At 47.3% G+C, this 576,716-nt stretch overlaps 1 protein-coding gene across 1 annotated transcript; it reads right to left on the reverse strand.

The window, feature by feature from the left end:
• Positions 1-44,923: 44,923 nt before the first annotated feature.
• On the reverse strand, positions 44,924-485,984 carry NLGN2 (neuroligin 2). The gene is made up of 7 exons (XM_086946145.1): positions 485,214-485,984; positions 324,612-325,479; positions 112,670-112,726; positions 94,265-94,414; positions 61,214-61,399; positions 55,072-55,861; positions 44,924-47,133 (listed from the first exon to the last, which is right to left on the reverse strand). The coding sequence occupies exons 2-7, from the start codon at positions 325,105-325,107 to the stop codon at positions 46,314-46,316; spliced, it is 2,499 nt and encodes an 832-aa protein (XP_086802271.1). The 5' UTR covers positions 325,108-325,479; positions 485,214-485,984; the 3' UTR covers positions 44,924-46,313.
• Positions 485,985-576,716: the final 90,732 nt, after the last annotated feature.

Below are 576,716 nucleotides of genomic sequence, written 5' to 3' on the forward strand. Positions count from 1 at the left end.
GAAGACTGTCAACATTGAAGGGACTGTCGCTGAGGAGAAGACGGTCAACAATGTGGATGGGACTGTCAAAGACGAGATGGTGACTGCAGCCAAAAAAGTGAGGACCACCAATGACGAGTTAACGGCTGTCATCGACATCGAGATGTCCATCGACGATGAGGGGACCGGTGACAAGGCTGAAGTGTAGACCATGAGGCTGTTGACAATGACATGAGTATTTATGACGATGTCGATGAGAAGGTCACCATCAACAGAGACATAGTCGATGAAGAAGGTGACTCGTCTTTCTTCCTCAACTGCGAAGCTGCCATTGATACTGTTTTTGATGGAAAAGATGAGAGGATATCCAATCCAGCATGACACCCAGCATTAGTTCTTTTTTTTGTTGGCAAAGGGAAAAAAAGTGTGGTCAGAAGCTGCTTTAAGGGAGGTTGCTGTTTTGAAGCAGAGTCACATTCAGGCGCCATCTTTTCAGAGCCTTTTTCCCATGAGTTTCCAAAGGGGCCCTTTTGCAGAATCATCCACTGAGAAGGGGGCTTCTCCAGAGGCAGGGACTCTTGTACTCTTGAAGATAGAAAGCTTGGGGCCTGTGTCTATCACATGGACTTTTCGATGTGAAAGACTGACAGGTGTCACATCTTGACACATAAAGCTGTAAATACACTAGAGGTACAAATCATCAATAAAGCACTTTATTAAGTCAAAAGCTGAACAGGCTTTGAAAAGAGATGTCTTCTCTTTCTGAGAAGAAGTTGGCATCAAGGCTAGAGTTTGCCCTGACCCAGTAGAGAACACACCCTGGAGCAACTCACTGTTCGCCAGCGGCTGTACCTGGGCCCGGGACGCCATCCAGGGGAGGTGAGGATGTGAAATGCTGATTTCCTGAGGTAAGTTTGAGAGATAAATGAGAGGTTCTTGGCTCTTTGGCCATTTTAACAATGTTTACTGCTTATTTTTTTTACCAAGGATTCCCAACCTGATGACAGGGAATAATTCAATTATGTGAATCTATGACAGATCCAATGTTGGATAGAAAGTATTATCATTCTTTATCGCTTATTATAACGGAATGTGCTAATTTGGTTGGAGCATCTTCGTGTAATCTCCTCCAGGTGAAAGCCAGAATGTCAAAATCCTCCCAAACTTCAGCTGGTTTTCAATGGTTCTTATTCTTTCAGCAATGAGTTCCAGAGTTAGCAGCTTGAATGGAGAAAGACGGCCACTCTAGAGAGCAGTGTTCTTTACGTTTACTCTTTATTTGTAGGAAGTCTTGACCCGTGCTGGTACAGCCCTATCTAAAATAGACAGGACCTTGAAAAGGGGTCTTGTGGTTATTAGATGCTAGTGAAGACAAGGGAGATGTAATCCCTTAGGAGTTGTCTCGCTGCAGTGTTCTCACTTCTTTGTACCCAACGCGCACCCAAAGGTGAGATTCCAAGGTACAGACCAGTGATTCTGAACCTGTGGTCCGAGGAACCCTGGGGTCCATGAGGCGCCTACTCAGAGGGGCCACAACTGTTTTATAAAATTGAATACTATTAAAATGAATACATTAAAATGAATAAAGTATATACAGATTAAGAAGTAACATTAATAATGTGAAACCTTTTTCTATATTTGATTGTGAAATAACAGAATATTTCAATATTTTAGTGTTTGTTTGGTGCATTCTTGTTTTTTGTTTTTTTGTGTATTGTTAGATGTTCAAATAATAGAAATTGCTTTAGCCTATGGTCGCCAGCTTCTGATAATGACTCAGTAGGGGCCCACAGATTCCAGTAAAGATTCAGTGGGAGCACACAAAAGTTGAGGTTAAGAACCGCTCGTAAAGGCCATGTGTATGATCCAGACATAATGTGAGGAGGAGGGATTTGCCTAGATCTTCTATGGAAATTCCATGTGTAAGAAGGTAAGTTGTATCAGCCATATGGTTTGAAAGGAGCTTTTTGTCACTTGAGGAGACATCTGAATGCATGATATCTCTTACATTTCGAACATGTTGGACAGGCCACCTGAAGGGCCGCTCCCCCCTCGGCCCGACCAGGCCCGAGCCCGGTCACACAAGTGCCACACACCACCACTGCTCGTCTTCCGTCCCCTCCGGGACCCCGGCCCCTGAACATATCGACCTCGTGGGCCCGACCCACTACTGGCCCGCGCGCCCAGCCTGGGCGCCATCTTGGACACTCCACCACGAGGCCGCCTGGCCCCCGATCGACCTCAACCCTGGGCCTAGCCAGGCCTCAGACATCCCGGCACCACCATCCACCCAGGAGGTGAGCGGGCTACTTGGCAAGTCAATGGGAGAAAGAGGCGTCGATGGCTCTCCCCCGCCAGGTGCCGCTCGCCCATCGCCTCCCCGGGCGCTGGCTCCACCCCCCTGCTGGGTGTCTGGACTCCCTCATCCCGGACCTCCCGACCTCCAAGTGCGAGGGTCCGGACATCAAAGGGCACCAGCCCTATAACTGGGGCAGCTCCAGAGCAGGAAGGAGTTGTATCCTGGAGTCGAGAGACGCAGAGAAGAACTCATCCTTGACGGACTACTGGCGCTGCCGTAGCTCTGCCTTGCGCATCATCGTCCTGCCTGCTGGCGCTGCCGCAACCTTCGTAACCTTCGTAAACCTTCATCGTCGTCGGGACCTGCTGGCGTGGCCGCGGACCGTTTGTAACTACCATCTTCATCGGGACCTGCTGGCTCCGCCGCGGACCGTCGCTTCCTTCGTCCATCTCGGGACCTGCTGGCTCCACCGCGGCCCGATCATCTAGAACGCCGAGCTCGAGGATTGAGAGCTATTCCCATCTTTTGGTAACAAGACTGTCCCGCTACCCTTTTCCCCAAACCAGAGACCAGAACCGAGGGGACCCCTGAGTCCAGACCTCCTTGTACCATTCATCGTACTTAAAGAATTGCCTATAAAGTATCGTTGAACTTTACCCTTGTGTGGTGTCCGTCTGTGGGGGGGAAGTTACTTGTCTGTACGATCGTCGGAGACGGCTCTCCCCGGAGACCTCTCCCCCTTATCCTCGGCCGACCCTCCCGGTCCGTCTAACAGAACTGTTAATAGACAGTTTGGTTTGGCAATCAAAAGTGTAAAAATGTGCTTTCAATGTGATGTCAGGGATTGCCACTACTCTCTTGTGCAGTCGCTTCTGTGACGGATGGAAAGTATCCTCGTTCCAGAAAGGCAACTTTGGTGCCTTCATTTCTAGTACCTCTTTAGACTTTGTGTACTATGTGTACGAAACACTGGTCGTAAAATACTGGTTGCAAATTGCAACAAGTATTTTTGTGACCAGTTTGGGATTTAGTGAATCGACCAACGCAAACATTTAGATTTCCACTCAAAAAATAGGGTCGCTACGGGACTTCCTTGCCGCGCACGGCATCTTCGTGGAAATGCGTCAGATTGCGGGAGATTTAACTCCAAATTGAAATATTCCAGGAATCTATTATGTTATATATTCCATAATGATGTATACTAGAGAATTTAACAGAATGCAAAAAAGAAATTGGATTTAGCCTTGAGAAACCCCTGGCGCAAATCGCCACAGAGTGCGAAACACGTGTCGGCTGTCAATGTTCAATTCTGCATCAATAAAATTCTATTTTTTCTAAAACTAGACCGACCCTATTTTTTCAGTGGAACTCTGAATCAATGATTACAGGATTCAACCTTAAAACAATATGTATATAAAACTGGAAAACATACTCTCCTTTTTGTAAAAACAATATGTATCATGTAGTTGTGCAGTGTTTGCACAATGATATAGGGTGCATGTGTGACGCAACGACTAAATGCAATTCATCAGCCCTGAGTGGCTTGAGGAATCTGGTTAACACAATGCAGTGCAAATCAATGAATTGCGTTACTCTGCCCCGGGGAGGCGTTACATGGGTGGTGCGTGGGTGTTCCTACACAAAACCTATAGATTTTGGTGAATTCCAGATTGACCTTGAGTGGTAGACCTGGGACTGCGTCAAAACTTCTACGCATTCCCAGAGGAGGAGGCACAATAAGGAGTAATTTCTTTATTCCTATTGTTATGTGTGCTGCATTCCGCAGCACTCATTGAAAGAGGAAAATGCCTCAGGGTATTGTTTTTGTTCGGGAATGTGACCTTTTCGCACAAACACAATCTTGCTTACAACATAGGCACCCTTGCACCATGGTGCAACGGTGCCTGCATTCGCACTAGGCTGCAGAATGTGTGCCAGCGCAAGGAAAAGACAAGAATGCTCCGTCTTATGTTAAAGACAGCGCTCTCCTGCCCTTTCCCTGTCACGCAGTGCAGCAAAGTGGCTCGCTGCGCTGCGTCACATCTTCATGACGTTTTTATTAAAATATTGGAGTGTGCCGGGGTGAAGTATGTGAGCCAGCCTGGAGGCTAGACAGTCGGGCAATGTTATCTCACTTGACATTCATACCTCCTTTTTATTTGTTAACTAACTTTCCATTGGCTGATGGACATCGCAATGGGATTGGCTTTCAGTACTGGGATACTGACTCGGCATCATGACAAAGTTCATCTAAACCTCACAGCAAGCAGGCTGTGAGGGAAATGAGGCTTGGCACCTTGTGGTCATTGAGACCTCACTTCTCAGAGCTTAAGAGGCTCATATCCTTCCTTCACTTAGGTGTTCTGCCCCCCTTGATCTGCTTATTGACCCCTGCCAGACACGTGGGCACTCTCACGCACTCGCAGATTACATGACTCAGTGGAGTCTGAGAAGGCCTACCACCTGAGGACCAGTAGGAGCACTGAAAGTATAAACTGTGCTTCAGAGGAGGGAAAGCCGAAGCAAAGTCTCCAAACCAGGGCGTCCCACCAGCAAGCCTCAGCCCTTCTTGCAGGCTAATAGATGAAGCTGGAGGCTGAGCTGCCGGCTCAAAGTATCAGCCTGTATAGGGCAGAAGGTGTATGGTGCCACTGTCCCAGGCCATGCAGGTTAAATGCAAAAACACTCTCTGAAGAAACAAAAGCTGGACCCGCAGGTGGCTTGAAACCTATTAGATGGTCTGACGGCTGATGGTGTGTTTAGAGATATTCTTGAAGTTGTTTTACGTTTTGTGCTCTTAAAAAGATGTAACTGCAATTAAGCCACTGACTACTCCCCTGGTCAAGCTTTATTGGTTGATATTCCAATCCCCTAGCAATATAACATATTCTATGACATATGAAGTATGTGGGCCTTAGTTAGGGGGTTGTGGACAGGATACCCCATCAAACCATGGCAGATGTCTTATTCTTCTGACTACTGGTGACACAGGCTGTAATACAAATGTAATACGGCAGACGGAACATCCTTCACATTTCCAATGGAGTATCCCACGCGCCAAACTCTAAACAAAGCCCTTTGTCATGATTCAAATGCTGTAATTTAGCTTCTGGGGTCTCAAGCTAATGTAGTTACTCTTTGAAGATAAAAGCAATACAGTGATTGCAGTATTTTTCTTTAGCTTTGTAAAAGTCCGCAATCACGAATTCAAAATTTCGCAAATATAAAGATTGCAATCATTTAATTATCAAATTGCAAATTAATTAGCAAATATCTCAAGGGCAAGGTTTTCATTACATTCAAGAGGCATGTATAATTTGATGCTCAAGATCATGCACTTATTCAAGAGCCAACAAGGGGTGGCTTTTAAAAAGCGTTATAGGCTCATCAACCAATCACAAGCATACGTGTTCCTATTGCTCGAATTGATTGTACTACTCGGTATCACCACCAAAACATCAAAAGGTAAGTGCAGGCGGGAAGCATAGATTTACTATTCCTAACTCCACGTCTACGTACTTTGAAGATATATGTATTGTGCCGGTGCTTATATGATGAGTTAGGTATAGAAAATCTGGACTTTCCTATTAATATTTTATTTTCAGTATTATGACCTTGATATTCCGTCCCATCGATATTGTTGATTCGATATTCAGGGAGCACATCTATCGGCTTATCAAAGTTACTGCAGCTGTTTTTTAAATGTTTGCTGCAGGTTGATCACTTGTGGAGAAAGTGTTGCCAGCATGACTCTTCTCATGAAGTGGTGTGTCCACCTTAACTATAGAGGGCCCACTTGCTCCTCTATGAGATCATTTCTGCATTCTGTGAAATCATTTGACTTTAGCACATTTCAGCAGGTGTTAGGGAGTACTTTAGATTCAGCCAGAAAAAAAGGCATTTGTGCTCTGTGCACAGCATAAATGGAAGGAAAAGCAAAATAGCCTACTAATAGGGTCAACTAAAAAATACATTTTTTGCAGCTGTAGCGTTTTCCACGTACTTATGGGTTTGATGCATTTTTCACACATTTCATCATCCGCAATATATTCAGCAGAGTTCAAAGAAAAAATAGTTTCTAGCTTAAAGAGATCAGAAGTTACCAAAAATCCTGTGAAATACCGTTGTGGCATGGACACAGGTGAGTCACTAGCCTTTGGCCACCCAAGCTCTTATTTGATTGGGGATCAAAGCAAGTTCTGACCCACTCCATCTGTAAACGTAATGTTAATGGGGTTTTTTATGGGGGCCAGTTTGTAGACTGCACCTGCATACTGTTGAGGAAAGATTTTTGGGAGTTTTCAATTCACATCCTTTATATCCTCCAAAGAAGTAGGGGTGGGTGATAAATTCCGCTACGCCAGGGAGTGAGTGGTATTTTTGGTCACTCCTTGTTACGGTTATATCATGGAGTTCGAACCAAATTCCACCTACTGCCACATGACAGAGTTTTTTCTTGCACACAGCTCACCAATGGCAAGTTGGCGAGTGAGAGCAAGAATTGGCGTCCTCTAACTTGAATTTCGGGCTCCAGGAGGGCACCCGGCAAGATTTTCCGAACACGGGTGGATTCAGTTAGTCGTGACCATTCACAGTGAAAAAGCTGCGGCTCAAATAGAAAATCTATTCCAGCAGCAGCCACGCCAAGTCAAGAAGCAGCCCCCTCTGGCGCATAGCATGGTGCCGTTAGCACTGATTTTAGGCATGGGATGATTCCCGGAGCGAAAAATCAGCACGAGCAGCACAATGTACTGATTTCCACCCGTTCGCGGAACTCTGCGGATTCTAGCTCAGTTTTATATGCAACTCCGCAGAATACCGCAGAGTCAAAATCTGCAAGTTCCACTCACCCTTACAAAGAAGAAAACAATATATTTACTCAAATACAATCTTCAAAATGTATCCTTCTTTCCCTCAAATTCTTCATTGGAGAAGCATTTTGCCTCTACAGATTGAAGGTATAATTTATTCAAGAATGAATAATCGTGGTGAATTTACCAAATGCATCATGCTGTACCTGACTGAACCTTCACATCATCTTCCTTGAGTTAGGCCTTGGCTGCTCAACCAGGTGACCAAACAGGGTCAAGGAGACTTCCCATCCCAGACGCAATACCAAGCATCCTGGTCTGGAGGGAACACACACAGTCTCAACCTGGACACCACCAGGTTGTCCCTACAGCTTCAAGGATCTGAAAACAGGCTTGACAATCATAACTACAAGTCAGCTGTCACGAAACTGTGGATGTTTGGCAGCATTGAATGATCAAATACAATTTCATTTTCACCACGTTTGCACCCTCATCCAGTCATTGCTTCATTGGAAAGGGTGTTCTTTGGTTGTCGACATTTGTGCAGACGCTTCCGTAGGTGGAGTTGGGGAGCCTGTAGCAACAGTTAACTCGAACATACAAAATAAGTTTGATCAAGATGAGATTCCTTGTGCTGTTGACAACCTTCTCTCAACTAATCGATTATCCATGTGAACAATCAAAACAATCGAATCTGTTTAAGAAGCAGAATGATTCCTACTCGCCAATTTGTCCATAATATCTTCACAAAGCCTTCGGCTCGGGCCTTTAACGATTCAGCGGGCCTTTATAAAGCCGGTATAGCCCGCTACGGCAGGCTATAAGGCTATAGTAGTTCTAGGATTCTTTAACAATTTCCCACTAGGTGAGTTGTGGCCCTGAGTGGGCACCTTCTCTCAGCTGCTCAGTCACTCACAGACAGCCTGGCTGGATTGATAATGGTGTATTTGTCATGATTGTTGACAGGTCACTCCAGTGTTTTCTTATTTCTGGCCATGATGTTACCTTGGTAGCAATCCATATGTTTTAAGCAGCCGGAGCCACAAAAACACAGAAGAGGGGGTCTGATCCCCTCAGGAGAGTACGGCCACGCAGCAGTTTCTTGATAGTGCACCACTTGTCCCACACGCCCCAGGCAGATATTCAAGCCTGTGGAATGTAATACGAAGGCTGGTGGTGGGTATAATAATGAGATCCAATGGCAAGGACAGAAGGCACAGACTCAAGGTGCAGCAATCTTTAAATTTGGGGCAGCGCCACTTACTGAATGTCTTATTAGCCAGAGGAAGATAAGCACGCCACAGGTCAATATCTCTCACCAAGGCCTGTTCATACAGCCACTGTGTTTACCGGCCTTTGGATCCTTTTGACGAAGATTTATTTGGACCACAAGTTGAAGAGCATCTTCACTCAACTGAAGAAGAACCTTAAGGAACTCCTGGCGAAGACCCTCCTCTTGTATCCCCTCAAAAAGAGACTCTTCTACATGAAGATGAGCCCATCAGACTCCCAGAAAGGAGCCTTCGGGCCTTTTTTGGACCCACTGGAGAAAAGACACTTACCTAACATGAAATACAAGATAAGTGAACTTTTCTTAATCATGAATCCATCTTTGGGTGACTCTGAATCTATGATTTCGGTATATGCCTCTAGATTATCCAATTAGGGGGGGGCGCACCTTGAAGGGATGACTTGTAATGAGTCGCCCAAGTATACTTTAGAACACAAAGATCACAGTTTTCCATCACAGGCACCCTAGAGGTCTTCTCAGACCTCCATAAAGAGAATGCCTTTACAAATGGTCAGTCAGACTAATGCGAGAAGAGTCTCTCACACTTTAAGGAGAGACTCTTTGGTTACATTAACAACCAAACCCTGAGCCTCCTGATAACCATCTCTGTCTTTCTAGGGAGAGCATATTGGTCTTTCTCAAGAAGAAGAATTATTTATCCCACTACAAGTAGATTTGCTTCACCATTCAAGAAGAGACTATTTAACCTTTGGGACTTCCATAGGGTCCACTAAGCAAAGCATCCAGGGTTACTCAAAGACGAGCTTCTTTAATCACTTAAAGAAACTGCCAAAAACAGCAAAGGAATCAGATGTTGCTCCTCCTAAAGAGTACTCCATTAACACTCTAGAAGGAGGGGCTAGTTCTTTAACTGAAGGAGAGTGTCTTGGTTGCACAAAGAGCATGCTGACATCCCCAAATAATAGCACCTTGGATTCAACTTCCTGAAGAAGAACCAATCTCCCCTTCTTAGAAAAAGCCTAAGGAACCCCCAAATGGAGAGCATTTTATACCTCCTGAAGAAGAGAATCCTAGGCTACTTAATGAACTTTCTCTTAAATCACCCTTCCACATCTCGAACAAGAGCCTCTTGAATCGCCAAAATATTAACATTCCCATATAAAACGAAAAGCCATTGGACCCTCGTCAGCTCCTCTCGTCTTCAGTCAGCAATCCAAACGCAGCCTGGATTTATAAATCATTGATACATCAGCAGGTGTCTTTTGCGATCCAGAAACCTTGAACCTTAAGATGAGCCTCAAGACAATGAAGATACAGCAGACTATTAATCGTAGAAAAGAGGGCATTTGGCCAGCTGTATGTGGCCATTTTTGCAGGGAAATGTTGTCACCATGATACTCTCACCACAAAACAATACGCGTGTCCTTGGTTTGTATTTAAAGCTGCACCTCTATACGTTAGCCGTCGTACTGGCTTCTAAATGGTTTTGTTCAGGGGGACATACAAACTTAGCTGATTTAGAAGGCTGGTTGTTCTGTGAAGTTCTTGCAATACCCATTCTGGATTGTCTGCATTGATTGGCCAATCATCTAGATAGGGGTAAATGAATATTTTCTATGTTCCCAGATGCACTGCTATCACTGCCATCTACTTGGATAAGGTTCTTGGTACAGACTTGAAGCCAAAGGTAGAACTGAATATGTGACGTTACAACGAGATCATTTACACCACGGTACGTTACATCGTGGTTATTACAACGCAAGTCATTACAACAACTTGTGCTAGAGGCGCTAGACTTAGGAATAGTATGATTTACTATTCCAACTCCAGTGTGTGTAACAGTAGAGAAGGTGTTGGAATCCTAACTCATACTTTTCCTTAGTGTAGAGCGCCATCCAGCGCAAGTCGTTGTAACGACTTGCATTGTAGTGACCGCGATGTTAACGTATCGCAGTGTAACGACCGCATTGTAAAGGTCGTTCTCCGTAGAACTGTGTGCTGGTATTGTCTTCTCCCTACCTAGAAATGAACTGTAATTCCTTGCTATTGTTACATGGAAATTATCCCGGAGGTCTACAGCACACAGTAAGTCTTCCCAGTTCAGCCAAATATTTGATGAAGAGCTATCATGGAAAACCTCTCCCTCCTGATCTCGTTGTTGGCTAGTTTTAGACCCAGAATAGGACTGAATTCTTCTTTTGACCCTTTTCTTATTGCCAGGAAGTTACTGGAATAAATAATTTTTCTTTTCAATGCCGGCTCGGGAACCAGTTCTATTGCCTCCTTCTTCAGGGGTGTTTCCATGTGCACCTGTTTTAGATTACATTTAGGTTTATCCTTTGCTGGAGTGGATAGTGGATGCATCTTGAAATGAAGTGCATAACCATTCTTTACAATAACTAGCACCCACTGGTCGTTGGTTATGCTTTTCCAAGCTTTCACATAATATGCGATGTTTCCTCCACCAGAGGGGCGAATGTGAAGTGGGAAGCGTGGAAGTGATGGCTTTGAGCTAGACTACGGTTTTCCAGCTTGGGTCGCCTTGAAGATCCTCCTTGGTATAGAGTCCATTTCTGATGTTGCTGGAGATATTATGGTTCCTCTCTTTAAGACTACTGAAGAGTTTGAACCCTCTGTTTATACTGATATCTCTGCATTTGCACTTGAACTAATTTTTGGTCTCTTCTACTCCAGCTGCTTTTAAGGTATCATGTTCTGATCTGACCTGCTGCATTTCATCACCGGAATGTGATCCGACGAGATCTGCACCAGAGAATACCCCAAGCGTAATCCTTCGTTGAGCTCTATTTTTCAGTGATGTGAGTTTCAGCCAGGGTGAGCTTCTTCAGGTTACCCCATGGCAGGACTAAGTTAAAGGAAAGTCAGACAGGTCAATAGATACCAGAAGACCCTCAAGAGCCACCTCTGGAAATCTTATGTCTTGTTCATTTTCAAAGCTCTGAGTGTTTTCCAACAGTGCACGGTTGTTCTGCTATGACGAGCAGAGGTGACTGCTGCTATGATAGCTGTTCAGGGAATACCTCCCACTTTCCTGCCAACTAGATTTAACCTCCTAGGGTCTCTGTCTAACTTAGGTGCTCCGGAGCAGAGGCACAACTTGTTTGAACCAACACTCACAATCTGGCTTAACATCTAAGCGAGCAAAATTTGTATCTTGCCGGGAGATCTATACTTTTTCAGCAACTTGGAAACTACAATTTCGGTTGTGCCATGAGAAATATATTTTACCCAGTTCCTTCCCTTGAGTCCTGGCACCCATGGTAAAAGAGAAGATGGGGAAACTCTAGGTTGCAATGTCTCCATAATCGCAGAGGCTGACGTATGTAGCATCTTCTGGGAAAAGCTGAGCTTGGAGTTTTTTCAAGTCAGAACATCATGGAACGTAGAATAATTGTCTACTGGCAAAATCCTTGGAGAAGATCCTTTTGATGAAGTAAGAGAATAAGAAGTGGATGATAAAACAGAAAATTTGGTATCTCTACTGGGAGAAGATGTTGTAGGAGAAATGGCTCTGCTTTTCTTTGGCGGTGAAGCTGTGGTCAGTCTGATCTTACTTGGTGTTTCCAAAGTTCCAGGTACAGCTGAAAGAGGACAAGTGGACGGAGAAGCTGGAGCCATAAAATAACAAATTCAGGGTGTGAAATATTAAAAAGGAACCAAGGCCTGTGACTGCAGTGGTGGTGAAATCTCTTCGACAAAATCAGATTCTGTCTATGTGACCTCAGCCTGTGAGGATGTTGCAACATGTGTCTTGATGTTGAATGTCTCTTGATGCCGAGTGTCCTGACTCGGGCACCTCTTGGACTGCCCGAGGATGAGGGACTCCTTTGCCCCGATCCATGCATCAACGTCGACTGTTGTTTTGTCTTCTACTTCGATCCAGACTCCATAGCTAGTTTTGATGACAAGCTAGTAGCAGCTGTTGCCGTGTTCAGCCTCCGTATAGTCAACGTTGATGTACAAAATCAGGAATGATGGGCGTGGTAGTGACTCTTGTGTCTTTTTCTCTCTCTAGATCTTCCTCTTGTCTAGAGATTTGGAGGAGGAGGTAAGTGTGGCACAGATCAGATGGGGCACCTTACCTGGCCTACAGGGCTCACTTCCTCTGTTCTTGCCTGCGCTCAGGATCCTCTTGTCAATAGTTCCTGAGCTCCTTCTGAACATTTCTTATACAAAACAATCGGCCAGCGTTATCCTGCGGAGTTCAGAATCATGGATCGCCCTTGGGCTGTCAAGAGTGCTAGAATAATCGAACCATCGGGGACCTGGTTACGAGTTACCTTCCCTGTCGCTGAGTGTTCTTTGGTTACTCTCCGTACTACAATGTGATAACGAAAGCCTGAACACACAGGGACATATTATCAAGAAACGACGTTAAACTTATCGCCGTTTTAGCGGCAAAAAACTGCTGCTAAAGCGGCGATATTGGGCTTGATAATACGCCCTTGAGAATTCCCATAGAAGCCCATGTTCTGGTGTCAACATGGGCTTCTATTGGAATTCTCTACGGCATATTATCAAGCCCATTATTGCCGATTTAGCAGCAGTTTTCTGCCGCTAAAACAATGTTAATTTTAACGCAGTGCTTGATAATATGCCACACAGACTTCAATTTCCTCTCCACCACCGACTGCAAGCAGCAAACCTCCTCCAAACGACACAAAGAGACAAACCTGCTAGTTGCAGATGCCAGCTCTACTATCTTCCAACTACAGTTCACACCCTAAACCTGGCTGACCATGACCAGAAGCTGGCCTTCCCTCCGACCAATTCAGCAAAAGGTTTCCACCTTGAACAAAGCTCCAGGCCCAAACGCCCAGGAGTGAAACCTGTTAAGGAAGAGAGGTGTCTTCATAACAACCCAAAACAAGCATTTGCAATGCAATAGGTCTCGCATTTGCGAGAGTTTAAGCTATTGACATTGCAAATGTCAATGTCTTTTATTTGTTTTTTAAAAGTCAATACGTGAATAAAAGGCATTGTCATTTACAATGTCAACTGCCCAAATTCTCGCAAATGTGAGCCCTATTGCACTGCAAATGCTTGTTTCTATAGGGCTTTACCCCTTCTCGACTCTGCTTTAAAGCGCTGAGTGCGGAAAGAAGACATAAGGCAGAGAAGGACATGAGAGGGCAGTAGGCACCAGACATAGGGCGAGTGTACAGCATATGGGAGGTGGGCACCTGCTAATGTGTAAAGGTGAGTAATTGTGCAGTGCTTAAACGCCCTAACGTTGTGTGAAAGCACTGCAGAGGGGAAGAAAGGAAATGTGGGTTGAAGGTGAGAATGGGAGAGAGAGTCACGTGTCACAAATAAAAGGGGATCGGGTAAGCCCGGGAGTAAGAGATGCTTTGGGAATATGACCAGGAAATGACACAATACGGCAATATTTTAATTGAAGATAAGGTTTTAATTGAAGATAAGGGTGGCTCCTTTAAAAGGGGAGAAGTTGAACTAGCCAGTATAGCTGGGGTCACAGGGTGATAGTGTGCCCCCCTCCACCCACACACAAACACGAGTCATCTTTAAACTCACCCCTAGAGTGTGATTACAAAGGCTGCTCTGGAGCCTAGGCTGGCCTCTGGTGTACACGAACAGGGGTGCACAGACTGATGGGTCCTTATCTGGTCTCATTAGGCATCTTTACACGATTCCCCCCAGATGCAAGACTTCAGCGTGACACTGTTGAGTCAGAATACCTGCTCTGCTGATCAGGCCAACGCCAGCACGCAGGGTACCAAGTCACCATAAAGTGCCCAACACTTGGTATGCCAGAAACACTTTACTCCCTGGGGCTGAAACTCAGGGCTGTGTACTGAGTGTTAAATGTATACTCGTGACCTGTGAACGGTGAGAACATTAATAATTTCGAGTGAGTGAGTACTTTACATATACGAACAGGTGATAATTTGCCTTAATCGTCCCTGATTGGTAGTCGGTGTAATATCACACGGACCTCACAGCTCAGAGAGTTCAATGCCAAATGAAATATTTCCAACCACTGCACAGCGTGAACTTATCGCACTCGGCATTGCGTGTATGTAACATGCGCATTACACGCAAATACAGCAGAGCCGAAATCTTACCCCAAACAATCAGTGAAAGTGGGATGAAGAAGAACGGTCCAGTGTATGCGGGTAGAAACTCCAGGGCGATCTGGATCCGTGGAGCCGAGGGGGGCGGGGGAGGGAAACTGAAAGCCAGCAGTGAATCCCGCCGCGGCCGCACCGGAAGTCAGGCAAGGTCGCCTTGTGACGGGGGCGTGGCCGCGTTCGGACCGGAAGAGAACGCAGGAGGCGTAAATCCTTCTTGCGGCCCGGGGCTCCTGTGAGCGGTGGGGAGCCCCGGGGCCGCCAGCAGGAGGTTGCGGAAGTGTTGCGGGCTCCCTTGACCAAGTGGGAGCCCCGGGAAAGGGGCATGCTGCGAGTGGAGTCCCCCGAGATTGGCCCGGTAAGTTCCAAAGGGCTGGGGGGGCCTCAGTGCTCTCGTGTGTGTATGTGTGCGGGGGGTGTCTCTGCATGTATGTATGTGCGTGCGTGCATGAGCGCTCGTGTGTGTGTGTATGCATTGTGCCTGCGTGGGTGTATGTGTGTGTGCGCGCATGTGTGAGTGTGGCTGTGTGTGATTGAGAGTGAATGGCAGGCAGGGGATGTGCACGGCGACGTGCGCGCCCTCGAGGAGGAATCTGAGACAGCGAGGCGCGTGGGCGATCGCTGTCTCACATTCCCCCAGACACGCCAGCAAAAGATGTCGAGCAGACAAAGCATGCTTCGCATGCTTTTTAGATCTGCTCGACCTAAAAACCAGAATATAATCATCTTCTTTTCAAAGATTTGTACTATAACTACCGAACTGTCAATGAAATATTGTATAATTAGCATTTGAGGTCTGTACAGGTCTCATTTGCCGTGTCTGCATAAGCACGCAAGCTGAGATTGAATCACGTGCTGTCCTCTTCCCTCCCACTGCAGGGACAGTCACGAACAGTGAAGGCATATTTCCTCCTGAGATGGTTAAATAAAATTCACCTGAAGGTTGGTAAAAACAGGTGGAAATGTGGAAATCCTGCACAGGTGTGAAGTGGAAAAATAAAGCAATAATCTGCAAATAAAGGCTCTCTAAACTGGTGTTAAAAGGGTCCTAATAATGTTCAGAGATCCTCCTCACACAGCAGGAGAAAGAACTGGACCATGGAGGCCCCTGCCATCGCAAGGCATGCTGGGATAGGGAAGCTGCTGGCTCCTTAAAAGAACACTGCAATGTTTCCAGTCCATGTGGTGATGCTGCTCACTGGGCTGTACTTGCCTTCTTTTTCTTCAGGTTTCCATTGATTTTAAAGACACATTTTTAGACTTTCTGCTTCAGTGTTGCTTTGTGTATTGTCTTCCTCTGGAATTGGACTTTAAGCACTTCAAGCATTTTGTAAAATTAAGCCTTGGATAGGCTTTGGCGCGGTAAGCCGCATTTTATAATTCTGCATCGACACTTAGCGGTTTTCATATATGAGATATTAAAGTGTTTCTGGAAACCGCAGGCGGAGAGCCAATATTCTAACATTTATGACTATCAGTGAAGATTCCTCTCTGCAGAAAGCACTGCTCCCTTTGAGTAGGCGTTTGGAAACATATTAAGGATGAACTGGCACATTGGGGTGGTCCTGATTCTTTGGGGGGGTTTGGTTCTCCTGATCCTGCAGACTCATCATCATTTGGCAGAGGAAAGAGCACAAAGAAGGTCATTGTTAGTCTGAGTGGACGTCATCGAGGGTCTCCAGCTGACATTACTAAGGGGTCTGCATAGGAGGAAAGAGCTTGGCATCCCCTTCCTGGTGAACAAAAGACAGGACGACTTTACCTGAAGTTGTTTCTTTCTCATTGCACAAAGGGACAGGTGGTTGAATCATGACCTTGAGACCCGTGGAACCCAACTAATGCTCACCATGCCTTTTTACAAATTCTTGAACTCGAAGCGGCCACCTGGCAGCCTCCACAGGGAGACCGCTTGGGCTCCGTACTGACCAGGATGCTCTCACGGAAAGTTGGACCTCAAAGACTCCAGGGTAGCTTGGATGGGCAGCTGTTGTGAAAGCTAGGTCTGGCAGTGTGGTACCATCATTATGTATGCAATATACATTAATCTTTACTCCGAAAAGGAAATACTATAGCCTTATAGCCCGCCGTAGAAGGCTACACCAGCTAATAAAGGCCCTCTCCAGTGTTAAAGGCCCGCGCTGAAGGCGAGAGCCTTTAACAAAGGGAGAGGGACTTTAATAGCTCGTATAGCCCAGCTACGAAGGGCTATAAGGCTATTAGAACATTCTGCCACTAGAGGGCAGAATGTTCTAGCAAAAAAGAACAAAGCCTTATGGAAGCCTTATGGAAGCGTGAGGGAATTGGAATCCCCTCAGGCTCCCTGAAGCCTTTGTTCTCAGCCAGAGCTGTGAACAAAGAAACATTGGAATGTTGGAGTGCCAGGCTTCTACCAGCCATTATAAGCCCGGAGCACTCCATTGTTTTCAATGGAGCTCCCAACATTCCAATGTTCTAATCGTTTTTAAAATACTACAATACACATTAGTAGTAAAAACTTAGTATGAAGGGCAGTGATTCGTGTACCACAAACCACTAAAAGGGAACAGTCAATAAAAAGCTTTGTAGGAGTGTCTGAATTGTGTGGTTCATGAATCATTTCAGATACTGGTAAGCAGTACTGGTTCCTGTTTCATGAACTACTTCTGAGGACTTGCAATAAGAAATAATAGGCCAATGTTATTCTATGGAGTTTCAGTACCATGGAAAGCTCTCTGGATTTATCCTTCTCCTACCTAGCGGCCAAAACCGGGAATTCTCTCCCCACTCACCTCCGCCTTACACAAAACCACCTCTCCTTCAGAAAGCAACTAAAAACCTGGCTATTTGATAAGTAATGCACACTCCCTCCCTCATGCGCCTTGAGACCCTCTGGGTGAGTAGTGCGCTATACAAATTCCTGAACTTGAACTTGGATTTCCAGTGGGCTGAAATAATTTGAAATATCCAGAACCTGATTACAAGCTGGATGCATTTGATGTAGGGGTTCCAGGGAATCGGGGTACTTGCACCAACATTCAGCAAGTTCTGTCCCCAGCATGGGGAATAACCAGCTGGACAAGGGAATGCTGGGTCCTTTTGCACTGATATTTTCTGATTTGAAGGACAAACCAAGTAATATTTACCACCTGAGATCACTTAGCTCCAGGGCCTTTAATGTATATAAAGTTCTGTCTCTCTCTCTGCACCTTGACGCACCTGAAATGGGTGCGCCGGGTGAGACTGGGACAGTGTACCCCACTACCCTGCTGCACTGCCCCTAGCACAGCATAGCTGGGGAGAGGATGTAGCCTTACAGCTAGAGTGGTCGACCTTGAAGCTGGGGAACTGGGTTTGAGTCTCGGCAACAACGCTTAACATCCTGTTATTCTGGGTAAATCACTTAATCTCTCTGTGCCGAACAAAAATGAATTTATCCATCTGTAACGAAACTGGTGCTCATGTAAAGCGCTCTGATACCTAATATCTTCGGGTCTAGTTTGCGCTATATAAAACTCTAAAAAAACCACAGAAAAAACAGCTGTGGAGTCAGGACTGCCCTGTGGGCTTCACATTAACAGGAGGCAGCCATGATATTTAAATAAGATGACACATCTTGCACAATGCAGGGATTGCAAGAGGGAAGGTCGACCCCTGCAGGGGGCTACAGCACAAGGGGTCACGGAAGCATTTGCGGCCACTTCTGTAATACCAAACTGCCCAGGGGTGCAGAAAGCAGGCACACTCACCCATTGCGTCTCTAGGGCACACTCACCCATTGCGTCTCTAGGGCACGCTGCGCGACAGGGCCCCAGTTATCCATGAAGAAACGCGACAGCATCACATAAGTCACCAGCAGTAAGGGTGCCTGAAGCTGTATCCCACGGTGGCTCCGACAAGGGCCATCATCCCTTGATTGCTGAACTACCTGAGTCTGATGAAATCCAGCACGCGGCAGGGGTAAGGGCCCTGATATCCTTTATCTTAAGAAAATGTGACAGGCTCTAGAAATAATTTTATGCAAGAACTGTAGCACAGGAGCTTTGATGCAGTAAGAAGGAGACTGAGGAATATATAACTCTTACACACATGAGGCACTCAGCCAGGCTCCAGATTGATGGCAAAATATTGTACTTTCTACAACCGGAGAAGGTGTGGGACTGGCTGCTTTTTATAATCACTGTATCGCTGTGGTTTTGTTGGCCCACAAGTTAATCTTTAGCTGGTTGTTTGCTCCCCTTTAGATTGAATCTGTTTCTTCCCTGGATTAATTCCGGGTCCTCTGAAATACCCAATTGTCTATTTGAGATCCACGCGTCCTATTAAGAAGGAACACTGTACCACAAATGCCATTGTGCACCCCTTTTTGGCGCACAGCCAGTAAGTGCATCATGGCCCATTAATACACTTTCTCGTTCTACTGTGTGCCGATGTTTTGGCTAATGGTCACCTTTATTATTTAGGTGACGTCTCCTTTCTACTTGCTATTAAACGCTGAAGAGCCCTGGAGCCCCTTTTCTCCCAACACTTGGACTGTGAGAGTTATCCCCTTCCCGCCACTACACTCATGGTAAATACAAGTAGCTCTGCCCAGTTCACTGGGATTTCTTTTTAATATCTCTCCCTAAGTCCGGTTTTTAAACACCCTCCTTTCTCCTCAGGTGCCCCCGTCCGTCTAACACTACGCTAGTCCTGATGAAGACCCCAGCAGTACGGTCAAAGACACCTACAGTCAAGGGGTCGAAACGTCAACTTTAGAATACCTGCCAACAACCGTTCAACAGTGATTTAATAACTGTGATTCTACATGTGTTGTATGGCATTATGTCTTTAATGTTTAGACGTTGGCTATTTAGTATATAAACATCTGTATACCTGAACTGTTTGTGATTTACTGTCACTACCTTTCAACTACCCTACCCATCACGAACTACCTCGCACTTCCCCATCCCTTCTGGGCACCACCTATGTGAGTTATTTATTATATTGTCTCCCTGCAAAGTGATATTTGTACACTTGGACTTCCACCAATGTGATTAAATAACATTGAGTGTTAATCTATCGTGCTTTTGCTTCTTTGAAATTGCTGCAAATGTTTTATGATTTAGTTTTTTTCCCTTGTTTATGTAAATATTTCAATGCACTGGGACCCCTCTCTTGCATACCATTTAGTACCCAGGTCACAGTGACTCCGGGTTTACCCTTTTTTGTAAGTGGACTTCAACAATAGTGAGGGCAGGCCGCGCCAAGGGGACAGAGAGGTACCCTGCAAATGGAGGTCAGAGATTACCCTGCAAAGAGGGTACACTTTGGAGTTGCATACCCCTGGAGAGCCTGAAAAGGCACCCTACAGGGGTGCACAATCCCCCCCTCTCAACTGCATCTGACCTGAGCCCCCTGGGGTTTCTGTCCCAGAACAGGCCACTCCTCTGGACTTGGAGTGGATATGGTCTCGAGTGAGTGAACTTTGCAAGATATTTCCTCCTTTTTTTTTTTTTTTTAAATATATTTTTATTGCAGAGTTACAAACCACAGGATACAATTAAACAGCCAGTGCACTTGTGGGCTCCCCCCGTCCAATAATAGTTCACAGTTGCACACAGCCATTCAGCCCGCATCCCGGAGGCCGGGCGGCATATCACATCGCTCAAAAGGAACACATCACAGTGCACGTCCCATTGGGACCCTGGCGGAAGGTCGTTTTGTGTATCTGCTTTTACCCCCCCACCCACAACAACAGTCCCATCAGCCATCTCCGTGGTAATCAACGATATCGCCCTTACAGGGCCTGCCCTAAACTATATGGGCCTGCGCACCTGGCCGTTCCACCCAATCAGTCTGCCCTCCACTCAGTGCCACCGTCCCAGCAGGTCCAAGGCCCTAACAAGCAACCCTCCAATGGCTTCCGGCCCTCCCCAACCCCCTATAACCAACCCCCCCAACACCCCCCCTCCCCTGGCAACTGCTAAGGTGTGTGCTTCGCCCTATCGAATTGGATGGGTCCACTACAGTGCGTAGTACCATACTTCTGTGTTCGCCCCGCGGCGTCCAGCGGCTTAGTTCTCGCCTTCCTCATCCTCAACCAAAGAATCACGCAAAGCCTGTACCACTAACTCCCATGCTCGCGCCGCATCCAGTACCTTCTCATTCCCCAACTTTACTGCCTGCTTCATCCGGAGCACACTCTCGCAGTCAGACCACCGCAGCAACTCATTCTTCCATCTACGCAGTGAGGGACCTCCCCTGGACTTCCAGTGCCACGATATTTCCCTCTGTGCCAATATCAGACCCAGGTCTATGAATTTACTTGTCACCTTGGTGTGCTTAGTATGCGGGAACCAGAGCAATAGGCACGCTGCCATGTCAAATTCTACCTCCCTGTCAGTCACTTCATTCAGGAGTTCCCCTACCTCCGCCCAATAGGTCCCCAGTTGCGGGCACCCCCAAAACAAATGGTCCATGTCCGCCCCTAGGGACGAACACCGGGGGCAACAGGCATCCGGCACCCGAAAGTACCGCTGTAGTTTCTCAGGAGTTAAATAGGCCCTATGGAGCACATAGAAGTGGACCTGCTGAAAGCGCGCGTTCCTAGTGCCCTTCCACGTGCGTCGCAGGATATGGCCCCATGCCGTGTCCGGTATGGGCCGGCCAACGCTCACCTCCCATTTAGCTTTGAGTCCGTGGAGTGGTTCCAGCCCTTCGTTCAGCATCCTGTTATGTAGGCACGTCACAGCTTTGAATGTACCAGCTGCCATTACCACATATTGGCACGCCATAGTCGTCGCGGGTTCCGAGAGCCCCTCTCTCCAGTGCTTTTGTACGGCAGCCACAACTGCCGCATGTTGGAGAAAGCCCCCCTCAGGCAGCCCGAACTGGTCCCGGAGCACTTCGAACGGCGCCAGAGCCCCATCTATGTACAAGTCGCCCACCACCTGCAACCCCGCCTCCTCCCAATCCAACAACGGGGACCAATCTCCTCCGTGCGGCAATGCCGTCAACATCCCGATCGGTATCTCCGGGGCATAAGGCCGCGATGCCCTCGCTCTCCGAAGGCTCCTCTGCCAGCACAGCCGGAGCGTCCGCTCTTCCATGGTGAGGGCCCGTAGCTCGAGCTGCTGCTGCATTACGATGTACGACAGCACGTGGCGCTGTATCCCCCGATCCCGGTCCTCCTCCGGTCCCCGGAACACCCTGGCTACGTTCTGCGTAAGGACCTGCAACTGCGCCGCCAGATAATACAGCTCCAGGTCGGGCACGGCCATGCCCCCTTCCAGCTTGGGGCGAAGTAGCGTGCTCAGGGCTATTCTGCGGCGGCCATGCCCCCATAGAAAGCCAATTATCATTGACCGCAGTTCCCTAAACACCCCCTGGGGAATCCAGACAGGCAGCGTTCGGAAATAATAGAGGAAGCGGGGGAGCGCCACCATTTTCAACAGTGCTATCCTGCCTAGGACTGTCAGCGGGAGGGTTGACCAGAAAGTCAAGCTGCCCCGCAGCGCCCGGACACAGCGGCCAATGTTACCCTCCAAAAGGTCAGCAGCCGAGTGGTAAATGCGGACACCCAAGTAGGTGATGCAAGAGGGTTCCCATACCACACCCAAATCGCTGCTAGGGGCTGGCGATCCCGCTCTCAGCGGGAACACGCAAGTCTTCGCCCAATTGACCTTAAGGCCCGACAGCCGGCCGAACTCGGACAACAGATCCATCGCTCCAACCAACGCCCCCGAGGTGTCAGCTAGGTACAGGAGCAAGTCATCCGCATAGAGCGATATATAATGCCATTGCCCATCACTCACTATCCCCGCGTATCGGTCGCCTGACCTCGCATGGACCGCCAAGGGTTCCATCGCCAGGGCAAACAACAGAGGGGAGAGAGAGCATCCCTGTCGTGTTCCCCTGCCCACCGGGTACGCCGCGGACACCATGCCGCCCAATCGTACCCTCGCTGTCACCGAGGTATATAAGACCCTCGTCCACCTTCGAAACCCGTCGCCCATGCCAAACCTCTCCAGGACTCCATCCAGGAAAGGCCATTCCAAGCTATCGAAGGCCTTTTCGATGTCCACAGACAGAACCGCCGGCACTCCCTCCCCATCCAAGATGGCATCCATTATTCCCACCAGGCGGCGGATATTCATCGCCGTGCTCCTCGTGGGTATAAACCCGGCCTGGTCCCTGTGCACCAGGCCCGTCATATGCGGGGCCAGTCTGGTGGCTAGGATGCGACTCAGGATCTTATAGTCCACCGTCAGCATGGACAGCGGGCGATAAGACCTCACGTCCGCGGCATCCCGGCCAGGCTTGAGGAGCGGTACTATCAAGGCCTCCCGCATGGAGCCAGGCAATGCCCCCTTCTCGAAGGCTTCCGCATACACCACCAGCAGCCTGGGCGCCAGAATGTCCGCATAGTGGTGATAGAACTCGATTGGCAGTCCGTCCACCCCGGGCGTCTTGTTACGGGCCATATGTTTAATGGCCACCCGAATTTCCGTAAGCGTGATCGGGCTACCCAGTTCCTTCGCGTCCTCCTCGTCCAGGACCGGAAGCGGCCTCTCCCCCAGGTACTCCGCGATGTCCTGAACCCCCACCCCCAGCTGACTCCGGTACAGTTCCTCATAATATCCCCTGAAGCGGTCCAATATAGCTGCCTGGGAGTACACCATCTCTCCCTGCGCATTATTAATGCTGAGGATCGGGCAGCCCCTAAGTTCCGGGTTAGCTAGTCTGGCCAAAAGGGTGCCCACCTTGTCCCTTTCTGCGTGTGCCCTGATAATGTACTGCCTATAGTCGTAACATCTCAAACGTTCCGTCTCCGCGGCTACCACTTCCTTCGCCTCCAACAACTGGGCCTGTAGACCTGGTCTAGTTGGCCTGCGGCGCTCCAAGTCCCTCAAAGCTTCCTCCGCTTTCATTAGGTCATTCAGCACAGTTGGTACGAGCATTCGAGAACCTGCCCAAACACACCCCTCTCACCACCACTTTCATTGCATCCCATTCAGTAGACCTACTCGCAGCCGTGCCTTCATTCACACCGAAATAACTATCAATGCCTTGCCGGACCGCCTCGTCAAACACAGAATCCTCCAGCGTCTCCGGCCGAAGCCGCCATGTTGGTATTACTGAGCGCTCCCTCTGCCACTGAATATGCACCAATAGGGGGTTATGATCGGATATAGTCCTAGCCAGGTACTCCGCATGGGTAATCAACGGGGCTAGGGATCCCCCGCAAAGCACCGAATCGATCCTGACATGTAGATCATGGAGAGCGGAATAAAAGGAATAATCCCTGGTTCCCCTGTGCCTCTCCCGCCAGACATCCAGCAACCCCCATCGTTCTTGCCAGTCCTTCCTGTGCGCGGCCAGCCTGCGCACCGGAGAGTCTACTAGGGGGGGATGGGACCTATCCAGAGCAACATCAGTAATCGAGTTGAAGTCCCCCCCTAGCACTATCGGACCCGCCAGGAAAGAGGCCAAGGACCCCGAGAGGCCATCAAAGTATCGGCCTTGGTCAGTGTTCGGTGCATAAACACAACAGAAAACCACATCCCGTCCATATAACCTCCCCTCCACCGCCACAAACCTGCCATCCGGATCTATTGCCTGATTCAGCACCTGGAAGGGTACCCCCGCCCTCACCCAGATCAAGACCCCCCTGGCATACGCTGAGTAAGTGGTGCCAAAGACCTGGCCCCGCCATCTTTTCTGTAAGGCAGCGCACTCTTTTTTGGTGAGATGAGTCTCCTGGAGCATAGCAATCTGAACCCCCCTGCGTACTAGGTATGCATGTACTTTGTGACGTTTCACCATAGTCCACAGCCCCCGGACATTCCACGTTAGGCATTTCAAGTTAGGTAATGTCCCCATTCCAACTCCGTACAGTCCGAATCAAATAACAACGGTCCATGGCCCCCCCAATGCAGTTGCCCCCGCCCAAGCAGTCCCAAAACTGAAACATTCCCCAAACCCCACTCCCCAGGACAGAGCACACGAACCCAATGGCCGCCCCCATCCAAACCTTGATCCAACTCCTCACACACTTACCCTGTGGTCTCCACCACAGTCGACCTTAAGGGCCTAAGGGGGGTGAGTCGCCGCCGACCCCAGCTAGCGGAGCCCGCGTCCCGCACTTCATCCCCTCCAAAACACACAGCTCCCCCTCCCGGCAACCCGCCCCCAGCAACAGGATAACACCCTACCATGAAGTCCCGATCTAGTCCCAGTTCTCTCTCAGCCGCAAAAAATAACCTCCGAAGTCTGTGGGGTTACTATCGGCCCTTTCTGGCTCTCCGCCTCCGAAAGTTCCTCTCCTGTTCGGCTGCCTTCCCCTCCCGAGTCCGTTTCGGCCCGTTCACTGTTCTGTTGCGACCCTGTAATGGCCGCCGTCGCTGCGAGTGCATCCCTCTTCTCCGCCGCCATTTGAGCCTCCCGTTTCTCCCGCTGGCGCCTGTTGCGGGATCTGATGCGTTGTGACTGCCGCACCCGGGGCTGCTTGGGTTGGTCTCGCCGACTTTGGTGTGATCTGTCCGTCCCCGCTCTGTACGACTCAAGCCATTGCCAAACTTCGTCCGGAGTCTGGAAAAAGTGCGTGGTGCCATCCATGATAATCCGCAGCTTGGCCGGGTAGAGCAAGGAGTACTGGATGCCTTCCTCCCTGAGCTCCTTCTTCACAGCAAGGAACGATGCCCTGTCCTTCTGGACCGCCTGCGTATAGTCCGGGAAGATCGTTACCTTGCTGTTCTCCACCTCATAAGGGCCCGACATCCTGGCCCGCTGGATGAGGAGATCTCGGTCCTTGTAGTGGAGGAGCCGCACCACCATCGGTCGGGGGGGGCGGCCAAGCCCCGGCGGGCGAGCGGGCACCCGGTGAGCTCGCTCCAGAGTGAAAAATGGAGTAAGCCCCTCCGGCGCCACCACAGTGCGAAACCAGTTCTCCATGTAGGCCACCGCATCCTCCCCCTCAATCCGTTCCGGCAGGCCTACGACCCGCACGTTGTTCCGCCTATTGCGGCCTTCGGCATCCTCCGCCCTCCGCTCCAGTGTGCCCAGTAGGGCCAAAATGTCCGTGATCCTGTGCTCCGCTGTCACCACCGATGGCTTCAGGTCCAGCAACAGTTGGTCATGATCCTTGACCCGATCCGCCAGCTTCGCGTGATCCGCGCGTAGCAGCCCCAGGCCCGTGGCCACTTGGGCAATGTCATTGTGCAATGCCTCCTTAGTGGAGGTGATCGCCTCAAGGATGGCATCCAAACGCCGGTTCAGCCGCTGTTCCTGGTCAAGCTCCGTGGAGGGACTCTCACTCAGCCGAGTCGATGTCGCCGAGTCCCCCTCGCGGCTCCCGGGCATCGGCCCTCCGATAGCCGCCATGTCAGAGCGCTGCGTCACAAGTCCGGTCACCCGGTCTGCGAGTTCACAGGAACAATGGCCAGGCGGACGAGCTCCGTTCCGTCACCCCCTTGGCCTGCGGGGGGAATTATGAGTCCTAGGGCGGTGGCCGACGAGGGCCCCCGATCTTCTGGGTGAATCGGGTCAGCGTCCCCTGGTCTCAGGGCATCGCCCCGCCAATCCTAGTGCGTCGGGCAGCCGGGTGCAGGGTCCCTTGCTACTCGGCGACAACCGGGCTCAGGGCTGAAGTTCGGGACCGTCCGACCTCCTCGCCGCCATTTTCTTCACACCCTGGGCTACACCTCGGCCGCCTCCTCTCTCGATCTCCTCGGGGCCAGCAGTCCCCCAGCGACTCTCCGATTACGCCCAGCTGTCCCCTTACACTTCAGAGGGCAGGAACGTCATCTCCGGGTCGCCTAGGGTCCCGAAAAACAGGAGAATTAGCGGGATTCCGCGCGGAGCTGCGAGCTCACGCCGCCATCCCGATCGGCGTCCAAGCCACGCCCCCTCCAAGATATTTCCTCCTTGTTGGGAATATGTGAGCTGTGAAAACATTGGTCCACAGTATGGCATCCGGGAGGGAGAGGCAAACTATTCTCTGAGTCTAGAAGGATAGAAGTGATTGTGATGCTCCCATGGAATGGAATGGAGCATCATGACTTGGAATGTAAATGGTCTTCTCAACAAAATAGAAAGAGGAGAAGGGGCATACTTCCAAGACAGGGACAAACCAGATCTTGTGATGATTTAGGAAAACCACTTGGCAGGAAATAAAGGTGACTTCCTTGCTAAGAGGAAGTACACTCAGCTGCCTCCTGGCACTTCATAAGAGGCTCAAAGGGATTGGATAGCTTTGTACGGAAGGTGACGCCCTCTGTCGTACACAGATGCTTCTGGATCAAGACGGGTGCTATGCGATGGTGATTGGCAGGTGGGGACCCTGGGATATCTCTTTTTCACCTATTTACGTGGCCTCCACAGCTGCAGACCTAGATCCTGAGTGCAAGTGACACACTTTTAAGTGATGCTCAGAATTCTTGCTAGTGGTAGAAGTGGACTTTAATGATGTGATAGATTCTGGGCAAGAGTATATATATATATATATATATATATATATATATATATATATATATATATATATATATATATATATATATATATATATATATATATATATATATTCTTAAGATAGGAAACAATCCACTGAATTGACACTATTTGTGGAAGTGATGGGTTTGATGAATGGGTGGCCAGACAGACATACTGATCTTAGGCAATTTTCCTTCTACTCTGTGGCTCACGGTTCCTTCTACATAACTCATCGGTTCTTCATCACCCCCTGGTACAGATCTCCCACTTCGGAAGGTGGAATTCTTCACACCGGGTTTCTTTGATGACTCCCCGCTGATGGTGACCATGGGAAGGATGCTGGTACTTGGAGGTTGAATGCCGAGGAACTACTGCACTGTATGGTGGTAGGCCAACTACCGCAAGCCGCCAGGCTGTATTTTAGGGAAAGCAAAAGTTCAATTGATTCTCAACTTATCTTGAGGGTGGTTTATAAAACTGTTCTGTGGAAACAGGTGACATCAGATGCCTCTCACAGGAACTAAGATGGAGTGCAAAAGACGAGGGTCTTTAAAACGGCTGTTCTCTCTGCGGAGAGGTGAAATCACCGCGAGCAGGCATCAGCCACCAGTCTTCATTCACTCCCACCCACAGGATAAGGGGACTTTGAAAAAACTATCAGCCAAGTATACAGAAGCGACCACAGATGAAGAAGGCTATATAGGAGACTGTGTGAACAAAGCAAGGAAAATGCTGGACTGGGTTGGTTGCCATGAGAACGTGTTGCAATGGATAAGCTCCATCGCTAACACCAAGGGCACAGTGGTACGGGATCATGTCTGACCAGGGTGTTCATGAATTATTATAAGTCGATGTATAGCTTGTGCTTTCTAGAGGACATTGACGGCTTGATGAAATTACTCTGTCCACACTTTCCAAATTGGACTGTGTGTGACTTCAGGAAGACCTCATTGTTGAATAAGTGCCAGAAGCAATAGGACAACTACAATCAGGCAAGGTACCTGGAGCAATTTACCTTCTGGCTGAATTATTTAAAAAATGTTACAGAATCTAGTAGCACCAGAGTTGTTGCACATTTTCCAAGAACCAAGATACAAAAAAGTTCCAGACTGGCCAGAGGCGCACAGGGGTCACTCACATACACAAATATGGAAGCTCCCCACACCTCTTTCTAATTCTGTAGTCTAATTTGTCAGCTTTAAATCCTCACAGTAAGGTTCTTTCCCAGATACTGGCTTATCTATTATCCTTCTCTTTCTTAACTTTAGTGCATACTGACCGATTGAGATTCAGGCCACAATGACAGCCACACCTGAGCCTGCATCATCCACATAAATGTATGGCCAACCATTTGTTGTGAGGGTCCTGTATTGTGAAGGTCCTTTTACAATCTGGTTCCTGGACGTGAAAAGGGCGTCTGACTTCATGGAGTGGTTCTTACCCTCTGGAATCCTTTGCTGGATGGGCTTGCTCCAAACTTTCTGGGCTGGGATGGCCTGTTTTATGTCTCTTCCGTGACAACACTATAGGTAAAACGGATAGCTGTAGGGCTGTTATTTTCTATTGGAGTAAACTTAATTTCCCTCTCTTGGGCAGGGTGGCAGTCACGGTCGGCATGACTCGGGGGTGGGTGGGGGGGAGTGAGTTTACACAGGGGGGTTAATTTAAAATAAAAAAATGAAAAAGTTAACTTACCTTTGCTGCCCGTTCACGCGTTGATTCTGCTCCTCCCCTGCCTCCGGCAGGAACAGGAAGCAGACAGCTTCCCTCCCCTAAGCCAATCACAACGCTGCAATGGCAGTGTTTTGATTGGTCGGTATGCCGACCAGCCTAGTGCCCATGGGGAGGCCATTTTCTCCATGTAGGCTGCATGTAGCCTGCACGGAGACAAGGTAGAGTGTGCAGGACTGGTTTGGTTGGCCCCAGAGGGCCGACCAAACAGTCACCGCTCTCAGCAGTGGGCAAGCCACTCCTCCCCGACCAGCCCGCCCCGCCAAACACTTCTGCTTTTTCACAGTGAGAGAAGCAGAAACATAAAATGATAGTTTTCCCATTTTATGTTTTTGCTTCTCGCACTGAGAGAAAGCAGTGGGGTGACGCTCCTCCGCCCTAGTGGAGGAGCCGCCCCTGCAGGGTGATCTTGTTTAAGTTGATCGCTTTTGGAGGAGCTCTTAATTTATTGATGGCCAAATATGATCTAGAATAATTACAATGCGCATCGGATATCAATGGTGCTTCACTTCACACGTTTACTGGCAGAAATGCGGCTTCTATTATTAACCATATGCTTATTACATCTTCAGCCGTTATTTGTGCTCTGCTCCATGGATTACTGAGCCGGTATCAAGTGACCACAATAGTATCTCCATGTCAACACTATGCCGGGGTTCAAAAACAACAGTAAAACACGACATGATAGCTAGTATTACCCCCATCCGGCCTAATGGGGTACGTATTAAATGGGCTGGCGTGGACCCCGTAAACGTTTTAGAAGAAATTGTCAGTAAATGCGAGCCTGAGATCTGTTATTGCCTTAATTATTATAATATTATTATTTTTTGCACTTGTACTGCGCAGCGGCTACCTAAAAAGTGTCTCCCGACGCATCTTTGCAGTTTACAGATGGAAAGGCTCTTATTTATCGAATAACCAAATTTTTAGCAACTTTCGGAAACTGGGATAGTTAGGTTCATTCCTCAGTGAAATGGGGAGAGAATTCCAGTGGGAGGGGCCTAAGTAGGCAAAAGATTTTCCTCCTATGCGAGTGCGCTTAAATTTAGGGATACTAAAGCCACCCTGAGTGGCTGATCTGAGGTTCCTGGATGGGGTGTAGATATTTGCTAGTGAACAGAGGTACTTCGGAGCTATGTTGGCTTTTATTTTATACATATAAGTGAGTGCTTTAAATTTCACTCGATTCTCAATGTTAAGCCAATTAAGTTTTCGTCGGAATGCAGAAACTGATTCCCTTTTTGGTACCTTACATAGTAATCTGACTGCCGCATTTTGGGCCATCTGTAGACGATGGAGGTTGGCTTTATTTGATCCTAGGTAAAGGACATTTCTGTAATCTAAGCGGAATGTTACTAAGGCATTCACCACTGTTTTTTCGTTGATTCACGGAGCATCCAGCAGATTTTTCTCAGCCACCGTATGATAGAAAAACATGTGGCTGCCACTCTAACTGATTGCGCATGCATGCTCAAGGTATCATCTAATAGTACCCCTAGATTACGAACTTGTGAAACTGGGTTTGGAAGGTTGCCCATTTTCTCTGGCCAATGTTGATGGCTCCATAGATGTTTCTGTTTCCCTAAGATGACAACCTCTGTTTTTTCTCCATTAAGTTTTTAAAAGTTTTCCTTCATCCAGGTTGCGATGTTGTTCAGTCCAGTTTTGAGTGTGGAGATGTCATTTTCATTTTGAGCCGCCAATGAGAAAATGAATTGAGAATCATGGGCATAGGAGTATTTTGTGAGTCCCGACTCTTCAACTCATTCAGCCAAAGGCTTAACATAAAGGTTGAAGAGAAGAGGACTCAGGATAGATCCCTGTGGTACGCCGTGACTGAAAGAATGCGTTTCGGAACATGCATTTTGAGAGAAGACTTGGAATGTCCTATTAGAAAGAAAATCCTGGATCCATTTCAGAGTATCCCCACTAATTCCTATGTCGCTCAGAGTGTTTAAGAGCACTTTGTGTGAGATGGTATCAAAAGCAGCGCTCAAATCCAAAAGTATGAGCGCTACTGTTTCTTCTCTATCCAATTTCTGGCGGATCGTCTCTGTCACGCCCAGGAGAGTGGTCTCCGTTGAGAAACCTGCTCTAAATCCGGATTGTGACTGATGAAGCAATTGGTGAGTATCCACATATTGTGTCAACTGAAAATGAATATGTTTTTCCAGAATTTTTGATAATATTGGAAGTAAGAAAATGGGACGATAGTTTTTCGTATCCGTTGCATCTGCATTAGGTTTTAATGAGGATGTTAACCCCCCTTTGTTATTAGCTAACTTTATAAAAACATAGCTGTTATAATTGAGGGGATATTGACGGCATCTTTTAGGGGAAATAGTATAAAAAATAGAGGCTGGTTCGATCAGAACTGTACCCAGGCCCTAAACCAACTTGAACAAGCCCTGGGTAGTAGACCTAGAAATGCTGAGTCCATCAAAAACTCACGCCACAATTATAAATTGGTTCTTAAGGCTAGAAGAAATAAGCTCCAAGAGTTAGCGTGGGATAAGTTAACCACGGCAGCAGAAACAGTTAACAGTAAGTTATTCTGGGAAACTGTCAACTCACCATTCCTAAAGAATGACTCATTCCCCGAATTAATCTTGCATGTAAATTGTGACGCGTGGGTGGAATATTTTTCTAGTATTCCTAATCCACCTGATCGCAATGTATTTTATTTGCAAAGTTTAGTAGGAAGCCAGTGGCCGGTGTTGCCATTAAATATCACTATTTAGGAAGTCCAACACGGACTGACTGGTAGTAGGGGAGGTAAAGCACCAGACCCAGGTGGGGTTCCTATTGATGTTTATAAAAGCAAAATAGCTCTATGGAGCCCCATTTTAACCAGAGTTTTTAACTTAGCAGCAACGGAGTCCATACCGCCGTTATGGGGTCAATCTGTGATAATTCCTATTTTTAAAAAAGGTATTAAAACTGAAGCAAAAAATTATCGTCCCATTTCACTTTTGGATTCTTCAGTCAAGGTGATGAGCAGAATACTTCTGGCAAGACTTGAAGAATGGGTTACGGTAAAAGAGATTCTCTCCCCAGTCCATTATTGTTTCAGAAAAGGGCTGGGAACCCAGGAGCAATGTATTCACCTAGAACTCCTGATAGGTAAATATGCAGAGGCTAAAGAGGGAAGAATATATCTGTGCTTTGCAGATCTTAGCAGTGCGTTCGACCTTGTTGATCACTCTATTTTATGGCCAACCTTGCTCAATCTAGGTGCCCCCAAATAAATAATTTTTTTCTTAGCACGGTTGTATAAGAAACTCTCAAGCAAGGTGCGATATGGACAGTGGGGAGAGTCTACAACATACTTTGAGGTCAAAAGAGGCATCCGCCAAGGCTGTGTTTTGGCACTGTTACTTTTCTCTCTATTTATAAATGAAGATGACATAGCCCTTAGGTTGATACAGGCAGATGCACCACAAATAGCTGGAAATCCCGTACCCGTCTTACTTTATGCAGACGATGCAGTGGTGCTCTCCAGGACCCCACTTGGCCAACAGAGACTAATGGATAATTTTAGCCTTTTTATTAAGAATAGGAAATTGTTCATAAATAAGACTAAAACTTTTGTAATGGCTTGCGGTCAGAAATCCAAGAAATGTAAATCTTTGATATAGAGAATTCCATTGGGGAATCAGTCAATACTTTTTGCTACTTGGGTGTAACTTATTCAGGAAATGGGAATTGGGCAAACAAACTTATGATTGTAAGCTCCAAGATGGTCAAGAGTGCCCATGGGAACTTCAGATTTACAGCCAAGCGAGGCACCCGTCGAATCAAGGATATGGTTGACATATGCAAGGCCAGAAGTGTCGCCATAGCCCTTTACGGCGCAGGAGTTTGGGACCATAATCATGTACAGTCACTCCAGCTCGAAGAAAACTCTTTTTTAAAACGTCTTTTGTGCTTACCATCATCAGTATCCACCGAAATTATACACTGTGAAGTAGGCATTCATTATTTATCAGATCTTATTGGCTTGTGGCCATTACTTTTATGGAGATCCATTTGGGCTAAAGAGGAGACCAAATGTACCCAATCCATTATTAGAGACTGTCTATCCCTGGATAAAAGTCACAGGATCCCCCGGTTGAAGAATATTCGGGATTGGTTTAATAACGTATTCAATCTTTCTATCCACAGTGACCCTGGTTGTGTTACATTTATATCTAAACAGGAGATTAAAAATCTCTTTTTAGCCCATCAAAATGAAGTTCGCAGGAGAGTGATTGGGAAGCAACCCACTCTAGTATTTTATCAACAGCTGGGGGTTAGAAGAGGCTTCCAAGATTACCTCTCAGTAGTAACTAGGCCATCTCATCGCTTTGTTTTGACTCGTTTGAGATTAGGCATAGTACACCATCTAGTTGCCTTTCCCACCACAAAAATGTGCCGCGGACTTTATGTTCTTGTGATGGGATATCGAAACAAAGCACCATCCATTTTTACTATTATCTAAGTTCTATTCCTTTCTAAGACAATTTTATCTGAAACCTACATTCTTAAAAGTTAATGTGAGAACAACCCACGCTGCTATGAATTTATTGGTTACGCTTAATGACCCGGGGTTATGTTCAATCAATCAATCAATCAATCAGGGATTTGTAAAGCGCTCTACTTACCCGCTAGGGTCTCAAGGCGCTGGGGGGGGAGCTGCAGTTAGTGGTCGAAGAGCCATGCCTTGAGCAGTCTTCTGAAGGCCGGGAGGTCTGTGGTCTGTCGTAGGAAGAGAGGGAGGGAGTTCCATGTCTTGGTGGCGCAGTGGGAGAAGGACCTGCCCCCGGAGGTGGTTCTGTGAATGCACGGGATGGAGGCCAGGGACAGGTCGGCGGAGCGGAGTTTCCTGTTGGGTATGTAAAAGGAGAGTCTATCGTTGAGGTAGGCTGGGCCGGTGTTGTGGAGTGCCTTGTGTGCGTGGATCATGAGTTTGAATGTGATTCTTTTGTCGACGGGGAGCCAGTGCAGTTCTCCCAGGTGCAGGGTGATGTGACGTTCAGGATCAGGCGTGCGGAGGCGTTCTGGATTCTTTGGAGTCTGTTGATGAGTTTGGACGGGGCTCCGGTGTAGAGGGCGTTTCCGTAGTCGGGTTCGGCTGCTGACGAGGGCGTGGGTGACGGTTTTCCGTGTGTCCGTCAGGATCCACCTGTAGATCTTGTGGAGCATGCGAAGGGTGTGGAAGCAGGAGGAGGAGACTGCGTTGACTTAGTTGGACATGCTGAGCTTGGAATCGAGGATTATCCCTAGGTTGCGTGCGTGGTTTGTAGGTGCCGGGGGGGTTCCCAGTGATGTTGGCCACCAGGAGTCGTCCCATGCTGAGGGGTTGGTCCCAAGGATGAGGATCTCCGTCTTGTCCGCGTTCAGTTTCAGCCTGCTTGCCTCCATCCAATTGACGGCGGCTTTCATACCCTGGTGCAAGTTGGATTTGGCGATGAGGGGGTCCTTGGTGAGGGAGAGGATCAGCTGGGTGTCGTCGGCGTAGGAGATTATGTTGAGGTTATGTAGTCTGGCGATGCGGGCGCGGAGAGCCATGTAGACGTTCAACAGCATTGGGCTGAGTGAGGATCCCTGCGGGACGCCGCAGATGGTTTTGGTGGTTACGGAATGGAACGGGGGAGGCGGACTCTCTGGGTTCTGTCAGTGAGGAAGGAGGTGGTCCAGTCCAGGGCCCTGTCTCGGATCCCTGCGTAATGTGTGGTGGCAGACGGTGTCGAAGGCGGCGGAGAGGTCCAGGAGGATGAGGGCTGCTGTCTCGCCATTGTCGAGTAGGATTCTGATGTCGTCTGTGGCGGCGATGAGGGCGGACTTGGTGCTGTGGTTGCTGCGGAAGCCTGAATGGGAGGGGTCCAGGATGCTGTTGTCTTCTAGGTAGCGGATGAGCTGGGTGTTGACGATCTTTTTGATTACTTTCGCTGGGAATGGAAGCAGGGAGATTTGCCGGAAGTTCTTGAGGTAGCTCGGGTCCGCCTTGGGTTTCTTTAGTAGGGCGTTGATCTCAGCTTGTTTCCAGCTCTCGGGGAAGGTGGCGGTTCTGAAGGAGAGGTTGATGATGTTGCGTAGGTGGGGTGCGATGAGGCTGTCAGCTTTGTTGGTGAGGTAGGGGGTCGGACAGGGAGCCTGAGTGGATGGTGTTCATGGTCTTGATTATGTCTTCGGTGCTCACGTTGGTCCATGTGGTCAGAGGATCGTGGTGGGTGGGGTTCGGGGTGTTCGACGCGGTGAGGTCCGTGGAGTGCCGCCGGGGGTTGAAGCTGTTGTGGATGTCGGTGATCTTGCGGTGGAAGAAGGCGGCGAGGGTGTCGCACAGGGCTTGCAACGGCGAGATGTCGTTGGTGCAGGAGCTGGGGTTGGAGAGTTCTTTCACGATGTTGAAGAGCTCTTTGCTGTTGTGGGCATTGTTGTCGAGGCGGTCTTTGAACGAGGCTCTTTTGGTGGTCCTGATGAGGTGGTGATGGTTGCGGATGGCGTCTTTGTGGGCTGCGCGGTTGGCGGGCGTTCTCTCACTGAGCCAGGTGTTTTCGAGTTTTCGGCAGGTGCGTTTGGATGCCAGGAGGTCCGGGGTGAACCAGCTGGCTCTCTGGCTGGTGTCTCTGTCGGTGGGTTGTCTCAGTGGTGCTACGGTGTTGGTGTAGTTTTCTATCCAGAGTCTGATGGTGCGGGCTCCTTCATCCGGGTCGGTGGGGCAGCTCGGTGGGTTTCGCGCGAGGTGTGTTTCTAGTAGTTCTTTGGTGACTTTGCCCCAGCGTCGGCGGGGGATCTGTGGGGTGCGGTGGTGGGTGATGGGTTTCTGGAAGGTGAAGTGGACGCAGTGGTGTTTCTATGTTGCTTCTTATATCCTAAAATCAATTGCTGCTAGGAAATCTATTTTACTTGTTAATTAATTGGACTGATTTATGCACTGGATACTGTTATTAACAAATTGCTGCTAGGAAATGTAATATGCACTACTATTAATTGGACGGTCATATGTATTGAATATTTTTACATGTGTGCTTTAAAATCATGTTTTTAGCTTTTATGGTTGCTGCACAAACCGAATAAAGCCTTTGAATTGAATTGAAGTTGATCTGACTGTTGTGATTAATTCACATCCTAAAGAACAGCTGATATTGGATCCTGAAGCATTACTTTTGAAAAGTGTGGAAATTGTATAAAATGTGAATTTGAATACTCTTATAAGGTTCTAAAACACCAAGGATAGCTATAATTAAATTATACCTATCAACATACAGAGGGGGCATCTCCCTGCCTTATTTGCAGGGCTACAACTGTGTTGTGTATTGGGTTCCCCTTATCGACTGGGCCTATTAGACTCTGGCAAACTTACTGATGCGGCTGGATAGGGTGACGATAACAAACAAAATTTAGCACATTTTCTCTACCGATACAGTCTTCCTCCCACACGGTTGCCGACGTAGAGACCACTGACCATGCTGAGGGTCTCCTTCATCCTAGAGAGATGTTCGTCACTGCCATTGGTTCAAACTAAAATACTGCACCTGGCAGATGTATTAGGATAGGTCAGTGCCCTATGTCATGGGATAAATATCAGGCCTGTGGTACATCCGATACCACAGTGGGGAGGGTACGTTCTTTCGTGTGGTACACGACTGTTCAACTATCCAACTCTTTTGAGAATCTGTTAATTTGGAGCCCTTCTCTGTCAATACTTTTTGCAACAAGTGTTTACTTGCACATTCGTTTCTTTTTACTCCTGACTTAAGCTTTGTTCGCCTCAATATGCAATCCATCCGTTTATTTTTATATTTACTGATGAAAAAATTGATACCAGTACTTTGCACAAATGGGCTGAAATGTTCCTTGTTGTCACTGAAGAGGATGGAGGGGGAAATTTCCCAGGTGGTCGAAGCAATTCACCTTCACGGAGTCCAATGGGTTTTTTCATCACAGGTCAATGAAAAACTATTATTTATTGAGATCCAAAACTCTATTCAGAGCGTAATATTCTTTAACTCCGCCCCTCAAAACCCTTACCTGGTTGACAAAACACAGAGCTTTTCTGGAGACAACTAAAATTCAAACTTTAGATTTGCAAACAAGAGATCCATTCACAGGGAAATACAGAGAGAAACCAGGTCATCCCTCGCAATGTCAAAGGCCCTGACAGAGTCTTCGTTCCCGGTACACATCTGTCTGTCTTTCCTACTGAACAAAAATTCAATTATTTACTCTTAACCTTAAGGCCTCCAGAAAGATCATTCAGTGCATGGAATGGAGAAAGTGGTGTGAAACTGAGTTTTAACCCCTTGCCCGCGGACGGAATTCCGCTCCTGTGTGGCACATTCCAATCACGGGCGTGGTTGTGACGGCTCCCAGCCGTCATCAGCACACGAGCACTGTGTGCCATGACGGACGGGAGCCGTCACCAGCACGCAAGGGGTTAAAGAAGCTTAAACAATGTATTAGGAACTTCAGCCTTCCTTGCTTGCAATGTTTGTCCACACTGCACAGAAAGTGAACCATCCAGGGAAATACTGATGCAGCTATAAAACATGTTTGGGTGTTCAGAAAGAAATTAGTGGTGGGCAGTAAACTCCATTCCACTGGCGCAGTTCATGGAGTTTTGCCCACTCTGCGGTCTGCTTGGAGTGTGGAGTTCGGCAAAAACTCTGCCCAAAGCTGTGTAGCGGAGTATACCGATGCCCACTGCAATTCACATTTTATCCTATCCGCTTCCTTTTACTATCTTGACTGTCTTAGGACTTGTTTCCATGGGTGGTCAGGCTTCTTTTCATCCAGGAGTGCCCAGCCTTCCTCCTGGTGCCTGCCACCTCCCTCTCCTCCTGGGCCTAGGTCGCTGACACAGCGCCACCTGTGCTTCCCTTTCCCCTCCTCCCGCTGCAGCAGGCACTGGCTAGACAGCTCCCCTGTGTCACTTTCTCACTAAAAGTTAAGGCTTTCCCTAATAGTTTATTGCACCCTCCCTTTTTGCACGTGCTCCCCACTGATGAGGCGCATAAAAACAATGCAGCAGTAAATGGTGCCCTGCGTGTGTGAGGAGCGAAAGCCCACGGTGTAACAGGCATTCACTGCCACCCGAGCTGGATTCCAACATGGTGCGCTGCCCACCTATAACAAACGCCCCCTCTTGCCTTGCAAGATTGTCCCATTGGAGTGGTGTGGCTCACTGGTTAGAGGCAGCAGACCCGTAAGCAGAGAACGGCTCAGGACCAGGGTTCAACTCCCGACGTGGCATGGTTGTGGACCAGGGTCAAAACGGACTCGATAATTCTCGCCTCGGTGCCTAATCTAACCAGGGATCACACTCGGCAACTCTGGGCATTAAGCTTGCCTCATCTCTACAACGGCCCCCCACAGATGCTGGGGATGCCTGGTTTCACCTTGGAGATACCCAGAAGGGACCATCTCACAGGGAAAGCCAGGACGAGTTCCCCAGCGGTCTTCAGCGCCAGGATACTCCATGGAGTCGCAGTGCGCTTTACAAGTACACCCACATTGTTTGCAAACCTTCGGAAATCCACAGTGCCAACCCAATAACAGCATTGGTCCTCTGGATGGAAATAAAGAAACAGGTGGATAGAGAATGAAGTGTCTTCTCGGATAACACGGGAAAAAGAATTGTCTACTGTTTTTGACCTGTCTCTATTCCATAAAACAACAGTTCTTGGTCTGTTTCCAAGTCTGGCAGTAATCCTGTAACTTCACTGCAGATGGACCAGAAAGCACAAAAATAAATACAAACAAACACTGCACATTGATTTGAAAATTGCATCTTGCAGAGCCTGCTCGAGGCAGCTTGGCGTTTATTCCAAAGTACACAGTGCCACGAGCATGCATGGACAGAGAGCCTCTGGGTGCAGTCAACGTTGACTTTTAATCTGTAGCTGTCAATTTGCCTCTGTTTGTGCTCTAAATAACTATGAAACAGATACCTGCCGCAATGGGAGTCACCAGTACGGCGGAATCCCACTGAGTTGTTATGCAACTCAGTGGGATTCCGCATAGTACCACTCCACAAGCTCCGCCCACCCCTATTCAGAGTACACGCAGTTTTGTAGGACTGAAGGTTCCACACTAAGGGGCAGATTTACTAATGACTCACGCAACGCAGCGCAGCAGGTCAAGTTGCTGTGCTGCGTGAATGGGAGAGAGCTGGAAAGCACTATCAGCCTGATTCATCAAGCCGAAATCGGCTCGCAAAGGGCCAGATTCTGAGAATCTGGCCCTTTGCGAGATCTATTTTTGCATTTGGGATTCATCATCCCAAATGCAAAAAACGGTAATAGCGATGTCGTAATTTTGCGAGGAATTACATTTAAGGAATCTCTATTTGAGATTCCTTAAATGCAATTCATCATCCATTAAAAAATTGCGAATTCGCAATTTCGGCCCGCTATTTACCGCGAGGTCAAACCTCGTGGTAAATAGCGAAAACTCAGAAAAATGCTTTTAAAAGCATTTTTCTAAGTTGCATGTTGCACACACACATGTCCTCTGGACATGTGTGTGCGCAACACCTGTTTCGATTTGCATTTAAGGGGTGCTACAGGGTGTCCTTTGGACGCCCCTGGCACCCTTTCAATCGCTACCTTATTTGCGATTAGCTAATTGCTAATCGCAAATAAGGAATACTCCCCATTCATTCCTATGGGCCTTTTGGCCCATAGGAATGAATGGGGAGTTATTCCTTATTTGCGATTAGCAATTTGCTAATCGCAAATAAGGATTGTGTAGGAATCGCAAATCTTTTTGCGATTCCTACATGAATCTCGTTTTGCGAGTCTGTAATAGCGATTCCTTATGAATCGCTCTTATAGACTCGCAAAACGGGTCTATGATGAATCAGGCTGTATATCTACTCAGCTCTCTCCCTGCACGGGTGCACTTGAGGCTGCCTAGAGGAAATAACAAGAAAAAAGAAAGATATTCTCCTTGTTACTTGTCACTCGGGAAGGCGTAGCATTTTGACGGATGCCAAGGTTTAATAGCTTTAGTAGATCTAGGATGCGTCAAAATTCATGGGTGGATGCATACTCCACCCATGGAACACCTTTCCAATGCAAGGTTTGCAAGGCAATGGTATGCGCTTCGTTGCGTTACTTTGTATTTAGTACACAACGCAAAGAGGCTTTGCCCGGCTTAGTAAATACTAACAATTATTTTGCATCTGGGCTTCGCCACAAAAGCAATACAAGCTATTTTATCCTATTAGACAAAGAACTAACCTTTGCATCAGGGACCTTTTGTTACCTCCCCAAACACACTCCTGTTGTGAACTACCACCCCTAAGCTCGCAGATTGTTGGCTAAGAGCAGAACGTTCCATCAGTTGCTGCTCCTGGTCTCCAAAGCTTGAGTTGGTCCTTCCCTCTCCTCTCCTCTAGTCTGTGCACATAGGTCCCAACTCGTACCTTGTCCTCAGGCAGCCTCAGTCTCCTGGTCACCCGAGGCTTCAAGATGTAGGTTCTTCTATTTAATGTCTCTTCTGCACTTTTAATTCTCTCAGAGCAGAAAGATGCTCTATCTCTTTGATAATCTCCAGCAAAACTGGTCCCAAAGTTCGCCCCCGGCAGAGGGTTCTAGATGTCGACACCATATTACCTCCTTCTCGCTGAGCTGAGCCCTGTAAATCTGAAAGTTTACGTATGAGAAATCTGGTTGTGTTGTTGTGTTGATGTTAAACACCCATCACCAGTAATGCTTCTCTGAACGTGCCTGTCATGACAAGGGTTTATGTACTGTGTAACTGTTGCTATGTACAACTTTTCTTGCTAAAATGGTGAATGCATTCACACAACCTAGTGCATGACAAGGAATTGGAAATGAGACATCTACGTTGACGAGAGTACCACTAGACCTATGCACTCACTCGGAATCAAATAGTAAGTGCTTGATGTCGTAGCTTGGGGATTCGGAAACTATTTCTAAGGATGGACAAAACATTATGCTGAACCGAGGTGGTATGCAGATGTGTGGCCATCTGAGTAGTCAACCTTAGCTACTCCTCTGGGAAAGACACACTCCTGCTCCGTGTGTTGCAATGACTGGTCAAACGATAGTAACATAAGTGAAGGCAATATAGTGGCCGAAACACAACAAAATGTCTATCTTACCTCCTCAGCCAATGGAAGAGCCACCCAGTCACCGACAAAAGAAGGTTCTAGAGCCAGATTCAAAGCCATCCAGTCATCTTTATTATGTATCTTTATATTATTACTAAGTCTGTAGTCATCATCATCATCATCATCATCACAGGCGGCCATCTTGGATTACAAAACAGGAAGTGTCGTCACAGCACTTCCTCTAGTCCGGCGGTATCATGGATGAGGGTTGAATGGTGTTGGGGATAACACTGTTATGTGGGCAAGTGGGCATGGAAATGATTTGTAGGGCTCCGGTCTCCTAAAAGAGAAGGCTAGCAATGTCCTCCACTATCCCTCATGCCACCACCTCATTTCCCCACAAAAAGCCACCTCCAAAGACACAACTGCCCCCCCAAACACCCCCACAAACGGCAAGTGCTGTAAACATCTTCCTACTTTCCAAAGTGTTGGCACATACAGTTCAAAAACGTATAGAAATCTTTGTTAATTTATTCAGAAATGCTTTAGCAATGCATCGAAAAATAATAAATCAAGATAAGGAAGGTGCGGGGGGGTTTCAAAAAATAGAATCTGGAAGTTTGGCACCGGATTCCTGATGCAAGGAGAGAGTGGGGTAAAGAGAGGCCAAGCATCCTTTTTACGAGGCACCGAGAGGGTGGCGGGGCAGCCTTGCCCGCCGGTGATGGCCACCCTGTTTGGCAAGGTGAGTGGTGCTCTACAGCCGTTCCCCTCGGTTCCTCTTGAGCTGTAGGCGAGAGTTGGGGTACAGAGAGAAGAATAGCCTTTCCCAATTCTTGACCAATACGATCTGCATCGCTCGCCCCTTGTTTGCAACCCTGCAGGCCGTACCCCCCGTCGGACCAAAAAATCCCAGGAGAATCAAATGCGCTATTAAATGTGTGCTTATATTCTTTACGTCTATCCTATGATGCCCAAACTCACCATCTCTACTCTTGAAGATGTGAACTAGGAGTGGACGAGAGGTAGGCATTAGACAGGCTTCTCTTCAGGTTACAAGAGGGGATAGCTAAACAGATAAATTAAAATAAAATTGAAAAAAATATTTATATATAGATATATATGTATATTTATATATAGCGAAAGATATATACATGTATCGACCAGGAAACTAGATAAGTCCTGGAAGCAAGTGCTTTTTCCTCTTAGTTTCACAGTTAAGGCTGGGGCAGGGGTATTGGCAGCAAGATCCATATTTTTATTTTTCATGCCCTCACATTGGGCAGAATTCTCTTGCGTCTCGCGTGCAGACATAAATCAAATATTAAAAAAGTCCCAAGTCACCCTCCCTATACAAAATAAACTCATGCTAATGTGCGAGGAGGAATGGGGAGAAGGTGGAGCCAAAGCAAAGCAAAGAAGCCATGGCGGCGTAGAAACGTGGCATGGCCAGTTTCCAAGCGTGCTTGCGGCCAGCGGTCGCGTGCGTGACGTAGCCTTGAAACAGCTAAGGAGACGCTTCTGGACTCGCCATTCACAAGTGAGCGGACAAGGACAGAGGATAGTCCAGAGTGTGAACGTGTCCCCTTACAGTGAGTAACCGAAGGCCAGCACAGAGCAATAGAACACCATGCCTATGGGTACACTCTGGGAGGAGATTGTACCTGGAGAGAGAAATCCCAAATTGAGAATAATACCTTCTTGGGCTGTTGATGCTGGCATAACACTGAATTCCAAGAAGTGGGAAGTCTGTCAGTATGCATGAATGTCAGTGGGTCTCTGCTAATGGAATGGGATGCCACTAAGGAAGGCTTTGTTGACCAGTGCGGCACGTGATGAAAGTCTGCAGTGAGTCGATGTTCCAAAAAGTGGGACTTCGCTGATCAGTATTGGGTACACAGACACCAGTTGAACTATTCCTGCTGGCAAGAACCTCTGTAGAGGTTCAACTAAACTCTGTTGGGCTAGTTGCAGTCAGTTTGCCTACTGACACAAGCATGAGCCGGCCTTCCAATCTGCATCACTCTACTGTGCTCTGTCGCCCTGTGAGGCGACTAACGCTAGCGCGACCCTACCTTCCAATTTTTGATAATCCATTGAGCTCTGTCAGGCTACGAGGATGTCAGTTCAGTCCCAGACAAGTGTGAGCCAGTTTTCTATTGCACGTCTCCACAGATCTCTGTTGCGCTTTGTGGCATTTGGGTTTGCTGATGGTTTGACCTCACCTTCCAATGTGTATCATTCCATTGAACTTTGCTGGCTATTGACTGTAATTGAGCTACAAGTGAGTCTGTCTGGTACTGATGCTGACCTAATCCTGCCTTTCAATGTGCAACAGTTAGCTGAACTTGGTGACCCTAGTGACATCCAAGGAGCTGCTAAGCTATTCTTTCTTTACAAAGCTGTGATGTGGTTGTTTTTGTCTGTGGTGGCAGCCATTTTGTTTTGAGACAAGATTGGAATTAACTAATGTCTATCTGATATGGGGAAGTGGTAGCAGATGCCACCATTGGCCGAGGAGGCTCATGGATGCAAGGTTTAGGATTTGAATGGTATCAATCAATTAATGAGGTTATGAATTGTACAATATAAGGGTTTTCTCTATGCATGATACTGTTGAGCTGGAAAGGAGTAAGGGGGAACTCCGCAGCATAGAACACCAGCAAAGACGGTAGATCTGCATATATTCAGCCTCACTCTGGCGCTATCCAATTCACCTAATATTAGAAACTTCAGATAGAGAAAATTTAGGGCAGAAAAGAAGAACAATACTAAATTCCCAATTTTATAGCAATGGGCAAAGTACTTTAAAAAAAATATATATATGGATGCATCAAACTGGCACAGTCTGAGGATTTATTATTTTTTAATAGCAGAACAGATCCTCCAGGAGAGACCAGCTAGAAGGTAAGTGAGAAGCAGAAGTTAAAGGAGAGACGTCGAGACAGCGTGTCGGGCTGTAGATGTAGACATGGCCATTTCATTACAGACCCAAAGAGGTGGCTTGGAAGGAGCCTGCAAGATCAGTGTTTCAGGCGCTGAGGTCATCCTGCCCTTACAAGGTTTGTTTTTCATTTTTATTAGGGGTGAGGAGGCATGACGGTAAATCGATTCAGGGTGTAGAAACTGCAAGAGGTGATGTTCTTTGGAATGTTGTAGAAAAGGCTGCACGGATTTTCCCATTATCATTTCTTTCACAATGGTTGCTCAAGATAGGTTGGGATGTAGCATTTAGCTGGATTCAAGACTGGCTGCTGTATCAAGATATGTTGGGGTGCACCATTTAGCTAGATTCAACACTGCTGTATCAAGATATGTTGGGGTGCACCATTTAGCTAGATTCAACACTGCTGTATCATGATATGTTGGGGTGCACCATTTAGCTAGATGCAACACTGTCTGCTGTATCAAGATATGTTGTGGTGCACCATTTAGCTAGATTCAACACTGGCTGCTGCATCAAGATATGTTGGGGTGCACCATTTAGCTAGATTCAACACTGCTGTATCATGATATGTTGGGGTGCACCATTTAGCTAGATGCAACACTGTCTGCTGTATCAAGATATGTTGTGGTGCACCATTTAGCTAGATGCAACACTGTCTGCTGTATCAAGATATGTTGGGTGCACCATTTAGCTAGATTCAACACTGGCTGCTGCATCAAGATATGTTGGGGTGCACCATTTAGCTAGATTCAACACTGGTTGCTCAAGATTTGTTGGGGTGTAGCATTTAGCTGGATTCAAGACTGGCTGCTGTATCAAGATATGTTGGGTGCACCATTTAGCTAGATTCAACAATGGTTGCTCAAGATATGTTGGGGTTCACCATTTAGATGGATTCAAGACTGGCTGCTGTATCAAGATATGTTGGGTGCACCATTTAGCTAGATTCAACACTGCTGTATCAAGATATGTTGGGGTTCACTCTTTAGCTATATTCAACACTGTCTGCTGTATCAAGATATGTTGGGGTTCACCATTTAGCTAGATTCAACACTGGCTGCTGTATCAACATATGATGGGGTGCACCGTTTAGCTAGATTCAACACTGGCTGCTGTATCATGATATGTTGGGGTTCACCCTTTAGCTAGATTCAACACTGGCTGCTGTATCAAGATATGTTGGGGTTCACCCTTTGTCTAGATTCAACGCTGTCTGCTGTATCAAGATATGTTGGGGTTCACCCTTTGTCTAGATTCAACGCTGTCTGCTGTATCAAGATATGTTGGGGTTCACCCTTTGTCTAGATTCAACGCTGTCTGCTGTATCAAGATATGTTGGGGTTCACCCTTTAGCTAGATTCAACACTGGCTGCTGTATCATGATATGTTGGGGTTCACCATTTAGCTAGATTCAACGCTGTCTGCTGCCTCAAGATATGTTGGGGTTCACCCTTTGTCTAGATTCAACACTGTCTGCTGCCTCAAGATATGTTGGGGTGCACTATTGGGCTAGAGCAAATCCCATCTACTGCATCAAGATATGCCATGGAGAGATTTCGGTGATCCCCCACTTCTGCTCAGCCCTTGTCTCAAAAGGAACTTTTAAGAAAACACAAACGATAACCTGGCTCGCAGGGGCCGCCATGACACACCGGATGGCCAGGGTCCATGATCATTTGTGGGCGTGGACAACAATGGCTTTTCCTGACTCTATCACTTACCATTTTTAACTCCCACCAGCTTCCTAAACTATTGAAAACAAAGAGTAGTGCTGGGTCTTGATGGAACCCTCAAGATAGGTTCAGTGGAACCGGTGGACCGCGAACGGAGGGCGCATTTTTCCTCCCTCTCTTAAGTGTGGGAAGAAAAGATGGTTGGGGGAGCAACGCTTCGAGCAGGAAACACTGGCATCAGGTTTTTATTTTCTTATATTCTACCAAAAACAGGATTTTAAAAAAATCTGAGGTTTCCCTCAGAAAGGGACAACAAAAGCAGAATTAGCAGAGAGACCTTAGAGCTGGGGGTTTGCAAAAGGGGCAGGCAAGAGAAATTGGTTAGTAACCTTTCGTTTAACCTCCAAGACTCCCCCGCAACCCTCATTTTTTTGGTCAAACATGCAGCGAAATCCCACTCTCTCCTCCTCCCCCGCGCCCTTATTTTTGAAATCCACATCTGTCTTTTGATATTTTGTTTGTTTTGTTTTTTTTTTGTACAAAAGAGGAAAAAGAAAATAAGACCCCCGCTCCACCCCCACACCGAGGGAATATCGAGTGCCGATAGCCCGTTGTACATTCATTGAGTTTGTCTGGTCCAAGCTTTCCCCTTGCGACTAAACTTTGCAGGCTTCCCAATTGGTCACCTGCATTGCCCCTGTGTGCGAAAACCCTTTCCCGGCTTGGCCTCCTCCCAACAAAAAAGGCAGGAAGGAATTGACAGTCTCCAAGGCGGCTTGGGCGGAGCAGTCACAGCAAGGAGTTGCAGCCTGTTCAGACAGGGAGAAAAAGGTCTTTCCGGAGGCGAAGTTATGTTGTCCACTTCTTGTTTTGAGTATTTTCTGTGCCTGTCCCCCACTCTCTCCCTTGCTCTCTTTTGCTTCCTTGTACAAAGGGAAAAGCCTGCCATCCCTCAAGATAGTTTTAAAAAGGCGTCCTTGCGCGGCGAGGGGGTAGCGCACTATACCCGCGTGGTGGAATGCGGGTGAGGTAATGTGTTATTGTGGCTGCCAGTGGGGAAGGTGTTAAAGGGGTGCAAAGACTGTATCCCCGTAATGGTGCTAGGGATCATAGTGATAGTGTTGGGTGTCATGAGTGGCACGTCGTCTGGTGCCCGGCGTAGCGCCAGTGTATAGTCGGGCGGGCAAGCAGGCCTCAAAATCTCATGAGGCCTCAGCGGCTCCAGGTCATGGGCGTCAAGCTCTGAGGAGTGCTTCAGCTGCAGTGACATCACTTCCTCCTCGTGGCCATGCAGCAGGTCATTGGCGGCATTTCGTGGCGGGCTGAGCCGGCGGCGCAGCTCATGGCGCTTGTCGCGCTTGTAGTAGAGGGCGGCAAAGGCCAGGATATTGAGGAAAAGCAGGGACGCTCCCACAGCCACAGTGACGCTCAGCTCCGTTGAGTAGTCGCGGGAGTCATCTGGGAAGGGCATGTGGGGTGTGTGGGTGCGCGGGTCCTCCGTATCCATTGGCAGAGTTGGGAAAGGCCAGCGGGTGGTGCTGGGGCCAGGGCGAGGCCCTGATGGACCTCCGGTTATGGGGTGCAGTGTCTTGGGAGTAGTGGAGGTCCTAATGATCTCATGGAGGTTGTGCAAGTGTGGTACGAGCTCCAGCCAGAAGGCCACCTTGTTGGCGCGATAGTTGTCCTTCACTCGCGGCTTCAGACCGATGTGCAGGTACTGTTTGTCTTTCGTGTTGAACTTGGTCCAGACCACTTCTTCAAACCGGTTGGGTTTTGTGTGGATGAACTTGGTGTCCTGTGGAACAGGCTGGTTCGGGTCTCTGGAAGTGGATACAAAAAAGGAGAGTGAATCATGGATTAAAAGTCAAACCTTCTCTTCTGAACAAGCCCCATAGCAGGATAGCCCCCAACAGCAGACACCTTCTAGGAGCAGAATGTGGCTTACACATGTGTTTAGGACAGTAGGATCTCAATACAGACCCTTCCCAACTGCTGAACCCCTGTTTCATTCTTCACTGTACCCCATCCTGATGGATAAGTGCAAGCCTCCCTTCAGTGCAGAAACCTCTTCTGGTCTGAGGACAATTGTATAAGAATGACAAACCCTGGCTGCATTTTACCCAAAACTAATGTGGAACTAAGTCACAGTGCAAACAAGAAGCCAACGTTGAGTAGTCAACGAGCAAACAGGAAACCAGCGAACAACAAAAAGCCAATGTGCATGCAAGAAATCAATGTGCATGAATGAAGCTAATGAACCAATAAGAACCCAATGTGTATACAATCAGCCAATGAGCTAATACAAATCAATTCACATAGAAGGTAATGCACGAACATGAACTTAACCTACTGACAACAAACCAATGCAGAGAAAAGTCCACAAATAAGAAGCAAATGCATAAAGAAGTGGTGTATGGGCATACTAGAAGCCAATGTGCAGCCAAAAACAACTCAAATACAAGAAGACAATGCACAGTGATGATAAGCCAATGTGCAGACAAGCGACCAACACACAGACAATAGGCGAATGGGGAGGCAAAAATTGTATATACAGGCTAGAAAACAAGGCAAACATAAGAACACAATTCAACGACTATAATCCAGTGCATAGACAAAACATTACTGCACAGACATGACATTAAAGCGCAGACAACAACCAAAGAAAAAACAAAAAACAAAAATGTAAAATAAAGAAGCAAATAGACACTAAAGCAGCCAATGCGCAGGAAATACTAAATCAAGAGTCAGTCAAGCAGTGAAGACAGTGAAGACACTAATGTGCAGAAAAGAAGGCAAAGTGCAGACAAGACACCAAGCTGGCGACAAGAAGCCAATACGTAGACAAAATGCTAATGCACATACTAGAAGACACGGTGCAGAACAGAAATCAATACAGAGACAAGACGTCAACGCGCAGACAAGAAGTCATAGTGCATAACAGAAGCCAATGTACTGGCAAACAGACACTCCAAAGTGGCACAGTCAAGCAACCATGCAAAGACAAAAGGGTAAAGGGCACAAAGGAATCCAATATACAGACAAAAATGGGCGTGCAGTCCAAGAGCCAATGTACAGACAAGAGGCTAATGCAAAGACAAGACGTAAATCACAGACAAGGATTAAGGAAGACCAAAAAAAAAAACAACGGGAAATGCAAAAACAAAAAATAATGCACAGACAAGAAACAAGAGCAGATACAAGAAGCCAACATGCAGACAGTGAATATTTTTAAGAATAAAAAAGCCAAGGCCCACACAAGGAACGAATGTGAAGAAAAACAAACAGCCAAGGGAAAGATAAAAGGCCACGGCAAAGACAAAGACAAAAAAGGAAAATCACAGATAAGAAGCCAATGCACAGACAAGCAGCCACTGTGCGGAAAAGAACTGGCTTGATGCGGATTTCTCCAACGCGCTTGGCACTTTCTCTCTCTTCAAAATGCTAAAATATTCCTGAAAAAAGTTTGAGCGAGGAAACACGCAGCTTTGTGTATTCTCCACCAGCATCATCAGATAATTGAGAAATACTAACAAAATTGCTTTGCTTTAGGAGACATCAATGCACTGTGCAATAAAAAAAAAAAATACAGTAAAAAATAAAAATAAAACTAAAGGCATAAAAGATTCACCTTTTACTCTCATTGGAAAACATTCACATCTAAGTAGACAACAAGTTGCAGAGACCTAAGGTAGACTTGAACCAGGGTCAGATGGAAGCTCCTTCAGTGCTTCCTTCATTCTGATCATGAATAAGGCTCAGGTTAGGTGGGGTGAGAAGGGGCGGCTAACAGAGCCCTTTCCGGTTAGGCGTGGAGTAAGACGGGTGCGTTTTAGCACTCACTCTGTTTTCACTTTTTATAAATGGAGTAGTAGGGTTACTGGATAGGGGTGAGTGCGATGCCCCTAGAGTCGGAGCCGATGATACGTTATTGTTATCTAAGTCTCCGCAAGGGCTCCAGTAGCTATTGAATGAGTTTAACCACTTTTATGATGAGTGAGAATTGCAGTAGATTTTTTTTTCAGTATGTGGTCTTTTCCTAGGATACTCGGAAGATATCCAAGAGATGTATGTTTATCCGGGATTGCCCTATTGAATTGCTTTTCACCTTTGAGAATCTAGGGATACGCTTAACCCCAAACTTGAGCTGGGCCCTACACCTTGAGAAACTTCCCACATAATTAAGATTCACAAAAGAATTGTGTTGGGTAAAGTGGCTCCAGCACTCGAAATTTATAACACTAAAGCCTTAGGCTCAATCAACTACACAGCAGAATTGTGGGGTGGTGGGAGTACCGATTGCCTTTCTGTGACAGAACACCACTTTGTAAGATCTCTCCTCAACCTTCCAGCCAGCTCCCCAATGATTCCAATTTTCCTCTACCTGGCTCAAAGAAAGATTGCCTGCAAAATGGAATGTAATCTTCCAATATTTCGGCTTTGACCGTGGTCCACTGAAGTGCTTGCCCACTATTGATTCAGAAAAGGGGGTGGTGATGAACAGAGTGTCTGAATTAAGCAGACCACTCTTACCCAGTCCAAAGATCAGGGCTTGATCCATCACCGTTTTTTAGCTCACTGCACCATCCCAGCTCAGAACTTGGCTATATGCAAATTAGTCTGACCCTGGCCCAGTGCATCATGGGAACAGGGCAGACCAAACTACCAAGCCAATTCTTATACTGGGAAGGAAACAAGCTACCGGGGACCGGTTTCTGGCATTTCAGCCGTCTTCGACCCGGCTTGCTTGAATCCTGATGGTGCAATGAGCTAGGGACTCACATCTGAGTATACCCTTCCACGCTTATGGTGGACAAAAATGATTCAGAAAAGGGGGTGGTGATGAACAGAGTCTCTGAATTAAGCAGACCACTCTTACCCAGTCCAAAGATCAGGGCTTGATCCATCACCGTTTTTTAGCTCACTGCACCATCCCAGCTCAGAACTTGGCTATATGCAAATTAGTCTGACCCTGGCCCAGTGCATCATGGGAACAGGGCAGACCAAACTACCAAGCCAATTCTTATACTGGGAAGGAAACAAGCTACCGGGGACCGGTTTCTGGCATTTCAGCCGTCTTCGGCCCGGCTTGCTTGAATCCTGATGGTGCAATGAGCTAGGGACTCACATCTGAGTATACCCTTCCAAGCTTATGGTGGACAAAAATGATTTAGAAAAGGGGGTGGTGATGAACAGAGTGTCTGAATTAAGCAGACCACTCTTACCCAGTCCAAAGATCAGGGCTTGATCCATCACCGTTTTTCACCACCCCCTTTTCTGAATCGTTTTTGGCCACAAGTGTGGCAGGGTATACTCAGACATGAGTCCCTTGCTCACTGCACCCCCAGGATTCAAGCAAGCCGGGCCGACGACGGCTGAAATGCCAGAAACCGGTCCCCGGAAGCTTGTCTCCTCTCCGGTGAAGAATTGGCTTGGTAGTTTGGTCTGCCCTGTTCCCATGAGGCACTCGGTCAGACTAATTTGCATATAGCCAGGTTCTGAACTGGGGTGATGCAGTGAGCTAAATAACGGTGATGGATCAAGCCCTGATCTCTTGACTGGGTAAGAGTGGTCTGCTTAATTCAGACACTCTGTTCATCACCACCCCCTTTTCCGAATCGTTTTTGGCCACCACAAGTGTGGCAGGGTATACTCAGACATGAGTCCCTTGCTCACTGCACCCCCAGGATTCAAGCAAGCCGGGCCGACGACGGCTGAAATGCCAGAAACCGGTCCCCGGAAGCTTGTCTCCTTTCCGGTGAAGAATTGGCTTGGTAGTTTGGTCTGCCCTGTTCCCATGAGGCACTGGGTCAGACTAATTTGCATATAGCCAGGTTCTGAACTGGGGTGATGCAATGAGCTAAATAACGGTGATGGATCAAGCCCTGATCTCTTGACTGGGTAAGAGTGGTCTGCTTAATTCAGACACTCTGTTCATCACCACCCCCTTTTCTGAATCGCCCACTATTGAGGTGGCCTGCTGGACCTCATGGTATCCCAAAGGGCTAGCGAGATCTCTAGGTTTTGTTCACTTAGCGCTCTCTTGAGGAAATTGGGTTTTCAATCTTATTGGACTGATCCAGAGATGATTTCCCAGATTATAAGTGGTAGGGTTAAGGAAGTTTACTGGGAATTTACTGAGGTGGAGAGTGTCTCTAATTTTAGGGGATCGCTTACTCAGCAGTTTTTTGCTTTTAAAGCTTGCCCCTGATATGAAAATACAATTGACAAGATAGTCCCACCTTTGGCATGGAAATTGTTTCTACAATTTAGGTATAAGTCACTCCCTACCAAGGTGTTCTGTAGCCGATGGTAAAGCCAAACTCTCCTTGAAGACACGTGCCCAGTATGCAAAGGAGGTCCCAAATTCCTGGTCCATTTATTATTTTTTTGTCCCTACTACAAAAAATTGAGGACCGAGTGGATTATTGCGCTATCTAGTTGCATTGGCCATAGACATTATTTGGAAGTGCTTAGAATACTTAGCACAGATCCAAGGAGAATTATGCTATTTGGTTTAGCGACATTTCTGATGGCCCTATGGATCAGACACTCGAAGTGCATTGAGTGATATCTTTGCATTGCTGTTTTGATGAACATATGTCCTTTAAGTATTGCCTCCTTCTTTCTCTTTTATTGTGTTTTGTTTATTTAATCACTCGTAATGAAATGAATTGTCTGCTTTTTGCATTTTTATGCATATAAGTGATTATGTGCTTTTATTAGATTGCTGTTTTTATATGCAAAGCTGTACCCCCTTGCTAATTGTTTACCAGTCCCCGCGTTAGCTCAAAGGTACCTTTGCCATTTTAAATGATTCTTTATGATATTGTATGTATATGTATGTATTGAGATGTACTTTATAAGATCTTTGTGATCGAAAATAAGGGTTTATGATAATGCTTATGAAGATGGCAGTATCTCGAGAACTACGGGATGGATTGGTTCCACATGCCAGTGGCTGCCCCCTGACTGCAGAGCTTTGCTTTGTGGGGCACCAGTCATAGATCATGGGTAACAGGTGTTTGTCTACATCACCAGTGAACACAAATTCAGATTTAAATGTTAGAGTGACAAGGAGGAAACCCTAAAATGTAACTTTTTGGTGCTTGACAGGTTTATGCAAGATAGGATGAGGGGAAAGTCCACTAAAACTAGGTCGGTCCTGAGGCATTCCTGGACAAGAGTAATCCGAGGACACTCAAATAAACTTTCCAAAACAGTGTGTCTCAGTGTTTCCTTCAAAGATTACTTGACTTCATTCCATGAGGTCAGAGAGTAGACCCTGTGTGCCTGGCTCTGTCCAGGGTGATGAGATATAACCAGCTTTTGTATTCCACAAGGTTGGCCCTGGATGCATCAGACATGGGAATACATCAGTTACAGACGTTTTCAAACAAGAGAAAATTGGTCCCTTGGATATTTCATAAAGATCCCACCTCTGACACCAATACTTGTTATTCTCTTCAAGATATATTTTTCGGTAGAAGACAATGTTAGTGACCTAAAGCTATGGACATGGCTTCCTGGTTAGTTTTACAGAAATACATCAGTTACCGACTTTTTCAAAGAAGAGGAAATTGGTCCCTTGGATACTTCATAACGATCCCACCTCTGACACCAATGCTTGTTTTTCTGTAGTGTTCTCTTCCAGATATATCTTTCGGTAGAAGACAATGTTTGTGACCTAAAGCCTTGGATATGGTTGCCTGGTTAGCTTTACAGTAAGCATTAGGTGATAAACATGTTATGGCTTGAATAGACTTTCTATAGCCCATATGTCATTCAAAGCATATTATATGTCAAGATGTAGGTGGTATTTGATATCGGTGGGATCAGTGGTGGCAACTTGCAGCAACTAAAGAGCCGAGGAGGGCAGACGCTGTTCCACCCACTTAAAACTCAGTGCATCTTGTGAATTCCAAAGGGGGCTGCTGTATGTCTCTTAGACACACTCTGTTCTTCAGTAGAACAAATAGGGATTTAATGATTTCCTAATCGCTGCCAGCTAGCTGACAGAAGAAATACGTCTGATGCTTAGGTTGCTGTCTTCCAAACCAGGTGTCAATCCTGTCTTCGCCACTTTATCATTTGACGTCATCATGCACGTGTTTCACTTATTGGAAAATAGTTGGAGCTTTTAAAATCAGTCTAAGCACCAGTAAGCTGATGGATCAGAATAAAACTGAAAATCAGAGAGAGGGATGGAGACTAAACCTCAAATATAAGTCGATAAATAACTGCTTGCTGCAGTGAAATAAAAAGTCTTCATAGCGGGCATTTCAGCATAAGATAACGATTCTGAGAAAATTTGCCTCTCTGGAGAGTAGGATTGCGAGGGATATCACCTGGCACCCCATAAAATTTAGGCTCATAAAATGGAACGGACACAAAAAGGGTCTATCCAGGAAACAGAGAGAAAGACAAAAAAGGTCCTAACAGGAGGTCAGCATCCATCTTGATTTGTCGCCGTGTCGTATCACCACGTCTGCCCCGTTATTATGTGAGGCCTTCGGGGAAGAAGCGACAGCAAATGAGGTTTTGGCAGAGTGGGAGAATTGGGAAGACACTGGGGTGGAATGGGAGAGGTGCTGTGTGTCCCTGCTGAAGAAGATACATTATGAATGAGCCATGTGCCAGTGGTTGAGGTGGGTAGCCTAGCTCCATGGCACAGAGACTTTATAAAGACTTGGCCTAAAATAGGACATCCAGCTTGGCACAGTTTCTATGGCTCATCTTTTGATAATTCCTGATAATGTCGAGTTATGAGGTTCAAACGGATATCGCAGCCAACCATTTCTTATCCAAATGAGGTATGGTACCTTGGAATTCGGGCTGACTATCAATTCTCTGTATGCTATTGTGATCATTCCTACACCGGAAACATCCATTAGAACGCAGTCATTACCATGACCTACCTTTACAACACAACTGTTTTAACGCAACTGCCTTTACATCGCATGCCATTACAATGCATGTCACTACAACGCATGCCAATACAACGCATACCATTACAACGCATGCCATTACAACTTATTATAAGGCAAGTAATTGAGATTATTTAGTATTAGGGTGGGTATGGGTTTAGGGTACATGGGAATAGTAAATTTACCCCTACACTATCCAACACTTTCCCTACTATTGCCCTTAAAGTATTTTGCATTGTAATGAAATGCGTTGTAATGGCAGTTTTAAAAATGCGTTGTAATGGCAACGCGCTGTAAAATCACACAATGTAATGGTAGCTGCGATGTACAGACTGCGTTGTAAAAGCATGCTTTGTAATGGCATGCGTTGTAACGTCAAATATTCTTTCTACACAGCATGCATATGTTCCACCAGTAATCCCAGCCAGGAAAATCGATTCTACTGTGAGCCTACTAGCCTAGGATGGTTGGGACTGGCCATCTGCTGTCACTGCACTTAAAGTCAGACTTATGCCATTTAGTAGGCTCCTGGAAAGGGCAGTATGCCATCTAGATGGACTAAGGACTCTGTAGAGCCCGAAAAAACAGGAGTACTGACCAACCTGTTTGGATAGCGGAGAAGCGTTGTGTATTTTTTACTTACAGCATTCAAAATTCTCCCTTATAGGGCCCTGCAAGGGTTGATATGCCCGTGAGATGTGGTTTCAATGCCTGTTTCACCCAGGATGTACTGGATAAGGCTCTCCAAAGAACCCACAAACGTCCATGCCACAGCACCCTCTGTACCCACTCCCAACACCCAAGACAAAGCCCGGCAGCGCAGGCAGCACTCACCCAGTTTTGGCAAAGTTGGTCCAGTAGGTCATCACCACAGCGCTCAGCATGACATCACTCTTAGAGAAGTTGCAGGGGAACAGGTCTGTAGCACCAATCATGGGGACCCCAAAAACGTAGGGGATCTCGTCGCCGTGGGCAGCGTCGGCCCACTCTGGTCTAGTGTCTGTCTGGCAGTGATGGTAAAAGGTGTAGAAGTAGACGGGCGACTGGTACTCGGCATGGAGCTTGGCTGTAGCAACAGCTGGGGCTACCCACTGATGGTCAGTGAAGAGGGCCAGGAGGGTCTTGCGGCGCATCTCGCCGTTGTCGCGGTCGGCCCAGTCCGTGTACATGAACTTGATGGTTTCGCGCAGGATGTCCTTTCCCTCTGGGTAGCCGTAGAGGTTGTCCACAAAGTTGGAGATTGTGAAGTCGAAGTAGCTGGCGGAAATGCCATCCTCGCTCTCCATCGAGTCCTCCACGAACTTCAGCCCCTCACCCTGGTTCACCCCGATCAGGATGTCATAGTTGAGGAACTCCCCCTGCTGCATGAGGATTTCGGGGTCATCAGGTACCACATCGCCATCCACCACCGGACCAAATGCAATGTGGTATCGGGCTGGCTGGATGTCTTGGTCCACCAGCTCGCGGTAGGGTTTCCTCCGGAGGCACTCCGCCAAGTCAGATGTGTCCGCGTGGTTGCATCCCACCTTGGCCGCCAGCATGCGGGTGTACTTCAAAGGCTGGTAGTTCACTGACCAGCTGGAGATGGCTGTGCCGCTCTGGGCGATGGCCTTCTGGAACAAGCCTGGGGAAAAGAGATCAGTGTGAGTATCTGAAGCATAGTGACATATTGAATCCTGCACTCTATGTATATCAATGTGGAGAGAGGGGGTGTTAGCATCAGTGTGTGCAGAGGTCTGTGATTGGCCATCGGGTGCATCACTACTTTCTCTACTCATTTCTGAGTCACGTGATAAGATGCCACCGCTCAGAACCTGAGATGTTCTCTTATGAGATGCCTGTTTATGGAGACATCCCTGGGGAGACACATATGTGGGGATCAGTCAGTGTTTAATTTGAGCCGATGGTTTGCGGTGCTCTGCACCAGCACTCACTTGTCAACACCGGCTGTTATGGCGGTCTGTCACATTGTGGCACTGTTTATCTAATTTAGAGATGAGCACAGCAACAGTTTATTTGTGCGATTTATTTAAAAAAAATGATTAATACCTACCCCCCAAGCTATTTTTATAACTTGAGGGGCCTGGAATAGTCTGAATTGTCACACTTGTAGGTGTGTGATGGTTAGTGATTGTGTTGGTGCTGTCATTGGCAGTGCTGGCAGGGGCAACGTGTGGCACAAGCTGCAGTGGCCTCCAGACGAGGGCCCTGGTACTTACTTTTGTACAAATTAAGCTCTGGAACCTAGGCTGCTCTTGTGTTCATTAGTTACTTTCTGCTTCTTTACTACATCACTGCTTTAACCCCTTGCATGCTGCCGTGATTCCGCGCCTGTGCGGCAAAATCGCATCTGGGCGGGTTCATGACGGTCCCCAGCCGTCATCAGCACACGAGCACCGTAGTGCATGACAGATGGGGGCCGTCATCAGCATGCAAGGGGTTAAAGGGCTTCGCTTAGGCTGCCATGATTTCCAAGAGCTCTTCTGTAGCCAGAGTTCTTTCTGTTGGGGCATACTCTCTGAAGTCGTTCTTAGAGGTTGCAGTTCTGCCTCTCCACGCTGCTCTGTAACTGAGAAACTCTACAAGCTGTACCTAATATTCATAGATTTCTATTGGTTGCTGTAAAGCGGGAGTGGCTCCTATTGGTTGCTGTATAGCGGGAGTGGCTCCTATTTGTTGCTGTATATTGGGAGTGGCTCCTATTTGTTGCTGTATAGCAGGAGTGGCTCCTATTTGTTGCACCACTCTTTGGTGGCCGACCCCTCTCGGAGCCCCCCCAGAACCTGTGCACAAGGTCAGGAATTTAGGAATCATATTCGACGACAACCTTAATTTTTCCAACCATGCCAACCAGGTTGCGTCGTCTGCCTTCCACAAGCTTAAGATCATTAGAAAAATCCTGCCCTATCTTCCGGAGAGTACTGGGAAAACAGTGGTGAGTTCCTTGGTACTCTCAACACTTGATTACTGTAATGGAATGTTTGTAAATGCCCAGGCACGGGTGGTGGCCAAACTGCAGCTTATACAAAATGCTGCCGCAAGGCTACTAGCTGGCATTCCTAAGTTTCAGTCCACCAGGCAAGCGATAAGGAACTACCACTGGTTAACAGTGAGAAATCGCATTAGATTCAAAACCTTGTGTCTCACCTATAAAGCCCTCAAGGGTCTTGGACCAGCATTTCTCAAACAGAAACTTTGCTACTATTTACCAAAAAGATCCTTACGCTCCGAACAGAGACATCTACTGGCAGTGCCACGCACTAGGACGGTGACATGGGGCGACAGAAGCTTTACCAACGCTGCTGCCAAACTGTGGAACACGCTTCCAAAGGAAATAAAATTGGCACCATCGCTACTGCAATTTAGGAAATTGATAAAAGCCTGGTTATTTGACCAATAAACTGCTCAGGACAACACTTTTTATGGTAGATATATGTCCAATCTGGGATCTTCAGTAAAGTTATAGCGCCAAGACACCCACGGGTATAAGCTGCGCTTTATAAATTTTTAAAATAAATAAATAAAATATATTGGGAGTGGTCCTATTGGTTGCTGTATATTGGGAGTGGGTCCTATTGGTTGCTGTATAGTGGGAATGGCTCCTATTGGTTGCTGTATAGCGGGAGTGCCTCCTATTGGTTCCTGTTAAGCTGGGCAGGTGCCTAGGACCTTTTCTGTTGCAAGTGAGCACCCAATACACTAAAAAGGACTTGAACCGTACAGAATGACTGTACACGTGCACTAAGCTTCTTTCAAAATTGTGCATCCTTGAATTATTAAAAAATCCAGCGTTCAACTTCTTTAAATATGCATTTCTGAGCTTTTAAACATTGCAGCCAGTTAAAGAGCTCTTTGAGGAAGTGCTAAGTAAGCTGTGTGAAAGCCAGCTCAAAGACCTTCAGAGTTACTCTCGGCTGAGCGGCGCAGTTACGTCTGGCACTACTTTGGTTTGGGATAGTGAGCACTGGAGAGCACTGCAGTAAGGGACTTGATACTGCTAAGGTCTTAACTGGGGTGCGAAGTGAGCTAAAGAACGATGATGGATTCAACCCAGATCTGTGACTGGGGGTGAGTGTCTGAAAAGTTTCAGAGCTCCGTCCATCATCTCCATGTGTTTGCTTCAAGCCAGGACTACAAGTCCCAGAATTCCAAGAAGAAACCGGGACTAGACTTGTCACGAATAGGCTTTGAAACCTTTGCAGCTATGTGTAGTCATGCTCCTGTGGTACTGGAGTGTCTCTCTTGGGTCTCCCATCTCCCACCTCACTGTGTGTAGAGCCCTAAGTTTCCAAACCTCTCTCATCTTCTTTCTTAAACAGTATTAATATGTCCCTCGTCTCTCCCCATGCCCTCCTTCAATAAACTTTTACACATGAGGTGTTTACACTTCTCACTCATGTCTTCTCTCTCCTTCCAATTTGAGTTCCAGGAATATTCCTGCCAGACCTCTCCTCTCCCCCCTGTGTTTTAAGGATGCACCCAGTGTTTTTAAATGTCTCTACTATATCTTCCCCCTTCTCTTCACGAGACTGGCCAGATTCTAGTCCTTCACCCTCTCTTCATCTGGTGACAGCTCTCCTAAAGGCTGTGTCTGGTCCACTTTTTAACCTTCTGGAGAAGTGACCTCTAAGAGTGGTCACAGCACTCCAGTACTGGCCTCCAGAACTGACCCCTGCTCCCGGGCTGTATCTGCGGCCTTCAGAACTGTCTACAATTCGCCTGGTAAATCTTTCCGAACAGAACAAAATGATCTACAGGAGGCCTCCAGAGGTAGACACACTACTCTAGCTGTGCTTCCAGAACTAGATACACACCTCTAGACGTGGCCTCCAGAACTAGATACACACCTCTAGATGTGGCCTCCAGAACTAGATACACACCTCTAGATGTGGCCTCCAGAACTAGATACACACCTCTAGATGTGGCCTCCAGAACTGGATACACATCTCTAGATGTGGCCTCCAGAACTAGATACACACCTCTAGATGTGGCCTCCAGAACTGGACACACTACTCTAGATGTGGCCTCCAGAAGTAGACACACTACTCTAGCTGTGCCTCCAGAACTAGATACACATCTCTAGATGTGGCCTCCAGAACTAGATACACTACTCTAGATGTGGCCTCCAGAACTGGACACACTACTCTAGATGTGGCCTCCAGAACTAGATACACACCACTAGATGTGGCCTCCAGAACTGGATACACATCTCTAGATGTGGCCTCCAGAACTAGATACACACCTCTAGATGTGGCCTCCAGAACTGGACACACTACTCTAGATGTGGCCTCCAGAAGTAGACACACTACTCTAGCTGTGCCTCCAGAACTAGATACACACCTCTAGATGTGGCCTCCAGAAGTAGACACACTACTCTAGTTGTGGCCTCCAGAACTAGACATACTACTCTAGATGTGGCCTACAGAACTAGACACACTACTCTAACTGTGGCCTCCAGAACTAGACACATACTATAGATGTGCCTAGAGAACTAGACACACTGTTCTAGCTGTGGCTGCCAGAACTAGACACGCTACTCTAGATGTGCCTCCAGAACAAGGCACGCTACTCTAGATGTGCCTCCAGAACTAGACACGCTACTCTAGCTGTGCCTCCAGAACTCGACACACTACTCTAGATGTGGTCTCCAGAACAAGATACTACTCTAGATGTGATCTCCAGACCTAGACACACTACTCTAGATGTGGCCTCCAGAACTAGACACACTACTCTAGATGTGGTCTCCAAAACTAGATACTACTCTAGCTGTGCCTCCAGAACTAGATACACACCTCTAGATGTGGCCTCCAGAACTAGACATACTACTCTAGATGTGGCCTACAGAACTAGACACACTACTCTAACTGTGGCCTCCAGAACTAGACACATTACTATAGATGTGGCCTCCAGAACTAGACCCACTACTCTAGCTGTGCCTCCAGAACTAGACACACTGTTCTAGCTGTGCCTCCAGAACTCGACACACTACTCTAGAAGTGGCCTCCGGAACTAAACACACTACTCTAGATGTGGCCTCCAGAAATAGACACACTACTCTAGAAGTGGCCTCCGGAACTAAACACACTACTCTAGAAGTGGCCTCCGGAACTAACCACACTACTCTAGATGTGGCCTCCGGAACTAAACACACTACTCTAGATGTGGCCTCCGGAACTAAACACACTACTCTAGATGTGGCCTCCAGAACTAGACACACTACTCTAGATGTGGTCTCCAGAACTAGATACTACTCTAGATGTGATCTCCAGACCTAGACACACTACTCTAGATGTGGCCTCCAGAACTAGACACACTACTCTAGATGTGGCCTCCAGAACTAGATACTACTCTAGATGTGATCTCCAGACCTAGACACACTGCTCTAGATGTGGCCTCCAGAACTAAACACACTACTCTAGATGTGGCCTCCAGAACTAGACACTCTACTCTAGATGTGGCCTCCAGAACTAGACACACTACTCTAGATGTGGCCTCCGGAACTAGACACACTACTATGGATGTGGCCTCCAGAATTAAGCACACTACTCTGGATGTGGCCCCCCGAACTAGACACACTACTTTAACTGTGGCCTCCAGAACTAGACCCACTACTCTAGATGTGGCCTCCAGAACTAGACACACTACTCTAGATGTGCTCCAGAACTAGACACTACTCTAGATGTGGCCTCCAGAACTAGACACTACACTAGATGTGGCCTCCAGAACTAGACACTACTCTAGATGTGGCCTCCAGAACCAGACACTACTCTAGATGTGGCCTCCAGAACTAGACACTACTCTAGATGTGGCCTCCAGAACCAGACACTACTCTAGATGTGGCCTCCAGAACTAGACACTACTCTAGATGTAATCTTCTGAACTGGACAGAGTTCTCCAGAGGAGGCCTTTAGTGCTGGACACAAAGACCCACGTAGGTGAGGCCTCGCCGCTGGCTAGTAGTAATTGCCAAACCTACCTTCTGAGTGGTGGGAGAGGATGAGCAGGTTGACGCAGGAGGCCCCAGCCCCGGAGCCGAAGATGGTTATGCGCTCAGGGTCACCGCCAAAGTGTGCAATGTTTTCCTCCAGCCACCGCAAGGCCTGGATCTGGTCCATGAGGCCGTAGTTTCCTTTGGCCGACTGGTCGCCCGTGCTCATGAAACCTGCAGAGGAGAACACAAGGTGCAAGAATGGAGTGAGAGCTTTGGAGGGAGCAATGGGCATTTAACCACAAGGCCGGCTGAGGGCCTTCTTAGCACTGAGTAAAGGCATTACGCACCTCTATCCAATCATCACCACCGTTGTCATCATCATTACGCACCTCTATCCAATCCCACCCCGGCCAACCTTTGACCACATTTTTTTTTTATTTTACAGAGTTTTATGTAGCGCGAACTTGGCCCGAATCGGGTATCAGAGCGCTTCACATAGCACCAGTTGCATTACATGAGAACACATTCATTTTTGTTAGGCACGGGGAGATTACGTGATTTGCCCAGAATCACAGGATGTTCAGTGTCATTAGCAAGACTCAAACCCAGTTCCCCAGATTCGAGGTTGACCGCCCTAGCCATTATGCCACATGAGTGACATAAGCTGCAGTTCTCAGTCTTGGCCACCAGAGCACAGGGAGAGGGCGGTGTCTGTGAAATCCCCAAGTGATCGAACCCTGGGTCCAATTCTCAAACGCTTTTACATAAGTGCACAAAACTTGTGAGGATACATGCCCTGGAGTTTTGCCATCCCAAATGTATTTTCACCAATATGACGACCGCCTACAGGTGCAAATATAGTATTCGCTGTCGGATTATGGCGGGGAGGGTGAAATATAACGTTCACACACACAATTCTTGTAAGGTAGTCAGGCTTTACACTGTGAAGCTTGAATAGTTTATTAACTACAACGCGTAGCTGTAGGAAGACGAGGTTGCATTGAGCACTACTTTTCAGATGCTATGCATTACCTGTCAGCGGAGGGCTACGCTGCAGATATCAATGGGGAGGGAGATGGTCCCCAGGCGTTTTTGGTGTGCTCATTCACCCTCCTACTTGGCTTGCTTGTATGTATGTATTGGCATTTATATATTTAAGCTATATATTTCACAAATAACATATCCGTCTCTTTTATTAAAGTGAGTTTACCTCACAGGTACAGATTTTACTCATTGGAAGTGGAACTCCATCTCCCTCTTCAGCACTATGTCTAACTCACAAGAAAGCAGTTGTCATTAGATGTCAGCATGTCTGACTGGTAAACAGTCCGACAAAGGCACTAGGGATAGTGTCACTCATTAGGAGTAAGTCTCACTCATTAGAAAGCAGTGTCACTCGGCAGTCACAATGGGGGACACTGGAAGGCATTGGTAGGGCATTGTTACTCATAAGTAGTACATCTCCCTCCAAAGGCAGCTGCATTAATGGTCCCCTAAGGCTCACAGTAACAGGGGTAATTAATTGGTCAATCAGCCACTCTCCTAGTCATTCCTACCCAGTTGTGCCAACTCCACATGCCACATCTTCCCTTAACAGGGTAACAAAAAAAAGTACCACTCATTGTGGGATTTTTTTTTCCCTTCCATGTAAACTGGCAACCAAATCTCAAGGATTTTGAAACAACTGGATGTTGCAGAGGGTCACTCCCCAGGAAATCTTGAAGCCTGATGGACCAAAATTCATGGCACGGGCACACTCGTCTCAGCAGTGGTAGGTATCTCTGCCCAGCTCTGTTCACTTAGCTCTATCCACTCTCTAAATCTTGAATTTGCTTAACCTCACCTTATGTCAGGCTGCTTCATAAACACCAGAGTCCTTTTAATTTGCACAATGCCTGTAGGGTCACCGAACACAGGGTCTCGAGAATTCCTAAATCATAATCTACACCCCTCCATATATCCAGAGTATGCCGCACACCACACTTCATCCTGATACTTGCTACCTCTCGCCTCGTCACTGCTCACACCCTCTGGATTTTAGTTTACCCGACTTCCTGTTCTTGTTTTCAGTCGTGGAAACATGAAAGGCTGAGCAGTCCCACCAGGTTTTAAACCCACAGCCTGCAGGTTACACAGGGAAGCTCAGCTATGAATATGTTCTCAGCTCCAGTGATTGACACAACGTGGTTTCTCAAAGCCCAGGTGCAGCTCTCCAGGGGTGTTGAAACTGTGACACCTGTAGGCCCCAGGGATGGCGACGTCATGGGATCATCCAATCATCACCAGTACAAGCCCCGGAGCCGCCATTTTGTTTACTCCCCTTCCCCATCTTCAGGCCTCCTGCATCTTTGAAACGGGTTGCCTAGAAACCACGGCGAGGGGTACTCTGTGGCGAGGGTGAAGCCAGCACTGCGCATGCCCAGACGGCGCTTCTATAAATAGCTTGACGCAGCGCACGAGGTTGACAGTATTTTTTATTGGCACTGAGGCTTGTGCCGGTATTCAATATTTATTAGGTTAATGGAGGCCCCGGCTCACCGTGAAGGCACTTGGAAACCATGGCAACAGAGCCTGGCTTAAGAGTTCCCATCAGAGGAGCCCGCGCGCAGGCTGCGGTGTCCACGGAAGAGCCCACCGGGGCGCACGGGTGGGGGCGGCTTTCATTACCCCCGGGGCCCCTTGGAGTGGAGGGCAGAGTGGAGGGCACCGGATCGTGTGGTAGCTCCGCGATCCTGACGGGCTATCGGCGCAGGGGGCCCTCCTGATGGATGCGGCGCTGCGCCTATAGATAGGCCGGAGCATAGGATGCATTACAGGCGGTGTCCAGGCCGCAGCTGGCTCAGTGGGCAGTGGTCTGAGGAAGAGATGGTGAGTGGGCAGGAGCATGCGACCCAGTTATGGAGGGATGGACGGAAGCGAGAAGGTCTATGACAGACAGACAAACAGATGTGGTGCTCCCAATGTGGCAGAGACTCATTTAGCCAAAGCGATGCGTCCAGGATCACACAATTGAGCAAGTGTGGACACAGAGGGCCCGATTCACAGAAGTAATCTGAGACAAAATCCTACATTTACCACTTCGGTATTTACAAAGGGCATTTAGGAGTAGTAAAGTTAGTATTCCTAACTTTACTACTCCTAAATGCTCTTTGTGAATACCGAAAGTCGTAAAGTTAGGATTTTGTCTCGGATTACTTATGTGAAATGGGCCCCGAGATCAGAGTACAGTTCTCCTGGTTCCATAGCTTAGGACTCGGTCACTTTGCTACCTCGCCTCCTGCCGACTCTTACAGATGCCTCATGGTCAGACCACACCTGCTGTCAGATTTTACCAGGCCTCTGGGTCCAGCCCTCTGTAAAGCAATCCAGGTTCCACGTCGACCAAGTTTGAATATGAATGTAGGGATGTTTGGAGCTTTGATTTTACACAGCGCTGTGAACCAAGCCGAATGGCCAAAGTTGGGTTGTAAGAAAGTTGTTGTGGACCGCCTGCTGAATCCTTAGGACAAATGACCATATAATTCTTGTGTCGGAGGGAATTCCGCTGGTAGATTCTCCTCTAGATTTAGCACTCCCTCTATAGTGCAGAGGATCTCAGATTACCACACACTTTAAAAATTGAGCCCAATTTGGAAATGCATGCGTGGCTCAAGAAGAGCCGCGGCTGCAGCTTCCTCTGGCTTTTAAAGGTGAGTAATCGGGAGTGGTGGGTGGTTGTCTTCGGAGTGGTCTCCAAATCTAACCCCTAGATTCTGCGCTCTTTCCGCTCCCGGAAGTGCTCTATGTGGGACCTGTTTGAACCATTGGACCAGGCACTGCTTAATTTGAGCCAGGGGTTTCCAGTGTTCGGCGGCAGCACTTAATTGTCAACACCAGCACTAATGGCAATCTGCCACAAGGTGGTGCTGTCCGGCTAATTTAGCTATATGACAACAAAGACAGTCAAATATTAATTCAATATACATACAAAGTTACTATTATCTGCTGCCCAAGCCATTCGTATACCGTTGTGGCGTGGAATAGTCCAAAAAAGCACACCCGTGGGGAGTGTGAAGGTCAGTAGTTGCGTTGTTACTAACATTGGCAGCAATCGCAGGGGCAATGAGCGTATGCCGTGGCCTCTAGAAGGACCAGGCCAAGAACCACTGGCAGATGTACGCTGACATCACTCACATCTAGGCTGTCTGAAAAACATTACCAAGGGCCACAGCTGCATCAGCAATGAATAGACGGAAGCAGCCATTGGCCAAAAATGGATCTAAAACACAAATCTAAACTTCAGGTGGCCGAGACACCGATTCTGCCGTCCTAGGACCCACTCCCTGCAACACTCAAAAGGTAAAAACCTGACAACAATGTTTGACCCAAACCTCTCGTCATTCCTCAAAGCCATCCCAAAAACCAGGGAAAAAGAAACGAACCGCATCACACAGCCATGCACAACTACAGCACACAAGACTTCGCAAAATCCCGTCCAGTTAAATGATGCAAAGCCCACTCTAAAATCCTCCAAAGCCATGCAATGCAAAGTAGGGAGCAATGACCTAGTCAGCTAATGAGACAAACAAGCATTTGCAATGCAATTGGTCTTGCATTAGTCAAACTTTGAGCTATTGGCGTTGAAAATGCTAATATTTGTTAGATTTTGTTTTTTGTAAAAAAAAAAAAAATCCCAGCAGTTGCATGAGAAATAAAAGAAATTCCATGAAGCAAAGAAAGGGTGCAGTACCATAGGCTGTTGCTAGGTGTCCTTATGGAGTTGTAAAGGTACCGCTATAAGCCACATATGTTACCGCACCCGTAATGCAATTATAAAGAGAAAGATTGCAGCTGAGCATAAGTTTCCATTTGTTTTTATTGGAAGTGAGATTTTTTGTTAGCTTGAGTTTTAAAAGTGCACCATTGTTGTTTAATTCTTTTTGCTTGTGAAATGAAGCTAAATAAACAACAATGGTGCACTTATTTACTTTTGTAGCATGTGTGGCACTCCACACTTTAGCTTTAAACATGTGAATCTAAAGCCCGGTGTGCCGTAAATTCTATAAAAGTAAATAGATAGAAAAGAAAGACAGCAGTCGCAGTGAAATAAATAACAACAAGCAGGAGAGAGGCGTAGAAGGCAGCAGAAGTCTGAAGAGAGGGCGTGTCGGATAAGTGCCCATACCCTGAATACAGCAAGTCTTGAAGAGACCGCGCAAGCGCTGCCTAGGCGAGACCTAAAAAATACATAGCAAAAACATTTTTTTTTCTCCAAAAATAAGACACCACCTGCATCATAAAATCCTACTTAAGCATGAGACGCAGGCCCCAAAGGAAGGAGAGAAGGGAGAGCAGAGGAGAGCAGTGGAGAGGCCTGGGGACTGAGAGAGGGTATGATTGAGGTGTACCGAGGAGATGAGGACGCATCTAGAGGCGGCAGCGGTCCCCAGATTTATACGCTGAATATTGGCAAGCAGCGGAGATTGATAGCGCTGCTGGCCTGCGCGCGCGGCCTGTCTGCCCAGGCCCTGCAGAGTCCGGCAGGTTGATTAAACCCTCAGATTTTGAGGAGGGGGGGCAAGGGTGCAGGCCGCGTCACCCCCTGCACCGGAAGGAGAGAGAGAGAGACCATCACCGCAGGGCACTAGCACCAACCATGTCTGCAAAGGGCTGGACACTGGCCTTCTCAAGCCGTGCACCCAGGACCCGGAAGAACATATCAGTGTCACCGCAGGCGAAACTGACTCTCCTCGGCTCCAGAGGCTTCAAAGTGGCCATTACAGGGTGACCAGGAATCCCGGATTTGCCAGGACGGTTCCTGTTTTTCACCAGCTGTCCGGGCAGATTTTGAGAAATTTAGCTCATGTCCCGGTTTTTTTAGAGGATCGACTAAAAACGTGGGAGGTGTTTTTTTTATGTTTTACGAAGAAGGGATAGTTAGCAGTTGTTCCAAGAAAGCAATTTAATTCACAGGCAAGCTACTGGGTTTAAAAATAGCATCCTATGTATGTTCTAACTGCCTGTTTTGTAATTCGCTGCTGAGGAGCGCTGTCATTCTGTGCGCTCGCTTGACGTAAATTTCGAGTCCTACTTCTATTTTTGTGTAATGTCCCGGTTTTTTGCTTTAACATTCTGGTCACCCTGGGCCATTACTCAGTAACCTCCGGCCTTATCTTCCTCCTGCCTCCTTCTACCTCCTTTTACCTACTGCACAGCGCCTCCTCCCTTCCCAACGTACAGCATGCTGTGGCAATGTAAATACCAGTCTTGGCATCCTGCCCTCCATCAGTAAGACATCTATTCCTGCCCTGGGCTTTCAGTTGAAATCCCTTGTGTGTTCACTGTGTGGCTGGAGCGGTGCCAGTCAAACTGCATCACTAGCTGGTGGCGGACGTTTCTGCCATCGTGTTCTGCACCAGTGAGTGGATCAATAATTCAGGAACCTGGAGTCACAGCTTATAACACAGAATCTGCATTGGACAAAGCCATGTTTGATCCTGGGCAAATCAACTGATCGTCTGTGCCAGACAGAGAACACTTGTAACTGTCCACTTTTGTTCTATTGGCATGTTTCCACCCCAAAACTTCCTGGTTTCTGTAATGGCGTCCAAACCTATCCACACGCCATATTATAGCCTTATAGCCCGCCGTAGAGGGCTATACCGGCTATTAAAGGCCCTCTCCAGAGTTAAATGGGGAGAGGGACTTTAATAGCGGTATAGCCCATCTACGAAGGGTTATAAGGCTATTAGAACATTCTGTCACTAGAGGGCAGAATGTTAAAACAAAGCCTTTTGGGAGAGTGAGGGGATTGGAATCCCCTCAGGCTCCCTGAAGCCTTTGTTCACAGCCAGAGCTATGAACAAAGAAACATTGGAATGTTGGAGCTCCAGGCTTCTACCAGCCATTATAAGCCCGGAGCACTCCATTGTTTTCAATGGAGCTCCCAACATTCCAATGTTCTAATACTCTGTATGCAATGCCTCATGTTCGAGACAATCCTGATACAGTGAAAGTCTGTCCTGTAAAACTTTCCACTCATTTTGACTGGGGTCTGTGCTACACCAAGACAGTGGCACCTCAACTAACCCAGACCTGGTGGGCTGCTTAGCCACCTTGTGATCATGACTGGAAGACCCTTTGTTCGCGGCTGCTAGCTTCACTGCTCAGCAGAGAAGGGAAAGGCTTAGAACTCCAGGGGAGCAGAGGATATTTACACCTTCTACAGCTGGGGTCCGCAGGTCTAACTCCAGCAATGGATGACGCGAAGCAATGTCATGGGGAGTGCCTTCTACATCAGTGATTCACACATTTTTGGGAACCACGACCCACTTTTTTTAGAAAAACAAATGTTCAAGGTATGCCCTCTGAGAAAGTCTGGTCTTTGTCTCTCAAATGCCTTCTGACAGTGATGAGCTTTTGGATACTGAGGTAGCCTCATTACTCCACACTCATTTGGAGCTTTTTAGTCTCTGTTTCGGTTTTCTTATTGATGTGTGACACTTTCTGACACTTGAAGTTGGATCACAAGGTCAGCGCTGTGATGGGCCGCGGGTTTGCAAAAATGTCAGCAAGTTTTATCGCAGAGTCTTGTTTTTGGCTGGTCAAATATCTTCTGGCAGTGATGAGTTTTGGATGCCTGCCAAGGCTGTAGCCTTCTTGCCCTTGCCCCCTTCTTATCCCTCTATGGTTTCTTTGCTCAGATTGGGAGGGGTTTAAATCCCGCTGGCCAATCGCATGCTCCCTTTTTCCCTGCCTCTTTATGCAGGCTTTTGTCCCCATGCTCCAGAAGGTCCCACCCTCAAGAGATGTCCTTCGCAGACCCTCCATGGGTCCGGCTCTACCTTCCTGGCCTGTGCCATAATAGAGATGATGTGGGTAGTTTTTGAATGTAACTTAAACATCATGTGGTAGTGCTTTGTCATTTACAAACGGCACATTTTCCATTTAAATTGTCACTAAATTTGCACAGACAACAGTTTTACTGATAAAACTATATAGCACACAAAAGATAATATGAGGAAATCATGTTTCTTTGAATATTTATCATTTGTGCTTCACCAAGTAAAGTGTCTTGATTTGTTCCTATCCTATTAAAATCTCTGTTTCCAGAGACTTCAGAGTTACAAAAAAAAGTGCTACATTTTTGCTTTCCTAACTGCTGAATGTGTACAGTTCATTTACAAGGATTCAGATCTTGCTGCATGTTGCAGAAAACATCACACATTGTCATTTAAAAGCTCCTCTCATTTTCCAGTCAGAGAAAGAAAAGCAACCACAAATTCCCATGTTAAAAGAATAAAGCTGCCTGACTTTTGACCTCTGTCTTTGAATCAGGCAAATTAAACACATTTAAAGGCAACTTTTTTTTTGCACTGACTTTCATGACCCACCAAAAATCAGCTTGCGACCCACTAGTGGGTCTCCACCCACTGTTTGGGGACCACCGTTCTACATAATGAAAACTCTGAGACATACCTTACCATTCCTTGGATAACAATAAAGGTGCCAGCTATTCCTATTGACGTGATCTCCAAGGTAATCTATGCTAACAGCCAACAGTCAGGGGACATGCGCTTCCTTGTATGGAAACGACAACAAATGCTGAACGCCGTAGCAAGATGTCTCAACCTGCACAACAAGGAACACATGACGCCAGTCTTAGAAGCAGTTCATTGGCTAGTTATGACCAGCTGACCCACGTTAAAGTCTAAACTACTGAAACAGGGCACCCGAAACAAGCAAATACTCTTAGGGAATGCAGGGTTAATAAAGTATGTGAAATGTAAAGTGGGACTGCATCACTAACATAGATTGCCTTTATGTGTTTTACATTCATTGTTGAGAAATTGTTCAGTGTTTTGGCCTGTACTGTTTAGGACAGGAATATAGGAAACGGGCCATTTCGTAATCAGTTTTTAACCCCTCCCCTGCTGGTGACGGAAACACTCCGTCATCAGCCGCGGTCGCGCTGTGCTGATGACGGAGCGGGTCCGTCACGGCACGCTCGGCACGCCTGCGCGGCGCGGATTCCACGCCTGCGCTGAGCGTTCCATTGAGCGGGTGGGGCCGTGACAGAACCGCTCCGTCATGAGCACAGCGCGATCGCGGCTGGTGACGGAGCAGTTTCGTCACCAGTATGGGCGCGGCGCGCGGCTCCCCACCCCCTTAGCTCTGCGGCGGAATAGCCACCGCAGCGAAGGGGTTAATGAACCGGCCCCCAGGTCCGTTTTCGATGCAAGGGTGCATTTTTCACTAAGAAAATGTTGCTAAATGCTAGATTACACTTCCTACGTAATTACGTACAATTACGATTCATTGTGCGACAATTACGAGCTATTATGCTAGGGAGAATAACACCAGTTATGCCAACCCTAATGGATGGCTTGCACAAGTGTGTACGTCCTGTTACAGGTGCCGTAGGTGCTGCACGTAGAGTTGCGGAGGATGCTGTAGCACCCCCAAAATACCCATCCATGTTTGAGGTTAGAAGGTCAATGAGCAATAAAGATGCCTTTACATTTTGTTTTTAGAGGTCAAATCTCAAACTCTTTCTCCTGACAAAATGCAGCTGCTGGAGACTGGTGAATACTTTTCTTTCTCTTCCTCTTCCTGCAAAGTTAGAGGATTTTGTAAGCTGAACTGTCTGACAATCTTGCTGGGGTACAGGGAGTGTAAACAGAGCAGTAACACCTAAACACCTATATAATAACTGTACAAATAATAAAAAATATATCTGTAGTTAAGAAAGCACAAATGAAACACATTTTTTGTAATTCTGAAGTGTGATAGAAACAAAGATTTTTATAGGATCAATAATATATCAAGACGCTTTACTTGGAGATGTGCAAATGGTAAACATTTTCTGAAAACAAATGTTTACACATTATTGTATGTGTGTTACATAGTTTTTTTGTTGAAACTGCCCATCAGGGTGAATTTTGCAGCCATTTCAATGGAAAATTTGCCTTCTGTAAATGACAGAGCACTACCCCACCATACTTTAGTAATATAATTCTGAAAATGTGCTCTAAAATGCACCTCCAGCTACATACCACACTTGCCACTCTCCTGCTGAATGGACGCGGCTCATTTACTTGTGCGACTCGTTTACCTGTTCTTCATGTAACGCTTGGATTTTTTACAATCCCTATGACTTTCAATCAATCAATCAATCAAGGAATTTGTAGAGTGCACTACTCACCCGTGAGGGTCTCAAGGCGCTAGGGGGGGCGGGTGATGCTTCTATTGTTTGAACAGCCAGGTCTTGAGTAGCCTCCTGAAGGTTAGTAGGTCTTGGGTCTGCCGTAGGAGGATGGGGAGGGTGTTCCTGGTCTTGGCGACGAGGTAGTAGAATGATCTGCCACCGGAGGTTGCTCTTCGGATGCAGTGGACGGTGTCGAGGGCGCGGTCAGCAGAGCGGAGCTGGCGGTTCAGGGTGTAGAAGGTATGTCGTCTGTTGAGGTATGTTGATCCGGTGTCGAGGAGGGTCTTGTGTGCGTGGGTGTGGAGCTTGAAGGTGATCCTCTTGTTTATGTTGAACAATGTCGGGCTGAGAGAAGATCCTCTGGGTACGCCGCAGATTGCCTTGGAGACTTCGGAACGGAAAGGGGGAGACGGACGCTCTTGATTCTGCTGGCGAGGAAGGAGGTGGTCCATTCTAGGGCCTTGTCTCGGATTCCTGCGTTGTGGAGGCGTGTGTTTTAGGGTGCGGTGGCAGACCGTGTCGAAGGCAGCTGAAAGGTTCAGGAGGATGAGGGCCACGGTTTCGCAGTTGTCTAGCAGGGCCCTGATGTCATCAGTGGTGGTGATAAGTGCAGTTTCAGTGCTGTGGTTGCTGCGGAACCCGGACTGGAATGCGTCCAGGATGTTGTTCTCCTCGAGGTAGCGGGTCAGTTGTTTGTTGACGGTTTTTTCGATGACCTTTGCCGGGAACGGGAGCAGAGAGATGGGCCGGAAGTTTATGAGGTCCTTCAAATCTGCCTCGGGATTCTTGAGCAGGGCGTTGATCTCGGCATGGTTCCAGCTCTCTGGGAAGGTTGCGGTCTCGAAGAAGATGTTGATGGCCTTTGCGGAGATGGGGTGCGATGGTGGCGTTAGCTTTATTGAAGATGTGGTGTGGGCACAGGTCTGACGGGGATCTGGAGCGGATGCTGTTCATGATTTTGATAGTGTCGTTGTTGATGTTCGTCCAGGTGAGCAGGTGGTCGTTGCAGGTGGTGGTCGTTGGATCTAAGGTGTTGTTGGCTGTCGTGGTGTTCTGGTCGTCGAAGCTGTTGTGGATATATGCGATCTTGCGATGGAAGTAGGTGGCCAGGGAGTTGCACAGTTCTTGCGATGGTAGGATGTCATTGGTGCTGGAGCTGGGGTTGGAGAGTTCCTTCACGATGTTGAAGAGCGCTTTCCTGTTGTGTGAATTGTTGCCGAGGTGGTCCTTGAAGTAGGTCCTTTTGGCGGATCTGATGAGGTTGTGGTGTTGGCGCATGGCTTCCTTGTAAGCTGCGTGGTTCTCCGGTGTCTGTTCGCGGTGCCATTTTTTTTCTAGTCTTCGGCAGGTTTGTTTGGAGGTCTGGAGGTCCACGGAGAACCAGTTGGTGTTTCTTGTCGGTGTGTCTGTTGGAGGGTTTCCTGATTAGGGCGAGGGTGTTGGCGCAGTCGTTGATCCAGCGCTTTAGGTTGCTGGCGGCAGCGTCTGGGTTGTTCGGGTCAGCGGGTGGGCTTCGGGCGAGGGCGGTGTTTAGCTGGTCTTCAGTGACTTTGCTCCAGCAGCAGCGGGTGATCTGTTGGGTGCGGTGGTGCGCAGTGGGTTTCTGGAAGGTGAAGTGGATGCAGTGATGGGCGGTCCAGTGGAGTTTGATGGTGTGGCTGAAGGAGACATTAGAACTTACGGAGAACATGGGGGTCAAGAATGTGGACGGCGGGGTGGGTGGGCGTTGAGACGACCTGTCGTAATCCGAGGTTGACGAGATTGTCGATCAGGGTAGTGGAGTTGGTGTCGTTGTTGTTCTCGAGTTCAGGTTTCCAGAGGATGTAGTCCGTGGAGGTGAGGGTGTGCGTGCTGACGAAGTCGGCGATGGAGTCGCTGAACTGAGCTCGAGGTTGAGATCGGTGTGGATCTGAAAGTGCAGGTGTTCAGCGGTGCTAAGGGTGTCGCCGGTGGGCTGAATGAGGGGCCCTACCGATATCGACACTCACAACACAGCGTGAGAACCCATGTTGCGTGACTGCGGCTCAGAGCTACTGAAGATATTCGTCAATCCTGAAATCTTGCATGTTCTCGAGGGTCCTTGAAAGGAAGGGATTTGGGGATGGTATGTATGGGGGTGGGCTGCGAGTTATCTCTGCATTGATTGTCATCACACATAGTGTTACACCGATCAGATGTCAGGAATCTATGGTTCTCATTGTACTGGAACTGCATGCAATACAATACTATGTGTAATTATCCTATATCTGAAAATAAAGTGTTAAAAAAAAAGGGTGTCGTTGGTGCTGGTCGAGACCTTGAGGGTGGACTTGTGGATGATGGCGATTCCCCCTCCTATTCCGTTGGCACAGTGTCTGCGGGTGATTTTGTAGCCTTCCGGGATGACTATGGTGATGTCCGGTGCCGAGGAGTCGTTCATCCAGGTCTCTTTCAGGAAGGCAGCGTTCAGGGAGGATGTGTCGAGCAGGTTCCAGAGTTCGATGGCGTGTTTGCGTGTGGAGCGGGTGTTCAGGAGTATGCATCTGAGGTGGCTGCGTCTTGTTCTGGCGGGTGGATTGGCGGGTCGGATGCTGGTGAAGCTGCAGTTCCGGCGGCAGAAGGGTCCTTGGGTGCGTTTCGGGGCGGCCAGGAAGCAGGTGTGTGATCGTCCGGCATTGAGTGTGTGGAGGGTGCTGGCATCGTAGCGGAGATGGGCGTTGTGGCGTTCGTGGGGGCCAGGGGTCTGGCGCTGGGCACGATCCAGGGGCGGACGGGTGCAGTCGGGCTTGCCTTTGGCACGCTGCGGAACACCTGCTGTGCAGCCTCCATATAAGAGGAGGTGGAAGGGAGGAGCAGCTGGGTGGCGGGGCGGACGGGCTGCAGGGACCCAGCTGTAGGAAATGTAAATGTAAATGTGGGTGTACTTGTAAAGCACACTGTGACTCCAAGGAGTATCCTGGCACTGAAGACCGCTGGGGAACCCGTCCTGGTTTTCCCTGTGAAATGGCTTCTTTCTGGGTATCTCCAAGGTGAAACCAGGCATCCCCGACATCTGTGGGGGGCCGTTGTAGAGATGAGGCAAGCTTAATGCCCAGAGTTGCCGAGTGTGTTCCCTGGTTAGAGTAGGCACCGAGGCGAGAATTATCGAGTCCGTTTGACCATGGTCCATGACCCTGCCGCGTCGGGGATTGAACCCTGGTCCTGGGCCGTTCTCTGCTTACGGGTCTGCCGCCTCTAACCAGTCAGCCACACCACTCCACTAGAATGGGTGAAGAATGGCGAGGGGAACAGAAGGCAAAACAGGGCACAAAAAATTGCAGGAGGGAGAAAAAAGGAAATTGGGCAATGCAAAAACAAGACAAGTACAACCAAAAGCAATACAGCAGCATGGGGAGCGACCTGCCTGAGAGCAGGGTCAACGGTGGTGTCAGCATGGGGAGCGACCTGCCTGAGAGCAGGGTCAACGGTGGTGTCAGCATGGGGAGCGGCCTGCCTGAGAGCAGGGTCAACGGTGGTGTCAGCATGGGGAGCGACCTGCCTGAGAGCAGGGTCAACGGTGGTGTCAGCATGGGGAGCGACCTGCCTGAGAGCAGGGTCAACGGTGGTGTCAGCATGGGGAGCGGCCTGCCTGAGAGCAGGGTCAACGGTGGTGTCAGCATGGGGAGCGACCTGCCTGAGAGCAGGGTCAACGGTGGTGGTGGTGTAATTTAGATGCCAGCACTTCTGGTCTGAAAATTGTTGCGGCACCTCTGACAGGTGCACACGCCCACGTACTAGGCCTTGCGTGTGCATGTATGGTGTTCCATGATATGGATGAAGCTCGCATGCCTCCTCCTTCCAGCAAATGTGACGTGTTCCCCACGTCACCGGTCCCGTGCACCACACCTCCTACCTCCTCTTCCCCCGCCGAAAGCACGAGATGGCGCTCATTTTCACACATTTTAATTAAAGACAGAGCTGTGTATGGTTGCTATGTTCCCCGCACAGAGGTAGGATTTATCTGGAAGCTTCTCTGAGACTGAGCTGGGCTCACCGAGAGGGGCTGAGGTGGAGGTGGGCCTGTCGTGCCTCACAACCCCTGCCTGGGACCACTGGTGGGTCCTCAATGTGAGGGAGGCAGGACCCTCTCTCCATCTTGGGAGATACCAACATAAGCCTAGAGGGCAGCAAGCTGTGTCTGTTCAGTCCTAGCAAGAAAGAAGCGAGCCAGCAAATTAACAGGGGAAGCCGAGCAGGGCTCCGGCACTTAGAGCCCGCGCACGAGCCTGGATTCAAAGCTGTAGCCACTACGCCAGATAACGCGCATGAAAGCTTGTCTCATTTTGGGCTTGAGGTCCCAAGAGCAGGGAAATCTTAAGTATTTTGGGGGCCCTGGGTCAAACATATTTTGGGGGCCTCTCTTCAGGACAGCTTTGAATGTATGATCCAATTTCAGCTGTTTAATGCCTGGTATGCAGGTCCCTGGCAGTGCACAGACACACTCGTCTAAATTCTAAATGTGTTTACATCTAATATTCAGGGGTAGTGGTGTGTGTTTTCAATATTGTAACACAGCAGCAGCTCACTAATATTAATGCAAATAATATCTATGACCCCCCCCCCCATTTCACATTTGTTAGGTCCAGTTTTGATCCAGTCCAGTTTTGATCTAAAGGAAACTTTTTGTAAGGATTTTGCATGAAACAAAAACACAAACTTTCTCTGCAAAAAGTCTGTAATAGACTTCACACCCTCATCAAAAATAAAGGAAAACTGTATTTAAAACTATCTGTTTAAGAATTGTTTGCGGTAATCATGGCTAGACTCTTCAGAATAGAGGTGGCTCTATCAGAAAGGTGGGGGCCCTGGGCCAGAGCCCACTTTGCCAATGCCTTAAAACGTCTTTGCCCAAGATGACCTCGCGTTGGGCAAGAGGCAGTTCAGTGGCTTGCCCACCTCTAGATACAAGACACAGAAAACCCAAATTTCACAAGAGACAGACTTGAAAGGCAAAATCCACACGTATCTGTGTCCCTCTGAGGAAACTTAATCATAGCTGCCAAGTGGCCCCTTGTCATGAAAAGGGTTCCCAGATGACATCATGTCAATGCGACATCACTCTAGTCCAGGCATTCCTTCCACAAACCATTGTAATCTGGAAATGCAATCCCATTGGTTAAATCGAGGCTTGCCAGGCCCAGAACATTCAAAGAGTCTAGCATTGTCAAAAGAAAGCCCAGGACTGGATCACAGTGTTCCTGATGACATGGAGCCATATGGCAACCTTAATGATGCATGAAAATGTCAGCCAGTCGAAGCGTATTATCCAACAGCATTTGAAGGCGTTCTGACCCACTCGAGTCGCCGACCCCTGGCACACCTAGACAACCCCCAGCCCAGTGCCCTGTCCTGCTGGTGTGAGCTCAGGCAGATCAGAGACCTGTGAACCTGTGATTGGCAGAGCCCATGGTGTCTATGGGCTCATGCTTACGTTTTAATTGGAGGAGAGCAATGCCTGTATCTTGCTAAAGAAAGTCCCTTGAAAGATGGTTACACGAGCCTATGGAACTTACTTTTAACAAGGATGGCTCTATTTTTAGCCATTCTTGTGTTTTTTAATCCATCATGACCTAAATCCGCTGTCCAGCCTCTTTTGAGCAGGGGTGCGTAAAATTAGTGTCATTCGCTTTCTTGTAATTATGTGATTTTGGGGGGATATTAAGCATAACTATGTGAAATGCATATCTGGCATTTGGCGCTATATTTTATTGTAAAATACATTCTTGCGTCCACTTTGGACGTGAGGGTGCATTTTACACTATAGAATTGGCACCAAAAACATGTGTGACAAAAAAAGCCCACTCATGTTCTGGTTGTTTCCATTGTTTCTTTGATATAATTTCACAGTGAACGCAGCGTAATTTTGCAAGACAGCATAATGGTGAAATTTCAGGAATTTCGCATAACAAGCGTAATGTGAATGCGGCCGCAGAAGCTTGCATGTATGTCGGATGGGATATTCCTAGAGAGGGGCCAGGGGCCGACACAATTAATCATACCATCTGCTGAGGCGGAGTTCGTGACTACACCAACTGCTTCCAATAGGATAACCGTTTGCATTAGCGATGTTTCTGTAATAGAGAATGGGCAGCTAGGGGCGTGGGGGGTGTTTGGGACAGTGTCTATATGGCATGTATCATTGCTGTAATTATGTTATACAAATATTACTACAATGTAGTCTTGATGCAATGCATTAACCCTCTGAATCCCAATAAAGACTATTAAAAAAAAGCATGACATGAAATTCCCGAAATCATGCAAATTACACCAGCGTAATTGACATTCTGAGCAGCGAACACTGCTCCTTCAGTCATCATTTTTCCAACCTGGACACGCGGTTTGGCTAACATCACCTCTCCCACTTCGCTGCCTGCTTTTAGGTCAAGATTTAGCCCCTACTTGGCTAACTCCATTGAAGTTTTGGAAGCAGCATGGCGTGGGCAGGTCTTTGGTGGTGGCTCCAGCAGGTATGATAGTCAAGCCTTCATGGGCAACATGTAGGTACTCTAGAAGGTCAATCAGGGCATTTCTTCTCAAGGTAAATAAATGTAAACAAACTCTTGCCCCATCCCAGGTGGACATTGCAATAGCTGAGCTAGTTACATGGATTAGCATGCTGATAACCACAAGGTTCAAAGGGTAGCAATATACTGTTTGATGGCCTACAAATGTGGAATTATTATTAATGTGTATCTGGGATAACAATCCTGAATGCTCGGATCTTTCTAACTAGCTAATGACTTAGCGAACTGGAAAGTTGAAAGATGGGTACTTGTCCCACCCATCTATAGTTTCGATGAAATTTAAGGTGGCACCAAATCCGAAGAACAATTCTTCCCTATCGTCTTCTTGACGACAGCCAATGAGAATCACCTAAATGCCTGTTCCCGGCCAATCCTGTACTAAGGACATCATGTCTGGTCCACATGGTCTATGCTGGGTCCAGAGCTATACATTGGTGCTGCAGCTTTGGAAACACTTCTGCCAGGTATCTATTTTACTTATAGCATTTATAGAGCACACATTGATCCATGAAGGGTTATCCCGGACAACAGTCTTTACCCGAAAACTCTCCACTAAACCAGATACAAAGAGCTACAGGGAGGAAACAGACAAGTTTTCAGTAGTTTATGAAACATCATAAGATCAGGGGTGGGGCACAGATTAAAGGTAAGGGCAGTCCAATTGGTGGCCGCCAAGTAAGTGAAGGAACGTCCTCACATACGTGCCCTCCTAATTCACCTGCGGTGAATAGTGGCACGGCTAGCAGATATAAGTTGTCTCGTTGGCTTGTAAGAAGAAATTCTACTTCTGAAGCTGCAGGCCCCATAGATTAGACAACTCAATGCCCATGGTAGAGCAGCTTGAAAGCAGCCAATGGAGAGAATGTCTAAGGCAATAAGCCCTTTATGTCATGTCTGCTGTGATATAATCCAAAAGAGGCTAAGCGTACAGGCCTGCAGGTGCAGGGTGGACCAACTCGCATCCCTAGAAAGGACAGCCGTCCTGAGCTACAGCTCATCTTTATCTACTGACTTACCATGCTTCAAATGTGTCGTCAAGAAGGGGGATGTGACCCGTGCATGACTACACAACCTGGGGCATTAAATAGGGAAAGCGGGAACCCTTTTGTACAATGTACCCTGTTTGTTACCAAGTTGGTGAAGCGAAGGCAGTGATTTAGCATTGGCACTGCGTTTCTTCAAGGTCGCGTCATGTAGTAACACAGTTTTTAGTGTCGCAAGCTCATGTCCCTTCACGTTGTCAGACTAGAGGAGTCTGTACCGATGGCTGCGGGGTTTGGAAGAGCTAAGGGTGGTTTTTGGTCAGAGATCTGTGTTGGGTGCCATTATTATTTCATAGATTCAACCAAGATCTGTGACTGGGGATGAGTGTCTGAGAAGTTTCAGCGCTTCGTCCATCTTCTCTTTGCGTTTGCTTCGGATGCCGTTATTTACCAGAGTGGGTCATGAGAGTTGTGTTTTTCAGGAGGTTGATGGCTCTTGAGTGTGATGCCTGAAGAGATATCATATATAGGGCATGTCATGCCCCGCGGCACAATGAATAATGTATTTGATGCGCTGTCACTTTGTAAGAAGCAAGCAGGACATCTCAACCAACCAAGCGACGGCATTCGAGGCGGTGACAGAATTCCCTCTGGAGTTGTGAAACCGTGGTGGTCGCACTTTCCAGACCTCATAACACTTTCAATGGCCCAAACAAGGCTCCCAGTGCTGCCGCCAGCCCTCTGGATGCTCCTCAGGGCTCTCAGCCGTCCCTCTTTCGTCAGAGCTCTGAGTCGCCCTACCCGGAGCTGAGGTTGATGTAGTGCCTGAGGTATATAGCACCAAGAAGCAGTCTGACCTCCTGAGATGTCTGTTCTCTGGGAGTCTGGCACAATCCATGGGCCCAGGACGAGGAGGTGGAGCCATGGAGGGCTCATTATGCACTGGAACTCTAGAAAGGTAGAAGTCACCACCAGGTCTGCGGTTTTGTGTGGTTCTCGGAGTAGGACCTGCTGGTGTTTGCTTCTTGTGAAGGATGCTACTGTTATATGACCGCTCGATGGGGGGCGTGAACAGTGGAGTGGTAAGGGGAAAAGCTAAGCAGGAAGCAAGCACAGAGCAGCGGAGCACCACCAATGTCATGAACTTGAATAGTTGGACAGAATCTCTCCTCTGTGGTGCTCAGTGCCAGTCTCTGCCATGTCACACCTACAGTATACCGACTTCTACCTGGCTCGTGATCACCCGTAGCCTACCGACCACATGGCACCCAACCCCCAAGTGGTGTCACTGGTGCTGGGACGTTGTGTGGATGCAGAAGACCATGATGCTGAGCTGCGCAACGTGCATCTCGTGCTTCTTGCTGGGGTGTCTATCATGAACCTTGGGCAGCGCATGGGCCTGGGGTAGGGTGAGCAGCAGTGGCGCCATAGGCATCAAGAGCTCCACCAGAAGCGCATGCATTGCAGCAAACCTCTGCACGGCAGCATGAAACGTCTCAGGGATCAAAAAGCCGTATAGGGCCTGAGACGCGCTAGGAAGTGTACCGCACCACTTCTACGAGAGGTGAGCTTGAATAGCTGCTGCCCATGCATCGTCCTGTCCTGTGAGTAGAAGCCAGCTTACACTGACGCCGGCTGTGCTTCACCTCTTCTGGTGATGGAAGCTTGCAGTGCTGCTGCTCATAATGTACCTCTTCTGTAAGTATTGACAAAGCTCTAGGAAAGATTCTACAATATCAAAGCCAAAACTATTGCCCTTCCCTACAATGCTCCTCTTGTGGTTACTCTGGGGGCTGCACACTGTCTTCACCCTTCCTGGCTCTCTAGTAGGCCTGGGTGGTAAATTCCGTTCCGCTCGCGGAATTTGCAGAATTTCGCGTTCCGCAGAGAACGCGGAAGTGCATAAAATTCCGCGATCCGCTGCTTCGCAGAATTTTTTGCTTGTTCCCGCTTTCAAAATGCATGTTTGCAAGATATTTCTCCCCGAGCACGCAAACAGAGTTTGCGAACAGGAAAAAAGCATCACGAACGGGTGGAACAAACATTTGACTTCAAATGGTTGTCATCCTCAAAGCCATCTCTTGGTGTTTCCATAATTATTTCACCTTCTCTGACCATTAATGGCACTTGTGCATCCGTAGCCGCGTCGCTCTGTGTGTTTTAAGAAAATATGAGCCCAGCCGCACTTTTGTTTTGTGGTCCTGTTCATTACTGAGCTTATGATACTCCCCCTAAGCCCACCGACTGCCTTTCCCAGTCCCAATTACTCTTTGATTTTGCCTCTTTGGCACTTGCGTGCTGCGGCAATCGCTATTCGATGCAATAATTCTTGAATTATCTGTTCTGCGCGGTGCCCTGCCCCCTTAGAGCACAGAGTACTTCGAAGAGACATCAAACGTGAGACAGAAAATTTATGGTGGATCCTTACTGCCAGGGAACACTCCAGGAAGTGTTTCTGCTCACTCGACAGAAGAAACCGCTGCACCTTACACCGGCACTACTGCACTGCACCATTCCTATCCATTCCCTGCTCTGCCCTATGACTGAAGCCCCCTCCACTGCCCTAGTTTTGCAGATCCCTGGAGCTTTGTGGCATTAGGAACTCCAAGTGTATGGGTATCCCGAAATTGATTATTTTCATACACCTGATGTTCCTCAGCATTCATTAGGATGTCACCCTTTTTGAACTATTTTGTCATTCTGTCAATTTCTTACAAAATGTGAATATCTTTTTTTTTAAACAGCTGAAAGCAGCTGCTGACAGCAAGGAATGTTAGGCAGCCATATCCAAAGTCCTTGGGGAGATACTCAAGACAAGAAGATGAAGTAGATATTCTACTTCTGGTTTCCAAGACCTGCTTCAAAAACCCCAAAACATCCTTTAGGAACTGTGATTACTTTATGGGACCTCTGGTGTTAAGCTGGATTCAGATTTTACTGCATCTTTTTAACAGCCAAGGGATGCTGGTACTACTTCCATTCTTCAGGCCTTTGAGAAAAAATGTATCTAGCATGATTGTCCACCGTCCTAGCCTTTAAATTGTTCAGTACATCAGGAAACTAGCCAGATTGGCAGTAATTAACCCAGAGACAGACAGGCAAGGAGATGCTCTGGAAATAAAGGACTGTTTTCAGGGAAGGACGGTGCCTAATTTGAGCCAGTGGTTTCTGGTGCTCGGCACCAGCACTTAATTATCAACACCAGATCATATGAGAGTCTGCCACATGGAGGCGCTGATTGTCTAATTTAGAGATGAGCACACAACGTTAGTTTATTAATCCAGTAGACATTAAAAATGACTGGAATGGTCTGAGTTCTCACACTTGTGGAAGTGCGAGGGTTGTGCTTGTGTTGGCACTGTCATTGGCAGCGCTGGCAGGGGCAATGGGTGGAGCAAGCTGCAATGGCCTCATGGTGAGGGCCCTGGCACTTACTTTCTTTACAAATTAAGCACTGGCACAGGAGCCAAAGGCGATGGGCAGGCCTCTGGCTGCAGCTCACATGGGCACAGGCTCCTCCATCTCTCTCGTCTTGGAAGACAAGCGCCCTCCGACCAGGATGGGCTGGCAGAATGGTGGCTCAGCAGCCGATTCCTCAGCCTCCCCCATTCAGGTAACTTTATGCGAAGACTGATGAAAATGTCAAACAGAAGAGGGTGTGATGGAATGACTTGTAGATTCCTTCACAGGTAATAGTTCTCTAGCTGGGCGAGAATAAACAGTGATTTAAAGTGAGGTAGAAGCAGAAAGAGCCTGTCTTTGGAAAGAGAATAGGGCACTAGAGCATGCACATTAAATTACTAGGAAATCCAGAACAGAAAAACTCTCTGCAACAGGTAAGTCATGGAATATTGGCCTCTGGATTTTCCTGGTACCCTTAGCAGTGACCAAAATTTTCGTAGTTTACTGTTAAATGATTGAGCAGAATTTCAGAAAAATTGTGTGAAATGATGCGAAATGCATGTTTGTCATTTAACACTATATTTTAGCACAAAATGTGTCCTAACCAGGGGTGTGCGTAATTCGCATAATTCAGTGTAGCGTAATGATGCGGAATTGCCTAAGAATTCTTCGAGATCATGCGGAATTACACAAGGAGAGTAATTCCGTGGAACACAAATAGCGAGCGGCTGCTCACACTCACTAAGTGTGCCCTTGTTCTAGCATTTTTTCCTCTCAAATGACCATAAAGAAGATGGTTGTTACGATGGACTCCGAACTCTCACGTGCAAGTCTGGTCAACAATGCGATGGAAGCGTCTGCAGCAGCATGAGCACGCTACGAAGGTTTTCTTCTAATTGGGTTATCACCATAGGGTACAAGCCTCAACCTTCCTAGTGCTCTCAAAATAACATTAGGCCAATTGCCTCAATGTCAGGCTTACAAAACTGATCCACAGACTCCACTGAGCGCACAATGCCACCACCATCTTGGCCGAAACAGAAGTGACCACATGGGTCTCTGCAGTGACCACCAGTCACAAAAATATCCTTCAAAGACCTCGGATCTGCCCTTGAGGCAATCCATAGCACTGGAACACTTATTCTCCAATTTAAATTCTATCTTTACACTCAAAGGAGAAACCTTAGATTGAGTATGCTAACACCTCCTTTTCAAGTGAAACCTTATAGGTCGATGATCCTTATGGATATCACCGGTCAAACTATGTCACACCCGATCTAAGAACATATGGGCGATTAGCCACCACCGAGATTTCAAACAGATAATGCAAACTTGGCTTTTGAAAAACATAAGTCTCAACACCTAGAATTAGAAAAGCCAGGTTTTAAGTTTGTTTTTGAAGTCCTGGGGCCATATTATACATTGTCCCCCACAATGGTACTACAGAAGGGGCCACAGATGCTTGTGCGTCCTCTTCAGTAATATTGACAGCGTTGGCGCACATCCAGCGCTATCATTAGAGGACGTTCCCTCATTTGCATGGAGGTGTGGGCCTATGCACATGCAGGAATCACCATGCCTCTGTGCCGTTTTAGGGACTTGGTTGCAGAGGTAAACATGCCCTGAGGAGGCGCACTGAAAGTGTGCCACAAAATGGCGTTACACTTTCAAAGGCAGCCCTCTGGAGGGGATAAAGGGGTTTCACCAGACATTCCTCTGCAAGCGGATGGAGTCACTCACTGCACCCGCCGGTACGGGATCTCTCCCCCTCCTTCAAAGTAAAGGTGGCAGGTGAAACTTAAAGCAGCTGCTCCATATTTCACTTGAATGTACAATCCCGAGGGCAGTGCAACTTTGCGACTGCTCCGGGGGCAGCGCATTCTTTGGAATATGGCAAACTGTCCCTGTTTGTGCCCAGCGCACTTTATGAAAGGTGCGCCATCACGCAAACAGGTAAATTCCTATAGCCCCAGTAAGGAGTTGGCAGCGCAAAGTCTGAGAGGAAATTTATACCAGTGTTTGATCTGATTAAAAACAAGTAAAGTTATCTAATACAAGAATTTAATAAGTTTGCAAATAAAAAAAACTAGATTGCAATGTAAAACTGCACCTGGTTGACTCCTCACTTGTTCTTATACTTGCTTCTAAAAATGGGTCTTGCAGATATTGTTTTCCATTGCTCTAACAGATATGTTCCAAAGGGTCCTCCTTAAAACCTCATAGGCGGTATCCTCTTGAAAGAGCATGTCAAGAATTCCAAGGTCCCTTTTACTGTCTCAGTGGAATAGAGTGTCATCTGAATATTAGATATTTCATCTTTTCTGCTGCCTTCAGGTCTGAGTCTACATATTCATTTCTTGCCACTAAACAGGAAGCTTTTGTCAATTCTGAGCGTCTGTTTGTCATCAATATCAATAGGTCTTTCTTTCATTTATTTTTCCACAAATTTTTTTTATCACTTGTTTACGCTTCATTCGATTATTTCCAATAAACAAGTCAAGTTGCGGAAGGGTGTATTCTTAAATAGTCTTTTTGATGCTAACTGGCTTTAATTCAAGGTTTTTAATAAATTGAATTTCCTCAAGATTGACAATTTAAAAGTGCCCTCATTGGCTCTATGACTATCATGGATACTGCTGATTGTTGCCGCAATATGTTGGTTTTAAATTCAAGTCTGAGTTTGCAGTGTGGCATTGAGGTACGGACATTTAATAAAGATCATATATTTTGCTTATACATTTATTCAGCTACTCGACTCTTGTATGGTTCAGTGTCAGTGATGCGTATAGAAGCAAAGGAATGAGCTTGGACTTCAAGGCAGGAATGGATGGACTGATAGCTCTTCAATAGATTTTTGCAATTTGTTTCAATGATTTGTTAATGCGGTTTAATTTCTGCTTTCATAGGAAGATGCAATCAATCCAGGAAAGATTGTTGTCCATGGTTATTCCCAGGTAGTAGCATTTTTTTTACTTGATCCATGGTTGCTTTTCCTAATTTCCAGTCTAACTGTTTACTGGTTTTCCCCTGTGTCTGTTGTACAATTATGGAGTCCTAAAATTCTCTCCTTTTCTAGATAATATTTTGTAGTTTAAGGAGGTTATGTATATATGTTAATCTCTGATATATAATTTGTAATCAAGCTGCTTCCCCTGTGGCTGTTGTATATTATGGAGTCCTAATATTCTCTCCTTTTCCAGATAATATTTTGCACAAGTTTTGGCTACTTCTTAACGGCTCTTTGCACAACTGGGGTATGTCTAGCTCTTTGCCTATTTTCTCGTTGCTTATTTTAAAGCTTTATTCTCCATTGAAGTTGGATTTTGGATTGTATTTTGCACGTGAATCTGATGTAATTCAACTGCTTTTGTAGCACATGTTAGGATATGTTTTGTTATCCCTTTTCTCTTGTTGTATTTTCAAGTTAACTTTCTGCTGAAGCCGGATTTTTTAAATGTATTTAGCACATGAATTTGCTGCTACTTAAATGCTTTTTGCACAATTCGGGATATGTTATGTTACTTCAATCATCTTGCTGTTAATCTCAAACTCTATTTGCTGAAGTGACTATGTATTGAAAAATCTGTATAGGTAGCTGTATATGTAGCTGTTGCCACTAATGCGCCTCTCCAAGTTTTATTCTATTTTAGGTAACAATTTATATGTATCTTTTTATGTGGACCTTATTGGAGTTTCAAATCTTAATAAATATTGAATTGAATTGGTTTTGCTAAAGGACATAAATTTGGTTTTCGCTAAATTAAAAGTTAATCCATTATCAGAATTAAAATTGTTCAGCCGGGAAATGTTCTCATTGTAGATCATTTGGAGCTACAGAAATCGGTGGCGTGAGCTAAATGGGTGAATGCTGGGTTCCCTAATTTTGGTGATAAACCTTATGGTCTATCTAAAGAGTATGTTCCGTCAGAGATATATCGTGAAAACAAGACTGCTGCTTAAAAACATCCCTGCTTTAACCCATTGTGCACATACATCTTGGGCAATATATTGATCTTACATGAAAGTTTAATTTTTAGCTAGGTGTCGTTATGTAAAACTATAAAAAATTTTAACGTGATTGATCTATTTCCCAGTTTGATAATTTTTTGTCAAAGGCTGTGCTACATAGTCTATGTAGTGCTGATAATATAAGGGTTATGTTGTCATCAATGTTGGAGCATCCTTCCTGGAATCGGTTTGATTTAACCTCAAAAGACTTCTTTTTTTGACCTTATTGGATCATTTATTCAATAATAATTTTCCAAATATCTTGCATTCTGCATCAAGGAGTTTTACGAGCCGATAATTTTTAGGATTGCTTTTTAACCCCTTTTTGTGAATGAGTGAACGTTCCAAAATGGTGGCATCTTACCGCTCGTTATTACGGGGCATATCAACAAGGGCCTCATCTCTGCTTTTTTGGCTTTAAAAGCCAAAAAAGCGGAGATAAAACTATCGCCCTATTTACAAGTGGGTGCTAACATGCATTAGCGCATGTTAGCACCTGTTTTCCCGATGCCTCGCTTTGCATCTCCAATGAGATGCAAAGTTGGCGTCACTGGGCAGTACTGCTTGTAAATTATCGCTGATGTGCACATCACAATATTTACAAGGAGTCCCACGTATTTTAGCAGACGTTAATTTTTGGCGAAAACCTAACCTAACGTTTGATAAAATGCTGACTTACCTATACTTTACACTGGGGTGGATTATGCTTGTACGACCACACGGTCGTCTCAGCAAGGTCATCCCCGTTTTCCATGGAACATCGCTGATTCCAGGGATGTTCCATGGAAAACACTGCTATCGCTGGAATAATTATCGCCCTTGCGATATGCGTTAGCATGGCGATCATTTTCAGCAATAGCCGGCGTTAAAAAATCTCTCACTATGTATGTTTTCACTGCTAAAATTAATTTGTCCCTTAATACCATACGTTTTCCATGAGCAGATCAAAAGATCATTTTGAATGCTTTCTGCCTCTGACAGATGTTAGGGCTTACAAGGGAAATTGAAATTATTTGTACAATATTGTTCAAAGGTGACTGGAGTAAATAAATGTTGTTCAGTAGACAAATCTTTGATAAGGCTAATTTTCGAATTGTCAAGCTCATTTGCGCTTAAGTGCTCTGGTTCCTTAAAATAAATTATTTTATTCAATGATTATGTAAAAACGGATTAATAATTACCTTGATCTGTTTATGTTAACATATTCGGATATTTACGTTTTGCGACTTGTGAGACTATGATTCCCCATGCGGCCAGATCTTCCTGCCTCACCCAGATTTTTGCTGTAATTAATTCTCTTGCCCAAGCTGTACGAGTTATTTATTTTTTAGGATTATTGCCTTGCATAAACCTCACACTAACAACTCCACTGGAATTCATATATTTTAATTCAGGAAAAAATCTCCATAATTTTAGGATGTTTTGACAATTTTAAATGAAATGTTTTCCTTCGGATTTGTATAGTCTGCATAAATTCAATTTAATGCTTTGAGGTTATTAATTATTGATACACTTTTGTGGTTGATTCCATTCTCAGATCATGAGGGAGATAATTTGCTTGTTACTCAAAGTTCCTTCTGTGGTCCTAATGTCCCATTTGTTGTGAAAGACATTGTATTAGCCTCTCTGGTGTTTTTGTTTGATCCATATCGTCCTCTGCATTTAAAATTAGTTATGGCGTAATCATTTCATTTGTTGGGGTTTGGACAAATTTGTGTCGATGTTGAAAGCGCCTTCACAAGGAGTGAGAGGCCATCAGTTGTATTTTTCACTATGTCGGTTGTGAAGGTTGCTAAATGTTCTGATAACTCATTAATATCTTGCTTCTCGATAACATTTATTGGGACATTTGGTCTTTGGCGACCACTTGACTTGAAGTTGGTATCGGCTTACTTTTCTTATGTGTTGATGCTGAGTTTCTTTCTTGCATCCGGTCATGAGAGAGCTCTTTGTTGCCTGTGCAGGTTAAATTAATATGGTCTGATAGAATCATTCATTTTACTCAGTTTTGTCTGGTCAAATGTTGAGAAAAACTTGTGATGGTTTTATTCGTTAACATTTGTTTTTAATTTCACTTAATTTGTGAATAGATTTGCATTTACATTTCTTCATTTCTTTAATGAGCATTTGCTTATATAGGGCTGAAATCCCTCATGGGTATCTCAGTATCTATATGGACGTTAACCAGTTTTTTAATTTGACCGACAGATGTCAATACTTTTTAGGGTAGACTTTCTTTTTTTTTGTGAATTATGTATTTGTGCTGATAACTCTCTTTTTGCTAGCCAAATCTTTTGATGTTTTCTTGGGCCCGGTTATGGGTAGATAAATACTGCATGGAAAAATAGTTTTATATCCTTAATAGGTTGATTTTGTATTTATTTTTAGAGTTTTATATATCGCAAACTTGGCCTGAATCGGGTATCAGAGCACCTTACATGTATGTATAGGCATTTATTTACATAGCACCAGTTACGTTACATGAGGACACACATTCATTTTTGTTAGGCACGGGGAGATTAAGTGATTTGCCCAGAATCACAGGATGTTTAGCGTCATTACCGAGACTCGAACCCGGTTCCTCCAGGTCCGAGGTCGAGCGCCCTAGCCCTTAGGCCAACTCCTCTCCCGGGAGAATTGGGGTCTTTGGCTCGATAAATACTACCCCAGTTTTGCTTGGGAGTAACTGTAACAAATTGGTAATATCATCCACCCACAAGGTGTTAATAATGCCTGATTCAAAGGACTTTAACATCTGTTCTATTTTTTCTACAGATTTTGAATTTTGCTGTCGAGTTTTTAATTCTATGTTTAATTTTTTTAATGGTGGCACTTGTTCTGTTAATAGTAATGATTGCTTTAAGAGATTATCGGATATTTTAGTTAGCGCTGAGCGTACGGGTCCCATGGGCATTTAGCACTGAATAAGCTGGTGAGTGCTGTCTTCATCTATTAGTTAGATGGCGTTTTGATCCGCGCGAAGATTAAAAAGCTTTAGTTTCTTTTGAAAGAAGTGAATTTTGTAAAGCTTGCCTTGCTGAAAGCCTATCCAGTTCGATTAATAAGTCAGAATTATCAAAGGAGGTAGCCAGCGAGGTAGTGTTTCCTTGATGTCCATCCTATATCTCTTTAGATCTTATCTGCTCATAGCCATATATAGAGTCCCTGTCACTGAATTTAATATATTTGGAACAGTATTTCTTTCGAGAAAAGTAGTAATAATGGTCATCAAGTTATTATTACAGTTTTTTAAGTATTAATGACTGAAATACATTTTTGCAGACATGAGTAATCACATGCCTTTCTCAGTCACCCTGCTAACTCAAAACACTCTAGGGTTGGGTGCTGTTTTGTAAGTCTCAAGCTAAGGTCTTTGTTATTGGTGATAGATTGCTCTTTATTTTGTTGTGTTTGAGCTATATAGGGACACCGCCATTTCGATTTCCAGGCTTGGGTCCTTCGTATCCCGTTGACTTGGAGGGTGTTTCTTTTTAAGTGCGTGCCTTGCAGATTTTGATGGTCTCTGAGGAGGTCTTTGCGATCAAGTTTCCATTCTGTGGTTAAAGTGGATTCTCCTGGGTGAATTTTCCTCTCAGTTGGCCTTGTTTATTTGGGTTTTCTTCCTCAAGAAGGTTCTTCATTGAGTGCTGTAAATCTCCTAGTTTGAATGTGGTTCAGTGTTTGACTCGTTAAGCACTCCACTGGTCCTGCCACCGGCTGCAGGCTGGAACCAAATCAGACCCCAGGCTGCACTTATTCTCCGCCAACGTGCAAAAACAGTGGTTTAGCGGCATGCTGTAGAACATCGCACACCAGGCGAGTTTGAGCACAACCTTCGCTCCCCTCCACACTGCATGCCACTCACCACTGATGCATAGACCCCCAACTCTAGGCTCCACTGAAGTCATAATGACACTGAACCACTGAAGATGGAGTATGGATCACACCAGACAGGATTGCTGGTTGCCACCAGTCGTAATGGCGATGAAAGCATCGGCCATTAAACAGATGCAAGCACTTGCTCATGGCTCATGCATGCTCTGGTACGAGCACAAAGGGAGTGGACCTCAGATGGTGGGCAAGACACAAGGACATGTATCAAACAAAGTATCCACAGTAGGCGAGTGGGGCCTAACTCTCCAATCTTCAGACCAGTGCATCGTGTTTCTGCTGAACAGGACCGCCTGGGTATTGTTGCGGTTTAGTTTTAGTCAATGGTTTCTCATTCAGCTGACAACTCCAAGCGTGCACAAATTAAAGATGGTTTGAGAGGTGATGATGTCATCAGATATAATAATAATGCCACTTGCAAAGTGTATGGCTGCTTCTAAAGAAGTGTCCCAGCGCTAGGAGGCTGGCCACAAATAAAGAAGAATGGCACCTACGTAGGGTTTTAACTGGATCCAAACAACCAGGATTTCAATGTTTTCCTAAAAATCCCTTCAGAGGGGGCAAGTCGGAGTTCCACCGGTAATGGCATGGATATAGAGATGACGAGTTGAGTGTCGTCTCCGTAGAATACAAGCTCAAAGCCAAGAGATCCGATGATGCCTGAGAAAGGGTGTAGGTATATGTTAAAGAGCACAACGCTTAAAGTGGAGCTCTGAGGGGGTCTGCAGGAGGCTTGTGAAGTGTGTAACAGGGAAAGCATGAGACAGGCTTAGAGCAACTGGAATGGAAGGACTGAAGCCAAGTGAGGGCGTACAAGCATAGGCCATGATTGTGGAGACTTGAGCTCGGTGGCATGTGACACCATGTCGAAGGCCGCCGACAGGTCTAATAGGATCAGGGCAGTGAAGGTCCCCTGATTCAGGTTGTGCCGTTTTTCATCAGTCCCTTGCTCACTTTGCCACTGGATTCCCGCAAGCCAGGCTGAAGACGGCTGGAATGCCAGAAACCGGTCCTCGGAGGCTTGTTTCCGGTCCAGGGAAGGCATGGCTTGGCAGTTCGGGCTGGACTGTTCCCATGAGGCACAGGGTCAGACTGATTTGCATATAGCCATGTCTGAACTGGGGTGGCAGAGTGGGCTAAAGAACGGTGATGGATTAAACCCAGATCTTTTGACTAGGTGTGAGTGTTTGATTGGTTCGGATGCTCCGTCCATCACCACCCCCTTTTGTACCGCTTTTCATCAGAAGCTGCAAGAAGAGCAGGGTCAGTGATCTGAGCAGTCCTGAATCCTGACTTTAAATCGTTCTAGTAAGAGGTCAGCTTTAAGGAAGCTGGACACCTGTTTGCTAATTCACTTTTCCAGAACTTTAGCTGTGTAGGGCACTATGGAGATTGGTCTATAGTAAGACAGAGTGCTAGGGTCTTCTGAAAGTTTTTTCAGGAAAGGGTAGAACGTGTGTAAGTTTCCAGACTGAGGTAAAATTGGTGGATGCCAGCAAAAGGTCGAAAAGATAAGCAGGCAGGAGCTAAAGCAGTCTGGCACAGTCTGAAGATGTGGTGGGGGCAGGGGGTGTGAGGCAAGTCTGACTTGATGGAGTGCATAATTTTAATAAGAGGTGTGTGAAAGTTGTGCGGTTTGCTGTAGCGTAATTATGCAAAATCACCATAAAACCATGCAAAATTATGCATAATTAAGCTAAATGCATCTCATACTCCAAAAATCACCCAAACAGTCTGAAATGTGATTTTGAGTTCCTTTCCGGTCACTTGCATTCAAAGCACTACCGCTTGCATTCAGATTTGTAGTTGCGTGCCCAAAAATTACCTGAACTGTACACTTGGATACAATAAAATCTACCTGAAATGCTGCTTGCGTTCAAAAATTACCCGAACGGTATATCTCACATTAAAATGTCTCTCCAAATTTACTGGATGTGGCATAATGGTATAATCTCAGTCGTTCTGCGTAAATTTTGTTACACAAATTTACCAAAATACAACAATTATGCCTGTGTGTCAGGTGTGGTAGCAAGAAGCTCTCACTTTTGTTACAGGGGGCTGATATTACAACATTGCTGCAAAACTGGCTCCCAGCAACCAAACCGGCCACCATGGGCACAAAACCAGCCCCCACCCCTCCGGTCCACCGGAGAAATGCCTGGTGCTCGCTAAGGCCAGTCCGGCCCTGGAGATGTTACATATGGAGTTGTTATCCAGTGATTCAACAGTTTTTTTCAGTTTTTACTGATTTCTACAGATTAATACAGACAGAAAACAAAATGTTTCCTGTCAGTTTTTGTCTTTTTCAATCAAAAAATGCTGAAAATTGTTCTTCTTGTGAGTGACTCTCCATGCTGTCTTTCGTGACTTCGAAGACAACAGCTGAGCAGATGGAAAGTGCTGGGAGTTAAAAAACAGGTTGAGATCCCCCTAAATACAGGCACATGTTTACCTATGAGTGAAGTGTTTGCCTTTTTTTGGCTGATTCATTTGTAAAAAAAAAACAGGACAGACATCAAAGTATAAGTGCATGTTTATCAGTTAAATATATGAGGAAATATACCATTTTACGACTTCATTTACTCTCAAACCACAAAATAAATATGGATAAATACCAATAAGGTGGCCCAAAAAAACATATGGATAAATACAGATGGAAGTGTTCAAAAAGAAAATACCATAATACCAGGAGCCCTACTTATAAATAAACATTCAATTCATTTGTAACACTTGTCCATTCCCTATTGACCTCACAGTACCCAGCAGTGAATTATCTGAAGACCTGAAACGTGTCTTCTTTACGATTTTGCGGTTTTGTGGAGGCTGTCCCACAGGCAGACACAACTTTGTAGATAAGACATGAAGTATTTTACCATCTTTTTTATGCATTTTACTCTATATTAGAACTGTTGGGAGTCACAACTCGAAAACTGTAAGGGCTAGCGGCATCCAGTATTCACAACCGTCCACCATTTTGCTACTCTTTCGTTACCTAAGGGTATATAGTAAGGTTTGTGCGAAAACCAGTGTGTTGTATCTTGTACTGTGTAGTCCTCTGTCTATGCTGACGTTCCTGTGACAACACATTAGTGTATGGTGTACACAGGGTTTTGTGCCAGTGTGTTACACGTTTGACTGCTGATCCACCACTTGTGGCTTGGGTTGAATTAGTCACCACCATAGCTCATCGAGGTGAAGCACTTTCCTGATAACACTTATTTTTACTTGCCGCTTGTGAATAAGCCTACCGGGGCAGATTTACTATAACTGGTGCATCCCCAGGGATACGCCAGTTATTGTGCGCCGCAGCTCCGCCACCCATGGTGCGCCGCATTTACAATGCGGCGCACCATGGCAACGGCAGCTTAAACGTGGTGCAAGTCCAACATAAATCTGCCCCACCATGCGTAACAGCAGGCCTCCAGTCGGCATTCATCTGCAAAATACAGAATTAACATCTCTGGTGGACGTTTATCTTTATTGACTGTGATAACCTGTGTCACACTGTAATTAGTTTGAATCCCTTGACACTACCTTCTTCGAGATGGACTGGAGTGCTCGACCACAGGTACCAGAGAAGATTCAAGAAAATCAGGGTCCTGTATCATCATTGCAGACCTAGTACTCATACCCCCATGTTGTGCAGGCAGAACCTGTACCATCACCTTAGGACCACCTGTATATTCTTTCCAGTAGACATGATCACAAAAAATGGCATGATAGTTGCGAATATTAAAAGAAAGTTGCATGTAGGAGAGGCTGTACTCTCTTCTCAGACACAAAAGCAATAATACAGTGGCCATCTTGGAATGGGAATATTTCATATTCAGCTTAACACTCTAGGACCTAATATGACATGGGACTTTTAGTCAATGTTACCATCAGATTATGATTCTGTTACCCCAGACTAAGCACCATTGTTTTGTCTCATAAACTTCATTACACCTACCTTTTTCCTTCTCAGTGACTTCTTGCTGTTTTTATTGGCAGAGCTCCCATTCCAAGATGGCCGCTTTCACTAGAAAGAAAATAAGTTGCCAGGTTCCCTAAGCTGATGGCCTTCCGCCTTATGCGGCTGCCTTACCTAGAACTCCAAGGCGGTAATTCATGGTGACCACGATTACGTTGCCGTAGGCGGCCAGCACGCTGCCATCGAACATGTTTCCTGTCCCCTCCATGTAGGAACCACCATGGATGAAGAGCATGACCGGCTTCTTCCCGCTGTCGCGGATATCTGTGGCGGGGAGAGAGAGGAACAAGAGGCGTGAACATCCTTCGATTGGATTGATCGGATGAGGCGGCTGTAGGCATAATCAACAAACTGGAAAGTGTGCGGTGGCCACATAGAACAGAGATGTAGAAAGGAAGTCGTGCGCATAGGAGGAGATCGATGGAGAAAGGAGAAGCTGGGAAAAGGGGAGAAGAAATGGGGGATAATCAGTAAGAATAGGGGAGGGAGAAGAAATCCGGAAGAGGAGGGCAGAGTATAGTTTGAGGGTGAAGACTGCGGTGGAGAGTGGAAGTAGGGTGGAGAGGAATGAGAAAAGTTGGGGAGGTGAAAAGTTGTGGAGAAAAGAGTTAGACATGGAGTAGAGGGGCCTGTGAAGGACACTGACGGAAGGAGGATGATAGTCCTGGACCAGCCCCACCCATCCACCTGAGGACATCCCCCTCCCTCCAGGGATTCAGAACAGGAAGGGACTCAAGAACTGACTCTTCGACTGAAGTCCCAAGCAGCCTGAGCCTAGCGCCTGGATACCCTCCTGGATGATTAGCGCGCTCTACAACTCCAGGACTGATTGAATGATAAATAGGGAATGGAAGACAAGAGTGTGGGTGGGTGGCGGGAGGGGGGGGGCAGGTGCGTCATTGAGAAGGTAAATGGGTCATAGGGATAAAAGTGTGAAATCACAGTGGGGGTCATGAGTGGTGGAGACAGAAATGGGGACAACATGGAAAGTACAGCGGGAAAGTTTGAGTGCAAGGAAAGATGATGGAGCGGGAGATGGACGCCACGAGTGAGGTAACTCCACCTCACTCTCCATCCCCCAGCTTCGTACCCCCCCCCCCCAGCCCCCCGCCAGACACGGACCCACAGAGAGTGGCCTCTTCACAAGCTCTGCTCCACACACCAGCACGCCGCGTGCCCGGGTTGCACGAGGTCACCAGCAGGTCTCGCTGTCCCCCCCCCCCCTCATCCATGCACGCGCACACGCGCGCTCCCCAGAAGGAGGAAGATGGAAGTACAAAATGTGGCGCTTCTCCTCCTCATTTCTTGTTGTTTCCTATCAGGTCACTCATTGTCTTAATCCTGGTTCCGTTGCCATGGGAACGGGAAGATTAATTAATCCGGTGCATTCGGAGAGCAGTAATTAGAACCCGCCGCGTGCTAATGAGGAGCGGCTGCTCTGGGGGCTCCGGGGGCTTCTGGGGGGGTCGGCAGCTGGAAGGAGCGCCTCGGACCCCTCGAGGGGGCTGCCAGCAGAGAGGCGCGTCTGGGATTGTGCATGCATCGCCCACCGACCGCGGCCGACGCACAGTGGAGGCCTGTGCTACTGGGGCCTACAAAGAAGCTTCAAGGCACTATCCGCTTCCAGGCGCCCTCCTGTCAGCAATGCTTAATACCTACCCACCAACCCCAGCCACCCCTCTGAGGGGCGGCCCTACTGGGGCCTGCAAAGGAACTGAAGGGGCTGGCGCTATCCGCTTCCAGGCGGCCTCTCTTGTCAGCAGTGCTTACCTACCCACCAACCCCAGCCATTCCTCTGAGGGGCGGCCCTACTGGGGCCTGCAAAGGAGCTGGCGCTATCCGCTTCCAGGCGCCCTCTCTTGTCAGCAGTGCTTAGTACCTACCCACCAACCCCAGCCATCCCTCTGAGGGGCGGCCCTCCTGGGGCCTACAAAGAGCATGACGTATCTGCTTCTATGCTCCTCTTCCAAACCAGTGACCATCTCTGCCTAGGTCTTACATTGTAGTGTTGGACCCTGTAGTAGTACACGCCTAGAGACCCTACTCATTGCACTGTGGAGGCCTGTCCTAGAGCTGACATTATCTGCTTCAATGCGCCCCTTTCAAGCCATCTATCTGCTCTGTATATTGCCTTTTAATACGTTCCTGACATGTACAAGCTCCAGAAAGTGTTCCGGGATTTTCACTCTTTTCGGGGAAAATTACATGGAGTAAATTCCTATGCCTACAAAACCCTACACAACCAAGGACCAGCCTACACCAATCAGCGCCTGAACTTCCACCAACCCTCCAGGCACCTGCGCGCTGTCCTTCCCTCTCGCTCGCTCACACCCCGCATCCGCCGAAGCAGCAGTGGAAGAATCTCCTTCTCCTACCTCGCTGCAAAGTCCTGGAACAACCCCCCCTTCACCTCTGGAACTCATCCTCTCTGTTGGAATCCAAGAAGGGACACAAGCCCTGGCTGTTCAACTCAACCCACCCTAAGCAGCAGGGTTCTCCGCTCCTGTGTACCCTCACAGGGGATTGGCCACGTGCGACAAGTCCCGTTTGATGGATACAGACTTCTGGTTTGTGCACGGAGTAGGGATTTCACTTGGGCCCAGAGGCACAGGGTCCTTTCAGGATTTTCAGGATATACCGGTTGGACAAATGCACATACGATGGATATAAGAGAACTTATTACATAGTTGCTGGCTATCCTAAAAGTCAGGAATTGATCTGGCCACCAGGATCGACTTTGGACACCCAACATAAGGGTCTCAATGGGGTTGGTAGACGTTAGATTTAATTTGGGCCTAAAAAAAAGACTTCACCGCTCATCTAAACTTGAAAAGGAAGGGATCACCCTGAGGGTGTGATCAGTCGGGGATTTCTGAATCTCAGGGTGTAGCCGCGAACGCCGGCTTGCCAAGCTTATCTTTCCTTCAGCAGTGGATTTCATGCCTTGCCAGAGCTTGGCCCAAGTAGGTAGCTCTCTTTGATGCAGTATGAGAGAACTCCCCCAATTCTCTTTTGGTGGACCGGGGCCCCATGCTTTGGAATGGGGAGTTTCTTTGGAGCACATCAAACGTCACTCAATGTTTGAGAGAGTTGGGGTGGACCCTGAAAAGGCAGTAGAGGTCAACTGATGAGGAGGCGGGGCAGGCAGGATAAAGCAAGGACCACAAAGGCTGCTGAGTAGAGATCAGATGCTAAAGCAGGATGTATAAGCTCTAGGAAAGCCCTAAAGCTAGCTCCAGCCAGACCTAAGAAAGACTGCAGAGGTGAGAGAAAGACGATTAACTGCAAAGTCTGCCTAAAACTTAGTGAGTTTTTATGAATGCTTTTCGTTTAATATAAGAGGTGGGATTGTATTCTAGTTATAGGCAGGGACGTACGGGCTTTTGGGGCCCTGGGCAAAACGTATTTTAGGGCCCCTTTTGGGAGCAGCTTTGCATTTATGATCCAATTTCAGCTCTTGCATGTCCTCTTTGGCCAGGTCACTGACAGTGCACAGGCAGACTGGTTCAAATTCGAAATATGTTTTCATCTAATATTCAGGTACAGTGATGTGTGTTTAATAATCTCTGCGATCCACGGCAATTTCACTTATGTGAGCTCCTGTTTTGGTCTAAAATGAACTTTTTTAAATATATGTTGAATGATGTTGAAAAGCAGAAACACAAGATTTCTCTGCAAAATGTCTGCAATAGAGTCCCACACATCACCTGCATTTAAAATAAATTGAAGGAACATGGTATTTAAAACTAACTGTGTTTACAAACCATTCAAGGCCATCAGGGCAGGACCGTGGGGAGAACAGAGGCTGATCTATCGGGGATCCCCCTGAAAGGCGGGGGCCCTGGGCCAGAGCCCACTTTGTCCATGCCTTAAACATCGCTGGTTATGGGTACAGACGCGCTATCGCGACATAGACATGCCAATGGGGTGAATGTGTGATACCCAAGATGGCTGCCGCCAGCTTCCCTCACCCCTACACACTCCTAAACATATGAGCTTCCTTTCTTCCCTGCAGAAGACGAGCTGTTTCCTGACGATGCTGGCACTTTTTATTTTCTTCATATCCCTCCACTGCTTGCCAAATCCCCCGGCTTCAGCAGCGAAACGCTGAGCCACGCAGAATGTTCTATAAGGCGCGGGAAAGCAAGAACTAAGGAGAAAAAGGCGAATGCAACCCTTTTGGGTGAGTCGTGAGGGCCGCGTGACGCCAGCCGAACAGGTGTGCCTGCTGGCTCCCGCGAAGGCTCTTAATTGAATTACTTTTCTGCAGGGGTTGTTTGGGGGGTTCATATGTTTCTTCTGACAGACGATGCTTCTCTTGCAGACAGAAGGTTTTGGCGGCGGCCATGAGGCTCCCTACACCCCAGGGGTCTGGGCAGGAGGAGTGTGGGGGCTGTGGGAGGTGCTTTACCATCTGCTTGTGAGAGGGGGCGCCACTTGGCAGCCCCTCCCCCCACAGCGCTGCCGGCGGGAGCGTGGGTGGTGTGGGCGGGAAGGAAGGGCTTGGGCTGTGAACACTCGTAGGTGAGTTTCCTTTCCGCTCTCCTCCATCCTTGCCTCGTTTCCTGGGAGGAGGCGCATGCGGGGTAGCCTGCCTCCAGGTGGCCTTTACCGTTTAGAGCTGGGGTGAATCGCCTTCTTGTGTGGCTCTGTGGTGCCCTGCAAGGAAAGGCAGGAGTGATTGACTTCCTAGTCTTCTAGGTCATGCTTCCTTTTCCTGGATGAGAAGTCTTGAACACCTGGCCTACATTTTTTGTGTGCAGTTTTATATAGCACAACCTCGACCCGAAGGTATTGGAGCGTTGTACATGAGCATCTTTTATAGATTACGCAAGCACACATTCATTTTTGGTATGCACTGGAAGGTTGGGTGATTTGCCCAGGATCACAAAATGTTGAAGCCGACCCGCAACTCAAACATGGTTCCCCAGCTCCAAAGTCAGTAGCTCTGGTTGTTATGCCACATCTTCTCCCAATGATGCCTAGCACCCTCCCTTTCCACCTCCAGGGATGCAGTCTATGTGGGGTATCCCATCTCTACAAGACAGCCCGCCCAAACTCAAACCTTTTTTTAAATTTAAAACACCCTTCATTGTTCTACCAGAGCAATCCTAGAAAGATAAGAACCAATTTGAGGCAAGTAGGAGGTCCCTAGACCCCCTCTCTGATTTGGCAGCTTTGCGGCCCTTCAGTAACAAAGCCCCTCCCAGCACAGAGATGCTTCACGCTCCATTTGAAGGGCTATGAAGTCCCACTGGTAGTGGAGAGAGTAGTAACTCTATTAGAAATCAGGTGCCAGGAGGTCATGAGCGATCACACCTTCTTAGGTGGTGGGACAGGGGCTAGTAATGCTCTGTTTGCAGAGATCAACAGAGAGTGGGAATGGGACCTTCTTCCTTTGCAGGACTAGGTGCATAGTCACAGTGTGCAGACTCCACAAAGGGAAGTTTTCACAGCTAGGCAGTGGAGACCACCTTGATACCCGAGGGCTTGCTTCAACTGTAGCCTCTTCACCAAGCATGACCAAGAACTGCCGTCCCTGTCAAGACTGGTATTCTGGCATGCAAAACAGATGATATACTGATGAGACTGAAGAACTCACCAGCCAGGGAAGAGGCTGAGGAAAGAGGTGTCATACTTCAAGACAGCCTGAGATGTATTGACAAGCTTTTAAAACTCTCTAAGACTGAGCATAAGCAGTTGGAGGAAAAGATGAAAGATCTAGAAGAATGGTTTAGGCGTAACAACATTAGCTTTTAGGTCTTCACACAGGCTGCTCAGTGGGACGTTCAAAGAATTTCCAGAGCGTGGGTTCATTGTCCAGAAGGCAATATTATCTGTTGATGAAAGAAATTGCCGTGATAAAGTTAATTTCTTTACTGATAATAAGGCAGAATTTTGTGAACACATCCCAGGAAGGGAAATAATTCTGTAGAATGCCATGAAGAGACAAATGAACAATAATTAATATGTTATTGGTGGCGGCAGTGTTTCTACTGTTCAAATGATGCTAACCATTTTAGGACATAACTCTTGTGGCAGCTTGCCACTGATTCCTGTTGCAGTGGTGAGTGTAACTGGATTGAATTAAACCAAGTAGAACCTTTACTCTGGTGTTGATTTTGGGGACATGATAAGTTAAGACGTGTTTCCGTCCTCTTCCATGCACATTCAGAGAAAGAGTTTCTGCACTGACAGTAGTGGTGCTTCAGTGTGGAGAGACGAGCATTGGGGTACCGATGCTGATAAGTATCAAGCACTTTCTGCATTGCTTGGGGGCTAGGCAATCAATAAGAAGGTCCTGCACCTTTTAGCTTGGTGTGGATAGCACGTGCCAATCCTATGTTTAAAGACTTTGCTGGAAAATGGCAAAAGGGCTCTGTCACTTTCCTAGCTCAGCATGGCTGAGATTGGGATAATTCTACGCTCATTATGCTAGAAAAGCAGACTACTGAGGTGACAGATTTTGTTAGCTGTCTGGCCTGTTAAGTGTGAGGACATCAATACACTACACATAGGGCATACGGGGCATTTGCCGCTTTTTGGCAGCTAACCCGCATTCACCAAACTCTATATCCACCCCTTAGTCTGTTCAAGTGACAACTCAAATATTTAGTGCACACCTATATATTACAGATTGCCAATTAGAGAATAAAGTCCAGTGCCTGAGTACTATAAACCTCCAACCAAAGCCAAATCTAATCCAATGTAATTCCATATCTAAGACAAATTTACTTAACAATAATGAAGCTCAGATAATCCCCCAAGAACCTAAGCTGAACCCTCAAGACCCAGTCTCCAACACAAAATACCACCTGCTGGAACTGAAAAACCTTTGTTTCAGCAACAAATAGCCCCACAAATCAAACTCCCAGCTTAGTTTTAAAGACACTGTAAACATAGAAAGAAGAAAGCGATCAACACTAAATAGCCACAAAGCCATCCTACCAAAATCAACAGCAATGAAAGGTTCATTAGAAAATCAAGGAACTGCCCAAAGCCTGTGCAATACTGCAAGAGTGATCTTTACACTGAAAGGATCTGGAGAGCTACTGGGAAACAAATACCCAATATTTAATGCCAGAGATGCTAACTGGACGAAAGACTTTAAGCTCAGCATCAAAGATCGTCACTTCTCAAAGGAACAACTAAAAAGACATCCTAAAATAAAAAAGAAACTTTATGAACGGTATTAAGCTTTACAGTAAAGATGCTCCTAACACAGTATCAAAGATATTTTACTCAATGAAAAAGGTGTCCTACCTGAAATTGCAACTGATCCACAACTCAGCATCTCACTCAACATCAAAGACTTCAAATTCAACCTTAAGAATTCCTCTACTCAACTGAAGAACACACAAAACTGTTAATGTATACTTTTTAGAGTATAACAGTCTGAATTGAACTTTCGTATTCAATTTGAAAGGCCATCAAATTAATGAATGCCCTAAGTATCAAATGCAATCTGCCTGCATTGTAACCTGTAAAAGTACCAAATGAAAATAAAAATACACCTTTTTAATAAAAAATATACAGTATGAGAGCAAGGACATCGCACCCTGTGACACAAGGTCTACTTTTTGCATTTATACATTTTTGCCTCAGTAGCCGGGAGCACTTTTACGCTGTATGTCTATTAATGTTTTGTAGCTCTGATATGGTTTTCCTCAGTAAACATATATCAAACATCACACACCACCAACTCCAAATACTGCATATTCAATAAGAAAGATTTACAGCTCAACAATTAGGACTTTGAACTCAAAACCTTAAAATTGCAATTCAACAAAAACGCAAATAACTCAGCTTAGCACAACTGTGACACAACCCCTCAAAACAATAATTGAATGTTAATATCTTAGATTCAATGTGAAAATCCTTATTTAAAGTTAATGTCCAGACCAAGTAAACATGATACTCAGTGTTACAGAACACCATCTCCAAAAAGCAAGACTCTTAAAGTACCTCCCAGGGATCTAACAAAAGTTCCTGAATAAACATGAGAACCCAAGTCCTAATATTAAAATATGAATCATTGCATCTATTTAACTAAGATCAAAGTCTGAACATGCTGCAAGTTGAACAACAAGACAACTGCTTGATTTTGTTTCAATGGAGGAATAGCTAGAATAAAATATTTTACATTTCAAATCAATGCTGTATTTGATGTCAGAGGTCCTCACATTTGAAATCCAAGCTTCCATTAATTAAGTGAAAGCCCATACTTTTAAAATCAGTGTTTCCTTTACAAATACTATCCCACCCACATCAAAGAATATCACATTCAAACACAAAGACAAAGAAGTAAATGATATGTCCACAAACGCTTCAAAATTCTCCAGAGTACATATCGGAGGTATTGGACAGCTACCTTTACTGTGTGGTCATCACATGTTTTTTGCCTTTTGTTGAACTCTATATTTTGCTGGCTTTAGAACTCTGTGCACTTTGCCACTGCTAACCAATAGTAAAGTGCCTGTGCTCCCACTTCAATCATGATAAAATAGGCATACTCCTAACACGCATATTTAACTTGTCTATAAGTCTCTAGTATAGCGTACAATATGTACCCAGGATTTGTAGGTTAAATGTCACAAGTGGACTGAAGCAACTATGGGGGAATCCACTCCAGTGACAGTGCTTGACTGCAGCTGTGTAAAAAGTATAATTCGACCTCACAAAACAAACCCTTTTGACAGGTAAAACCCCTACTTTTAAATATTCATAAGCCAACCCTTGCTGCTCACAAGGTAGAGTGAATGGAATTTTAAAACAGGAGAAGTAGAAATTAAAAGTAAACATGTCAGTATGGTGACTAGCAGCCCATATCTATTTTCACAAGAAGGCTGGCTGGCCCACACAGAAAAACTGGGCGGTAATATTAGCAATACTGTATCTCCCGAAAGGAGCCAGCTAGAATAATGTTTAAACAACTAATTCAATTATTATTGAAAATCTGATTCAATGGTAAAGTCAGGTTTTTTAAAATAAATATTAAGGAAAATTATTTTTGAGAAAGTTACAGTTTCACTGCCTAAAGTTATTGGGGCTAATTTGCATTTTGCTCTCTAACGTCTCTGTCCAGGGATTAACATTTGAATAGGTGTGGAAAAAGGTGTGAAATTCATATCAGGAGTGACACAATAGGTCATTGTGATTGGCAGATTGGCCTGGATGGGCAGGGATAACTACTTTGAGTTCAGCAGAAGGGTGGGGAATGTAAGCATCCTTTGTGACATTACACTGTCAAACCCTGCTTCAGTGTCAAAGGCTGTTTGACAGGCCTTCTGGGTTTATATATCACACTTTGGGGCACATGTGAAAGGAAGGACACAGGTGGCCAAGATAATTCAAATGTATCTACTGTTTTTGTTGCAGGGAAACCCTACTTTTGTCCTACTAGACGTCTGTCTCTGGATTTTGCATATAACACTTGGGGTGTGCTTGAAAGGAAGGAAACAGGTTGTCAAGACAATTCCTGGGTATCCACTGTCTGGTTGCTAGAAAACTCTGCTTCTGTAAAACCAGACTTCTGTCTTTGGTTTATAATAGGCGCACTGGCTGCTGCAAACTGGATTTTAGTATGAGATGTGGAAGGCCACTAGGATTACCGTGATATGCTTCCCACACACCACCAGCTCTCACAGCCCAAGTTTAATGTGGCAGAGACTTTCACCATCTTGTAAATGCCCAAACTGGGTAGGGTGGGCCACAGGAACATTTACCCCTTCGGTTAGGCTCCTTTCCTCCACCAACTGATTCCAGTCACAAATGTAGCATCTCCAGGCATCCACTCCAGAACACTGTTTGACCCGAGAAAGAACAAAAGAGCACTGGGCCTGCTGTCTGTGACCTGGACAGAGCAGTAAAGGAATGGACCTGCTACCTCTTGTATCCTAGACAAAGAAATGGACTTCAAGGGTCATAAGGTTGACCTCCTGTTCAAGCTAAAGGGACACAACAAGCTGCAAGAGGCTTTCCCTGCAAATGCCCAGCTGACCAGTGGCAAATGGACCTGTACTGGACCCTGCAGTTGGCCTCTGCCTGATGCCCTGTGAGTTTCTAAGTGCCTCCCCTGAGATTTGGGGGGGCTTTAGAAATGTATCCCTGTGTTCAATTGGGAGTTAACATACAAAGAAGGTAAAGTCTTTGACCAGGATGAAACTGGTGGATGTGTCCGACCCATGCTCCACCAGGGTCACCCTCAATTTGTGCCTATGTCCTGGTCTACTGCCATGATTGACTATCATTGTCAGTTTGTGCCTTTTGGTACTATTGCGATTTGAAACTTTAGCATTTCCGGTTTCCCTTAATGCATTTTTGTCATTTTGGTGTGATTTTATTATATTTTACTTGGTTTGGGATTTTTTTATTTTGGATTTTTACTTTATCACAGTTTTGGTAAATACTTTACACACTGCCCTAAGTAAAACCTGTCTGCTTTTTGTCATGGATACCAGGGGGTTTAGCTCAGGTTAATTTAGTGCCTTCAAGGGTTAACCCGGACAAATGTGTTTATTGCTTCAGGAGGGTAGTCACCCTCCTTAACTAATAACCCAATTTCTTCCATTGTTGTTCAGTGGTGAGATCCAGTACTTTTGTTTCGCACCACCACACCCTAATTTAGGTTATAAATACAAATCTGTTTTTAAATTGACAGCATAAACCGAGTTTGTGGATCTTTAAGTGGCTTTGGTTTTAATTGGGCCATTTTTTATTTTTTCTAAATTATTTGCTTATACTCAATTTTTTCACCTTAAGTTTTTGGAAACATCGAGTTGTATAACTGAATACATTGTATAAATAAATAATTGTATAAATGCATAACTGAAACTTACTAATTGGAGAGGTTTTTTTACTTTCCCTAAAATAACACTATTGCTGTGGTAGTCAAGGGCTACACCACCCCCATAGGGACCGGTTTATTGTTTAGATATTGTCCCGCCCAGCTCCCTGGGCTACTGGGTCGTCCCCTTTTTCTTTTCAAATAAAGACCCAAGAGAGGAGCCAGCCAGAGTTGGACCCGAGTTCCAAAAGGGCCTCTGGGTCCAATGACAATAAAGTGCCTTGGAGAGGTAAAAGAGTCCACGTCCCCAGAGACCTGGTGGATAGCTTTGTAGCTGGGAATGACATAGTTACGTGATTTACAACATATGCGGTGACCCTGCATATAGACAGTGTACATACCCACTGCAGGGAGGGATAACCTGTTGACTATTGTAGCTGACCAGATTAAGTAGCCCCCATGAAGGAAGCATTTATTATTAAGTTTGGTCTGGCCCTTGAAAAGTATCGCCTGAAGTTCAGGGATAGCCAGAAGCAGTCACAACAGTCATTATTGGATTTTGTTGATTCTTTTAGGAAGGCGTTGGATGGTTGGGTGAAAGGAAGCAAAGTGAAAGATTATGATAGGTTTAACAGTTTGGTTGTGAAGGAGTACATTTTAAGTAATTGATTTACAGAAGTGTGCCAGCTCACTATGACCAGAGGGCTTAGGAAGGAAGCTGACCCCTGGATCAGCACCAAAGTGTTAAAAAGGAACTTTTAAGTGACTACAGCAACAGAGGTTCAGGTCCCCCCTCCCAGGAGGGGAAAGGTCAGGTTAATACAGAAAAATTCCCAAAAGGGCCCTGAAAGAGTTTGGAGGGAAAAGATCCCCATTCCCCTTTAGGGCATAGGAGGGGAGATTTTCATGAGTGAAAGCCATTTTACCCGCCCTGGTGTTATGACTGTCTCTAGTGAGGGCATAAGAAGGAGGGCTTTGTATGTCCCAGGAAGCCACCTACAGATGGGGCTTCTACAGCGGTGATCAAAGTAGCCATTGGGGAGGTAAGTACCAGGAGAAGAGGATGGGGCATGCTGTGGTTGACCCAGAAGGTAAGATGGTAATCCCTGAGGGAAGTAGGTATCACTTTCAGAAAGTCCGAGGGAATGGGGTCACTGCTCTAGGGGATACTTGTGCCCGCCAGACCATGGTGGTAGCAAATCTGGTTTCGTCACAATAGTATCTGCCAGGACAAGTCTGTAGGGTAATGCAAGCCCTAAACAGGACTTTTTCTGCCTCATCGCTCTGGTATTCCTAGAATGGGAGGGGGTACTTGCCCAGAGGAAGGCCATTATCAGTCCCCTGATACCCATTTACTACATCCTTGGTAATGAGCTCCCATAGGTGAGAAAAGAGCAAGGCGTGGCGGCCAACCAGCGTCTGACAACTAACATGGAATCCTGCAGTTATTGTCTCTAAATGGAGAGTACAGATGCTCAGATGAAAAGTAAGGAGTAGGGGGTGGATGCCATTCACAGAGGGAGGACCAGAGGTTCAGGGGTTACAACCTGTGAGAGGAGAGTGCACAAAGGCTACACTGGTAAGGCTACATATGACCTGGAGGTGCTGCCTGCACGGTCACAGGGATAGAGGACCGGTGACCTCCACCAGTCCAACCTTTCAACAACACTGAGTGTGTCACCTTTGAGGGGGACTATGTGTCCACCTAAGAAGTCCTCGACTGCCAGGCACATGTTCAGTTTCGGGATACAGACCTTGAGCTGGGGAGTCAGGTTCAGGGTGGTACTCCTTAGATGGTGAAAGTCCATAGAGAAACACAGGAATGCAATGTTAAATACTAAAACTGTATCTCGGGAAAGGAAGCAGCTAGAAAATAATTAACTCACTGATTTTAACAGTTATGAAAAATCCAATTGAATGGTGATAAATATTAAGGAAAAGTAACTTTTAGAAACATACATTTTCCATGCCTGAGGCTGCTCGAGTCTAATGGGCATTTGCTCTCCAACTTCTCTGAGTCAGGGATTAGCATTTGAATAGGTGTGAAAAAAGTGTAAACCACCTCCGAGGAGCAACACAATAAGGCACTGTGATTGACAGGTAAACCTAGATGGGCAGGGATGAGTCTTTTGAGCTCAGCAGAAGGGTAGAGGCTGTGAGGACCCTTTTTTACATTACACTGTCAAATCCTTTTTGAGTGTTCAAGCCTGCTTGACAGGCCTGCTAGGTTTACATAAAACACTTTGGGGCACACTTGAATGGAAGCAAACAGAATGCCAGACAATTCTTATGTATCCTCTGATTAGTTGCTGGGAAGTTTGGCTTTTGTCTTACACTACATCAGTCTCTGGGTTTGCATATAACACTTGGGGTGCACGTGAAAGGATGGATAAAGGTTGCCAGGACAAATTTCGGGTGTGTACTATCCAGTTGTTGGAAAACCCCGCTTTTATTCTACTAGACATCTGTCTCTGGGTTTATTATGGGTACAGTGGCTGCTTCAAACTGAGAATTAGTGTTAGATGTGGGAGGAAACTGGGATTACCACATAGTACACTAGTCACACAAGCATGCAGGCCTCAGAACCCAAGTTTAGTGTAGCCGAAAACCTTTGTCATCTTGGAAAAAAACAAAGAGGGTAGAATTGGTCCTGGGAACCTTTACTTTGTTGGTTAGCGTGTGTCCAGGAGTCATTCCCACTCAGTAGGTGGTTTCAAGCAAAAATGTGGCATCTCTGCATACTCCTTCCGCAATCCTGCCGGACCTGAGGAAGACTTGAAGAGGACTGGACCTGCTGTCTGTGTCCTGAAAGGAGCCTTGAAGGACTGGACCCGCTCCTTCTTGTACCCAAGACAAGAAATAGAGTTCACGGGCTGACCTCCTGTTTATGCTGCAACTGCCCATCTGACCAGTGGCAACAGTACCTGGACTGTGCTGTTGGCCTCTGCCTGATATCCAGGGAGTCTCTAAGTGCCTCCCCTGTGTCCTGGGGGCTTTAGAAGTGTACTCCTGGAGTGGATTGGGACTGAAGGACTAAGGGTCTAATTTATATCTTGGCAGTAAGGATAGTCCATCGCAACGGAGCACCCTTGCTACCAAGATGATGATCCACTCGCCCAACTTAAATGTGGACAGAGCATAGTATGGCCACAGGGAGGACTACTCTGTCTCCGCCATGGCCAAACTTCTCTGACAATTCAACGGAGTAAGGGCTGTTGAAGAACGGGCTATATATCCAGCCACCTAATTTAAATGGGTGAACATATAGGCATTTTTTATTGCCCGTCACCGCCAGGCAAACCCTGCTGGTAAGGGGCAGTAGAAAACTGAAAATGCCCCCTAGCCATGTGAGAAAGCTGCCATGGTGATGAAGCATTCCTTGTTTTATTTTCAAAAAGATCATACTTTGGGATTTACTTTTTGATAATAAAAATAAAATACATTTGACGCGTGGCTCCGTCATGTTGACAGAGCAGTCTGTACAACTTTAAAAAGCATTGACAGGAACCGCTGTGATGGCGATTCTTGCTAATGCTTTAGAAATGACTGCTGGCTTGGCGGTCATTCCTACATTTGACTGATGGGGACTCTGTGAAGGTAATGGAGTCATATACTCTGTTGCCCTGACGAAGTTAACCCTGTCTGCTAAATAATAAATAAGACATTCAGTCAGAAGGTAAAATCTTTAATCTGGACAAACCTAGTTGGTGTATGAAACCGGTGCTTCATGACTGTCAGCCTCAAATGACTATCATTGGCTCTTTGTGCTTTTTGGCATTTTTCCTACTCAAAACTTAAAAAATTCATATCTTTGCTTCCGCTTGTTGGAGTTTTGTCATTTTCATGTGATTTTGTTTATTGGATTTTACTCTACTTTTTCTAATTCAGTTTGATATTTGTATTGTTTTTTATTTGTCTTTATTACTGTTTCAGTGCTTAATAAATACTTTACACACTGCCCTACGTTGAGCCTGCCTGCTCTGTGTTATAGCTACCAGGGGGCGAACTCAGGTTAATTTAGTGACTTTGAGGGCAACACCCTGACAAGGTTTTTGTTTATTACTTGGGGGGATAGTCACCCCCTTTAACTACTAATCACATTTCTTTTGGGAGGCCTCCATATTTCCCACAAGAGGCCTCCTCCATCATCAAGCCCTACAAACTTCACAAACAGGCCTCCCAACTCAGCAATCTAGGTTTCTGTCTCCGCAAAAGTGGCCTGCCGAGCATCACAACGAAGGCTTCAACAACTCCAAACAAGCATGCCTAATCCGACTTCAATAAGAAACCCCTCATCTGTATTGGAGATCAGAAACTAGAGACCTGAGACCACTGAACAAAAACATTCAACATGTCAAATTAATGTAACATAAATGATTATCAACACAACAAAAAGCTCCAAACATAACAACAAAACTACTACCTCAACCTCAAACACTTCCAACGCCATAACAAACACTCTTAATTCAAAAATCAAATATTTAAAATTACTCACAACTCCCCTTAAATACTTTCAGTACAAAACCACAGAATTGCAACTCATAAACAAACACTTTGGCCCTAATGTATGTCATTCCTGGTACCAAAAACCTTACTATAATGTCCCAAATCCAATATGAACCCCTAATTTAACAAAAGCCAAAACCCAAAACAAATGGTTCCCAAACTCTACTCTACAGAATATAAACTTAACATCATAGATTCATCTCCAGGAAGCTAGCAAAAGAAGAGAGCTGTGCACAAAGACCCCAATTCTACATTAAAAGACTGTGATCAACATCAGTATATTCCAAATCAACTTCACAAATCCACAAATCACATGGTAATGCTTCAAAAAAGGGATTCCCCAACTAATAGGGTTCCATTTGTAATAAAATGATATAATAAGCTACACCCCTGAATTGGAATTCCAAGTTTGTACATCCATACATTTGGAATCAATGGCCTTCATGTTTTAAGTCAAACCCTGCACATTTGAAATCAGTGTCACTCACATTTGAACTCTACAGCCCACATATTAAAATGAATTAATAACTTAATATACAGAATTGAAGACAACAGTTTAAAAACACTTTAACTAAAACATCAGAATTGTACGCATGTGTGTCACTATGTGTACAATACCATTCGACTTCACAGTATGAGGTTTCAAACCTGTGACCTACCTCAAAAAGAGTGTTAAGGAGCTCTTTGCCAAAAATGTACCCTCAAACATCATTAATACATTTTAGTTCAAAGTAGCCCATCTGTTCTAAAATGAAAACTTTTCAAAGCAGCACTACAAAATTCACCCAATTGAAAACACGCCACCTATTAAACATTATGATCTCCCAACAAGGTCCTCAAGCTAAGCATTGCTTTTATCCATCCTGTAATATTCAAACACCCCCAAATCAAGATTGAACTCAGCAAATCCACTAATAAAAACTACTAAATGAACACATTATAAAATCCTCAAAACAAAGTTTAAAATTGTCACAATGAAGCTGGATAATCACTCATTTCTGAAACTCTTTTACATCAACATAAAGTCCATCGCCACATAACTGAATACTGAAATGTCGCTAAGTTCAGGCATGAACTTCTTCAAATCATCATTAAAGAGAGATAAATGAATGCAAACAACTTCAAAAACAACGCCCAGATCCTACAATCTATCAAAGTTAAAGTCTTATAACACAATGCTGAAGTACAAATAATAAGATTTAAAATCTCTCCAAATTGCACCAGTGACCCATAAAGCAAGGCTAAATACGTCACAAACCATGTATAAAGTCTACAAACAAGAAAAGTTTAGGGACACCGTGCATCTGTGCAGTAGTTTCTGGTTTTTCCATTTACATTGCTCTTGAAACCTTTTCTCGATTTGAGGTGAAATTGTGTAGTATTGCATTTTGGCGTTGTTGTTGTTTAGTACTAGCTCAGAAATACCATTGCTTTGGTACATGATTGTGTAGTGCTGCTACAGTAATCTCCTGAATTAATTACACTAAGATGCAGCAGCCCCTTTACTAATGTTTTGGATTTGAAACAGTGGTTAATACTATTTACTTATATCAATGTTTTGCACACATAGGTACCCCAACAGTAGTGATCTGTGTTTAGTAAACAAAAAGTAAGTACACCCACAACAATACTCAGCCTTTGGAACTCTACACTTTAGTAGATCAATTAGACTGATCTGAAGGTGGTTTACTGTAATAAGAGTAGTGGTAAGAAGGATTTAGTTTTGATAATCCAGATTCTGTTTTACATCCTTTGTAAGGCTCTGTATTTGGCACACCGTGGCATAGTGTTACTAAAGTCATTCTTAGGATTGCAAAATCCTGAGCATTGTTTAGTGACTACTAAACTTTAGTTCATTAATAGTAATGTAAAGAGGCTATGGTAAACTAGGTTGCAGAATACCTACAGTAATGTTTTAGATTTGACACTGACATGATATAGAAATGTAACAGTAGTTCCATGGAGGAGGGACATTAGACTTTAGTACCTCACAGCAACACTTAGGATTTGGAGTACTAAAGGGCTGTATAGTAATGGTGTGGGTTTGGTCCACTATGGTGCAGCACTTTTACAATAATGCTGATGGTTTGACACACTATGTTGTAATCAACCTACAGACATAGTATGGATATGATTCCTTGTGTTGAAGTACAGATAGAATACTACTTTGGAATTAGCATTCTCTGAACTAGTACACATCTGGCAATGTTCTGAATTTGGCAAACAGGTACAGAGCAGTGTTCCAGATGTGGCACTGTATGAATAAGTATCCCTGCAGACATTTCCTGGATTTGACATGTATACTGCTCTTACTGTAATGTTCTGGATTTGGCTAGGTATGATAAGTTCTCACCCGGAAAGGCAATGGTCTTGGGATACTATTGCATAATACTTTTAAAGTAATACCCTAGATTTGACACAGTTTGTGTGAATGCCCCAAAACTGATTCATTCAGTCTGGCACACTGTGGTTTACTACCACAATTGTCATGTTGTGTACTTGTTGTGCTAGGAAGTAGTACTATGAGAGTAATTTTTCAGATTGAGTACACTTTGGTCTACAGTAATACTAAGGATATGACACAGTATTTGTTAATACCAAAAATCAATACTCTGGATGTTGGACAGTATTGTGTTGAACTTCAAGTAATGTTTACAATTTGGTAGATTATGGTGCAGTACTTTTACGGTAATAATCTCGATTTTGCGTGATATGCTATAATACTCAGACTGTAATGCTCTCCTTGTGGCGAACTACAGTGAATTAATAACTTACAGCCTTGACGGTTTGGTAGGGCTATGAACATCATTCGCATTGTAGATTTTCATCACAGGATTTCTGTCTTGGATATACTCAACATCAACCCCAGAATGCAGAAAATTGTGCCCTCCCTGTGGCAGCTCCGCCCACCCGTCCCGTCTTCATATTTGCACAAATTCGCACTACTACTAGGTGAGGCAACACAGACCAGAAACCCCTCCCTCCTCAAAAATAGAACTAGACCTGCCATCCAAGCAAAGCTCCACAACAATCATTTTTAAGAAAAAAGATTTTTTACTTTTTCCCCCTTTTTTCCAAAAATAAGCAAAAGAACAAGTGAACAAGATAAAAAAATCCACACACGAAGCTCACAAGAAATTTCTCTTTTTTTTTCCTTAAAAAAATATCAAGACAAAAAGGAGGAAAAACCATGGTTTTTGTTTGTAAAACATGCAAGAAAAAAATACCTTCGTCTCGCGGAGGAACGTTAGATCCGGGGTCTTCATGTTTTTTGGGGGACGGACCTAAGACCAAGAAAAAAAAAGAAGAAAAAAAAGAAGAAAAATCGGGGAGGGGGAAAAGAGAGAGAGAAAAGTTCAAAAAAGAGGATTATTGCGGAAAAAAGGAAAAAGTAAAAAAAACTATCTAGCGAAACACAGCATATTTTTTTCAAAAAAAGACAAAAACGGCAAGAAAAACTGCAATCTCATCTGTGGAAGTAAATTTAGCAATAAATACAATTGCACAGTCCCCACGATAGCTTGGTTTTTGACATATGTCTTTAAAGCCTTTTTTTTTAATTTAGGGAAGAGAATGGTCAATCCGCAGAGAAAAACACAAGAAAAGGAGAGTCATATTTTTCAGATAAAGGGTGTTTCAATGGCAAGCAAGAAACCAGCGTAAACTTTGCTGAGTACAAAACCAGGGTTTTTTTCTGTTCCTTGAAACACTGACATTTCCAAGCAGTAGTAAAAGTGCAGGGGTGTATTTTGAGTGAAAAGGTCCAAGAAAATAATGTTTCCATCCCCCTCCCCATTTGGCAATGACAAAAATGTCTGTAGGTCTTTAAAAAAAGTCAACTCTGTCTCTCCAGGAATATTTATAATAATGTATTTTATATTTTTCCATGAATACACTTTAAAAGTGTATTTTGTCATAGTGCACACGATGTGGACATCATCTGCGGGCTTCAGATGTCAATTTCACCAGCCAGTCTAGAGCCTTGCAGCTACCTTATGGCTCATGCAGAGGTTTTGACAGCACAGCTGTCAAGCACACCTTAGTACAGGCACTACTAGTTAGTAGACTAGACTATGGTAACTCACTACTAGTAGGTATCAGAGAAGACCTCGCATCTAGGCTGCAAGTAGTGCAAAACACAGCGGCACAATTGGTCCTTAATAAACCAGTGCGTACCCCCTCTCCACCCCTCTTGAAACAGCTGCACTGGTTGCCTATGAGGAAGCGAGCAGTGTAAGCTCCTGACAACGGTGTTTAACCCCTCCTATGCTCATGACGAGGTCAGCTCGTCATGAGTCACGGTTCTCGAGTGCTCATGACGAGCTGAGCTCGTCATGACCGTTGGAACGCTCGCACGCTGGGCTAATTTCCCTGCTGTGCGAGCGTTCTACACAAACGGGTGTGGTCATGACGAGCTCAGCTCGTCATGAGCACCGTGGCTCATGACGAGCTGACCTTGTCATGAGCATGGGGGTGCTGTGCGTGCCCCCCTCCCCCCAGCACAGCGGGGGAAACAGCCCCGCAGCCAAGTGGTTAAAGCACTGCATGAGACTGGCCCGGTCTATTTAAGGAGGAGGTAATACCCTATATACCTGCCCGCTCACTGAGATCCAGGAATCTGAATCTGCTCCACCCCTGCAAAATCAGGAAAGGCAAAATGGGAGGGCGCGCATTCTCTCATCTAGCTCCTCTTCATTGGAACCGTCTGCCGGATGAGCTACGCGCTTGCACTAGTTTGGGGCAGTTCAAGAAGCAGTTAAAAACCTGGCTGTTCTAAACCCACAACTTTGTCCTAGCCACCAGTACTGTGCTGCCAAAAGCACCGAGAGATCCCTGTAGGGATGATTCCTTGCGCAATACAAATTCTAAATAAAAGCACACCAATTGCAAACAATATAGTTAGAGTGCGCTTTAGATCCTCCCCTTTCAATGATTGGCTTTCATCAATCATGCTCTTTCAGCCATTGACCTGAGACATTGTCAATCATATCTTGGCTCAACCCTGTGGAGCATTCATCTCTCAGCTGATGCTATTGGTTGTTTGGAAGTATCCTTCCGACTCCTCTCAAGGGCTTGTACTGGACAACACGAGGGACTAGTTTACAACTTAGCCTCTCTGTCTTCTCTTGTGGTTCACTCCCATGTCTCTTGCTCTAATCTGCTAATGTTGCATGTGCTAGCAAATTAATTCAACCTGATACACTTTGCCAAAGTTTTTTTTGTAAATTAGAGCGAGGTCGTAGTCGACTGCACTCTTCATGCTAGTTGGGGTTGAGGAAGTGGGTTATGGGTTTCTGTGTGGGCTGGGGCTTTTGCCATCAGTGACTTTGATGTAGGCGCCTTCTGCAGTTTGATGGTGTCGTCACAGGGAGCAGAGGATGGGAAGCTCTAGATGATAACAAACGAATAAACTGAGGTACAAGAGTGGTTGTTTGGTCTCTGAACAGGATATGGTCTGGGCCTTCGATGTGGGAGAATTCTAAAGAAGGGAGTTGGTGCCTATCCACGGTGCCTCTGAAGTATCACACGTGAGACCTTGAAGTCTTGAAGTGCCAGAATCTCATTGGATGCTCAGACCCACGATTCAACCGACTCAAGGAAAGATTTCTGGAATGAGTGGGAATCATTTGAGAAGCATTAACTCAAAATGTATCTACTCAAGACTAGGGTGGCAGGGCCATCACCCTCACACTGACTGTCAGTTGGACAATGTGAAAGACGATTATGATGACACAAGTCTAGTGGAGAAGTGTGGCTCACTGGTTAGAGCAGGCAGACCCTGAAGCAGAGGTCAGACCCGGGACCAGGGTTCAATTCCCGACGCGGCAGGGTCTTGAGCTCAAATGTCCATGGACTCGATAATTCTCGCTTCGGTGCCTGACCTAATCATGGGTTCACACTCTGCAACTCTGGGCATTAAGCTTGCTTAATCTCCACAACGCCCCCCCCCCCGCGGTGGGATGCCTGGCTTTCACCTTGGGGATGCCCTGTAGGGGTTATCTCACAGGGAAAAGCCAGGACGGGTTCCCAAGGCAAGCGCGGAGATACCCCTTCGGGGGTCGATTCAGGCGCTATATAAGAAACATAATAATAATAATACTAGTGAGGGATGGGAATGCTCACTACCGGGGAGAAGATCCAACTTTACAGCTCAGTGACGTAACTGGTGTGGTCCATGAGGTGCTGTCCTGGATGAACTGGGCCGTGACTACAAGGACCTGTTGAGGTTCACTTCATTAGCCACATTGTGGATGAAGGTATCATGGGAAAAAATAGACATACCTAGAGATGTCCTGTGGGTTCCCTGTGGGTGAATTAAGGGGTTCAGCGATATGAAGCGATGCTTGAGTCAAAGGGACCTTCATTATGTAGGGTCCGGAGAGTGCTTGTTGAGGCGAGAGGAACATTGGCCCTTGAGGGAGATGCTAAGGTGAATTCTGGGCTCTTGCACAGTGTTGTGCTTGCATTTACAGCTGCTCAGCCAGTATGCTTGTGTGTATGTATGGAGCCTTGGAATGCTTGATGACAGTGTGGAATGTTGGCGTGCCTGGTGGACTGGAAGAGTGACTGTTGGTGTGAGTGGGCTGAGCTATGAAGATGCAGCTCCTGGTTGGTCCATGAACCAGCTTGAATTGATCCTGAACCAACCATCATTCTGCCTGTAACCAACATCTATGATCCTGTAACTTATAAATAAATCTCTACTTGGATTTACCTCGCGACTACAATTATACTTTCTAACACACAGCCTCAAAGTTGCCAGTGGCATGGAGTTGTCAGATTGGCCCATTTAGTTGGCAAAGAATGTGGAGTGGCTCTCGGCCACGCAAAACCAGCCCCACTCTATCCAAACTCTCTCTAACACCAAAAGGCATGTGTGAGTGGAAATAAAGAACACATGTTGTTTGGAATAGAATCAGTTATCTAAAACTGAAATCTCCAAAATGGAGCTCGGGAACTACTGGCAGCTCGCCAGTACCCTGGAAGTAGCTCCCTGAAGTACAACCCAGTACGGCACTTAATTCAGAGGGGATACTCTAGCCATGTTGAAGAAGGTCACTGTGCAAGATAAAGAGGTTGAGACCAAATGCAATGTACACATTTGATAGAAAACCATGTATATTGAGAAAGTGGTATGCTGAGGTTCGAAAACAAAAAGATTGAAAATCCGATATTTATCTAAACTGCCCTTTGAATGACAGCTCATATCGTGTTAAGGATGTTTAAAGATTGTAATATTTACTTGGTGCCAGTCGAGACTTGCTGCTGTGACACTGCCATTAAGATTTTAGGTTGAGAAATCTTTTCCTGACATGGCTGTTAGTATCCTTGTGCTATGCAGCAGGGTGGTTGGGGTGCTATTACAATATTTAATGTAAAATATCATCCAGCAGAAATATTCTCTCCAAAGTATAGACTAGCACAATATCATGAAGGTATGTATAAAAGGGGAGTATAGCTGTATTTACCTTCTTAACTCTCCCTCTCTCTCTCTCTCCCCCTCTCTCTATATGTGATCAAGGCCGAGGGACAGCCGAAACGCGTCATGGCGAACTAGCTTGGAGGGAACTAAATTATAAAAAATATTAAGCACTGATTTGGGTCTACGCTTGTTCTCTTTCTGCAAGGAAACAATAAGCGAGTAAACTATATATATATATATATATATATATATATATATATATATATATATATATATATATATATATATATATATATATATATATATATACATATACTGCTCCAAAGACCCTCTCTAGCAGCCGAGAAGAAAAGTAGCAGCACTCGCGGGATTAAATCGAAATCAGTTTTATTCTCTTGCGCTTCACAAACGCGTTTCGGGGTTTCCCTTCATCAGACACTGATGAAGGGAAACTCTGAAACGCGTTTGTGAAGCGCAAGAGAATAAAACTGATTTGGATTTAATCCCGCGAGTGCTGCTACTTTTCTTCCCGGCTGGGAGAGAGGGTCTTTGCTTTGAAGCAGTATATTGACACGGGGCACCACCGTGTTAGTGGCACTCGCCAGCGAGTGATCCGTTTCCAAAGGTGCAGAGGACACACACACACATATATATATATATATATATATATATATATATATATATATATATACACAAAATTTTGACACACATCTGGGTGGCCACTATTAATATGTCATGCCTACTATTATGTGATCCCTGCTGCAACAAATGTGAAAGTCATCAGTAGCTCTGAATTGCTTTCATTTTTCAGAAGTAGCTCTTGTTATAGAAAAAGCGGCAGAACTCTGATCTAATATTTCCCTGAAAAAGAACAATAAATGCTCAAGCATAAGTGCCATTAATAAAATGACATCTGAATTCTGCTTGAGGGGGAGATCTGTGAACCAGCCCACCTAGTCCCCCTCTGTGCTTTCATTTAGTCTATGTATTGAAGATATGTGTCATCCACAGGAAAGCCCACTGGATAGACAAGGCAAGAGGGACAGAGCACAAGCACTGGTTCCGACTTTGTATAGTGGGTTCAGTGAGATTTTAGTGTGAACTGTGCGACAGTCGGGTCTGGCTTTGGCGTACATGCAAGAGGCTTTTAGCCGCCTTTTTGAGGGTCTGTCGTAGGGTAGATGGGGGTTGTTCTGGGTTTTGTGAAGCCTCCATCTGGGCTGACTGAGGGTCTCTTACTCTCCGTGTCATGGTCAATTGTGAGCTGTTAGAAGGTATCAAGTTGGCTAGCTCAGCAAACCCCATGATTTGTTTTGTAAACATGTAGTGCTTTGTAGGAGTTTCTGAATTGAGAGGGATGCCTAGGCCAATGGACCTTGGGAGCTGCAACACCTGGAAGTTCCACAGCTAAGGTGTCTACATCATCATCTGTGGCATGTTTGGTTCTGCCTAGCAGACCTTTCATGCTCTGGGCACAAGAAGGTCCTCACCATTCTTCTAAAAGGACCTTTAAGCCGGCATCCCTCCTATGTACGCAAGAAAAAGAAGGCAGATGGGCACGGGGCATCATCAAGTCACCAGCATGGCCAAAACAAACCGACTGTGCCCACCACCTTTAGAAGCGTCAAACCACAAGAAGACCAGGCCAGAGTTTTCAGCATGTACCCCCATACTTTTGCATTGAGACAAAAACACAGCAGCCAGTCTCAGCTGGTTGACCCTGCCCCCATGACCACATCACCAGCAGTTGAAGACCTGGGCTAATTTCCAGCTCAGAGCCAGGCGAACTTCAGAAAAGTGCCCACTGAGAGGCCTACAAAACCGTCTGCTGAATATGTTCCACCGCGACTAAGCACTGTCTCCTTGCGTCACCGCGGTTCATGGTTCTAAGGTTTGGTGGCCAAAACGAACAACTTCTAGAACAGAGACTAATTCATAATTGGGCACTTCATGGATAATCCATAACTTTTCCCCAAAGTTTCTGGCAGATTATTTCTCCTACAAAATTCCTTCCACAAAATGTCAAGTTTCAAAGTTTTTTAAGCATAATGAATGAGCACCAAATCATACAGATATTTTACCGATTTTGTTATGAAAAAATTCTGCAAAAAATGTAATGCTAGTGATTTTTCTCCAGCAAAAACAATTTTTCTGTTTTTTTTTTCCTTCCGCAAATGTTTTGTACACCTTGAAAAATTCATAACATGTAAAGTTTTTCACAATTTCATAAAGAAACTGGAGGCAAAGGCCCAAGGCTTTATATGAACCTAATGTGTCAGCAGAACTCTGGCTGCTCAAACTCATCTCTTTTGAAACTCCCCACTACAAATCACAAAGAACCATATAATTTTTCTAAAACAAACAAAAACTACTATTCCAAATAGTTTCCATGAGATAATGAGGTGGGGGTGTGGGGGGGGGGGGGGTTGTTATCACTGGTTTCCAGAGGTGATTTATGGTTCTGAAGCTTTGAAGTGGCTTTGGTGGGACATCAAAAATCACTTTACAAAGAGGTTCCTCTGTATCCTAGATACACGCCAGAGATGTAGGATAGCCACAAAGGATAAGTTTAGATGTGATGGGTTGCCACAATTTGCCTGGGACAAATGGTGGGGGGTGCATAAATTATTGCTAAAGTTGTGATTCCAATCACTGCACAAACACACTCCTACTGCTGAAAAAGAGGGTCAGTGACAGACGCTTCAAAAATGAAGGACAACTCAATTTTTTGATGGCACCAGGGACTCACAGCAGTGAAATTCTGGAGTAACCACAGGAAATATTTAATCTTTGAAACTTGAACACTAGCATCCTGGGATCTGAAAAAATATTTTCCCAATTTAGTTTCATATTGACCTAAAACTTTTAATAAAAGTTTTTCAAACACTAATTTCACATCTTTGACATGCTGGTTGTCAATCAAACACATTTTAGCACCCTAAATGCACCTGGAAGAAGCTGTATTTCTCCTCAAGGGGACAAACTGTCCAGGACAACATGCATCACATATTTGGAATACAATCATTAAAATAGGTCTTTGTAAATAATATGTCACCTAAATACTGCCAGAAAGGGAAGGCTAAACATTAGTATCGTCACATTTGTCTTCTCAATAGTCTTATCAACAAGTTTCGGTCACTCCCGCTGTTAGTGCCTATTAGTCTTCTCCAGGAAGAGTAACATGGGCTTACAGAGAGACAAGAACCAGAGCCTGGAAAACGAGTTGAGAACGATAAAGAGGGATGTATGAATTTACAACGCATACATTTACATCGCTGTACATTACATCGAGGTTTTTACAACGCAAGTCCTTTCAACAACTTGCGTTGGAGGGCGCTGGACTTAGGAGTAGTATAATATACGATTCAAACTCCTGTCTATGTACAGTAGGGAAGGTGTTGGATAGTAAATTATACTATTCCTTGTCCTAGAGCGCCATAAAGTGCAAGTCGTTGTAACGACTTGCGTTGTAAAAACAGCGATGTAATGGCATTGCAATGTAATCCCAAGCGTTGTAAACGATGTTTCCCGGCAGAGAGAAAGGCAGAAAGAAAGGGTGAGAGAGAGAGTGGGAAAACAGAAATAGATTCAAGAGGAGACAGAGAAAAAGGCAGAGTTAAGAGAAATATGTATATAAAGAGAGAGAAAAGGAGAAGAGTCTGAGTCAAGGCCTCACACAGAGGAAGAGAGAGAGAGAGAGAGAGAGAGAGAGAGAGAGAGAGCAAGAAGGAGAGATGGATGTGAGTCAAGGCCTCACACAGAGGAAGAAAGAGAGAGAGAGAGCAAGAAGGAGAGAAGGGTGTGAGTCAAGGCCTCACACAGAGGAAGAAAGAGAGAGAGAGAGAGAGCAAGAAGGAGAGAAGGGTGTGAGTCAAGGCCTCACACAGAGAGGAAGAAAGAGAGAGATTAGCCCAGTTCTGAAAAAAGGACTGAGAGGGAGTGGTTGTGGGAGAGAGGAAGGGGAAGAGAGAGGCCTGACAGGGAATGAGGAATCAGTGCATGACAGAGACACAGGGAGACGAGGGCAGCCCGGCCCGCGATGCCCACCCCTTCACCCGCTGCACCCTCCTTCCCTTGCCAAATGTATGCCTTGGAATTGAAAACATCAGCCATGGGAACTGGGACATAGTTATTGCAAATTGCTTAGTTGATATAATCCTGTATGCCGGAAACGCCACCCTTCAGCCAGCCCTTTCCCTGACAGAGCAGCGCAGCGCGCGGCGCGTACACGCACGTGCTTGTGAGGTGGTAGTTTTCCATGGCTCCAATAAACCCACCACTCCCTGCTCAACGACTGAAAGTTTACTGGCAGAACTCATCAGCAACTTAGTGGCGTAACTGAACACTTGCAACAAATAGTCAGCAAGAACATGGAGAACAAAACCCGTAGCTGCAGAACCTCCAACCAGGGTTCAACCCAAGAGGGGCACGCAGTCACCTCCGGCACCAGACTACAGCGAGGAACTCTTTGTCACTCTCGGCGAGGGCCGGCGACCTGCTGTGACCCTCCATGGGCTCTCTGGAGCTTACAACACCACCAACCATGACACTCTACAGGCCAGACTGAACGGGTCAGGATCCCTGCAAGGAGCGCTTGAAATAGGATTAGTTCATTCCTCAACTCACCTGTGCTTTTCTAGAAGCTTCTGCCTGCAGACTATGCTCTATTGATTACCAGCCGCGGCCCGTGGAGGGAGTTCCGTGGGGCAGAGAGGCGGGGTGGGGGGTGCTAAAAACCGGAATATGGATAAAACGAATAATAAATAAATAAATAAACGAATTTCGTAGCGTACTCTGCATCGCAAAATGCGATGGAGGGCGCGCTACGAAATTCATTTTATTTATTAAATTGTTTACTTATCTCCCACCCCCGATTGGACTATGGAAGTGCAACTCTTTGTGGCTTTCCTAGATCACGCTGGTGCCTCTAAGGGCCTCGCTCAATGCTGCTGTCAGACTCATCACTGGAACTAAAGAAACAAACACATCTCCCCGGATCTAAAACACCTGAAATGGCTCCCTCGTGAGGCAAAAATAAAACAAAAACTTGCTGGCATGAATCACAAAGCCATACACTACAATACACCAAAATACTTTTCACAAAATTTAGAAATAACTTTCAAGGCACATGCTTTAGAAGTAACAGTACCCTGCTGCTAAAACCACCGATGGTCCATAAAAAGAAAACTTGCAAAAGAGCCTTCTCAGGTATTGCCCTGAAAAAATGTGGAGCTCCCTACCACCTGAAATCAGACTGACCCTTTCTACTGCATCATTCAGAAAATAAGTGAAATCACTTCTTATGAACAGATTGCTACCCTAAATGCATTACCCTAGACTCTTGTTCCTGCCATATGTTTATTATTTACCTTTTTGAGTTTATGTGTTTTTATTGGTCTTGTCACCTGAGGTTACTTTCTGGATTTTGCTCTTTTTCACAGTTTGTACCTCTTTATTGAACCTAGCTTTTTCGTTTGTCTTTTTCTTACAAGTTACTTACTTTGTACCACTTTTAAAGCACCCTGAAATCCGCTCGGGTCATGTTCGTGCTATACAAAACTTTATAAATACATCAATAAAATAAAGATATATTGCATAAGTAAACAGGTAATGCTCTTATTTATAGCAGTCAAGAAAATAGCTTGTGATGTCTGTGTAAAACCACGACCTGCCTAGACCACTAAAGTTCCTGTGTCTAGACAATGAAAAAAGACAAATTTAGTGCTGGGAGGGATTTCTACCACTTCTCTTTCTTTGAACTGGCCATATAGCCTACACTTGTTCCCTCCAATATTGTAAACGCCAAAAGCATTTGTTACATATTCAATTAAGACTTTATTTTATCTCCTTAATCAACGCTGTAATGAAGGGCATCGACTTGCGACTCAACCTGCTTTGAAAAACTCTTCCCACTTCAATCCACACATAGGATTGAACAGACTTATCTAGCAGGGCTCCCTGCCTGTCTGTCACAGAAACTGATAACCAGTCTCCAAAGGTTTCAAAACCAAGTGACCTAGATATGCCTGAGCTGGGAAAGGCATGACCATTCCAACCAAGTTCTGAAGTCACTGACTCCCAGGGGATGCTGGGATAATATTAAAGATATTCATAATTATTTATAAGGCATATTAAAAGACATGCCTAGCTTCACAGCCCATCTCCAACAGGAACCAATGTTCTTCTTCGCTACACGTGATCACGAAACATGTACCTGATGGGGCCAAAGACGGCGGCCACCATGGAACACCCTCGGCCCAAACGCAGCGCTGAACAAAATCACTTCAGATTCAGGAGGTGCCTTACTACTGGAGTATAAACAAATCATTTACCACAAGTTGGCAATGTTTCCCTTTATCTTGTTGGACCCTAAAAACCAAACACCCCCTCTACATAGTTTTTCGTTGCTCTTCCATCTTTTCATGAAGGCACCACAAGATGACAACCGGCGTTTCACTAAACAGTTAAATAAATAATATGTACCCGCTTAGTTCTTAAGACTGAATTATTTACATCTGCGTCTAATTTGTTGTATCTGATTGGTCAATGGGAGTCCTACTGTACGGTGAAGGGGGGGTTGCCTCACACAAAGCTCTCACACAACCATAGGTGGGTGGACACCCAGTGTGTTACATTTCAATCAGTTAATTAATTACCCTTTTATGCCAAGCACTCCAAATTATTCGATGCATTCTTGCAGTATGTATGTATGTGTGTCGTATTTATGTTGTGGGAACCTAACTAAAAGGCAGTGGAGTGTAAGCAACAAGGAGATTTTTCCAATTTATCCAGGGAAAAGGGGCGCGCACCAGTGTATCCGCACGGTAGAGAGCACCTTAAAGTGGTGGGTACAGGCAAAAGGGCGGGCGGTAATCTCACTGAACCGCCCAAAGATGGACCAGGAGGATCCACACAAGTAACAATAACACAACAATGCCCCTGCGCTATACATGTATATGAAACATTACAGAAATGATAAATATAGCAAATGAGCATCAGTTAGTATACATCCACACGTTTGGAGTTACTTTTAGAGAATCAAAAGTCCAGGTTCAGGTACAAAAGTTCCAAAAAAGAAAGAGAAATGTTCTGTCCTTGGTGTTAAATCATTGGTTTATTGTTCCTTTGTTAATGCCAACACGTGTTTCATCGCAGGGAACATACTGCGAATCTTCAGGGCTGGACGAAAGACATAAAAAGGTGCATTTGCAAGAGGTTCTTATTGTAAATGTCGAAAGTTGGTGACTAGCCAAAGTGGAAAAGTGGACATGCTTATGGTGACTAAGTGTAATCGTGACATGTTCAATTTCAGAGTGAATTTTGTGAGTAATAAGGTGTGCGTGTGATTAAGTGACTCAATAGTGACATGTCTATAATATCCTTTATTGCTTTTTGGTGCAATTGTCTGACTGAACACTGGATTGCGGATATTGAGTAGGTGAAGTATAGTAAATCTAAACATTTGCCGTAGAGAGAGTGTATTGGTGTAGTGAAAAGAATGTGGCTGTGGTTGAAAGGGCGGTAATCCCATGTGACATCGGTATACATGCGCATAAACTCTAGGTTACATTAAGGCAAAACACATATTCCTCTGTATGAAATCGGACGTGTATCATATGTTGTCCTAATGGGGCATTGCCTCATAGTTGCTTCACTATGTGGAAGCTGCAGGTTAGATAAGGAAGTGGTCTGACTGGCGTGTTCTAAGGACCATTGTGATTTATCGTTAATATTGCTGCGCGCTATATTATGAGAGCTAAGATGAATAAGCGTTATGTGTTTGGTAGGTTAGAAGAAAAGACCTACATGTTGTGTGACGAGGGCAGCAAATGTCTAGCATTAGTGAGGAGGTTGGATATGTCTAAAGGGTTACAAAAGAGGACGAAAGAGGAAATAATATTCATTAGATATTGGTATATTTTTATAGAAACCTCGTTGTTTCTACCAGGCTCCAAAATGCAGTTTTTTCTGAAAAAACTTGGACCAGTAAGTCACGCTTACCTGAGTGAGGAAAGTGTGACAATTAATGTCAGATTGCTCTGGCAAGTCCGTGTACGGACAAAAATTCCTGTGAGTTGATTCTAGTGAATCGGGGTTTGTAGCACGCTGCCTGCGTGATTAAGGGATCTGGGTGGGAACAAACTTTGATTAATCCTTGATTATCACCCACATGACGAGAAAGCGAAGACAAAAGAACTCGTAATATATAAATGTACACTTGTACCTTGTTCAGTTAGGTGTATGTCAAAACCCGGGAGGAGTTGATGAGAGAGTACGAGGTGTCTCGGTTTGAGACTAGAATTCTTTGAAAGGCGGGTGCACCTGAAAGAGAAGGATTGTGTGAAGGCGGGTGCGACCCGAGAAACACTCTATTTCGGTCGGACGCTAGGGTGTGAGATCCTCTCGGAGCGGGGGAGAGCTGGCTTACCTTATCAGTGCTGGACTCCCTCTTGAGGTTCCCGGTGCCGTTTAACGATGACGGTCACGTGACAGGAAGTGCTCGCCGGCTATATGCCGGCAGTCCGTCTTTCATTAAAAATAGACTAGAGCGTGTGCATCTATTCCGGAGGGGAACAAATACCGTCTCAGAAAAGAAGAGTTACTGCAAATTATTTTAGATACGTGTGGAGAGAAGTGGGTAGTATTACAGGCAGCGTTAACACTGGGGAAGCTCAACGCATATAAATGCGAGAAGAGCTAAGTGGTGGCAGTGTTTCTACATCTTGTTTATTCAAATGTCGAGGAGCCATAAGTGACAATTCTTGATATGCGAACACTAACGCCTGAGTAAGGGGGTTATGAACAGGGATTGAGCTGTAGTGAATTGAACAGCTGTATATTGTTAAATTCTTTTTTATGAGGCTGATGTGTCGAAAATGGACACTTTTTAGTGGGGCAAAGTGTGCCTATTGTTATACAATATGAATCGGTGTTGCCAGATGGATTTTGCTATTAATGCAAAATTTGATACAGAGAGAACTGTATTATATTGTGTCTATGGATAAATATCGCTGGATGGGTTTCACTACTCATTCAGATTACAAAGGGAGAAAAACATAGGTCAAGGAAAATTCGATCAGAGTCTGTTAGCCCAGGAAGTATTGCAACTCGGGATCATAGTTAAGCCCGAATTCGATACTCCGGAGACGCATAATCCAGGTTGCTTCTTTCCGTCTTAGAGTCAGTTCACGGTTACCACCTCTGATATGGGCGGGCACTGTTTCGATTCCGTAGAAAGACACACAAAAGTCTTCAGTGTTGTCCTGACATTTGGCTACATGAAGGGCTACTGGATATCTTGGATCTTGTTTCTGAATAGCTCTCATGTGTTCCGACATTCTGTCTTTTAGCATCCTGATGGTGCTTCCTACATATTTCTTACCACATCGACATTCTATTATGTAAATCACATATTTTGTGGTACAATTGATGTTGACTCTGATATCATAGTTTTCCAGTTTGGGTCCTTGGAAATGTTTGGTTTTGTGTTTAGCCCATTTGCACATTGTGCAGAAACCACATTTGAAAAACCCATTGCTGCGTTGTGTGAGCCAGTTGGGGGCCATGTCCGCCTGGGGGACAGTAGGGCTTAGTCTGTTTCTCAACGTTCTCCCTTTGCGAAAAGTGATTTGTGGGGTGACTGGGATCAGTTCTCTCAGTACCACGTCTTCTTTAAGTAGATCCCAATGTTTGGTGATACTTTTTCTGACTAAATTGTGTATACCATTGAACTCAGTGATCATTCTAATAGTAGAGTCTTTAGTCTGTTTGGGGTTAGTCATTTTAAGAATATCTGGTCTCTTTACTTTTGCGAGTCTCTTTTTAGCTGACGATAGTGTGGTTTTTTGATAGCCACGTTTCACAAATCTAGATTCCATATCCTTGACCGTTGTTTCAAGATCTGTGTCATCACTGCAATTGCGTCTGGCACGCAGAAATTCTCCGAAAGGTATTGCCTTGATTTGATGAGGAGGATGGAAACTGTCTGCCCGGAGTATGGCGTTGCAGGAAGTGGGTTTCCTGTAGAGTTTGCTTTCTAATTTGTTGTTCTTAACATAGAGTTCCAGATCTAAGAATTCTATGTTGGTTTTGCTAGATTTCATGGTAAAACTAAGCTCCCAGTTGTTTTGATTGAGGTGATTGGCAAATTGTTGTAGTAGGTCGTCTGTCCCTGTCCACAACAAAATGCAGTCGTCTATATAACGACCCCAAAACAGAATAGAATCTGTGTATATACTTCCATGGGTGCCCCAAATGTGTTCAGCTTCAAATGCACCCATGAAAAGGTTGGCGAAAGAGGGAGAGAATTTAGAACCCATGGCTACTCCACGTTTCTGTTGGAACCATTCTTTGTGGAAAATAAAGTAGTTGTTTTCAAGGATCAATGTCATCATGGAAATCAGCATTTGAGTATGTGCCCATAAGGATGCCGGTCTATTCGATAGCACACGGGTAATTTCTTTAAGGCCTAAGGTTGGGTTAATACTGGTGTAGAGTGCTACGACATCCATGGTTACTAGGGTAGTGTTGGGTTGCCATTCCAGGTCACTCAACAGGCTCAAAATGTGTTTCGAGTCCTGAATATAGGAGGGAAGATTTCTGACTAGTGGACCTAGAAACACGTCCACATACTCCGCCAGTCTTTCAGTAGGCCCCCCTATTCCAGAGACGATAGGTCTGCCTGGTGGGAAAGGGAGATCCTTGTGGATTTTTGGGAGAGTATATAGCCAAGGGTACGTGGGTTTATTAACTTTTAGGTAGAGAAATTCGTCATCATTTAGTAGACCTTCCTCTTTCCATTTGCGTAAGTGGTCGTTGATGGTCACAGTTAGTGGACCAATGGGGTTATATGCAAGTGGTTCATAGCAAGTGGGATCTGCTAATTGGCCTAATATTTCGTTATTATAGTCTTCAGTGTTCATAACCACGATATTTCCTCCTTTGTCTGCCTCACGAATAACAATGGTGGGAGTTTGTGTGAGTGTTTTAAGTGCATAACGTTCTCCTTTGGTTAAATTGTCCTTGAAGGTAAATGTCTCGTTCAGTTTGCTAGTGTTAATTTTGTTAAGATCTTCCAGAACCCGTTTGTGAAAGTTGTCAATGTTGATCCCACTCGGTAAAGTGGGTATCCGAGGGGAATTTGCTCTTGAGACCACTCACAGTCCCAAGTTCTGTGTCTATGTTGAGGTCCTGTAAAAGTTGCTCCATTTCTATGGGGCTATCCTCTCGTTCAGTGATAGACAACAGTAGATGAGTGGCTTGTACATCTTTTATTGTAAGTTCATCATGCAATACACAATCAGGAATATTCAAAACATTTTTGTTAGCGCTAGTCTTACCGGCAAAATGTTTTTTTATTTTAAGATTGCGGACAAATTTGAAGAGATCAATCTTAGTTTGGCAGATGTCTCCTGTTGAGTAAGGATTAAAGTTAAGACCTTTTGAGAGAAGTTTGTTCATGTCAGGGGATAGGGAGAAAGACGACAGGTTTATTACTTGTACATCATTGTTCGCGCTGTCTATTTCCTCATCGTCCCTGATCTTAGTTTTCTGCGATAATCTTCGTTTGCCTCCTCTACTACCTCTATGGGTTTTTGATTTTGTGTGACCCTTTGGGGTTGAGTCCTGCTCCCTTTGCGGATACGTTTCACTTCCACTAAAAAAGGGAGATTAATGGCATCTGGCCCGCTAATACAACCTTATTTCTTTTCAAGATAAACAACTCTCTGACAATCACCTCTCTCTGTACACCCACACGTCCTCTACCACCAACATGGATAGAGACAAGATAGCGACGGACCTCTTTGAGAATCTTGCTAAAGGCGTACCTACCTATACGGCCACGGCCAACGCTGGTCCCCCCAGAACAGAGGGCCTTAAAGACAAATTCAAAAAACTAGAAAAGCTAAAAAAACTAGAAAATTCCCGATGGTGGGATGCTAGAACCTTAAAACAATATATGCGAGTCAAACAGATTCCTAGAGGCTTGCGCACCAACATCTTCCCCACATATGATGATCTTGACATAGACCTCCTAAAGAAATGGGAAGATTCTGTAACCAATAACTCGTTCTGCCTAATGGATATCCTGATAGAAAGCGCAGATCGCAAATCCAACCAACTACTAGGAGAGATTGCTACACTAGAACAAGAGATCAAGGATCTCAACCTACCAGAACCCACATGTAAAAACTACACTATTCTAGATGATGTCCTACTTAAACACCAGGAAGAAATTAAAACTAGAAAAGCGAGGCAAATTAAGAGAGACGACGCAGACTACCGCAACGGTAGAATCTTCACCTATGACCGCAAGTATGATGCGATGATCCATCCTGACAACTCCAAAAAATCTGGAGATAATATATCTGCCCCCAGCTCTGTTTCATCTAGTAACAGATCTTTGAACAGTGCAGGGACAAGTGCACCCGACCAAGAACTGGGTGGCCCTCCAGATGCCATTAATCTCCCTTTTTTAGTGGAAGTGAAACGTATCCGCAAAGGGAGCAGGACTCAACCCCAAAGGGTCACACAAAATCAAAAACCCATAGAGGTAGTAGAGGAGGCAAACGAAGATTATCGCAGAAAACTAAGATCAGGGACGATGAGGAAATAGACAGCGCGAACAATGATGTACAAGTAATAAACCTGTCGTCTTTCTCCCTATCCCCTGACATGAACAAACTTCTCTCAAAAGGTCTTAACTTTAATCCTTACTCAACAGGAGACATCTGCCAAACTAAGATTGATCTCTTCAAATTTGTCCGCAATCTTAAAATAAAAAAACATTTTGCCGGTAAGACTAGCGCTAACAAAAATGTTTTGAATATTCCTGATTGTGTATTGCATGATGAACTTACAATAAAAGATGTACAAGCCACTCATCTACTGTTGTCTATCACTGAACGAGAGGATAGCCCCATAGAAATGGAGCAACTTTTACAGGACCTCAACATAGACACAGAACTTGGGACTGTGAGTGGTCTCAAAAGCAAATCCACCTGGATACCCACCTTACCGGGTGGGAACAACATTGACAACTTTCACAAACGGGTTCTGGAAGATCTTAACAAAATTAACACTAGCAAACTGAACGAGACATTTACCTTCAAGGACAATTTAACCAAAGGAGAACGTTATGCACTTAAAACACTCACACAAACTCCCACCATTGTTATTCGTGAGGCAGACAAAGGAGGAAATATCGTGGTTATGAACACTGAAGACTATAATAACGAAATATTAGGCCAATTAGCAGATCCCACTTGCTATGAACCACTTGCATATAACCCCATTCGTCCACTAACTGTGACCATCAACGACCACTTACGCAAATGGAAAGAGGAAGGTCTACTAAATGATGACGAATTTCTCTACCTAAAAGTTAATAAACCCACGTACCCTTGGCTATATACTCTCCCAAAAATCCACAAGGATCTCCCTTTCCCACCAGGCAGACCTATCGTCTCTGGAATAGGGGGGCCTACTGAAAGACTGGCGGAGTATGTGGACGTGTTTCTAGGTCCACTAGCCAGAAATCTTCCCTCCTATATTCAGGACTCGAAACACATTTTGAGCCTGTTGAGTGACCTGGAATGGCAACCCAACACTACCCTAGTAACCATGGATGTCGTAGCACTCTACACCAGTATTAACCCAACCTTAGGCCTTAAAGAAATTACCCGTGTGCTATCGAATAGACCGGCATCCTTATGGGCACATACTCAAATGCTGATTTCCATGATGACATTGATCCTTGAAAACAACTACTTTATTTTCCACAAACAATGGTTCCAACAGAAACGTGGAGTAGCCATGGGTTCTAAATTCTCTCCCTCTTTCGCCAACCTTTTCATGGGTGCATTTGAAGCTGAACACACTTGGGGCACCCATGGAAGTATATACACAGATTCTATTCTGTTTTGGGGTCGTTATATAGACGACTGCATTTTGTTGTGGACAGGGACAGACGACCTACTACAACAATTTGCCAATCACCTCAATCAAAACAACTGGGAGCTTAGTTTTACCATGAAATCTAGCAAAACCAACATAGAATTCTTAGATCTGGAACTCTATGTTAAGAACAACAAATTAGAAAGCAAACTCTACAGGAAACCCACTTCCTGCAACGCCATACTCCGGGCAGACAGTTTCCATCCTCCTCATCAAATCAAGGCAATACCTTTCGGAGAATTTCTGCGTGCCAGACGCAATTGCAGTGATGACACAGATCTTGAAACAACGGTCAAGGATATGGAATCTAGATTTGTGAAACGTGGCTATCAAAAAACCACACTATCGTCAGCTAAAAAGAGACTCGCAAAAGTAAAGAGACCAGATATTCTCAAAATGACTAACCCCAAACAGACTAAAGACTCTACTATTAGAATGATCACTGAGTTCAATGGTATACACAATTTAGTCAGAAAAAGTATCACCAAACATTGGGATCTACTTAAAGAAGACGTGGTACTGAGAGAACTGATCCCAGTCACCCCACAAATCACTTTTCGCAAAGGGAGAACGTTGAGAAACAGACTAAGCCCTACTGTCCCCCAGGCGGACATGGCCCCCAACTGGCTCACACAACGCAGCAATGGGTTTTTCAAATGTGGTTTCTGGACAATGTGCAAATGGGCTAAACACAAAACCAAACATTTCCAAGGACCCAAACTGGAAAACTATGATATCAGAGTCAACATCAATTGTACCACAAAATATGTGATTTACATAATAGAATGTCGATGTGGTAAGAAATATGTAGGAAGCACCATCAGGATGCTAAAAGACAGAATGTCGGAACACATGAGAGCTATTCAGAAACAAGATCCAAGATATCCAGTAGCCCTTCATGTAGCCAAATGTCAGGACAACACTGAAGACTTTTGTGTGTCTTTCTACGGAATCGAAACAGTGCCCGCCCATATCAGAGGTGGTAACCGTGAACTGACTCTAAGACGGAAAGAAGCAACCTGGATTATGCGTCTCCGGAGTATCGAATTCGGGCTTAACTATGATCCCGAGTTGCAATACTTCCTGGGCTAACAGACTCTGATCGAATTTTCCTTGACCTATGTTTTTCTCCCTTTGTAATCTGAATGAGTAGTGAAACCCATCCAGCGATATTTATCCATAGACACAATATAATACAGTTCTCTCTGTATCAAATTTTGCATTAATAGCAAAATCCATCTGGCAACACCGATTCATATTGTATAACAATAGGCACACTTTGCCCCACTAAAAAGTGTCCATTTTCGACACATCAGCCTCATAAAAAAGAATTTAACAATATACAGCTGTTCAATTCACTACAGCTCAATCCCTGTTCATAACCCCCTTACTCAGGCGTTAGTGTTCGCATATCAAGAATTGTCACTTATGGCTCCTCGACATTTGAATAAACAAGATGTAGAAACACTGCCACCACTTAGCTCTTCTCGCATTTATATGCGTTGAGCTTCCCCAGTGTTAACGCTGCCTGTAATACTACCCACTTCTCTCCACACGTATCTAAAATAATTTGCAGTAACTCTTCTTTTCTGAGACGGTATTTGTTCCCCTCCGGAATAGATGCACACGCTCTAGTCTATTTTTAATGAAAGACGGACTGCCGGCATATAGCCGGCGAGCACTTCCCGTCACGTGACCGTCATCGTTAAACGGCACCGGGAACCTCAAGAGGGAGTCCAGCACTGATAAGGTAAGCCAGCTCTCCCCCGCTCCGAGAGGATCTCACACCCTAGCGTCCGACCGAAATAGAGTGTTTCTCGGGTCGCACCCGCCTTCACACAATCCTTCTCTTTCAGGTGCACCCGCCTTTCAAAGAATTCTAGTCTCAAACCGAGACACCTCGTACTCTCTCATCAACTCCTCCCGGGTTTTGACATACACCTAACTGAACAAGGTACAAGTGTACATTTATATATTACGAGTTCTTTTGTCTTCGCTTTCTCGTCATGTGGGTGATAATCAAGGATTAATCAAAGTTTGTTCCCACCCAGATCCCTTAATCACGCAGGCAGCGTGCTACAAACCCCGATTCACTAGAATCAACTCACAGGAATTTTTGTCCGTACACGGACTTGCCAGAGCAATCTGACATTAATTGTCACACTTTCCTCACTCAGGTAAGCGTGACTTACTGGTCCAAGTTTTTTCAGAAAAAACTGCATTTTGGAGCCTGGTAGAAACAACGAGGTTTCTATAAAAATATACCAATATCTAATGAATATTATTTCCTCTTTCGTCCTCTTTTGTAACCCTTTAGACATATCCAACCTCCTCACTAATGCTAGACATTTGCTGCCCTCGTCACACAACATGTAGGTCTTTTCTTCTAACCTACCAAACACATAACGCTTATTCATCTTAGCTCTCATAATATAGCGCGCAGCAATATTAACGATAAATCACAATGGTCCTTAGAACACGCCAGTCAGACCACTTCCTTATCTAACCTGCAGCTTCCACATAGTGAAGCAACTATGAGGCAATGCCCCATTAGGACAACATATGATACACGTCCGATTAGGATTTCATACAGAGGAATATGTGTTTTGCCTTAATGTAACCTAGAGTTTATGCGCATGTATACCGATGTCACATGGGATTACCGCCCTTTCAACCACAGCCACATTCTTTTCACTACACCAATACACTCTCTCTACGGCAAATGTTTAGATTTACTATACTTCACCTACTCAATATCCACAATCCAGTGTTCAGTTAGACAATTGCACCAAAAAGCAATAAAGGATATTATAGACATGTCACTATTGAGTCACTTAATCACACGCACACCTTATTACTCACAAAATTCACTCTGAAATTGAACATGTCACGATTACACTTAGTCACCATAAGCATGTCCACTTTTCCACTTTGGCTAGTCACCAACTTTCGACATTTACAATAAGAACCTCTTGCAAATGCACCTTTTTATGTTTTTCGTCCAGCCCTGAAGATTCGCAGTAGGTTCCCTGCGATGAAACACGTGTTGGCATTAACAAAGGAACAATAAACCAATGATTTAACACCAAGGACAGAACATTTCTCTTTCTTTTTTGGAACTTTTGTACCTGAACCTGGACTTTTGATTCTCTAAAAGTAACTCCAAACGTGTGGATGTATACTAACTGATGCTCATTTGCTATATTTATCATTTCTGTAATGTTTCATATACATGTATAGCGCAGGGGCATTGTTGTGTTATTGTTAAAAGGCAGTGGAGTGCAGTACAGGGTCAAAAACAAGCATAAAGCCAACGAGTGTTAGGAGGCATGGATTGTTAATGCATTGTGATGTAGTGTTCTTTAACCCCTTAACCGCGGGGGTAATTGCCCCGCAGGGCGGGGGGGAGGGGCCGCGGGCAGCACTGCGGTCCTCATGACGAGCCCAGCTCATCATGAGGCACAGTGCAGCTGTGCGCATGACGAGCTGGGCTCTTCATGACTCCGCCCACTCCCGTAGAACGTCCGCACAGGCTTGGAATTTGCCACACGGGTGAGTGGCGCGACCGTTATGACGAGCCCAGCTCGTCATGAGCACAGCTCCACTGTGCCTCATGATGAGCTGGGCTCGTCATCAGCAGGCAAGGGATTAAAGAAGCCTTGTAGGGCAGTGGACCTCATAAGAGTTGATTTTCCAAAATGTCATGCAGCTGTGCGAAGTGTCACCATCTCCTTTTCCACAAACATATTCAGCCTAAGTTCCCCACATTATTGCAAGGAACGAAGACTGACCAGATGACTCAATTCCCCCCGCTTGCTGTATAGTGGGCCTGGCTTGCTGCAGCCAATCCAGAGCCTTATTTCAGATGATGCAGAGCTGCCTACATCCTCATTGGCCTAAATAATTGATCAGAGGACCAAACCCGCCTCTCCTCCAGGCACTAATAGCTTAGTCCATGCATACATGAAGGGCTGGTCCATCACCACAGAACTTGCATTCACCATGAGGTGCATGTTTATCTCATGAAGTGAAGTGCAGTGGAGCCCAGATGACAATGCAGTTAGTATATTTACTGGTACTGAAAAAGTGGCAAACATAGGCGTCGACCAGTGCATGCAGTTGCGGTGAGGCACTGCCTGTGTGTGCATCAGCACCCACAAGGACCTCTGGGTATTACTCATATCCCCTTGCATGCAATGCTCAAAGTTCTCGGAGTCCAACAACGTACCGCACTGTGATCCTGTGGTCAATTCTCACAAATGGCGTGTACAGCTACAATAGAGTCGTCACCCAAAATCTTCTACTGTGGTATGGAATAACGTTTTTTTCATACCACTGTAGATGACTGTGAGACGTTGTTGGACTCTGAGATGTCTAAGAAACGCCCTAATGGGATGTTCTGATTTAAATATATCTACAATTGACAGTGGCGACTTGCTGTTACCTAGACTGCTTGATCTCTCTCTGTGCCTTACGATTGTGTGAAGAACCGGTTGACTTACAATTTTTGCCCTGATGAAGACTTTGTAAGGCGAAACGCGTTGCCTGCATGTTTACAGTGTGGTTGAAGAAATTTGAATTAAGAAGAATAATCTTCCACATTGACAATGACCTATGAGTTTTGATTCATCTTAATTGCTTTTCCATGCTCAACTGTATTTGTTGCCTCTTTTTTTGTATAATTAAATGTATGGTCAATAAGCAGCTGGATATTATAGGCCAGCAACTTGGTAGCTTTGATAAAGTAACTGCTGCAGCTGCTTTTTTGAGACCCTGGCTACTTATGCTATTGCTTGGGCCATTGCTGTATCGAAAGACACTGAAACCAATTATTATCTGGTATCACAGCTTCTTAAAGTCTATCGGGCTACCGAGGCATATTGATGATCGTGTCCTTGGGCCACTAAGGCTTGTTTAGCATGAAAACCATGTTTGTCATACTGCCTTAGGTGTGTTTTTTGCTTCTTATGACGTGGTATTTTTTTCATAATTAGTGTGCCCATCTTCATATATTATCTGTTTAGTGATAACATTAGTAAGGTTCTTATGTTAGCAAGCTATTTTTGTAATTTTAATAATTTTACATTTGTTTTGGCATCCTTACCACTTTTTCTTATGTTAAATTCTCTGATGCCACTGATTTTGAAAACTATTACTCCTAAGAATTTTAAAAACCTGAGTGCGGGACCCTAAACCATAAAGGAGAAATTTGACTTGAGCCGACGTGGAACAATTTCAGAGATATCCAGCTAATTTAATCTGTGGCGCAAGTTAATTTAATTGTGCATTTTCCTGATTTTTCTGGTACTTTTAGCTTTACGATTCACAACACAAATGTAGAACTTCAGGTGATTCAATAGAAAGGATAAAACAAGGCTGGAGATGTCTGCAAAATACCACCAGGACGCCTCTTTATCTGCTTGAGACCGTGCCACTGAATATGCCACACCGAAGCTTATGTTACGTCATTTTACATCATATTATGTTACGCTATGTTATGTGTATTTGTACAGCTCACTATCACCCCTCAGGGTATCCTGGCGACGGGCAGCTGTGCGTGACTGCACCGTCCTAGACGGTAGCCCTTTTGGCTACTTGACGAGCCAGGCCTTCAGCTTCTTGCAGCATCCAACAGGAGGAGACGGCGGCTCTGATGTGGAGGGGGAGGGCGTTCCACGCGCTCTTAGGACCATGCTTACTTTCTCTTTTTGTTGCTGATGCTGGCAGTGCCAGAGGTGCCAAAGGACAAGTCAAGGGCAGCAGATGGCTGTTCCTGAATGGCATCCATGGCTGGCACTCATTAAAGCTTGGCCAGTGTGAGAGCTGCTCATTCACCTTCAGAAGGTTAGTGGGATCCGTGGGCACCTGAGGCACCTGAGGGCAGCAGGCCTGGTGCACTGCCGCTCACTGTCCAAGAACGGTGATGGATTAAACCCAGATCTTTTGACTGGGTGGGAGTGTTTGATTGATTCAGATGCTCCGTCCATCACCACCCCCTTTTGTACCGCTTTTGGCCGCCATAAGTGTGGCAGGGTATGCTCAGACGTGAGTCCCTTGCTCACTTTGCCACTGGATTTAAGCAAGCCGGGCTGAAGACGGCTGGAATGCCAGAAACCGGTCCTCGGAAGCTTGTTTCCGGTCCAGGGAAGGCATGGCTTGGCAGTTCGGGCTGGACTGTTCCCATGAGGCACAGGGTCAGACTGATTTGCATATAGCCATGTCTGAACTGGGGTGGCAGAGTGGGCTAAAGAACGGTGATGGATTAAACCCAGATCTTTTGACTGGGTGTGAGTGTTTGATTGATTCAGATGCTCCGTCCATCACCACCCCCTTTTGTACCACTGTCCATACCGTGGCATTGCCCAGCCTTGATATGCAGAGACTGATGGGTCTTGTATCTTTGTGAAGGTAATTTCCTCAATGGGGAAATATTGATAAAATGGAGCATTAGTATCTCTCAGGAACGGAAAAATGTGCCCCACCTGCCTTGAAAGGGTAAATGTTGAAAGTCTTGAAAACTGGACTTTTTGTTGAATGTGTACAGTTCATTTTTAATTAAATTATGTTTTTCTATTTGTTTGAAGTGTGGTGGCTTACAGGTTGGTTTGTGTTGTTGGTTCCCTAGACCAAGGGCTGGGACATCCCTTGCACCAACCTGTGGTAACCCCTTTCTCAATGAAGGAATTGCATCCTTACACAAACGGACAACAAAGACCAGAATGCATCACCCGAAGGCGACTAGTGAGTAACTCTTTCTTTTGAGTGTGGCCGAATGGAGATAGATTGTTTTAATAATTGCACCTCTACTACAATTCCACTGGTAAGGTTTAACAAGGATGACACTTCCGAACTCCACAAAGTTGCAGAGGTTGTCTCCTTCCAGGAGGTCATTCCCACCACATCTTCTTTTTATGTAAGCATGATCTTACACAAAGCAGGTTTGTGGGTTTTTCTCTCAGAAAAAAAATCACATTTGCCTCTATTTTTGCCAACTGCTGTATTTCATTATTGAAACTGTTCACAATGTTGCCAAATTCAAAACTTGCCAACTTCACAAAGTTGGTGAAATGGGCAGTGTTTTAAATAGACCTTAACAAAGTTGTGAAGTCCAACTGAAGCAATCTTGTAGAGTTTGAACAGTGAAATGCAGAGCACGTAAGGTCTCACAATGGACCACTGCTGCCTACCATTGGTGCAAAAGGGGGTGGTCCATTACCACCCCCTTTTGAACCATTGGTGCAAGCAGAGCTCACGAGATGTGGTGTTAAGGGGGGGGGGGGGTTGGCTCCCACTCTCCCTGAAAATAGTGAAGCCCAGCACGGGCAGCCTGTAGGTGCTTCAGATCTGTGACTGGTCCACACAGGTTCATGCCTGTAAGGATGCCCACGAGAGCACGCATGAATGGGGCCAATACCTAGTTGCATGGGAGGTGGGACAGACTGGTTGGGTAGACTCTTGCGGTAAAGAGGGTATCTCTGAAATAGAAATAAATTAGGCCTAGACCTATGACAGTGGTTGTCAATCTACCTCAAACGTAAATATAAATTGAGGAAAGCATGAATTTAATAAAAATGTTGACGATTCAACTACACGAGAAATAAGAATCCCAATTTGAGAGGCCTCCTGAACTCGTTCTGATTTTACGTATATTTCCATTGAGGCTACTAGAAGCACAGGTGCCAGAAATGTTGGTGGCCGCCTTAGGCGCTGGGCGGTGTCCCCTCAGGCTGGTTTACCTTCTTTTCCTTCTCAGAGTAAACTCAAAGTGTCACTCTACTCTGCTGTAAATGCAACAACTCACATTCCTGAATAGAGCCTGGTTGTCCTCAGGCAGCATCTAAGCATGTTCCACATCAGGAAATATCTCTTCCATATCTAGAAACTCGACTCACGTTGACCGCTGTCCTGTAGTGATGGGACTTAATCCTAGGGCAGAATTTACAAGCTTCATACAGCAAGGCGTTTTTAAGAGCTATCGGGTAAAATAACAGGGATTTATTAGATAAAAACTTCAGCAACCCAGCTGACCAAACCTGGTGTCTTCCCAGCTACAGAACCGTTAACTAAACAGAATAGGAAGGGGACTGTCCTGTTATGAGAACGTGAAGAAGGTGAAAAGAGAAGGGAAACATCCTTTACAACGCAACTTTTACCACACAGTGCCTTTACGACGCAACTATTACAATGCAAACCATTACAACGCATTGCGCTGGGGGGCGCTCTAGGATAGGGAATAGATTTAATTTACTATCCAACACCTTCCCTAGTGTCCACGGGGACTGGAGTTGGAATAGTAAATTAAACTATTCACTATTCAGCACCCCAAAGCACTATGCGTTGTAAAGGTTTGCGTTTTAATACTTACGTTGTAAAAGCATGCATGGTAAAAGCATGCGTTGTAATGTCATACATCCGGAAAGACTGCGTGTGTTTCTCAGGGATGGGCTCTCCCTATAGATTGCAGCTCACGCATATGCTAATCTGTGTTATTGCAAACCACCATGCACTGTTTAATTTATCTGTACCTTGGATAGCAAAATTATGAAAAATATTTAACTGTAGTTCTGAAAGAATCCGTATTAGACAAAGGAGACCTCCATTTCTTCATCTATTGTGCTTTTAGATTCTCCTTTCAAGCGTTTTTGCAGAGGGCACAATTTTAGCTACAGCAATATATTTTTGAGAAATTATTTTTTATAATGTTATGAGATTAAGCCATTGTGTGCTATTACTTCCACAAGATTATTATCAAATAATGTCTTTCATGACTTTTTGCACGTATTGTTGCAATATGATTTAATGATTCTATTAATTCATTTTTTACTTCGACCTTGTAAATAATCTACAGTGACATGCTGTAAGAGAGGACAGGCACATATTTACATTCTAAATGCACATTCCAAGTAATGAAAAAAAGAAGACATAAATCTTCAAAAATACTTCATGAATCATGTAGTAAGAGTCCACTTCCCCTCTTAGAAATCTGCTCCCACCCCCATCCCAATTACACATTGAATGTGTCCTTCCCTTTGACCTTGTACACCGCTCTGCCGCCTTTCAGCTAGTGTTGCTGTTTATAAATACCACATACATACATACATACATACATACATACATACATACATAAATACATGCCCCTATATGATCAACTGCAGTTAGAAGGCAGCTGTATATGTCGCCTTGGGTACCTCCTCTGCAGCTTCTCATAAAAAATATATATATATGTTATTAAATGGATCAAAAACCAAGCGAATTATGTCAAAGAAACCAAGCAATGCATAGAGATTCAAGGTATAATGTGAGGCCGCCACGAGGTGATTTCTTTTTCCATCTGCAGGGATGTAAAATGTATCAATAATTTAATAAATGGACCGGTGGGATGAAGGTGCCATTAGGCAGCACTCGAGCACTGAAGTGTGAACCAAAAACGAATACTCGATTTCATACGTTTGAATAAGAGTCCCAGTGGTACTTAAAAGTCAAGAGATCAGGGACAGGTTTGCAAAAATGCAAAAATGCAAGGGGAGTGGCCCTAAGAAGCATGATGAGGCCTTCCCAATAGCTGGTATTCTTCAAGATGAGAAGATGTAACAGTTGCTCATATTGATTTTTTTGCAACCTAAGAACCTCACACACACCTTGAGAGACAAGACTATTCTGTAAGATAGGACCCGGCGTTTACAAGAACACACACGCGAGAGAAACCATACACCACCCGTTAGTTTACCACTAAATTGGTGGAGAAGATTCACAACTCATACAGTCCACGCCTAAACCTATGAACTTCACCACAACACCTGCAGATGAGCCATCACCATAAGAGACAATTAACACAAGCTAGAAACTCTGTCCCCAGCACCCAAAGAGTGTTTATCATCATTAGAGAAACAACTCAAACCTAGGAGCCTCCCACACAAGTCCTGTAGAGGCTCTGTTGTTATTACAGACCACTCACAGACCCAGGAACCTTCCACCCAGTTTTAGGGCAGGTTTGAAAATTGGTATAGGCAGCATCTGAAGCTGCAGTGGATCAACCATCAAAAGAGACCACGCACTAACCTAGAAAGCACTCATTTAATTCCCAGCAGAGGGTCTACTCTCAAGCGAGACCTCCCTCAAACATACGAACCTCAACCATGAACCGTTGAGAGGATCTGCTATCGACACAGACAGTTCCAAAATCGATCCTCCTCAACGAACACTTGAGATGGATTCACTGGTGATGGAGTGCATTCCCAATCCTATTACCCCAACTCCCAAACAGGATCGATAATCAGTAGCGACTGCTCCTGAATTTGTTAACCTCATGCGTGAAGCATTCAGAGAACCCACGATCTACACAGGCTGTTCCCAAATCAATAACGTTTTCCACAACACCTGAAATGGAGCCACCATTGGTGAAGAACAGTCGGAAATCTATTACCGCCATCTCTCAAAGAGGATCCAGTATTGAAGGAGCAGCTCCTCAACCCCTTCTGAGGATCCACCAAGGTCAGAGTCGGCTGCCAAACCAAAAAAACTGCTCACCGACCTCTACTGGTATAAATACCAGGTTCACACACAGGAGCCGTTCGCCTAAATGCTGCAGGAGATGCATCATGATTGAAATTGTAAATTGGATTACTATCCCAGATGAGGCATTGAAGTGCTTTGTGGCAAGTAGCACGCTACTCTGGAACCCAAGGTAAATAGGTGGTAGATTAGTAATTTGTGCTCCGTTTTCGTGTCAGATTAGTTGTGTTACGTTTGTGCTCTTGTGATCTCATGCATTTTCTCTAGTGGGTTGAATCGGGATAGATTAATGGAAGTGGTTTAGTGAAGTGAAGGTGTGAGATGTTATTGGGAGTGGTGACATGAGCGCCTGTTAGTTGGATGAATTGGATAAAGAGAAAAGTTTGGGAAGCATGTTTGGGAGTCCATTGTAGTCTAAAATGTTTAGGATGAGTCAGAAAGTGGAGGGAAGGGTAGCACTCGAAGGATTTTTTAAATATGAGAGTGATCCATAACAAAATAACCGCCTTCCCAACCCCAAGTAGATAATACCCCATCAATAACGACGTCTACAAAATACAGGAACCTCCATTCTCACCCCTGAGGCGTGTGAATATCATTCACAAACCAACTCTGAATAGGATCCATCATTGATGGGCTTTTAATTTTAGACCAAGGAGCCGCACCCAGCGATCATTGATGAATATCATTCCCAAACAAGGATCCTCTCTTCCTGAAGACACCATCTTGGATGTAGATGGTTCCCATCCTTCAGAACTTCTCATCATTATCAGAAAGCTTTACCAATGCTGGTTCCTCTCAATCTTCTCCTGAACAGAATTCATCATCCATAGAGAATGTGGTCCAACCCAGAAATCTCCCACCAAAGTCCAGACACAGACCATCAAAAGTGACTACTCCAAACACAAGGAAATCCCACTCAACTCCAGGAGAAGGTTCTCAATTTTTAAAGACCATTATATACATTCTATGCAGTCTGAACATTCCACCCACAATTCAGCAGAAGACCCACATTCAATAAGGACTGTTTCCAAACCTAGAAGCCTCCCACTCAACCACCAAAGTGGATCAACAATCAAAAGAGATCTTTCACCCTGTATCAGCGGTGTGAGGACGTCGCTGGGGGCGTACTTGAAAGGCCGGATCCTCAGCTTCTTGCGAAAGTGAAGAAGTGAGGAGGAGGCTCTGATGTGTTGTGGGAGGTTGTTTGAGGTTTTAGGGTCCAGGTTATGAGAAGGTGCACGTACCTGCTCGGCTTTTGTGTATGCGTGGGGTGTGTGCTAGTGAGAGACAGGCAGAGCGGGGGTGTCCTGAAGGTTGGCGGAAGTGAGTGCAGCTATTGAGGTAAGCAGGGCCAATAAATGCAGAAACCATCCCGACAAATCCTAAGTTACATCAAACATCGGCAGAGACCATTCACCAGACTAGAAAGCTTCCCTTTAGTTATGTATATTCAGTTTTTCAGTTGAATGCTCTATTCTGCCTTTGAGTTGCTTCAAAGCGCTTTAGAGATCAGTGTGTCATAATAAGTCAGAATGGAAGCAGAGTGGGGGTGTGTCCATGACCGAAGTCTGCCATACAGGTTAGAATTCTAGCTGTCTGGTCTTCACCAACCCATTGTGTGCAGATGTTGGTGCTGGTATAGCCTTGTCCAGATGTTAGAATCGCTCTGCTGCATTGTGAGCACACGACTGGCACAAGACATTGCGAGCTCTAGTGATAAGTGGTAGTCTTGGATATCGGACAGGCGTGCGCGAGCTTATGCAGTCAACGACCATTAGCACCGCAGGCAATGAGTCTACGTTGACCAAAGAGGCGGTGAAGAAGTAGTAAGTCGTGCTACCCCCATGGAAAACAAGGCTTTGGCTTTGAGCCAAAGGTGCCGTGAGCCAGAGGGGTCCAGGTTGTTGCTCATTGGGCTTCCACAGAAACAGTTGTATCTGGTTGGATGCACAGAGAGAGTGCAGGGCACTTATCTCTGGCAGATTAGTAGGGTAACTAGACCTTGGCTAGGCAGCCAGGACGACAGCCCTGCATTGACAAGTGCACTAAACACAGAGTCTCAACAGTGATCTTTCTTCAATCTGCAACAAGTGCAGGGTTTGCAGAGTGGACATAGTGTTGTCCTAGCAGTGACAGTGGACTATGAGCCGTGCTGGGTGGCGGTGGACCTTCTGGAGGTTGGCGAGTGTCCGAGCTGGAAGTTTGATATGGATGGAGTCTCTAGGAGGAATGTTATCACTGAGCAGATCAGGGCAACCTTGCAAAATCTTTGTAGAAGTAGATAGTTGCCATATAACCAACAAAGATAGCAACATCCATTTTGATTACTTTATGTTTTTGTGTTGGGAATAAGAGGTCCTCATCAAGCAAAGCACCCATGCGGCAAAGCTTTTGTGCAGGTGTGGGAGGATGCCACTGTGTCGAACCAATGGAAGGGAAGCCCTGTAGGATCATCTCTGCTTACAAGTATGATCTCCATCCTACACCGTTAAGACAGAGCTAGTTTTAGTGCAACCATTGTTAACAATGCTTCAAGCAAATTGCCACTCGGTGCCGGTACCCAGCTCTATCCTGTAGGTCTCTACAAACCGGGACTTTGGCGAGGTACTCCCCGGAGACCTACATCAACCCACAGTGCTGCCTGTATGTAATTTTTTTTTCCAGAGTTTTATCTAGCGCAAACTTGACCCGAATCGGGTATCAGAGCGGTTTACATATTATTATTATTATTATTAATAATGGTTTTGTAAAGCGCGTAGTAACTCAAAGAGCATCCCAGCGCTAACCTGCTTCTCAAGGGTTTCAGCCGTCTGATGAAATTATATCTGCGGGAAAAGGAGGGTCTTTAAGATTTTTCTGAACTGGAGGTAGTTCGGTTCTGTCCTGAGTTTTCGTGGTAAATGGTTCCAACATTTGGCCGTGTGAACCGAGAAGCGACGGCCACCGGTCTTGGCTTTTCTAACTCTAGGGACTACAATAAGATTTTCTACATTAGACCGGAGGTCTCTGTCTGCTTTGTATGGGATTAGGAGTTCTTTAAGAAGGGGGGGGCCGTTGTTGTTGAGGGTTTTATGGGCCAGACAAAGGGCCTTGAAGACAACCCTTTCTCTGACTGGGAGCCAGTGGAGGGATTTGAGGGCCGGCCTGGTGGAGGATCTTCCTGGTGTGCCCGTGAGTAGACGGGCGGCGGCGTTTTGGACTTTCTGCAGCGAGTTCAGGGTGGCTTCAGGGGCTCCCAAGTAGATGGCGTTACAGTAGTCTAATCTTGCCAGGATTAGACCCTGAATGAGGAGCCTCCTTGCGGTATCGGGGAGCAGGGGGAAGATCTTCCTGCAGGCTCTGAGTAGCCCAAAACATGTCCCTGCGGTTCTTTTAGCCTGGGTTTTAAAACTCATGTCCTTCTCGATCCACACACCAAGGCTCTTGACCTCTTCCTTGGGTGCGGGAGGGTCCCCTAGGCAACTGGGCCAAAGGTGAGATGGCAGAGAGGGCCCCGTGTGGCCCATCAAGAGGATCTCAGTCTTGGACCCATTCAATTTCAATGAGGAGAGATTCATCCATCGGTGGACTTCGGAGAGGCAGCTGTGGAGATCGGATGGGGCGTGGTGGGGGTGTGAAAGGGTTACGACCAGCTGAGTGTCGTCGGCGTAGTTAATAACTGACACGCCGAACGAGCTGACCCTCTTCTCCAGTGGGGCCATGTACACGTTGAATAGCGTAGGGCTCAAAGATGAGCCCTGCGGTACTCCACACCGGAGGGTGATGGTGGATGAACAGCTGTCGTTTTCCCGCACCTGGAAGGAGCGTCCTGATAAGAAGGATTCTAGCCATTTCAAGGCCATACCCTTTAGTCCGATCTCTCCCAGTCGGTGGATTAGGGTGGGATGGTCTACAGTGTCGAAGGCCGCACTGAGATCTAGGAGGATCACTGCCACTGATCCTCCTGTGTCCAGAATGCTTCTGGCCTTCTCCACCGCTGCTATCAACAGTTGCGTTACATGAGGGCACATTAATTTATTGTTACGCAAGGGGAGATTAAGTGATTTGCCCAGAATCACAGGATGTTCAGCGTCTTTGCCGAGAATCGAACCCAGTTCCCCAGATTCGAGGACAACTGCTCGAGCCGTTAGGCCAACTCCTCTCCCCATGTTAGAGTTGGATGAAGCCCTTTGGCGCCGTAGATGGGACCAAACTGTAAAAAGGTCTGCCTGGTCCCTGAAGTAAGGTGCCGGAGGATAGAGCCTGGAGTTCACACTCACACTGCACCAACATATTAGTGCTCCCACTGTTTTGGGTACCAACTGTAGAGGTGCAGACACTCTCAGCCAGCCAGGTTTTGGGCAGGATGGAACTGAGCAGTTGCTTTTGAGCCACCAAATGGGGTCTTCTCCTGATGACGTCTGCTAGGCATGGCTTGAAGGTCCAGCCGTCATAAGCGCACATGCCTCGTTGCGTCATCCCAAAGGAAGAAGATGACCCTACTACAATCTTCAAAGCTCTGGAGTCCCATCCACTGCCTAGATTGAGCCCCTAGGCTGCAGGGAAAATGCAGAAATAAAACTATATTCTGACTAGTAAATTTAGAGATGTAAGCCTAAAAAAGTTCCTCTGTAGCCCGAATCCTAACAGTGAGGTAAAAGATACCTATGGCACCTCCTGTTCTCCTGGAATCCCAACGGGGAGAGGTGACATTAAAAATGAAATACTTTTATGCCTCAGAATCCTGACTGTGAGCGTCCAGGGTTCAAAGACACCAAAAAATGTAAATGTGACTGGAATGCAGCACTCACTATTTCTTGTTAGATCTGGGTTTTGACAGCAGAGTTTTCAAATTTACTTATTCTTTCCAATATACATAGAGTGGGTTTTGGACACGCATCTTTGAACTGCTGGTTTTCTTCACCAGCCTCTTTCAGCCATTGGCTTGAGACTTTGTCAATCACATTTGGGCTCAGCCCAGTGGAGTATTCATCGCTCACCCAATGTATCCTTCCGCCTCCAAGCAAATGCGCTCTCGGAATTGCAGGAGGAACTATTGCACAACTACATTGTGACCTCTCTGTCTGCTCCTGCTGGCTCCCCCCATGTGCCCTTCTTTGTAATGTGGCCATGCTGCATGCGTTAGCACATTTCATCCAGAGTGATTTACTTTGCCAATGCTTGTTTCATTTTTCAAGTGCTTCCACCCACAAACCGTAAGACAAGGCAGCCAGACCATTTCTTTCTGGCGCTTTGCACTCTGAAGCTTGACACGTTTCAAAAAGTCTTCTGACTGCAGGTTTCCTGATCCTCACCAGGTCTGAAGCCTGGGGCTGCTGCTCAGACCTTTGGTTTAATCTTGTAGCCTCCTGCTCGCTCTGATGACGGTCAGTGGAAGAACATTTCAGTGATTGGGTACAAGGAGGAGGAAGGGCCGGGAGCTGGACAGGGCACGGGTTGTTCTGGTGCAGTAAGGAGGTGCTGATTGGCTGATCTGAAGGTGTGTGAGGCGGTATGTCTCTGGCGACATTGTAAGATGCTTGTAGCAAATGTTAAGGCTTGGTTCAGAGGACTGAAGTCATGCTGAGGGTAGCCCGCTGGAAACCTCTTACAATAGTCTGTGGATATATTTCCTCAATCCACCGCCCTCTTTGCATCCGTGGAGATATTTTCACGGTCCATTCCTGACATCTGTGGACATATTTACACAGTCTACCCCTTCTCTGAGTCTGTGGATGTATTTACGTGGACCAGCCCTGCTCTGCACCTGTGGACATATTTACACAGTCTACCCCTTCTCTGAGCCTGTGGATATATTTACATGGACCAGCCCTGCTCTGCACCTGTGGACATATTTACACGGTCTACCACTTCTCTGTGCCTGTGGATATATGTACACGGTCGACCCTACTCTGCACCTGTGGATATATGTACACGGTCAACCCTACTCTGCACCTGTGGATATATGTACACGGTCGACCCTACTCTGCACCTGTGGATATATTTACACGGTCTTCCCCTGCTCTGCACCTGTGGACATATTTACTAACCCTGGACGAAGCACTACGCTACGCTCGCGTAGTTTGCGAAGTTTGCGCAACTTCGCACTACGCAAGCTGCACATAGCACAGTGCGAACACGCGTAGCGTAGTGCAGCGGTCATTTTTTGCTTGTTCGCGGTCCTCAACGTCATGTTCGCGACCGCGAGCAAGCAAAATGACATCCCGGCGAGATTCTCAACGCGGGGAGGTCAGGTTTCTCATTGCGAGTGGTCGCGCATGCTCGCGACCGCTCGCGATGTGAAACTACCAGTCCGCGTTGAGAAAGCTGCAGCTCGAGTAAAAATCTACTCGAGCGGCAGAAAACTACAGCTCGTACTGTGCAAGATGCCGTTTTCAATGATTGCACAGTGCCAGATGCTTGTCCGCACTGTGCAATCATTGAAAACGCATCTTGCACAATGCGAACATGCTACTATGCAGCTCGCGTAGTGCTACGTGAAGTTCGCGTAGTGCGAAGTGCACTTTGCGTAGCTTCGCGTAGCGCTACTTCGCGAACTACGGTCTACCACTGCTCTGCACCTGTGGATATATGTACACGGTCGACCCTACTCTGCACCTGTGGACATATTTACACAGTCTTCCCCTGCTCTGCACCTGTGGACATATTTACACGGTCAATCCCTTCTCTGAGCCTGTGGACATATTTACACGGTCTACCCCTTCTTTGAGCCTGTGGACATATTTACACGGTCTACCCCTTCTTTGAGCCTGTGGACATATTTACACGGTCTACCCCTTCTCTGAGCCTATGGACATATTTACACAGTCTACCCCTTCTCTGAGCCTGTGGACATATTTACACGGTCTACCCCTTCTCTGTGCCTGTGGACATATTTACACGGTCCACCCCTTCTCTGAGCCTGTGAACATATTTACACGGTCCACCCCTTCTCTGAGCCTGTGAACATATTTACACGGTCTACCCCTTCTCTGAGCCTGTGGACATATTTACACGGTCTACCCCTTCTTTGAGCCTGTGGACATATTTACACGGTCTACCCCTTCTCTGAGCCTATGGACATATTTACACAGTCTACCCCTTCTCTGAGCCTGTGGACATATTTACACGGTCTACCCCTTCTCTGAGCTTGTGGACATATTTACACGGTCCACCCCTGCTCTGCACCTGTAAACATATTTACACGGTCCACCCCTTCCCTGATCCTGTGGACATATTTACACGGTCCACCCCTTCTCTGAGCCTGTGAACATATTTACACGGTCCACCCCTGCTCTGCACCTGTAAACATATTTATACGGTCTACCCCTTCTTTGAGCCTGTGGACATATTTACACGGTCTTCCCCTGCTCTGCACCTGTGGACATATTTACACGGTCCACCCCTTCTCTGAGCCTGTGAACATATTTACACGGTCTACCCCTTCTCTGAGCCTGTGGACATATTTACACGGTCTACCCCTTCTCTGAGCCTGTGGACATATTTATACGGTCTACCCCTTCTCTGAGCCTATGGACATATTTACACGGTCTACCCCTTCTCTGAGCCTGTGGACATATTTACACAGTCCACCTCTGCTCTGCACTTGTGGACATATTTACACGGTCCACCCCTTCTCTGAGCCTTTGGACATATTTACACGGTCCACCCCTTCTCTGAGCCTGGGAACATATTTACACGGTCCACCCCTTCTCTGAGCCTGTGGACATATTTACACGGTCTACCCCTTCTCTGTGCCTGTGGACATATTTACACGGTCCACCCCTTCTCTGAGCCTGTGGACATATTTACACGGTCTACCCCTTCTCTGAGCCTGTGGACATATTTACACGGTCTACCCCTTCTTTGAGCCTGTGGACATATTTACACGGTCTACCCCTTCTCTGAGCCTATGGACATATTTACACAGTCTACCCCTTCTCTGAGCCTGTGGACATATTTACACGGTCTACCCCTTCTCTGAGCTTGTGGACATATTTACACGGTCCACCCCTGCTCTGCACCTGTAAACATATTTACACGGTCCACCCCTTCCCTGATCCTGTGGACATATTTACACGGTCCACCCCTTCTCTGAGCCTGTGAACATATTTACACGGTCCACCCCTGCTCTGCACCTGTAAACATATTTATACGGTCTACCCCTTCTTTGAGCCTGTGGACATATTTACACGGTCTTCCCCTGCTCTGCACCTGTGGACATATTTACACGGTCCACCCCTTCTCTGAGCCTGTGAACATATTTACACGGTCTACCCCTTCTCTGAGCCTGTGGACATATTTACACGGTCTACCCCTTCTCTGAGCCTGTGGACATATTTATACGGTCTACCCCTTCTCTGAGCCTATGGACATATTTACACGGTCTACCCCTTCTCTGAGCCTGTGGACATATTTACACAGTCCACCTCTGCTCTGCACTTGTGGACATATTTACACGGTCCACCCCTTCTCTGAGCCTTTGGACATATTTACACGGTCCACCCCTTCTCTGAGCCTGGGAACATATTTACACGGTCCACCCCTTCTCTGAGCCTGTGGACATATTTACACGGTCTACCCCTTCTCTGTGCCTGTGGACATATTTACACGGTCCACCCCTTCTCTGAGCCTGTGGACATATTTACACGGTCTACCCCTTCTCTGAGCCTGTGGACATATTTACACGGTCTACCCCTTCTCTGTGTTAGGAATCGGGTCCAGTCCTCTTTCAGTGACCATGAACTGTTATCACATGATCTACCAGTATCAGGATATAAGTCCGTCCTACCTTACTGTCATTACTTGTTATTGCTAATGTGTGGGTTCCTGGATGTTGGTTCCTGTGTTATCTGGATCTGCTTCGTTTGTTCTCACGGGCTCGTGAGAACTGTTTTGTCCCCCTTTCTTTGGAGCTCGAGTCTTGGGCTTCTGATGTCCTTTTCCCTTCCCTCGTTTTCCCTGTCTAGTGAGCTAGTGAGATAGAGTCTCTTTTCCCCGTTTTTTGTCCCTTTCCGGTGCTTTTTATATTTCCCGTTTTAGTTGGGCTGGGGGGTTCCAGGGGCTCCTGTTTCCCTCCTGTCTTACATTACTTGTGAGTAGCGAGGTACGGAGGAGACGCGGTGGTTGTATCAGCGCTTACCTTTGTATTGCGCGGCTCCTCGACGCACCGCTCCACATTGTTACTTGCGGAAGTGACGTTTTTGGGTCATTCCGCGATCAAGATCCGATCCCGAGTGTAGGAATAGCCAACTCGCTATCGTAACACTCAAAGTCCCTTCCCAAGTGCCGGTTTTTCACGCGTAGTTTGTAGCGTGAAAGGGTTTTTTGTTCATGTCAGGCGTGAGACATGTTTTTCCCCTAAAAACGAAACGTTAAGAGAGACACCCTGTTTTAACAGTCAGCTACTTGAATCCAAGAGACGTGATCTTGGATGTGAATTGCTTGTTGACTGAAGTGTCCACGATACCAAACCTGCACTATCAACTGGTAAGCGCAACGTGATTGTTTTAGCAGGACATGGTCACTGATGTTGGGGTATCTGAGAAAGGTACGTGATTGTGAAGTGTATTTTCCTTGTTGTTTATTCAGGGCGGAAGCGTAGAGGAGGGAGCAGTGAACTCTTCAATCTACAGGGGTGGAAGACTCGGTGTCTCCTCATAATCCACCCCCTTTCCTGGGCCATTGGTACACTCATAGTTGATATCTCGTGAGTGGCTGGTGAGCTGGGGAAGTGGATTGGAACATACCTCGTTCCTGCAGTGTGTGGGCTGAGTGGAATCCTGAACTCTGAGCCTGTGGACATATTTACACGGTCCACCCCTGACCTGCACCTGTGGACATATTTACACGGTCAATCCCTTCTCTGAGCCTGTGGATGTATTTACCTGGACCAGCCCTGCCCCTCACCTGTGGACATATTTACAGGGTCCCCCCCTGATCTGCCTCTGTGGAAATATTTACACGGTCCACCCCTTCTCTGAGCCTGTGGGAATATTTACACGGTCGACCCTACTCTGCACCTATGGACATATTTACACGGTCCAGCCCTGCATCTATGGACATATATACACGGTCCACTCCTTCTTTGCACCTGTGGACATACTTACACGGTCCACCCCTGCTCTGCACCTGTGGACATGTTTATGCAAAGCCCGGACAGGCCTCAGGCTGGGGGCTCACTAATGCCAACCTTGGTTAACACTGAATTCTGGGGGTGGCAGTGCAGGTTACCACCGGAGAATCAAAAACAGCCTTGTTTCCTTCTGAATCGTTCCAGTGCTGCGGTAATGACTGGGGATGCAGGGAGGCACAGCTGAGATGCAGTGGAGGGGCACAGATATGTGCAGATGGCGTGCTCGTGCCTACTTAGATGCAAAGACTACCCTGTGCCAGTCGCAGATGACAAGCCCGCCGTGTGGATGACTGTGTCGCCGCCATGGGAGACCTTCTGGGCACGGATGAAACAGAAGGCTTGGGCATGGACGACAAATTCGCCACAGCAGCATGGCAGCGGACTAAAAATACACGTGCTGCCTTTCCTCTTGGTGGGCTAATGCATCTGTCGACAAGGCCAATAGCAACTGGCGAGACGGGACGCCGGGTCCAGGGGGTGGATACAGGACACGCAGAACCTCCCATTGGTTTAGAGTTGTAGTGTTTGTCAGGTTTCGGGGCAGTGCCCCCGGGGTACATGGAGAGTGCCCCTGAGGGACAGGCAATAACGCTACACCGGCTTGTCCTACAAGCTCACAGAGAGGTGGAAACGAGTACATCTGTGCTTCTCTGTTAACTGGTGGATGTATTAAAACAAGTGCTTGGGGTGTTCGAAATTCACAGAATTTGCTTTCATATAATTATGCAACGTTTTCGGAAAATTACACAAAATGATGAGTAATTACGTGAAATGCAAATCTGGCATTTATTTCTGTATTTGAGCTTGAAATACATCCTCACATCCACTTTGGAAGCGAGGACCAATTTTGTGCTAAAAGAAATAGCATAAAAAACAAGTGCCGCGATCAACAGCCGCTTGCGTCTGGTTGTCCGCACATGTTTTTGGCGAAATGTCAGGAATTTGGTCTGCTATGAGAATCAAAATTATGCAGATTATGCTGGTGTAGGATAAATTTCGCCTGAGCCTAAAAACTACCCGCCTGCACCGAATCGGTTTCAAACCCCTGTGTCATGCACAGCATTACCTGAGTTACTGCCCACCTGGCTCATCCTAACCAGAAACTCCAGCTGCCATTCAAACGGCTAATGTTAAAGAACAAGTGGCAACCCAGTAACCCTGGGTCCAGGGTATTAACCCCTTCGCTGCAGCGGCTATTCCGCCGCAGCGCTAAGGGGGAGGCGGGGCTACGGTGCTCTGCGCTTCCGTGCTCGTGACGGAACCACTCCGTCACGAGCCTCGTGTGAGCTGAGCTTGTGACGGAACGGTTCCGTCATGGCCCGCTTGCTCTTTAGAACGCCCAGCGCAGGCCGGAATTCGCGCCGCTCAGGCGCAGCGACCGGGCCGTGACGGAACCGTTCCGTCACCAGCACAGCCCACCCGAGGCTCGTCACGGAACGGTTCCGTCACAAGCATGGGAGGGGTTAAAGTGATAGCTGATGATGAACATCAACACTCAGATCCATCTCAGCAAACGTGGATGGACAATGACGAGATGACACTCCAGTACCACCCCAGAATGTGTTAGGCGATTGTGAAGAAAGAAAAACTCTACTCAAACCATATGGAACATACACAAATTAAAACATGGCAATCGATAAAAGTAAAGGAAGGGATCATCCTTCGGAATCTGATAAAAGTATCCCAATTCTTCCCCGTACAAGCCTTACGCCTTGAGCTCTCTCTAACGAGCAACATTTGCTCGAGTTGTCTCATATATTATAAGGTGGGCCTTTAATCTCTTTCATGCAGTCCCAGGAACTTCAAGATATATATTAAAAATGGAGACTTTTAGAGACGAAGCATCTTGGTACATCTTCAATAGGAACCTTATAAAAGCCCTTGAGGTGTCACAATGTACAGCTGCACTTCTGCAGGCCTGGTCCCCAGCGCATCTGAAGCTCTTTTTAAAACATATGACGCCGAGAATAAGCTATGAAATGGACAAAAAATATTGTATCCAATTAAAGCACTACAAAGCTTTTTCGGAAAACATACTATTAAAAACCCTCGAACATTATCCATAGCTCCAGTTAGAGCACAGCGTACGGCTCTGAATCCTTCTTTTGAGATTGGGTATTCTCCCTTTAAAAACATATTCTGCCAGATGGACCGCCCCAAATAATCCTCTAGGCAAATGTGACGTGTGCAAGGGCGGATCACAAGATCTCTACCATGTATTATTAACCCCTTCGCTGCGGCGGCAAGTCCGCCGCAGCGCTAGGGGGGCCCAGCGGCGCTCACATGCTCGTGACGGAACCGCTCCATCACGAGCCTCGGTTGAGCTGTGCTCATGACGGAGAGGTTCCGTCAAGGCCCGCCCGCTCAATAGAACGCGCCACGCAGGCGCGAAATCAGCGCCACGCATGCGCGCCGATCAGGCCATGACGGAACCGCTCCATCATGAGCACAGCTCAACCGAGGCTCGTGACGGAGCGGTTCCGTCACGAGCATGGAAGCGGTTAATTTTTATTCTAATCCGATACTGGTAGAGGCTTGGCGTCGATTCATAAAGCCAATCCGTATAAGACACAACTCTATTTTAGCTCAAGATGTAATCATGGTGTGTAAGTCTCCCCCAAATCAATTTGTCTGCTACAACTTATTTATGTTTTTGAAGAGTTTCTTAAAGTTATTTTAAAGAAACAGTGCACAAATCTTATAGTTTTAACTATCGTATGCTGTTCGTGCGGACCACGAACAGCATACAATAGTTTTTTTAAATCATTTTTTAAAATATAGTCGAACATCTTCTATTTTATGTAATTGTATTTGTTGACCTCAGTTGAGATCTGAATCAAATAAAATTATTTGTATTGTACTTCTATTGGACTCAAACCATTTCTCAGTAGCAGTATGACTGCATAACAACAGTGTCAAATTCCAGAACACAGAATGCATTGGCAAGAAACTGAACTTCGCGGAGGAGCTGTGACCCCTGCTCGGCTTACACATTTGAGGTCACCCTCCCCAGAAGCTCTGTCGCCGTGCTGGCCAGTGGCCAAGGGGTTGACCAGACTTGAGTCCTTTGCTCGCTGTGCAATAGAATCCTGGCTACACCTCACCGACGAGGCCTAACTAGGCCGACACCGGTCTATGGCCATTTGTCTTCCTTTCTGGAGGGCGCCTTGCATTACAGATCAGAAAGTACTGTTCTCATTAGTAGCAAGGCCAGTACTGATTTGTAACTAGTGGGCCTCAGTCTAGTGTGCTAGAGTTGGTGAAAAACAATGGATTGGAATGCTACTCAGAGCAAGTGCCAGTGGTCTAGACTTTTTGCAAGCATTCCTCCCATCACCTTTTGGGCATATGTACTGTAAGAAGGTGCAGGCGGGGAGCTGCCGCACCCCCAAAATCATCATGGAGTTCAGAAGGTGAATGAGCTATAACATTCCTTTACATTTTGTTTTTGTCTTTTCACATTTGCTGTGCGTTCAAGGAAATGGGTCAATGGTCAGCCTATGTTGTCTGACAAAGTGCTGCATTGTTTGAACATGGAGATGGGTGTTTACTTTCCTTTCTCTGACTGCAAAGTAAGAGGATTTTGTCACGTGGATTATGTGACAGTCTTACTCTGGTACAGGGAGTGAGAAAGGAAAGGCACTAGGAGCTAATTTGTTTCTTACACAAAGCAATATTTAAATACCTGTAAATTAACTGTACAAATATTTTACAATATGTTGGCAGAAAGGAAAGCAGAAATGAAGGGCATATCTAATTCCAAAGTGTGATGCAAACAAAGATTTTAACAGGATCAAAACGAATCAAGAAAATTTACTTGTTGATGCACAAAGAATAAATAGTTGCTGAACCCCGTTTCCACACTTATCATGTGTGCGCTATATATTTTTAGTGGTAAACCTGTATGTCTATGCAAAGTTAGTGGTCATTTCAATAGAAAGCGTGCTGTGATTAAATGCCAGTGCTCCGCCACACCATGCTTTAGTAATTTTTTTGGGACAGTGTGCTTGACTATGCACCACCAGCTACATTCTGCACCCTTCCCACTCTCCTGCCGAAGGGGCGTGGCTCGATTTCTATTATTGTTCTTTGTGTGACACTCACATTTTTCACAATCAATCAATCAAACAAATACTGAATGCTTGTTTCTGAGAAAACCTGTTGGAAAGAGAAGCTTGAAAACAAATTTCAGCATTTACTGAAGATGAGAACCTGCTTTTGGACTACTGAAATGGATGCCATCGTCTATCAGTGCATCTTTGATGGTGACGTTGCATGGTATAAACACAGCAGCTGACTAATGGCGCAGTGGCCGTAATCCTTCTAGATCTTTCCGCAGCTTTCGACACAGTACATCGGCATGTGTGCCAGCAAAGGCTTCCCGGCTTTAGAATTCAAGGAAGTGCCCTGGAATGGATTGCATCATAGCTCGCCGAGGGGGCGACGAGCTTATCAATCTCCTTTCTAACGAAAGCCGTATTTACATCACCACTGGCGACCCAGCCGGATGTGCTGAGGCGATCATTGCTGGTAATTTTGCACAGGGTGGCCACTAATGTAATCTTGTCTGAAATGTTCATGATTACAACACTTACAATATTGGTAGCTCGGGTGATTTTAATTGAACATAAGTAGCTCTTATTACAGAAAAGGTTGGAGAAACCATTTAGCGCCACAAATGGCGTGCCAAGCATTGCTCCGCTCCCCCTCCCAGTCCACCCCCTGACCTCCTGTGGTCCTTTAAACCCATCTGCTATGGCTCTGGGGATCATCTCAGTTTGTCAATGTCCACAATTGCAAAGCTGTAGGGTTTAAGAAGGTTGAAAGGCAAAACACACCTTGTAACGCCCACCTCCAACCACCACAAGTGGGACTGCAGATGTATCTGCACTTGTGGAAATGAAGCACCTGTAGTAAACCATTTACGCCGGTCGGGAATTATTATGCAAGTTCCTGGCAGCCATAGTGGAGGTATTTTTGGGCGGTTGAAAATATCTTTGTGTTTCATGCCAGTGGTCTCGAAAAGAGTACACAGATGTGGTGCCCAGAAGGGAATAGAGTATTCCAGGTAAGTTATCCACAACTGGACTCACTGTACTCATGGACCTCATTTAGGGGACACCAGGGGTCGCAAATGTGACCCCTGGCTTACCCTTTGTAACCCCTGGCACTGCCTTTGTGACCCCTGGCCTCAGAGATGGCAAAATCAGTGGCAAGAACACAGGGGCAGATCATCCTTCTGGACACCACTTGGGGTTGCATTCTGTTTGTTTCTCTCAATTTATTACACTGATAGTTGTTTATGTATATATATATATATATATATCACTAAGAATGGCAACTGTGAACAAACGTAAAGGTACGAGGAGTGCAGAGAAAGAACCTGATGAGCCTCCTTCGGCCTCTGACTTCAGCTCTGCCGCTGAAAGTGGAGTAATTTGAGGCTGACGTTGGGGGAAGAATTGGAGGTTCTCAAAAGCAGCCGCAGGGACACACTAAGATCCAGCGCCAAGGGACGAAACAAAATAGGGCAAAAAGGCGGAGGAGGGGACGCAGGCAAGCAAGGAGGAGGCACCAAGAAACGAGGGAGAGGGAGAGCTCGCGGTCAGCAAATGGCTTAGGAGAGGCACCCAAAGACCTAACCTCACAAAATGCCCCACCGTTAAGCTCCAACAATTCCATTATAAACTTATCTAGCGTTACCCTAACCACGGCTGAGAAACAATTGCTAACACTGGGGCTGTCTTTTTGCCCGGAATCAAACTTTAACTATACACAAACTCGTGCGGATATTTACAAATTCATACGCAAGTTAAAATTAAAGAAGTTCCATGAACAACGTGGCACCCGAAAAAATGAGGAAGATAAGGCCTCACAGCAACAGTTGGAATTACAAGGCCTAGTGCGGGCTGACTACGACTACTTTATAACATGCAAGGATTGGAAAGAGTGGGGAGTATATCTTTTGACCCCTCGCAACCCTCTACAAGTGCAGGTACCACTGATCCTGTCACCGGACTGAAACAAGTAACAGGCACAAATATAAAACCTCAAACATCTTTCAAACCCAAATTCAAATTCGTACCAGTTATGGCACGTGATTCAATTGAGGTGTTTAATGAGCAGTTGGTGGCACAAATAAAAAGACTAAACATTCGTAATTGCAGATTAAAAAAGAGTAACACCAATAGGGAAAGAAAATATTGGCAATTGATCAAGAAACTTAAGGACAATGATCAAATAATAATCCGCAGTTCAGATAAGGGAGGGAACTTGGTGCTATTGATGGAGCAAGGATTCGCACGCATAGCGCCTTGCTCGTATGCAAAACCCTCGTCTATAATTGCATAATAATATTAACACCATTGTTCGTCATTTGTAAAGTGTTTTCCCCTACACGCGGGTGTCCCTAGGATGCTTGCTTGTTTGTCTTTTCACGTACTAACGAAGCTTGCACTGAAAATGGCTGCTTTGCCGCAAATTCAGTCTGCGCATGCGTCGGTCATACCCATGTGATGTGACGCACTCGCATTCTGGAGGGATTCTGTGCTCATGCGCATTGATGCTAAATATGGCCGCTTGTCTCTTACCACGCTCTCTGCTTACTGCAGCAGCTTTTAGCCTATCTATTCTTTCGCATTAATCCTTAATGCTATAGTTATTATAAAAGTAAGGGTTGGTTTTCCTTTATCATGGTATACAGTGCGATCATTTTTATGTATGATTCTAATTTGTCTTCGCTTACTTTTCATGTACCGCGTCTTTGTGGGCTGGGTACTCATGAGCGGAGCCATGCTTGAGGCTCTGCTGGGCACCGTCACCTGACCAGGGAAAGTTCCAACTGCGCAGAAGCTAAACCTAGCCAGCTGGCTCCTGAAGCACAATGCGCCTGGGAACACCGCTGGGAATACGGAGTCTCACCTTGAAAGAAGCAATACTGTTGCTACCTACTGAAAACTGTCCTGTACTGCTGTATTCTATGCATGGGAACGTGAACCTGAGGGGCGGGTATTCAAAATTGCATATTTAATCATGTGAAACTGAATTCTAGGAGGTGGTAAAGATCGCACCACCTCTCCTGACCAATCGCAATGTGGGAAACTGTCACTTGCAACATTAGTGGGTGGTCTAAGGGTCCCCAAACTGTATAACTACCCTAGTTTAGCTTAGGAAAATTGTCCGACTTGTCCGAGTAGCAGACCTGTCACTGACCCTACGATCTCAATAGGTGCTCATTCTGAAAGTGCTGCGGAGCACTTTGTCCATACTTTCCACAAACTCCTAAGGGGTGGAAAATCCTAAGTGCTGGCGAAGCACTTTGCTGGGGAATTCGAAAATCCAATCGGGGTTTCTGGCGGATTACTTGCAGGAGGGGGTAACGCAGGCGTTGCTGTCCGAAGCTGTGGGTGTTGGTCGTACCCTGGGAGGCCCAGTCCTTGACCTGAACCTGAGGGGTATCCTGTCCTTACTGTCCGTGAGCTGTACCTGCTCACAGTCTGGCATTCCTTTTCTGAGGGTCCCTGTCCCCGTCTTCCCAACTGACCCGTGGCCAGGGTTGGTCTTCAATCTGAATTAGGTAAATATAGATTGTGGGTTTGCGTATCTTTTTTCTCTCTCTCTCTCTTTCTCTCTCTTGCCTGATCTGTTAGAGCATTTTTACCTGTGTTATTGCCTTATTGCCATTGAACTTATATGTGCCTGAATTTTAGTTGGTTCCTTCTCTCCCCCTCTCCTTTAGAAATTCATTGATTTTATAAACCATAGCATGTTCCCGTTTTCCCCTTTTCCTTTAGTGGTTTGCAGTGAGCTTAGCAAGAATATTCTGAACACTTAGGTTAAGTACATGTTCTAAGTCCCATCCCATTCCTATGTTCTAGTATAACGTTGCAGTGAATAGTACGTGCTAAAACTTCTCCCTGTAGTTTCCCATATATTCTAAATGGTCATAATTTTTGTGCAAAGTTACCTTTTGGTACTGATTTTGATGTTTGATATATTACTCTGTGTATCGCTTATTATTTTGGCTTCTTCACTTTGAAATCTTATATAAAAACTTGAACTTAATCAGGTGTCTGTGGTCATTTTACAAAACTGTGGAAAGTATTTTAAGGATTTTAAGGTGTATTGGATGTTAGGCCTGTCTACTTTTTCTTAACAGCTCCAGGTCCGTCAAGGAATTGCGCCCGTGGTAAGTCGGGTGCATGGTAAGCAGAGGTAAATCCAAACTTGATTACTCCTAGCAGCGTGCAGGAGGAGAAATCCTCACCCAGTTTTCACCCAAACGAAATTAATGTGTTCTTCACGCCGAGGGCCCAGTGCGTGTTAGAGAATTGGTATCCCGGGTGACCTGGGGAAAACTGCGCGCTCTAGCAGTAATTTCTGGTAGCAGAGGATGGTTTGGACTAGTTGGATTAGGTAGGCAGGATAGCCGTGAATACAAAAACGTGCTGCTGATTGTTACTGTATGCTGATTGTTACTGTATTTTTACAATATTTTTGAAATGTGTTTTTATATGTAAATGTTCATGAATTTGCATTGCTGTTATAAATACTGCATGTTGAATTAACCCAGAATTGTTTGTAAATGTTCAGTGTAGTCTGAATCCCCGGGGAAGTATTTTAGCTAACGGTGAGTAGAATCCGGTTAGCTGTTGAAGTCACTAGGTTTGAGACATTAGTGCAGGGTTAAGGATAACTGGAAGCACTAATTAGGACCTTTTTGTTTCTGGAGTGAATGATAGCTACGAGTCCATTATAAAACTTTCATTGCGATATCACCTAGTAAGGGTCGCATACGGAAGGAGTAGTAGGGTCTCCGAGGCTTGTCTGGTAAGTAAAATAGTTCGCTGGTGAAATCCTGGCTCAGTACATATCCCCGATCAAGGTGGATGAGTCAGAAGAATAACGGGTTCTAGATTTACTAGTGTGAAGGGACAGGCAAAGAAGTCTATCCAGAGTGAATGAAAAGTAGACAGAAGTGGTTTACTAGTAGCGAAAGAAAAGTCTTTTCTCTCTTTAGAACACTCAGACATAGTGGCAAACGTTGTGTGTTATTGACTAAAACTTGCACTCGCACTTTAGAGAGAGTAAAAAGTTTCCGTTACCTTGTGAAGGAGGGAGTCAGTCGGAGAGCTGCTCTGACGTCACTTCGTGCCGCGCTAGTATTGGTCAAGGTAGCGGAGCTGAATTTGTAAAGGAGGGGTGAGTGCCGAAGCGTGAGACTCTGTCTTGCGAAAAGGCCGCGCACCCATTGGTTAACCGTAGTTGTATTCTCTGACCTGATTGGGTGGCGCGAAATAGAAGTCGCGCTAGCATTGGAAGCACGAAAGTAAACAAAATTAATCAAGCCGAGTTAGAAGCGAGTCTGGAGAGTTGTATGTGGTATCCAGACTTCATACCGAATCCAAAGTACCTAGGATTTCATAAGGATCAGCTTATACGAGGTAGACCGCACATGATGTATGGAATAAAGAGAAAATTGTCATTTTCGGATAAAGTGAAGAACTTTTTCAAAATTGACAAACCCATTAGAACGAGGGAAGGCGTACTCATTCCCCCGCCAAATACCCCTGCCTCTTTTATGATGTTTGATAAAGGGTATCACACTTGTCTCTGGCTAGAAAATTGGGCAAAGTATACTGTAGATGACGGAGTCCTGGCATTCCCTGTTGAAGGTACATTTAATGGTCGGATCCTGTTTAACTTAAGGACCCGCATGAACGAGTTACACCCTAGACCTAGGTTGACCCAGTACGAAGCTTTGGAGGAATGGGAGATTGAGGCTGCAGAGCGAGATAAACCCCGAATGGATAAAGGAGTGAGTAGGTGGTATCCCAGACTTCCAACGCCAACCAAAGAGCAGAAAATGAAACAATGGAGGCAGTCTATGTTAACTGAAGGGCTGTTCCCCATGATGGGGGTATTAGAGGAGAAAAGAGGAAAATGTAAAGAAAAGACCCATCACCTCGCACCTATGGGGGATATGGAAGATGAACACCTGGAAGACTTGTTAATGAAGAATCCACCTCCCTACGTAGCAGAATCAGATTCGGCGCATTCCCAAAACTCTGTTACCAATTACCCCCGAAGTAGGAGGGAAAGTGATTCAGACGGGACAGCTACAAGCAGTAAATATAGTGGAAGGGATGAGTTTTGCAGACCTAAGCCCACAGTCCCGAATTATCAGCCATTCGGGGAAAGTCCCCCTCGATTGGTTGCCCCGACTGCCCCGAATATCTATCCGTCCTTAGTACCTCAGGTATTGCATGGCAACTCCGCTGGAAGGGGGTTGCAGGAAAAGGAGAGGGAAGCCCTGACTAAACAGCGAGAGGAATTAGTCAGAACCATTGCCCAGATGCATCCCCATCCTGAGGCCTTGACCATTCCGGTAACTATTGGTCCTGCTATCCCAATGTACAAAAATGACTTGACTAGTCCCCTTCCTCCTGTTATTACCCCAATACTGCCTACTACTAGCTTCCAGACCCCGAGGAAAGAAGTGTTCATAGATGAGGATCAGGAAAGTGAGTGTGAATCTGGAAGTTTAATGGATTTGCCCATAAGGGAGCCAAGGGCCAGTATAGTAGGGGCAAGAAGTCAGCCTAGACAAAAGGAAGTGGTGATTGAAAGTGCATCTGGAATCAGGAACGCCTCTTTAGTTTCCCCTGAAGAATTAGACAGGTGGACAAAGGAGATAGAGAAAGAGACCACTTCTCAACCTAAAACATTGGAAATATATAAATTAAGAATAGAAATAGAAGAAATGATGGCTGGGAACGTGGGAGTTGAGCGCCTGAGCTCGTATAATGAAGAAGAGTTACTATTCATCAGTAAAAATCTTACCCGGAGTGCCAGGGTGCTCCACGAAAAGATAATGGATGCAGCCGCAGAAATGGGCGTTGATGTTAGTCGCTCCAAAATCCTTCAGAAACCCTACAGAGTGGACTTTTCAGACAAGGACTTAGAAAGCCTGAATGTAATGGGGAAACAGATCCAAGTAAAAGAATTGTTGAAACTCCTGCAGAAATGGGGCGAAGTGGGGAAGTGGAGAACAAGGTGGGCAAAGAAGAAGGAAGGCAGCAGGGCTGGGTCAGTAACTTCAGAATTCGTATTAAAAGAAGTAACCCCAACAGAAAAATTGTGCCCCATGAGAGAGGTCCCGGGAGGAAAATATGTCCATGTCCCTTGGTCCAGACAAGACATTGTGTCATTTACAAACGACTTCCCGAAACTACGTGAGAAACCAGTTGACTGGTACAGACAGGTGGAACGTTTCATAAAAGTTCAGAAATGTCTGCTGAAAGACCTGGATGGGTTTTTCGACATTGTGGTCCCTGTAGATCTATGGACCGAATGTAAGATAGAAATTGATTGGCCAAATGATGAATATCCCAGAGATGAGAGAACAGGGGCCCCTTCACCGGATGTAATGAGGAAATATGACCAGGTCATACAGTACCTTAAGAAAAAGGTGCCAGCAAAGGAAACAGATTGGACCAGAATAGATAGAACCACCCAAGAACGGGATGAAACAGTGCATTCATTTTATGAAAGGTTACTGCAGGTATTCAAAACTTACAGTGGTATCGATAATGTAGACATGAAAGACATGACGCATTTCAGTTATAGGTTTGTGCTAGGATTAAGGCCTGAAATCTCACAATGGATTCGAGATAACAAAATCAGTTGGCAGGGGAAACCAATAGATGATGTCCTGAAATATGCAAAATACTGCGAAGATGAAATCGAAAATAAAAAGAAAGCCCTCAAGGAGAAAGTGATGTGGGCTCAGGTAAAATTAGCTGAACAGCAAGAAAAACAGTTAAGTAAAATTACTTCTGATAATAATGTTCCGAATACCAATTCTGGGGGGGGAGGAAAGCCCAGGCCTAAAATGAGTCGTGAGGAGGCCATGAAAAAGTTTCCGTGCCATGGGTGCGGCCAGATGGGGCATTGGAGAGACGAGTGTCCACACCTACAGGCCGGTAATGCTCCTGTAAATGGTTTAAATCCACAGGTACCGAAAGAGGGGACAAGGAAAACCCAGCAACAGGTAAAATTACCTCCAGTACCTCGCGCTCCTAGACAGAATTTTAAGAATCAGGGTCAGCAGAATGAGAGGGCGGAAGTATGGGAGGTTGAGAGTGAAAGAAATGCAGTCATTCCACAGTACCTGCTAAGTGATACCTTCCTTTGTGAAGATCAAGATTGACGGGGCCTGAGAGGGGAGGATGAGGAGTGCGTACTTGGCGCCTCCTTACCGGTAGACCAGACTGGACCATACATTGAAGGAAAGGTTGAAGGAAGAGACGTCACCTTTCTGTTGGACACTGGTGCTACCAGATCCACTGTAAGAACAGTGGATGTTCCTAACCTACCCCTCTCGGGAGAAGCGATCCAAGTAGTGGGCGTATCAAATCAGATAATAAGTACCCCTGTAACTGAACCAATGGAGATTTCTATAGGAAATTTCAAGGAAATGCACAGATTTGTGGTCTGTGATTCCAGTCCTGTAAATCTACTAGGACGTGATTTGTTGTGCAAGATGCGTTGTACCATTTATTGCACACCAAATGGCGTCGAAATTCAGACCCCCGATGAAGATGGCCTGTACAAACTGATGTTAGTCAGGCAAGATGCTGACATTAAGCCTTTGACAATTGAGGACTTACCTGAGGAACTCCAGCTAAGGGTAGTACCCGAAGTGTGGGATTTCACAGGAAAAGATGTAGGCCTGATGGCAAATGTGGACCCGGTTAAAATAGCAATAAAAACAAATGCTGTATACCCCAAAACCAGACAGTACAAAATGAGTGCAGAAGTGAAGGCAGGAGTAGCGACTGAAGTCACGAGGCTGTTGGAAGCAGAAATAATAGAAGAAGTGCTGAGCAGCCCCTGTAATTCGCCTATCATTGGGATCAGAAAGCCTAGTGGGAAGTACCGGGTGGTGCAAGATTTGCGCAAGGTAAACCAAATTGTTGTGCCTTGCTGTCCTATTGTACCCAACCCTGCAGTGATACTCTACCAGATTCCTTGGAACGCAGAATGGTTCACTGTCATCGATCTGTGCCACGCATTCTTTTCCATCCCATTGCACCCAGAAAGCAAGTTCCTTTTCAGTTTTGAATTTGACAGTCATATCTATGTCTGGAATCGTGTCCCTCAAGGGTACACTGAAAGTCCATCGATTTTCAACCAGATACTGAAAAAGTGCCTTGAATCCCTAGTGCTGCCAAGAGAGTCTGTTTTGGTGCAGTACATAGATGACCTGTTAGTGGCATCTAAAACTCAGTCTGACTGTGTCACTGACACAATTGCCTTGCTGAATCACCTAGGAAAAGGAGGACATAAAGTGTCGCCTGACAAATTACAATTCTGTAAAAACTCAGTAAAATATCTGGGGCACCAGATAGAAAAGGGAATCAGGAAGGTCACTACCGAAAGGATCAAAATAATTAAAGCAATGGAACTGCCCACCACCCAGAAAGAAGTGAGAATGTTCTTGGGAGTTGTGGGTTACTGCAGACAATGGATTGTAGGGTTTGCGGCTCTAGCCCGACCCCTGATAAATATGACAAAGAAAGGAGTGGAAGACCCCGTCCACTGGGACAGTGAGAGCATGAATGCTTGGGTAACTCTGAGAAACTGTCTATGTACCGCACCTGCATTGGGTATGCCTGAGTACACTAAACCCTTTGAACTGTTCTGTGACACCAGAGAAAATTGTGCTCTTTCAGTCCTGACCCAGGGGCACGGATCAGTCAGACGACCAGTAGCCTACTTTTCGGCCACTTTAGACCCAGTGGCCGCTGGACTGCCTGGCTGCTTAAAAGCCGTTGCTGCTACTTGTGTCAGTCTAGAACAGAGTGAGAGCATTGTCATGGGACATCCCGTCACTGTCTATGTTCCTCACTCTGTTGTCATCCTACTGACTAGAACTAAGACCCAGTACCTCACACCTAGTCGGCTGACTAAGTATGAGAGAATTTTGATTGGTGCTGAAAATGTAACTATTTCCCGGTGCAATGTCCTAAATCCTGCGACACTGTTACCTGTTCCTCTGGATGCAGAATCTGATGAGGACGGGGAACATAATTGCATCGATCTGACTGAATATAGCACCAAGCCCCGTCCTGACATCCGTGAAATAGCACTACGGGACGGGGATAAAACAATGTTTGTGGATGGCTCGTGTTTGAGACATGAAAGTGGGAGTCTGAGTGCTGCCTATGCTGTGGTTACACTGACAGGAGTCGTCGAGGTATCTTACATGCGCGAGGTGAAATCTGCACAAGTGGCGGAGCTCATCGCGTTAACTCGAGCATGCAAGAGGGGAAAGAACAAAAGAATTACTGTTTACACAGACAGTCAGTACTGTTTCGGGGTGGTTCATGACTTCGGCCAATTGTGGTTACAAAGAGAATTCATGACTTCCTCAGGCACACCTATCCGAAATGGGAAGGTGGTGCATGAATTACTTGAAGCTATCCAATTACCCAAAGAATTGGCTGTGGTCAAGTGTGCGGCTCACAGATCTGGAAATGATGATGTGACTGCCGGTAATAGGTACGCTGACCAAATTGCACAGTTTTGTGCCCGACACCAGATGTCCCTACAAATTGCCCGGTGGGATGGAACCAGCTGCCAACTTATGTTGTTTGATAATGTGTCAACGTGGGAAGAATTAAGAGAGATACAACAAGCCACAGACAGGCAAGAAAAAGGCAGGTGGGCCGCAAAGGAGTGCGAGTTGCGAGAAGATGGTGTGGTGGTAAATCCGGAGGGGGTGCCTGTACTGCCTGATAGCTTGATCGACCCCATGGTCAGAATGATACATGAGCCAACACATATGGGAAGAGATGCGATGTGTCGGGTGTTTGAACAAGTGTTTTGCAATTCAAAGTTCAGGGACCAGGCGGAAAGGCTTTGCCAGAGGTGCCTAGTGTGTCAGCAATTCAATGCAGGAAAGAAGACTGTAGTGAAACAGAGTACTATTGGAAAGGCAGTAGGTCCCTTCGTAAGAATCCAGGCAGACTTCATAACCATGCCCAGATGCAACGGATACAGATATGTTTTAGTCATAGTTTGTCTATTCTCTAGGTGGGTGGAAGCATATCCAGCTAAGAAAAATGATGCTATAACCACAGCCAAACTATTGCTCAGGGAGTTGATACCTAGGTATGGGATCCCAGAGACGATCGAAACGGACCAAGGTGGGCATTTTGCCAACGATGTCCTATTGGAACTCTGTAGAGCATTCAAAATGAAGCAAAGACTGCACTGTGCCTACCACCCAGAGGCTTCTGGGGTAGTGGAACAAATAAATGGCACTCTGAAGTCCAGACTGGGGAAAATGTGTGATTCCACAAAAATGAACTGGATAGAAGCTTTACCCCTGGTGCTGATGAGTCTGAGAAGTATCCCGAATCGAAAGACTGGCCTGAGTCCCCATGAAGTGTTGATGGGAAGAGTGATGCGCCAGGCATGGGTACCCGGAAACAAACTGCTAAGCATTTCTGATGATATGGTGCTAGAATACTGCAAGCAGCTGGGTGACCAAGTGCGTTCTCTCTCTCAGCAGATTGGAGAGACTGAAGACGAGTGGCCAAAGACTCCAGCACACAACCTGCAGCCAGGAGACTGGGTGGTGTTAAAGAAACACACCCGGAGCAGCTGCTTGAAGCCAAGGTGGGGAAAGCGACGACAAGTGATCCTCGTCACTACCACTGCTGTGAAGTGCGCTGGTGTACCGAAGTGGATCCACGCCAGCCACACAAAGCGGGTATCTGGAGAAAACGCGACTGGAGCTGAAGGCAGCACAGCTGAAGAGACCTCCGAGGAAGAGAGTCCGGAGCTAGCTGACATCGAACTGCCGAGCACAAGTCAAGACGTTGAATGGTATCCCGCCGACGAACCGGTTCATGATCCAATACGAACCCGAAAATATTCTTACTTAGACAGTGAGTGGGATAGTCCAGGTGAGTCAGGAGTAGAAGGAGAAGGTCAGGTCAACGAAAGCCACAACACACCTGATCAGGACATAGGCCAAGTAGGGTCAGATCAAGATCTCGAGACTCCTCCTGAAACTCCGGAGCCGAGAAAGGGACAGTTAGAAGTTAGAGTTGACGTTCATGCAGAAGAAAACGAAGAGATCGAAGAGCATGAACAGGAACAGATAGAACTAGATCAAAGTGCTCAGACAACGGAAACAACAGTAACCAGAAACAAAAAGAAAGTGCGATTTGAATCTGAGCAGGGACAGAATAGGGACCAGGCAGAAGAAATAGACGAAAGACCTGGAACTAGTCAGACAGGCAGGGAAACAGAAGTGCCACATCAAAAAGTGAAAAGAGTGCACGAGGAAGGCGAAGTCTCCTCAACCACTGGGAGGCACGGAGGAAGAAGTGAACCCAGATACGTCAAGAGACTAAGGCTCAGACTAAAGACAGTCGGAGAAAACGATAAAGACCGAAAAAGGGCTCAAAGTGAAAGAAGTGCAGCCCAAGGAAAATCGCTGAGAAAAAGCGACAGAATAAAGAAACAGAACCGACTGTATCGGAGCCCTGAATGGACGTACTTTGTGTTGGAGGAGATTGACGAGCCTCACCACAGTGGCAACAGTGACAACGAGTCTATTGCTGATCGGAGTTCGGACGAAGACCCTCCGTAAGAGAACCCCTGAAGTGAGCCTTTGGTGCAAAGAAACGAAGAGGGGTAGCAAAAGCCACCTGTAAGCTAAAAATGTCTGGTCCGAGTGTCTCTGGGAGATCCCGGTGTGGGTGTCTCAAAACATGTTGTAAGATATGCTTGTGTAGTGTAGCTATGCTAATAGTAATGTGGATAGGACTAACAATTTTTCTGCCCTTTATGATAAGTAGAGATCCAAACTTGTCCCCTACTGAACCCGAAGCAGTAGATGTAGGGGTTGTACAGACTGCAGAAACACCACGTAGACTAGAAAGACGCGACAAAAGAGTAGGACTGACACACACACGACCTAATTTAGAAGCACCAGATGAGGATGGACTACATTTTCACAGAATGAAGAACAGGACGCATCTAAATGTTTTTGCTAACCTGTTAGTGCATTATGTAGAAGCTATGGAAATAGAGGACTGTTATGTCTGCATGAAGCTACCAACCTCAGTGGCTGAAGGCGTGACATACCACCATCTACCTTTGACCTATGGAATCTCCTGTAGTATATTAGCTAGCTTGTTCTATAGAAGCACCTTGCAGTACTATTATTCAAACGATGACGTAGTATTTTCTGAACTTCCTGTTAGAGGACATTTGAACCGTGTACATACTACAAGTGATGTGACCCGCTATATGGGAGAATATTTCCTGACTATAGGTAACATAGACTTAGATCAAGCAAGAGAAGACAATCTGACCTGTTCACTGCAAGAGCAGGAAAAGATGTTTATAAAGATGGCAGACAGAAGGAGAGAAAAGTTTCAGAAGAAGGCAAATGACGAGAAGGATAGAATCCCTAGGTGGGCTGAGCACATGGACAACACCTCAGAAGGCGAAGCCAGTCCTGCCTTGTTGCTGGATTTTGAAAGAAAGGGGAAACTTTGTATCCATAGGGAAAAGACAGAGTACTATAACAATGTATTCATCGGTTCCAGCGAGTGTGAACATAATTATAAGGTAATTGGAGGTTGGGGTTTCAAAAACGGGTCAGAACCTGTGTTTCCCGGAATATATTATATATGTGGGAACAAGGCTTATTTCAAATTGCCGGATCACTGGTATGGAAGCTGCTACTTTGGCATTGTTTTCCCGAAAATATACCATGTGAATAACGCAGCTGGAAGCGATGATGAAACTAATGGCTTAGTGCGTAGTAGACGCGAAAGTGTAGGCGAAATTGTAGGTGATATCTTCAGTGCACTGATACCTGGAATGGGGGTAGTTCTGAACACCCATAGAATCTGCAAACTGTCTACAGTAGTGGACCGATTATCAACGGACACTGCTGCTGGTTTCCTGCTGGTCAATACTGAAATGGTTGCGATCAGATCAATGGTTTTACAAAACCGTCTTGCCCTTGACAACCTATTAGCAAAAGAGGGCGGAGTCTGTAGAATGCTGAGAGCGCAACATTGTTGCACCTACATTCCTGATAAAAGTATCGAATTAAAACAATATGTGAAGAACATAACTAATTTGGAAAGAGAACTCAAACCATTGGAGGTTGACAGTGCCTGGACGAGACTGACTGGAGGTCTCTCCTCTATAGGTAGTTGGTTTACTAATCTAGGTAGAAATATTTTGTGGAAAATACTGATGCCAATAGTCATAATAGGTGTGATTGTATTGATCATTTTTATCTGCTGCAAATGTCAAAGGTGTAAAAGGAAATATACAGTCAATCCGAGGGGGGTGAAAAGAAACATTGATGAATTAGAATTAGAAGAGCTGAAGAGTGCAATTTATAAAAAGGCGAAAAATCACCACTCTCATAGGGAAGCTGAAAGAAAACTAAACAATAAGTTTATTGAAATCGAAATGGACGATATGAATGAATGAGAAAAGTTGGCATCTGTTTCCTTCATGTAGTGATGATAGTAAATATCATCAAAGAGGGGATTGATGGAGCAAGGATTCGCACGCATAGCGCCTTGCTCGTATGCAAAACCCTCGTCTATAATTGCATAATAATATTAACACCATTGTTCGTCATTTGTAAAGTGTTTTCCCCTACACGCGGGTGTCCCTAGGATGCTTGCTTGTTTGTCTTTTCACGTACTAACGAAGCTTGCACTGAAAATGGCTGCTTTGCCGCAAATTCAGTCTGCGCATGCGTCGGTCATACCCATGTGATGTGACGCACTCGCATTCTGGAGGGATTCTGTGCTCATGCGCATTGATGCTAAATATGGCCGCTTGTCTCTTACCACGCTCTCTGCTTACTGCAGCAGCTTTTAGCCTATCTATTCTTTCGCATTAATCCTTAATGCTATAGTTATTATAAAAGTAAGGGTTGGTTTTCCTTTATCATGGTATACAGTGCGATCATTTTTATGTATGATTCTAATTTGTCTTCGCTTACTTTTCATGTACCGCGTCTTTGTGGGCTGGGTACTCATGAGCGGAGCCATGCTTGAGGCTCTGCTGGGCACCGTCACCTGACCAGGGAAAGTTCCAACTGCGCAGAAGCTAAACCTAGCCAGCTGGCTCCTGAAGCACAATGCGCCTGGGAACACCGCTGGGAATACGGAGTCTCACCTTGAAAGAAGCAATACTGTTGCTACCTACTGAAAACTGTCCTGTACTGCTGTATTCTATGCATGGGAACGTGAACCTGAGGGGCGGGTATTCAAAATTGCATATTTAATCATGTGAAACTGAATTCTAGGAGGTGGTAAAGATCGCACCACCTCTCCTGACCAATCGCAATGTGGGAAACTGTCACTTGCAACATTAGTGGGTGGTCTAAGGGTCCCCAAACTGTATAACTACCCTAGTTTAGCTTAGGAAAATTGTCCGACTTGTCCGAGTAGCAGACCTGTCACTGACCCTACGATCTCAATAGGTGCTCATTCTGAAAGTGCTGCGGAGCACTTTGTCCATACTTTCCACAAACTCCTAAGGGGTGGAAAATCCTAAGTGCTGGCGAAGCACTTTGCTGGGGAATTCGAAAATCCAATCGGGGTTTCTGGCGGATTACTTGCAGGAGGGGGTAACGCAGGCGTTGCTGTCCGAAGCTGTGGGTGTTGGTCGTACCCTGGGAGGCCCAGTCCTTGACCTGAACCTGAGGGGTATCCTGTCCTTACTGTCCGTGAGCTGTACCTGCTCACAGTCTGGCATTCCTTTTCTGAGGGTCCCTGTCCCCGTCTTCCCAACTGACCCGTGGCCAGGGTTGGTCTTCAATCTGAATTAGGTAAATATAGATTGTGGGTTTGCGTATCTTTTTTCTCTCTCTCTCTCTTTCTCTCTCTTGCCTGATCTGTTAGAGCATTTTTACCTGTGTTATTGCCTTATTGCCATTGAACTTATATGTGCCTGAATTTTAGTTGGTTCCTTCTCTCCCCCTCTCCTTTAGAAATTCATTGATTTTATAAACCATAGCATGTTCCCGTTTTCCCCTTTTCCTTTAGTGGTTTGCAGTGAGCTTAGCAAGAATATTCTGAACACTTAGGTTAAGTACATGTTCTAAGTCCCATCCCATTCCTATGTTCTAGTATAACGTTGCAGTGAATAGTACGTGCTAAAACTTCTCCCTGTAGTTTCCCATATATTCTAAATGGTCATAATTTTTGTGCAAAGTTACCTTTTGGTACTGATTTTGATGTTTGATATATTACTCTGTGTATCGCTTATTATTTTGGCTTCTTCACTTTGAAATCTTATATAAAAACTTGAACTTAATCAGGTGTCTGTGGTCATTTTACAAAACTGTGGAAAGTATTTTAAGGATTTTAAGGTGTATTGGATGTTAGGCCTGTCTACTTTTTCTTAACAGCTCCAGGTCCGTCAAGGAATTGCGCCCGTGGTAAGTCGGGTGCATGGTAAGCAGAGGTAAATCCAAACTTGATTACTCCTAGCAGCGTGCAGGAGGAGAAATCCTCACCCAGTTTTCACCCAAACGAAATTAATGTGTTCTTCACGCCGAGGGCCCAGTGCGTGTTAGAGAATTGGTATCCCGGGTGACCTGGGGAAAACTGCGCGCTCTAGCACTGTGGCCGGTGCAGGACTATCTACAAGAGGCCTACAGCCAACTCAATAACATCGAGTGTTACAGAAAGGTTCCCTACACGAAGCACAAAGACACCCAGGAAGAGCTTTACAAACTACTATTGGCTTGGAAGAGTGTGGGAATGTTAAATTGGGATGAATTTAAATATTTGAAAAAGGAGCATCCCACTATCCCGGTGATTTATTTCATACCAAAAATCCATAAAGATAGAAATAAACCACCGGGCCGCCCGATTATTTAGGCATGTGATGGCATTTTGGAGAATCTCTCAAGGTACATTGATTCCTTCCTACAAGGTATGGTAAGGAACTTGAGATCCTATGTACAGGACACCAGAGACTTCCTTAGGAAAATCAGAAATTTAGAATGGAGGTCATCTTACTTATTGATAGCTCTTGATGTGTCCAGCCTATATATGTGCATTCGAAATTGTGATGGCCTGCGAGCCATAGATTATTTCCTCAAAAGCAGACCAATTATATATTCCCAGCACTCGAATATGTTGTTGAAAATGATAACTTTTTGCTTGGAGAACAATTTGTTCCTCTTTGATGGTAAAATGTATCAACAAATACAGGGTGTAGCTATGGGGGCCAGCTTCTCCCCCAGTTATGCCTGTTTATTTATGGGCTGGTGGGAGGAGCTGGTCCTCAGGCGACAATATGAAACAGTGTGCGCTAACAATATAGTAGTTTGGCTACGCTATATTGACGATTTGTTTATAGTCTGGAATGGTAGCAATGAAAGTGCCAATGAGTTTTTACAACCATTGAATCACAATGATGTTTACCTGCATTTCACGGCAGAGATGAGTAGGGAAACAGTAACCTTTCTGGACGTGAGAGTACAAGTGACAGCAAATAGGATCAGTTCTACTCTGTACAGGAAACCTACATCAGGAAACACACTGCTACATGCCTCCAGTGCACACCCCCCACATTTGCTTAGGAGCATCCCGTATGGGAAGATGCTCCGGATCAGGCGGATTTGCAGCGATGAGACAGATTGTGAGGCAAAATTAGGTGAATGTAAAGACAGGTTCCTGGAGAGGGGGTACAGTTTGGAGGTGATCCAGGAGGCAATGGAGAAAACAAAGGTAACAGCTAGAGAAGATCTCTTGCAATATAAAAACAGAGATAAGGCTATAGGGGTAGAACAGGAACCAATTAGACTTATCCTTGGGTTTTCTAGACAACAGAAACAAATCAGGGAAATAGTCCGTAAGAACTGGCCTATTATCAAAGGTGATCCGGTAATAGGAGGATCCATGCCCAAAATGCCGTCAATAACCTTTAGGAGAAATTGCAATATGGGCTCTTCTCTGGTAAGAAGTAATTTTCAATCAAAGAGAAAAGCACCATGGCTGTCGGCAAGAACAGGCTTTTATAAGTGTGCTGTATGCAAAGCATGTCAGCATGGAATTAACACCACCAGTTACACCCCGGCTTTTGGTTACCCGGCCTGCAGAATAGGACAACATATTACCAGCAAATCTGATTTTGCGGTGTACGTGCTAACCTGTAGTTGCAACCTGCGATATGTAGGTAGCACCAAATTGCCCGTACATAAAAGAGTACTGCAGCACGTCAGGGCAATTTGCAATAAAGATGAAAACTACCCGGTAGCACGACATTTTCGGCAGAGCCACAACAGTGACCCAAAATATCTGAAATATTTTGCAATAGATACTGTTACGCCTCAAGGGAGAGGGGGGATAGGGAGAGCAAACTGAGGAGATTAGAAACATCATATATACTCAGGCTCGACTCGAAGCACCCTAATGGCCTCAATGCCACTGAGGACCTTTACACTTTCTTATGATCACTTGTACAGAAGGACTTGCAGGATAACACATTACTGAGTATATATCTTTACTATAAAGTGTCATGATGATATGAAATGTACGAAAAGGGACAAGGGATAGTGCAATAACATGTTGATATCGTTCATCAAATGCAAATAGGTGTATATATATGAAATGAAGTGTAGGATTTTGTGTAGATGAAGTAGTAATGGTTTAAATATTTATAAGGATTTTGGATTGTATAATTTTTTTAACCATTATATAGAAAGTATGTTTAATTTTGATACTTCTGATATTTATGATAGTTTTAATTCAGGATTGGTCCTGGCAATTATGAATATTTATAGACTGAATTAACTGCCCTATCAACACCATGCACTTTACTTCTAGAATATACAGTGTTTCCATGATTGAATCTCGCCTTGCTGACAAACTCTGATTATTTTTAACTTATACTTATCACTTAATGTTTGAGCACTATTTAATCTTATTTAGGCACTTGATAAATTGATTGGGAATATTATGAAGACTCGTTTTAGGCACTAATGGCATTTATGCTTAAATAAACCTGCTAGCATATAAGGAGCTAGCAGAATTGATCCCATTTATGGAATTGATTGAATTAATTGGAAAATGTAATGTTTTAAATTTCCATCTTGCACATTTTATTTGTCTGTATTTTACAGTCAATGTGATCGTTTATAAGCATTATGTGCCAAAACGAGAATATGTCTTCTATGTTTATTAAGGGGCTGCTTATGCACATGCACTTTAAATAGCCATGGGTTAGGCCTTTAGGCTGTCATGTGATCAAGGGAGGGATCTCCCGAAACCCGTCATGGCGGCAATGGCTGATTAAAGAGTTTGCACGAATTTTGGATCCACGCTCGTTTTTTCCGTTTTTGAGTGGAGTGAAGGCGAGACAATCTAGAATATATATATATATATACATATACATACATATATATATATATATATATATATATGTATACACATATCTATACACACACACACACACACACACATATATATATATAGATATATAAAAAAAAAATTTCACTCTTAGTGTAATAAAAATGAAGTTCAATTAGCTGAAATATACCCCTATATGGCAGCAGAGGTAAGTAAAAATGCTTTCAAATGTATGTTTTGTGCGTGCTTACAGGAGAGAGTGTGTTTATGTGAGAGTGCGTGTGTGTAAGTGTGAAGGTGTGGTATGTATAAGCATGAGTGAAAGTGTAGGTCCAAGGGCATGTGATGTCACTTCTGCTACCCCTGGCGTTTTGGGAATTGATCACTGTGAATATACCAGGTGTCGTCTCAAAAATAGTTCAGACTAATCCATATATTACATATGTGACCTCCAGAACCGGGGCCTATCATCCCACAAGTATTTTCAACTGAACTAATTGTAATTAAAATAATGAAGCACACATTCAAAACAGCTAAACCAGGCTCAGAGAACTCATTATGGCATGCAAGAAAAGAGAACTATTTTACCAAAATACACTTGAACTCTTGGAAATAGCAAAGCTCTAATGTTCCTGAATATGTAAGGGAGGGCTAGTTTAGTTTGGAAAACGTAACTAACTTGGTCCTAGATTATTTGGAAAATGATGCCGCAAGTTGCTTCTCAATAGTTAAGAACAGATTTATAATGTACAATTTACAACTAGGCTCCACTGTATTTAAAAAGTGCTGCAATTAGTTGTGCTTCAATAGTCAAATATACATAATTTACTGTCGCCAAATTAGTTTTTCTATGGTACTGTTGCTCTTACTATAGATATTTAACAATCCCTTAGTCCTGGAAAGTTTATAAGGTGAATTAGGCTGAGTTTTTACAGTATAGATTTTTATTAGCATTTAAATAAGATAAACTCATCATATTAAGGTATTGTTTATAATGAAAACAAAAATAACATGCTCCACCAAAGCACACAGGTGGACTATGTGGTGAATAAGTGAAATGGCCTAGTGCGAAAGCCGTTTTGTAGAAACGTCCGCACGCGATCACACTCAGTATTGGTGTTTACCAATTGCAGACCCCAAGCCATCATCTTGAACCCCCACCCTCTCTTCCATCCCACAGCTCACTGGGGTAGGAAGTCTGGGGGCTCCAGAAGCCTGTGAAGTTTTTATCTCTGCGTGTTTTTGCATATGGCTCTCCTCAGTCAAAAGCAATGAGTAAAAGAACCATGGATTTAACCCAGATCTCTTGACTGGGGGTGAGTGTTTGAAAGGTTTCAACCCTCTGTCCATCATCTTGTTGTGTTTGCTATGTTTGCTCAAAGTGGCCAAGCGTATTTCCAGACGTGGGTCCCTTGCTCGCTGTGCCACTGGAGTCAAGCTATCCTGGCTGATGAGGGGTTATATCCCGAAACCGGACCCAGGATGCTTGTTTCCGGTCCAGGGAAGGCCTGGCCTGGCAGTTCAGGCTGGACTGTTCCCATGGGGAAAAGGGTCAAAATGTATTTGCATATGGCTGGGTCCAAACTGGGATGGCATGGGGAGCAAAAGAACAATGGATTTATCCCAGATCTATTGACTGTGGTGAGTGTTTGAAAAGTTTCCGAACTCCATCCATCATCTTGTTGTGTTTACCTCTAGCAATGTCACACCTTCAACATTAGAGGCAGTGGAAAGAAATGTATTCAGACACTGTCTCCAAGAACAACAAGGTGTGCAAGAACAAATTTGAAGGTTGAATTAGGCTTGGTGGGATTTGTATTCGGTCCTCGTACAGCCATGCTGTGCTCATTGTTGGGCTGATTAAACCCCAGGAAGTTTAGTATTTCTTAGAAGAAAATCAGCATGAACCACATTTGATTTAGCATTTAAAGCAGGTAAACATTGCCAAAGTGGATCTAATTTCATTCTGAGGCTATCTTTGCAATCAGGCGGTAGAGCGAACAGTTTTGCCTCTAATCATACTTTCTGGGTAAACAGATTAGATCTATTGATTATATGCTATCTACATTATATCAGACAGCAGATCTCATATTTTACACTTTGCCAGATGTTATTTACCCAATGAGTGTGGAGCACAGTGTTTATCATCTGTCCCCCCGACACGTGAACTCCATCTCCTAGGGACTGATCAGACCTGAGACCTCTTGGACCAACCATTATGTAATCAAGTTCTTTGTAGCAGGCAGGTTGATATTAGATCTTAGATCTCTCCAGGCCCTGGCTGACTTGTATCATAGAGAAACGTGCAGTGTGGTGCAGACCCAATTCTATTACATTTGAGGGAAGAATGAGTTATTTGCTGTGAGCAGGGCAGCCCTTGTGCTTTGATCGATTGTGCAACTGAATGTTGTCACCAACAATATCATGGTACAAGAATATGAGGATAGAAAATCAAGGGACACATTATTGAAAGCCAAGGGCACACAGGGAAGTATAGCTTTACCATTCCTGGCTCCACATCTGCGCACCTTGAAGATATATGTACTGTGTATGTGCATACATAAGGAGTCAGGTATAATAATCAATTTTTTGTCCTTGATCTCCTGTCCCACCAATACTCTGGATTTGATTTTCAGGGTGCACACCGCTTTGATCAAGTTAGATCTTTCTGCCTCCTGGAAACAGTTGGCCATCAGCTGCTACTCGACAGATTGGTTTAAATCGGTAAACATCAGTAGAACTGATCCTTACTAAAGAATTGTACCGACAAAGTCAACCTGGATCCATTCGTCTCCCAATTATTCAACATCACATGTGGGTTTCTCCGATGGCCATCCTTGCCCCTGATATTGTTCAATGCCTACACGGTCCCCTTTGCTGTAAACCTACATTCCTAGAGTATGCCCAGAACCACATCCATCTCAGGGTCGAAGACGATCCTGGAATGGTCCCAATCATCTTATTGTCTTGCACAAACCTATCACTGAGTGCAGAAAAATGGTCTCTGTCTCAATGTGGAAAAATGGAAACCTACTTCTGGGTCTGGCCAATCCAGATTATTTTGGCCTAAAGAGGGAGATAAAACTCGGGAAACAACACTTACAACGCAACTTTTATAACGCACTACCTTTACAACGAAACTTTTACAACACAACATCCATTACAACACATACCAATACAACGCAACCATTACAACGCATGTCACTACAACGCATACCACTAGAACGCATGTCATTACAACGCAGTCATTACAACGCATACCATTACAACGCATACCTACACTATCCAACACTTACCCTACTGTTGCACCCCCTGGAGTTTGAATAGTAATTTTTACCCCTACACTATCCAACACTTACCCTACTGCTGCACCCCCTGGAGTTAGAATTTTAATTTTTACCCCTACACTATCCAATACTTACGATACATGCAATGTAATGGTATGTGTATAATGGTATGCGTTGTAAATGTAGTATGCGTTGTAGTGGAATGCGTTGTAAAGGTAGTTTCAAAGAATTCGTTGTAATGGCATGCGTTGTAATGGAATGCGTTGTAATGGATTTTGCGGTGTTAAAAATGCGTTGTAAAGGTATGCGTTGTAAAAGTATGCGTTGTAACGACATACATCCGGTATAACTCTAATCCTAGGGGACAAAGTGTACAACCGTGGTCTTTATTCACTATGGCTTCCTCACTATGTACCATTGCTGGCCTCATAGAAGACCTCTGTATACATAAAGAAATAAAAGGAGCCAAGGGAAGGATGAAAGACTGTTCTAGAGAGTTGCCTTTGTTATGGGAGGAGGGATTGCTCCCACCATTGCCTTCTGGGAGGTTGAAGAATCTAAAAAACATGCTGTTTGAGGGACATGGATGTGGCAAGGTCAGGAACGTCAGGAAAGTCCTTGATGAAGGGTTGGCTCTGTTCTAAGGTCAGTAGATGAGATGGAAGGTGACGGTCTGTGGTCATGATGGCAAAGTGAAATATGGGGACATCAAAGAGAATGATGAGGGCTATTTCCTGTCCAGGGAGGCCAGTGGGGTCTATGGATGACCAATCACCCACCATCGCTTTACAAATGCAATTGAAGAAGATTATTCTGAGGGTCGGAAGATATAGCAGTTTCTGGTGGTGATGACTAGTTTCTGTTGAAGAGGACCAAAATCATAGAGGTCCCTAGACGACATCCCTTGGGCGGGAGCGCTGGGTGGACTCAGATGATCCTCCTCCAGGAAGGGCGATCGGACAGACGTTAAGCGGCAGATTTACTAAGAGCTTGCGATCCGCTTGCTTGACACAAGTCGGCGCAAGGCAAGACAAATTCTTTAGTGGGATTCACTAACCCAGGCAAAGCCGCTGAGCATGGCTCTGCATGGTTTTGTAAATACAAAGTAATGCAATGTAGTGCATATCGCTGCCTTGCATTGCCTTGCAGCACGGAGGCGTTCCATGGGTGGAGAATGGGCACTTCCATGGGGCCACCCATGTACTCTGACCGCAGTCCCATATTTACAAACAGTTGTAAACGTGGAAATATGTCAAAATAGTACACCCCCAGGCATAACAAGGAGAAATATCTCTATATCCTCGCCTTACTTCCGTTCTTTATGAGTGATGCATTCCGCATCAGACATAGAAAATGAAACAGACTTTTCTGCAGATAAACAGTCATGCCTGTAACACAGGCACCATTGCACCATGGTGCAAGGAGGCCTGCATTGGTGCCAGGCAGCACACAGTGCACCAGCGCAAGAAGGCAGCAGAAAGGCACCATATCTTTGCAAATACGGAGCATTTCTGATGTCTCCCTTCAACGCAACGGAGTGCAGCAAGTTGCCTCTATGCGCTGCGTTGCGTGAAACGTTAGTAAATCAGGCCCTGGCTTTTTTTGAAGATGAAGGGCCAAGTATAAGGACTTTGCAACTTACATATCTGGCCCAACGTGTCAGGTTGATTGCAGAGAGACATGTTTTTGTTTATGGTCCTGAAGAAAGTCTGTACGCATCCTGAAGAGGGGCAATACAGTGGGCTGAAACATGTCGACCTGACCAATGGTTAAATTATTCCTCTGTTTTTTTAATTAAGCCCATCAGGGGACAGAAATAAAGTTGGTTAGGGCACCAAAGAGGTCTTTTTATTTGTTCTGCATCTCTCTACATACCATGGTAAGGTTATTTTATCTTTTTTTTTTTTTTTTGGTCCTCATCTCACCTTTCAAGCCTCTGCGGGTCTTATGAAGCCGCCTTCTCAGTCTGACGCCCCCACGGCTTACCGCACTCGCTTGGGTCATCCGACCTGCCTCTTCTTTTTGTAAGAGGCCCTGGTGTAATCATAAGACCAAGGATTTTTACAGTAATCTTAGAGCCTTACCCCAGCCCACGAGAGGGTGCCATATATTTGTTGCCTTGTCCTTCACTCCATCATACTCTAACCGTGACATGGTGAATGCAGCTTTGAGCCAGTCTTCCCTTTGGGGGGGTTAGGGGGTCCTTCCACCTCTTGCACACCTCCCTTCTAGCCAGCAATATCAAATACAGTAATAAACCCCTATCTTTCTGAGAGAGGGTCTGGCTAAGGCATCCATCATCTCCGAAAAACACCAAAGACATGATGATTTCTATAATGATTTTGAAAATGTCTCGTATGTTATCTCCCACCTCAGCCCAAAATTTTACAAGTGCTGGACATTCATAGAAAATGTGTATTTCGTCTGCAAGAAGTGTCGCACACCTGGGGCATTTAGGGGCGAGTGTGGGGCGAACTTTGCAATTTTTGCGGGGGTATAGTAAAGTCTATTAATAACGAAGAAATGTTTTTTTTTAAACAAGCAGGCTTGACGTATCTGTACATGATCTTTAGAGATGGTTCATTTAGGGAGTCTGTTTGCGGCCCAAGTGGGGTATCTATCCAAACTGCAGAGAAGGGGGGGTACCGCTTGGTCTTCAACATCCAGCAAGCTGTTATACCATATAGATATTTCTTTATTGAGTGGACGGTTAGCGCTCAACAGGTCTTCAATATCTCTGTTCCCGCCGGTCTCCCCCTTTTCTGCTTCATACCATGATGTTAACTGCATGTATTTAAATCTTGAGAGTCCTGGCCCGATCTTTACCTTTAGGTACTCCCATGGATGAATCCCCCAGGAATCCAGCAGTTCAGATCAGTTTGTAATACCTGCCCTTCTTATCGGCAACGCCAAACTGTCCTTCAGACAGTCCGGTGTACCTGGTGCATCCCATACTGGGGCATTCTCAGAATGGTACCCAATGCCCCAGCTGCGCCTGCGCCTGAGCCTATACCAAAGCTCCAGGGCTGCCCTCAAAACCTTCAACCGCACCCTCTTGAAAAACCTTGGTGACCCAAACTTGTACACAAACGCCGCACCTTCTCCGCCTCCTTCCACCCGCACCATTTCGCCCAATAGACTTTGCAACTTACATATCTGGCCCAACGTGTCAGGTTGATTGCAGAGAGACATGTTTTTGTTTATGGTCCTGAAGAAAGTCTGTACGCATCCTGAAGAGGGGCAATGCAGTGGGCTGAAACATGTCGACCTGACCAATGGTTAAATTATTCCTCTGTTTTTTTTTAATTAAGCCCATCAGGGGACAGAAATAAAGTTGGTTAGGGCACCAAAGAGGTCTTTTTAATTGTTCTGCCTCTCTCTACATACCATGGTAAGGTTATTTTATCAACTTTTTCCAAATATTTTCCCCACGCCACAGGCCTTATTTGACACAGCAATCCATCACACAAGGACACTTCTTGAAACCCCTGCTTGGGAGGGCTGTGGCCCACCCCCAAGAGGCATGAGGAGGATCCTATGATGAATCCTGCCACCAGGCTGGTGGGGGAGGGCTAACATCTTTAAAGGAAAAGCGTTTTTAGCTAAGCCCACTTATCCACTCAGTAATTTACCACCCACCCTGTCCTGAGGGTACCCGCTGTCCCCTGGGCACTGGGAGAGTAACCATGAGTGTACTCCAATAAACCCCTTGCAGTAGTTTATTAATGTGTGACCACAACTGATGGACAAGCCTTTCAGCAGCTAATAGGTCTCACTCACTTCTTTCGGTAACACACCATCACTTAGACATGACGTCATTGACATATGATGTGACACCTGTCTTCAGTTAACATACTTCAAGGTGTCATGCTATGAAAACCTGCACATAGACAGAGGCTTCCAAAGCTCTCCTAAAACATTCTACAAGCTTCCTTCCTTAGAATCAATAAATGAACCTCTTATAATCTGCTGATGATGCCAGACTGCAGAAAGGGTGATTATGAGCTGGATGGCTATGGTGGTGTGCGGGCACTGGGTGCATGAGGGTCGGGGAAAGAAAGGGGCTTGTGAGAGAAGTGTGTTTGTTTCCAGCAGGGAGATGTTCGCTCCACAGTAGGAAATGTTATGAGTAAATGCACAAGAGCGACGGGAGCTGAATTAGCGCGTAGGCTGAACTCCTCTCTAGAAGTGACCTAGCCCGAGAGGCCATTGATTGGAAGGGCAAAGAGAATGCTTCTCGCTTGTCTACTGCCTGGTGCCTCAGAGAGGTTCCTAGGAATCACTCTTACCCCTTGGGGGTGAGTTCTCGACAGAGAGGCCAGTAGTGGAATGGGCACTTGGGCAGTAGCCCAGTGCCTCGAGAGAGCAGTGGCTCCCTGGTTGCGATTGAGTGTAGTGTCAGGCCCCAGGTTGATTGTACCAGAGGCGGGGGTGGAGAGGAGGGGAGGGGTGCATGGGAGAGGGGTTGGGGGGTCAAGAGTGCAGCCACTGCTAGATCACAGCTCGGAAGAACATTAGTTCAGGCTCCAGCTTCTCAGCAAAGACAAACAGAAAGTGACATTTGTGTGCAGCGCCTTAAGGCAGTGCTGTGTGAGTTCAGACCAGGGAGCGGAGAGCACATGCTCAGTGTTAGAAATGGGATCTCTGGCTGGCTAGGGCTTGCACCAAAACCAGTCAGAGACCACCACTCTAAGTCAGGGCAAGGGAGTTACACGCCATGATAACCCCTGCTCACCCCCTTGGTAACGTGACACGAGCAGTAAGGCTAAACTCGGAGGCTATGTAAGTTAAGCGTTTGCGCGCGCACCCAGCAACAACACCCAAGGCCCGCCACAAAGGAAACTCCACACAAGGTTATATATAAAAATAGCCTTTGTATTGTACCAAACACATTAGATAAAACACACACTTTACAATGTGCCAACAGGCACGGGCAGAATTTACAGGGGATATGTACAGGGCAGGGCCACATGGACCACTGTCAGGAATAGGCACTTTTAGCACTAGAATACTTGTTAGAATTAGCACTTAGAACATAGAATATAAAATCACTGTATCAAAAAATAGAACATAGAGCACACAACCAGTAATCACTGGTAACAGGTAAGTACCACCTACGCAACCCTAACCACCTTAGGAGACTATTACGCAGGGAACCAGGACCTCACTAGCAACACCTGTACTAGAAAGAACAACCACCTAAGTATCACTATACGTTTAGGGGTATAGGCATGAGAACATTACACATGATGCATCACAATATTCAGAGGTGTAGGGAAGGAAACAAATGATGCATAAACATACATTCAGCAGTGTAGGGAAAAGCACATGACGCATAAAGACACATTCAGAGGTGCAGCACAGAACAATTGCGCCAAAATTACATAAGCCACAACCTGTGACTGTCCCCAGGCCAACTGACCTCTCTGGGGCTAGGACGCCCTGTGTCCCAAATGTCAGGGCAGGCTGCAGGCAGCCAAAGAAGAAATGCGCCAGACCTAAACGTAACAGCTGCCCACTAAGTGCTGGGCAGCTGAATTCACCATGGGCGAAACACCTGTGGGCACCTCGTGGGCTGGAAAGAATGCCCTGAGCCTCTCGTGGGCTGGAAAGAATGCCCTGAGCCTCCCGTGGGCTGGAAAGAATGCCCTGAGCCTATCGTGGGCTCGAACTGCCTCAATACCCCCTGAAGCCCTCGTGGGCTAAATCAAGAATGCCCCCAGCACGTTGGAGCCTAGGGGCTCGAGAGAAATGCTGCTTCGTGGGAGTCCCTCTCTGGGGAATCGGAAAACGAATGCCCTGGGGGAGCCTCGTGGGCTCTGCAGAAAATACCCCCGCTTCGGTGGAGTCCCCCTCAGGGGACTCAGAATCACAGGGGGCCTTTACAAGGTGGACCCTCTCCGGCTCTAAACAAATGGCCTCTCTGGTTGGAGCGGCCCACAACGGCGGGCCCGCTCAGAACTGGAACCGGGTTGGGACCGGCTACACTGTGGCACTCGCGGAGCCCCCACCAGCCCTCCTTACTCACCGGGAGGCACCGGGGACTCCGCTCTCCTTTGCCAGCTTCGTCTCGGGTTGCCGGGGTGTCTCCGGGCTGCGGCGCCTCGCTCCTTCCTCCGGCCGGACTTCCACAATAGCGGCCTCGCTGGGGAAGGAGCCGCAGGAGTCCTGGTTGCCGGGCAACCCTCCGACTATGCACAGGGGCGCGGGGTAGGCTCCTGCCGCTTCCTGCTTCTTGCCTAAGCACTTCCGGGTCAGGCCCCGCCCATGTCACGGCGAGGGCGGCCTGACTCCCTGGAGCTGCCGGGCGGCGGCAGTGACTTCTTCTGGGCAAAAGAGGGGTGGGCACCCTCGAAATCAATAATAAATTGGGTCGGCACTCGATATCTTCATTATGCCACAAGCAGCACAAATGCGAGGTGGGCACTCGTTTGGGGGCACAACACGCAGGGTGGGCACCTGCTAGTGAAATAAGAGGAGAACAAAGGGGGGGTTCCTCCCTCTCCCCCAAGCAGCGCGACACTGCAGAGCGCCTCCTGGTACAAATCCGATTCAGAAAAGGGGGTGGTGATGAACAGAGTGTCTGAATTAAGCAGACAACTCTTACCCAGTCCAAAGATCAGGGCTTGATCCATCACCGTTTTTTAGCTCACTGCACCATCCCAGCTCAGAACCTGGCTATATGCAAATTAGGCTGTCCCTGGCCCAGTGCATCATGGGAACAGGGCAGACCAAACTACCAAGCCAATTCTTATACTGGGAAGGAAACAAGCTACCGGGGACCGGTTTCTGGCATTTCAGCCGTCTTCGGCCCGGCTTGCTTGAATCCTGATGGCGCAATGAGCAAGGGACTCACATCGGAGTATACCCTTCCACGCTTATGGTGGACAAAAACGATTCAGAAAAGGGGGTGGTGATGAACAGAGTGTCTGAATTAAGCAGACCACTCTTACCCAGTCCAAAGATCAGGGCTTGATCCATCACCGTTTTTTAGCTCACTGCACCATCCCAGCTCAGAACCTGGCTATATGCAAATTAGGCTGTCCCTGGCCCAGTGCATCATGGGAACAGGGCAGACCAAACTACCAAGCCAATTCTTATACTGGGAAGGAAACAAGCTACCGGGGACCGGTTTCTGGCATTTCAGCCGTCTTCGGCCCGGCTTGCTTGAATCCTGATGGCGCAATGAGCAAGGGACTCACATCTGAGTATACCCTTCCACGCTTATGGTGGACAAAAACGATTCAGAAAAGGGGGTGGTGATGAACAGAGTGTCTGAATTAAGCAGACCACTCTTACCCAGTCCAAAGATCAGGGCTTGATCCATCACCGTTTTTTAGCTCACTGCACCATCCCAGCTCAGAACCTGGCTATATGCAAATTAGGCTGTCCCTGGCCCAGTGCATCATGGGAACAGGGCAGACCAAACTACCAAGCCAATTCTTATACTGGGAAGGAAACAAGCTACCGGGGACCGGTTTCTGGCATTTCAGCCGTCTTCGGCCCGGCTTGCTTGAATCCTGATGGCGCAATGAGCAAGGGACTCACATCTGAGTATACCCTTCCACGCTTATGGTGGACAAAAACGATTCAGAAAAGGGGGTGGTGATGAACAGAGTGTCTGAATTAAGCAGACCACTCTTACCCAGTCCAAGAACAACCACCTAAGTATCACTATACGTTTAGGGGTATAGGCATGAGAACATTACACATGATGCATCACAATATTCAGAGGTGTAGGGAAGGAAACACATGATGCATAAACATACATTCAGCGGTGTAGGGAAAAGCACATGACGCATAAAGACACATTCAGAGGTGCAGCACAGAACAATTGCGTCGAAATTACATAAGCCACAACCTGTGACTGTCCCCAGGCCAACTGACCTCTCTGGGGCTAGGACGCCCTGTGTCCCAAATGTCAGGGCAGGCTGCAGGCAGCCAAAGAAGAAATGCGCCAGACCTAAACGTAACAGCTGCCCACTAAGTGCTGGGCAGCTGAATTCACCATGGGCGAAACACCCGTGGGCACCTCGTGGGCTGGAAAGAATGCCCTGAGCCTCTCGTGGGCTGGAAAGAATGCCCTGAGCCTCCCGTGGGCTGGAAAGAATGCCCTGAGCCTATCGTGGGCTCGAACTGCCTCAATACCCCCTGAAGCCCTCGTGGGCTAAATCAAGAATGCCCCCAGCACGTTGGAGCCTAGGGGCTCGAGAGAAATGCTGCTTCGTGGGAGTCCCTCTCTGGGGAATCGGAAAACGAATGCCCTGGGGGAGCCTCGTGGGCTCTGCAGAAAATACCCCCGCTTCGGTGGAGTCCCCCTCAGGGGACTCAGAATCACAGGGGGCCTTTACAAGGTGGACCCTCTCCGGCTCTAAACAAATGGCCTCTCTGGTTGGAGCGGCCCACAACGGCGGGCCCGCTCAGAACTGGAACCGGGTTGGGACCGGCTACACTGTGGCACTCGCGGAGCCCCCACCAGCCCTCCTTACTCACCGGGAGGCACCGGGGACTCCGCTCTCCTTTGCCAGCTTCGTCTCGGGTTGCCGGGGTGTCTCCGGGCTGCGGCGCCTCGCTCCTTCCTCCGGCCGGACTTCCACAATAGCGGCCTCGCTGGGGAAGGAGCCGCAGGAGTCCTGGTTGCCGGGCAACCCTCCGACTATGCACAGGGGCGCGGGGTAGGCTCCTGCCGCTTCCTGCTTCTTGCCTAAGCACTTCCCGGTCAGGCCCCGCCCATGTCACGGCGAGGGCGGCCTGACTCCCTGGAGCTGCCGGGCGGCGGCAGTGACTTCTTCTGGGCAAAAGAGGGGTGGGCACCCTCGAAATCAATAATAAATCGGGTCGGCACTCGATATCTTCATTATGCCACAAGCAGCACAAATGCGAGGTGGGCACTCGTTTGGGGGCACAACACGCAGGGTGGGCACCTGCTAGTGAAATAAGAGGAGAACAAAGGGGGGGGTTCCTCCCTCTCCCCCAAGCAGCGCGACACTGCAGAGCGCCTCCTGGTACAAATCCAGCGCCCCCATGCGCTATGAGGATACAGCAAAGGGGGCAAAGTGTTCCCCAGCGCTAGGGCCCTCTCCAGGCAAGGAAAAGTCCAGGGAAGGAAAGAGCAGGGGGGGGACAAAGGCTGGGCCCAGGGGCCATCTCACTGGGCCCTCCAGGCAGGAAGGCAGTCCTAGTGGCGGTCCTCCTGGCACCCAGCAGCAGCAGGTCCCCCTCCAGTCAGGATCAGGCACAGAGGCCCACTTTCATGGGGACACAGCCCCTTTTTATACAGATAAATCCTTTGTCTAAAGGTGCCGGCAAGGGGCTAACCAGATACAACTGGTTCCTGAGCACTTTGTTTTGGCTCAGCCCCTCTACCTATTCACAGGATGGGTAGGGTCATCAGTCGCCCCACAGGGGGCGGAGCCAGCATTGTGTGGGGAAAGACCAGCCCTATTCAGGTCCCAGGTGCACTCCTCCCCAGCCATCAGCATGCTAATCTCAACACTCACCTCCGGGGCAGACCCATCCTGACTCCTAGAGCCAGGCTCACCAGCCAGCTCCAGCCAATCACACGTCAGACACAAATTACACAAACATGCCAACTTCTAGAAGCGGCACTTCCACACTAGACAAATCATGCCGCATACATCATTGCGCAGCATTTAATCACACGAGTCTGCACATACCAAACTCGCACCTGCACTGCCCACGCATCAGGAACTAACATAGACACATACATTCCCCATGCATTCCTATGGGAGGGCAGGCCAACCTCACTACACGCACTCAGAGTGCGCACGCACTTTCCACTGGGACACAGTGAAAGTGAGCAGAAGCCAAAAATCACTAGCACTGGGTCACCACACAAAGCAAAAAGTTTAGGGGTGAACCTGCCAGAAGGGCCAAGTCCAACACTCAGGGGAGGGGATGTGCAGGAACCTTCCCAGAAGCCACCACTGCAGCTGCAGACTCCTCACACACGAACAGCAGGCTCTCCCACGCCACTCCCCAATAATACTGCTGCCCGCCTCTCCACAGCCAGCCCTCCTGTGTCCTTGCTGCAAGAGACTCAACGACTAATGCTCCTACTCACCACAGCTGCAAGAGACTCAACACAGCCAATGATGCTGCACCACAGCTGCAATGGACTATCTGCTGCAAGAGGCATTTCACTGCCAGTGCTCCTGCATCTCTGCTGCAAGAGACTCTTCACTGCCAGTGCTCCTACATCTCTGCTGCAAGAGACTCTCCACTGCCAGTGTTCCTACCTCTCTGCTGCAAGAGACTCTCCACTGCCAGTGCTCCTACATTGCTGCTGCAAGAGAGTCTCCACTGCCAGTGCTCCTATATCTCTGCAGTAAGACAACCTCCACTGCCAGTGTTCCTACATCGCTGCTGCAAGAGACTCTCTACTCTCAGTGTTCCTACATCTCTGCTGCAAGAGACTCTCCACTCCCAGTGCTCCTACATCGATGCTGCAAGAGAGTCTCCACTGCCAGTGCTCCTACATCGCTGCTGCAAGAGACTCTCCACTGCCAGTGTTCCTACATCTCTGCTGCAAGAGACTCTCCACTGCCAGTGTTCCTACATCTCTGATGCAAGAGACTCTCCACTGCCAATGCTCCTACATCGCTGCTGCAAGAGAGTCTCCACTGCCAGTGCTCCTATACCTCTGCAGTAAGACACCCTCCACTGCCAGTGCTCCTACATCGCTGTTGCAAGAGACTCTCCACTGCCAGTGCTCCAACATCGCTGCTGCAAGAGACTGTTCACTGCCAGTGCTCCTACATCTCTGCTGCAAGAGACTCTCCCATGCCAGTGCTCCTACATCGCTGCTGCAAGAGTCTCTTCACTGCCAGTGCTCCTACATCTCTGCTGCAAGAGTCTCCACTGCCAGTGCTCCTACACCTGCAAGATACTCTTCCCTGCCAGTGCTCCTACATTTCTGCTGCAAGAGTCTCTTCACTGCCAGTGCTCCTACATCTCTGCTGCAGGAGACTCTCCCCTGCCAGTGCTCCTAAATCGCTGCTGCAAGAGTCTCTTCACTGCCAGTGTTCCTACATCTCTGCTGCAAGAAACTCTTCACTGCCAGTGCTCCTACATCCCTGTTGCAAGAGACTCTCCACTGCCAGTGCTCCAACATCGCTGCTGCAAGAGACTGTTCACTGCCAGTGCTCCTACATCTCTGCTGCAAGAGACTCTCCCATGCCAGTGCTCCTACATCGCTGCTGCAAGAGTCTCTTCACTGCCAGTGCTCCTACATCTCTGCTGCAAGAGTCTCCACTGCCAGTGCTCCTACACCTGCAAGATACTCTTCCCTGCCAGTGCTCCTACATTTCTGCTGCAAGAGTCTCTTCACTGCCAGTGCTCCTACATCTCTGCTGCAGGAGACTCTCCCCTGCCAGTGCTCCTAAATCGCTGCTGCAAGAGTCTCTTCACTGCCAGTGTTCCTACATCTCTGCTGCAAGAAACTCTTCACTGCCAGTGTTCCTACATCTCTGCTGCAAGAGACTCTTCACTGCCAGTGCTCCTACATCTCGGCTGCAAGAGACTCTCTCCTGCCAGTGCTCCTACATTTCTGCTGCAAGAGACTCTCCACTGCCAGTGCTCGTATATCGCTGCTGCAAGAGACTCTGCAATGCCAGTGCTCCCACATCTCTGCTGCAAGAGACTCTCTCCTGCCAGTGCTCCTACATCTCTGCTGCAAGAGACTCTTCACTGCCAGTGCTCCTACATCTCTGCTACAAGAGACTCTTTCCTGCCTGTGCTCCTACATCTCTGCTGCAAGTGACTCTCCGCTGCCAGTGCTCCTACATCTCTGCTGAAAGAGGCTCTCCCCTGCCAATACCCCCACACCATTGCTGCAAGAGACTTTCCACTGCCAGTGCTCCTACATCTCTCATGCAAGTGGCTTCCAACTGCCAGTGCTACTACATCTCTGCTGCAAGAGCCTCTCCACTGCCAATACCTCCAAACCACTGCTGCAATGGACTCTCCGATACCAGTGCTCCTACAGCGCTGCTACAAGAGAGTCTCCACTGCAAATACCTCCAAACCACTGCTGCAAGAGACTCTCCAATGCCAGTGCTCCTACATCTCTGATGCAATAGACTGTTCATTGACAGTGCTCGTACATCTCTGCTGCAAGAGACTCTCTACTGCCAGTGCTCCTACATCTCTGCTGCTAGAGACTTTCCACTTCCAGTGCTCCTAAATCTCTACTGCAAGAGACTCTCCACTGTCAGTGCTCCTACATCTCTGCTGAAAGAGACTCTCCCCTGCCGGTGCTCCTACATCGCTACTACAAGACACTCTCCACTGCCAGTGCTCCTACAGCTCTGCTGCAAAAGACTCTCCACTGCCAGTGCTCCTACATCTCTGGTGCAAGAGACTCTTCACTGCAAGTGCTCCTACATCTCTGCTGCAAGAGACTCTCCCCTGCCGGTGCTCCTACATCGCTACTACAAGACACTCTCCACTGCCAGTGCTCCTACAGCTCTGCTGCAAAAGACTCTCCACTGCCAGTGCTCCTACATCTCTGGTGCAAGAGACTCTTCACTGCAAGTGCTCCTACATCTCTGCTGCAAGAGACTCTCCCCTGCCAGTACTCCTACATCTCTGCTGCAAGAGACTCTCCACTGCCAGTTCTCCTACATCTCTGCTGCAAGAGGCATCCCACTGCCAGTGCTCCTCATCTCTGCTGTAAGCAAATCTCTCCTGCCAGTGCTCCTACACCTCTGCTGCAAGAGACTCTCCACTGCCAGTGCTCCTATATCGCTGCTGTAAGAGACTCTCCAATCCCAGTGCTCCTACATCTCTGCTGCAAGACTCTCTCCTGCCAGTGCTCCTACATCTCTGCTGCAAGAGACTCTCCACTGCCAGTGCTCCTACATCTCTGCTGCAAGAGACTCCCTCCTGCCTGTGCTCCTACATCTCTGCTGCAAGTGACTCCCCACTGCCAATGCTCCTATATCTCTGCTGAAAGAGGCTCTCCCCTGCCTGTGCTCCTACATCTCTGCTGCAAGTGACTCTCCACTGCCAATGCTCCTATATCTCTGCTGAAAGAGGCTCTCCACAGCCAATACTCCTATGTCTCTGCTGAAAGAGGCTCTCCCCTGCCAGTGCTCCTCCATCGCTGCTGCAAGAGACTCTCCACTGCCAGTGCTCCTACATCGCTGCTGCAAGACTCTCCACTGCCAGTGCTCCTACATCTCTGCTGCAAGAGACTCTCCACTGCCAGTGCTCCTACATCTCTCATGCAAGTGGCTTGCAACTGCCAGTGCTACTACATCTCTGCTGCAAGAGCCTCTCCACTGCCAATACCTCCAAACCCCTGCTGCAATGAACTCTCCAATACCAGTGCTCCTACAGCGCTGCTACAAGAGAGTCTCCACTGCAAATACCTCAGAACCACTGCTGCAAGAGACTCTCCAATGCCAGAGCTCCTACATCTCTACTGCAAGAGACTTTCCAATGCCAGTGCTCCTACATCTCCGCTGCAATAGACTGTTCATTGCCAGTGCTCCTACATCTCTGCTGCAAGAGACTCTCTACAGCCAGGGCTCCTACATCTCTGCTGCTAGAGACTTTCCACTTCCAGTGCTCCCAAGTCTCTGCTGCAAGAGACTCTCCACTGCCAGTGCTCCTACATCTCTGCTGAAAGAGACTCTCCCCTGCCGGTGCTCCTACATCGCTCCTACAAGACACTCTCCACTGCCATTGCTCCTACAGCTCTGCAGCAAAAGACTCTCCACTGCCAGTGCTCCTACAGCTCTGCTGCAAGAGACTCTTCACTGCCAGTGCTCCTACATCTCTGCTGCAAGATACTCTCCTCTGCCAGTGCTCCTACATCTCTGCTGCAAGAGACTCTTCACTGCCAGTGGTCCTACATCTCTGCTGAAAGAGACTCTCCCCTGCCAGTGCTCCTACATCGCTGCTGCAAGAGACTCTCCAATGCCAGTGCTCCTACATCTCTGCTGCAAGAGACTCTTCACTGCCAGTGCTCCTTTATCTCTGCTGCAAGAGACTCTCCCGTGCAAATGCTCCTACATCTCTGCTGCAAGAGACTCTCCACTGCCAGTGCTCCTACATCTCTCCTGCAAGAGACTCTTCACTGCAAGTGCTCCTACACCTCTGCTGCAAGAGACTCTCCCCTGCCAGTACTCCTACATCTCTGCTGCAAGAGACTCTCCACTGCCAATTCTCCTACATCTCTGCTGCAAGAGGCATTCCAATGCCAGTGCTCCTACATCTCTGCTGCAAGCAACTCTCTCCTGCCAGTGCTCCTACATCTCTGCTGCAAGAGACTCTCCACTGCCAGTGCTCCTATATCGCTGCTGCAAGAGACTCTCCAATGCCAGTGCTCCTACATCTCTGCTGCAAGACTCTCTCCTGCCAGTGCTCCTACATCTCTGCTACAAGAGACTCTCTCCTGCATGTGCTCCTACATTTCTGCTTCAAGAGACTCTCCACTGCCAGTGCTCCTACATCTCTGCTGAAAGAGACTCTCCCCTACCAGTGCTCCTACATCGCTTCTGCAAGAGACTCTCCACTGCCAGTGCTCCTACATCGCTGCTGCAAGGGACTCCCCGCTGCCAGTGTTCCTACATCGCTGCTGCAGGAGACTCACCAATGCCAGTGCTCCTACATCGCTGCTGCAAGAGACTCCCCGCTGCCAGTGCTCCTACATCTCTGCTACAAGAGACTCTCTCCTGCCTCTGCTCCTACATCTCTGCTGCAAGTGACTCTCCACTGCCAGTGCTCCTACATCTCTGCTGAAAGAGGCTCTCCACTGCAAGTGCTCCTACATCGCTGCTGCAAGAGACTCTCCACTGCCAGTTTTCCTACATCGCTGCTGCAAGAGACTCACCACTGCCAGTGCTCCTACATCTCTGCTGCAAGAGACTCTCCAATGCCAGTGCTCCTACATCGCTGCTGCAAGAGACTCTCCACTGCCAGTGCTCCTACATCTCCGCTGCAAGAGACTCTCCACTGCCAGTGCTCCTACATCTCTGCTGCAGGAGACTCTCCACTGCCAGTGCTCCTACATCTCTGCTGCGAGAGACTCTCCACTGCCAGTGCTCCTACATCTCTGCTGCAAGAGACTCCCCACTGCCAGTGCTCCTACATCTCTGCTGCAAGTGACACCCCACAGCCAATACCCCCACACCATTGCTGCAAGTGACTTTCCACTGCCAGTGCTCCTACATCTCTCATGCAAGTGGCTTCCAACTGCCAGTGCTACTACATCTCTGCTGCAAGAGCCTCTTCACTGCCAATACCTACAAATCACTGCTGCAATGGACTCTCCAATACCAGTGCTCCTACAGCACTGCTACAAAAGAGTCTCCACTGCAAATACCTCCAAACCACTGCTGCAAGAGACTCTTCAATGCCAGAGCTCCTACATCTCTGCTGCAAGAGACTCTCCAATGCCAGTGCTCCTACATCTCTGCTGCAAGAGACTTTCTACTGCCAGTGCTCCCACATCTCTGCTGCTAGAGACTTTCCACTTCCAGTGCTCCTAAGTCTCTGCTGCAAGAGACTCTCCACTGCCAGTGCTCCTACATCTCTGTTGAAAGAGACTCTCCCCTGCCGGTGCTCCTACATCGCTCCTACAAGACACTCTCCACTGCCAGTGCACCTACAGCTCTGCTGCAAAAGACTCTCCACTGTCAGTGCTCCTACATCTCTGCTGCAAGAGACTCTTCACTGCCAGTGCTCCTACATCTCTGCTGCAAGATACTCTCCTCTGCCAGTGCTCCTACATCTCTGCTGCAAGAGACTCTCCACTTCCAGTGCTCCTACATCTCTGCTGATAAAGACTCTCCCCTGCCAGTGCTCCTACATCGCTGCTGCAAGAGACTCTCCACTGCCAGTGCTCCTACACCTCTGCTGCAAGAGACTCTTAACTGCCAGTGCTCCTTTATCTCTGCTGCAAAAGACTCTCCACTGCTAGTGCTCCTACATCTCTGCAGCAAAAGACTCACCACTGCCAGTGCTCCTACATCTCTGCTGCAAAAGACTCTCCCGTGCAAATGCTCCTACATCTCTGCTGCAAGAGACTCTCCACTGCCAGTGCTCCTACATCTCTCCTGCAAGAGACTCTTCACTGCAAGTGCTCCTACATCTCTGATCCAAGAGACTCTCCCCAGCCAATACCCCCATACCATTGCTGCAAGAGACTTTCCACTGCCAGTGCTCAGTGCTCCTACATCTCTCCTGCAAGTGGCTTCCAACTGCCAGTGTTCCTACATCACTGCTGCAAGAGCCTCTCCACTGCCAATACCTCCAAACTACTGCTGCAAGGGACTCTCCAATACCAGTGCTCCTACAGCTCTGCTACAAGAGAGACTCCACTGCAAATACCTCCAAACCACTGCTGCAAGAGACTCTCCAATGCCAGTGCTCCTACATCTCTGCTGCAAGAGACTCTCTATTGCCAGTGCTCCTACATCTCTGCTGCAAGAGACTTTCCGCTTCCAGTGCTCCTACGTCTCTGCTGCAAGAGACTCTCCACTGCCAGTGCTCCTACATCTCTGCTGAAAGAGACTCTCTCCTGCCAGTGCTCCTACATCGCTTCTACTAGACACTCTCCACTGTCAGTGGGCCTACAGCTCTGCTGCAAAAGACTCTCCACTGCCAGTGCTCCTACATCTCAGCTGCAAGAGACTCTTCACTGCCAGTGCTCCTACACCTCTGCTGCAAGAGACTCTCCCCTGCCAGTGTTCCTACATCTCTGCGCAAAGAGACTCTCCACTGCCAGTGCTCCTACATCTCTGCAGAAAGAGACTCTCCCCTGCCAGTGCTCCTACATCGCTGCTGCAAGAGACTCTCCACTGCCAGTGCTCCTATATCACTGCTGCAAGAGACTCTTCACTGCAAGTGCTCCTACATCTTTGCTGCAAGAGACTCTCCTCTGCCAGTACTCCTACATCTCTGCTGCAAGAGACTCTCCACTGCCAGTTCTCCTACATCTCTGCTGCAAGAGGCATTCCACTGCCAGTGCTCCTACATCTCTGCTGCAAGCGACTCTCTTCTGCCAGTGCTCCTACATCTCTGCTGCAAGAGACTCTCCACTGCCAGTGCTCCTATATCACTGCTGCAAGAGACTCTCCAATGCCAGTGCTCCTACATCTCTGCTGCAAGACTCTCCTGCCAGTGCTCCTACATCTCTGCTGCAAGAGACTCTCCACTGCCAGTGCTCCTACATCTCTGCTGCAAGAGACTCTCTCCTGCCTGTGCTCCTACATCTCTGCTTCAAGAGACTCTCCACTGCCAGTGCTCCTACATCTCTGCTGAAAGAGACTCCCCCCTGCCAGTGCTCCTACATCGCTGCTGCAAGAGACTCTCCACTGCCAGTGCTCCTACATCACTGCTGCAAGAGACTCACCACTGCCAGTGCTCCTACATCTCTGCTGCAAGAGACTCTCCAATGCCAGTGATTCTACATCTCTGCTGCAAGAGACTCTCCACTGCTAGTGCTCCTACATCGCTGCTGCAAGAGACTCTCCACTGCCAGTGCTCCTACATCTCTGCTGCAAGAGACTCTCCACCGTCAGTGCTCCTACATCTCTGCTGCAAGAGACTCTCCACTGCCAGTGCTCCTACATTGCTGCTGCAAGAGAGTCTCCCCTGCCAGTGCTCCAACATCTCTGCTGCAAGAGAATCTCCACTGCCAGTGCTCCTACATCTCTGCTGCAAGAGACTCTCCACTGCCAGTGCTCCTACATCTCTGCTGCAAGTGACACCCCACAGCCAATACCCCCACACCATTGCTGCAAGAGACTTTCCACTGCCAGTGCTCAGTGCTTCTACATCTCTCCTGCAAGTGGCTTCCAACTGCCAGTGCTCCTACATCTCTGCTGCAAGAGCCTCTCCACTGCCAATACCTCCAAACGACTGCTGCAAGGGACTCTCCAATACCAGTGCTCCTACAGCTCTGCTACAAGAGAGTCTCCACTGCAAATACCTCCAAACCACTGCTGCAAGAGACTCTCCACTGCCAGTGCTCCTACATCTCTGCTGAAAGAGACTCTCCCCTGCCAGTGCTCCTACATCGCTGCTACTAGACACTCTCCACTGTCAGTGGTCCTACAGCTCTGCTGCAAAAGACTCTCCACTGCCAGTGCTCCTACATCTCTGCTGCAAGAGACTCTTCACTGCCAGTGCTCCTACATCTCTGCTGCAAGAGACTCTCCCCTGCCAGTGCTCCTACATCTCTGCGCAAAGAGACTCTCCAGTGCCAGTGCTCCTACATCTCTGCTGAAAGAGACTCTCCCCTGCCAGTGCTCCTACATCGCTGCTGCAAGAGACTCTCCACTGCCAGTTCTCCTAAATCTCTGCTGCAAGAGACTCTTCACTGCCAGTGCTCCTATATCTCTGCTGCAAAAGACTCACCACTGCCAGTGCTCCTACATCTCTGCTGCAAGAGACTCTCCCATGCAAATACTCCTACATCTCTGCTGCAAGAGACACTCCACTGCCAGTGCTCCTACATCTCTCCTGCAAGAGGCTCTTCACTGCCAGTGCTCCTACATCTCTGCTGCAAGAGACTCTCCCCTGCCAGTACTCCTACATCTCTGCTGCAAGAGACTCTCCACTGCCAGTGTTCCTACATCTCTGCTGCGAGAGACTCTCCACTGCCAGTGCTCCTACATCGCTGCTGCAAGAGTCTCTCCACTGCCAATGCTCCTACATCTCTGCTGCAATATTCTCTCCACTGCCAGTGCTCCTACATCACTGCTGCAAGTGACTCTCCACTGCCAGTGCTCCTACATCTCTGCTGCAAGAGACTCTCCAATGCCAGTGCTCCTACATCTCTGCTGCAAGAGACTCTCCACTGCCAGTGCTCCTACATCTCTGCTGCAAGTGACACCCCACAGCCAATACCCCCACACCATTGCTACGAGAGACTTTCCACTGCCAGTACTCCTACAGCTCTCCTGCAAGTGGCTTCCAACTGCCAGTGCTCCTACATCTCTGCTACAAGAGTGTCTCCACTACCAATACCTCCAAACCACTGCTGCAAGGTACTCTCCAATGCCAGTGCTCCTACATCTCTGCTGCAAGAGACTATCCGTTTCCAGTGTTCTTACGTCTCTGCTGCAAGAGACTCTCCACTGCCAGTGCTCCTACATGTCTGCTGCAAGAAACTTTCCGCTTCCAGTGCTCCTACATCTCTGCTGCAAGAGACTCTCCATTGCCAGTGCTCCTACATCTCTGCTGCAAGAGACTCTTCACTGCCAGTGCTCCTACATCTCTGCTGCAAGAGACTCCCCACTGCTAGTGCTCCTACATATCTGCTGCAAGAGACTCTCCACTGCCAGTGCTCCTACATCTCTGCTGCAAGAGTCTCTCCACTGCCAGTATTCCTACATCTCTGCTGCAAGAGACTCTCCACTGCCAGTGCTCCTACATCTCTGCTGCAAGAGAGTCCCCGCTGCCCGTACTCCTACATCGCTGCTGCAAGAGACACTCCAGAGCCAGTGCTCCTACAGCTCTGCTGTAAGAGACTCTCCACAGCCAGTGCTCCTAAATCACTGCTCTAAGAGTCTCTCCAGAGCCAGTGCTCCTACATCGCTGCTGCAAGAGACTCTCCACTGCCAGGGCTCCAACATCTCTACTGCAAGAAACTTTCCACTGCCAGTGTCCCTACATCACTGCTGCAAGACACTCTCCACTGCCAGTGCTCTAACATCTCTGCTGCAAGAGTCTCTCTACTGCCAGTGCTCCTACATCGCTGCTGCAAGAAACTTTCCACTGCCAGTGCTCCTACATCGCTGCTGCAAGAGACGCTCCACTGCCAGTGGTCCTACATCTCTGCTGCAAGAAACTCTCCACTGCCAGTGCTCCTACATCTCGGCTGCAAGAGACTCTCCACTGCCAGTGATTCTACATCTCTGCTGCAAGAGACTCACCACTGCCAGTGCTCCTACATCTCTGCTGCAAGAGACACTCTTCTGTCAGTGCTCCTACATGTCCTGCTGGTGACTCTACTGTCAGTGCTCCTACACCACCGCCGTAGGACAATCTCCTGGAGCTCTTCTCCTCTGCTGCAAGACACTTTCCACAGCCACTACATCTATACCACAAAAGCGCCTCTAACAACCAACCCTCGTCCAGATCCACCTCCGTGGCCATCGAGCATGCATGTCTCTCACTAGGGGGTGGTGCACCGTGCCCATAGGTGGCCTCCGTCTCCTACTGAGCATCTTGTGAACCCCACAGGGAGCAAAGGCAGGGGCCCCTTCTTTCCTGGTGGTGAGAAACCAGTGGCTCACCACACGCTCCATCAGAACCCCAATGATTCCAGCAGCAGGGCCAGTGCTTAATTTGAGCCAGTGGTTTTGGTGCCCAGCACCGGCACTTAATCATCAACACCAGCGCTTGAGCACCAGTTGAAGACACATTCTTTTTTGGTAGGCACGAGAGGATTAAGGGATTTGTCCAGAATCACAGGATGTTTACCTGACGCTGCGACTCAAACCTGATACCTCAGCTCCAAAGTCTGCAGCTCTGGCCGTTACACCACATGTTCTCTCCATTTTCAGGGCTAGTAGTTGGTTGTGTTTTAGGCAGCACTAACAGGAGAAATGGGCTGGTGACAGCTGCCTCCTAACGAGAGCCCCGGCACTTACTTTTTTTTACAAATTGACCACAGTGTCTAAGCCTTGAATTCAGATTTCTCCGTTACCCTCACCAACAGAGAGCATGGGCTACACAGGCTGATCTTGACAACCAGCGCCTGCATTGAGGTTTTGCGGATGGGTGGCCATGGCAACTGAGTTCGTCGTGCTGCTGCTTCATTTGCATCTTATGGCAGGGGACATCTTTTCTCACCACGTGATTTTGAGAAAAGAAAAACATTTTCTTCGCCTTAATCAAATTCTTTCATCAGAGCTCCTCAAAGGAGAGAGGAGGACGCGGTGTGCTGGTTTTGGCAGTCAATTTTCTTGATCCCATGAGCCTTTTTTGCATTTTATCCTTCCTGATTCCCAGGAGAGGCTTTCCAAGTGGCAGAAATACCCAACCTTGTTCTGTAGAGGTTCCTCTTACACCTTGACCTGCTCTGGGCCCTTCAAACTGTCAATGAGATCCTCTGTTAACCCCCCCGGAAGGCTGGGAGTCCGGAGTTGTGTTTGGGCGTCATCACCATGTCCACCCAAGGCCGAGCCATGAAAACCTTCTTCGAGTCTATTGTACTGGTTTAGATCAGAGTTGGATCCAGGCCACGTTTCAGGAAATCCATGCAAGATAAATTTACAAAGAGTGAATTTAAATTGAACTTAATTTCGAAATCATGTGTCATGCTAAAAATCTGACATGGAAGCAGCCTTCCTAGACCTGCATTAGACATGCCAGGTTTAAATAAATACCATCACAGAGTCGTGCTGAATCTCCAGATCGCTGGTGTCCTACTGTATTTTATCTTCAGAATTTTAAAGCAACTTGAAATTTGAGGCGGAACTGACCACCATCTACTGTCTTTTCTCATAACTTTCCAGATCTACCAAGCATGAAGACAGCCCCAGCACCCTGGAGACAGATTTTTAAATTGTTCCTTACCATAACTATAGGAAAGTGGGTTTCTGTTGCAGTACCCCCCCACACACACTTTTTGCCTGGCTTTTGATGCACCTCTGACTGTAGAGCACTGGGTCCCTGACAACAAGATTCCAGTACCAATGTTCCTTCCCAAAAACTTTACCCCAATTGGCACAACTTCAGATACCCCTATAAGTCCAAGGAAACTGGTACCACTGGTACCAAGGGCGTGGGTACAGAATCGGGCCCCTTGGGGCTGCAGCACTGGTTGAACCCCCATAGGGACCTCTCACCAAGGCTATGCACTCTGCCATTGCAGGCTGTGTGTCTTGGTGCAAAGAAATCCTCTAGGGCGGGGCAGATAGGGTGAACCCCTCTCCTGAAATTCCACCATTTTATGATGGTGAGAAAACCTCCAATCAAGGCTGGGGTAGCTCCTCTCCCCTCACAAAGTGTTCAATAAAGGGTGTGGACACTCTAAAGGTAAGTTGCCCATTGGCTACTTACTACCTGGCTCCCCTTGGAACGCCCCAGTATTTAGATGGCACCCGAGACCCAAATATCAGATTAATCGGACCAAAGAAGACTAGGACGAAGATGACCCGCTGCACAAGAACTGAAGCCCTGCTGCAGAAGAAAAAGGCACAAAATCCTGCCAGCTTCTCCAAGGATTCATCAGTCGCTGCCTGCTGTATCGTCCTGAGCCTGCCAGGACTCCAAGATCCCTGGAGCATCTACAACCTTCGTGAAATCACAGAGAAGCTCCCTTAGAGTGAAAGTATAACTCCTCTGCACCCAGCAGGCACTGATCCTGTGCAGTCTGGTTGGTCGACCTTCTGCTCCCCGACGACCTTGACGCAATATAGAAGCAAGAACAGCTCTGGAAGGCCAGATCTGCTTCTCCACCAAGTTTGGAGGCACCACAATCTATTGGAGCTACGGCATACGAATACCTGTCATAACAGACCCTCAATGACAAAAACCATGAAGAAAAGTCCACACCGGACTCCCAAGGCACCAGAAGCCATCACTCATTGAGGGACATCGAGAAACCCGAGAACAAGTCCTGAGTGGCCCAGCTGTCCCGAGATTGCCTCTCCAAGTTTCCTGCTCCTAACTGCAAGGACCTCAAGACGCACAGTGCCCTGCTGACCTGTTTGCTCTGCATACGGTGCCACTGGCCCCAGCATCAACTAACCTGCTACGCTCCTGTTGTCCTCAGGCTCTTGCAACCGCCTCCCTCCAAGGAGAACCACCAGCCTTACCTGTAAGTCCAGCTGTTCAGTGAATCATCACGTGGCCCCCCCCCTTCGTCTTTGTGCAACAGTTTTCAAGACCCTCAGAACTCTACTCCTGGCCGACCCGGGACGCCCCCGAACTCCTTTCGCTCGGACTTTGGACTTGGTCCTGACATCGACCTAAAACCAAAAGGTGACCTTTCTGAAAGTAGTGCCTGATTTTATATGTATTTTCCTTCCTTTCTCCCTTAGTTTCCTATGGTAGGTAATTGAGCACAAAAGTGATACAACAAAAGTAAGCTCTCGCAACTACATGTGTGTTTGTCAAGACAAGGTACAATGACCAAAAGTTGAAAAGAAGCGCAGAAGCAGGTTCTTTGGTGTAAATCTTCTTGTCACAGCAAGATGTTTAATTTTCTCCAGACTTGTGAATAATATCAATCGCCGACACGTGTTTCGTCGTGTACGGTTGAGTCAACACGACTCTTCAGGGCTTCCACTCCAATTCCAATGTGTGGTTGGAGTAAGTCTGGGTCTTTAAAAGCTCAGTTTCAAGCAATGGGTATTCTGTATGTTTATGAAACAGTCGATGCTGTTTGAGAAAGTAATCTGTAGCAGTATATGGATAGGATTATCGTATCCCACTGGTAATTTCGATTTGAAAGTGTAGCGCTGTGTCTCGCTATGTAGTAAGGCGGGGAGCCGGGAGGGGATTCTTTCGAAGCGCCAAAATGAGGAAACGAGTACGTTACCTCTGCGGTGGTGTGCCGCTGCCGGCAATCCCTCCTCTGTTAGTTCCCGGCGGTCGTCTCTCGTGTACGAACTCGTTTGGTTCGTACACGAGAGACGACCGCCGGGAACTAACAGAGGAGGGATTGCCGGCAGCGGCACACCACCGCAGAGGTAACGTACTCGTTTCCTCATTTTGGCGCTTCGAAAGAATCCCCTCCCGGCTCCCCGCCTTACTACATAGCGAGACACAGCGCTACACTTTCAAATCGAAATTACCAGTGGGATACGATAATCCTATCCATATACTGCTACAGATTACTTTCTCAAACAGCATCGACTGTTTCATAAACATACAGAATACCCATTGCTTGAAACTGAGCTTTTAAAGACCCAGACTTACTCCAACCACACATTGGAATTGGAGTGGAAGCCCTGAAGAGTCGTGTTGACTCAACCGTATACGACGAAACACGTGTCGGCGATTGATATTATTCACAAGTCTGGAGAAAATTAAACATCTTGCTGTGACAAGAAGATTTACACCAAAGAACCTGCTTCTGCGCTTCTTTTCAACTTTTGGTCATTGTACCTTGTCTTGACAAACACACATGTAGTTGCGAGAGCTTACTTTTGTTAAATTGCCTTGTCTCTTGACTTGTTTGGACGGTTAAGGGTGTTTTGCCGTCTGCTCTTTACGCACTACATAACAACACTCTTGTTCCTCACACACTTTGTAACGTTTTAACCCAGGCAGCGCGCCCCCTGAGTCCTAATTTTCTAAAAACCCCTTTGCACAGTATCACAAAAGTGATACATTTTGCTAACTTTGAAAAATCATTACTCCGAAAGTGCTTACTTTAGAACTGTGTTCTTGGTCTAAAAAATTACATCAAATTCAACTATATTTTTCTAAATTGGTCTCTGATTTATTCTTGAGTGTGTGTGGCATGTATTGCCTCTGCAAGTAGAACAAATGCTCAGCACTACCCTCTGATAAGCCTAACTGCTCACCCACGCTACCACAAAAAGAACATTCGATTTATCTACTTTTACCTCTGCACACCGATTGGGGACTCCCTGGACTCGGCACAGTGTGCTTCTTTTTAGTACACAATAGAGCGAGCCAGCTTCCTACAGTAACTATACCAGCGGCAGCCATTTTTCTGTTCACGCTAACCATGCCTTCACATTCTGCCATCCATGGTGGGTAAAGCCTTGTTTCCATGCTCGGCTCTTAACCACTTAACCGCGGCGGCAATTCCGCCGCTATGCGGCAGTTTAGCGCAGTGGGCGGGCCGTGACGGCCAATGGGCGTGCGCAGCACTACGGAGGTTGTGCGCGCGTCGGCCGTTGGCCGTCAGAAGCAGCGAAGGGGTTAATGACTGAAGTTTCAGATTAGTTTGATCAAGAGGGAGAGTTTATATCTCTGTACCTGTTTGAAGGCTGCCTGTTTACTTTCACATGACGTCAGAGTTCTGCGCCTGTGTACCTCCTTGGTTTCACTCTCTTCACAGGTTCTCCATCGGAGCCCTGTATCACGAGTAACTTCGGCCGGTGCAGTTGATGCTCATTTGAGGGGCGGGGCATCCTAGTCACCCGCTTCTGTGACTCACACATAGAATTTTCCCCTGTTAATAATAATATTTTCAGATTTCGAATTTGCGTGAGGCAGATTTTCTTTGGCAACAATTATCCATTTCTCTAACATAGCCTCCCTGACAGGCTTACTTGTAGCGCCCACACACACCACTCTCTTGGCGCTATTAACAGATAGGTGACGTGTATTGTTACCAAACCCAGAGGTTCGGATTTTATTAATGATGGAATAATAACGGTTGACTAGACCTACCGGCATCCGAACCAGCGGACACAGGTTTAAACTCAGATCCCAGAAGTGAATGTGTGAGTCCACTGGGCCATTGACCCACAAGAACCATCCTATTCCAGGGGTGCTGAATCAAGGACCCTGATTTGTGCCACATTTTGATGATAGCCACTATCTAAAGGGGCAGATTGAAGATCAGTTCATGTCTGCATGACCTAAAAACCAGTAATGGACCCGGCACCCCTGGATCTGCTTTGGACACCCCTTCTGATCTATCTGTTTGTTTTGTGGCTTCAATCCTTCCAACACTTGAAAAGCCACTATCCGGCCCCTATAATCTGACATCACTGTCAGGGTCAAGGTACTTTTGTCTGTGTTGTAACAACCAGACCTCGACATGAAAGGGCTGTCCCGGGAAACACTCAATAAGTCCCAGGAAACGCGTTGTCCCTAGTGCCAATTTCAGCAACACTCCCCATCCCACATACAGAGATATTATTAGGAAATAAACCACAGGATACCTTGTTTGTGGAGAAATTTGCTGCATGTTTATTTGCAGACCAAATATGCCAACATAGTGGGTTATCTTACAGGCAGCCCCTGCGCCGCCTGATGAGCCAAATTACACTGTGGCTGTCGCCAATTGGTGCTTACCAATTTTGGGGGAGGGGCTAACCTCTCCCACTGGTGGACTGCCAGTCCACCCCTTTATTCTTGCCCCTGAAGGGGCGGAGCGTTCCAGGCAACATCTGGCTTTTCAGGATTACAACCGCCCGTAGGACTAACGGGCACTGTCGCTCTTCCAGGGTCCAGCACGAGGACTTGCTGGGGAATTTGGCCTTAGCACCCTTTGTGCTCCTGAAGAGGATACCCCTGAGTACCTTTCCACCTCTGGATCGCCCTGTAGCTCCGCCACAGCTCTGGGTGTGACCCCGGTCACAACCAGGGCCCCCCACCAAGGTAAGCATCTTTAACTACACCCTGCTGATTCCAGGCCTCACCCAGGTCCAGCAAAACTAGTCCATGCCCACTCTGGACAGGTGCCCCCCATCCTCTTCAAAACTCCCTGTGGACTTTAGCCTCCAGCAGGCCACGCCTGCTAAACTAAATCCCCTCTCTTCAGTGAATCCTCATTGGCCAGACTCAGTCAGAAGGGTTCAGTGCAGAGAGCAATGGGATTTCTGAAGCTAGCTAGGGGCAATCAGGGGTCGTCCTTCCATTTGGGGAGAAAGGCCTTTCGTGCGTCTTGAGAGTGGCATCGGAATGGAGCCACGGGTTTCTTCCACCACTGAGTTAAGTTGGTTGGTGGTCCCAGGCATGCCCTGGAACAGCTTGCTGTGGAAGCTGTGGCACAGGCAGGGGGAGGGAGGTGCCTCCCCTCCCAACACTTTGGTCATCACCTGGGAGGCATTGACTCGACTTTCCTGGGTAGGATGTAGGCGTGCTTATCTTTGCCAGGCAACAAGGGTCCTCGCAAGCGTTTCTGCAGCCATTCATTCAGAATAGAGGCAGCAACGACAGCATTTAGGACGGGCATGTCGTACCCAGTGCCTGCAATGTGGGCACAATCCAACTTTCCAGTTTGGACACCATCCATGTGTGTATGGGCCTACCTAGCAAAGCAGTCGCACACGGGACCCGGGCCATGTTACAGGTTGCTTCGGTTAAAACCTTCCCGGCCCGGATTGCCAGCCGAGCTCGGCCAGTTGAGGAAGCTGCCATCTCCTTGGGTGCTCTGAACCATATTTGGGGAAACCAGGTATTAAAGCACTAAAAGGCTACAATGTATTAGAAAGGTTGGCATGTCCTGCAGAGTCTGAAACTGGAAGGGGGACCCAGTATCTGGGGCGCAAGCCTCGTCCAGCCCTTCAGTGCCACCATGAAGTATCACTTTGTTCGATCTTCCCCTTTGGTATCGCTTTGTTCGATCTTCCCCTTTGGTATCGCTTTGTTTTTCCCTGAAAAGGAGAGACATAGTTGGATCGTCCTGCCCCTCCCCCCCCCATTTAGCAGAATGGCAAATGCCCCCAGGTGCTGTGTCGCCACGCTGGTGCCCCCACCCCAGCGAGTTTAACCCATGGCCAGGTTTGCTGAAGGTATACCAGAGCGCCCAAAGGTTTGCCCATGCATTGAGTTACCTATTGGTTGAAGTGTTCCCAATTAGGGTTTCCACAGGCCTGCTTTCGAGAGGGCATGGCAGACCTCTGCACCCCATTCTAAGCATGCTGGCCCCGTCCAATGAGGTGGGAGCCAGCCAGCATCCTCAGAAGGTACCTCCCGCGACTCCTGAGCTGATCCAACCAGGGGTGTGTCCACAGGCTAGGGAGGAGCCAGCAGTCCTGAGCTGGCCCAACCTGCTGTCCACAGGCTAGGGAGGAGCCAGCACTCCTGAGTTGGCCCAACCCGCTGTCCACAGGCTAGGGAGGAGTCAGCACTCCGGAGCTGGCCCAACCTGCTGTCCACAGGCTAGGGAGGAGTCAGCACTCCTGAGTTGGTCCAACCCGCTGTCCACAGGCTAAGGAGGAGTCAGCACTCCGGAGCTGGCCCAACCTGCTGTCTACAGGCTAGGGAGGAGCCAGCACTCCTGAACTGGCCCAACCCGCTGTCCACAGGCTAGGAAGGAGCCAGCACTCCTGAGCTGGCCCAACCCGCTGTCTACAGGCTAGGGAGGAGCCAGCACTCCTGAGCTGTCCCAACCCGCTGTCTACAGGCTAGGAAGGAGCCAGCACTCCTGAGCTGGCCCAACCCGCTGTCTACAGGCTAGGGAGGAGCCATCACTCCTGAGCTGGCCCAACCCGCTGTCTACAGGCTAGGAAGGAGCCAGCACTCCTGAGCTGGCCCAACCTGCTGTCTACAGGCTAGGGAGGAGCCAGCACTCCTGAGCTGTCCCAACCCGCTGTCTACAGGCTAGGAAGGAGCCAGCACTCCTGAGCTGGCCCAACCCTCTGTCCATAGGCTAGGGAGGAGCCAGCACTCCTGAGCTGGCCCAACCTGCTGTCTACAGGCTAGGGAGGAGCCAGCACTCCTGAGGTAGCCCAACCTGCTTTCTACAGGCTAGGGAGGAGCCAGCACTCCTGAGCTGGCCCAGCCTACTGTCCACAGGCTAGGGAGGAGCCAGCACTCCTGAGCTGTCCCAACCCCTGTCCACAGGCTAGGGAGGAGGCAGCACTCCTGAGCTGGCCCAACCTGCTGTCTACAGGCTAGGGAGGAGCCAGCACTCCTGAGCTGGCCCAACCTGCTGTTCACAGGCTAGGGAGGAGCCAGCACTCCTGAGGTGACCCAACCCGCTGTCCACAGGCTGGGGAGGAGCCAGCACTCCTGAGCTGTCCCAACCCCTGTCCACAGGCTAGGGAGGAGCCAGCACTCCTGAGCTGGCCCAACCTGCTGTTCACAGGCTAGGGAGGAGCCAGCACTCCTGAGCTGTCCCAACCCGCTGTCCACAGGCTAGGGAGGAGCCAGCACTCCTGAGCTGGCCCAACCCCCTGTCGACAGGCTAGGGAGGAGCCAGCACTCCTGAGCTGGCCCAACCCGCTGTCCACAGGCTAGGAAGGAGCCAGCACTCCTGAGCTGGACCAACCCGCTGTCCACAGGCTGGGGAGGAGCCAGCACTCCTGAGCTGACCCAACCCGCTGTTCACAGGCTAGGAAGGAGCCAGCACTCCTGAGCTGGCCCAACCTGCTGTTCACAGGCTAGGGAGGAGCCAGCACTCCTGAGCTGACCCAACCCGCTGTCCACAGGCTAGGGAGGAGCCAGCACTCCTGAGCTGGCCCAACCTGCTGTTCACAGGCTAGGGAGGAGCCAGCACTCCTGAGCTGGCCCAACCTGCTGTCCACAGGCTAGGGAGGAGCCAGCCGGTCCTGAGCTGGCCCAACCTGCTGTCTACAGGCTAGGGAGGAGCCAGCACTCCTGAGCTGACCCAACCCGCTGTCCACAGGCTAGGGAGGAGCCAGCACTCCTGAGCTGGCCCAACCTGCTGTTCACAGGCTAGGGAGGAGCCAGCACTCCTGAGCTGGCCCAACCCGCTGTCCACAGGCTAGGAAGGAGCCAGCACTCCTGAGCTGGCCCAACCCGCTGTCCATAGGCTAGGGAGGAGCCAGCACTCCTGAGCTGGCCCAACCCGCTGTCCACAGGCTAGGGAGGCGCCAGCACTCCTGAGCTGGCCCAACCCGCTGTCCACAGGCTAGGGAGGAGCCAGAACACCTGAGCTGGCCCAACCCGCTGTCCATAGGCTAGGGAGGCGCCAGCTGGTCCTGAGCTGGCCCAACCAGGTGTGTACAGTTTGGGAGGAGCCAGCCAGTCCATAGCTGGTCCAACCCTGTGTCCACAGGTTAGGGAGGAGACCGCCAGCCCTGAGCTGGCCCAACCCGGAGTCCAAAGGCTAGCGAGGAGCCAGCCAGTCCTGAGCTGGTCCAACTAGGGTTCCACAGGTTAGGGAGGTACCAGCCATTCCTGAGGTGGTCCAACCCAGAGTCCACGGGTGAGCTGGTCCAACCAGGTATCCACAGGCTACAGAGGAGCCAGCAGTCCATAGCTGGTCCAACCCTGTGTACACAGGTTAGGGAGGAGTACCTTCACACACCAAAAGACCCTCCCCAGCCAAGACCCTGGTGATGCTGACGTTTTCCCCAGGAAGTCTGTACCTACAGCTTGGACCTGTAGAATTTTTTTATTCAGCTTTTTTTTAGGTCTGGCTTTGCAGCACAACTGTCTACCATTCTTAGGGGTGCCAAGAAGAATATGCTCTCTCACCTCATGCTAGTGGTTGTTTGATATATCTTTCCACCGCCAAAGGAGTGCTTGCAATGCAGTGCACGGGGACAATTTCAGATCTCAAAGGTACACTAATTCATCACGCTATATTGTTTACCTTATGCAGGCATTCCATACAATAAACAATCTTGGATTGTTTTCTGTATGGACAGCAGTATGGACAGCAGGATTTTAAAATGTGATAGTCAGGAATCATGTGAAAGTGATATACATGTACATATATTTGTTTACACACACACTATTCTAACTCCATGCTCACTATGATAATAGTGCAGGTTATAAAGCGGATGCAGTAAATGTAACTGCGCTTTTAGTTTTTTGATACACTCACCCGAAAGTACCTAGACACACTACGGGGACCGGTTGTCACAATGCACCAGTCCTACCAAAGATAGTGCTTGTCTGGTTCTGACAAGGTTAACCCACGCCGCGAGGACCGAGCTGATCCCCACAACATGAGCTATACACGTACTGACACACACACACACACGGGGGCACACACACACAGGGGCACACACACGCGCGGGCACACACACATACACGGGCATACAATCCAGCAGCTTAAAACAAAACAACACTGATAAAGGCAAGAGGTTTGATTTTAAAGTGGTAGTGCCTGGAAACGCCAGCATGAATAAAAGCAATTGGCATACCTTAATTAAAGTCAGATCTATTGGTTTTTGCCGGTGCTTATTTTTTATTGGTGTGCAAACAAAAAGCAAAATATGTACAACATACATCGAAAAGGTCAGTCCCTCGGCGCACGGTTAAGAGGACTGTTGGAATACGCAGGGACTGGCGGGGAGACAAGAGGTAGGTGGTTGGGCAACTGAGGTGAATTCATGTGCGAGATGTATTGGAGCCAAATGAAAAGCTAACATCTCACCAAAGATGAACTGAGAACTTTGTGTGACATGGGTAGGATGAGGTTAATGATGAGGTGCAACAAACACACATCAGAGGATAAAGGTTGTAGAAGAAGTTCCATCACCAGGTGGCTTCTGGGCTTCTTCATTTGCAAAGACCCTGTGGCATGCCACCGTGGGCCAGCAGCAGGATGCTCCAGCAGTGCTTAACTTGTGCCTATGGTTTACCACGCTCAGCACCGGCACTTAATTGTCAACATTAGCGTTTGTGACAGTCTACCACAAGGTGGCGGTGTCTGGTTAATTTATAGATGACCACAACAACAGGTAAATATTCATTCAATATACATAAAAAATTACTATTACCTCCCACTCAAGCCATTCTTATATCATTGACGGCCCGAAATAGTCCAAATGTTCACCCTTGCAGGAGTGTGGTGGTTAGTAGTTATATTGCTACTATCGTTGGCAGAATGGCAGGGGCGATGGGTGGTGAAAACTGCAGTGGCCTCCTGACGAGAGCCCTGGCACTTACGTTTGTTTTACAAATGAAGCACTGTACCAGGAGACAAACTGGTGTCCACAGGAGGATCAGGTTTGGTTATGACACACTGCCCTCTGTCATCTTTTTACTCGTGGAAATCCACCATCGAGCGTGAGATGGTGGCCTACTAGCTTTCCATCTTACTGTAATTTTCTGATTACCATGAGCCTATCTAACAGCTTCATTTTTTGGTAAACGAGAGTGAGGTTGGGTTAACCATGTGAATTAAGAGCTCCATCAAGAAAACACTAGAGCATGGGCAATATCCTGACAATTTCAGATGACCCTTTGTTCCAGCGTTTATTGAGTTTTCGATAAGAACATGATGGTTGGAGCAGTAGCACCCCTCTCCCTGCTGGGCCAGCAGAGGTTGTCATTAACTAGGTCAACTTTATTGAGTTTCCTGTGAGATCACAGGGTCCAGTGGAGGAGGAAATAGATTGATTGTTTCATGAAGACAAAAATGTGCTAGTAACGCCTCCAGGTTGAGAGGGGATACAAGAGGACACGTTGTCGCGGCTGGAGGACTCATTTTTGGTTGCAGCTTTCAGTGTAGACATGGGTGATGGTGGGTGTGTAGTTGTTAAATTACATTGAAGGTTGTCTTTCAAGTTTACAATAAACACGATACAGTACAAGCCTGGCTCAAGGATCTGGAACAACATCACCGTATCCATCAGGACCGACGCAACGCTGGTCCAATTTAGGAAAGAGTTGGAGACTCATCTCTTTAAAGAAGACAACATCACAGTGGATTGACCATCCACACCACAACTGTAGTTTGTTGTTTGAGATTATTGTATGTCTTCGAGCGCATAAACAAAAACTCAGGACATGATGAACTTTTTTTGTTGAAAACTATGGTGGAAAGTGATGTAGGAGCAGAGAACTACAGGAAAGATCATCATCTTGATGGTGTCAAGCCTGGACCACTACAACAAGTTGAGCGGACCCCGCAAAGACATTCTATGTTCGATGTGAAGAATTTTCTTTATTGTGATGTACAAGTTGACGTCTCTGGTGAAGAGGACTCCTAAATGAGTTTTGTGTCAGTGTCTCCACATGTTTTGGCAATCGAAAAATTAGCCTGAGAGTTACAGACTGATGGAAGGTAGGATTTCTGTTTTCTTTGATTAACCGCAGCTCAGGGGTTTGTACAAAGATTTACAGGTAGATGCATCAAGCATTTTTGCGAGGGCAAACGGTGCAAATCGCAAAATTCGGCCGTTTTCGCCACCAAAAATGGCATTTGAGATGCATCAAGGGTTCATGCACTCGCAATTTAAGAATTCACAAATAACTGCGAGTTCTCAAATTGCGATTGCATTTAAGTAATCACAATTTGAGATTCCTTAAATGCAATGCATGAACCATTCCAAGATTGCGAATTCGCAATCTGGGGTCGCTATTTACCGTGAATTCAAACTACGTGGTAAATAGCAAAAACTTAGAAATATGCATTTTAGTGCATTTTTCTAAGTTGTATATTACACACACACATGTCCTTGGGACATGTGTGTGCGCAACACCAGTGAACATTACCATTTATGGGTTGCAACAGGGTGTCCTTTGGACACCCTGGCACCCTTGAAATTGCAGCACATTTGCGATTCGCTAATTGCAAATCGCAAATAAGGAATGACTCCCCATTCATTCCTATGGGCCTTTAGGCCCATAGGAATGAATGGGAAAGCCATTCCTTATTTGCGATTAGCAATTAGCGAATCGCAAATAAGGAATCAGTAGGAATCGCAAATAACATTGCGATTCCTACATGCATCCCGTTTTGCGAGTCTTTAATAGCGAATCCTTAAAATTCGCTATGAAGGACTCGCAAAACATAACTTTGATGCATCTGGCGGAAAATTCCCAGGGTTTCCATGATGTTGCGGAACCTTGAAGAGGTAGAATCTTTCCAGGCTATTGAAGGCCTTCTCTGCACCGAGGGCAATTCTGCACCATGTTTGATCATTCACGGTTTCCAGGCATGATATGATGTTGCCTAGATGTCGTCTTAGATGCAAAGGATGTGCCTTTGAATGATTTAACCAGATCTGGATGTGCTAGCTTTGCAATGATTGGGTCTAGTGGGGCCTGATCATTTTCATTAGGATTTTGCAATCAGAATTGATCAGTGAGACTGGAAAGCAGATTTGGATCATCTGGGAAACGTGTCCCTGTTTCTGAAAAAGAGTGACAATGGTCTTCGTAAATGTTGTAGTGAGTCATGGAAGTGCTTGAAGAGGGAGCGAGTTGGGTGTCTATGTTCCTTGGAGTCAGGCAATAGGCATGGGCGCTGTAGGCAGCTGCCGAGGGCCCTGCTCCTTGTTGTGTTGCCATTGAGCATATATATATAAACATCCTATGGTCCAAGAAAATATTGAATGATGTGCCCCGTTAGAAGATTTAGAATTTCTCTACGGCCATTGAAGAGGCCAATGCCTACTATTCGACGTAGTTAGTTTCAGTAGGTGTGAGGGGACAGGAAGCAAAGGCAATAGTGTGTCCCTTATTGTTCACCCACTGGAATAAAGAGGCACCTAGACCAAGGTGGCTGGCATCAGCCACTAGAAAGCAGGGTTCCCCACCGGTCATGGCAGAAAGAATCGGTGCAGAGGTAATCTAGGATTTGATCTTCAAAAAGGCTCCGTTAGCATCTACTGATCATACAAGTGCTTGCCCTTTTTGAGAAGAAGTCTCAGGGGCTCAACCGCTATGGCATAGCCATGGACGAACAGAGAATAACATTCACACAGGCCGGGAAAGGAACATAGCGTTTCTTTGTTGCTGTGGGGTATAGGTTCCTGTACGGCCTGTACACATGGCATTTTGGGTTTGATACCTTGACCTGAAATGCAATGACCTTAATAATCTCAACACTCTTGCAGTAGTGTCTCGTGAGTTTTATGCCGGAACGCTTTTGGCTCCTAACGGACTCCGTAGAGCTGTGACGTAAGTGTCAGAGCGGGATGCAACGAAAGCTTCTTTTAGAACGTTGAGTTTGCAGTTACACGCAGACGAATAAAGACGCGTACTATTAAGTTCCATGTGTAGCGTAGTCATTGGCGGTACCAAGGCTGGAGAAGAGAGGACACGCGCCAGTGCACCTCCTTCAAATAGACTCCAGTGTAACGATGCCCAGAGGGCAGCGGTGGTGCGGTGCTGCGCGGCCTAGGGGAGAGTCCCCCTCCCCAGGGCCCCGCAGCCATGGGCTGGAAGGGCTTCAGAATGCTAATGGCTGCATCTGCATGCTAACAGCGAGTAGATGGGTGTGTGAAGGGCCCTTAGCTGTGAACTGAGCCCTGCCCCTGCATGAATGAAAAGCAGGGTACCCTGCAAGGCTCACAACAAAAGCATGACTCACATCGCATCGCAATAGGCATTACTCACAGAGGAGGAAGGAAAGGGGAGAAGTGAAGAGAGCATGGAAGGAGAGGAAATACAAAGGGAGTGAGACAAATGAGAGAACTAAGTTAAGAGGTGTGGGAGCAGATGAAGAGCACAGCAGAGAGGAGACATGAGCATAAGAGGGCAACATTGGCATAAAGAGAGCAAGAGGCTGGGGGAAGGGAGATGGAGAAAGAGGGGCAGATCCAGTGAGAGAAGAGTCGAGTCTGGGAGAGAGAAGATGCGAAAGGTATGGCATGTATGGGGGCCGAGACAGTAGGTGTAATCAAAATGCATATATATTTAACAAACGGAAGTGTTCCACCTAAGTACATCAGATGATATCACTACATTTAGAAGTATTTATTGAAAGAGAGTTTTTAAACATGAACTGCAAAACATTCCTTCCCGCGCCCTGATGATAATGGTATTAGTAAACTATGAGGCGCAGCGTCACGGCTCATGTGCACCCTACATGTGGGCTAGAGTCTTTTTTTAACATGACTCAACACTGTAGTCTATTACATCAAACAGAAGAGGAGTCTGTACAACTCTAACTCTAACTGCACATATTTGAAGGTGCTCTGATGTGTGATAGGGAACAAAATGGAAGCTTTCTTAAATACAGTATTTGCCTAGGATCACACAGTTTGGTCAAGCAGGGAAGCTGGCATTGATTCTACATGTTGCAGTTTCTCTCTGTACAATTAAGCCATAAGATGGGTATCTCTTTATGACATTCAAGCCTAATGCTTTATCTTTTTCTACAGGATGAGATTAGAATGTGAGTTTCAGGTGGGGTCTACATGGGAAACAACCTTTACATCGCAGTCATTACACCGCGATGCCATTACAACGCAGTCAATTCAACGACCGCGTTGTTACCACACAATGCCATTACTAAGCAAGTCATTACATCGACTTGCAGTAGATGGCGGGCTAACGTTAGAAATAGTACAGTTTACTATTCCAACACCTTCCCTACTGTTGCGTAGGCTGGAGTTGGAATAGTATATTATACATTTCTAATGTTAGCGAGAGATGACTATAAGACGGGCAGAGTCTACAAGATAAGGTTAGAGGCAGGGAGAGATGAAAAGAAGAGTAGAGAATGGATGGGACAGATGTGCGAAAGGGGGAAGAATTAGTGAGAAAAGATAAGAGGCCTTGAGGGGATAGTAGATGGGAAAGAACCAGGGACAACGTTGAGGCCGGTTACGGGATGAGCGCTGAAGGGTAGTGCATGGATAAGCGGCGTAGATATAAGAGAGGCTGGTTCTGCCAAAAGAAGAGCGGAGAGACAGTGGTGAGCTTGGTGGGGAGAGGGAGAAAGGAGGGGAAAGGTAGATCTTAGATGGGCATAACCAGCAGGAGAAAGTTAAAGGTTTGGAGAGAGATGAAGATTGGATCAGGGAGGTAGAGGTGAAAGTCAGAGTGACAGCATCAGCGAGAGAAGACAATTGGAGAGAGGGAAGGAGAAATAATAGAGGCCTATGTAACGGCGGCAGAACCAGCAAGAGGAGATAAAAGGACAGGGGGCAAAGAAAAGGAATAGGTGGAGTTGGGATGGCAGAACCAACAGAGATGATAAAAGGATGGCTGGAAATTTGAAATGTAGGAATAGAGCATGGAAGGGAGATGTGGATGCAAGAGTGGCAGGGCCTGCAAGCGAAGGTTGGGGGGAAAGATGAGAAGTAAAGAGTAATACATTGAGGGGAATGCTGAATGTAATGGATGTAGGAGTAGAAGAATCAAAAACAGGTAAGATATGTGGGACAGATGAGAGGTGAGGTGGAGTTAATCCAGGAGTGAAGTGGATATCGGAGGGGTTCAACCAGCAAGAGTACGTAACAGGTTCAGCACGAGATGAGGTTAAGAGTCCAACAGGGAAGAAAGAGGTGGATGTAAGTGTAGAGAATCAGAAAACAAATGAAATGGCTGGAGAAGAGGTAAAAATGTCTTTGAACCAGGGTGTGCTGCTGAGTCTGTTGATGCTTCTGCTGAAGTTTGCATTTACCTTTTTTTAATTTTCCATGTAAAAACATGTCTATCATTTGTCTTCGTTTTGAGATGCACGTGTCATCCTTCACCCAGGATTGTGATCCTTGATGTGTCTGCTGAATTTCAGCCTGCTCTCTGTGGACTCAAAGACTCCTCTTGACCTTTCTATTAAACCCTCTCTCCCAGTGGGACCCTTCACTGTCCATGACTTGACCGGATATCTAAAGATCATAGCTTTTGCCCTGAATTCCCTTTGCAATCTTTACTTGCCTCATCATTGGTTGCTACCAATGTAAACAAATAAAAAGGCTGTGGTTGTTTCTCTGCTTAACACCTTAGCTGCTTCGCAAATATCCCTCCCCAGTGCTGCGCTGTCCATTGGAACTAGTGCTGAATGGACGTTCAATGGTCATGCGCAGCACTGGGGAGGTAGCGCTCGTGACGAACGTTGGCCGTCAGCAGCGCTTAAGAGGTTATAAATACCTTCTTCAAGTTCAAAACATCTCAGCATCTTCTAACATCTCTTTGCTGCCTTTTTCTGAAAGCCCTAAAGTATTCATATGTAATAGGAAAAAGTTTGAAGTATATTGTGAGACCTCTACGTTGGGTTGGGGCAATAGTTGATTAATTGGCAGGATCTTTGGCAGATAACATTGTTTACGATCGCTCTTTCAGAACTGATATTACATTTCATTTGGATAAGGTTTATTCCTTTTAGAAACTTGTCTCTCCAAAGGTGGCAACAGAGAGTGGTCAAAACTTACTCCAGGAGGCGCTAAAGGTATTGGAACTCAAAAACAGTATATCATAATAATCATACCCAACAAGCATCATATCCAGCCAGCCTACCTGTGACTTTAAAGGGACTAATTTAGAGACAGTGGTTTAGGAATGAAACACCCAAAAATGTATTCTGTGACTAACAGTCCCTCGAATATCTAACAAACATCTTGGATAACATGGCTCTGGGCAGGCGTTAGCTTTTGGAGATATTTGCGCTTAGCGCGAATATTTCCAAAAGTAGGTAATAGGAGATAGCGATGTTAGTGACTGTTTCCAGTCGCTAACATCTTGGCACGCCCACTTTGCATGTCATTAGCGATAATTATCGCTGACATGCAAAGAGGGCCCCAAGATGATCACTATCTCCTACTAGCTGTCGCTAACCGGTGTTAGTGACAGCTAGGTAATAGGGTGATTAAATTATCGCCGCTTTAGTGGGGGAAAGTCCTGCTAAAGCGGCGATAAGGCCCTTGGTAATATGCCCCTATGTGTTTACACTGTCCAGCAACGTGATAATCAACTGCAATCCATCCTGCAAGACCTAACTGCTGCAAGGCCCAGGGAAGGGGCTCGGTCAGATAGGGAAGGCAGAGAATGCACCGTTGGCCGATGGGCCTACGGCCGGGCCAGCTGGTGGATTGATTTTTTTTATTACTGTGGATAAACTGGACTCCGGGCTTGGGCTGGCTTGGCCGTTGGTGCATGACTCAAAAAGCTGCTGCAGGCTCCGGGTTGGTGAGCATAGTCAGTGTGACTGCACTCATAGAACCAGCCGGCCCATGGTCATGTGCAGAATGACAATGGGCCAGCCTGGGCAAGGCCAGTATGATGCGCACCTCTTCCCACAACAAATGATCACAAACCTCAGGGAGTGTAATGGAGAGGACTGGGGAAAGGCTGCTTTTCAGGATCACAGCTAGAATTGGCTTATTGTGAGAGGTGAGGAGAAGAAGGAAAGGTCTATTCGGGAAGGGGGCTGTGGGCTGAGAGGAGGGGGCAGTCGGCTGAGAAGCGATGGGGCATTCCATAGAGTACATCAATGCACATGGAGGGATCAGCCAATAGTTGAGCCTATGAACGTAGGTAGTCTGCAGATTCAGGGAGGCAGATCTTGCATGATGTCCATGCTGAGATACTCCCTGGGAATTATCACATGTGTTATAAGTCATATATAACAGAACTGGACCAAAAGTGTTTGGTTGGGTTGCCTGGGGCGTGACTGGGTGACTTGTGGATGATGCACATGGTCTTGCAAGGGGTTTTTTGCATTTAATGATCTTTTTAAACAAGATCCAATGGATTTACCTGTGAGCAGTGCTGTTTGTTTATCACTTCTAAGGCTAAATATGAGTTGAGCGGTGTGGTTTCCGTCCCTTTGCAATCTGGCAGGTGTCTTCTCAGATATTAGGGAAAAGAGTCTTAAAATCGGCTAAACTGTAAATCTCTGGGCTTACTTTCGCTTTATTTTGCAGATCAAGCACCACCGCCCCCAGCCTAGCTATTCCATGCTGCTACATTTCCTTTGCATATAAGTGTTAGCTGCACTGACTCTACTGTGGTAAGTTCCTCTTGTTTTGTTGCATTAATATACTTACCTCTTTAGTGACTGGCTCCCAGTGTAACGTTTGGCAGTATTTTTTCCCTGGCCACACACAGTTCTCCCTTTTAACCCATGTTAGAAATGGGATCCCTGGCTGGCCAGGGCTTGCGCCAAAGTCATTCAGAGACCACCACTCCTAAGTCAGGGCAAGGGAGTTACACGCCAAGATAACCCCTGCTCACCCTCTAGGTAACGTGGCGCGAGCAGCAAGGCTAAACTTGGAGGCGATATGAGTTAAGTATTTGCGCACGCACCCCAGCAACAACACCCAAGGCCCACCACAAAGGAAACTCCACACAAGGTTATATATAAAAATAGCCTTTGTATTACACCAAAACACATTAGATAAAACACACACTTTACCATGTGCCAGGGGCACGGGCAGAATTTACAAGGGATATGTACAAGACAGGGCCACCTGGACCACTGTCAGGAATCAGCACTTTTAGAACTTAGAATACAATACTTGTAGGCCTAGAACTTAGAGAACATAGAGCCTATCGGACAGTACCTCCCGATCTGGTTGCAGGGATAATGCGGGTGACCTCCTTAGTAAACTTGAGCGGGCGGCCCAGCGAAGCGGCACGACTCAGGGGAGAGTGGTGCGGCTCGAGGCTTGAGCGGACGGCCGGCAAGGTACAAGCGTTTCTCTGGGGCGACCAATATGTGTGGCACAGAAGAGGAGGGGAAGACAGGATGCGGGCGACCCAGCAAAGCGGCGCGGCTCAGGGTAGAGCGGCGCTGCTCGAGGCTTGGACGGGCTGCCGTGCATGAGCTGCCGAGGGGAATGAGCGAGGCACATTTCAGCGAGGCCCCAGGGGCCCAAGGGAGATCAGACAAGTCCCAGCAATTTGTCAGGGAAGGCACAATAGAGTCCACTGGTCCTGGGACTCTGGTCAGGGAACGAGCTCAGTATTAAGCCCTTGGAATATCACTTAGAACGTAACAGAAAATCACTGTAGCACAAAACAAGTAACTACTGGTAATCAGGTAAGCACCCCCTACGCAATCCTAACCACCCTAGGAACAGGTCACGCAGGGAACCAGGACCTCACTAGCACCACCTGTACTAGCAAGAACAACCAACTAAATATCACCATACATTTAGGGGTATAGCATCTGGGAGCCTCTCGAAGCTCCGGGCAATAGCTGGGGAGCCTCGCAGGGCTCAGCATCTCAGAGCCTTTCGGGGCTCACTAGCAAGGTGGGGGGGGGGTAGGCGGAGTCCCTCTCGGGGGACTCGGCATCGCTGGAGGCCTCACGGGCCTCAGGACACACAGGGTCTCGCTATGGAGGGGAGGGGCGGGCACCGGCAATGTGCCCCGACTCCCCTCCTCTCCCTTTAGCACGCACTCACCGGGTCTCTGGTGCTCGGCGGCGCTCTGCTTCCTCGCTCCGTCTCCTTCGCGGCGGGCGGGGCTCTCTCTCTGCCGGACTTCCCTCCACTGCGGGGGCGCCTCGCAACACAGGGGCTACACTTTGCTGGCTGCCCCGGGGCTCTCTCCACCTCATGGGGGCCCCCAGCAGCCATCACTCGGCTTCTCTCTCCTGAGGTCGGCAGCAGCGGGCGGGACTTCCGGTCAGCCGCGCTGCCATTGGCCGGCCGGCCGGCCAAAGCACTTCCGGGTCGCCGCGGGCAGCGCAGCGGCTCGTTTCAGGCAGGCAGGCAGGCGGGGACTCAATATCCGAGGAGTGGGCTCCCTCGTGGTAATTACAAATATCGCGGCAAGGTCCCTGGCAGGGTAGGCACCTGCCAGAGGGCAAATTAATAAAAAAATAAGCAAGGTGGGCACTCGCTCGGGGTGGACAATACCAGGTGGGCACCGGCTGCGGACATAAAGCGCTCCTCGGCGCTAGGGGAAAACAAAGCGCTCCAAAGCGCTAGAAGGGCAATAATCCAGCGCTCCCAGCGCTCTCTGAGAGAAGGAAGCGCTTCCAGGCGCTAGGCAAATAAAGCGCTCCTTGCGCTAGCAGAATATCAATAAAGCACTTTCAGGCTCTAGGGCAACCGCCAACAATCAAGTCCTGGTAGAGTCCAGGACAGCAGAAGTCCAGGGGCTGGGCAGGGCTCAGGGAGGCAAGCCATCCCTGAGCCCAAGCAGCAGCACGCCCCTGGCAGATTCAAGCAGCAAACAAGAACATTTTCATGGGGTCACAGCCCCTTTTTTATACACCTTTCTCTTTTGTCTGTAGGTGCAGGGTGGGGGCAGAACCAGTCGCAGCTGGTCTGTGAGCACTGTTGATGGCTCAACCACCCCTTTCATTCATCAGGCAGGCAAGGGTCATCAGTCGCACCACAGGGGGCGGAGCCAGCATTGTGTGGGGGAAACCCAGCCTCATTCAGGACACAGGCGCAGCCCCTCCCTCACATCAGCATGCTAATCTCTCCATTCACCACCGGGGCAGACCCACACAGACTTCCTGGAGCCTGGCATCCCAGCCAGCTCCAGCCAATCACACGCCAGGCATATTTTACACTAATATGCCAACTCCTAGAAGTGGCGCTTCCGCACAAGACACAGTCATGCCACATACATCGTTGCGAAGCATTCAATCACGCGAGTGTGCACATACCAAACTTGAACATGCACGCCTCACGCATCAGGAACTACCAGGGACACAGACATTCCCCATGCATTCCTATGGGAGAGCGGGCCAATCTCACACACGCACTCAGGGAGCGCACGCACTTTACACTGCGCCACAGTGTCAAAGTGCGCAAAGACCAGAAGTCACTAGGCAAAAAGTTCAGGGGTGAACCTGCCAGAAGGGCCAAGTCCAACACCCATAAATCCTGTATATCTTTAATTTAGTCCATCTCTTGGCACCTCCTAAAAATTGAGTTTGGGAGTGATTATTGTGTTTAGACCCTCACTGTGCAGGTGTGGCCCAGACTCTGGTGCCTCTGCCTGCCAATATATTAGCCACCCTACCTGTGTCTGACATTTGAATTCTCTTCTTATCTTTTCCAACTGAGTTTTCTGTTGTCTGCAGGCCACTCATCCAGTCTAGCATGCATCTGTTTTGCTGATCCCTTTACCTGCTGAAAACCAAATGCCCTATTTTGAACTTCACTGACGTAAAAGTGAAGGCTGGGGAGTCACTTAAAGTCCCACTGTATACCTCTGGGACAATCTGTCCTGGAATTTTAATCATGCACAAATCTGGAAACAACTAGAGAACATTGGAGTAACCATATCAGTTTTGGAGCAATCTAGGCCTAGCTTTTTTAACCTGTTTGATTTATGCAATGTATTTTCACTTAATCCAGCATTAAAATGTAAGTAGTTATTTTATAAGGGCTATTATTTATATTTTTTCCATCATAGTGATATCCACTCTAGCTGGGTAGCTTCTTGGCAATAGGGGTGGGCAGAACTTGCAGAGTTCCACTCTGTGGAATTCAGCGGAGTTACATAAAATTTCCATGAGATTCAACAGAGCAGGCGGAATTGCTACATGTGCTGATTTTTAGCAACAGAAGCTAGTTCTGTGCTGCACAATCAGCGAGAACAGCACCACGCAGCGTGCCAGAGGGTGCTGCTTCTTTGCTGCCACTCAAGTAGATTTTCTACTGGAGTGTCAGCTTTTTCTCCATAAACAGTTGCGAAGGACCGTGATGGCCCGCATTGAGAAAATCTCGCCGGGTGGCGTTCTAACACCTGAAAAGGCCAATTCCGCTCACCAACTTAATGTTGGCTAGGCGTGTGTGAGAAAAAACTCTGCGGCGGTTGACAGAGTTTTGCCAGAACTCCGCATCACAAGCATTATATGGAGTGGGCAAAACTCCACGAACTCTGCCGGTGGAGTGGAATTTATTGCCCACCCCTACTTGCAAAGCTGAGAAAATTAATAATCAATTGGTGCCACTTCCTGTGATGTCACTCCCGGTGATGTTACACCTAGGAGGGGCCTTGCATGTTCCTAATCTGCCCAGGGCCCCACAAATTCTAGAACAGGTCTTACCTGAAATAAGTGGTATAATTCAGGTGGAACCTGCCAAGACCTGGTGATTTTTTTTCTCTGAGGACTTAATTCTGCTGAAAAATATCGGTCAGCGATGTCGACATCAAGGGATGAAAAGTCCACCATTTTGCATAATACACGGGTAGTTGTGCTCAAGACTGCTTTCAGTGCATAAACTGATGGTGAAATTTCGCATTTACACCCGGTTTTGTGAAAGTTCAAAATACTTGTAGAATGTCAAGATCTTTAGTTTTGGTCTTTCCCAAATTATTTTTAATGTTGATTATTTTAATTATTCTTTTGAGCCTTTAGATAATTGTCTAGCGTTCTACCTCCAATGTTTCTGTCTGCATAATATTTGCTTTGATGTTCAATGGGATGTGATCTACCAGAAATGTACATCTGTTGTTGAAATCAGTTTTCAGTTTTAACACGTTTTGGTAGGCTGTCATTAAGTTGGCTTGGAGGAACAGTGTTTCAGGTTTAAAAACCTTTTAGTAGTGTTTCTGATTTTATCGTCAAGCCCTTCCTGGCAAGAACACAATAGTAATGTTGTTCCCTCAGGGCAGCCTTGAAGGCATCCCACACCATCTCCAGACAGATGCCACTTGTTTCTTTGGTTTGTGAAGGAAAACAAAACTAAGTCTAACGTTATTAAATGTTACACAAATTCAGATTTGCAAAGAAGGGCTGTTTAAAGGTGTCAACTTGAAGTTTTCTCTTGATGCAGTTAGATTTTGAATGTAAGCGAAATCTAAGCGTGATCAGCGAAGGATAGTCTTTGGAGGCAACAAGGTGATCCATTCTCTTTTCTTTTGAGACTTATGTGGATTGAGGTAAAAGTTTCAAAATGTGTTGGGTACGTAATTTGTAGTAGATTCATTGTCCATGATGCCTTTAAACTGTTGTTGCAGGTATCTCCAAGTGTTATTTTTGTTTAGATTATCTGGTTCTTGTTTTGCATTTCTTTCCATAATTGTGGCTCAGCATTTGCTAGAGCCTAAGTTTTGATCATGGTTTATTATGGATGGTAGCTGTGACTTTCATCTATCAACCCTTTTTGTCTAGCTTTGAGGAGTTGATGCTGGCACTCAAGTTTTGGTGGAATGGAACTGTGTCTCCATTCTTCTATTTCTTATCTTGGGAGAAGGATATTTCTCGAATCGTTTACATATGAGCTTTAATGTCTCTGTATCTTCCATGTGGGTCTCTTGAAGGAATACATTAGCTTCGCCCCTGCGTAGATGAAATAGCCCTTTTTGCCTCTCGATCAGGTTGTTAATCCCCTTGATATCCCATGGCACTCATTAAATTAACATTTTAAGGACGTGTTAGAGGATTGTCTATGTCACTCAACGACAGAGCCAGAAGGCATTTCTTTCATTCGGCTACTCCACTCTCTGTTAGTGCTCATTCGACACGCCTCTGTACCGCACCTCACGGTGTGAGTAGTGGAGCATGACCAGAGCTCTGCAGATGGCAGATCCATGAGGCTACAACTTTCTAGAGCCTGGAGACCAAGTCAAGTAAGGTACTTCCTCTGACTAGGTGGAGGGGACTTGACATTTCAGAATAACTTGTGTCCACTTGATCTGTGTGGACTCCTTGACGGAGGCAGCAAACAGGGCTACACAGAACTTGAAGAGAAGCACACGGACCGGTGAAGAGTAGCTAGAGTGCAGATGTAGTCAGCAGCACTGCAGGAGTGAGAATGATGTCTATGCCCACCACCTGGGCATAGACATGCTGTACATGCAAGCATGTCCTAGATTGCCTCCTACATTTTCCACCAACGCTTCCAAATAAAGGTCTACCTGATCCTATTGTACAATCCTGGACTAAGAGTCCCAGTCTGGTGTTAGGGCTTCATCCTTCTTGCTTGGGAGTCCAGTAACCATAAAAGACAGGGGGCAGATTTATAAACACATTGTGCAGGTGTAAAGTCACGCAAAGCAACTCAAAGTCTCGGAAGAGCGTTCGCTTTTTATCGTAAAAGGTATTGTGCGCGGGAAATATGAGCTTTTCTTGGTATATATTGCATTTTGTGCTATTGTACGCCACTTTGCGACAAGGGGGTGTTACTTGGGTGTAATTTAGACGGGTTAGTGCAAATACCTACAGCGTTTGACACAAAGCCCAATCTACTAAGATTAGTACACCACAGTTTGCATCAAAAACGAAATCCTGATGTATTTTCATTTTTCCAAACACTCCAATGATTGCATGCATGTTCCACCGTACACCACAGATCCAATGTGAGGCATGTTTGAGAATGCGTTGACACAGGATTTTGTATTGGAAAAATCCCATGTCAGACATCACAGACACACCTCGGCAGCATGGTGCAAAGGTTGTGCGTGGCACTGGACAGTCTGGGTCTACGCCAGCAGCGGGGTTGAAAGAGGCAGCAGGACATTTTTTAATAAACACGGCTCTATGCTGCATTTTCTCCCTTGTGCAACACAGCTCAGCAAATTTGCTGCATTGCGTTAACAAATAATATTTGTGCCCCAAGGTCCCTATCTTCCTCAAAGCACTCCTCAGACCTCTCAAAGATTCAGTTCAATCTACATCAAAAGCTTAGAAGCAGGGAACTCAAGCCGTAGTCCACAGCCCGCTGGACCCAGTGAGACCACCGTAACTTTGGAGCGGCTTTCCTTGTCTCCCAGTTCCTTTGCCGTGCCATGCCCCAGGCAGGCCAAGCATTTCACCGCTTCTCTATCCAGCAAATTAACACCTGCGGCTGAAGTTCTCTGGTCCCACAGGAAATCAGGAGCCTTTTACCTGCCTATTCTTGATGACAGAAGGACCTCAGATGTTGCAACACCTGCTCACAAAACACCCTCCCTCTATCAGGGCACACCTGCTTCGGAAGTCTGGATGTAGAGAGGTTGCACAGCACTCTATGGGTATGTGGGACTCATTAACTGTTCTTAACAAAGACTGCGCGTGCACTGTATTATGGCAAATCATCCAGCACCCGGAGCACAGGTCCTAAGCGGTCTGTACGACATTCCGAACACAAGGCATGATGCACCTCTACAGCACCAGCACATAGAGTAAACGCTCAGGCTCTGACTCGCAAAAGTAACTCACCTTTTTGACTAATTTACACTTTTGAGTAAGTTTACAACTTTTGGCTGTTCACAAAATCTGAGTGTAAGTTACTACTAAAAATAAAACAGTAGCAAGTCCAGCACCACACATGGCCAACTACTGGTACTGCAACACCATCTCATAGAAAATAATCGAGGTAGAGCAGTGGCGCTTAACCCATTGGACTTCTGTGGACCTCCACTAAATCATTAATGGAATCTGTGGTACCCCACTGAATCTTTATTGGAAACCGGGGACCTTCACTGAGTCATTATTGGAATCATGATTAGAATTGCAAAATAATACACAAAATTACAGACACAAGAATCCATCAAACAAATACATATGATAACATATTATTTTTAATTCACAAACAAATATTTAACAAAATCTAAATTTTAATTGTAATGGGATGGTTGGGGCTTTTCTAAATTCAATTGAAGCCACCCATCATTCAAGAAAGTTTCTGTTTGATGCACTTGCACTGCTGCCACAAATCAATCTGAGGATACCACCTTAATCTCCAATTTCAAATTCTTTCACATTTACAGAACATCTTAACATTTTCAATTTTGAATAATGCCTTTTGTTTATACACACTTTATTAATCTGTTAATATTATTTAAATTTTCTAAGCAGTTGTGGACCTTCTGAGTAGAAGTCGCAGACTCCTAGTTGCCCCTGTACCACTGAGGTAGAGGATTAAAGCAAAACCACATGGAAAATAATGTTAAACTAAATAAAATAATTAAAAATAGGTAAAAATATAAATACATATCATGGTAAAAAATAAAATAGTGCATATTTATTACTAAATTCTCAAATATTTTAAAATCCTAATTTTAATGTAAAACTAATGTACCCTTAATGTTTATTAAAATAGATCTACGTTATTATGTTCATTATATGCATCACAGTTAAAACCATTTAATCCATAATAAGTTTGTTTTAAGAAATCTAATTTCTTCAGAAAAATAATTTTTATTTAATTTATTTCCGTTTGTTTTTTTTCAAAATTAAATTACTTGTGTTCTAGCATTTTTGTTCTAGATTTTAAACAAATATATATCCAATTAATTTATATTAGTATTTAATAAAAGAAAAATTGACTATTTAATTACAAATTAAACAAACTTTATGTGTTTTCCAAAACTTTATGATGCAAAAGTCTCCACCATGACTGCGGAGTCTTCCTTTGGTAAAGTATAGGGAAAATTGTAATTATTTAAATTAAAAAAATTCTAACTATAGAGTTTTTTAAATATCTTTTTTTAAAGGTCTTGATTTTTGCACACTAAATTTCTTATAACTAGGTTGCTTTATCTATATTTAGTGAGAGTAGTATTTATGGTGTGATGCATTAAGGAATGTGTACTTTAATAGTCATTTGAAAGAAATGCTTTCTGTGAATTGCATGTGTGGCTTAAGTAAGAAGCAACTAGAAGTTTTAATTTGAAAAATGTGTTAGTATAGTGCTGGAGATGCCCCATGTGTTCTGGGCTTCATTTAACAACCTAATGTGTTCTGGGAGTCTAGTCTTCTGGCACAGGCACTGAACCCGATCACCTGTTTACATTGGTTTGTAAATGACTGCCCAACGCTAAAGCACTTGGTCCTGAGCGGCAATGCATCACCTGGGCTTGCTGGAAACACGTTCACCTAATCATTGTGAGAGTTGTTGGGCTGTTGCCGAGATGGCACCTTGTTAAGAGGGAACCTGGCAGGTACGCCTTGTGAAACACTGGGCCACCTCTTGCTGTCGGTGGCCATTTTACCTCAACCTATTTCACATAGGGTCTGCCATTTCCCTGCATTGGAATTCTGAACTTTCTTCTCTCCTCTGTTCACAATTTTAGATTGTGCTTGTGTAATTGTGGCTTGTACAGATATTTTTTTTTCACTAACAGCATCTTCAATTAAATTGGGCCTGGCTTAGATGAGGATGGGTGACCCACATTTAGTCACTTCAGGTGAGCACTGGGTCAAAGGTAGGGAAAGCTTCCAAGCATTCAATAATCTGAAAAACCACAGACTGGAAACAAAAATAATTTTTGGTCTCAAACAGCAGGGAACTATTTTGTGTGTGTATGTTTTCCTTGTGAAAGGGAAAACCTTCACTCACAGTGAAGTTCACAATTGGATGCCACATGCTATATGTTGTAGTGGGCAGAAGAAAAATGTGAATGACACAACAATAGATCAGTGGGTGAAGAGGGCTGGCTGAAGGGATATATAAACCAGTGGAATATACATATAATGTTAGTAAAATCACAAGGCCCTCCAGCTCAAATCAGACAAAACCGAATTCCTAGTCTTTGGTATCAACCAATGCCCTTGGACGCCTCTTGGTGGCCCTTCAAACTTGGCCCCCCACCAACCCCGAGTGGACCATGCATAAACCTCTGGATCATCCTGTACACCAACCTCTCCATGAGCAGACAGATCAACGACATCTCCACATTATGCTTCCACATCCTGCGAATGCTACACAAGATTTTCAAATGAATCCCACTGAACACTAGACATGCAGTTACCCCAGGCTCTTATCACAAGTAGACATGATTATGGAAATGCCCTCTGCAACGTAATCCCAGCTCATGTCCTACGTCAAATCCAAACCACCCTGAACGCCACCGCCAGACTCATACTGAACATCCAGCAAAATAAGCACTTTTCACCCCACCTCGACAATCTCCACTGACTCCCAGTCCAGGAAAGATGTAAGTTCAAGCCACTTGCTCGTGCCTACAAAGCTCTGAGCAGTGAGACTGAAGTGAATGTTGTTTCGAAGCTGTCACTCAGAGATGGCCAAACCCTCAGCGAAAACAATAAATCACAATCGTTGCCATCATGGCAGCTGGACCACTGAAAAGCAATGCTAAGTTCCTGCAAGCAGCAAGGCCTTGCATAGTAATAAGAGCATACCCACTGCCAGGTCCTGTGGTGCAGTCGGAACCTTCTCACTAGAAGCCCCTGTGACTCAGTGGGACCATTCCCACTGCAAGGCCATTTTTTTTACCGCAGTGGGGACATATTTAAGGCCCTGGGCCTCAGTGGGAACATTCCCACTGCAAGAACTTGCACAGCGGTGGGAACATTCTCACTAGAAGACCCTGTGTCTCAGCGGGAACAAGGCCTTGCATTGGGAATGTTCCTGTTGAGGCACAAGACCTTGTAGTCGGAATGTCCCCAAATATCTTTATATTCACAAATATTGTCTGATTCATGAGCTTTTTCGACTTTCTGCAGTATGTCAATAACCAGAAGCTACTTGTGGCACTCAGTGCTTTACAAGAAGTATGATTAGGAGCACAATAACACAACAAGAACCTTCAGTAACTACTTATCAACCAGCAAGGACTCCACGGGACAGACTTTCAAAACCTGCAACTGATATTAACCGGGGAACATAAATGGAAAGACATTTCATGGAAACTCCTTACATCGAAAGCAAGTACCTGACAATTGGGCTCAGATACTCACCAGAAGGCATTTCAACTGGAACAAGAAGAAGCATTGGCAAAGCTATTGACTGCCAATTTATTTAAGCTATGTTGTGGAGCATTGCGGCTGCTATGTTGAAAAATTATAATAAGAAAGTGTTCAAAGCATTATGTACAACTGAACGGCCCTATTGAAAAAGAATTAACATAAACATGTCTTCTAGTTTTTTGTCCTTGCAATGCTAACAACATGTTCCTGCCTGTTCTAATGCTTGTTTTGTTATAGCTTAGTTTTGCTGGGGGTCATAAACAATGGGAGGGTGGAGGTTGGGAAATGGTACCTGAATTACAACAGGAGCTGCAGATGGACACTAAGGGAGAATCAATAGATGCCAGATTCTGAGAGCAGACTGAGGTGGTGCTGAGTAATGCTGAGGTGGTGCTGAGGTGATGGTGTGCTGCTGTGAAGTTGATGCTCAGGTGATGCTGAATGGTACTCAGGTGGTGCTGAGTGATACTGAGGTGGTGCTGAGTAATGCTGAGGTGGTGCTGAGGTGATGGTGTGCTGCCGTGAAGTTAATGCTCAGGTGATGCTGAATGGTACTCAGATGGTGCTGAGTGATACTGAGGTGGTCCTGAGGTGGTGCCAAGGTGGTGCTGAGTGATACTAAGGTGGTGCTGAGTGATGCAGAGGTGGTGCTCAGGTGATGCTATGCTAGTGTTAAGGTGGTGCTGAGTGTTGATGAAGTGGGGCTGCGCTGAGGTGGTGCTGAGGTGGTGTTAAGCATGGGCGGATTTTGCGGATCCACGATCCGCGGATTTTGCGGATTTGCGGATCCGCGGATTTGGGGCGGGGCTTCCATGCGAGTGCACATGCCTCTTGTGTGTTTGAAAGGTCTGAGAAAGATCAGTTCAGCAGATGAAGAGAAAGAAGCCCCTGGTCACAAGAACAGCACGGGTATTGTGCTCGTGAAAGTCAAGGATGCAAAGGCCTCTATCCAGCATCACAGCTGATTTTCCACGGTAGAGTTGGGAAGAAGGCACACCTGTCCAGCCTCGACGACGCTCACGATTGTTTTTGGGCTAATGAATGAGTCACTGAATTTGAGCATCAACTAGTTTGAGCGACCATGTGTGTGTTACTATGCAATCGCCCCGAAGGGCGCAGGGGTCCCTTGAGTGAGCTGTCCATCATAGTGGGTGAATGGCGGGAAGACGGTGCAAACCGCGAGTGTGTGGGCGGGGCCAAACGGGCAGGGCTTCCATGCGAGTTCACACATGCTTCTTGTGTCACAGGTATTGTGCTCGTGAAAGTCAAGGATGCAAAGGCCTCTATCCAGCATCACAGCTGATTTTCCACGGTAGAGTTATTTTATTTATTTTTATTTAAACACTTGTTAAGCGCAGCGAAGGCCCGTGGGCATCTTGGCGCTAAGTATTTGCTGAAATCTGCCTTAGAGAGGGATGTAATTATTGATCAAATAGCCACGTTTTAAGATGCTTTCGGAAAGACCACAGAGAGGGGCTGCTCTTTATAGATAGTGGCAAAGCATTCCAGAGCTTGGGTGCTGAAACGAGAAATCTTCTGTCGCCCCATGAAACCAGTTTGGTACGGGGTATTTCCAGTTGAAGGAGGTCAGAAGACCTCAGGGATCTGCTGGGCCGATAGGGAACAAGTTGTTGCGTAAGAAAGGCTGGTCCCTGGTTATGCAATGCCTTATGAAGAAGGCACACCTGTCCAGCCTCGATGACGCTCACGATTGTTTTTGGGCTAATGAATGAGTCACTGAATTTGAGCATCAACTAGTTCGAGCGACCATGTGTGTGTTACTATGCAATCGCCCCGAAGGGCGCAGGGGTCCCTTGAGTGAGCTGTCCATCATAGTGGGTGAATGGCGGGAAGACGGTGCAAACCGCAAGTGTGTGGGCGGGGCCAAACGGGCAGGGCTTCCATGCAAGTTCACACATGCTTCTTGTGTGTATAAAAGGTCAGAGAAAGATCAGTTCAGCAGATGAAGAGAAAGAAGCTCCTGGTCACAGGAACAGCACGGGTATTGCGCTCGTGAAAGTCAAGGATGCAAAAGCCTCTATCCAGCATCACAGCTGATTTTCCACGGTAGATTTGGGAAGAAGGCACACCTGCCTCGACGACGCTAACGATTGTTTTTGGGCTCACAGGAAGGGCATGTTGTAAATATTTTACGATGGCGCCGGCAAGCTGCCAGCGCCATCCTAAAATACTTACTAAATTAGCTTCAACAGGAAGCTCTAATAGATAAAATAAAGCAGGTGCGAGCACCTGCTTTATTTTATCTATTAGAGCTTCCTGTTGAAGCTAACTTAGTAACTATTTTAGGATGGCGCTGGCAGCTTGCCGGCGCCATCGTAAAATAGTTACAAGTTGACAGGCCAGCCAGGTTCAACTTTTGCCCCCGGAATCCGCCGCTCGCGGATTTGCGAATTCGCGGTGAATTCGCGGGAGTTCGCGGATCGCGAATTTACCGAAAATTCGCAAAATCCGCGAGCGGAATGGATTTTGCGCTCAAGGTTAGGTGGGGTTGCACTGTCTACTTGCAGGATTTGTTGCCAAGTAACCTCACATTAAGTGTTAAATTTGGCAAGCACAAGGAGCCATCCCTTGATCATGTTTTTATTTCACCAATGATTGAAACCTAAGAGAAATCAGCAAAAGTTAAAAGCGCATATCCGAATAATCACGTTGTCAAATGCACAATGTAAATATGTTGATCCTACTGTCAGAAGTCTTCTTAAACTACATCACCATTAAGTAAATATATTATTTAAGGTTTGGATATTTGGCCAAATGAAACCGAAAATATTATAGGATTAAAAACAACATAGCCCTCAGCAGAAAAGGCGATGTGAAACCAAAGACAGTGGAAAACAAGACCAGGACATGATTTACAGCACTTCAAAATTAAACATATGGGCAAGAATGAAGTAATTCATTTAACGGGGCCATTCTCCAGGGCAGGACCTAAACAGCAAAAGGAGGGACAAATGTAAACTATCAACCTGCAAAAACAAAGGAATTTCATAAGACGCATGTAGGAACGAATGAAAACAGATGGGCGTGCTGAAATCCCATACAGTAGATACAGCATGTCTGGAGAGACAATGCATGCACTGCCTAGGAGAGACCAAACAAATAGGAAAGGAGGCATACCTAAGGGATGTTACAGCTGCAAAACCAGTGAAGGCACTCCCACAACCGCAGGGACGCAGCCTAGTTGCTGATTACTGAGCATAACAGAAATAGCTCTTAATTATAGCGCCACAAAACATCTTGAGTTGGCACGCACTATAGGAAAAATAAGTAACTCTATATATGGGGTCTCAGTGCAAATCAACCATACATTGTATCCCTCATTCAATGCAAGAATTGACAACAAGAATATTATGTTGGCACTAGAGAAAAGAAAGAACGAGCACAGGTATAATATTTGACTCACAACATAGACGTGGGCCCACAGATCACCCACAAGACATGACCCTTATAGAAATGTTGGTTTCATGATGACGCGAAACAGAGGAACTCTGACCTGACACTGACATGAATAACACATCCACCATCCGTCCCATTGGTGACATTCCAATGCCTTCTACCCCCCAGACATTGGTGAAACCCCACCTTCTGAGAAACTCAGGCACCATGGTAACAAGGAATCAGCAATGCCTGTAATAGGCAGGCATGTGACTGCACTTTATTTGGCAGTAAACACACATATATTGAATGTCCCTAGTCGCCAAGGACCGCTGTCACGAGACAGCAACATTGCCAAGGAACAGCCAAGGTATTTGAGGGGCTTGCGGTGCCAACCCACCTGTAACACTGACAATGAGGGAGCTGATGCCAGTGTGCCTTGCAGAAGCAGTCAGGTCTGTCGTCCCGCCGGCTGCCACAGCAGCGAGAGAGAGCATGCAGGGAACAGGCATAAACAATAGCAGGCGAGGACTGCGGGTGAGGGAAAGCCCTGTAGCGTGGTGAGGTGATGGGGAATGTCACGTGACAAGTGCCAAGGCCTCCTGTTCTCCCTGTTGGGAGTTCTACATAGTGTAGAATTCTACATAGGAGGAATACAGAATCTGCACAGGAGGAATAGAGTCTCTGTTTCCAGGAATAAAATGTCTTCACAGGAGGAATAAAGACTGCACAGGTGGAATAAGGACTCTGCACAGGTGGAATAAAGAATCTGCACAGGAGGAATAAAGGCTGCACAGGTGGGATAAAGACTCTGCACAGGAGGAATAAAGACTCTGCACAGGTGGAATAAGGACTCTGCACAGGTGGAATAAGGACTCTGCACAGGAGGAATAAAGACTCTGCACAGGTGGAATAAGGACTCTGCACAGGAGGAATAAAGACTCTGCACAGGTGGAATAAGGAATCTGCACAGGTGGAATAAAGACTCTGCACAGGTGGAATAAGGACTCTGCACAGGTGGAATAAGGACTCTGCACAGGTGGAATAAAGACTCTGCACAGGTGGAATAAGGACTCTGCACAGGTGGAATAAGGACTCTGCACAGGTGGAATAAGGACTCTGCACAGGTGGAATAAAGACTCTGCACAGGAGGAATAAAGACTCTGCACAGGTGGAATAAGGAATCTGCACAGGAGGAATAAAGACTGCACAGGAGGAATAAAGACTGCACAGGAGGAATAAAGAATCTGCACAGGAGGAATAAGGACTCTGCACAGGTGGAATAAAGACTCTGCACAGGTGGAATAAGGACTCTGCACAGGTGGAATAAAGACTCTGCACAGGTGGAATAAAGACTCTGCACAGGTGGAATAAAGAATCTGCACAGGAGGAATAAAGGCTGCACAGGTGGGATAAAGACACTGCACAGGTGGAATAAGGACTCTGCACAGGTGGAATAAGGACTCTGCACAGGTGGAATAAGGACTCTGCACAGGTGGAATAAAGACTCTGCACAGGAGGAATAAAGACTCTGCACAGGTGGAATAAGGAATCTGCACAGGAGGAATAAAGACTGCACAGGAGGAATAAAGACTGCACAGGAGGAATAAAGAATCTGCACAGGAGGAATAAGGACTCTGCACAGGTGGAATAAGGACTCTGCACAGGAGGAATAAAGAATCTGCACAGGAGGAATAAAGACTGCACAGGTGGAATAAAGACTCTGCACAGGTGGAATAAGGACTCTGCACAGGAGGAATAAAGAATCTGCACAGGAGGAATAAAGACTGCACAGGTGGAATAAAGACTCTGCACAGGTGGAATAAGGACTCTGCACAGGAGGAATAAAGAATCTGCACAGGAGGAATAAAGACTGCACAGGTGGGATAAAGACTCTGCACAGGTGGAATAAGGAATCTGCACAGGAGGAATAAAGACTGCACAGGTGGAATAAAGACTCTGCACAGGTGGAATAAGGACTCTGCACAGGAGGAATAAAGAATCTGCACAGGAGGAATAAAGACTGCACAGGTGGAATAAAGACTCTGCACAGGTGGAATAAGGACTCTGCACAGGAGGAATAAAGAATCTGCACAGGAGGAATAAAGACTGCACAGGAGGAATAAAGAATCTGCACAGGAGGAATAAGGACTCTGCACAGGAGGAATAAGGACTCTGCACAGGAGGAATAAAGAATCTGCACAGGAGGAATAAAGACTGCACAGGTGGAATAAAGACTCTGCACAGGTGGAATAAGGACTCTGCACAGGAGGAATAAAGAATCTGCACAGGAGGAATAAAGACTGCACAGGTGGAATAAAGACTCTGCACAGGTGGAATAAGGACTCTGCACAGGTGGAATAAAGACTCTGCACAGGAGGAATAAGGACTCTGCACAGGAGGAATAAAGAATCTGCACAGGTGGAATAAAGACTCTGCACAGGTGGAATAAAGACTGCACAGCAGGAATAACATTTTTGCACTGGTGGAATAATGTACCTGCACAACAGAAATAAAGCGTGAGGGAACAAAGCTTCTGCACAGGAGGAATAAAGCCTCTTTACAGGAGGATTAAAGACTAAACACAGGAGGAATACAACTCCGAAGAGAGGGAAAAAGACTCTTACCAGGAGGAATAAAGACTCCACACAGGAGGAATATAGACTATGCACAGGTTAAACAAAGGCTCTTTGCGGGAGGAATAAAGACTCTGAACAGGTGAAATAAAGGCTCTGCACAGGAGGAATAAAGCCTCCTTACAGGAGGAATACAGACTCCACACAGGAGGACTAAAGACTCAGCACAGGGGGAATAAAGTAGGGGTGGCTAGAGTTTGCGGAGCTGCACAGAAGGAATAAAGTCTCACCACAGGGTGAGTAATGACTGTTAACAGTAGGACTAAAGAATCTTCTCAGGAAGAATAAAGACTCCACACAGGAGGACTAAAGACTCCACACAGGGGGAATAAAGTAGGGGGCGGTAGAGTTTGTGTAGCTGTACTCCGCAGAATTCCATGGAGTTACTTACGAATTCCACAATTTTACGCTGGGTTCTGCCTACTCCTACACAGAAGGAGCTTCTCCTAAAGGTGTTCTGCCGTGCCCATATCCATTGCCAGGAGCGCAGAGACCAATGCAGGCAGCATGGGATCTCTTAAATGCTGAATAAGATGGCAAAAGACACGTGAAGATGACATATGTCTCAGCATCATGGGAGATGTAGTCCCTAGATCAGCGGCAGGAGACGCACTATAAAGTGCATTCAGGAAAAATGATAACCTGCTGCTCAGAACTTGCGGAGGATTAGAAATTGAGCAGAACAGTTCATGAGGTCTTTTGGGAACATAAAGGAGCTGCTTCATTGCTTTTGGCTGTGCTATACTGGATCAAAAGGACACCACAGTGCTGAAAATTCCTAAGCCACAGCATGAGTTGGGAGCACTTACAACAACGAAAGCTGCCCGCTGACTCTAGTCAGCAAAATACAAAAGATACATGGAAGCAGTTTTCCACTGGAATTATAGGATTATCCCCAATTGGCCTTTTTCTGAAACCGAGGACCACTTGATAAAACATGAGTTTCATTTATTGGATGAAGTGTTTGCAAAATTTGACGTTCGCTGCGTTTCAACATCTTGCATTGGAAAGGTAGGGTTAAATAAATATTTGAAGTGCAGTGGATTTTAGGGTAATGAGCAGTATATGTAGTTCTTACCAGTGCTAGAAGTGATGTTCAAAAAGTGTCCAGATGAGGAGGAGCCTCATCTTCCCACAAGCACAACAGGGGAGACGATGGGAAGCGGCAGGTAATGGAGTTCAGTCCAGTGGCTCCGTGCCAGTGCTCCTGGTCACCGTGTGTTTCACCTACAATCCCGGGACTGTACCCAAATGAGCCAAGGAGGACCAGCAGCTCTCAAAACCTGAAAGCCCCCTCCCTCACTCCCAGCCATGACATGTGACGCCCACAGGGCAGGGACTGGGCTCCCGTAGGGAGAGGGTTGAAAGTAAGGGAAGGGTGTAGCAGTCCTTGCCGTGAAAATTATTCTGTCCGGTTCTTACCGAGGACAGAACTAGAACGTATGTGCACGCTCTGTGCCTTCAAGTCCCAAGCGATGGCCATCCTAAAAGCAGGCAAAATGGCACCCAAACCTGAGCTGTTTTGGGTAGGCACCCGTAAACTCCATTATGCAGCAGATTGTGGGGTTTTTGCCGAACTCCGCGCTCCAAGCGGAGCGTGGAGTGGCAAAAACTCTGCAAACTCTGGTGGCAGAGCAGAGTTAACTGACCACCCCTAGAATAAAGACTCTGCACAAGAGGAATAACAACTCTGCACAGAAGGAGTAAAGATTCTGCACAGTAGGAAGAAGGACTCAGCATGGGGGGAATAAAACTCTACGTGGAAAACATTTTCTCACATGAAGAACACCCTTACCCTATATCTTGAACAAAATGTACTTTTATGGCTGAAAATGAATACCTTTGTATGTAGGCCTGAACATTTAAGCTGCCTATTCCAACCAGGCACTGCATATTTTACGAGGATCATCCGTACGATGGGATGATTCAAGGGGCGCATGCAAGACCACTAACCCTCATTCCTGCTGTGAGTGAGGAGTGCAACATATGACTTTCACTGATAGCACCTTGCACATGCAAGCAACATTGTAAACCACAATCGTTGGGGCACAATAGGAGGAGCTCATCGAGGTCCTCAGGACCTTGGTGGGTGTTTTGGTTTGCCACAGACAGGTGGGCAAACGCTGGGGAATCCATTTTGAGACCTCATTAACATAGGCTGGGCAAAGATCACCAGCTGACTCTACACAGTACTCAAAATGGCAGCAATAGTTATAAACAGGGATAAAGGACTATCCAGACATCGATCTAATCAGAAAGGGACATAGGACGTTACCATATGATTCACTACTTGGAAAACAACGAAAGGACTTATCAACTTAGTGCAGACAAACACAGAAACAGGACTACATCCCAAGAGGGCCACATAATGGAAAGCGAAAGAGGACGACATCGCTGGAACTGATCCAGCTAGGAAATAGGGCTGCCATCTTGGACTGATGCATTCCAAATGGGTCGGTTCCCAAAGATCACAGACAGCATCGTAATCTCCTCACCCATCAATCGCAAAGGTGAGAGTTCCGCCCTTCAGACCTAGCACCACCTCATCCCCATAGTGCAAACCACCGCAGGTACTTCCCCGACCTGGCCCTTGATTGGCCCTTGTCTCCTTTTACAAGCTTCAATATGGAGCACACTGGTAGCCACACGCCCCCCCCAAACCTTACAAAAAAAGCAGCTAAAGGATTTAAACACAATATTTTTAAATCTCACCCAGGAACCCCAATCTCTGATCCTTCTTAACTAACAAAGGTCAGATCATTAATGACGTTTTATACTAAAAGAAGAGCTCAATGGAGAAAAGCCTTTCGACCCCTATTCACGATCGCCTCCATGACGAAACTAGCACACGGACTCATGCTATCCATCATCCCCTCCGCATTCTATAGAGCAGCAGCTACAATCACTATCCATCATAATGGGATCGTCCTCATGCAAGCATCGGACCCCAACCTAAACCTTCTGGATAACATCTTTCCTCTCATCAATGATCAAGTTGTAAGACCCCATCCCGCCCCCCAGCCAATAACAGTCACAGCTCACCTACCACCTCCCGATCTGTTTCCCCTTTAAGTCACTGTCCCAGGTTGTCCCTTTCCACATATACACCCACCCCAGACCTCACCGTCACCCGGCGAGACAATACTCACCTCCCCAAGCCCCACTTGCAACCCAACACCACCATTACCCCCACGGTTCCACTCACACCCCACACCACTAACTCCTCTGATCTCACCTCACCCCCCCTTCTCCCTGCACCAATACTCCCACTGTCCCGCTCACACCCCTTATCCAATCCACCTTACATCCTCATGGTGCAACCCATCTCCCCTACGCTTACTCCTCCCCCAATAACACTGATACCCACACCGTCCAAAACACACCCGAAAACACTACCCCCCTCATCCCACCATCCCGCCCGTCCCTTCTCCCCTCACAACTACTTCCACAGCCCCATACTTAACCAACATCCAGACCCCCGCATTCCAGGCCTTTACACTCCCCCCTCCATAGATAACCACACAGAAAGACTACAACAAAAGGAACCTGATTACGATTCCCCCACAAATTACATACATGGCTCAACTACACCTCCCTCACCCACAGTCCATCCATTAAATATCGCAATTCGCACTACAGACCCCGGACTAGATGAGATATTACTATCACTACAACAAGTCAATGCTGACATCCAAGCTCTACACAATCTGATTCTTCAACAACCGAAACTCACGCACCCTGAACTGGAATCCAGATCATAACCACACATCCAAAATTCAAAGCACGCTCAACAACTACACATAAGTTTTCAGAAGCATGAGCCCCCAAGATTGAGAACAGTGCCCTACCCCAACGCCTTATCCTGTCGAGTCAGGATGAAAAAACCCCTATCATCTAAAGCCCGTTCTTATGAGCTACCACACCTCCCACCTCACTCTGGGCACCCAGATAACTTACTTAAACATTCACTAATCCAAGCTATACCTATCAATACCCACAGAGCTTCAAGACACAATTTGAGAGGCATAGTTGAAAACAACCTCATGCGAATCCCACTCACACTCACACTCTTGCCTAACACAGCACCCAACAAGACGCAGTTAAAATGTATACTCCTAAATTGTAGGTCGGCATCAAGACATGAAACCGATATAGCTTACCTTATACTCGCTAATGAACCTAATATACTAATCTTGACAGAAAAATGGCTAAATGAAACATCTATGCCCATCCTGGACATACTGGTACCACCAAACTATAACATCACAAGACTTTACAGAATTGATAGGCCAGGTGGTGGTATCGCTTGTATACATCGGAGCAATCTAACAGTGACGAGCTCCAACACCCCTGCACTTTCCTCCTGTGAATACCTTAGTTTAAACATCTCTAGCAATAACAATTCAACTTGGGTGTACAATTCTCAGACACCGGCAGAACAACATCTCCGGCCAAATCATTGGAGACAAAATCTGCTAAGGTCCCACATGCACTATGTAAAATCCATCAGAACCTTGTGAGTCACTCAACTGAGGGCATCCGAAGAGTAACACAAGCCAAGCTCTTTTCAACAATCGGCTATGGCCACCGGGCTTTCAAGGGCCTATTGTCCGATAAACTGGAGCATCTACATATTATGGCTTTCAGAAAAATCTTTAGGCTACCATTCTCGACAAGGCGCACACTGACCTGACTTGAGTTTAACTTAACATCTATGGACATAGAATGCAAAAAAGACATAGTGAAGCTCTACCACTGTGCGAACAAGGCTAGCCCGGGTACCCTAAGGGAAGCACTTCAAACACTCTTCATGGATCAAACCAGTCGATAAGCCAGGTACCTTGTTTCAGCTAATAAAACACTATGCCTGACAACTGATCAAATATTAAATCTGCCAACAGTTAGCCTAAAAAACCTGTTAATAAACAGGGAAAGACCATCTCATGGCTCCGGGATATAGATACGATCAGAATGATTTGTGGCGCTGAGGGCCTCGCAAAATCACATGAAGCCACGCAATGCCAACCATACCCGAATGCTGGCCTGGGGAGATATGCTCTTCAAAATGTCTTGAAGACCAGGCTGCTAACCCTACCAATAAAGGACTATGGGGCTCACTGGTCAACCATACCAACTGGAAATAGAGGATGTCGACTGTGTCAATACCACACAGAATCAGCAGAGCATATCATCTGTTGTTGCCCAGCGTTGGTAAGTCCGAGGCGCAAATACTTAAGGGCAAAATTCTATCTTAATAAAGTAAGAACATGCAAGGAGGCCTTAACGCACATTTATACCACAATGGAGTTGGCACGTGCCGGGAAGTTCTGTGTCACTGCTGGACAGATCTGATGTCAAACGCAAAGTCCAGAAAAATAACAGCTTAACTGCAATCGGTACGTCGATGAGCATCTATAGTATCAATAGTGATGCTTCACTAATTACTATGGTCATGAACATTGCCACCTTAATTGAACAGACAAATAAACAAAGTATTTCATGGCCACCGGTGATTCGGTACCAAGCTTGATAAGCTAAGATGATCTGACATTAGGGCACCGACTGTCCAACCCGATGCATATGTACATGTTTTTTAACTTTCACTTTTTCTTTCTCTTTTAAATCTCTTTGCACTTTAAATGTTTTTCTTAAAACTTTTATCTTTTATCAATCTACTGTTTTTACCATGATCGTAATATGCTTTGCTTTTGTAAATGATTTTAGGTAATCATACAATAAAGTATTCATTCATTAATTCATTAATTCATTCATTCATTCGTTAATTCAACAATTCAATTTGTTCACTACACATAATCCAATCCCCCCCCCCCTTCCCCAGGGGATAACCTAACCTTCATAGAACACCTTATGGATATTTTAACTACACATAATGGTCAACAAAATATTCATATATTCCTGGGTGAGTTCAACCTTGATTAGGATGACCAGAACAACCCAACGGGTCAACAGCCTCAAAGCTTTAATCTTAACCAAATCTGAAAAAGCCCCACACACGATAAAGGCTCAACCCTCGATCTTGTAATCTACAAAGCTGACTCCACTCAACTTGAATCGATCCTCCCTTGTGACTGGTCTGACCACCACATCATTACATTCCACGTTAAGGAATCAGTTGAAATACTCTCTGTACAACCCACGAGAATGAAAATCTGGAAGAGGAATCCAAAAAAAGGCGGTTTCGACCCACTCTCAACCTCAAATCCTAACATTGTGCTTCCCTCTGAAGGCCTAGCGGAGATACAAGACCTGACTAACCATTACTTTCACTCCATGAACTTGGTATTAGACAAAATAGAGCCTCTACAATTGAAAAGAGTCTCCACAAAAGACTCTGAACCCTGGTATGATGATAGGCTAAACGAAGACAGACGATCACTAAGATTACTTGAATGCCGATGGAGATCTGCACTATCCTCTGACCACCTCAAGCTACTAAGAACCACGAGAAACTCCTACTTTAGAAAGATCAGACATTCTAAAGCAGACTTCTTCAGTAATCAATTAGACCAAGCCAAGAACCGGCCCAAAAAGCTATTCGAACTAATCAAAGCTCAAACAAAGAGTGTACTCACCCACCCACAGGCTATACCCGACACACTACCCAACTGTAAGGAATTTGCCTCCTTTTTCATTATGAAGACAGAAACCATAAAGACTGGCCTGCGGAATGACCGTATATCCCTTACTGACACTCAGAGGAACACTTCTCTGCCCTAGATGGGTGCCCCATACTTATACCCTGCTAAGTTCGACCTTAAAAACAAAGCATCCTGGTCCTTCTTTAACACTTACAGTGATCTCCATGTATCTGGAGGGACTCCCTCCGGAGTGATCTCCATGTATCTGGAGGGACTTCCTTCGGAGTGATCTCCATGTGTCTGGAGTTACTCCCTCCGGAGTGATCTCTTTGTGTCTGGAGTTACTCCCTTCGGAGTGATCTCCTTGTGTCTGGAGTTACTTCCTTCGGAATGATCTCCATGTGTCTGGAGTTACTTCCTTTGGAGTAATCTCCATTTGTCTGGAGTTACTTCCTTCGGAGTGATCACCATGTGTCTGGATTTACTCCCTTCGAAGTGATCTCCATGTGTCCTGAGTTACTTTCTTTAGAGTGATCTCCATGTGTCTGGAGTTACTTCCTTTGGAGTGATCTCTGTGTGTCAGGGGTTACTATCTTTGGAGTGACCTCTGTGTGCCAGGAGTGACTTTCTTAGGAGTGATCTCTGTGTGTCAGGGGCTACTTCTTTTAGAGTGATCTCCATGTGTCTGAAGTTACTTCGTTCGGAGTGATCTCCATGTGTCTGGAGTTACTTTGTTTAGAGTGATCTCCACATATATAGAGTTACTTCCTTTGGAGTGATCTCTGTGTGTCAGGAGTTACTTCCTTTGGGGTGATCTGTATGTGTCAGGGGTTACTCCCTTTGGAGTGATCTCTATGTGTCTGGAGTTACTTCCTTCGGAGTGATCTTCATGTGTCTGGAGTTACTTCCTTCAGAGTGATCTCCATGTGTCTGGAGTTACTTCGTTCGGAGTGATCTCCATGTGTCTGGAGTTACTTTGTTTAGAGTGATCCCCACATTTCTAGAGTTACTTCCTTTGGAGTGATCTCTGTGTGTCAGGAGTTACTTCCTTTGGGGTGATCTGTATGTGTCAGGGGTTACTCCCTTTGGAGTGATCTCTATGTGTCTGGAGTTACTTCCTTCGGAGTGATCTCCATGTGTCTGGAGTTAATACCTTCAGAGTGATCTCCACATGTCTAGAGTTAATTCCTTCTGATTGATCTCCATGTTTCTGGAGTTACTTCCTTCAGAGTGATCTCCATGTGTCTGGAGTTACTTCCTTTGGCGTGACCTCTGTTTGTCAGGGTTACTATCTATGGAGTGATCTCTGTGTGTCAGGGGTTACTATCTTTGGAGTGATCTCCGTGTGTCTGGAGTTACTGTCTTTTGAGTGATCTCCTTGTGCCTGGAGTTACTTCCTTCGGAGGGATCTCCATGTGACTGGAGTTACTTTGTTTAGAGTGATCTCCACATTTCTGGAGTTAATTCCTTCGGAGTGATCTCCATGTGCCTGGAGTTACTTTGTTTAGACTGATCTCCACATGTCTGGAGTTACTTCCTTCAGACTGATTTCTATGTGTCTGGAGTTACTTTATTTGGAATGATCTCCACATGTCTGGAGTTACTTCCTTCGGAGTGATCTCTACGTGTCTGGAGTTACTTCTTTCGGACTGATCTCTACATGTTTGCAGTTACTTCCATCAGAGTGATCTCCGTGTGTCCAAAGTTACTTCCTTCGGACTGATCTCTACGTGTCTGGAGTTACTTTCTTTGGAGTAATCTCCATGTGTTTGCAGTTACTTCCTTCGGAGTGATCTCCGTGTCTACAGAGTTACTTCCTTCGGACTGATCTCTGCGTGTCTGGAGTTACTTTCTTTGGAGTGATCTCCATGTGTCTGAAGTTACATCCTTCGGAGTGATCTCTGTGTGTCCAGCGTTACTTCCTTCGGACTGATCTCTACGTGTCTGGAGTTACTTTCTTTGGAGTGATCTCCAGGTGTCTGCAGTTACTTCCTTCAGAGTGATCTCCACACGATTTACTTTCTTTGGAGTGATCTCTATGTAACTTGAGTTACTTCATTCAGAGTGATCTCCATGTGTCTGGAGTTACTCGCTTTGGAATAATATTCATGTGTCTGAAGTTACTCCCTTCGGAGTGATCTCCATGTGTCCAGAGTTACTTCCTTCAGAGTGATCTCCATGTGTCTGGAGTTACTTCCTTCGGAGTGATCTCCATGTGTCCAGAGTTACTTCCTTCGGACTGATCTCTAAGTGTCTGGAATTACTTACTTTGGAGTGATCTCCATGTGTCTGGAGTTACTTGCTTTGGAATAATATTCATGTGCCTGTAGTTACTCCCTTCGGAGCAATCTCCACATGAGTTACTTTCTTTGCAGTAATCTCCATGTGTCTGGAGTTACTTGCTTTGGAATAATATTCATGTGCCTGTAGTTACTCCCTTCGGAGCAATCTCCACACGAGTTACTTTCTTTGCAGTAATCTCCATGTGTCTGGAGTTACTTCCTTCAGAGTGATTGCCATGTGTCTGGAGTTACTTCCTTCAGAGTGATCGCCATGTGTCTGGAGTTACTTTCTTTAGAGTGATCTCCACATTTCTGGAGTTACTTCCTTTGGAGTGATCGCTGTGTGTCAGGAGTTACTTCCTCTGGGGTGATCTGTATGTGTCAGGGGTTACTTCCTTTGGAGTGATCTCTGTGTGCTGGTTTCCGTGTTTCTGGAGTTACTTACTTTGGAGTGATCTCCATGTGTCTGGAGTTACTCACTTTGGAACCATATTCATGTGTCTGAAGATACTCCCTTCGGAGTGATCTCCATATGTCCAGAGTTACTTCCTTCGGACTGATCTCTACGTGTCTGGAGTTAATTCCTTCTGAGTGATCTCCACATGAGTTACATTCTTTGGAGAAATCTCCATGTGTCTGAAGTTACTTCCTTCGGAGTGATTCTCCATGTGTCTGGAGTTACTTCCTTCGGAGTTATCTTCATGTGTCTGGAGTTACTTTCTTTAGATTGATCCCCACATTTCTGGAGTTACTTCCTTTGGAGTGATCACTGTGTGTCAGGAGTTACTTCCTTCGGGTGATCTGTATGTGTCAGGGGTTACTTCCTTTGGAGTGATCTCTGTGTGCTGGTCTCCGTGTGTCCCGAGTTACATCCTTTGTAATAAAATTCATGTATCATGTTTGGAATAAAAGTCATATGTCATGTGTCACTTTGGAGTGATCTCCATGTGTCTGGAGTTACTCGCTTTGGAATAATATTCATGTGTTTAAAGTTACTCCCTTAGGAGCAATCTCCGTGTGTCCAGAGTTACTTCCTTCGGAGTGATCTCCATGTGTCTGGAGTTACTTCCTTCGGAGTGATCTTCATGTCTCTGGAGTTAGGCCACCTCTGGTGAGAAGTCTCTACCTCAGATGAGGTTAAGGTAGCTGGGTGAGGGTGGGAAGCAGTGGTCACAGAGGCGCTCCCCTGACAACCTTTGCTGGTTGATGGGTCAATTAAAAGTGCCCATAATCTACAGACTGTGCCCTGCGTATATACTCTGCCTGTGATTGGCCAAACACCCTGAAATTCAACAGTTCTGGTAAATTGCTGGAGTCTGTAAATTCCTCACTCACTCTTAATGTAGTTGTTCTGTTGGGCTCTGTGTCACTGTGACTCTTGTTTGGTAGATCACTCATGTCCACATGCCTTTAACTGGAGTAGGATTAATGAGCCAGCCAAGGCTTCTAGATATTTTGTTTGTGGTTTGAAATATGTCCAAAAGGGAACGAGCCCCAATCCATCATAAGTGCAGATATTTCTGTCGGCTAAAACTTGTTTCGATCGTGGTCTTCTTCAAGGACACAAGTTAACTCAAGGTTGTTGCTTAAGAAAGAGGGTTTCCACAAAACTTTGTATGACCATGCTCTGATTGTGTGTGGACTTGGGCCTGCACGTGTATTTGGACATGTTCTATGTGGGGGTGAGCATGCACACATGTGCTCAAGGATCTACAGTGGCGTGTGTGTATGTTTTTGAATGACTATGCCCTGATGCTCCGCTTGCATGAGTACTTGGGCCTGCTCGTGTGTTTGGACATGTTCTACATGGGCGTGGACATGGGCCTGCAAAGGTGTGGTCAAGAATCTGCAGTGGTGTATGTATGTGTTTACATTACTATGCCCTAATGCTCAGATTGCGTGCGGACTTGGGCCTGCATCAGTGCTTGGCGTGTTCTGCGTGGGCTTGCACAAGTGTACTCAAGAATCTGCAGTGGTAGGTGCATGTGAGTGTGTGTATGACCATGCTCCGATTGCGTGTGGACTTGGGCCTGTGCTTGGATATGTTCTAAATGGGGGTGGGTCTAGATATGCGTGCTCAAGGTTCTGCAGTGGTGTGTGCATGTGAGTGTTTGTATGACCGTGCTCCGATTGTGAGTGGACCTGTGTCTGCGTGTGTGCCTGGACATGTTCTATGTGTGTGTGGACATGGTCCTGCACAGGCGTGCTCAAGGATCTGCACTGGTCTGTGCATGTGAGTGTTTGTATGATCATTCTCTGATTGCATGTACACTTGGGCCTGCGCCTGTGCTTTGACATGTTTTGCGTAGGGGCGAACCTGCACACGTGTGCTCAAGGATCTGCACTGGTGTGTGCACATGAGTATTTGTATGACCATGCTCTGCTGCTCATCTTCCGTGTCAACTTGGGCCTGCTCGTGGGCCTGCACATGTGCTACATGGGCGTGGATGTGTGCCGTGCAGGTCTGGACGTGAGCCTGCGCCTGTGCTCTGACATGTTCTACACGGGGGTGAGTCTGCAAATGCTTGTGCTCAAGGATCTGCAGTGGTGTGTGCATGTGTTTGTAGGACCATGCTCTAATGCTCATCTTCCGTGTGGACTTGGGCCTGCTTGAGTGCCTGGACATGTTCTGCGTGGCGGATCAGCCTACACACGTGTGCTCAAGGATCTGCACTGGTGTGTGCATGTGAGTGTTTACATGACCATGCTCTGATGCACATCACCTGTGTGGACTTGGGCCTGTGCATGTGCTTGGACCTGGACATGTTATGTGTGGGTGTGGACATGGGCCTGCAAAGGTGCACTCAAGGATCTACACTGATGTGTGCATGTGAATGTTTGCATGACCATGCTCGTGTGTGTGGACTTGGGCCTGCACCTGAGCTTGGACATGTTCTACATGGGGGTGAGCCTGCACATGTGTGCTCAAGGATCTGCAGTGGTGTGTGCATGTGTTTGTATGACCGTGATCTGATGCTCACCTTACGTGTGGACTTGGGCTGTGCTTTTGCCTGGACATGCTCTGCGTGGGTGTGGCCCATGCAGGTGTGGACGTGGGTCTGTGCTTGGACATTTTCTATGTGGGTGTGGGTCTGCTCATGTGTGCGCTCAAGAATCTGCAGTGGTGTGTGCATGTTCTTGTTTGACCATGCTGTGATGATAATCTTCCGTGTGGACTTGGGCTGTGCATGTGCCTGGACATGTCCTGCGTGGGCGTGGATTGTGCAGGTGTGAACATGGGCCTGCGCCTGTGCCTGGACATGTTCTGCGTGAGGAGGGTGAGCCTGCACACATGTGCTCAAGGATCTGCAGTAGTGTGTGTATGTGAGTGTTTGTATGACCGTGCTCTGATTACGTGTGGACTTGGGCCTGCGCGTGTACCTTGGACATGTTCTGCGTGGGCGTAGGCTGTGCAGGTGTCGATGTGGAGTTGTGCCTGTGCCTGAACTATTCTACGTGGCATTGATCCTGCACACGTGAGTGCTCAAAGATCTGCAGTGGTATGAGCATGTGTTTGTATGACCATGATCTGATGCTAATCTTCCGTGTGGACTTGGGCCTGCGCCTGTTCCTGGACATGTTTTGCATAGGCTTGGACGTGGGTCATGCAGGTGTGCTCAAGGATCTGCACTGGTGTGTGCATGTGAGTGTTTTGTAAGCCTGGGCGGTGAACTCCGCTCTGCTCGCGGAGTTTGCGGTGTTTCCCGCACTCATTATGTGGAGCTTGCGGAGTTGCGAAAACTTCCGCTTCGCGCAGCGGAACAACGTTTTTTTCCTCACTCGCGTTCACCAACGTCTAGTTGGCAAGCGAGATAAATCAACCTCCCGGCGAGATTTTTCCTCGTTTGCGATCATCAACATCAAGTTGGTGAGTGTGGAAAATAAACATCCCGGTGAGATTTCTCAACGCGCGGTGGTCAGTTTTCTCATTGCGAGTGGTCACGTATGCTCGCGACTGCTCCAAATGAGAAACTACTTGTTCGCGTTAAGAAAGCTGACGCACGAGTAAAAATCTACTCGAGCGCAGAAAAGAGAAAGAAGGGACCGCTTGCACTGTGCAAGGTGCAGGTCGCAATGATTGCACAGTGCGAACAAGCGGCCGCACTGTGCAATCACTGCGTACAGCATTTTTCTATGGAACTCCACCGCTTGCGGAGCTCCGCGTAGTATGTGCATGTGAGTGTTTGTATGACCATGCTGTGATATCGTGTGGACTTGAGCTGTTCGTGCGCCTGGACTTGCTCTGCGTGGTCATGGGGCGTGCACATGTGGACGTGGGCCTGCACAGGTGAACTCAAGGATCGGCACTGGTGTGTGCCTGTGAGGGTTTGTATGATGACTGTGCTCTGATTGCGTGTGGACTTGGGCTGCGGCTGCGCCTGGACATGCTCTGCATTAGCGTGGGCTGGGAAGGTGTGGACGTGGGCTTGTGCCCGGACATGTTCTACGTGGGTGGAAGCCTGTACACGTGTGCGCTCAAGGCTCTGCAGTGGTGTGTGCATGTGCTTGTATGACCATGCTCTGATGCTCTGATTGCATGTAGACTTGGGCTGCGCCTGTGCCTGGAAATGTTCTGCATGGGTGTGGGCCGTGCAGGTGTGGACATGGGCCTGCACAGGTGAGCTCAAAGATCGGCACTGGTGTGTGCATCTGAGTTTTTCTTTGTCCGTGCTCTGATTGCATGTGGACTTGGGTTGCGCCTGGACTGCCATGCTCTGTGTGGGCCATGTAGGTGTGGACATGGGGTTGTGACTGTGCCTGGACATGCTCTGCGTGGGTGAGGGCGTGGGCCGTGCAGGTGTGGAAGTAGGGTTGTGCCTGGACATGCTCCGTGTGGGCGTGGGCCGTGCAGGTGTGGACGAGGGCCTCCGCTTGTGCTTGGACATTTTCTACATGGGGGTGAGCCTCCACACGTGTGTGCTCAAGGATCTGTAGTGGTGTGTGCATGTGTTTGTATGACCATGCTCTGATGCTCTGATTGCGTGTGGACTTGGACTGTGCCTGGACATGCTCTGCGGGGGCGTGGGCTGTGCAGGTGCGGACGTGCTCTGCGTGGGCCATGCAGGTGTGGATGTGGGATTGTGCCTGTGGCTGGCAGGTGTGGACGTGGAGTTGCGCCTGGACAAGCTCTGCATGGGCCGTGCAGGTGAGTAAGTGGGGTTGGGGTTGCGCCTGCGCCTGGACATGCTCTGCGGGGACATGGGGCAAGCAGGTGTGGATGTGAGTTTGATCCTGTGCCTGGAAATGCCTGGACATGCTCTGCCTGGGCGGTGCAGGTGTGGATGTGGGGTTGTGCCTGTGCCTGGACATGCCCGGTGTGGGCGTGGGCTGTGCAGAAGTGGACATGTGACTGTGCCTGCACCTAGACATGCTCTGCGGGTGTGGGTGTGGGCCGTGCAGGTGTGGACGTGGGGCTGTGCCTGTGCATGGACATGCTCTGCGTGGGCCGTGCAGGTGTGGACATGTGGTTGTGCCTGGACATGCACTGCGGAGGCATGGGCCGTGCAGGTGTGGACGTGGGGCTGTGCCTGGACATGCTCTGCGTGGATGTGGGTGTGGGCCATGCAGGTGTGGACGTGGGGTTGCACCTGGACATGTTCTGCGTGGGCGTGGGCCCTGCAGATGTGAACGTGGGGCTGTGTGTGGACATGCTCTGCATGGGCATGGGCCGTACAGGTGTGGACGAGGGGTTGTGCCTGGACATGCTCTGAGTGGGCATGGGCCGTACAGGTGTGGACGTGACGTTGTACCTAGACATGCTCTGTGTGGGCGTGAGCCATGCAGGTGTGCATGTGGGTTGTGCCTGGACATGCTCTGCATGGGCCGTGCTGGTGGGCACGTGGGCTGTGCCTGGACATGCTCTGCGTGGGACGCGCAGGTGTGGATGCGGGGTTGTGCATGGACATGCTCAGCGTGGGTGTGGACATGGGGTTGCTCCTGGACGTGATCTGCAGGGCGTGTGCCATGCAGGTGTGGACGTGGGGCTGTGCCTGGACATGCTCTGCGTGGATGTGGGTGTGGGCCATGCAGGTGTGGACGTGGGGTTGCACCTGGACATGTTCTGCGTGGGCGTGAGCCATGCAGGTGTGGACGTGGGGTTGCGCCTGGACATGCTCTGCGTGGGCCCTGCAGATGTGAACGTGGGGCTGTGTGTGGACATGCTCTGCGTGGGTGTGGGCTGTGCAGGTGTGGACATGGGGTTGTGCCTGGACATGCTCTGAGTGGGCATGGGCCGTACAGGTGTGGACGTGGGGTTGTACCTAGACATGCTCTGTGTGGGCGTGAGCCATGCAGGTGTGCATGTGGGTTGTGCCTGGACATGCTCTGCATGGGCCGTGCTGGTGGGCACGTGGGCTGTGCCTGGACATGCTCTGCGTGGGACGCGCAGGTGTGGATGCGGGGTTGTGCATGGACATGCTCAGCGTGGGTGTGGACATGGGGTTGCTCCTGGACGTGATCTGCAGGGCGTGTGCCGTGCAGGTGTGGACGTGGGTTGTGCCTGGACATGCTCTATGTGGGCCGTGCAGGTGTGGACGTGGGGTTGTGCCTGGACATGTTCTATGGGGGTGCGGGGCGTGGGTGGTGCAGGTGTGGACGTGGGGTTGTGGCTGTGCCTGGACATGCTCCGCAGGGGCTTGGGCAGTGCAGGTGTGGACATGGGGCTGTACCTGGACATGCTCTGCGTGGATGTGGGTGTGGCCGTGCAGGTGTGCATGTGGGTTATGCCTGGAAATGCTCTGAGTGGGCATTGGCCGTACAGGTGTGGACGTGGGGTTGTGCCTGGACATGCTCTGCGTGGGCGTGGGCCGTGCAGGTGTGTATTTCGGTTGTGCCTGGACATGCTCTGCGTGGGACTTGCAGGTGTGGACATGGGGTTGTGCCTGGACATGCTCTGCGTAGGCGTGGGCCGTGCAGGTGTGCATGTGGGTTATGCCTGGAAATGCTCTGAGTGGGCATTGGCCGTACAGGTGTGGACGTGGGGTTGTGCCTGGACATGCTCTGCGTGGGCGTGGGCCGTGCAGGTGTGTATTTCGGTTGTGCCTGGACATGCTCTGCGTGGGACTTGCAGGTGTGGACATGGGGTTGTGCCTGGACATGCTCTGCGTAGGCGTGGGCCGTGCAGGTGTGCATGTGGGTTGTGCCTGGAAATGCTCTGAGTGGGCATTGGCCGTACAGGTGTGGACGTGGGGTTGTGCCTGGACATGCTCTGCGTGGGCGTGGGCCGTGCAGGTGTGTATTTCGGTTGTGCCTGGACATGCTCTGCATGGGACTTGCAGGTGTGGACATGGGGTTGTGCCTGGACATGCTCTGCGTAGGCGTGGGCCGTGCAGGTGTGGGTTGTGCCTGGACATGCTCTGCATGGACCATGCTGGTGGGGACGTGGGGTTGTGCCTGGACATGTTCTATGGGGTGTGGGGCGTGGGTGGTGCAGGTGTGGACGTGGGGTTGTGGCTGTGCCTGGACATGCTCTGCAGGGGCTTGGGCAGTGCAGGTGTGGACATGGGGCTGTACCTGGACATGCTCTGCGTGGATGTGGGTGTGGCCGTGCAGGTGTGGACATGGGGTTGCGCCTGGACATGCTCTGCGTGGGCGTCGGCCGTGCAGGTGTGGACGTGGGGCTGTGTGTGGACATGCTCTTCGTGGGTGTGGGCTGTGCAGGTGTGGACGTGGGGTTATGCCTGGAAATGCTCTGAGTGGGCATTGGCCGTACAGGTGTGGACGTGGGGTTGTGCCTGGACATGCTCTGCGTGGGCGTGGGCCGTGCAGGTGTGTATTTCGGTTGTGCCTGGACATGCTCTGCGTGGGACTTGCAGGTGTGGACATAGGGTTGTGCATGGACATGCTATGCGTGGGTGTGGGCATGGGCCATGCAGGCGTGGACGTGGGGTTGCTCCTGGACGTGCTCTGCGGGGCATGGGCCATGCATGTGTGGACGTGGGTTGTGCCAGGACATGCTCTGTGTGGGCCATGCAGGTGTGGATGTGGGGTTTTGAGTGGTCTCGGGCCGTGCAGGTGTGGACGTGGGGTTGTGCCTGGACATGCTCTGCGGGGCGTGGGGAGTGGGTGGTGCAGGTGTGGACGTGGGGTTGGGCCTGTGCCTGGACATGCTCTGCGGGGTGTGGGCAGTGCACTTGTGGACGTGGGGCTGTGTCTGGACATGCTCTGCATGGATGTGGGCGTGGGCCTTGCAGGTGATGACCCGGGCCTGTGCCTGGCCATGCTCTGTGTGGATGTGGGCGTGAGCCGTGCAGGTGTGGAAGTGGGGCTGTGCCTGGACATGCTCTGTGGGGGCATGGGCCGTGCAGGTTTGGATGTGGGGCTGTGCCTGAACATGTTCTGCGGGGCGTGGGCTGTGCAGGTGTGGACGTGGGTCTGTGTGGGGGCGTGGGCCGTGTAGGTGTGGAGGTGGGGCTGTGTGTGGGTGTGGGCCATGCAGGTGAGGAGGTGGGGCTGTGTGTGGGTGTGGGCCATGCAGGTGTGGAGGTGGGCCGTGCACGTGTGGATGTGGGGCTGTGCCTGTGCCTGTGCCAGGCCATGCTCTGCGGGGCGTGGGCCATGCAGGTGTGGCTATGGAGTTGTGCCTGGCCATGCTCTGCAGGGGCGTTGGCCGTGCAGGTGTGGCCATTGGGCTGTGCATGGGTGTGGGCCGTGCAGGTGCGGATGTGGGGCTGTGCATGGGCCGTGCAGGTGTTGACGTGGGGCTGTGCGTGGGAGTGAGCCGTGCAGGTGTGGACGTGGGGCTGTGCGTAGGCTGTGCAGGTGTGGACGTGGAGCTGTGTGTGTGCCGGCAAGCTGTGGACGTGAGGATGTGCGTAGGTCATGCAGGTGCGGACGTGGGGCTGGGCGTGGGCCGTGCAGGTGTGGACGTAGGGCTGTGCATGGGCCGTGCAGGTGTGGACGTGGGGCTGTGCGTGGGCTCTGCAGGTGTGAACATGGGACTGGACGTGGGCCGTGCAGGTGTGGACATGGGACTGGACGTGGGCCGGGCGTGGGTGTGGGCCGTGCAGATGTGGATGTGGAGCTGTGCCTGTGCCTGGCCATGCTCAGTGTGGGCCCTGCAGGTGTGGAGGTGGGGCTGTGTGGGTGTGGGCCATGCAGGTGTGGATGTGGGGCTCTGCGTGGGCATGGGCCGTGCAGTTGTGGATGTGGGGCTGTGCCTGTGCCTGGCCATGCTCGGCGTGGGTGTGGGCCATGCAGGTGTGGATGTGGGGCACTGCGTGGGTGTGGGCCCGCCAGCTGTGGAGGTGGGGCTGTGCATGGGAGTGGGCCATGCAGGTGTGGCCGCGGGGCTGTGCGTGGGCCGTGCAGGTGTGGACGTGGGGCTGTGCGTGGGCCATGCAGGTGTGGCCGTGAGGATATGCATGGGCATGGGCCCTGCAGGTGTGGATATTGGGCTGTGGGTGGGCATGGGCCGTGCAGGTGTGATGTGTGGCTGTGCCTGAACATGCTCTGCAGGGTGTGGGCCGTGCAAGTATGGAAGTGGGGCTGTGTGTGGGCGTGGGCCATGCAGGTGTGGATATGGGGCTGTGCTCGGGAGTGGGCTGTGCAGGTGTGGACGTACGCTGTGCATGTGTGGATGTGGGGCTGTGCCTGTGCCTGGCCATGCTCTGCGGGGGCGTTGGCCGTGCAGGTGTGGACGTGGGGCTGTGTGTGGGAGTGGGTCGTGCAGGTGTGGACGTGGGGCTGTGCGTGGGCCATACAGGTGTGGACGTGGGGCTGTGCGTAGGCCGTGCAGGTGTGGACGTGGGGCACTGCATGGGCCATGCAGGTGTGGACGTGGGGCTGTGCGTAGGCTGTGCAGGTGTGGATGTGGGGCTGTACGTGGGCCGTGCAGGTGTGGATGTGGGACTGGGCGTGGGCCATGCAGGTGTGGCGTTCTGCGTGGGCGTGGGCCGGGCGTGGACGTGGACCATGCAGGTGTGGCATTCTGCGTGGGCGTGGGGATGTGTGTGGGCGTGCAGGTGTGGACGTGGGGCTGTGCCTGTGCCTGGCCATGCTCTGCGTGGGCGTGGGCCGCACAGGTGTGCGTGGGGCAGTGCGTGCCCAGCACAGGCTCCGGAGGCACAGATTGCAGCACGTCTGCTCCTTGCTGCGGCTCCTGCAGCACCGGCCTGTCTCCATGGGCCGTGCAGGTGTGGACGTGGGGCTGTTGGGACGTGGGGCTCTGCGTGGGCGTGGGTCGTGCAGGTGTGTGTGGGGCTGTGCGTGGGCCGTGCCGGTGTGGATATGGGGCTGTGCCTGGCCATGCTCTGCGTGGGCGTGGACTGCACAGGTGTGGACGTGGGGCTCTGCGTGGGCCGTTCAGGTGTGCATGGGGCCGTGCATGGGCCATGCAGTTGTGGACGTGGGGCTGTGACTGTGCCTGGCCATGCTCTGCATGGGCGTGGGCCATGCAGGTGTGCATGGGGCCATGCGTGGGCTGTGCAGGTGTGGACGTGGGGCTGTGCCTGGCCATGCTCTGCATGGGCGTGGGCCATGCAGGTGTGCGCTGGGCGGTGCTTGGGCCGTGCATGGGACCGTGCGTGGGCTGTGCAGGTGTGGACGTGGGGCTGTGACTTTGCCTGGCCATGCTCTGCATGGGCATGGGCCACGCAGGTGTGGACGTGGGGCTCTGCGTGGGCATGGACCGTGCAGGTGTGGACGTGGGCCTGTGCGTGGGCTGTGGAGGTGTGGATGTGGGCCTGTGTCTGTGCCTGGCCATGCTCTGCGTGGGCGTGAGCCATGCAGGTGTTTGCCGTGGGTTTGTGCCTGTGCCTGGCCATGCTCTGCGTGGGCCGTGCATGCCCACTGCACAGGCTCCGGAGGCACAGATTGCAGCACGTCTGCTGCTCGCTGCAGCTCCTGCAGCACCGGCCTGTATCCATGGGTCATGCAGGTGTGCGTAGGGCTGTGCGTGGGCGTGGGCCGTGCAGGTGTGTGAGTGGGGCTGTGCGTGCCCAGCACAGGCTCCGGAGGCACAGATTGCAGCACGTCTGCTGCTCGCTGTGGCTCCTGCAGCACTGGCCTGTCTCCATGAGTCGTGCAGGTGTGCGTGGGCGTGGGTCGTGCAGGTGTACGTGGGGTGTGCGTGCCCAGCACAGGCTCCGGAGGCACAGATTGCAGCACGTCTGCTGCTCGCTGTGGCTCCTGCAGCACTGGCCTGTCTCCATGGGTCGTGCAGGTGTGCGTGGGCGCGGGCCGTGCAGGTGTGCGTGGGTCTGTGCGTGGGCGTGGGCCGTGCAGGTGTGTGTGGGGCTGTGCATGTGCCTGGCCATGCTCTGCGTGGGTGTGGGCCGTGCAGGTGTGGCCGTGGAGCTCTGCGTGGGCGTGGGCCGTGCAGGTGTGGTCGTGGGGCTGTGCGTGGGGCCGTGCGTGGGCCGTGCAGGTGTACGTGGGGTGTGCGTGCCCAGCACAGGCTCCGGAGGCACAGATTGCAGCACGTCTGCTGCTCGCTGTGGCTCCTGCAGCACTGGCCTGTCTCCATGGGTCGTGCAGGTGTGCGTGGGCGCGGGCCGTGCAGGTGTGCGTGGGTCTGTGCGTGGGCGTGGGCCGTGCAGGTGTGTGTGGGGCTGTGCATGTGCCTGGCCATGCTCTGCGTGGGTGTGGGCCGTGCAGGTGTGGCCGTGGAGCTCTGCGTGGGCGTGGGCCGTGCAGGTGTGGTCGTGGGGCTGTGCGTGGGGCCGTGCGTGGGCCGTGCAGGTGTACGTGGGGTGTGCGTGCCCAGCACAGGCTCCGGAGGCACAGATTGCAGCACGTCTGCTGCTCGCTGCGGCTCCTGCAGCACCGGCCTGTCTCCATGGGTCGTGCAGGTGTGCGTAGGGCTGTGCGTGGGCGTGGGCCGTGCAGGTGTGTGAGTGGGGCTGTGACTGTGCCTGGCCATGCTCTGCGTGGGCGTGGGCCGTGCAGGTGTGCGTTGGGCAGTGCTTGGGCCGTGCAGGTGTGGCCGTGGGGCTCTGCGTGGGAGTGGGCGTGGGCCGTGCAGGTGTGGTCGTGGGGCTGTGCGTGGGGCTGTGCGTGGGCCGTGCAGGTGTACGTGGGGCTGTGCGTGGGGCTGTGCGTGGGCCGTGCAGGTGTACGTGGGGTGTGCGTGCCCAGCACAGGCTCCGGAGGCACAGATTGCAGCACGTCTGCTGCTCGCTGCGGCTCCTGCAGCACCGGCCTGTCTCCATGGCAACCGCAAGGACGGACGAGCATCCACGGAAAATTGCAACACAAATTATTCATTTCTGCAGAACTCAAACACGAGAAATGACAAACCCGCTCCCCTCTCCTGCCTGCATCCTCAGCGCCCCTCGGGTTTACTTCACCCGGAGCCCGGTCAACAAGCATTGGCAACCGGTAACCATGGCACGCAGCCCTGTGAGGACATCAGAGGGGGGCTCGACGGGAGACCACACGTGACACGGCCGTGGGTCGGGACAATCTCTGAAAGAGCCATCCGGCGATGACGTCAGAGTAGTCATTAAAGCCCCGCCTGACGTCATCAAACATGCTAGTACGCCTAGGGTTGGTATGGTCCAGGAAGGAGCAAGAGATGCCCCCTCATGGACGCACGTGCCTCACGCCCTCCTCAGATACAACCCATGGAAGGGGGCAGGCTGGCCACAAGACAATCACGGCACGTGAGTCCGTGCAGCTCGTGGTGCACGTGCTCCCTGCACACGTGCTGACCGACATTTTAGAAGGGGAGAGTGGGAGGAGATTAAAACAAAAGGTAATCGGGATAATGATCGGGACAAGCAAAATAAAGCAATTTTTGTAGTCAGGAATCGGGCGTCTCCCGACGGACTCGGATCTATTGGCATGTATGTCACAGGAACACTCTAGGAGCCCGGGGAGTAGCTTTGGTTGGGGGGAGGGGAGGGGGCTTAGGGTTTTACACCCCACCAAATACATGCATTCTTGGCTTGAGATTTGGGTGTGGCTGCTATGACTGTTGTTTTCTTCCTCATTTAACTAAGAGGTTGCAAGTTGTTAATGTTGTTATCTGGACCCTCTGCCTCCTGGGAACAGCCCTTCCCAAACCTGGGCCGTCTCACCCCCCCCCCCCCCCCCCTCCCATCGGCATATACTGTTTTTAGTCGGGAAATGTCAGATTCACTCCCACCCCCTCCGAATCTCAGTGACTAACCTCCGCCTGCGCCTCTGTCAGAGGCTTGTTGTTAAGGAGGGTAAAGATCACCCGACTTAGTCAGTGGCATGCCCCCTCAACTCCCTTGCCAATCCCAGGGCACTCAAGATGCCAGGCCCTGGCAGAGAGGCATATTTCAGGGCTGGCAAAGCAGTCGATGGCCCCTGCCACTTCTCAGCTAAGCCTATCGGCTGCTCCTCCCGTGCCCTCTGAGCTGCTAAAATGCACTGCCGGCAGGGCCACTGGAAGTATGCACTTGTGCGGCCCTAGTGAGTTTCACATAATTAGTGGTTTGCCGCATTCACCACATAATCCATCATCTGCTGCATAATCTGTAAAAATAAAAAATAATTGTTTCTAGTTCAAACGGTTAAGAAGTTACTAAGAGCACCGTAACATGTTGCATTCTCTTTGCAAAGCCTGTCCAGTCACCTTTCTGTTGCTAATTGCTATATTTGGGTGATAAACTGGTACTAATGAGGTGCAACCAATGCCCAGGCAGTGTTATCAAGTGTAAAAATGACAATGAATTGAAGCATTACAATCCAAGAATGTGCTGCATTAAAGTGCATAATCTGCCTTTTCCTGCTGCATAATTTACTCAACTCTGCCGCATATTTTGGCCCTTCCCTGCCGCATAATTCCAGTGGCCCTGCCTGTAGGGGGTTTATGAGCCACTGGCCCAAACAGGGAGGCTGGCTGGATAGGGGCTTTTTTAAAGAGGAACTGCGGCGCCATCTTGGAGTGGGTTTCCTGATTCTGAAAGCAAGAAGAAAATTGAAATTTTGAAATTGAGTTGGAGTGCAAGCCTGCGTTCAAGGGCGCGCGAGTCAGTCGCGAAGAAGGGAAGTCAACGTCCCAAACACACCACATAGTGAACATGTATATGAGGCGTTCCTATGCTCTTCATGCCAATAGAGAGTGCTGGAACGAGTCAGCTATATGTCATTTGGGGGATCCCACTTGCTAGCTCCCCATAAACTGCTGTTAGCGTACTACCCTGGCACACCCAGCTGCACACAGGTGCTCCTGCTGGCCAGGTAAAACTTTAGGGTCCCAGGGCCCATGCAGTGTCCTACACCCTGATACCCTTGGATAGGGAAAGAGAGACAAAAAATACATGTGATGAGGCCTGGAGACATCCAGCTCCCAAACCCTGACCCGCTCTTCGCAAAACATACGTTGGTACCAGCTCTAACCCTCTGCCTCTGGCATCACACAAGAGTTGGAGCCACTTTTCTCCATGAGATGAACCCTTCCACCTTCTCAAGATAAACTTGCTTCGTTCCAGGAAAGACAATGCCGGCTCTTCGCTCACGTCTGTGCCACTCTGCCCAGAGCACTTTATCCACCCTTCAAATATTTATGAGCAGTTATTCTCAATGCATTCTCTTGCAGGCTTGCCCGCCCAGTGGCCCACTTGGAGGAGGAGGGGAGAGAGAGCTAGGAAGGAATGTGGAAGAGGTGAGCTACAGCACCCTGGACTGTCCACCAGGTTTCTCTCCGTAGGCACCATATTGGGGGCCGGAGTGTGCTCTGTATCCTCCAGAAGACACAGTCTTTCAAACAACTGAATTTTGTATGAGTGGCTCACCGAAGGGTCTGGAGCATGTTCCAGAACCCATGGTCCTGTATAAGTGGATCACTTCCTTCATCTGGGGTGGATTCCAGACTCGTGCTTCTGCAGTGCTTGGCGTCTGTGTGCACGGATCACCTCGTGGATCTGGAACAGATTCCTGAATGCACAATGTTTCATTGCTTGGTCTGTGTTTGGAAGTTCAAGTTCAAGTTCAAGTTCAGGGATTTATATAGCGCACTACTCACCCAGAGGGTCTCAAGGCGCTTGGGGAAGGGGGGGTTCAATTTTTCTCGAATAGCCAGGTTTTAAGTTCTTTTCTGAAGGAGATGTGGTTTTGAGTAAGGCGGAGGTGAGTGGGGAGTGAGTTCCAGGTCCTGGCCGCCAGGAAGGAGAAGGATCTGCCACCCATGGTGGATCTTCGGATGCACGGGACTGCGGCGAGGGCTTGATTGGACGACCTAAGTTGGCGGGTGGGTGTGTAGAAGGACAGTCGAGTGCTGAGGCATTCGGGTCCTAGTTTGTAGAGGGCCTTGTGTGCGTGGGTGAGAAGACGGAATGTAATTCTCTTGTTGACGGGAAGCCAGTGGAGGTCTTTTAGGTGTCCGGTGATGTGATCTTGGCGAGGGATGTCCAATATGAGTCTCGCTGATGCGTTTTGGATGCGTTGGAGTTTTTTCTGTAATTTTGCTGTGATTCCGGCGTATAGTGTGTTACCATCATCCAGTCGACTCGTGACCAGTGCGTGGGTGACAGTCTTTCTTGTTTCAAGGGGGATCCAGCGGAAGATCTTTTTGAGAATACCAAGTATGTTGAAGCAGGAGGATGAGACTGCGTTGACTTGTCTGGACATCGAGAGGGAGGAGTCTAGGATGAAGCCCAGATTGCGTGCGTGGTCTGTGGGTGTGGGTGCTGTGCCCAGAGCGGAAGGCCACCAAGAGTCGTCCCAGGCAGAGGGGGAGGATCCTAGGATGAGCACCTCCGTTTTGTCTGAGTTGAGTTTTAGGCGGCTATGTTTCATCCATTCGGCTACTTCTTTCATGCCTCGTGAAGATTGGTTTTGGCTGTGTTGGGGTCTTTGGTGAGGGAAAGGATTAACTGGGTGTCGTAGGCGTAAGAGATGATGTTAAGGTTGTGTTGACGCGCGATGGAGGCGAGTGGACTCATGTAAACGTTGAAGAGGGTGGGACTGAGTGATGATCCTTGTGGTACACCACAGATGACTTCAGTGGCTTCTGAGTTGAATGGGGAAGTCGGACTCTTTGAGTTCTCCCGGCGAGGACCTGGTCTTCGCCGGGAGTACTCAAAGAGTATGAGAACTCAAAGGTATGTAATCTGCCCCAGGTCCTCATGGACCTGGGGCAGATTACATACCCCATTTTGTTTGCGGTTTTGGCCTCTACATGGCGGGATCAACCCACGGATCTGAAGCAGATTCCAGCCCGTAGTCTTTTAATGTCTGGTTTCTATATGAAGGAGTTATCAATCACATCTATATGAAGGAATCAGCTCAAATCAATGGAGTGAATTCTATACTGAGGATCCTTCTGTTGTGGCCTCTATAAGAAGGGAATATCCCTGAGTCTGAAGTGGGTTCCAGATCCCTTATATTGCAATGATTGGGCTGGTTTTGGACGCCACATCTCTTGTATCTGGCGAGGCCTCCAGACCTCAGGAGTTTTCAGGGTTTGGCCCCCCTTGGAAAAGATCAACCCATGCATCTGGAGTGGATTCCAGGGCACCGAGTGTTTATTGGTCTGAATTCTGTGTGAGTGGATCACCTCTAGGTCTAGAATGGATCTCAGACCCCACAGTATTTCAGTGCTTGGCCTGTATTTGGCTGTATCATCTTCTGGGTTATTTAGGTGGGCGTGGTCATACGGGAACACCCACGGATCTTGGATCCTGGATCCTGAACAGACTCCAGATCACAGGGTTTTTCAAGATCTGGCTCCTGAGTGGAGGGATCCCCTCTGGGCCTGGAGTATATTTCTGACTACATGCCCGTTCAGTGATCAGCAAGACAGAAAGGTCCAAAGATTCCCAAGTTTAAACAACGCTTTGATAAGCTCCTTTTATAGGTAGTTGGAGACACACTCGAAGCTCTGGACCTCTTGAGCTTCATAAAGGAAGACAAGTTTGAAAAAAAGGAGAGTGTGTACTCCAAAAAAATCGACAGGTACTTGTTTGGATTAATATCCGTTCTTTGAAGTCGTCATACAAGGCCAGAACTACTTCAGATTGCAGTGAGACACCTTTATTGTTTGATAATAAAACATGAACAGCCGACACGTGTTTCGCCCCCTATTGGCGAGTTGCGCCGGGGCTTCCTCAAGGCTATTTCCACATATACAGCGTATATTATTTCTTTTCTGGTTCCAATTTTACAAGTTCCAAAAGACAAGAGTTTAAATACTCAGGGAGCAGAGTTCTTTTTTGAGCTGACAGGTGTAGTACGGTCCCTGCTCGTAGCTCTAGGACTGAGGGTTAGTATGTGGGTTAAATCCCGGAATTCAAACATGCCCGTTCAGTCTTTGATCTTGGTGTGGCGGGATCACCTCTATGCTGTGAGTCGATTACAGACCCCATGGTTATTAAATGCTGGGTATCTCTGTGGCGGTATAGAGGTTGGGTTTGGTGTGGACTTAGGTCCCTGCATCCACTCAATGTTGACCTTTCTGGAGGTCACTGCTCCAGGGGCAAGAGTAGAGTTAGGATCACATGCCCAGTGCTTGGTCCCTGCTCAGCAAGAATCCTTCCTGTCTAGAAAGCACCCCACTAGAGGGGTTCAGAAATCAGAAAAGAAGGGCTCAGACCATATTGCCACCATAAGCTCTGTTCTGATTCCTAACTTTTCCACCCATGATGGTGTTGCCAGGTCATCTGCACCCTCCTACCTCTCCAAGTCTCTCACTCTTTCTCCCTCCCTTGTTGCTCTCCTTACCCAACTTGCATCGTCCCTCCTTCCAAAGTGAGCTAAAGAACCATGATGGATTCAACCCTGATCTGTTACTGGGGGTGAGTGTTTGAAAAGTTTCAGCGCTGCGTCCATCATCTCCTTGTGTTTGCTTTGTTTGCCCTGAGTTGGCAGGGTATGCCCAGACGTGGGTCTCTTGCTCACTTTGCCACTAGATTCAACCGAGCTTGGCTGATGAAGGGTGTTACCCCGAAACTGGTCCCAGGATGCTTGTTTCCGGTCCAGGGAAGACATGGCTTGGCAGTTTGGGCTGGACTGTTCCCATGAGGCACAGTCAAGACTGATTTGCATATAGCTGGGTCTGAACTGAGGTGGCGAAGTGAGCTAAAGAATGATGATGGATTCAACCCAGATCTGTGACTGAGGGTGAGTGTCTGAAAAGTTTCAGCGCTCCGTCCATCTTCTCCTTGTGGTTGCTTTGTGCCTCCTTCACCACCAAGAGAAGTGGCTTGCTTTGATGGACGGAATGCTGAACAAATCAAACATTCACCCCCAGTCACAGATCTGGATTAAAGCCATGGCTTCACACAGGCAGCATGCACCTGAGACTCCACCCAGCTCTTTCCCACCATGGATGTCTCTTCCCTCCTCCAGCCCTTGCACTCCCCACCTCGGCCTCTCTGCCCCTCTTCTAGACCTCCCTTCTTCACCCTGCCCCGGGCTCTGTCCTTCTGCTGCACCCATCACAGCTCGGCGAGCGCAGCGCTTCTTCACTCGGAGCTGAGGCCAGCTCTCACACAGCTGTCTACCCACAATGCTCTTCTCTTAAATTATCCGCACGTAGAGTCAACATTGTTACTTAAATTCAATAACCATGGGTTTCGCTCGAGCATGTCTAATGAGCATTGTAGTTATTCAGGCTGTTAGCGCGCTCGCAGCCTCCGGAAGCTGCATCACAAAGTGTTACTTTCGGTTCTGACGGATGAGACACGCCCTGGTGGGGGCCGTCGGAGCCCCCACCTCACTGGTGGTGGAGGGGGTCATCTGCTACCTTACCATGACAGGCAAGGCCACAATTGTGGGGGGGGGGGGGGGGGTCAGTGGTGCTACAGTCCGCAGAACGAACCCTCTCGAAGTCCACAGCATGTCTCCTGCACCTCTCATCTCTCCATCATGCTGTCTCTGTGGAGACAAGGTGCCTCGAGGTGCGCTGAACTTCAAAGAGGGCTAGGCAGCGACAGCAGTCTGTGCAAAGCTTCTGTATGTGACTCCCCCCCACGCACAAAGGGTGCTACTGCCTTTTCTATTATTACAGGACTAGCGAGCTGACAGTGTGACTCTGTACCGTTATAGCGATCTGACAGCGTGACTCTGTACAGGCCTAGCAATCTGACAGCGTGACACTGTACCGGTCTAGCGATCTGACAGCGTGACACTGTACCGGTCTAGCGATCTCACAGTGTGACACTGTACGGGTCTAGTGATCTGACAGCGTGACACTGTACGGGTCTAGCGATCTGACAGCGTGACACTGTACGGGTCTAGCAATCTGATAGCGTGACTCTGTACAGGCCTAGCAATCTGACAGCGTGACACTGTACATGTTTAGCGATCTCACAGCGTGACACTGTACCGGTCTAGCGATCTGACAGCGTGGCACTGTACCGGTCTAGCGGTCTGACAGTGTGACACTGTACGGGTCTAGCGATCTGACAGCGTGACACTGTACCGGTCTAGCGATCTGACAGCGTAACACTGTATCAGTCTAGCGATCTGACAGCGTGACACTGTATGGGTCTAGCGATCTGACAGCGTGACACTTTATCAGTCTAGCGATCTGACAGCGTGACACTGCATCGGTCTAGCGATCTGACAGCGTGACACTGTATCAGTCTAGCGATCTGACAGCGTGACACTGTATCGGTCTAGCGATCTGACAACGTGACACAGTACTGGTCTAGCGATCTGACAGCGTGACACTGTATCGGTATAGCGATATCACAGCGTGACACTGTTTCGGTCTAGCGATCTGACAGCATGACACTGTACCGGTCCAGCAATCTGACAGCATGACACTGTATCAGTCTAGCGATCTGACAGCGTGACACTGTATCGGTCTAGCGATCTGACAGCATGACACTGTATCGCTCTAGCGATCTGACAGCATGACACTGTGTCAGTCTAGCGATTTGCTAGCGTGACACTGTATCGGTCTAGCGATCTGACAGCATGACACTGTACCGGTCTAGCAATCTGACAGCGTGACACTGTACCGGTCTAGCGATCTGACAGAATGACACTGTACCGGTCTAGCCATCTGACAGCATAACACTGTATCAGTCTAGCGATCTGACAGCGTGACACTGTATCGGTCTAGCGATCTGACAGGGTGACACTGTATCAGTCTAGCAATCTGACAGCGTGACACTGTATCAGTCTAGCGATCTGACAACATGACACTGTATCGGTCTAGCGATCTGACAGCGTGACACTCTACAGGTCTAGTGATCTGGCAGCGTGTCACTGTATCGGTATAGCGATCTCAGAGTAACACTGTACTGGTCTAGCGATCTCAGAGTAACACTGTACCAGTCTACTGATCTGACAGCGTGACACTGTTCAGGTCTAGCGATCTGACATCGTGACACTGTACCGGTCTAGCAATCTGACAGCGTGACACTGTATGGGTCTAGCGATCTGACAGCGTGACACTGTGCAGGTCTACCAATTTCACAGCGTGACACTGTACAGGTCTAGCGATCTGACAACGTAGCACTGTACCGGTGTAGCGATCTGACAGTGTGACACTGTACCGGTCTAGCGATCTGAAAGCGTGACACTGTACAGGTCTAGCGAGCTGAGAGAGGTAACTGTACCGATCTAGCGATCTCACAGAGTGACACTGTATTGGTCTAGCGATCTGACAGTGTGACACTGCGCAGCTCTAGCTATCTGACAGTGTGACTCTGTACCGGTCTAGCGATCTGACATCGTGACACTGTACAGGTCTAGCGATCTCACAGAGTAACACTGTATCGGTCCAGCAATCTGACAATGTGACACTGCACAGCTCTAGCTATCTGACAGCGTGACACTGTACCGGTCTAACGATCTGACAGCGTGACACTCTACAGGTATAGTGATCTGACAACGTAGCACTGTACCAGTCTAGCAATCTGACAGTGTGACACTGTACTGGTCTAGCGATCTCAGAGTAACACTGTATTGGTCTAGCGATCTCAGAGTAACACTGTACAAGTCTAGCGATCTGACAGTGTGACACTGTATGGGTCTAGCGATCTCACAGAGTGACACTGTACAGGTCTAGCGATCTGAATGCGTGACACTGTATCGGTGTACCGATCTCAGAGTAACACTGTACCGGTCTAGCGATCTGACAGCGTGACACTGTAGCAGTCTAGCGATCTCAGAGTAACACTGTACTGGTCTAGTGATCTCAGAGTAACACTGTACCAATCTACTGATCTGACAGCGTGACACTGTACAGGTCTAGCGATCTGACAGAGTGACACTGTACCGGTCTAGCAATCTGACAGCGTGACACTGTATGGGTCTAGCGATCTGAGAGCGTGACACTGTGCAGGTCTACCAATTTCACAGCGTGACACTGTATAGGTCTAGCGATCTGACAACGTAGCACTGTACCGGTCTAGCGATCTGACAGTGTGACACTGTACCGGTCTAGCGATCTGACAGCGTGACACTGTACAGGTCTAGCGAGCTGACAGATGATAGTTCAACCAAATTAGATAGCGCTGTAACTTGGCAGGTGTGAGAATGATTGCTGTCATCGAAGGCAGGACCAGCAATGCTCACAGAACGTTGTACCTGGATGATGTTGCTTTTGTCACTCGCTCCACTGTTACCACTTGGCTGTAGCACAGGAGTCTGACAGTGTGACACTGCACAGCTCTAGCTATCTGACAGCGTGACACTGTACCGGTCTAACGATCTGACAGCGTGACACTCTACAGGTCTAGTGATCTGGCAGCGTGACACTGTACCGGTCTAGCGATCTGACAGCGTGACACTCTACAGGTCTAGTGACACTGTATCGGTATAGCGATCTCAGAGTAACACTGTACCGGTCTAGCGATCTGACAGCGTGACACTGTACCAGTCTAGCAATCTCAGAGTAACACTGTACTGGTCTAGCGATCTCAGAGTAACACTGTACCAGTCTACTGATCTGACAGCGTGACACTGTTCAGGTCTAGCGCTCTGACAGAGTGACACTGTACCGGTCTAGCAATCTGAGAGTGTGACACTGTATGGGTCTAGCGATCTGACAGCGTGACACTGTGCAGGTCTACCAATTTCACAGTGTGACACTGTACAGGTCTAGCGATCTGACAACGTAGCACTGTACCGGTCTAGTGATCTGACAGTGTGACACTTTACCGGTCTAGCGATCTGACAGCGTGACACTGTACAGGTCTAGCGAGCTGACAGAGTTAACTGTACCGATCTAGCAATCTCACAGAGTGACACTGTATCAGTCTAGCGATCTGACAGCGTGACACTGCGCAGCTCTAGCTATCTGACAGTGTGACACTGTACCGGTCTAGCGATCTGACATCCTGACACTGTACAGGTCTAGCGATCTCACAGAGTGACACTGTATTGGTCCAGCAATCTGACAATGTGACACTGCACAGCTCTAGCTATCTGGCAGCGTGACACTGTACCGGTCTAACGATCTGACAGCGTGACACTCTACAGGTCTAGTGATCTGGCAGCGTGACACTGTACCGGTCTAGCGATCTGACAGCGTGACACTCTACAGGTCTAGTGACACTGTATCGGTATAGCGATCTCAGAGTAACACTGTACCGGTCTAGCGATCTGACAGCGTGACACTGTACCAGTCTAGAAATCTCAGAGTAACACTGTACTGGCCTAGCGATCTCAGAGTAACACTGTACCAGTCTACTGATCTGACAGCGTGACACTGTTCAGGTCTAGCGCTCTGACAGAGTGACACTGTACCGGTCTAGCAATCTGAGAGCGTGACACTGTATGGGTCTAGCGATCTGACAGCGTGACACTGTGCAGGTCTACCAATTTCACAGTGTGACACTGTACAGGTCTAGCGATCTGACAACGTAGCACTGTACCGGTCTAGTGATCTGACAGTGTGACACTTTACCGGTCTAGCGATCTGACAGCGTGACACTGTACAGGTCTAGCGAGCTGACAGAGTTAACTGTACCGATCTAGCAATCTCACAGAGTGACACTGTATCAGTCTAGCGATCTGACAGCGTGACACTGCGCAGCTCTAGCTATCTGACAGTGTGACACTGTACCGGTCTAGCGATCTGACATCCTGACACTGTACAGGTCTAGCGATCTCACAGAGTGACACTGTATTGGTCCAGCAATCTGATAATGTGACACTGCACAGCTCTAGCTATCTGGCAGCGTGACACTGTACCGGTCTAGCAATCTCACAGAGTTACACTGTACCGGTCCAGCAATCTGACAGTGTGACACTGTACCAGTCTAGTGATCTGACAGCATGACACTGTGTAGGTCTAGCGATCTGACAATGTGACACTTTGCAAGTCAAACAATATGGCAGCATGGCAATGTGCAGATCTATCCATCTGATAGTATGACAAAGTGACCTTTGTTCTAATTGCTCATAAGAAGAGTATAGAGGTTTAGAGTTGCATATACTTATGTTATAAGGGCATAAGGCCCTCATCCAGCTGATATGTGGCACGCTTCATTACCAGGCCCCTCCTGGCACCTGTCAGCGTGATCCACGTGCGAGCTACCACCCAGAGAGTTGGGGAGTTTCAAGGGAATAAAAGAGAGGGAATAGTAATTGTAATTGTAATTGCATTTATATAGCGCTAGTGGTTGAAACTAGCTATCAGTGGGCTGTTAATGTTTATTGGGTCCTCAAGGGTAGATTTAAAATCAACGCAAGAATAGTTACAACTCGCTGGCAGTAGTTCTTATGATCATCTTTATGCTGACATCTCCTTAGATAGATTAGAGGATGCCTGGGAGGGGTCTGATAATGGAACATACCACCCGTAAGGTGGGTGAGGGCCTTACGTCCTTATAACATGATTACCTGTGGCTCTAAGCCAAATTTACAAGATGATGCATTGTGAAGGCAGTACCTTGGGGTGTGTATATTTTTGGGAGGAAGTACTGCACTCACTTTCTGCTGCATAAACCCTTCTTGTGTTAATACATAAGAAGATGAGACAATTTTAGAGTAGAAATGGTTTTACAACGCGTGATGGAAACACTCCACTCGCCCATTTGTTTGTGGGTGATGAATCATGATCCCACCTTCACTTATCTCAAGTTGCATAAGAAAATCCTCCAGAACTGCCAGCAAAACCTGAGTTCAATGTATGTTTTTACGTTCTGGAATAGCCACAAGGACACAAACGCCACTGTGGTGGTTTCTTACTAAATATCCTTTCATTCTGCCCATTCTGTGCATTTGTAGGTCATACACAACATATGTTAAATGCTTGCATTTGTAGGTCATACACAGCATACACAACATGCTCTGCAGAGATCCATAACATGATCTAGCTGGCCATTATTCAATGTCGATCCTTCACTAAACAACACCTTTGTCCAGGCTTACCTGACTGCCCATATCTGATATGATCCATATTGTGTACCCACCAAATACAAAATCCGCAAGATATTTCTAATCTCGTCAACAGGTATACCAGTAACTCTAAACAATGCCAAGATTGAAAGCATTATGGGAATAAGCAAGTGGCAGAAATGTGTTACATAAATACCTTTCTGAAAATGTAGTATAAAACGTGTCTGGCTTCAGAGTGTTGACAAAACTATACTAGCACTTACGCAATCTACATAAATATGAATCTGTCAATGTCGGCAAGGTGAGCTTGGCTATTTCATGCCTTGCAGCTTCCCCTCTATCGGATGAATGTGTCAAAGACTGTACAAGGCAAGGTTTTTTTTTTCACCACCTCAATGTATTTATTATTTGCAGAATTGATTGACGGCATTCATTCCTCGTGACCATCATGTGCTACAACCCTGGACTGTGGTGTTTCCGGGGTCATGGATGAGTGTCCCCAAATGTTCTGTCTTCCTAATAGGTATTTTACTCTTATTATTATTTTTTTTTGCTCGACAAAATAGATGTCTTCGGCTCCATCTCCTAAATTCCAAACCACTGCTATGTTTGCTACCACAAGAGACACTTCTCCAGAAGCTGCTGTGATTGCTCTGTTTCTGACAACACCAAGCACGGTGTACAACTGCTGACTATCCAGAAATACTATTTATTTATTTTATTTATAAAGTTTTATATAGCGTGCACAAGATCCCGAAGGATATCAGATCGCTTTACAATATGATGGGAGGAAGGACATAAATACAATATCAACATCCGAGCAAGTGAGCCTATCCCTCTTAGGGTACAAATTTGTTCATAAGGAATTGTTTTGCTTCCAATTTGAAAGCCTTTGTTGAAGAGATTCTGCGTATTTCCGGTGGAAGAGAGTTCCAAATCTTTGTTGCAGCGCCGGAGAAGGCTCGGTGACAAGTTCTTTTTTTGTTAAGGATGAGTGGCTTCAGGGGGAAGGTAGTGGCGTTTCTTGAGGATCTAAAACCACAGGATAGTTCAAGTTTTTGCGCAAGGTACCTGGGAGTATTGAAGTGAAGGGCTTTGTGAGCCAGAACGGCAATCTTTAACTGAATTTGAGCTTCGTAGGGTAGCCAATTGAGAGATTTTAGGACTGGGGATATATGTTCATATCGTTTGGTGCTTGCGACTATTCCTTTCCTGCCACAGCTGACAACTTGGAAGTCATGTGCCGCTGGAGTGACATACTATGGCTCCCTAAGGATCCTGTCCTCAGTGTTTAAATTCCAAAGTTTGCTTTAGAAGTAGAACTTGCAAGGCTTGATGGATACAGCCCCTGCAGACGGCTGTCAGCTCCTAAGTGCCATCACAACACATCACCGCGTAAGACAAAGAAACACCCACACGCGTGGAGTTGTCACTTGGAGTAAGCCCACGGGGAGAGGAAGGACTCATGCTCACCCATCCAACGGCTTTGATCCGGCTGAGAGCTCAGGATGCTTCATCGAAGATGATGCCCAGAGGGGTTTGGGCCACCTGCCCCTGGACTTTCCAGTCCAATGGTGCATCACACTTCAAAGAGTAAGGCTGCGTCTAGGGTTTAGCCAGCCCTCTACGCTGCTCGCCTTGTGTCTCTCTCCTCCTTCGCTACTTGCGTGATCATTTGGATCAATGCTGAGCATCCTCTCACTCACCCCTCTGACTACATCTCCCTTTACTCTTCCTGCTGCTCATCCATCTTTGCCTCAGCCCATCTCAGAGCCACAGTCCCATCTTCAAGACCATCAACCATCCACACAGAGTAAAAAAAACTGAGCGGCTGGAGCCCTGCGAAAACCACAAGTATATATTACTAACCGGAGACCGCCCAGAGGGATTGGCTGGGACCTGCTCATTGTGTAAGATTGCAGTCACCACCCACCCCTGCTATTTCTGGACCCCCCGAAGAGTTGATGTACTGATATGGTGAGCGTGAGACCAGGCAATGGTAGGCGGCTGCATGGAGAGATGGCAGAAGGGGCTAGGTTGTTACTACAACCAATAATGCTAGCTATGTTGTCGGACAAGGGCCTCACTGCGGGTTTTCAACCTGCAGCCCCTGGTTCCTTTGTAACTGCGCTTAGGGCATGTGGGCGTGGCTACTCAGCTATTCGGGCAGTGACTGCTCTCCAAAGCCCCACCCTCCTCCAGGGCTCCACCCCCACTGGCTCCTCCCTCAGTGGAACGCAGGGAGGAGCAATAGAACCAGTGTTCCCGAATGGGTGACACTTTGCGCTTTATACATTTTGATACCAAACCTGTTTGAAGGTTGACAGGGCCATATGGGACCTTGAAACACAACATCTCCTGTCTCCATTTCTCCCACACTCTTGAGTCCGAATGAGCCCTGAGCGCCTGAGAAGATACTGACCGCCTGGAAATAAATGCACCCCTCAGGAGGGACGCCCCCATGTCTGGGAACGTGGATACAAAGAGGCTAGAAATAGACACCCCGAGCTTCAGTGAGGTGCCTGGCTATCTGGGAATTAAAAAGGACATTCTGGGATGGGGGCAGGCGTGGGTGGTCTTTAGTGAAAACAGTGATTCTCAAACTAGGGGCAAGACCACTTGGGGCTCAGAGGGGTGACCCTAAGGGCATGAGTTAGAAGTTTTGTCAAGGAGGGGCTGTGAAACCTCCTCTGCTTTATCACAATAGTCTCTTAAGGGCAACAGAACTCTGCCCCCTCTTGTGCTGTTAAAGGGGGGATTTACACATTAATGCATGCATCATATGTTCAAAATGCTACAGAAGGGAAATAAAAGGTAACAAGGAACCTGGGCCGGGACCAGGGCACCAGGCTGAGTGGGTGCCCTGGTATTGCCCCAGCCTTACTGTAGGCGCCTTCATCCGTGACCCTGGCACTAAGGAGCTATAAAACTCATGGGCGCAGGGGTGGCTTTCTTGGTCTCCAGATCATGGAATCTCCCAACATATTGGCCGAGGACAGTCAGTGATGAACAAAAGCCTTTTTTGTTGGCTGTGGTGTCTCCTTTTGTGACTCTCCCCTTTGCCCTTGGTGCCAGCCTGCTCTGACACATCACACACACACACCACCCGACGACCACCTCCACCTCACACACAGTGATCTGACCTGGCTCTTCCAATAAAAGTGCGGTTCACCCCAACAGGGGGAGTCGCAGCCCCCATCCTCCCTGGAGTGCGTATATTGGGATTAGGGTCAGGGGAGCCCACCCCCTCCGGCCTGTGTAAAGGTACCTGATCCCTTCTTACCCCCAGTGCACGAAGTGACCTGCTTGCAGCACCCCCTTGACAGCCATCACCCCTCAAGCAATGGTTCCTCAGTATCTGCCAGTGCACGGAGAGGTGGTGGCTCCCGAGCAGACCTTCCGTCCAGTGGTCAGTAGACCACCGACCCTGGTCATCGGAGAAAGGGAGGCAAAGAGTGGAGGCCATGATGGGGAGGCACGCGCCCGGAGCCTGCCTCTGCAGGAGGAACTCACTCCTCCTAGAAGAGTTCTATGTTCAGCTCTATTGAACCTGTCATTGTGCGCTCCTGGGATCAAGCGCCAAGAAACCTCTGGGGATCGCATGCTTTATAAGTCCCTTTAACATGACATCACATAGCACAGGGGGCACAGGTAAATGGTCGTCAAGGACACACCTGTGGATAGCAATGCAGGTTCCATTAACCTACCTTTGCTACTGTCCAGCATCCTACTGTGTGTATTTATTCAGGAGTTTGTAGCGTGATGAGCGCGGCACCTTGCTGCCAGTTCATAGCGCTTGACAGACCAATAAAAGTCAATGGTAGGACCAAGCGGACGCCCATAGAGCTGGAGAGCCATCATGGAAAATTGCATCAGTAGCTTCCATCTCGTAACAAAAGCGATTCTCTCTCAGATGGGGAATGTGCTTCGATGGTGGGATCGACCATCACAGATGGCCGCAGATGGTCAGCGTGGTGGACGTCAGGTCCTGTTGCCACTAGAAGTGAGGGTGGTCTATGTGGGGTGCAAGACACTGAAAGGTTCTTGAAACAAGGCCCTTTTCAGGTCTTTCTTGAACATTCAGTGGTGGGTTCTGTTCTCAGGGACAGCTCAAGATGGTTTCTACATGAAGTGCTCTGAGCTGAGAAGGTCCCTCCTCTCGCCCATGCCTCAGCGGATCATAGTCATTCACCTTGATTTCAGATTCCAGGAAGGAGTGCAGTGAGAGACCAGCATCTGTGGGGAGTTGGGGCATCTGGTTGGACCAGAACACCCTGGGAAGAGAGCTTTCAGCTGTGTCTGTGGTCCATAGGGTGACCAAGAGTCAGTGGAGTAAAATCAAGTCCAGGGCGCACACCCTGCCCGTGGTGATCTAGTCTCTACAGCATCTGGGTTTGAATTTTGAAGGGATCTCAGTACAGAATGCTCCAGTGGTATTCTAGAGAGAGGGCCTTTGGCCCACCTGCTCCATGTTATGGTTCGATAGAGCAGTGGGGTACCTTTACTAGTATTGTAGGTTTGTTGTTTCCATTCGTCATCGCATGCGTCTCCTAGATGAAGGACAACTCAGAGCTGAACAGCACACTCAGGCTTTTTACTTTCTCCATAAGGGATGGAACTTTAGCTAAGAGTATGGGTGATGCGGGCAGGGCCGGACTGCCCGTAGCGGGCACCGGGAATTTCCCCAGTGGGCCACCAGGGTGGGGGCCGGTTTTGGGCCTCTGGGGGGGCGTTTTTTTTACAGGGCAGTTTTTGCAGCAGAGCTACAATATCGGCCCCTGTAACAAAATCGGCTGAAAACGGCCCTGGCAAACAGCTCAGCCGCTCCCCCAAACCCTCCGGGGGTCCAGCTGCGCACTTTGCCAGGGCTGGTTTTGGTTCCCAGTCCAGCCCTACATGCAGGGGTCAAGCCGATGAGGAGTCCACCTGTTCTATGACTCGACTCAAAGAGAGGAAGCTTTCCTTCATCCTATAACATTCTGTGTCTTCGACTCTGATTACTGCCTCCCGAAGTGGAGCTGGCGTTGTTCAGGCACGTCTGTGAGTGAAGACGATGAGGTTCACCCACCTGGGCTAGGGAGCGGATACACATGTGGACAGAAGTCTCCCGCCATGTCGCTCTTCTTGCGCTTGACTGGACCCAGCGGATTCGGATCTGTTGCCGGAGAGTCTTGCAACACAAATCTGTGACCACTCAAGTAATGCTGGGCGGAGTTCGAGGAGTTCCGTGCGACCAAAAATAAACTCAGCTGAACTAAACAGAGTTCTGCAAGTGGCAGAGTACATTAGATCACGCCATTTCACAATTTTTAGCGCCAGGTGTTTGTCCTGCGCTGAAAAATCATTGCGAATGATACCATGCACAGTGCACGAGGGTGCTGCTTCTTTCTGCCACTCAAGTATATTTTCTACTTGAGCGAACGGATGGTTTCTCAACCCGAGGAGTCACGACCATCCGCGACCGCCCGCGTTGAGATATCTTGCTGGGAGGTGGTCTAGCATTGAATTTTCCTCCAACTTAACGCTTGGGAGTGCAAGCGAGGAAGGAGCTGAGTTTTTTGGAACTCCGAGCGGAGTGCGGAAAACTAAGCAAACTCTGCGAACGGAGCAGAGTTCACCCCCCACTCAAGTTACTCCTCTTGTACGAGTGAAAAAAGGAAAAAAGGGGAAAAATTGGAACATAGGGGCATATTATCAAGCCTGGGCGATAAGATTATCGCCTTTTATCGGCAGGAAACTGCCGATAAAGTGGCGATAATGGGCTTGATAATATGCTCTATGGGATTCCAACCGAAGCTCATGTTAAATGTGAAGGACATCTAACATGATCTTCGATTGGAATTCCACAGAGCATATTATCAACCCCATTATCGCCACTTTATCGGCAGTTTCCTGCCGATAAAGCGGCGATAATTTTATCGCCCAGGCTTGATAATATGCCCCTCAGTGCCCTATATGTCTGCATTGGTCCGCTGTCTTTCAAATTATCTGTCTCAATTTCCGAATCCAGGAAGGGATAACAAATGTACAGTGCCGCGCGAGTCCAGATGCCACGTCTCTTTAGCCACCAAGGTAGGAGCCCCTAAGGAATAGCATATTTAGTAAAATGTATCACCACTGTTGCGCAACAGTTTAAAGTGGTCGCACAATCAATTGTAAGAACTATGTCCAAAAGGCTTTACCCTTTTTATCTGCACTTTCTATGCACCAGCACTTTATTGTGTGTTCGTCCGTTTCAACTACAGCGTCTCAATGAAGCATTCTTTAGAGATTGGAAAGCAAATGGAGCTTTTTAATTGTTTAATCTGGTAATATGCGACCCATTTTTCAGTTTTATCTGCTGCGTATCAGCTTTTCGGGTAGTATCAAGGCCAATTATCGAAGAGCTCGCGCACTTGCACTTTACCTTGTGTATACTTGAATTAATTAGGACACTCACTGAAGCGACTTTATTCTGGGAAAGCGCGACCCTCCCTTCAGATTTATCGTGTGTGCATTAGCTTCGAAGTAGTATTAAGGCTAAGTGTCCAAGAGCTCACGCACTAGCACTTTACCTTGTGTAGGCTGAACTAATCAGGACATTTAATGAAGTGACCTTATGTTTTAGAATGTGCTTATTCTTTTAACTGTTTTTGCTCTGGCTAACATTGTGTGTTTATATCATGTAATGGTTTTAACTAACTAAACTCATGATTAATAAACTTAACTTAAACTTAAACTTTAGCCACCAAAAGTAGCACAACCGCGTCTTAAAATAATGTATTGGTATGGCTTGCATAATATATATATATATATATATATATATCGGATTCAGAGGGCTAGACAGCCAGGTAAAGTGTTAAAGTGCTCTCACACTGCAAGGGAGCTCTGGAGTCCACTCATTACCCATAAAGTGCCCCTGTGAAAAGCTCAACTGGCACTTTGCCACTTCACACACGTCAATCCAAAATACAATCGATCTCACCCCTCAGATTCTGCCTGCCATGCTCGCGGAACAACTGACCAAGTGCTAGACAAATGTTGCATCACAGCTGGTGCAGGACCTGCCTGGCACACCTTCCCTCTCCGTATGTCGCCGCTTGGGACCAGGATGAGCGCTTGTGACCCCGAACCCATGCTGTGGCGGAATCCATACTCCCTTTCCCTGCTATGCGGCATCCCCAGCTGCCCTAGCTTTGGTGTTCTTTGCAAACTCTCAAGTCTTTGGTAAACTCAAGATAGGATTGGATTCAAGCAAGCTTGGCCCATGACAGGTGATACCCCAAAACCGGTCCTAGGATGCTTGTTTCCAGTCCAGGGAGGACCTGGCCTGACAGTTCGGGCTGAATGTTCCCATGAGGCACAGGGTCAAGACTGATTTGCATATGGCTGGGTCCAAACTGGAATGGCATGGGGAGCAAAGAAAACGATGGATTTAGGCCCAGATCTCTGTACTGGGGATAAACGTTTGACGGTGTTTGGCATTCCGTTCATCATCTTTTAGTGTTGCTATTGTCTAGGGGGTGACCATCTAATATGTTGCCCCGTTGATGTTCTGGATGAGCGAGGTGGGTTCAGTTGCGCTCAGTGGCGGCTCACTTTGCGGAGAGTTACCAGGTACATGATGTCAGCCTCAAACCAAACGTCACCACCTAGAGACTTTGGAGGTTGCCTTAATGTCCTTGCAATAAAATCACAACCACAAGAGGCAACCTTGAAGCCTTCAATGAGCTATTGGGCACCAGGACACGAGGTAGCATGGCCAAGAAATGGCATCTCCTCCAGGAATGCCACAAAAAAGCCGCGGCGGCTTCACTCCTTGGCCTAGAGATGGTGTGGAGCACAACAAAGTCATGATGACCTGATTAAACCTTGAGTGTGAGATTCCTTCCTTCCTTCCTTCCTTCCTCTCCTTCCTTCCTTCCTTCCTTCCTTCCTTCCTTCCTTCCTTCCTTCCTTCCTTCCTTCCTTCCTTCCTTCCTTCCTTCCTTCCTTCCTTCCTTCCTTCCTTCCTTCCTTCCTTCCTTCCTTCCTTCCTTCCTTTCCTTTCTCTCTTTCTTCCCCACTCTCCATCTCTCTTCCCTACCTCCGTTTAGTTCTTTCTTCCTGTAGCACAGTATACTCCCTCTCTCTCTCTCGTGCTCCCTTTCTCTCTCCCTCCCTCTGTCTGGGCCTCTGTCCAGCCCCTCCCTCGCCTCCTCCTTCTCAGGTTCCCTTGTCACAGTTCTGAGGTTTGGCTTGCACATCAACAAACCGTTCCAATTCAACAAACAAGCTCTCGATCGACCCGGGTGTCACCGGATCCCCCGATCCTCCAGGGGCCACTTGGCACCAAGACTGCGGAGCGGACAAGACGGTGAGGTGGGGGAGGGGAAGTACCAGAGGATGAGATTGCAGTGTCTAGTCTCTGCACTCGGTGCCATAAATTCATCTTAATAAAGGCACTGGGCCGTTCCAGTGACTCCCCCCCAGCGCGCCCCGCCCCTGCCCTCCCCCTCTGGTACGGCAGCAGGCTGCTCCGGGCAGGGACGCACGTGAGCCTGGAGCAGGAGCACACGCCACTGAAGGAGTCGAACTTTGACCCCTCCTAGAGATACAACAACCTGTAGTGTCCTAGCTGACACTGTTAAGGGAGCCGAGCGCACGTGCTCGTGGCTCACTAACCCACTACCTAACTGGTGTCCGTGTCACCCTTATTACTAGCATGTGGGCCTAGGGCCCACGAAGCAACAACGGCCGCCTCTTGGCCCCTCCGTATCCCCTCCCCTCCTATAGATACCGCAGCACCCCCCCCCCCCCACCCCTCAAAGCGCTTCACAATAAAGCAGAACGTGTCAATAACAGATAGAAAATATACATGTACATTAATGGTGGAGGGAGCACCCCGTGAGCCTTCCCGTGAGGTGGAGCACTTCACACATACTCACTGGAAAAGTTCATTCAGGTGGAGGTTGGCCGGCACTTGGCGGGAGCGTGAGGGGTTGGGGCAGGTGTCCTTCAAAGAGAAGAGCTTGAGGTCTTTTTTGAAGGTGGCATGACGTGGTCAGGCGAAGCCTGGGCGGGAGGGACTTCCAGATTCTTCAGAAAAAGAAAATGTACAATCAGGCTTCTCTGGGGCTGCACCAAGAATATGGAACTCACTTGCGCCCGCTATTAGAAGAATCCCTTCTCTGGCTCGCTTCAAAAAGGATACCAAAATCTTCCTAATGGGCAAATTCCTGCCTAAACTGTGCCTCTATCTCACAAAGAGACCTTGCTCTATTTCCTCTCTAATACATCCCCTGGAGTACACAGACACTACCCTCCCGGCACCTCCGGGAACCCCTACAACGACCTGGGGACCTTTGTTTCTCATTAAATGTAAATGTAAATTATATTTTGTCCCTTCTTATCCCTTTGCATCCAGCCCAGCCACCCCCCTCCTTCTCAGTTTTTTATATACCACTGCTTGATTCCTGTAAAGTGCTCTGATACCCTAACGGGACAAGTTTGCGCTCTATAAAACCCTAAATAAATAAAGCTCATGCGCGAAGGTGAGGGGTTCGAGAAGGAGCAAGTGAGCGTTTCTTGAATCTTGGCCGGCACCTGAGGTTTTCATTTTCCTAGAGAGGTACGAGGGTAAAGGGGAGTGAAGAGCTTTATCAGTGATGCAGGCAGCTCTCACCTCTATAGGAAGCCGTTGAAGGGAGCATAGCACGGGGAGATGCGATCACATTTCTTTTGTCCTGTCACGAAGAGGGCTGCCGCAAATACGGCTTCTCTGAGAGGACCCAGGTGGACTTTGGGAATGCCGGAAAGGAGTGCAATTCCGTGGTTGAGTACGGAGAGCACGTGCGCCTGGACAATAGTTTTAAGGTTGTGTGTTAGGTTGAGGTTCCTGATTTCCCAAAGCAGCATTAGCTGGAAACGGACACTCTAGCCATGAAGGAGACATGGTTTCAGAAGATACGGCATTCGTCCAGGGTGAACCAACCCCAGAGACTTGGCATTCTGAATGATGGAAGGGTGGCCGTCAATGTATGGGAGGAGATCCATTAAGTCTTGGATTGGCACGTTAGCTTTCTCTCCTTCCCCCGCTGCAACGTGGTACTAACTTATGCCAATTTGATGTTGCTTATGCCAATGAAACATAACATTCAATAAAGATATTTAGGAAAACAAATTTAGCTTTCTCTGGAAAGATGAGAAGAAATTCTATTTTCACTGGGTTTAGTTTGAGGTGGTTGATAGCCATCCAAGTTGGAATTCTATTCAGGGTGTTGGATAAGTTGGATAAGTGGGTGAGGTCTTCCGGGCATGAGGCCTTCAAGTAAATTTGGATTACTGTGGCGTGTAGGTGGAGGATTGTGTCCCTGAGGATTGTGCAGAGGGGATTGTGATAGAAGTTAAAAAAGGCTGGCGAGAGAATAGAATCTGGTAGGACCTTTTGTTCATGGCGGACTGCAGCTGAGATGGCATTCCCAATTTTGCTGAGCAGTTTGTTACGAATGAGGTGAACCGCTCAAGGATGACTCAGTCAAAGCCCGTTCGATGCTTTAGGATGTCTAACAAATTCTGGGGCATAAAATCAAGAACGGCGATAAAATTATCCCATAGCACCCCAGGTTCTGGTGTCAACCGGGCTACTATGGGAATTCAAAAGGGCATATTATTATCAAGCCCATTATCGCCGTTTTAGGGGCAGTTTCCTGCCGCTAATGCGGTGATAATTTTATTGCCGTTCTTGATAATATGCCCCTCTGTGTCAGAGAGGCCGAGGAGCACAAGTAGACAAGAGTAGCCAGTGTCTCGGATGCGGAGGGCATTCCCCACAATCTTCAGGATTGCAGCTTCAGTGCTCTGGCCCTGACGGAAACCAGGTTGAAGAGAGTCAAGGAGGTTGTTGTCCTGGATGTGGGATTACAATTGGGCGGCTACGCAACTCTTAATCCCCTTGCCTCGGAGAGGCAGGATGGACGCTAAGCGGAAGTTCTTGAAGTTGTCAGGGTTCAGAGATTGTTTTTGTAGGGTAGGAGAAATGTGACCCCTTTTTTGACAGTCTGGGAATGAACCCCGATCCAGTGATGAGTTAACTAGGGTTGCCCAAATGGGGGGAAGCAGTTTACCCAGGAATTTACTGCAGAAGCCTAGGATGGCGTTGCACAGGTGGTCAGAGGGTCTCACCTTTGATAGAGTTTGCAGTAGATCTGCGTCTGAGACTGGTAGAAAGAGGACCATGGCTGCAGTGCCTTGGAAGGCAGCATCTCCTTGATTATGTTGTCGAGTTTGACTGTAAGGGAGATGTTCATATTTGTGACTTTTTGGTGAAAGACCTCGGCAAAGTAATTGCAAAGGATAACAATGCCTTAATGGGGCGTTGCAGGGAGGGTTGTTGGCTTGATTATCTACGGCAAACAGTTGCGATTTTGGGTGGGGATGGGGAATTAATCTTGTGTGCAGTTAGAGATAATGGTGGTGCTAGGGAGGACATTTTGAATTTTGGCTCAGGACTGAGTGTTGGAGACATTGGTGTTTTCGTTGCTTTTTACAAGGTTTTGTAATCCGTACTCTTTGAGTGGGGAGTATACCCATTTGGGTCTGGGAGAACGATTATCCCGCGGGATCGTGATTTTTCGAGGGGCTCTTGAACTGTGTCGGATATGATCGGTAGCATTTGTGAGAGGTAAGTGAGTTTCTGAAAGGAGCGAAGGCCTGGGTATGGATGTTTATTTTCTTTGTAAGATTAAATATAGAGGACAGGACGTTTTTTAGTGGTAGGCGTTGAGGAGGGCTTGTGGTTCCAAGCAGTCTGTTGTGTCTTTAGTAGAGTGGGCACAAGTGGAGAGTTAAGGTGAAGTTCCGAAAGGTGACACTCTTGAGACACTCTAAATCCCTTTGAGGCAAACTTCACCGCAACTTCCCACAGGAGGCGCTTCTATGCAAATACAAGCAGCAGCTTGATAACCCCAACAGTATTAGGAGTGGGCAGAATGTTTAGTTCCATTCATGGAATTGGTAGAATATGGTTACTCCGCGTTACACTTGTAACACAGAGTTCTGGCCAAATTCCGCCACTTGCCGCATGGCGGAATTCTTTCCACAAGGCTCCAGAAATGCGAGTGCGAGTGAGATTTGGCCCCCCCAGCACGATTTTCTAATACGGGTGGTCGCGGGTAGTTGCAAGCAGTTTGGGTCAGAGAGCTGCTTCTACAGTAGATATGCTGCAGCTCAAGTCGATTTTCTATTCGAGTGGTAGAAAAATCTACTCGAATGGCTGCTTACTTTGCGCACCGCATGGTGCAGTTCACGTTGATTTTTCGGAGCTGCTCGCGCTGCTGACTTTAATTGCAGCGCGACATACATATTTTCAGCCCAATGGCGGAATGCCACAGATTTTCACAGAGATTATTTGTAATTCCGTGGAATGCCGCAGAGTTAAACTCTGCGAGTTCCTCCCACCCCTAATGAGTATCTCAGAATGATGGAGGAAGACAGCCGGGTCGCTGACAGACTATCGGAAACAATATTGTGTGTACAGAATATTGTGTAAAAAATATTGAGGACCAAAATATCGAGAAGGTAAGTGTCAATAGGTAAGTATAGATTTATTATTCTTAACCCCACATCAATGTACCTTGAAGATATATATATATATTGTGTCATGGTACTTATATGTGGAGTTTTATCAAGAGAACGTTGCTTCCCTATAGAAACATGCCTTCACAATATGTTTGCCCTCGATATTCTTGTATGATAAGGTACGATTACGGTGGTTTACAAAGGAAGTGCAAGTTGTTCTACTATGAAGGGATAAGGCTCCATGAAAAGATGCATCTTGTGTTTCTTTCTGAACAGCAGGAGATCCAGAGCAGCTCGGTAGATGGAGGTCTTACAGTAGAAACAGGAGATGTGAATAAAGAAAGCCTACTTTCCGGCTTCTTCCTTCTTGGACTTTGTTATCTCTGGCCAGGCAATGTCCTGGCTCCGGTGAGGTGCTGTACGCTTGTGGTGGTTCAGTTCTTGGCCAGGTACGTCATGGATTCATTTCTGAAGGTCTGTATGTGATGCAGCTGATCCTGGAGGTGACACTGGCCTGGAGGAGGAGTCAGTGTAGCTCATTGAGCAATGGGGGATGTGATTGGATGTCTTCAATCCCTTGCATCAGTGTGCCGCGTGCTTTTCCATTGTCAAGGTGGTACCAGGGGCAGCTCTAGGCTCATGGTGGCCTGGGCAGGGAGCGTATGTAGGGGGCCCCGGAAGAGGGGGTCTGGGCGGGGCGGAGCGCGGAGGCCAGTGAAGAGGGGGGGCAGTGTGTTTGGAAGTGGAACAGAGCCGGAGGCCGCCAGATCCCTGCCAGGGGCCGCCACGCAAATATGTATCCATCCTCAGAGGATTATTATATTAAGTATATATATATATGGGTGGTGGCCCCTGGGGTTTGGTGGCCCTGTGCAGGTGCACAGCTTGCACATGCCTAAGGCCGCCCCTGGTGGTACCCGGGAGGCCATTGAACAGAGACTTCCCTTCATGTAGCTGAGAGAGGACCACTGATAGCCCCTCTGTCCTGAAATCAGCATCTAGGAGGCGGGTTTTGCTTCCCTCAGGGAAGGATGGGTACCACGCTGACGTGGTGCTCTTGGTGAAGTGTTCCTTGAAGGTGAGGTCTGTGTCAAGAGGACACAACTAGATGTCCCGGAATGCAATGTGCTGTTGGGTACAAAGCTGGAAGTCCCTAAAAGCATCACACATGGCTAGGAACCATTCAGCACCTATCATTAGGTGCCAAACCATGGAAGGACATTGAGAGACGTTCAAAATACGGAGAAAGTTCTGACCTGAACTGGTCCATGTAAATAATTATTAAAACTCGAGTTGATGTCTAGGATGTATGACAAATGATACAAACCTATCACAGATTTAAAGATTAATGGGATTATCCCTAAATTTCAAATCTGTTGTTTTCATAAATTAGTACATTAAAAAACATAATCCATTGTGTTGAATTAATTACTTTTGATGTCTGAATGATCTGGTTCAATAGTTTGATGTAAAAATCGACATTGGTGACCAAAGGCATTTCAGGATTTTGAATCCTTCCATAGGTTATTGATAGGCCTGGGCAGTGAACTTCGCTCCGTTCGCAGAGTTTGCAGAGTTTTCTGAACTCCACACTCCACGGAGCTCGCGGAGTGCAGAAAACTCAGCTTTGCGATGTGCAGCAGAGTTTTTTCCCCGCTCACGGTCGCAAATGGTAAGTTCGTGAGCGCGAGCTGCCGCTCAGGTAGATTTTCTACACGAACGGCAGGAATACCAGTACAAACTGCAGTTCGCACTGCACTCTGCCACTCGCGGAACTTCGCAGAGGTTTTTTGTAACTTCGCGGAGTTCTGAGTAGCAAAACTCCACCAACTACGTCCAGGTATAGTTATTAATTGAAGAATGAAGTTATCTCTGTAAACAGTAGTCACATGGTCACAGAGTAGGCCTGGGCAGTGAACTCCGCTCCCTTCACAGAGTTTGTGAAGTTTTGCGGAGTTCCCGCGGAGCAGAGTTTTTTCCTCATTTGTCATATCGGTGAGCGTAAGGGAGGAAAATCCAGTGCTAGACCACCTCCCAGCGAGATTTCTCAACGCAGGCGGTCGCGGATGGTTGTGACCGCTCACGTTGAAAAACGGTCCGTTCACATTGAGGAAGCTGCCACTCCAGGAGAAAACCTACTCGAGAGGCCTGAGCGGCAGAAAGAAGCAGTGCCCTCTTGCACTGCTCATAGTTTAGTTTGCGCTCATTTTGCAGTGCAGGAGAAACATCCGGTTCTGAAAACCAGCACGAACGGCGCGACCTAATGAACTCCATCACTTGCCGAACTCCACTGGTCACTTCGCGGAGTTCTGGCCTATCACAGAGCGCCTTGACCAAGATCAGAGTGGAGCGAAAAAGCTGCACATTGAGTCATATCTTACCTGAAGCCTGTAGATGGTTCATCATTGGAGAAGGGACGTCTACAGCCCTGATGCCACAGTTGGGTTGTCATTTAAGTGGAAGCCTGCACTAAAGAGAGGTGCACCAGCGAGATGACTATGACTGTGCCGAGGGTGGACCTTTCCACGGATGCATCGGGTGCAAAGACTCCTTCCTCACATTTGAGTGCCCCACAGGTTGATCCCTGATTGCCCCTGCAAAATGATTACATGATCTTCCTCCTTTACTTCTCTAGTACGAGCCGAGAATATACTGAATGGCTGCCTCCAACTGTGGCAACTAGCAAAGGGATTGGGCTGCTAAATTAGCAGTCTCACAAAACAAAAATGATATGGGAAATGCTGATAACTCACATCAGTCTACCAATGTGAACTGTCAATGCTCCGTCTCTTGTACTTCTCCCGACATCTTGTTTAATGCGGCACAACTCACACCAGGATAAGACCACCACTTTGGGCACTCACGCCGAAACGCTCTCCATACTGCAAGTACAACATCCTTCCAACCAAGCACTCCCTCACAGTGGAGCTGTACTTAATCAACAATGCACTCCAGCACCTCGCAAGAAGTATGAAGCACTAGAAAAATGTGAGTACAATTACAGTATCTCCCCAGCTGAGATCCCCTGTGTCAAACAAACCCTCCTCAAAGTCTCGTCTTCTAAATATGGAATCTGGAGAGACTAAAACTTTGAGACCAGTGGCCCAGTCTCATGAACTGACCTGCACAGCTGGATAAAGTCTCCTTCCACCGTAATCATGTGGAATAGACAGGGCCACTTCAATTATGTGATTCTACGGCCATGGAGTTTCTGCATAATCATGAATTTGACGCTTTTGCCGCATAATCCATCATCGCTGCATAATCTGCAGATTTCACCCCAAAGAATGTTTCTAGCTCAAATGGATCAAAAATTACTAAAAACAGAGCGACATGTTTTACCGCGCAGTGGAAGGTCCTTACGAAGATTGACAGGCTATCTTTCAGTTGTGTATTGCTGTTTTTCTATATTAAATTGATACTAATAAAGTGACATATTTTTCACAGACAGTATTACTATGTGTGAAAATGACAAAAATGTATATAATACTATCCCACATGTGCAACAACATGCTGCATAATTTGCCTTTTCTTGCTGCATAATTGAGCCAATCCTGACGCGCAATTTTGTCCTCCTCTGTTGCATAATTCCAGTGGCCCTCAGAATAGAGCCCAGATGGCCCTGAAGTTTGGTTGCAATCCATGAACTCCCACTCTATGAGTTAAGGAAGCCTTCACCAGTGCATAGAAGCCTTGCTCCTGGCACTGCATGTCTTTACAAATAGTTAACACACCATGTACCACAGTGGGTGTTTTGGTGAAAGACTATTTTCAGGAATATCCTTCCTAGGATAAAAAAACTTCTTCATTCCTACCATTTCAGGGCAGATCTTCCAGAATTTTCAGGCCCAACCAGAGAGCTCCACCCCTCCCTCCCTCCAGCGGAGAACCTGTAGAGGATTGCAGAGGGTGAACAGTCAGGGGCGGCCCCTCAGAAATGGTGGAGGAGCGTTGCCTCCTCTACCAGCAGCAGCATCTACAAAACTTGAAAAAGAAAACGATAATACACCATGTATATTATCGTTTTCTTTTTCTCCTACCGTGCAGTCTTGGGGGCGAGGCCGGGGGATGACAGGCACTGAGGGGCAGTGGTGGGCACTGTTATCAGTGCGCATGATGGTTTGTCCGGACGTCTCAGACAGGCCAAACTGTCATGTGCAATGAAGCTGTCTCCAACACAAGTTGGGTTGCTGAGTTGGAGACAGTAGGCGCAGGCTCCTAGGGCCAGATGTAGGTAAATGTCATTTACCGATTTTTAAATATCGAATTTTACCGATTCGGTATTCAAAAATCGGTAAATGACATGTAGGGAAAAATTCGGTATTTTTTACAGAATCGGTAAGATTCGGTATTTACCGATTCGGTAAATACCGAATCGGTATTTGCTATTGAATCCTATGGGCCTTGAAGCCCATAGGATTCAATAGCAAATACCGTTTCGGTATTTACCGAATTGGTAAAAATACAGAATTGCTAAGGGGGACAGGGTGTCACTTTGACACCCTGTTGCACCCCTGTAACTGGCTTTTGTGCCATGTGGCACACAGACATGCCCTTAGGGCAGGGGTCTTCAAACTGTGGGGCGCGACCCACAGGGGGGCCGTGGAGCGATGCAAAGGGGGTCGCGCCTTCACAGTGACACTTCTGCCCTGGCCTCCAGGGCTTCAGCCCCCCTCCTCCCCCATCCTGTGTCTCAGCCCAGGCTGCTGCAGTGCAGCTCGCGCTCCTGGGGCCTCGGCTGGGCAGTGTCTGGAGTCTTATCTCCATCCCGAGTTTTTCACAGGTCTTTAAAGACCATTAGCATATTTACATGCCTTTGTTAACTGATTACCAAAGGTTCGTTTTTTTATGGTTCCAGGGCCCAGGGGGTACTGGAACCATAAAAAAACTTAGCTTTGGTAATCAGTTAACAAAGGCATGTAAATATGCTAATGGTCTTTAAAGACCTGCTGAAGCGTTTGAAGAGCAGCGCCTTACTTTTTTTTAAACACAGAACAGCCACCTCACAAGCAGTGATGGGTGGGGAAGGCATAGCGGGGCGCCGAAGCTAAACACGCTTACATTAAACTATGCTTTAGGGGAGATGGAGTTAAATTGACCAGCAGGAAGTTGTGGTGAGGGGATGGCTAGGAGCAGACAAAGAAATGCGATTTCGGGGGATAGTTTTTTAAAGAAGAAATGACTGCATGTATTTCTGCATTCTAAATGAAGATCGAGTTTGGGGTGAAACAAAACTGCACATGATCTATGAGTGGAAACTCAGGAAGTGATATCACAGTCTGTTTATGTACCACTAATGCTTGTTGATTGAATCCTGCATTGGAGCCATCCACAGCCTGCATGCGTGGGGGCGAAGTGTTAATAAATGAGTGGCACACATTGACTCCAGCTGTGCGGCGACCGCTGTTATCTGAGAGCTGAAAAGTGCCTCACCTGCATTGGGAATTAAGTTATATCATGATCGCTTTTAAGACGGCAGACACTCATTAAATGTGATCCCCCTGGTCCCCCACTCTGCCTATTCCTTACATTTGTATTTTTACACTTACTGCTGTAGTGTGAGAATGCATTTAATGAAAAGAAATATAAAGTTGGGTTGCCAAAAGAAACATCCCTGCTATGTGTTATTTAAAGATCCTGCAGAGACCTGCTCTTGACACTAAATTGAGTTATAAATAAAAAAGTATGTATTAATTAGTTATGTGACTTTTCTGTCGTTATTCTCTTTAATTATTAGTCATGGATCATTGAGGCATCCCTAGAACACAATTAAAAGTGCTTTCTATTTATATTTGCTGTTCTAAGTATTCACAGATAAGTGAAGAAAATACAGTTGTAGGTGACTGTTTACTTCTGGGTCATCAAAATAATGAGCTGGTAACCCTAATCATTAGACTGGAAGTTTGTTGCAGGATCAGCACATTCTTTATTTCCTCCACCCTCGAACCCTGATTAATGCCATTATAGCAATAGTTTAACTTATATCTGAAACCCTACGCTTCAAGTTTCTGGGAATGCACCCTGCTTTTAGACTACTCACTTCCATTCTCGCCTTCACTTTCACGTTCACCCTGCACTCCCAGCGATCACAATACACTCACACTGATCACAATGCACTCACACTGATCGCCATGCACTCACATCATTCACTCGCTCACCCTGCACTCACACCAATCACCATGCACTCACCCCAATCACCCGCTCACCCTGCTCTCACAGTGATCACTGCACTAAAAATTTGCTTGCATTGTTCACTCTGTACCTCACCCTGCAGTCACACGAGCACACTTCTTACCCTGCACTCATGTGACACTTCACTCACCTGTCCCCCCCTTACTGCTCAATCTGTAGCTAACTCAAACAAGGTCATCACTAACCATGCACTAAATTGTCCCACTCTGCACTTACCGCTGAACCCAAATTCATATGGTCACCTCACTCACCCTGCAGTCACTCCTTTTACCCTACTCTCACTCCGTTGCATTGCTCACCGTGCAGTCACATGGGCACTCTTGTCACCCACACAGTGCAGAAGGTTAAAGTGCCTGGTACAAAGAAGATGTACCATGCACATCACAGAACTGAGTGCGAGTAAACTATGAGTAGCGCTATAAAAAAATGATATGTTTGTCAGACAGGTGCTATAGAGAGATGAGGTGTATTGTTGGTGAGTGGTAGTGAGGGAATTCATGGAGAAGGTGGAAAGACTGTTGCACCGTATGCTAACAGTGCTTGGACAAGCCCTGGCTGGGAGTGTTAAGCCCCCACCCCCCCGAATTTCGGGTCTAGAGGATACCCTGCTTCTGCTTATTATTTACATTGTAGTGCGCTACTGTTACCAAAAGGTGTCCTGGGGCTAATAACCATCTGCCTGCAATGTGAGAGAGGGATCCGGGGCCGGCAGAGGAGAGAAGAGAGGGATGGAAGGAAGTGGAAGGAAGGGGGTGAGAGGAAAGGGGCATGGGTAAACTGCTTAACTCTGCACAAGACCGCCACGGTTTGAATGCACCCTTGCTGCTCCCTGCCATGGCCAGGTGAGCTTCTAATGTGGCAGCGCGTATTCCTGCGGATTGGGAGGCCCTTCACAGAGGTTGACTAGACATCTTTTTGATGTTAATTGCTGTATTGTGGTTATAAAATGGTACTGATGGGGTGAAATCTTTCCTCAGTATTACTGTGTTTAAAATAATTCTAAATAAAGCAATGCTACCCCAAAATATGCAGCATCACAGAACATTATTTACATTTTCTACTCACAGAATTTAGTCAAGCCTGTCGCATAATTTGGTCCTCACCATCCTCATAACCTAGACGTTTAGAAATTTTTGTCAGGAGGGGGTCCTTACGCTTGAAAATGTTGACAGGGGGGTCTCGGCATCCAAAAGTTTGAAGACCTCTGCCTTAGGGCATGTCTGTGTGCTTCATGGCACAGGTGTACATGCACAGATGTGCATGTACACATGAATTCGTAATTTACCATGCAATTGTATTGCATGGTAAATACCGAATTCTTAATGCCCTGTAGCACTGGGACGTAGTTTCTGCGTTCCCCTTTGTAGTGCTGTAGCACTGTTAGACATGCTACCTACATCTCAAATTACGGTATTTTTACCGAATGGTAAATTTACCAAATCGGTAAAATTTACAGAATCGGTAAATTTACCGATTCTGTAATTTTACCGATTCAGTAAAAATACAGATTCGGTAAAATTACCGAATATGTCCATTTTTGGTGCCCCTACATCTCCATAGCCCTTTACCGGTCGGAAACGGCCGAAAATCTGTATTTTCGGTCGATTCCGATCGGTAAAGGGCTACCTACATCTGGCCCTTAGTCTCCTTGGGAGCACAAATCGAGGGCGCTTTGGCCAATTCTGATGTGCTGTGAGAGCACCGTCAGGATTGGCCAAAAGGCTGTCTGGGAGCCTGTGCCTGCAGTGAGTCAGAAGAGCGGTGATGCTGCGGGATTCAGGAACGTTTTTTTTAAAAATGTGTTTTGTCGCTCCATCCCCGCCTCTTAATCCCGACTCCAGGCGCGATAATGTTTTTGTAGACAGGCTGGAGCATGGTCACAGAGAGAAGAACAGCAAAGACAGAGAGTTTAAAAAGGCTTGGTGGCCAGTGAAGTGCTTACAGGTGAGTTGGACAGTGAGAGCGGTGTGTCACGACAAGTGCGAGCCCGCCTGCCAAATTTTGGATACAATGGAGTCTGGATATGGAAGGCCTGTTGTTGCAAGTGTAAGGGATTACAGTAATCCAGACAAACATGACCCTGCACTAGAGGTCTATGAGAATTGGGAGGAAGGAAAGGAAGAACCTGCCTCAAAATATAGCCTTAGAGCCCGACCTAGCGGGCTCTACTGACCATTAAAGGCCCGCTCCCTTGTTAAAGGCCCTCACCTTTGACTCAGGCCTTTAACAAGGGATCAGGCATTTAATGGCCGGTAGAGCCCACTAGGAGGGCTCTAAGGCTATTAGAACATTCCGTCCCAGAGGACAGAATGTTCTAATTGGTAAAAACAAAGGCCTCTTGGAGCCAGAGGGAACTTAAAATCTTCCATGTCCGCGAGTCCTTTGTTCACAGCAGTAGCTGTGAATGAAAAAAACATTAGAATGTTGTTCTGCTGGCTTCGACCGGCCCGTAGAAGCCCAGAGCACTCTAATGTCTGCAATGCAGTGGTCAACATTCTATTGTTCTAATTAGCACTAGACAGAAGTGTGTGGTGGTCAGTGGACTAATATGGAGGGTAGGGATGGCCGGTGGATCATAGATAGCTCCAGCTTTGGGGCAGAGCAAGGAGAGGGCATGGAGGCGCGGGGGACTAGTTCTGCTCCAGGTTGAGAAAGGGCCTCCAGGATGAGTGTGGTCAAAACGAAGAACTTCTGTTTTGTCAGAGTTTAAACACAGAGAACATAATTCACACAGGAAGTTACGAGTCGTATCTTTACGACTACAGAGTCTCTGCCCCCTGGGCGGAGTCTCCACACTCCGGGCGGAGTCTCCACACTTCGGGCGGAGTCTCCACACTCTCACCGCATGATATAAACGCCATACAGAAACTCTGCCCTGAGAGTAGAGACTCAGGCCCTGGCGGGAGACTCAGCAGTCGTAAAGTTACCACTTGTCAGCTCACCCAAGAAGCGCTAGCCCTCATGCCTCCTAAGAGCATCGGGTGGTTTTGCCAGAGGATTGTGGGTAGAGCGTTTCAGAGTCAACTGCGTGTCATTTGCATAATCACGCCAATTAAAGACACAGGACCGGATCAAGGTTGCAACGTAATTAGTTAAACAGAGTAGGGCTCCAGGCAGAGCCCTGAGGCACACGGCAGGACATGGATGTGAACGAGGAGAGTAAAGGGGCCATGGAGGCCGCGTGTGTTCTCTCCAACAAAAAAGAGGCGTGCCAGTCCAGCTCCATGCGTTGAATCCCTGCAGGCTCGAAGCGAGCCAAAAGAATTGAATGAGACACTGTATCAAATGCGGCGCTGAGGTCTAAAAGAATAAGAGCGGTCTCTCCACCAGCATCGAGGATCTTGCAAATATCAGCAGCAGTAGGGGGGGAGTACGAAATTAGCTTAATTTCCTTGGTAATTATGCAAAGTTTGAAAAATTATGCAAAATTATGCAAAATGCTAATTTGGCATTTTGCGCTACATAATAGTGTGAAAGGCACCCTCACTTCACCTCACAAGAGCAGCCCGCGTTCTGTCTGTTCACATTGCTTCGGTGCTCTTGCAATAGGATTTTTACCTAAGCGACACCCGAATACGCTAAAAGACCTAATGGCATAATTTCACATAAAAAAGCATATTGCAAAATGCTGGAAAATATGCATATAATGCCACATAATGAACAGCAGAAACCAGGGAGGTCTTGGCACTGCAGAATGTGAGAAAACCTCCCTGAATAAGGTTTAGGACATATTGAGCCTAGAGCTGACAATTTATGCTGCTCTCTGTGATTTTTGCTGCATAGGGCGGGAGCGAGCGGGCCTGTACTTTGCTACAATGTAAGGATTGGCTGTCGACTTTTTCAGAAGTAGTGAATCTGTGGCTGATTTCTAGACACAAGGACCACTCCAAGTGGTAAATTACACCACACCCTTAGAGGACTATTGCATTCTGGGCCGAGTCTTTTCATTATTCTGATTGGCCAAGGGTTGAAGGATGACCGAGAAGAGATAGTTCAAAGTTGCAAAGAATGGAAGATGGTGTTATTGCCAATTTGAATGGACTGACTTACTCAATTGTACGTGTTAATAGGTTGGGATTCGGGTTGCCAACTGGCTGTTTTTTAACCACAGGGTTGGCCTGGGACAGAAAATAGGCTCAGGCACCAAAATAAAAGTGGCCCCATTAGTGAGATGGAAAGCTATAAAAGTGATATCACACAAAAAGAGGCCACCCTGACTCAGTGTCTGATTCTCACAACAAATTGAGGCATATTTTGCCGATGATTTAGGAGGTGCTGGACTCTCAAAAAAATGTATATACTGGCCTCACACACCACCTGGTGTCATGCTTCATCATCGGCTGTCCTCGCCCTTTAAAAACCCCTTTTGATAAAGGGACGGCCTACACCTGAAGACAGGGAGGCACATCTATAACTAAGCAGGGCCCGTGCTGAAAAAAGTGAGTGAGTGATGTTACAAATTAATGCACGACCCTGCGTGAAGGCTTTAATAGTGCAGAGTGTGCTCGATATAAAAAATAATGGTGGAGATTAGGGGGTCTAGTTCCCCATCTCCATCTGTGTTGCCAACATGTTTCTGCCACTACGGCCAGGAGGGTCCATGGCATTCATCAGGGCTTAAGTGAGAGAAGAGCTCCTATCTTGTCTCTAAGAGACAAAGATGAATCCACTCACGTAGGTTGGCACTAGTCCAACTCTACCATAACATTTTCGGAACACCCTATTAGAGGTATGGGGCTGGCCCATGGGAAGGGAGGAGTAGATGGTCCCCTGTAGTCAAACTTACCTCAAGGTGCGTCCCTCGTGATGCTCCTAGGTCCTTGCTCGCTGGTAGTCCATACATTTGTTTGAGGTGTCCAGCACCACCTACTCATCGGCATAATGTGTCTCAACGTTTGGTAAGAATCAGACACTGAGTCAGGGTAGTTTCTTGTTGTGTGATATATGTTGGTTGGAGGCCAGCTTACCCTGCCTACCACGCAGCCTCCTGTTCCCTCCCCTTTTGAACAAAAGGGTTTTTGTGTATACATATAGCTATAAAAGTGACCCATGTTTTTAAATTGGGACAGTTTAAAACTTGTAAAGATACAATTTTGTGTGTTTTGCAAGGGATGGGAGACTGCATGGATTTAAGCTTGCATTAGTCAATGTTTGGTGTAATATCAGGAAATCGAGAAATCAACAGTAAGAACTGGCCAAGCAGACCATTAACAGGCCCAAAACAGCCAAGAAACTCCTGACAGACTGCCCTGTCAGACCAGCCTTCGTGCATTGCCTGGTTGCCCTACAGGCCACTCCCACCTAATTTATCAGCATGATCAGACTTTAAATGTCCCAGCTAGTAACAAAGTAAGGAAAACTACCTAAAGCTGGTATTATCGTTCTGTCATCAGTACATGCTCCTAAATGTAATTCTAAGAAGAAAGGACTTTAAAATGTGTTCTAGCGCTGTCTTACCTGACCTAATTAAAGTAAACAAGTACAAAAATGCCATACTAAAAATGAAAACAGATAATTGTATATAATGTTCTATTTAAGTGTCATGTTTAGAAGTTGCATAATAATAAAATGGGAACAAATGGACGTCATTTTTGTCTGGGCAAGGTGGGAACCCTGGTTGGGACTGTAAGGTGTTCTTAGTTTTTCCATGAAACAAGTCATACAGGTGAGAAGAGCAACCATGAGTCACCAGAGGGGGTGGGGGGGGGGGTGGGGGGGGGGTGCGAGGTTACTGAAGAAAAAAAAAGAAATTCTCTACTGGGGTTTTTGGGGGTGATTGAAAGGACACAGCCCAAATGCGACGTTTAGCATTCTTTTCGTTTTTGAGATTCGAAAATATGGTATATTGTTAGTGGGTATTGAGTAGTTAAGTAAAAGCTAACAGGCCCAATAGAAATCTGGGGCGGCAGGAGAACGCCATCTACGATGCAGCGCCTGATCACCCGATAGCAAGGACATTGTCTATACTCTGGATATGGTCTGGGGAGTAACAACGGTTTTGTGACATTACATTGTTGTGGCTATCATACCACAGGTGCTCTACACCCCGCTGCAAATTACTAAGTGATATTAAGAACATGAAAGGATACCCAAGCTTTTATCATCTCTAACTTTAATTGGATTACGTACTGGCTCAAATAGATGAGCGGGACGCAAGGGTCGAAATACCACCCCTGTCACAACATACCATTTGGCCAGTGTTATTACCTGAAATTCTCTGCATAGTTTCTACATTGCCCTGAAGAAGCCCTGTTTTTTGGGACGAAACGCGTTGGCTGTCTGTCTTTTAAACAAAGAACTAATAAAGGAAAAGAAAAAACTCGACCAGTGTGCAACGACTTGGTGGCTTCATAGAGAATTACTATTCAAGGGACTTTTTGAATATTGCTGTAAAGTGGTGCATCTCTGATTTAGTGTTTTATTCTCCCCCAAGTAGACACTGCACAGGATGGAGCCATGACAACCACCACCAGCTAACTTAACACCACCGGAATTGGGTTGTTACCTCGCATGAAGCATCCTGCCGTGAAGGCGAAATCTCACATACCCTCACCCATAAGCGTTACCGCTACCCTCCGCATCCTGCACCCCAGCCAACAGCTGCAGCTCTCAATCTACAAGCATAAAGGTCCCCCCACCCCGCCTCTTAAAAATTGATGTTTTCATTAAGGCAGCCCTGAGATGTGTGAGCAAAGCACAATCACCACAGGAGACTTGGCAAGGGGCCACTGCTGGAACTAGAGCAATCTTAATATGTAATATTAATTTTAAAACATGTTTGGAGGGGGGGCGTGGCTAGCAGCCGATCATGGCGGCAGCATAAGGGACGAGCTCCGCGGCTGAAGCGGCCTCTTCGTCGATCCGACACAAAATCCGTTACAACTTCAAGCCCCAAAGGCAGGCGCCGGATCCCAGGACCGGGCGGAGTGAGCAGCGACAAGCAGCGAGAAAATCCGACGTCCGTAGCCAAAGATACGTCGAAGCCTCCGACCGGCTTGCCAACACCTCCAGAGCCGGGACCTTCCCTGGCTTTTCACCCCGCCGGAAGTGCATCCTGACCGGAGAACTTGGACCGGAAGTGCCCGTGCGGCGGTGGCCTCAACAAATCGACTGCACCTCGGGAGGTCGGAGACGGCGGCTCAGGCGAATCAAGGAAGCAGTGCCCATGGAAGGGACCGCTGGAATCCTGACAGCCTCGAAGGTCATCACCTAATGTGCCGAGAGCCTGGGCATCGACAACGGAGTGAGTACCCGCCATCTTGTGACCTGACGGTCGCCACGCACTTGGCGACTAACGGAGCACCTCGCGCCCCGAAGAAGCACGCCCGACCTGTTCGTTGCTGAATCGGACTGGTCTGGGGGCCTGCACCGATCCTCACATCCTGGCGCGTAGGGGCACGAGGAGCACAACACTCGGCGGCATGGCGGGGAAAGGCCCTAAGGGCGGCGTCACACAGACTCGTATAGATCGCTTTACCTCCGATAAGCCCACCGGATCCCCGGCAGGGAAGGAACAGACCGGTAAGACGGCCGACTCCCCTGGGGGAAAAAAGGCCACGCTGGACGACGTCATGGCTGCATTGGCACAACTGCAAACCACTGTCGGCGGAATCTCCACGGACGTCACCCTACTTCGAGCAGACCTCCACAAAATGTCGGAAAAGGTCAAGAATATGGAGGTGATCACGAAATCGCTGGTGGAAGACGTCGCGGAACTCCAGCGTGAAATGGGGAAGATGGCGCAGGACAATAGAATGCTTCGGGAAAAGCTGGATGAGCAGGAAGGGCGTTCCAGGCGCAACAATATCCGCATTATAGGGGTACCGGAATCAGAAGGCGTGAAGGCGATGGATCTCTTCGTAGAGAACCTGATCACTAACGAACTGAAGCCAAAGGGACTGTCCAACTTCTTTTCGGTGGAGAGGGCCCATCGAGTCCCGGGTGGCCAACCGAAGCCAGGGGCTAACCCGCGACCCATAGTGGCACGTCTGTTTAACTTCCGTGACCGGGACACAATCCTACAGGCGGCCAGGTCCTCCCCTCCCCTCAAGATCCAGAACGCCACCGTTGCCATCTTCCCCGACTACACCGCGGAAGTCGCCCGTCGGCGACGCACATTTTTTGACGTGAAAAAGGAACTGAGGTCCAGGGAACTGCCATACTCCATGTTATTCCCCGCAAGACTACGGGTGGTAGCGGAGAACAAAACCTGGTTCTTCGACAGCCCGGAAAAAGTGCAAGAATGGCTCGAAGGATGGAGACCGGGTCAAAACCACAGACGGACGAATCGCTCCAGAAAAGATCGGGCTGACGGCCATCGCAGCGACTCGCAGGCCTCCGGCGGGAGACCGGACAACAGTGACTCTTTGGGAGCTGAAGGCGGCGGGGACGAGACTGAGGAACAATGAACGCTTGGGGACAATTCATTTTCACTTCAGTATTGAGACTGTTAAGCTGTGAAGCGCTTCCCGCCATTGGACACTGGGTGAAGGGCCTCCGGGGGTGTGAATGAGAGACTGCCGGCTGCGGAGAGTCCCTCACCCCAACGCGCAAGTACACTGGTTTGGGGATGGGGTATGCACTCTGCTAAGTTGGGGGGGCGGGCAGTTTTGAGTCCGTATAGCAGGGGGGCAGGGAGGGGGGAAGAGTTGAATAAGTTTTTTCTATGGGACTTCTTGGTCCTACAAGTTTACGTTCTATGCACACTTAAGTATCTAGGCATGTCTTATGTAACCAAGAACTTCTGGCACACTCGGGGCGCAGGGAGGTCTGATTGGGAGTCTAGCAATGGCTGCAGCGGATAGCCCAACCACGAAGAACTCACTGATTGTCATGTCCTGGAACGTGAGGGGCCTGGGGGATAAGATAAAGCGAGGGCTAGTGTTACAGGGGATAAGGAGACGGGGCCCGGCTCTCATTCTCCTGCAGGAGACACACTTGTCGGGAGCGGCCACGAAGGTCCTAGATAGGAGAGGCTATCATATGATAGTGCATGCGGAGTTCACTTCGGGGTCCCGTGGCACCGGCATCCTGCAGAAAAAATCTTCCAAATTCATTGTCAAGTCTACTGCAACGGATGACCATGGCAGATTCGCGGCAGTTCATGGCCAGTGGGAGGGGAAGCTCTTTAATGTAGTCTCTGTCTACATACCACCAGCACTGCACTCTGAGGCCTTGCCGGATCTGGGCAAATTCCTGCTAACACTCCCTGATGGGGAACTACTCATAGGTGGGGACTTCAACATGACACTCACAAACTCAGAGGACCGCTTTCCCCCACGTACTCACGCAGGTGGGCCCAACAGGCTCCAGACATTCTTGACTGCACAGGGGTTGGTGGATGTTTGGCGCGCTCTGCACCCTACTCAGCATCAATACACATACTACTCGGCCACACACAATAGCCTGTCCAGGATAGACTACCTCTTTACTTTGATTAATGGTCACCTTACGATAGCCGAAGCCGAGATACTACCACGGGGGGTCTCCGATCACTCGCCACTCACATTGACACTCACCACTTCAACCATGGCACGGCGCAGATTATTCCCGATTTTCCCAGGCTACCTCAAAGTGCCCCGGATTGACAAGGATTTGAAGAGGGCAACCCGACAGTACTTCGAAGAAAACCAATCCTCGCTGGCCTCCCCCTCCATACTGTGGGAGGCGTATAAGACAGTGTTCAGGGGTCAAGCCATAGCAGTGATCGCGAATCACAAAAAGACGCACAGGCGGGAGGCCCTCGAGATAGAGCTAGGCCTAGAGCGGGCCAACACGGCCCATATGGCGAACCCCTCAGACGACACGCTTCACGAACTCCAGATCCACCAGCACCGCCTTACTGATCACATGCGCAAGGTCACGATGTCGGACATTGCGGCTACACAGCACAGGGTAAATGATATTGGAGACAAGGCCAGTAAATTGCTGGCATGGTTGGACAAGAGTCAGGGGGGGGGAAGAATATCTTGCAACTTACGGACCCACAGGGCAACAACCACACCCGCCCCGATGAGATAGTGAACGTCCTCGCCGATTATTTCACCTCAGTCTACACCCCAGAGATAGTGGTGGAGGAGGGGGAGGTGCAGACTGCCCTTGAACATGTTCCCTTGCCAGAGCTGACCCCAGAGATGTCCGAGGGCATAGACGCGCCTCTCACGGTGGAGGAGATCCAGCTGGCTATAGGCGCCCTTCATCCAGGCAAAGCGATGGGCCCCAGCGGGATTCCCATTGAATGGTTGAAAGTCATGGCTGAATCCTTAAGCACACCCCTCCTCAATATGTATGAGGAATCTAGAACACAGGGTGCGCTGCCGCTAGATCAGCGGATGGCTACTATTGTGGCAATACCGAAGCCAGGTAAGCCCCCCAACGAATGCTCCTCATATAGACCGATCTCCCTTTTGAACCCGGAGGCCAAAATTATTGCCAAAGTGTTGGCGAACAGGATCATGCCGACTCTGTCACACCTGATCCACCCGGACCAGTCCGGATTCATGCCACACCGCAGCACTGCTTTGAATCTCCGCAGGGTGCATGGTGTGCTGGCGCGAGTTCCACTACTGCAAGAACCGGCTGCCATCCTCTCCTTAGACGCCAAGATGGCGTTTGACATGGTGGAATGGAGCTACCTCTTTGCAGTGCTCACACGTATGGGTTTTGGCCCGGTGTTCCTTTCCTGGATACGAATGCTGTACAGGGACCCGGTGGCGCAGGTGACGGCCAACGGCCATATTTCAAGCACCTTCTCCCTAGGCAGAGGCACACGACAGGGCTGCCCGCTTTCACCCCTGCTCTTCGCCTTAGTCTTAGAACCGCTGGCGGTCACGATACGTACCACCCAACTCCTGAAAGGGATACAATGGACCCCGTTATGGGAGGACAGAGTGTCCCTCTACGCAGACGACATGCTGATCTATCTCACAGATCTGGAAGAGAGTCTCCCTAACCTCCTGGCTCTCTGTACGGCTCATGGGCGAATCTCGGGTTACACCATTAACTGGGCCAAATCCATCATTTTTGAACTGCGGGGGCCACTCCCGCCTCTCCCGGACTCCTGCCCACTGGAACTGGCGCACACGTCATTTAAATACCTGGGGATTCATATCACCCGGAACGAGGCAGATTTCTCACGCCTCAACCTACAACCCCCCTTGGCCCGTCTCCGAGGGGACGTGCGCCATTGGAAGGATCTCCCCCTAACGCTCCTTGGCCGTGCAGCACTATTTAAAATGATGGCTCTGCCACGCTTCCTATATGTGCTGGAGAACGCCCCGTATTTGGTGCCGGATGGCTACCTCCAGAAAATAACGGCGCAGATCTCGGGCCTGTTATGGGGCAACCAGCCAGCCCGCATTTCTCACACTAAACTGAACAGGGGGTGGTACGACGGGGGCATCGCCCTCCCGAATGTGCAGTTGTACTACTGGGCGGCCCAACTCAAAATCCTTAACCAATGGATACATGCCCCGCAGGAAGACCCAGCGTACAAGGCCGACAGGGCGCAACTGGGTGCGAACACCTTACTGGCCCCACTGTACCACCGTGGAGTGGCGGCAAAACTCACTGGGCCTACGAAACACACGGTCCGCATATGGTACAAGGCACAGGCAAAATTGAAGTGGGATGGCGTCATTACGAACCTTACGCCCCTTTGGGACACAAAGGCGTTGGGCCATTTGCGGCGCTCTAAGGGTTTTACACAATGGGACAGCATCGGCATCTCCACGGTGGGGGACATGTGGACGAGGGAAGGAGTGATCTCATTTGCCACTTTGCAGGACCAATATGAGTTGGGGAACACAGAGCTCTACAGATATATCCAGGTCCGACACGCACTGCAAGCAGCGATCTCACCAGACACACCCCTGCCCGAATCCTCCCCTCTGGAGGATCGTCTACTTACGACTTCTTGCAAGAAGGGGCGACATCGCTGACATACCGCAAGCTGATTAACAATATGCCTGATCCACTGGGGAAGCTGAAGGACAAATGGATGGCGGAAGTGGGTGACCTGGATGAAAATGACTGGAACACAGCCATGGCATCCCCTCGTGAAGCAGGCATATCGTCTAAATTTCGCCTAGTGCAGCTAAAATTTCTTCACAGAATCTATTACACCCGTACGTTACTTCACAAACTGCACAGGGCGGATCATCCATATTGCCTTAGGGGCTGCGGGGCAGAAGGGACCTTCATACACACGGTGTGGGAATGTCCATTGTTAGTCGGCTACTGGCAACGGGTAGTACGCACGATGGCCCAAGCACTTCGCACCACCCTCACCCTAGACTCACGGCTCTGTCTGCTAAACATCTGGGAGCCGACTGACCTCACCTTTTATGCAAGAACCTGGGTCACAGTGGGGATGGTAACAGCGAAACGGGACATAGCACAGAAGTGGGGGTCGGCTGACCTCCCCACGCTGCCCCAATGGCTCCGCAACATGGACATGCTCATGTTGACTGAAAGGGCGGTGTACAAATTGAGGGGTAACCCACGTAAATGGAACGGGGTGTGGCAATCCTGGAACACCTACAGAGGGGATATCTGCGAACCACTGGAGGAAGCTGACGACGAAGGGTCAGAGAGTGACGAGGAGCGTTGATTGGGTTGTAATTAGGTAAATAGGGCGAGCGCAACAGAAGTGGATGGGTACAGCCGTGGGAGGTGGCATGGGAGGGAGGGGGAACTAGGGGGCTATGCAACAATACACTGCTCTCTTTACAGATGGACTGTGCTACGAGTGCCGAAAGCTACTACTTCAAGTACGTGCCGGACTAAGTGTGCTGTTTTTACTGTTTTATGTTTATTGCAAGGTGAGAAAGGCAAGACTCAGACGAATAGTAGCCAACAAAACACAAAATCGCAAACTGTATTTTTACGACACAAGTATATTCCTATTCATCACATCGTCGATGAGACCTGCAATGCTCTATACTACTGTGGATGTTATAAGTTTTGCCATTGTGAATACTGTATCACTTCATCCACCTAGCAACTTATGTATGAGAATGCGATGGATGACACTGTACTTACTATCTTTGTTTTGCACCAAAAATAAAAATTAAAAAAAAAAACATGTTTGGAAATGCAAGACAAGTGTAATCTCCCCTGCAGCAGCAGGGGTCGTAAAAAGGACAAATGAGGGAATGATGGCTAGGATGCAGGAACGCGTCTTACTCCTCTATCCGTAAGGAGAGTAAGGCAATTTGGGATAGCATAAAAAATGAAAATGCAAAAGATGAACAAAAAAAAAACTACTGACAAAGGCAATGTACCTGCTCTCGTTTTCAGTGCTTACTAAAACATTTACAAAAGCCAGCAGCAGTCAAAAAGATGCTTTCTGTATAGAATGCGTCTATAAGAAACAGAATGTCAAATGTGATGACCAAAGTACTTATGAGATATAAAATAGTCCCTCGTGCATGGCAATGGAGCAGACCAGAGGAGGAGGAACACATCACCCAATGGCATGAGGTGAGGCAGTAAAAGTCCTCTGGGTGGAGCAAAAGACCACTCTATGCGTATCCTAAATCCTGGATAACTATAGGTCATGAAGAAAGCTGTTCTGTCAAGCCAGGCCTAGACATGAAAAGCACGGTTGTTCAGGGGAGTTGGGATTTTCCACTGTCATTTTCGCGCAGAACTGATGTATAGCATTCATAATATCCTGAATATCCCCTACACCACAGAAAGAATTGACGGCACCCACATTGGCAATCAACAATACCCAAAGCCTACATTTTGTTCTGAATCACGGGGCAAAAATACCCACTGATGCCCAAATGATCTGATTCACAGGGATGCTGGCACCAGCCAGAACATCCCTGCTGGGACTGGCATGAAACACACAGGACATGCCTTTGGAAGCCGCACCACCACCCTACGGCCTTTCCACCACACGCCAATGGATGCACGATGCGCTACAAACACATGGTGGGGTCAGAGAGTGTGCAGGAGTGGGTATCTGGGCAGGTGCGCAGATATGGGACAGGTGTGTGGTGTGTGAGCCGCCTGTGCAGGTGTGTGAGGTATAAGGTGTGCAAGCCGCCCGTGCAAGTGTGTAAATGTAAAAAATGTAAATTGATACTTGTATAGCGCACTACTCACCCGCAAGGGTCTCAAGGCGCTTGTACGAATACCGCTGTGGAACCCATCCTGGCTTTCCCTGTGAGGCGTCCACTCCTGGGCACCCCCAAGGTGGAGGCCAGGCATCCTTAGCGTTGTGGGGATTAAGCAAGCTATTGCCCAGAGTTGCAGAGTGGGACTCCATGATTGGAATAGGCACCGAGGCGAGAATTATCGGGTCCGTGGAATTTTGAGCCCAAGACCCGCCGAGGTGGGAAATTGAACCCTGGTCCCGGGCTAGACCTCTGCATCAGGGTCTGCCGCTCTTATCATTTAGCCACACTTCTCCATAAGGCATAAGGTGCCTGAGCTGCCTGTGCAGGTGAGTGAGGCATAAAGTGTGTGAGCCGCCTGTGCAAGTTTGTGAGGCATAAGGTGCCTGAGCTGCCTGTGCAGGTGTGTGAGGCATAAGGTGCCTGAGCTGCCTGTGCAGGTGAGTGAGGCATAAAGTGTGTGAGCTGCCTGTGCAGGTGTATGAGTCATAAGGTGCATGAGCTGCCTATGCAGGCGATTGAGGCATAAAGTGTGTGAGCTGCCTGTGCAGGTGTGTGAGTCATAAGGTGCATGAGCTGCCCGTGCAGGTGTGTGAGGCGTAAGGTGCATGAGCTGCCTGTGCAGGTGAGTGAGGCATAAAGTGTGTGAGCTGCCTGTGCAGGTGTGTGAGTCATAAGGTGCCTGAGCTGCCTGTGCAGGTGAGTGAGGCACAAAGTGTGTGAGCTGCCTGAGCAGGTGTGTGAGGCATAATGTGCACGAGCTGCCTATGCATGTGTGAGGCGTAAGATGCCTGAGCTGCCTGAGCAGGTGTGTGAGGCATAAGGTGCGTGAGCCACTTGTGCAGGTGTGTGAAGCGCAAGGTGCGTGAGCCACTTGTGCAGGTGTGTGAGGCGTAAGGTGCGTGAGCCACTTGTGCAGGTGTGTGAGGCATAAGGTGCGTGAGCCACTTGTGCAGGTGTGTGAGGCGTAAGGTACGTGTGCCACTTGTGCAGGAGTGTGAGGCATAAGGTGCATGAGCTGCCTGTGCAGGTGTGTGAGTTGCCTATGCAGGTGTGTGAGGCATAAGGTATGTGAGCTGCCTGTGCAGGTGTGTGAGGCATTGGGTGCGTGAGCTGCCTGTGTAAGTGTGTGAGGCATAAGGTGTGTGAGCCGTCCGTGCAGGTGTGTGAGGCATAAGGTGTGTGAGCTGCCTGTGCAGGTGTGTGAGGCATAGGTGCGTGAGCCACTAGTGCAGATGTGTGAGGCATAAGGTGCCTGAGTTGCCTGTGCAGGTGTGTGAGGCATAAGGTGCCTGAGCTGCCTGTGCAGGTGAGTGAGGCATAAAGTGTGTGAGCTGCCTGTGTAGGTGTATGAGTCATAAGGTGCATGAGCTACCTATGCAGGCGATTAAGGCATAAAGTGTGTGAGCTGCCTGTGCAGGTGTGTGAGTCATAAGGTGCATGAGCTGCCCGTGCAGGTGTGTGAGGCGTAAGGTGCATGAGCTGCCTGTGCAGGTGAGTGAGGCATAAAGTGTGTGAGCTGCCTGTGCAGGTGTGTGAGTCATAAGGTGCCTGAGCTGCCTGTGCAGGTGAGTGAGGCACAAAGTGTGTGAGCTGCCTGAGCAGGTGTGTGAGTCATAAGGTGCATGAGCTGCCTGTGCAGGTGTGTGAGGCATAATGTGCACGAGCTGCCTATGCATGTGTGAGGCGTAAGATGCCTGAGCTGCCTGAGCAGGTGTGTGAGGCTTAAGGTGCGTGAGCCACTTGTGCAGGTGTGTGAAGCGCAAGGTGCGTGAGCCACTTGTGCAGGTGTGTGAGGCGTAAGGTGCGTGAGCCACTTGTGCAGGTGTGTGAGGCATAAGGTGCGTGAGCCACTTGTGCAGGTGCGTGAGGCGTAAGGTACGTGAGCCACTTGTGCCAGAGTGTGAGGCATAAGGTGCATGAGCTGCCTGTGCAGGTGTGTGAGGCATAAGGTGCGTGAGTTGCCTATGCATGTGTGTGAGGCATAAGGTGTGTGAGCTGCCTGTGCAGGTGTGTGAGGCATTGGGTGCATGAGCTGCCTGTGCAGATGTGTGAGGCATAAGGTGCGTGAGCTGCCTGTGTAGGTGTTTGAGGCATAGGTGCGTGAGCCACTAGTGCAGGTGTGTGAGGCATTAGGTGCGTGAGCCGCTAGTGCAGGTGTGTGAGGCATAAGGTGTGTGAGCCGTCCGTGCAGGTGTGTGAGGCATAAGGTGTGAGAGCCATCCGTGCAGGTGTGTAATACACGAGTCATGGTGCAGTGGTTATTTGGAGATGGGGTAGGTTTTGGACCGGAGGCGGCGAGGGGAACTGGACCTTGGGTCAGGAATGCGGGCTGAGGCCGGTACGGCACAGGCCTGCAGAGCGGAAGCTGGTGCGCATCGATACAGTGGGACTGGTGTTAACAGCTGGGACCCATGCTCGCTCATGGAAACTGGGCCCTTGTGGAAGGACATGGCCCTCTGAGGCTTAACCGGTCACTAAACTCATCCACCACCATAACTGGCACTCTATTAGGCCAGGGAGTCATTGGAGTAATTCCACCTTACTCTCTGATGTAGAATTATCAACAATAACTGATTACGCAGGCTCACGTAATTAAAAGAAATTTGGAGCAAGACATCCTACTGCAAGAGCACTTTTAGTGAGCGAGAGCGGCTGCTCACGCTGCTGTTTATGTTCTGTTGCATTTAGTGCTATCTTCTTAGTGCGAGATACATCCTCGCGCCCACTTTGGAGGAGAGGGTTATTTTGTGCTGAGAACCTACACTAAATGCCGGGTGTAAGTGAGGGGAAAATGCGACCCCAAGTGCGCATTTAGCAAGCGCGAGCAGCCTCTCGCACTATTGTCCATGTTCTGTTCAATTTTGGGCACAATGGTCATGTTTGCATTAAGAAAATAGTGCTAAATGCAGAATTACTCTTCCTGTATAATTCCACGTAATCTCACAGAATTCTTAGTTAATTCTGCATGAATACGCTACATGTAAATACATGAGCCTCGCCAACCTACCCTCGACGCCACGTGCACAGGATGGGTTTCTAGACCAAGGTGGTCAGAGAGGAAAGGGAAGAAAGCCGAAGAGCTGCTATGACCATGGGGCTACTTGCCCAAATGGAAGAGAACTGGAGGGCAGTGGCATAACAAAATGTGAGGGGCCCCCCTTCAAAGTACATGGAGGCCCCCCCCACGCATGGAGGACCCAGAAACTCCCAGGCCAGGGGCCCACTGCCCATGCACAATGCCAGAGGGATCCCCTTGGAGCTCAGGCCCCCCACATTGCGAGAGCCATTGTTACGCCACTGCCGGAGAGCAAGTCAGGCCTCACCTGAAAGAGGTGCTGCCGGGACGATGCACAAGACCAGCGCCTCCATGAGGTGGATGTGAAGGTTTGCAACAGTTCAGTCTCTGGGGGTCGTGCATTAGGATTAGTACTCTCTGGGTTTGGTGAAGAAACAAGGGGTCATGTCAAAATGGAGCGAGCCCACCCCCACAGCCCCCTGCAGAGTCAGGCTGGCAATGATGTGGCCTTCGAGCTAGGGCGACCATGCGTCCCGGATTTGCCAGGACGGTCCCCGTTTTTCACCCGCTGTCCGGGCAGATTTCGAGAAATTTAGCTCATGTCCCGGTTTTTGGAGAGGGTCGACTAAAAATGGGGAGGGGGGGAGTTGTTTTTTATGTTTTACAAAGCAGGGATACTTAGCAGTTGTTCGAAGAAAGCCATTAAATTCACAGACAAGCTACTAGGTTTATAAATTGCATCTTATGTATGTTCTTACTCAGGGCTAGAGTCGAGGTACCACGTGGGTGGACGGCGTGCCCCCACTTATTTTGCCGGGGGACACCGCCTCCCCCTGCCAAAGAGCTGGACTTTACTTTTTGGCCTCTCTGGGACGAGGAGCCCGGCACCTTTCGTGACGTCACTTCCTGTTGTGACGTCACTTCCTGTGACAGCGTCCCCCCACTTCTTTTTTTACGACTTGTGCCTTGTCCTTACTGCCTGTTTTGTAATTCTCTGCTGAATTGAATTGAATTGAATTGAAAAGGTTCTTCTATAGCGCATGGCTACTCGGAAGCATCCCAGCGCTTGATATTAAACAGAAGGAGTAGACAAGGATCTGAGATATAGGGGCCAATTCGTCTATGTCTTGGGAAATAGTACAGTTTTTAGTTTTTTTCGAAATGCAGGTAGGCTGGGTTCTTGGCGAAGTGGGAAAGGAAGGGCATTCCACAGCCTGGCTGCATTTCGCGAGAAGAGACGATCCCCTGATCGGGCTCTGTTGGTTCTGGGGATCATGAGGAGGTTTTGCTGTGTAGAGCGAAGATCTCTAGATGGTTTATATGGTCTGACCATATCGTTTAAGATGGGAGGGCCGTTCCCATAGAGAGTTTTGTGAACCAAACAGAGGGTTTTGAAATGGATCCGCTCCTTTATTGGGAGCCAGTACAGGGTCCTCAGCGAAGGTGCCGCTGAAGTACGATGACTGGTACCAGTAAGTAGCCTTGCTGCAGAATTTTGGGCCATCTGAAGATGTCGGGTGACTGAAGTGGGGGCTCCTAGGTAAAGTGCATTCCCATAGTCCAGCCTAGATAGAATGAGGGACTGGACTATGTTTTTTTTTGCAGTTTCGGGTAACTGGGGGAGGATTTTATGGATAGTTTTCATTAGACCAAAGCAAGTAGCCACCGTCTTTCTTGCCTGGGTTTTGAAGGACAATTCCGTGTCGAGCCAGAACCCGAGGATTTTTATCTCGGATTTTGGGGTAGGCCCGGGTCCCATACAAGGAGGCCACATAGAAGGGATGTTAAAAATGGCCTTCCTTCCGAGCAGCATCAGCTCGGTTTTTCCCCCGTTCAATTTCAGGTGGGACGCATCCATCCACTCTGCAACCGCTCCCAGGCAGCTGCAGAGATTAGTCGAGGGGGGATTCCACCTGGTTGAGGGAGACTACTAGCTGGGTATCATCAGCGTAGCTTACCAGCTGGATTCCGAAGGCGGCTACTACCTCTGCTAAAGGTGCCATGTACACATTAAACAGTGTGGGGCTAAGGGAGGATCCCTGTGGTACCCCACACTGTAATGGCACTGGGAGGGAGCAGTTGGTTTCTGAGAAGACCTTAAAGAATCTGTTACTAAGAAAGGACTCGAGCCACTCGAGGGCCCTGCCTGTGACTCCAATTCTCTCTAGACGGGCTAGGAGGACACGGTGGTTAACCGCGTCAAAGGCGGCGCCGAGGTCCAGGAGGATAATGGCCGCGCTGCCACCTGCGTCCAGAATCCTCCTGGAAACCTCGACCACCCTCAACAAAGCTGTTTCCGTTCCCTGTCCCTTCCGGAAACCTGTTTGGGTGGGATGTAACAGGTCGTGGGATTCCAAGTAGGATGCAAGTTGTTTATTCACCCATTTTTCAGTAAGCTTACTGATGCCAGGAAGGAGGGAGATGGGGCGGTAGTTGGAAAAGTCATCAGGGTTGAGGTTTGGCTTTTTCAACAGGGCCTTTACCATGGCTAGCTTCCAGTCTTGAGGTACTATGCCAGATTCCAGGGAGGTGTTGACAAGGTCAATAATGTGTTTGCTAACAAGGGGTAGGGCTAGTTTCAAAATGGACATGGGAGCGGGGTCAAGTGGAGAGCCACTTTTTATGGAGTTAAAAAGGGAAGGGAAAAGTTCGTCACTCAGCGGTTGAAAGGATGCAAGGTGAGGTAGGGTAGAATTAATGTTATCCCTTGGAAGAGGGTTGGATTCAACTGCTGGAAGAGGAGGAAGAGAAAGAAGGATCTTTTCGATTTTCGTGGAAAAGAAGCTTGCTAGTTCATTGCAACGAGCACCGGATTCCTCAGGTGATAACTCAGGTGAGGGGGGGGGGGGGGGTCGGGGGCCCTTATCATGGTTTTCACTATTCTGAACATTTCTCTGGGAGCATTAGAGGATTTTTTAATTTTCTCAGCATAGAAGGTGGATTTAGCTGTATTAAGAGCAGCTTTATATTTCTTTATTGTAAGTTTGTATTTAATTTTCTTCTCCTCGTCGAAGTGTTTTCGCCATTGTCTTTCCTTTCGTTTACATTCCTGTTTAAGGGACCTTAGATCTGAGTTGAACCAAGGCTGTTTATTCGGACCTTTTTTATTTGAAATACATTTTTTTGGGAGCACACTGTCCAATGATTGCTCTATCCATTGGTTGAAGTCTGTGTTGGCCCTCTCGATATTCTGATTTGCCAAAGGTTTGTTCTGCTGAGGAGCGCCGTCATTCTGTGCGCTCGCTCTGACGTAAAATGATAGTCCTTCTTCTATTTTTGTGAAATGTTCAGGTTTTTTGCTTAAAAATTCTGGTCACCCTACTTAAAGCGCTATGGAATCGTCAGTCCAGTCCTGCGCATGAAGCACTGTGAAAGAGCATTAGAATGGAGCATGGCTGCTCTGCAGCCCAATTCAAGATGGCGCCCATGCAGTGAGTCTGCTGGTCACAGCACAAGTGCAGACGGGAGCTCGTGCCCAATGTCCTCACACACTGAAGAGGCTGAAGACTTACTACCCCTGCTAGAAGAGTGCCTGGCAGCAGTTTGTTTGCTCCTCCTCCTTTACAAGGCCCCTTGCCCACGGTGGTCCCACCGTTCACAATGGGAGGCGCAGCTAATGTGTCCAGAGACCCCCAGCCTGCTGACAACCTCTTCTGCCAGCTTGGCAGACCCGGAGAAGTCCCGGTGGCAATGTGCCAAGCGTGGGGAGCTTTGGCACGCGTGTGCCTGCGTTCATCTCTGCAGTGGCCAACAAATTGCTCTCCTGCTCTGTGGCCTTTTATTAATTAAAAAATAAAATGTGTAGGAGAGTATTCAGAAATGCTGATGCTGGGCAGTTTTTGGACTGCCTGAAATGTCCTTGTTAAAATCTCAGCCCTGGCCTGGTTCTTATTTCTTGGTCGCTTCGGCTCCTCTAAGATAGACACTGAACCTGTTCTACGCTTCAGTCTCTCACCACTCCCCTTCCACACTAACATTTGTGGAATCTGATCAATGTTGTCAAGTTGCACATTTTGGCTCTTTCTCACAACCTGACCTGCAGGGAAATTTTCTGATTTTTCAACCCCAAAGATTTTTCAGCAGAAGTCTTCCACAAATATCTCTTTTGAGTTTTACTTCTGCAAAACCAATTTCTTGGGGGTTTGGTCACGTGTTCTTTTTAATATTTGACAACTTCATGAAGATGACAAAGTAATTTTTTTTTAAAAAGACGCAACGCTAGCAAAAGACTCATTTGCACATTTCAAACACATCTTCTCAGAAGTTCGGACATTCTTGTGACTGCTGATCACACAGGGTAAACTGTTGGAGTGAATGATGGAAGAGAACCAGGAGAAATGGGCACCAGAGCATTCGAGCAGACCGTGGGTGCGGCTGAAAACTGTCTAGCCCTCCTATCGTTCCCAACTCTATGGTACCTCAACAAACCACATGTTGCAGCCCCTTTGAGCTCTAATATGGGTTGTATGGCATTACAATGCAGGTTTTTACCCCGCATGCCATTACAACGCGGGAATTACAACGAAAGTCGTTACAACGACTTTCGCTGGAGGGTGCTGGATAATGCAATAGTTTAATTTTCTATTCCAACTCCAGCACTAGTTGACAGTAGGGAAGGTGTTGGATAGAAAATTAATCTATTCCCTATCCAACAGCACCCTCCAGCGAAAGTTGTTGTAACGACGTTCGTTGTAATCCCTGCGTTGTAATGGCATTGGCGAAGTGTGGCTCAATGGTTAGAGCAGCAGACCCTGATGCAGAGGTCTGGCCCGGGACCAGGGTTCAATTCCCCGCCTCGGCGGGTCTTGGGCTCAAAAATTCCACGGACCTGATAATTCTTGCCTCGTTGCCTATTCCAATCATGGAGTCCCACTCTGCAACGCTGGGCAATAGCTTGCTTAATCTCCACAACGGCACCCACAACGCTAAGGATGCCTGGCCTCCACCTTGGGGGTGCCCAGGAGTGGACGCCTCACAGGGAAAGCCAGGATGGGTTCCACAGCGGTATTCGTACAAGCGCCTTGAGACCCTTGCGGGTGAGTAGTGCGCTATACAAGTATCAATTTACAATTTACATTTACATTGCGGGGTAATCCCCGCGTTGTCATGGCTGTTCCTCCTAATATGGGGTGACGGGCGGAACCAACAAGAGCTGATCAGGAACGTGAGGGGTTCTGCAACCCTGAGACAAAATCCCTTGTTCTTCTGTGTATCTAATCAACAGAAGAGTATCAGGGAAATCACAGAGTTCTTGCAGAAGTGGAAGGTGCACCAGAAATGAAGTCAGAATCGTATAATGTAGTCCATTAGTTTGCTTTATTGGTGACAAGAGTAAAAACGGCCATCAGCCAACGCGTTTCGTTCCTTCAACCAAAGGAACTTCATCAGGGCTCAAACAGTCAAGTAGAATGTTGTATAGTTTCTTCCGTGATTATAACAGTTGGGAAATCACCCCACAATAAGGGTTAAGCTAATCAGGTCCCGAATAGTAATCTCTCCTCTCTCCTCAGAGCGGTTCTGAAATCAAAGAGTCCCACCACCAGCACAGAGTATAAAAAGGCTCATGAAGCCAGACCAAGCGGGGTCCCAAGGGGTCGTCTTATTCTGTTCACCTCTTGTGGTGCCACCACCACAGTGATGGATGCGTCAAGGGTCGGCTTCCTGCGAGAGATGAGCTGCTGTCCAAGCTTTTAAGGGCACAGAGGCTCGAGATGGCAGGTTTCCATCGGTCATTGCCTGCAGACCACAGGCTTTAGGCCCTTAAAGAATTCCATCAGAGCCCGCTAGGGTCAGCAAGGGACCCCCAGAGTGCAGGTCGGGATGCCAACATCTCTAGTGGTCACACAGCAAAGATTCTGAGCGTGAGAAGGGGACCAGTGGGTGCACCCATGGACTATGTCAGCGGCACCGGTCAGAACTGGCCAGTGGCTTGCCCAGGTGTGCTGCCAATCCAAAGAAAGGCAACTGAGGATGAGTTCGAACAAAGTAAGAGGAAAGAACGAATGAGCTTTGTTGGGGGTTTAAAGATGCAAAGTAAGTCACCATTGCAAAAAAGGCCTGCAAAAAGTTCTGGTTTGAAAATGTTCTGCCCCAAAAGTTGTTTTTGCAGGTATTCCAGTGTAACCCTGTGTAAAACTTACATTTTGGAGGATTTTTCGTCGACATTCTTTTATTTTTTTAAAACTGCTTACTTTTTAAAACTCTGAGAAGTTTAAAAAAAATCACTAAGTAAACACAAAGTTGGCTAAAGCCCCCTTTACTGATATGACAATCTTCGCTAGAAGTGGAGACAAAGCAAACTCATAAGGTGAGGCGTTGAACTAAAGAGTGCTGGGCCGCCCATGTGGAAACAAGGGCCAAACTCAGACCTGAAAACAGAAGATAACATCTATTTGTAAAGCACGCTTTCACCCAGAAGGGTATCTTGGTGCTGAATTACAGATGTTTATTGCTACCCAACTCAATGGTACTCATCTAGCTCAGAAGGATGAAAGTCTGAGTAGACTCACCATGATTTGAACCTGTGACCATGAGGCCAAAAACAGGCCCCTACAGTGGATGCATTACTCCACTATGCCACCAAATCCAGCTGAACATGACCAAAAGAATCCAAGGAGACTCAGAAGCAGGTAAAACAATGAAATGGAGACTGTGGAGAGAGATAGACAGAAACTTATAAGAACAAGCTGAGGGTAGCGGGGAGTTCTATGATTGATAGCAAGGAATAAACAGAGATCTGCCTCAAAGAAGTCGATGCTTCCTGAGTGGAGTGGGCTGAAGGGCTTCAGAAAGCACACACCGAGCTTCAGATACACATTACTGCACTGCTATCCCGGGAGGTTCGAGGTGCTCCATGAAGTGAACACCTCTGTCTTCTCACAGCGCGAGGGGGAACCTATGCTTTGGAAAGTCTGAAGCTCCTCTGTAGAGTGAGCCTTTGGTAGGTGGGCTGTGAGAGCTGTTTTGTGGTGCAGGTATTTTTGGGGGACAATGTGCTGGGTTGTTGCAGGGAATGTTTCCAGGAGTCTCCTTAAACTTGCTGCACCTGCAAGGAGGCCTAAAGGGGGTGAAACTAGATTATGGATTGAGACATATACGTTTATTCCTTCAGGTTTACCTCCTCTGCCCTAACCAGGTATAAACATATCTGGCCAGTCTCATTGTCCCTCTCGTCTCCTTGATGTCACTCGGAACCCCATGGTGAAAAGCATCCCTGTTATTCACAGTTACCGATCTATAGTTCTGTATAGCCCTTCAGGCAGCTGGGACCCGAGCAGGTAAGAGCAGTGGGGCCGGGTGTTGGGGGGTGGGGAGGGTTTCAACAGACGATGATGAGGGAAAATTAATTATTTATTTAATTTTCCCTCGTAGTCGTCTGTCGAATTCATAACACCCCCACCCCCCTAACCTGGCCCCACTGCTCTTACCTGCACCGGCCGCTCCTGTCTTGAGGTTTGGCCTCTCTTGTCTTAAACGTATCTGGCCAGTTCCTCTTTCTGTGCCCAGTCATAAAGTCATTTTCTATGGCTACTTATATATCTGAAGCAGAAAAGGGAGAACAAATATTGTGGATTTTAATCTTATTTGTGAACTGCTTGCTTCGCATAATATATAGTAAAAGATTTGAAACAGAAACCACACTACACGAGGGGGTTCCAAGGACTGTATTTATAGGGAAAAGCAGGAGGCCTGATTGTCAGTGGCTGCAAATCAATACCTGATGCAGGGCGCCCTTCCAGGGCCTAAAGCAGGCGATGATAAAGCCCTTTGAGGCATAGATTATTCCGGTGGTTTCCCAGGCAGGGTTCTTGCCCACAGGATGCTTCTTGCTAATATGATAAAAGCCTCATGGAGCCAGGCTGAGCGGTAAACATGCATGAAGCTGCAGGGTGGACCTGCTGGGGACAAGGGGCGCATTTTCTACATGTGCTGCCAGTGTTCAGACATGTCCAAGGGAGCAGAACCCAGCATGTGCTATGCACCTTCAGGAAAAGGTTTTTTCCTGCTTTGCCCTTCTGTTATGTACTGATTGTACTGTATTACTTAAGTTATGTGTATTCTATATTTTATGTTCGATCAAAGCAGAGATTTAATATAATATGGGTTTTACTTGTGTATATCAATTTACAGTACCATAGGATTTATGTTTATTATAAGAACCCAGTGAGGTGGAGGTACTCAGCCCTTGGACATAAGTGGTCTCTGAGGCAGAATTTATGGAGATCAGCTAAGAGGTAAAGAACAGGCAGACGCTGGGGATGTAAGGACGTCCCCAAACCCAAAGAATCACCTTTAGTGTTGGTTCCTAAACCATATGGCGCTACAAGGTTATGTGCTGATTTCATAACAAAAAAAGTTACAAAAAGTGGTACACACTTGGTGCCCTGACTAGATGGCTTCTGGGAACAAAGGAGGACAGCAATATCCATATTAACCACATGTATAACCTGGATTCACTGGCAGGAGACGGATACTGAGGAAGTCAGGCAGAGATGAGCCTTTGGCAGGTCTTGAAGACTCAAGGGCAGTCTGGTGTGACATTACTGCAAAACATACAGGGATAGTAAACGACACTCTGCCTAGTGCAGAGCTCCAAGCTTTTACCTAACTGGGATGTCACACAGAGGCTTTCAAGAGACCTGACTGTAGTCATCATGAAAGAACAGCCGGCTACTTTGCGTTGTGTGCTTTCTCTCTGCTTCCGAGAGGGCTTCCAGGGATGAGTTTTTGTGCATATGCGATGGGCGTAGACTCAGGCTCAGATACAGGAGAACTTTAAATAGTACAAGCTGATGTCTCCTGGGGGCTCTCATGACCCAGGAAACTGCAGAAGGTGAGGCGTGTGGTACGTGAAATGAAATCTCTTGCATAAGACACAAAAATAGACCCTATCTGGGCCCAGGGAAACCGCGAGTGCAGGAAGGGGGTGTAACTTCTCTACCCTGTGGCACGGTGGTTGTCAGGGGGGTGAGGAGACTGGATTGGAGACTGGCGGAGGAAGCTAAACCTGCCCAGCTCTCCCTGGACTTAAAGGAGAAGCTTAACTTGGGACCACCAGGGGAAGGTTCTCAGGCCTAGGTAGAGTATCGTCTTTATCTTTCTAGACTTTTCAATCGACTACAGTTGAGCTCTGATGCACATATTCACCTGCACAATCTCACTGCTCGAGGCCCAGAAGCACTCACACTCTGTTCCTTACCTCTCTCCACTCTTATCTATTTGAGAGAGAGAGAGAGAGAGAGAGAGAGAGAGAGGGAGAGAGAGGGAGAGAGAGAGCGAAGGAGAGAGAGAGAGATAAAGAGAGAGCGAGAGAGAGCAAAGGAGAGAGAGAGAGATAGATATAGAGAGAGAGCGAGAGACAGAGCGAGAGAGAGAGGGAGAGAGAGAGAGAGAGAGAGAGAGAGTGTGAGATAAAGAGAGAGAGATAAAGAGAGAGAGAGAAAGAGAAAGAGAGAGAGAGATATAGAGAGAGAGCGAGAGAGAGAGCGAGAGAGAGAGATAAAGAGAGAGAGAGAGAGAGATAAAGAGAGAGAGACAGAGCGAGAGAGAGAGAGGGAGAGAGAGAGAGAGTGAGATAAAGAGAGAGAGAGAAAGAGAAAGAGAGAGCGAGAGATATAGAGAGCGAGAGAGAGAGAGAGATAGAGAGATAAAGAGAGAGAGATAAAGAGAGAGAGAGAGAGAGAGAGAAAGATAAAGAGAGAGCGAGAGAGACAGAGATAAAGAGAGAGAGAGGGGGAGAGAGAGAGAGAGTTAGAGAGAGAGAGAGAGAGAGAGAAAAAGAGAGAGAAATAGATAAAGAGAGAGCAAGAGAGAGCGAGAGAGCGAGCGAGAGAGAGATAGAGTGAGAGAGAGAGCCAGAGAGAAAGAGAGATAGATAGACAGATATATAGAGAGAGATAGAGAGAGAAAGCAAGAGACAGATATATATATATATAGAGAGAGAGAGAGCGAGAGAGAGTGAGTGAGAGAGATAGAGAGAGCGAGAGAGAGCGAGAGAGAGATAGAGTGAGAGAGAGAGCGAGAGAGAAAGAGAGATAGATAGAGAGATAGATAGAGAGTGCAAGAGAGAAAGAGAGATAGAGAGAGAGAGAGTGCAAGAGAGAGAAAGAGAGATAGAGAGAGAGAGGGAGAGAGAAGAGAGATAGTGCGTGTGTGTGTGTGTGAGCACACACAATCTGTCAAAACAGTATCCTTCTCTACAAGTGAAGCCATGACCTGAAGGTGTCTTGATGTCATGTTAGGGCATTGGAAGTCCAACCCTCCAGCATATGTCCCCTGTGGGGGTGCTGAGGCTTTCTGGGGTACCTGAAATCCCCACCGGTATTTGCTCCATCTTTCCATGGAGCAGTTTCCCTCTCGAAATCCTGTTAGAGGGGAGGTTAGCTCTAATCTGCCTCCTCTAGGTAACACACACAGACTTTTGTAAAAGGGGGCGAGGGTGCTTAAACAAGAGATCATATCGTGATGTAGAATAAGTGGCTACCCACCGAAATAATGCACTGCCTGTAGATCTAAAAACATTCTCATTAGCAAATTGTAAATTGATTTATTCACCAAAATGTGACTCATGCGCAGATATGTCAAGTGTACCGATAAAAGAAACATCTTCAAACAGATTGAAGTATGTCAGGGTAAAGGACTCATCTGTCAATACATTGTCTTACTATATATTCAATCTAACACAACTAACATATTGATAATTAAATGTATCACAGTGCAGGGAATTTGTAATCTCCCAGTAGATTCTGGTGTTTAAGGATCACAAGATCCAGACATGTATTAAGGATTAGCATCCCAACAGATTATAATATAAAGAGGTATGACTCAACTATTTATGTATTCAATTTAGCAGGAATAAAAGGTAAATTATGCAATATAAGCAGTATTTAGATAGGTATTTGTAATCTAACAATAGAGTATAAACACTAGGATTAAAACACCCGTCCATGCACTAAGGATTCATATTTTAATATATTGCAGCATGCAGGGATTAAGGACTCATTTTCCAATCATTCTAAATTTTAGGGAAATAGTAATCGAACACATTCCATTCGGTGGGGACAGAAGAGCCCTCTTGGAATGTATTTCAGTACACACGGCTTAAAATGTTTTGTCTCCCTGTCTATCAGTCCACGTGCATATAAAGGATTCATCTGTCAGTGTGTGACGCAGAATTATTGAATAAAGGATTCGTCTCTCATTTAATGATAGCATGCCGTGTGTCCTTCCGCAGGAGACGTATGCAAGGATAAGGGATATCTCTCATACAATTAGGCATGGTGCTAGACGCAGACTTCTTCGCAGGGATGTTTTGATGTAGGGTGCATGTGGCGGCTGGAGGGTGGTGGGAAGGAGGGGACAGGGGCATCTAAGGGCAGTTGATGGCAGTGCTGTGAGATTGCATGAATGTGGATGGAGCTGGCTGAGTAGAAGTTCTGCATACCCTTTAAGCTGGCAATGGCCTTTGATCCGTGGTGGCCACGAAAGGATCAGTGCCGGCGACCCTTTAGTACGAATAGTGATGGTGAAACCCACCCATCTCCAGGAACAAGCATTGTACAGTGGTGACATCTCCTTGTCACAGCTAAGATGGCCCTAGCAGTGTATCACCTGGTGGCACCTAAGCACAGCAGAGGGCATCCATGAAATTGTGTCCCTCCTAGGGACTTCTTAACCAGGTAAAACGTAAGAGCGATGCCTGACCCTGCTGGCGGGCAGCCGATGCAGCTGGGAGGGAGTGGGGTGGAATCATATCAACCATTAACCTAAACTCTTGCCCCAACCACACTATCCTAGGAGGGAATGACATATTTTGCCCCCGCTTTAAATCACAGTTGTATTGCCACACTGCTCCATACATTGCCTGAAATTACCAACCACGAGTGTCAATGTCTTCCTCTTTGATGTAATACTGTAAGAGGGAATAATAAACAGCAGGGGTTTTATAACCCCAGAGACGTATCATTTTTGGTTTGTATAAATCACTCTGTATAGAGAGAGAGATATCGACATTTCTGACCACAGTCAGCTGGCCCGACCCCCCACACTGAGACAGCTGGAAAACAGGGACGTAGCTGTCAACAGGGCAGCAGGAGCAGTTGCACCGGGACCCATGTTTTATTTTTAACTACCCAATCAGGGGATTCAGGGCCCCATGTTCCAGAGCTGAATTAGGGCCCATAACAGCCTTAGGGGTGGGCGTAGTTCGCAAAGTAACGCTACGCATAGCTACGCAAAGTGCACTTAGTGCTACGTGTAGCACTACGCGAACTGCATAGTAGCATGTTCACACTGTGCAAGATGTCGTTTTCAATGATTGCACAGTGCGGACAAGCATCCAGCACTGTGCAATCATTAAAAACGGCATCTTGCACAGTGCGAGCTGTACTTTTCTGCCGCTCGAGTAGATTTTTACTCGAGCTGCAGCTTTCTCAACGCGGACTGGTAGTTTCTCATCGCGAGCGGTCGCGAGCATGCACGACCACTCGCAATGAGAAACCTGACCTCCCCGCGTTGAGAATCTCGCTGGGATGTTTATTTTCCATGCTCGCGATCGCGACCAAGAAAAAAGTCTCGCGAGGATGTCATTTTGCTTGCTCACGTTCGACAACTTGACGTTGAGGACCACGAGCAAGCAAAAAATGACCGCTGCACTACGCTACTCTACGCTACGCATGTTTGCACTGTGCTACGTGCAGTTCGGATAGTGCAAAGTTGCACAAACTTCGCAAACTACGCGAGCGTAGCATAGTGCTTTGCCCAGGGTTACTTGTTAGGGCAGGGCCTGAATAAAATAGAAAGTTCAAATGTCCTTTTATGTGTGAAAAGGCATGTGTTTGTTGTGGGTGTTGGGTGGTTGTGGCAGAGAGACCACCCTACCCACCCGTCACAGCGACACACTTGACACCCCTCTCCTTACGAGGCCTGGGACTGACCCGCTGGGAAGTGTTAGACCGTCATTCCGGGCCAGGTGACCCCCGAATCTGGTAATTCCAAAACAGCCAGCAGTTCCTGCCCGGAACCAGATTAAGGGGCTCATTATGATTGCGGATTTTCCGCATCCTCCGGGCCGGCGGAAGCCACCGCCGGCCCGGAGGATGCGGAAAATCCGCAGCGGACCCACCAAAGACCCACCGCCACATTAGGATGGCTGGTGGGTCCTGGTTTCCGTCCGCAGCTTTTCCTCCGCGGTTGGCTTACAACCGCGGAGGAAAAGCACTAATCTGGTGAAGGTGTCTCTCAGACACCGTCCGCCAGATTAGTATGTGCCTGCAAACATGCTTTTCCGCGGCGGCTTTTCCGCCGTGGAAAAGCATGTGTAACTTCACTGCGGGGGCCGTTGCGGGCCCCCTAGGTGAAGGGGGGTGGGGGTTGCACATGGGGGGTACCTATGGTACCCCCCCTGCATTTGTATGCAGAAAGCGGCAGGCACCGCGCGGTGCCTGCCTCTTTCTGCATGCAAATGCAATGCGTGCATTTTTAACATTGCAGCGGGTGCAGCTTGAAGCCGCACCCGCCGCAATGTTAAAAATAGAGGATGTGACCGCCACCCTGGCGGTCACATCCTAATCGCACAGGAGGGGACTCCGCAGCCCATGCGGACGTCCCCTCCTCCTCAATGATCGCGGACGGACGCAAGTCCGTCCGCGATCATAATCGGCCCCTAAATTTGTGTGGTATTATTACACTGACCATGTGGTTCTCCCAGCACAGACTTTGTCAAGGAAAACCTGCAAAAAAGTGTGCAGGAAGACAAAAATACTGTAACGTTCCTAGTTTTGAGCTCAGAATGAGGGACACATGCAGTGTTACTGCGTCCAGCCCAGGTTACCGCCAGAATATCACGTTTTAATAACATGATAACAGCACATCGAATCCCAGAATACCTTGCACGTGAGTATGCATAGATACGGGCAGGGATATATATGTAACTTCACTTCTATGCACCTTTATAAACCTACGAGGTATGCAGAGTTTGTCTATACTTACTAACCCTGAGTGGAGTTTGCGGAGTTGCACTACGCAAAGTGCAAAAAAACTCTGTTGCCCTACGCGGAGCTCCGCAATCATTGGGAATAACACCATGCACAGCGCAAGCTTACCTTTTCTGCTGCTTGAGTAGATTTTTACACGAGCGGCAGCTTTCTCAGCGTGAATAGGGTGTTTCTCAATGTGAGCAGTCGCGAGCATACGCGACCACTCGCAATGAGAAACCTGAGCCCCCCCCCGCGTTGAGATATCTTGCTGGGAGGTTTATTTTCCATGATCGCGCTTGCTAACTTGATGTTGGCGATCGCGAATGAGGAAAATCTTGCCGGCAGGTGGATTTTCCTCCTTTGCGCTTGCCATCTTGACGTTGGTGAACGCGAGGGAGGAAAAAAACTCCACTCTGCTGAGCGAAGCAGAGTTTTTCAGAGCTCCGCGTAACGCGGAGTGAGGGAAACTACGCAAACTCAGCGGGCAGAGAAGAGTTCACCGCCCAGGGTTAATACTTACCTTATTCATACACTGAGTGTCGATCTTTTTGCGAGTCGATATTTTTGACCTCAGTATTCTGACGCAACCGAGGGGCCTAGCGTACAGAGAGGCGCGATGCATTCTGGGATGCCGATACATGCATACTGACAGAAGAGGAGGGCTGGGACTCTGCTCTGGGACAGACCTGCTCATCAACGGGAGACATTTTTATCTGAAGGTCTACGACAGTGTGCAGGGGTACAGGACTCGGCTCACACAGATCACAGCCCGAGCGAGGACGCAGGCGGTTGCCCACGCGCCCCAGCGTGGCGAGGGTTAATCTCTCGTTATATGGCAGCGTGCAGGGCTAGGAACAGACTCATGTCCCACCAGGTCACATTATGGAGAGATAAAGATATAATTGCCACTATATTCACAAAGTGCGAGGATAAAGGGTTAATCTCCCAATATATCACAATATAATGGATTCATGTCTTAATAGATCACAGCTTGGAGCAGTACAGGGTCCATCCCTATAGATCTCAGCGGCCAATGTAAAGAGTTCCTTCCCCGGGTGAATACTGTCTGCGGAGACAGGTTTCATCTTCTAATAGATCAGGGCGCTCAGGCACCACACCAGATTTATTTTGCAATAGATCACAGTACATAGAGATTGCAAAATGCAACTTCCGGTGTATGAAAGTGTGCAGGGTGAAAGGATTAAGGCAGAGAGGGGATTCGTTCCTAGAAGGTCACAGTGAACAGAGATGACGGATTCACCTGCTGAGAAGAAAAAGATCTCACTAAGGGGAGGGAGCGGCGTATTACACTTATATATCCTAGTATGCAGGGAGAGATAACCAGTCCGCTAATTCATCACACTGCTCAAAGATGCAGGATTCATTTCCCAACAGGCCACAGAATTCAGAGATGCAAGATTCATTTCCCCTTAGATCACTATTTTCAGAGATACAGTATTAATTTCCCCATAGGTCACAGTGTTCAGATATCAAGGATTCATTTCCCCATAGGCCACAGTGTTAAAAAATTCGGGATTAATTTCCCCATATGTCACAGTGTTCAGAAATACAGGGTTAATTTCCCCATAGGTCACAGTGTTCAAAATACAGGATTAATTTCCCCATAGGTCACAGTGTTCAAAGATTCAGGATTCATTTCCCCATAGGTGACACTGTTCAGAAATTCAGGATTAATTTCCCCATAGGTCACAGTGTTCAGAAATTCAGGATTAATTTCCCCAAAGGTCACACTGTTAAACAATTCAGGATTCATTTCCCCATAGGCCACAGTGTTAAAAACATCAGGATTCATTTCCCCATAGGTCACACTTCAAAAATTCAGGATTCATTTCCCCCTAAGCCACAGTTTTGAGAAATTCAGGATTCATTTCCCCATAGGCCACAGAGTTGAGAAATTCAGGATTCATTTCCCCATAGGTCACACTGTTCAGAAATTCAGGATTAATTTCCCCATAAGTCACAGTGTTCAGAAATTCAGGATTCATTTCCCCAAAGGTCACACTGTTAAACAATTCAGGATTCATTTCCCCATAGGCCACAGTGTTAAAAAAATCAGGATTCATTTCCCCATAGGTCACACTTCAAAAATTCAGGATTCATTTCCCCCTAAGCCACAGTTTTGAGAAATTCAGGATTCATTTCCCCATAGGCCACTGAGTTGAGAAATTCAGGATTCATTTCCCCATAGGTCACACTGTTCAGAAATTCAGGATTAATTTCCCCATAGGTCACAGTGTTCAGAAATTCAGGATTAATTTCCCCATAGGTCACAGTGTTCAGAAATTCAGGATTCATTTCCCCAAAGGTCACACTGTTCATAAATTCAGGATTCATTTCCCCATAGGCCACAGTGTTAAAAAAATCAGGATTAATTTCCCCATAGGTCACACTTAAAAAATTCAGGATTCATTTCCCCATAAGCCACAGTTTTGAGAAATTCAGGATTCATTTCCCCATAGGTCACAGTTTTGAGAAATTCAGGATGCATTTCCCCATAGGTCACATTTTTGAGAAATTCAGGATTAATTTCCCCATAAGCCACAGTTTTGAGAAATTCAGGATGCATTTCCCCATAAGCCACAGTTTTGAGAAATTCAGGATGCATTTCCCCATAAGCCACAGTGTTCAGAAATTCAGGATTAATTTCCCCATAGGTCACACTTCAAAAATTCAGGATTAATTTCCCCATAAACCACAGTTTTGAGAAATTCAGGATTAATTTCCCCACCGGTCAAGGGTGCACAGATAAGGGTCACATCTCCCTTCACAGAGCAGGAAAGAGCAATTTCCTTTCGCCAAAACATCACAGTATTGAGAGATAAGGGGTTCATCTTCTGATATAGCAAAGCCTTCGTGGGTTCAGGATTCTTCTCCAGTGGTTTACAGGGTGGGAGGAGACTGGACTGGGGGTGCAGATAAGCATGACTTTTGGCAGCGTGCCCTGCTGTACCCTGAAGGTACCCTGAACGAAGAGGGCGGTGCCACACACCAGCCTCAGCTGAAAACCCAGAAAATGCATTTTTAGGTTCTAGAATACCCGCCCCCACACTGTTACCTCGAACCCATAAACCCCTCCTTGACACCTTCAAAGCATCAGAACGTTTGTTTTATGTTAATCAAGAAAGATCCTACCCTTAACCAAAGAAAGAGAAAATGGAAGTTAGAAAAATTCCAATAAAAATAGCAAACAGGTTTGTGGCTCCTGCGTCAAAAGTCAAGAAAGAGAGAAAAAAAGTGCTTCCAAGTTAAAAAGAAGAAACAAAAACACACTTTAACAAGGTGGGAACTGGTCCCTGTAGCTGTCAATATGAAAATGGAACTGAAGTGAACTGTGTGTCCCTGCGCTCTTCACACTCCAAAAATATAATATAAGAAATGTCTGCGCGGAAGGAACCACCAAAAGAAAGTCAACTTTTCTCCGCTCCCAACCCCAAAAAAGAGAAAAAAAGAGTAATTCAAAGACAAAATCACACACAAAAAGTAAGTCTTATACAGTGGCTTCTGTTCTCATTGCAAAGGTCCTTTTATTCACAACCTGTAGGGACACTGACTCCTAGTGGACAGAACGAAACACAGTGCCATAGTGTCCTTGTGCTGGGGTCAAAGATGCATGCACCCTACTTTTTGGTGGGATTCTCACCTTTTCTATGCGTCCCCTTAGTCCCAGTTTCCCAACAATAAACAACATGCGGGTGGACTTTTCTGGATACACAGGGCATTAGAATTTTGAGTGAAGCCATTAATATATCTGGGAGTGGTCAATTACTCATGCACCCAGCGCTTTCCAAGGTGTATACAAAGAAGGAGCTATACATGAGGAGGGGTTCATTGGTGGCTGTCATAGAACAGAAGAGACTAGGTGGTTCTACAGGTCCAGTTTCCATGGAGATGGTACCCAGAGAGTAGTGCTTGGAGAAGGCACGTGAGAAGCCCATGTGGCCGCCCTGCATTGACATCAATGGGTGGAGGCCTATGATAGACTGCGAAAGCGACATATGTTTTGGCGTGGTTGGAATGTGTACATTCTGGGATAAAAGTTCACTTGCTTAATCTCCACTACGGCCCCACCGCGATGGGATGCCTGGTCTTCACCTTGGGGATGCCCAGTAGGGGTAATCTCGCAGGGAAAGGCCAGGACAGGTTCCCAAAGCAAGCGCCTTGAGACCTTACGGTGAAAGGCGCTATATAAGAACGTATGATTTACGATTTATGATTGAACAGTGGCAGGAGCTGCAGGACACTTCCCCGCGAGGCGTGAAAGACATCACTTCCTGCAGTGCTGTGGGAGAATTCTTAGAAAACTTCATTGCCTTATTGGCCAAGTCAAGACAGAATTTGAGCTCCTTCGACATCCGGGGCATATAAAGTCACTTCTACTTTGAAGCTATTTCTTCTTCAGGAAGAAGGTCAGAAGATAGCTCTTGTAGCTGAGATAGAAATGTGAGATTATTTTAGGATTGAACCAAGGAAGCAGGCACATTGCCTGGAAGTTAATGTCAGCAACAAGCCAAGGATGAGGAGTTACCCATCCAGCCAAGGTGGCAGTACCCAAGTAGCTGATCTTTCCAGTCTGGGGGTTAAAAGGAAAATGTTGGCATTATGGCTAGAAAATCCTTTTAATCTCCCTCTGAGTGAGGTCTCCTCTGAGACGGAAGCATTGGTAGATCTCTGGACGTCAAACAAGCATTGGCAAGGTGTTCCAGATCAGCTTTACTGCATCCCAATAATGTCAATTTCAAGTGACCATGAGTTGGGAGGTGTGCTATCATTAATGAGGTCCTGATCTCAGGAGGAGGCGAAGGATTGAATCCTCCATTTGCACAAGGAGTGCCTTTAACGGGCGCAGTACCCTTCCAGGATAGTTCATCAGCAGCACCTTGGTTTCAAGGACTTGGATCACCTTGCAAAGTCTGAGTTTTGCAAGCTTCTGCGTGACCTTGGAGAGGAAAGACATATAGACAAAGTCCAACCCAAGAAGGACGCCTCAATAGGGAACCCGGACATCAGGCCACCTAAGATGTGTCGTGAAGAGAGCAATGTCGTAGATACACCACTCAGCCAAGAATCGGTCAGCGAGACACGCCAAAGATGCGGTGCGACCAGCAGGGGCTCTGGTCACTCTGCAGAGATGTAGTCTGCTCAGCATGGTCACTTCCATCGTCTACAGACATGCACCGGAGTCAGAATCCTACAGACCACTTGGGACTTTTCTGGAACTTTCAGATCAAGAAGACAGACAGGACAAGCTCTGGAGTTGCTCTCTGCCAAAGACAGATACATTCAACTTCAAGTACAATCCCCCAGTGGGGAGAAGGGGGAGGCTAAAGGGTCCTCGCTTGATGTCCGGTGGACAATCTGATTAAATAAATCCATTCTGCGATCATAAAATCACAGCACAGATACAGAGCGATAAAGAGTGACAACGATTCTGACCCATAGTGGCCGTTTACAGCTAGCAAATGAGCTAGAACTGGAGTCAGAATAGTGTTTTTATTGATTTCTTCAATAAGTGGGATTTGGAGATTTTATAAAGCAGATGTTTATAGGTTGCTATTTTCATGTAGTCTTTATTTTTGTAGCCTACATTTTTTACTATTTATTTCTGTTGACTTTTGTACTTCATATTTTCTAGTGGGATGTGGTACTTCTCTGATAGGTGCCGCTAGGGCAGGCCGTCGTCTCCCCTGACTTTCTGGGGCAGGTTCTCCCTAGACTATATCAGCTCTGCAGGGCTAAGTATGATCGTCTATACGATGGAGCGCAGGCTTCACCTCTGTGGTTGGCATCAGGAAGAACGCGTGTGAGGATTCATCATCCACACGTTCTAGGTCAACAAGTTAGACCTTCCTGGAATCTTCTTGGTCAGTGTCTAGGGGCTAGAGTTAACTGGAGCAAAGGTTTTGAAGAATCTCAAAAATCCAAGATGGATGTGTTGGCCTTCGTGCGCGGGCTCTTTTGGGATGAGATCCAAATAGGAGGAGTGCGCCTGCGAAGAGGGCTCTGCTGACCTCTGATAGCCCCCCGTAGAGGTAATCCCATTCTGTGGAGTGAAGGAAGCCTTGCTCATGGAGTCACTCCAGATCAGTGGATCCAGTCCATCTAGGCAATACACAATTCAATCTGGCACAGTGGGGGGCCTTGGGTACCATGGTGGGGATCCCACCCCCGCGGCTGGTGCCAGAGGCTGGCGAAGACAAATCTTGGCGCCTGATGCCTTCAGTACAGCAGCAGTGAAAGAGAACATGGTGAGGGCAGTGTAGGACTTTGCTAGGCTTCAGGCAGAGCCCCCTGTACTCAGGATCTGGGATGGCAGCGCCTACAATTAGGGTACCAAGGAGATCTCCACTTTTCCCCAGAAATTTTACCTCATGAGCCAGAGCAAAAACGTCACCCAGTTATTAGGGAACTCTGTGATGCATCGGTCAGGGTAATGAGAGACTGGCTGTTTCGGCGAAGCATCCTGAACCCATGTGCTACAGATAGAAGCTATCCTTTGGATAAGAACCAGCATAGAGCCTCTAGATTTGTTTACACACCAGGTACTTTACAAGAGCTCCATTGGCTACCTGTCAAAGAAAGAAGTATTTTCAAAGCCATTTGCATAGTTCACAAAGCTATAAATGGACAGGACTGAATCTGCTACAATGGAAATTTTACCCCTGCAAATCTTTGAGGATCTTAAGATGTTCGCCAGCCAACCTTGTCTGTGTGCCTAGTTTTAGGAAAACAAGGGTAGGCGGGAGATCTTTTCAAGTCGAGGCAGCTCAAGTATGGAACAGTTTGCCAAAGTCCCTCAGAGCTGATGGAAATCTGTTGAGCTTTAAGAGGAACCTAAAAACCTGTCACTTCCCTCAGTAAAGGCTGCAAATGACTGTACTTTCTGTTTGCAGCACTAAGACAGGTCCCTTTTTGCATTGATTGGTGGTTTGACTGCTCCAAGATACCTGTCAGGTGAACGTCTGCGCTTTACAAATTACCCGTAACAGTAGGAGAGTAAGTCTATCTCATGCACAATATGGCCCTGTTTTTGGAGCCACCAATCTCAGAGCAGAGAGAACAGGCTGAGGCAGGGCACTTCCTCCCCACTGCCCCTAGTAGATGTGAAGGAAGTCTGCCGGGTTTCTGATAGGAGGATACGGCACGTGATAGGACTGCGCATGGCCGACATATCTGAACTCTGCACGAAGAGAAGAACTTGGAGCAGCTACTCAGACCCGTCTTCAACGAGCCAGCAGCAATCCTTCTAGTTACAGGGTCCAAAGTAATCATCGTAAAGGGAAACACAGCAGAGGTGAGATTTCCTGGACAAGCGCGCATGCGTCTTTGGCCTCATGGGTTTTAGGTTTGGCTGCACTTCTGGCACTGAGTCTGTGGGTGGCAGTGTTCCAAAAAGCATTGGGCATTGGAGGACCAAAGCAGTCAACACAATAAAACAAAAGAGTCACAAGTGGGTAAAAAATAAAGCAAAGAGGAAGAGTAACAAGGAAATTGACCAACAGGACAGATATACACCAGGACAGGGGTTTGCAATAATTGGAAGGTTTGAAAAATAATAAGAAAAAGCGAAAGAGGCAACAGCAAGCGTGACACACAGACCCTACTAAGATGCCATGTTCTTACCATCTTCCGTGGGCACGTAGATGTTCAGGTAGAGACAATCTTCGCTCTGGTTTAGCACGTAGCCGGCCACTATCTCCAGGTTGTCTGTGAACCAGATGGGCAGCATGATGCCAGGTAGCATGCCGTGAATGTTCTGTGGGCAGACGGGGGCAAACTGTGTGGCATTGCGCACCTCTGTCCAGGAGGCTGGAGCCTCAGGGGGCTGGAATCGACGGACACCCACCGGTGGGGTGGCGTAGGGGATGCCCAAATACTGTACCACGGGGCCTAAGATCTCATTGTTGAGGTCCTTCCGGACTCCCCGCAGCTTGCCGTAGTTGGTGTGCACCACGGGGTATTTGTCGTCTGTCTTCTGACATGAGAGAAGGCCAGATCGAAGGGCCAGGCCCAGCAACCAGAGAAACAAAGCGAAGCCTGTCCTGACATTCAAGACCCGCAGAGCAAAGCTCACCGTGTGCAAGCTCAGTGCCAACAACATGGTGGCACCAAGAGGCATTCAGTTCACAGCAGGTGGTAGATGGTGCTCAGAAGCACTGCAGCAAAAAAAAAATGAGGTTGCAGAAGACCTCCTTGAGAGAGATGGGACAGTCTCAGAACTCAATCACTGGGGGAGCCAGTGGGGAGGGGATTGTTGTGGGCCACCGCAGGCCCTTTCGAGGGGTCACAGAGCTCCAGTGGTGCGAGGGCAGCAAGTAATCCTAAAGATGGCAGCGATGAGCGTGTGGACACATGGTTCCGGTGCTGGCTGTCTCGTCTGCTCTGGCTCTGTTGCGTTCCATGTCGCACTTGCAGCCTCACCGAGGTCGCGCCAGGAAATCCATGAGGTGGCCAGGCAGGGGTCCGACTTCACCATCCACAGGCAGGGCGGCTAGAGTTAGAAAAGGGAGGGCGACGGGGTGGAAAACATGAGATGGGGGAAGAAAAAGGGAGAGGTAAACAGAGAAAGGAGGAAGGGTAGGGTGAGCAGAGTGTAACAGGAATCAATGGGGAGAACAGGGAGGAGAGAAGGGAGAGAGAGAGGAGAGAACAGGTTACTTCCATTGGTTGACATGTACATGGCTTGATTGCATCAGGACAGGCACAGGCACATACATTAAAGAGGCAAAGATGACAACATTCTACAACCAAAAAGAGGTCATGTTCTTCGGTTTCAAACCACCGATAAATATATACATGGCATAATAGGAAATGAAATAACAGTAGTGCTGGCTGGGTGATGACATCACATGAAATAACATCATATTGGACTCAGAGCAAAGAAAAGTGTGGCTTTATACCCAGATGACATCATGAGAAACAACTCACATGCAATAAATCAGTGGCTTTTGAAGAGGGTAAAGTCAACCTTAACCTCCCTAACATGTCAGCAGTAGGCCTGCTCCATAAAAGTGCTGAAAAAACTCAGCCCGCTCCACAGAGTTTCCGCAAGCAGCGGAGTGTGGTAAGTCATGCTACCTGCGCTGATTTTTAATGCCAGGAGTTTGTTTCGCAGTGTAAAATTGCAGCAAACAGCACTATGTGTCATGCCAGAGGGTGCTGCTTCTTTCTGCCTCTCAAGTAGATATTCTATTCAAGCGGCAGTTGCCTCAATGCAAGCAGCAGATTTCTTAACGCGAGCGGTCGCGACCTGTTGCAACTGCCTGCGTTACGAAATTTCACCGAAAGGTCTAGTGTACAATTTTTTCTCGCATGCACTCGCCAACTTAACGTGAGAGAAAAAACTCTGCTCTGGGTCACTTCATGGAGTTTTGCGGAACTCCGTGCTCCGCACGTAGCGCGGAGATGACATAACTCCGCGAACTCCGCTGGCAGAGCGGAATTCCTTGCCCACCCCTAGCCTGCAGAAGGCACTAGAGTACAGTGTGGTGTGGTGAGTTGGTAACTCCAGGTCCAGTCAGCAGACCCTGAACGGCTGGCACTCACGGAGCTGCGCAGCTTGCTGATAATGCGCTTCTCGGAGCTGGCTTTCACCTCCTGAAAGGTTCCATCTTCAGCTTTCCAAACGACAGTACTGGACGGTTCAGATACATCTGCAGAATATCTTACTCCCTAGCTCAGCAGGGCTAGAGAGGGCGACCGCCCCTAGGGCAAGGGGAGCACAGTGGCAGTCAAGGTGGGCATGGAGCATGGAGAACACACAGGGCTGGGTTAACCATTCAGCAAAATAATCACATGCTTAGTGCATCAAGGGAAGGGGGGCACCACACACATTTGCTTTTGCCAGATTTACTATGGACCATATAGTGCAAAACTACAAATGGTGCACCTGAACCTATACATAAAGTGGAAATATACAAAAATAAACATTATTTTCTGTCTTACTGTAAGTTTTGTTTCATTTCGGAAAATACAAATGTATTTTACAGTGTATTATTGTTTATATTTTAAACTAGATATATATGGGGGCCTTTAAAGGTTTTAATCCAGCCCTGGGAGCACAGGGGGGAGAGGCCCATCCAGGGAGGGAGACGTGTGTGAGGGGAGACCCCTAGGGCCAAGTCTTAGAGACTCCACATCCTCAACCGTGGAAGTGAGGCCCTCCAAGGCTGGGTCCCATGGAAAGAATCGTGGATGAGAATGTCCCTCAACGGGGCGCAGCAAGTCCCCTTACTGAGCTGCATGACAGGGAAAGGGCACAAATGCACCGCTTTTGAGAACATTTGGCAAATTCCTGCTTTTCCCCCGGTGCTGGCACTCTTTTGTCAGCCCAGCACCAATCCAGGCACCCTTGTGCCCTGGTCCCAGGGTGCCTGCATTGCATGAAGGATTGTTTTTGTCCCTGAAGGAGCACCTTCCTGCCTAACAACAAGCCTGAGAAGCATTTTCCCCTTTCTGTGTGTGCTGTAGAACGCAGCACACACAGAAGGAGGAAGTAACGAGGAGCTATTGAGATATTTCTCCTTTTTATCGCCTTACCTGAGAAGACATATTTTTTTGGCACATTTTCAGGTCTCATAATACACGGAAGCAATTGGTGTGGCATACACATCAAATCCTTTTGACATGTTTTCAGGGTCCACTTCATCTATATCTAAGATAGTGCTATCTCGAGTGTATATCTCAAGAGACATTCCTGTGTGTGAGTACTGTAAAAACAAAAAAACTAAAAGTCGGATGCTGAGGGAAGTATAAAGTGCAAAGGAAGTGCCTCGCGTAAGCAACCACCAGGGAGAGATTGGCAAGTTCTTGCCAATTTGCTCCCTATATCATCATCAGCACCTCTCCTATGCATGGGGAGGATCAACACCCCAACAAGTGTGGAAGAATGGTGTGTGTGTGTTGGGGCCTATCTGCTTGTATTTTGTGAATAACATATCTACACCCCCCCCCCCCCCCCCCCCCCACATCCCCTAGAGGTCCTCACAGAGGGAGCAGAAGCTTCTTCCTCCCAAGAAAAAGTTAAAAATGAGTTGCAAGGCAAAATGAGTTTGAAGGCGATACGCTTTTGCTTATGAAAAGCCCACATTCATAGTTAGAAACACAATGTCATGTTTTGACCATATTAACCCCTTCACTGCGGCGGCTATTCCACTGCAGTGCTAAGGGGGTGGGGGGGCCGCGCGGCGCCCATGCTGGTGACGGAACCACTCCATCACCAGCAGCGGTTGCGCTGTGCTCATGACGGAGCGGTTCCGTCACGGCCCCGCCCGCTCAATAGAACGCTCAGCGCAGGCGCGGAAGCGTGCCGAGCAGGCCGTGACGGAACTGCTCCGTCATCAGCACAGCGCGACCGCGGCTGATGACGGAGTGGTTCCGTCACCAGCTTAAGTTGAACTGCCGATATGTTTCATTGCCATTACATATTTCCTGGCAATTTCTTCAGGAAAGGAGGACCTTGTATCACCCATACGTGCATCACACCAGAATGCCACCGAGTGAGTGCCCACCAGTGGACCACAGGAAAAGAAACTGTAGTATTTCCAAAGTATCTGCCTCAACTTGGAGACGCCAACACTGTCAGCGAAACAGGCTTTGATGCAAAGATTTGCTTGGGAAATTCTGCAGTTCCTTTTCCTGTGGCCAACTGGTGGGACCTCAGCTGGTGGCCAATCTAGGATTCCTAGCAGACAGGTCTGGTTGATGGCCTCCTGGCACTTTGGAACAAGCCAGGTAGCACGATGCGGCTGCCGAGCATGATGCCGATATAAAGAGTGGCGGTGGAGAAAGCCCCAGCCATCTCAAGAAGATTGAACTTGGAATGTGGAAAGGGTGTGGGTCTGCTGCAGGGAAGAGTAAGAAGGGGGTGGTGGATAAGGCTAGAGTTGGAGGTAGAACAATGGTAAAGGTGTCTGGGACAGGGGTCAGGGGCCTGCAGGTGCCAGAAGGACCAATGGGAAGCCACCAAGCTTTGTGCCAATAGGAGATGGGTGGTGGCTCCAGGCAGGACCTTATGTAGACAGAAGGCCAGGAGAGGATTTTATTTATAAAGTTTTATATAGCGCGAAGATGATCCCGAGGGATATCAGAGCACTTCACAATTATGGGAAGAAGGATGATATGGGATGTACAGGCGTCAAATACATATCAAACGAAACAGTTACAAAGGGTGCATCAAAACATCACAATAGCGAATCTGGGAGGGGAAGAAAAAATGAATTAAGGAAATATAGCAAATCATTACAAGACGTGAAGGTGTATGTTCAGTATCTTACAACAGATGCTCCAAACCCAATTAAGGTAAGAACTTGCTCATAAGGAATCTTTTTACTTCCAATTTGAAAGCAACCGCGGAGGTGAGTCTGCATACTTCAGGAAGGAGAGCGTACCAGATCCTCGGGGCAGTGCCGGAGAAAGCTCTTTGACCAGTTCTCTTTTTGCGAAAGATCTGTGGTTTCCGGAGGAAGAAGTTAGCACTTCTAGAGGGTCTACCACCTCCAGATAATTCTAACTCCTGGACTGGATACTTTGGGGGTTTGAAATGGAGAGCTTTGTGAGACAGGCAAGCGACCTTTAGCTGTATTCTTGCTTCAAAAGGCAACCGATTTAGAGATTTTAAGACTGGGGATAGGTGCGCATTTCTTTTTGTGCCCTTTGTGAGTCTGGCCGCAGCATTCAGTGCAGCCCTAAGTGGGGCCAAGGTATATTTAGGAAGGCCACAGAGCATAGCACTACCATAGTATTTAGGATTAACAGAACTACACAACAAAATAAGGATTTCTGCCAGGATAGGACAAGACATGCGGATCTGGCTTTATTTTCAGGACAGCTGTAACGGAGTGATGATGTGGCTGCCCAGTCTTCTGCACTAGGGAGGTGTCTCCATTGCGTCGGGTGCAGGAGTTTGCAGGGTGGTCTGTAAGGAACATTGGTTTGCAGAGAGATGGCCAGAAGACTGGAAGGTGGAGAAGCACATGATGCGTTCCTAGAGTTGTATCAGGCAGAGCTGACTGTGAGTCTAGGGGGCAGAGAACTGAGCAACGAGTAGGTAGTATTTGTCGCAGGCCATGAAGCAGTGGTCAGGGATATGAACAGAATATCTGCCAGTCATCACTGGGCGTTGCACCTGTTGAAGGAGTCAGTGCTTAAATAAGCGCCAGGGCCCTTTTCGAGAGACTACACCAGCCTTCACCCCCCTTTGCCCCTGTTAGCTCTGCCAATGACAGTATCAACACAACTACTAACCATTGCAATCCTACAAGTGTGGCAGTTCAGACTATTACAGGCCAACATGGTGTGAGCTGCAGTTCCTTTTTAATGTATATTGACTTATTAAACATTGTTGTTGTGCTCATCTCAAAATTAGAAAGACAGCGCCACCATGTGGTGGATTGTCAGTAAAATCGGTGCGGACAACTAAACGCTGGTGCCGAACACCAGAATCCACAGGCTCAAATTAAGCACTGAGCTAGTTTTACTCTTTTTTGCAATTGAATGTGTTGTTGCTATCCCGTTGCATTCAAGGCCGGAGTAAGGAGGTATACCATGCACTGTTGCCTGTCCAGCAGTTGTTGTCCAGTGGATTGCCACTGAACGCAGAGCTGCAACAAGCACCCATCTCAGAGGACACATGGACGTTAGGGCAGTGAGGGCTTGCAGCGAGCCCCCATATCACAAGACGTGTGGAAGGTAGGGAAGTAAGGGCTTGCAATGAGCACACATATCAAAGGACGCGTGGAAGGCAGGGCAGTGAGGGCTTGCATCGAGCACCCACATCACAGGACACGTGGACAGTACGGCAGGGACAGCTTGCAATGAGCACCTATATCACAGGACATGTGGACAGTAGGGCAGTGAGGGCTTGCAACGAGCACCTATATCACAGGACGCTTGGACGGTAGGGCTGTATTGGCTTGGAACAAGCACCCATATCACAGGACGCGTGGACGGTAGGGCAGTGAGGGCTTGCAACGAGCACCTACATCACAGGACACGTGGACAGTACGGCAGGGACAGCTTGCAATGAGCACCTATATCACAGGACTTGTGGACAGTAGGGCAGTGAGGGCTTGCAACAAGCACCTATATCACAGGACGCTTGGACGGTAGGGCTGTATTGGCTTGGAACAAGCACCCATATCACAGGACGTGTGGACGGTAGGTCAGTGAGGGCTTGCAACAAACACCCATATCACAGGACGCGTGGACGGTAGGGCAGTGGGGGCTTGCAACAAACACCCATATCACAGGACGCGTGGACGGTAGGGCAGTGAGGGCTTGCAACAAACACCCATATCACAGGACGCGTGGACGGTAGGGCAGTGAGGGCTTGCAACAAACACCCATATCACAGGACCTGTGGACGGTAGGGCAGTGAGGGCTTGCAACAAAAACCCATATCACAGGACGCGTGGACGGTAGGGCAGTGAGGGCTTGCAACAAACACCCATATCACAGGACGCGTGGACGGTAGGGCAGTGAGGGCTTGCAACGAGCACCCATATCACAGGACGCGTGGACGGTAGGGCAGTGAGGGCTTGCAACAAACACCCATATCACAGGACACGTGGATCGTAGGCCTGTGAGGGCTTGCAACGAGCACCCATATCACAGGACGCGTGGACGGTAGGGCAGTGAGGGCTTGCAACAAACACCCATATCACAGGACGCGTGGACGGTAAGGCAGTGAGGGCTTGCAACAAACACCCATATCACAAGTCCCGTGGACGGTAGGGCAGTGAGGGCTTGCAACGAGCACCCATATCACAGGACGCGTGACCCATAGGGCTGTAAAGGCTGGCAACGAATACCCATATCACAGGATGCGTGGACCGTTGGGCTGTAAAGGCTTGCAATGAACCCCCATATGACAGGACGCATGGACCGTAGGCCTGTGAGGGCTTGCAACGAGCACCCATATCACAGGACGCGTGGACCGTAGGCCTGTGAGGGCTGGCAACGAGCACCCATATCACAGGACACGTGGATCGTAGGCCTGTGAGGGCTTGCAACGAGCACCCATATCACAGGACGCGTGGACGGTAGGGCAGTGAGGGCTTGCAACAAACACCCATATCACAGGACGCGTGGACGGTAGGGCAGTGAGGGCTTGCAACAAACACCCATATCACAAGTCCCGTGGACGGTAGGGCAGTGAGGGCTTGCAACGAGCACCCATATCACAGGACGCGTGAACCATAGGGCTGTAAAGGCTGGCAACGAATACCCATATCACAGGATGCGTGGACCGTTGGGCTGTAAAGGCTTGCAATGAACCCCCATATGACAGGACGCGTGGACCGTAGGCCTGTGAGGGCTGGCAACGAGCACCCATATCACAGGACGCGTGGACCATAGGCCTGTGAGGGCTTGCAACGAGCACCCATATCACAGGACGCGTGGACGGTAGGGCTGTGAGGGCTGGCAATGAATACCCATATCACAGGACGCGTGGACGGTAGGGCTGTGAGGACTTGCAACGAGCAACGGGCAGTTGGCCAAGGGTTTGCTTTCCCATCTATGACCGCTTATCTCAAGGCAAGCAAACAATTTGTCAAGAGTGAGGCTGAATGGAAGACCTGCAGCAGGTCAGCTTTGCAGGCCAGGAAGGAAGATGTGATTATTTGTGTCATGTCACTGATAGGAAAGATTTTGTTGCCTGTAGCGATTACTTGTAAAGTGGCAGGGCCGGCGTTCTACGGGAAACGGCTCTGGGGTTATGAAATTAATGGGGGATAATTTGCGAGGTGTACCCTCGGGGAGGGCTGGCGTAAAGGGGAGACGGCAAGACAAGAGACAGGCAATAACGAGTGACATTTTGAAAGGGATGGCGAGGCGGGGAGAGATGTGTGCGCTTCATCCCGGGACCTGCAGATGCACAGGGCTAAATTTAAAGGTCTATTTTTGGTGCCTTTCCAAGATCAGGTGGTGGTTGTGGGAGAGTGGGAGAGCTTGAGAGAGGAAGATCTGGGCTTGAAGAGTGTCATCTACACATGAAGTTAGAAAGGTGTGAGACTGTCCAGTCTGTGCCCAGAGGGGCCAGGGAGGGACACTCTGGAGACCCAGGACTGACCAGAGGGGCACAGGGGCCAGAGACACACCGTGGGAACCAGGACTGACCAGAGGGCCACAGGGGCCAGGGAGACTGTGGGAGACCCAGGACTGACCAGAGGGGCACAGGGGCCAGGGACACTGGGAGACCCAGGACTGACCAGAGGGGCACAAGGGCCAGGGACACACCGTGGGACCCAGGACTGACCAGAGGGGCACAGGGGCCAGGGACACACCGTGAGACCCAGGACTGACCAGAGGGGCACAGGGGCCAGAGGCACGCCGTGAGACCCAGGACTGACCAGAGGGGCACAGGGGCCAGGGAGACTCTGGAGACCCCGGACTGACCAGAGGGGCACAGGGGACAGGGACACACCGTGAGACCCAGGACTGACCAGAGGGCCACAGGGGCCAGGGAGACTCTGGGAGACCCAGGACTGACCAGAGGGGCACAGGGGCCAGAGACACACCGTGGGAACCAGGACTGACCAGAGGGCCACAGGGGCCAGGGAGACTCTGGGAGACCCAGGACTGACCAGAGGGGCACAGGGGCCAGAGACACACCGTGGGAACCAGGACTGACCAGAGGGCCACAGGGGCCAGGGAGACTCTGGGAGACCCAGGACTGACCAGAGGGGCACAGGGGCCAGAGACACACCGTGGGAACCAGGACTGACCAGAGGGCCACAGGGGCCAGGGAGACTCTGGGAGACCCAGGACTGACCAGAGGGGCACAAGGGCCAGGGACACACCGTGGGACCCAGGACTGACCAGAGGGGCACAGGGTCCAGGGACACACCGTGAGACCCAGGACTGACCAGAGGGGCACAGGGGCCAGAGGCACGCCGTGAGACCCAGGACTGACCAGAGGGGCACAAGGGCCAGGGACACACCGTGGGACCCAGGACTGACCAGAGGGGCACAGGGTCCAGGGACACACCGTGAGACCCAGGACTGACCAGAGGGGCACAGGGGCCAGAGGCACGCCGTGAGACCCAGGACTGACCAGAGGGGCACAGGGGACAGGGACACTGGGAGACCCAGGACTGACCAGAGGGGCACAGGGGACAGGGACACTCCGGAGACCAAGGACTGACCAGAGGGGCAAAGGGGCCAGGGACACACCGTGAGACCCAGGACTGACCAGAGGGGCACAGGGGCCAGGGACACTCTGGAGACCCAGGACTGACCAGAGGGGCAAAGGGGCCAGGGACACACCGTGAGACCCAGGACTGACCAGAGGGGCACAGGGGCCAGAGGCACGCCGTGAGACCCAGGCTTGGCTCATCGGAGGTACAGAGGGGTGAGAGCTTTGGGAATGAGTAGGGACGACAATAAGGGGGGCCTTGGACCGACAGTAGTTAAGGGGGTTTGGGAAATGCCTGCAGTGGGGACGCTGTGGCCCTCAATCTTCAAAGATGGGGGCGAAGACTGGGGCCTTTAACCTAGGTTGGGGGGAGTGGGCTGAATGGTCTGGGTAGGGTGAACGTTGAATTTCATTTCAAATTTCTTTATTTCGGCTTGATTGCCATAAAACAGTCACAACACATTCATTACATTAAAAAGGCGTTTTAGCATAGAACTTTAAAAAACCATCAGCTAAAATACATTCCATAATAAAAATAAATCGAAGCACAAGCATAAATGAGATACTAGAAAAAAACTCACTAATTACTAGAAGGTAGACTAATTCTGTTTTTAAGGATAATCTTCGTTTACAGCTGTTGCCTTATTTGTGGATGTGGGTGGTGGGTTTCCCTAGTTCAAAAGAACAATATGGAGGAGTACTACCCGATGAGGGTAGATGAAGGCTTTTGTCTAAACTCAGGAAGTATTGTTCCTTTGTTAGGAAACCCCTCACTCACCACCTAGTGGTGACTTGCTTCATCATATTCCTCAGGACCAAAACAAGGAAGTGGGTGGTATGTGCCCCCTAAAAGACACACCCAGTCCTAAATCCTTGAACGACCAGAAGAAAAATCAGCTTCTGGGACGCACACCTAAAATAGAGGGTGCTGCAAAACAATGCTGTAGCTCAGGTCGAGCTGCATCAAGCAGGAGGGGGGCGCTATGCCGGTAACAACATAATAGTTGTTTAGGCGGGATCAGGCGGTTCACCTATTTCCCCATGCTCGCTGCTCGGTCGCTCGGTCGACCGAGCAGCGAGCATGGGGAAATAGGTGAACCGCCTGATCCCGCCTAAACAACTATTATGTTGTTACCGGCATAGCGCCCCCCTCCTGCTTGATGCAGCTCGACCTGAGCTACAGCATTGTTTTGCAGCACCCTCTATTTTAGGTGTGCGTCCCAGAAGCTGATTTTTCTTCTGGTCGTTCAAGGATTTAGGACTGGGTGTGTCTTTTAGGGGGCACATACCACCCACTTCCTTGTTTTGGTCCTGAGGAATACCGGGGATTTTCCCCTAATGGTAGAAACATGTCGACCAACACATAAAATAGAGATAAGTAGGCCGTAACTTCCCTACTACTATCTCAACCTTAATTTTTATCTTTGTCCAGTAACTTTTTTATTAAAACTCTATATAAAAGAATACCAGGACAATTTTAACACTTACACTCTTTTTTGTTTGCACCCCACATTTCACTACCAGCTCCACTGCAATTGCAGGTGTTGAAGCACACCCAAGTGACGTTAGGCCACTTGGGTGGGCCCCGATGATGAAGCAAGTCACCACTAGGTGGTGAGTGAGGGGTTTCCTAACAAAGGAACAATACTTCCTGAGTTTAGACAAAAGCCTTCATCTACCCTCATCGGGTAGTACTCCTCCATATTGTTCTTTTGAACCTTGACCAAGGGAATCAGGAGTATTTCCCGTCCGACGTTCACGGACACAACTCCTTACTCTCCTACTTGTTTTCCAAGGGTTTCCCTAGTTGCCAGACTGGCTTCTTGCCAGACAATGATTCTTTCCTAAAAACAGAGTTGGATGACTTGGGGCGTCAGAAAAGAGGTCTTTGCATTTGCAGCCATTTGATAGTGAAGTGGGCTGGAGGACATGCAAAGAGACAATGTCATGGACAACAGCTGGTCCCAGACACTGAGAAGGTAGCACTGTGTGTGGGCAGGCGCTAGGGGGCGTGCGTGGGTGCTAATTGCAGACCCCGCTGTAGGAATTGAGAGAGAGAGAGAGAGAGAGGCAGCCACGATCAGATGAGATATTGATTTGTGAGGGTAAAAATATGATGCAGAAATGGGAACAGGCAGAGCCTTACCAGATAAAGCTGCCCCCCTCAGTAGAGATTGGCGGGGGCTGGGGGGTGAAGACCCCCACCCATCGATGGGGCAAGGAGGTGGACTTGGAGCTGTCTAGTTTTTGTAGACCATGAAGATTGGCGTGGAGTTCATTGTGGAGGTAAACATACACAAGACCTGTGCTGTTAGCACGATGGGCTGCTCCTGTCCTGGTCAGGACATGGGATGTACCAGGCGAGGGGGTGAAGGCGCTGGAAGACTGTTGGGGTAGATGCTGAAGGTACAGGGTATCAGGAGGAGCACTTCAGGGAGGGCATTAGTGGTGCTGGGGTGTGTGTGTGGGGGGGGGGCTCAGAATAAGGAAGGGGAGAAACAGATAATAGGGGGGGGGGGGGGCAGAACCTACAAACTAGAGTGAAGGACGCAGTCTGGGCCCAGGGCTGGGCAGAACTACAAGTGGGATTCAGGAGGAAAGAAACAAGAAACAGGAAATTAACAAATTAACAGGTAAACATGTTGCTGGAGTTTGACATTAAGAGGGAGCAGAGAGCTGTGGAGTCTTGGGGAAGGGTGGTACAACAGGGGAAGAGGGGGGAAGGTGCAGCTAAGCCACAATAAATATATTGGTGAGCATAAAAGCATCCTTTTACAAAAATAGCAAATGTGTCTGTGTCTGATTTACACAGTATGTCTCCTTCAACTTTAGGGGGAAGAGTTTATGAGAAACCACCCTCCCTCAAAAAAACCTGTTTCATATAACTAGCTCAAGCAGCTCCGTCCGGACTCCGCAGTATATTTTATTAGGTCAGACGTGAACCCCCAGTACATGTTTCACATGACTGGCACTGGCCACACTACTTGCTTTCTATTACACTGTTAGTGTGAATACATTTGGCCAGCACTCCATTACAGCCCCAGTGTGACATGGATATATCTGGAGTGAACTCAGTCTTTCCACCACACTCAGGCTAGGCCCTCAGTGTGGGTGCACTGGCCTCAAGGCAACCTGTGAGGGACCACTGGCCCCCATAACCCCCGCTCCACCCCCCTCCCCGCCACCCGAGGGCACAGACCCACATACACCCCAATCTCACTCCGAGGGCACAGAGCTACACACACCCCGAATTTCACTCTCTGGGGTGCAGAGTCACACCTTGAAACCTGTCCCTCACTTGGCTCACCAGAGCAGCCATTGTAGTGAAGCACCCCACTTCAGAACAGTCCTAAATGCTATAAATAATACATTTTATCCCTTAACAATTGGGCTCTTTCTGGAAGACTTTTGGACTTGAAGATCTTTACTTCCGGTAACAAAACATGCATAGCAAGAGGGGGTAGAACAGGGCAGGTCTCTATGAAGCAAGAATCACTCCTGTAAAACCTATGGGAAACCCCCTGAGCCTGTGGCCCATTCATAGGGCATTCCATGGCGCCAGTGGCCAGGCTGACAACGAAGGTGTGTTTTATTTCAAAAGTCAAGAAGCATTATCAATAAAAGGCCAGGGTGACTGTTTCAAATATCACGAGAGGGAGGAGTGAGAAAGACACACAGTTGTTACCTGGCCTTACATCACCAGAATAATAATGCAGACAACACATGCACATCGTATTTTGTGACATCGATCGGTATTTTATCGACTATGGGGTTTTGCTCTATATTCATAAAGTTTTATATAGCGCGAACATGACCCAAGCGGGTATCAAAGCGCTTCACAGAAGAACAGGGATAACAGAGAGGGAGACAAGTAGATAAAACAACAATCTGAACAGTGCAGGATAAACGTTTAAAAAGGAGTACTGAAGGATGGGAACACCACATAAAAACAATAAATGAACATACGTGTGAGGAGGGGCCCTCAGAGCCCTGCCTCAGGGGGGGAGTAGGTACCTACAGGTGATGTAGCCTGTAACTGTGGTAATCATGGAAAAACAACTTAATACATGGGAAAAGTTAGCACAGTGTACGCTTTCCCTGAAGAAGTCCCATTGTGACAGTGGTCGAAACATGCTGGCTGATTCATGGTGGAATTCTTTAGCACAAAAGGTTTTCTACCTGATACAGACCTGCCAACTCAAAAAAATAATTCTCTTTGTGAAGAGGGGGCTGGCCGTGGAGGGGTCCTGGCTTTGTGACGTGAAATACCTAAGGTGGGCGTCTGCCCCCTCACCTCACCTCCACCCACCTCCAAAACCAAAAAGCTTGCTGAGGCTGATGTTCTGGTTGTTTTCACACCCCTTAATGGATAGCAACTGTTCAAAGCCTTCAAATGGGAGCTGTAAATCCACCCTATGCAGTGGTTTCCAGCTCGTTTTCCTGCCACCGTGTGATATCGGCTCCGCACTGGGTCACCTTGCGAAGAGAGCCGATATTGTATGACTCACGGGGCACCATTTTAGTTGGCAGGTCAACTAACATGTTTCTTAGAAAATATTATGCAGATCTCCTCAGAACGAATATGTAAGAAAGATATTAAGCTCTACAATTATATAAATAATTGAATGGAATGTCGCAGGAACTCTGCGACAAGCTCAGCTCTTACTTCCATCTGAAGATCAAAGCCCTCTACGACAACTTCAGCGAACCAACGACAAGCACCAATCCCCCACCCACCATCGCCGATTAGCCAAAAATCGCGTCCTGGGATCCCGCTACCGTCGAACTCATCACAGCTACCATGAAGAAAACCCACTCAGGAGCCCCAACGGACCCTTGCCCACAGCACATCTTCCACAAGGCTGCCACCATCATCGCACCCAAACTAAAACGCATCATCAACGCCTCCCTCAGATCAGGCATCTGCTCAGACTACTGGAAACGGGCGGAGGTCAATCCCCTCCTCAAGAAACCATCGCCAGACCATAAGGACCTGAAAAACTACCGGCCCATCTCTCTCCTCGCCTTTGCGGCCAAAGTCACTGAGAGACTCGTAAATGCCCAGCTGACCACCTTCATGGAAGAGAACTCCATCCTGGACGCCTCCAAGTCTGGATTCTGCAGCAACCACAGTACCAAGATAGCCCACCTTGCCGCCAACGACGACATCCGCATGCTACTCGACCAGGGACACACTGTGGCCCTCATCCTTCTAGACCTCACCGCAGCCTTCAACACTTTTTCACATTGCACTCTCGCAGCCAGACTACACAACGCTGGAATACAAGAAGCCGCCCTTGACTGGATCCAATCCTTCCTCTCCGGCAGAACACAGAGGATCCGACTCCCTCCATTCCTCTCCAAACCCATGGAAATCAACTGCGGAGTACCCCAGGGATCTTCACTCAGCCCCACGCTCTTCAACATTTACATGGCCCCCCTCGCCGCCATCGCCAAACAGCATGGGCTCACCGTGGCAACCTAGATGAAGGACAGCTGCCTGAAGCTAAACTCAGAGAGGACTGAGGTCCTCATCCTCGGTCCCTGTACCTTCGCCTGGAAGAACTCCTGGTGGCCCTCCACCCTCAGGAGCCCACCCACCCCTACAGACCACGCTTGGAACCTCAACATCATCCTTGACTCCTCCCTCTCAATGAACCGCAAGATCAATGCCGAATCCTCAGCCAGCTTCAACTGCCTTTACATCCTCTGCAAGACCTTCAAGTGGATCCCCCTGACTGCAGAAGGACCGCCACCCAAGCACTCATTACCAGCAGACTGGACTACGGCAACGTACTCCATGCCGGAATCAACCGAACTCTTCTGCACAGTCTCCAGGCCATCCAGAACGCTGCAGCCAGACTCGTCCTCGGGACACCGCGCCACATAGCACATGACCCAAAACCCACAATGCCTCCACTGGCTCCCTGTTGAGAAGAGGGTCACCTTCAAACTCCTCACCCATACCTACAAATCCCTCAACAACATCGTACCCAAATACCTCAACAAGAGAGTATCCTTCCACGCACCCAAAAGGAACCTCCGCTCTGCCGACCTCGCCCTGGCAGAGGTCCCCTGCATCCACAGAAACAGAACCGGCGAAAGAGCTTTCTCCTACATCGCAGCCAAAACCAGGAACGAGCTCCCTGTGAACATAAGACGCTCCCTGACCCTGCACACGTTCAGGAAGGACCTCAAGACCTGGCTCTTTGACTGACCTAGAGCCTCCCCCCCACAGCCCCCCGCCGCCTTGCGACCCTCAAGGGTGAGTAGCGCTTTTTATCCGCGGTGTGAATTCCGCCGCGGGCCAGCGGTTTAATCAAGTGGGCGGGACCGCGTCGGCCAACGGACGTGCGCAGCACTTCGGAGGTAGTGCTCGCGACAGCCGTTGGCCGACAGAAGCAGCTGATTGATTGATTGATTGGATGGCGTGCAGCCCAGAACTAAAGTCGCTTACTTTCGGTCCTGGTTTTTCCGCTACCTAATGGAAAAAAATCTGATTCATTTAGTTTCTATTTTTTAAACCAAAAATGTTCCAGAGTGAAAGGAAACCTTTTGACAAATCCGCCCCGGCTGAAGGAGCAGATGGGCAGGGGCTATATATATATTTTTATAAAGAAACACAAGCTAGGGTAAAGGAAGTGATAGCAAAGCAGAGAAAGAGACCACAAAAATACAAGACGCAGAGAGAGGGAAGTAGGATGCTAAACAACCATAGCCCATGCCAATAGATCTGGGGTTAATGTGCTAGTGCATTACCACATTAGAGTGAGACACACAAAAGGGAGTAAGACTGAGCAGTGATATGTTTGCACTTTACAAATATGAATTATTATTATTTAATGGCTAAAACCCATGCTCGTTCATGGACCATTTCAGTACTGCATATAGCTCCAGAGCAGTAGCTCTCTAGGGTGCAGCAGGTGCAGTTGCACCGGGGCCAGGGGAGGCAAGCACCCAGTGCTCTCCCACTTATAGCTGTTCTTTACTATTCAACCTGGGAGTAAGAGGTCCATTTTTCATGCTTGCTTTATAGTCTGCACTGCCTTTGTTACTCCCTTGTTTTTTTGAAATATTTTGCAAACCCTGCCTACCTGCAGGGGGCGCTCAGAAGAGATAGCAATGGAACACTATTAATATTTGGAAGGACTTCTCTGCCTCCTCAAACCTCTACTCTTCCCTCCCCCTCCTCCGATATGTGCAGAGGTTGCAGGCCGCATGAAGAAATCAATAATGGGAAATGAGATGTAGCATTTTGTTTTAATTTGCTTTCCATTTCTTTTTCTCAATTAAAACCTCATTTGGCGCCCTGGACTTCAGTGCCTTTCCTTGACAAGATGAGGGTCCGTCTGTGTCCCTGCAGGACGGCTGCAGCTTTGAAAACATTTATTTTTCATTAATTAGCCTTCTGCAAGCTGGACTCGGCCGAAAATGGGTAAAGACCTGCTCCCAGGTCTGGGAAATACTGCTGAGTGCAGATGATGGAATCAAACAAATATGTGTTCCTGTTTTTATTGCAAAGCTGGCATATTAGGAGTGCTTAATTTGTAAAGGAATAAGTCCTGGTGCCCAAAGTTTTACCTAAAAAAACATTGGCCATATCTGCCCAATCTCGGGGTTGCTAAATTCCTAGGCTGTCCAGCCTTGATTCTACCTCATGCATCTTTCATCCACCACCAGACACTCCCTGCCCCTTTACCTCACTCTTGTAGGTTCTTTTCCATTCCCACTGTTTTTTTTATTCTCTTTTTCTACTCCCTCTTTTATGCCGTCCCCAAAGGTGAGGGCAGCTGGTCACCACGGGCAACTTAAAATAGTTTCTACAATCCCATGAGAGTCCAACAAAACCTTTTTGCAGAGAATAATCCTCAAAGGCTTCCCTGTGGTCCCTTTACCTGCTATGTCAGTAACATTCTCAGCAGCGGCCCCTCGTGGTCAAAAGGTGACTTGCAACATCTTCCAAACCTCAGCCAATGCTGTACTCTCACAGGCCACTAGGTGTCCCTGCTCCTAGTAGTTAATGTGTACAATAATACTACTTAAATATAGGACAAATAGTTTTTCTAGGATCCCACTACCAGCACTACCAAATGTGTTGGTTGCCAAGTATCAAGGCTTCTTGTCTCTTTCTTTCTCCAACCTACCTCTTTAGTCCCCTGTGGCACATTCTTTTTAATGCATGACTTCTCCCTCTGTAGCCATTTTACTATCATTATATTCCTTCTTTATCGATGTTCTGTACATTTCTCTCTTGTTCTAGATCAAAGTCTGATCAAAAAAATCATATTTGGTCCCCAAAAAAACAGTGCCTAAGCACCACATCTACATTCGCCAGTGACAAATTAAGCAGTAGCACAGCCTACTCCCTTAAAAGTGCTTGCACCCTTTTGGCCTTCAGCTAGAGCCTTTCCTTAACTGGCTATGGGGGATCATGCTCCCACAATCACTGAAAACTCCACATGGAGCTCACTCACAGCATCTGCCTGAAGGGACAATTGGCGTCAATACTGAATCTGTGTCTCTCAGACCCCAGCGTAACATCAGTCACTATCGTCTTCTGAGTTACCATGCCTGTATCCTACTTGTGGCACTCTGACTGCATTGGGGAGTTGGTGGCACTCTGGATGCATTGGGGAGTTTGTGGCACTCTGGATGCATTGTTGATTTGGTGGCACTCTGGATGAACTGGGGAGTTGGTGGCAGTCTGGATGAACTGGGGAGTTGGTAGCACTCTGGATGCACTGGGGAGTTGGTGGCACTCTGGATGAACTGGGGAGTTGGTGGCACTCTGGATGAACTGGGGAGTTGGTGGCACTCTGGATGAACTGGGGAGTTGGTGGCACTCTGGGTGAACTGGGGAGTTGGTTGCACTCTGGATGCATTGGGGAGTTGGTGGCACTCTGGGTGCATTGTTGATTTGGTGGCACTCTGGATGAACTGGGGAGTTGGTGGCACTCTGGATGAACAGGGGAGTTGGTGACACTCTGGATGTACGGGGGAGTTGGTTGCACTCTGGATGCATTGGGGAGTTGGTGGCACTCTGGATGCATTGGGTAGTTGGTGGCACTCTGGATGCATTGGGGAGTTTGTGGCACTCTTGATGCATTGGGGAGTTGGTGGCACTCTGGATGAACTGGGGAGTTGCTGGCACTCTGGATGAACTGGGGAGTTGGCAGCACTCTGGATGCATTGTTGATTTGGTGGCACTCTGGATGAACTGGGGAGTTGGTGGCACTCTGGATGAACTGGGGAGTTGGTGGCACTCTGGATGCATTGGGGAGTTTGTGGCACTCTGGATGAACTGGGGAGTTGGGGGCACTCTGGATGCATTGGGGAGTTGGTGGCATTCTGGATGCATTGGGGAGTTTGTGGCACTCTGGATGAACTGGGGAGTTAGTGGCACTCTGACTGCATTGGGGAGTTGGGGGCACTCTGGATGCATTGGGGAGTTGGGGGCACTCTGGATGCATTGGGGAGTTTGTGGCACTCTGGATGCATTGGGGAGTTTGTGGCACTCTGGATGAACTGGGGAGTTAGTGGCACTCTGACTGCATTGGGGAGTTGGGGGCACTCTGGATGCATTGGGGAGTTGGGGGCACTCTGGATGCATTGGGGAGTTGATGGCACTCTGGGTGCGCTGCAGCGTTGGTGGCACTCTGGATACATTGGAGAGTTGGTGGCACTCTGGATGCATTGGGGAGTTGGTGGCATTCTGGATGCATTGGAGAGTTGGTGGCACTCTGGAAGAACTGGGGAGTTGGTGGCACTCTGGATGCATTGGGGAGTTGGGGGCACTCTGGATGCATTGGGGAGTTGATGGCACTCTGGGTGCGCTGCAGCGTTGGTGGCACTCTGGATACATTGGAGAGTTGGTGGCACTCTGGATGCATTGGGGAGTTGGTGGCATTCTGGATGCATTGGGGAGTTTGTGGCACTCTGGATGAACTGGGGAGTTGGTGGCACTCTGGATGAACTGGGGAGTTGGTGGCACTCTGGATGAACTGGGGAGTTGGTGGCACTCTGGATGAACTGGGGAGTTGGTTGCACTCTGGATGCATTGTTGATTTGGTGGCACTCTGGATGAACTGGGGAGTTGGTGGCACTCTGGATGAACAGGGGAGTTGGTGACACTCTGGATTTACGGGGGAGTTGGTTGCACTCTGGATGCATTGGGGAGTTGGTGGCACTCTGGATGCATTGGGTAGTTGGTGGCACTCTGGATGAACTGGGGAGTTGGTGACACTCTGGATGTACGGGGGAGTTGGTGGCACTCTTGATGCATTGGGAGTTGGTGGCACTCTTGATGCATTGGGGAGTTGGTGGCACTCTGGATGAACTGGGGAGTTGGTGGCACTCTGGATGCATTGTTGAGTTGGTGGCACTCTGGATGCATTGTTGATTTGGTGGCACTCTGGATGAACTGGGGAGTTGGTGGCACTCTGGATGAACTGGGGAGTTGGTGGCACTCTGGATGCATTGGGGAGTTTGTGGCACTCTTGATGCATTGGGGAGTTGGTGGCACTCTGGATGAACTGGGGAGTTGCTGGCACTCTGGATGAACTGGGGAGTTGGCGGCACTCTGGATGCATTGTTGATTTGGTGGCACTCTGGATGAACTGGGGAGTTGGTGGCACTCTGGATGAACTGGGGAGTTGGTGGCACTCTGGATGAACTGGGGAGTTGGTGGCACTCTGGATGCATTGGGGAGTTTGTGGCACTCTGGATGAACTGGGGAGTTGGGGGCACTCTGGATGCATTGGGGAGTTGGTGGCACTCTGGATGCATTGGGGAGTTTGTGGCACTCTGGATGAACTGGGGAGTTAGTGGCACTCTGACTGCATTGGGGAGTTGGGGGCACTCTGGATGCATTGGGGAGTTGGGGGCACTCTGGATGCATTGGGGAGTTGGGGGCACTCTGGATGCATTGGGGAGTTGATGGCACTCTGGGTGCGCTGCAGCGTTGGTGGCACTCTGGATACATTGGAGAGTTGGTGGCACTCTGGATGCATTGGGGAGTTGGTGGCATTCTGGATGCATTGGAGAGTTGGTGGCACTCTGGAAGAACTGGGGAGTTGGTGGCACTCTGGATGCATTGGGGAGTTGGGGGCACTCTGGATGCATTGGGGAGTTGATGGCACTCTGGGTGCGCTGCAGCGTTGGTGGCACTCTGAATACATTGGAGAGTTGGTGGCACTCTGGATGCATTGGGGAGTTGGTGGCATTCTGGATGCATTGGGGAGTTTGTGGCACTCTGGATGAACTGGGGAGTTAGTGGCACTCTGACTGCATTGGGGAGTTGGTGGCATTCTGGATGCATTGGGGAGTTTGTGGCACTCTGGATGAACTGGGGAGTTAGTGGCACTCTGACTGCATTGGGGAGTTGCTGGCACTCTGGATGCATTGGGGAGTTGGGGGCACTCTGGATGCATTGGGGAGTTGGAGGCACTCTGGATACATTGGAGAGTTGGTGGCACTCTGGATGCATTGGGGAGTTGGTGGCATTCTGGATGCATTGGAGAGTTGGTGGCACTCTGGAAGAACTGGGGAGTTGGTGGCACTCTGGATGCATTGGGGAGTTTGTGGCACTCTGGATGAACTGGGGAGTTGGGGGCACTCTGGATGCATTGGGGAGTTGGTGGCACTCTGGATGCATTGAGGAGTTGGTGGCACTCTGGATGCATTGGGGAGTTTGTGGCACTCTGGATGAACTGGGGAGTTAGTGGCACTCTGACTGCATTGGGGAGTTGGTGGCACTCTGGATGCATTGGGGAGTTGGGGGCACTCTGGATGCATTGGGGAGTTGGGGGCACTCTGGATGCATTGGGGAGTTGGTGGCACTCTGGATGCACTGTGGAGTTAGAGTTGGTTGTACTCTGGATGCATTGGGGAGTTGGTGGCACTCTGGATGCACTGTGGGTTTAGAGTTGTGGCACTCTGGATGCATTGGAGAGTTGGTGGCACTCTGGATGCACTGTGGGTTTAGAGTTGTGGCACTCTGGATGCATTGGGGAGTTGGTGGCACTCGGTGCATTGGGGAGTTGGGGGCACTCTGGATGCATTGGGGAGTTGGTGCCACTCTGGATGCATTGGGGAGTTGGTGCCACTCCGGATACATTGGAGAGTTGGTGGCACTCTGGATGCACTGTGGGTTTAGAGTTGTGGCACTCTGGATGCATTGGGGAGTTGGTGGCATTCTGGATGCATTGGGGAGTTTGTGGCACTCTGGATGAACTGGGGAGTTAGTGGCACTCTGGATGCACTGGGGAGTTAGTGGCACTCTGACTGCATTGGGGAGTTGGTGGCACTCTGACTGCATTGGGGAGTTGGTGGCATTCTGGATGCATTGGGGAGTTTGTGGCACTCTGGATGAACTGGGGAGTTAGTGGCACTCTGACTGCATTGGGGAGTTGCTGGCACTCTGGATGCATTGGGGAGTTGGGGGCACTCTGGATGCATTGGGGAGTTGGAGGCACTCTGGATACATTGGAGAGTTGGTGGCACTCTGGATGCATTGGGGAGTTGGTGGCATTCTGGATGCATTGGAGAGTTGGTGGCACTCTGGAAGAACTGGGGAGTTGGTGGCACTCTGGATACATTGGGGAGTTGGTGGCACTCTGGATGCATTGGGGAGTTGGGGGCACTCTGGATGCATTGGGGAGTTGGAGGCACTCTGGATACATTGGAGAGTTGGTGGCACTCTGGATGCATTGGGGAGTTGGTGGCATTCTGGATGCATTGGAGAGTTGGTGGCACTCTGGAAGAACTGGGGAGTTGGAGGCCCTCTGGATACATTGGAGAGTTGGTGGCACTCTGGATGCATTGGGGAGTTTGTGGCACTCTGGATGAACTGGGGAGTTGGGGGCACTCTGGATGCATTGGGGAGTTGGTGGCACTCTGGATGCATTGAGGAGTTGGTGGCACTCTGGATGCATTGGGGAGTTTGTGGCACTCTGGATGAACTGGGGAGTTAGTGGCACTCTGACTGCATTGGGGAGTTGGTGGCACTCTGGATGCATTGGGGAGTTGGGGGCACTCTGGATGCATTGGGGAGTTGGGGGCACTCTGGATGTATTGGGGAGTTGGTGGCACTCTGGATGCACTGTGGAGTTAGAGTTGGTTGTACTCTGGATGCATTGGGGAGTTGGTGGCACTCTAGATGCACTGTGGGTTTAGAGTTGTGGCACTCTGACTGCATTGGGGAGTTGGGGGCACTCTGGATGCATTGGGGAGTTGGTGGCACTCGGTGCATTGGGGAGTTGGGGGCACTCTGGATGCATTGGGGATTTGGTGCCACTCTGGATGCATTGGGGAGTTGGTGCCACTCCGGATACATTGGAGAGTTGGTGGCACTCTGGATGCACTGTGGGTTTAGAGTTGTGGCACTCTGGATGCATTGGGGAGTTGGTGGCACTCTGGGTGCACTGTGGGTTTAGAGTTGTGGCACTCTGGATGCACTGGGGAGTTAGTGGCACTCTGACTGCATTGGGGAGTTGGTGGCACTCTGACTGCATTGGGGAGTTGGTGGCACTCTGGATGCATTGGGGAGTTTGTGGCACTCTGGATGAACTGGGGAGTTAGTGGCACTCTGACTGCATTGGGGAGTTGCTGGCACTCTGGATGCATTGGGGAGTTGGGGGCACTCTGGATGCATTGGGGAGTTGGGGGCACTCTGGATGCATTGGGGAGTTGATGGCACTCTGGGTGCGCTGCAGCGTTGGTGGCACTCTGGATACATTGGAGAGTTGGTGGCACTCTGGATACATTGGAGAGTTGGTGGCACTCTGGATGCATTGGGGAGTTGGTGGCATTCTGGATGCATTGGAGAGTTGGTGGCACTCTGGAAGAACTGGGGAGTTGATGGCACTCTGGGTGCGCTGCAGCGTTGGTGGCACTCTGGATACATTGGAGAGTTGGTGGCACTCTGGATGCATTGGGGAGTTGGTGGCATTCTGGATGCATTGGAGAGTTGGTGGAACTCTGGATGCACTGTGGAGTTAGAGTTGGTGGTACTTTGGATGCATTGGGGAGTTGGTGGCACTCGGTACATAGGAGAGTTGGTGGCACTCTGGAAGAACTGGGGAGTTGGTGGCACTCTGACTGCATTGGGGAGTTGGTGGCATTCTGGATGCATTGGGGAGTTTGTGGCACTCTGGATGAACTGGGGAGTTGGTGGCACTCTGGATGCACTGTGGAGTTAGAGTTGGTTGTACTCTGGATGCATTGGGGAGTTGGTGGCACTCGGTACATTGGAGAGTTGGTGGCACTCTGGATGCACTGTGGGTTTAGAGTTGTGGCACTCTGGATGCATTGGGGAGTTGGTGGCACTCGGTGCATTGGGGAGTTGGTGGTACACTTGATCTACCGAGGAGGTGCTGGCACTCTGAAAGCACTGGGGAGTTAGGGGCACTCTGGGTGCATTGGGGATTTGGCAGAGTTAGACTTGCTTGCTCTCTCAGTGCTTTGTGGAGCTGGCATGCCTGCCGGTGCACCATGGGGCTGATTGGAAGGTATATGGGACAGTGTGACCAGGCTGCTAAGAGCAGGGATGGCTATGGTGGCTGTTGGGCTCCAAAAAATTGGAGAAGATGGAGATGATGGAGATGAACTCTTCCCAAATCCAACTCTGCCATGATCCATCACACATCAAAGGATGTAACCGCATCTTCCACGATTAACAGGCCTCTCCTGGCACTTCCTGCTGCTGGCACAAGGAGAAGCAAAGAAATGCCACTGACTTTAGTGTTTGTTGTTGAATGCGCCCCTATCTATCTGTCTCTTGGTCCTCGAGAGAGGCACACCCATTCAACGTGTGACCCTGTGAAAACCTAAGCCTATTACTGACTGTCTATCCCTCAATGGAGTCCAACTCATTACCCGTCACTTTCCATATATACTCCAATAAAGCCCCACTCCTTGCCCATCAGTGACCCTATATGCTTCAATGGAACATCTCCTATTGCCCTCCACGGAACCTATATACCCAGGTGGAGACCTACTCATTGCTCATCACTGACTGTACATACCTCAATGAAGTCTCACTCACTGCCTAGTACTGACCATATATACCTCACTAAAGTCTCACCAATTGTCTATCACTGTGCACATCATTGTCCATAACCCATGAGATCCAGCCATTGCCCCTTCCTGACCTTAAATGGCCCACTGGTGTTTCACCCACTGTCCATCACAGGCTATATATACATGAATGTAGTCTCATTCACTCACTGGCTGCCTGGTGATGGCCCATCAGGATATGCAGGGCACACCTCAGCCTCCTTAGTGTGACTGGCTAGAGTGAATGCACAAACAACCCCTGTCAGTATAAACAAGACGTTAATTCCACAGGCAGGCTAAGATGCAGAATAGTTAAAGAAAGAAAATGCCCACTTGTTAAAAGTGAAATTTTCAAACACACAATTTAAAAACCACCTTTACTAAAAGATGTGTTATTAAATTCTGAGCTCAGAGAGCCCAAACTCAAAACCTCTAGTTGTTCCCAATTGGAAGTTACACGTGTAAAAGGTCACAAGGTAGCTCCAATGATAGTCTATGGGAGAGCTAGTCCTTGCAATAGTAAACAACGGAATTGGCAGTATTTCATTATCAGGACATGCAAAACACACCAGGATATGTCCTAGCCATGACATACGCTGCACCCTCCCTGCCCATTCTCATCAACTTAGCCAAGAGAAAAAACTCTGCTCTGCATCACTTCAAAGAGTTTTTTTAAAACTCAAAACTCCGCCTGGGGAATTCTTCGCCCGCCCCTAGGGTAAACACAAATTTCACAGTAGAAGGGTTATACCCATGCAAGGGGAGAGGAGAGCATGAGTGAACACATAATATGGATTATATAGATAGATCCATGGGGAGGGGATCAATTAATTATGGGTATAACACAGTCAGAGAAGCAATCCGGGTTTACAGAAGATGTGGACACAGAATATGGAAGAACCCATTTGTATTTCGGGGGGAAAGAAAAACATGGTGTAGATAAACCCAGATTTGGGATAGCTGGTGTTGAGGGGGTAGAGGAATATAGTGGGTAAACTGGCAAAATCTGACATTTAGCCGCCAGACCACTTCTGAGAAGACATGCACAGGATCATATACACACCGGTGGCCATCCGCACATCAGCCAGCTTTGCCCCCATGTTGATATGCCTTGGGAAGTGTGGAAGTTGATATGCCATGGGAAGAGTAGATATGTCAGCTGATATGTCATGGGAAGCATGGATGTAGATATGCCTTGGAAAGCGTGGACATTGATATGCCGTGGGAAGAGTGGGAGTTGATATGCCATGGGAAGAGTAGATATGTCAGCTGATATGCATTGGGAAGCATGGAAGTAGATATGCATTGGGAAGCATGGAAGTTGATATACCATGGAAGCGTGGAAGTAGATATGCATTGGGAAGCATGGAAGTTGATATACCATGGAAGCATGGAAGTAGATATGCACTGGGAAGCGTGGAAGTTGATATGCCATGGAAAGCGTGGAGGTTGATATGCCATGGGAAGCGTGGAGGTTGATATGCCATGGGAAGCAAGGAAGTAGATATGCCATGGGAAGCGTGGAAGTTGATATGCCTTGGGAAGTGTGGCAGTTGATATGCCTTGGGAAGCCCTGCGGTCGGTGGATACAAGGATGCAGGGCCGTGGGCCCCCAGGTTTTTCCATATTTGAGGGGGTACCTCAGACCCCTCTGTAGCAGCAATGTCACTGAGAATGTTTAAGTAGGTTCAAGTACTGGCCAGCACCTGCTCTCCACTACTCTCTGCTGTTTGAGGGATGAGAAGTTTTCCAGGAGAAAGAACCAAAGTTGGAAATTGTACTTTCTGTTTTTGGTGCAGAGTGGCCCAGGTAGAAAGGCACCCCAGGGTCTCTGTGTGAAAGAGAGCTTATGATAGGAGAAGGAAGTAGAGAAGGGACCGAGGTGGGGGGTGGTCTGAAGGAGAGAGTGAAATGGAAGTGGAAAAGGCCCCTTCAGAGAGACAAGTTATGAAGAAAAGGTGAGACTGCTGTGTGTGCATGGAGAACGAGAGCGAGTTACAGAAGAGTTGAGGGAGGTGGGCTCGAAAAAGACAAGCAAGAAAGAGACAGCTGTGTGTGTACCTGTGTGAGGGTGTGTGTGTGTGTGTGAGAGAGAGAGAGAGGAAGAGAGAGAGAACTAGAGAGAGTTACAGTAGAGGTGAGAGAGGCGGGCTCTAAAAAGGCAAGCAAGAAATAGACAGCTGTGTGTGTACCTGTGTGAGAGTGTCTGTGTGTGTGTGTGTGTGAGAGAGAGAGAGGAAGAGAGAGAGAACTAGAGAGAGTTACAGTAGAGGTGAGAGAGGCGGGCTCTAAAAAGGCAAGCAAGAAAGAGACAGCTGTGTGTGTACCTGTGTGAGAGTGTCTGTGTGTGTGTGTGTGAGAGAGAGAGAGGAAGAGAGAGAGAACTAGAGAGAGTTACAGTAGAGGTGTGAGAGGCGGCTCTAAAAAGACAAGTGAGAGAAAGCCAGCTGTGGGTGTACCTGTGAGACTGTGTGTGACTGTGTTTGTCTGTGTGTGTGTGTGTGTGTGTGTGTGTGACTGTGTGTGACTGGGTGTGTGTGTGTGTTTGTGTGTGAGAGAGAGCATGAGAGTGAGTTACAGTAGAGATGTGAAAGGCGGGTTCTAAAGAAGCGAGTCAGAAGGGGGCATCAGGATGTACATCGCAGCTCGCACCACGCTGTGCCTTAACAACGCGGTCTGAACCACAAATGTGTCTTTACAACACATTCCTTTACCAGGCAAGTTGTTATAATGACTTGCCTTAGGGAAATCGTTGTTGGACTTTAAATCTAACACTTTACCTAGTATTGCGCAGACTGGAGTTAGAACAGTAAATTATACTATTCCAAGGTGCAGGCTTTCCCTAAAACAAGTCGTAACAACTTGCGTGGTAAAGGAATGTATTGTAAAGAAACATTAGTGGTTTGGATTGCGCTGTTAAGACAGGCATGGTAAATGCCTGCCGGGTTCTGATATACACCCAGAAGGAGACAGCAGTGTATACGTGTGTGTGTGACAGAGTGAGAGAAGGCTACAGCCGAAAGAAAGGCGGGCGGCTAATCATGCATCATGGCAGCTGCGTTTTAATTGAACTCCCGGCTGAACTGCCCAATATACTGTCATCTGCCACTTTTCTAGGCTTCTGCCCTGAATCTGTCCCTCTCTTTTCGCTGTTTAAGGGGATCACTTGCCGGTGCCCAGCCTATGGCCCCGCCTCCACTCCTGGCCACCAGCTCTGCTCTTCTCTGCTTGGGCCTATGGCAGCGGAGTGTTGGGCCTAGCCGCTACTCACCTCTGGCCCTGGCGGGGATGACTGGCTTACATGCCAACATTTTAGAAAAGGGAAAGTGGGAGATTTATCAAAAAATAATCTGGAAATGTATTTCCCCCATTGACGTCTTTTGAAGGAGAGGATTTCAGGTGGGAGACAGCCAAAACTAAGCCATTTGTTGCTTAGAAAATCTGGAGTTTCCCGCGCGAATACGGTCCATTGGCATGTATGCACTGGGGTCAGCACGTGCCAACACCGACATGCCAAGGCTCCCTCACGGGGAGCACCACTGCTCACAGGAGATCCTCCCACTGGCACCATTTCACCTGCAGCCAGCACTGGTCCAGTCACACCGCTGTGGCCCTGAGGTTATTGGTTGAGAAAGATGGCAGGCGACTCGATCCCGATACCTATACCTCCCCGCTCCTCGTTGAGGCTCAAGGATGGAGCATGTGAGGCTAGCCGCTGCTGTGGGCTGGTGAACTGTCCTGCTGCATGTTCCCCCTCCTTGCGCCTACTGCTGGACAACTGAGGGTCTAGGGTCGTACCAGAAGGACACACTGGTGGACCTTTGGAGCTGACTATCCCTATGCTGTAGAGTGGTTGCTTGTGGCTGGCTAAGCTCGGCTCACCTGTGCCGTTAGATCGCCTTCATCCAGGTATGTTGCACTATTGCAGCCTCTGTGCCACAGGCTGGTGCTGCCTTGGGCTCCTTCTCTTGCCATTCGTGGCTCCCGGCCTGACTTTGAGGGAAGGGGCAAGGGGCTTGCCACTGAGAAATCCATTTACAGTATGTTCCATCTGCTGTGGTGTTGGACCCATGACTGGAGGTGGTGCAGGGGTTTGGGGCTATTCTTGGCTCGAGCAGTGTATCTGCGGGTCCTTGATCTACACCCTGACCGTGACGTAGTCTGCATGGCTGCAGGGCTGGTCTACAACTGAGATGTCATCATCGACACTGAGCTCTCATTTGATGCCGTCTCCGCATCCACTCTGAGGTGTGCGCCCTACTTGAAGGGGACCTGCTCCTGCTGCCACTCATTGTCAAGCACCTGCTCCTGGTGCTGTTGTTCATTCAGCTCATGTTCCTTGGCCTGCAGAGGGAGGGCCCCAGCTGCTCATGCGCACCACTGTCAAGCTCTTGAGACTGCCCCTTTGGCGGTGGAATGTACAGCAGCGGGCATGCTGGGTCGACTAATTACTCCATTCTTGTCAGTGTCCTAGTATCGGGCTGTGCTCTAGACTCTTGCGGTAATACCTCTGGCCTGCTTTGCTAGGAATTACTCAGGGTAATGCTCTTGGAAGCAGCGCCCAGCTGGCGCTCCTCTCCTTTTCACTCAAAGTTCATCCTTGCATTGCACTGTTGCCTGACCTACTCACACCGACCATGGTCTTCATGGCGGGGAGGCAAGAGCCGAGAAAGCTGTGGCTATGCCTGTCGGCACAATTCCTGATCCTGTTCAACTAATATTGTCCAATGCGCAAAATTAGCCTCTCATCCCTGAGCCTTCCCCATCAGCAGCTCAATTTTACAAAATCCAGGAATTTATCGAGGCCTCGTAAAACACCTTGGAAGCTAAAATGGATCCCGTAGCTATAGACCTTAATCTGCTCCTCGAAGATCTGTGCAAATTTGCAGAAAGAGACACCAACAACAAATCGCTATTGAAGGGTCTGCATCGCTGCTCACAAGACCTCTGTAAGCAGTGGGAGTAATTAATAAATGGAATCAGAATGCTTTACATCAGGGCAGAGGACGCTGATGACCATTGCTGCTGCAATAATATTTAGATCGTGGGGATGCCCGAGGGCTTGGAGGGCTCGGATCCCACAGTTTCAGTGGAAAGGTGGCTGTCTGAGATTGCGGTGGAGAGAGAATATACCGATTTCCCAGCCAGCTCCCCATCTGCGGGCAGTGCCTAGACAAATGCTACCTGACTATTCAATACCGAGGCTGGGATCCTTTTCTGCATTGTGCCCGTAAGGCCATCCACTCTGACATTCATGGCCACAAGGTCATACTATTGCCTGACTACACACTGACTGTCCAGCACAAGCGCGCCTCATCACTGGTGTTTAGCGAAGGCTGGTAGAGCTGGGCAAATGCCATTATTTTTCCTGCAAAGCTGAGGGTCTTTATGCACCAGCAGACCCAATTCTTCATGGAGCCCGAGAAGGTGAGGTCATATCGTACTGCCAATATATTGCTTTCCATGAGGTTAAGTATAGAGTGGGGGCCAAGGGCACTCAGCCCTAGAAACATACACAGACACTAAGTCATAAATTACTCACTAAGCCAATAAAAACGCTACCGCGTCATTGGCAATATGTTCAGGGTGAAACCGTGAACATTTGGAGCGCGTTTTTTCTAACTCTAGATTAACGCAGCAAGTGAAGTAATTAATAGTTAACCCCACCGACAAACACTAACACCATTTAGACAACAAAACGCGCAATTTGCATTTGTACAATAAAGTTTGTTGAAATACTAACTACATAGCCCAGAATGCACCGCAAGACACAATGAGGTGTAAAAGTATAAATAGCGAAATAGAAAAGGGACACTTGTAGAACACTGCCGTGAACAAGGACTACGGTTCGAAACGCGTAGGAGTTTTGCTTGCGATTTGTAATAAACCAACTTGAAACCACCAAGAAGTGTGACGCGCTATCTTTGTATAGAAATACTTATGAGACACTGTCCTGGCCTCAACGAGGGCACCGACTGAAAGTGCTCCCTCTGTGACGGGACAAAGTGAGAGAAACTATCTATCTATCTATCTATCTATCTATCTATCTATCTATCTATCTATCTATCTATCTATCTATCTATCTATCTATCTATCCATCTATCTATCTATCTTCTATCTATCTATCTATCTATCTATCTATCTATCTGTCTATCTATCTATCTATCTATCTATATCTATCTATCTATCTTCTATCTATCTATCTATCTATCTATCTATCTATCTATCTATCTATCTATCTATCTATCTATCTATCTATCTATCTATCCATCTATCTATCTATCTTCTATCTATCTATCTATCTATCTATCTATCTATCTGTCTATCTATCTATCTGTCTATCTATCTATCTATCTATCTATCTATCTATCTGTCTATCTATCTATCTATCCATCTATCTTCTATCTATCTATCTATCTATCTATCTATCTATCTATCTATCTATCTATCTATCTATCTATCTATCTATCTATCTATCTATCTATCTATCTATCTATCTATCTATCTATCTATCTATCTATCTATCTATCTATCTATCTATCTATCCATCTATCTTCTATCTATCTATCTATCTATCTATCTATCTATCTGTCTATCTATCTATCTATCTATCTATCTATCTATCTGTCTATCTATCTATCTATCCATCTATCTTCTATCTATCTATCTATCTATCTATCTATCTATCTATCTATCTATCTATCTATCTATCTATCTATCTATCTATCCATCCATCCATCCATCCATCCAACCATCCCCAATGTGGTCCATAGCTTGTGAAGAAGACTTTTGATATTGGTGCAACTGGTTCCCCATTGTTCGTTCCACCTTGGTGTCCCCTCATCCCCCAAGTACCATTGCATTATGTTAGTCAACCCCCACCTCACCTCATGGCCACATTGTGCCCTTTTCTTCATTATTAAAGTAGAAATTCTGTGATGCCCTATTTTGTTAGTCACTGCCTTTATTCACTATATTTTGATGATGTGTTTGGTTCAGATTGAGGGTCTTAACTTTCAGTTTGCTGCACAATGTTGCATCCATTGTATCACAGCCTGTGTTAGCATTATGCGTGCGTTAGCATACATGCCATCAGACCCGATCTAGCCTGGAGACTTCCAATTTTTAAAGATACAAATTGCTTTCTTTTTGCTGTCCAACATCCTCCCCGCCCCGAAATTGCCTCTACTTGAATAGAGGTCGGTGGAGGAAATACAGTCTCTCAATTATTTTATTTTATAAATCTCCCACTTGCCTCTTCTAAAATGTTGGCATGTGTGTGTTAGTATCTTGTGTAATTCACCATTACATTTGCATTTCTGCTGCCCCATGTATTGTGGCCTCCGCGCTGGCCTGATTGCTGTAAATTGTGAAAAATAAAAAATAAAAACTTTTAAAAAGCAGAGATGAAAGGGCCAGGTTCTGAAGAAACAAGCAAGAAAAGAGACAGCTGCCTGTGCGCGTGCCCGTGAGAGAGAGCGCGCTTGAGTGGGAGAATGGGAGAGAGCTCCAGCAACGACGAGAGACCTGGCTTCTAAAGAAACAAGTGTGAAAGACAGCTGTGTGCGTGTGTGGATGTGTGCGTGTGTGTGTGTGACTGGTGTCTGTGGGATGTATAACCCTCTCTGTGAAGACGAGATTGGTCCTCACAGAATGGCAAACACTATCTTTGTGAGGACTGGTGCGTTAGGAGGACTGGTCCTGATAGGGTGTTAAGGTACTTTCGAGTGAGTGTATAAAAAAAAATAAGCGGCAGATTTACAAGCTCCTTGCGACACTTTTTTGCCGCCATTGCGTCTCTTTTCTAATGCAGCGGCGCAGGAAAAAATGCGGCCAATTTACAATGTGATGCATTTAGGGAGATACGTCACGTTGTAAAGCCCTGCGTCACATTACACCAGCGCAGGCACGCAACGCCCATTTGGCTCAAAGGGCCTCAGCACCCACCGCTGTGTGTGTCAGCCTGGGTGAGACAGCTTTCTGGGCACACACACACCGTTTTTGCGCTGCTGTGGGCTGGCGTCCATCTTCTTGCAGCCGCACCAGAGTACTTCACAGGTCTTTAAAAGACCATTCACTTGTTAACGAGGCTTTGTTGTTTTTCACCCCTTCTTAGAGCCCCTGCATCTCCACTCTGCATATTGCTAGAAGAGACAGACCCCCCCCCCCGAAATTCTTCTTAGTCCCCCCCCCCGAAAATTTGGCTCTAGTTGTGCCTCTGTACCTGCGTCAGGTATAATGTATGCAGAGTGGGCATTTCCAAGCGGGCAAGCCTCGTAAAAGTGATGCAGTGAAATCTACAAGACTTTACTGTGTCACTTCTAGTACGCCACTGCGTCAAAACCTTACGCCTACTTGAAGCAGGTGTGAGGAGTGACTCAGTGTATTGGGAATAGGCCTCAACATGCATTGCTGGAGTTGTGTCGTGCTTGCAACACGACTCCAGCAATGCGAGACTGTTGCCCAAACAGATGCGTCATAATTTCTGGCACATCTGTCAATTATTGCGCCATGGTGTGCCGCATTGTAAATACGGTGCATCCATGGTCGCAAGGGTTTCTCAGGGTGGCGCAGGGAAAGTGACGCATTTCTACAGATGCGTCACTTTCTTGTAAATCCGCCCCTCAAAGTGCAGTTATAGTTGCCTCATCCATTGTAAAGGAAGAGAGAGAGAGAGAGAGAGAGAGAGAGAGGGGGAGAGCAAAATAGAGCAGGAGGAGAAAAGGTTTCTAAAGAGTGAGGTAAGCAAAAGGCAGATACGCGCATATGCCAGTGTGAGACGAGAGAGAGGGGGAGGCAGGAGAGAAAACGAGAGAGGAGAATGAGAGGGAGAAGATGACCAGAGTAAGGGAAAACTAGATAAAGCAGGAGAGAGAATTGGCAAGGCGGCCATAATTCTTACCCTCCCCTCCCCCACTGCCCTCTTGATAATATTCGCTTGTTTTGGAATTGGTCCAAAATGGAGAGAATGCGCGGTCCTGGCTGGGTTAGGCACAATATAGAAACCCCACATGCATGTCGGCGATGCGTCTGGACGTGCTGATGTGTGACGCCTGCATCTCCCCGGGGGCTACTCCACAAATTATGCAGACCATTAACTCTGGCCGCCGCCGACCTCCTCCCGGCTCGTATTTCCATCTCGTGGCACCGATTATAGGTGCGCCTCTGTGGCAGGTAACACAGTCACCCTCCGGGCACGGCAGCTGCAGGAAGATTGCAAACATGCATGTGTGGGTCTCAGAAGCGTGACGTCAAATGATGGGGTCCCTGCAGAAGGTGAGGAGGGGCCCCTGAGTCTCCCATATCTCACAAATATGCATTGGCCTTGAGCGTAATGGGCCCATCTATATATAACGCGAGGGGGGCCCTGAATGGTTCTGGGCCCCCTGCACTGCAGGGCCTGTGTTAAGGCCCTGGTAGTTCCAGTAATAAAAAAACGCACTGCACTGGACCCTGGAATTCGAGGCACCTACCTACCACCTTCCGTCTGCACGTGGCCCCGTTGGCACCGCGAGCCCGAGGTCTCAGCTGTCCGGCACGCGCCGTGCGGAGGGCAGTGACGTCATTGTCAGACTGGACGGTGGCATCGCTGGGGCCAGGGCGTGCAAGGGTTAAAGACAGCTGCGAATTGGATGGCTGAGAATTGTTTAAAACTTAACTTAAATAAAACTGAGGAACTGGTTCTTGAAAATCTGCCTCTGGCCAGTGTCTGAGTTCAATCAGTCATTCATTTGGGGAAAGCCTTCGATAAGAACCTTTCCTTTCCCCTCATATTGATGCAACATCATCTCCTGCATCTGTGATTTCAAATGTGAAGTAAAGCCCTGCGGTTCCCCCAGGTTCTGTTCGCTGTGGTATCGTCCAAGCACTGGCTCACTCCTTACCGTCCGCCCAGAATCCTTCGCTGTTCATTGGCCCGTTTACTGCAGACCCTAAAATCCGGAAAACCCGGAGAGTTAACATGTGCTCTGCTTTTCAGGCGGCCTCTCTCTGGAGCTCCTTTCCTCAAATTAACAGCGACAAGCTAATCAAACTCTCTAGATTCAAGATGTGGGCATTCACAGCTTCACGGCAGCCCTCTTCTTTAGTACCTCGGGGAATAAAAGATACCCCCAGAACGGGGAGAAACGGCATTAAGGCCCCGTCAATAGCGTGCCCCTGCCCAGGGCCTCTGGAGTTACGCATCAGGAGAGGGTCAAATCATGCGGCTGGGGTGAGTAAATTATATGGCAACAAAAGGCAAGCTACGCGTCACAATGCAGCACATTTTGTAATAGTATTATTGCGTCATTTTTAAACTTGTTGACTACATCTCAATAGTGCCATTTTAATAAACAAATAAAGAGATAAGCAACACAAAAGGCGACACGTCCAGCTTTGCAAAGGGCCCTCCACTGCGCAGCAACGCGCGTCGCTGCATTTTAGTAACTTTTGAACCGTTTGAAGTAGAGCGCACATTTTTGAGGTAAAATCTGCAGATCATGTGGCAGAGGAGGGATCATGAGTGAAATGCAAACAATCTATAGTGCAAAAATCGCGGCCTCCACCGCACAGTCGCATCATTCCCGCGGCGCTGCGTATCATTAATAATGCAGGTGAAGATTAGTCCTGTGGGAATGTGAACCCTGTGGGTGGCTCGGATCCAAGAGAACTCATGAAGGCAGCGCCATCATACCTTGGCTGCCCCCCCCCCCCTTGCCCCTCCTCCCCAGGTGTGTTACAACACTGCACTGGGGTGTAAGGGTACCGTAAGTGCATGCTTGGTATTAATGGGTTAGGGGTGCAGGAAGGGGTGGATACAGACGAAGGATACTCTATGGAGGTACAGGGGCCCCTGGGGGGCATGTGGTGCAGAAGAGACCAGGCTGGAGTCTGTGGCCCCCACGCTGCCGCTCCCGCCCTCCTCGCCCTTCTGCAGCGGGAGCTCGCCTGCTGAATACTTGAGTGCAGGCAGGGGGTCCCCGGGGACCCTGCTCTATGGAGGAACAGGGGGCCCTGGGGGGCATGTGGTGCAGAAGAGACCAGGCTGGAGTCTGTGGACCCCACGCTGCAGCTCCAGCCCCCCCCCCACCTTCTGCAGCGGGAGCTCGCCTGTGCAGGGGGGGGGGGGGGGGTCCCCGGGGACCCTGCTCTATGGAGGTACAGGGGCCCCTGGGGGGCATGGGGTGCAGAAGAGACCAGGCTGGAGTCTGTGGCCCCCACGCTGCAGCTCCAGCTCCAGCCCTCCCCCACCCGCCCTCCTCGCCCTTCTGCAGCGGGAGCTCGCCTGCTGAATCCTTGAGTGCAGGGGGGGTCCCCGGGGACCCTGCTCTCGCTCAAGGCCTCTCCCTCTCATTTGCCTTTTCAAATTGGCCATCGATTGCTGAAGGCGCGCTCAGTGCTCGGGAAATCGCTGCAGTGAGAGAGACCTCAGCAGCGCCGGAATATCCGCCGATCTGGGCACCTGACTGACATGGGGGCGCCAAAGCGGGGGGAGGGGGCGGGTGCGTGTTGCTGCAGGGCCCCGCAGTGCTGACTGCCATGGAGCCGCCAAGGAGGGAGGGGGGGGGAGGGGGGGGGCTACAGGGCCAGCAGTGCTGACTGCCATGGAGCCGCCAAGGAGGGGGGGGGGGGGGGCTGCAGGGCCCAGCAGTGCTGACTGCCATGGAGCCGCCAAGGAGGGGGGGAGGGGGGGGGGCTGCAGGGCCCAGCAGTGCTCACTGCCATGGAGCCGCCAAGGAATATCCACCAATCTGGGCAAGGAACCTGACTGACGTGGGGGTGCAGAGGAGGGGAGGGGGGTGCTGCACTGTTGCAGAGTGCAGTGAGCCAGGAGGGTGCTGTCTACGGGGTGCAGTGAGCGAGGAGGGTGCTGTGCATGCCACTGCTCTGGAAATCACTGCTATGAGAAAACCTCCACCAGAGCTGGAATATCTGCGAATCCGGGGAGGGGCGAACCCGACTGACAGAGGGGTGCTGAGGAGGGAGGGGGGCTGAGGGGGGAGGGGTGCTGAGGGGGGAGGGTTCCTGAGGGGGGAGGGGGGCTGAGGGGGGAGGGGGGCTGAGGGGGAGGGGTGCTGAGGGGGGAGGGGTGCTGGGGGGGAGGGGGGCTGAGGGGGAGGGGTGCTGAGGGGGGAGGGGTGCTGAGGGGGGAGGGGGGCTGAGGGGGAGGGGTGCTGAGGGGGGAGGGGTGCTGGGGGGGAGGGGGGCTGAGGGGGAGGGGTGCTGAGGGGGGAGGGGTGCTGAGGGGGGAGGGGGGCTGAGGGGGAGGGGTGCTGGGGGGGGGAGGGGGGCTGAGGGGGAGGGGTGCTGAGGGGGGAGGGGTGCTGAGGGGGGAGGGGGGCTTAGGGGGAGGGGGGCTGAGGGGGGAGGGGTGCTGCACTGCTGCTGTCACTGCTCAGTGAATCAATTCTATGAGAGAGACCCCACTGGACACGTGCCTGGTGCAGGGAGCAGGGCACAGTGCACGTGACTGGATACAGGGAGCAGGGTACAGTGCACGTGACTCGATACAGGGAGCAGGGTACAGTGCACGTGACTCGATACAGGGAGCAGGGTACAGTGCACGTGACTGGATACAGGGAGCAGGGTACAGTGCACGTGACTGGATACAGGGAGCAGGGTACAGTGCACGTGACTGGATACAGGGAGCAGGGTACAGTGCACGTGACTGGATACAGGAAGCAGGGTACAGTGCACGTGACTGGATACAGGGAGCAGGGTACAGTGCACGTGACTGGATACAGGATGCAGGGAGCAGGGTACAGTGCACGTGACTGGATGCACGGTATAGGGTACAGGGTGTAGTGAGCATTTCATCCAGTGATCTTCCATCCCGCATGCAGGGTCCGCGGCGTCACTACTCTACACTACTCCCTGAGGGCCCTTCATGGCCACCTCAGAGCACGGAGGGGACCCCTCTGATGGGCAACTGTTCCACCGCAACTCCAGGGGCCAATCACTGCATCCAGGCACCCGAAGGGCCACAAACCATCCACGACAAGAGGCCTGGATGAACCTGGCCCTGACTCAGCAGGAGGCAGAGCTGACCAGACCGCTGCCACTGGCGCGGGTGCAGTCACCGAGAGCAGGCACACGCCCACCCAGTGTACACACTGCACACAGCAAGGCCCAGGAGGCAAGGCAAAGCGAGCAAACACAAACTACAGAGACTCGCAGCGGCTGGTTTCAGCACCTGCGAGCCCTCCTGCCCCATAGGATAACACTGGGAGATGCCCCCGGCAGCAGGAACAGCGCGGCGCTGTCCAGGGTGCTGAAGGGCCCACGCGCGCCAGCTGTTCAGCAACGCGTCACCCCGAGTGATTGCCAGCGGCGTAAACCACTCGCAAGAGCCCCCTCACTTTTTGTGTGTTTGATGTAGTGTCCTACGTGGCCAGTGGTATCCAGACATGGTATGTGCAGCCGTGGCACGCCCAGCAATGGTATGCCTAGCCCTGGTATGCCCAGCCGCTGTATGCCAGACATGGTATGCCAAGCCGTAGAATGCCCAGCCGCGGCATGCCCAGTCGTAGTATGTCAAGCCCAGCAGTGGTATGCCCACCCGTGGTATGCTCAGCCATGACATGCCCACCCGTACTATGCCAAGCCATAGTATGCCCAGCCGCGGCATGCCCAGCCATGGTATGTTCAGCCCAGCAGTGGTATGCCCAGCCATGGCATGCTCAGCTATGGCATGCCCACCGTGGTATGCCCAGCCGTTGTATGCCAGACATGGTATGCCAAGCCGTAGTATGCCCAGCCGCGGCATGCCCAGACTTGGTATATCGAGTCCAGCAGTGGTTTGCCCAGCCATGACATGCCCAGCCACGTTATGCCCGCCCGTGGTATGCCCAGCCGTGGTACTCCCAGCAGCGGCTTACCCAGCTGTAGTATGCCCAGCCATGGCATGCCCAGCCATGGTATGCCCAGCCATTGTATGCCCAGCCATAGTATGCCCAGACATGGCATACCCAGCCGTAGTATGCCCAGCCATGGCATGCCCATCCATGGTATGCCCAGCCATAGTATGCCCAGCCATGGTATGCCCAGCCATAGTATGCCCAGCCATAGTATGCCCAGACATGGCATACCCAGCCGTAGTATGCCCAGCCATGTCATGCCCACCCGTAGTATGCCCAGCCGCGGTATGCCCACCTGTGGTATGCCCAGCCGTGGTACGCCCAGCAGCAGCATACCCAGCCGTAGTATACCCAGCCATAGTATGCCCAGCCATGGCATGCCCAGCCATGGTGTACCCAGCCATGGGTCCTGTGCTCACAGTATTACAGTATAAAGGGTGCACCTCGCTGAAGAGGGGTGTAATACGGCTGACACCGGTCTGAGGTGGCTTGTGGTCTTCTCTGGAAGGGGCCTCGCCAGGCACTTAGGGATGGATGGATTGCATGAGGAGCAGGGTCGGGACTGGCCTGCATAAGGAGATAGTCCGGCAGCCGTGCATAAGGGAAATTGAAGAAAAGGACCAGGTACAGCTCCAGGACACCCGTAAGCCTAGTTCTAGGGATGAGAGCTCCTGCTCTATGCACACCGCTATGCCAGGACCAGCCCTGGAGGCCGTGCCTCTTACCGTGCTTCTAAGAACGCCCAGTGCGTGCATAAGAAGAATTCAAGAAAAGGACCAGTGCACCCTCAAGCACAGGTGTAGGGATGAGAGCCCCCTGCTGTGAGAGGACAGCTGTGCCAGAACCAGCCCTGGAGGCCCTGCTTCCTACCGTGCTTCTGGAAGACAGTCCGACGGCCGTGCATAGGGTAATTCAAGAAAAGGGCCAGACATTGCGCCAGGACCCCCTGACGTGCCGCTGTAGGGATGAGAGTCCTTGCTCCGCGCGGACAGCTGTGCCAGGCGGCCCTAGTGGACTCGACATCTTAAGTCCCCCTGGGATGCTCCACAGTGTAATGTAATGCTATAGAGAGGAGCACTAGAAACTGAACTGAAAGTGCCCCAAAGAGTGCCCCCCCCCGTAGGCAGGAACATCTTTTTCGAGCCAGATGACCGCATGGAGACGGGTGCATTTATTCACTGATATACTTTTATTATTGAACCTTCTGAATCAGCACAATCACCTTGCTTGGATACACGTATTCTCAAATCAATTGGTCCAGCACACTGGCCACGGGTATATGAAAATGCATAAAGCTTACACTGTGAGCCCTGAAGAAGTCCGATTGTGGACGAAACGCGTTGGTGGTTGCAAAAGATATGAATAAAGGATGAATTTCAATATTGAAAGAACATATCGACTTTTTCTTGGGAAAACAATTGTCTCATAAATCTACTCTACTGTGGACTGTTTACATTTGATATTTATAAGTGTGCTGAGCTGTTTTTGTTGTAAGGGACGGGAAGTGCCCCTCAGCAGGCAGTTTGAGGCCGCTGATGGATAGTTAGTCACATATGTTTCAAACTGTACCTCAGGAACAGATATCCACACACAAAACACTCAGCATCCCTTCATTGGAGTCACTCCCTGTCACCAGAGCATTGCTTGTCGTGTTCATGTGTGACATGCATGCACCCCATGTGCTGTGTCAATGCTATCTTTTCAGAGGATGTCTTTTATGTCGAATAGACGGCTGACCCCTGCATCAGGACTGATGCCGTTTGAGCAAACCCTGGCCGCTTGGATCTGAGTGACTGACCCACCCGTGTCACATTTCTGGGATGACATTAAAAGTGAACGCACACATCTGGACTCGCGCCATGCCTGGCTCAAACTGATCTGTCTGTGTGCTGATGAGGCCAGAATACTAAATCGATCTGCCGCGCGGCAGATCACCACCCTGGGGATGCCTGGCGCGTGACTTGCCAATCGACAGTGACATGTTTCTGCCTCTCCTGCTCCTTGCTGAGACGTGCGCAGGAGAGGTAATGGAGCGCCGGCCTCCGGTCAGTGGCCCCACTTTGGCCAAACACTGATTCTTGGCTTGAAGTCCTGCAGCACCACCTGTGCGAAGAGGGATGTAGCAGAGCCACCTTGTGCCCCCCCCCCCTCTTCCAGGTTGGGAAGGATTAGGGGCCAGGAGCAGCCCTGCAGCTGCGCCTTGCCTGAGTGCCAGAGCTGCCCGAAGAGGACCCTGACCCTGGAGACAGGCACCAGGCCGGACAGACCGACAGCCGTGTGGACCCAGGAGGAAGCCGCAGGAGCCAGAAGGGCCCTGGCAAGCAAGATGGGTAACCTGACCTCAAAGGGTTAAGGGTGTGTGCTGGATAAACCGAAGAGGGGCCCCTGAACCCCCCCCCCCCCCCCCGTCCGGCCTCCGGCCTTTCCCACCTGTCCTACTGTCCACTTCTGAGCCCCGATTCTCTGCCCAGGGCTGGGCTCCAGTCTCTGAGGCTTAGAGCAATGCTTACTGTCTGCACCCTGCAGAAAGACAGGACATTCGAGTACGCGTGCTTTGTTTTGTGCCAGACCCACACAAGCACCTGTTTGCACAAGGATCGCAATTACAAGGGGTGCAGAACTGGCCTCACTTAGAAATTACAGGGCGCGGTAAATTCTGCACCCCTGGATTTCCTCACTTTAAATACTAGTAGGTCAAACCTGGTGACATTTAACCTGTGAAAAGACCCCATTTGAGATGGAGAAACTCTTCTTCAGAGATAAATATCTCACCTGGCAGAGTCCAAACCAGATGCTGTGCGTATCACATAACCAACACAGTGAGGGCTGGTCGCACTGAACATAGCGCTGTTACAACCAATTCCTCATGCCTTATGATTGCCGAATTATAGGGCTTCGAAGATGCATGAAATGCATAAAAGAGACCCCCCCCAATCCCGTAGGCCCTTGTTAATACTACTGGGTGACCCTGGATCGTTTGAGGTTCCTTCCATCAGAAAATGGTGCCCACAGCCATCTGTTATCGACATGCAGACTCCAGCTAGCCTACCATCCTTGAGTGCCAATCACGAGGCGCTAACAGACCTCCCTTGCCAACAGCTGCCACGCCCAGTGACCCCTCTCAACAGCTCCACTGCTCGGTGCCCCTGTACACCAGAGTCCCGGGTAACATCAAACCGGGCCCGTTTCCTCGTGGCCCCCTGTAGCGCCCTCTCCCAGTGACTTGGAATCTCAGTTCGCTTTTGTGAGATACATTAGGAAGTTCTAAGCACACCCCATACAGCAGTGGCTCGTACCAGCTGAGCTATCTTCCTTGGCCCTGAGCAGCAGCTGGCTCTCGCGCAGAGCCGGGGTGGTCACTGCCCTTCGATGCCCCGGAGCCTTGATTGGCTGGGCTGCAGTGGAGTGGATGCATCTGATAGCAAGCCCCAGGCAGGCTCAGAGAGCGCCACTAATAAAAGACAACATGGCTGATCACAATCTGTGTAACGTGTCATCCCGCTCGTCCGACTCCTTTTAAAATTCATACACACACGAAAAACATGGGTGACCATAATATGTGGGTCCCAGCAGGCGCTAGCGACTCCTGGTGCTCTGTGTAGGGCCTTGTTTTACCAGCCAGACCTTTGCACAATCACATGTCTGGATTATAGGGTCATTCAGCCCTTCTTCAGGGGAAACAATAAACAACACACAACATTCATGTACTCTTTATGTAAAATACACAGTATGCTAATGGTAAATGTTTTGTTGTTATTCATAGTTATCCCTGAAGAAGGGCTTTTGGCCTGAAATACATTGGGTTTCTAATGAATACTGCCTGGAACGAATCATGGACAAGACGTGTTTCAGTGTGAGGTCCGGTTGGGCACTACAGAGGCAGATGAAGCTTAGGAAACGGCATAAGCTTCCTACGTGTGGAAGGAACTAAAAGCGATTGAAAAGTGAATATATGGATGATTAGCAGAAAGTTGGAACACATAAGCGCATAAAATAAGCAGTGCATATCGGCAGTGCGGCAGGGGGTGGGGAGACATACGCCCCACACTTTGAAACACCAGTTGTAACAACTGGAGCCATTAAGGATTCGACACAGTAACAACAGACTGCCCCCAGACTCGGAAGACACCACACACACACATCACACACACACACTCACACACACCACACACACTCACACAAAATCATGACACTGTCGACCACACACAAACACACATTTTTAACCTCGGACGCAAGACAATCGGCTACAAGCTCAGGAAGGTCCTGAACACCTCCATCACCGCAGTATCCTTCCCTGAGGAGTGGAAACACGTGGACGTGAGACCACTCCGGAAGAGCACGTCTGCTGACCCATTCGAACCAAAGAACTACAGGCCCATCTCTCTGCTCCCTTAGCCAGTAAAAGTCTTCGAAAAAGCGAACAATCAACAACTCGCCCAACACCTAGAAAAACACAACCTCCTGGACCCCTCCCAATCTGGATTTCGAGCTAACCAAAGCACATGGAGATAGCCCCAATCACAGCCACAAAATACATCAGAACCCTTCTGCACCGCGGAGAAGCGACAGCCCTCTTCTTTCTGTACCTGTTCACTGCGTTCAACACAGTCTTCGATCACATCCTGATCAACAAACTTTACCACATTGGGATTGAGGGAGACACCCTCAAATGGATCGCCTCATACCTCACCGGCAGAACCCAGAGGATTCGCCTCCCACCGTTCACCTCGGGGTCCCAGAAGATAATTTGTGGCGCCCCAAGGATCGTCACTCAGCCCTAGCCTCTTTGACATCTACATGACCGCGCTGACAGGTACCATTACATCAGCAGCAGCCCTTACAGAAAAGAGCGGCTGAGTGGGGGGGATTTTGACAGACAGTGATGAAGGAAAATTAATTACTTATTTAATTTTCCCTCGTTGTCGTCTGTCAAAATCCCCCCACCCGAACCGGCTCCATTACTCCTACCTGCACGGGCTGCAGCTGCATTATATCACATTGAATCAACATCATCTCCTATGCTGACGATACCCACCTCATCCTATCTCTGTTCGAAGACCCCTCGACCTTCAACTCGAGCTTCTACAGATGAAAGACGAATGTCGCAAACTGGATGAAGGAAAACTGTCTCAAACACTACATGGACAAGACGCAAATCCTCATCTTTAGGAACGTTCTGCTGTGGAATGAAACGTTGTGGCCCCTGGAACTCGGCCCACCATCTGCCCCAACAGGTAACGCCCGCAACCTCAGCATCACCCTGGATAGCAAGCTATCCATGAAGATACAAGTCAACACAGTCTCTTCCATCTCCTCCCACCACCTTCGTATGCACCGCAAGAGTTCCAAATGATTCCCAGCCAACACCAGAAGGACCCTCATGCAGGCCCTCATCACCAGCAGACTGGACTACGGAATCCCACTCTACGTAGGAATCACCGCACGTGTCATGAAGAGACTCCAGACAATACAAAACTCAGTGGCAATGCTCATCCTGGAACTCCCCAGAAGCACCCACATTACACCCCATCTCAAGAAACTACACTGACTTCCAATTCAGACGAGATGCCAGTTCAAGATGCTGACCCATGCCTATGAGGCCCTGTACAACAAAGCTCCTGCATACATCAACAAAGACCTGACCTTCCCCAACCGACTAGACACATTTGATCCGCCTCCCTCTCTCATGCAGACACCCCAAGTATTGGCCGAACTACAGTGGAGGGCCCTCCCTTTCACCCCTGACAGCCAAGGCATGGAACGACCTCCCTGTGCACCTCAGAAATGCGCCATCCCTCCAGCTATTCAGGAAGCCTCTGGCGACCTGGATGTTTGAATAGTCATACCACCATGTGGCAGTCAACTTCTCCTGATCCTCGAGACCCTGACGGATGATTTGTTGCACTTTATAAATATTTGATTGATTGACACATACATGCACACACAAATCACCATCTGCAACAAGCATCTGCCCCTAATAAGCTTCCACCAGGCCACCTTCCTCCATTAGGGACTGCACTCAGAACCTGTTATGATGGGCATTCTTTTTCATGAGCACCAATGAACATTCTGTTGGGTAAGCACAGTAACCACCCACGCAACCCAAACACCTGACGCCTCAGAACTAATCCATTCAAGCTGCCTGGGAAAAAGTCTCCCAACTCACTAAACCTTGTGGAGAACAACCACTTGGAAACACTGATCAGAAAACATGCTGACACTATTTAAGATAAAATATAATATCCACCCCTCCCCCAAATCACTAAAACCTCATGATGAGCAAACACTTGAAAACCAAGCCTGGGTGAAATGTTAATGACGCCCGAGTAACTGGAGTAATTTCATTAAATACACATTACTCTTGTGTGGCGAAATTAACTAAATTACGTGATTACGCCAGCTTGAGTAATTAAGAGTAATTTGGGACAAAAATCCTACCACATTAGCACAGGAAGAATGAACGAAAAAAGAGCGAGTGTTCTGTAGCTATTTTCTTAGCGCAAAATGCTTCCTCGGGGCCATTTTGGATGCAAGGGAACATTTTGCACTAAGAAAATAACTCTAAATGCTGGATTACACTTCTAAAGTAATGACGCATAATTACAAGTAATTTTGCTATAATTACAAGCTATAATTACAAACTATAATTACAAGTAATTATGCTAGCGAGAAATATGCCAATTAAGTCAACCCCAATTTTGAAAACTGACAAGGAAACATGCTGACAATATTTGATGAAAACCTGTAATGTCCACCTATCTCCCAACTCACTGAAACTTGGTAACAAATAAACACTTGGAATCACTGGCAAGGAAACATGCTGGCAATATTTAAGAAACATATATATATATGGATGCATCACTGGCTCCTGCATCGCAGTTTGTTTTTCGTCCAAGGTTTTGGAACTGCGCCAGCCCACCTCCTAAGTGCAGGTCCAGCAAGGGTCGCTGCCAGCCGGCAGCTCGTGACTTCGCGAGGAGCGTGGTTTCATTGAAATCAGCCCACGGCCCGGCGGATTTGTCCCACAGAGGTTAGGACGTATGCGGGGACCCAGGGAGGCACCAGGACTGCATTTTAACTGGACACAAGGCGCCTTGCCCTGCGGGACCCCAATGCCACATGGACTGTATTCCATTTAGTTCCCTCACGTACCACCCGCCCAGTCAAGGTGTATTCTGGGAGCTGTAGTGTCCACAATGTTACAGCTGGTGGACGATCACATGGTTTGGGGGGTGTGTGTTTCTCATTACGGGAGAACTGCAGGACCATTTAAAAGCGGAGGCCTGCCTGTGTTCTCAGTTTAGCAGTGGCATCTGAGGAAGGCACTTAAGCCGAAATGCATAAGGCCTGAACTGCTGTCCCAATAAATAGCCTTTCCTGGATTCCCCGTGTGGCCTCTTCCTTTGGTTTACTGGAGGTTTGCGTGGATATATATATATATATAATATATATATATATATATATATATATATATATATATATATATATATATATATATATATATATATACATACATACATACATACATACATACATACATACATACATACATACATACATATATATATATATATATATACATATATATTACCTACTGGCAGTCGCCAGTAGGTAATATATATATAACTGGGTAGTTATAGTTAGGACCTAGTTACAATAGGAAATCCGCAACATTCTATTGGGAATAACTTTGGCGCCGGTTGATGAATCTCCGCGAATTTCTCAAAGAAGATGGCCCGCTCTGCTCTGCTCCTTCCCTGAAAGTCTCGGGCAGATTCGTCAAGCGGGGGCCGAGAAAAAAAAGGGGTCCCAAAACGTGTTTTCCTCATGTTAATTTCCATAGGACGATTAGACACGGCTACAGCCCGAACCGCTGAACGGAATTACACCAAATTTGGGAAAATGGTAGAGTCTGATTCGCAGATCACGCTTTTGTTTAAATGGTGTAAATCCCTCCAGTAGTTGCTGAGAAAATGAAAGTTGAAATCAATTATATATCTATAAGCACGCACCGTGTGCGCACCGTTCGCGCACCATGCCGTGCACGAGCTTCATGCTGATTGGCTCTCACTGTCTGTCAACACTACAAAACAGAAATTGATGGCAGCCATCTAGTGCCTCAGTAGACTGAGGCACATGAAAGCAGAAAAAACAAACGTGTAGAACTCGAAAAGGGGGCAGGGTAGAAGCACCCTGACCCCCTAGGCCTGCTCATGGGGTCCCACAAAAATGTTTTTTTTAAAAACCCGGTATGTTTATTTAAAAATTACCCCTCAGGGGACCAAATTGTGGGGGCATAGTGATAAAGAAGTGTGGGGGTGCCCAATTCCCCCCCCACACTGCCCGGGGACCGCCGCCCTCTGGGGCAAAGCAACACAGCCCCCTGGTGCATACTGGAGGCTCCTGGTGGGCTAATTGCCTCCCAGGGACCCCCAGTATGCAAGGGGAATTAGTTCCCCCTCTGCAAACACTCCCGAGGGCTGCGTTGCAGAGAGGTGTAAAAAGGGGCATAGCCTCATTACACCTCTCTGCAATGCAGCCCCCTGGCGCATATTGGAGGTTCCAGGTGGGTTAGTTGGCCCCCAGGGACACCCAGTATGCAAGGGGAATTAGTTCTCCCTCTGCAAACGCGCCCGGGGGCTGCGTTGCAGAGAGGTGTAAAAAAGGGTGTGGCCTCATTACACCTCTCTGCAATGCAGCCCCCTGGTGCATACTGGAGGTTCCAGGTGGGCTAGTTGGCCCCCAGGGACAACCAATATAAAAGGGGAATTAGTTTCCCTTCTGCAAACGCGCCAGGGGGCTGCGTTGCAGAGAGGTGTAAAAAGGGGCATAGCCTCTTTACACCTCTCTGCAATGCAGCCCCCTGGCGCATACTGGAGGTACCAGGTGGGCTAGTTGGCCCCCAGGGACCCCCAGTATGCAAGGGGAATTAGTTCCCCCTCTGCTAACGCGCCCGTGGGCTGCGTTGCAGAAAGGTGTAAAAACATTTTTTTTTTCATTTTATATTAAAAATATGTAATGTAATTTAAAAAATAAAATATCTAAAAATAAATAATTTAAAATAATGTAGTAAATCAGTATAAAAATATAACAATTAATACATTTAAAAATTATCATTTACAAAACCAGCATGCCTTCCTGAGAAAACTGCATGCTCATTGGCTGTCAACACTTTTAACCAGGAAGTGTTGGCATCCATCTTGTGCCAGTGTTGACAGACAGTGGCAGCCAATCATCATGCCTTCCCAAGAAAGCTGCATGCTCATTGGCCGTCAACACTTCTAACAAGGAAGTGTTGGCATCCATCTTGTGCTCTGTAGATCGAGGCACAAGAAAGCAGTAAAACAAACGTGAAGAACACAAAAAGGGGGCAGGGTAGACACACCCTGATCCCCTAGGCCTGCCCAGGTGGTCCCACAAGGACAAAAAAGGCCCACATTTTTCTTTTTAAAAAACCTGGCCTGTTTTTTTTAAAATTACCCCCCGGGGGGACCAAAGCGCGGTGGCATAGTGATAAAGAAGTGTGGGGTTTCCTCAATCCCCCCCACACTGCCCCGGAGACCGCCGCCCCCGGGGCAAAGCAACGCAGCCCCTTGGCGCATACTGGAGGCTCCTGGTGGGCTAGTTGGCCCGCAGGGACACCCAGTATGCAAGGGGAATTAGTTCCCCCTCTGCAAATGCGCCCGGGGGCTGCGTTGCCGAAAGGTGTATAAAAGGGTGTGGCCGCATTACACCTCCCTGCAATGCAGCCCCCTGGCTTATACTGGAGGTTCCAGGTGGGCTAGTTGGCCCCCAGGGACCCCGAGTATGCAAGGGGAATTAGTTCCCCCTCTGCAAACGCGCCCGGGGGCTGCGTTACAGAGAGGTGTAAAAAAGGGTGTGGCCTCATTACATCTTTCGCCAATGCAGCTCCCTGGTGCATACTGGAGGTTCCAGGTGGGCTAGTTAGCCCCCAGGGACCCCCAGTATGCAAGGGGAATCAGTTCCCCCTCTGCAAACACGCCTGGGGGCTGCGCTTCAGAGAGGTGTACAAACATTTTTTATCAATTATATAAAAAATATGTAATGTAATTTAAAAAATAATATATCTAAAGATGAAAAAATTATAATAATGTAGTAAATCAGTATAAAAAATATAGCAAATATTACATTGAAACATTTTAATTTACAAAACCATTGAAATTCACTGAAAAAACCATAGGTTTCAGCCACGTTATAGTTAGGAATTACCATTTAAAAAACCTTTGAAATTCACTTAAAAAACCATAGGTTACAGCCACGTTATAGTTAGGAATTACCATTTAAAAAACCTTGCAAATTCACTGAAAAAACCATAGGTTTCACACACGTTATAGTTAGGAATTAGCATTTTAAAAACCTTTGAAATTCACTGAAAAAACCATAGGTTTCACACCAGTTATAGTTAGTTGGTCATTTTACTCATACAAAACCTATGAAATGCCCCTGTTATAGTTAGTTCAGCAAACTATAACTCGCGCGCCCGCAATGCACTGCTGATGACGTCACATATTACATCACTCATGACATGGTCAGTGACATCACTCATGACATCACTGATGACATCTCAATTGACATCCCTGATGACATCATCTTTGTGGCAGACTTCCTCTCCTTTGATACACAAGATCAAAAATAGAAAGTAAAATTTTCAAAAAAATGGAGATACCAATTTCAGTTAGAACAACCTATTCAGTATTTCAAAAATCTACATACATATCCAGTCATTCACTAACAGTTCTATATCGGCACTCATACATGTACTCACTCATCATATGTACTCATACACCTATACATCTTATTACACACCGACACTCATCTATAGAGTTACTCACACATGCAAATAAACTATCAAACATCCATTTACTTGCATATACAGCTATACACCCACCCCTACACTAATTTCTACAGAATCTTACACATACTTACTCTCTAAAACAATCACTTATAGAAACACATAGTTATTTAAACAGGAACTCTTACAATCTCTCGCTCTCACATATACTCATTTATATACATCAATACTCACCTATACTAGTTTAAAACATATGTAGTTACTCATAAAGATACTTTTAAGACAGTCATTCACTCACTAACATACTAACACACCCATACACACACTCATCCACCTATAAAGTCCTGCACACATGCTGTCTTCAAAACACATACTAACAGTGAGTCAGTCATTCATGCATCTGTGCGCTAAGTAATACTCCCCACCGAACCATACAGACACTCATTCTGATACTTAAAAAATCAACTAATAACCCATATACACACTCATGTAGCTACTCACCACCCCATGCAGCCACTTATATACAAAGTGAGACACTGATACAGATATTTAAATATTTAAAGATTACTCGCTAATACACCTATTCACTAAGATATACTTAAAAAGTCAGTTATACAATCAATTTTACAAAAAAAAACATTTAGAGACTTATTTACCCATTCAATCTTTCATCGACCTTTAGATATACATATATAAAAAATATTTATTTATTTTTCAGAAAGAGACATATTCACTGGATGATGTCATCAGTGATGTCATCAGGGATGTCATTTGAGATGTCATCAGTGATGTCATGAGTGATGTCACTGACCATGTCATGAGTGATGTAATATGTGACGTCATCAGCAGTGCATTGACGGCGCGCAAGTTATAGTTAGCTGAACTAACTATAACAGGGGAATTTCATAGGTTTTGTATGAGTAAAATGACCAGCTAACTATAACTGGTGTGAAACCTATGGTTTTTTCAGTGAATTTCAAAGGTTTTTTTAATGTTAGTTCCCAACTATAACGTGTGTGAAACCTATTGTTTTTTCAGTGAATATATATATATATATATATATATATATATATATATATATATATATATATATATATATATATATATATATATATTTATATATATATATATATCCACGCAAACCTCCAGTAAACCAAGTGATCAAGGCTTTTCAGCCGAAACGTTATGGCGACAGCTGAATAAAATACTACTAACCAGCATCCAAGCGTGGTCCGTGTCTGTTTCCAGCGCAATCAGGGCAGAGGTGATTGTGGCAGGAGAACGGAGGTTTTCGATATATATATATATATATATATATATATATATATATATAATGCACCTGCCTGTAGTATGCATGAAATGGAAAAGATTCAATTCTTTGGAGATATCAAGAAATAAAGAAGACATTTATGTCTATAGGAAATCCTATTTGGTTGAAAGAGCCAATAGGGAAATTCTACACAGTATGACTGTAGGTCTCACCTAGCTGAGACAATCCAGAATTAGATGCCTGTATCAGCTGCCTCCAGATAAATGTAAAGTCCCAGGTTCTCAGTAAATATCAGAAGTCAACACACAACCTCACACCACTGGAGGGAAAAATAATGATAATAACACTTAAATTAAACACAGATATAACTCTAAAACTGCTATACAAGGGAGGCCACTGGCTGTTATAGACAATGTTTATTGACATGCAGACAGCCCATGGCACACATTAGTGTCAGGATTTCACCCAAATCCATCCTCCAAGCAAAAAAGCAATCCAAACAAATGTCAAGCAGCATCTACAAACAGCTCAACATATAGTCACAGACACCTCAGCACCAGGAACATCCCAGCAGCGCTCCTCCGACCACACATGACAGCCTCAGCATTATTTCTGATAGCAGGATACTGATTGAAAATGCATCACTTCTCACTGATCATTGCTAAAGTCTCTTCTACTAACTAAAGACTGCTTCATTCAAGACAGCAGTGAGCTCATCGGGAAACTTAAATGCACAACAAAACTGCCAGGTGGCATTTTTGTCATGATGGAGTGGAGGTTAGTGTGCTGTATTCTAACAGACCGCCCTAAGATGACATGCCAGTCTGCTAATACTTAATGAGAGAAACAACTGCATGGTGAGGAATGATCTCCTTGAAAATGCCACCCCTGTTCTTACAAGATTCGTACTAGCACCCAACAACTTCTTCTTCAATGGACAACATTTCTTACAGAAGACAGGAACGGTAATAGGTACAACAATGGCACCCTCATATGCAAGTCTTTATTACGGCTTACATGAAAAAAAGGACTTAATGAATAAAGGAACTTCAAAAAGGACTGACCATGCTTTCTGCATAGATAACACAATCTTGATTTGGACAAAGGGGTGACAGTTACTCAAGCAATTATATCACAATTTAGCAGGTTCAACTCCTGCATCAACTTCACCCTGTATTTATCCTTTTATTAAAGATCATTTTCTTTAACACCATCACAACAGCCACTAACACTGGAGAGACAAAAACCGCTGCATACAAAAGTTTCACAGACTGCAAGATGTACCTGCATTATTCGAGCTTTCACAGAAGCCGCAAAAATAAATCTATGTTCTACTGCAAAGTGAAGCAGTTTGGTACCTGCACATGTACTTGGATGTAAGGGCAAGCGGCCAGCATCTCACTTCACTTCATGCTGCATTTTTAAAACAAGGGCATTCTGGCAGACTAATTGGCATGGAATTCGACTGTGCATGGCGAACACCCAGAGAGAACATTTTCAAACACAAAGGGACAGAAATAAAACAACAAGAACACCTGGTTATCACAAACCACCCACTGCATTCACAGCTGAAACACATCATTAAAGATCTATAAGCATTGCTTGAGAGAGGTGAGAAATTAAAGGACCTGTCCACACAACAGCTGTAACTGTGTCCAACCACCATATCCGGCACAGATGCTAATTAGAATCGTACACCAATGGCAACAGGAAATGCTATATATTGAAACAGTACCCTGCAACGTCAAGTGACGCAAACGTAACCGTATGGGCAAAATTCACCATCGCCGACATTACAAATTCAAGAAAGGTCCAGGAGGACAGTATTTATGGGAGGCCAGGGTGGTACTGTTCTGCTGGGCTAAAATGAATCAACCTTCACTTGCCATTCGGTCACTGGTGAGACATCATTTTTGTTGCCCGTGCTCTACATTCTGGTGTCAAAAGGAGACATAAAACATGCCGAGTGATGTTCACGGGAGCCTGGCTACTTGACATTACTAAACTATAAAAGCACTTCATTGAATCATGACGTAGGGTTTCTGAGAGACTATGTGGAACTGTGAATTCTATACCACTGTACCTTTGAAGAATGAATATTTGAATATCAGTAACAATGGTCGATATGAGATTTTTGCTAACATCTGACTGCGTGACTCCTGGACTCTGGGAAGACAGGATAGGACTGTGATAGACTTCATCATGATTAACCTTGGGGTACTTCTTATATTTCAACCAATTACCTCGGAAATACTTTTGGTTGTGACAGGGCTCAGTACTGATTTGCTTACCCTATCATACCCCCTTAAGAGAGTAAAAACACATACCCGCCGCTTACGGAGCCATTGTAAGTGCCCTGGTACTTGGGTGGAAAATAACCTCGGCTAAGTATCAATGTTGCTGCTGTATTTCCAGAGTGTGGTGTTATTCGCCCATCCAGAGAATGAGGCATCACAGGCATTATATATACTTGTGCACCCAAATACCATGTTTTGCCTGTTTCCAAACTTTATTCCTCTGACACATTTCACTAGGGTTATCCTTGTGAAATGTGTCTGGGTAAAAAATTGCAGATATGCGGTATCCACAGAGCACACATCCAACCAGTAATACAGGAACTGCCGTGACTATAGAGGTGAAAGAGAAACAAGGGCTGGTGGATCATGAATCAGTGGGTTCATATTCTAGTACTTCTTATCCGTCATGCTTAGGGTAGAAAGATGAGCGAGAACACACACTTTTCAATCACAACCAACAGCAGAACAAGTGGAGGTCCCAAGAAAACCCAGGAATAAGGGCGGTGAAGGTTTGCAAATAAATATAGCTCTGATCACCATTAAGCAGGACCCATGCCAAGCACACCAAACCTGACTGTGAAGCACAGGAGGCAACAAACTCCTCAAACACAAACGCTCATGAACACGTCAAGCCCACAGGCAACATCAGCCCCCTCAACACCTCTCCGAGACTCAACACACTTGGTTAAACCCTTTCTTCTGCACCAGAGGCGAAGCTTTTGAGTCTCTCTTGACTTAGCAATGATGCTCACTGTCTAGATCTTACTGGCAGCCATCTTGGCCCATTGCAGAGTCTTCATAGCTATGCACCCTTTACACACACAGTTAACTGTTCGGCTAATCAACTGGACCTTGGCAGCACCTGGCTAACTTCACGGGTGACAAGTAGTGCTCTACAAATCTACTGAATGATTGATTGACCCTCCTCCAACTTGATCAACCAAGTACCAAAGCACACATCCCAGGTCTACAGAGAGGCTGTTTTGTCATTTATTGAGCTCGTTCCTACCACTGGGGGGCCAGAGAAGGTGCCGAGCCTCCTTGGGACATCATTATTCAAAAACTGGTGAGTGTCCTGACCCCCAAACCTTTTGTTCCCTGTGCCATTTAAGTGATGCTGAAGGTCCATCTGGATAAACACAAGGGGGCAGATTTACAATAACTGGCGCATCCGTGCACATCAGCAGGGATGCGCCAGTTATTGTGCGCTGCAGCTACGTGACCCTGGATGCGCCGCATTTACAATGCGGCGCACCATGGGGCAAAAACGGCACTGATGCGTCACACAGCTGTGCCGTAAAAGCGGCGCATTGCTGGAGTTGCGTTGCAAGCGTGACGCAGCTCCAGCAGTGCTCTGGGGGGTCCTATCTCCACAATGCTGCATCAATCCATACGCCTGCTTCAAGCAGGTGCAGGATTTTGACGCAGCATGGGCCCAAAAGTGACTGAGTGAAATCTTGTAGTTTTCACTCAGCCACTATTGGGAGGCATTCCTGCATTGGAACGCCCGCCCCTGCGATGGAACGCCTCCTTCTGGCGCAGGGCTTTACAACGTGACGCATCTGGGAGATGCTTGGTGAGAAATGCATAACAACCTCAATTTGCGAGATGGTACATTTGAGGTACCTATCAATGTTTGATGACAATCCTATCATGGCTGGCTAGCATGGCGGAAATATTGACATTGGCAAGGCACCTGCTGGGGCATCTGGTGCCTCACCTTCTAAGTGAGGAAGTCTAACGAAGAAAGACCGCCCTTTGTCGGTGTGGCCAATTCAAATACTCGGTCCTGTGTACATGCACTCCATCACTTATCCTTACACTCATGCATTAATTCATCCACACACTAACTCATTCTTAGATTCATCTACTCACCAAAATAAAGCACACAAGCACAAACTCAAGAAGCATATGCAATGTAAATCAAAAGAATACAAGTAGAAAATGAAACGCCCTACTGCATAAACCTGGAGGGCAAGTGCCCGCCATTAAGAATAAGTATAAAATTAAATGTCACACTGAACAACAATCTTGGGATGGTATTGTGTAAAGTGATTGATTGCGTTACCTATCCAAAATGGCGGACATGTTGCTATTAAGTGTAGCGGCCATCTTGGAACAGTAACACTATTATAAGCTGTGACCCTGATTACAAGTATTGAGGAAAGAAACTAGCAGATTCTTTTATGCTATAGTTTCATTCCGCATTATTATGACATGTTTGGTTTTCCTCACCAGTTTTACAGCAGCCACGCCTCATTCTCTATTTTCTTTCTAGTGGGGATCATACAACACTCACTCTGGTAGGAAAAAAAGCCTTCCCTTTCCTCTCCTGAGCCCCTCTGAGCCCCTCCTTTCCTCACCCGCAAACCTCCTACAAGCCCAGGGAGGCATTTACCACATGTTCAGAGCAGGGGATAAATGTATAAGTACAGGGCACAAGTCCTAAAAATAGAAGTGGGGGGACGCTGTTGCCGGAAGTGACGTCATGACAGGAAGTGACGTCACGAAAAGTGGCTCCGATCTCTTCCTAGAAAGGCCAAAGAGTGAAGTCTAGCTGTTTGGCAGGGGGGACGGCGTCCCCCCGGTAAAATAAGTGGGGGGACGCCGTCCACCCGCGTGGTACCCCGACTCGAGCCCTGTATAAGTATAACCACATGAAATAGGTGATTCAATGTGGTTTTACGAACATAAAGATTCGTTACACGAGGTAATATCCCATTCAATTGACTATTACTTGTAACTGCACAGTGCTTGTGCAATTTTACTAGGTGGAAATGATAAAACTGCATTTGGTTTTACCCCAGACCCAGTACCATGCATCCTAGAATCAGGGCTGTGGACGATACACCTCAAGATGGCCGCCCTGGTTTAGAAACAGTGGCCACGCGGGATGCAGTGCACTGCAGAGTTACTGGGTGCTCCCAAAAAAACGGAGGAAAAAGGGGAGGGAAGTAAAAAGAGGACCCTATAGAAGAAGAAAATACAAAACTAAAGTGACTGACGCACAATCCCTGCCACTGACGCACACTCAGTTTCAGGAGGATGTTCACATGTGAGCAGGCAAAACGCTGTCCCTCAGAGCCATAGAGCGAATGGCTGAAGTGGGCGGACCCATTAACTAATTGCTATAGGCTGTCATGGGCAGAAACAGATGAATGACACTCAAGCAGACCAATTGTTAATGAGGGCTGGTCCAGTGGTCAGTTTTCTGATTACAGGATCCTGGCAGAAATCGAAAGCTGTCAGGCCAGATCTAAAAAGTACTTTAATACACGCCGCTGTAATTTACGCATACAATTACGAACACGTACAAAATTACAGCTGGCAGACAATATGCAGCCCCTCCTGAGAGTCCTAATAGGAACTATCAAATTCAAATCTTCTACCTCCAAGGCTTGCTAGGGGAGTTAATAAACACCAAAACGCTTGCCAACTGCAGTAATCTGCCAGATTCCAAGTAACAAACTTAATGTCTACAGGTTTTAACATGGGGTAATCACAATCGACCCTTTCCAGCCTAGTGTCTGTAACAATTGTTTTCTCGATAAGTAAGCCAGCCCTAGTTCTTTTGTCACAGCTTTCTGTAATAAACAAACTTTAGGCATTTGACATAACATTTCTAATTAGAATACCTGTAGGCTTTACCATGGGCTTGTCACAATAAGCAAGCTTTGCCACAGGGCAATGAACAGGGGTGGTATTATAAACTCTAAAAAAAGATGTGGAAAAAAAGTACTTTTGGCAAAAAAAGTATGCAGCGTCAAAATGCAAATCTCCTGCCCCCAAGGTTTATCAGAGGCGGGGCACTTGCCTAACAAGGTAATCTGTGAGATGGCATGTAACAAACATCTGTCTACAGGCCTTAACTGAGCAATATTAATGCATCCTTAAAGGCCTATTAACTTGTACATATGCATCTCACAATAAATAAATCAGGCCTACTACCTTTGTCGTCACATATCACTATGGATAGGTCATATCCGTGGCATCGGATTTAAAGTTTCCACGGTTCAGGCCTGTATCCGTTATCATTGGCTTCTTACTATGAACAAAAACTCTTTATTGAGCCTAAGCAGAGCTGTCAAGCCAGAACTAAAAAAAAGAAAGTGTACTATACATTAGTAATTTACCCTGGTAAGTAATTATGCTGCTACAAGAATGTCTAATTATCCTGTATGTGAGCACCCAGTAAATAGCCATCCCAATGTCCACTCCCTCCTCCTCGTCTTTGCGAACAACGCACGTGTCCCCGGGTAAATATCTGCCAGAAAAGAAACCTATATTTTAGATTCAAGGGTTCTCCCCTGCAGTCCCATAAAAATGTGACTATTATTCCTCTTTTTTAACATTTATTTTTGATTTGAGATGAATACTGGCAGCTGTGAGCCATCTTAAAGCCACCAACAGGGCAGAAAATAGAGCATGGGCTGGAGGTGGGTGGGGACAGGCAGTCAAGATGGCTTCCGGTGACCCCCACTAGTGAAGGCATGGATCCTTGAGGAATCTCTATCAGAATAACCATCCCATGCTGTGAAACGTCATCTGAACAGACATGCGATGGACAGAAATGCCCTGGCATTGGTTGGAGGAGCTGCCCTCCGGTGTGAGATGTTTGTTAGCCAATGGCATCTCTTTGAAGCCATGTAAACTTGCAGATGCCTGACAAAGTGGCCCTTTTTGAGAGACACATTTATAAGTCGAATGACAAGCTGCAGTTTTCGAAGAGGTCTGGGGCTCCTTTCTTCGACACGGAGGATTTTACTTGTTGTATTCCTGGATTACTAATTGTAAATTAATAAACAAATGCAACACAAAAAAGAATGTCACACCCCCAACCTCTACCAGGAGCGTTCTTGGCGCTTTCTTTCAATCTCGATGCTCCTGGAGTCAGAAGTCAGTCTGGGAATTCCCATCTGAGCATCTTTTAAGTTCAGAAAAATTTTATTGAAAGAATATGACATAAGCTTACAAAGTAAGACAAAGAAAATAACAAGCAAAAGTATACATCAAGATAACCATCTGAGCATCTTTATCCTGGCATAATGTGCTGACTTCACCTCCATGCCCTATTCCTTCCTCCCTCCCATTCCATTCCCTTCCCTTCCTTTCCTTCCCTTCCCCCTTCCCTTCCCTTCCCTTCCCTTCCCTTCCTTCCTTCCTTCCTTTTCTTTTTCTTCCTCTTCCTTTAATTCACCCATCCTTTCCTTTTCTTTTCACAGTTATAGCTCATGAATTTCTCATGACTCTTGAATGTGTCTATATTTCTCTGTTTCATGATAGGTTTATTGTCGCTGGTTACACTCTTGGGACAACAGGTTATGAATACTGCATGGATGTTGGAATAATAGGTGTTGTTAATATACAGATTTCATACTGAGACTATTTTCAGCGACTGTTTTTTGTATACCTGTATGGAAAGTTGAAATTGAATAAAGAAATGTAACACCGAGAGCGGGTTGTAACCTAAAAAATAAAAATAAAAATACGCACCACAAGCAAATATGCAGTGGGTTTGTTAGAAGTTGACCGCTCATTGCATCGGAACGAACATGTAATGCTGCATAAACAAAAACTGATTGGAAGACAACACTGTTCTCCATTATTTTTTGCATCAGCCTCCCGTTCTGGGGGTGCTGCAGCCCCCCTAGTTCCAGCGCCCCTGAAAACCAAGCATCCATCAGAGGGAATCAGTGGATATGTATCTCAGAGCATTGAAACCGAGATAATGCTTGATAAGCATAGGTGGCCTAAAAATTGATTACAAAAATATCCAATAAGTGGGTGTGGATTTTCCATCATTAGCTCCAATGGGGTAAAAGTTTTGTAAAAGATATCAAGACCCCAATATTCAGGGGCGCAAGAGCCGTAGGTAGAAGAGAGGTAATGCTTGGGTGCAGACACTTAGGGGCAGATTTACAAGCCCTTTTCGTCCACTTTTTGCCGCCATTGCGTCTTTTCTGTGACGCTGCCGCATCGTACACAATGTGCCACGATGCAAAATATTTACAATGTGCCGAATCTAGGGAGATGCGTCACATTGTAGAGCCTTTCGCTAAATCATACCTGCGTCAGTTATAATGTATGCAGGGTGGGCGTTCCGGTGCAAAGAAGCCTGGTAAAAGTGACGCAGTGAAATCTACGAGATTTCACAGAGTGACTTACGACTCCACTGTGTCAAAACCTTGTGCCTGCTTGAAGCAGGCGTAAGGAGTGACACAGTTTATTAGGAATAGGCATTCCTAACCATTGCTGGAGTTGTGCTGTGCTTGCGATACAACTCCAGCAATGCGCTGTCCTTACGCCAACAAGATGCGTCAAGCAACTGTCTATCCTTGCGCCACGGTGCGCCACGTTGTAAATGTGACGCATCCATGGTGGCGCAAGGATATTTTTCCATCACACAAATAAACTGGCGCATTCCTGCTAATATGCAGAGATGCACCAGTTCTTGTAAATCTGTCCCTTCTTGTGTTTTGTAGCAGTCGCTGTCTTTATGCCAGAGATACACCTTGGCTATTCAATGATGGTTGTGCATCAGAAATATCATGTCATAGTAGATAAAGGGGTACCGTGCACCTGTACTGAAGTTATTCTATTCCATAATACAACCAAATGTTTAACATTATGTGTAAATTAATCGTGTATTTCTTTTTCCATTAAAAAAAAATAAGTTTTTTCAGTTTGTAAAAACCATGAAAAACAATAACACATAATACGACAAGTCTTATACAATATCTTCAAAACTGATACAATTTGTAAATACAACATGTGTTTGATGAAAGAGGCTTACATTTTAGTAGTCGTGAAAGGGTAAATTTGATCAACATTGCAGAAATTTTGCCTTAGCGCTAATATTTGTACGCATTTCCAGGTGGTATAAGGCAGACCCTCACGTAGCCTATTAAGTATAAGTAATATAAAATTAATTTGTTCTATTTTAATGTTTCACAAAAAATATGGTCTCCAGGTTCACAGGAAGGTCCTCAGTGGAATTTCACTGGTAAGACTCTTGGATCGCAAGGAAGGGCGCTCACCAAGGGGTGGTATCCTGTCCCTGGGAGAAGAGAAGAGACAGCTCTTGGTGTGACCCTCCAACATAGATGGTCCTAAGTGACACTACAGTGTTCTAGTTCACCGCTTCATACCCGGCTGACAGGGCCAGTGACCCCAGAGGTCCAGAGTCTGACACCACATCATCCATGAGGGAGAGCGCGGTCCATTATGGAAGCCGATCTGAAAGGGAGGAGCCTGCATTGGACTCCGGGACGTCTGGCATCCGTTCGCTGGAGACAAGCTCACAGATCTTACAGCCTGATTTAGATCACAGCGGTACAAAAGGGGGTGGTGATGGACAAAGCATCTGAACCAATCAAACACTCACACCCAGTCAACAGATATGGGTTTAATCCATCACCGTTCTTTAGCCCACTCTACCACCCCAGTTCAGATATGGCTATATGCAAATCAGTCTGACCCTGTGCCTCACGGGAACAGTCCAGCCCGCACTGCCAAGCCATGCCTTCCCTGGACCGGAAACAAGCTTCCAAGGACCGGTTTCTGGCATTCCAGCCGTCTTCAGCCCGGCTTGCTTGAATTCAGTGGCAAAGTGAGCAAGGGACCCACGTTTGGGCATACCCTGCCAACTTATGGCGGCCAAAAGCGGTACAAAAGGGTGCGGTGAGGGACGGAGCATCTGAATCAATCAAACACTCACACCCAGTCAACAGATCTGGGTTTAATCCATCACCGTTCTTTAGCCCACTCTGCCACCCCAGTTCAGACATGGCCATATGCAAATCAGTCTGACCCTGTGCCTCATGGGAACAGTCCAGCCCGAGCTGCCAAGCCATGATTTAGATCACGGCAGACAGGTTACTCCGTCACAGCAGTGATTTATATCCCGTCCACCGAAATATATATTTCATATTATATCCTATGGGATTTCTGGCTCAGCAGACAGGATATCCATCACCGATGCGATGGAGTAACCCATCCGCCAAGATCCAAATCAGGCCCTTAGACAAAATAGCAATTTCGATCACGAGTGGGAATTTGACAGCCATGTCTAGTACTTCACAAACAATTAAACTTAATTTAGAAAAGCTCCAACCTTTCTATCAAAATTACATTTTGATTTCTTTTTTATTTATGTGTTAGCGAATTAAATAAAATGTGTCATACATGTATTTGTTGGATTGCTTTTTCCTGCATTTTGTGTGTATTGTTTTGCGGTTCAAATCATCAACATTGCTTAGCCCAGGATCCCTGGCTTACGGTAATGACCCGTGGGGGGGGGGGCCCTGGATTCTAATATTGACTCGTGGGGGGGTCCCTGGATTCTAATAATGACTCTTGGGGGGGGTCCCTGGATTCTAATAATGACTCGTGGGGGGGGGGGGGGGCTGGCTTCCAGTAATGACTCGTGGGGGGGTCCCTGGATTCTAATAATGATTCAGTTGGGGTCCCTGGGTTCCAGTGATGAACAAGTAGGGGTCCCCAGAAGACAAAAGTTTGGGAACCCCATTGTAACTGATTTAATATGGTAAGAAGTTTGTTAGTGACTTTCCTTTTTAGAGCAATTGATATAGAAACATTCCTTTCTCTTTCTAGATCTTCCTTCGTATATTTTTCTTCTTTAAACCTGAAAATAGAATCTTGTCTCTTCATTGGATAAACCCATTTTTCTAGTTTGAGTTCTTGAGTGAACCTTTCCTGTGATTTCCTTTTCCCCTTAGATTTTCTGTTTTAGAAGGGGCTAACAGGTCAACGATTGAGGTAAGAAGGTCATTTAGCACTATCACACATTGGGCCGCCTGCGTTAGCAGCTCAACAGCGGCCAATTTACTCCTCTCTAAGGGTTTAACCAGTGATTTTGTAGGACGCCTACAGCCTCATCATTCTGCTTTCTGTAGTGTCAAAACTTGGAATATGGACTTTATTTCAACTCGACAAATGCCTTCAATGATCCGTCCAATTGAAAGGTAGAATTTCAATGATGTTGATGCCAGGAAATGAGGCGAACTAAAGTTTTCCCGTTATCACGAGTCTCACAGATGCGTTGACATTGGAGACTGGTTGACTCTGTGACCAATCATCACTTGGGGAATCCGACTAAGGATGCAACTCACCCATATTTGTATACCCCTTTAATTCCCCCTTACAGGCCTGTCTCTAATGTCTGCTCTGCCTTAGGCACACGGTCTAGAAAAGGATCAACCCACAGTCCTGCTAATGGCTGAGAGAATTTTAGGAAAAGACTGGCCTGTCACTAGCCTGAGTGGCTGGAATATGCTCCATCTGCATGCCCATTAGATTCTTGGAAGCCTATCCGCTGACATCCTTCCAAACTAGTGGAGTAAGGGCTTTGTCGAGTCCCGGTTATAAATATCTCAGCCTCCAGACCATACAAAGTGCCTGGAAGTCATTCTCTCTTGTTTGCACAAGATTTCTTTCACCTACCCTGGAATATAACATCTCCCCAGAAGCCTTGCTAACTCACCTTTGCAGTACTGTGCACTAGATCCGGCCGAAAGCCCATGGTGACAGGATCTGCTGAGAACCTAGCACGGTGCCGCATGCCCATGGCCGTCGAAGACATGCTTCGGATATCACAGGCTCCATGTCCGAGTGCCGCGTGGTGAAACCAAGAGGCAAAAGCACTAAGATGAAGTGAAATGCATGTTTTACTACAACTGAACCTGACATGCCAGAGACCTTCCTTCACTGTTGTAACCTCTGCTTCTGGTTGCTGCTGACCTGCTCCTGTCAGGGAACTCCCAGTAAATAGACTCCCAGAGCACACAGCTGACGCGTGAACTTCATCCCACAAATCCTGAATTCCACCTCAAAGTTACTTTACTTAGTTCATGCCTTTGATGCTTGCAGACCTTTCCAGGGCTAAACTAGCCTGCCCGAAGGCATTCAAATTTGGGACCTTGGAAGGATACTTGGGCTTTATTGTTTGCTTCTTCTTTTGCCTTTTGAACTGTTTAATAAAATCCCTAAGAGAAATCCCAAGAGGAGAATTTATGATGCTTTAGAGTAGGATCCATTTTTGATCAAAATGTTCACAGCAAAAGGGAAGAGGAACACAAAAAGAATTGTCCACAATAACTGGGTGGGAGGATCCCTTGTGGTGTTGTCAGGTTCCCAGGAGTTTACATGGAGGTGAGATCTTGTTTCAAGAGACAACTCTTCAGTTCAGTTCCTTCCGGAAGTGCAGAAGGGAAGAGCCTGGTAGATCTGAACGGGGAACACTTTGAGACCCTCTGCGAAGGTCTGATGTCTATTCTTCTCCTTCAAGAAAGTTCTAATCTCAAGTCTGGCTATGATGCAGGAGGTGGTAGATGTACAGAGGATCTACCAAATACTGGCTTGATACGCTTCTTCTGTCTACCTTTACTTGGAAACGTGCCACCCTCCAAAGGATGAGGTAGAATCGGTTGCCAATGTCCAGTGGTGAGCGCAGCCTCATCACACTAGAAACAAAGTTAAAGCTATACTAGTACCCACTGACTTTATATTGGAAATCAGAAAAAGAGCCTCAGAACCAGGCACTCACCCCCTGACTGATTCAACTCACAGAGAGCGTATGTCACACTCTACAGGCCATACACACGTCATGGTTCCAAGGACAGACCTGTGGAGCGCAACGTTAACAAATATGTGGCGTTACCACGCATGCCATTACATAGCATGCCGTTGCAACGCAAAACTTTACCCCCCGACTTTCTGTCCGGGGAGCGCTGGAAGTTGGAATAAATTAATTTTCTATTCCAACTCCAGTGGTGCAACAGTAGGGAAGGTGTTGGAGTTCAATCCAACACCTTCTACCCACTGCTGCACACCTTTTGCGTTGCAACGACATGCGATGTAATGGCATGCGTTGTAACGGTTGTGTTGTAAAGGCTGTTTCCCCACATTAACTATTGGGGTGTTCAGACTATACCAACTCATATGCAACCATGTGTTGATGGCTTCAAAGCTGGAATTGACTTTGGGCCTGCTGTAGATCTTGGTAGACGTGTTACTCCAACACAATGGTGACGAATTTACCATCCACCAAAATATAAATCCCTTAGGAGATAATGAGGTTTATATTCCAGCAGACAGGATATCCGTCACCGTTGTGATGGAGTCACCCATCTGCTAAGATCCAAATTTAAGCTCTTAGTGGGGCCAGAAAATCCTGGAGTTGATTGATTGGGACATAAATGTGAGTGTCATCTGCACACAAATAAAATGTAAAACCAAAGAAAGGTGTGGTGTTAAGAAAAAAAGACTGAATACAAGTGGGCACAGGAAGGTATACACCCGTTACAACGCATCTTTTACTCCGCACTACCATTACAACGCGACTTTTACAACGCATACCATTACAACGCATTGCGCTGGGGGGCGCTCTAGGATAGGGAATAAGTATAATTTACTATCCAACACCTTCCCTAGGGTCCACGGGGACTGGAGTTAGAATAGTAAATTATACTTACCACTATCCAGCACCTCAAAGCGCTATGCGTTGTAATGGTATGCGTTGTAATGGTCGCGTTGTAATAGTAGGTAGTTGTAACGGTATGCGTTGTAACATGGTACATCCGCACAGGAAGGTTCTCAGTGGGACTCCACAGGTAAGAGCTTGATTAGGAAGGAAAAGGTGCCGCGCAAGGGGTGGTATCCTGTCCATGAGAGAAGAGAAGAGAGAACTCTTGGTGTGACCCTAGAACAGATGGCAAAAGAGCATGTTGTTAGTCAGAGCTTCAAATCCTGCTTAAGGGGCCAGTGTCACCAGGAGTCCAGCGTCTGACACCCTACCCTATACGAGGGCGAGCATGGTCATCATGGAAGCCGATCTGAAAGCAATGAGCATGCAATGGACTTCAATGGTCCCTGGATCTTCTTAATGCCGACAATCTCACAACAACTTAGATAATGAGGGGAACTTTGCTTGGCCGGCCACGCATGTCCAGTATTTATGCAAATAAGCCCAAAACCACGTCCACCGCATGTCTCCAGTTCTGCAATCCCAAAATTTTTCTACACATTAAATCCATGATGTTTATGTATATGTATATCACTGAATGCCCTGTTTGTGAGACTGAACCTTTGTCTGGATCTGGGCTGGATGGGAATATGCCTAGATTAAGTCTCATTAGTGAAGAGTTGAACCCTCCAGTGGATTCAGCCTTTCTGTGGCCACATGCTCTTCACGCCAGCCAGGCCAGCATGCTACCCACATCCATTTGTTGGGATGACTTTGGAACGCTGTTTAGAGAGGGAGAATTATTGGCAGATCCTGGAGCCTGGTGGGTGGGGACAGGCCATGGCGATCCCATGCCGCGCCCTCAGGGCACAATGTGCCCAACTGAAGACAGGACATAATGGGGGTCTTGGTTCACGAGGCGTGGGTGAGTATAGGGTTGTGCTGAAGGCCACGACCTGTTCCCAGTGCGCCCAATCAAAGACCTGCACAGTTGGTGACATAAGGCATGGGTGAAGGACACGATAAAAAGCCACGCCCACATAGAACATCTACTTCCCATAGCCAAAGCCATGTGCTGTGGGTCTTAGGGGCACAGGGGCTGGGTACAGGCCAAGGCCCAGGGATGTGGCACACAGCAGAAGGCTTTGCCCAGCTGACCGAGGGCCAAATTACGAAGCCTACAATTTCACTGAGAAGACACTGTTAAAGGGAAGTTATTCTGGTTCTTCAATCAGACAAGAAATAGAGTTTGTTATTTAAAAAAAGACAGAATTCTGCAAAAAAATCGATTTTGCAGTCATGGCAGAAAGCCTAAAAACATTGAAACTTGTTTGTGTACTATTAGCAGATGGTTTGGTGTTCAATCAAACCTCGTGTATCACACTTCTGCCTCTTCATCCAAACCCAGTGCCCACTGGCTGCAGCGCCTGACCTTTCACCTTACACAGAGGGAAGTGAATACATTCAAAGAAGCGGGATGTACTAATTCGTGGAAATGACATCCATTGAAAATCTACTGTTACAAAGCAACCCTAATACACACTGAAATTGGCCAGTTATGGTTAGATACACACTCCATAGTTCACACAACAGCCATGCAAATCAGTGCTTTTTCGGTTTCGTTTTGTAGCCATAAATTCACATTAAATGTGAATTCACTACCCCCAACCCTTGAAAATACCACCAACTTTCAATCTTTCAAGAAGACCTTAAAAACTTTTCTATTTACTGCCTGCTAAGATATTCACTCTAGCTCCCCCACAGCTCAGAACAAGATCTAAGCTCCTTTTGTAAAGCGGAAGCGCAGAGATACCCCTTCGGGGGTCGAATTCATGCGCTATATAAGAACATAAATAAATAAATAAATGTGGTTTGCAAGTAAAACTTAGCATATGTTTATAAACATCCATATAACTTCATATTTAATTGTACATTTTTACAATTAAATATAAGGTCCGTCGGTCGGTCGGTCGGTGGGTCTTGGGTCGGTCGGTCGGTCGGTCGGTCGGTCGGTCCGTCCGTCCGTCCGTCCGTTCCCGCCCGCCTAGACACATCAGGTAGTTAGAAGGATTTGCATGAGTGATTCAGACATGAATGCACGTGCCCTGTACATGTATGTCAATTCATGAATTCAATATCTATTTTTCTATGTATGCCTCTCTCTCCCTCTCGCTCTCTCTGCACGATGCACCTTTATCCAAACGAATCATCCGTGTCCTTCTGTCTTGCTGTTTGTTTGTGAATGCTAATGAATGCCTATTTAAACAGTAACCGCGCTTACTCGTCTATGACGGTGTGCCACGTTACGTAACGTCGGTTTACGCAGTGCACGCGCCCCATGTCCAGTGGCGCATAGGCCCTTCCAGATGCAGCGTTCCTGCTGTGCGTGCGTCCCAAACATCTCATCCTCAGCGCTGCACAAGATAATGAAGACATGTTCCAATCTGCTCTCCAATTAAAGACATTTAAGCAATGCAAGGCTTGCTTTGAGCATCTAATCAGTTTGGGGATGCTGGCATTTAGAGTGCAGACTCGTCAAGCTGGCATCAGGGCTGAGACAGTGGAAAAGAGGCAGAGATTTGTGGCAGATTAAAATGTGACGGTGCACGAGGGTGCTGAGCATGTTATGTCTGTACTGATTGAGTGAATAAATATGCTTCTATAGTGCGTGTTTAAATAAAAAGCAACCTCTGTTGGGGGTCTTAAGTTGCATTTTTACTCCATCAGCATATAAATAACAAAATAATCATGGTCACACACAGACATTGGAAAATATTTAATTGTTGTGTTTTCAATCACATGGATAATGGCCCTTAGACAGGCATGGCACATGGCTGATACATTTAAATCCTGCTGCTTTCACGGGGATTGCTGGTTTCATTAAAGCGATAATTGTTTGGTGAGTGTTAATCCAATTTTTCCTACTGATGTGTTTCTTTAACTGGGGTCAGAACATAAAAGCCTCCATTCACCCACCGGAGACACTCCCCCCTAATTATTTATTTATTTGGTGTTTTATATAGCGCCAACATGACCCAAAGAACGGATATCAGAGCGCTTTACATTTACATAGCATGTATGAAAGTGTAAAGGGGGGGGGGAAGGGGGGCAGCTCCTTCTGAAGACAGCTCCCGGGCCTTTCTCAGGCAGGAACAGGAATGTGCCAGGGAGGTTAAAACAGCTTTGAGGCCAGATTGCATTGCAGGCGCAAACTGGCCTAAGTTGCAGTGGCACCGGGCCACGGGTGGCCCCGACGCACCTAATTATTGGCTAGATTTTACAACTCGAAGAGCGCATGGGCACATTTTCTTTGATTTCACTAGGAAACATGGCACACTTCATACCCACTGAGTGTTTGCAATAAATCAAAGATTGCTGGTCACCTAAAGGTTCCATTATGACGTCAAGACTGGGGGTGACTGTTCAGGTCTGATGCTTTCCTCTGCCCCCAGAATATGTGCAGCAGAGTGGGGGTGTCTGCAACCTTCTTCACCCCAATGCAGGGACCATTGACTGGTAAAATACCAATCAGTAATGGTCTGAGGAGGGATGTTTGTTGTCCCCACTTTCAGTTTCGATTTTTCTTGGGACTTGTCTTCAGAATTAACCGCAACAAAGAGTTTTAGACCCAAAATAAATGGCGCAGACTCCATTGCCTTCTGTGTGAGGACGTCATTGTTGTGAAGATATGAGCGAAGTGTGTCTTCAGAGGAAAGTAGTAGAGTGTGACAAGTACTGGACTCGGAAAAAATGAAAAAATATGGATAAATAGAAAGACATGGCTTTGGGAAGGGGAATTTGAATTGGAGTTAAACTTGCTTCTTAGGTAAAACAAAAATAGAAGAAGTAATCAAATATAGATACCTAGGGATGTGGTTCGAGAAGAGATTGCAGTGGCAGGACCACACTGGACCTCTAAAAGCAAGAGTACTTTCGAGAGTGTGTGGACTCTAGTGATTTACTACAGACTACGGTGGCCCAGCCGAGACCGGTTCTATCAGCTTCGCCACAATCGCCCAGAGCACCAGCATGGCGCAGAGCTCAGATGTTTAAGGAATAAATGCTACTGTGGTTATGTAGAAGGGACATGTCAGTAGAATCTGCAGCCCCACCAAAATCAGCAACGACCCCGGCTCTGAGGGTCAAAGCCGACTTCACAACTAGGAACTGATTCACCTGAGTCAATGTACTAAGGTGTTGGGCAAGGAATGGAAACTGTGAAATAACCATGGCCAGGCTTTGTCAGAAAGAGATTGTTAACAGGGAACGGAAATTGGCACAAGAAGTCAGGAAGAAATGAAATGATAAAAATAGTTGTCTGGCAATAAAATCAGTGACAGCAGAACTACAGGTGATGAGACATCTAACTCTGAGCTCCGATCACTGATCAAACCATGTGCAAGGGAAAGTCTCACTGATGTCACAGGCAGGCACTGGACACAGGCACTCTCTCACTGGTGACACAGGCAGTCACTGGACACAGGATCCCTCTCACTGAGGACACAGGCAGTCACTGGACATAGGCACCCTCTCACTAGTGACACAGGCGGTCACTGGACACAGGCACCCTCTCACTGATGACAGAGGCAGTCACTGGACACAGGCACCATCTCACTGATTACACAGGCAGTCACTGGACACATGCACCCCGTCACTGATGGCACAGGCAGTCACGGGACACAGGCACCCTCTCACTGATGACAGAGGCGGTCACTGGACACAGGCACCATCACACTGACTACACAGGCAGTCACTGGACACAGACGCAATCTCACTAGTGACAAAGGTGGTCAGTGGACAGGGGCGGATTGGCAAAGCGGGCATTCGGGAATGGGCCGAAGGGCCGGTGCCTCAGTGCCCTCTGTGGGCCGTTTTTTTTCTCCCCTGTCCCAGTCCACAGAGAGTGGACTAGGAAAGGGGAGAAAAAAAACCGGCCCACAGAGTGCACAGAGACAGACAGAGAAAATGAAAGCAGCCTCGCAGTGCGGCCGGGCAGCGATTGTCAGCTGTGGCCTCTTCTTCACCCCTTCCCTGCCAAGCAATCAAGCTGAGGCTGGGCTGGGGAGGGGTGATTGTTTGCAATAATCGGCCTCCCTGGGGGCCAGGTGTCTCTCAGGCCTTTGAGCCATTTGCACCTCGGCCCCCTGGCGCCCATGCAGCCCAGAAACGGTGTTAGTATTAACACCTCGCCCACAGCCCTTCACATTCAGGGCATAGTGGGCGAGGAACAATGGGTCTTGCTGTGAGGGCCTGGTGATGTTTGGAATTTTTTTGTTTTATTTATTTATTTATGCGATTTTATATAGCGCGGACTTTACCCGAAGGTGTCAGAGCGCTTCACACTAGGAACAGCAATAATACATGAGGAGAAAATTATAAGTGGACAAATTACAAAAGCAAACGTTAAGTTACATGAATCAAAAGTGACAATAGTGAGCAACCAAAATACAAGAGGAGCAAACGATACATTACAGAAGGAAAAAGAGATATATGTGTGCAGGTTACAAAAGCATACAAAATACAAGTAGAGGTATAATACTGCAATAAATAGCAGACACTCCAGCACAAGAACAAACGTTACCTAGGCAATGGTGGCACTTGTGCAAGTATCTAAAGTAAACAAAAGTGAGAGGTAGCAAACAGTGTGTTACAAGAGAAAAGTGACTTGTGCAAGTTACAAAAGGGTACCATACACAGGTACAAGGGTAATACTACAGTAAATGGTAAATACTCAAACTGCCAGAACACACTGGGAAGGCACTTCCCATGCACCAGCTTCACCTCAGCCTCCCCCCTGGCTACCTGGCTACCTTGGTATTACCCAGAAAGCAGTGTTTTGTGCTCCCCTGCCAGGACATTTTCCCAAGGCCTGGAGGATTGATTAATTTACTAATTGCAGGGGCCTTACCTCTGTTCATGTGCTCCTGAGCTGAAGGTCTGGGGAGGGCTGAGTAGGTTAGTAATAGCAGGGGCTTTGCTGCTTTTCAGGTGCTCCTGTGCTGGAGGGCTGGAATAATTTTGTGACAAAAAGGGGCCTTGCTATTTTTTTTAGTTGCTCAGCTTGTAGGCCATTGTCACCTTGGCCCTGTGTCGTGTGCAAGAACAGTATCCTCCCACTTTCATTCATTGTCTGTGTAAATGGTGTTTCATGAAAGGGCACGCCCCTTGAATGTGGGCCACGCCCCTTAAATATGGGCCACGCCTCTTGAATGTGGGCCACTTTTTTCGTCAGTGCCCAGGCCGAATTGTGATCCCAATCCGACCCTGTCAGTGGACACAGGCACCATCACACTGACTACACAGGCAGTCACTGGACACAGACGCAATCTCACTAGTGACAAAGGTGGTCAGTGAACACAGGCACCATTTCACTGGTGACACAGGCCGTAACTGGACACAGGCACCCTCTCACTGATTACACAGGCAGTCACTGGACACAGGAACCCTCTCACTGATGACACAGGCAGTCACTGGACACAGGAAACCTCTCATCGATGACACAGGCAGTCAATGGACACAAGCACCATTTCACTGGTGACACAGGCAGTAACTGGACACAGGCACCCTCTCACTGATTACACAGTCAGCTACTGAACACAGGAATCATCTCACTGGTTCAAGCATCCTGGGACCGGTCTTGCCCTAAGTGGGATGGGTATACCAAGACACGGGTCACGAGCTCACTGCACCACTGGATTCAAGCTAGCCTGGCTGACACCCCAAAACTGGTCCCAGGAGGCTTGTTTGTGGTCCAGCGAAGAACTGGCTTGGCAGCTCGGGCTGGACTGTTCCCATGAGGACGAGGGTCAAGACTGATTTGCATATGCCTGGGTCTGAACTGGGGTGGCAAAGTGAGCTAAAGAATGACTGATTTAACCCAGATCTCTTGACTGGGGTGAATGTTTGATTTGTTCAACATTTGGTCCATCATTTGTTTGCGCCAAATTATATTACAGCACAGAAACTCTTGTAATTTTACTGCAAAGCACCCGGCTCTATTACGGTAGATGCCCCCATTTATATTACCAAAGGAAATGATGGACGGAGCGTTGACAATACAAGCACTCACCCCCAGTCAACTGATCTGGGTTTAATCCATCACCGTTCTTTAGCCCACTCTGCCACCCCAGGTCAGACATGGCTATATGCAAATCAGTCTGACGCTGTGCCTCATGGGAACAGTCCAGCCCGAACTGCCAAGCCATGTCTTCCCTGGACCGGAAACAAGCTTCCGAAACCGGTTTCTGGCATTCCAGCCGTCTTCAGCCCGGCTTGCTTGAATCCAGTGGCAAAGTGAGCAAGGGACTCACGTCTGAGCATACCCTTCCAACTTATGGCGAACAAAGAAAAACCGAAGGAAATGATGGACGGAGCGTTGACGATACAAGCACTCACCCCCAGTCAACTGGTCTGGGTTTAAACCATCACAGTTCTTTAGCCCACTCTGCCACCCCAGTTCAGACATGGCCATATGCAAATCAGTCTGACCCTGTGCCTCATAGGAACAGTCCAGCCCGAACTGCCAAGCCATGCCTTCCCTGGACCGGAAACAAGCTACAGAGGACCGGTTTCTGGCATTTCAGCCTTCTTCAGCCCGGCTTGCTTGAATCCAGTGGCAAAGTGAGCAAGGGACTCACGTTTGAGCATGCTTAGATATGAGTCCCTTGCTCACTTGGCCACTGGATTCAAGATAGCCTGGCTGATGAGGATTATGAATCCGAAAATGGTCCCAGGATGCTTGTTTCCGGTCCAGGGAAGACATGGCTTGGCAGTTCGGGCTGGACTGTTCCCATGAGGCACAGGGTCAGACTGATTTGCATATGGCCATGTCTGAACTGGGGTGGCAGAGTGAGCTAAAGCATGGTGATGGATTAAACCCAGATCAGTTGACTGGGGGTGAGTGTTTGAGTTGCTCAAACGCTCTGTCCATCATCCCCTTTTGTATCCCATTTATATTACAGCAAAGAATTTACTGCGGTATTCGAGCAAAGGCACCCCGCTGTATTACAGCAACAAGCTCTCAATTATGTTACAGCAAAGAAACACCTGCTATATTCGAGTAAAAGAACAATTACGGATTGCAGTGGGCCAGAGGGACGGGGTCCGATTTTGTGCCCATTGAGCCCGTTTTGTCACTGGGGGCTGGTTTTGTCATAGTGCTGCAATATCAGCCCCTTGTAACATAAGTGGGAGCGGTGCTTCTTGCTAGTACCCCCCACCCACCTCTGCACCCAGGGCCGGTCGAGCATCAATCTGCCAGGGCTGGTTGCTGTTCCCAGTCCGGCCCTGCTTATGGTGTACTGCAACGGGCAACACTCCTGCTGCAAAGAAGTGCGGTCATGGACACTGTCCGAGGACAGTGCCATACAGAACACACAACCTACCCTGTAGCTCGGCGAGTGATGTACAAACTGTGATTTTCTGTACTCAGAAATGGTATTGGAAATGCTAACTCATTTGGCCTAAAAAAAATACTGCAACTGCAAGAATATACAAACAGAAAGAGAGTATCAAATTTGGAGATACAACTGCAATCGCAACAATGTCCAATGCATTCTACATAAAGGAAATACAGATGTAAACAATGCGTTGTTCAGTCCAAGCACAGCCCCAACATTATGTTAATTCATCTGAGCCAGCCAACACGTTTCGTCTGCATCCAAGTCTTCCTCAGGGCTTCTGAAGAACAGTTAAATAGCTAAAGGATCCTGCGTATTTCCGTAGAGATGGCCCAAAGGTAATGTAGACATTAATGACATATAATAACGAGCGCACAAGAGAACCTGCGTCACTGCGATGCCAGGTAGCAACCATCTACAGTGCGGAGTAAGTTAAGCACATTAATGAAGGTACACAGGTAACCCCTGATAAGGGATCCACATCCCCGATGTCAGACCCTTTAGAATGCCAAATACATGAGTATTTCTAGCACAATATCTGACTAGAGATATCTACAATTTGTAAATCACTCTGTATATGCTGTGCCCAGAGTTAGGTTGGATATATTCGACTAAAAGCACCGTCTGTATTACAGCAGATATTATATAGCACAGAAAAGCATGCTATAATCAAGCATAGGCACCCGGCTGTATCACACAGCAGGCCCGCCTGTTATACAACAGCACAGAAACGCCTGCTATATTCAAGCATAGGCACCCGGGTGTATTACGCAGCAGGCCCACCTGTAATACAACAGCAAAGACAGGCCGGGTATATTCAAGCATAGGCACCCGGCTGTATTACACGGCAGGCTCACCTGTTATAGAACAGCACCGGCACACCCGCTCTATTCAAGCATAGGCACCCAGCTGTATTACACAGCAGGCTCACCTGTTATAGAACAGCACAGACATGCATGCTATATTCAAGCATAGGCACCAGGCTGTATTACACGGCAAGCCCACCTGTTATACAACAGCACAGAAACGCATGCTATATTCAAGCATAGGCACCCGGCTGTATTACACAGCAGGCCCACCTGTTATACAACAGCACAGACACGCCTGCCATATTCAAGCATAGGCACCCAGCTGTATTACACAGCAGGCTCACCTGTTATAGAACAGCACAGACATGCATGCTATATTCAAGCATAGGCATCCGGCTGTATTACACGGCAAGCCCACCTGTGATACAACAGCACAGAAACACATGCTATATTCAAGCATAGGCACCCGTCTGTATTACACAGCAGGCCCACCTGTTATACAACAGCACAGAAACGCCTGCTATATTCAAGCATAGGCACCTGGCTGTGTTACACGGCAGGCGCACCTGTTGTAGAACAGCACAGACACGCCGGCTATATTCAAACATAGGCACCCGGCTGTATTACACGGCAGGCCCACCTGTTATACAACTAGTGTATAAGGAAACAAGGGACACCCTACTCACACTGAACCAGGGTACTTACAATTTAAACAAAAAACAGAGTGTCTTGTGTACGCTCAATGATAGTTATACAGCACTAAATGTCACACTCCCTGCGTATAGGTTTAACTTTTCGCTTGGGACACTTTGCACTGGAAAGTTTTTGACAAATGTGAATTTATGATATAAAAATATTTTGTTTCTCTCCATACTCTGTGTTACATGTCATTTCTTTTTCTGACATCTATGCACCTCCCTTTTACTGCGATTGCGCTGATATATGTTATGTTATAAGGTACTTATCAAGCACTCGTTCACCAAAACGGTTTCTTGGCGCTGAAGGAGGCGTGAAACAACAACAGAGGGGAAAGACCTAGTTATCAGATGCCTGGGAGAACAGCCATGTCTTCAGTTGTTTTCTGAAAGGTGCATAAGAGGTGGCCGACCTCAGCTCCATCGGGAGCGAGTTCCAGAATTGAGGAGCTAAAACTGCAAATCGAGAACCACCATGTTTCTTGCGTTTAAAAGTGGGGGTGACTGGCAGATTCAGATGGGAAGATCGTAAGTTACGAGTGGGGGCATAACGTAGGATCTTGGATGAAATGAAAGCTGGACTATTGCCGTTGAGAGCTTTAAAGATTGTGCATCCCACCTTGAAAAAGACACGCATAGCCACAAGGAGCCAATGGAGGCTTTTCATCAGTAGCTAGACACTGTGCCATTTAGGTTGGTGGAACATCAGTCTGGCAGCCTGATTCTGGACCAGCTGGAGGCGTCTAAGTTGGTAAGCCGGGATACCTACATAGAGAGAGTTGGCCGTATTCCCTCTTTCGGATCTCTCGGGCGGACGCCACTTGGAGGACTCTACATATGTGCTGTAAGATTGGATAGGACTCTATACACCAGGAAGTACCGGGCCCTTTATTCTTTCTACTCTACCTTCCAAAGAATACTATATGCCCTACCGGACATTGTCAGGGATGCTGCTTCCTGGTCCAGGTTTTTGAATTATTTATTGAGCCACGTGAAAGCTCTCGAAAACGGTATCTACTGAACAGAGATTGTTATTATACCAGCCCTGCTTGATATCATTGATAGAGCCGCGGAGACTGACCATTGTCAACTTTACTTCAGCCACAGTTGCGTTCCTTGGGAGTCTCTCTATTCCGTGTACCCCCCCTTCTATCCTAGAGGAGTACCTGATTCTATCATGCCCAGAGATATGCTACGTCAGCCTCGATTGAAAATTTGATACGTTAAACTGGTCTTTTATTACATTTTGGATCCTAAGAGACCGTGTTAATTTATGTATTCATGATATGCGCCCTGATGAAGGAATGTTTTAACAATTCTGTTCCGAAACGCGCGTCGGCGCTTTCCCTTTCATGTTTGAAGGAATACTGTTTTGTTTGAGTGTGAATGCATGTGGTGTGTGTAAGTGAGTTATGAGTTGACTGATGGAGTGATTGAATAGCGTGTCATTTTTATATTGTCTAATGTGAGTTGGGGCTGGTGTTTTTTTCTCTTCTTGTATACAATTGAAAGAAAATGAAATTTTACATGTAATTATATGACTAAAATGAATTTTTTCTATGATTATTAAAATGTGACAACTAGTTGGAACTATTATCAAAAATAAATAATTAAAAGTAAATAGCTGTTCTGTGGGTGTATGTTCTTTGGCTGGTCCTATTGTTGGAACTTTTTTGTCTTTCCTAATTATTGGGGATACCCCTCTCATGTTGCTTTATACCGGCTTTTCATCAGGAGCCAGACACAGTGCCATTTAGGTTGGTGGAACATCAGTCTGGCAGCCTGATTCTGGACCAGCTGGAGGTGCCTAAGTTGGTAAGCCGGGATTTCTACATAGAGAGAGTTGGAATAGTCCAGTCGGGAGATGACCAAGGCCAAAATCACTAAGGTCAGAGCTTCCCGAGACAGAAATCTGCTGATCTTCTTAATTCTGCGCCGTTGAAAGAACCCATCAGGAACCACCAAACTGATCTGGGCTTTCATTGTTAGATCACTGCTTACCACTATACATTGATATATCTATCATGGAGGGTCCACAGGAACCTCTGTTTTTTTTGTCTAAAATATAAAACACCTGTTACACAACAGTACAGAAACGCCTGCTCTTATATAGTCCACCCAAATCACCGGTCTGCATTACAGCAGCGGTGCACTCGTTATATTACAGCACACAAACGCCGGCTATTTACAAGCAAAAGCACCCTACTGTATTACAGCAGAGGTCCCACGGCTATTTCACAGAAACGCCGGGTATATTACATTAAAGGCACCCAACCGTATTACAACAGGCCCCCAGTTATTACAGCACAGACACGCTTGCATTTGCAATATTACACCACAGGCGCCCCTGCCACTCCACACAGCACAGACACCCGTGCTGTATTACAACGCAGACACCCTCACCGCCACAGACCACAGCTAAAGACGCATCCGTGACTATTTTCAGGCCCTGTCGCTGTCAGAGATGTAAAATGTTTTGTCCTTACAGAAGAGCAGAGATTCACAAAAGCAGAGAGTGTCTTAATTAATTAAAAGTGTAGTTTTTGTTTATAGTTTAGAATCCCACAATTAAAAGACCAAAGCTGCAATTAGAGAGGCAGGACGCCTCGCAGACAGTTACAGTGGTGCTCCTGGGAGCAGGGCTCCTGCGGAGGGGGCGGTGCTCCTCACCCCCTGCTCACTCCGCGGCGTCTCTGAGCCGACAGCGCGGGCAGGAGCGCTCTCTTCTGCCGCCTGGGCTTCTGGGAGCCCCGAAAGGGCAAATGCGAGCGCTCCACGGGCGTCTCTGAGATGGGGCGGTCCGATACGCTCACTCTCAGCACTCGTTGAGCATGGCCAGCCTCACCCGTAGCTCAGACAGTCTCACCCACAGCTCGGACAGCCTCACCCACAGCTCGGACAGTCACACTCCCTGCACAGTGCCATTCTGTGCACTCGCTGCATTTTCAGAGGTAAAACAGTCTCACCCACAGCTCAGACATTCACTTGTTGCACTCTCAGAGCTCTGACGGCCTCGCCCACAGCTTGGGAAGTCACACTCTCTGCACAGTGACGTTCTGTGCACTCTCTGCACTCTCAGAGCTCTGACAGCCTCTCCCACAGTCGAGCAGTCACACTCTCTGCTAGGGGTGGGCGGAATTTGCGTAGTAGCGCTATGTAAAGGTCCGTGAACTGGTAAAAAATCTCTGCGTCCAGTCAAAAGTTCCACAAACTTGCAGAATTGCTTGTTCCGCCCGTTTGCAATACTTTTTTCCTGTTCGCGAACGCTGTTTGCGTGCTCAGGGAGAAATATCTCATGAACACGCATTTTGAAAGCGCAAACAAGCAAAAAATTCCACGAAGCCGCAGATCGCGGAATTTTTGGCAATTCCGCGTTCTCCGCAGAATGCGAAATTACCCAAATTCTGCAAATTCCACGAGCGGAATGGAATTTACCGCCCAGGCCTACTCTCTGCACAGTGACATTCCGTGCACATTTTGCACTCTCAGAGCTCTAACGGCCTCCCTTCAGCCAAGTCTGAAGTGGTTTACAGGGTCACACAATGGTTCCCTGTATTTCAGACGGTCATGAGATGCTGCTGTCTTTCTGCGACTGGACTGCTGTGTGACATGTTCACGTGTGCTTTACGGAGCAGGCAGCATTTGTTCACACCATCATAAGCCGCTCTCCTTCATCCGAGCAGCAGAGAAACACTACTTTCCTCAAAGCTGCTCGCAGAGGCAGAGCTGCGCACTCCATGTAGTTTGGTGAGAATTGGGTTTGCCTGGCTCTTCAGAGAGCAGGGTGCAGAGACCGGCTGAGCTGACAAACACTTCTGCATGTCTCTCTGCAGAGCAGTAATGAGTGTTTCATTCACCCCTGAGGGTGCCTTTCATCAGCTCGTCAGAAGTGTGGCGTAGCCCTCAGATCTATGCTCCCGCTGAGAGGAGAGAGCTGTCTGGGGTCCCTTCAGGTGGTCGCGACAGCTCAGACCCTTGTCTGGCTTCTGCGTCTGTTCACCACAACCGTGAAAGTCCAGACACACCTCTTCCTTTTCAGGGCAGGGTCCGAGTAGACATTACTGTAGTATCCTCAGGTTTGTACACTTTACTCCTCTCCATCTAGCTGCTCAGCCAGTGTGAGTGTTCCGGGTAGAATGTTGGTGTGAGTGACATGAGTGGAATGCTTGGCTGCCTGGTGTATGTGTGTTGAGGGTGGGCGGAGCAGCTGGGAGGCTGCTCCTGGTGGGGATTATTATATCTACATCTAAAGAACCTAATAAACTACTTCTGCTCATACCTGGCCACGTCTACTGCGTCTACTTATGACACCAGAACATGTGGGACCAGCCCACTACAACTACCTTGCCATCTCTCTGTCCCAAAGTCCTAATGCTAATTTGAGCTTCAGACAAAGCTGACCCCGTTCCTGTCTTGTTCTGCAGTTCTGCTCTGAGTCAAACTCCTTCTGCATCTGTTCTAGCTCAGACTGCCCGACCATCCTGTCCCAGGGCAGTGCCCGACATACATTGAATACATACATAAACGGCTCTTCCTCACAGGAGTGGGTGCTTTGGTGAAGCTTTGAGGTGTTTCAAGACCTGCGCTCATGTGACGTGTGTACTCTGGCTCCCCCCCTATTGAGTGACCCTCATCGTGATGTTGTGTCTTTACAAGCAGGGCATCCTTTACTCCTGCCTGGTGCACAGGAAAGGGGGTGACTCCTGCTCTGACCTGTATCCACTATTTTAGACAACAAGGGAACCCAAAGGTAATACGTCAGGGACCTTGGGTGCATCAGCTATTACTAAAGACAGTGGTCCCTAGACAGTTACGGATTTCAAGCAAATAATGAACATAAGCTAGATAGACTATATGTTCTTTGTCCAGCCGGACATAATTTTTAATTAATCAGATAAGTACATAGAGGTAAAATCAAGTACAATTTCAAATGGGACGCAGCCTGTCTCCAACTTACATACATAGACAAACAACAAAAAACAAGGAAGGTTTTTCAGGCAAGGAAAGAGAGGGGGTTTCTGCAAATCATACAGTTAGGCAGAATTAGATCGCAGTAAGGTACAACATAATCCACACTGTTTTCAAATACATATGGTACATGGGGTGACTTTTTCATTTTAATTTTAGTTAGATATTTAGGATTGTGGTCTAGAGGTCATGGTTGTAGTCCAGGTTATGGTAGGGCTAAGGGTCAGGATATCAGTAAAGGTCAAAGTTAACAGTAAGGGTTTGGGTCATGGTAATGATGAGGGTAAGGTTTGATGTCAGAGTAAAAGTCAGAGTAAGGCTATCGGGGTGATGGTAAGGCGAAGAGTCAGGGTGATGGGAGGGTTATGAGTCAGGGTCAGAGTCAGGCTTTTGGGGTGACGGTAAGGCGAAGATTCAGGGTGATGGGAAGGTTATGAGTAAGGGTCCGAGTCAGGCTATTGGGGTGACGGTAAGGCTAAGAGTCAGGGACATGTGATGGGAGGGTTATGAGTAAGGGTCAGAGTGAGGCTATTGGCGTGACGGTAAGGCTAAGATTCAGGTTGATGGGAAGGTTATGAGTAAGGGTCAGAGACAGGCTATTGGGGTGACGGTAAGGCTAAGATTCAGGGTGATGGGAAGGTTATGAGTAAGGGTCAGAGTCAGGCTATTGGGGTGACGGTAAGGCGAAAAGTCAGGGTAATGGGAGGGTTATGAGTAAGGGTCAGAGTCAGGCTATTGGGGTGACGGTAAGGCGAAAAGTCAGGGTGATGGGAGGGTTATGAGTAAGGGTCAGAGTCAGGCTATTGGGGTGATGGTAAGGCTAAGATTCAGGGTATTGGGATGGTTATGAGTAATTGTCAGGTTGACAGTAAGGTTAAGAGAAAGAATCACAGTCAAGGTGTCAGTAAGGCGACACCACTCAGCAATCAACCTAACCCCGCACCGACACCATTGGGAAGGACACAAAGGCCGCCAACTCACAAAACCTGAATGGTCCTCAGTCCTAACCAATTCGATACACATCTCCAGGAACGTACACCTACGCCAAATCCAATATTATATCACACACAGAGCATACCTCACACCTGCAAAGATAAACCAGTACTCTAAGCGCCGAGACGCCGCGTGTCCCAGATGTTCGCTACCTGATACAGACCGGTTACATATGCTATGGGGATGCCCTGCTCTGCTAGAACATTGGAAAGCAGTGGCTCAATGCACGGACTGCTCCACGTCCTCCCGGCTGAATTGCACATATGCGTCCGTCACCTACAAATCAGAAACCGTAGTAACATAGTAACCTCTAGGTTCTTAGACTTGGGATTGGCAGTGGCAAAAAGATTGATCATCAAGAAGTGGAAAGACCCTGACCCCCCCCCCCCCCCCCCACATAACAACTTGGAGGTGTTCACTGCTCACATGGGCCAAAGCAGAGAGTGTCACACTCCACGGTGAAGACACCTTAGGTATGCACATGGCCCCCCTCGCTACCAGCTGGGTCGAGATCGTGGCTGCATTAACACACATTCCCAACACCAGCATGGCGACCCCTACCCCAACTAATGCTATGCCCTAAAGTTATACAATGGAAAATGTAGGAGACACTGAGAGCGATACAGACTTACGGTAGCAAACACCAAACGCACACATAACCCACTCCATCACATGTAATGAATCACTGCCGTTACACTCAGCACCAACGCCAACATAACAGAAATATCACCTGAGGGAACCAGGAGCCAGTTCTTTTGTTAAGATACACACCCGATTATATTTTAATTTGTCACTGTTCCTTTATATACCGCCTCCATAGTTAGTAAAATATTAGGTACTATGCATTCAAGCTACTGACGCATAATACGCACCTGGATAACCCTCTTAACCTGCATTAACCAATGATCAAAGACGCAAAAAGTTATTTGCAAGTGATGTTCTGTTGTACATGCAATAGTCATGCGTTAAATGCCTAAGCGCTGGTAATTCTTGGTCATGAGATGAACACTGCCGACACATCCAACAGGAGATCTCTGTATTATGTAACTATAGAACGATTTGTCTGCCTGTACAACGTATGAAAAAGTGAAAACCTAATCAAAACATATTTAAAAACAACAAAAAAAGGTTCCAGTAAGGCTGAGAGAGGCTGTGAGTAAAGGTTAGAGTGAAGGTAATGTTAAGAATAAGGTTTGGGATCAAGGTAATGTAAATGATAAGGCTCGAGGTCACAGTAAAGGTCAAGAAATGCCAAGAGTAAGTGCTAGAGTTTAGTTAGAGTACAGACCGCGTCCATATTTCGGGCAACAATGTCTAACCATATCTAAACATATCAGAAAAAAGAATTGCTGGCAGATTTCCTTTTCAAGAAGGCAAATAGCAAAAAAGATTATGAGAATACAAGTCTCACAAAAAGCTGAAGCCACTTTTTTTGAAGCTTGAAAGACTTATGATTAAGGACATTTCTAAATGATGGGAGTTCCAAAGATTGGAACAATATTCTGAAAAAACTTTCTTTTAGAGGATTATGTATAAATGCCTCCTTATCTGCAGAAGACACCACAATTTTATCCAAATTACATACTAAGATTACAGAATTTAAAACAAACTGAAGAGTCAACATTGAAGATTTGACAGCAAAGAATTAAAAAACCTTTAAAAAAATCCCGGATAAGTACCAGTATAAAATGAGAAAGAAGAAACGTGCTAAATTAGACCGAGATACACAAGATCACAATTCCGGTCAAATGTACTTTTATGCCAAGCGATATGATGATCCCGTACTCACCAGACCATTGAGGGAGACCTCAAAGACAAAACTTGTATCCAAAACACTCCTGATCAGCACAGCCAGTATCGCAACACACAGTTACCCACCAACCAGACCTTTTCTTTCTATAACTAAAATGAATTTTTTGAGAAAATCCAGAGGATACGAAAAGTAGAACGGACAGTACCGTAACCCGTAAAGAAAGATTCCAATAAAAGACTTCAAGGGGAGGTAAACCAGCCATCGAAGAGGAGAGAAATGTGAAAGGAATAAAGATAAGACCACAATCGAAACAGAAAATAAACAAGAATTGAACATTCTATCAAATTTGGTTAAAATGAATTTGTCTAAAGAACAATTATGGATGCTCAATAAAGGTTTACATTTTGTTCCCTCCCAGCACGTAGACTTCTTTCAGTTTTGTTTGGGCTTCCTAAGATTTATAAGACTACTGAAACTCAAAACGTGTTTTGAAATGAAAATACCCCTCCAAAAAAATACCAATTGCTATTGTAAGTACATTCTTGTCACATTCAATGCACAATTTAGTGGTTTTACAAACAGTGGTATCTCTAACTGAATCAACCCCTATAGAACTAGAGATGATTACACAAGAACTTGACATAGATTTTTTTTTAACCACTAGATAGCGGCTTAAAATTAAAGTCCACTTTTTTCCCAAGCTATCTAGCAAAGACATCATTAATATTTTTGAGAAACACGTTTTACAGGGTATAGATTGCATCAAATTCAGTAATATAGTATTGAACCTGAACAAGAAACAAAAACTAGCTTTAAAATGTGCTACATTATAATAGTACAAATATAGCGATACATAAAACTGAAAAAATAGGTCCAATAGTTGTGATGCGTTATACCAGTTATAATTATGAAGCAAGAAGACACTTATCGGATGCATCCTATTATGTAGTTTTAATCAAAATGGAGGTAAAAAGACCAGAAAAGGATTTAGAAAAAAATCTAACCAAGAGGAAATCACTAGGATTACTTTCATATAAGAAATATCAATATTTTAATATTCCTTTTCCTATACTACCAGTAATCTATTTTTACCCAACGTTCATAAGACATTAGAGAATATACAAGGGAGACTGACAGTCTCAAGTAATGGATCTTTAACTGAAAGGCTGTCCAAATTTATAGATATCCTTATAGCCCTACTAGTCAAATATTTACCTTCTTACATACAAGGATACCACTGAAAGCAGTTGATAACATTCCTTGAGAGGAAGATTTGTTATTAGTTGCAAGGCATGCTGAATCATTATATTATTGTTCAGATGTGATGATTGTCTCTTTAGCATGAAGCACTTTTTGAATAGCAGGTCAGCCAATCTATTGTCTCTCAGCTACAAGTTACAGGAATTGGATTATTCCACATTGAATACTAACTTCTTCCACTATGAGAAGGATGTGTTGCATCAAACATGCAGGACTGCGATGGGTTCCCATTTTGCACCCTCACATGCCTCATTATTCATGGGTCAGTTTGAAAGAGAGCTCTTATCTCTTGAAGATCTGCAGGGTTTTTAAAACCAAATCCTTCCTTTGGTTAGGGTGTATTGAGGATATTATTACTGTATTGAAAGGCAGCGAGAGAGAACTAAATCAATATCATCTGTGTTTAAATGACAATTTCTGCAACATAGAACTGAACGTATATTACAGCAAAGAGAAGATCTGCTTCTTACACTGTGAAATGTGTGAAAGTGGCAGTGAGATCATGAATGAAATTTTATAACATCTACACCAGTAAACAGCACTTTGCATTACAAATCAGCTTATTGACTATATCTAAAATCCTGTGTCACTTATGGAGAAATGCTAAGAGCACATAGGATTTCCATTTTGGAGACTGAATACAAACAAAAATTAGTGAATATAAAGAAAGTACATCTAGTGTGAGGATATACCATACACAGTATAAATAAAGCTATAAACAGTACAAATCTGATTGCTGGACGGGATTTACTGTACAAACCTAAATCGAAAACAAGCAGAGCTGCAGTGAGACTTGTCAGATTTTCACGAAGTATTGGCACCGTTTATGTCTTGACAAAGCTCCGGCTAAATTCATTAAGATAAGACCTGATATCACTTTAAAGAACATCAAAATAATATTCTCTGCCCAATTGACACACTCGAATATTCACAAAATAGGAAAACCGAGGGGACAATAATTGATTTACCAGGCTTTTTAAAATGTGGGAAATATATATGTTGTAAGTACACACATGTCAAAGAAACCAGTTTGTGGAACTGTAAAAAAAGAAGTGATGTATCCCCTTAAATTGTTCTTGAACTGCAACCGCAGCCGTAAATTCTGAATATATGTAATCTCATGTGCTCACTCAAAAATACATGTTGGATCCACGATCCGACCAGTAAAGGAACTGTGGAGAGAAAGCGTAAGATCCTTTAAAAATCCCAATGAAAATTAACACGTGTCCTTGCATTTCAGGGATTCAAAATGAGAATCAAAATTCAGTGAGGTAAAATTTGTTGCAATTTGAAGCATCATGAAACACAAAATAGGTGGAAATTGTGAAATTGTGAACAAAAGCTAAGAGAGGTAGAGAGAGTGCTGTTGGATATTCAAAATGATGCTCCTTTAAACCTGATTTTAATAGAGATGAATAACTAGACTAATTTATTAAAGTCATACGAGAAATGTTAGCATATGTAAATAATGATTAAAATCTTTAACATTGATTTGGACTGAGTCACTTTCTTTCACTATATTTTAGTATACAATTGTGCAATGACTATTATTATTAGTCAGTAGATGACTGATCAGAGGAATTTCATTCTTGCTCTGTGTGGAACAAGAACAGCTAATAACTAATGGGTCCTGTAATAGTCTTTATGCCTTTAAGGATGGCGACCCTGATATATGAGTTTGATACCAGCAAACACGCTGTAATAATCTATGACCTGTACAATAAGCAGTATATTTGTAATTCAGTTGAAATATACTTGTTGGGATGAATCTTCTCTTGAAATATTAATGTTGATGCTACAATGACGCCACTCAAATCGGTGTCACAATTAATAATGAAGACAGTGTTGGATATTTATCAGATGACTGAATACACATTAGACCATAAAGAACAGAGTCCGCCTCCCTGGAGAGGAAAGCACACTTACATATGAATTACATTATAAAGTGCAATATGGCATTCGTGAGTTTTCAACCTGAATGTTCTCTTAACGTTCTAGCATTACTAGACCATAGAGACGAGAGTCCACCTCCCCAAAGAGTAAAGCATGCTCACGTGCAAATGACTTCATATAAGCACAAAATATGGTGCTGATGATAGTTTTCACACAGAACTTTCCTAGACACACAGTCTGTTATCATGCCAGTAAGATCTTGGTTCTTAACGTTTAACTTTTAGACTTTGAAATAGAGTTGTAATCTTAAATGAGGGTGTCTCTTAACATTATCTGTATAACATAACTTTATATAACCTCATAATTGAGATATTTGTAATATTGGCTACATCTATACTTGACCTGAAATATCCATTGAGGCAATCTATGCACCTTGATTGGATTTAGAGTAAAAATGCTTTTTCTAACTACTTGCACAATGTTCATTAGATTTTAAATATATTGTACTTACAGCGTTGAACATACACAATAGTATGCACATATAGTTTATTTTGTTTCTTAGGACCGTATTATACAACTTGCGTCTTTCGATTTATAAGGTTACCATATGTAACATTTAGCTAAATACGATTTCTGACATAGGAGTTAAACTGGCATATATGTTATTCATTTCTAATGATAAGCATTGAGGTGTTTACTGCTTGGATAACTATGGACTATGCAATGTATTTATTCGTACAAGTTGACTGAATGTACTAAGGCGTAATCCACAATTTCTACATCCTAGAAGTATCTGTTTTTTTCAAACAATTGTCTCGCTTTAATGATAAGCTACTTACTCTTTCTGACAAGGTTTTTCTAACACACTTATTGCATGCAACTTGAAATCCTCTTTTTCTCCCATTAAATCAATTAATGAATAAACATTTGACATATACCCTTCTCCTATTAATATTGGTACCACTAGACAATATAACTTTTGAAGTCTTAGATTAGGTTTTAGATTTTCTCTTTAAAGATATGTCTAATTCTACTTCCACAGTGACAGAGTGTTTCAAGTTATTTTGTAAGATAAAATGTCTTCCAAAATGCAATTGCCTCAATCATATCCTTCTCTTATTAGTTTCATGTGAATTAATTATAGGATTTCACCTGAGGCACCAGCCTTCTAAATCCTAATTGTATGCTCATAAGTCATTTGTAACAGATATGAGGATTCAAATCATTAGAAATTCCCATCTCACTTTATAGATCATGAATAATAATTTGATTCTGATTTGTAATTTCATTCCTTTCAGGAAATGTGATAAAAATATTTTCATGAGATCAAATGCATTTATGAGTTGGATTAATGTCAGATAAATTAATGATTGCCTTTCATATCTTGAGGTATGCATACTGATATAATATATTAGCCCTTGTATAATACCTGCACAACTATGTGGTGTAAATTGCATCTTAAGGGATTCTGCCTTCTAGTTTGGCATGTTAACCTTTGTTAATGATGCTTTCTTGATCACTTTTTTAATATTATGTTTTCTTTACATTTGGAACACGAGATCCAATATATTCAAAGCTTTTCTTTCTGATCACAGATTTTTGACTTTATTAGTTTTCTGGGTCACACAACAAACCTAATTTCCACTACTTTCACCCTTTATCTAGCCTCAAAAAATTGGTGTGGCGAGTGTCAAGAATTCTCAAAGCATTGACCAATGTTATTTATATACTGAAGACTAAGATTAAGTATTTTCTTTTTTTTTCGTTTTCTGAGTCAGTTACTCGATGTCTAATTTTTTCATGGTCGAGGTTGATTGATATTAACATCATGTGACACATGGCGTGTGGGTCCTCATTTTATTCATTTTTCAACAATCTTACTTGTAAATATGATTAAAATGCTTAAAGTTAGGCCCTGTTGAAGTGGCCCCAGTCATTGTAAAGCCACAATACACATGTTGGATGGGTTCTTTTGAACAAGAGGTTTGGAATTAATCAAAGAATGGTATATGACCCCGGTGACAATATTTTGATTTTTATACAACAATTCATCATTCAACTATTAAACCTAAACCTTGTCCTCTCGTAGTTTACATAGATAGTGCTAGGAGAATAGGTGCTATACCTTGTTTGAGGTTAAATATTCTATCAAAGAGCCTCTTTCGCTCCCATTTTTGTTTTGGTAAAGACAAGGGTGAGCATCGGGGTAAGATTTGGAGTAGAGTACAGGGTAAGGGCGATAGTAAGGCTGTCAGGATCAGGGCAACGGTAAGGCAAAGAGTTAGGGCCGGAGTGACTTACACCTTAGAATAAGGGTCAGGTCAGAGTGACAGTAAGGCTAAGAGTAAGGGAAAAGGTCAGGGTGAAGGTTGGGCTAAAAGTAAGGGTTAGATGGACGGTCAGGGTAAGAGTAAGGTACATGGATAGGGCGATGGTGCGGCTAAGGGCAAGGGTCATGGTCATGGTAATGGTAAGGTTTAGACCCAGGGTCAGAGTGATGGTAAGACCAAAGGTATGGCATATGGAGAGGATGATGCCAAGGTTAACAGCAAGAGTCATGGTCAGGAGAATCATCTTAGTCAGGTAATGAGCCTAAGTCAGGGTAAGGCATTCGGGCTGGGGTCAGGCTAAGAGCCAGGAGCAGTGCAAGGAGTATGGGTAGAGGTAGTGTTGTAGTTGGAGCTATGGATAATGTTAGCATTAGTGATAGGCCCAAGGATAAGGCTACAGTTAGGGTCAGACATTGGATTAGAGCTAGAGGTAGGGTTTAGCCTAGAGTTAGGGTTAAGATTATCATTGTACTTAAGGGTAAGTGATGGATGTAAGGTAAAAGATAGGGTAGAAGATAAGGCTTGTGTAACAGATGGGGTAAGAGCGGGAGATAGGGTTAGGGTACGGGACAGGGTTAGGTTAAGAGATAGGGTTAAGTTAAGACATGTAGTTAGGGCAAGAGATACGGCTTGGGTAAGTTATCGGGTTACAGTAGGAGATAGGGTTAGGCTATGGGATAGGGTTAGGTTAAGAGATAAGTTAAGGTTAGAGCTAGGGTTAAGATTATGGTTGTAGTTAAGGGTAAGTGATGGAGGTAACGTAAGAAATAGGGTAAGGGATAAGGCTTGTGTAATAGATGGGGCTAGGATAGGAAATAGGGCTTAGGAATGGTTTAGTGCTAGGTTAAGAGATAAAGTTTGGGTAAGAGATGTAGTTAGGGCAAGAGATAAGGCTTAGGTAAGATATGGGGTTAGAGTACAAGATACGGTTAGGGTACAAGATTGGGTTAGGATAAGAGATGTAATAAGGTTAAGAGATAAGTCTTGGGTAAAATAAGGGATTAGAGAAGGAGATAGGGTTAGGGTACGGGGTAGGTTTAGGTTTTAAGAGTTAAGGTTTGTGTGAGGATAGATCTAGGGTTACAATTATGGTTGTAGTTAAGGGTAAGTGATGGAGGTAAGGTAAGAGAAATCGTGAAATATAAGGCTTGTGTAATAGATGGGGTTAGGGTAGGAGATAGGATACAGGATGGGATTAGGTTAAGAGATAAGGTTTAGGTATGAGAAGTAGTTATGGTAAGAGAGGAAACGGGTTAAGGTAGAAGATGGGGTTAGATTAAGAGATGCAGTCAGGGTAAAAGATAAGGCTTGAGTAAGATATGGGGTTAGGGTAGGAGATAGGGTTAGGTTCCGAGACGGGGTTAGGGTTAGCAGCAGAGTTAGGCCTAGAGGATCTGGTGGGATAAAGGCTTTGATAAGGTAATGGTTACATGGCAGTGCTGCAACACAAGAACAGTGTCAAAGGAGAGAAATCGGTCGAACTAAAAGAGCTCGCACTTGTGGACGCCGTTTCTCGGTGGTCGCCGCAACCCTCTGGAACTCTCTCCCAATCCAACTCCGGTCTGAACCTAATCACATGAAATTCCGAAAACTTCTCAAAACCCACCTCTTCCCGCAATAACCTCTTCCCTTCCTCCTCAGCCTCTATCCTCAGTTGTCTGTCTGCAATCTCAGCGCTGGGACGCTCCCGGGCAGCCATGCGCTATACAAATCCCAAATTCATTCATTCATTCATTCATGCAGTGATAATGCACAGGACGAATAAGTAACAGTAATAGTGTAAGTTTCGATAGGTAAAGGCTGTAGATGTGCACACACAGATTCTTAAATGGTGTGTTAAGTTGTACTTGTCTTACACACAAGTACAAGTATCCACGCCCTTCCCCCGTAGGTCCTGGTAGCCCTCTAAATGAAGCTCCTTAGTAACAATTTGCTTCTCATTCTTCTAAGTGATAAGAGGGTGCTGTAAGATCAGATGTCTGAGTCGCATCAAGATGTACCTCAAACATGGCCAGGTTTGAACTGGCCTAGAGGGCAATCAGACAGTGTCCGAAGGGCTGGTCTGACAGATCAGTGTGAGGGCCATTTTCTTGGCTGTTTATGGGTCTGTTTTATGGTCTGCTAGGCTGGAGTTTACTGTTAATTTCCCTTATATTAAAACAAACGCTTCCTGCAGCAAGCTTCAATCCATGCAGTCTCCCGCATCTTGCGAAACACCTGTACAACATGTCTTTACCTTGCGAAACCCCTGTACAACATGTCTTTACCTTGCGAAACCCCTGTACAACATGTCTTTACAAGTTCGAAACTACCACAATTTGCAAACAAGGGCCACTTTTTCATCTATTTAATTCACTAATGGGGGCTTTTATTTTGGTGCCCGGGCCTATTTTCCGTCCCAGCCCAACCCTGAACATGGCTGCCACATTCCTGGCAGTCAGAGCGACAGGACTCCATTACTAGAAAATGTCAGCAGGGAAGGGAAGGCTGAAACCACTCCAGGCCAGTTTTAAAAAGCCAGGGACCTCTGCCTGTGACTGTATTATTTCTCGCTCTCCCCGAGGATAACTACATTAGGCAGCTGAAGCATGAGGAAAGAGAGAGAGATATGAGAGAGCGAAGGAGAGAAAGGAATGGATGGATAGAAAGAGAGCGATAGAGGCAGGGGCGGAAGGTAGGGGGCTGGTTTCAACATTTTTGCCATGACTGCTTTTCGTTCCCAGTGCGGCCCTACCGCCTGCCTTGTATTAACTGCTCATTCTTCAGCTAGGAATGTCTTTGGTGATGCTGTGGGTGCAGCATTCGGTCCAGGAGTGTCCCAAATTATTTGAATGAGAGTTTATAGCCAGGGGTGTAGCTTGGTCATTAAGATTAGGAGGGTGTGAGTTTCAGATTTTCAGACAATCAGGCTAGCATCTATTGTGCTAATACATTATACACAAGGAGTGTGCATGAGAGGGGCCTATGGGCAGTGGCAAGGGAGAGAAATGTGGATTTGTTGGAGCTCTATGAGAAAAAAATACAATATTTTTAAAAATCCAATATTTTGAGGACTTTCAAAACAGAGAGAAAGAGACTGTGGGGCCCATTAGCATGTCGGGCGGATCGCCACCACCTGCATGGCGGTAGCGATCCGCCCAACATTTGTGCCGGCCCGCATGCCAATTCCCCCAGCCATAATACTATGGTGGGGGGGACCCTGGCAGACGGAAAGACCGTCCGCCAGTTGTCCGCCGGTAGGCAATCCGCCCGATTGCCTACCGGGCAGAAAAGCTGTTAATATGGTAAGCACCGCCATCCATATTAGTATGCTGGCGGGGACATGCCTTTCCGTGGTGCATATGGTCTTCAACTGTGAGGGCCCGTAGCAGGCCCCCAGGGGTTCTGGGGGGTGGTGGGTGCACATGGGAGTACCTATGGTACCCCCTGCATTTCAATATACAACGTGGCACGCACCACGTGGTGCCTGTCACGTTGTGCATTGAAACGCACACCTTGAATTTGTGCTTTGCAGTGGACGGTGCTTTCAGCACCGCCCACTGCAATGTTACAAATGCGGGATGCACCCGCCAGTATGGCGGGCGCATCGTAATTGTAGGTGCTGGACTGCTACATGCATTGCGGCCGGTCCCGTGTCCCGAGGCTATGGCGGGCGGACTGTGTCCATCCGCCATACTAATGAGCCCCCCTAGTGCGCGTTTTGTCTGTGTGTTTGTAAACATCCCTGGTGAAACCTGACTGACATCTCACAATACCCAACTGAAAGCATCTGTACCCAACTATTTTTCAGAAAATACATTTATTAGGAGGGTGTAACACCCGAACCACCCCTACTTAAGCTACTTCCCTGTTTATAACTTCCCTAGTTCTGGATTTTGTCACAAAGGTCCCTCTTGTACATCACCCACGGTGTGTCTGTGACAGGTCTAGACTAGGGCCTATCATCAGAGCCTGTTGGCTTCTCCCTGGGAACCAAGCGCGACTGGTTGCCTGTTCTGGGGTAGGCGACCAGCCGGGCGCGGCCATGTTCAGGAGCCGGCTGCCTCGGCTGAGGTCTCATGGGGGATCTCTCTTGCAATGTGTTACAGACATCGACTTTCGATGAAATGGATCCCTGGACCACAGAGCGTGGGTCAATAGAGTCCTCGGTCCTGGGAAACCGGAGGAGACCACAGCTTCAGACTGGAGCTCCAGGGAGAGCTGAGCATTGATTGTTCCCCCAGCCCCCCAGGCCCTGTGCCTTCCATGGCCCGGTGTTGTGTGCATTGGATGCTGTGGTACTTGGTGCAGTGTTGTTACAAGTGACAGAAGGTGTCTTCGGCCCGACAGGAGAGGCGGTAGATCAACATTCAGCATCCTCGGCGCCATATCAAGGGGGCTTGGGTCCTGATGCAAGCGAGGACATCGGCCCTGTGCACCCAGTTAGGGAGTAAAAGACAGACATAATTGGGGTGCAGTGAGGCCCTCACACCCAGAGACCACTGAACCTGCAGTAGTGATAGAGATGCCCCTGAAGGGCAGGCATGTGTTTCGCTCACCCCTCTGTGTTAATATTCTTTCAGATACAGCGGTGAGTTCGGTGAGAAACTGAATGACCCTTCAATGAAATGGAGAAATTTCCAGGACATAAAACAAGTTCATTCACCCAGATCATCTGTCAGTCTGTCCATGTACGGCCAGGGGTACAGCACGGCCATCCCAGTTGGTTCACCCAGAGTCCTGGATGCTGGGAAAATGTATATAACCAACACTTGAATATCGCATCAATGCAGGACTTGCATCCGCATAGGGTACACGGAATATCCAATACTTCAACACATGCATCAATGCAGGACTTGAATCTGCATAGGACACATGGAATATCCAATACTTGAACATGCGCATCAATGCAGGACTTGCATCCGCATTGAGCACATGGAATATCCAATACTTGAACATGCGCATCAATGCAGGACTCGCATCCGCATGGAGCACACGGAATATCCAATACTTGAACACATGCATCAATGCAGGACTTTCATCCGCATGGAGCACTCAGAATCTCCAATGCTTGAACACGCAAATCATTGCAGGACTTGCATCAGCATAGAGCACACAGACTATCCAATAACTGAACATGTGCATCAATGCAGGACTTGCATCCGCATAGAACATACAGAATATTCAATACTAGAACATGTGCATCCAGCAGGACTTGCGTCCACAGGGAGCACACATAGTATCCAATATTTGAACATGCACATCAATGCAGTATTGCAGCTGCATGAAGCACACAGAATACCCAATACTTGAACACGTGCATCAATGCAGTACTTCCATGTGCATAAAGCACACAGAATATCCAATACTTGAACACATGCATCAATGCAGGACTCCCATCCGCATGGAGCACTCAGAATCTCCAATGCTTGAACACGCAAATCAATGCAGGACTTGCATCCGCATAGAACATACAGAATATTCAATACTAGAACATGTGCATCCAGCAGGACTTGCGTCCACAGGGAGCACACATAGTATCCAATATTTGAACATGCACATCAATGCAGTATTGCAGCAGCATGAAGCACACAGAATACCCAATACTTGAACACGTGCATCAATGCAGTACTTCCATGTGCATAAAGCACACAGAATATCCAATACTTGAACATGCGCATCAATGCAGGACTCGCATCCGCATGGAGCACACGGAATATCCAATACTTGAACACATGCATCAATGCAGGACTTACATTCACATGGAGCACATGAAATATCCAATACTTGAACATGCTCATCAATGCAGGACTTGTATCCGCATAGAGCACACAGACTATCCAATACTTCAACACATGCATCAATGCAGGACTTGAATCTGCATAGGACACATGGAATATCCAATACTTGAACATGCGCATCAATGCAGGACTTGCATCCGCATTGAGCACATGGAATCTCCAATACTTGAACATGCGCATCAATGCAGGACTCGCATCCGCATGGAGCACACGGAATATCCAATACTTGAACACATGCATCAATGCAGGACTTTCATCCGCATGGAGCACTCAGAATCTCCAATGCTTGAACACGCAAATCAATGCAGGACTTGCATCAGCATAGAGCACACAGACTATCCAATAACTGAACATGTGCATCCAGCAGGACTTGCGTCTACAGGGAGCACACATAGTATCCAATATTTGAACATGCACATCAATGCAGTATTGCAGCTGCATGAAGCACACAGAATACCCAATACTTGAACACGCGCATCAATGCAGGACTTGCATCCGCATAGAGCACACGGAATACCCAATACTTTACCACGCGCATCAATGCAGGACTTGCATCCGCATAGAGCACACAGAATATCCAATACTTTAACACGTGCATCAATGCAGGACTTGCATCCGCCGCATGGAGCACACGGCATATCCAATACTTTAACACGTGCATCAATGCAGGACTTGCATCCGCATGAAGCACACAGAATCTCCAATGCTTGAACATGCAAATCAATGCAGGACTTGCATCAGCATAGAACATACAGAATATTAAATACTAGAGCATGTGCATCCAGCAGGACTTGCGTCCACAGGGAGCACACATAATATCCAATATTTGAACACGCACATCAATGCAGTATTGCAGCCGCATGAAGCACACAGAATACCCAATACTTGAACAAGCGCATCAATCCGGTCCCTCAAATGTTTTACAGATGACTGGAGTGACATCGACGTGAACAGTGGCACTAGATGGAACTTTCACCACATAACTCTGGAAGGTCCAGATAACACCAGGTAAGGTATGGAGAATGGATCTAATATATAATGTACAGAACCACCTCTCGTTACATCCCACCCCTAAGGAACAATGAGCGGCATCTCCAGATTTTGAACCTGCTAAATGAAGTAGGCATCATGGAGATACTGAAAATGATATGTAAACACAGCCTTCCTCTGCATGTAAATGCAAGAGGCACAAAACGTTTAATTCAAATTAAAAATGTATGTTGAATGATTGCAAGATTCTCGAAGGCTGGATTATTGAAGGCCATGAACGGACAGTTCAGAGTGGACTGAAGCAGAGTACGTTACAATCAATGGTCATCTTTTAAAGACAGCCACCTCTACACTTTGGAGAGCCAGCTTTGCCACCCCTTCTGAGGTGTTGTGAATGGAAATATCCTGGCCAAGCTCTGATCGCGGAGTTTGCTGAGAATTCCGCACTCCGTGCAACATGTGGAGTTCTGAAAAACTCTGCACCGCAGAGCGGAGTTTTTTCCTCGCTCATGCTCGCCAACGCTAAGTTGGCAAGTGCGAGCAAGGAAGAGCCAACACTAGACCACCTCCCAGTGAGATTTCTCAATGCGGGCGGTTGTGGATGGTCAGAACCACTCGCGTTGAGAAACCATCTGTTCGCGTTGAGGAAGCGGCCGCTCGAGTGGAAAATCTAATCGAGCGGCAGAAAGAAGCTGTGCCCTCTTGCGCTGTGCATAGTGACATTTGCACTGATTTCCAGTTTGGGACAAACACTCAATGCTAAGAATGGCGCGGCCTAATGCACTCCACCACTCGCGAAACTCGCATAGCGCGGCAGAGATTTTTGGTCACAGGAAAACCGAAAACTCCGCCCAGGCCTGATCCTGGCTGTACCAGCCGCATCTACACTGTGGCGAACCGTTTTTACCACCCCTTCTCAGGGGTTGTGAATGGAGATATCCAGCTGTACCAGCCACCTCTGCACTGTGGCGGACCATTTTCACCACCCTTTATCAGGGGTTGTGAATGGAGATATCCAGTCTGTACCCAGAGGCTTCCAGTGAAAGCAAACACTAGAAGGACAATGCGCGGAGATAAAGGGATTTGGCTAAGATCCTACAGTTAATTATTCAGAGTAAGGATGCCAGGATTAAAACCCAGGTCTTGTGGTACTCACAGTCCACAGCTTAACTAGGGCATCACATTTGCAAAAGTAAGTCGCCCAGAAATGTAGGTGGGAAAGACATTGCTTTCGACAAACAGATCACCAGGGTCGTTAAATCTCCAAATACACAGATGAGAACTCTGCGAAAAACATCCTGTTCCTGCTAAAGAAGAAGAGAGACTGGCAGATGGTGCTCAGAACAACAACCACATGCACTGTCCTCCCTCACAAAGCATCCTCCTGTTCCTGAGAGGGACCAATGTAGCGCCCGAAGTCTGAACAAGCATTGGCATAGCCAATAGGTCTCGCCTTTGGAACCTTATAAGTGTTTAGTTCTCCAGCGCAATATCCTTGGTGCAACAACATCAACTGTTGCATGGCTAAACACTTATAAGGTCCCAAAGGCGAGACCTATTGGCTATGCCAATGCTTGTTCCATGATGTTATTTTTCTGTGGTTTTCTTTTCACGCACCAAGTTACTTTTTAATAGCGTGTACTGTGAGATGGACCGCCTGTCCTGTAGATGTCTCCGTGTCAGACAATGGGGGGGTTTTAATAAAGCTGTGTATGCACATTTTACTGATAATATAGTGCATTGAATTCACGTCTGTCTTACATCAACAGGTTACTCTCTGCCTCCCGCTGCTATTTTTTCTATAAACCGTTACAGTTTTCCTTAAAAGGGTACACAATTACTGTGAATTTGACAAAAAAAACAGCAGAAAGTTTTTTAGCCATAAAAGGGCACTCAGCTAAAGTTTCAAAAGAGAAGTTTGGTTTCTGGGCACGTTCGAGAGCTCTGTTGCTGAAGACAGGGCAAGTGTCCCACAGTGCCCACCAGTGGTAAATAAAGGTGTTCATAATCTGCCTCGGGCAGTCCTGGCCTCCTTGCAGATGGCACCGAGCGGTGGTCCCAAGTGGCAGTGGTAATTGTTATTTTAGCAGAAGCGTGTGAAAAGCAGCGCTGCTGCCCTACAAGATAGCATCAGCATAGATCGCCCTGTGACTGGTGGGGGGAAGCCTCAGGGAGGGGTGGGGGTGGTGGGAGCCTGGCCGGTGGGGGGGGGGGTGTGGCTGGCGGGGGTGGGAGCCTGGCTGGGGACGTTCAGAAGAACAGGGAAGGCTGCAAGACGGTGGGGATGAGGGGTAGGTGTAGGTGTAGGAGAAAGATATGAAGAGAAGATGGTGGATGAGACTGAAATGAAACGGAGGGCTGGAGGAAAGAAATGAACAAGGAAGAGATAGGCAAGAGAGACAGGAGAAACCACAGGACACCATTAAACAGAAGGGAAGGGCATAGAAAGCACGGACCTGGGCATAGCAGGGTAAAGGGGAACACGCAGTAGGGAGCAGACATAGGCATGAGAGGAGGGCACAGAAGGGAAGGTGGGGGCATGGTGATTCGGAGACTCACCTCACTCCTCTGGAGCTGCAGGAAGCTGCTGAGGTAACTGGAGCGAGAGCTTGCAGCTCTAAAGCATGGGTGGCAGTTGTAACTGGAGCCCGGTCGGACCTGCTCTGCAAACGCAGCATGGAAAGGGGAGGGGTGGGATAAGAGGGCTGCTAGAGCTAATACAAACACCCCCTATAGATAAGAAATTGCTCACGACAGCCATGAAGCAAATGATCCTGTCCGGATGGACTGTCCTAAAAGTGGACAAGGCGGTAACCGAAAAGCCTGATTTTCAATCATGCACCAACGTTTAACATAAACGATGACGCGTGCCAATTGAAAACAAGGGCGGGGCTTAAAGTCCCTTCCAAAACTGTATTGATTACAAAAGGCCCTCGCATGGTGAGAGCAGCGCATGCGCGCTGCTAACACCAGGCCAGATCTAAAACTGACCCTTGTGAGGCTAGATAAAGCCCCTGAGATCATTATACGAGCTATGCATGCACTTGTGTCATTTTGAGTCTTTATGTGTCAGTGCGATGCAGGGAATGGCTGCTCTGGAGAGGGGGTGATTCTTCGTTGTAGGCCCTCAACTCTGGAAAACACAAGCAAATGGCACAAGGTCTCCGCCGCTCAAAAGATACATCTTCTAACCTACTTTACGTAGTTGCAAGTCAGTTATGTAGAAGGAAAGTAGAGAATATGGGAAATAAGTTGCATATTGCTTAAACATTCATGTCAACCTGAGAAAGGAAAATGGAGGACAGGTGATCTTCACACAAAATGGAGGCTCCCATCATGTCCTCTGACTTAAACATTACAGCTCATCCACATGGAGGGATCCGGGCACTCCTTGTACTCCTGGTTCCCTGTGCCTAGTCTTCACCCAGTCCTGAAGTCTTTTGAGTCGCGCAGGCTCCGGAGCCAGTTGTTTTGTACTCAGTTGTGATATTGAGACAAAGAAGGATTTTTCCTCAAACCTCACACAAGGAGGGCCGCTATTTTGTTGCCATAAAAACTGGACGGGAAACCATATTTAGGTGCATTCTATGCAGTAGCACACCATAGGCAACAGGTACTGGCCGACATTCAGATAACAAAGCTAGATTGACCAAAGGTTGACCCCACACTGCACTCAAACTTCTTTGCACCATCCCTCTTCTAATGTATGCAAGGGGCGTGGCAGGGGCGAATCAGCACAAAAAAGTCACAGTAAACACAGAACTTAAAATATGCTGCCACTTATTCCAGGTGACCGTGACTCTTCATCACCTGCCCCCCTGCCCCAGTCCTGTACTCGACCCGCAGCTGTGTGAATCTGTAGGACAGATCTGTTCTTCTTTTGGTGCTATGAAAGCGCTCTGATACCTGATTCGGGTCAAGTTTGCGCTATATAAAACTCCGTCAAAAAAAAAAAGGTCGATAGATACAGAAGATGGACAACCAATATCGCAAAGCATTGCCATTCAGTGCATTGGCAGTCCTTCTTCTAATTCTACAAAACAATGGAAATAAAAGAAAGCTTGTGCTGTCCCTCCTGGACGGGGAACTTCGTTTACAACGCGGTGTTTACACCGCACTACCTTAACAACGCTTACCATTACAACGCAAGTCGTTACTACGACTTGCGCTGGATGGCGCTGTTGGTTAAGGAAAATTGTAATTTTATATTCCAACACCTTCCCTACTGTTACGTGGACTGGAGTTGGAATATAAAATTATAATATTCCACAATCCGCACCCTCCAACGAAAGTCTTTGTAACGGCTTTCGTTGTAATGGCAGTGTTGTCAAGTACCGCGATCTAAAAGATCGTGTTGTACTGACATACATCCCTCCTGGACAATGTGCATGCTGCTCTCCAGCCGAGGTGGCTGCTGGGCAGTTGTCAGAGGAGTTCAGGGGCTCCAGGTGCATTGTGGGGCTGCTGTTGTTGACAGAACATAACACAATCCAAAAGTTTAGAAAGTAATGCCTGCCTCTCCATCCCAAAGCCCCTCCTCATTCAACCTCATTTTGTAACTACGTCATAAATTCAGGCCTTGATGTTTGAAGGAAACCAGCGTCAACTACCACGTGATTGGTCTGCACCTTAATTCATATTCATGTAGTCATTTTTTTTATACTAGTACGTATCAGACAGAAGCTGGGTCAACCAACCTGGATTCAAACCGTTAGTCACCCGGTTATAAAGAGACCTCGAACACGTCAGCAACTCGGGATGTACCAAATTATAAATGTACCTGTATCATTTTGTGAGGGTGACAAACAGTCAGCTTCACAAAGTTGCAAAGTTTGTCACCCTGGCAGAACTTCACCTGGGGGGAATTCCTGTAAACAATGTCTTAGCGGGAGGCTTTTCCTGCAAAAACCTTTCTGCAAGAGACATCCAAAAATTGATCTCTATATAATCCCCCTGCTAAATTTTCAAGGTGACCCCTCCATCCTCCACTGCCCTATGGGCCACATGTCGTTATCCCATGTTTTACAGATGCTTTACTTAAAACGTTCATTTCCCAGCACTTTCTAAGTGGTGGGATGAAGCCCTCCAGCTGAGGCACTCAGATAAACTTCTTAAGACTTTGATGAAACGACTTCCCTGGCTTCAATCCCCCCTGTGGGGCCAGGAAAGCGTGCTGGGCTTCCAGGGTTGTTGTCGGCTTTTTTTTCGCTGCAGTCTCAGAGGGTTCTTTGTTTTACTGTTTGTTGCAGCCCAAGCCTCATGTCACTGGACCATAATGAGGCCTCTAAAGGGAATAATTGAATTTGTGATTCATGGGATCAGTGTCCGTGGAGATTTGGACCTGCGCGTAGGACTTACTCCTGTGGACAACAGACTACCTTGGTGGATAGCGTGATTGAGTGGATATCTGACCACAACTGGGACGGGGGTGCTCATGTGTAGGTGGCTACCGAATCAATGGTGAATGCCCTCACGCTCCAACGTTGAGGTAATCTACCTACGTTTAGAAGGTTCTTGTCCACTGGTGAAGCGACCCTGGTGATTAGTAAGTCATTTTATAGGCAGTGGCGTAACAACACTTGAGGGGGCCCCCCTGAAAAGTACATGGAGGGCCCCCCCATTCTCCCTGCCAGTCAAGAGCTCTCAGGCAAGCGACCCACCATACTGCATGGGCACACCTCAGCCATAAACAAGCATTTGCAATGCAATAGGTCTCGCATTTACGCGAGTTTCAGCTATTGGCATTGCAAATAACAATCCCTTTTGTTTTTGTTTACGTTTTTAAAACATAAATAAAAGGCATTGTCATTTACAATGCCGAATACTCCAGATTGATAGTTTCAGAGCACAATACTTCAGACAAAGCCTGTGGGACTAGACACAATACTCAAGAATTACATTTTCAGAATTGGACACAATACTCTGGATTTGGTGCACAGACAGCAGCGCGAGGTGCTCAGGGCAGGCTGCAGACTGCTGCAGCTGACTTAGAGAGTGAGAGAGACACACAGCACTCTACCGAAGAGCTGAGGGGCCCCCTTCATCTACTGAAGACTGCCCCCCCGCACCGCGGGGGCTGCGAGGTGTTTGTTACACCCCTCCTTATAGGGTGGGACAAGAAAGGGGCCCGACACACTTTAAGGGACCTAGAATAAATATATACTTGTATCCACAATGCATGGCCGCACTTTAATTAGGCATGTCCTTAAGCGCTGGGACGCCCTGTTGCTGGGGTAGCCATGCGCTATATAAACAACTATAACATAACAACATAACATGTCCATGTGACTGGTTTGCGATGTATGCGTGAAGGGCTCTGAAGGCATGCTTCTATGGGGTTTGTGTACTTTCAAACCTGTAAGTCTGGGCAGGCCAGAGACAGAAGTCTACGATGCACACGTTTTTTGCATAGTTTGGTGACTTTGGCACCAAGACTACTCATAATAACTTCAGAACAGATCCTACCAGTTGCAATTTCATATTATTCCATCAAAGATTACCATCAGAAGTTAATAATTATTTTGATGAAGTTAACAGTTTCCTGTGATAGGACTGTAGGCTTATATCCCATTAATAGTATATACGGTTTGGAAAACCCAATACTCTCAGGTTGGACACTGACTTTTGGCTTCCGGCGTTCGTTTTTAGAAGACGTCCTCACGTGTATGTGACACACCTCAACATGGATCCCTATAGTTACGAGCGATAGTGCTTTTGTGTTTTGCAAAAGTATATTTCGATAAAGAAGTGTACGGACTGGGTTTGCTTTACTGCTTGTACTCCATGGCTGCAAATGCTGGTGAGCTTGCCTCAAAGAACAGAGCGACATTTGTTGCGACTGTGGAAAATTTGAAGTGGCCTAAGCGTATGTAGCCTTTCTGCCATTGCCTCGGGTCCAGTATGTATTTCCTTCAGTGGAGTCACACGCGAATGCTTAATATTATCTGGGACGCTGGTATTCATTGCCAACAGTGTACAGAAGCCCAGCGGGCTGAATACCAATTGATCGGATGAAACAAAGAGAACTAATTTCTCATGATATCCCAAGAAATACCACCAAATTCTCAAATGTATGCTAGGATATGTCTCAAAAGTGGTAGAATCATTAACGCCAAAAGAGCGAAAATCCTGTAGTGGTGAAGTCAATTCTGGAGATTAAACTTCCTACTTACAAAAATCAGGAAGCTAAAAATACATTGAGGCAAAAGTATAAAATGTATGCCCTTAAAAAGAATGATGATGTACTTCTGCTAAAATGGAGGCGAAATTCGATAAATCAGAGGCGGAATACATGGACATTGACTCAGACAGGAGATAGGATCGAACAACCGAAGACAAGAATACTAAATATGAAAAACTGTAAGTCAAGCAACTAAGGTCTCAAAGACGTGCACTGGAGACCCCTTAAGGATGGGTGTAACTGTAGCTACAGAGTCACAGGTAAGACAGAGAATGAGGAAGTTGAGAAATTAGTCATGGGTAAGAGGAAGAAGCCATGCATTGTGGGTGTTTTGTGGCATCGCCCTTTGAGCATCTGATAATAGCTCTATTTTAACTTTCCATCCCATTCTCTGAGTTCTGGTGCCCTATTTGTTACTATGGTTCCTAGCCATATGTGAGTTTGGTACCCCAGTTGTCGAAAATTCTACCTGTTGCTCTTCCAGAGATCTCAATTCACACTATGGTTTACGAAGCCTTCAAGATTTTCTCTCTTACTGTCAGTTCTCCAAAAAAATCTAGTGTTTTAACTCATCATCCTGCACTTCCATTGACTCCACAATATCAGGTACCAACCGATCAGCGTATGTACACGTGGAGTTAAGAAGAATACATCAGTGCTTCCTTATATACGATTGCATTGATGATAACTTAATAGGTGATGCTCTGGAGTCAATATAAGGATATATACCCATATCATTAACCTTAATAATGTGATAATCAAGCCATTTCTTTCTCATTACTCAGTTCCGCTCTTCCTGGTTTAGCACCAGGATGCCCCGGGGCTTACGTACCCTTATAGGTTTATTCACTCGCTCACAGGGATGCATGGTCCAAGGCCGGGCGTCTCAAACCAGACACGTAACGTCGAGAGATAAATTTACCAGTTGCATGAGCAGGCTGGTGGAAGAGTGGAAGGGGAGGGAAACAACTGTCCAGGACTCAACCAGTTAAATAAATTGAGAATATGATAGATGGACACAGTATAGCAAACTAATTTAAAGCAAAAGATGAGCATCACAAAATGATATTATGAAAACAATAAAATGTTCTTCAACAGCTGCAGGCTCTGTGAACAAGACCATTGTTGGAAGCTGTTTTATAACTGGAGTGGAAGTCATTGTGTTGAGGATCAAGAATTGAATTACAAGATTAAGATGGAGAGCTTCTTAGACATACTCCGGAGAGAGGAAGCCGATACTCCCGCAGGGATCCTGTCCTGTTCCTCTTTGTTGTCATTGAATAGAGGATCAATGATGGATGAACAGATAAGAATCTGGAACCTGGTTGCAGCAGCATTGCTCCTGAGCGCAGACCTCGCCTACTTTAGGAAAGAGCCCAGATCAGGCGATTTGAGGAGGCGCGTAGACCTCGCCTACTTTAGGAAAGAGCCCAGATCAGGCGATTTGAGGATGCGCGCAGACCTCACCTACTTCAGGAAAGAGCCCAGATCAGGCGATTTGAGGATGCGCGCAGACCTCACCTACTTTAGGAAAGAGCCCAGATCAGGCGATTTGAGGATGCGCGCAGACCTCGCCTACTTTAATAAAGAGCCCCGATCAGGCGATTTGAGGATGCGCGCAGACCTCACCTACTTCAGGAAAGAGCCCAGATCAGGCGATTTGAGGATGCGCGCAGACCTCGCCTACTTTAGGAAAGAGCCCAGATCAGGCGATTTGAGGATGCGCGCAGACCTCGCCTACTTTAGGAAAGAGCCCAGATCAGGCGATTTGAGGGTGCGCGCAGACCTCACCTACTTTAGGAAAGAGCCCAGATCAGATGCGCGCAGCCAACTGAGGATAGGGGATCCATCTTAAAATGTCCGGCTGTACTAGTCGCCGGATATCCACGAGCCAGACTATCCAGTGTATATGTATCATGACGTGCCGATGCTGACCATGATGTTTCCATGATTATAACTGTGATCCATACATAACTATACACCCTCTGGCATGATGTGAATGTACTGATATTATGTCATGGTGTAAGTGTCTACAACCACACAATTGGAGCTCAAAGTTGACCAAAAGGTACAAGATGTGAAAATGTAATGACAAATTAAGTAAGGTTTACAGTCTGAGCAACCAAATGTGTACAGTGTCCTGATCCTTGTCAAACACACCTACAGATTCAATGCATGTACTACATGCTGAAATACATTTCTTAAATTGAGACAAGCAGATGATATGTGTTTATTTGTAGTAGTAACAGTAGCTAAGCAGTTGCAGCTACAATAATAAAGAAAATGCAACCTGCTATAAAGAAGGCGGCTGAAGAGCAGCGACACAAAGAAAAGGGAAGTAACTAGACGAGAGGGACATGACAATGGCCATTAACACGGACTAGGAACATTTATTCTGACAATCTGGTATAGATCTGGCTGTCCCAGACCTACACTGGTCAGGCCTGATGTTCACAAGCGCTTCTCAGACTTTACCGTAATCTTCAAAATTCATCAGTGGTTTTCCTCTGTACCTTGTTTCTGGTCCATGCTGTGACAGCATGGTGGGATGAAAGATCAAAACCCCGATCCAAGGCACTGAGACACTGAAGCGAGGAATGATTCAGGATCACGGGTTCATGGACTGCACACGGGTCATTGTCACAGAGGAGAAGGGCACGTTTATACTCAGGTCTTAGGGTATGGTCAATTGTGACCCAACGTTGAGTGAACCCATCCTTCCTGGTGGCGTAGGCGAGAAGAGGCACTAACGTTGACGCCGGTGAGACTGGCCTCCCTGCATCCTCGCCACGACGACTCTTTACCTGGTCTGGGGTAAGGAGACAGACGCCGGTGCAGATGTGGTGGAGTCAGACGCCGTTGCGAATGTGGTTGGAAGATTCCCCTTAGGGCTACTTTTTCTCTGTCCACTCTTTCCCTGGTTATGGGTAAGGTGTTAGACGCTGGTGACGGTGTGGTTGGATACACCCCATAGAGCTATATTTTCTCTGTCGACTCTTTACCTGGTCTGGGGTAAGGAGTAAGACGATGGTGCGGATGTGGTTGGAAGATACCCCATAGGGCTATCTTTTCCCTGCCAACTCTTTACCTGGTCTGGGGTAAGGAGACAGACGCCGGTGCAGATGTGGTGAAGTCAGACGCAGGTGCGGATGTGGTTGGAAGATTCCCCATAGGGCTACATTTTCTCTGTCCACTCTTTCCCTGGTCATGGGTAAGGAGTCAGACGCTGGTGATGGTGTGGTTGGAAGATACCCCATAGGGCTATCTTTTCTCTGTCCACTCTCTACCTGGTCTGGGGTAAGGAATCAGACGCCGGTGCGGATGTGATTGGAAGATACCCCATAGGGCTATCTCTTCTCTGTCGACTCTTTACCTGGTCTGGGGTAAGGAGTCAGAGGCCGGTGTAGATGTGGTTGGAAGATACCCCATAGGGCCATCTTTTCTCTGCCCACTCTTTACCTGGTCTGGGGTAAGGAGTCAGAGGCCGGTACAGATGTGGTTGGAAGATACCCAATAGGGTCCTCTTTTCTCTGTCGACTCTTTACCTGGTCTGGGGTAAGGAGTCAGAGGCCGGTGTAGATGGGGTTGGAAGGTACCCAATAGGGCCATCTTTTCTCTGTCGACTCTTTATCTGGTCTGGGGTAAGGAGTCAGAGGCCGGTGCAGATGTGGTTGGAAGGTACCCAATAGGGCCATCTTTTCTCTGTTGACTCTTTATCTGGTCTGGGGTAAGGAGTCAGAGGCCGGTGCAGATGTGGTTGGAAGGTACCCAATAGGGCCATCTATTCTCTGTCGACTCTTTACCTGGTCTGGGGTAAGGAGTCAGAGGCCGTTGTAGATGTGGTTGGAAGATACCCCATAGGGCAATCTTTTCTCTGCCCACTCTTTACCTGGTCTGGGGTAAGGAGTCAGAGGCCGGTACAGATGTGGTTGGAAGATACCCAATAGGGTCCTCTTTTCTCTGTCGAATCTTTACCTGGTCTGGGGTAAGGAGTCAGAGGCCGGTGCAGATGTGGTTGGAAGGTACCCAATAGGGCCATCTCTTCTCTGTCGACTCTTTACCTGGTCTCGGGTAAGGAGTCAGAGGCCGGTATAGATGTGGTTGGAAGATACCCCATAGGGCCATCTTTTCTCTGCCCAGTCTTTACCTTGTCTGGGGTAAGGAGTCAGAGGCCGGTACAGATGTGGTTGGAAGATACCCAATAGGGTCCTCTTTTTTCTGTCGACTCTTTACCTGGTCTGGGGTAAGGAGTCAGAGGCCGGTGCAGATGTGGTTGGAAGGTACCCAATAGGGCCATCTTTTCTCTGTTGACTCTTTATCTGATCTGAGGTAAGGAGTCAGAGGCCGGTGCAGATGTGGTTGGAAGGTACCCAATAGGGTCCTCTTTTCTCTGTCGACTCTTTACCTGGTCTGGGGTAAGGAGTCAGAGGCCGGTGCAGATGTGGTTGGAAGGTACCCAATAGGGCCATCTTTTCTCTGTTGACTCTTTATCTGATCTGAGGTAAGGAGTCAGAGGCCGGTGCAGATGTGGTTGGAAGGTACCCAATAGGGGCATCTTTTCTCTGTTGACTCTTTATCTGGTCTAGGGTAAGGAGTCAGAGGCCGGTGTAGATGTGGTTGGAAGATACCCCATAGGGCCATCTTTTCTCTGCCCACTCTTTACCTGGTCTGGGGTAAGGAGTCAGAGGCCGGTGCAGATGTGGTTGGAAGGTTTCCAATAGTGCCATCTTTTCTCTGTTGACTCTTTATCTGGTCTGGGGTAAGGAGTCAGAGGCCGGTGTAGATGTGGTTGGAAGATACCCAATAGTGCCATCTTTTCTCTGCCGACTCTTTACCTGTTCTGGGGTACGGAGTCAGAGGCCGGTGCAGATGTGGTTGGAAGGAACCCAATAGGGTCCTCTTTTCTCTGTTGACTCTTTACCTGGTCTGGGGTAAGGAGTCAGAGACCAGTGCGGATGTGGTTGGAAGGTACCCAATAGGGTCCTCTTTTCTCTGCCGACTCTTTACCTGGTCTGGGGTAAGGAGTCAGAGGCCGGTGCGGATGTGGTTGGAAGGTACCCAATAGGGTCCTCTTTTCTCTGCCGACTCTTTACCTGGTCTGGGGTAAGGAGTCAGAGGCCGGTGTAGATGTGGTTGGAAGGTACCCAATAGGATCCTCTTTTCTCTGCCGACTCTTTACCTGGTCTGGGGTACGGAGTCAGAGGCCGGTGCAGATGTGGTTGGAAGATACCCAATAGGGTCCTCTTTTCTCTGTTGACTCTTTACCTGGTCTGGGGTAAGGAGTCAGAGGCCGGTGCAGATGTGGTTGGAAGATACCCAATAGGGCCATCTTTTCTCTGTTGACTCTTTATCTGGTCTGGGGTAATGAGTCAGAGGCCGGTGCGGGTGTGGTTGGAAGGTACCCAATAGGTGTCCCAGACCCTTTGCCGCAAGGCGCTATGCTATGGATTCAGCACAAAAATCACCTGCCCGGGAAATTGACTGTTAATTCATCATTAAGTCATACATCGATCACGCTGAGATCATGGCGGTCTTGTGAGATGCTTAAAGTACAACATGCCTGGGGGGTGATTCCAGAATACCCTCGCACGATGAAATGATCAAATACAACATCTACAAAAAGAACAGCACGAGCAGTTAAGGAAGTGTTATTAAATGCAATCTGAACTAATCACTCTTCGAGGGATATGGAAGCGAATAATTATCTTTATTGCACGCACTTAAAAATCAAGGTAAAAGCCGTGCAATCATTGAACGGGCGTGCAGGCAAGGAGGGGGCGTGCAGGCAAGGAGCTCCCGTGCAGGCACGCAGAGGGCGTGCAGGCAAGGAGGGGGCGTGCAGGCAGGGAGGGGGCGTGCAGACAAGGAGCTCCCGTGCAGGCAAGGAGGGGGCGTGCAGCCAAGGAGCTCCCGTGCAGGCACGCAGAGGGCGTGCAGGCAAGGAGGGGGCGTGCAGGCAGGGAGGGGGCGTGCAGGCAAGGAGCTCCCGTGCAGGCACGCAGAGGGCGTGTACGCGCGGAGTGGGCGTGCTCGCCCTCCGGACTTTTCCTGTGTTATTTATTTATTTAACAATTCCACACGGGAGGCAGCGCTGGGCAGGGCCATTAGTGCGCTGTTGAAACAACAAGAACGGTATGAAATGAATGTAAGATTCAAAGTTAACGGCGACTAAAGAATATCACGAAGACAGGCCTAGAAGTGGTATGCTGTATGGCTAAAAATACCTAAAATATTATTTGAAAAAACAAATGCCCAGATCCGACAAGCCCTAATAGGGTTTTATTTTATTTTCAAAAAAAGGGGCGTGGCCTGGGGAACGAGACAATACCGGGGGACGGCGGACTGAAGGTGTGTGTGTGTGTGGGGAGGGGGGGGGGGGGGTGAACGCAAGAGACAATGGGGAGGCACAAGGACAATGAGGGTGGGCGGGGTCAGCTGGGGAGACAGGTGGACAATGGAGGGAGGGCGGGCGGGCCGGCTGTGGAGGACGAAGGAGAAATGGCTGGGGAGGCGGTGGACAACAAAGGGTGGGCGGGAATGGCTGGGGAGGCTGGTGGACAATGTAGGGTGGGAAGGAATTAACCTGGGCGTAGTTTGCGTAGTAGCGATACGAGTTGCTTCCCGAAGTGCACTTTAACACTATGCATGCTACGCGTAGCTACGCGAACTGCATAGTGCGGTAGGGAAAATGCTGTTCGCACTGATTGCACAGTGCCGGATGCTTGTCCACACTGTGTAATCATTGCAAACGGCATCTTGCACAGTGCAAGCGGTCGCTTTCTGCCGCTCGAGCAGATTTGTACTCGAGCTGCAGCTTTCTCAAAGCGGACTGGTAGTTTCTCATCGTGAGCGGTCGCGAGCAAACGCGACCACTCGCAATGAGAAACCTGTCCTCCCCGCGTTGAGAATCTCGCCGGGAGGATTATTTTCCACACTCGTGAAAGGCAACTTGATGTTGCTGATCGCGAACGAGGAAAAGACTCGCCGGGATGGTGAATTTGCTCGTTCGCGGTCACCAACTTGACATTAAGGACCGCGAGTGAGCAAAAAATGCCCGCTACGCGTTTTTGCACTGTGCTACGTGCAATTCGCATAGCGCATAGTTGCGCAAACTACACACACTCCGCGAGCGTAGCGTAGTGTCCCGCCCAGGGTTCGAAGGAATGGCGGGGGAGGCCGGTGGACAATGGAGGGTGGGCGGGAGCTGCTGGCGGCCTTTGGACAATGAAGGGTGGGCGGGAATGGCTGGGGAGTCCGGTGGACAACAAAGGATGGACGGGAATGGCTGGGAAGGCCGGTGGACAATAGAGGGTGGGCGGGAATGGCTGGGGAGGCCGGTGGACGTTGAAGGGTGGGTGGGAATGGCTGGGGAGGCGGGTGGACCTTGAAGGGTGGGTAGGAATGGCTGGGGAGGCCGGTGAACATTTGAGGGTGGGCAGGAGGGGCTAGAACAGCAAGCAGGAAGGAGGGGATGGGCCAGCAATCTGACAAGAGGGTGAGCGCGAGTGGATGGTGAAGAACATGGACAAAGGGTATTTGAAGAAAATATTAGAAACACAAGTACAGCAGGACAGAATATAGCATCAAACATATCGAGGACCAGAATATCGTGCAGGACATTTTGTACAGCTAAGCAAAGTTTTACTATATATAACTCCACATTTATGCACCTTGACAATATATATACATGTATATCATCAAGGTATATATATATATATATATATATATGTATATATATATATATATATATATATATATATATATATATATATATATATATATATATATATATATATATATATATATATATATATATATATATGTATATATATATATCATCAAGGTACGTAGATCTTGAGTTAAGAATTGTACATTTAAACTTACCTATTTGCACTTAACTTCTTGATGTTCTTGTCCTCGCTATTTTTGACACAATATAATGTCCACACGATATTTGTGTTTCCGATATTATGTCAGTGATCTGGACAAGGGAGGGTACACAGGAGGGAATGGGGAACAAAACTGACAAAAGAGGATGGGCGAGCGGTAGAGGGTGGGGAAGCAAGGTAACAATTGAGGGTGGGAGGAAGGGGGTAGGCTACAAGAACTGCAAAGGAAGGTGGGCAGGAGGAAGAAGGGAGGAAGCAAGAATGTGAAACAAGAAGTATGCAAGTGAGAAATAGCTAGTGAGCGGAAATTGGAGAGGGAAGAAGCACATGAAGAAGACAGCTGGAAACTCGCACTCTCTCTAAGAGTGATTAAACCAAAAGAAAAAAGTACCGCCTGAAAAAGGAGCAGTGGAAAGACACATCTAATGTGTCCATGCTCCAGGGGAGGGACAAACACAAGAAGAGGAAGGAAACCTTATGGATACTGACGACTATGGAACAAGTAATTTAGAGTGATAATGAAGCCAACCAATGGTAAACAATGTGTGTACTCTAAGCCCACTTAAAGTCAACAATACATCTCTCGATACACGCATTGTCTTAGATGAGACCCAAAAAATGGCAGGGCAGGAGCCAAAGAGATACGTAGATAACAGGTTTAATGTCTTGGCTGCTGAGGTGCTACCGCAGACATTACAAAAAAGATAGAGGGAACATACTTTAACAAGACTTTTACAAAGCAGACACAGCAGTCTAAGGGTAAATCATATCGATAAGGAGACTTGTGGTGTTCAACATGCTGAGTGGTGTCTTGCTTTTCATGTTTTTACACAACCCCCAAGTCAGGCCCATAATCGATACAAATTCAATGTTACTGGCTGTGAGAAGGATTTCACTGCAGCTTTACAGGGACAGCTGACCCGCCAATGACCCTACAGACTCCATCCTGGTTAGTTTATGAGAACAGAAGTAAATTCCTTAGACTGTGTCTCTGAGTGCCAACATTTTGACAGAATTAGCAGTAACAGAAACCTTGAAAATGTGATTATTTACCCCATTCTAAAGTACCTAAGTAGACAAAATTAAATGTTTCTATCATCAGGAAAATGATGGATAGAGCAGAGGGCCACAACTTTACAATCTACATTAGTTGGCCTTTGATCCAATCATGAGACAAAGATCTTGCTGATGTTAGTGTGGGACCGCCTGCTAGTTGGGGTTGACCATGGAGAACCGGGCTGTGTCAGCGTATGACTACTATCACCCAATGTTCTTGAATAAACATGTGTAGCCGTCACCTATGGAATTTGAAAATTATCAGGGATGTGGAAGATCCTGCAGGGTAAGACAGTTGATGATGGTTGTATGGCATTACAACGCGGGCTTTTACCCCGCATGCCATTACAACGCGGGGATTACAGCGAAAGTCGTTACGACTTTTGCCGGAGGGCGCTGGATAGTGGAATAGTTTAATTTTCTATTCCAACTCCAGCCTACGTTGACAGTAGGGAAGGTGTTGGATAGAAAATTAAACTATTCCCTATCCAACAGCGCCCTCCAGCGAAAGTCGTTGTAACGACTTTCGTTGTAATCCCGGCATTGTAATGGCATTGCGGGGTAATCCCTGCGTTGTCATGGCTGTTCCCCGGTGATGATGAAGCTGTACATAATATGGAAAGAAATCTGGGTTCTACTGTTCTATATACACAAACTCTCCTCAATAAGTGTGCCTGTCTTTTTAAATCAGGTGAAGATACCTCTCTGTACCTCCTGTTTTACTAAGGCAGCACCTACAGCTGGTCTTTCATGTGTCCATAGGACTATTGGCGCCTGTAATCTCAAGCAGACCAGGAAATAAAACTTTATGGTCCAAGTCTCAGAGGCAGTTCTAATTTCACAACAAGAAGTATGGGGCGTTTTCAACAATCCACCACCGGTGTGTGGCTATCACTGCAACGAGTGTGGTTTCCTTCCTTTGGGATGGACACCCCTCCCAATGGGCAGTGTGTAGCAAAGCGTACAGTGCCCAATTGGGTCTAAAGTTGACTCCTCACAGATGTTCTTTCACTATGGCCATCATGTGGAGATCAACATCTCATTTGTTGTTACTGTTAACGTGCAGACAGGTGAGGGGCGATGGCGCAGACCAGGCTAGGGGCAGTTGCTAGCCTTGGCCAAATGCCCCAGCAGGCGGCAAAAAGACTATCGCCTCTGGAGCAGCCAGGGAGGGAAAACCAGGGCTTCTCCGACAAAGGTTGGTAGAGAGAACACAAACACAAGAACAGCCTGGAGGCAGAGGGTTAAAGAGGCGGGTAAAATGAGGAATAACAGCATTAAATCATGGAACCATCTGACTCAGCTTCTCTTGAAATGACCCCTGAGTAGAGCTGTAGTGGAACACTCAGGCAGGAGGTACGCAGAGGAGCCTCGTCCTCATACAGCAAGCCTCTATCTAGACTGTTGCCCTCTAGGGCTGCCGGGCACGCAGATGTACACTCCAACGCCACATTGCACCAGCCTTGATGACCGCAGACCATGTCAGGAGCTAGACGAGTGGCTTCATGTAATTTTTTCGTGACAACCGTTGGAAAACAGTTCGCTCAGTAGGGGCTGCACTTCCGTGCAACCACCCCAAGCTGTGTGCCCAGCATGGTGCCAGCTTTGGTGCAGAAAGCTGTCTGTCTTGTGCCATCCTTGCATTCCCTCCCCCTCTACCATGTGCTGCCCTCAGCCCGACCATAGAGGAGACACCAGGAGGGCAAGAAGTCCCAGCATGTGAACCATAGAGAGAGGCATGGTGAGGAGCATAGAGGAGGCACTAGGAGGACAAGAACTCCCAGCATGTGGACCATAGAGAGAGGCATGGTGAGGACCATAGAGGAGACACCAGCATGGCAAGAACTTCCCAATATGCGGACCATAGAGAGAGGCATGGTGAGGACCATAGAGGAGATACCAGGAGGACAAGAACTCCCCTCATACAGACCATAGAGAGAGGCATGGTGAGGACCATAGAGGAGACACCAGGAGGGCAAGAACTCCCTAAAGAGGCATGGTGAGGACTGTAGAGGAGACACCAGGAGGGCAAGAACTCCCAGCATACAGACCATAGAGAGAGGCATGGTGAGGACCACAGTGGAGACACCAGGAGGGCAAGAACTCCCTAGAGAGGCATGGTGATGACCATAGAGGAGACTGCAGGAGGGCAAGAACTCCCAGCATGCGGACCATGGAGAGAGGCATGGTAAGGGCCATAGAGGAGACACCAGGTGGGCAAAAACTCCCTAGAGAGGCATGGTGAGGACCATAGAGGAGACACCAGGAGGGCAAGAACTCTCTAGAGAGGCATGGTGAGGACCATAGAGGAGACACCAGGAGGGCAAGAACTCCCAGCATGCAGACCATAGAGAGAGGCATGGTGAGGACCATAGAGGAGACACCAGGAGGGCTAGAACTCCCTAGAGAGGCATGGTGAGGGCCATAGAGGAGACACCAGGAGGGTAAGAACTCCCAGCGTGCAGACCATAGAGAGAGGCATGGTGAGGACCGTAGAGGAGACACCAGGAGGGCTAGAACTCCCTAGAGAGGCATGGTGAGGACCATAGAGGAGACACCAGGAGGGCAAGAACTCCCAGCATGCAGACCATAGAGAGAGCCATGGTGATGTAAAGGCGCCAGGGGCCAATGGTGCCCGACAATCTTGTTGAGAATGTAGTCTGAGATGTGCTTGTTTGGAGGACAAACCATTGGGTGCTTTGTTGGAGAGGGCAGGCGTCCTTCCAGAAGTAAACTGCTCACTGTAGCGGTGAACACTTGTGTAAAACATATCAGGTGATGTTTGATTTGCACCTGAAGGCTCAGGGTCGACCAGGCAGTTCTTAATCTCCTAGGATGGCTTGAATGGCAAGTATGCCAAGGGGGGACATGGTAAGCACGGTCGGCAGAAGTCAATAAAGAGACAGCTGAGGGGTTACCACTAGACACAATCCACCCCCCCTATCAAGGGTGTGCAATGAGTCCCAGTCACCCAGCTCTTGAGACGTCATAGAAGTTGAGAAACCCAAGAGGACAGAACTGAAAATGCAGAAATGATACTTTGTTTTATAGAAAACGTTGATAGAATATTTTTGTAATTAGAAAAAAAAAAAAAAACTTTTATTTCGCTATTGGATAAGGATTATTTATTTTCAAGCCCACTCTAGATGCTTTCACTGAAATAGGGCTTCACAAAAAGACTAGCCGTGTGTGAACTTGTAATGATTATTTGCCATCTTTGCAAAGCTCTATGGAGCTCTTTGCAGTGTTGCATAGTTCATTAGTTGTTGCCCCCTTGGGTCTCAATGTTCAAATCCTACCTTTTGGGACACTTTATATTGCCTACATTATTGGCCACCACTAGTCCTCTGGAAGATATACTCAGTGACATTGTGCAGAGAAAAGCTCCACAAAAGTCCACTCGTAGAGAATAGTTCAACATACACTTTCTAGAAAGGAATTGGGGCACGCACGAGCAAGAAGAGGGAAACCCACCTGGGTGTCGCGCCTGGCTTGGCAAGGTTCTACTAGCGTGAAAAGTATCTCACGATGGATAAATAAACTGCACGGGTAACAGCAAAGGAGCGCCAAGAAGCTCTATGAACTATGGGGCATAGTTATGAAATTAGTGGTGCAGCTGTGTCACTGGGAAAGGGCAGTTCAGTGATTATTTCCCGTCCTTTTTCCCTTTGCCTGCACCATTTTGGCAGCCTAGCGCCAACACAGGCACCCTTGCACCCTGGTGCAAGGGTGCCTCAGTGGCATGTAGGATTATTTGTGTGCAGGAAGGGGCCCTTTCCTGCACAAAAACAATTCTAAGAGGCGTTTTCCTCTCTCTATGTGGGGTGCAGAATGCAGCACACATGGAAAGAACTTGAAGAACAAACAAGGAGGAATAAAGATAGTTCACCTGGTTACTCCTCGTCTGGGGAGGCCGACCATTTTGGAGCATTTCCGGGTTTACAAGTCCTTGTAAATATGGGAATGCATCAAAAACCACTGGAGTGTGTGGGAACAGCCATGCAAATCCCACGGAACGCCTTCCCAATGCAGAGCACGCAACGCAGCAATTTTCAGTGCGCTGCATTATACCCCAGATTTTGTAAGCCATTCAAAGCCATGCAAAGTGGCTCTGTGTGGCTTCATAAATCTGATTTGAAGGCTTGTGTCGCGCATGTACCCCTTTGCATGGGGCAAATGTGACGCAAGCCTCTCACAAATACGCCCCTATGTGTAGGGCAACAGTCAATAGCTCACGAGTAAAAAAGCAAACTTTGCACACCCATCGTTTTTTCACTTTTCTTCCTGTGCTTCCTCCATTTCATTCCCTCCTGTCCTGCTTTGGAGGTCATGTTCCCAAATCTTGTGTGCACCGAGAGGCATAATGTGATGGGACCCTCGGCAATGTCACGGCAGAAATGTATTGTAAATCGAATGATGTCAGCTTATTTTTTGAGACGCGAAGTACATTTGGGGGCGGCCTCCAGCAAGCATTGATTTCTGAGAGTCAAGCATATAAAAACTAACAACTTGTTCTTTCTGGCTGATATTGCAGGAGATGTGCCAGCAGTTCACATGGGCAGACCACAGAGCCCGCTGGGCAAATATATCCTGCATCTGAATGTCTTTGACAAACAGAAAGATAATAAGCACTGGCAAAGCCAATCGGTCTGGGTTTAATGTAGGCCTGGGCGGTAAATTCTGTTCCACTCGCGGAATTTGGGTAATTTGGGTAATTTCGCATTCGGCAAAGAAAACGTAATTGCCAAAAATTCCACGATCCGTGGCTTCGCATAATTTTTTGCTTGCTCGCGCTTTCAAAAAGCTTGTTCGCAAGATATTTCTCCCCGAGCACGCAAACAGCGTTCGCGAACAGGAAAAAAGCATTGCGAACAGGCGGAACAAGCAATCGCGGAACTTTTGCGTGCCCGCAGAGATTTTTTACCGTTTCACAGAGCTTTGCGTAGTGCGACTGCGCAAATTCTGCCCACCCCTAGTTTAATGTATTAAAACGTGTAGCTTTAGTCATTGTGTATGACTCTCTTGGGCTTTGGGGGCTAAAACTACCGAATTCAAGGCTATTTTCCTGATTCCTGTATGCAAAAACCTAACTCCTCTGCAGGCTTTTGTAGACAGGGGCTGGTCTTGTGTGACTCAGAGTATGCACTGCCAGTAACCTGCTCCTTCTGGCCAGTGCACAACATTTTTGTCACAAGCTCTCACTCCCTGCCATAGCACTTTCACTGTGTGCCTGACAGGTAAGGTTAAAAAAAAAAGCAATACTTTCATTTAGTCTCCGTACATGACAATAAACCCCATTCAAGCATCAGTAGAAGTCAATGGGAGAAATACATTCTCCCGATAATTTTTTTTTAAAATCTCCACTTTCCCCTTCTAAAATGTTGGCATGTATGTTAAAGCATTAAAGCTGTGGCATCCTTGGGAGCAATGCTTTAGGATGTCACCACCAAACACAGAGGAAAGTATTGTATATAGATTAAGCAGCGATGGAAGACATGCTTCATCTTGGCACCTGCAGAAAGATGGCTGACTCTGTGCATCATGGCACCTGCAGAAAGATGGCTGACTCTATGCATCATGGCACCTGCAGAAAGATGGCTGACTCTGTGCATCATGGCACCTGCAGAAAGATGGCTGACTGTATGCATCACGGCACCTGTAGAAAGATGGCTGACTCAGTGCATCAGGGCACCTGCAGAAAGATGGCTGACTCTGTGCATCATGGCACCTGCAGAAAGATGGCTGACTCTGTGCATCATGGCACCTGCAGAAAGATGGCTGACTCTATGCATCATGGCACCTGCAGAAAGATGGCTGAGTCTATGCATCATGGCACCTGCAGAAAGATGGCTGACTCTATGCATCATGGCACCTGCAGAAAGATGGCTGACTCTATGCATCATGGCACCTGCAGAAAGATGGCTGACTCTGTGCATCATGGCACCTGCAGAAAGATGGCTGACTCTGTGCATCATGGCACCTGCAGAAAGATGGCTGGATCTGTGCATCACAGCCACAGCAGCTGTGCCAGATCTTTATTACTGTTTGGATCTATTGCCCCGATGGTGGTTGTGACTCGACTAGTACTTCCAGGTCTCGCTACCTCCAGGATCTGGAAGGTGACTCCCTTCGTAAGTCCCCGATGGAGCACTGTGCACTGGCAGGGGTTCTGCTGGTGATGCTTCCTCTATGAAGGGCAGAGACAATCAGCTCCATGCACATCTTTTATGATCAGTAGCGAGGCAGTCATTAATTCTGCATTCAATGTGGATAGCTCCTCTCACTCCTCTCCCCCTTGCCCGCCCATGACTTCACAGGAATTTAAAAAATCAATGAATGACTGCATTCCATTTGCCTGGCAGTGTACAAAAGGGCACAGAGCAAGGCCGGACTGACTGTACCAGTCATGGTTAGGGGTGGGGGTTGTTACTGAGGGCCGGTTTTGTAAGAGTGCAGCAGTTTTAAAAGCACTGCAGAATTCCTTGTATATCCAACAGTTTTCAGGCAACAATAAACGTGCAGGGATAACTCCGGTTATGGACCTGCTTGAGAGAGATTGGAGTTTTATCTAGTGGCAAATTTGATGCTTCTAAGGTAGCAGACAGGGTTAATGTGCTTGCTGTAGAGAGCGTGTACCATGCAGATAACAGAACAGTATTTTATGTGCATTGCTCAGTGGGTTACTGCTTTTGTCACAGAGATTATTATTATTATTATTAAAAAATGTTTATAGAGCGCGTAGTCTCCCGGAGGTATCCCAGCGCTAAGGTTCCTACATCTGAGGGTCCGAGGCAGGGAGAGGGGGAGAGGGGGAGAGGGGGGGGGGAAGGACAGAGTTCAGGGAGGGCGAAGTTTTTAGGGAAAAAGATAAGTTTTCAGCCGCTTCCTGAAGCGTAAGTAGTTTGGTTCTGTTCTCAGGTCGCGGGGGAGTGCGTTCCAGAGGCGTGCGGTGTGGACCGAGAAGCGTCTTCCACCCGAACGTGCCTTCTTGAATCTGGGGATAATGATAAAAGACTCCTTGTCCGATCGGAGGGATCTTGGGGCTTTATAAGGTCTAATAAATTTTCTTAGAATCGGGGGGCCTTGATTTTGCAGCAGTTTGTGGGCCAGGCAGAGGGCTTTGAATTTCACTCGCTCCCTCACTGGGAGCCAGTGGAGGAGCTTCAATGCTGGTTTGGCCGAAGCTCTGGCAGGAGTGTTGGTGAGGATCCGGGCAGCGACGTTTTGGATTCTCTGTAGTTTGGTAGTTTAGATGATGTTGTTACTGTGCAGTTCATAAGTTACAAACCTAATCTAGATTAGAAAGTGATGTTTTCCCCAGTCTTTTATGATCCTAATTTTGCTAAAAATAATAAATTCAACCCTAACCACTGTGTTACTTCCTCAACCCTGAGCTTGTGCTTCCCCAGAGCAAGCACTAATAAAAAAAACATCTCTACCAGTATGGACGACGTTTGAATCCTATGACATATAGTCCCCTTTGCCTTATGTAACATTTTCTATATACTGATTTGCACATGTATGACTCATTGTCTCTGTATGTGTTTGTAATGTGAAGTGCTCTGACACCCTACACTTGTTTGGGAGGAGCTATAAAACATGCAAGAGAGATGAGAGGCACTGTTAGAGGGTGAGGGAATCTTTGAAGAGCCCCAATAAAGATTGGTGTATCCTGGTGCACTATAAGGTCATCCTTTACTATGTTTTAAAAATTAATATAGCTGAATATATATATATATATATATATATAAAATATATATGATCAAGGACTGGTGAAGTCCGAAACGCGTAATTTTTGAGGGAATAAAACAACAACTCAAGCTATACCTTCCAGTGGTCCGTGTCTATCTATTCGCCGATGGGAAGTTGGAGAGTAGTCTGCTGTATGATATAGGATGATATGTTGATGATTAGTATGGCTTTCGAAGTCTCTCTAACCATTATGCAACAGTGTACTGATGAGAATGCTTGGTTGGGACCTCATAATAATCATTCAATGTACTGTATAATGTGCAGGTTTCACTTTTTAATAAGGGAATTTTATTGTTGCTAGGTTTTATCTAATGTTCTTCATTCCCATTTTCTTCTTTTTACTAAAAGTAATGTGTAACTGTATAAAATGTATTCTTTTATGGTGAATTTTTTTTACCGAATAAAGATTTATACTACTACTAATATAAGAATATATATGAAGATAAAGATATATACACTTGTATTTTTAAGAGTTCAGGAGATGAATTACTTGATATTATATGAATTGATTTGATCAAGAGCAAGTTACTGCAACCCTGCCAGATGCTTTTAGCTGATCCGTTTTTTGAAGTTCTATTGAGTTTCTTCGAGTTTTCCAAGTTTTCTTGAAAGCTTGGAATGTGTAATGGATGGCCTATTCTATTTTAGCCATTAATCTTACTGAATTGAAGTTCTACTGATTTTTTGTCTCAATTTTTTGTCTCAGTGTATGTCGATATAAGAATAGCAATATGGGCCATAGTTTAAGATTGGACATAGGCTGATCCACGGCTTAATAACAATGTTAATGTATTACATCATGATAACTTATACCCTCAGACGAGGGGCAGTCACCTATCTGTAGGTTTAACAAGTTTTGTGTAGCTCCTGCATTGATATAAATTGTGTATTTAACACCATTACAAGATGGCGCCCACAGTGTCTGTGAGGGGTTAATGTCCTATGCTTATGTCCATGCTATGCTGAGATGTAACGAAAAAACTTTATTAACATGCCTGACACTGAGTGCTTTACACACTGACGAAGGCAGCACGCCGAAACGCGTCTGTGTAGCTCCTGTATATGAAATAAAATGTGGTTACCCGTACCCTCCTGAGTGCTGCGACTTTTTCCTGAGGATTGAAAGGAAATTCTGAGTGTTATATATATGTGAGTGAGTATGAAAAATGTGTTGTAGAATGCACTATTTTTGCCATTTTTTCCCAAATTGTCTTGAGGGGAGAACTCCCCCAAGCCCCCTTGTAGTTGTCAGGCTCACTCGCTGCGCTCGCTTACTATGCACCATATGGAGGCTGGTCTGACAACATTTGCCAGGCTGCTTTGGGTTCTCCGTCCGACCCTTCACAGAGGGCATTTGTACCCATTTTGTTTGCAGGTGAACACACTTTTAGCTGAGAACAAGTTGCTCCCACTCTCGTCTTGCACTTGCTGTTACCACCTATTTGTCACTGAATGTGTAATATGGATAATACATGCACAATAAGTATAAAGACAACGGAGTGTGTTATCACTTGCCTAAAGTGCAAAAAAGAGTCTGCTGCAAACATAGGGGCATATTTACTAGAAAATATTGGAGTGCGGTGCGGCGCCAAATTTGGCAGCGCCGCACTCCAACATTTTCAAAATGCATGCGTGCGTTGGCCAACGGCTGTCGCAAGTACTACCTCCGTAGTGCTGCGTACGTCCGTTGGCCGATACCGCCCCGACCGCGCACGCGAAATGACCACACTGCGGCGGATTGTACGCCGCGCTAAAGGGGTTAATGGTGTTTGCTATTCCTATGTGTGCTGCAGCACACATAGAAAAAACAAAAAAAAGAAGAAATAAAGGCATTTTCCCTCATTGCGCCATTCTAACGCTTGCTATCGCATCGTCAAAAAAAGTGACGCTCCTGTGGTAATAGGAGCTTGTACATATGCCCCATAGTTTGTGCTAGAATTATAACGACCTTTGTCAGCAATTGGAGTGAAATGGCCAATTTTACTACAATCTATAAAATCTATTTACTATAAAAATAATAAAACAATGTTGTTGTAGCTCAGAAAATAGATGTAAAAACATGAAATCCAGAAAAATCTATAACCGGAAGAATGTATACAAATACTATTTAAGAAATACTCTGTCAACATTATGACCACTGCTGCTCCTGAAGAGACCCTCTGGAAAATCAATACTTATTGTGTACCCGGGCTATTGTGTATGCAAAAGGTGGCATTCGGAAGGAAGTATGCAACTTCCCGACAGCAAACTATGTAAATACACATATAGGGGAATTATTTAAACACATGTATAGGGGAATTATTTAAACATATATACGGGGGAATTATTTAAATACATGTTTAGTGGAATTTTTTTAATACATGTTTAGGGGAATTATTTCAATACATGTTTAGTGGAATTTTTTTAATACATGTTTAAGGGAATTATTTCAATACATGTATAAGAGGGAAAAAGTCCAGAGCACGGCACTGCGCGGTATAACCCCAACCCGAGACAGACCTTTACTTGAAATGAAACTTTTTACATCAATGTATGGCATGTTTCAGAATGAACCAACACCAATGTCCCAGAATGGTTTAAGTACATTAAAAGTAATAATACTTAGGGCCTTTTGAGGTAACAAAATGACATGGCGGCCAAGCCACAATACCCGTGGGGCAGAGGCGGTCCACGCCCCAGCTTTAAGATTCAGAAAGGACCTCGGCGATGGAGTGTACCATAATCAGTTTTGAGTAAGCCCTCCTTTAATCTTATCAGCATCAATCTATCCGAATTCCTTAAAGATATACAATGTACCAAAATTTGGACAGCAAGATATATATACTGTTTCCCTAAAAATGTGCCTGTCCAGTCTGTACGGGAGAAGCGGCTCATACTGGGTAACCAGAACCTGCCACACACCCATGAAAATGTAAAGCACTGTCTGTCCTGCCCTCGTCTGTAACATGTCAGGCAGCTCTCCACAGAGGGCGATGAATCTACAGCACTAGGGGGGGTCCAGGCGCGAGCCAAGATGGAACCCAAGGCCTCGTGACAGGCGTGTTCACGGGTTCCCCTCGCTCATTAGAGGCATATAGTGTTACCCAATGATACTGCAAGCTGAGAAAGTAACAAAGCTTCCCACACTAGGGATGTCTCCAAATCTAGACAATTTCCGCACACTAGGGATGTTTCTAAATCTAACAAAGCTCCCCACACTAGGGATGTTTCCCAGTCTTACAAAGCTCCCCATACAAGGAATGTCACCAAATCTAACAAAACTCCGCACACTAGGGATGTCTCCAGATCTAACAAATGTCCCCCTACCAGGGATATCACCAAATCTAACAAAACTCCGCACACTAGGGATGTCTCCAGATCTAACAAATGTCCCCCTACCAGGGATATCATCAAATCTAACAAAACTCCGTACACTAGGGATGTCTCCAAATCTAACAAAGCTCCCCACACTAGGGATGTCTCCAAATCTAACAAAGCTCCCCACACTAGGGATGTCTCCAGATCCAAGAAAGCTCCCCACACTAGGGATGTCTCCAAATCTAACAAAACTCCCCACACTAGGGATGTCTTCAAATCTAACAAAGCTCCCCACACTAGGGATGTCTCCAAATCTAACAAAACTCCCCACACTAGGGATGTCTTCAAATCTAACAAAGCTCCCCACACTAGGGATGTCTCCAAATCTAACAAAACTCCCCACACTAGGGATGTCTCCAAATCTAACAAAACTCCGTACACTAGGGATGTCTCCAAATCTAACAAAGCTCCCCACACTAGGGATGTCTCCAAATCTAACAAAGCTCCCCACACTAGGGATGTCTCCAGATCCAAGAAAGCTCCCCACACTAGGGATGTCTCCAAATCTAACAAAACTCCCCACACTAGGGATGTCTTCAAATCTAACAAAGCTCCCCACACTAGGGATGTCTCCAAATCTAACAAAACTCCCCACACTAGGGATGTCTTCAAATCTAACAAAGCTCCCCACACTAGGGATGTCTCCAAATCTAACAAAATCCCCACACTAGGGATGTCTCCAGATCTAACAAAGCTCCCCACACTAGGGATACCACCAAATCTAACAAAGCTCCCCACACTAGGGATGTCTTCAAATCTAACAAAGCTCCCCACACTAGGGATTTCTCCAAATCTAACAAAGCTCCCCACACTAGGGATGTCTTCAAATCTAACAAAGCTCCCCACACTAGGGATGTCTCCAAATCTAACAAAACTCCCCACACTAGGGATGTCTTCAAATCTAACAAAGCTCCCCACACTAGGGATTTCTCCAAATCTAACAAAGCTCCCCACACTAGGGATGTCTTCAAATCTAACAAAGCTCCCCCCACTAGGGATGTCTCCAGATCCAAGAAAGCTCCCCACACTAGGGATGTCTCCAAATCTAACAAAGCTCCCCACACTAGGGATGTCTCCAAATCTAACAAAGCTCCCCACACTAGGGATTTCTCCAAATCTAACAAAGCTCCCCACACTAGGAATGTCTCCAAATCTAACAAAACTCCCCACACTAGGGATGTCTTCAAATCTAACAAAGCTCCCCACACTAGGGATGTCTCCAAATCTAACAAAGCTCCCCACACTAGGGATGTCTCCAAATCTAACAAAGCTCCCCACACTAGGGATGTCTCCAAATCTAACAAAGCTCCCCACACTAGGGATGTCTTCAAATCTAACAAAGCTCCCCACACTAGGGATGTCTCCAGATCTAACAAATGTCCCCATACCAGGGATATCATCAAAACTAACAAAGCTTCCCAAGCTAGGGATGTCTCTAAATCCTAATATTGGAGGCAGTGATGCAGGCTCAATGGAGTCTGGAGAGGGGACGAGTTATCCTCGATAACATTTGGAGAAAGTTCTGAGAATGTCTGCACCTGGCAATCGGGTCTACTGCAGGCAAAACTCTATCTTGCATTTCTATGTTTTGCTGATATGTCACAGACCATTAAGCAGGCAATAGGCTTGACATGAAATGATGCCTTGTGACTAAAAGGCATGCCTTGTAAAGAGACAGACCTGGCCAACAGAAGCGGGCTGTCTCTCCTAAAGAGGGACAGTGAGGAGGTATGCTGTGGGTGGTGGACAAGGACAGAAAGGGATAACTCGGGTGCAAGAAGACACGGGTGACTAATAAACAGATCACTTTGTATGATCGATCTTTGAGAAAATAAATGGAGTGTGTTTTACGAAAGTAGAATGCAAGGTGCTATATGAATGCAAACCTTTCTCCCCCTTCTATCCCTCTGCTATCCTTCTCACTCCAAATAACTTACTAATATCCATCACTAAAAATTACTTTCATATTTCACCATACTAATTCAGCACTAATCCTTTATGGGTTTCCGGAATACTGTGCGTCAACACCCCATCAGGGGGAGCACGGGCTATATAAATACAAACCTTTTTTCCTCTTCTATCCTTCTTCTTTCCTTCTGAATCCAAATAACGGACTAACCTATCCACCACTTAAAGTGTACTGGCATGTTTCAATATAATAATTCGACACTAATCCTCTATGGGTCCCGGAGTAGCGTGCTACTCGCCAAAAAAGCGCTTTGCCGCCTCGTCACGGGTAGTAAGCACTATATAAATGCAATTACAATACAATACAATACATGTAAAGTATATTACACCGACCTAAATATGTGCTTAGGCTTACTAATAAACAAAGTGTCCCACATGCTCCTCACATATGTGTCAGAGGAAGCGTGCTGTGTCTTGAGACCTATCATTCGAAAAGCAGCGGAACCCTAGGAAGGGAATGGAAGGACACAATTAATGGAGACAGAAAAAAAAGGTTGATCAGCACCATCGACCGCGCAAAGACTAAAAACTGTTGTGACCACGATGCATTACCACCCACAAGACAACAATAGTTATTGATTACAAGAACCACAAATGTTTTGAAAATGTATGTCCTTAAGGAAGTATTCGATTACCTTTCATCGAAAGGGGAGGCGGAAGATATCAATGCCGCCAATGTGCTATATTTTACCAGAAGTGCAGAGATATTAGGGCCACACATTATGTAGGGATGGGGGGAATTTGCGTAGTCTCGCTACGCATAGCTCTGCAAAACGGTAAAAAATCTCTGTGAACACGCAAAAGTTCCGCAAACACACGCAATTGCTTATTCTGCCTGTTCGCTATGCTTTTTTCCTGTTCGCGAACGCTGTTTGCATGCTTGGGGAAAAATGTCTTGCGAACACGAATTTTGAAAACGCACACACGCAAAAAATTCTGCAAAAGCCGCGGATCGCAGAATTGTTGGCACTTCCGCATTCTCCGCGGAACGTGAAATTACCCAGATTCCGCGAGCGGAACGGAATTTACCGCCCAGGTCTAATTAGTATCTGGAGTAGAGCGCTTGCAATGATCATCATTGGCCATGATCGATCAGTGGTCAACCACCTTGTATGGTAGAGTACAGGTTAGGAAGGGGCAGGGCCTGTGCTATTGACCAGCACATATTCTGAGCAGTGTTTAATTTGAGCCGGTGGCTGCAATTGTGGCCCGCTGGCACTCATTTTTGGAGACCAGCACTTATTTTTCCTCAAAAGCGTTTGACCCAGAGCAAGAGAAGGAACAACTCAAAAGGAGGAAACATAGAGGAAGAGAAAATGAGAAAAGCAATGAGAAAGGGAGAAAGGAGGGACGAAAAAGAACCTCCAAGAGTGAGATAAAAAGGCATGGAGAGTCTGGTTATGTATTAATGAGGCATGTGGTGGAACCAAGACTACGCAGCCATAGTATTCAGTGTCTTGAACTTCAATAGTGCTAACTTTGGGCCGTGGCACTTACTGTTTGACAAATTAAGCGCTGACTCTGAATTTCCTACTTCAATTACAGTCAGAGACTGGAGAGCCTTGAAAGCACTGTGTACTCCAGGAGGCCTCAAATAGATGACAGAGACCTCAGTTTAAACACAGTGAAAAAGAGAGAGTTCCTCAGTAAGCTACAGATCTGCCCACTCACAGGGTGCCACCGTGTGTTCCACCCAGGAAGAAGCCGATATCACATGGTGGCAGGGAAGGCAAGCTGGGATCCCCTGTACTGAGTGGACTTCCAGACCATTTTTTGGAGGCCGTAAGCAGCCTGTGCCCATCAAGGGGTGTAAATACACTCCATTGATAGCCGCTTTAGCAAGCTTTTAGATTTATTTTGAGGTGGCGGACAGAAGAGCCACTCAGGCAGACCCCTATATGAAGCCCCGACCCCTCAGAGGTTTTTTTAAGTTGACAGGTCTGCACTGGTAGGGGTGGGCGGAACCCCTGGAGTTTCACTCCACGGAATTCCGCAGAGTTACATAAAAACGCTGCAAGATTCCGCTGGATTCCGCCAATGGGCAGAAATATGCACGTTGTGCAGCTCGTACTGCATTTAGCGCCAGTAGTGCGAGCACTGCTGAAAATTCAGCGGGAACGGTACCATGCAGTGCACAAGAGCGCTCGGCCATTCGAGTTCATTTTGCTGCCACTTGAGTTGAAAGTCTATTTGAGTGACAGCAAATCTACTCAAGAACTGCCCTATGATCGCATAACCACTCGCAACCGCCCACAACCGCCCGCATTAGAAAATGGCACCAGGGGATGTAAAACCTTGCATGCATTTCTGAATTCTCAGAGGAAAGATTTCTGATGCGTGGTGAATGGCGGAATTAGTCAGGAACTCCACATTACAAGAATAATGGGGAGTGGCCAAATTCTGCCAATCTATCTATACTACTATAATAAAGGAAGAACTTTGAGGCTTTGAGGCGGGTAAACTCAGGAACCACAGCGCCAATCCACACACTCGATACACCGTTGTAATCGTCAGGGTGTGCAGATGGTTATAGGCTATACATTTTTTTTTAAACTTTATTTAAAAAATGTAAATTAAAAAAAAAGTAGTCCCTCCGAAGTAGCGCCGGCCGCGACATGCGTGCTCACGTCAGGAGCACGGGGAGGAGCGGCGTCCAGGAGTGCGACGAGGAGCGGCGGACATGGCGTGGAGGAGGAGCGGTGATGTGAGGAGCAGCGGACAGGCCGGAGGAGCGGTGACCAGCGGCGGTGAGGTGACTAGCAGCAGACATTCAGGAGGAGCGGTGACCAGCGACGGTGAGGTGACGAGCAGCGGACAGGCGGGAGGAGCGGTGACCAGCGGTGGTGAGGAGCGAGTAGCGGCGGAGCGGTAAACTGAGGAGCGCGGGTGAGGAGCGGCGGCTGAGGTAAGGGGACCCACGGACAATGTCGGGGCAGGCGGGGGTCGGGGCAGGCGGGGGACGGGCCGGGCGGGGGCCCGGGCTTCTGGAAAATGTTGGGGCGGGGGGGGGGGGGGTCGGGGAAGCCTGATTGCTCCCGGACAAGGTCGGGACGGGCTGCTAGTTCTGCATGAAATGAAAGATTCGCTCCACCCCTAGTCTGAAGCCACATCACACATTTGCAGCCTATGTTCCTATGACCCTCTCCGGCTCAGCGGATCCAGACACAACTACTTGGGTGCGAGTATGCGCATGGATTGAGTGGTGCGTAGAGGAAAACACAGAATTCCAAAGCCGATCGTTCCTACCCCGTAAATCCTTCGACCTAAATGGATGAACTCACCCGTTGTGTTTCATGAGTGTAAAGATCGGTGCTACTGATGTACAACAATACTTCTTCTGACTCATGTGAGTACCTATACCCATCAGTACTACATAACTGCTACTCTCACCCTTGCCTTGGAGCAAACTCTGCCCAAGCATGGGATAGCCCTCCCCAACCTCCCCAACACACATGAAACACAAAAATTACTTGCAGCATTGTCTGCAAACTTAATTGCAAACCAGCTGTTGTGAATGTCCAGAGTACATGCAACTGATACATGCCTATCTGATTCCCATTCCCCTTGTCCAGCAAGACTTCTGCAACACAGAGGGGCCAAAGGAGCTTTGTGGCCATAGAGCCTACGTACCTCCAAACATGGACTCTCCCGTACATCTCAGGCTGGAACCTTACACCTAGCAATGCATCTGATCATTCAATCCAAATAGAGGACACTTACCAGCTCCAGATCCAACAGGGATCCGGCCCCTTCTTCCACCAGTGACTTCAACACAGTTTTACGACACAGATTTTCAAGGAAAGTCGACCACATGTCCCCTCACTCTTACATTCCCCATAACCGCCAAATGTCCCCATGCCAAGGGTGATAAGGGTACCTGCATCAGGCCTTGCTATTTAGGTAACAGCACTTTGCATGTATGGACTTGTAGTAGGCCCAAGTATGTACTGGAACACATGAAACTACAAGTCCCAGCATGCACAGGGCTACTTGGCAGCTATGATTTATCTTCAGGTCCCACAGTGAGATCCTTTGGCCCAAAACCTTGGCAAGGAGCACAAGCCCCAAGGGTTAGGCTTGGTTAAACCTGAGATATCACAATGGTTAAATAATGTCGAAGGTTAATCTAGAGCTCTACTCAAGAGGTAACTTTTTCAGGAGGCTTTAAGGCGACTTAGAGAGAGGGGGAGAGAGAAAGAAAGAGGAGCCTTTTGGATAAGTAGAGAGGGGGCTGGAAATCCATCTGGAGCGAGTCAGAATGAGCGGCCCATCAGACCGGCAAATAACAACAATCAGGTCTTGTCGACAGTGCCCATTCCCAGGAAGCCGGGCTGTAAGAATATAATGATTAACACAGAGGATGAAGGCGCGTCCAGCAGGACAGAGAGGATTAGTCGCAACCATGGGTGGCACTACGTTAATGCTATTAACCCCTTCCATGCGGCCGCGAATCCCCTGGTGTGCTGTAAACAACACGAACAGGGGCGGGCCGTGACGAACCCCAGCCGTCATCAGCACACGAGCACCGTAGTGCATGACGGGTGGGGTTCGTCATCGGCATGGAAGGGGTTAAAGTTCATCCTTGGCGTGATGTAGGTTTTTGTAATGTCTGTGGTGCAGAAGTGTAGTATCCTGACACTATACATGTTTGCCACAATGCCACTCATGATCTGGAAAGTTCTCCAGAGCAGGCCTGGGCACAGTTAGCGGAGTTTTGATACGCAGAACTCCACGAAGATCCGCGAGTGGCAGAGTGCAGTGCGAACTGCAGTTTGTGTTGGTATTCCTGCCGCTCGGGTAGGAATTCGACCCGAACGGCAGCTCGCGCTTGTGAACTTACTGTTCGCAATCGCGAAATTACTGCTCGTGATTGCGAGCGGGGAAAAAAATGTGTGCACATCGCGAAGCGGAGTTTTATGCACTCTGTGAGCTCCGCAGAGTGTGGAGTGCAGAAAACTCCACAAACGGAGCGAAGTTCACCGCCCAGGCCTAGTCCAGAGCCACACATGTTAGCATCCGGCTACAAGATGATTCGTAGTCCTTGTTGTGGTTTTGAAGATAATTCTTTTAAAGGAAATGTGAGATACAAATGCATCTGCTCAATGCGTTTCGAGCCTCAGCCCTTCTTCAGGAGATTTCCATCAAAAAAATTACCTATTCGGGGAGACTAGAGGCCTTTAATGTTAACAATTAGGGGAATGGAAGGCTATATGAGGGAGTTAAGCCAATACTTTAGGGTAGTTGCTATGTACTTGACCGACTCAAAATGCAAAGTGCATCACCAAACGAAATTTAATTCAAGTACAAGTTCGGTCTGCAATAGTAAACAACAACAGGTAAGTGTAGAGTGCAGAGGAACAGCAAGGAAGAACACAAGAGAACATAGGAGCAGAAGGAGTTTGAAGAAAAAATAGCAGTACAGTCCAATCCGAGAGAAGACATTACACCAGGAGGACAATGGTGCAAGCCAGGAACAAGACTCCAAAAGGTAGCTTCTAGTTCAACAGTAGTGCAAGGAAGCTGCCACACAAAAAGTCCGGAGAGAGGGACCGTGAGGTGCCACCACCCGAAACGGAAGTCAAGAAGAGGCATAGGTGAGTTGTGTCCTGTGCATAGGACACAAACCGTCAGTCAAAGAAATAAAAATGTGCAAAGTAATAAAATTACTAAAAGGAGTGCATGAAGTGTGTTAGAGGCACAAGTGTTGTGGAACGAGGGCTGTTGCGTGGGTGGCCTTACCACCACCTGAAGCATCATTTGCAGATTTTATTAATGTTTTTAAATCAGAATTCTGCACATTATGCAGCAGATGGCAGATGGCGTGCCTGGACTGCATCCCTTTTGCTTCTATCTGATAGTTTATGACAATGTTCATTCATTCAAGGAATATGTGTCTGGATTGCGCTGTAATCTACCTTTCGTGCTGTCCGGGATTCAAAGTGTGACAGCTGTGCTTCTCTGAAAGCTGTGTTCCGAAACACTACATACGTCTGAGTAGTGATTCCCTTCCATCTGTCTATATTTTATATGCTCCGTGACTGAGACTTACAACTTGGGACAGGCCATTCCTACTGTGGGGGAGGGGGGTGTACAGAGGAATCTGCCATATTGGATAGCTAAGAGATGGTGTGGAGCAAGGGATGTCAGTGAAATCTCATATGCTGTGGTATGCTGTATGCCATAATCATCGTTTAGATACAGCCCTTGTCCACCCTATCTCTTTCGCTACGAAAAGATTACACCTCTGGTCTCCTCTCACACACTTTCTAAATACAACAGCAAAGAACACTTCTTCCCCAGCTCCTTCAATGCAAGAAGTTACCAAGCCTCCCTGACTTCCTACTGTTTGTTTTTACATAATTATGTTCAATTTGTCACTCCCTATTATATCCTTTCAACTGTATATTTGTTGACAAGTACTACTATTGACTCAGACCATTGCTGCCTACTCATCCTCCTAGACCTGTCGGCAGCCTTTGACACGGTGGATCACAGTCTCCTCCTCAAGGCTCTCAAAGACTGGGTAGGTGCTGACGAAGTGGTCCTTCAATGGTTCTCCTCCTCCTTTCAAAATCGCTCCCAAATCCTTTACATCTGACCTTCTCCCCATGAACAGAGGTGTCCCCCAAGGATCCGTTCTCTCCCCTCAATTGTTCAACATATATATGGAACCCCTCACAACCATTCTCAAAAAAGCCAACCTCCCTTTCCATCTATATGCAGATGACACCCAGATCTATTTGGAAACCTCCTCCTTTATTGACATTCTAAGACTCAACAACACTCTCAGAGAAGTCCAAGACTGGCTATCAGCGAACCACCTTAAACTCAATCAGGGAAAAACCGAAAGCCTCCTCATCTCCAACAAGGAAGAAAACCCGCAAATCGTTTAATGGCTGAAAGCAATCGATGCCTTTAACGGGAATCTCACCCTGGCAAACTCGGAAAAATCACTTGGACTCACCCTTGACCACAAACTATCCATGACCAACCACATCAAGAACTCCGCTAAGAGCGCCTTCCTCAATGTGAAACTTCTCAATAAAATCAAACCCCACATTCCACCCTTGGACCTCAAACAAGCCACCCATTCACTTGTGTTGTCCAGACTCGACTATGGGAACGCAGTCCTCTCCGGTACAGCTCTCTCCCACCTAGCCCCACTCAAAACTGCCCTCAATGCAGCTGCCAGAATGGTCACAGGAGTCACAAAATTTGACCATATATTTCCCGCACTCAGAGATCTAAAATGGCTCCCAGTTGAAATGCGTGCCAGCTTCAGAACTGCCTGCCTCACACACACAGCCCTGCACTCAGGTAAACCGGAATACCTAGCTTCTAAACTTAAGAAAGCCGGCCAGTCTAGAAGTCTCAGGAGTTCCAACTCCCTCCTACTCATCCCCCTGAAATCGCGCAAACAAAAAAACGCAGCCCGCTCCTTTGCAGGCAACGCTCCTAAAATCTGAAACTCCATCCCTGTTGACACCAGAACTACCCCCTCCTTTCCAAAATTCAAAAGCCTCCTAAAAGTCCTTTACCTCAAATGTACCTTCCGGAACTCAATTCCGTGACTCTCACGCCTCCACCTGGCAGTCACCCGACAGTGCGCACCCACTGCCTACCTCATACCCTCTCCCCAACCTTCGCCTTGGTTCATCGCCGCTCTGAGAAAATTTCAGCCCAAAACTTTGTCTATGCATCGAGATTTCCTCTAGACCTCTCTACCTCAATGGCGCACCTTGGACCCGTAGACCTCTGTACCTCAGCAACGCACCTCAGACACTCAGCACAATTGTAACTTTTTTAACACTTATGAATACGTCTATTGTGTTCTATTATCCTGTATTTGACTTCTCTCCCTCCTTCTGTAAAGCGCTCCGATACCTTCGGGTCTGGCCAGCGCTATAGAAAACTTCCTATATAAAAATAAATAAAAAATAAAACAAACTATTTGCAATATTTATGAACCTTTGAATGTATTCATATCATTTCCTAAGCTATACTTTTATTACCTTGAAGATTTTTGTATATCAATAGTATTCTCAAGTATCCTTTTCTGTTTACTATTCATCGGTAAATGATTGTCTGTACGAAATATTGTTTTTTTGTAACCACTTTAATTTTTCAATAAGCCTTTACTTGAACTTTAAAAAATCACATATGCCGGTGGGAGGCAGGAAATGGTGTTCCTACCTGTAGTCCTCATTTCTTTCGCCTTCCTTAGTGCTTCACCTGTCCTTCAGGAGGAAGCTGGTCTCATTCCACTGGGTGAACAGATCTAATGTGCCTCGTTGGAAGGATAGCGCCTACGACCCTGGGTACGAATGTTAAGCTAACATTGAAAGCAGAGGAGCCATGTCTCACTCAATGCGAGTGAGGGTCACACATTTGGTGGTCAGGCTGACGTCTCACTCAAAGCAGGCTAAATGTTGCACCTGATGGGGGCTGCTCTCCAAGTGCATCTGTCTCTAGAGGTCTGCTGAGGGTAAACATGGAAGCTCCTGTGAGCTGTAGAGGCTTCAGGAAGTGACCTCACCTCAGGGGAGCGCTCTAAGTCCAGAACCTGCCATTTAATGGAGGAACTGCTGTGGGAACGTTAGAGTTCTACTCCACTCCTTTATGTAACCCGTAAGCAGCGCCGCTGGGATTATGCGATTGTACGACTGCAGAGATTTTCACATAAATATAGATTTACCACATTTGACACATAATCCATCATCTGCCACATAATTTGCAAATGTTAACAAAAAAGATTTGTGTCTAGCTCAAACGGTTCAAAAGTTACTAAAAATGCTGCGACACGTGTTGCTGTGGAGTGAAAGGCCATTTGCAAAGCTGGACTTGTCTCCTTTTTGTTGCTTTTCGTTATTTTGGGTATTAAAATGGCACTAATGAGGTACAACCAATGCCCAGACAGTACCACCACGTTTAAAAATGACAAAATAATGAAGTAATACTATTAACAAATGTATAGCATTATGTTGCGTAATTTGCCTTTTCTTGCCACATAATTTATGTGATCCTGCCGCATAATTCCAATGGCTCTTCCCTTAAATCTACTATAGCGAGGTTTTAGGGTTATTCTATTTCTTTTACATTTATTTCGTTTTTTATCCTTTTACTCATATCCCTTTCAGTGCTGTCATTGACTTCGGCGGTTGTGTGACACCATTTCCTGTGATGTCATCAAATATGCCAACTGGTTCTCACTCCTAAGAATCTTCAAAAAGTGCTTTGCAATGGAAATCTGTGAGGCAGCTTTGCAGGTAACAGGCTCTGCCCGCACACTCGGTCACTACACGAAGCTCCTATACGCTCCCGCGTGGAGGCTGTGAGCTGGCGTTTGTAGCCAGAGCATCATGTGCTACAGCAAACAAATGAAAGAAAGAATGCTGGCAATGCAAACATTCTCCCCCAGTCAAAACATCCGGGTTAAATCCATTGCTCTTTTGCCCACTACGCCACCCCAGTTTGGACCCAGCCATATGCAAATCAGTCTTGACCCTATGCCTCATGGGAACAGTCCTGCCCGAACTGCCAGGCCAGGTCCTCCCTGGACTGGAAACAAGCTTCCGAGGACCGGTTTCAGGGTATGTAACCCTTCTTCAGGCAGGCTAGCTTCAATCCAGTGGCACAGTGAGCAAGGGACCCACGTCTGGGCATCATGAGCACAATATCGAAGGTAGCAATGCCTCTGAGAGGCTGCTAGCGCCTTGAAGCATCTGCATTCAGTTATTCCTTGCAGAACCCTCCCAAACCAGCCAAGGAGGGGGCTGAAGGTACCGGGGAGCCAATGGCCACCGGTTGGAGCTTCCTTTACAAGACCAAGGAGGTCCCTGGGCTCAGAGTGAATAGTTTGCTGGATTGAAACTCAGCCCCAAAGAGTCCCCTGCACCCCCCATGGCTGTGGAGGGGCGCACGCATGATGGAATGTTAGCACCATGCGGAAGGGCTCCGTGGCACCGTGTATGGACCTGTGGCCTTCTCACGCCTCCTGAGCTCTGTTACATGTGTTCCTCTCACCCCACTGCTAGAAGTCAGGCATTTATCACCTTATGTTAATGCGCAGCCTCCCTGCCTTATCTATGACCCTTTGTTACAGAAGCGGACCTCGCTGGGACGTTCTCACCTTCTCTTATGTATTACACCCCTGAGATAATGTCATGGTGCCTCAGATCACGCCCTGCCTCCTCTGCTGGGATTCCAGGTCCAGGGATGGTTAAAGGTTGCCCTCTTCTGCTTTGTTTACAACCCCTGGGGTATTAAACTTCTCTCTCATATGTCCCTCTCCCTCCTCCGCTCTGGGTGCAAACCGGACATATTTAAATGTCCCTCTGCTGTCACTCTGACTTACTCCCTCCTCTTCACATCTGCTCTGTTTATTCCTCCAAGGCATTTCTATGACTCTATCACACCTCCGGTCTCCCCCTTTATTTTACGTCTACTCCTGGGGTGCTCAAGTGTTGGTGGACCCCCTGACATTGATGACGTTGTAGGTCAGCTTTACTCCCTGTCTGGCTGGAGCAGACCGGTCACAGAGATCACGTGACTGTAGGGGACGCTAGGCTCGCGGACTCCCTGGAGACGTCCCTGCACATACAGCTGGTGCTCAGAAGAGCATCCCCCCAAATACACAACCAATGGCCAACCAGGAACCAGATCAGACCCGCCCCTTGGAGCATCACAGTATCCTAGGCAACCCTGGGGATGTCTACGCTCCCAGCCTGGTGGCAGTTCATTGGTCACGGAGACCAGGTGAGCTCGGGAAAGGCTGTGTCCTCCAAACGCTGCAGTGGCCACTGTCGCGTAGGATGGGACCGGGCCTCTCAACGGCCGAGCGCACCTCGCAACACCCAACGGAAAGTCTTTTACACCCACCTCTTGCCCCACCGTGGTTCCTATGGCTAAAACTCCAGCAGCCATCTTTACTCCGTGTCTGTACTCAATAGATGGGACACAGAGATCACCTGTTCCGTCCCTGCCCTCTCATGAGCTGGACCCCCGGGGCACCACGAAACAAGTGCGTGACTCGGAGGATGTAAAACGACGGGGTTGACTTCTCTGGTGATGTTGGTCCTGTCCTCACCCACCTTGGACATGACCAGATATGAGAGAACCACTGCATTTTACACCCTAGCTAAACACTGCACCCAGAGCATCACATCCCTTACACCCGGCACAATTCCTACTCTAACACCTACCTACACAAACACACAGAACTCATGCACACAACTTCTCTATCTCTCTCACAAGCACATAAACAACATAAATGTCATTCCTATCCATCTGTCACAATAATCCCTGGTCTCACCAATAAAAACCTGACCTCATGTACAATAACTCTGCCTTCAATACCACACATGGCAGATGTCACCAACATCGCTGCTACTCAACCATCAACTTCTCCTTAACACCTGAGGAAAGAGGCTGCCCCTGAAAGTAACTGTCCTAGAGTGGGACCACCCTCATCTCAGTGAGAGCTCTCAAGTGGTCATAAGAGACAACATCCCCTCTCCCATAACGAGTCCCACATGGCTTCATCGCAGCACCTCTTCTCTACAATATCTATGTGGAATCCCGGGGTGACCGCCTTCAAGATTTTGGTGTCTTGTTCCACCAATACTAGAAGACACCCAGGTCTTTCCAAAATTGAACTCCCACAATTGTGTCTCAAAAAGAAAAACTTTACGTAAGAGCATTCAAGGATGGATGGATGGATGGAGCAGGGCAGTCCAAATGCAATGTGTCTCATCGCACACCAACTGGCCCATCCACCGATCTAGCTTGGATCTCTAAAATCCACAGATATCGCCACAACATTGGGCAAATCCTTATGTTTCCTGCTGGACTCAAATCCTGAATTCAAAGGCCACATCCAGACGGCTGGCTAAGTGGGTCATCTACCACTTCCACAAACTCATGTGGCATGGAACTGTTTCGGCATACTCCGAGGGCTCAAACCGCTGCTGGGGTTTTTCGACCCGTCCATCAGGCAGGTTATAGTACAGGCCTCCATCTTGTCAAGACTGGACTATGCTAGCTCGCTCTATATGGGGACAAATAAGATGGAAATTCTGAGATGGCAAAGGGTCTAAAATGCCGCCGCCAGAACTCTTCTTGGCCTGCATTGAACTTGCTCTACAGCGAGTGCTATCTGCCGGCTACACTGGCTGTCTGTGGCTAAACAAGTAGAATTTAAGTCTCTCTGCATTGCTTTTACATTTTTTTATTTCTCTTCGCTAGGCATATTGGCCAACCTGCTTGTACCCTATACTCCCTTCCGCCTACTTCGGTCTATGGGGCAGCATCTGGCGGTTGTTCCTCGGGTGAGGAGGGCGCGTGCCGGTGGGCGTTCCTTTTGTACTTTGGCTGCCAAACTTTGGAATGGTCTACCTATACACATCAGCAGTATGAATAACTATCTGGTTTTTCGAAAGGCAATCAAAACGTACCTCTTCCCTCCATTGTAGGCTTTCGCCCCCTGACAGTTGCTTTGGCGTTTTCTGCTTTCAGCGCTGGGACGCCCCTTCGCTGGGGCAGCTATGCACATTATAAAATGTTATAACATAACATAAGGCTCATACATTGTTTCTCCTACCATGATTCGAAGATAGTCTGTTGCTCACCCACCCATAGCACATCTTTCTCAGAGACTTGCAAGTATCTGCTCCTCACTCTTCCACTGAATTTCTACTTCATTTGCTAGCTACACAGACAACCGGCAGCAAGTACAACATCACAGACTTCACAATCTATCCCCTTCCGCGATAGAACTCAGCACATCACTACTACATGAGTGATGCAAGCACTCCGTACAATCCTGTACTACTGACCACACCACAAGCGGCCTAAACCTTGAGGAACCTACTCTTGGTACTCTCGCTGTAGCTCTCACCAGCCCCACATCCCCCCTCTCAGAGTCCCATCAAAAGAACAACACCACCCTACTTGACACTCTGACCATAAGCAAGCATGCTCCAGAAAACCTAAGACCCAGACCACCAGCCATCAGCACTCAGGCATAGGAATACCTGAATGAAAGCAAAGCATGCATCTGTGGACCAGGGAAGCTGAGCAGACCCCTCAATCCTGGCCTCACTCACCTGGACCGTCTCCAAGAGACCTGCAAGAAGCTGAAAATTTGGGGCAAGGGCATCTAATAACAAGAAAAGGCCGAAGCTTGAAGTGGTCAAAAAATACATAAATCTCACATTTCATTGAACAATCAACTGTGCCATGCATTGCGGGCACGAGAGTTATAGTTAGCTGAACTAACTATAACAGGGGAATTTCAATGGTTTTGTATGAGTAAAATGACCAGCTAACTATAACTGGTGTGAAACCTATGTATTTTTCAGTGAATTCCAAAGGTTTTTAAAATGCTAATTCCTAACTATAACGTGTGTGAAACCTATGGTTTTTCAGTGAATTTGCAAAGTTTTTTAAATGCTAATTCCTAACTATTACGTGGCTGAAACCTATGGTTTTTTCAGTGAATTTCAAAGGTTTTTTAAATGCTAATTCCTAACTATAACGTGGCTGAAACCTATGGTTTTTTCAGTGAATTTCAATGGTTTTGTAAATGATAATTTTTAAATGTATTAATTCTTATACTTTTTATACTGATTTACTACATTATTTTAAATTATTTATTTTTAGATATTTAATTTTTTTAATTACATTACATATTTTTCATATAAATTGAAAAGAACATGTTTTTACACCTCTCTGCAACGCAGCCCCCTGGCGCGTTTGCAGAGAGGGAACTAAGTCCCCTTGCATACTGGGGATCCCTGGGGCCAACTAGCCCAACTGGAACCTCAAATATGCGCCAGGGGGCTGCATTGCAGAGAGGTGTATTGAGGCCACACCCTTTTTTACACCTCTCTGCAACGCAGCCCCCGGGCGCGTTTGCAGAGGGGGAACTAATTCCCCTTGCATACTAGGGGTCCCTGGGGGCCAACTAGCCCACCTGGAACCTCCAGTATGCGCCAGGGGGCTGCATTGCAGAGAGGTGTAATGAGACTATGCCCCTTTTTACATCTCTCTGCAATGCAGTCCCCTGGCGCATTTGCAGAGGGGGAACTAATTCCCCTTGCATACTGGGGGTCCCTGGGGGCCAACTAGGAGCCTCCAGTATGCGCCAGGGGGCTGTGTTGCTTTGCCCCGGGGGCGGCGGTCCCCGGGGCAGTGTGGGGGAGATTAAGGCCGCCCCCACACTTCTTTATCATTATGCCCCTGCGATTTGGTCCCCCCGGGGTAATTTGAAAAAAACAGACCGGGTTTAAAAAAAAAAAAATTGGGGCCTTGAGGGTCCTTGTGGGACCCCCTGAGCAGGCCTATGGGGTCAGGGTGCTTCTACCCTGCCCCCTTTTTGAGTACTGCACGTTTGTTTTTCTGCTTTCTTGTGCCTTGGTCTACCGAGCACAAGATGGCTGCCAACACTTCCTGGTTTGAAGTGTTGACAGCCAATGAGCATGCAGCTTTCTCGGGAAGGTAGGCGTACCGTACGTGTATGGTGCGCACACGGTACGCGCACCCCGTGATTTTTTGAAAAAATAAAATAAAATTGGGGCCTTGAGGGTCCTTGTGGGACCCCCTGAGCAGGCCTAGGGGGTCAGGGTGCTTCTACCCTGCCCCCTTTTTGAGTTTTACACGTTTGTTTTTCTGCTTTCTTGTGCCTCAGTCTACCGAGGCACAAGATGGCTGCCAACAATTTCTGTTTTGGAGTGTTGAAAGACAGTGACAGCCAATCAGCATGCAGCTCATGCACGGGAGGGTACGCGTACGGTGCGCGCCTATAGATATATTTATTTTTTCTTTCGATTTTCTCAGGAACTACTGGAGGGATTTACACCATTTAAGCAAAAGCGTGATCTGCGAATCAGACTCTACCATTTTGCCAGATTTCTTGTAATTCCGTTCAGCCGTTCGGGCTGTAGCCGTGTCTAATCGTCCTATGGAAAATAACATGGGAAAAACACGTTTTGGGGCCCCCCTTTTTTCTCAGCCCCCACTTGACGAATCCCCCCAAAACTTTCATGGAAGGAGCGGAGCGGAACGGGCCATCTTCTTTGAGAAACTTGCGAAGATTCATCAACTGGCGCCAAAATTATTCCCAATAGAATGTTGCGGATTTCCTATGGAAACTAGGTCCTAACTATAACTACCTACTGGCGACCGCCAGTAGGTAATTCTCTCTCTCATTCTCTCTCTATCTGTCTATCTATTGACTATAACATAAAGTCACCAGTGATTCCTAGAAACTTTCCAAAATAGCAAGTTTATTTTCTGTAGCTAAATGCACAACAATCCCCCCGCCCGCGCTCCCCCCCCCACACTAACACCAAACTCCTTGTGGTCCTGTGACCCACGCTGTGGTACGTCCTACTGCCAGGGAGTACCATTCTGCTGTAGACCTCACTCTGCTCTGTGAGTGTGTATGAACATGCCCCCTACGGTCGGCTATTGGCATGGGCGAGCTGGGCCCAGGGCGCCAATATTCAGAGGGGCGCACGGAGCTGTGTGCATTACAGCCCTGTCACGTTTCCCAGGTCCAGGTGTGATGTGCTGCTCCAGTCTGGGGTTTTGCTTTGAATTCTGGGACTTGTAGTCTTGTTTATTGCATTTTAAAACAGGACTACATGTCCCACAATTCAAAGAAAAAAAAAACGGAACTGGAGCAGCACATCACGCGTGGACCTGGGAAACTTGGCAGCTGTGGCATTATGGTTATGCAAACAGCAGCGCCCCTCTCATATTGCTCCAGCCTTGTCTCTGACCTTGCCCGCTCCTTTCTGTCAGATTTACCAATTTAAAGCGGTTTAAATCCTTCATTATATGAGAAGCAGGATAAGAGGGTGGCTTAAGGGGCAGTGGAGAGATAGACGAGGGTGGATTGTTAGGGGTACCTAAAACACAACATTTTTCAAACTAACCAACATTTTTTAACACCTTAACCGCGGCGGCAATACCAAAGGGTGGGCGGGGCTGCAGTCCAACAGTCGTGAGCAGCACCAGGGAGGGTTTAAGGGCTTCAAAACGGCCGACAGAAGCACGGAAGGGGTTAAGGGCTTTAAAACAGAGAGGGGAGAGTGTGTGATTTTTTGTTTGTGTGTGCATGTAAAAATCCCAAGTGAAATCCAACAGACACTTCACCGACTAGCTCCAGCACTTAACTATTTATTACAGAATAATTTTTTTACGGCTGGTGTAACACCCCAAACACCCACACCCTCCCCCCAAGCTACGCCCCTGACACCAACAACAGATATGAGTGATTTAGCTTCTCTGAGGGCACGGGGACGAGACGACATGTGTGTGTTCATGGGCCACTTACAGCTCAGCCAGGGACTGACCAGTGAACACAAAATAAACCCCGCTGCCTCATTGTATTCACTACCATCAGCAAGGGGGCCATATTTCTCTCCGCCTAGGGCGCTATCTTAGCAAAAAAACGACTCTGATGTACACTCACGACACATGTTCAACATCAGCCAGCGTGCACGAATACCACTGACCTTCAATTCAAAACGCACGCTACTAGTGCTTCGAAGCAGCTGTACTGTTGGATGTAGCACTATACAAAACACAATAGTACTTCAGATTGAAATTGAAAGGAATGCACCAACGCCCGTGTCCATGCCACCAAGTTCTGGCGATTGAGATGGAGAGAAAACTCTAATTTGGCAGTTTCCGCCACCACTTCCAATGTCATGGGCAAGGGCTTGGTTCCGGCCAAACACACTCCATAAGGTCTCCTCTGAAACACCCAGGAGTGTTCGCTAGCCAGCATCAGGAAGCCAGGTGTCTCCATGTCATCAGAGGCTCTGTCTCTCGGCCCAGGACTTCTTTCTACAAAATACTGTAATTTACAAATGTTTTCCAATTGAGGTGATTCGGGACTACAGCCCCCAGGATGCATTGCGTTAATAAATGAATGCTCTGGGCTAGGACATGTTGGTCCTGGTTACATTGAGTAATCAATCTAGCAGTTTTACACAACTTTATGTTTATGCCCTGTCGGCATCACATGCTTATAACTCCCAAAAGGCAGATCCTTACCCTGCCGAGGCAAGGACTACAAACGCGCTCTTCCAAGGGCGGCCTAGGGGAAGCGTAAAGCTCACTTCTGGGTTTTAGAAAAACAATCAGTGAAACCTTGGCCTTGTCCATCACACGCTCTCCGTGCAACCTCAAAGAAAGTGAGGATGTCAACGTCACGCCTCACCACAAAAGCCACCTGTGTGTTAATAGCACTTTGCATGCCAGAGTTTTTACGGCCATTCCATCAGTGTTAGGTATGACACTACAAATCCCAGAATGCACTCTACAGCTGGCTGGTTAAAGATGTCCCTCATGAGATGGGCCACGGGGCTGCTTTTTGTTCTGTCTCCAATGGGGTGGTTTTAGGAATGAGGAAAGCATACCACACCTGTCCACTTCCAGGTAAAATATCACCTTGCTCGTGTCAATGTTTAGCATTGGTGATTCAGGGCACAGAGGCTTTCAGAATATTCCAATGAATCTGAAAGCCAGTTTGAGCCAGTCCACAGAGATGCAAAAGGAATGGATACAAGACAGGCTTTCCACTTAGCCTGATACGAAACATTTACATGTAATTACTACAAATGAAAACTAATTTACATAGTGGGCCCTTGTTCTGAAAACCTACATAAAGCCGGCACTTCCCTACCGATGATCATACCAGAGGTTTCTGAATAAATCAATAAAGCAGGCTGCTGTTCCAAGGGGCGGAACTGCGCCTGAGATACAGGCCGAAGCAGTGTCCACCAGGGACTTGTTAGAGACACTGTCTTCCATTTCACTGTCTTCCATTCCACTGTCTTCCATTCCATTGTCTTCCATTCCACTGTATTTCATTCCACTGTCTTCCATTCCATTGTCTTCCATTCCCCTTTCTTCCATTCCACTGTCTTCCATTCCATTGCCCTCCATTCCACTGTCTACCATTCCATTGACTTCCATTCCATTGTCTTCCATCCCACTGTCTTCCATTCCACTTTCTTCCATTCCACTGTCTTCCATTCCATTGTCCTCCATTCCACTGTCTACCATTCCATTGACTTCCATTCCACTGTCTACCATTCAATTGACTTCCATTCCACTGTCTTCCATTCCATTGTCTTCCATTCCACTGTCTTCCATTCCACTTTCTTCCATTCCACTGTCTTCCATTCCATTGTCCTCCATTCCACTGTCTACCATTCCATTGACTTCCATTCCACTGTCTACCATTCAATTGACTTTCATTCCACTGTCTTCCATTCCAATGACTTCCATTCCACTGTCTTCCATCCCACTGCCTTCCATTCCACTGTCTTCCATTCCATTGTCTTCCATTCCACTGTATTTCATTCCACTGTCTTCCATTCCATTGTCTTCCATTCCCCTTTCTTCCATTCCACTGCCTTCCATTCCATTGCCCTCCATTCCACTGTCTACCATTCCATTGACTTCCATTCCATTGTCTTCCATCCCACTGTCTTCCATTCCATTGTCTTCCATTCCACTGTCTTCCATTCCACTTTCTTCCATTCCACTGTCTTCCATTCCATTGTCCTCCATTCCACTGTCTACCATTCCATTGACTTCCATTCCACTGTCTACCATTCAATTGACTTTCATTCACTGTCTTCCATTCCATTGACTTCCATTTCACTGTCTTCCATCCCACTGTCTTCCATTCTATTGTCTTCCATTCCATTGTCTTCCATTCCACTGTCTTCCATTCTATTGTCTTCCATTCCATTGTCTTCCATTCCACTGTCTTCCATTCTATTGTCTTCCATTCCATTGTCTTCCATTCTACTGTCTTCCATTCCATTGTCTTCCATTCCATAGTCTTCCATTCCATTGACTTCCATTCCACTGTCTTCCATCCCACTCTCTTCCATTCCATTGTCTTCCATTCCATTGACTTCCATTCCACTGTCTTCCATTCTACTGTCTTCCATTCCATTGTCTTCCATTCCATAGTGTTCCATTCCTTTGACTTCCGTTCCACTGTCTTCCATCCCACTCTCTTCCATCCCACTGTCTTCCATTCTATTGTCTTCCATTCCATTGTCTTCCATTCCACTGTCTTCCATTCTATTGTCTTCCATTCCATTGTCTTCCATTCCACTGTCTTCCATTCTATTGTCTTCCATTCCATTGTCTTCCATTCTACTGTCTTCCATTCCATTGTCTTCCATTCCATAGTCTTCCATTCCATTGACTTCCATTCCACTGTCTTCCACCCCACTCTCTTCCATTCCATTGTCTTCCATTCCATTGACTTCCATTCCACTGTCTCTCATTCCACCATTTCCTTCTGCCAGCCACAGTCCTAGAGCAGTTCAGTCCAGCTGCTTCAATGAAGGTGAAACAGACCTACAGTTCTCAAGCAGCAGTCTGGTTAAATAAAAACCCAGGACTGGAATATGGCGATTCTCATCACATGGAGTCATTTAGTAACCTTTGGGGTGACCGAACTGGAGTATACACCTACCACGCATGCCTTGAACCACTTGTAATATGTGCAAAATTATAAAGTTGCAGATCACTAAGGCAAACAACACTGCAAAAAATTATTTTTTCCTCAAAAAAAGCAATTCTCTAATTTAAAATGGGGCTGGCAGAAATTGTTTCCCTCAAAATCTACTTTTCAGGATATTAGGTCCGGCCTATTAAACAGCGCATGCGCAGTAGGTTGCGAGGCATATTGTGGCGTACCGAGAACATAAAGGGGCTTGGAGCCTGCTCCTTGCTTACCATTGGTTGACTCTCCTTGTCAACCAATGGTAAGCAATCTAATTTGTGCCCCAGCTGGTCTGTCTTGTGTTTGTCCCTCCTATGGGGCATTGCCTCTATACAGTCTATTTATCTCTTTAATTCACTGATGTCACTCCTTCCAATGCTTGCTTTTCAAGCACTACTTTTTTCCAGTAGAAAACATGTGTTTTCGAGACGTCTCGCCCGGTTGGTTCTCCCGCCCCCTCCCGTTATGGTTGTCTGTGTGCTTCTCCCCGTTGCTTTAACCCACCCATGCCCTACACGTTGCTTCCCGCCAACCCCTCTTGTTGCTTTCGCTCCCACCCTCCACTGTTGGTTTCGCGCCCACTCCCATGTTGCTTCAGCACCCCCCATCCTTCTCCGTATAGCTTTACCATCCCCTGACGCTCTCCTGTGTTGCTTTGTAATTCCTCCACCATCCTCCATGTTGCTTCTGCTCCCCTCGCCCAACCCTCTTTAAAAACAATTTTTTTATTGCTTTTGTGTGGTTTCTTTTGGTTTTAGTTAGCAATCGTACTCAGATCAGTAACTAAAAAGAAAGAAAAAAAAGCATGTGTAGATTTGTAGGATCTGGGATTTATAGCCCTGTTTTATAAGAACAGAGTCCCGTGCACACGTTTTGTAGGAAAATAGGTTCTGGTGTCAGAACCCCACCGTAAGGACAATGTTCATTTGAATAAATGAGGGTCAAACTCCAGGTTTTGCATGTGATAAAGTTGTATTATTCAAACTTGATCAGTACAATCGATGGTCGTCAGCCGACACGTGTTTCACGTCGCGTGCAGTGTTGGAAAAAAGGCCGTGGCCGTTCCCTGCTCGGGGTGGAAGGGTAAATAATGGACGGATACGGTCCGAATCAAAGGCAGGGTCCTGTATTCATCAACAGATGGCCGCATGGGTGTGTGCAGGGATGTGGCCCGTTCTGGCTCCGGGTAACGGGACCCGGAGTGCAAGGTGTGACGAAACAAGTGTCGGCTGACGACCATCGATTGTACTGATCAAGTTTGAATGATAAAACTTTATCACATGCAAAACATGGAGTTTGACCCTCATTTATTCAAATGAACATTGTCCTTACGGTGGGGTTCTGACACCAGAACCTATTTTCCTACGAAACGTGTGCACAGGACTCTGTTCTTATATGTTGGGCATAGGTCTCCTATACCACTGCAGGGGTTGTTAGCTTTGGGTTTGTTTTCTCCTGATCTGTTTGCACCGTGATACAAGTGTGTTTTCAGATTAACTTACTAGTCATACACGCATGAGCACCACATCTTCCTGACCATCAATGCAAACCCTTTTCTTTGTCTACATAGCCCTGTTTTATAATGGAACAAACAAGACTACAAGTCCCAGAATTCAAAGAAAACACCTGGACTGGAGCAGCACATCACATCTGGACATGGGAAACTTGACAGGTCTCTAGTTCATGAGGGAAGCCTGTCAGCCCTCCCTTTTTAGCCATCATCACTTTGCATGTGGAATGTGTGGGTTAACATTCTGCACGGAGCAGGGGCCTAAAAAGCCAAGCCTGCAAAGGGGTATCATTTGAAACTCCAGGCCTGGCCAAAGGAGTCAGCTACATCCGGTGAACACAAGGGTTCAGCAGTGCCCCACAGAAAGGACAAGAGGGAAAAAAAGAAAAGAAAAGGCAGGGGGCTGGGGAAAGAGAGGACGAGGAAGATGGGGCGAGGAAGATGGGGCGAGGGAGAAAAGAGGGAAGTGGAGGTGAAGACTGAAAAGGAGGTAGAAGAGGAAGGAGAAGGAGGAAGATGAGAAAGGAGCAGGAAGATGGAAGAGGAGGAGGAAGATGGAAGAGGAGGAGGAAGATGGAAGAGGAGGAGGAAGATAGAAAAGGAGGAAAAAGATGAAAGAGGAAGAAGAGGATGAAGATGTAAGAGGAGGCAGAATATGGCAGCGGAGGAAGAAGGTGGCAAAAAAGCAGAAAGATGGAGGACGAGGAGGAAGAGGAGGAGGAAGATGTACGAGGAGGAAGAGGAATAGGATGATGGAAGAGGAGGAAAAGGGTGGCAAAAGAACAGAAAGATGGGAAACGAGGAGGAACATGGGAAGGAAGATGGCAGAGGAGGATGGTGATGTAAAAGGAGCAGGAAGATGGCAGAGGACGAGGAAGATGGAAAAGGAGGAAAAAGATGAAAGAGGAGGAGGAAGATGTGAAAGGAGCAGGAAGATGGAAGAGGAGGATGAAGAAGACGTAAGGGGCGGCGGAATATGGCAGCGGAGGAAGAAGGTGGCAAAAAAGCAGAAAGATGGAAGACGAGGAGGAAGAGGAGGAGGAAGATGTACGAGGAGGAGGTGGATGGAAGAGGAATAAGATGATGGAAGAGGAGGAAAGGGGTGGCAAAAGAACAGAAAGATGGGAAACGAGGAGGAAGAGGGGGAGGAAGATGGCAAAGGAGGATGATGATGTAAAAGGAGCAGGAAGATGGAAGAGGAGCGGGATGATGAAGAGGACGAGGAAGAAGATGGAAGAGGGGGAAGGAGAAGAAGGGAGCAAATATGAGAAGGTAGTAGATGAAAAAGTCCTGAAGGGGAGAAAGAAGATGAGGGGGCGAAGATGATGAAGAGGACGAGGAAGAAGATGGAAGAGGGGGAAGGAGAAGAAGGGAGCAAATATGAGAAGGTAGTAGATGAAAAAGTCCTGAAGGGGAGTAAGAAGATGAGGGGGCGAAGATGATAAGTGGAAGGGAGGCTGAAGGTTGTGCGAAGGAAGGTGCAGAAGAGAAGGAGGGAGAAGACAAGGACCCGGAATGAGGGAAGACGAGGAAGAGGCGAGCGGGGCTGGTGCCTGCCTATCAGGATCACGGGTGAGAGGAGGCAGGGATGCACCCCAGAGGACTTGAAGCATCACTGTTCAGAGCCCACCACCCCCCCCCCCCCCCCCCACACACACACACACCGTACTGTACCCCGAGAACTCTGGGTACCTTCAAACACTGGAAAACAAGATGCCCCCCCCCCCCTACACACACAGCTATAGATGCCCCTGCCTCTCATCTGCAGTCACCCCTGGACACCCCAACCCATGACTCCACTTGGGAGGGGGGGCACTCCCTGCCTGTCACAGAGCCACTCCCTACTGACCCCGTGGCCTCTGCAGTCACCACTTGCACATCCCCCTCCCATGACTGCACCCCCTGCCTCTCAGAGGCCCACCCTCTACTGACCCCTCGCCCTCTGTCTGCAGCCCCCGCCCATGACTCTTCGCGTCCCCCCCCCCCCCCCCCGACTGCAGAATCCCCCCCCCCCCCCAGGCCCCAGCTGGCGCGGGAGCTGTCACCGCTGCCGCGGCGCTGCTGACTCCTGGGATTTGAAGCGAATAAGAGGCTATTTTTGCTGCAGGTGTAAATTTATTCCACAGATCAGCTCGGCGCGCGTGCAGCGTGGAAACGTTTCTGCTGCCCCCCCCCCCCCCCCAGCCGTGCAAATCAACCCTCATCTGAGATTCCGATGCAGCGCCCCCACCCGCCCCTAGAATGACGCACGTGCACGCCAGTGCGCAGGCAGCACGCGCGCACGCGCGATGCAAGCAAATGTATGGATGGCAGAGGAAGGAGCACAGATCTGGTTCGACCCCCCCCCCATACGCGTGCTCCACATAGGGTGCGAGAGTGCGAGGGAGTGTATGGGCTCTGGTGGGCGCCTACTAGGGCCATGTCAGGGGGCTGCTGCTTGCAGCCGAGTGTGAGTATCCGAGTGCTTACTGCACCTGAGCAGAGGTAAGGAGCCCTTGTGGCCGAGTGTGTAAGTGTGAGTATCCGAGTGCTTACTGCACCTGAGCATGGGTAAGGAGCCCTCGTGGCCGAGTGTGTAAGTGTGAGTATCCGAGTGCTCACTGCACCTGAGCATAGGTAAGGAGCCCTCGTGGCCGAGTGTGTAAGTGTGAGTATCCGAGTGCTCACTGCACCTGAGCATAGGTAAGGAGCCCTCGTGGCCGAGTGTGTAAGTGTGAGTATCCGAGTGTTCACTGCACCTGAGCATAGGTAAGGAGCCCTTGTGGCCGAGTGTGTAAGTGTGAGTATCCGAGTGCTCACTGCACCTGAGCATGGGTAAGAAGCCCTCGTGGCCGAGTGTGTAAGTGTGAGTATCCGAGTGCTCACTGCACCTGAGCATGGGTAAGGAGCCCTCATGGCCGAGTGTGTAAGTGAGTATCCGGGTGCTCACTGCACCTGAGCATGGGTAAGGAGCCCTTGCGGCCGAGTGTGTAAGTGTGAGTATCCGAGTGCTTACTGCACCTGAGCATGGGTAAGGAGCCCTCGTAGCCGAGGGTGTAAGTGTCAGTATCCGAGTGCTCCCTGCACCTGAGCATGGGTAAGGAGCCCTCCTGGCTGAGTGTGTAAGTGTGAGCATCTGAGTGCTTACTGCACCTGAGCATAGGTAAGGAGGCCTCGAGGCTGAGTGTGTAAGTGTGAGTATCCGAGTGCTCCCAGCACCTGAGCATAGGTAAGGAGCCCTCGTGGCCGAGTGTGTAAGTGTGAGTATCCGGGTGTTCCCACCACCTGAGCATAGGTAAGGAGCCCTCATGGACGAGTGTGTAAGTGTGAGTATCCGAGTGCTCACTGCACCTGAGCATAGGTAAGGAGCCCTCGTGGCCGAGTGTGTAAGTGTGAGTATCCAAGTGCTTCCTGCACCTGAGCATAGGTAAGGAGCCCCCGTGGCCGAGTGTGTAAGTGTGAGTATCCGAGTGCTCCCTGCACCTGAGCATGGGTAAGGAGCCCTTGCGGCCGAGTGTGTAAGTGTGAGTATCCAAGTGCTTACTGCACCTGAGCATGGGTAAGGAGCCCTCGTGGCCGAGTGTGTAAGTGTGAGTATCCGAGTGCTCACTGCACCTGAGCATGGGTAAGGAGCCCTTGCGGCCGAGTGTGTAAGTGTGAGTATCCAAGTGCTTACTGCACCTGAGCATGGGTAAGGAGCCCTCGTGGCCGAGTGTGTAAGTGTGAGTATCCGAGTGCTCACTGCACCTGAGCATGAGTAAGGAGCCCTCGTGGCCAAGTGTGTAAGTGTGAGTATCCGGGTGTTTACTGCACCTGAGCATGAGTAAGGAGCCCTCGTGGCCAAGTGTGTAAGTGTGAGTATCCGGGTGCTCACTGAAGCTGAGCATCTGTAAGGAGCCCTCGTGGCCGAGTGTGTAAGTGTGAGCATCCGAGTGCTTACTGCACCTGAGCACAGGTAAGGAGCCCTCGTGGCTGAGTGTGTAAGTGTGAGTATCCGGGTGCTCCCTGCACCTGAGCATAGGTAAGGAGCCCTCGTGGACGAGCGTGTAAGTGTGAGTATCCAAGTGCTTACTGCACCTGAGCATGGGTAAGGAGCCCTCGTGGCCGAGTGTGTAAGTGTGAGTATCCGAGTGCTCACTGCACCTGAGCATAGGTAAGGAGCCCTCGTGGCTGAGTGTGTAAGTGTGAGTATCCGGGTGCTCCCTGCACCTGAGCATAGGTAAGGAGCCCTCGTGGACGAGTGTGTAAGTGTGAGTATCCAAGTGCTTACTGCACCTGAGCATGGGTAAGGAGCCCTTGCGGCCGAGTGTGTAAGTGTGAGTATCCAAGTGCTTACTGCACCTGAGCACAGGTAAGGAGCCCTTGTGGCCGAGTGTGTAAGTGTGAGAATCCGGGTGCTCACTGCAGCTGAGCACAGGTAAGGAGCCCTTGTGGCCGAGTGTGTAAGTGGGAGTATCCGGGGGCTCACTGCACCTGAGCACAGGTAAGGAGCCCTTGTGGCCGAGTGTGTAAGTGGGAGTATCCGGGGGCTCACTGCACCTGAGCACAGGTAAGGAGCCCTTGTGGCCGAGTGTGTAAGTGGGAGTATCCGGGTGCTCACTGCACCTGAGCATAGGTAAGGAGCCCTCGTGGCCGAGTGTGTAAGTGTGAGTATCCGAGTGCTCACAGCACCTGAGCATAGGTAAGGAGCCCTTGTGGCGAGTGTGTAAGTGTGAGTATCCGAGTGCTCCCAGCACCTGAGCATAGGTAAGGAGCCCTCGTGGATGAGTGTGTAAGTGTGAGTATCCAAGTGCTTACTGCACCTGAGCATAGGTAAGGAGCCCTCGTTGCCGAGTGTGTAAGTGGGAGTATCCGGGTGCTCCCAGCACCTGAGCATAGGTAAGGAGCCCTCGTGGACGAGTGTGTAAGTGTGAGTATCCAAGTGCTTACTGCACCTGAGCACAGGTAAGGAGCCCTTGTGGCCGAGTGTGTAAGTGGGAGTATCCGGGGGCTCACTGCACCTGAGCACAGGTAAGGAGCCCTTGTGGCCGAGTGTGTAAGTGGGAGTATCCGGGTGCTCCCAGCACCTGAGCATAGGTAAGGAGCCCTCGTGGCCGAGTGTGTAAGTGTGAGTATCCGAGTGCTCACTGCACCTGAGCATAGGTAAGGAGCCCTCGTGGCCGAGTGTGTAAGTGTGAGTATCCAAGTGCTTACTGCACCTGAGCATGGGTAAGGAGCCCTCGTGGCCGTGTGTGTAAGTGTCAGTATCCGAGTGCTCCCTGCACCTGAGCACAGGTAAGGAGCCCTTGTGGCCGAGTGTGTAAGTGGGAGTATCCTGGTGCTCCCAGCACCTGAGCATAGGTAAGGAGCCCTCGTTGCCGAGTGTGTAAGTGGGAGTATCCGGGTGCTCCCAGCACCTGAGCATAGGTAAGGAGCCCTCGTGGCCGAGTGTGTAAGTGTGAGTATTCAAGTGCTCACTGCCCCTGAGCATGGGTAAGGAGCCCTCGTGGCCGAGTGTGTAAGTGTGAGTATTCAAGTGCTCACTGCACCTGAGCATGGGTAAGGAGCCCTCGTGGCCGTGTGTGTGAGTGTGAGTATCCGAGTGCTCACTGCACCTGAGCATGGGTAAGGAGCCCTCGTGGCCGAGTGTGTAAGTGAGTATCCGAGTGCTCACTGCACCTGAGCATAGGTAAGGAGCCCTTGTGGCCGAGTGTGTAAGTGAGTATCCGGGTGCTCACTGCACCTGAGCATAGGTAAGGAGCCCTCGTGGCCGAGTGTGTAAGTGTGAGTATCCGAGTGCTCACTGCACCTGAGCATGGGTAAGGAGCCCTCGTGGCCATGTGTGTAAGTGTGAGTATCCGAGTGCTCACTGCACCTGAGCATGGGTAAGGAGCCCTCGTGGCCGAGTGTGTAAGTGAGTATCCGGGTGCTCACTGCACCTGAACATGAGTAAGGAACCCTCGTGGCCGAGTGTGTAAGTGTGAGTATCCGGGTGCTCACTGCAGCTGAGCACAGGTAAGGAGCCCTCGTGGCCGAGTGTGTAAGTGAGTATCCGGGTGCTCACTGCACCTGAGCATGAGTAAGGAACCCTCGTGGCCGAGTGTGTAAGTGAGTATCCGGGTGCTCACTGCACCTGAGCATAGGTAAGGAGCCCTCGTGGCCGAGTGTGTAAGTGGGAGTATCCGAGTGCTCACTGCACCTGAGCATGGGTAAGGAGCCCTCGTGGCCGTGTGTGTAAGTGTGAGTATCCGAGTGCTCACTGCACCTGAGCATGGGTAAGGAGCCCTCGTGGCCGAGTGTGTAAGTGAGTATCCGGGTGCTCACTGCACCTGAGCATGAGTAAGGAACCCTCGTGGCCGAGTGTGTAAGTGTGAGTATCCGGGTGCTCACTGCAGCTGAGCACAGGTAAGGAGCCCGTGTGGCCGAGTGTGAGTATCCGAGTGCTCACTGCACCTGAGCATGGGTGAGGAGCCCCCGTGGTCGCGTGTGTAAGTGTGAGTATCCGAGTGCTCACTGCACCTGAGCATGGGTAAGGAGCCCCCGTGGCCGAGTGTGTAAGTGTGAGTATCCGGATGCTCACTGCACCTGAGCATGAGTAAGGAGACCTCGTGGCCGAGTGTGTAAGTGTGAGTATCCGGGTGCTCACTGCAGCTGAGCATAGGTAAGGAGCCCTCATGGCCGAGTGTGTAAGTGTGAGTATCCGAGTGCTCACTGCACCTGAGCATGGGTAAGGAGACCTCGTAGCCGAGGGTGTAAGTGTCAGTATCCGAGTGCTCCATGCACCTGAGCATGGGTAAGGAGCCCTCGTGGCCGAGTGTGTAAGTGTGAGTATCCGACTGCTCACTGCACCTGAGCATGGGTAAGGAGCCCTCGTGGCGAGTGTGTAAATGTGAGTATCCGAGTGCTTACTGCACCTGAGTATGGGTAAGGAGCCCTTGAGGCCGGGTGTGTAAGTGTGAGTATCAGGGTGCTCACTGCACCTGAGCATAGGTAAGGAGCCCTCGAGGCCGAGTGTGTAAGTCTGAGTATCCGACTGCTCACTGCACCTGAGCATGGGTAAGGAGCCCTTGTGGCCGAGTGTGTAAGTGTGAGTATCTGACTGCTCACTGCACCTGAGCATGGGTAAGGAGCCCTCGTAGCCGAGTGTGTAAGTGGGAGTATCCGGGGGCTCACTGCACCTGAGCACAGGTAAGGAGCCCTTGTGGCCGAGTGTGTAAGTGTGAGTATCCGACTGCTCACTGCACCTGAGCATAGGTAAGGAGCCCTCGTGGCCGAGTGTGTAAGTGTGAGTATCCGAGTGCTTACTGCACCTGAGTATGGGTAAGGAGCCCTTGAGGCCGAGTGTGTAAGTGTGAGCATCCGAGTGCTCACTGCACCTGAGCATGGGTAAGGAGCCCTCGTGGCCGAGTGTGTAAGTGTGAGTATCCGGGTGCTTACTGCACCTGAGCATGGGTAAGGAACCCTCGTAGCGGAGGGTGTAAGTGTCAGTATCCGAGTGCTCCCTGCACCTGAGCATGGGTAAGGAGCCCTCGTGGCCGAGTGTGTAAGTGTGAGTATCCGAGTGCTCACTGCACCTGAGCATGGGTAAGGAGCCCTCGTGGCCGAGTGTGTAAGTGTGAGTATCCGGGTGCTCACTGCACCTGAGCATAGGTAAGGAGCCCTCGTGGCTGAGTGTGTAAGTCTGAGTATCAGGGTGCTCACTTCACCTGAGCATGGGTAAGGAGCCCTCGAGGCCGAGTGTGTAAGTGTGAGTATCCGGGTGCTCACTGCACCTGAGCATGGGTAAGGAGCCCTCGTAGCCGAGGGTGTAAGTGTCAGTATCCGAGTGCTCCCTGCACCTGAGCATGAGTAAGGAGCCCTTGTGGCCGAGTGTGTAAGTGTGAGTATCCGAGTGCTCACTGCACCTGAGCATGGGTAAGGAGCCCTTGTGGCCGAGTGTGTAAGTGTGAGTATCCGGGTGTTTACTGCACCTGAGCATGAGTAAGGAGCCCTCGTGGCCAAGTGTGTAAGTGTGAGTATCCGGGTGCTCACTGAAGCTGAGCATCTGTAAGGAGCCCTCGTGGCCGAGTGTGTAAGTGTGAGCATCCGAGTGCTTACTGCACCTGAGCATGGGTAAGGAGCCCTCGTAGCCGAGGGTGTAAGTGTCAGTATCCGAGTGCTCCCTGCACCTGAGCATGGGTAAGGAGCCCTCGTGGCTGAGTGTGTAAGTGTGAGTATCCGAGTGCTTACTGCACCTGAGCATAGGTAAGGAGGCCTCGAGGCTGAGTGTGTAAGTGTGAGTATCCGGGTGCTCACTGCACCTGAGCATAGGTAAGGAGCCCTCGTGGCTGAGTGTGTAAGTCTGAGTATCAGGGTGCTCACTGCACCTGAGCATGGGTAAGGAGCCCTTGAGGCCGAGTGTGTAAGTGTGAGTATCCGGGTTCTCACTGCACCTGAGCATGGATAAGGAGCCCTCGAGGCCGAGTGTGTAAGTGTGAGTATCCGGGTGCTCATGGCACCTGAGCATGGGTAAGGAGCCCTCGTGGTCGCGTGTGTAAGTGTGAGTATCCGAGTGCTCACTGCACCTGAGTATGGGTAAGGAGCCCTCAAGGCCGAGTGTGTAAGTGTGAGTATCCGAGTGCTTACTGCACCTGAGCATAGGTAAGGAGGCCTCGAGGCCGAGTGTGTAAGTGTGAGTATCCGGGTGCTCACTGCACCTGTGCACAGGTAAGAAGCCCTTGTGCCCGAGTGTGTAAGTGTGAGTATCCGAGTGCTCACTGCACCTGAGCATGGGTAAGGAGCCCTCGTGCCCGAGTGTGTAAGTGTGAATATCCGAGTGCTCACTGCACCTGAGCATGAGTAAGGAGCCCTCGTGGCCGAGTGTGTAAGTGTTAGTATCCGAGTGCTCACTGCACCTGAGCATAGGTAAGGAGCTCTCATGGCCGAGTGTGTAAGTGGGAGTCATTCGCAGATTTGCACTAGCGAGTGACACTGCCGCTTGTGTACACGCATAGAAGCCAGTAACATGTTTGCGAGGATCGCGTGTGTCTATCTTCGAGAGTGTCCCTTGTGGCACCAGCCTCTTTGTCTGTATAAGCAAATGTCATATATGTATGTGTACGTGTAAGTAGCACTTGTCTTTGGGTGCATTTGTTTTGATGATTTGCACTTGAATCTGAATGTGTCAGTCAGTGGCTCTTGCGTCTGTGTGCATGCCCCTGTCGTTTTTGTCTATACAAAAATGGGTGAATCGCGTCTGTGTATAAATGAGTGGGCACTTGTGTACCCGTGTGTATATGTAAGTGGCACTTGAGTTTGTTTTTATTTGTGAGCAGCACTGGTTGCTCTGTATATGTACAAGTATTGTCAGTGACAAAGGCAGTAGCCGAAACGCGTCTGGTGCTCTTAGGGTCTAAAATAAAACCTTGGATCCTCCTCCCGTGAGTGCTGTCTCTTCTTTGGGGAAGACGAGAAGAAAGTAGCCACGATATATATATATATATACACACACATATACACACACAAGTTAATTGGAATATATATATATATATATATTCCCCACTAGAAGAAAACAAAAGTTAAAGTGACGTTATAGTTAGGTGAAAATGAAAATGAATACATTTGAAACTACAAAAACCACAAATTCCCCAGTTCAACTTAAATTAAGGAAGTATAACTTGCACAGTCACCTTGCACAGTGATGTCATTAATTATGTAATTGTAGATCTCATTAATTATGTAATTTTAGATATCATCAGTGTTTTTATCAATTAAATCATAGAACATGTCATGAGTGGTATATTATGTGAGGTCATATGTGAGGTCATAAACAGTGCATGGAGAGTGCACAAGTTATAGTTGTTTTCATTCAACTATAACTTGTGAATTTCAGTGGTTTTTCTTTAGTTCAAAATGTTACATTTTAACTTATATTTTCACCTAACAATAATGTCACTTTAGCCTATGTTATTTTCGGTAACTTTCTGAGTTTCTTTTCAGTAAGTAAGATATTTTTACCATGCATAACTATAACATCTCTTTAACCTATGTTTTGTAATGAATTTGTAAGTTTTTTTTTAAAGCAAGGAATATGCTATCATTATTCCCTTTCTCACACCCGTGGGCGCCTGACTCCCTGCGTTGGGCAAACCCGGCGCACACAGGCTTTTCCCGTGTGTGACATGGGGAGGCAATAGGACCAGCCTACGACCATGCCCTGCCCCCTTTCCCCACAGGCACCCAACCCCCCCCCCCACCATGCCCAGTATGGGGTTTGGCCGCAAGGCCGGAACCACCTCAAGGTACATCCACCCTGCTTACTTTTTTATAAATCGTTTTTCAATCATGCGGAACTCTCTTTGGAGTAAGGGGGGTTGTGTGGGCTTCCTTGAAAGTCCCCTAGGGACGCGGCAAACAATTTTTTTGTTTTTAATTTGGCCATGGGAGTCAGGGTACTCCTACCCTGCCTCCTTATATTTTTAAGTATAATTTTCAGGACACTGGGCCAGAGTCCACGTGTTCTATAGTGATGGCCGCCACATTTTTCTTTATGTTGTGGCCAGCCAATCAGAGCGAATTCCTGGAAGCCTTTTGGTAGCTTCTCGCTCCCGCTGTACAAAGAGGCTGATGGGAAAAAAAGTCCCCTTGGTCAATCAGATTATTTGAAGTTGTGTGAAGTTGTGTGTCTCCATGACTTCCATAGGACTCCTGTGGACCCAATCGTCCAAACATCTATACATTTTAAACCTTAATTTCTCAAAAACTACTGAATGAATTTAGACCACATAAAAAAAGCTCACTTTCTGGGTAAAGATCTTGATTTTTGATACATTTTATGTAAATCTGTTCAGCTGCTTTGGCTGTAGCACTGTTAAAAGAATCCCTGTGGAAATGATATTGGGAAATTGCATTTGGAGACCCCCCTTAGTCTTGCCCCCCCCCCTTCACCTGATGGCTCACCCTTAAACTTTCCTCGAAGGAGCTGAGGCAGATGAACTTTTTTCCTGGAAAATGTTGTAAAGATTTCAAAATTATTAGCAAAAGTGAAAAATTATTTCTTATGGTAACTGGGTCTCTACTATAACTACACAGTGGCAACCATTATATATATACATACATACATACATACATATATATACATACATAAATATATATATATACATACATATATATACATACATATATATATATATAAATATTTACTGACACCTATACACCTATACCTCTGCATACGTAAATTAAACTTGTTTCTGTGTGTTTAAGTGAGCAACACATGACTATAGGTGAGTGGTACTTTTGCCTACGTGTACACGTTGAGTGACGTTTGTGTCAGTCTGTAGGTGTCTATGTCTAAGTGAGTAACATGTTTTTCTGTAAGAAAGTAACTGGCACTATGTACAAGTGAGCCGTAAATGAGAGTTGTATCCGGTGCTTATGTATTGGTCAATGGCTGTGTGTGTGTAAAATGTAGTGGTACATGTCTCTGTATAAGTCAATGACACTCATGTCTGGGTTTTAGTGAACAATATTTATGTCTGCTCGTATAGACAATGGCCTTTGTGTCTGTGTAGGTGGCATGTTTGTCCCAGGGTGTATGTAGGTGGTGTGTGTGAGTGTTTACATAAGTTTGTCCCACATATGTGTAAATGTGAGTGACACTTGTGTCTGTGTGAATTTCTGTCACTTGTGTATCAGTATATATATATATATATATATATATATATATATATATATATATATATATATATATATATATATATATATATATATATATATATATAATTCACACAGACACAGGTGTCACTCACTTTTACACACACACACACACATATATATGTATGTGTGTACATATATATATATATATATATATATATATATATATATATATATATATATATATATATATATATATATATCTGTTTACAAGTGTATGACACTGGTGCATAAGTGAGCATCACTGTTGTCTGATTTTAATTGCCTGGCACTTATGTCTGTTTGGACAAGCGAGTTGCACTCACATCTGTGTGTATAAGTGAATGGAACTTTTGTCAGTGTTTTTAAATTGGTGGCACTTGTCTCTATGTGTAAGAGAGCTGCACTTGTGTCTGTGAATATAAGCGAGTGGCACCTGTGTCTTTATCGGAGTGGTAGGTATGCCTCTTAGCGTGAGTGTGTAGTCCTTGTTTAAAAGTGGGCAACTTGTGCCTGTGTTTATAGGTGAGGTACATTTGTACCTGTGTCTACAAGTGACAATTGTGCCTGTGTATATGTGAGTATGATTTGCATATAGGTGAGGGACTCATATGCCTGTGTGTACAATGAACCTGTGTGTGAGTGTTAACGTGAGTGCAGCTCATGTGAGTGACACTTGAATGAGAAGAAACACTTCGCCTGTGTGTTTAAATGGGTGGTGCTTGTGTACACGTGGATTGCACTTGCATATGCATATAGAACTGAAAAGCTTACAGCTGTAAACTAGTGACATGTCTGCTGGTATACTCAGCAGCATATGTGACTGCAAAATACCTGTGTGTGTGTGTGTGTGTGTATGTGTGTGTGTAAACAACCATATGTGTAAGTGATAGTTGTTTTTTTCTATATAGATGGGGTGTATTGTCTGTGTTTGTCAGTGAGTAGCCTGCTACTGTGAGAGGAGAGTATGTGTGCATGTGTGTGTGTGCATGCAAGTGTATCTATATGTGCATATTATTTTTGTGCATTTTGTGTATGCGTGTGCATATTGTGTGCACACGCGTGCATGTAAATCCAAGATCTGGCCTGCCTGTCTGCATGAGCGTGTTGTACAGACAACCGTCTTCTTGGCTGCTTACAACTATGACTGGAGTACTTTGTGTGAGAGAGACCCTTGTGTGAAGGGAGAGACCCTTGTGTGAGAGAGACCCGTGAGTCATGGGAGAGACTCTTGTGTGAGAGAGACCCTTGAGTCAAGGGAGAGACTCTTGTGTGAGAGAGACCCTAGTGTGAGAGAGAACATCGTGTGAAGGGAGAGACCCTTGTGTGAAGGGAGAGACCCTTGTGTGAAGGGAGAGACCCTTGTGTGAGAGAGAACCTTGAGTCAAGGGAGAGACTCTTGTGTAAGATAGACCCTTGTGTGAGAGAGTACATCGTGTGAAGGGAGAGACCCTGGTGTGAAGGGAGAGACCCTTGTGTGAGAGAGAACATCGTGTGAAGGGAGAGACCCTTGTGTGAAGGGAGAGACCCTTGTGTGAAGGGAGAGACCCTTGTGTGAGAGAGAGACCCTTGTGTGAGAGAGACCATTGTGTGCGCGAGAGACCCTTGTGTGAGAGAGACCCTTATGTGAGAGTGACCTGTTTGAGAGAGACCTGTGTGAGTAAAAAGAGGTATATTTGTATCTCTCTCTGCACATAAGAATTGTGTGGCCAGCAATGGTGTCTGTGTATGTTATTGTCAGTGGACAGTGTGCCTGCATGTGATTATGAACAGTGTATGTGCTCGTATGTACTTGTGACTGAGTGAGGCGTGTGTCTGAATCTGTTTGTTGCTGGTGTCTTCAAAGGTTCCCGGATGTGGAGTTTGATATGTGCTTGTAACTGCTGACTGTGTGTTTGTATGTCTGTGTGTGCACTGTGTGTACATGACTGTCAGTGCATTGTGTATCTGAGGGAGCTTGCAAACGGTGCCTGTTACTGTACCTGCTTGTGAATGGTGTGCATGTGTCTGTGTGTGCTTCTGAGTAGTGTCTTGTGTGTACCATTTATGTCTGTAGGCGCTAGTGACCGCATTGTATCTATAATGCCATTATTAGTGCTAATTGGCACTTGCGTGGTGCACAACATCTGCTTTTTTATTTGCATGTGGATGGGTTGTGTATCTATATGTGCTTGTGGTCATCAGTGCATTGATATGTTTGTGTAAATGGTGTGTGCATGTGTGAACAGTGTTTGTCTCTGTTTATTTTGGGGTTGGCCTATGTTTTTCTGAGTGGTGTATATTTGTGGATGTGTGTGATAGGTGCATTAAGATGTCATTTTAAATAGTGCATGTATTTGTGTGTGTGTATTCCTCCAAGTGCGCATGAGTGGTAGTTGTAAATGCACGTGTGTGTGTGGTATGTCTGCCTGTAGTTGTACTAATGTCTTTTTGTGTCTGCCTGCTCTGGTATAGCGAGTGTGACTGTGTGTGATGGAGAATAGTACATATACGACTGTATATGCTTGTCAATGTGTATATGCAAGTATGTGCGTTTGAGTGCTGTGTGACTGTGATGATGCTGGTGTATGTGATTATGATTCTTGCATGTACTTGTGACTGACAAGCATGTGCGTGGTATACATGTGTTTCTATGTGGTGCGAGTGGGGGTATATTTCAATATCTATTTGCTTTGATTGTTGAGTGTCTTTGAGTGTTTTGGAATGGGGGGTGTACCTTTAAGTGCTTGTGAGTTATGTGGATTGTAAGTGCTCGTGAGTGGTGTGTGTCTCCGCATGTGCTTTTTAGTAGTTGGTGTCGGCCTGTGTGTGCTTTTGAATTGCATATTTCTGGATGATTATTAGTGATTTGTGTGTCTCTATCTGCCTGTTAAGTGTGTGTGTGTGGGTGTGTGCGTGTCTGAATTCATGTTGCATGGATCCATAGGTGATCTTTGGCCTTATGTTTGTATCTGTGTGTTTGCTACGGTGCAGCGTGTGCCTGTATATATATGTGTGCGGTGTGCACCTGCATGTATTTGCAAGAGTTGTGTGTACACATGCTTGTGTTTTGGAGTCTACTGTGTTTACATTTGTGAATGGTGTGGGTGTGCCTGTAAAGCCCTGTGAGTGGTGCATGCGCCTATATCTGCTTGTGACTTTGGCCCACATGTCTGTATGTAATTGGGTCAATGTTTTATCGGTGAGTGTGTGAAATATATTTATATCTGTATGTGCTTGTGAATGCTAATTGTGTCTATTTTTACTAGTATGTTGTGTGTGTTTAATGTATGTGGTTATGGGTCGAATGTGTGTGCAACCCCACACACACTGCCATTATGTGTGAGCCTGTACATGCCTGTGAGTGATGTGTATGTAGAATTGTCGGAGTAGTGTGCGCCTGTGCTTGATTTGTATGCGTTTGTAAGTGATGCGTGCGGAAATAGGCTTGTGAGAGGTTTGTGAGTCTATGTGGTTTAAATCTGCTAGTGTAGAGTGTGTCGACATGTCTATAGGTGATGCCTGTATCTGCACCCTCTGTGTGTGGTGAAATGGAGGGTGATGCAGCCTTGTGGTTGGTGTGTTTCTGCATGTCCCTGTGATACGTGTGTGTGTGCACACTAGTGGTGTATGAATTTACGTGTGCCTGTAGGTGATTTGTATATTTGTGCATGTTTCTTACAGTGTGTGTCTATGTGTTTTTAGTGGTCTGTGTGTATGTCTTGCGTTTGTGAGTGGTGGGTTTGTATGTGTTTGTGTGTGTACGTATGGTATGTGTTTGTGAATGGTATCTTTAGTGCCTGTGGATGCACATGAATAGAGTGTGCCTGTATGTGTGCGTTTGGAGCATGCGTGTGTGCGAGAGGTGTGTGAGTGGTACATGTATCTGTGAGTGGTGTGCTTGCATGTCCCTGGGAGTGATGGTTGGGTGTCAGATACAGCTGTGTGTGCTCTTGAGCGCTGTGTGTGGCTGCATGTATTTGTGAGTGGTGTGTAGCTGTATTTGCTTGTGGGTGTCTGCTGCAGCAGATATATCTGTGCTTGTGAGCAGTGTGTGTCTTGTGTTTGCTAGTGGTGTGTGTGTATCTGTGTTTGTGAGTGATGTGGGTGAGCATTGCACCTGGGATTGGTATGCAAAGAACCATACGATGTATTTGCAGTTCATGGCCGTTCCTGAATGTCTGCAACAAATAGCTTTCTTTAAAAGAATTAAAGACACCTCACTTTAGTAACCGCAGTGCTCTGAAGTAAGTGAAGGTAACACTTAGCGCTATATAAACAAATCAAAATGGAAAATATAACAGAGTCGAGCAACGACCCCCAAACCAAGGAAAGGGAAAGGTACAGAAATGGGGGAAGGGAGCATGGTGAGGCGCTAGCTGCATATTAAAAGGCACCCTGAACATAAATGCATAAGAGGTGTGTGTGTGGTGTGTGGGGGGGGGGGGGGGGGGGGCACAGAGGAGGCTGCTGATGGCACCCCCCAGGAACGGTCCCTGGCTGAGATCCGCGCATTCCTCCGAGCCGAGGTCTGCTCCCAGCCTGGTACCCAGCCCCGGCGCGCGCCGCCTTCCTCCCAGCCTCCCAGCCTCCGACATTTACCTCTTCAGCATCCGTCGACGGCAGGCTCCGGGCGAGGATTAGAAACAAAATGGAAAAGAAAGGACGGGTGGGAGGAGGGATGCCGGTCCGAGGCAGGGTGCTGCTGCCGGCAGATGCTTCGACGCTCCTCTCTCACGGCGACATCTCAGGCCGCTGGACCGGGGTGGGCGCAGCGAAGGCGGACAGACAGACATCCAACCAGCCCCGAACCAATCCGGCATTCCTGGCGCACGGCGAGCCTTCACCGGGGACGGGCTCCCCCCGAGCCCCTCATCTCTGTCGCCGACACCACCGCGACATGGGGGACATACAACCACGCACAATCCGACTGCCGGGCGTGGGAATTATAGAGATATATATTCTTCAGCGTCACCATAACCAGAGAGTCGCTACCGCAAAAAAAATAAAAAAATAAAATGAAACCCAAAAAAATCTTCCTCCTCCGCCGGGGCCAATCAGACGACGAGATCCCACGATCCTCTCAAACAGGTGGGAAAAGAAGGGGGAAAAAATCAGGGCTCTTGCGGGAGCGACTTGGGAATGTGGAAAAGAGGGCGCCGGAGGAGGCGAGGCTGAGCCGTCATTGCTCGCCGGCTGGGGCTCGGGGGCCAGGCATCTGGCGAGGTGGGGGCTGCTATCGGCGAGCGGGGGGGGGCACTGCGGCCCTCTGCGACCCTCCATCACCGGTCCATCTCTCCGGGTCCCCCACAACAGAGGTGCGCTCGCCGTCTCCCCCTTTTTTTCCGCGGAACCGACAAGGATCGAGTCGCTTTCGCGTCGGCGCCCCCCCACCACCTTACTCACTCACTCCCACTGCCCTCCCACCCGCAGACCCCGCATCACACAGTGACGACATGCAGCAGCGGCCCTTTAAAGCGCCAGCGCCCCGGAAAGCCGCTCCATTCCCCAATTATTACTAATTCACGTTTTATTCGGCCTCCCTGTCGTCTTGGGTCCCTGCCAGATCGTATTCTTGGATATACCCTTCCCAACAGGGAATAAAAACAGTGCTGCGTTAATTCCCTTTGCTGCCGCAGCTCCTGCAACGTATGGAATGTCAAGAAGGCGTTTTGCATATAGCGCTTAATACCACGGCGCCGCGGTTACATAACGGTACAAATAGCAGTTCTTATTGTTACCCGATTTTCCTCAGTTTATCAACTTTGGAAAGGTGAAAGGCGGAGTCCACCGTGCTGGCTTGTGAAGGTGGAGCCAGCAGGCTGCATAGATACAGCTGCAGCAGGTGCATTAACCCAGCGAGTTATCTTCCATCCCACGCATTGCTCAGAACTGATATGTTTTGAACTGCCTTGTGTATGTGTGTGTGTGTGTGTGGGGGGGGGTGCATGCCCCACGCATTAACGGGTATCAGTGCACTCCCCCCACACATACCACAGCCCCCTTGTCAGCCTGTCGCTTCCTTCCCCTTTTCCAGCGCCCTTTGACCCCCTGCTTCTACCTGCCGTCTCCCCCATGCCTGTGGAGGGCGCAGGCTGTCGGGGGTGTGCTGGGACGGGGGTGTGCTGGGAGTGGACACTGTTGCCACACACTTTCACCACACTTTGCACGTGCCACAGTCTGCCCCTGAGGGAACCTCTGTTCGCAGGGTGCAGTCCTGCGGCAGAGGGGGCCTGGGAGACCCCCGCGATGGCTCGGTCCTGTACCCGCCCCTTCCTCGTCAAATGCAACCGCTTTCAATGATGTATCAGGAAAAAAACGATGCATAATTCACAAGTGCTTATGTTTTTTTATATGGCTGCTGCTGCCTGGACCGGTTGTTGCTCACTGAGAACAGCCGAGCCCCTGGCTGCCTTCTGCCTTATGCGTACTGTGGGACGTCACCGTGTCAAGTTGTCATGCTCTATACCATGGCCTAGCATGGCATATTTGGTATGCTATGGTATGATAACATGTCCTCCCATGTTATACCCAGGGCCACTGGAATTATGCGGCAGGAGATGACCAAATTATGCAACAGCGTTGACTAAATTATGCTGTCAAAAAAGGCAAATTATGCAGCGTACTGTGGCACATTTTCTGTTCATATTACTTTATTATACTACTACTGAGCCCAACCGTGGGGGCTGAGGCCTTTTACTCCTGATACCCCCCCCCCGCCCCGCCCTACTATGGATGCTGAGCAAATGGGCCAAGTACCCTTCTGCACTTGAGTCTCAGTGATAACGCGCTCCAAGGCTGTCCGAAGGGGAGGAAGACGTGAGGCTTACACAGACTCCAGTCTCAAAGCCCCCCCCCCCCCCGCAGTAAGATGATCGCCAAGCCACATACTTGATTTTCATGAAAAAGGAGCATTTTTAATGTGTGCACACAAGGTATCGAGGCAGTGCACTAAACAGTACCCGCAGTCTCTTAATTTCAATTTCAATTCAATTCATTTTTTTATTTTGTTTTGGAACTCCTACGGAGATCTACAAAAACACACCAACAATTAAAAGGACAAACTTTACATACAATACAAAATTCTTCCTTATACATTGCTATAAAAATGATATCAAACATACTGAGAGATGTGCAGATAATGCTATAAATGCATAAGACCATCAAATAACCGACCAATAAAATAATCTTATATCAAACATACTATAAAATGTGCAAATAATGCTATGAATACATGAAACAAGCAAATAAGCAACCAGTTGGTATTAAATCATAACCAGAAAGCTTCTGTTGGAAAATTTTCTAGTAAATAGGCAAAAATGTTTAAAAAAATGATATATCTTAAAACAGACCATTTCATTCAGAAGGGACAAGAACAAAGATCATGCGTCCCGAGCAGAGTGAATATTAAATCTGATAAAAACTGGTTTTAAGAACACTCCCCAGGCACTTTGCAGCTTTGAACATACAAATAAGACATGATTTTGATCTTGGATTTGCAACTGGCAGTCTCTTAATGTCGGCGCTAGTGTCGTTTGGCGCAGTGTCCCCGCGTCCCTTCATCCCTGTCTGTTGAGTCTGGTTATTCCCCCATCAATTCTGCAGGAGACTCTCAGATGAGTTCTACGCCACTCCCCACATGACAAAACTCCGGTTTGGCCGAAAGAGTCCCCGTTAAGAGCGCTACGCACTAAGTTCATGCAAGTCCCCAGCAGGCCTGCTGTCCTCAAACAGTCTTAGCCCATCTGATTGCAGCTGGCAAGTGCCGGAGGATGGCGGCTTGTCTCAGCAGGCTCCAGTCTCCAATGCTAAGGGTTTGCGACCTCTTGCGGTAATTTCCCGATGACTCATCGGGCATCGTTCAGTCTCCGGACAGCGTGCGTCAGTGTTGGACATCCTCCTCCGCGGCTCCTCGTAATCGGTAAGTGCTCCTCGGCAGCAGCCTGGGCACGACGGGTCCGGGCAATGGTCCTGCTTCCACAGCGGCCCCTTCTGGTGCACGGTGGTCGATGGCTGGCTCTGCACATGCCCAACGGCCCTTACATCATGGCAGCCCCCACCTGGCATATGGGAGCTATTGAGTATTGTTGCATAAGGGCTATTTCCTTACTTCACAGTAGTCGCCAGCTGACATACTGTGGTGACCAACTGGCCCTGCAGCAACGGTCCCGACTGGACGGGACATCTCACCACGGTTCACTCTGCAGTATCCATGCTGGGCCACACTCCTTCCGGCTCGCTCCTCTTCACAGGGCCCACTGGTCTCAGCAGGCAGGCAGAAGGCTGGTGCTCCAGGCTCAGGGCAAGTGGACTTAAAATTAATTTTATTGATTTAATTGTCTACTTACCTGCATTCATCCGTATTGCGGTGTTTACTACCACCCAACCTGTCCCCCCCCCGCTCCACATCACCGCCTGGCACCACTACCACCAAGAGCCGCTACTGATGGCACCTTTCCCAGCATGAGACTAGCAGACTTTGGGCCTAGTTCCACCAGCAGCTAGCAATCTTGGTGACCTTTTGAATGAACAGTGATGTGCAACCAAGTTTGGGACTCATGCTCCCACCTTCATAGTAGGCCTGAGCAGTAAATTCTGTTCCGCTCGCGGAATTTGCATAATTTTGCGTTCCGTGGAGAACGCGGAATTACCAAAAATGCCAAGATCCGCGGCTTCGTGGAATTTTTTGCTTGTTCGCGCTTTCAAAATGCGTGTTCGCAAGATATTTCTCCCTGAGCATGCAATCAGCATCCGCGAACAGGAAAAAAGCATTGCAAACGGTCGGAACCAGCAATTCCACGTGCCTGCAGAACTTTTGCGTATTCACAGAGATTTTTTACCGTTTCACAGAGCTTTGCGGAGCGCGACTAAGCAAATTCCGCCCACCCCTACTTTATAGTCCAGCTCCAGACACAAATGTGATTTAGTGTCTGGTCCCTTGAAATTCTGTTTATGGGTGTCCACTCCTTGGAAGTGCTCTCTCCTCTTCACTGCCCTTCGTCGAAGGATCAGACTGCAGCAGCAGGAGTGGCTCCTGTTAAGATTGAGCTGCGACACAGGCCAAGGGGGTAAGAGGGGATCACACCTGGCTGTCAGCCATGACTGAAATGTGCCTCATAAAGGTTCAAAGAGCTGAACCTTCCTTTCTATCAATATTCCCAGGTCCACAGTGGGAACTAGGCCTGGGCAAAGTTTAAATTACGCTGTTGTCATTCGTATAAAACTAATTTTGAAATTTCTCATTACGCTTGTTACGCGAAATTCACAAAATGACAGCATTTTTCCACTTTGTACAATTATGCACCGTTTCCGGTAAAAAATTTACAGCAAATGGAACAATTTGCTGGAATTTACTGTACAAATATACAGCAAACACGCAGGAACAACAGAACACACGTGGCTGTTGTTTGTAGTGCTTTTGTTCAAAATACATACTTGCACCAAAAATTTACCTCAAGGATGCATTTCGCCCTAAAATCCATAGACTGTTTTGCAAAATGACAGATTTCATTTCATGCAATTTTGCAGTAATTTTGTGTAAGTACATGAATGCAAATTATTGGACTTATCAGTCTGACCATCTCCCTGACAATGAGCCCAGGCCCCACTGGCCTGTACTTCTTGCTGGCATCAAAGAGACATTTGATGTGCTTATAGGATTCCCTCCCTGCTCCCCTTGCGTCAAAGGGTGTTTCCACCCCATCCCTCGGAAATGTCAGCAATCCTTATCTCCTGTCTGAGGGCTGCAGTCCTCACCTCCACTAGCCGTTCCAGGCCCTGTGTTTCCAAAATGGAACCCACAGATCTCCATGTCATGTACCATACACAGGCTACACATGTATTCTAGAACGAACACGCAAGTATCACCTGCTTCCCGGTGCTACACACAATCCATGCAGGCCAAGGGTGCATTGAGTACACAGCCATTGTACTTCACATGAATGGGCCAGTAGGCACCCCTCCAGTGATACATATTTAAAGGCCTGCTCACACTACTAATTTCTTCTGAACACTAAACAGTCTAGATGCTACCACAGTGCTTGTGCCATCTCCAGTTAAACGGTACAAAAGGGGGTGGTGATGGACAGAGCATCCAAATCAATCAAACACTCACACCCAGTCAAAAGATCTGGCTTTGATCCATCACCGTTCTTCAGCCCACTCTGCCACCCCACTTTGCCACTGGATTAAAGGAAGCTGGGCTGAAGACGGCTGGAATGCCAGAAACCGGTCCTCGGAAGCTTGTTTCCCGTCCAGGGAAGACATGGCTTGGCAGTTCGTGCTGGACTGTTCCTATGAGGCACAGGGTCAGACTGATTTGCATATAGCCATGTCTGAACTGGGGTGGCAGAGTGGGCTAAAGAACGGTGATGGATTAATCCCAGATCTTTTAACTGGGTGTGAGTGTTTGATTGTTTCAGATGCTCCGTCCATCACCACCCCCTTTTGTACCATCTCCAGTTAAAGGCAGCAAGGCTTTGCCATCACGAGCGTAGAGGTTATTGAGCCCGTCCCAGTCTCACAAGACCACATCACCATGAGGCAAGCCTAGAACGTGGCACACATGCGCATGATCCGTGTTCACAAATGACCACCATGTTTACCAGGGGTCCAGATATCCGCGCCGCTGGGGCATCCAGGGCAGGGATACACATCCATCACCATGCAGGGGACTTTTCCATCCCAACATTAACACTCTCTGAACAAAGTTTTCACCTCATTTGTACCACGTTGGCACTCAAAAGCCGAAATAAGCAACAGAAAGGTGACTAGTCAACCTTTGCAAAGGACCTTCCACTGTGAAACAACTTGTGCTTGCCACATTTTTCGTAATTTTTTATCTGTAGCAGCAAAACATCTTCATCTGTAGATTATGCAGCAGATAATAGATTATATACTAAATGTGGCAAATCCATAATTATGTGGAAAACTCAGCAGTCACAAAATCTCATAATTCCAGTGGCCCTGGTGATACCAGACTGCGTCATTCTAGTTTATGTTATAATAAGTGTCACTATGTTATGCTACGTAATGATCGGCCAAGTTATGTTTTTCTGTGCTATACAACGGTATGTCATGTCACACTATACAGGACTTTGGAATATCAAGTTATGTTATGCAATGAATACATCAAAACTACACCTACCGAAGGACAATGGGAAAATGTTAATGTTAATGTTAATGTTAGGCTGCATTTATAAAGCGCACTGACACCAGAGGTTTCCTGGCGCTGAGATTGAAAATCGGGCAGGAGAAAAGGGCTAGTGAGAGTTTGAAAAGAGCCAGGTCTTTAAGCCCTTTCTGAAGCTCAGCAAGGTGTCAGAGGTTTTAATGTGTAGGGGGATGGAGTTCCACAGCTTGGGTGCCAGGGAGCTGAATCTACGGCCACCCAATTTTTTTAGCTTGAACACTGGGGAGGTGAGAAGATGAAGGTGAGCAGAACGGAGATTGCGAGTCGGGCGATGGGGATTGATGAGGGATTTCAGGAAGGTCGGGCATTTGGTATGCTGTGCTTTGTAGGTTATGCATCCGATCTTGAAGGCGGCCCTTTGCTCAATGGGAAGCCAGTGCAGCTTGGCCAGAAGAGGTCTAGCAGATTGCCATTTAGGGACTTTACATATAAGCCTTGCAGCCTGGTTCTGCACCATCTGGAGGCGGTGGAGCAGGGACCTGGAGAGGCCCCAGTAAAGGGCGTTGGAAAAGTCGAGGCGGGAGAGAACGAGGGAGATGACAATTTGCACCAAGGCCTCGTGAGAGAGCAGATGAGTAATTTTCCGGATTTTGCGGAGCTGGAACATACTAGCAGAGATAATGGCTCCAACATGAGTTTTCAGGGAGAGATCTTTATCAATGGTGACACCCAGACTTTTTACTGAACTCGATGGAGTAGGGGCGGTGCCTAGTTCAGCTGGCCAGAATTGGGGTCCCCAGTGGGCAGAGCTAGAACAAGGCAGGAGGAGTTCTGTTTTTTCCGGATTTAGTTTTAGTTGATTAGACATCATCCATTGTTGGATGTGCAGCATTACAGCCTGGAAATTGGATGTCGCATCCGGGGTGTCTAAGGGAAAGATGATCTGCATATCATCTGCATAGTTGAGGACAGTGCAGTTCCAGTTGCTAAGTGACTGAATTAGCGGGCGAAGATACAGGTTGAAAAGTAGAGGTGAAAGGGAGGATCCCTGAGGGACTCCACAGGTGGTGGGTACCTGGGTTGCAGTGAAGGGGCCTAGGTGGACTGTTTGCACTCTGCCAGAAAAGAAAGGACTGGTTGCCTAAACCTGACATGACAAGAGGAAAAAATAAGATTATTCTGACCTTGTCCCATGTCACGTGACAACCTACTTCATTTTAATGTCATATACCCTAATTTCTTTGGGATATTGAAAAAACTGGTGCTTGAAGCTAAGCACATCCTATTTTCTTTTTGCAAGGCGTGTAATATACTTTTCTCAACATACTGTATAAAAGGTGCGACCAGCTCAGTCAGCCAAACTTTTTAACGTGCTTATCAATGTTTATTTTACTATTACCATTAGAAATTCAGAACCACAAGCACCAGAATGCCAAGATCAAAACAAACCTTGATTAACTTACACAAAACAAGGCATTACCTGAGAACACCATTACTGAAGAGTACCGCTGCCCCCATTGCAACCTAGAGTGGGGTGGCACTCTCCACGCCGCTCTCTAAGGTCTACAAGCAAGCTTATTTTTTGAGATTCCTTAGTTTTGCCTAAAGACCAGGGGTGACAGGCCCTTTTATACAACAGCAGCAGCAAAATAAGTTCTGTGCCACTCTACCTCCGTCAAAAATCTGAACTGAACAATATACTGTAGTTAGGGTATATGCTGCACGTTATAAACACCAAAACTAAACTAACTTACCTACATGTTCTGTTTCTTGCCATGTTCTCAAACCTTGTGTTTGTGGAAGCCGTGTAAAAACCACAATTGCCAGTTATAGGAAATCTGCTTTTTCTACATGGCCACCTCAGATTTTTCACCTTTTGCTGGACCTTATATTTGTGTTGGCTTTAGAACTTTGTGCACTTCACTCCTGCAAACCAGTGGAAAGTGCTCTGTCCTCCTTTCAACATGATGAAATTGGTAAACTCATATTTGGCATGTTTAACTTACCAACAAGTCACTAGGTTATGGTAGAATATGTGCCCATGGTATGTAAGCTGAATATTGTTAGTGGACTGCTGCAACTATTATGCAGTCCACTTCAATGACAGTGTAAAACACGGGTACATGCCTACTCGTGTAGCTTGATGGTAAAAGTGTAAAACATCATCCAAATCCACCTGTCAAAATAAACCCTTTTGACAGGCTAAAACCTCCCTTTTAACGACTTATGTCACCCTTATGGAAGCCTTATAGCCTACATTGCAGGCTGCATGGTATTTAAAAGTAGGATATGTAGAAATGTAATGTTAACATGTCTTAAAGTGAGTAACCCAAAAGCTGTTTTTCACAGTGGCAGACCTAGCTGTCCTATGTAGAAAATCAGTATACAGATTAAAATCCTAATTCTGTATCTCAGGGATGAGGCTAGCTAGAACAATAATTACACAAATATTTTAATAGTTATTAAACATTCAACTCAAAGGTAAAGTCGGATTTTAATAAATATGAAGGAAAGCAATCTTTAGAAAGTAACCCTTTCCCTGCCCAAAGCTTCTAGCGGCTACCTTGTATTTGCTTTCTAACTTTTCTCAGCTAGTGATTAGTATTTGAATAGGTGTGAATGAGTTGTGAAATGTCTCACTGGAACTACACTGTGATTCACAGGCCGACCTGAATGAGCAGAGATGAGGCCTCTGAACCTCGTAGAATATGCAAGGAGGGGGCTGTGGTCATTCATTTTGTCATTGCAGTGTCAAATCCTGCTGGAGTGTCAAATCCTGCGTGACAGGTGAGCTAATGTTTACATATAACACTTAGGACGCACAAGAAAGGAAGGAAACAGTATGCAAATACTTTTCTGGTGTATCCACTGTCAGGTTTCTGGAAATCCCTGCTTTTGTCCTACTACGGGTTTTAAATATAACATCTGAGGCACACTTGAATAGAAGGAAACAGGATGCCAAAATAATTCTTGTCGCATCCACTGTCTGGTTGCTGATGAACCATGTTTTGTTCTACCAGACGCCTTCTCTGGGTGTATTGAGTATACAGTTGCTGCTTAAATTGGATTTCAGGGTTAGATGTGGGTGGGCACTAGGATTCCATAGTACACTCCCCGCACACACACCCCTCAGAACCCAAGTTTAGTGTGGTAAAAATATTTTGCCATCTTGAAAATGCCCCAAATGGGTAAGGTTGGCCCTGGAAACTTTTACCCCATTTGTTAGGCGGTGGTCAGGAGTCATTTCCACCCACTAGCTTATGCCCGGAAAAAAGTGGCATCTCAAGGCATCCACTTCATAACACCCTTTCGACCTCAAGAAAAACAGAAGAAGATTGGAGTTGCTGTCTGTGACCCAAGAAGGACTGCACCGACTCCCTCTTGTGCCCATCATAAAGAAATGCAGGCCAAGGGTCATACGGCTGACCTCTTCCACCTACAGTGATACATGCTACAAGAGACCTATCCTGCAACTGCCCAGAAGACCAGTGGCAACTGGACCTGGACTGGACCCCACTGTAGGCCTCTACCTGATACCTTGTGAGTCTCCAAGTGCCTCTTCTGAGGTCCTGAGGAAGCTTTAGAAGTATACTCCTGTAGTGAATTGGAACCTAGAGGACTAAATTCAAAAGGTAAAATCCTTCACCAAGACAAACCTATATGGTGTATCAAACCCTCGCTCTCTCGTAGTCAGCGTCAAATTGTGCCGAGGTCCCGCTCTATCATGAGCATTGATTTTCATTGGCACGTAGTGCTTCCTAGTGCTATTCCTACTTAAATCTCTATACATTGATATCTGCTGTTCCCTTTATTGGGATTTTATCATTTTGGTGTCATTTTGTTTATTCAATTTTTAATTCAGTTTTGGCTTTTTTCTTCATTTTCACTATATTACTGTTTTGGTACCGCACAGATACTTTAACCATTGCCCTAAGTTAAGCCTCTCGGATCTGCCCATAATTACCAGGGGGCTGAGCTCAGGTTCATTTAATGACTTTAAGGCTTCACCCTGACAAGGGCTGTGATTATTCCTTGAGGTGGGAAGTCACTCTCCCCAAATAATAATCCAGTTTCTTACACCAGTTTATTGTATTGTTTCAGTCCTTTGAAGTACCTTTTAGTGCAAACCTTGGCATTATTTTAAGCATGCTTTCAAAATGCACATTACCACTTTCAAAGATAAATTATTCAAATAGTTTTGGACAAATACAATCCAGTGCTTGGAGGAAAAGAAACTCCCCAAGCTCCTTTTCAAGGGGGTTCACAAACTATCAAAGATAGTAAAACAAATGGACATTTTCATTGTCAGTCCTCATACCAAAACAACGTATACAGCATTTTTTTGTACCATTTATGACAGACGTCAGGAAACCTTATGCTCAGTAACTCATTTTTGCTCATATTTACAAGGAAATGGTGGAGCGTAGAGCTGCAGCAAAATTTGCAGAGCTGGGTCCACCATTTCCAAAATGCAAGGATGTGCTGTATGTGCAAAAAAACGGCACACTTCTGTGGTTTGCCTGGTGCTGCCGCTAAAAATGGTTCAGTGACTTAATTTCGAGGGACATTAAATAGAATGTCCAAAATATCGAAGTACAAAATATAGAATCCCTATCTACAAACAGGTAGGTACCAAAATATCGAATCAAAAATATAAACTGTTCAAAATATAGTTAACTTAAATATCACATTTTTTAAATGTATTAAAAATAATATAAAATTAATTAAATATTAAAAACAATTAAATAAAACATACTTAAAATAATGTAAACAATTTTAAAATGTAAAAATAATAAATGTAATGCAAAAAAAGTAGAGAATTTGTTGGATAGTGAGAGGGTAAAAATGACTATTCCCACTCCAGAGAGTGCAACAGTAGGGAAAGGGTTGGATAGCGTAGGGGTAAAAATGACTATTCCCACTCCAGAGAGTGCAACAGTAGGGAAAGCGTTGGATAGCGTAGGGGTAAAAATGACTATTCCCACTCCAAAGAGTGCAACAGTAGGGAAAGGGTTGGATAGCGTAGGGGTAAAAATTACTATTCCCACTCCGGAGAGTACAACAGTAGGGAAAGCGTTGGATAGCATAGGGGTAAAAATTACTGTTCCTACTCCAGTGAGTGCAACAGTAGGGAAAGCGTTGGATAGCGTAAGGGGAAAAAATTACTATTCCCACTCCAGTGAGTGCAACAGTAGGGAAAGTGTTGGATAGCGTAGGGGTAAAAATTACTATTCCCACTCCAAAGAGTGCAACAGTAGGGAAAGCGTTGGATAGCGGGGGGTACAAATTACTATTCCCACTCCAGAGTGTGCAACAGTAGGGAAAGCATTGGATAGCGTAGGGGTAAAATTACTATTCCCACTCCAAAGAGTGCAACAGTAGGGAAAGCGTTGGATAGCGTAGGGGTACAAATTACTATTCCCACTCCAGAGAGTGTAACAGTAGGGAAAGCGTTGGATAGCGTAGGGGTAAAAATTACTATTCCCACTCCAGTGAGAGCAACAGTAGGGAAAGCGTTGGATAGCGTAAGGGTAAAAAATACTATTCCCACTCCAGAGAGTGCAGCAGTAGGGAAAGCGTTGGATAGAGGGAGGGTAAAAATTACTATTCCCACTCCAGTGAGTGCAACAGTAGGGAAAGCGTTGGATAGCGTAGGGATAAAAATTACTATTCCTACTCCAGAGAGTGCAACAGTAGGGAAAGCGTTGGATAGCGGGGGGGGGGGTACAAATTACTTTTCCCACTCCAGAGAATTCAACAGTAGGGAAACCGTTGGATAGCGGGAGGGTACATTACTCTTCCCACTGCAGTGAGTGCAACAGTAGGGAAAGCGTTGGATAGCGGGGAGGTAAAATTTACTATTCACACTCTAGAGAGTGCAACAGTAGGGAAAGCGTTGGATAGCAGGAGGGTAAAAATTACTATTCCCACTCCAGAGAGTGAAACAGTAGGGAAAGTAATGATTTAATATTAAAAAATAATGAAATTATTTATCAATACCAATAAAAAATAATTAAAAATAATTACCAATTAATAAAAATGAATTACCAATTAAAAAATGAATTATCAATTAATAAAAAGTAATTACAAATTCAAAAATGTAATTACCAATTAATAAAAATTATTTACCAATGAATAATTTCTTATAAATTAATGATCAATACATATAAATAAAAATAAATATTACCTTTATTACAATTAAATTACTTCCCACCCTATTCCCCTATAAACCCACAACCCGCTCCAAATAAATAATAAAATTAACATTATTATCAATTAATCAATGAATAAAAAGTATTTACCAATTAATTATCATTTTCAAAAAAATAATTATGAATTAATACAAATGATTTACCAATGAATAACAATTAATTAATAATTAATAATGAATTATCAATTAATTATCAATACCTATAAATAAATATTGACATTTAATTTACTATAATTAAATTCCTTCCCACCCAATTCCCTTATAAACCCACAACCCGCTACAAAATTAAATTACGCAAAAATTAAATTACATAACATTTATAACTTTAAAAAAAGTAAACATACATTACAAAATTAATACATAATTTTAATACATATACTACCATACATAACACTAAAAAAATTCATACCCCAAATTCGATATTCTGACTTACTATATTTTGATAATTCGATAGTCTGGGCCGTCGATATTTTTGATTCGATATTTTGGACAGTCTGTATTTTGGAATCGATATTTAGGGTGTTCAACGCTAAAAATAACTGCCTAACACCAACACAGATACCACTGAGCCAGAGTGCAAGGGTGCCAGAGAATGATTGTTCATGTGCAGGAAGGTGTCCCTTCCTGCATATAAACATTCAATAATGGCAATGTGTTACTGCTATGTGTGCTGCGTTCTGCAGCTCACATAACAGTAGCAAGTCGTCATTATTTAATGATTGTTTATGTGCAGGAAGGGACACCTTCCTGTACATGAACAATCAGTAATGATAAATAGAAGTATTTCTTCTCTTTACACCATTCTAACGCCTTCTATTGCATGGCATATTTGTAAATCTGGGTCAGCATCAAAAAGCAATGGGTGTTGTGCTGGAACACCCACAGCAACACCCATTTCATGCCCCTTTCATGTAGAAAATTGAATGAAAGGGTACCAGATTTACAAAGCGAATTAAGCCACAAATAGTGGCTTCATGCCACTTTGCAAATATAGAGCAGGGCATTGCGCCACACGAACGTCGGTTAAAGTGACGTTCCTGTGGCGCAATCCCCTTGTAAATATACCTGTTAGAAATTGGTTTTCTGGTTTGCACGTTTGCACCTAAGTCAGGCAGAATCCACCACTCAAGTCAGGATAAGGGATTGCACATCTAAAATAACCCTAGTTCACCCCCTTGGTAGCTCGGCAAGAGCAGTCATGCTTATCTCAGAGGCAATGTGTGAAGCATTTGCACATAACAAGCAGTAATGCAGAGAAGACACTACAAAATGACACCATACCAGTTTTAGAAAAATATCCAATATTTATCTGTGTGAAACAAGACCGGAATTGTGAAAATCCAACATACAGTTATCAAAATACAAATAATGCAAAAGTAGGCTTTATATGCAGTTCTTTGAAGTTGATAGCTCCATCCGGGGCTATTACTGAGTCGTGAAAAAACAAACCCAACAGTTCCTATTAGTCACTGCACCGTGGGCCAGGTACAATGTCGGGGAGACCTGTAAACAGTACCTTTGGAGATGTTGGCCGTCGGACATTGCGGTGAGCTCCGGAGGAATGGCACCAGCAGGCGTCGGTTCCGGAAGTCAGTACATGAGTCATCGGGCCCTTGAAGTCACACTCATTGCAGGTCGAACTCCGTGAATTTGAAGTCAGGAGCGCTGGCGTCGGCAGGCATCGGGGCTGCAGTCTGAAGTGGAGAGGTGCCGTGTGCGGTGCCTTCAGGTTGCTGTGCAGGCAGCAGCTCAGAGACGGTCCTCCAGCGGCATCAGTGAAACCAGGGCTGTAATGCGAAGTGGGGCGGTGCTTATTGCGGTAATGACAGATCACGGTGCAGGCATTGGCGTCATAAATGCTCAAGCGCTGTTGTCCATAGACCCAAGGCTGCAGTGTGAGATTGGGCAATGAGGTGTTCAGGGCCCACAGATCGCGGTGCAGGCAATGGTGTCGGTTGATGTATTGGAGTCGATGGTGCTGGCGTTGCTGGGACGGGCTAGTGTGTCATGTAATTTACAAGCGGTGCTTCCAAACCACCATCATGTCAGCTTGAAGCGCCATCACCGGTGAGACTAGGGCTGCGGTGCAAAGTGGGACCGTCCTCAGGGCCGGACTCTCTGTAGCGGGCACCGGGCATTTCCACAGTAGTCTGGAAGGGTGGGGGCCAGTTTTAGACCAGTAGGGACAGTTTTTTTGTTACTGGGGGGCCGGTTTTGCAGCAGTGCTGCAAAATTTGTCCCAGCAGCACCTCACCCCCACTGGATGTAATTGCCAGGGCTGGTTTGTGATCCCAGACCGGCCCTGATGGTGCTCTGTGTTCTCCATGAATGGTGTCCACAGGTTACAGTGCAGGCAGCGGCATCAGTGATGCCATCTCAGCATCGTCGGGGGATACCAGGGCGGCAGTGTGATGCGAGGTGGTGCGGAGTGCGTTGCCCACCAGTCACAGCGCAAGCAGCAGCTCGGTGACGGCGGGGGTGAGACCAGGGTTGTGGTGCCTTCAGTCCACAGAGCCAGCAGTGGAGTCACTGACCACGTTGAGTTACCGTTCTCTTCTGTGACAGCTGAAACATCCAGTTCCAGAAGCTAGTACCCAGAAGATGTTGAAGTCTTTGATTTCCCTGAGACTTCCAACAGAAGGCAAGCTCTACATGAAGCCCTTGGAGATACCCAGAATGTAGAAAGAACAGTCCAATCATTTCTTTGCCCAAGACAGAAGCTGCAGCTGCAGGCCAACCCAACAAAGCAACAACAGCAAAGGGGCAGTGCTCCTCCTGGCAGCTCTTCCAGCTCTTCCAGCTCTTTTTCCTGGCAGGTTTCTCAGTCCAGCAGTAATCTAAACTTCTGGAGTCAGGTCCCCAATATTTATACCACATTTTCCTTTGAAGTTGGTACAAACACAGTTCCTCCGGCACACATAAACCAGTTCTGCCTGGCTCAGGTCAGGGTCACTACAGGAGGTAGAGACAGCTTTGCGGAGGGCAGCCACAGTCCATTCAGGTGCCAGTGGCAACTCTACCCACTACTCTAAATGCAGCCAGGTCTATTCAGCTTGGCTACGAGTCCCCCAGGACACACCTCAAATGCCCTTGTTTCTGTCTACTGCAAATGCACATCCCCAGCTCCGGTCACTTCAAACCCAGATGCTGAATACACAAACCGGCAGAGGAATACTGGTTGGTTAAGCAGGAAAATGGTCACTTTATAAAAGTGACCTTTTCAAAAACACACTTTAAAAACAGCCTTTACTAAAATGTGTGTTATTATATTTTGAGTTCAGGAAGCCTAAACTCCATTTCTGTTTCTTGTCCCATTGTAAAAGTTACACTTGTTAAGATGTGAAAAAACAACTCCCATGTTAACCTGTGGGACATACAGCCTTGCAATAGTGAAAAAACGAAATGCACAGTATTTCACCATCAGGACATCTAATACACACCAGTACATTCCCTGCCTTTCACACAGTCTGCACTCTGCCCACAGGGGTACCTTGGGCCTACCTTAGGGTTGTATTACATTTAAGGAAAGGGAAGGGCCTGGCAAGTGGGTGCACTTGCTAGGTCGATATGGCAGTAAAAACTGTGCAGAGACACTGCAGTGGCAGGTCTGAGTACCCTTTGAAAGGCTACTTGTTTGGGTGGTACAACCAGTGCTACAGGCCCACTTGCAGCATTTGATTTGCAGGCCCTGGGCACACACAGTGCACTGTACTAAAGACCTAAATGTAAATGTAAATGTAAATGTATTGGCATTTATATAGCGCACTACTTACCCGTAGGGTCCCAAGGCGCTTCAACCGCTGCGAAACCCTTCCTGGCTTCCCTGAGAGATGGTCCCTTAAAGGGTATCTCCAGGGTGAGACCAGGCATCCCCGGCGGTCTGGTGGGGCCGTTAGTGAAGATGAGGCAAGCTAATGCCCAGAGTTGCCGAGTGTGATCGCTGATCAGAGTGGGCACCGAGGCGAGAGAATTATCGAGTCTGCTGACCCTGGTCCAGAAACCTGCCGCGCCGGGAATCGAACCCTGGTCCCGGGCCGTCGTCTGCTCTCGGGTCTGCCGCCTCTAACCAGTGAGCCACACTACTTCACTACTTCACACTACCTAGTAGTAAATCAAATAATCCAATCATGGAAACAACAATCCAGAGACAATTTACAGGGAGAGCATATGCACTTTAGCACTGATTAGCAGTGGAAGAGAGCCCAGAGTTATAAAGCCAATGAAAAATTGCTAAAAAAACAGGAGGCCAAAACGCAAAAAGTCTAGGTGCAAACTGCTGAAAAAGCCAAGTCTATCAATTCCCCTCTGTTTTAGTTCCAACCTCTCTTGGTTATGAGTGTCGCAAAGCCTTACAGCTGCACTTTGATATTTCTGGCTCTTCCTTTAAATACCAACTTACCGGTGAAATGCTGAAGCTTAGAGGATGGGAGAAAAAAAGCAGAGAAGAGCACAAGATCACACAGGACTCCTAGGAACATTTCTCTGGAGAAATACACTGGTCTGGCCTATTCATTGTTTGCTGCACATCTCAAAGTAGACCTGCTCCACACCCAGGCAGAGTAAACTATGAAAAGAATCTGTAGTAGGCGCGACTAACCCACTGCTCCGGGGCAATGTGAACATGAGTCTAATTTGTGCTAGTGTCAGATGCAATGTGTGACCCTTGGAAAGCACCTCTGGGCATTTGAAAGGCTGGAAGCTATGACCTCTACCCTGGATCCTCCCTTTCTCCCACCTCTCTTCCCTTCCTGTTTCTCTACCTCCCTTGCTCTTTCCTTCCTTACCCCTTGCCTCCCGCAAACCTCCCTGCCTCACCAACCCTCTAAAATCCTTCCTTCTCCTCGCTACCTCTTCTGCCTTTCCTCCATCCCACAATTAATCTGTCCTACCTGCTTCCCACCACTTTCCTAGATCCTTCCTCCTTCCCAACACCTCACTCCCTCTTCCCTAATCCCCACTATCCCCTCCAGCCGTGCTGCTCCCCACCACCTCCATCCATCTGTTCTGCCCCCAACACGTCAGTGCATCTTCCCTCTGCCCCACTACCCCCTTCATCCTCCATACTTCCCACCACAACTGCTGCCCTTCTTACTGTTCATCCCTTCCATCCATTCTTCTTGTGTGCATCCCCACTCCCTCTTTCCTCCCCTCCACCCTCTCTGCTCCAGGGTGCTGCCATGGCTCCTAGCACAGACTCTTCCTGGTCAGTGGCCCCTGGAAAAGACAGCAACATGTTCACAGCAGTGGCCCAGGTTCTTATGGGTCTCAGCACCAGTAAAGAAATCACCATAAACCCTCTGTGTTGAGATGTGTCCCCACTGGGTCCTCTTGTGGCTTCCTCCCAGCATAAAAAACAGGTCAGATTAACCCCTTCCACATGGGGCTAACTCCCCCGCGGTGCGGGGGGGAGGGGCCGTGCGCGGCGCCGCGGTACTCATGACGAGTCCAGCTCGACATGCTGCACAGTGGAGCTGTGCTCATGACAAGCTGGACTCGTCATGACTCCGCCCACTCCAATAGAACACCCGCCCAGGCGGGGAATTAGCCGCGCGTGGGAGGGCCGCGGCAGTTATGACGAGCGCAGCTCTTCATGAGCACAGCTCCACAGTGCCTCATGACGAGCTCAGCTCGTCATAAGCATGGAAGGGGTTAAAAAACCTGAAAAGCAGGCCTAGAGGCAGGGCGGGTTGACCATTGACCGATTCTGGTAAGTGATGCTCTTGGGCTTCCCCCCTGCGGTGCGCCCCATAAATGTCCAATCAACAATACTGGTGGACAGAATATCACAAAGGAAAATATTGACAGGTAAGGGAGCCTATACTAGCTCCACACATGCAAGGTACATAGATCTTCAAGGTACAGAGACGTGGTATTAAGAATAGTAAATCTATACTTCTCTATATGCACTTCCCTTTCGATACTTTGTCTCTCGATCGTCTGTCCTCTGTATTCGTATGCCACCATTTTGTTGGCGTCGATATTCAGTAGTGCAATCTCCCCTGGCGGTTCTGGGCTGCTTGGCTGCAGATGCTCGCATTCTTGCTTGTTAGCATCCTTAAGGTGCATATGTGCTCCCAAAGCTGGGTTTATCAGCACATTCTGTGCTGCAGCTCCTGCCTCCAAGCCTGCTGGTAAACAAGCCGTGGCCTCTCAGGTCCTTCTGCAAAGCTCAGAGCAAAATATGCAAAATATAGTCTTACTGGTGTCCTAGTACGCCCCTTCCTATAGGTCATACCTGGTTTTCTTCATTTGGGTGCAGGGTGAGAGATGGGGCAGGGGACAAGAATCATTTCTCACAGTGGAGAGCCAGAAGGAGGAGGAGGACAACCGTCCAAAGAAAGAGGCAAGTGAGGTGGAGGAGGGCAAGAGAACTGGGACCAGGAGGGCCTGGACCAGTAGGAAAAGGTGCTAGAAATAGGAGGAGGAGAATGACCAGGTAAAGTGTGACCAGGTGATCCAGGAGGAGGAAGACTACCTGGAGGATATGGAGGATAAAAAGAAAGAGGGGCAGAAGGATGAAGAGGAGACGGGGACCAGGTGGATGAGGGTGACCAGAAGGGCGAAGGGGACCAGTAGACCAGAAGGAAGGGCCACAACCATTTAGACGGACTAGGAATAACGAGACACACATCACCAGTATGAGCAGGACCAGAAGGAGCAAGACCAGGTGTGCGATGATGATGAGGACTATGTCTAGGACGTGTCTAGGACGAACAATACCAGAACCACAAGGTGGTCCAGGATCGGAAGGACCAAGGCCAGGAGGACCAGGAAGACCTGAAGGAGGAGGACCTGGAGAACTATTTGGACTGGTACCAACAGGAAGACTAGAACCACCAGGAGAATAAGGACCAGGACCACCAGGAGAACCAAGATGACCAAGACAATGAGGACAGGAAGATGAGGGACCTATGAAAGATGGGGAGTACCAGGAAGAAGAAGACCTCTGGCAGACACAGGGCCTGGGGGGGCAATACCTGGAGGACCAGAAATAAGAGGAAGAGCAGGTAGAGGAGCAGACAATTAAGAAATAGACCAGGAGAAGAACCAGGAATATGGCGACCGGAGGATCCGGAGAAGTAGGAGGTGCAAGGCCAGAAAAAAGACCAGAAACATTTCAACCAGCACAACAATAAAAAGACCAGACAGCAAGAAGGACCAGGATGAGGAGCTCAATTATCGTGAGGGCAAGGCTAGGAAGAAAAGGGCCAGTAAGACCACTAAAGCACTGGTTCAAAGCACGCTCAAAGGGAAACCGGCCCTAGTGGCTTCTCATAAATGCATTATTGTGGACATCAACCAATGTTACTCTAGTGCATAACATGGTAGTTGGTCCAAGCAAAGGTGATATCAGGCCTATTTGTTTGTGTCTTGAGCAAGACTCAGAGGGAACCTTCGAAGGTCAAAGAAACTCTGCTCTTTAATTATTTTTCAGCTGGGTCCTGATGTTATTTGTTGATAGAATACTAGCCTCTGTCTTATCTTCATCCTAGAAATGGAATTGTGCCATTGTCAACTGTGGCTTAAAAGCCACTGCACTCAAAAGTTCATTTTAGTCTGATTTTTTAAAAGCCAGCCAGGAAAGAACAGCCAGCTGTGGGAGAAGCTAGGGGTGCCCAGCTTTTCTTCTGTTCATGTTGAAAAAACATGATTGTTAGGAATTGGGTTGCTGGTTGACAGGGGTGTGAGCTGGTCAAGCCGCATCAGCAATCCTAGTCAGGGTGAGGCAGAAGCAAACCCGAAATTTACGTGTGCTCAACCCCCGGGTAGCTTGGCACAAAGCAGTCAGGCCTAACTTAGAGGCAATGTATAAAATAATTTTTGCAACACTTCAAACAGTAAAACAGTTAAAACACCACAGAGAATGATCCACACCTGATTAGAAGGATAGAGAACATTTTAATAAATAAAACAAAAACAAAATTACAAAAATCAAATCAGTGGAACCGGAGTTATTAATTTCTAAAGAATAAACTGAAAAATAGCGCCTAAAAGCATAAAGCGTAAACTGGGGATATCTGGTTGGGAAACCATCTGGTTGCACAAGACCAGGTCAAATTCAAACGTTCAACTCAACCGCAATGGAGCACTGGTTGGATACAGTTCCAGATTAGTCCCACTGAAAGTTCACCTTCTGATGTTTTGTGTCAAGAGTCTGGTTCGAGTTGAAGAAAGTCTCATCGTGCAAGGGGAGCATTGCTGGCTGTGGTCAGCATGGCACGAGGAGCAGGCCGGACTTCGCAGTTGGGCAGGCTGAAGCTTTGTATTGGTGGTACACGTGAGCAAACACTACCTGCTGTGTAAAGAGGCAGACTTGTGGCAACTTGCGCTGATTTTCCATGAAAGCGGCACAGTTCCAGTGTGAACTGACTCATTCTCGGTCACTTTGCCACTGGATTTAATCTAGCCTGGCTGATGAAGGGTATTACCTAGAAACCCGTCCAAGGATGCTTGTTTCCGGTTCAGGGAAGACCTGGCTTCTCAGTTTGGGCTGGACTGTTTCCATGAGGCACAGGGTCAAGACTGATTTGCATATAGCTATGTCTGAACTGAGATGGCGAAGTGAGCTAAAGAATGATGATGGATTCAACCCAGATCTGTGACTGGGGATGAGTGTCTGAAAAGTTTTAGTGCTCCATCCATCATCTCCTTGTGTTTGCTTTATTCGCCCTAAGTTAGCAGGGTATGCCCAGGCGTGGGTCCCTAGCTCACTTTGCCACTGGATTCAAGCTATCCTGGCTGATGAAGGGAAATACCCAGAAACCGGTTCCAGGATGCTTGTTTCCGGTCCAGGTAAGACATGGCTTGGCAGTTCAGGCTGGACTGTTCTCATGAGGCACAGGGTCAAGACTGATTTGCATACAGCTGGGTCTGAACTGATGTTGTGAAGTGAGCTAAAGAATGAGTCCATCTACGCCTTGTGCTTGCTTTCCCTGCCCAACTTACCCAGCCATATCCCAGTCCGCCCTTCCTGCTGCATGTCTTCTGGTTCCTTTCCGCTCACACAGCTAGAACGCCGTCTGTCTTAACTACGCATCTGCGTGGTTAAGATAAGTGTTGTTCAGCTTACAAGGAAACAGCACACATGCTTAAAGTTGCATTGTAAAGGCTGTTTCACATCTAGAAGGAAAATCCAAAGCCCAACTGCCAACTACACCCAGTCATATGACCCAAGACAGGCTGCAAGGCACCAAATCGCTAATGCAAGAAAATGCCAACTTTATAAAAGTGTAATTTTCAGAACTGTAATTTAAAATCCAACTTCACCCTAAGTTAGGATTTTAAATTAGGATTCCAGAGACACCATACTTGAAAGGGGTTTCTCTTCCTATTTGGAGATTACACTTATTAAATGTAATACGGAAACTCCAATATTATCCCATGGGAGAGATATGCTTTGCAGTAGTGAAAAATTAATTTAAGAGTTTTTCACGCCCATAATATGTAAAACTCAAAAGTACATATCCAACTTTTTAAATACATTGCACCCTGCCCCCTGGGTGGTCCGGGGCCTTCCCTATGGGTGACTTATATGTATAAAAAAGGAAGGTTTGAGCTTGGCAAGGGGTTTATCTTGCCAGGTCGACATGGCAGTTTAAAATTGCCCAACAAGGCTCTGCAATGGCAGGCCTGAGACATGCTGGAAGGGCTACTTAAGTGAGTGGCACAATCAGTGCTGTAGGCCCTCTAGTAGCATTTAATTTAAAGGCCCTGTGCGCATGTAGTACCACTTCCCTAGGGACTTACAACTAAATTAAATGTGGCAATTGGGTATAACCCAATGTTGCGATGTTCTAAGGGGAGAGCACATGCACTTTAGCACTGTTCAGATATGGTAACGTTATATTTGTTGTTTATGATATCTGTTTATATATGAAATTATTATTTGCAATTAAATCATGCACCTTAATATCTGTTTTTTATATGTGCTCTTACGTTGTATGTATTTATTAGTTTTTTTATATGCATATAATGTGTATGGCCCTGTTACACTACATTAGTGTTTTCTCTTATGCCTTTTCTTATGTTTTCATCTCACACATATTATTTATGTGTAATGTATATATTTTACTTCTATATATGTATATATTATGTGGCTCCTGGATCTCTATGTAAATAGTGTGTAAATTTGTATCTGTATATTTTGTTCGAGTGAGTTTCCATTTCTAGGCGGATTCATCATTTTTTTGTATTGCCCACTGTATATTAATGATTATCACCTATTTTTAATTGTAGTGCAATAGACGGTCACCTGATGAAGGCTCAAAAGCCGAAACGCGCGTAGTTCTCCATCTACCGCTTTGCCTCCATCGTTCTTTATTCATGTCTAATGCTATGTTCATGTGTGTTATATGTTTTTAATGAATGTCTATGCTGCTGTTATATTTATAATTGATCAGTATTTATAAAATATCTAACAGCCTGTAATTTATCAAATAATTATAAAACTAAAATATTGACTTGAAAATTAAATAAAAAATTAAAGCTTTTTTCTATCATTTTGGTGATTATTCTTTTCATGTGGGCTTTTTCTGTAAATGTGTAGGTCATCAGTTTAGTTTGCCTTATGTTATTTGTTTACTTAGTTATAGACCTTTTTCAAATTAATTATTTTTCCCTATGTATAGCTAGTATATCTAATATATAGGGGTCCCCTACTTCTAAAACCAGATATGGTAAAGTTCCCAGAGATCTAAAGCCAACAAAAACGAATTTAGCAAAATTAAGAGGAGGAAAGCAAAATGTTTGGGGATCACCCTGCAGAGAGGGACATTTACAACTATGACGATGCCATGAGTTTTGATTAGCATGTCCCTGGCAAGAACCCTTTGATTTGATTTACATATATCACTGATGTATGCAAATTAATAGAAAAACAAGAACTGAGAATCCACATTGAATTAAATCATGTCATAGAAAACTAATTTTAAGGAAAGACAATCTTAAGGAAACAAATAAAAAATAGAAAATGAAGGCAACATTATAAAGGAAAGATAATTTTAAGGATAAATCTGAAATTACATTAAAAGTAGGAGGAGTTTAGGGGTAGCAATTCATTTAGGGTTCCGTATTGGGTGATGTTTAGGGGTGTTGAGAGGTTTTAGGGGTCAAGGATGGCCAAGTTCTGGTGTAGAAAAGGGGCTTAAGGTACTGAAGTGGGTGAAATTTAGAGGTGGTGAGGGTTTTTAGGGATCAGGAATGGGTGGAGTTTATGAGTAGTGAGTGATTTTTAGGGTTCATGGATTAATGAAGTTTAGGGATAGTGAGGGGTTTTTAGGGCTAAGGGTTGGGTGGAGTACAGCGGTGTTGACAGGATTTTAGGGTTCACCAATGAGCAGTGTCAGTGACTGTGAAGGTTTTTCAAGGTTCAGTGATGGATTGAGTTTTGGGGTGGTTAGGGGTTTTTAGGGTTCAAAAATGGGTGGAGTCTACAGGGGGTGAGGGGTTTAAGGAGTCAGGCAAAGTTTACGGTCTGAACACGTTTTAGGGTTCAGGACTGGGAGGAATTTAGGGTGGTGAGGAATTTTAAGGGATCTGGGATAGATGGTGTCTAGGGGTGGTGAGGAGTTTTTAGAAATCCGGGTGGGTGTTGGTTAGGAGTGTGGGGTAATTCTAGGGGTCTTGATGGATGATGTTTAGGGGTAGTGAGGGTTTTTTAAGGTTCAGGAATTGGGGAGGCTAGGGCTGGTGAGGGAATTAAGGGTTCAGTGATGGGTGGGGTTTGGACATAGAAAGAAAATTTTAGGGTTCAAGAATGTGTGGAGTTTAGGGATAGTGAGGGGTTGTTAGGGTTCAGAGTTGAGTGGAGTGTACGAATAATGGGCCTTTAGGGTTTAGGATGGATAGAGTTTGGGGGTCAGTGATGAGTGGACTTTAGGCATTGTAGGAAAGTAGGATCTGCTTTCATGGTTACCCCCACTTTTTTCTGGTGTCATTGTGTTTTTCTGACTAGTCTGACTGAGATCCTGCTAATCAGGACCCCAGCCTATGGGCTTCCTATCAAAATTGGACCTCTGTGAGTACTTGGGTACCCCCCAGGTTGTCTACTGGTGTACCCATATAGGTCCCTAGTATATGGTACTAAGGTACCCAGGGCATAGGCACACCAGGGTCCCCTATGGGCTGAAGCATGTATTGTGCCACCCATAGGAGACCACTCACATTGTGACTATAGGACTGACATTTCAGCTTGTGTGAGCTGGTGCTAGCACCGCTTACAACAGATATACGTTTTCTTATATCTGAGGTCACTACACTTAAAAACTATAAGTCACCCCTAATACAGGCCTTTCAATCCTGAAGGCAGGGTGCTCAGTTATAAGTGTGGGGGTGCCCCTGCAAGAGGAGGACACCCCTACAATTCCTGGAGTCCATTCTCCAGGCGTTGTAGGTGCATCAGCCATTACAATACATAGAGAGGCCATGCGTCATTACGCAATGGCTAACTCCAAAATGACTGTAATGAATCCTCGCATGTTTTGTATCAAACATGTTGAAATCATAGCCCAACAATGTAAAAGGTGTTGGAAGTATGATTCCATGCACTGGGAGGCTCCTCTGGGGAGCCCTCCGTGCTCCCGGTACCAGTCTTCCAGACCCAGACAGCAAGCTAGGGCTGCTGCCGACCAGTGACACGATTCTGCCTTACTGCTGCTGAGCCAAGCTTAAGCAGGGGAAGGTAGGATAGTAGGTTTCATGTCACAGGGAGATGTGACCTCCTCCCAGACAGGTCTTAATGTTTTGGGCCAGGGTGGGGGTGCTTTGCAGCACCACTGGACTGCTTTGAGGGCACATTCCGTGACCTCCTTGTATACTCCAGTTGGAACCAGTTCAGGGAGCTGTTGGCTTCAGCTCCGGCGTGAAACTGGACAAAGTACATGGAAGTATCCTCCCTACTGTCCAGTCCCTCATGGGGGAGGGACCCCTGAATCGTCCCAACCCTTTCCATAGTGTACTTAAGGACTTACCTGTGGGTGGTTTTTTAGATTCATGGTGGGACAAGATTCAGATCTGAAGCCACTTCATCTTCAACCGTCTGGGCACTTTGGACTTTGTTGGACTTAGCTTTGGGAACCGAGACTGCACCAGGAAGACTCCTGCTGCTCCTTGTCTCGTCGTCCTGCCAGTCTTCTGCATCATCTGTGCCTGTACTCCATACATGTTCTTCTCCAGGCCTCTGGGCATCCAAGACACCCAAATGAATCTCCCTTGGAGTGAAGGAGTCACTCCCCTGCATCTGGAGGCTCAGCAACAAAGCGGACCGGTCTGCTGTTACTAAGGTCCCATGGACTCCGAAAGGTTCAGCAACACAGGTGGAGGTTCTGCATCTCCCTCTAGGCCTGCACTGTCTTCACAGCAAGTTTGAAGACAGTATCCCTCGCCGGAACCTCTGGAGCAGTACCTCTGTACACTGCATCAACTTGCCATTGCCAATGCTTTTTGACTCTCTTCTCCAGATATCTTCGGACTCCAAGAAGCTCCAGCTCCCAGCATCTCTTGTTAGCAAGATCTTCTTCCTCACCACATCTTCTGCACCGTGGGTCTGCGTCTTTGGTGAGCTGCTCGAGGTCCTCTTGCGACTCCTGTGCCTTTGACCTGTGGGTCCTCTTGAGGGTCTTCTTTGGTTCCAGTGGACTCACCTGCTTGCTAGGGGCCTACTCTGACTTACCTGCACTTTGTGAGTTACTTGGACCTTGCTGGCCCCATTACTGCACCTTTTTCGTCTGCCACGTTTGTTGCCGCTGCCAAGGCTCGGTGCTCCCTCCAGACACCAACCCCCCTGGCTCTTGAAACCCGATGTGGGACAGTTGTGAATGCCTCCCGGTCTGCCACAGCATCACCTGGTCCACATAGCTACAGCACCAAGGTCACAGTCAACTCTCCTGAATCTTACAACATCGGTTGGCATTCGTCTTCTGTGCCTCCTGATCACTTCTGAGTGGCATACACTCTGTCCCTTCTGCTTGTAGGTACCGCTCATCCTGAATCCACCCTTGGATTCCACCGGACTCTTTCAGCTCCTTCGCCAGCGGTATCTTTACTGAATTCCTCGTTTGTGGTCTACTGTGGTTTCCAATGTCAATTGGCACCTATGGATCCGGCTTCCCTGGTATAGGTTCCTGGTTCCCGGGGTATCCACTTGTGGGGTGACTCTCCAGCCTTCCATCCTCCACAGGTTTCTTCAGGATCCTCTGGAATGGTCCTTCTTCTTGAAAACCGCAACTGCGGCTTCCCCATTGACTTGTATTGAGCACACGGTCATGTTTCCACTATGCACACGGCCTCCTTGTGGTCCTGGGTACTTACCTTAGGTGGTTTCTCTTTTAAGTCTTCTGGGTCCAGTCTTGACTTTGGTCTTGGGTCGCATTCCACTTTCTTCGCATATGGTTTGGTCTCCACCTGGAGACCACTGCGTATTTGTGCTACCTACGTGTTCTATTACTAAAGTATTGTGATAATATCTCCGGGGAGAAGATATTGCAATGTGTTAGTGAGTTTTTATAATAAATACATATTTTTATAACTACATTGTGTGGTTCTGTTTTGTTTAACCTACACTATATGATTAGTTCTGGTAAAACAAACTGCTTCACACTCCTTCTGGACTAAGCCTGAAGGCTGCTCTCCACAGCTACCACTCAGAGAGCTTTCTATGGTTGTCTAAGACCACTAAATCACCATAAGGGTTGTCTGGATTATTGCAGTGAGTCACTTAAATACGTGTGCACTATATACTAAGCCAGCCTCTTACAGGTATGGTGAGAGATTTTTCAGGTTTAGGAATGGGGTGAGTTTAAGAGAAGAAAGAGCTTTTAGGGTGAGCGATGAGTGTAGTTTAGGTGGTCAGGGGTGGGTGTAGTTCGGGTGTGAGGAGGGGTTTTGAGGAGGCAGGGATGGGTGGTGTTCAGGGGCTTTAAGGGGATGGATGGTGTTTAGGAGTGGTAAGGGGTCAGCTAATTAAAAGCATCCCTAGTAGTTGCTTGACAATGTAAAATAAATGAATCCAAAATCGCGTCCCCTGAAGTAAGACGATGAAATAAGTACCTCAGACAAACTTTTTTTCTGATAGTAAGACTTTCAACAATGCCATTTACACCTTAAAAAATATGCATGCAAAAGCCAGTTTCGAGAAAAAGACATTATATGAATTGGCCTCTGAAATGGCAAGTGCCGTTCATGATCATCCAGCAAATTTTCATTAAAGAGTTTAGGTGAAATGGTTTGCCAGTAATGGTATTCCATGAAACCTATTTCTATGAAACCACAGACATCAAAGGGCTCTTTCTCAAACAGTATCAAAGAAGCAATTTTGGCTAGGCTGGAAATTGCTGGTGAGATTTTCAGTTCCATCACACTAGTCTGAAGCGTTTAGGGCGACTAAAGAAAAAGAGGAAGGCCCGGCCCATTAGCATTGGCCACTTAACTGGTTGAAAATCCACATCAATCAGAAAGAGTTCATTTATTTATTTCTTTTATGAAACTTATAGAGCGCACAAATGCCCAAGGGCGTCTCGGCGCTAGAGTTGAAGAGTTGATTGAAATACATGGGGCCCGATTCATGAAGGGTCTCTGCACACATGACAGAGGTCCTGCAGCCATGGCCTGCACTGGTGACGGGACAGCTTTACTGCAATCACCCATTGCTGCGGTCCCCCAACGAGTACCAGGCCCCGGTCACTTCTGTGAGGCCTCCATGACGAGTGCAGAGGCCCTTTGTGAATCAGTGCTAAAGTGCTCCACATGAGCCTCTCCCAGTGGCGTCATCTTGGAGCGAATCCCACACCCTTCCCGTGCAATAGAGCCGAGAATCTTTGTAGCTCCCAAAATCCCCATTTATTGGTCCTGTGTCCACAGGATGAAAGAGTAGCTGAATGCTGTCCTGTGGGATGGCCCCATTTCAGTGTGTTCATGATGCTTCTCTGGGTCAGTCAGTGGTCACTGGGAAGTGTCCTTGCTGCTGCTGTTTGCCACTGAGGGCCTCGGGTACCGCAGGCCTCAGATTCCTACTGGATAACCAGGCTGTTCTCAACTAACTCTCCAGGAGCGCCTAAAGCGAAAAGTTGAGACTCGCTCCAGGATGTGGACACACTGGTCACTCCCAATAAACTCATGCTTAGTCAGAAATACATATTTGGGAAAATAGGTCTTCATTTACATGCTGGGACATGTGGCAGAGTCCCAGTCTTAAACAACCAACAAACCAGAGGTTTTAGCACCTTCTGTGGCCGAGATACAAGCCAGACAGAAGTCAATCCAGTGGCTATTGGTTACTGGTCGTTACTGGGATCAATCATCTGCTCTCAGAAAACCATTCATGCATTCACTCCATTTCTTTGTGGTAGATTAGACTATTTGGTATTAGTTGTAATCAATGGTGTGGCCACATAGGCTCAGGCACAGGGTTGCTAAGAGGAATGGATAGGCTGCCAGAGAGTAGGTCCTGTAGGGTTGCAGGGATTGGGTTTTAAAGAAGGAGAGTTTGTGATCGATGAAAAACAATAACAGAGATTACGACAGACAGAGTCTCAAATGGGTCTGCTCCTTCCTCACAGGAGGAATCCAAAGGGCCAGGTTGTGACCTTTTACCTCAGTCACCAAGAACATGGTACGCGGAGTTCCGCAGGGCTTCTCCCTCAGCCCCACTCTATTCAGAATATACATGACACCGCTCACCAACATCGTCCGATCACAGGACATCACCGCCTTCTTGTACGCTGATGACACCCAACTCATCCTCTCCATGACGGACAGGACAACCAACCCCAGAACCAACTGCATGACCATAGCTTAGCATGGGTGAGTACCAGCTGCTTGAAACTCAACTCCAAGAAGATGGAAGTACTTGTCTTCGGCAACAAGACCACCCCATGCGACTCCACCGGATGACCAATGGAGCTAGGACTGCTCCCACACCCACAGACCACTCAAGAAACCTAGGGATCATTCTAGATGAAAAGGTCAACGTGACGGCACAAGTCAATATAGTGAGCATCTCCCACTTTAACATCCTACACATGCTGCAAAAGATCTTCAAATGGCTTCCACAGAACTCCAGACGGACTGCCACACAAGCATCAACAAGCATCCTGTTCATACCCAAGCACTCAACAGCAGCAGGCTAGACTATGGCAACACTCTCTATGCCAGAAACTTTAAACAACTGTTATTCAGACTACAGCCCATCCAGAACACCGCAGCAACAGGACTCATACTCAACCTCCCATGCCGCACCCCCATCACGCCGCACCTGGAGAAGATTCACTGGCTCCCTATGCACAATCGCAGCCCAATTCAAACTCCTCCCACACACATTCAAAGGCTTGCACAGCACAGGACCAGAATACTTAAACTGCTGTATACACTTGCAGCAGCCCACAGGAAACCTACACTCTGCCTCACGTTCCCTCACACACACTCTCTGCATGCATAAAAGGATTTCAGGAGGTCGCTCTTTCTACTACATCATACCCCAAAAAAATAGAAAGACCTCAATCAACCCATCCGAGCTTCCTCCTCACTTCCAGAATTCCACAAGAAACTGAAGGCCTGGGTCTTCTACTACCCCAAAGGGCCCACACGGATCACTGAAAAAATATCGAATACAAAAATATAGACAAAAAAAATATCGAAGTAAAAATATAGAAAGACAAAATATCGAAATCCTATCTACAAACAGGTAAGTACAAAAATATCGAATAAATATATATACTTGGTAAAAATATCGAATTTATTAAAATAATGAATAAATTATTTAAAATTAATGAAATAATAACTATAATTAATTAAAATATACATAAAAATACTCAAATAACTTAAAAACTATTAAATAATTAATTTAAGTTAAAAAAATAAAAATACAACTTCATTTTTCAACACATATAGATATATATTAACATAATATTAATTAAAAATATGCAATATTGTCACTGTAGCATAGCAAGAGGTTAAAATGTACTATTACCACTCCAGCAACTGCAACAGTAGGGTAAACATTGGATAGCATAGGGGTAAAAATTACTATTCCCACTCAAGAGAGTGCAACAGTAGGGAAAGGGTTGGATAGCGTAGGGGTAAAAATTACTATTCCCACTCCAGAGAGTGCAACAGTAGGGAAAGCGTTGGTTAGCGTAGGGGTAAAAATTACTATTCCCACTCCAGAGGGTGCAACAGTAGGGAAACCGTTGGATAGCGTAGGGGTAAAAATTACTATTCCCGCTCCAAAGGGTGCAACAGTAGGGAAAGCGTTGGATAGCGTAGGGGTACAAATTACTATTCCCACTCCAGAGGGTGCAACCGTAGGGAAAGAGTTGGATAGCCTAGGGGTAAAAGTTACTATTCCCACTCCAGAGGGTGCAACAGTAGGGAAAGCGTTGGATAGCGTAGGGGTACAAATTACTATTTCCACTCCAGAGGGTGCAACAGTAGGGAAAGAGTTGGATAGCCTAGGGGTAAAAGTTACTATTCCCACTCCAGAGGGTGCAACAGTAGGGAAGCGTTGGATAGCGTAGGGGTAAAAATTGCTATTCTCACTTCAGAGAGTGCAACAGTAGGGAAAGCGTTGGATAGCGTAGGGGTAAAAATTACTATTCCCACTCCAGAGGGTGCAACAGTAGGGAAAGCGTTGGATAGTGTAGGGGTAAAAATTACTGTTCCCACTCCAGAGAGTGCAACAGTAGGGAAAGCGTTGGATAGCGTAGGAATAAAAATTACTATTCCCACTCCAGAGAGTGCAACAGTAGGGAAAGCGTTGGATAGCGTAGGGGTAAAAATACAAATTATTTTCCAATTAACAATTAATTAAAAATAAATTAAAAATCAATACCAATAAATAAATAAAAATGATTAATTTAATAACAATTACATTACTTCTCACCCTATTCCCCAATAAACACACAACCAACTACAGATTTTTTAAAATTAAAATTAACATAATTATCAATTAACCAATTAATAAAAATTAATTACCAATTAAAAATAATTAATTACCAATTAAAAATTAACAATTAATTCTAAAATACCAATACATCAATTAACACATTTAATTAATTACAATTAAATTACTTCCCACTCTATTCCCCTATAAACCCACAACCCGCCACAGAAAATAAATTAATACAATTAACATAATTATCAATTAATCAATTAAGAAAAATTAATTAACATTTAAAAATTAATAACTAATTAATAATTCATTGATCACAAATTAATAATTAATTAACAATTAATTTAAAATAAATACCAATAATTAAATTAACACATTTAATTAATTACAATTAAATTACTTCCCACCCTATTCCCCTATAAACCCATAACCCGCTACAGAAAATAAATTAATACAATTAACATAATTATCATTAATCAATTAAGAAAAATTAATTAACAATTAAAAATTAATTACTAATTAATAATTCATGAATCACAAATTAATAATTAATTAACAATTAATTTAAAATAAATACCAATAATTAAATTAACACATTTAATTAATTACAAATAAATTACTTCCCACCCTATTCCCCTATAAACTCACAACCCGCTACAGAATTAAATTATACAAAAATTAAATAACATAAAGAAATACGCTTACATTTTTTCCGATATTATAAAGAATTCGATATATCTTAATTACTATATTATATACTTCGATATTTTAACTTTCTATATTTTAAAAATCGATATTAAATTACTTACCTTCAAAACCACTATATTCTGTCTATTCGATTTTTGTCCATTCTATATTTTTACTTCGATATTTGTGCCATTCTATATTTTTGAGTCGATATTATGTCTGTATACCGCCCACACATCTGTCAAAGTGCCTAGATACCCTCACGTGTGAGTAGTGTGCTCTACAAATCGACCTAACCTAACATAAGAGGCACACGACCGATAGACGGATATACTCCAAAGCATACCTGTCATGCAGAGGATGGAAGGTAAGGATATGTGGCTGTTGTCCTTTTATTTTCCCTCTCCCCTATAAACGTTCAAACAGTGTGAAGCGGCCCCATGTCCTGTCCCTCCCAGTGACAGTCACCTTTGCACTTCTGTCTGTCTGTCTGCACAGTTGTGTGGGCATTTAATTCTACCCAGGTCCAAGGACACCAATTCAATAAAACGCCAGGTGCAGCAGAAGCGACGAGGTGCATTGTTTGGCCCTATTAACGTCACAATGATGACCCTTTATCAAGCCCTGAGTCTTCCAATTGTCTCTGGGCTGTAAGTGTGCCGGGTCTCACTGGCGCTGAGCACCGGCAGTTTTTTAAACGGGGCCTCAAAACGGGTCTCTATCGGGCTCTGTTTTGTGCCCTGGCACCGGCGGTCCATTTTCTACGACTGCAGTGAGTGCAGGCACATCCATGTGCGCTGCTCACACTGATTTTGACCAATGTAGTTCGTAGGATATGCACTCCTTTTGTTGTTTGGGTGTAGTCAATGTCAATATAGGTAGGTGGTGCCCGTGGACCCCCTGTACTTGGGGTTGAACAAAACTGTTGAACGCACTGTTTCCCTCGAAATCAGTGTCTCTCCAGAGTACTCTGTGCTAAGTTCAATGATTTATTCATAAAACGTGGACAAAGTTCGATTGTGTGATTAAATTTGTTCCTTTAATTGTTCATTTTCAGTTCATCACATGATTATTCTCATGGTGTTGTAACAAGTGGCCCGGTGGCCCAATGCGTTTCGGGCTTTTGCCCTTCCTCAGGGGCGTGTAATACTCTGTTTCAGACTATGTGTCGATGTACTTTCGCAAGTGTTGACGAGCCGGAATGGTAGTGATCTCGGCGTGTTCCGCGCTCGTCCGTCCGAAAACGTTAGGCCACCAGGCCACTTGTTAAAACACCATGAGAATAATCATGTGATGAACTGAAAATGAACAATTAAAGGAACAAATGTAATCACACAATCGAACTTTGTCCACATTTTATGAATAAATCATTGAACTTAGCGCAGAGTGCTCTGGAGAGACACTGATCTCGAGGGAAACAGTGCGTTCAACAACGCTGCTCACACTGCTCACTTCTCACTAGTGGAGAAGTGACGGCATGACGTCATGCCAGGTGAGCGTTGTAGGGGAAGGGAAATCCTTTAAAGAGAGCCATGTTCTCTCTGGATTTCCTTTCTCTTTTTGAAACTCAGGAGCAGCAACATTTAAGTGGAAGCTTTTTCAATATTATATACAAGCCTTAGTTTCTGCTTATTTATCTTATGCAACTAACAAACATTGACAAAGCCAATAGTACTGTCTTCTTGCAGATATGAGGTTACTTGTTGTATCACATATCTGGATACAATGATAGAAACAGCAAAACACAAATCGGGCTACACACTACACACTATACACTATACTAAGCACAGAGTGTTAGCTTAGGTGTATTTAAGCCACGCCCTTAATTACACTGGCTACGCCGTTCTGAGAGACCCCCTAGTTTTTCCAACCCACTTAAAGCCCTGAATGGCCTCTTCTGTGATTCTAAGGGATTATGGGAAAGGCAAGCATAGCAAAATAAAGGCCACTAAATATGGCTTTTGGACCTATCCTGGGTGTCACCACCTGCCACTGCCTTCGGGATCCCTGTGAACCAGGGGTAGAGAGCTCAGTGCCAGGGGTACCAAGGTGAAAGCCAGGGCAGCAGAGGACACACCCAGCCACCCTTAAAACAACGCCCATGTCTGTGTGAGACAGTGTGTTTTGTGTCAATATGTGCCTGTGCGTGTGTGTTTGTGTCCATGTGTCCGTGTGTATGTGTATGGCTGCATGTGTGCGTGTGTCTGCCAGTATCAGTGTGTGTCTTTGCATGTGTTTGTGTGTGTGTTTGCCTGTCTGTTTTGTGTGCATGTGTTTGTGCGTTAGTGTGCCTGCCTGTGTGTCTGTGTCTGCATGTCTGAGTGTGTCTTCTTCACGTGCCTGCGCTCGCGCGCCTGTCTGCGTGTGCCTGGTGTGTGCGTGGCCCCTGCGTGTGCGGTGAGGGACCACACGAAGGATGAAGGGCCCCCCTATCCCCTCAGGGCCCGTCCTTCAGCCGGGGCCCGCCTCTTTCCTTTCTTGCCTCCTTGGCCCTGTCCGCCGGCTCTCTCTCTTCTCTCCAGCCCTCCGATGGCCCCCCGCCGCTCCCCGCTCACTGCTCATCCGAGCTGAAAGAACTAACTTGCCACGCGGGGGCCACGACATATCATTAAAGGCAGATTAACACATTTTCAAAAGGCCCTCCTGTGACCGAGGCTGGAAGCGCTCTGCCGCGCTCCCGCGCGCGTGAACCGGGGGCCGCCCAGGCTTTGTCCGGATGAAGACGGCTGCCCCCTCCCACCGAGACGGCCACCCTGACCCGATGACCTCCCGTCTGAAAAATGTACCGAGCTTTGAAGACATTTATCCCTGCCTGCTCCTGGGAGCAACAGGAACAGCGCGCAGCAGTGTAACGCGTGTGTCTGGCCTGTCCTGGGTGCACAAATGTAGCGCTTCGAGAGCTCACCAGCCGCCTTCTCCTCGCTTTATTTTCACTTGTGCCTCAAGCCCCAAACAATGCAGCCGTAGCGCCTCACAGGCCCAGGCCGTGAGTGCTGTTGCTCCAGCACTCGCAGGATGCTGAGATGCAAACAGGGCAGATCAAAAGTGGTCTCAGGCGCACAGATGGTGTCTGTGCGTCCAGGCGCACCGGGCTCTGCTCATGGAGGCAAAGGGCCTGTACCTGGAGAGGAACCGCACACACACCTCTGGAATCGAAGACATCCGATCAACAAACGGATGCGATCTGACCTTGCATGACCTCTAGCACCAAAAGAACCCCGGCAAGTCTGTGGGGCTCGTGGAATGTTTGTGCAATCACAGATATTATCTTATTGACCCATGAGCGCTTGCCATCACATTCACATTCGTACTGAAGGTGCACCTCGAGTACAAATCACAGTTTGCTCAGCTGGAAAGTTCTTCAACCTTGCTTAAAGTGCTTCAACCTTGCTTAAAGTGCTTCAACCTTGCTTAAAGTGCTATCCAAGATTTCTGAGTCGCTTCCCTGGGCGGCTGAGAAGTTGGTAGTGAAGGCTCTTGTGGTCTCAAGACTGGATGACTGTGACAGACTCTACATCGGAGCCTCCCAGGGCAGAATCCAGAAGCTCCAGAGAGTGCCCAATGCATCTTTGAAGCTCCCTAGACGAGACGAGCACACGCAGGGCTTTAAGTGGGCCGGGTCTCACCGGGGCTGAGCACCGGCAGTTTTTTAAAGGGGGCCTCGAAACAGGTGTCTATCGGGCTCAGTTTTGTGCCCGGGCACACATCGACTTCTCACTAGTGGAAAAATACGGCATGACGTCATGCCAGTTGAGCTTTGTAGGGGAAGGGAAATCCTTCAAAGAGAGTCATATTCTCTCTGGATTGCCCTACTCTTTTTGAAACTCAGCAGCAACAATATTGTTGTGGTGTCACTAGGGCTTTAAGTGGAAGCTTATTAAATTATATGCAAGCCATAGTTGCTGCTTATTTATCTTATGCAACTAACAACCATTGACAAAGCCAACAGTCCTTACTTGTTGTAGGTATGTTACTTGTTGTATCATATATCTGGATGCAAGGACAGAAACAGCAAAATACAAGTCAGGCGGCACGCTATGCTAAGCACAGATTTTTACCTTATGTGTTTTTAAGCCACGCCCTTATTTACTTTGGCCGCGCCCCTTTGAGAGACCCCCTAGTTTTTTCATCCCACTCAAAGCCCTGAGCACACGTGTCCCGACCTGGCCTGTACCTCATTGGCTCCCACTGGAAACACGCATCGCCTTTAAGGCTATGCGCCTCTGTCACATTTTTTTTTAACAATAGAGCTCCACATTATCTGCACAATTTGGTGAAACCTTATTCACCTGGTCAGAGTCTTAGATCCTGAGGTACAGCACTAGCTATAATTCCATGTGCAAAAAAAGCCAGGATGGGTGGGCGTGCCTTGGGCTTTCGAGCCTCCAAGTTATGGAACATCCTTCCATTGCACCCAAGACTGGAAGCTGCTGAGCATATCTTCAGGAAAAAACTAAAATTCTGGCTGTTTAGACAGAGTTACATTTCCTAGTCTTTTTACCTTGACTGCCTTTTCTTCTAGGGTTCTGTCACCCGCCCTGCGTCACCTTTCAGTCCTTTTCTGCTCTCACAGGATAGCAATCCTAGCCTGGGGACGCTCCAGTTGGAGTAATCTGAGCACCTTAAACAACTACTAACGTAACATAAGGCAGTGCGTGCTCGCCTTTGGCACAAAGCATAGCATGGTGCAAAAACTGCTTTGTAGTGCGAGCACCACAGCTGGTATGGGACACCATCCTTTCTAAACAAAACGGAGCACATGTGTTTAGCCTTGGCACTGCCATGCTGTAGTGAGTTTGAGTAGACCTGAGGCAGACTCTGGCCCAGCCTTTCAATCAATCATTTGTGAAGCGCACTACATACCCGCGAGGGTCTCAAGGTGCTGGGGGGCCGCTACTGATTGAACAGCCAGGCCTTGAGTATCCTCCTGAAGGTCAGCAGGTCTTGGGTCTGTCCTAGGCTCAGTGGGAGGGTGCTCCATGTCTTGGCGGCGAGGAGGGAGAAGGATCTCCCTCCAGTGGTTGTTCTTCGGATGCGCGGGACGGTGGCAAGTGAGAGGTTTGCGGAGCGTAGCTGGCAGTTGGGGATGTAGAAGGAGAGTCGTCTGTTGAGGAAGGCTGGGCCGGTCTTGTGGAGTGCCTTGTGTGCGTGGATGAGGAGCTTGATGGATATCCTCTTGTTGACGGGGAGCCAGTGTAGGTTTCTCAGGTGGGCGGGGATGTGACCGTGGCGAGGTACGTCGAGGATCAGTCGTGCCGAGGCGTTTTGGATGTTTTGCAGTCGTTTGATGAGCTTGGTCGGGGCTCCCGCGTAGAGGGCGTTTCCGTAGTCCAATCTGCTGCTGGGTGACTGTCTTTCTTGTATCTGTCGGGATCCATCTGTAGATCTTGCGGAGCATGTGGAGGAGGAGGAGACGGCATTGACTTGCTTGGTCATTGAGAGCGTTGAGTCAAGGATGATTCCCAGGTTGCGCGCGTGGTCGGTGGGTGTCGGGGCTGCCCCCAGTGCTGTCAGCCACCAGGAGTCGTCCCAGGCTGAAGGGTTGGAGCCGTGGATGAAGACCTCCGCCTTGTCCGAGTTCAGCTTCAGACGGCTGGTCTTTATCCAGTTGGCGACGGCCTTCATTCCTTCGTGGAGGTTGGCTTTGGCAGTGATGGGGTCCTTGGTGAGGGAGAGGATCAGCTGAGTGTTGTCGGTGTAGGAGATTATGTTGAGGTCGTGCTTTCGGGTGACGTGTGCGAGCTGGGCCATGTAAATGTTGAACAGCGATGGGCTGAGGGAGGATCCCTGGGGTACCTCGAAGAGGATCTCGGAGGCTTTGGAACGGAATGGATGGGGGAGGCGGACGCTCTGGGTTCTGCCGGAGATGAAGGAGGTGGTCCATTCCAGAGCCTTGTCTCGGACCCCTGCGGCGTGGACGGTGTGGAAGGCGGCAGAGAGGTCTAGGAGGATGAGTGTTGCGTTCTCACCGTTGTCCAGCAGGGTCCTGATGTCGTCGGTGGCGGCGATGAGGGCAGTCTTTAGGGGTGAACACTGTGTAAGATGTAAAAGCTGCTCTCCCGCGGAACCCACTCAGCACCAGGGACAGTCAGGACTAGTCTGTACCTGGGCTCCACGAGCAATGTAAAATTTAACTGACTGTTGTGGCTTGGTCCTGGGACCCGCATCACCGCCACCGTCCTTGGATTCCACGCAACTCGACCGCAAGTGACCGATTGTCACTACCACTTTTTCCCATTGACCGCAAAGCAAAAGTTCGGCAGTTTTGAATTGCTATGATTTATCTTTTCTTCTAAAATCATTTTTCCTGTTCTATGTATCTGATCACCTTCATTTGGTGTCTAAATTAATATCACGATCTGCTTTATTTTTTAAAGAGTCCTGTCGATTGCTTATCCTCCATGTTGGTACTCTGAAATGCTTAACACGTGTTCCTCTCCGCAACTAACAGAGCTAGCCCCTGTGCCCACACCGACTTCACGCATCTTTGGTAAAGCAATTTTACCTTTAAATGCTAAAGAGCATATAGCTACCTCACAAACGTGAGCTTGGAAATATATCAAGCAGTGAGAGAGGTGATGATTTTGGGGTCCCCCCTAACCTAGGGAGAGGACCAAGCAGATGCCTTGAACTTAAAGAGCACATCATGCTGAACGATTCGGTGGTGGTCCCATCCTCCTAGGACCACCCCAAGCAAAGTTGTGGGCAAAAATACAATTCCAACCAAAGGCCCTGCAAAGCATTATGGGACGAGATTCTAGAGTGCAGTGAATATCATAGTATCGGCTCTCCCCTGAGCCAGGGGAGAGCCGCTGAGGCTTCAGGAATGGTTTTCTCTGGTTCTGGTGGGTCTGATGGAGGTGCCCATCCCGCCGGGCACCTCAACAGGTATCCTTGGTAGAGGGCAGCTCTGGAAGCACACTTCCGGCTGTCCTCGCCAGCTCCCTGCCCCAGCAACACCCACGCATGCTGCCTCAGGAGCCGACATTAGGTTTGGAGGTCTGCCCGCTCCAGAAGGCAGCCCTCTGGGGTCGCCGCCCACTCGCTGCAGGACTAATTTTGCATAAATCTTTGAAATGTTCATGGATTGTATACAATTTTGTGAAAAGGGAAAAACTTACAGCATTTCTCACATCCATAGTTGTGATATTCACAGAGGCCCTAATTTATTGGCTGTCTCAGCAACCACTTTACCAGCTTCGGTGAATTTGACCTCCTCAGCATCGGTGGAATGGAACTTCAAGTTTCTTCATTAAGTAAGAGAAATACATTTTAGAACAATTCAGCTAAAATCAGCTTAAACATACCCTGCCTGCACACAGATGACTTCACCTCAAGTCATAGCGGGAAACAACCTTTACAACGCAACATCCATTACAATGCAGGCATTTACAACGCAACCATTACAACGCATGACACTACAACGCACACCACTACAACACATGCCATTACAACGTAGTCATTACAACGCATACCATTGCAACGCATACCATTACAACACATAGTACCCTTACACTATCCAACACTTACCCTACTGTTGCACCCCCTGGAGTTAGAATAGTAATTTTTACCCCTACACTATCCAATACTTACCTTACATGCAATGTTATGCGTTGTAATGGTATGCGTTGTAAATGTAATATGCGTTGTAGTGGAATGCGTTGTAAAGGTAGTTTCAAAGAATTTGTTGTAATGGCATGCGTTGTAATGGTATGCGTTGTAATGGATGTTGCGGTGTAAAAAATGCGTTGTAAAGGTAGGCGTTGTAAAAGTATGCGTTGTAACGTCATACATCCCGTCATAGCTACTTACCTGGTCACCGATGCAGTCCAGAAAACGAACAACCTGCACAGGCCTGGCAGAGGCATCAGCCCTCTCAGATAGAATGCAGAGTGTGTCAGTCACCCCAGATGCACATAGCACAGTTAGGCATCATAGCAGGGTCGAACCCGTTTTACTTTCACATTAAACAGCAGGAACCATTGCTAAACCAGGCACTTAGCACGTTCTACCATCACTACACAAGCAAACAAGCATACGCAACGATTGATTAAACCCTAGCCAGAAGAACAGGCACCCAGATTAAGAATGCTTTGCTGCCATAAGAAAACTCTGTACAAATACTGACAGCACAGCATCTCTGAAAGCCAGGGTTAACTTGGCTTTGTTGACTTTTACCAAATAAGAGAGCAATTTTTGATTTTGGGCCGGATTATAAGGGCCCTGTACGAACAGAAGTTTGCAAGGGAAAGAGAATTATGGGTTTTCCCCTGTCAGATTTCAGCATGTCAAACTTGGCGACATTTATCAAGGAAAAAGCCCAGAAAAACGAAGAAGAAATAGAAAATGATGTGTGGCATATAACGATTCTAGATATCATGCCTCATTTATAGGAGGAAAACTCAGAAAAAAGAGATTTATAACAGTCATTAAATGCTTCCCGCTGTGGTACTAGTATTTAATGGATGTGGCATAGGTAACCCACCGTATTCCATACAGCTGGTAATCAGGGCACTGTGTTATTTAAATGCACACATCTGCCATCCAAGACAGGATGAGGTCCTGATGATGGAGTCTGCAGTGATGATTTGCAGGTGACACTGTCGCAGAACTGGGGGGAGATTTACCAAATCTGCACGCAACGCAGCGCAGCCCCCGGCGTGGCCGCACTGCGTTGCGCGACATGGAGGGAGCAGCAGAGCGCCACATTTTCAAAGATATGGCTCTTTCCTCATCTTTCCCTAGCGCCGGCGCTGATTACAGCTGTCGTGCGCCACCACCCATATTAGCACTATAGCACTAGGGTGTGTGTGTGAGTCCAGCAAAGGTTTTGTACAGGAAGGAAGGATACCCTTCTGTACAAAATACTAAGCCTAGAATCGAGGGAAGGCTTTTGCCACTTTGGAAGCGAGCTGCACAGTGCAGCATGCATGCAAAGTCGGAAAAGGAAGGAGAAATTATAGCATTTCTCCCTCCTTGCGCCTAGTTTAAAGGGCGCAGTTTTCTCAGGATGAACCCAATCTACTGTATTTGGTAAATTGGGTTTAGCGTGAGAAACCTTGGGTGGTTGCATGGGAACGCCCATGCAACACCGTTAGCACGCCCCCATGGCGCAAAGTAATGCGAAGTAGCACTATGCGCTGCTTCACATTATTTTTACTTTATTTCCGCGATGGAAAGTAAATTAGGCAAAAAAGATTTTGTGTGTTTTTTTTTTTTTGGGGAAAACCTTTATTTACAAATTAAAGTACACAGCTATTTAGCCTTACATCCCGGAGGCTTGGCAGCATAGTAACAGTAGGACGGCCGGTGCACACAGTACGTAGTGTAAAATCGTACCAGGTTTAGTTTTATATTATAAAATGAGAAAACATAAAATAGAACACAATAAAAGAGCACCAGAACCAGTGCTAAAAAGGCAAGGTAAAAGAACATAGTTGCGACAATACCCAGGTCAGGGGAAGGCTGGGCCAGGAAGCCCAAAAAGTACACGTATAAACAGTGCAAAATGGACGATATCGGGAGGGAAAGAGTGCAGGATGTACAATATAGTAACATTTGGGTTGGAACCACAGGCTACGGGGATAGTCGTTCCTCCAAGGGGGCAGTGTCGGGCGGGAGACAGATATCACCCCTATATTCATTCCAGGCCCCCCAGACCTTATGCCACTTCTTGGGTTTATCCCGGGCCACATACACTGTTTTCTCACGAACCATACACCAGTCCATATTGGTCTTCCACAATTCCACAGAGGGAGGTGACGTCGCACCCCACTTCTGAGCGATGTCTCGCTTTGCCACCATGTTACCCAAGGTGACCCATAGGGTTTGCGCACTGTTATAGTCCGTGGGGCCCCACACATTCAGTAGGCAGCGCCAGGCCTCAGCCGGCAAGTCAACACCAGTCACCTCATTCATCACCGCGTGGACACGCCTCCAGTAGGAAGCAACCGCGTGACACTCCCAAATGATGTGCATGAAGGTGGCCAATACACCACAACCACGCCTACAGAGTCCATCGGCCGAATGACCCATATGGATCAAACGAGGACCGGTCACATACACCCTATGTAAGATTTTCAGCTGGACCAAGCGTAGTCTGGCCGGGATCACTACCTCCTTGGGGGACGACACCGCATACTGCCAATCTTCTTCGTCCAACTCAATACCATCTCGAACCCATTGCTCTCTCACACCCAAAAGGAGGTCTGCGCGGACATTAATCATTTTTTATAGATCAACGAGATGGCACTCTCCGGCATATGACCGTCCAGCACCCTATCTTCCAACGGGGATGACTCAGGGACCTTCCCACCCTCCGGCATCACTGCCAAAAGGGAGTGTCGCAGTTGGGCGTATCTAAAAAATTCCGTCTCTCCCAGTTGAAACTCTGTTTGTAGGGCAGCAAAAGATTTTATTCCACCCTTGACCATCATATCTTCAACTTTGGAAATACCAATCAGGTCCCATTGGTCAAATCCCTTGGTATGCCATAATTTGCCCAGTAGGTCCGAGTCGTAGAGTGGGGTGGCCATCGTAAGTCTCCCTTTCCATCCCTGCGCCTTTGTGACAGCCCTCCATCTGTGTACCACCGTCCTAGTCGGACCCGTCATTCTACCATCCAGAGATCTCGAGTACAAAGCCCTGTAGTATTTACCATCGTCAAGGAGCCACCGATCCATGGCGTACCCCGGGCTTTCAGCCGGACCGTAGAAACCATTTTAGGGCGGCTAGTTGGGAAGCCCAATAATACCTCCGGATGTCAGGTAGTGCGATACCTCCATCGTACCACGGAAGCGTGAGTTTAGTGATAGCAATGCGCGGTCTGCCATCCCAGAGAAGGGCCCGCTGCAAGCCCTCGACCTCTCTAAAGTACCCGGATGGGACCGGGTCCTGGGTATTCTGAAGCGCATACAGGAATCTGGGCAGAGACATCATTTTGAACAACGCCGCACGTCCGAGCAGGGAAAGCGGCAGCTTCCGCCATCCCTCCACATCCCGCCGTAGGCATGCAAGAGGGGGAAGCAAGTTGTTTGCATAACGTGTCTTGGCATCGGCTGAAATATAGATGCCCAAGTATTTGAATCCCTGTCTCGCGATCTGTATGTTGCAACCCCTCGGGAGCCGCGGGACCTCACCCCGCAAAACGTATAAATGTGATTTCGACCAGTTGATGACCAGGCCTGAATACCTACCGAAGGTATGCAGCACGTCGCACACCACGATAAGGGACTTGCAGGGAGAGGTGAGGTAAAGGAGGATGTCGTCCGCGTATAAAGACACGCGGTCCTCAAATCCGGGGGACCACCGTATCCCGTTGATGTCCGGGTGAAATTGCAGCCACGCGGCCAAAGGCTCAAGAGCCAACGCAAACAACAAGGGCGACAGGGGACAACCCTGCCTGGTGCCCCGGCGGAGAGCGAAGGATGTAGATACTCGGCCATTGACCGTAACGTTGGCGAGTGGACTGGCATACAGAAGCTTGACCCATCCTATAAATTCCGGACCATATCCGAACTTTGTCAGCACCGCCCACAGGTAGGGCCACTCAAGGGAGTCAAAGGCCATCGTGGCATCCAAAGACGCCAAAACGGCCGGCTCCCGGAGCGTACGGATCCTCGCCAGAGCCCCGTGGAGTCTCCTAAGGTTAAGGGCGGTGTTGCAGTGAGGAATAAAGCCCGACTGATCCGGATGGACCAAGTCGCTAATCGTGCCAACCAGTCGGTTGGCCAGCAGTTTAGCCAAGATCTTAGGCTCGGCATTAAGCAAAGAAATGGGGCGATACGATCTACACAGATCTCTGGGCTTCCCTTCCTTGTGAATGACCACAATGGTGGCCAATCTCTGATCCGGGGGAAGCGTGCCCACCTCCCGCGCCTCAAGGAACATGTCCCGTATGGGCAGGGCGATGACGTCAGGCTTTATCTTATAAAGTTCCACCGGGATGCCATTGGGGCCGGGCGCCTTGCCGGACCTCAGGGAGCATATCGCAAGTGCGATCTCGTCGGCAGTTATACCCCTATCCATGTCGTCGCATTCAGTTTCCGACAAGCACGGAAGGTCCACCTCTCATAGTAGAGCAACGGAGTCCGCCTCAGACATTTCAGAGACCGAGGTGTAAACAGACTCAAAATATTCGGCGAAGACCATGACTATAGCCCTGGGGTCGGTGACAGCCAAGCCGTCCTCTCCCAGCACCTCAGGGACCACCCGGGAGGCCATCTCCTTTTTGTCAAGCCACACAATGAGCTTGCCTGCCTTGCCCCCGACATCATAGATCCTCCCCTGCTGTTCTCTGCCCATAATCTTGGCAGCGTCAGTGACAGTGGCTCGGTACTCCGACTGCTTGAGCGAGAGCGCATGGAGCAGGGCCGATGTCGGATCTGTCTCCAATTGGGAGTCAAGAACCTCGATCTCTGATTCGATCCGCATCACGTCCGCATCCCTACGTCTCCGCACCTCGGCTATTAAGGAGAAGGCCTCTCCTCTCAAGACAGTCTTAAAGGCCTCCCATAGGGAAACAGCCGATGTGACCGAGCCCGTGTTTTCAGAAAAGTAGAGCTCAATGGCCTTGGCCAGGAGTCCACGCGTCATGGGGTCACGAAAATACCACAGGTTAACCGGCGCTACCCTCTCGGACACCGCGATGTCAAAATGAAAGGACACCCAGACCGGAGAGTGGTCTGAGATACCCCTGGCCATCAGTCGGGCCTCAGAGACCGCCGACGCGTGGGCCGTAAGAGCCAGTATGTAGTCAATTCTGGAGAGGCTACCATGCGCTCCGGAGTGAAATGAGTATTGACGCTGAGTAGGATGGAGGAGCCTCCAGCAGTCAATAAGCCCCATAGTGTCCAAGAAGTCGGGAAGCCAGGACTGCGCACCTCGAAGGTCTCTGGATGGATGCCTGTCTAAGATCCCCGAACCAACCGCATTGAAGTCACCCCCCACTATAAGCAGGCCTTCAGGCAAACCCAAAATGGCGCCCCCGAGATCCTGAAACGTGGTCGTTTGCAAGCCAGGAGGGACGTAAACAGAAACCAAAACCAGGGCCCGCCCCTCCCATCTGCCAGCGACGGCGACGTAGCGCCCCCTCTCATCAGTCACGCTGGATTCTATCTCGAATGGGAGTGACACCCGCATCATGATCCCCGCCCCTCGGGACCCCGAAGAGAACCCCGAATGTGCCACCATCTTGAAACCCTTTCTGTTAAGCGCTTGACACGTGTTTCCCACCAAATGAGTTTCCTGCAACAGGATGACATCAGGCATACATCTCTTAAACATTTGTAGTACTACACCTCTCTTAATACGATCCCCCAGCCCATTAACATTCCAACACAGAACATTCAATTTCTTACCCCCCATCGTCAAATTGCAGGCCCATGCCAGTCCTGTCGGGTGACGTCGCTACAGCACAGTTAGCAGCACAACATTTACCTTGCCGTAAAATAGAAAAATGGAGAAAGAGAACAAGTAAAGAACAAACAACCCAACCACCCCCCACCCTGCACCCCTGCATTAGACTAAAGAGCCCCCCCAACTAGCAGTGTGCCTGTCACCCCTAGAAAACTACTCTACGGAAAGCCCCTGGAGGAGGAAGGAGTCTAACCTATCCCCCCCCGCTTCCCCCGTTCAAATCGAGGTTAGTAATCAAAAGTACAATACTGTGAAACCGTCTGCCTGGGAAGTCCCATTGTCCGGAAAAAAAAAGATTCCGACGGGTCATTCTACTCCTGATGTTCAGGGCCACCCGCTGCTCCTTCCGATTGTTCCTCAGGTTCCTCATTCCGCTGAGGCAAAGTGTCCAGCCAGTCCCCGGCGACCTCAGGCAAGTCGAAGAACAGTGCTCGGCCATCGTCCTCGATACGCAGTTCCGCGGGGAATAGCATAGAGTACTTCATCCCCCTCTCACGTAGTCTCCGTTTCACGCCCGTGAAACTTTGCCTCCGCCTCTGAACCGACTGGGTGAAGTCCGGGAAAAAGTTAATATCCGCATTTTGGTATTTCAGCGGCCCACCTCTCCTGGATGCCTGCAGGATAGCGTCTCGGTCCCTAAAGTTGAACACACGGGCAATGATGGGACGCGGAAGGGCACCTAACTTCGAGCGACCTCCGGGCAATCGATGAGCACGTTCAACCGAAAAAAACTTGCTGAGGCCCCCAGGGGCCAGATGATTCTGGATCAAGTCCTCGACAAAGAGGTCGGTGGCAGCCTCCTCGGCCCCCCCCGGAACACCAACAATGCGGACGTTCTGGCGCCTGGCACATCCTTCAAAGTCCTCAAGCCTACGGGCAAGTAGCGAGTTCGCAGACTTCAGGTCTCGAACCTCTGATTGCAGGTCCGAGACGTCCGTGGTGAGGCTCGAGGTTTTTATGTCAAGTGACCTGACCCTATCATTAGTCTTGCCCAAGTCGGCTCTGATCAGGTTGACATCGATGGCCAGTGTGTCGAACCTATGCGTCAGGACCTCATGCTGTTTGTGCATCTCGGCTTTTATACCAGCAATGGCACCCATAACGTCCCGGAGGGTTGGGGCCGAGTCTTCCGGCGACACCTCTCGATGAATGTCCTTAGGCCTCGCGGCATCCCCAGGCGAGCCCTTAGGGTGGGCGTATCGTTCCATGTTGTTGGATTGGGAGTAGGTTGATTTCCTACTTATCCGGGGCTTCCCTCTGTCGGGATCACCTCTGCCTGCCATGATAAGCGAACGACCACCACGGTCGAGAATACCCCGGGGCCTTGCCGGTTCACCAACGCGACGAGCGGCCGCAATTGTCCTCGCCGTACGCTCAGCACCAACACACTCCGGAACTCCGCAAGCTCTGCTCCGAAACAATCACTTTCTTTCCATGCCACCTCCGTGTGGCTGTGTCGCACTCGCCTGCTCAGGCACAGGTGCTGGCCACGCCGTCTTCCCCAGACTTGCACACGGTGTAACTTCACCTAGGGACGTCGGAATTTCAATCGGTCAACGAGTCCCGCACCAGCAGAAGTTCACCCACAGTGTCCCACTATCGTGGATCAGGATAGACGACAGGATTAATGCGGAGGATCGGAGGGTCTTCGGAGCTCCGAGCTCACGCGGCCATCTTAGTTGCCCACAAAGCTCCTCCCCTTTTGTGCCGTTTTAAGTCACTTTTGTGATGCAAACATGGCGCTAAACCTTAGTAAATCTCCCACTAAGAGTTAGCAGTGTTTTGAGAGAGCATGACGTAAGAGGTAGTCATAAACGCACCTAAAGGTTCCATATATAAATTGCACAGGAAGGGTGTAAGGATGAAGCCAAGCAGAGCCCTGTGATTGACAGTTAGCGGGAGTCTGGAAGTCTCTGTCCTAATGATGAGTTCCGGGCGACTTGAGACTTAGAAGAGACCAATTGCAGGGTGGTATGAGTGATACCCCTGCGGGAGATACAGACACAAGGACTTGAGGCCAACAGAATCAAATGCCGTAGACAGATTCATCGACCACCTACACAGAGGCTGTTCATGTTCTGTTTCTTAGGAAGCCACTGAGTTGATACAAGAGTAATAATCTCTGATGATCACTGTAAGGTTGTTATTGAAATCACATCTCTTTCTCAAAGATTTTGGTGAGAAGAAAATTGGCAATAGGGATGAACTTGTATCATCACCAGCTTACACCTTCCTTAAAGTTGGTTTGTGTCAAATCAAGAGGAGAATTTGCCGATGAAATTTCCTCCATCATAGGGGTAGTATGTGGTTGCAAAAAATCTTCTAGTGAATTTTCTGTCAGATTGAAAAGTTGTTCCAGAAGTTGGAGGTTTCTTTTTTATCCAAATCAAACAGAAGGAGATGATGGATGGAGCGCTGCAACTTTTCAGACACTCACCCCAATCACAGATCTGGGTTGAATCCATCATCCTTCTTTAGCTTACTTCACCACCTCAGTTCAAACACAGCCATATGCAAATCAGTCTTGACTCTGTGCCTCATGGGAACAGTCCAGTCGGAACTTCCAAGTCATGTTTTTCCTGGACCGGAAACAAGCATCCTGGGACCGGTTTCTGGCTATTCAGCTGTCATCAGCCAGGCTAGCTTGAATCCAGTGGCAAAGTGAGCGAGGGACCAATGTCTGGGCATACCCTGCAAAGTTAGGGTGAACAAAGCAAACACAAAGAGATAATGGACTGAGCACTGAAACTTTTCAGACACTCACCCCCAGTCACAGATCTGGGTTGAATCATCATTGTTCTTTAGCTCACTTTGCCACCCCAGTTCAGACACAGCCATATGCAAATCAGTCTTGACCCTGTGCCTCATGGGATCACTACCTAATGGTAAGACAGGCTCTTAGACCCTTGAGCACCAATGAAAGTGCAATTCCTCACCTGTTTAAGCAGCTCCTAATAAGTCCCTACATAAGGTTGTTTTAAGAGACTCAGGGGCATATTTACAAGGGCATTGCACCACCAGAGCATCACTTTTTCCGACGCTTCGGTGGCACAATGCCCCGCTCCATATTTACAAAGCGGCACTAAGCCACTTTACGCGGCTTAACGCCGCTATGCAAATATCGGACCCTTTCACGCAGGCATCTGCATGAAAGGGGCGTGCAATGGGTATTGCTTTGGGTGTTCCACCGCAGCACCCACTGCTTTTTGACACTGCCACAGATTTACAAGGATCTGTAAATCCGAGGCAGCGCCAAAAACTAACACCATTGAAAAGCAGGCGCTAGAATGGCACAACAAGGAGGAATACCTCTATTTCATCTCATTTTTTGCTCTTTCTATGTGTGTTGCATTCTGCAGCACACATAGAAAGAGCAAATAGCCTTTAATGATTGTTTATGTGCAGGAAGGTGCCACAATCATCCCTGCAACACAGACACCCTTGCACTATAGTGCAAGTGTGTCTTTGTTGGTGCTAGGCAGATTTTTTAGTTCCAGCGCAACAGAAAACAGAGGGGTGTACCGTATTCTTGTGAATACAATAAATCTCTGTGCTTTTTACATGATGCAGCACTATGCTGCTAAATTGCTTGCAGCGTCGCGCAGCGTCATTTCTTCGTGAATATGTCCCTCTGTGTGGCGGCTCAGTGAGAGGTGGAATCCTGCATGCGGAAAGGGAGACCCTGACAATGTATGACGCTACCATAAGAGGGTGGAGCCTGGTGTGGTGAGGCTTTGATGATGCAAGATGGCATAATGTCATTGGCACAGGAGGTAGCTTAGAGGGTGCAGAGAATGGCGCAGAGATTGCGTGAAGCGTGTGGGATGAAGGTGGGCCCTGTGTGGGTGTCACTTGGGTTCTATGCTGACGCAATGCTGTGCCTATAGCTGTGGACTTTGTTGATCAAGTTGAAGTAGACAGCTGCAGATCTCTGGATTGAATGAGGATGTCTGCTGGACTAGAGCTCAATGCAGGGAATTGCAGCCTTATAAAGAGATCTGTTTGTTGTCTGCTAAGTGCAGCAGGTACCTTTTATTTAGGTAAATTTGAGGCTCTATATGTATATATTTTTTTTGCAGAGTTTTATATAGCGCGAACTTGACCCGAATCGGGTATCAGAGCGCTTTACATAGCACCAGTTGCATTACATGAGGACAAACTCATTTTTGTTAGGCACAGGGAGATTAACAGCCTGATTCATGTACGGGCCGTTTTGCGTGGCCCTAATAGCGAATCATAGCGACTCGCTATTGAGGACACGCAAAACGGCATTCATGTAGGAATTGCTAAATCAATAGCGATTCCTACATGTTCTCTATTTGCGAGTAGCAATTTGCTACTCGCAAAAAAAGGAATTTCTCCCCATTCAATCCTATGGGCCAAAAGGCCCATAGGAATGAATGGGGAGTATCCCTTATTTGCGAGTAGCAATTTGCTACTCGCAAATCAGATAGCGATTTTAAGGGTGCCAGGGGTGTCCAAAGGACACCCTGTAGCACCCCTAAAATGCACATTTGAACAGGTGTTGCGCACACACATGTCCAAAGGACATGTGTGTGTGCAACATGCAACTTAGAAAAATGCTTTTAAAAGCATTTTTCTATGTTTTTGCTATTTACCGAGAGGTCTGACCTCTCGGTAAATAGCGGCCCAATTTTGCTAAATCGCAATTTTTGCAAGTGTCATGAATAGCATTTAAGGAATCTCTAATAGAGATTCCTTAAATGCTAATCCTCGCATATTTGCTAATTCCTCATTAGCGATTTTAGCATTTGGGATTGTGAATCCCAAATGCCAAAATTGCACTCGCAAAAGGCAAGATTCTGAGAATCTTGCCCTTTGCGAGTGCAATTTTGCTTCATGAATCAGGCGGTAAGTGATTTGCCCGGAATCACAGGATGTTCAGCGTTGTTACAGAGACTCGAACCCAGATCCCCTGCTCCGAGGTCGAGCACCCTAGCCGTTAGGCCAACTCCTATATCACGTTTGCCCCACTTAGAACCATGGCCCTCAGATTTTAACGGCCTGAAACATAACAATTAAGGCATGTTGTTGCATGCCAAATACACTAGGCTCCCCGACAGCCACCTCCCATGTTAAACACATAGGGCCCTATTCACAGAACTAATCTGAGAAAAAATCCTAAACGTATTACTTTTGGTATTCACAGAATGCACTTACGACTTTTGGTATTCACAGAATGCACTGACTACTTTTGGTTAAACGTACTACTTTTGGTATTCACAGAAGGCATTTAGTAGTAGTAAAGTTAGGACTCTTAACTTTACTACTACTAAATGCCTTCTGTGAATACCAAAAGTAGTAAGTTTAGGATTTTGTCTCAGATTAGTTCTGGGAATCGGGCCCCAATATGGTAATATATGAAACAAACCAACAGGTGTGGATGTCTCTGTCTCCGGCACTACTCAATGGGAGTGGTGGTCTTGCCTCTCTTGTAGTGCGTAGCAGGAGTGGTTGTGTCTCTCGCCCTTTTAATACATTACAGTAAAAGACATCACCCGCTTTGTGTTCTCCTGCCTGTGTGCCTCTCATTGCAGTTCATTTATTCATGTATTCATATGCACATTTCACACTTATACATACCTGTTGCATTCAGCATTAATTGCACATATTTATCATTTTATGTTTGCCCTGTGATAGGTTGTTAGTGCACCAACGGCTCAAATAATATGTGTGAATTAATATGTGGCAGATTTTGGCAAATGAATAAAACAATGTGAAAACTTGCATTTTACATCACTAATCATGAAGTCTGGTCATTTCACAACAATTAGAAAAGAGTATTTAAGTAGACTAAAGTCATCTTAATGAACAGACACTTTCCTGGTTTCCAGGGAGCTTTGAACAAGCTACAAATATATTAACTGCAGGCAACATGCTGCTGCAGCTGGCCCTATCTGTGCTCTGGCATCTTGGAGCACCATGGCAGTGCCAATCTACAACCCTCTCACAGCACAGAAGCAGATTGCAAACAACTTTATTATACACCAAAAGTATGTGTGTAAGAGGCCATATGGGAAGCTAGTGTGGGCGTTTGGTACTAAGAAAGATTGCTCTAGATGCTAAAAGATGCTGGCTCCATCACTCAGTGCTCTGATTAATGAACACCATCAAAACACCATCTGACATGCTGCCGTTCTTTTTCATCTATAGTTGTGACGTTTTTTTAATTTTTCTAGATATGATGGTTATTTTTACGATAACATCTATTAATGTAATCTGCACTAGATTATGGCATTAATTATTAATAAAGCTGGTAAATATATACTGTGGATTTCTTTGGCGTGTTCATCCCTGGAGAAAGGTGGCTGAAGGAAATCCACCTTATCTGAGGGTTTTTTGCCTTTTGTTGGACCCTATTTTTATGCGGGCCTTAGAAGTCGGTGCACTTTAACCCTGCTAACCAGTGTTGAAGTGCCTGGGCTCCCACTTTAAACATGGCAGAACTGGCATATTAGAAATTGGTTTATGTAATTTACTTAATAGACTCTAATATATGGTACAAGGTGGACCCCTGGACTGGAAGTTAAATGCCACTAGTGAACTGCAGCCCCTATTGTGCCAGCCACTACAGCAGTAGTGTAAACATGGCTGCATGCCTCACCTTTGTAGTCTGAATGCAGTAATATAAAACATGCAATTCAACCTGTCAAAATAAATCCTTTTGACAGATCAAAACCTCTCTTTTGAATATTAATAAGTTGCCCTATGTTAGCCTTGTAGCCCACGAGGCAAGGTGCATGGTATTTAAAATTAGGACATTTTGAAATGTAATGTTAATATGTTCTTATAGTGACAAGATGCCCAAATCGAGTTGTCAGTGTGACAGGCCTACCTGTCCAATGCAGAAAACCACAGTACTGTTTAAAATCATAATACAATATCTTGGGAATGGGACTAGCTAAAAAATAATTAAACAACTATTTTATTAGTTATTAAAATCCAGTTCTATTGTAGTCAGATTCCTAATAAATATTAGGTAAAAATAACTTGGAAAGTTACTTTCCTGCCTGAAATTCCTGGAGACGTATTTGCACTTGCTCTCAAATGTCTCCCAACTAGGGATAAGCATTTGAATAGGTATTAAAAAAGTGTGAAATGCCCCATAGGCTGCCCAAATGGACAGAGATGACTCCTCTGAACCTTACACAATATGCAGGGTGGGGGCTTTCAGCATCCTTTTTGACAATACAGCTCCAAATCCTGCTTAAGTGTCAAATCTTACTTTCAATGTATTCTAGGTTTACGTATAACATTTTGGGGCACACTTAAAAAGGCTAAGATCAGGCCCAAGACAATTCTTGTGTATCCACTGTCAGGTTGCTAATAAATCCTGTATTATGTTACCAGACATCTGACTCTGTGTTTATTATGGGTACAGTGGCTGCCCCAAACTGGATTTTACTGGGAGGACACTAGGAGTATCATCGCACACTCCCCATCACATCACCAGCCATCAGAGCCCAAGTTTAGTGTGGCTGAAGGCTTTTGGCATCTTGAAAATGTCCAAAGTGAATAGGTTGGCCCCCAAGATCTTTCATTCCATAAGTTAGCTTGTGCCTACGAGTCATTCCCACCTACCAGCTCATGCCAGGCATGAATGTGGCACCTCCAGGCACCCACTTCAGAACACTCCTGGACCTGAGGAAGAACCGAAGAGGACTTGACCTGCTGTCTGTTACCTTAGTGGAGCTCTGTAGGACTGCACCTGTTCTCTCTAGTATTGAAGCCAAAGAAGTGGTCTGAAAGGGTCATAAGCCTAATCTTCTCTTCAAGCTACAAGGATACAACAAGCTACAAGAGGCCTTTCCTTCAACTGCTCAGATGACCAGCGGCAATTGGACCTAAACTGGACAATGCTGTTACACTCTGCCTAACACCATATGAATCTATAAGTGCCTCACGTGAGGTCCTGGGGGCTTTAAAACTGTTCTCCTGTGGTGGATTGGGACTTAAAGGACTAAGAGCCTGATTTAGAATTTGGGGGAGGGTTGTGTACAATCTCCATTGCTATGAGGGTGTCCTGACCTACCACCATGGCGACTATACCCTGTCTGCCAAATTTAGAGACCGTACCTCACCACCAGGCTTTACCTGGTGGTGACAGACAGTGAAAACCTGCTGTTTCTCCTTCCACTCTACAGCGGAAAAATTGCAAAACCTCATACGACCATTACGCTTTCGGGCTATTTGAGGTGTACATCAGTGGAGACAGAGTAGGCTCCACCATCCACATCCACATATTGAAGGTCCACCTGGCTCTAAACGAGTCTGACGGACCTGTAGTTTGGCTGGGGGGTACTCCGTCACCATTGCAATGTAGTACCCTCTCCACCAAACTTTTAATAAAGCCCTATGTCAGAAGGTGACATTTTTGACCAAGATGAACCTGGTTTGTGCATCCGACCCGTGCTCCATGGTTGCCAGCCTAGGTCCTGGTCTACCACAACCATTGACTAGCATTGTCAATTTATACGTCTTGGTGCAAGTCCTATTTAACACTTTAAAAATTTGTATCTCTGGTTCCTCTTATTGGACTTTTGTCACTTTGGTGCCATTTAATTTATTACATTTTATTCTATTTTTCTAATCTAGTTTGGGAGTTTTATTGCTTTGTATTTAAATGTTATTACTGTTTTGGTACTATCAATTAATCAATCAGTCTTGTATAGTGCCACTTGTCACCCCGGTGGAGTCTCCAGCCAGTGGTGGGCTGGGCGAGGTTCGGTCGAAAATCCAGGTCTTGAGCTACCTCCTGAAGTCAGTCAGAGAAGGTGATTTGGGAAGGTGGAGGGGGAGGATGTTCCAGGAACTGGCAGCAAGGTCAGAGAAGTAGTGGTCTCCACAGCGGCTGTGGCGGATGTGAAGAATGTGGGCCAAGGCGAGGGTGGAGGATCAGAGATTCCTAGTCGGTCGGTGGAATGTTTGGCGGTCGTTGATGTAGGCAGGTCCACACTTGTGGAGGGCTTTGTAGGCATAAGTGAGGAGCTTAAAGAGGCATCTTTCCTGGACAGGCAGCCAGTGGAGAGCTCTGAGGAGCGAACGATGCCGGTTCTTCCGGGGAGGTCGAAGATGAGTCGTGCAGCCGAGTTTTCAATGGTCTGAGAGGGGTTTAGGAGTTTTTGGATGGGTCCAGCAGAGAGTGCATTATAATAGTCAAGTTGGCTGGCGATGAGGGCCTTGGTGGCTGTCTTCCTGGAAGAGACGGGGATCCATCAGAAGATCTTGCTGAGCATGCGGAGGGTGAGGAAGCAGGCAGATAAGATAGCATTGATCTGTTGCTTCATGTTCAGGTGGGTGTCCAGGATGATTCTGAGGTTGCATGCTTGGCTGATGGGGGTGGTAGGGGCAGAGTTTGGCAAGACACCATGTGTCATCCCATGGAGAGGACTTCTTTCTGACGATGATGACCTCTGCCTTATCCGAGTTAAGTTTGAGGCCGTTGGTCTTCATCCAGGAGGCGATGTTGTTCCTGGTGTGTCGTAAGTTGAGCCTTGCGGAGTCCGCGTCTTCTGTGAGGGACAGGATGAGCTGGGTGTCTTCGACATAGGAGATGATGTTGAGTCCATGGGTATGGCGATGTCTGCCAGAGGTGTCATGTAGGTGTTGAAGAGGGTGGGGCTGTGGGAGGATCCTTGGGGTACATCAAATAAGATGTCTTTGGGTGTTGAGGAGAAGGGTGGTAAGTAGAAACTCTGGTTTCGGCCGGAGAGGAAGGAAGAGATACAGTTGGGTGTATTGCCCTGGATAACAGGTGGAGTCAGGTGATCAGAGTGTGGTGGGACAGGCGTCAAAGGCTGCTGTTAGGTTGAGGAGGATGTGGGCTGTTGTTCCGCCAAGATCGAGAATGTGTCTGATGTTGTCAGTCGCTGAGATCAGGGCGGTCTCGGTGCTGTGGTTTGGTCAGAAGCCGGATTGGGAAGGGTCGAGCAGGTTGTTGATTTCGAGGTAGTCCATGAGCTGGCGATTGATGGCTTTTTCCAAGACTTTGATGGGGAAGGGAAGGCGCAAGATCAGGAGGTAGTTTTCAAGTTTGTTGCAGTTGGTAGAGGGTTTCTTCAGGAGAGGCTTGAACTCTGTGTTCTTCCAGATGTTTGGGTACGGTGGCTGTGGTGATGGAAGTGTTGAGGAGTTTGGTGAGGGCGCGTGCAATGACTTTTCTTCCTAGTTTGTTGATGTGGTGCAGGCGGGGGGTCAGTGATAGATCCGGAGCGTATGAAGTTTGTGATAGAGATGGTGTTTCCTGTGGAGTTCTGATTCCAGTTGGTCGTCCTGGGGTTGTGGGAGGGAAGGCTGGGGTGCTGAGGTGAAACCACACAATAGGGGTGCTGAGGTGGTTGAAGCCAGTTGGTTAGGGTTTGGAGTTGCAGTAGATGTCGGCATTTTGCGGTGAAAGTAGTCTGCCAGATCGTCGGAGAGGGCTAGGGAGGGACAGATCGTGTTATCAGTGGCAGAGGGGCAGGAGTATTCTCTGATGATACTGAACAATTCCTTGGTCCGGTTGGCGCTTGACTCGAAGGGGGGGTTGAGGGCTTCTTTCTTGGTCTCTCTGAGATGGTGTTTGTTGTTGTGGAGGGTGGATCTGTAGGAGTCGAGGTTAGTGGGGGCCTTGTTGGATAACCAGTATCTCTCTTATTTTTTTGCAGAGTCGCTTGAGGGTCAGTAGCTCCGAGGTGAACCAGTGGCCTGTTTGGTGAGTCTGTTGTTTATGGAGCTTCTCAGGGGGACAATGGTGTCAGCGGCAGAGGAGATGCAGCTGGAGGAGTTCTGAACATTGTGTTTGAAGGAATTCAAAGGGGCGGCCTTGTCACTTTTATGGCAGTGGTCCAGAGGGGTTCTGTTGCCTTGCCCCATTCGCGGCAAGGGTGGATCGGAAGTCTCGTCGGAGGATCTTGTGGAACGTTGATAGTGAAGTGGACAATGCCGTGGTCTGCCCAGGATAATTTGGTGGTGTTGGAGAATTTAGCTCTGACTAAGGTGGACAAGATGGGGTCCAGGGTGTGACTGGCTGTGGAGGTGGAGACCAGTTGAGATAGGCCGATGATGCTCATGTGTTCGAAAATTGTAGTGGAGTTGGAGTCAACCAGGCTTCTAGGAGGAAATTCAGGTAACCCTGGAAGATGTAGTGTTCAGAGTCTATGGCTAGGGGCTATGAAGTCAGGGATGGAGTTGGAGAAACTGAGTCGGGGGCCGGGAGGTAGGTGAGGGTTTCTCTGATGATAGTGTTGGAGTCTGGTCTGATCTGGAAGTTTAGATGTTCCATGATTGGTGTTGTGTCATCATCAGAGGTGGTGCAGTTGAGGGAGTCATTGTGAATGATGGCAATGCCTCTACCGGGTCTGTCTGGACAGTCGCTGTGGATCATCTTGAGCCAGATTTCTGTTATGAACATGATGTTGGGGGTTGAGGGTGGTTATGATGTCCCAGATTTCCGTGGCATGCTTGAAGTGTAATCTGACATTGAGTAGAGTGCAGTCAAGCTGAGGCACGTGGCTGGGTGTCTGCTGGGTTGTGGTCGTGAGGGTACTCTCAACGCAGGAGAAGCAGCAGTGGCTGCAGGTGAAGGGTCCTCTAGTGGACCGTGGTGAGGTGATGTGGCAGTTGGTGGTTGGTGATTTGTGTGTGAGATGGCAAATCTCGTCGGAGGAGTGTCAGAGGCGAGCTGTAGGTACAGGGGTCCTGGAGCTGGGCGCCGTGTTGACAGGCACAGACGGGCTTGCCTTTGGTTTGCCTTCAGCACAACAGCGCAGCCTCCATTAAGTAACCCTGTGAGATGGGCGGGTCAGTCCGGGTGGAGGGAAGGCAGGCTGTAACGAGGAAATGGAATGAACTGGTTGGCCGCAGAGACGGAGGATGGCCGACCGGAGAGGGGAGGAGTAAAGCGGTAGGGTAGCTCAGAGGAATAACACAGAGAACCCAAAATACAGTCCCTAAATGGAGAAACAAAATACAATTTAACTTAAAGAAATAAGGAAAAAGAAAGAAGAAATAGAGAAAAAAATCAAGGCACAACTAAAGCAAAGGATTCGCCTAGGTCCACACAGGACCAAGGCAGCAGGAGTCTGGAACCTCCAAGCAGCGAGGCAGGAGGACCGGGAGCAGTTCCTCTTTGCCAATTGTCCTAAGTTTAGCCTGTTTGCTTGGTGCCCTACTACCAGGGGGTTGACTCAGGCTAAATTACTGACTTTAAGGGTTCACCCTGAGAAGAGTTGTTGTGATTATTCCTTGAGGTGGGTAGTCACCTACCCCAATGATGGATCCAATACTTTACAGGGGCTCCAGAATTCACTAATTGCATGCAATTCTCTTGTCTCATTGATGCTTACCATAGAATCACCATACTCAAAAAAGTTGTGGGTGGAATGTAGTTTCCAGTCCATCTCACTTCTTGGCTCAGGTTGGTAAACTGGCCTGAGCCTGTGCTTGTCAGAGGGTTTTGGGAGTCTAAGATCTGTGCTGTATTTGATGGAGGATCTGCAAACACATATCAAGGGGTCTCGCTTTCTGGTGGTATCGCTCTCTGGTCATACATAATAGGAGTGATGGTCTCTCTTCCTTTATAAAACACTAGCAGCCCGTCCCGACGTTGTCCGGGAGCAAAAGGCTTGGGAGCAATCAGGCTTCGGGCCCCCCGCCCACCCCGACGTTGTCCGTGGGTCCCCCGGAGCGCACCTGCGGCTGCTTCCCCTACCTTAGCCGCCGCTCCTCCCCGTGCTCCTGAGTTCACCGCTCCGCCGCTCCTCGCTGCTCCTCATCGCTCCTCCCTGCCTGTCCGCCGTTCCTCACCGCTCCTCCCTGCCTGTCCACCGCTCCTCCCCCCGCTCATGTCCGCCGCTCCTCCTCGCGCTCCTGTACGCCGCTCCTCCCCGCGCTCCTGATGTCAGCACACACGTCGCGGCCGGCGCTACTTCCAAGTGACTACTTTTTTTTTATCGTAAATTTTTTAAACAACGTATATATTTTTTTTTTTATATAGCCTATGTCCATCTGCTTGCCCTGACGTTTTCAAAGATGCATTGGGTGTTTGGATTGGTGGTGTAGTTTTCGAGTTTACCTGGCCCAAAGGACACAATTCTCTCTTTATAATAGTAGTATAGATAACAGGAGTGGTGGTCTCTGCTGCTCCTGTAATACTTAATAGGGATTGTAGTTGATCCATCTCTTGTAATACATAATAGACGTAGGGGTCTCACTTTCCTGTAATACATAATAGAAGTGGGGGTCTCATTTTCCTGTAATACATAATAGGAGTTGTGGTCTCTTCCTTCCTTGTAATAACTTAATAGGAGTGGCGGTTTCTCCCTCTCTTGTAATACATGAATACCTAATAGGTGTAGTGGTCTCTCTCTGTTGTAATACATAATAGAAGCAGTGGCATCTACCTCCCTTATAATATGTAATACGAGTGGGGATCTCACTTTCTCGTAATTTTTAATAGGAATGTTAGTCTGTAATAGGACTGGTGATCGCTCCCTCTCCAGTAATACATTATAAGAGTGGGGATCTCACTCTTTTGTAATACATAATAGGAATAGTAGCCTCATTCTCTTGTAATATGTAATAGGAATTATGGTCCCTTCCTCTCCAGTGATACAAAATAGGAGTGGGGAGCTCATTCTGGTTAATCCATAACCGGAAAGGTGGTTTCTCCCTCTCTTGTAATTCGTAATAAGAGTGAGGATCGTTCCCTCTCTTGTAATACATAATAGGAGTGGTGGTTGTGAGAAGTTGGCCTGGCATATGATGTCCACTATACTAGTGGGCACCTTGCACCAGTCCAAACTACCCTTATTGATGGTAGGTTTAAATTCAACCTTATAGAAAGCTATCCAAGTGGTAGCTCTGGAGAGCAGCCTTCAGGCTAAGACTTAGAGGTGAGTTAAGCAGCTTGTTTTACCAGTCTATAATCTCTTGAATGACCAAATGAAAGTACACCACACAAGGTATATATGAAATATATATGTATTTATTCTAAACACAACCCCTCTGGTCTCTTTATGAGGCTAGAGGTAAAAGTACAATACAAGGAACTTAATCAGCATACGATAAGTTGCACAGTATACGTTTTGCCCTAGGGGCCTCACAAACCATGTACTAAAATAGTGGTATAAGAACCACGCGAGGGATAGAAGTCAGGCCTAGGGCCTGTAGAACCACTGGGGAAACCAGGAACTACCCAAGGTAGGGACACAGGAGACCCACGGGGGACGTGTGCAGTGTCTAAACACAACCGCAAATCACGATTGACTTTCTATGGAGAACGAACAAGTTAGATTTTTAAATATTAAGGGCACAAGGAGGTGAACTACGATGGAGCCCTTTTAGGGAGAATCAATACCCACGGGAGCACCGGAGTACTCAAGTTACCTCACCCAGGGAAGCCGGGTGCATGGGTCTCTTTTCGTGTCGGGTTTTGTCGTTGATTCCTATGGAGAGCTGCGAAGAAGTGCTGCAGGCGACCAGAGGAAAAGTGTCCGGTTGGATCCAAGAGTGGATCGGAGATCTGAAGAACCTGAAAGCAGAGTCTGGGTCACTAGCAAGTGACCAGGATGGCGAGGAGAAGATGCCAGCCAATGTCGGGTGATTTCAAGTGAAAGAGGTAAAGCTTGACTCTTCAGCCACGAAGACCAGGAGGAATCGACGATGACCAGGAGCTGGATTCGAGCTTTCCCACAAAGGATGTCGATTGCTGCAGCATCAGAATCCGGATTGGATCTAACAAGCCTTGGCAACAGCAACCCAGGTAAGATATCGAGATTGGCTTTGGTTCAGACCAGCAAGGTCTGGGGGACTCACTCTTTGGAAAGTAGTCAGAGCATTTCTGGAGCAACCAGGAAAGCTCAAGAAACAAAGGATTGTCCTTCGTTGGGACCCACTAGCCAACGGACTAGAGATAGCGAAGGAGCCTCGAGCGGAAATGCACAAAGCGGGCCAACGGAACACTCGTGGAGTGTAGGCCTCTGAGCTTCGGTGCAAAAGGTGCTCGGGGCAGGGGCTTCAAATATCCCAATGCACAACTTCGGAAAACTTCGGGAAGTAGGTGCCGTTGCAAAAATGCAGGATGTCCAGGAGTTCCGGTCCCACGTCTCTCGTGTCCGCCACAGGTCTCAGCATTGCTGGGATCGCAGGTCAGCATCAGAGATGTCTGGAAGTCCATGTCCTGAGTCGCAGATTCTTCGGGATCTGGTGGGAGCCTCGAAAATGCAGACTGGCAAAGATGCTTTTGTTGCCTGTTTGAACAGGGTGGTCACTCCTTGATCACAAGGGAGATTTCTTCCATCTTCCAGTTGATATGGAATGTAGAAGGTCCAAGATATATGTTGCAGAGTTTCGTGCAGGGTAATCTAAAGTCCTAGGGACTGGGTTCCTATTCTTATAGTAAGTTTAAGGGTTGGACTAACTCTAGGGTCCCACCTATGGGTAGACCCAGGGTGGGGGTGATTACACCCTTTCCCTTTGTCCAGTTTCACACCAGAGCTGGGGTTGAGTGTCCCAGCAACTGGTTTGAACTAGGAAATGCATGGAGCACTTTGTGTGCCCCAGGCAGTGTCTGAAAAGCATTCACTGAATGCAACCCACCCTGCCCCAATACACTAAAGCCTGTCTGGGGAGGTGCTGGCACCTCCCTGGACAGGAAACCTATTGTCCAGGCCTCCCCTGCCGGAGTTGAGTCCAGCAGCAGGAGGTCAGACCCGTGTCTGTGGCAGCAGCATCCATTTTGTGATGCTGGGGCTCTTTTAAACTTTAACCGGGTATACCAGTGTGTACATGTCTTTTCCCTCTAGAAGGGTGGAATGCTACCCCCGCCGCAAGAACTGGTGGGGGGCTAGTATTCCAAAGTGGTTGACACCTTACACTACATGTTTTGATAAAGCCAAACCAAAGTTAGCATTAATCGTGAGGATTATAATGCACTTAAAAGTATATGGTATGGCGATATCATAGAAAAGCTATAGGAGATGGTTCCGAAAGCTGCAGACAGGCTCAGCTCATGCTAGGGCACCGTCTCACACAAAACCAAGCACTCTGCCTCCAGGATTGTTAAGGCCTGCCATAGGAGTGACTTATAGGTTAACATGTGTCTATATGTAAAGGTAGATATAGGTATGCTATATCTCAGTAAGGGGTGTTTACACCACCTTACCCAGGCTGCAAGTGCAGACCTGTGGTGCCATTTTGGAAGGCTGTCCAGGATTGGCATAATACATGCTTCAGCCCCTGGTAGGCCTCTGGGGTACCTATGCTCTGGGTAACTAAGGTACCATATACAGGGACTCACAAGGGTAGTCCAGTAACCAATCTGGGATGTACCTAAAGTACATGGTATCACTTTAGAGAGAGAACAACTAGGCTGGGGTCCTGGTTAGCAGGGCCACAGCCACTCTAAAGTCGAAAAACCAGTGAAACACAGCAAAAAGTGGGGGTAACCATTGGAAGCAGATCCTACTCCCCTACAGTGGTTTCTCCCTCTCTTGTAATGTGTAATACAAGTGATGATCTTCCCCTCTATTGTAATACATAATAGGAGTGGTGGTTTCTCCCTCTCTTGTAATGTGTAATTCAAGTGATGATCTTTCCCTCTCTTGTAATACATATTAGAAGTGGTGGTTTCTCCCTCTCTTGTAATTCGAAATAGGAGTGATGATCTATCCCTCTCTTGTAATACATAATAGGAGTGGTGGTTTCTCCCTCTCTTGTAATGCGAGATAGGAGTGATGATCTTTCCCTCTCTTGTAATACATAATAGGAGTGGTGGTTTCTCCCTCTCTTGTAATGCGAGATAGGAGTGATGATCTTTCCCTCTCTTGTAGTACATAATAGGAGTGGTGGTTTCTCCCTCTCTTGTAATGCGAAATAGGAGTGGTGATCTATCCCTCTCTTGTAATACATAATAGGAGTGGTGGTGTCTCCCTCTCTTGTAATGCGAGATAGGAGTGATGATCTTTCCCTCTCTTGTAATACATAATAGGAGTGGTGGTTTCTCCCTCTCTTGTAATGCGAGATAGGAGTGATGATCTTTCCCTCTCTTGTAATACATAATAGGAGTGGTGGTTTCTCCCTCTCTTGTAATGCGAGATAGGAGTGATGATCTTTCCCTCTCTTGTAATACATAATAGGAGCGGTGGTTTCTCCCTCTCTTGTAATGCGAAATAGGAGTGGTGATCTATCCCTCTCTTGTAATACATAATAGGAGTGGTGGTGTCTCCCTCTCTTGTAAGACACACAGGGCAAAGTCTACCTGCGCCTTATTTAGTCCTGTCAGCAGTGCTTCTGCGTAGACCTAGTTCCCTGCTAGCCAAGTAGAATATTAACTTTTCACCCGCTTACAATATATAGCGCCTCCACTCTCTCTTCACAGTGCTTCACCTATATTCATGATGGACAGAAAAATTGTGAATTACTTAATCACTTAATAGTAAATGTATAGTCAGCTTTCAGAATTTCCTTCCCACCAATTATCTGGGTATATATGATTTCATTATGTATTTGAACTAATTAAGATATGTACAAATAATACAGAGGCAGGCAAAGATTCTGTGATATACTAGTCTAGGGGCCAGATGTAGGAGAAATAGATATACCGATTTTAAATCACTGAATTTTACCGATTCGGTAATTAAAAATCGGTAAATCTATGGGGTCGACATGTAGGTATTCCATATGTGCTGGAATACCGATTCGGAAGAATTCGGTATTTACCAATTCGGTAAATACCGAATCGGTAATGCCCATTCATCCTATGGGCTTCGAAGCCCATAAGAATGAATGGGCATTACCGATTTGGTATTTACCGAATCAGTAAATACCGATTTTCACAAGGATGCAGGGGGTGTCACTTTGACACCCTCTGGCACCCCCAAAACAGGCTCGGGTGCCATGTGGCAGGCATACATGCCCTAAGGGCAGGTCTGCCTGTCACATGGCATAGGTGTGCATGCACACATGTGCATGCACACCGGAATCTGTATTTTACCATCAAATTGGATTTGATGGTAAAATACCGATTCGTTAAGGCTCCTGGGACTCTGAAGAGTCCCACCTACATCTGGGTGGCTCAGATTTGGTAAATTTACTGATTTTTTATTTTACAGAATCGGTAAAATTACCGAATCGGTAATTTTACCGATTCGGTAAAGTAATGCCCCCTACATGCCTATCACCTATTTACCGATCGGTAACGGCCGAAAATACAGATTTTCGGCCGTTACCGACCGACCTACATCGGGCCCTAGGTCTTTCCGAACCTTTCATGTAAGTCTTCATATAATAAAGAACGTCCCTGTCTCCTGAATAAATGCCCTCTGGTGGAAAGGTTTACCTTCTGCATGAGTTTCAGCCCTTCAACCTGGAAGTTACATGTCAGAAGCATTTTGCATCTTCCTCACATTAGGTATCTGTGAGTCAACAACAACCCAGGTGAGGCCCATGAAATGTTGAAAGTAAAGCTGCATGCATGAGTAAATGGTAAGTAGGTTTATTCGCCTCACCCGCCAATCAACAACTCCACCAGCTATCACAGTAGAACTCTTGAATGGGACGGTCAAAGGGCTCTCTACGCCTCGCGTCATCAGTGCAAACACTGCACATCTTCTCTTGATCAACAAAAACAATAAAGCATTGTACATGAAGGTGAGATATTCTGTTAAGAAATGAATCAAAGATAGATTACCTTTGGAACTGAACAATTGATCATTGGCAAAATAAATTTCATGGAAAAGAAAAGAATTCATTGAAAAACTAAACAATAGATGAGCAACATGTTCAAAGGCAAAATAAATGTCATGGGAAAGAACGAATTCATTGGAAAGCTAAAAAAGAGATAAGCACCAAAATTGACTGCCCCTTTAACCCCTTGGGCGCGGCCGCGATTCTGCGCCTATGTGGCACATTCCTATCGCGGGTGCGGTCATGACGGCCGGGAGCCGTCATCAGCACACGAGCACTGCGTGCCATGACGGCTCCCGGCCGTCATCAGCATGGAAGGGGTTAAGTAAATAGTTAAACGTATTAGTCTGTTCAAAAACAAGGGTGGTTGATGTGCGTAGTTGACCTATTTCGTTGAGAGGAAACACTTGCATGGTGAGACAGCTCACTTTTAGATGGGAACACACTGTTTTGACTCTCAACCAACACAGCACATGTCCAAGGTTCAATATGCATTCTTCATTGGTTTAAATGGTATTGCTGACCAACTTGATCATTTTTCTAAGAATACTGCATTCTGACCATTTTTAGCACTAACAGGGGCAGGAATACTTACAAGATCACCCACAATAATGCTCACACCCTTCACAAATTTTCTAGAGTCAAAGTGCCTCTTCCTGTTCTCACATAAACACAGTTCCTAGCTCTAAAAGAATATCTATCAGAATCTTCCACGCATCCCTTGTTCTAATCCATCCAGCCAGGAATAAGTTTAGAATGAGGCTTCCTACCTCAGTGCAATTCAAAAGGAGTTTTCCGAGTAGTCGAGGGAGGAGACAAGCTCAAAGGCGTTCTTGAAGAAAATTCTTCCCAAAAATATTATTAGCCCCAGGCCAGTTGGATGCCCTCTTTAATGGTTCTATTGAACAGTTCTACTATTGCATTCGTTTCAGGATGGTAAAGTGAGCATTTGTTGTCGGTTATTCCACACTCTTTAAGACATTTTTTATATGAACACAGTTGTCTTTCATTTTCAGTCAGAACAGAAATTGGGAGACCTACTCTACAAAAAAACCTTGTAAAAATGTAATCAGAGAATTCGAAGTAATGTCTTTAACACATGAATCCAAGACCATCTTGACAACAAATCCGTGGGAAATACTAAATAAGACGTTGGGGAGGGTGGATGTTGCGGAGTTTCTCTCAGTGGTATTCTGCAGAGTTACATAAAAACTCTGTGAGATTCCACAGAGTTCTGCAATTGGACGTAAATTGCCACATCACACTGATTGCGTTAATTTTTAGCACCGGAAGCTTGTTCCATGCTTAAAAAACCCATGAACGGCATCACACATCACGCTAGAGGTTGCTGCTTCTTTGCTGTCGCTCGAGCAGATTTTCAACTTGAGATGCAACTTTCTCACCACAAATGGACGCAACCGCCTATGACCACCCTAGTTGAATAAATCTCACAGGGCACCCTCCTAGCACCTGAAAATCATGCTAAGGGACACAAAAAAAAACTCCACCACACAGTGGTTGGCGGAGTTTGTCATGAATTTTGAATTACAAGTGTAACACAGAGTGGACAAAACTCCACGAACCCCCCAGCGGATAGGAATTTATCCTCCATCCCTGGAAAGGAGTAACTTTCTCCCCTCCTGAAGTTCGCACAATATCCACCCTATTTTGTTTTAGTTAAATCTGGACATACCATGGGAGATGTCCTTGTGACATACATTTTAACACTGAAATTACACTGACAACAAATGTGGATTGCCCGCTACACCTCAGCATCTTGCCCAGCTCACCAATAATTATCCCACAAGCAATCCTTGCCTTTAACAATCCCAAAGTGACCTTCATGAGTTGTTCCAATCATGTGTTTCCTCAAACATGTTGGACCGCTAGTCTAGTGCCTCTAAACACCAAACCATTGTGCAGAGACAGTTCAACTTCACTACAAAATACACACAGGAATCACAACTCAATATCTACTTTACTTCCCATAGTCCACACAACCGATAAAAGCTCCTTGAGTAACTACATACACATTACTCCACACTTTACTTTCACCATCCAACTCATAAGAATCAAAAACAGCACCATGAAAATGTTGATGAGTAAAGTGGAATTGGTGAACTTAGGAAGACAAGAGTCACGCAAAAGAGTCATGCAAAATGTTCACAACAAGTATGATCTGGAACTACCTACTGGCTAAATATGTTTCTTTTATAAACAAAATAAGAAATTGTAAAAAAATAAAGGAAAAGGAGAACAACTAAGAGTCAATTACTGCATGTTTGGCCAGCAAGAAGCAAGGGCGTGGCGTTCTTAGGAATATTCACACAGCACACAAAAAATGGCCTTAAGTTCCTCAATGCGTAGTACTATCAAAACATTTCAGATGACCAGCCCCTTCCTCGCCTTTCAGCGCATTCTGCTCACAAAACACACCAGTTGAGTGAAATAATTGTCATGTGACGGGATTCCTGCCACAGCTCACCTCTCTTGGCTATCATATGGCTCATATCATTCCTCCCAACACTTATGAATGAACGAACAAACATCTTGTGCCCTGGCTTTTGACCATATTACATGTTGTTGGTAATAGCTAGCTGCAGCTGGTGTTCCCTGGTTTGTTTGAAAAGGCTTAATAGCTTTTATAAATATTTAACCATGTATATGCAAGGACAGGTTTCAGACACCACGGAAACATCTAGAAAATCCACTAGAATAAGCATCAAGCAACCGGCATACATGACCTCAACGTGAACCTTACGGAACACAGCCCTCATCAAATTAATCCCCTGCATTTGTTCATTGCTATAAGCAATTAAAATGCGACCTTTGTGAACATTCTAAAACACTTTCTAGAAGACAGCTTCATCCAATAAATCATCTACACCTATTGCTTCCTATAAGTAATTAGAACATGACCTTTGTGAACATTCTAAAGCACCTTCTAGAAGGCAGCCTCATAAAGTTAATTATCTGCACCAGTTCCTTGTTACTAACAATCAGAATGTGACCTTTATGAACGTTCTAAAGCAGTTTTATTTAACACCTTGGCTGCTAGGCGTTTTCCCGCTGTGTGCTGGGAATTACCATTTTGCTGGTGTCATGACGAGCTCAGCTCGTCATCAGCACACGACTCCCGTGGGTGATGACGAGCTGAGCTCGTCATCAGCGTCGAAAGGGTTAAAGACCATCCACATTCCTCCCCTTTGCTTGGCCTCTTCGCCTTCCACTTACCGGTTTCCACGCTCCGGGACTCTGTCTTTCCAGCTCCCTTGTTCCTTCCTCTTTGTCCACACCGCAAAGGACGTCCCGCATCAGTCTTGCACCTTGATGGAAAAACAAGAAGAAAAGGAGAGACCCATTCACAGACTTGATTTTCGCTACGGGAAGAGCTCAGTCGCAACATTGTGTTTGCAGACAAGGTAACCAGTGTTTTTGGTAAACTTGTACAGTTTGTTGGCAGGGCTCTGCCGGAAAGGACTTGGGTGAAGCTAAGCCCGTCCAAAATAGCTTGTGGGTTTCATGCTGGAATCATACTGGCTACAGTTCCAAAACTTTGATGAAGGAACCGCTAGGGACTATCTAAAAAAAATTGACAACAAAGCTAAAGATTGGCTGAGGTATAAAGAGCTTTCATGAGTTGATACTTTAAAAGATATAGCTAACACTAGACTAAAGACGTATTTGTTTGCTTATGATAACACCTCTGCTGGTAGCATTCATCAGACTGGTGTGAATTCCTGCTGCAGTTTTGCAGTTGAGTAGACGAGCCGCAGCATCTTTTTGACTCCACAAGCTCTCCCCAAGTCCCCATCCCCAAACCCTTCCCCCTCGGATTTGCCATCGGAGCAGTGTCTCCTTCTGTAAACCGAGGGCAAGACTCTGGAGCATTTGGGAACTAGTGTTGCCGCCCCAATGGAATCCCCTGGGATTCAGGTAGGTGGCGTATGACATCATTGGTTTACAAATACTTCACATTCTGTTAAACACCACACTGTGTATCCCAATGCACCCTAGTTGACAGGCCTCACAGAGTTACCAATTATTAAACTTTATGGTCTACTGAAGCTGGCAGACTCTTGCTGCTATTCACAATAATAATTTACACTTGTGAGCAACTATCCATCTAATTTACTCTTACTTTTTAAAATAACTTTACCACTTTTGGCTATTCACAAAAACCAAGGGCAAAGTTACTCAGAAGGGTGCACTTCTGATAAAGGGGGAAAGGGGGTGAAGCCAAACTTACAAGCGTAAAATTACTACTGCCAAAAAAGAAACAGGTGTAAGTCCAGTACCACACTTTATCAACCACTGTAATACCCTCCTAATGGAAAATAATGGAGACAGGGACTTCAAATAAAAACCAATAGAAAATAATGTTACATTTAAATACATTATTTAAAATGTTACAAGAATAAATAAATGTAATCTAATGTAGCAAAAATAAAAATAACAACATTATTATTATTTAATTATTAATTATTTTATCAACCTTTTTCAATATGAAAATAAAGCTAAGATTTCATTTTTATAAAATATATCGAAATTATTTTTTAAGGAATTCTTTCCATCACTTTTAATAATTAATCAAACATAATAGGATTTTTTTCTTTAGGTGAGAAATTATGTTTTAATGTAAACTTCAGAAAAATACTTTTCATTGTAATTTAATATACTTACATTGATTAAAGATTTAATTAAAAAATATGTTAATAGTTCTCTAGAATTGTTTTCTTTTGTTCAACATTTAACCCCTTCAGTGCGGCGCACGTTCAGCGGACGTCGCGTGCACTACCTCGGTAGTGCTGCGCACGTCCGCTGAACGTTCCGGCCCCGCCCGCGCATTAGAACGTTCCGCACCAGCGCAGAACGTTCGGCGCAGCGGAGGGGTTAAAATAAATAGATACAAATACTTTACAAAACTATTTAACATAAAGATAGTTTTACTAACTCTTTCCAAGTTTGATAAATAAAATTAAAAAATCTTGATATTTTTCCTAGCGGTGATATGCACCTCTATTGCATAGTCTCCCTATGGTATGGTCAAGTATAGGGAAAAGTAAAATAGATTTTAAGTAGCAACATCCTCACTATATGTTGATGACATCACAAACTCCAAGCTTTAGCCTCAGCATACTTTAATGACATCAAAGACTCACATCTTTCAGTCAGCTCCAACCTCAACATTCCAAGATAATATTACAGACACTCTACCTTCATTTAGCACTGGCTTAAAAATTCTATGATGCAATCACAGACTCACAGTTTTCAGTGAGTACCAGCCTCAACATTCCAAGATATCATCACAGATGCTTTGGCTTCAGTCAGCACCGGCCTCAACACTTTATGACATAATCACAGACTCACAGCTTTCAGTGAGCACCAGTTTCAACGTTCAAAGATATCACCAAAGATGCTCTGCCTTCCTTTGGTCAGCACCGCGCTCAACATTCCATGGCATCATCACAGACTCACAGCTTTCACTGAGCACCAGCCTCAACATTCCAATAGATCATCGCAGACGCTCTGCCTTCAGTCAACAACAGCCTCAACATCCCATGATATCATCACAGACTCAGTTTTCAGTATGAACCAGCCTCAACATTCCAAGATATAATCACAGGCGCTCTGCTTTCAGTGGACATTAGCCTAAACCTTCTAAGATATTATTTCAGACTCCCAGTTTCCAGTAAGAACCAGCCTCAACATTCCAAGACATCATCACAGATGCTCTGCCTTCAGTATTTGGCCTCAACATTCCATGATATCATCTTAGACTCACAGCTTTCAGTAAGAACCAGCCTCATCATTCCAAGATATCCTCACAGGCGCTGCCTTTAGTCAACACTCTCCTCAACATTCTAAGATATTATTTCAGACTCCCAGTTTCCAGCAAGAACCAGCCTCAACATTCAATGATATTATCACATACAGTCCAGAGCTCTGGCTGGCCCTAAAATGTCCGTGAGTGAAAATTCACTCAGGATCCTGACTTCCTGCTTCTGGAACTCTATTCCTGCTCAGGGTTTGGATGTAAATGTACCTCCTTGCCTCTGCAAGCAAAAACCGTAGCTGTAGAGTACGGCGGACTGGTCCTCCACCACAAATGTGAACTCATGTCCGCCATTTTATTGCACTTGTAATAAGACAGACGGGATATCAGTCATGTGATGGAGTACCCGGATGGCAAGTTCTAGATCAGGCGTTCAGTTGTGTTCTGGGCTCCCTAGTGTTTTAGCTCAGTTAGCGCTTAGAGGCCTGTGGGTAGTCGCACACTTGATAAACATAATCAATAAATAAAGAGTGAACTTCACTAGAAATGCACTGAAAGGCGATACTTTGGTTAAAAAAGAGTAAGAAATGAGTGTGGAGACCTTCAAATGTGAGAAACAGCCAGGAGTGAAAGTTGGGGGGTGTGGGAGGGGGGGGTGTTGAAACTGACAAGTCCACCGCCAGTTGTGCGTGTGCAGTTGTGGTGTAGAAGCAAGACTGATGCTGGACATTGGTCTTCAGACATTCTATTGCAGATCCTCTTCTCTTAGAAAAATTCCATTAGCCCCCCCAAGAATGGCAAATACGTTGTTTCACTACGATCCTACAACACTGGCAGCTCCAGATATATTTAACAATCCAAACACTGCAGTTATGTTCAGTTATCCCTCTTAAAAAAGGAGTCAAGCACATGATTGCTAACATGCTACGGGTGCCTGGTTTCCTTGAAGTAAAATTTCAACAGTGTGATCCTTCATCAGAAATCAGTGGTGTGAGGGAGTTTGAGGGTCTTTTGTAGGGGTGGGCGGAATTTGCGTAGTCGCGCTACACAAAGCTCCGCAAAACGGTAAATAATCTCCGTGAGCACGCAGAGTTCCGCGAGCACGCGGAATTGCTTGTTCCGCCCGTTCGCAATGCCTTTTTCCTGGTCACGAACGCTGTTTGCGTGCTCGGGGAAAATATCTTGTGAACATGCATTTTGAAAGCGCGAACAAGCAAAAAATTCCACGAAGCCACGGATCGCGGAATGTTAGGCAATTCCGCAGAACGCCAAATTACCCAAATTCCGTAAATTCCGCAAGCGAAACAGAATTTACAGCGCAAGCCTAGTCATTTGGTGACTGGTCACGTGACAAGGATCACGTGATGATGATCAGTTGATAGGCCAGAGAGCGCAATGACCGTCTTAAGGACAGGTAGCAAGATGAGCGCAGGGACCAGTTGTCACTGCTGAGCTGCGTGCAAGCATCCTTGTTGTAGGGCCACCGAAGAGGAGCAGGAGCAGGTTCCTAGGCAACCCCGTCAACTTAGGGCTCTGCAGACACTCACCACCAGTCACTATTAGATCTGGGTTGAATCCATCATCGTTCTTTAGCTCACTTCATCACCCCAGTTCAGACCCAGCCATATGTCCATCACCTAGGCAACCCCGTCTGTATAGCAACGCGTGCCATTCAAGATACATCATTCGGCAACGACTATCAGCCAATTCGTGTTCAGTTGCACGTGTAGAGTAATCTACTCATTCGAAAAAGCCTCAGGGGCCTGCAAGTGCCTGGATACCCTATTGGGTGATTAGCAACGCTTTATAAATCCGGATTGATTGGTTGTTTGATCTTCTAAAACAGGAAGCTCCCAGGCACCCAAAGAGGCAGCCAGTGCCGGCTTTAGGGCAGTGCGACTGGTGCTGACCTGTGGAGGGGGGACTGACTTCAGGGGGGGCATTGTGTTTAGCAATAATTTATAATTGGAGAGATGGCTGGCACTTTTGCCCGGTAGAAGTAAGAGAATCCGAGGAGGTGGTCATTGGGTGTGGGGGCGCCGAAAATGATTGTCGCGCCAGTGCTAAACCCGCCCCTAGAGGCCGCTCATACTCCAAGACGGATCACTCTATTATTATTATTAAGCTTATAAAGTGCCTGGTTACTCCAACGGACATCACAGGGGACTCTAGGCACATGGGCCACATCTTTTATGAGAAAGGGATCTAGTCATATGACATGGACCACGTGACAGTACTCAGTCAAAGAGCTTTGGAGGGCCGTGTGTGATGGGTATCTTTGGGGGTCTGTATGTATCAGTTTGGGTGCTTGGCTGGGGAGTGACTGTCCTTACAACGGTTTGAGTGCGCATGCCAGAAGTTAAGCTACCAGAGGGTGCCCTTGTGTATTTTTGTCCAGGAAACCATGCACTTTAAGGCCGGTGCTGTTAGGACTGCAGGCGGACTTATTTTTGGCTGCTTTCAGTCCACTCACCAACCAACAGCCCTTATATTTTTACACTCCGTCATATATAGTCTCACTTCTGAATCCAAATAACTGACTAACCGATCCACCACTCAAATTACTTTCATATTTCACTCTACTAATTCAACACTAATCCTTCTTGGGTTCCAGAGTAGCGTGCTACTCGCCGAAAAAGCGCTTTGACGCCTTGTCAGGGGTATAAGCGCTATATAAATGCAATACATTACAATACATACAAATATACTCAGACACACGCGTGCGCATACATGACCCAGTGTGTGTCTGCGGCCATTGTTGTGCCTCTGTGACTGTCAGTATGCCTCTATGCGCATACCGTCATTGCCTGGAATGTGTCTAAGAGTACACTGTGTATCTGTGTCTTGTGCGTATTTGGGGGGTGGCAGGCCCTCGCCTAAGCCTCGCAGGCCGCATGGCCTGGGCACGGGCCGTGCCCGCTGCCCCCAGAGCGTAGGGCTGCCTCAGAGGCCTTTCCCAGCCTCTCCCCGGGTTTTCAGCTCAGTGGGAAGAGGCTGTGGAACAGTGAAGCCCTTCATCCCTGGCACGCCTTGCCCCCTCCTCCCCCCTTCCCCCCCAGGCACCCACACACCAGCTCCAGGCCTGTGAATGAGCTCGCTGCAGTCGCCAGCCTCCAGGAACGCCCCCGGGCCCTGGCACTGCAGGGGCAGAGATGCCACTCGGCCCGGCTCCCCCCGCCTGCATTCATCGCCCTCTCATTCACTCCATCAAGCCTTTCATCTGCCACCCCGGCCCGGGCAGGCTGGGGTACCCCCATCCCTCGCGCAGGGCCCCCTCATTCATGGCGGGGGCGGAGGCGGGAGCGCGCAGGAGCCATTCAAAGCCGGAAGAGCTTTGGAGGCGGGGGCGCGGGGGAGGAAAGAGGCAAGAAGGGAGAGAGTGTTAGCAAGCAGGGAGGAGGAGAGCAGAGAGGGAGAGAGGTGAAAGGGTGAGAGGCGGGGGACAAAGGGGGTCAAAGGAAGAGGGGCGGAGAGAGAGAGAGGGGGAAAGGGGTGGGTGATAGGAAAGCAGAGGGTGGGGTGTTGGCAGGCGAAGCTGTGTTTACTTCTGTGATGTTTACCCGAATTTGTCATTTCTAGTTAGATGGGTGGAGAGTAAGGTGACCAGATCTTAAGAACAAAGGGGCGTATTTATTATCCCATTGCGCCACTTTTGCGTCATTTTTAACATGGGAAAAGAGATCTACGGGTGACGCAAGGGTCTTGTAATTAAGCCCCAAAAAAAGGGACATTTCGGAAAAATAGAAGGACTACAATTTTACATCCATGTAATGACATCTCCCAGTCCCAACAACACAGGATAACAAAGATGCATTAGGAAAATAAATAAAATGTAATTTATACAACCAACATCACACCTATTAATCAAATTGCTTACTGACTAATATCCACTACTGAGATTACTTCCATTTTTCACCATACTAATTCACCACTAATCCTTTATGGGCTTCCTGAGTAGCGTGCATCAACACCCCATCAGGGGTAACAAGCGCTATATAAATACAAACCTTTGTCCTCCTCTATCCTTCTGCTATCATTCCAAATCCAAATAACTGACTAACCTATCCACCACTTAAAATGCACTTGCATGTTTCACTATACTAATTCAACACTAATCCTCTATGGGTCCCGGGGTAGCGTGCTACCCGCTGAAAAAGCGCTTTGGCGCCTCGTCAGGGGTAGTAAGCACTATATCAATAAAATTACAATACAATACAATATTTATAACAGCTGCCAACCAGCTCAGTTTTAGAATACCCAAAAAAGTGCCTCTCACTGTTTTCAGTCAACCCCCTCTAAAAACCGGGACAAGGGCTAGAATTGCTGAAATCTGCTGGGGCAACAGGTGAAAACCGGGACCGTCAGAGCAAATCCGGGACATCTGGTTACCCTAGCGGAGAGAAATATGCAAGGCACAGCTAACTGGAGCTCTCACCTTTGTAGGAAGCCATTGCAGGGATAGCTGGACAGGTGAGATGTGGTCAAATGTCTTGATTCCAGTAACACAGTGGAGTGAGTTCTCGTAGTCTAGTTTGGAGAGAACGCCTGAATAACCAAGTATAAGTTCTATTCCAGGATGATTAGTGCCATCGTTAACCCCCACTTTTTCCCCTTATGCCTGATTTGATTTCGAACTGTAAGTGCACTGGGCCCCAGCCAACCAGGTATCCAGTGCCAGATTTTTTCCCCAAACACTGTACCATGATTGGCTCCACTTCAGGTACCTCTGTAAGTCCCTAAGTAAATGGCATCCCTGGTATGTAGGACAAGGAGACTGAAGCTTGTCCTCTGAGACTGCAGCACTGGTTGTGTCACCCCAGGGACCCCTCACCAAGGTCATGCACTCTGCCATTCAGGCTACGTGTCTTGGTGCAGGGGAAAATCCAAAGAGTCAACATGGCACACAGCCCTGTGTGCCTTGCCCCTCAGACACTGCATGAGGTATAGGTAAGTCACCCCTACTGCAGGCCTTTTGCCCTAGGGCCCGGTGCACTAAATCCTATGTATGAGCACATCATGCTCAGATATGCCCCTACAATGCCCAGTCCATTCTGGAATGTTTTAAGTAAACAGGGAAGCCATAAAGAATCAATGGGCTGGATGCTTGTCACTATGAGTTTCCTAGATCCATGATTGCTTTCCTGATTCCTAAGGTATTTGGTACCAAACATCTTGTCTTATTAAATCCACGGCATGGTCTCTGAATTGTTTTCAGCAGCTTGCCACTGCCAGACATGTTTCTGGCCTGATGGGGTGAGAGCCAGCACTCTCGCAGTACAGAGACAAAGCCGCCTCTGGGCAGAGGTGTTTGACACCTCCTCCCAGACAAGATGGCCTTCCTGGGCAGGAAGCTTCAAAGGAAATACAACCCAGGAACCTCCAGATAGTGGGGGAAGCCAAGCCCTCTTTCCTGCTCCGTTTTTGGTGGTAAGAAATGCAGGAAAAGTAGATTAGGAGAAAGCTACCCACTTAGCCTACATTACCCCTAGGGTGAGGCAGGCAATGTGAACCCCTCTCATGAAATTCCACCATCTTGGGATGGTGGAGAAACAACCTATCAGGACTAGGATAAGGCCCCTTCTCACAGGAAGTGGTCCCTAGAGGGGTAGACAACCTGAAGGTTGGTAGGCCACTGGCTACTTTATGTCTCTCCTTGTAACACCCTTAAATTCAGTGTGTAGGTGGCACCCCATGACCTGAACATCAGTTTAAAAAAAAAGAGAGGACCAGGCCAAAGAAGAGCCGCTGCACGAGATCTGAAGCCCTGCTGCAGAAGAAAAAAAGCGCCAAACCCTGCCTGCTACCTCAAGGACTCAACAGTCACTGCTGTGCTTTAGTCCTGGCCCTGAAAGGGCTCCAAGAACCCCAGAGCACGTTCAGCCTTCAAGAAATCACAGATAAGCTCCCTTGGAGTAAAGGTATCACTCCCCTGCATCCCACAGGTGCTGACCCTGTGAAGCCAGGTTTGTCGACATGCTGCTCCCCGATGACCTCGACGCAGCTCCAAAACAAGAAAATGTACAACAGCTTTGGAGGCTCAGATCTGCCTCCACACCAAGTTTGGAGTCTCCGGAACCTATCGGGCCGTGGCGCCACAATACCTGGGGTACTAGAGCCGCAACAGCAAACACAGAAAAGTAGAGGCCATACTGGACTCCCAAAGCGCCAGAAGAAAGCATGTGTCAATGGATAACAAGACACCAAGACCCACTTCCTGAGTGGCCTAGATCACCTCTCCAAGTTGCCTGTTCCTGATGCACGACACACGCTGACCTGTTCACTCTGCACTTAACCCCACTGGTACCGGCAACTACCAACCAGCTGTGCTTCTATGGTCCCCAAGCCCTTGCAACCTCCTCCCTCCTAGGAGACTCACCAGACTTATCTGTAAGCCCTCCTGTGCAGTGGGGTTTCAAGTGGCCCCTTTGTCTTTGGTCACCAGCTTCCAAGACCCGCAGCACCCTGCTCCAAGCTGATCCGGAATGTGCCTGAACTTCTCCTGATGGAACTTTGGCCCTGGTACCGACATAGACCTAAAACAAGAAGGTGAACTTGGTGAAAGCATTGCCTGATTTTATATGCATCTTTCTGCTTTTTATTGATTGTTTCCAAAGGTGCGTAATTGTGCACAAAAGTGATATATTTCCTGAACTTTTAGAAATCATAACTCCAAAAGTACTTACCTTAGAACTGTGTTCTTGGTCTTAAAAATGACATAAAATCTATTTTATTTTTATAAATTGGTCTCAGATGTATTCTTGAGTGAGTGTCTCATTTATTGCCTCTGTGAGTACCAAAAATGCTTAGCAGTACCCTCTGATAAACCTAACTGCTCACCCACACTTCCACAAAAGAGAATTGGAGTTCTCTGCTCTTACCTCTGTACACCTTTGGGGATTCATTGGACTCTCTGTAGAATGTACTTCATTTTAGTACACTATATGGAGAGCCAGCTTCCTATAACCCATCTGATTTCCGAGAGAAACCTTAGTTTAGACTGGGAACTCGCAACCATGGCCGCGATCGGACTCTGGAGCTTGAGCCATGCCCATTTCCTAGGGCTCATTGGACAGAACAGCTGGCTGTACTCAGGGAGTACTGGGAGAAGGGTATGAGCATAGGTCATGGGGACAGGTCATACCCTGTGTCCCGTTAATGCCTGCTCGGCATAGCCATGTCCGGACATTGGAGCATGCACATACATTTTGGGTGCACGTGATATCTGAAGTGCAGGAGCTGTGAATTTAGGGGTGCTACAATATAAACATAAATGGTATATATATATAATGGTAAGACTGACCATGTTTTTTAAAGAAAATCCTATACAACGCCCGACTGAAGTCACAGGGTTAAGGAATAAATCTATATTCTGTCCACCAGCTTATAATCTTTGAAAAACCTGTGTTATCTGAAACGACACTTCGGTCATAATAAAGCAGGCCGACAAAGGCGGGGCGATAATCGTGTGGGATACCAAGGACTACACCGCAGAGGTGATGAGACAATTGGAGGATCCAAACTGTTACCGCAAAATAGGAAAAGACCCAACTAAAGACCTACAAAATGAATTGTTCGCTCTAATCCAGGAAGGATTTGAAGAAGGGTTAGTTGGGCAAAAGGAATTAGAATACCTCCAGATTAAACATCCCAAAATACCCATGTTCTATGTATTACCTAAGCTCCACAAAAATCAAGACCATCCGCCTGGCAGACCCATCGTGGCAGGATGTGGTTCTCTGCTAGAGCCAATTGCGAAATACGTGGATTGCTTTTTAAAAGAATTCATGGGTCAGGTAGTTTCCTATTTACAAGACACAACCGATTTTATCAATAAATTGGAACTAGTTAATTTTTGTGAGGGGGTTGATACATTGTTTACCCTGGACATGACGTCCTTATATACTCAGATCCCCCAGGACAAAGCAGTGGCAGTGCTTACATTTTTCCTAGATTCGAGACCCAGACCTACGCGAGTCCCCACTAAATTCCAGATTGACCTTGCATCCTTTGCATTAGGAAAAAACTACTTTTGTTTCAATAATGAGTTTTACTATCAAGTCAAGGGGGTAGCAATGGGTTGCCCTTTTGCACCAGAGCTGGCAGTGCTTTTCATGTCGATGTACGAAGATACCTATATACATAACAACAATCCATTCAGTCATTATATAGGTATTTGGCTGCGTTACATCGATGATGTCTTTATGGTGTGGACAGGAGACAGTAACAACTTGTCCCTGTTCCACCAATGGTTAAATGCCAGGACATCAGATATACAGTTTAGCATGACTCATTCAACCACTCGCATTCCATTCCTAGATGTGGAGGTATTCCCCAAAGAAGGCAGCCTAGCAACTACATTGTTTGTAAAACCGACTGACCGCAACAAAGCTCTACTTTTCGATAGTAACCTGTGAGCAGAAGTGAGTTGCTGCCTGTTGGGAGCCGTTTGCATGTCCCGCTGACCCAGGGACTGTTTCCTGCATTTCACCTCAGCCCCTCGCCGCACCCGCACCGCGGGTGCCGCTTCGCGGAAAAGGAGGGTGTGAACACCGTGTAGGCGCTGGGCTTCTGGAGGCGCTGAGAGTATCACCAAACCGGCGTTGGCGCTGTAGCAGGGACTCGAAGGTCCAGGAGTCCCTGCTGTCGCAGCAGCGCGAGTGGAAGCGCCCACCAACCAGCCACGCCCCCCGCCTGACCAGCCAGAAAAGGCGCGTGCCTCTACCGCTCCCCGGGACCCTACCTGTGAGCAGAAGTGAGTTGCTGCCTGTTGGGAGCTGTTTGCATGTCCCGCTGACCCAGGGACTGTTTCCTGCATTTCACCTCAGCCCCTCGCCGCACCCGCTCCGCGGGTGCCGCTTCGCGGAAAAGGAGGGTGTGAACACCGTGTAGGCGCTGGGCTTCTGGAGGCGCTGAGAGTATCACCAAACCGGCGTTGGCGCTGTAGCAGGGACTCGAAGGTCCAGGAGTCCCTGCTGTCGCAGCAGCGCGAGTGGACGCGCCCACCAACCAGCCACGCCCCCCGCCTGACCAGCCAGAAAAGGCGCGTGCCTCTACCGCTCCCCGGGACCCTACCTGTGAGCAGAAGTGAGTTGCTGCCTGTTGGGAGCCGTTTGCATGTCCCGCTGACCCAGGGACTGTTTCCTGCATTTCACCTCAGCCCCTCGCCGCACCCGCTCCGCGGGTGCCGCTTCACGGGTGCCGCTTCGCGGAAAAGGAGGGTGTGAACACCGTGTAGGCGCTGGGCTTCTGGAGGCGCTGAGAGTATCACCAAACCGGCGTTGGCGCTGTAGCAGGGACTCGAAGGTCCAGGAGTCCCTGCTGTCGCAGCAGCGCGAGTGGACGCGCCCACCAACCAGCCACGCCCCCCGCCTGACCAGCCAGAAAAGGCGCGTGCCTCTACCGCTCCCCGGGACCCTACCTGTGAGCAGAAGTGAGTTGCTGCCTGTTGGGAGCCGTTTGCATGTCCCGCTGACCCAGGGACTGTTTCCTGCATTTCACCTCAGCCCCTCGCCGCACCCGCTCCGCGGGTGCCGCTTCGCGGAAAAGGAGGGTGTGAACACCGTGTAGGCGCTGGGCTTCTGGAGGCGCTGAGAGTATCACCAAACCGGCGTTGGCGCTGTAGCAGGGACTCGAAGGTCCAGGAGTCCCTGCTGTCGCAGCAGCGCGAGTGGACGCGCCCACCAACCAGCCACGCCCCCCGCCTGACCAGCCAGAAAAGGCGCGTGCCTCTACCGCTCCCCGGGACCCTACCTGTGAGCAGAAGTGAGTTGCTGCCTGTTGGGAGCCGTTTGCATGTCCCGCTGACCCAGGGACTGTTTCCTGCATTTCACCTCAGCCCCTCGCCGCACCCGCTCCGCGGGTGCCGCTTCGCGGAAAAGGAGGGTGTGAACACCGTGTAGGCGCTGGGCTTCTGGAGGCGCTGAGAGTATCACCAAACCGGCGTTGGCGCTGTAGCAGGGACTCAAAGGTCCAGGAGTCCCTGCTGTCGCAGCAGCGCGAGTGGACGCGCCCACCAACCAGCCACGCCCCCCACCTGCAACGCTCTCTGATTTAAGGCTCTGTCAGGCGCTCCGCGGGACGCGAGCGGGACGCCGAGCGAAGCCCGGGCCAAGGGCGGGCCCGTTTTAGCCCGTTCTAGACTGTGAGAGACTGGACTGGGCCACCCCTCTTACCTCTATCCTCTAAACCTAACTGTGGTAAGGCAAAACACTTCTATATTTACAGTATAATCGGACTATTACTGTTATATATACCTCCAGGGCTTCGCTGTTAATAATTGTGTGATCACTATGTCAAAGCAAAAAACGCCTGTCACCCCGGCTAATACAATGGACAATTATCTGGTCCAGGTAGTGACAAAAATCAATAATAATCGGAGGTCCTCCCTGGGTATTGTGGATTCGCCACCCTGTGCTCAAATTAATCAATCAGGGGTATTTCAATCTGTCACTGATGATTTTATTGTCGCCGACCCTATTGAGGACCCTAATGAGCGCTCTACAATTAATGTATCCATGGCCTCTACTGACCAACAACCTGACCCCTTTGCAGATTTAATAAATTTAGAAGAACAAGACAAATCTGATACAATTGAGGAGTTAGTTACAGAGACCAATTCCCCTCCCACACCGGTCTCCGCTCCAAGAGCCAAAAAAGGGATTACTAAGGCACCACCTAGAAGAGGTGGCCTACGCTCTTGTAAGAACAAATCTGCAACCCCTCCCAGACGAACAAAGAAAAGGGCGGAAGACGGGATAAGGGAGGAAGAGTATGAAAATGTAGAAGGGGAGGACACCCTCCTAAATAAGCTTATGGGTATATTAGAGTCCAAACTATTAGGATTAATGAAACCCCTCATATCAAAAGTAGACCAACTAGCTAATAAGGTCAACAAGCTAGAGACCCTCCTAAGGAAAACTAATGAGGGGGTGGGGGAAATTTCAAATCTAGTAGTAACTAAATTCGATCAAATGGAGACTGCAGGGAAATCACTCGGGGTGAACATGAACGCCGGCTTACAAGTTCCATCTGAGCAAATCCAACAAGCCAGCTCTATGCACGATAATACCCCTGACACGGCCCTAATTTTAGATGCAGCACAACCAGTTGGCAATACTACCTCTGAGATCCTAAACCCAGAAACTGCCCCAGTTGAATTAATTGTTGAAGCCTCGCCCCTGATTTTAGTACTCGCAAACACACCTTTGCTGAAAACTGGACAGATCGAGTCTCCAGATTCCTTAAGAAACAAGGCTCTCCAGTGGCTTAGTAGCAATATGCACATAACTCCCTGGGGCAAGGAAAAACTTTCTGACGATCTGCTTACAGCAAGAAGGGTTAGGTGGATAGGCACTAAGGCGAAGAAATTCCAAGGGGATTGTGTGGTCTTGAATTTCAAGGGCCCTGAAGTATTGCCTGACGTCCTACGGAACATCCTCCCTCCACAACGTAGGACAGCTGAAATAGTTCCACTGACACTGGATTTCTTCTATAGCAGAAGAGGTCTAGTAGCTAAACCTAGCATACTGAGAACAAAGTGGACAGTTGTGGGAAATAGAAGGGCTAGGTCCAATCCAGTATGCGAGTGGGAGCTAAATTTGGACAACCAATACTCTGTGTTAACTGACCTAAACGAGTGTGATTGACTCGCATGTGCCTCTCCCGTCCCTCTAGATATGCAGTTGGACCAAGGATATGTTAAGACTTCCACGTTAGATGAACCTCCATTAGATAATTCTTTTCTGGTCTCTAATGTATTCTGTACCTCCGTCCCAGAGGAAGTAAATAGAGTTCAGATGGAACAGGGAAGAACATTAGAGGTAATTGAGAAGTCACGAACATTGAGTGGAAATGTAACACTAGGAATAGATCCTGTAGAAACATTAAATATCCCCGATATTGACCAGACATACCTCCAAAAGGCCAAACCGCAATTATCTATTATTTCTTGGAATATAGCTGGAATTACAAATAAGCTAAATATTCCAGACTGGGTCGACTTTATCAACCATTACGACATTGTCATGTTCCAAGAAACTTGGTCGCTCACACCAATTTTCAGGCAAGGGTATTTGAACTTTTACGTCCCGGCTATAAGAAATCGAGTGGGACGTCCCTCTGGGGGCCTGCTAATTTGGGTACGCCAAACTTTGAATTGTTCGGTTAAACAAAGGTCTATACCCTCTAACGATATTTTGGCACTTGACATTAGCTGGCAAAATGGTCAACAACTAGCCCTGTTTAATCTTTATTCTAGGGGAGTTGCCAGGGGCAAACCATCAGAGACCCTAACGTCCCTTGAGAATCATATTGAATTGCTACCAGTGCCAACCCATATAATAATAGGCGGGGATTTTAATACTACCTTTGAACCCTTGGGTGAGGAGGATAAGATCCTGTCCGAAGATGAGGATACTAAGTGGAGAATTCCCCAATTAGATATCCCAGCAATTAGGAAATGGAGCACAGTTGCAATCCAACTGAAAAGTTTTTGTCTTTCTAGAGGACTTAGAGCAGCCAATGGTCGGGCACTGTCAGATTCTATGGGGAAAAATACTTTTGATAATGGCCTATCGGCCAGTAGGATAGATTATATACTCCTGGATGTAAGGGCTTGGGATAAATTAGTAGATATGGAAGTGAAGGAAAAAATTGAAAGTGATCACAATCCTTTATGCCTGACACTACATCCCTACCACGAAAAACCCGAGCATCCTAGTGGGGATCACATGGTTACGCAGGACCTTGTAAGTTCAAATAACTCCCGACATTTGAAGTGGAGTATGCTCCTAGAAGACATTGCCAAAATAGAGACTCTAAAGGAAGTAGGGAAGTAGTGGTGGGCGAAGTCGCTAAGATTAAGTCCCATTATGGAATGACTGATTTTACTGACTATATGATGGCTGCCCATGAGATACTTTTTTCCAAAATCCAAAGTATTTTTCTTAAAAGAATAGCCCCGAATAAAAAGAAGAAAGCCCAAGAGACTAGAGGGTGGTATGACAAGAGCTGTAGGGCAGCACGAGATAATCTTAGCAGGGAACTAAGATCAGGAAGGGCAGAATCAGTAAGGCTGGCGAGAAACCAGTACAGACAGGTTCAAAAATTAGCTAAGAAGCGTTGGGATGAGGATTGTTGGCGAGAACTTAAGGAGGCGTGTGCCTCCAAGGACTCTAAGCGCTTCTGGGCTTCAGTAAAATGGGCAAAGGGTGGCATAGCACTCCAGCCTACGAATAATGTCGCAAAAAGCAGCTGGATAGAATACTTCCAACCACAGTATGCTCGTAACCCCATGTTTAATAATGTCAGTCCTCCTCCGCAAGTTTACTACAAATCACCTATATTTGTTGAAAGGGATGTGAGTATTGTACTGGACTGTGTAGCAGGGGGGAAAGCCCCAGGCATGGATGGAATTCCGGCTGATATTTTTTTATCGGACCGGAACTCCTGGTGTAGCTACTTCACAATGCTGGCTAATGCGGTGGCTATGGGAGGGAAAGTGCCTGCTTCATGGAAGGGAGCTGAAATAATTCCCATATATAAGAAAGGTGACCGATCCCTGGCTAAAAACTACAGACCCATTAGTTTGATCGATACAGCACAAAAGCTAATGGGCCGATTAGTTCAAAATAAATTGCAGCAATGGATCGACGAAAATAACATCTTGTCATCTTATCAAGCTGGGTTTCGGCCCCTAACTAGTAGCGTCGATCAAGTCCTCCATTTTTTAACCATCTATTGGAGAAACGTCACTTTAAAGAAGGGGACATTGTATGCAGTTTTTGTAGATCTAAAAGCCGCTTTCGACTTGGTCCCCAGGGAAAAACTCTGGCAGACCTTGGCGGACGCAGGCCTAAGCCAGGAATTGCTCACACTCCTTGTTCGCCTACACGAAAACAATTTTGCAAGGATACGATGGGGCAAACAAGGAGATGTAACTGATCCCTTTCCGGTTGAACGTGGGGTGAGACAAGGGTGTGTCCTAGCGCCAACCCTCTTCTCTATCTATATAAATGGTATCGTTAAACATCTAGAGAAGATTGCTAGTGACGCCCCAGTAATAGCTGGCTCTCGTGTACCAGTCCTCATGTTTGCGGACGATACACTTTTACTTTCCCGCACCCCCAGTGGGCTACAAAAAGTGGTTGATGCCTTTGGTGTATATTGTGATGAGAGGGGCCTGGAATTGAACACTACTAAAACAAAATTCATGTGCCTCAATCAGCAGTCCACTTTTAAGGGTGTAATAAAATACAAAGGTACACCCCTAGAAAGAGTGGACTCTTTTTCATACCTAGGTATCACTCTGCAAGAAAACATGAGCTGGAAACAACACATAACCACAACCCTACTAAAGTTTAGACAGCTAGCAGGCGCTATTTCCTTAAAACACCGCACCTCACTGACAAAGCCTGTAAACTGTGTGATGGAAATTTATTCAATGAAAGTCCTGGGGGCTTGTTTATATGGTTCTGAACTATGGGGGTTCTCAAACCTGAGAGAATTGGGCCGAGCTGAAAACAGGTTTTTACGAGGGATCGTAATGGTCCCCCAAAGCACACCAACAATCCCGTTAAAATTGGACCTGGGAAGAAAATCTGTTGAGGACATAGCGAGGCTTCGGCCCCTCCTATATTGGAGACGAGTTATGGTGACCCCAGAATTAGGCCACTGTGCAGCAGCATTGATGGATGTCATCAAATTCGACCGTTTCCATAGTATTCCATGGTTAAGGGAGTTGCGGGGACTCCTTACAAAATTGAAATTGGACTATCTATGGGACAACAAAGATGTGGCCTGCTTCCCTACGAAGGAAAAGTTAAAAGATCTATATTGGGAAATGGTATATTTTACAATGTTTAGTGACAGTACAAGTTTAAATCTAACATCTCGCTTCCTAAATACAAAAATGTACCCTTCTTGCGAACCTTTTTGGGACTTAATTGAAAAACCATACGATAGAAAACTTTATTTTCAATTTCGCATTGGTACACTTCCATTGAATGCGTTTAAGAAGCATTGGTCCCCGGCATGGGATGAACATTGTCACCATTGTAATGAAGAAACTGAACACATCTCTCATTTCTTGTTTTGTTGTCCACTGTACTTGTCCCCCAGACGTAAATGGTTAAAACCGGTGTGCTCAAAGTTGGGAACCCGAAGCCAATCTGAAGCCCTTAGGATACTTGAAACAGACTGTTCAACATTGCTTGTGGTTGGTGTAGCAAAATTTCTGGCTTGGTCGTGGCTAATTCGTACCCGATCATTAACGGCTATTGCATCATAATGAAATTACGTATATCTTCAATTTTGCATTTTGCGACATGGATTATTGTTTTTTAACCTATAGAAACTTTACTTTTTAAAAGTGTAATAATGTGTTGTAATATCGATGTATTTTTTACTATGTATTATTCGACATTTAATGTTTAATATGTATTTTTAGAAGTATTTTTACATGTAGTATTTATTGTATTAGGGTTAGGTGAATGCTTTTATGACAAATGTCGAATAAAGCTTTATAAATTGAATTGATAGTAACCACCCGAGAAGTCTTAGAGAAAATCTTCCTTACGGTCAGTTTCTGCGGGTACGCAGAAACTGTACGTATAATGGAGATTATCAACACCACGCAGGGAACCTGATATCTAAGTTGTGCGATCGGGGGTATCCAAAGAAGCTTGTAAAGAACTGTATGAAGAGGGCCAAATACACCCCTAGAGAGACACTTCTGAAGCGAAAAGACAAATCTGATCTACAGCGCCATGTGTGTGTGACTACCTTTTGCCCAAATGCCAATCAACTAAAACGGATCATCAGCCAAAACTGGCATTTGGTAAAAAATCTAGATGCAAGCCTGAAAGAGCTCCCCTTATTTGCTTTCAAGAAGGAGAATAGTGTAGCTAATCATGTCATAAGAGCAGCCATGCCAACTAAAACTCAACCCTCATTGCGCCATCTGATGGGTATGCCTCCAGTTATAGGACACCACAAATGTGGGACCTGCCTATGCTGCGACTCCACAGTGGAAGGGTCGCTATTCCAATATAACGGAATTTCATGGAAGCACAATACCTTTAGCAACTGCAAATCTAAGTTTGTAGTATATGGGATAAAGTGCCCATGCAATTGCCTCTATATAGGCAAAACCAAGAAGAAGTACGCCAGCGTATTTCTCAGCATAAATCAAGATTAAAAAGGAAAGTTGAGAATGCGCCCTTGGTTAACCATTGGACCCGGATGCAAGACCAAATCGGAGATCTAAGCTGGACAGTGATATCGAAAGTAGAAAAAGACCAGCGTGGAGGTGGTTGGAACCTCAAATTATCTAGGAGAGAGGCATTCCTTAAAGTCAAATTTGACACAGCGATGTCAGGTCTAAACGAATTAAGTGAGATCTATAAATTATGAGGAGATTGCACGCCACCTATAACTTCCCTGCTTTTTTCCTGTATTGTTTGGACTAATCCAGCTTCATCTTGTAGATACCCTTAACAGTTCCTAGGTACAACTGTATCATCCACTTGTTACTGTTTCTATGATGGCAAACCACGCCCCTCGCGGGCGTTACTTGAAAGACTTCCCCTTTAAAAGTCACTTTCCCCGGCTTGCGCTCTTTCACGCATGCGCGAGTGAGCAGTACGGATTGAGACGCCGACGATCCGTGCCTCGTTCTTTACGGTCACCAGTAAGTGTTCCGCTCCCCTTGTTAGCAACTTGACTTCGTTCCAGTCCTTTTCGACAAGCGTTTAATTATTGCGGCTACTTCTTTTTGCCACATAGTCCCTCCAGACTCTCATTCAGAGGACTACCTAAACTAGCATCTTTCCAGCGCGAAGCCGGAGATATATAAATATAAGTAAGTGTTTAATTCCCATCGCCTATTTCCTTCGTGCCTTCGGGTTAATTTGAAATGGAGCCCCTCCTTTCTACCTTTAAAATATACCTTTTCTTCTCTCATCAGGTACGCCTAATTAAAATCGTACGCTTCATCCCAAAAATACAAGACGCGCTCTTCTGAATGCGTTAAATGTGGTGAGAACTACAGGCACACATCTCTTTCACTCGAATTACTAATATTTGCTTTGAGTGGTAACCGGCCTTCTTATGCTGTATTTTTTCAGTGATTCCACGTTTTTATCTACTGAAGTTGCGGCGCCCAAAAAACAGGATTGAATATTGGAATGGTAAGAACTTGTACGAGTCTGAAAGCGCCCCACAAGCGTAGTGAGCTTATTCTATCAGGCGTGTGTGCTTATGCTCTTGTTCGCTTTTTTTGTCTTTTTCTAGCTAACTTTATCTTTCAATCGTTGGGCTCACTTCTCCTAATCAGTCACGGTCCCTTTAAAAACACTTCGAGACCGGTAAGAATTTTGTAAAAGAAATAGTCGTGTTCATGCATCTTTTAAAATATCTCCTAGTTATAGAAACAAGGGACTTCTTCTATTTATGTTCACAGTTACTTCCGCTGGCACCACTTTTTGAACTACAGCGAGTTCACCTAGAAGCCGTAGAACAGATCCTAAAGGAAGTTAGGGGTGAGTGATCTATTATCCCCCTCCCCCATTTTTCAATCAATGTGATGTCGTTCTTCGGACACATTAGCCTAAATCTTAATTCCTTCATGTTGTAGGCAGTCTTTCATGCTCCAGCGCACAGGCGACACACGGGGATCGTTATCGCTAGGACATATGTCCTTTTCTTGAGTAAAGGTAAATAAAAACAGTCTCCTGTAACTGCTTTTCTTTTAAGCTCACCGTAGAACAGCCAAGTACTAGCTAGCAGTCAAGTTATTTTTCTCTTAGGAACTGCAATTGTATCACAAGGAAAGTATCAAAAGATCTTTAGTCCATTGTAAAAAATCGCTGCGATTACTGACTGAATATTGTCACTGGGCAGCACTCTTGATGTTATTCATCCTTTATGAGATGGTTTTTTTATATAAAAAAATAAATGGTCCAATATGCGTCACTTATATTTCTTTCTCATTCTTCCCCCTTCTCTTTAATTTCTATGTCTCACAGGAACTCCAAAGGCCCTGAAGAGAATCCCCTACGATTCCAGCGGGATTCGAAACGCGTAGGCCCCACCATACCGGTCTACTGAAGCCTTTGGGCATTGAATTAATCGAACCCAAAGCATTGTGCTGTACATTACCATGCAATAGTAATCTTAATGAGCTCGACCTGACCTTGTAGAATGCTAGGAATGTACCTAAAAAATAGCCAGTTCAATTGGTTTTGAAAAAATTTGTAGACCTTGGTATTTGTTTTTATTTGTTTTCATTTTTTTCCCTTCTTTTAACCCTTTTCCTCAAATCCTTCCTGAGTATGTATACATGATATTGTTGTCTGTGATATGCCTGCATCTTGAATGAATGATTGAATGTTTGGCCAATACCCTATTGTCCCGTGTCCATTGTAAATATATTTTTTGTACTATGAATTAAATGTTGAGTCAAATGCTGCAAATAATGTGAATAAAATACTATAAAGTAGTAATCCCCATTCCTGATTTATTGTTCAGGTTTCCGGTGGGCATTTGGTTGTGTTGAATCATGCATATCAGTACTGACACCTCTGTTCTGTTGGTTAATTATTTGGCTCAGCCATACTGATTAGAGCCAGCCCCCTTTTGTTTTTCACGATTGTTATTGTCACAATACAGTGCCTCAGTGAAAGACATATTTAGTAAAAAAACTGTGAAACACAGTGCGAATACTTGCATTATATACAATTGAAATCAGGAAATATCACATTGAGTTAGACAGTTTGTCCACCCCATTTGTTGACTTTAGACCAGATTGAAGGTTATGCCTGGTAATCTGTGTGTCAATAGTTGTCTGATATGGGCTCTGATACCAATAGGCCTCGCAGCACATGCCTGTAGTGTAGATGTTACTGCTAATAGTGTTCCGCCAGTGCGGTACCATTGCTGACTACACGATCTTGTCTGTGTTGTAGATCGTGTACTCAAAATGCTCTGTACACAAAGACTATGGTGTTTGTCATGTTGCCTCAGTGGGCTTGAGGAACACAGTTTTGCCATATGTGTAGGCCAAGTCTTTGCAATTGCCTATTGGATCATTATGGGTTTGGATAAACTTGTGATTGGTGGTCACTGGAAGGTGAAGGTCAAGTGAATGGTGGTGTGTGTGGTTTATGTGTGTATAGAGATTGTGTGGTGTGTCCTTATTGATTGAAAAAGCAAGGTTTTTGAAGGAAGATGGTATAAAGAAAGCACGTGAGTCAGTTGTTAGGGGGAGTGGGTCAAGGGAAGAGGAGTTAGCTAATACAGTGAGGTTAGGTGTTTATGATGTTCGATGTTCGATGTTCAGTGGTACACACTCATAGCTTCATCTGCATTCAAACCGTTAGGTGTCTTGGAGTCTAGTAGGATGATATACCTAGATTCTAGTCTTCTGAGGGCTAGTTGTCTGTTCCCCCCCTGGCATTTTTCTTGACACTATCTATGACAAAGTACTTCAGGTCTTCCACCCTCCCGCCATGTTGTGTGTTGATGTGGTGTGCTACCGGGTATGCGGAATCGTTATTCCTGATAGCCCGTAGGTGTTGCAATATTCTCACATGGACAGGGTGTATGGTGCTCCCTACATACTTTTTGTTGCAGGTGCATTGCAAGACATAAACTGCAAAATCTGTTTTGCCGGTAAGGTTCTCCCTGATCTCTAGTAGAGTTTTTCTGAGGGGAAGGGGTACCTTGCATTTGTTGAAGCAATGCTTGCAGGCTTTGCACTTAGTGCATTTGTAAAAGCCATTTTTACTTTTGAGCCAAGTGGTGCTCCTCTCTAGTTGTAGCGCATTGGACACCAACTCTTGCTTCATTGATTTTGCACGTCTGAATGTCAGTTGGGGTAATTTGGCACGTTTGTCTTATGACGGGGTCGCTACGTACAACCGGCCAGTGTCTGTGCAGGATCTTATGTAGTTGTGTGTGGTATGCAATAAAGCCTGTGATCAGTCTTGGTGTGTCCTCTGTTGGTGTACTCACGGGTCGCACACTATGTTTAAAAATGAGTTCTTCTCTAATTTTAGTAGAACATTTCTGCTCTGCCTTAGTCAGGGGTTTGTTCTTGTAACCTCTGTCTCGTAGTCTGTTAAAGAGCTCATTTTTGAAAGTTTCTAAACTTTCTTATGTACTGCAGTTTCACTTCATCCTGAGGCATTCTGCATACGGGGTACTGGAGATGAGGCTACTGGGGTGGAATCTCTTGGCATGCAAAATGGTATTACCTGAAGTAGGTTTCCTGTATGTTTTAGATTGTACCTTGTTGTTGCTGACGTACAGTTCTAAGTCTAGGAAGACAATGGATTCTTTGCTGGTGGTGCATGTAAACTGGAGATTGAGTGGGTTCCGGTTAAGTTCAACAGCAAATTCTTTTGCACTTTGCTCACTGCCTTTCCATAATATGAAAATGTCATCAATGTAGCGCCAATATAGTGCCACACTTTCTGACATTTGCGTGTGGTGTGTCCTCATGAGTACTTGCTCCTCCCACCAGCCCATATGCAAATTAGCATAGCTGGGGGCGAAGCAAGTACCCATGGCTGTGCCCTGTGTTTGCTTGTACAGGAGTTTGTCAAACATGAATGTATTGTTTTCTAGACACCACTCAGTCATTTGAAGCAACATCAAGGTATGTTGGTAAAACCCTTTATCTCTGGTACCTAGGTAATATATATGTATATATTATGTAAAACATTTGATAAGAATGTCATCATAATTATGTATTCTTTATTTTCTATAATTCACATAAACTAAATTAACCCTGTGAGCTAAATATTTAAATTCATGACAAGCCCAGAAAACAGTACAGTATACTGTCTCAAACAGTGTGTAATGTTAAATTAACTTGTCAGGAACACTAATCACCTGAGTGGATATCCAGGCGCTTGGGCAGGTGTGTAGGTGTATTGCCCCCAAGGTGCCTATTTGAAGAGCCGGCTCTTCAGCTTCTTGCGGAATTGAAGAAGTAAAGAGGAGGCTCATATATGTTGAGGGCGGTTGTTCCATGTCTTGGGTGCGATGTAGGAAAATGAGCGACCTCCAGTTTGCTTTTGTGGATGTGGGGAATGTTTGAGAGTGACAGGTGTCTGGTGGGTTGGTGAACGTGTATGATATTGTTCAGGAATTCTAGCGCTGTGCTGTGCAGGGCTTTGTATATGTGCATGGGAGTTTAGAATTGGCTGCGCTTGTGAGTGAGGAGCCAGTGAAGCTTCCGGAGGTGCGGTGTGATGTGGGTGCAGCATGGAAGGGCAAGTATGAGTCTAGCACAGTGTTCTGGATGGTCTGGA

The sequence above is a fragment of the Lissotriton vulgaris genome, chromosome 12, assembly GCF_964263255.1.
Source record: "Lissotriton vulgaris chromosome 12, aLisVul1.2, whole genome shotgun sequence".
In the NCBI taxonomy this organism is placed as follows: Eukaryota; Metazoa; Chordata; class Amphibia; order Caudata; family Salamandridae; genus Lissotriton; species Lissotriton vulgaris.

Coding starts and splice junctions, on each gene's coding strand:
- NLGN2 (XM_086946145.1), bottom strand. CDS start 325,107: ATGCCTCTTGGTGCCACCATGTTGTTGGCACTGAGCTTGCACACGGTG. Junction 94,415..112,669: donor CGTTCCTCCGCGAGACGAAG/GTATTTTTTTCT, acceptor TCCCCGCCACAG/ATATCCGCGACAGCGGGAAG. Junction 47,134..55,071: donor ACCAACTTTGCCAAAACTGG/GTGAGTGCTGCC, acceptor ATCCACTTCCAG/AGACCCGAACCAGCCTGTTC.